Source organism: Oncorhynchus nerka, linkage group LG12, assembly GCF_034236695.1.
Source record: "Oncorhynchus nerka isolate Pitt River linkage group LG12, Oner_Uvic_2.0, whole genome shotgun sequence".
Lineage (NCBI taxonomy): Eukaryota > Metazoa > Chordata > Actinopteri > Salmoniformes > Salmonidae > Oncorhynchus > Oncorhynchus nerka.
Genome location: NC_088407.1, coordinates 79,630,044 through 80,152,316, shown reverse-complemented (window position 1 = coordinate 80,152,316; position 522,273 = coordinate 79,630,044). Strand labels below are relative to the sequence as shown.

The window sequence follows — 522,273 nt, the reverse complement described above, 5'->3', positions numbered from 1 at the left end:
ATTATCTGCCGAAATTGTTGCCACCCCTATTACTAGCCTGTTCAACCTCTCTTTCGTGTCGTCTGAGATTCCCAAAGATTGGAAAGCAGCTGCGGTCATCCCCCTCTTCAAAGGGGGGGACACTCTTGACCCAAACTGCTACAGACCTATATCTATCCTACCATGCCTTTCTAAGGTCTTCGAAAGCCAAGTCAACAAACAGATTACCGACCATTTCGAATCTCACCATACCTTCTCTGCTATGCAATCTGGTTTCAGAGCTGGTCATGGGTGCACCTCAGCCACGCTCAAGGTCCTAAACGACATCTTAACCGCCATCGATAAGAAACATTACTGTGCAGCCGTATTCATTGATCTGGCCAAGGCTTTCGACTCAATCACCACATCCTCATCGGCAGACTCGACAGCCTTGGTTTCTCAAATGATTGCCTCGCCTGGTTCACCAACTACTTCTCTGATAGAGTTCAGTGTGTCAAATCGGAGGGTCTGCTGTCCGGACCTCTGGCAGTCTCTATGGGGGTGCCACAGGGTTCAATTCTTGGACCGACTCTCTTCTCTGTATACATCAATGAGGTCGCTCTTGCTGCTGGTGAGTCTCTGATCCACCTCTACGCAGACGACACCATTCTGTATACTTCCGGCCCTTCTTTGGACACTGTGTTAACAACCCTCCAGGCAAGCTTCAATGCCATACAACTCTCCTTCCGTGGCCTCCAATTGCTCTTAAATACAAGTAAAACTAAATGCATGCTCTTCAACCGATCGCTACCTGCACCTACCCGCCTGACCAACATCACTACTCTGGACGGCTCTGACTTAGAATACGTGGACAACTACAAATACTTAGGTGTCTGGTTAGACTGTAAACTCTCCTTCCAGACCCATATCAAACATCTCCAATCCAAAGTTAAATCTAGAATTGGCTTCCTATTTCGCAACAAAGCATCCTTCACTCATGCTGCCAAACATACCCTTGTAAAACTGACCATCCTACCAATCCTCGACTTTGGCGATGTCATTTACAAAATAGCCTCCAATACCCTACTCAACAAATTGGATGCAGTCTATCACAGTGCAATCCGTTTTGTCACCAAAGCCCCATATACTACCCACCATTGCGACCTGTACGCTCTCGTTGGCTGGCCCTCGCTTCATACTCGTCGCCAAACCCACTGACTCCATGTCATCTACAAGACCCTGCTAGGTAAAGTCCCCCCTTATCTCAGCTCGCTGGTCACCATAGCATCTCCCACCTGTAGCACACGCTCCAGCAGGTATATCTCTCTAGTCACCCCCAAAACCAATTCTTTCTTTGGCCGCCTCTCCTTCCAGTTCTCTGCTGCCAATGACTGGAACGAACTTCAAAAATCTCTGAAACTGGAAACACTTATCTCCCTCACTAGCTTTAAGCACCAACTGTCAGAGCATCTTACAGATTACTGCACCTGTACATAGCCCACCTATAATTTAGCCCAAACAACTACCTCTTTCCCAACTGTATTTAATTTATTTATTTATTTTGCTCCTTTGCACCCCATTATTTTTATTTCTACTTTGCACATTCTTCCATTGCAAAACTACCATTCCAGTGTTTTATTGTGCTATATTGTATTTACTTTGCCACCATGGCCTTTTTTGCCTTTACCTCCCTTCTCACCTCATTTGCTCACATTGTATATAGACTTGTTTATACTGTATTATTGACTGTATGTTTGTTTTACTCCATGTGTAACTCTGTGTCGTTGTATCTGTCGAACTGCTTTGCTTTATCTTGGCCAGGTCGCAATTGTAAATGAGAACTTGTTCTCAACTTGCCTACCTGGTTAAATAAAGGTGAAATAAATAAATAAATAAATAAATAATCAATCACTTTTTAAAACCTACTGTTTATAGGCCTCCTGGGCCGTATACAGCGTTCCTCACTGAGTTCCCTGAATTCCTATCGAACCTTGTAGTCATGGCAGATAATATTACAATTTTTGGTGACTATAATATTCACATGGAAAAGTCCACAGACCCACTCCAAAAGGCTTTCGGAGCCATCATCGACTCAGTGGGTTTTGTCCAACATCTCTCCGGACCTACTCACTGCCACAGTCATACTCTGGACCTAGTTTTGTCCCGTGGAATAAATATTGTGGATCTTGTTCTTCCTCATAATCCTGGACTATCGGACCACCATATTATTACGTTTGCAATCGCAACAAATAATCTGCTCAGATCCCAACCAAGGATCATCAAAAGTCGTGCTATAAATTCTCGGACAACCCAAAGATTCCTAGATGCCCTTCCAGACTCCCTCCACCTTCCCAAGGATGTCAGAGTACAAAAATTGGTTAACCACCTTACTGAGGAACTAAATTTAACCTTGCGTAATACCCTAAATGCAGTCGCACCCCTAAAAACAAAAAACATTTGTCATAAGAAACTAGCTCCCTGGTATACAGAAAATACCAAAGCCCTGAAGCAAGCTTCCAGAAAATTGGAACGGAAATGGCGCTACACCAAACTGGAAGTCTTCCGACTAGCTTGGAAAGACAGTACCGTGCAGTATCGAAGAGCCCTCACTGCTGCTCGATCATCCTATTTTTCCAATTTAATTTAGGAGAATAAGAACAATCCAAAATGTATTTTTGATACTGTCGCACAGCTAACTAAAAAACAGCATTCACCAAGAGATGATGGCTTTCACTTCAGCAGTGATAAATTCATGAACGTCTTTGACGAAAAGATCATGATCATTAGAAAGCAAATTACAGACTCCTCTTTAAATCTGCGTATTTCTCCAAAGCTCAGTTGTCCTGAGTCTGCACAACACTGCCAGGACCTAGGATCAAATCAAATCAAAATGTATTTGTCATTTGCGCCAAATACAATAGGTACAACCTTACAGTGAAATGTTGACTTACAGGCCCTAACCAACAGTGCAATTTTTAAGTAAAAAATAGGTATTAGGTGGACAATTAGATAAGTAAGGAAATAAAAAACAACAGTAAAAAGACAGTAAATAATAACAGTAGCGAGGCTATATACAGGTACCGGTTAGTCGGGCTAATTCAGGTAGTATGTACATGAATGTATAGTTAGAGTGACTATGCATATATGATACACAGAGAGTAGCAGCGTAAAAGAGGGGTTGGGGAGGGCACACAATACAAATAGTCCGGGTAGCCATTTGATTACCTGTTCAGGAGTCTTATGGGTTGGGGGTAAAAGCTGTTGAGAAGCCTTTTGGTCCTAGACTTGGCACTCCGGTACTGCTTGCCATGCGGTAGTAAAGAGAACAGTCTATGACTGGGGTGGCTGGGGTCTTTGACAATTTTTAGGGTATTTGCCAGAGAACACCAAGATTGGCAAATTTGCCACTGGCACCCTGTGCTCTTCACAGATGAAAGCAGGTTCACACTGAGCACATGTGACAGACGCCGTAGAGAACGTTCTGCTGCCTGCAACATCCTCCAGCATGACTGGTTTGGCGGTGGGTCAGTCATGGTGTGGGGTGGCATTTCTTTGGGGGGCCGCCCCCAAACACACACACCTCCATGTGCTTGCCAGAGGTAGCCTGACTGCCATTAGGTACCGAGATGAGATCCTCAGATCCCTTGTGAGACCATATGCTGGTGCGGTTGGCCCTGGGTTCCTCCTAATGCAAGACAATGCTAGACCTCATGTGGCTGGAGTGTGTCAGCAGTTCCTGCAAGAGGAAGGCATTGATGCTATGGACTGGCCCGCCCGTTCCCCAGACCTGAATCCAATTGAGCACATCTGGGACATCATGTCTCACTCCATCCACCAACGCCACATTGCACCACAGACTGTCCAGGAGTTGGCCGATGCCTTAGTCCAGGTCTGAGAGGAGATCCCTCAGGAGACCATCCACCACCTCATCCGGAGCATGCCCAGGCGTTGTAGGGAGGTCATACAGGCACGTGGAGGCCACACACACTACTGAGCCTCATTTTGACTTGTTTTAAGAACATTACATCAAAGTTGGATCAGCCTGTAGTATGGTTTTCCACTTTAATTTTGAGTGTGACTCCAAATCCAGACCTCCATGGGTTGATAAATTTGATTTCCATTGATAAATTGTGTGATTTTGTTGTCAGCACATTCAACTATGTAAAGAAAAAAATATTTAATAAGAATATTTCATTTATTCAGATCTAGGATGTGTTATTTTAGTGTTCCCTTTATTTTGTTGAGCAGTGTATTTACTCTGCTGTGCTTCGGTAGATTGGTCGTAGATAGAAGGCGGGTTGGTCCAGCATGGATCTCTTGTCCTCTGAAGAATGTCTAGTGGTGAACTGGAGCTACCACTCGTTTAGCGGGTGGAGCAACCAAATACACAGGGAGTCTAAACTTCCCGATTCTACCAGTGAAATGAAAATGCGCTTGTGGTTTGGATCATTTATGTTTGACAAAAACATATTGTTGTTAATATAGTAATGACTATAAGCCGTGGCAGTACCAAGGTGACATTTATTTTTCATGTGGCTAATTTCACAGCGGTTTCAGAGTCCCCGCAATATGAGTTATAATGCTAATATTTGTATAAACTCTTCAGTTGTTTAGTGGGTGTCACTGAGTAGACTGATACTCCATTTCATTGATCCACAATCCATAGGTAAGGTTGTACAGTGCAATATGAATGTAAATACGCATAATAGGCTGACTAGGGAGGGGCTTTCCGACTGTAAAAATCCCGCAATAAGAGCTATGATGCTAATGGCATCTTTTTGTAGGCACTAACTCCACCATGGTTCATTGGACAAAGCCTATGAGGAAAATGAATGGCGTTTTTGTAGGCTGTTTGGATAAACGCCAAAAATAAGGCCTGTGTTAATTAAACACAGGCTTAGGAGATCTAATGTGTTTTGTTCTATGACATAATCTTTATCGGGGCGGCAGGGTAGCCTAGTGGTTAGAGCGTTGGACTAGTAACCGGAAGGATGCAAGTTCAAACCCCGAGCTGACAAGGTACAAATCTGTCGTTCTGCCCCTGAACAGGCAGTTAACCCGCTGTTCCTAGGCCGTCATTGAAAAAAAGAATTTGTTCTTAACTGACTTGCCTGGTTAAATAAAGGTAAAATAAAAAAAATAAAAAAATAATCAGCTAACATCATTTTTGTGAATTTTTAATAATTTATGTAATAAAACACATCACAAAGGCTTCATAATTCATAAAGGTCATGTTAACTGGACTGCTATCATCTCATAGAACATGAACTTATAAGATCTCATGTTAACCTCAGACCTTATTTTCAACGTTTATTCCTTCCCCCAATTATTTTTCCCACAGGGATGGCTTAACGATCTCACTTATTTCTGGGTTTTAGGACTACAAGCTGGCGAGCTCCATATGTTGTATAAACTCTTCTCCATCTAGCCCACCACAGTGGACAGGTCATGATACCCATAAAACATAGAGGTCAAACATAGAGGTCAAATATGGAAATGGTTCCAACCGTCTTTCCGCTATTTCATTTTTCACACAGTGAATTTGACAAACACTTCATATGAAGTACGTGTTTGGTTTAGGCTTACCTTGGTGTGACCTTTTGATAAATGTTTAATTCTCTCTCGGACAAGGTGAGTTTTATCAATACAGTTGAAGTTGGGAGTTTGTGCATGACACAAGTAATTTTTCCAACAATTGTTTACAGACAGATTATTTCACTTATAATTCACTGTATCACAATTCCAGTGGGTCGGAAGTTTACATACACTAAGTTGACTGTGCCTTTAAACAGCTTGGAAAATTCCAGAAAATAATGTCATGGCTTTAGAAGCTTCTGATAGGCTAATTGACATAATTTGAGTTAATTGAACCTGTGGTTTTATTTCAAGGCCTACCTTCAAACTGAGTGCCTCTTTGCTTGATATCATTGGAAAATCAAAAGAAATCAGCCAAGACCTCAGAAAAATAATTGTAGACCTCCACACGTCTGGTTCATCCTTGGGAGCAATTTCCAAATGCCTGAAAGTATCACGTTCATCTGTACAAACAATAGTATGTAAGTATAAACAACATGAGACCACGCAGCCGTCATACCGCTCAGGAAGGAGACTCCTTCTGTCTCCTAGAGTCAAACGTACTTTGGTGCAAAAGTGCAAATCAATCTCAGAACAACAGCAAAGGACCTTGTGAAGATGCTGGAGGAAACGGGTACAAAAACATCTATATCCACAGTAAAACGAGTCCTATATCAACATAACCTGAAAGGCTGCTCAGCAAGGAAGAAGCCACTGCTGCAAACTGTCATTAAAAAAAGCCAGACTACGGATTGCAACTGCACATGGGGACAAAGATCATACTTTTTGGAGAAATGTTCCAAATTTGTGATAAAATGGCTTAAGGACAACAAAGTCAAGGTATTGGAGTGGCCATCACAAAGCCCTGACCTTACTCCCATAGAATATTTGTGGGCAGAACTGAAAAAGCCTGTGCAAGCAAGGAGGCCTACAAACCTGACTCAGTTACACCAGCTCTGTCAGGAGGAATGGGCTAAAATTCACTCAACTTATTTTGTTTGACCCAAGTTTAACAATTGAAAGGCAATGCTACCAAATATTAATTGAGTGTATGTGAACTTCTGACCCACTGGGAATGTGACGAAAGAAATAAAAGCTGAAATAAATAATTCTCTCTACTATTATTCTGACATTTCACATTATTAAAATAAGGTGGTGATCCTAACTGACCTAAGACAGGGATTCTTTTCTAGGATTAAATGTCAGGAATTCTAAAAAACTGAGTTTAAACATATTTGGCTAAGGTGTATGTAAACTTCTGACTTCAACTGTATATTTGCCTCAATTTACTTTAGCATTACTCAAAATGCTATTTAGCAACAGAGAATTCCTGCAGGAAACTCCTGCATGTCATCTCTGCCTGACACTGTCAGCTACCGTTCCCCAGCGCGATCCGAGACCTGTGCCCAATCCATGATGAATCCATGTGCTGTATTGAAATGAATTGAATAAAGTGCTGAGCTTTCCTGTTCTCTGTCATATCTAGCCACTGCCTACGCTTTAGCTAGCTAATTAGCAGAGCAGTAGATCAAAAATATGTTTTGTATTACTAGACCACTATAGATCTGGCCATGTGAAGAAGTGCAGCTATAGTGATGGGCAATTTACCAGTTTAATCAGGGCCAGCATGAGGGATAAAGTTGATCCTGTATCGGTGAGTGTAGCTATTAAGTTAAGTTTGAGCATCTCTGCAATATAATTTGGTATATACAGCTGTCAACATTCTACAAGGAAAGAGCCACTTAATCAATTATATAATCATTAACCAGATTTCCCAGGATACCAGACTTCGATGAGTGATAACTCAGTTCTAGAATGTTGTCATGGATGAGATAGAATCAAAAAATCTATTGACATTCAGAATTGACGACCTCTGACAGAAACATATTGTTCCTCCTGTCAGTACCTGTTTTCAGGGAAGACAATGGCCCATAAATATTCCACAGTTCACGTACACACACACGCACAGACACACACACACACATTAGGCTCTCAGAATAGGTTATATTACATACATTAATGTAGTTAACTTTCTCATGGGCACAGTGGGAATTTATCATCCTTGCCTGTACCTGACATTGTTGAAAAACAAGTGAACAATGACTAAAGATCATACATAAACAATAGGCTCTTAGAATAGGTTATAATGTATTACCTTCAAGTTTTGCTCAAAGCAGCTGTCTAAAGTAATGCAGTTAACGTAAGTTCAATCACAAAGGCTGGTCTGAGTGCATCTCCTCAGTTTCATTCAGTAGTACAACACAATTCACATTGCGATGTAATCATGGGCAGAGTGGGAATTTATATCGGTGAGGTTTAAATGATGTCTTACCCCCAGAGTGAGAGAGTACATGACTCCCAGCAGATCTCCTTGCTGAGGGTGGCGTGGATCATGCACTGCTTCTCGTGGGGTGAGCCTGATGTTCCGCATGTCACGCCTCATGTCTTAAACATGGGGAGAAAGGGACATCAAGTCTAAATGTCTTTGCATTTATTGTATCGTATCTCCGTCCACAGACTCAATCTGCTGTCGTCTCTACAACTGGACACTTGCGCTCGGGTCACACGTGCACAGGAAGTCCATGCACCGGAGGGCCTGAGGGGTTCACTCCTGTTGGACTGGAAAACAAACGGATTCAGTCCGTGGTGGGTATTTTTGATCTACATCTTTATCTGGACAGAAAAGGTATTGTTTATCATAACAGAAACCCACCTTGGACAATATGACAAGTGATCCCTCAACACCCAATCCTCATGCCTCATTGTTTGTTCTTGTATCCCAATCAACATGGTGTATCTCCCTCTTCTGCCATGGTGGATGAGGTCCCTTTTCTGTGAAATACAGGGCCATTTTTATTTTCCATTGGAAAATGGCAGCTGCAGACCAGAGTGTGGTAACTGGGTTTCTGGTCCGCCTATCTGAAATACTTTAAAAGTTTTTTTACTAGCTTGCTAACTTGATTACTAAAATGGTAACATTTATATTAAAATACCATAACCCACAGACTTGACTATAGTAATGGTAAAATAGACTGGTTTTTAGTCTATCTGCACATCTCAAATCCTTCTATGTGGATGGGACATTTCTGCTGGGATGGAGGAATCATCTGGAATGTTCAACTAGATGATCAGGACAGTCTATGGTACTATTTGCCCAAAGAGGTGAACTATTGCAATAAGCTATACGACCTTACTTAAGATTCAAATTCTCAAGAAGGAAGTTAAAACCCCAAGCCGTGAGGTCACTGAGGTTAGAGAAATGTGGGTGGTGGTGGTGGTGGTGGTGGGGGGGGGGGTTCCACGCTGCACCTTGAGTGATTATGTCAGAGCACAGGATGTGTAGTTCTGTATGATAGCCACATTAGCAGCTGTTAAGCATTTAACTCTGTGGGGGGGAGTAATTACAGGCCAATATATTGATCGATTTGTGAGGTTATCAAAACGCCACGCCAGGGTTATAGCCTACACAAAACACAGACCTTATATGAAGTAGTTTTAAAATCCCCTGCAGAGATTTTAATAGTGGGAAAACGGTTGGAACCATTTCAGGGTTTTAACGCTAGGTTTTATGGGTATTATGACTCATACTGTGGCTAGCTTCACACAGGTGTTCCTCGTCCGAGGTGAGCAGGATGATTATGAGATGGAGTTAGGTTGGGATGCCACCGGGCCACATGCAAAGTCGGGGAAAAGAGGAACATTTGGACAGGAACACAGAATGGTGGATTTCTGAGGAGGAATGGAGGTGGAAAAAGAGGAAGAAGAGATCGAAAAGAATGACGAAAGGAGAGGTTGGATTTGAATCTGAGGAAGATGACTATAAAAATGGAGATGGAGGTGGAAAAAGAAGATTGGTCTTGAGTGCAAATAGAGTGAGCTATGTGCGCCTGACCGAGTTCTGGAGGTGAAATGGAAGGGAATGAGGGCGAGTTAAGTGAGGTGGAAAGTGTGGTGAAGAGTTCAGAACCAGAGCCTGGCATCAATGGACACGATAAAGAAGTATCCGGTTCAGTAGGAGTTACATTTTTGGAGAAAGTGAATCCTTGCCTTTTGGCAGATCCATGTGTGGTTTCAGGCTGGGTGGGAAAGGACTTGGGTGCAGTAGAATCAGTGAAGGTAACCTGTAACATTAGTGGACTTGTGATATGTTTTTGTGTTTCTTCTGATCAGAGGGAGCAGACACTCGTTTAGTCAGTCTCTACCAGACAAAGTCATGTTAGGATATAGCAGTTATCCTGTTAGAGCCTTTTGTGCTGAATCCGCGGCTCTGTTTCAGGTGTTTTTGTGTTATTACATACAGCCGGAAATCACTTTTGGATATCAGTGCGGAGGTAACTCACCAACATTACGACCAGGAATACGACTTTCCCGAATTGGATCCTTTGTTCGTACAGCCCAGGGCAATTGAACTTATCCTAGAGGCTGCTCCAAGTCGCCATCAGCGGAGAAGAGATTTTCGGAGTGGACTTCTAGGCATGCACACCATCCACCACTTATTACTCACTAATGTTAAGTCTCTGGACAATGGTCATGCCACAGCAGTTTGTAGGATGGAGATTCCAAGATGTGGGAAGTGTGCAGGAGGGCATGGGATAGAATATTGTGGTGTTTTTGGTGGATAAAGTTTTGTGTCAACTGCAGGGGTGCCCATGTTTCTGTGGATCGGACATGTCCGGTGTGAGAGAGGCAGGTTGAGGTGGCCAGAGTCAGACTAGTGCAGAAGGTGTCGTATACTGAGGTAGTGAAGAAAGTAGAGGAAGATGCGTCAAGGGTGAGGCATCCTGAGAGGATCCCTGTGAGTAGTAGACCTATGCCTCCATCGAGGGATAGGCCAACGAGGGAAATATGCTTCAGTAAGGTTGGCTTCTTAGCGTTCATAGCAATGGTTATCAACTGTACCACAGAAATGGAATGTAAATCACAGAAAACAGATGTTGTGGTGGCAGCTGCAGAGAAAAGTATTTGGGTATACGAGATTTGACGTCAACAGGGTGTGTTGAGTGGTGGTGTACCGGCCTCCCAGGCCGTTGGCATGGTGCATGAGTAGATGGGGACAAAGTATTGGAGTGGGCTAGTGGGTTTTGAATGAGTGTAAGGTTAGTTTGAAGGGTGTGTTTTATTTTAGATATGTCAATTATGTTTTTTATTTTCCCCTTTTCCTATTTTGTATTACAAAGTATAATGGATTTATATTATAGTCCAGTTGGGGGCGGTAATGCAACATATTTGACGCAAACCGAAGAAGAATAGGTGTTCCTCTTTGAAAACAGCCTGATACAAAGTTAACACACTCCCCCACATTTCTCCTCCTCCGTTTCGCAGCACGTCCACCACACCAGGAAGTCAGAGTCGGGTACGTACGCGCTCTATTTTTATCTGTTCTTGAAGAACACATAATGCATAATTCAACCTCATAAACGGACATTTAGAAGTTTAAGACTATCCTGAACGAAAGGCAGTAGAATAAGACTGCTTGTCTGGACCTGTGACTGACGGGGGTGAACGCTTTTGTCTCTTCAGTTTAAAACTTTAATGCACTGATCTTACAAACAAAGATAGCCTTATGCTTCGCAAAAGAAAGTATCGAGTAGGCCTATTGTAGCTGTATTTGTCATATCACCCTCTATATGGAACTTCAGCAGCCCTTATATAGTTGAATACGAAACGTAAAAATGTTAGATTGTATCAGTTTGGATTGGAACGTTACAATGTTAGTCTGCACCTGCGCGTTCTTATGAAAGATGTGTCAAGCTTTGTACTTTCATGGCGCCTTCCTGTGTGGTAGGGGTCTACACTGAAGCGTACCCTTCCACCTGTAAGACAAGTACACATTTTGTAATATCTACAATGATTTTTTTCTCCCCCTGAGGATCATTTTCAAGCCACCAATTTCAAGACACCAGACGTCAAATCACTTACTCAAATGAAATCAAAATGCTCACATGCGCCGCATACAACAGGTGTAGGTAGATCTTACCGTTAAATGTTTAATTACAAGCCCTTAACCAACAATGCAGTTCAAGAAATGGAGTTAAGAAAATATTTACTTGTTCATTTTTTTTAAACTTTCGTTTATTTAGTAACACAAGAAAATTACATAACGAGGCTATATACAAGCTATACCGGTAACAGGTTATTCGAGGTAATTTGTAAAGTGACTATGCATAGATAATAAACAGTGAGTAGCAGCAGTGTAAGAACAATGGGAGGGGGTCAATGTAAATAGTCTGGGTTCAGCAGTCTTATGGCTTGGGGGTAGAAGCACAGTTGGTTAGGAGCCCGTAAAAACGGCACCCTTCCGGCGCCATCCAGAGCGACTCAAACGCGATAGCCACATCTGTAGTGTAGCCTACAGCAAGACAGGCAACATTGGTAACAATCTATTTGAGACCCATATGTCTCTCCAGAATCTTCCCTATGTGCTCTGGCAGTAAACTAACATGACTTCGGCATGTAATTACTAATATTTATATTTATAATGACTAATATCTATATTTTGTTTCAACAGCGTGGACCCAGATGTTACTAAAATGAAGCGGAAAAGCAAAGTACTGAATGATGAAAAAATCACCAAGAAACGTAGATTGGAAGCGGTTAAAGAGGAAGAAGATGACAGAGAGGATCATGGGACATCATTTAATGACCACTCCACCTCTCCCTCGGTCAGTGCCTCCCATCAATTATCTGATTGATAGATTGATTTTCTAATGGCTTACAGTTTTCTTCTATTTTTTTGTTGTTCATTTTTAGGGTTTGGGAGATATTGGAGTTATCGAAAGCATCACCATAAAGAATTTCATGTGTCACCATTTACTCGGTCCATTCCAGTTCGGGCCCAATGTGAACTTCATTGTTGGCAACAATGGAAGTAAGAAAGATTTTTAAACTGATACTTTTTTTTGTATTGGTTAAAGGACTCCCCATACACATGTTTCCATGCCTTCCCTTAACTTTCTAACCCTTCTCCAACAGTCATTATAACTGAATTTGAATGCTGAATTCAAGTTACAGTCCCCCCCCTGTCTGTAACGGCTTAGTTGCTGCTCATTGTACTGTGAGTGGGACCTATTTCTGCTATGTTGTTGTGCCATGGAATTTTCACCTGATTTTGTTTTGCAGGTGGGAAAAGTGCCATATTGACTGCTCTAATAGTGGGCCTTGGTGGAAAGGCCACCATCACAAACAGAGGAGCATCTTTGAAGGGTTTTGTGAAAAATGGTGAAAGGTCAGTTCTAGTTACTTATATTGACTCCCATTCCATATCTCTTTTTCTATGGGCGGTGTAAATTCTCAGTACCGCTGAGTTTGCAAATAGTTATTTTGAATGTAATGTAAACAATAGACCAATACACTGTCCATGTGGGTGAACTTATTTCCAGCACAGCGGATGTTACAGTGAAACTGAGGAACAGAGGACCAGACGCGTACAAAGGGGATGTTTACGGAGAATGCATTTCTATTGAACAAAGGATTTCTAGTGATGGTGTTCGGACGTGCAGGTTGAAGAGTAAAACAGGTAATAGTTTAAATCTGTCTGTCTGTCTGGCCGTCAGGTCTGTCTGTCTGGTCGTCAGGTCTGTCTGGCCGCCAGGTCGGTCTGTCAGGTCGGTCTGTCTGGCTGTCAGGTCGGTCTGGCTGGCCGCCAGGTTGGTCTGTTTGTCTGTCTGGCCGTCAGGTCGGTCTGTCTGGCCGTCAGGTCGGTCTGGCTGGCCGTCAGGTCGGTCTGTCTGGCTGGCCGTCAGGTCGGTCTGTCTGTCTGGCTGGCCGTCCGGTCGGTCGGTCTGTCTGGCCGTCTGTCTGTTTGACCGTTGGGTCTGTCTGTCTGGCCGTCGGGTCGGTCTGTCTGGCCGCCAGGTCGGTCTGTCTGTCTGTCTGGCTGGCCGTCAGGTCGGTCTGGCTGGCCGTCAGGTCGGTCTGTCTGTCTGGCCGTCAGGTCGGTCTGTCTGTCTGGCCGTCAGGTCGGTCTGTCTGTCTGGCTGTCAGGTCGGTCTGTCTGGCTGGCCGTCAGGTCGGTCTGGCTGGCCGCCAGGTCGGTCTGTCTGGCCGTCAGGTCTGTCTGTCTGGCTGGCCGTCGGTCTGTCTGTCTGGCTGGCCGTCGGGTCGGTCTGTCTGGCTGGCCGTCGGGTCGGTCGGTCTGGCTGGCCGTCGGGTCGGTCGGTCTGTCTGGCTGGCCGTCGGTCGGTCTGTCTGTCTGGCCGTCGGGTCGGTCTGGCCGTCGGGTCGGTCGGTCTGTCTGGCCGTCAGGGTCGGTCAGTCTGCTCGTCGGGTCTGTCTGTCTGGCCGTCGGGTCTGTCTGTCTGGCCGTCGGGTCGGTCGGTCTGTCTGGCCGTCGGGTCGTTCGGTCTGTCTGGCCGTCGGGTCGGTCGGTCTGTCTGGCCGTCGGGTCGGTCGGTCTGTCTGGCCGTCGGGTCGGTCGGTCTGTCTGGCCGTCAGGGTCGGTCTGTCTGCGCGTCGGGTCGGTCTGTCTGGCCGTCTGGTCGGTCCGTGTGTCTGGCCGTCGGTTCTGTCTGTCTGGCCGTCGGTTCTGTCTGTCTGGCCGTCGGGTCGGTCCGTGTGTCTGGCCGTCGGGTCGGTCTGTCCGTCTGTCTGGCCGTCGGGTCGGTCTGTCTGGCCGTCGGGTCGGTCTGTCTGGCCGTCAGGTCGGTCTGTCTGGCCGTCAGGTCGCGGTCTGTCTGGCCGTCAGGTCGGTCTGGCTGGCCGTCCGGTCGGTCTGTCTGGCTGGCTGGCCGCCAGGTCGGTCTGTCTGGCTGGCTGGCTGGCCGCCAGGTCGGTCTGTCTGTCTGGCTGGCCGTCAGGTCGGTCTGTCTGGCCGTCAGGTCGGTCTGTCTGTCTGGCCGTCAGGTCGGTCTGTCTGGCTGGCCGCCAGGTCGGTCTGTCTGGCCGTCAGGTCGGTCTGTCTGTCTGGCTGGCCGTCGGGTCGGTCTGTCTGTCTGGCTGGCTGTCGGGTCGGTCTGTCTGTCGGGTCGGTCTGTCTGTCTGTCTGGCCGTCGGGTGGTCGGTCTGTCTGGCCGTCGGGTCGGTCGGTCGGTCTGGCGTCGGGTCGGTCGGTCTGTCTGACCGTCGGGTCTGTCTGTCTGGCCGTCGGATCGGTCTGTCTGTCTGGCCGTCGGGTCGGTCTGTCTGTCTGGCCGTCGGGTCGGTCTGTCTGTCTGGCCGTCGGGTCGGTCGGTCTGTCTGGCCGTCGGGTCGGTCTGTCTGGCCGTCGGGTCGGTCGGTCTGTCTGGCCGTCGGGTCGGTCGGTCTGTCTGGCCGTCAGGGTCGGTCAGTCTGCTCGTCGGGTCGGTCTGTCTGGCCGTCGGGTCGGTCCGTGTGTCTGGCCGTCGGGTCGGTCGGTCTGGCCGTCGGTTCTGTCTGTCTGGCCGTCGGGTCTGTCTGTCTGGCCGTCGGGTCGGTCCGTGTGTCTGGCCGTCGGGTCGGTCCGTGTGTCTGGCCGTCGGGTCGGTCTGTCCGTCTGTCTGGCCGTCGGGTCGGTCTGTCTGGCCGTCGGGTCGGATTGTCTGTCCGTCTGTCTGGCCGTCGGGTCGGATTGTCTGTCCGTCTGGCCGGTCTGTCTGGCTGTCAGGTCTGTCCGTCGGGTCGGTCTGTCTGTCTGTCTGGCCGTCGGGTCAGTCTGTCTGTGTGTCTGGCCGTCGGGTCGGTCTGTGTGTCTGGCCGTCAGGTCAGGCTGTTTGTCTGTCGGGTCGGTCAGTCTGTCTGGCCGGTCTGTCTGGCCGTTCTCTTTATCAATTCTCTATTTTAATCAACCTTTACCTTCTATTCCAGGGCACTTGGTTTCAAATAAAAAGGATGAATTGACTGCAATTTTGGATCACTTCAACATCCAGGTATTGTGTGTGTGTATATATAGTGCGTGTGTGTTTTATTGAAAGTGAATCATGTTATTTATTTTTAATTACACTACCGTTCCAAAGTTTGGGGTCACCTGCAACGTCAACAGTGAAGAGGCGACTCCGGGATGCTGGCCTTCTAGGCAGAGTTCCTCTGTCCAGTGTGTGTTATTTTGCCCATACTAATCTTTTATTTTTATTGTTCAGTCTGAGATAGGGCCTTTTCTTTGCAACTCTGCCTAGAAGGCCAGCATCCCGAAGTCGCCTCTTCACTGTTGACGTTGAGAATGTTGTTTTGTGGGTACTATTTAATGAAGCTGCCAGTTGAGGACTTGTGAGGTGTCTGTTTCTCAAACTAGACACTCTAATGTACGTGTCCTCTTGCTCAGTTGTGCACTGGGGCCTCCCACTCTTCTTTCTATTCTGGTTAGAGCCAGTTTGCGCTGTTCTGTGAAGGGAGTAGTACACAGCATTGTACCAGATCTTCAGTTTCTTGGCAATTTCTCGCATGGAATAGCCTTCATTTCTCAGAACAAGAATAGACTGATGAGTTTCAGAAGAAGGGTCTTTGTTTCTGGCCATTTTAAGCCTTTAATCAAACCCACAAATGTTGATGCTCCAGGTACTCAACTAGTCTAAAGAAGGACAGTTTTATTGCTTCTTTAATCAGAACAACAGTTTTCAGCTGTGCTACCATAATTGTAAAAGGGTTTTCTAATGAGCAATTGTTCTTTCTAAAATAATCAAATTGGATTAGCTAACACAACGTGCCATTGGAACACAGGAGTGATGGTTGCTTATAATGGGCCTCTACGCCTATGTAGATATTCCATTAAAAATCAGTCATTTCCAGCTACAATAGTCATTTACAACATTAACAATGTCTACACTGTATTTCTGATCAATTTGATGTTATTTTAAATGGACAAAAAAAGGAGCTTTTCTTTCAAAGACATTTCTAAGTGACCCCAAACTTTGGAAAGGTAGTGTATGTCCGTATTTGAAAAGCCTCTTTTGCTGTTCACTGTAAATCACAGGTGGATAACCCAGTCTCAATTCTTAACCAAGAAATGAGTAAGCAATTTCTCCATTCAAAAAGCGAAGGAGATAAGTATAAGGTACAGTTGTAATTTAAACTCTTTGTCCTTGTTTTGTAATTTAAGCTCTGACATTTTCTTGTCTACATGCTTGTTTTTTTGTCAACCATTGTTGTCCCATATGCAATTCTAATTCTATATCCACTTCATCATGCTCAACCAAAGTTCCTTCTGGGGATTTCATTTTTAAAATATTTCTGTAGTTCTTCATGAAAGCGACTCTACTGGAGCAGATGAAGAGAGACTACATCCACATCAAACAGACTAAAGCAGTGACCAGAGAACAGGTTGAGAGGCAAGAAGAGGTAATGCTATCGCATGGAAATGACATTTTATGGGGGCCCAAAAATAAATGTATTACATTTTTAAAGTGCATTTCATACATGGTCACACATACACTTAACGAAAAATGATTTTTTTTTATTACATAAAAAAAAGATAACAATGTAACACTATATATGTACCCGGTTTGTTAGAGGTTTTCAATTAAATTACCCTGAACAAAAATATAAATGCAACAATTTAAAAGATTTGATTGAGTTACAGTTGATATAAGGAAATCAGTCAATTAGAATAAATTCATTAGGCCCTAATCTATGGATTTCACATGACTGGGAATAGATTTATGCATCTGTTGGTCACAGATACCTTAAAAAGAAGTAGGGGCGTGGATTAAAAAAAATACTCAGTATCTGGTGTGACCACCATTTGCCTCATGTAGCGGGACACATTTCCTTACATTTTCTGGAAACCGCTCTGGTGGACATTCCTGCTGTCAGGATGCCAATTGCACTCAACTTGAGACATCTGTGGCACTGTTGTGTGACAAAACTTCACATTTTAGAGTGGCCTTTTATTGTCCCCAGCACAAAGTGCACCTGTGTAATGATCATGCTGTTTAATCAGCTTCTTGATCATCCATCCAGCTGACAGGTGTGGCATATCTTGGCAAAGGAGAAATGCTCACTAACAGGGATGTAAACAAATTTGTGCACAACATTTTAGAGAAATAAGTTTCTTGTCCACATGGAACATTTCTGAGATCTTTTATTTCAGCTCATGATGCATGGCACCAACACTTTACGTGTTGCATTTCTATTTTTGGTTGGTATATAAATAGGACAGTAAGTTAAGACTCTAACCATGTTTTATCTTTTGCTTTCAGTGTCTAAAGGATCTCAAGCAGGAGTTTTTGCAGAAGAAGGAGAGGTACGAAAACCTGTCATCTGTTGGTAAGATGAAGGAGACTCTGGAGGAACTGAAGAAGATGATGGCATGGTGCTTGGTAGGACATTACTTGGTTGTTTCTCATTCACCGTTTTTGTTTAGTTTGGGTTAAGTCAACGCCATTCAAAAGTGTTGGAAGTTCTTAAATTAAATTATTTTCTGCAAGAAAATAATATGGTCATGTCACCTCTGTTTTGTTACTTTCAGGTGAGAGAAAAGGAGCGGTTGGTTCAACAGCTACAGGAACAGATAGACGAAGAGGAAAGTAATCACAAACACAAAGAAAACCTTCAACTCTGTCAGGTATTTGTGAAGTATATTTGTCTAAGTACACTACACAACTAAAAATATGTGGACACCTGTTGGTCAAACATCTCATTCCAAAATCATGGGTATTAATATGGAGTTGGTCCCCCTTTTGCTGCTTTAACAGCCTCTACTCTTCTGGAAAGGTTTTCCACTAGATGTTGGAACATTGCTGCTATAACAACCTCCACTCTTCTGGAAAGGCTTTCCACTAGATGTTGGAACATTGCTGCTATAACAACCTCCACTCTTCTGGAAAGGCTTTCCACTAGATGTTGGAACATTGCTGCTATAACAACCTCCACTCTTCTGGAAAGGCTTTCCACTAGATGTTGGAACATTGCTGCTATAACAACCTCCACTCTTCTGGAAAGGCTTTCCACTAGATGTTGGAACATTGCTACTATAACAGCCTCCACTCTTCTGGAAAGGTTTTCCACTAGATGTTGGAACATTGCTACTATAACAGCCTCCACTCTTCTGGAAAGGCTTTCCACTAGATGTTGGAACATTGCTACTATAACAGCCTCCACTCTTCTGGAAAGGCTTTCCACTAGATGTTGGAACATTGCTGCGGGGACTTTCTTCCATTCAGCCACGAGAGCATTAGTGAGGTCGGGCACTGATGTTGTGCAATTAGGCCTGGCTCGCAGTTGGCGTTACAATTCATCCCAAAGGCCTTCGATGGGGTTGAGGTCAGGGCTCTATGCAGGCCAGTCAAGTTCTTCCACACCGATCTCAACAAACCATTTCTGTATGGACCTCTCATTGTGCAGCGGGGGCATTGTCATGCTGAAACAGGAAAGGGTCTTCCCCAAACAGTGGCCACAAAGTTGGAAGCACAGGATCGTCTAGAATGTCATTGTGTGCTGTAGCGTTAAGATTTCCTTTCACTGGAACTAAGGGGCCTAGCCCGAACCATGAAAAACAGCCCCATATTATTATTCCTCCTCCATCAAACTTTACAGTCTGCACTATGCATTGGGACAGGTAGCCTATTCCTGGCATCCGCCAAACCCATATTTGTCCGTTGAACGGCTAGATGGCGAAACGTGATTCATCACTCCAGAGAAAGTGTTTCCACTGCTCCAGAGTCAAATGGCGGCGAGATTTACACCACTCCAGCTGACACTTGGCATTGCGCATGGTGATCTTAGGCTTGTGTGGGCCATGGAAACCCATTTCATGAAGCTCTCGACGAACAGTTCTTGTGCTGACGTTTCTTCTCCAGGCAGTTTGGAACTTGGTAGTGAGTGTTTCAACCAAGGACAGGCGATTTTTAATTCCTACGCGGTACACGCTTCAGCCCTCGGCGGTCCCGTTCTGTGAGCTTCTGTGAGACTGCCACTGCCGTTGTTACTCCTAGAAGTTTCCACTTCACAATAACAGCACTTACAGTTGACCGAGGCAGCCCTAGCAGGGCAGACATTTTACAAACTGACTTGTTGGATATGTGTCATCCTATAACGATGCCATGTTGAAAGTCACTGAGCTCTTCAGTAAGTCTATTTTACTACCAATGTTTGTCTATGGAGATTGCATGGATGTGTGCTCAATTTTATACAGCAACGGGTGTGGCTGAAGTAGCCGAATCTACTAATTGGAAGGGGTGTCCACATACTTTTGTGTGAGTGTGTGTGTGTGTATATATGTGTGTGTATATATGTGTGTGTGTGTATATATGTATGTATGTGTGTATATATATATATATATCTTGTCAGTTGGATCTGTTGAGAAATCCATTGGAGAAACTCTTATGATTTTCTTATAACACAGGCAGGATTTCTATCTTAAAGATCCAATGCAGCCATTTTTATCTCAATATTTAATCATATCTGGGTAACATTTTAAGTACCTTACTGTGAATGTAAAAACATGTATTTTTTTTATTTTTTTGGATTCTCAGCTTTAAAAACAATTCTCAAGCAGGAATTTTGCTAGGACTGTCTGGGAGTGGGGAGGGGGAAACTGAAATGGAACTCTTATTGACAGAGGTTCAGAACTCTTATTATTGGTCTATTAACTAATTTATTGCATGGTAATGTCACCATGGAAGGCCAAAACTCCATCCCACCTAAACATGCTGAAATTTCAGGTGGTCTTTTCAAACAGCTCGTACACTAAAAGGGCATATAATTATTTTCACAATTTCACAGTATTATTTCAACATAGTGTGGAAATGTATATAAAACACAGGAAAATCTCGTTTTTCACTGCACTGGGCTTTTAATGTTTTCCTCTCGTTTCCCTCCAGAATAAAGTGACAGTAGCTGAAAAGGAATTGCAGGAGATCCAGAGCAGGCTTCACAGTCGGAAAGAAGAGGAGGAGTCACTGTCAGAGGACTGTCGGAAGATAAAGGAAGAAGTAAAGTCAAAGAATAAAGCTCAGAAAGAGCAGGAGGTAAGAGGCTGGGTTGAGGTCAGTCCCATTCCAGGAAGTAAATGTAGGCTTACGGGCCCAAATGGCACCTATTACCTATGTAGTGCACCATTGTTGACCAGGGCCCATAGGGCTCTGTTCAAAGTAGTGTACTTCATAGGGAATAGGGTGCTGTTTAGGACTAACATGAAATGTACATTTTCCTCACCAATATCCTTGCTTACTGATACTTTTTCTGCATTTTGATGAAATGCAATACCTTTGTCTGAGCTGTATTTTATGCTGTTCTATTGTAGGTGGTGTATTTCCGTGCTGTGAACAAACTGAAACAATCAGAGAAGGAACAGTCCCTTCTTCACGAGAGAATTCACAAAGTGAAAAATATGTGAGATTTTTGAGTGATAGTCAATGTTTGGTAGAATATACTGTGAAAGGATTAACTGCCAGTGTTGGATAGTAGTAATTGAACTATGTTTTGCAGTAGCTAGGTGGTAGATAAACTAAATTCACATCTAGGTAGTGTTTTCAGTAGTTCATTACTTTTTAGCCATGTAGCAGTCTAGCTAACTACTGGAACTTTTTTCCCCCAAAAGAACTGAAAGTATGGGTGGAGTAGGCATCACATCTTCCTAATTCTGACTTGAAACCGTTTTTGTGTTTTAATAGTGTAAATGACACGTTCTGGTAACATCTGACTCCAGATCGATCTGTTTTTTCAATTTGTGGTCTATAACATCTCAGAATAATTTTTCATAAAGTAGTTTGGATGTACTGAACTGCTTTTTCAAAGTAACTTAAGTAAACTACATTTTTCTTAACTTCTTCCAGTGTGAAGTAATTGGTAGCTTCACAAACAATGTTTTCAGAGTAGCATCCTCAACACTGTTAACTGCGCACACTGATTTACTACGTAAGCATGAATAGTTATTGCATTGTGGTCTGGTCCACATTTTTTTTAGTTACATAACTACTGTCGTTTTGATTTGCTTGCATACATTCAGCTTTTGTTGAAATTATCTTTTGATGTAACCCTGTAGTGGGAGTCAGAACAAGAAGGCCGAGGCAGAGCACACCAAGAGACTGCAGAAGATCTCCAGTCTGAGGACGCAGTTGGAGAAGCATGAGACGCAGTGCACTGCTCTGAATCAGGAGATCAAGGACAGGCAACAGGCTCTGTTCAAAGGGAAGGAGGAGTTGGACAAACTACGGTAATGGAAAACCATTCAAAGCCTATTTTCTTTCTCTTCCAAGAATGTCGTCTTATCATATTGTACAGTATGATAAGATCAGATAAAAACCTGTTATTTTTAAATGATTAAGTCCGATGAATTCTGTTTGCATTCTACCACCTGTAGCATTCATCCACCTGTAGCATTCATCCACCTGTAGCATTCATCCACCTGTAGCATTCTTCCACCTGTAGCATTCTTCCACCTGTAGCATTCATCCACCTGTAGCATTCATCCACCTGTAGCATTCATCCACCTGTAGCATTCATCCACCTGTAGCATTCATCCACCTGTAGCATTCTTCCACCTGTAGCATTCATCCACCTGTAGCATGCTTCTTCAGTATGAAACAAGTACTACAACAAATACCTACGGACCATTAGCAATTTTACACATCCTCACGGTGTTGAGACCTAAGGGGCCATGGTTCATATCTAGAAGCACTGTGTCGACTGCTCCTACAGTTTTGCTTCGGCAGTTTAACTGACGCCCGGTCCAGAATGACCATTTCTGTACACGGCCACATAGAGAAGTCGGATTTGGAAATTCCTAATAAGACACTTTAGTCATCAACTTTGTTCACAAAACATCCATAAATTATTCAAATAATTGTCGCTGAAGCCTTTTTATTTTATCACTCTTTGCCGAAGATATTAACATTTTATATTCATCCAATGTGTGCCATATTTTTGGATGATGTTGTCGCTGCACCCTGTGCGCACTGTGTTCGTGCACATGTGATGTTGGTCCGTATAAACCGGAATGAAACCCGTATAAGGACGGTCCATGAATCGGCGTATGCGAACCTGAGTAGATTACCTCAGAAACCACGGTCGGACATCTTGGACACAGTCTCCAGTTCTTATTATACATCCGTGGTTGAGACTGAGAAGCTTGGTGTTGGAGTAGGGTGTGGCCCGGAAGACTCACATATAGGCCTCAGCAACGTGATAACCACCACTTTCTGCATCAACCATTTGCTCTCACGTTCTTCTTTTAGTTTGAGTATTCAAACTTCTGTAATGCTCGTGTGTTGATTGAATGCTCTAGGTTGGAAGAGAAGAATATTCAGGTGTCGATGGAAGCCAAACTGAAGAGGAAGAACCAGCTCCTGGCCAGTAGATCCAACAAACTGAAGCGCTTTGGAGATAACATGCCTGACCTGCTAGACAACATAGACAAGGCTTACATCCAAGGACGTTTTACCAAGAAACCTCTTGGCCCTATAGGTCAGTGGTTCTCAACCTTCTTTGGTTTAGTGTAGCCCAATCATATAGTGATCTGGCCGAATGGCACGGTCATGTGCAATAGTCTTCCTAATTACCCCCTGTGGGGAAACCTCAGAAAGATGTACTTAACATGAATGAATCTGTTTTTCTTTCCGTTCATTCATCCATCCATGGTTTCCCATCAGGGGCATGTATAAACCTGAAGGACCCTGCCTTAGCTGTAGCAGTGGAGAGCTGCTTGAGGAGCTTCATGAAGACCTTCTGCTGTGACAACTACAAGGACGAGGCCGTCCTCCAGGATCTGATGTCACGCTACTTCTCGAAAGGCAACAGACCCCAGATCATCGTCAGCCCCTTCTCTGGCTCCGTCTACAAGGTTCAAGGACGGTGAGACACAATCGCTCCATCTGAAATGGCAACATATTCCCTACATTGTAAATAGTAGTGCACTATGTAGGGAATAAGGTGCCATTTGGGACATTACCACATAGTAGTGCACTATGTAGGGAATAAGGTGCCATTTGGGACATTACCACATAGTAGTGCACTATGTAGGGAATAAGGTGCCATTTGGGACATTACCACATAGTAGTGCACTATGTAGGGAATAAGGTGCCATTTGGGACATTACCACATATTGTTTTGTTGTTGAATACCGGTAGCTACTATGGACCGTATTTGATCCTTGACCATATTTAGTTACAGATATTATTAGAGTGAAACTGTATGGACTTATGAATACATTGTCTCATTGTTACCAAGTTGTTTTGTTAGATGTTCATAACAAACTGTATCTATACTTTTTGTTGTTGTTGTCATTAAAGCTAATTTGGTTTTGTATTTGGTTGTGTTTCAGTGGAGTCAATCACCCAGACTACCCCTCAGTACTGGACTCTCTGAGCATAGCCAACCCAGTCATCGCAAACTGTCTCATCGACATGAGAGGCATAGAATCCATTCTCATAATCAAGGTTAGTTTCTTCCCTGATTTCAGCTCCTAGTTGAATGTGCAGTCCAACAAACGGTTTGTTTGAAGGAGTTTGCATTGAGGCACGATACGACAAAAGTAAATTGGAAGATAGAAACAACAGCTGGGAGCCAGTGGTGGTTCTAGCTTGTATGGCTCCCTGGGTGAAGGACCCTGCCTTAGCTGTAGCAGTGGAGAGCTGCTTGAGGAGCTTCATGAAGACCTTCTGCTGAGACAACTACAAGGATGAGGCCGTCCTCCAGGATCTGATGTCACGCTACTTCTCTAAAGGCAACAGACACCAGATCATCATGGCTCCCTGGGCGAAACCCCCCTTAAAACTATATAAATATATACAAAAAGAAGATTCATAAATATCAAAAAGTAACAAAGATCAATAAAAACAAATTGTAGCATATAAATTCAAATAAAAAAGAGAATTTAATTATTACACTATTACCCTAATTGCACACATCAGACATCACACAAATACACCAATAGAATAACACACTTATAAAGAAGAGAACCTGATTATTACACTACTGCACTTCAAACAGGAAACACACAAACTAAATTGCACAACTGCCGTCTAAACCCTGACTTTTCTTGCCTTCCTTGATGCAAGTCAGGCTAGTTCTTCAGTTCCTGTGCAAGCTCTCTGCCATCCAAGTCTGAGTGTTCTTCATAGTGCAGTGTCATACTAAGGGCCTCACATCGTTCTGTCAGCTCCTCATTGGAGAGACTTAGGAAGGTTGACAGCACTCCAAACTTCTCTCCCACATTTTCCAGTGTGGAAAATCTTTCCTGAAGGGCTGAGGTTGCAGCATCAACAACGACATTGAAAAATGTCACCACCAGCTTCTTCAGGGCATCACTCAAAGGCTCATCAAATGATTCGTATGAAAAGGACCTCAGCCTTTTTTGTCGTAGAACGTCCTCTACATTCATAACCTCGCAAATATCCTTGGCTGACGTTTGTGCAGTCATAAAGCCTGTTGCCATGTAGTTGCTGAGAACTCTCTCTGTCTTTCTGAGAAGACTGACTGCAACATCCACATGCATACTGGGAGACTGTATCAGCTTGCTCACATGTTGTATCTGGCTCAAGATGTCATACCACAACACTGTACAGATGCTGAAGCGGTATGATCCCACCTCCTCTGACAAGGACTGGGCCTCAATATTTATCACAGGGTCTTTGGTTTGACCCCTCACCTCAATCAGTGCCTCTCTCACTGCTGCTGCCTGATACCTCAGTGCCTCTCTCACCTCTGCTGTCTGATACCTCAGTGCCTCTCTCACTGCTGCTGCCTGATACCTCAGTGCCTCTCTCACCTCTGCTGTCTGATACCTCAGTGCCTCTCTCACCTCTGCTGTCTGATACCTCAGTGCCTCTCTCACTGCTGCTGCCTGATACCTCAGTGCCTCTCTCACCACTGCTGTCTGATACCTCAGTGCCTCTCTCACTGCTGCTGCCTGATACCTCAGTGCCTCCCTCCCTGCTGCTGTCTGATACCTCAGTGCCTCTCTCACCTCTGCTGTCTGATACCTCAGTGCCTCTCTCACCTCTGCTGTCTGATACCTCAGTGCCTCTCTCACCTCTGCTGTCTGATACCTCAGTGCCTCTCTCACTGCTGCTGCCTGATACCTCAGTGCCTCTCTCACCTCTGCTGTCTGATACCTCAGTGCCTCTCTCACTGCTGCTGTCTGATACCTCAGTGCCTCTCTCACCTCTGCTGCCTGATACCTCAGTGCCTCTCTCACCTCTGCTGTCTGATACCTCAGTGCCTCTCTCACTGCTGCTGCCTGATACCTCAGTGCCTCTCTCACCTCTGCTGCCTGACACCTCAGTGCCTCTCTCACCTCTGCTGTCTGATACCTCAGTGCCTCTCTCACCTCTGCTGCCTGACACCTCAGTGCCTCTCTCACCTCTGCTGCCTGACACCTCAGTGCCTCTCTCACCTCTGCTGTCTGATACCTCAGTGCCTCTCTCACTGCTGCTGCCTGATACCTCAGTGCCTCTCTCACTGCTGCTGCCTGATACCTCAGTGCCTCTCTCACTGCTGCTGCCTGACACCTCAGTGCCTCTCTCACCTCTGCTGTCTGATACCTCAGTGCCTCTCTCACTGCTGCTGCCTGATACCTCAGTGCCTCTCTCACCTCTGCTGTCTGATACCTCAGTGCCTCTCTCACTGCTGCTGCCTGATACCTCAGTGCCTCTCTCACCTCTGCTGTCTGATACCTCAGTGCCTCTCTCACCTCTGCTGTCTGATACCTCAGTGCCTCTCTCCCTGCTGCTGTCTGATACCTCAGTGCCTCTCTCACCTCTGCTGTCTGATACCTCAGTGCCTCTCTCCCTGCTGCTGTCTGATACCTCAGTGCCTCTCTCACCTCTGCTGTCTGATACCTCAGTGCCTCTCTCACTGCTGCTGCCTGATACCTCAGTGCCTCTCTCACCTCTGCTGTCTGATACCTCAGTGCCTCTCTCACCTCTGCTGTCTGATCACCTCAGTGCCTCTCTCCCCTGCTGTCTGCTGCCTCTCTCTGCTGCTGTCTGATACCTCAGTGCCTCTCTCACCTCTGCTGTCTGATACCTCAGTGCCTGTCTACCTCACCGCTGCTGTCTGATACCTCAGTGCCTCTCTCACCTCTGCTGTCTGATACCTCAGTGCCTCTCTCACCGCTGCTGTCTGATACCTCAGTGCCTCTCTCACCTCTGCTGTCTGATACCTCAGTGCCTCTCTCCCTGCTGCTGTCTGATACCTCAGTGCCTCTCTCACCTCTGCTGTCTGATACCTCAGTGCCTCTCTCACCACTGCTGTCTGATACCTCAGTGCCTCTCTCACCTCTGCTGTCTGATACCTCAGTGTCTCTCTCACCTCTGCTGTCTGATACCTCAGTGCCTCTCACCACCTCTGCTGTCTGATACCTCAGTGCCTCCTCTGCTGTCTGATACCTCAGTGCCTCTCTCACCTCTGCTGCCTGATACCTCAGTGCCTCTCTCACCTCTGCTGTCTGATACCTCAGTGCCTCTCTCACCTCTGCTGCCTGATACCTCAGTGCCTCTCTCACTGCTGCTGCCTGACACCTCAGTGCCTCTCTCACCACTGCTGCCTGATACCTCAGTGCCTCTCTCACCACTGCTGCCTGATACCTCAGTGCCTCTCTCACCACTGCTGCCTGATACCTCAGTGCCTCTCTCACCTCTGCTGTCTGATACCTCAGTGCCTCTCTCACCTCTCCTGCCTGATACCTCAGTGCCTCTCTCACTGCTGCTGCCTGATACCTCAGTGGCTCGACACTTTTAACTTTACTCTCCCACCTTGTCTCAGTCCACATCTTCAAAGTGATGTCCACATGTTTTTTAAGGATGGCCCATCGCTGTGTGGAGGCTGAGAACAAGGTGTACAGTTTGTGAAAGGTGCCAAAGTTACCTGTGTTATCGACATAACTTTTAGCAGCATCAGCCACAACCAGGTTCAATGCGTGAGCCCCACATGGCACAAATAGAGCTCTTGGATTCATTTCCAGGAGTCTGGCTTGGTGGATGACTCCTCATCCTGTGGATGACTCCTCATCCTGAGGCTCCGAGGTGATTTCTGAAGAGGCCTGTGTGGCTGAGGAGGTGGATGGCTCCCAGTCCTGAGGCTCCGAGGTGATTTGTGAAGAGGCCTGTGTGGCTGAGGAGGTGGATGGCTCCCAGTCCTGAGGCTCCAAGATTATTTGTGAAGAGGCCTGTGTGGCTGAGGAGGTGGATGGCTCCCAGTCCTGAGGCTCCAAGATTATTTGTGAAGAGGCCTGTGTGGCTGAGGAGGTGGATGGCTCCCAGTCCTGAGGCTCCAAGATTATTTGTGAAGAGGCCTGTGTGGCTGAGGAGGTGGATGGCTCCCAGTCCTGAGGCTCCAAGATTATTTGTGAAGAGGCCAGTGTGGCTGAGGAGGTGGATGGCTCCCAGTCCTGAGGCTCCAAGATTATTTGTGAAGAGGCCTGTGTGGCTGAGGAGGTGGATGGCTCCCAGTCCTGAGGCACCAAGATTATTTGTGAAGAGGCCAGTGTGGCTGAGGAGGTGGATGGCTCCCAGTCCTGAGGCTCCGAGGTGATTTCTGAAGAGGCCTGTGTGGCTGAGGAGGTGGATGGCTCCTCATCCTGAGGCTCCAAGATTATTTGTGAAGAGGCCAGTGTGGCTTAGGAGGTGGATGGCTCCTCATCCTGGACAGTGCCAGAGGGTGTTCCAAACTATTTCAGAAGTTCCCCTTTATCTTTTGTGTGTTTCTCTTCTTTCCTCATTTTTCTAAACTGGGCACCTGATGGCTTAGACCTTTCCCCCGGCGTCTGCCCATGTCGCCCCCGGCGTCTGCCCATGTCGCCCCGGGCGTCTGCCCATGTCGCCCCGGGCGTCTGCCCATGTCGCCCCGGGCGTCTGCCCATGTCGCCCCGGCGTCTGCCCATGTCGCCCCGGCGTCTGCCCATGTCGCCCCCGGCGTCTGCCCATGTCGCCCCCGGCGTCTGCCCATGTCGCCCCCGCCGTCTGCCCATGTCGTCCCCGGCCGTCTGCCCATGTCGCCCCCGGCCGTCTGCCCATGTCGCCCCCGGCCGTCTGCCCATGTCGCCCCCGGCCGTCTGCCCATGTCGCCCCCGGCGTCTGCCCATGTCGCCCCCGGCGTCTGCCCATGTCGCCCCCGGCGTCTGCCCATGTCGCCCCCGGCGTCTGCCCATGTCGCCCCCGCCGTCTGCCCATGTCGCCCCCGGCCGTCTGCCCATGTCGCGTCTGCCCATGTCGCTGCCCCGCCGTCTGCCCATGTCCCCCCCGCCGTCTGCCCATGTCGCCCCCGCCGTCTGCCCATGTCCCCCCCGCCGTCTGCCCATGTCGCCCCCGCCGTCTGCCCATGTCGCCCCGGCGTCTGCCCATGTCGCCCGGGCGTCTGCCCATGTCGCCCCGGCGTCTGCCCATGTCGCCCCGGCGTCTGCCCATGTCGCCCCCGGCGTCTGCCCATGTCGCCCCGGCGTCTGCCCATGTCGCCCCCCGCCGTCTGCCCATGTCGCCCCGGCCGTCTGCCCATGTCGCGTCTGCCCATGTCGCCCCCGCCGTCTGCCCATGTCCCCCCGCCGTCTGCCCATGTCGCCCCCGCCGTCTGCCCATGTCCCCCCCGCCGTCTGCCCATGTCCCCCCCGCCGTCTGCCCATGTCGCCCCCCGCCGTCTGCCCATGTCGCCCCCGCCGTCTGCCCATGTCCCCCCCGCCGTCTGCCCATGTCGCCCCCGCCGTCTGCCCATGTCGCCCCCGCCGTTTTGGCAAGTCGGTTAGGACATCTACTTTGTGCATCACACAAGTAATTCTTCCAACAATTGTTGACAGACAGATTATTTCTACTGTATTATTGATTGTATGTTTGTTTACTCCATGTGTAACTCTGTGTTGTTGTTTTTGTCACACTGCTTTGCTTTATCTTGGCCAGGTCACAGTTGCAAATGAAAACTTGTTCTCAACTAGCCTACCTGGTTAAATAAAGGTGAAATAAAATTAAAAAATAACATGAGTAAGTTCCCAGCTACCAATGTCTCTTGTCCCGGTTGTGATTGCAGGAGAAGAATGCAGCCAGGAGAGTGATGCAACAAGGCCGACCCCCGAGGAACTGTCGTGAGGCCTTCACTCTGGAGGGAGACCAGGTGTACCCTAACCGGTACTACACTCCAGACTTCAGTATGGCCAAATACCTCGGGGGAGATCTGGAAACAGAAATTCGGCAAGTACCTCTTTTATTAATCTGGACTCTTATTACATTTATTTTGGTATGGTTGTGGTATGCTCTTATGAAGTACCTTGCTCCGAAACACATCAGCAGTAAATATTTGTTTTATTTATTTTATTTAACCAGGAAGTACCAGATTAAGATCACATTATTGGTCAATTGCACACAAGGGCCAACGGAAATCTGACTTCAGTTTTTTACCCTTTTCCCTCCGAAAGACACACATACATACACTACCGTTCAAAAGTTTTGGGTCATATACACACATATATATATATATACACACACTATAATATATTTATATATATATACACTTTATAATATATATACATTATAATTAATATATATGTTTGCGTGTGTATATTCATTCATTCATACATACATATGTGTATATATATGGATGATTTTATAGAGCCAGGCTCATTTAACAGTTAGGCTATTGATTATAGACCGAATTAAGTTGGTTTCCTCTCGCCTCAATTTTCTTGGATATTTAGGCTAAGGCAAGGGCTGTTTCCTCATCTCTGCTGCTGCCTCCGTAGCATTGTTCTCAATCCCAATATGCTGGGTAATTTTTCTATTTTGCACAATAGCAACATAGGGGAAGGTGCCAATTCTACAGTGCGCTGACTATCATGTTTCAGAACCTTGGACAGTGACCATATACAACGCGGTAGAATGTGCATTTGTTATTAAATTATATTAAATGTGTTAGTGTTCCACCATTATTTTTGACATGATTTAACCATACACAATTTCACTATCACATGTCTTAGAGTGATGGAATGTGCCATACCTGTGGCCTCCGCCATGTAACAGTCCACTGAGACAGGCATGAATCAGACAGGTGTCTTGTGCACCATGTAAAAAAATAAAAAAGGGGCACAATTCATTTATTACAACCGACCTGTCGACTAAATGGTGTCAGCCCTAATATTTACATATACAGGGTTTGGAGAGTTATGGGGGGCTGCCACACTGGGCGCCCGGGGAGCAGTTGTTTTGGGAGGTTAAGTGCCTTGCTCAAGGGCACAATAGCAGGCAATGGCATCAAGGATTTGATACCAGCAACCTTTCGGTTGCCAGCTCACATCCCCCCTCCCCCCCACCCACTCACTCAGGTTTTTCCAGTCAGATCCGGGATTTGAACTGGCAAGCCTCTTAAACTGCCAGGCTACCTGCCGCCTTCATCTCATGACATGGTACTGTCCTTGAGCATTGTATTGATTTTGTAGTTTTATTGTTCTTTGTCATTGCTCAGCATGGTGGAGTCAGAGCTGGAGAACTACAAGGCCCAGCTCTCCCGGTTTCAGCTTCACCTGAGCTCAGTCAATGAGGACATCCAGCGCATGGAGGCCAAATTACACAGCACAATCATGACTCTGAAAAAGACTCTGGTAATATGATGAACTGTGTTTATAATGTGTTTGTCACTGCTCAGTTTTCTTCCCCAATTGTTAATTTGAATAGGGACATATGCAATGAAAACATTGACACATTGAACTGACAGCAGTCCGATGCATTGCACCATCACTACTCTGAAAAAGCCTGGTGGTGTTGTAAGCATCGCTGTAGATGTATCTGAAAGATATTGACAAATGTCCTGTATATTAATGCAGGGTGCGATCTGTTGTTGAATATGTTACACCTCCTATGTAACGTAGGACATGCATGCTGTGTAACAGTCTACCTGTATATTTGCATCCAGGCCACAGTGAATCAGGTCAAGGCCGGTGTGACCGATCTGGAGAATGTTGAGGAGGAACAGACCGATGACATCAGCACTTTGGTAAACAAAAAAAAAACGTTTATTTATCCACGATTCCAAATGATGCCATGATTTCCTGTAGAGATGATCTATGTTGGTTGGGATTGATTGAAGTGTTAACACGGTGCATTTCATTTAAACGTTTAACTTTATCAAATGCTACAGGAAGAAGTGGCTCAAGAGAACCAGCAGAGAATCGACGGTGAGAAGAAAACTGTGGAGGAAGCGAAGGAAGAGCTGGAGGAGCATAAGAGAACTTCCAAGGAAGTTGATTGCCAGTATGTTGACGTGAGGAACAGGATAGAACAGCTGGCCGAGGAGACAGAGCCACTGAAGGTACTGTAGACATGTTTGGAGTGCCTGATGCTGTAAAGATGACAGCGCTTAATAATGCCACTTGACAGACACTTTTATCCAGAGTAACTTTAATAGTTGAAATGGTACCTAATGAAATGTGAGTTATTTGGTACAAACACAAAACTGTTTGTGATGACGTTGTGCTTTGTGTGTTATTGTTTTGTTCTTGACTGATCAGGAGGAACAGGGTAAGGCTGAAGCACAGTGCAGTAAACTGGAACGAAGCCTGAAGATCTTAGAGAAGAAACTCAAGGATCATCAGGACAACATGAAGGCTATGAGAAGTGATCTGGCTCTGAAAGAAGAGGTCGTCACAGTAAGCGATAATATTTGTCCCAATGTTGGGATCAACCCTAGTGCTGAGCGATTAACCCCAAAAATGAACTAATATCGGTTCAATTACTTGAATTCCATATAGTATATTTTTTTGTATTGTAATCGTGAGGTGATATAGAGAGTAGCTGTTGCTTAGCGACGTATCGTGATCGTGAGGGGATCAAGAGAGCAGCTGTAGCTTAGCGACGTATTTTGATCGTGAGGTGATATAGAGAGCAGCTGTTGCTTAGCGACTCATAGTGATGTGATATAGAGAGCAGCTGTTGCTTAGCGACTTATCGTGATATAGAGAGCAGCTGTTGCTTAGCGACGTTTCGTGATTGTGAGGGGATCTAGAGAACAGCTGTTGCTTAGCATATCACTACCTGAAAATACATTATCTAAGTGATTGATAGCCGGTCTTCAGCAGTCATAAAATTATGCTTGAAATTAAATAATAATCATAAAACAAATGTAGCCTAATATACACAACTGAAATATTTAATTAAAGTAATGTGAATAAATGATGGTTAATAAGTAATAAGCAGTAATGGACAGTCCCTACCATCATGGGACTTTATACATTATATTATTCTGTGTTACAGCATTCAACCCACATAATCTAACCAAAACAGAACCGACCTCAAAAAACACAAATCAACCCATATATGGATATTTATTGGTGAATTATACAAGATTAATTTAAATTACTGCATGTTATCCTGCATGTTATTTTGCTAAATAAAAAAACAATGATGGGGCCAAATTGGGTGAAATGAACATACTGTAAATGGCAGTTGTTAATCTGTTTATAAACTGTTGACAGGAATTTGTGGCCAAAGCCAAAGAGATCAGCCCAGAGCGCCAACAGGTAGATCGCAGCGCCAGGAGTATTGATGTGGAGATCACGAGGTTACGGAGGAAGATCAGCGTTCAGGAGAGTAGCCATGGAGACCACGAGCAGGTGGTTAGGTAGGGTGCTCCACCAGTACATATCCAAACGGCATGAATATCTCATAAAACATTGCTCATTTAACTGTCTTGTAATGTTTCCTCTCTCGTGGACAGATTAGGTAAACACCAAATTAGGCAAGATTTTAGTTCTGAGTTATGGAGATTGTGATGTTAGAAGACATTTCTGCCTGCTCCCACATGCTATACCTACTGTGTCAAGGCATTTTGGAAATATTACTTTTCAAGGCTTTTGTATATACAGTTGAAGTGGGAAGTTTACATATACCTTGGCCAAATACATTTAAACTCATCTTTTCACAATTCATGACATTTAATCCTAGTAAAAATTCCCTGTCTTAGGTCAGTTAGGATCACCACTTTATTTTAAGAATGTGAAATAGTAGTAGAGTGATTTATTTCAGCTTTTATTTCTTTCATCATATTCCCAGTCGGTCAGAAGTTTACATACACTCAATTAGTATTTGGTAGCATTGCCTTTAAATTGTTTAACTTGGGTCAAATGTTTCGGGTAGCCTTCCACAAGCTTCCCACAATAAGTTGGGTGAATTTTGTCCCATTCCTCCTGACAGAGCTGGTGTAACTGAGTCAGTTTGTCGGCCTCCTTGCTCGCACACGCTTCTTCATTTCTGCCCACAAATTTTCTATGGAATTGAGGCTTTGTGATGGCCACTCCAATACCTTGAATTTGTTGTCCTTAAGCCATTTTGCCACAACTTTGGAAGTATGCTTGGGGTCAATGTCCATTTGGAAGACCCATTTGCGTCCAAGCTTTAACTTCCTGACTGATGTCTTGATGTTGCTTCAATATATCCACATAATTTTCCTCCCTCATGATGCCATCTATTTTGTGAAGTGCACCAGTCCCTCCTGTAGCAAAGCACCCCCACAACATGATGCTGCCACCCCTGTGCTTCACGGTTGGGATGGTGTTCTTCGGCTTGCAAGCCTCCCTCTTTTTCCTCCAAACATAATGATGGTCATTATGGACAAACAGTTCTATTTCTGTTTCATCAGACCAGAGGACATTTCTCCAAAAAGTTAGATCTTTGTCCCCATGTGCAGTCTGGCGGATTTGGAGCAGTGGCTTCTTCCTTGCTGAGCGGCCTTTCAGGTTATAGGACTCGTTTTACTGTGGATATAGATAATTTTGTACCTGTTTCCTCCAGCATCTTCTCACGGTTCTTTGCTGCTGTTCTGGGATTGATTTGCACTTTTCGCACCAAAGTACGTTCATCTCTAGGAGACAACGCGTCTCCTTCCTGTGTGGTATGATGGCTGCGTGGTCCCATGGTGTTTATACTTTTGTACAGATGAACGTGGTACCTTCAAGGCATTTGGAAATTGCTCCCAAGGATGAACCAGACTTGTGGAGGTCTCCAATTTTTTTTCTGAGGTCTTGGCTGATTTCTTTTGATTTTCCCATGATTTCTTTTGATGTCAAGCTAAGAGGCACTGAGTTTGAAGGTAGGCCTTGAAATACATCAACAGGTACACCTCCAATAGCCTAATTGACATAATTTGAGTCAATCAGAAGCTTCTAAAGCCATGACATTATCTGGAATTGTCCAAGCTGTTTAAAGGCACAGTCAACTTAGTGTATGTAAACTTCTGACCCACTGCAATTGTGATACAGTGAATTATAAGTGAACAAATCTGTCTGTAAACAATTGTTGGAAGAATTACTTGTGTCATACACAAAGTAGATGTCCTAACCGACTTGCCAAAACTATAGTTTCTTAAAAATAAATTTGTGGAGAGGTTGAAAAACGAGTTTTAATGACTCCAAAGTAAGTATGTAAACTTCCGACTTCAACTATCTTTCTCCTCACCAGAGAGTATGCAGAGGCCCTGGCTAACTACAGGGACAAATCAAACCAAGTGAGAGATCTGAAGAAGTTCATAGATCGTCTTGACAACATAATGTCCGACAGGCAGACCCGGTACAAAATAATGCGCAGGTAATTCGTGATCATTTGACGCATTTCATAAAGGACAATTCCGCTTTAAAATTGCTCATGACTGTTGTTATTTATTTAAACCTCTCTAAACCCCAAAAATAATACTCTATGGCTCATTTCCCAGATACAGATTAAGCTTAAGCCTGTACAAATGGATGATCTCCATTGAGCATGCTTTTTAGAACACGACTGTCCCTTTTAGTACACAACTCGCCCTAGTAATACTGATTGTCCCTTTTAGTACACAACTCGCCCTAGTAATACTGATTGTCCCTTTTAGTACACAACTCGCCCTAGTAATACTGATTGTCCCTTTTAGTACACAACTCGCCCTAGTAATACTGATTGTCGAATACCGTATGTTGAATATTCCCACACTCTTGACTTTTATGTACCTAGGTCCCTCTCTGTGAGATGCAAGTTATACTTTAATAATTTCCTGATAAAGATGAATTGCTGCGGGTCCATGATGTTTGATCACAACAGTGAAACGCTGTCCATCTCGGTATGTGTGCTAATCCTTTTCAAATGGCCTCCGTAGCTTTTACATAAAACAAAGTATCTGTATTCGTCAGAATCAATTTGACAAATACATTTTCATAATAATTGTTCAGTTCATTTATTTAGCTTTTTACAGGAATGTGTTTGGCATTCAAGAGGACTGAGTTTAAGACTGCATTAAATCATCAGTATTTACAGACAACAGGACCCACATAACAACAACCTGATCAAACTAGACACTCCAGCTACGGGTGTGAACCCCAACTCAATGTGTCCTGTTGTCTGTCTGTCCTCTCTAACCTCCTGGGCCTGTGTGTACAGGTGAAGCCGCCAGGCCGTGAGAACGACAGTATGAGTGACATGCGGTCTCTGTCTGGAGGAGAGCGATCCTTCTCTACAGTGTGTTTTATCCTCTCCCTCTGGGAGATCACCGAGTCCCCCTTCAGGTGCCTGGACGAGTTTGACGTCTACATGGTAAGACAGACCTACATGCATGCTTGTTATTTACACACCTGGATTCACATAGTTTGTAAAATAGTATTTAATCAAAGTTGATGCTAATCTCCAAGACCTTAGTTTGAGCTGACGTGCTGATGAGACATTTTGAAATCGTTGAAGATTACAACTTTTAAAATATTTTACTGAGTTACATTTCATATAAGGAAATTAGTCAATTGAAATGAATTCATTAGGCCCTAATCTATGGATTTCACATGACTGAGAATGCGCATCTGTTGGTCACAGATACCTTAACAAAAAAGGTAGGGGTGTGGATCAGAAAACCAGTCCGTATCTGGTGTGACCACCCATTTGCCTCATGCAGCACGACACATCTCCTTCACATAGAGTTGATCAGGCTGTTTGCACAGCCATTGAAGAGAATTGTGGAATGTTGTCACAATCCTCTTCAATGGCTGTGAGAAGTTGCTGGTTATGGGCGGGAACTGGAACATGCTGTCGTACACATGGATCCAGACCATCCCAAGCGTTCTCATTGGGTGACGTGTCTGGTGAGGATCCAGACCATCCCAAGCATTCTCATTGGGTGACGTGTCTGGTGAGGATGCAGACCATCCCAAGCATTCTCATTGGGTGACGTGTCTGGTGAGGATGCAGACCATCCCAAGCATTCTCATTGGGTGACGTGTCTGGTGAGGATCCAGACCATCCCAAGCATTCTCATTGGGTGATGTGTCTGGTGAGGATGCAGACCATCCCAAGCATTCTCATTGGGTGACGTGTCTGGTGAGGATGCAGACCATCCCAAGCATTCTCATTGGGTGACGTGTCTGGTGAGGATGCAGACCATCCCAAGCATTCTCATTGGGTGACGTGTCTGGTGAGGATGCAGACCATCCCAAGCATTCTCATTGGGTGACGTGTCTGGTGAGGATCCAGACCATCCCAAGCATTCTCATTGGGTGACGTGTCTGGTGAGGATGCAGACCATCCCAAGCATTCTCATTGGGTGACGTGTCTGGTGAGGATGCAGACCATCCCAAGCATTCTCATTGGGTGACGTGTCTGGTGAGGATGCAGACCATCCCAAGCATTCTCATTGGGTGACGTGTCTGGTGAGGATGCAGACCATCCCAAGCATTCTCATTGGGTGACGTGTCTGGTGAGGATGCAGACCATCCCAAGCATTCTCATTGGGTGACGTGTTTGGTGAGGATGCAGACCATCCCAAGCATTCTCATTGGGTGACGTGTCTGGTGAGGATGCAGACCATCCCAAGCATTCTCATTGGGTGACGTGTCTGGTGAGGATCCAGACCATCCCAAGCATTCTCATTGGGTGACGTGTCTGGTGAGGATGCAGACCATCCCAAGCATTCTCATTGGGTGACGTGTCTGGTGAGGATCCAGACCATCCCAAGCATTCTCATTGGGTGACGTTTCTGGTGAGGATGCAGACCATCCCAAGCATTCTCATTGGGTGACGTGTCTGGTGAGGATGCAGACCATCCCAAGCATTCTCATTGGGTGACGTGTCTGGTGAGGATCCAGACCATCCCAAGCATTCTCATTGGGTGACGGTCTGCATCCTCACCAGACACGTCACCCAATGAGAATGCTTGAGATGGTCTGCATCCTCACCAGACACATCTCAAGCATTCTAATTGGGTGACGTGTCTGGTGAGTATGCAGACCATCCCAAGCATTCTCATTGGGTGACGTGTCTGGTGAGGATCCAAACCATCCCAAGCATTCTCATAAGGTGACGTGTCTGGTGAGGATCCAGACCATCCCAAGCATTCTCATTGGGTGACGTGTCTGGTGAGGATGCAGACCATCCCAAGCATTCTCATTGGGTGACGTGTCTGGTGAGGATGCAGACCATCCCAAGCATTCTCATTGGGTGACGTGTCTGTTGAGTATGCAGGCCATGGAAGAACTTGGACATTTTCGGTTTCCAGGTATTGTGTACAGATCCTTGCGACACGGGGCAGTGCATTATCGTGGTGATGGTGGTGAATGAATGCCACGACAATGGGCCTCAGGATCGCGTCACGGTATCTCTGTGCATTCAAATTGTCATCAATAAAATGCAAGTTATTCTTTCAGTGAAATATAGAACCATGTCTAAATATTGCTGTTACATTGCACAACCTTCAATGTTACGTCATAATTATGTACAATTCTGTCAAATTAATTACGATCTTTGTTAGGAAGAAATGGTCTTCACACAGTTCGCAACGAGCCAGGCAGTCCAAACTGCTGCATATAGACTGACTGCTTGCACATAACGCAAGAAAAGTGACACAATTTTCCTAGTTAAAAGAAATTCAGGTTAGCAGGCAATATTAACTAAATATGCAGGTTTAAAAAGATATACTTGTGTATTGATTTTAAGAAAGGCATTGATGTTTATGGTTGGGTACACATTGATGTTTATGGTTGGGTACACATTGATGTTTATGGTTGGGTACACATTGATGTTTATGGTTGGGTACACATTGATGTTTATGGTTGGGTACACATTGGTGTTTATGGTTAGGTACATTGATGTTTATGGTTAGGTACACATTGATGTTTATGGTTGGGTACACATTGATGTTTATGGTTGGGTACACATTGATGTTTATGGTTAGGTACACATTGATGTTTATGGTTAGGTACACATTGATGTTTATGGTTAGGTACACATTGATGTTTATGGTTGGGTACACATTGATGTTTATGGTTAGGTACACATTGATGTTTATGGTTAGGTACACATTGATGTTTATGGTTGGGTACACATTGATGTTTATGGTTAGGTACACATTGATGTTTATGGTTAGGTACACATTGATGTTTATGGTTGGGTACACATTGATGTTTATGGTTAGGTACACATTGATGTTTATGGTTGGGTACACATTGATGTTTATGGTTAGGTACACATTGATGTTTATGGTTGGGTACACATTGATGTTTATCGTTGGGTACACATTGATGTTTATCGTTGGGTACACATTGATGTTTATGGTTAGGTACACATTGGTGTTTATGGTTGGGTACACATTGGTGTTTATGGTTAGGTACACATTGATGTTTATGGTTGGGTACACATTGATGTTTATCGTTGGGTACACATTGATGTTTATCGTTGGGTACACATTGATGTTTATGGTTGGGTACACATTGATGTTTATCGTTGGGTACACATTGATGTTTATGGTTAGGTACACATTGATGTTTATCGTTGGGTACACATTGATGTTTATGGTTAGGTACACATTGATGTTTATGGTTGGGTACACATTGATGTTTATGGTTAGGTACACATTGATGTTTATGGTTGGGTACACATTGGTGTTTATGGTTAGGTACACATTGGTGTTTATGGTTGGGTACACATTGGTGTTTATGGTTAGGTACACATTGATGTTTATGGTTAGGTACACATTGATGTTTATGGTTGGGTACATTGGTGCAACGACTGTGCTTTTTTTGCACGAATGCGCTTGTTAAATCATCACCCGTTTGGCGAAGTAGGCTGTGATTTGATGATAAATTAACAGGCACCACATTGATTATATGCAACGCAGGACAAGCTAGATAAACTAGTAATATCATCAACCATGTGTAGTTAACTAGTGATTATGTTAATATTGGCCCTCCAAATACACCTCCGCTGTCTTCAACCAGGATCTCAGCGATCACTGCCTCATTGCCTGTATCCGCCACGGAGCCGCAGTCAAACGACCACCCCTCATCACTGTCAAACGCTCCCTAAAACACTTCTGTGAGCAGGCCTTTCTAATCGACCTGGCCCGGGTATCCTGGAAGGACATTGACCTCATCCCGTCAGTTGAGGATGCCTGGTCATTCTTTAAAAGTAACTTCCTCACCATTTTAGATAAGCATGCTCCGTTCAAAAAATGCAGAACCAAGAACAGATACAGCCCTTGGTTCACTCCAGACCTGACTGCCCTCGACCAGCACAAAAACATCCTGTGGCGGACTGCAATAGCATCGAATAGCCCCCGTGATATGCAACTGTTCAGGGAAGTCAGTAACCAATACACGCAGTCAGTCAGGAAAGCTAAGGCCAGCTTCTTCAGGCAGAAGTTTGCATCCTGTTTGCATCCTCCAACTCCAAAAAGTTCTGGGACACTGTGAAGTCCATGGAGAACAAGAGCACCTCCTCCCAGCTGCCCACTGCACTGAGGCTAGGTAACACGGTCTCCACCGATAAATCCACGATTATCGAAAGCTTCAATAAGCACTTCTCAACGGCTGGTCATGCCTTCCGCCTGGCTACTCCAACCTCGGCCAACAGCTCCACCCCCCCCGCAGCTCCTCGCCCAAGCCTCTCCAGGTTCTCCTTTACCCAAATCCAGATAGCAGACGTTCTGAAAGAGCTGCAAAACCTAGACCCGTACAAATCAGCTGGGCTTGACAATCTGGACCCTCTATTTCTGAAACTATCTGCCGCCATTGTCGCAACCCCTATTACCAGCCTGTTCAACCTCTCTTTCATATCGTCTGAGATCCCCAAGGATTGAAAGCTGCCGCAGTCATCCCCCTCTTCAAAGGCGGAGACACCCTGGACCCAAACTGCTATAGACCTATATCCATCCTGCCCTGCCTATCTAAGGTCTTCGAAAGCCAAGTCAACAAACAGGTCACTGACCATCTCGAATCCCACCGTACCTTCTCCGCTGTGCAATCTGGTTTCCGAGCCGGTCACGGGTGCACCTCAGCCACGCTCAAGGTACTAAACGATATCATAACCGCCATCGATAAAAGACAGTACTGTGCAGCCGTCTTCATCGACCTCGCCAAGGCTTTCGACTCTGTCAATCACCATATTCTTATCGGCAGACTCAATAGCCTCGGTTTCTCGGATGACTGCCTTGCCTGGTTCACCAATTACTTTGCAGACAGAGTTCAGTGTGTCAAATCGGAGGGCATGCTGTCCGGTCCTCTGGCAGTCTCTATGGGGTGCCACAGGGTTCAATTCTCGGGCCGACTCTTTTCTCTGTATATATCAATGATGTTGCTCTTGCTGCGGGCGATTCCCTGATCCACCTCTACGCAGACGACACCATTCTATATACTTTCGGCCCGTCATTGGACACTGTGCTATCTAACCTCCAAACGAGCTTCAATGCCATACAGCACTCCTTCCGTGGCCTCCAACTGCTCTTAAACGCGAGTAAAACCAAATGCATGCTTTTCAACCGATCGCTGCCTGCACCCGCATGCCCGACTAGCATCACCACCCTGGATGGTTCCGACCTTGAATATGTGGACATCTATAAGTACCTAGGTGTCTGGCTAGACTGCAAACTCTCCTTCCAGACTCACATCAAACATCTCCAATCGAAAATCAAATCAAGAGTCTGCTTTCTATTCCGCAACAAAGCCTCCTTCACTCACGCCGCCAAGCTTACCCTAGTAAAACTGACTATCCTACCGATCCTCGATTTCGGCGATGTCATCTACAAAATGGCTTCCAACACTCTACTCAGCAAACTGGATGCAGTCTATCATAGTGCCATCCGTTTTGTCACCAAAGCACCTTATACCACCCACCACTGCGACTTGTATGCTCTAGTCGGCTGGCCCTCGCTACATATTCGTCGCCAGACCCACTGGCTCCAGGTCATCTACAAGTCCATGCTAGGTAAAGCTCCGCCTTATCTCAGTTCACTGGTCACGATGGCAACACCCATCCGTAGCACACGCTCCAGCAAGTGTATCTCACTGATCATCCCTAAAGCCAACACCTCATTTGGCCGCCTTTCGTTCCAGTACTCTGCTGCCTGTGACTGGAACGAACTGCAAAAATCGCTGGAGACTTTTATCTCCCTCACCAACTTCAAACATCAGCTATCCGAGCAGCTAACCGATCGCTGCAGCTGTACATAGTCTATTGGTAAATAGCCCACCCATTTTCACCTACCTCATTCCCATACTGTTTTTATACTGTTTTTTAAAATTTATTTATTTACTTTTCTGCTCTTTTGCACACCAATATCTCTACCTGTACATGACCATCTTATCATTTATCACCCCAGTGTTAATCTGCAAAATTGTATTATTCGCCTACCTCCTCATGCCTTTTGCACACATTGTATATAGACTGCCCATTTTTTTCTTTCTACTGTGTTATTGACTTGTTAATTGTTTACTCCATGTGTAACTCTGTGTTGTCTGTTCACACTGCTATGCTTTATCTTGGCCAGGTCGCAGTTGCAAATGAGAACTTGTTCTCAACTAGCCTACCTGGTTAAATAAAGGTAAATAAAATAAAATAAAAAAATATTGATCGTTTTTTATAAGATAAGTTTAATCCTTGCTAGCAACTTACCTTGGCTCCTTGCTGCACTCGTGTAACAGGTAGTCAGCCTGTCACGCAGTCTCCTCGTGAAGTGCAATGTAATCAGCCATAATCGGTATCCAAAAATGACGATAACCGATTGTTATGAAAACTTGAAATCTGCCCTAATTAATCATAAATCATTCCGATTAATCGGTCGACCTCTAGTAGAGGTCCTGGGCTGGCATACTTGCTTGTGGTCTGCAGTTTTTAGGCCGATTTGGCCGTACTGCCAAATTTTCTAAAACGACTTTGGAGGTGGCTTATGGTAGAGAAATAAACATTTAAATTCTCTGGCAACAGCTCTGGTGGGCATTCCTCCAGTCACCATGCCAAATTTGTTTACATCCCTGTTAGTGAGCATTTCTTCTTTACCAAAATAATTCTGGGTGCACCTTGTTCTGGGGACAATAAAAGACATTATAAAATGTGCAGTTTTGTCACAACACAATGCCACAGATGTCTGAAGTTTTGAGGGAGCGTGCAATTGGCAGGCTGACTGAAGGAATGTCCACGAGAGCTGTTGCCAGATAATTGAATGTTTGTTTATCTTCCTTAAGCCGCCTCCGAAGTCGTATTAGAGAATTTGGCTTTATGTCCAACCAGCCTCACAACCGCATTTCATGTCTATGACGTTGTGTGAGTGAGAGGTTTGCTGATGTCAACATTGTGAACAGAGTGCCCCGTAGGGTTATGGTATGGGCAGGCATAAACTACGGACAACGAGCACATTTTCATTTTATTGATCGCAATTTGAATGCACAAAAATACCTTGACGAGATCCTGAGGCCCCTTCTTTTTTTTTCTTTTTCCGGGACATTACACGACCAAAAGTTTATGAACACCTGCTCGTCAAACGTCTCATTCCAAAATCATGGGCAATAATTTGGCGTTGGTCCCCCCTTTGCTGCTATAACAGCCTCCAGTCTTATGGGAAGGCTTTCCACTAGAAGTTGGAACATTGCTGCTATAACAGCCTCCAGTCTTCTGGGAAGGCTTTCCACTAGATGTTGGAACATTGCTGCGAAGAATAGCTTCTATTCAGTCACAGGTATTAGTAATGTCGGGCACTGATATTGGGTGATTAGGCCTGGCTCGCAATCTGCATTCCAGTTCATCCCAAAGGTGATGGGAGTTGAGGTCAGGGCACTGTGCAGGCCTGTCAAGTTCTTCCACACCGATCTCGGCAAGCTATTTCTGTATGGACCTCCCTTTGTGGACAGCTGAGGGCTTTCCTCAAACGGTTGCCACAAAGTTGGAAGCACAGAATCGTCTAGAATGAACTGTAACTCAGTAAAATCTTTGAAATTGTTGCATGTTGCATTCATATTTTTGTTCAGTATATTTTACTTGTTTTTATACCCTCTTTTTGACCCCAGGAAGAGTAGCCTCTGTTTTGACCCCAGGAAGAGTAGCCTCTGTTTTGACCCCAGGAAGAGTAGCCTCTGTTTTGACCCCAGGAAGAGTAGCCTGTTTTGACAGCGGCTAATTGGGGATCCCAACAAAATAGTAAAATAGTAGGTCTTACTGAATCAACGCTGGTAAAAAATTGTCTCCAACTTGTTTTTCAAAGGACATGCACAATCGTCGTATCTCACTGGATCTCCTCCTGGAGCTGTCAGAACGGCAGCACCTTCGTCAGTTCTTCTTCATCACCCCCCTATCTACCAGGTAGGAGGAGGACATTGTACATGTGTATATTGCCCTTATATTGTGTATATTGCCCTTATATTGTGTATATTGCCCTTATATTGTGTATATTGCCCTTATCCCTTATTGATCTTATGCAGAACATTAAAGGTGTGTTGTTGGTGGATTCTCTCACTTTTTTTCTTTCAGCAATTTGCCAAAAAGTGACCACATCAAGATACACCAGCTGCAGGATCCAGAGAGGACAGGAGGACATACAGGAGATGAAGACCTGGGGTAGATGATAGATGTCAGTGCTGGGGTCAATTTGGTTAGTAAACCAAATTCCAATTTGTACTTCCTGAATTTACTGGAATTGAAATGGAGTTGACCCCAACCCTGATAGATGGTGGATTAGGCCATCGTCATGCCGAACAAGCCATTAGAACAGTGTGGGATTTTTAAACACATTCTATACATTTTTGCTAGGAGTGAATACGTAAGTCTCTCTGGGAGACCTAAGACTCTGCTTTATTGTTGTGCGCCATGCAGACGGATGGATTATGAAGAATTCCCCTTATGACACAGTATGTAGGCCTGTATACTTTCATAGTGGCTGTGTGGATACATCTTTGTTGTATTGTCAACACCGTTACTTTCACATATCTCTATGCATATTTCACATTTTCTACATATTAAAGCTGCAATATGTATCTTTTTGAGTGTGACCCAACCAAATTTGCTTAGAAATGTGTGTTATAGTTCTCGTTGAAAGCAAGTCTAAGAAGTGGCAGATCTGTTCTATGTGCGCTATGTCTATGCTTCCCGTTCTTAAGTTTTGTCTCTTACTTTCGGTTTTGTACACCAGCTTCAAATAGCTGAAAATACAATATTTTTTTTAAATGGAAAATATATTTCACAGCTGTTTAGATGGTACAATGATTCTCTACACTATACTTGCTTGTTTTGTCACATAAACTGAATTAGTCGACTATTCAAATTTTAGCAACCAGGAAATGGAGAGCGATTTTTGCATAGTGCATCTTTAATTGCTTGTCATTTAAATTCTGTAAATTTGGTTATGGCTGATTTGTTGATTGACTTTTTTCAGCTTACTGTATGTGTACACTAGATGTAGATATCTTTTTACTTTGATTACAGTTAGTAAGACACTGTATAATTTTGATACATTGGGAATTATGTTTTGTTTCATTCCTTGTTCATAAACAATTTGCCCGACCCTGCTATTGATTTAACTGTAATATGTTTAGGTTACTGTATTTGAATGCTGATGATGTGCTTTAAACTACTGTCAACTGAAAGATGTTTTACGCATCCAATTTTTCTAACCTAATTTATATGTTAATTCTTGTTACATTGTTACAATAAAATGGATTAACAAATATTAGCTGATCCAACTGTCATTGGTTGTAATACATCATATTGCAGACATTGGGGAAAAATAAACAAATGGAAATACCTGTATCTTAAATGAGAGAATCTTGAAAGGCCAATAATTCGCCTTGGAACAACAACAAAATGCATATGTTTGGAACCTAACCGGTTGCTAAACAGCATCATTTTTAAAATGTTGGATAAGCAAGAAAATATGTACCATTCTTGATTGCCTGGATAATAAATAGAATCACACTTACCAGACCATGCCTTTTGTAAAAGCCCATAGATGTTTATTTGATTGAGTTTCTTTAGTACTACATAAAGAATGGAACCATTTTGGGTGCAACACATGCAACATGCATAAAAAGAACCAAGGTAACAAAATACACTTATCTTTTTTTTAAATTGGATTTTAAAAATTTAGTATAAACATTTACTTGACAAAGATTGTTGCCATGGAGTTAGGATCACCCTGATGTAGTAATAATATAGACTAATGATAATAAACAGCTATGAGCATTCAAGTCCACATGATGCTGTATCCAGAACTATGGAAAACGGGGCCAGATTCCATTGGTACAGTAAGTGGACTGTCTGCCAGTACATGCCTGCATAGCTTCCAAGTGGTAAATCAGTCTGGTTATGTTCAATAAAAAGTACATTTTCACAATATCTGTAATCCATATAGGTGTACATTTGATACAGGACTACAACCTTTAGTTTCAGAAGCCATGTTTTCATCCTAGCACCTGTATCTCGTGGAGGATTCAGCGTCTTTTAAAGACCATTGTAAACGTAGATTGAGATTAGAAGATGAAACCTTTTGATAATTTTTAAAATGTTTAATATAAAAGTACCGTTGGTAGTAATGCAGTATGTCCGGTAAACTCAGGCTTTTCTGCTCTGGAAATAAGCGCTTAATTTACAAGCTCCAGACGCCATGCTGTGTTACGGTAAACATAGTGATATGTATGACGTAACGTTGTATTGTAAATAGTGGGCAAACGTACAGGCTGAGAAATCCAACCTATTAGGATGTTATGGTGTATAATGTATCCAGCAATGCTAAGAGTGATGGGTGACTGGTATTGAAGATAGATTATTATTGGCCTGGTGATTGATTGATTGATTTTGATTGATAGCAACAGAATAATATAATGGATAACCACTGGGCACAGACATCAGTTCAACGTCTAGTTTTGATTTACATTTGGTTGAGTTGTCAACTAACGTGAAATCAACAACCAATGTCACCATGCAATTGGATTTAGGTTCAAAGTTGGGTTAAAAAAAACAATTTTTTAATGTGGAAATAACATTGATTCAACCAGTTTCTGCCCAGTGGGTAGTATATTAGCAGCAGATTTATTCTCTACTTTTTCCAATTACTGCTGTGCTTTAATTCACTACTACATTTTCAGATACATCTTCTGTATGTGTGAGAGGTTACAACCAGGGCCCATATTATCTGTCGTTCAAGAACTCAAGTGTCACATTAATTCCACATGTATACGTTATTAAATATGAGGGCAACAGCCGCCCACAGAAGGTTAATCATGTAATGGTCGGTGAATCACTACTGTACATCCCATGCAACAATACCAAACGCATTTCGGGAGGGGGTTCTCCTTGAATACCCCGCTTGCAGATGCAACAATTTAACAAGAGGTTTGAGTATAGAGTCTGAACACAAAACACATGCATTTAAATATTAGAACCTACACATCAGTTCCAGTCAGTCTGAACAGAACACCTTATCTGGAAAGAACAAGGATCTCCTCTATTTTTCCAAGAGCTCAAGAAGTTTGGGTATTAATAGAGACAAGTTACAATGATGATAGGAATGATTGTTCATTACCAGCATGTTAAGCATTAGCATTAGCATTAGCAGCTAGCTGCAGCAGTGGACATGGATCATCTAAATACTGCAGGAACAGAATCTTTCAATGTATAGCGCTTCACTGATATACAAGCTAGCCTAAAAGTGAATGGGTAAGTGGAATAGGATTACTTGTGCACAATTCACATTGGCAGGTCAGGTTCGATAAAATATAAATGTATCATGATACTGTGTAATGTAATATATTAAAAATTATTCCGCTATTTGACATTCTCATGCATACAACCACAAGAAGCAAGTCCATTGAAAAATAGTCCAAGTATATATTTTTTTCCTGTGGAAAAGGCTGAGAAGAAGAAGAATAACTTAATGAAACATTTAAAACATGTGCTGCCTGTCCGCAGAGTGTGTGCACGTCTGGTTTTATACAGATGAGCACCTCCTCACTTCTGCATATCACACTGCAAGAGGAGCACGATGGACGGATCACTCTTGGCCGCCTCTTTGAACTCATCCAATGAGATCTGGTCATCGTTATTCTTATCCATCTTGCTGAAGATCCTGTCTACCCGTTGCTCCGGTGTCAGGCCATCCTCGTTCATCTTCATCATGATCACAGTGCCCACCATTTTGTATATGGCCTATAGACAACCAGGGTTGATAGGTGAGACGATACCACAGAAAGGAACAGGGGTGTAATGAATTCAAGAAAGACCTATTTTCACACAGTCTTGGTTATTAGTCCGTTAACATGTTCAAAGTTTAATCTTGATACTTCTGAATTGATATACCAATGTTCCCCACTGTAACATATAATAAATGTATATAACATAACACACTGGCCTTACCCACCTGGACAAAAGGACTGCATACAGTGCATTAGGAAACTATTCAGACCCTTTGACTTATTCCATGTTTTGTTGCGTTACAGTCTTATTCTAAAATGTATTCAATTGTTTTTTTCCCTCACCAATCTACAGACAATACCCCATAATGACAAAGCAACAAAAAAAAGAAATCACATTTACATAAGTATTCAGACCCTTTACTCAGTACTATGTTGAAGCACCTTTGGCAGCGATTACAGCCTCAAGTCTTCTTGGGTATGACGCTACAAGCTTGGCACACCTGTATTTGGGGAGTTTCTCCCATTCTTCTCTGCAGATCCTCTCAAGCTCTGTCAGGTTGGATGGGAAGCGTTGCTGAACAGCTACTTTCAGGTCTCTCCAGAGATGTTCAATCGGGTTCAAGTCCGGGCTCTGGCTGGGCCACTCAAGGACTTTCGGAGACTTGTCCCGAAGCCACTCCTGCGTTGTCTTGGCTGTGTGCTTAGGGTTGTTGTCCTGTTGGAAGGTAAAACTTTGGTCCAGTCTGAGTTCCTGAGCACTCTGGAACAGGTTTTCATCAAGGATCTCTCTGTACTAGGCTCCGTTCATCTTTCCCTCGATCCTGACTTGTCTCACAGTCCCTGCTGCTGAAAAACATCCCCACAGCATGATGCTGCCACCACCGTGCTTCCAAAGGGTTGGTGCCAGGTTTCCTCCAGATGTGACACTTGACATTTAGGCAGAGTTCAATCTTGGTTTGATCAGATCAGAGAATCTTGTTTCTCATGGTCTGAGTCCTTTAGGTGCCTTTTGGCAAACTCCGAGTGGGCTGTCATGTGCCTTTTACTGAGGAGTGGCTTCCATCTGGCCACTACCATAAAGGCCTGATTGGTGGAGTGCTGCAGAGATGGTTGTCCGTCTGGAAGGTTCTCGCATCTCCACAGAGGAACGCTGGAGCTCTGACAGAGTGACCATCTTGGTCACCTCCCTGAACAAGGCCCTTCTGCCCCGATGGCTCAGTTTCGCCGGGTGTCCAGCTCTAGGAAGAGTCTTGTTAGTTCTAAACTTCTTCCAATTAATAATGATGGAGGCCACTGTGTTCTTGTGGACTTTCAATGCTGAAGACATTTTTTTGGTACCCTTCCCCAGATCTGTGCCTCGACACAATCCTGTCTCGGAGCTCTACGGACAATTCCTTTGACGTCATGGCTTGGTTTTTGCTCTGACATGTACTGTCAACTGTGGGACCTTAAATAGACAGATGTGTGCCTTTCCAAATCGTATCCAATCAATAAAATCTACCACAGGTGGACTCCAATCAAATTGTAGAAACATCTCAAGGTTGATCAATGGAAACAGGATGCACCAAGAGCTACATTTAAAGTCTCATAGCAAAAGGTCTGAAAACTTATGTAAATAATGTTTAAATTTTTTTTTTTTTTTATACATTTGCAAAAAGTCTAAACCTGTTTTCGCTTTGTCATTATGGGGTATTATGTGTAGATAAGGATTTTTTATGTATTTAATCAATTTTAGAATAAGGCTGTAATGGAACAAAATGTGGAAGAAGTCAAGGGGTCTGAATACTTTCCAAATGCACTGTATCCCAGGATGCTGTTTATCGAGTATGGCTCGGCCTTCAATACCATAGTGCTCTATAAGCTCATTACAATCAGCCCTGGGTCTGAACTCATCCCTATTCAACTGTGTCCTGGACTTGCTGATGGGCAGCCCCCAGGTGGGGAAAGTAGGCAACATTACCACCTCTACACTGATTCTCAACACGTGGGCTCCACAAGGGTGCGTCCTCAGTCCCCTCCTGTACTCCCTGTATACCCACGACTGACTGGCCTTACACAGTTCCAACTCCATAATCAAGTTAGCTGATGACACGACAGCAGTAGGCCTGATTACCAACAACAACGATACGGCCTACAGGGAGGAGGTAGGCACTCTGACAGCGTGGCACCAGGTAAACAACCTCTCCCTCAACGTTAGCAAAACAAAGGAGCTGACTGTGGACTTCAGGTGGAACCAGGCTGGACACACTCCCATCCTCATCAACAGGGCAGCCGTGGAGACAGTCAATAACTTCAAATTCCTCTGCGTACACAACTAGAAGCTGAAATGGTCAAACCACTCGGAGACCATGGGGAAGAAGAAACGACAGCAACTTTTCAACCTCAGGATGCTATCCCCGAGGCCCCTCAGTGTTCTACTGGAGCAGCATCGAGAGCATTACTGTCAGTCTGCATCACAGCCTGGTACGGCAATTCCACCACCCCAGACAGCAATGCACGTCAGAGGTTGATACGTGCAGCCGAACGCACCATTTGGGTGCACACTTCCTGCCCTACAGGACACCTACACCACCAAGTGTCACAGGAAGGCCAAGATGATCATCAGGCACCCAAGACACGCCCTGTTCTCCCTGCTTCAATCACTCAGATGCGGGTAGTACAGGAGCATCATGGCAAAAACTGGAAGACTGGCCAATAGTTTCTACCCTCAGACTGTTGAATAGTCAGCAACCTACTCCCCCAATTGACATTTTCTCCCCACACCCTCTCATCGGTCACTTACCTTACCTGCTGCTCCTCCTAGGGACATCCCACCCCCTCTAAGGTCACTTACCTTACCTGCTGCTCCTCCTAGGGACATCCCACCCCCGCTAAGGTCCCTTACCTTAACTGCTGCTCCCCCTAGGGACATCCCACCCTCTCATCGGTCACTTACCTTACCTGCTGGTCACCCTAGGGACATCCCACCCCCTCAAAGGTCACTTACCTTACCTGCTGCTCCCCCTAGGGACATCCCACCCCCTCAAAGGTCACTTACCTTACCTGCTGCTCCCCCTAGGGACATCCCACCCCCTCTAAGGTCCTTTACCTTACCTGCTGCTCCCCCTAGGGACATCCCACCCCCTCAAAGGTCACTTACCTTACCTGCTGCTCACCCTAGGGACATCCCACCCCTCTCAAAGGTCACTTACCTTACCTGCTGCTCCCCCTAGGGACATCCCACCCCTCTCAAAGGTCACTTACCTTACCTGCTGCTCCCCCTAGGGACATCTCACCCCTCTCATCGGTCACTTACCTTACCTGCTGCTCCCCCTAAGGACATCTCACCCCTCTCATCGGTCACTTACCTTACCTGCTGCTCACCCTAGGGACATCCCACCCCTCTCAAAGGTCACTTACCTTACCTGCTGGTCACACTAGGGACATCCCACCCCTCTCAAAGGTCACTTACCTTACCTGCTGGTCACCCTAGGGACATCCCACCCCTCTCATCGGTCACTTACCTTACCCGCTGCTCCCCCTAAGGACATCTCACCCCTCTCATCGGTCACTTACCTTACCTGCTGCTCACCCTAGGGACATCCCACCCCTCTCAAAGGTCACTTACCTTACCTGCTGGTCACCCTAGGGACATCCCACCCCTCTCAAAGGTCACTTACCTTACCTGCTGGTCACCCTAGGGACATCCCACCCCTCTCATCGGTCACTTACCTTACCCGCTGCTCCCCCTAAGGACATCCCACCCCTCTCATCGGGACACACGTTCTCCTGATTTATCTGGTGGCTAAACTTGATCGTCCTCTGTCTCAATGTTTGCCTTTGTAGCATACATTCAAATAACATGCACTGCTGATTAATTAAAACTGGATAAACAACTTAAACAGCTAGTATAAGCTTCATGGGTACAAGTAAATGAAAAAACATATAGGGCTGGTTCCCGGACACGGATTAAAACCTCGTAGTGGACTAAAACAGTGTAATCTGTGTCCGGGAAGCCAGCCATCAGTGTTATTCCTTACCTCGATGATCTCTAACATCTCCACCCGGGTGATCTTGCCGTCTCCATCCAGATCGTACATGTTGAAGGCCCAGTTGAGTTTCTGCTCGAAGCTGCCACGCGATGTGATGGACAGGGCACAGATGAACTCTCGGAAGTCGATGGTGCCGTCGCTGTTCTTGTCGAAGGTCCTGAAGGCGTGCTGCGCAAACTTTGACGCATCGCCGTACGGGAAGAACTGCAGGGTTGAAACATTTATTGAGAGACAGCTGTGATATCCAACTATTTAAAAACATATATTTTTAACTAGCATTATGATTGGTTAATATGACGGGGAGAACATGAACAACAGTACAATTCTAATATAGAGAAGTCAAACCCTGATTCTGTCTGTTCTAGCTTCACAAAGGTTTCTTACAATCACACTATGTAATCAGGATATCAATCATTTCCCTAGCTAGAAGCTATAACATCATATACATAATTTCTCCAGCATCGGGTGTACCACACCTCATACACACCTTGATATAGAGTTGTTGAAACTCGTCCAGGTTCAGTCTACCACTGGGGCAGTCTTTGAGGAAGCCTTTGTACCACTGCTTCAGCTCGTGTTCGTTAAACTCTGTGCTCTTCACCAGGTCCTCCATCACCTCAGGGGTCAGCTTGCTGTTCTGTTTTCCCATGATGCCTGTGGTGCAGAAAGGATTTATTTTGAATAGAAAGGAAAGTCCAGCACACATTTAATAGATCATAGACCAGTGTTTCGGTCTCAATAAACCTTCATCAAGGTATTGTTCTACGAACATGTAGTACAATATAGCACAGTATGTAAGACATGCCTTTATTTTATTTCTATCATGGTTATAGAAAAAGCCTATCACACATTCAAATGTATGCTGTGCATTATAGTGCGTTATGCATAGCGCATAAGATGTTATAAACATGCTTATAATGCATTATGATGGGAGGGTTTTCATAGGAAGTTTTACCAACGATTTTGCTCTCAAACCTGTTTTGTGTCAAACAGTCCTTTTGTAAATAATTCAACAACAAAAAAAACAACAATAATGAATTGCTTGGTTGATTTCATTGAGGTTGATTTTGACATGCACAGATGCTTTCCCTGCCTGACGCCAGTGTTCTATTTGTGTTCTCTAAATCTGTTGGCACCACATGGCATCTGGCCTGACATCACACAGTGTCGGACAGGACCACTGCCGTCAGCACGACCACTTCATCAAGCGTTCCATCATCACCTATCAGGTTACCGGTCTGCATTTTACCTGTAGCCTGTAGTCTTGTGTGACAGACTGTCGTACGCCAATTTTGGCTCCATGATTACCTGTAGCCTGACACATGGGATGCTTCACAAATGACACCGTACTCCCTTTATAGGGCTCTGCTCAAAATTAGTGCACTATATAGGGAATAGAGTGCCATTTGGGACATACACCTGGGCTTTTAATTGCAGTTTATGTTTAATAACCTCGATGTAGAAACCTCCAGAGGAAACTATTCATTAATGGAAACAGAGTGAGTGATAAGGTATCCATCACACAGTGGAGGGATTAGATGAAGTCAGTGTGTAGCCCGTAGGGTGAATGGGCAACAGGCTATCGTTGCTACTTCGGTGATCATATAAAGCCTTTTGACTAATGAATAAACAAGGGAATCAGCCCATCTGGTGAGCTGCTCTCTGATCCTCTTCAATAATAAAAACATGCCATTCTCACAGCCTGGATTAACATTAGCTGCTGCTGACACCTGTCTTGCAAATCTGTTGACCACAGTATATAATGTAAACTATATGGGTGTTCATATTGTAGCCTATATGCGAAATGTCAGATGTTATCCTGACCTGTCCTGGAAAACATAATCCAAATCAAATTAACTCGGGACTATTTATAAATTGACAATTGAGGGAGATCAGGATAACTGATGGCCCTGGGTGTACGCTATGCAGTAGGATATGCATACGGTATATTGTCATGTAGTCATGGTCAGCGAGCACTGTGCTTGAACCAACAACCATGTGTTAAGGTCACAATTTAGTGAGGAAATCCCCTCACCTGGTTGTCTAGGGCTTAATTGAAAGGGAAAAACAAAAACCAGCAGACAGTTGGGCCTCCATGGGAGGAGTTTGACACCCCTGACATACATAACCATTACACGATACACAGGCACAGTATATTGACATGGGCTTGGCTCATTTGCAATGTAGGCTATGTTGCATACCCAACATTTTGCGCAAACTATATTTTTCATTAAAAAATGACATATATTTAGATGATGCAACCAAAAGGCTTGTGTTGAAATAATTTAGATGTTACATAACATAAAATTAGCCTAAGTCATTAGGCTACTATGCATCGAATGACCTTGAGGAGAAACATATTGAGCGAAGATAGGAGAGAGAAATGATCAGGGGCAAGGTGAAAATGGGTTTGGCTCCTACGGTCTATTTGTTCATCTAAGATTAACGTCGTTAGACATTTAACAAAGTATAGGTGTCCACCTCACATGTACGCGCGAAACTAACATGTGATGTGGATAGATATAGGCTATTTATTTTCAGATAGAACATGTCGTTTCGGTTATCCAGTTCATGGTACGAGTCTGCTCGGACAGAGAGAGAGAGAGAGAGAGAGGTATGCAAGTGCATTCCGATAGAAACGACGCAGTGGAGAGGGAATTAAACCTCGTAAGTGATAACCCGCTTGAAATCACACCACTCTATTTATCGTGTCATTTTTCACCATGCGCATAATCTTAAAATATGACAAAAACTGACAATCAACCCATACAATTACACGATTGTCTGGTCATTCTCATGAAATTTGAATAGAACAACGAGAAAAACACGATTTTCATATTATTTTCTCAATATAATGAATTAACTCAGGATGTTTTGAAAACGTTATGCATTCATTTTAATGATGGATGCGCAGGTGACAATTCCTCCCCCAAATAAAACGCCAAATCTCATTAATCGAATGTTTTTAAGGGCAGGATACCCCCAGTATGAGATACATCGTGAATGGAAATGATTAGCCTATGTCTCTAGACAATCATATTTAAAAATAAAAAAATACATGCTATGACAACATAAAACAACATTCACTGTGTCTGCTGCAGACAAATGCTTCTTACCTTATTTTGGAGATGCTACCGCTAATGGCAGTCTGTACTGTCGTCTGTTAGACACTGTAAAAACCTTCCGATGATCAAGAATGCCCAAATGGGACTATCCTGAAATTGGCCTCTTCAGGACGCAGAGAAAAAAAGAACGGTTTTCCGTGCTATTCCAAATGAGGCAGGCAGCAGCGGCAGTATTGGGACGGATCCCACGCTCGTCTCGTCGTTGGTTATGCGACTCTAGACATACGGCGTCACTCCACCAGTCAACGGTCTTCTGTTGACTGTTGCCCATGCTCCGTGCATTGCTCCATTGCTTGATCTTATACGTTTGCATCGATCAAATAAGTATAGGGCTGTCTATGACTTAATAGTCTTGTTCCCTTTCAGCACAAACAATGATATTGTTGGATAGGTTTATGGGTAAATTAAGAAAGGGGTGACCAAAACCAGTCAATAAACACATCGTGGATGAACTAAACAATTATTTTACCTGGTGGATTGCATGCTGTTTTGTTAATGGGATATACAATAAATAATTCAATTTGAACAGTTATATTAATTCAGATTAAAATCTACATGCAACTGCAAAGCCTACTGCAGTAAGGCCTAGGTCTACGTGCACCTGTTTCTGCATATAGCCTAACCTACAATAGCCAGGTCAATCCCAAAACAAACATGACTGAAAGGATAGACCATGAGCCAAACAAAGGATAGGCCGTACTGTTGAACTCATTCAAATATACTGAAGTAAACCTGTAGGCTAATACATTATTCTGCAATAAGGTGAAAACAGAACTGTCTGAATTGACACATGATTGTGTCACATTGGGTAACATTTCATTACTATTTTTTAAATGAGTCCCAAGCTTGATTTCATTATGAAAGATGCTTGATATCAACAAGAAAGATGCTTGTTAGACCACACCTTGTTTCCTTAATATTTTCTTAATTTTATTACTTCGATAGGATACACAGCCGGGTTAAATACACACATTGATTGATTTCCATTTAAGTCTCACAACACAAAAGCAAACATGAGATATTCATTACATTGAGAACTTCTTTAGCACCAGTACAAATGAATTAATCCATACAGTGGTTATTCTCTGATTTACAGTGTAGATCTTTCCAATATTCTTTTCAAAATAAAAGACCTAGTCCCAGGTTGATTTGACTTGGCATGAATGACATGTAATTGTATCCAGCAGCATTGACGTACACAGGTTACTAAAGAGTACACATACTGCCAAACTGGCGCACACAAGCAATGCTATATGGCCTAATAACCCAATACTGTAGGTCAATTGAAGGTATGCAGTGAGGGTTGTCATCCATTGCTCTCCAACTCTGTTTCGAGAATGATATGTAGTAAAAGATGTCCATAGTAAATACGTTGTGAGGAGGCAAGATCCAATCCCCCGAGCTGACAAGGTAAAAATCTGTCATTCTGCCCTTGAACAAGGCAGTTAACCCACCGTTCCTAGGCCGTCATTGAAAATAAGAAACTGACTTGCCTAGTTAAATAAAGGTAAAATAAATAATAAAAAAGAATAAAAAAAGAGGCTGGAGATCATTATTTTATTAAACTATAGAAATGTCTCGTTATGTGTTGCAGCATAAACATGATCTTTTTGGCAATTTTATCAAAACAATATGCAAAACCATTTTAGTTGACATTACTTTGTGTAAATAACAAAACCAAGTATAGTAATGTTTAACATCACTGTAGCTTCCTGTTTTTAAATCACATGCATTGATGCGTTAAGAACTTCATCAAACCAACCCTACTACATATTCAAGTCACTTTTGTAAAGGTATAGAATGAAACCATACGGGACCATTTTGATGTGTTTATCACATTTGTGGAGACCCCTCTTTTTCTATATCTATTAAAACAAAGTTATTCCGCAGATTTGAGACCAGGTATAAATAACAGTTTAACTAAAATAATCCACACTTCTCAACAGATCATAAACGTAACTTGATGTGTTTTACCAGGGCACATAGGTGCCTTAATAAGCACATTTATAGGACAGCTGTATCTCGCTTCCAGGTATTATCAACCAGTGTATCAGTTATGCATTCCACAATTTGCATATTTTGTCATCTGTATAAACCAAAACCTTGTTTCAACAGAAAAACTAGAATATCCAAAAACGTATTCTGTCATGATCACATGATCACATTGTTTTCTTTAGATACATGATGTATGAAAATGCAAAAAATAATCAGTAAAATATAGCGTCTCAAATGGCACCCTATTCCCTATATATTGAACTAGTATTAACCAGGGCCAATAGGGCTACGGTCAAAACGAGTGGGTTATGGGTACCATTTGGAACGCATCCACAAAGTCGGGTCCCACAGATTGATGACGTGAAAAAATGTTCAGATTTAGAACTTGTTTTGTTTTAGTTTGTCGATGTGATAGCAGAGCTTCAGGGCTGGCCCCAGCTTCAGTCCTAGGTACTTCATCATCATGTCACTCTTTAGAAGTAACAGAGCGTTGCCATCTATCTCCTGTGGGATAGAAACAGAAACTCAGGTTATATTAAATCTCCACTAAAAGTAAAGTGGACACATGTATCAGGGTTGTTTACTGAATTGGGAGTGACCTCAATCCTGGTAAATATTTCACAAAACATCACATCCAGATATAATCCAACCACTCAAATCAAAACATCACTTCCAGATATAATCCAACCACTCAAATCAAAACATCACTTCCAGATATAATCCAACCACTCAAATCAAAACATCACACCCAGATATAATCCAACCACTCCAATCAAAACATCACATCCAGATATAATCCAACCACTCAAATCAAAACATCACATCCAGATATAATCCAACCACTCAAATCAAAACATCACATCCAGAAATAATCCAACCACTCAAATCAAAACATCACATCCAGATATAATCCAACCACTCAAATCAAAACATCACATCCAGATATAATCCAACCACTCAAATCAAAACATCACATCCAGATATAATCCAACCACTCAAATCAAAACATCACATCCAGATATAATCCAACCACTCAAATCAAAACATCACATCCAGATATAATCCAACCACTCAAATCAAAACATCACATCCAGATATAATCCAACCACTCAAATCAAAACATCACATCCAGATATAATCCAACCACTCAAATCAAAACATCACATCCAGATATAATCCAACCACTCAAATCAAAACATCACATCCAGATATAATCCAACCATTCCAATCAAAACATCACATCCAGATATAATCCAACCACTCAAATCAAAACATCACATCCAGATATAATCCAACCACTCAAATCAAAACTTCACATCCAGATATAATCCAACCACTCAAATCAAAACATCACATGAAACAGAACAACTGAAAAAGAAAAGGGCTTTCCCCTAACTGTTGCAGATCCAGGCCTCAATCTCAATTTGTCTTTCAGCGATTCCTCACATCCTTGTCTCATCCAAGGCGTTTTGAGAAGGTTCGGAGAGAGGATACGAGGTATCAAGGAAATATTCATTATGAGTGAGCCCAGGGGTAGCCTACATGCTTCCTGAAGACGTCCACGTGAGGGCCCAGGGACTGCGGGTCAGCGTCTCTGATGAACCACACCACATCCTCTACACTCCAGGTGGAAGGGTCCTTACTGGGGGGCGGTTTGGACTCCTGGGAGTCCTGAGATGGATTGTACGCTGCATGAGAAAAGAGAAAGAGGTCAAGAAGGATTTCTATGCTGGTCTATTTTACCTGGTTAGGGCATTGTGATTATAGCAAGAAACACATTTTCCCCAAATCCCCAGGTTTTCCAGAAATCCCGGTTGGAAGATTCCCGGAATCGGGAGGGAATATTCTGGAAAACCTGGGCATTTTGGGAAATTTACCGGAATTCTGCAAGCCTAGTCTCCACTCTCCAATTTCTTACCTATCCTGTTGCCTTCCAGGAAGGAGTTAGGGCTGGACGTCTGTCTACACATGCCCAAGGGGGAGGAGCCATTGGGGAACTGCTGCGAGGAGCGGAACCCATAGGATGGTTTGGATGAGTAGGAGGAGCTTATGGCACTGAAGGCGGAGTCACCTGGGTCCATTGAGTAGCGTTTGTCTGACGGGTCCAGAAGATACTCCTCTGGCATGGAGGTTTCAGCTGTGATATGAATGGAAAGAGATTACATAAGTAAAACATATTGGCAATACTTTGAATAACTTTCGATAGAAGCTGAAGCCTTTAAAGATGTCTATGAAATGTCCTTCTGTGCTTTTATGCTCCAATCGGAAGAAACAAACACTGTTTGGAGGGTTTCCCTGGTGCTCTTGTTTAGGTACAAGAGAATGTTCTAGGTAGTGTTCTGGCATGGAGGTCTCATTTGTTTAGGTTGGAATACAGGGATTTGGATAATGGATTAGGATTACCAGGGATTACACAAGTAAAACACCAAATTATGTGTATTTGACAAAATGTCATTCTGTGCTTTCATGTGCAATCTGGCGCAATATAGCACAATATTTGAGGAACTGAGCCCACAAAATGTCTGAGGGGTGATATCTTCAAAAGCTCTTGTTAAGGCACAGGATTGTTCTAAAAAGTATTATAAACCTGGTGGTTCGAGCCCTGAATGCTGATTGGCTGAAAGCCATGGTATATCAGACCATATACCAACGGGTATCAAAAAACATTCATTTTTACAGGTCTAATTATGTTGGTAACCAGTTTATAATAGCAATAAGGCACCTCAGGGGTTTCTGGTATATGGCTAATAAACCACACCTCCTCGGGCCTTATTGCATCATATCTGCACCTCTGCCTACACCATTTCCCTTGTGGGATAAAGAAAGCATTTTGAATTAAATTAAATACAGGACAGTGCATTACCCTCTGATTGGTAGGAGGCATTATTATGCTGGGGGATTGGTTGGTCGCTGAAGAGGTTTTCACAGTGCAAACTGCGACAGAGCTTCTTGAGAAAGCGTAGAACGTAGCCCATGCTGTTGACCACAGGAAGACTCAGAAGGTGTTGCTTCCCATCGAAAGTGGCTGGAACACAAAGAAATACTTGATTAACCCCTAGGGTTGCGTCCCAGATGGGACCCTATTCCAGAGCCAATGGCATCTATGCATAGTCCCTTCAATAACTCTACCTACATGTACATACTACTTCAACTAACCGGTGCCCCTGCACATTGACTCTGTACTGGTACCCCCCTGTATACAGTCTTGCTATTGTTGTTTTACTGCTGCTCTTTAATTACTTGTTACGTTTATCTCTTATTCTTGTCCGTATTTTTTGAAACTGCATTGTTGGTTAGGGGCTCGTAAGTAAGCATTTCACTGTAAGGTTGTATTTGGCTCATGTGACTAATAACATTTGATTTGAAGTGTTGCTCTGTGAATAGGGAGCTATTTGGGACGCAACGCTGGAATATATTTAAATTTCCCATCGCAGTAAATCTCGTTGCAGTTAACTTTGCTCCAGGGGACACATGTCTACAGCCATGTCTCAAAGCCACAGTTACAACCTAGGACGGCCAATGCATTTCATCCACTGACATTCAAAAGATAGAAATGGCCAATAACCCCGGGGTAACAGATCCGTATGTTCTCATGGTTACTAGATTATCTAATCAGTCAATTTCTATCATTTCCCTCAGGCCAGTTGCTACGAATAAAATTAATAAATATAAAACCAAAATCTCAGTGACACTGTACAATAGGTGGGTCTGTGGTATTTTCCTAGTGGCCTGTGTTATGGTTAATCATGTCATTTTCTAACCTTTATTCAAAGCTTTTTCATCAAACTGTCTCTTTTTATTTGTATGTCTGATGGTCCAAGCACCATTCTCAGAAAAATGCTTTCATTTTTGGTCTAATTCTCATTTCTGGAAAAGGCTTAACATAAAAGGTTCAAAATCCAGGTCATGTGACATGATTAACCAAAGCACGTGGCCCTAGTTATACCTGATATTTTCTCCCCTCCATAGCCCTGTGTGAGGAGAGTGAACACGGCTTTCTGCTGGAAGGCGCTGTCGATGCACCCCTGGACGGCCTGCTGCAGCACCACCGAGGGCCTGTCAGGCCCAAAATGATCTGGGAGCTGCTGCAGCTTCTTCCTGTCCAGGTTAGGACCCATGTTGACATGCTTGTTGATGTAGATACACACTGCAGGATACACAAGAGTGGAGAGAGTGTGGGTTAGTTCTACTTGATGATGTAGGAGCGAGAGTTAGTAACCATGTCCACCTTCTTGATGATGTAGGAGCGAGGGTTAGTAACCATGTCCGCCTGTTTGATGATGTACGAGCGAGGGTTAGTAACCATGTCCGCCTGTTTGATGATGTACGAGCGAGGGTTAGTAACCATGTCCACCTTCTTGATGATGTAGGAGCGAGGGTTAGTAACCATGTCCGCCTGTTTGATGATGTACGAGCGAGGGTTAGTAACCATGTCCGCCTGTTTGATGATGTACGAGCGAGGGTTAGTAACCATGTCCGCCTGTTTGATGATGTACGAGCGAGGGTTAGTAAACCATGTCCGCCTGTTTGATGATGTACGACCGAGGGTTAGTAACCATGTCCACCTGTTTGATGATGTACGAGCGAGGGTTAGTAACCATGTCCACCTGTTTGATGATGTACGAGCGAGGGTTAGTAACCATGTCCGCCTGTTTGATGATGTACGAGCGAGGGTTAGTAACCATGTCAACCTGTTTGATGATGTAGGAGTGAGGGTTAGTAACCATGTCCACCTGTTTGATGATGTACGAGCGAGGGTTAGTAACCATGTCCACCTGCTTGATGATGTACGAGTGAGGGTTAGTAACCATGTCCACCTTCTTGATGATGTAACCATGTCCGCCTGTTTGAGTGAGGGTTAGTAACCATGTCCACCTGTTTGATGATGTAGGAGTGAGGGTTAGTAACCATGTCCGCCTGTTTGATGATGTAGGAGTGAGGGTTAGTAACCATGTCCGCCTGTTTGATGATGTACGAGCGAGGGTTAGTAACCATGTCCACCTGCTTGATGATGTACGAGCGAGGGTTAGTAACCATGTCCGCCTGTTTGATGATGTACGAGCGAGGGTTAGTAACCATGTCCGCCTGTTTGATGATGTAGGAGTGAGGGTTAGTAACCATGTCCGCCTGTTTGATGATGTAGGAGTGAGGGTTAGTCAACCATGTCCGCCTGTTTGATGATGTAGGAGTGAGGGTTAGTAACCATGTCCGCCTGTTTGATGATGTACGAGCGAGGGTTAGTAACCATGTCCGCCTGTTTGATGATGTAGGAGTGAGGGTTAGTAACCATGTCCGCCTGTTTGATGATGTAGGAGCGAGGGTTAGTAACCATGTCCACCTGTTTGATGATGTAGGAGCGAGGGTTAGTAACCATGTCCGCCTGTTTGATGTACGTAGATACACACTGCAGGACACACAGCAGGAGGGACAGAGGAGACAAAGATACTTAGGTCGACTACTTTGGTGACGTTGCTTTCCTTAAATGAACGAGTACAACATGCTTATAACTAACAGAATACAAATTACATTTGAAATGTGATTACCAACATGGCTTTTCATAACACCCAAGATGTTTCACCAGACAAAGCATTATGGAGGGAGACATTGGAAAAGTGAGGCAAACTCTGTGAGCGCCTAGGGCCTTGTTTATCAGATGAGCATAAGCACAAAAAAGACAACCTTGCGTGCACCACTTTTCCCGCAAAGGTTGGTATTTATCAAATTAGAATTTGACGGGAAAGTGTCAACTTCTAGTGGTTGAAGAATTGTATTACAAGTCAATACTGTTGTTTTGAGTGTTTGACACAAGGGAATTATAATCAAGCAAAAACATTCAAACGTAGCCTAACGGTAAGATCACATCCTTCGTAGGAGCGCAACATCATTGTCTATTTAATCTCAGAGACTATACCAAGACAGGTGATATTAACACAATTATCTATTGACAAACAAAAGAAGTGTAGCATTTAATTATTTATTGTTTGAACAGACGGTCAATCATCCAGAATGTGAGGTCAGTGTTGGGCACTTGCTATTGGCGGCATGCATTCTTAGTTTGAAAAAATGTTACTGCAAAAGATGAAAACATTCTGCCCACACCTGGATAGAAATGTGATAACATTTGCTGTTGCGCTTTCTTTTAGAAACTGTCATGGCCCAGTTCCAACATTTCCAAATTATACAGCAAATGAGGGTGTTTTTGTTCCCATAAAAGGTGAATGGAGGGTGTTTTTGTTCCCATAAAAGGTGAATGGAGGGTGTTTTTGTTCCCATAAAAGGTGAATGAGGGTGTTTTTGTTCCCATAAAAGGTGAATGGAGGGTGTTTTTGTTAACTGTGAGCTCCTGGGGCCTGGCAGAGTGGGTATAGTTAACTGTGAGCACCTGGGGTGTGGCAGAGTGGGTATAGTTAACTGTGAGCACCTGGGGCATGGCAGAGTGGGTATAGTTAACTGTGAGCACCTGGGGTGTGGCAGAGTGGGTATAGTTAACTGTGAGCACCTGGGGCCTGGCAGAGTGGGTATAATTAACTGTGAGCACCTGGGGCGTGGCAGAGGGGGTATAGTTAACTGTGAGCACCTGGGGCGTGGCAGAGGGGGTATAGTTAACTGTGAGCACCTGGAGCGTGGCAGAGTGGGTATAGTTAACTGTGAGCACCTGGGGTGTGGCAGAGTGGGTATAGTTAACTGTGAGCACCTGGGGCGTGGCAGAGGGGGTATAGTTAACTGTGAGCACCTGGGGTGTGGCAGAGTGGGTATAGTTAACTGTGAGCACCTGGGGTGTGGCAGAGTGGGTATAGTTAACTGTGAGCACCTGGAGCGTGGCAGAGGGGGTATAGTTAACTGTGAGCACCTGGAGCGTGGCAGAGGGGGTATAGTTAACTGTGAGCACCTGGGGCGTGGCAGAGAGGGTATAGTTAACTGTGAGCACCTGGGGCGTGGCAGAGAGGGTATAGTTAACTGTGAGCACCTGGGGCGTGGCAGAGAGGGTATAGTTAACTGTGAGCACCTGGAGCGTGGCAGAGTGGGTATAGTTACCTGTGAGCACCTGGGGCCTGGCAGAGTGGGTATAGTTAACTGTGAGCACCTGGGGCGTGGCAGAGTGGGTATAGTTACCTGTGAGCACCTGGGGCCTGGCAGAGTGGGTATAGTTAACTGTGAGCACCTGGGGCCTGGCAGAGTGGGTATAGTTACCTGTGAGCACCTGGGGCCTGGCAGAGTGGGTATAGTTACCTGTGAGCACCTGGGGCATGGCAGAGTGGGTATAGTTACCTGTGAGCACCTGGGGCGTGGCAGAGTGGGGGATGGTAGCAGCATCCTGGGGGATGGAGCTCATGTCTGGTTCTGGGGTGCTGCTGGGAGGAGAGATGGCCAGGGGATTCAGCACCATCCTGGGCTTCAGCTGCAGGAAGACAGGGGGTTGGATCTCAGTATCTAATTGTAAATAATACATGCAATTTAGCATACGCGTTTGTCCAAAGCGAATGAGTCGCGCGTGCATACATTTTTACATATGGGTGGCCCACGGGAATCGAACCCACAACCCTCTCGTTGCAAGCGCCATGCCACACAGTCTGAGATAGCAACAATAGACTAAAAAATGACGGTTCTCAATTGGCATTAGTAAACACTCAACAGAAATCTACACATTGATATTTTTACTCAGAAACTTCTCCCCTCTTCGTATTGCAATATTTACCAAGCATTTCATTTTGCTAGGCATATACAGGGCCAATCAGAATATCAATTAAAACTGTTTTCAATTAAACAAACAAAGGCTACCTCATGTTATATATTACTCCCACTAAATATAAATGAAGTTAAGTCTGTCAAGCTACATCATCAAATGTATTTTATTAACATCCTGCATCCCCACTGGCCCCTCCCCTTTCTCTCTCCTCCAATCCCATCCCCTCTCCTCCAATCCCATCCCCTCTCTCCTATCCCTCTCCTCCAATCCCATCCTCTCCTCCAATCCCATCCTCTCTCCTTTCCCTCTCTTCCAATCCCATCCCCTCTCCTTCCCTCTCGTCCCTATCCCATTCCCTCTCCTTTCCCTCTCGTCCAATCCCATCCTCTCTCCTTTCCCTCTCCTCCAATCCAATCCTCTGTCCTTTCCCTCTCCTCCAATCCCATCCCCTCTCCTTTCCCACTCCTCCAATCCCATCCCCTCTCCTTTCCCTCTCCTCCAATCCCATCCCTCTCCTTTCCCTCTCCTCCAATCCCATCCCCTCTCCTTTCCCTTTCCCTCCTCCAATCCCATCCCCTCTCATTTCCCTCTCCTCCAATCCCATCCCCTCCCCCTTCTCTCTCTCCTCCCATCCCCTCCTCTTTCTCTCCCATCCCTCCCCTTTTTTTCTCCCCCTTTCCCTCTCCTCCATTCCCATCCCCTCCCCTTTCTATCTCTTTCCATCCCCCTCCCCCTTCCCCTCCCTCCTCCAATCCCATCCCCTCCCCTTTCCCTCTCTTCCCCCCCCCTCCCATTTCCCTCTCCTCCAATCCCATCCCCGTTCCCTCTCCTCCAATCCCATCCCCCCTCTTTCTCTCTCTTCCCATCCCATCCCCTCTCCTCTCCTCCAATTCCATCCCCTCCTCTTTCTCTCTCTTCCCATCCCCTCCCCTTTCCCTCTCCTCCAATCCCATCCCCTCCCCCCCTCTCCTCCAATCCCATCCCCTCCCTGTTCCCTCTCCTCCAATCCCATCCCCCCCCCTCCTCCAATCCCATCCCCTCCCTTTCCCTCTCCTCCAATCCCACCCCCCCCCCTTTCACTCTCCTCCAATCCCATCCCCTCCCTTTCTCTTTCCTCCCAACCCCTCTAATCTCTCTCTCCTTCCATCCCCTCCTCTAATACCCTCTTCTTTATCTCTCCTCCCATCCCCTCCTCTTTCTCTCTCCTTCCATCCCTCCCCTCTCTCTCTCCTTCCATCCCCTCCTCTAATACCCTCTTCTTTCTCTCTCCTCCCATCCCTGACACTGACCTTGAAGCCAGGTTTTCTTCCCCTCTTCTTGGGCACTTTGAGGGGAGGGAGGGATTCAGGGTAGCGGGTTGGAAAATCCATCTTGCGATGTAGTGGGGGTCTCCCCCTCTTCCTGCCTGGAATCTTTCCTGGCTGGCTGGGGAGGAAGGAGGGAGACACTGCAGGCGACTGCATTTCACTGTTGCTGTCTGCTTTCTGTGCTGCTGCAGGTACACTCATTGGAGCTGGAGGGAGACACAGGAAGGAGGGAAACACAAAGGGAGAAATAATTATATTAATTGAAGACTGCATGGCACATAATAAAAAACAGTGGCAGTTCCACCATCCAGTCCATCCTATCCTCAATGTGCATGAACCCCAACATTCTGTCTGCTTGTCTCCCAGAGCTTCCATTACCTGATCTCCTTTGATCTAGAACGCTTGAGAACCAAACGCTTCCCTTCTTAGATCCCGGTTAGATTCCAGAATAGCAGAAGAAGGTTCTAAACCCTGCACATTGCCTCAGCAGGCTGTTGAAGCCATCTTGCCTTTAGCTGCTGTGTTGTATGTTTTCTCTCTGCTCCTCTCGTCTCTGCTGCACGGCACACAGGCTGGCTGGCTTCAGACTCCTCATTACACTAATGCATTCAGCAGTGGCAGAGGGAGGGGGGGTTGACTTCACCATGGCTACACAGCTATGAATTAGCATTACGATGACAGCGCTCACTATAATCTTAGAAAAGCAGCAGCCTCAAGAGCCAGCCTAGCCTACTGATGAAAACAACATCGACATGCATGTCTCATATGTAGAGCGCAGAAGGCTAGACACACAGGCAATGCTGAATCATTACAGTGGTTAAAACATAGCATTAGCATGCAGCATGCTTCATCCTTCCTTTGTGCAGACAAAGACAACAGAAAATAAAGGCACACACCATCAGAATGAAAGAGGATTGGAGAGTATGTCCCTTTTCAGTTGTTCTCCTATTGAATCACCCTCTGTCCTGTCTGTGTCTTTGCCTGCTTCTAAATGTCTTCAACTGCACCGCAGAGCGGAATCTCCAAGCAAGGCGGATTCCACTGTAATGGCGTGTGTGTGTGTGTCTGCCAGTGCTGGGAAACATTCTCCTGTTGTCATGGCAACAAGCCTGTAACACCCTGCCGGCTGTATCTCCCATGTCTTGCTGCTTGATACTCAGGCCCAAAACTGGGTGGATGTATAATTAGTATAGAAGACACCCTCAAACCAACCGCTAATTACAATAGGAATTCATTTGAAAGTGTTGAGAGTGTACATAGATGTGTGTGTGTGTGTGTGTGTGTGTGTGTGTGTGTGTGTGTGTGTGTGTGTGTGTGTGTGCCCCGCGATTAGTGCTTTTTTAGGTCGGTTCGGTTTCAATTTTAATGCACTATCCATTATGTGGGTTGAATGCACAGAACACAGAATAATATAATGTATAAAGTCCCATGATGGTAGGGACTGTCCATTACTGCTTATCACTTCTTAACCATCAGTTATTCACATTACTTTAATTAAATATTTCAGTTGTTGTATACACTGAGTGGACAAAACATTAAGAACTCCTGCTCTTTCCATGATATAGACTGACCAGGTGAATCCAGGTGAAAGCTATGATCCCTTATTGAGGTCACTTGTTAAATCCACTTCATTCAGTGTAGATGAAGTGGAGGAGACAGGTTAAAGAAGGATGTTTAAGCCTTGAGACAACTGAGACATGGATTGTGTATGTGTGCCATTCAGAGGGTGAATGGGCAAGACAAAATATTTAAATGCCTTTGAACAGGGTATGGTAGTAGGTGCCAGGTGCACCGGTTTGTGTCAAGAACTGCAAGCCTGCTGCGTTTTTCCCTCTCAACAGTTTCCCGTCTGCATCAAGAATGGTCCACCACCCAAGTACATCCAGCCAACTTGACACAACTGTGGGAAGCATTGGGGTCAACATGGGCCAGCATCCCTGTGGAACACTTTTGACACTTTGTCGAGTTCATGTCCCCACGAATTGAGGCTGTTCTGAGGGCAAAAGGGAGGGGGTGCTGCAACTCAATATTAGGAAGGTGTCCTTAATGTCTGGTATACTTGTGTATATTACATTTGTTTTATTTGATTACTTTATTATTTCATTCCAAGTCATCATCTCATCTCTAAAGCTGCTTCCTGACAAAATCACTATTTTAGTAGTTGTTCAAATTAAATAAGGCATACTTTTTATGACTGCTGAATACCAATGATCAATCACTTAATGTATTTTCAGTTAAAGATACATGTACAGTACCTTGAGCAACTGCTCTAAATCCCCCTGGATTGCGCATTGTTCAGTCGCTCTCTCTCTCTCTAACATAGCAGGCATAATAAACACACAGTCCGGACAATAGGTGCGCTATGGATTACGGTCAATGTAGTTCATTTCCACTTTTTCTGCACTAAACTATGTAGACTATTGGCCTGTTGTAAACTACAACTACATCGCACAGTTCGGGCTTGATCTGATTTAGCCTATCCGTAGAGAAACTGCTTTGAGCTCATGGAAAATACAGAACGAAATGTAATTCAAATGTAAAAAAATACTTATTTTACACCATAATTTGCAAATAAATTCATTAAAAATCCTACAATGTGATTTTCTGGATTTTTTTTCTCATTTTGTCTGTCATAGTTGAAGTGTACCTTTGATGAAAATTACAGGCCTCTGTCATCTTTTTAAGCGGGAGAACTTGCACAATTGGTGGCTGACTAAATACTTTTTTTGCCCCACTGTACCTACATGTTTCAAGCAGACCACTATAGTCCCTGTGCCCAAGAACTCCAAGGTAACCTGTCTAAATGACTATCACCACGTAGCACTCATATCTGTAACCATGAAATGCTTTGAAAGGCTGGTCATGGCTCACATCAACACCATCATCCCAGACACCCTGGACCCACTCCTGTTCCCACTCCACACTGCCCTTTCCCACCTGGACAAGAAGAACACCTATGTGAGAATGCAGTTCATTGACTTCAGCTCAGAATTCAACACCATAGTGGCCTCCAAGGTCATCACTAAGCTAAGGACCCTGTGACTGAACACCTCCCTCTGCAACTGGATCCTGAACTTCCTGACGGGCCACCCCCAGGTGGTAAGGGTAGGTAACAACGCATCTGCCACGCTGACCCTCGACACGGGGGCCCCTCAAGGGGCGTGCTTCGTCTCCAACCTGTACTCCCTGTTCACCCACGACTGCGTGGCCGCGCACAATTCCAACACCATCATTAAGTTTGCAGATGACACAACGGTGGTAGGCCTGATCACCGAAGACGATGAGACAGCCTATAGTGAGGAGGTCAGAGACCTGGTAGTGTGTTGGCAGAATAACAACCTCTCCCTCAACGTCAGCAAGACAAAGGAGCTGATCGTGGACTACAGGAAACAGAGGGCTGAGCACGTCACTATTCACATCGACGGAGCTGTAGTGGAGTGTGTCGAAGGCTTCAAGTTTCTCTGTGTCCACATCACTAAGGATCTATCATGGTCCACACACACCAACACAGTCTTGAAGAGGGCACAACAACGCCTCTTCGCCCTCAGAAGGCTGAAACATTTTGACACGCACCATTGAGAGCATCTTGACTGGCTGCATCACCGCTTGGTATAGTACCGCTTGGTATAGCAACTGCTTGGCATCCGTCCGCAAAGTGCTACAGAGAGTAGTGCGTACAGCACAGTACATCACTAGGACCGAGCTCTCTGCCATCCAGGACCTCTATACCAGGTGGTGTCAGAGAAAGGCCCTAAAAATTGTCAAAGACTCCAGCCACCCAAGTCACCGCAAGCGGTACCGATGTACCAAATCTGGAACCAACAGAGTCCTGAACAGCTTCTTCCCCCAAGCCATAAGACTGTTAAATACTGTAGTTAGTTTAATAGTTAACCAAATACTGTAGCGACCAGGACTATCTGCATTGACCCTTTTGGTAACACTTTATTGGACACCTAGCGTCATAACACGGTCATAACCATGTCATAGCATTGTCATAACACTGTAATGACACATATGTTGTGACATACAAGTATATTGCAATATTTTATGGTTGGTTATGACACCTACATAAGAGTGTCAAAGCCCACAATCCTAACACACAAGGCAAACCATTCCATTCCACTTATAAATAGTATGTTAAGTAACATTTCCTCAAATTGACCATTTCATTACCATTGTAAATGTACACACATTGATGACAAATATGTACCTAACCCAATACTATATCGCAGATGTTTTTATTTAACCTTTATTTAACTAGGCAAGTCAGTTAAGAACAAATTCTTATTTACAATGACGTCCTACACCGGCCAAACCCGGACGACGCTGGGCCGATTGTGTGCCGCCCTATGGGACTTCCAATCACGTCCGGTTGTGATACAGCCTGGATTCGAACCAGGGTGTCTGTAGTGACGCCTCAAGCACTGAGATGTAATGCTTTAGACTGCTGTGCCACTCGGGAGACTGGGACTGATGACTGGGATGAATGCACCAACAGGACAAAACACCCTCTTTGGGACTTATAACTGACATAAGGTTATTCAGGATAAAAAAATAAGCGGAATGGAGCTAGGCACAGGCAAAATAAGTCAATGGGTACGAATACTTTCTGAAGGCACTGTACATCCGTTGAAACATAATTTCATGAACTTTCAAAACCACTTGTCAAACATTATCAGGGTTTCCTTTTTAAAGTAATTTATACAGGTCATTCTGATATGTACACTAGAGGTCAAATGTCAAAGTTCTGTTGACGTGAACATTCCCGAAATTGTATCTGATGGATAGCTGTTAATCTTAGCTTTGCAATTATATCTGATTAATGGGTATATGTGGGCAATAACTTGTTGTATACTGACATTGTTTTGTCATAGTAAAATCCCTATGGGAAAAATGAATGAGATGGAGGGATGAAATAAAGAGTGAATAACACAGAGAAAGCTGCCATTGCTGCACTGCTATCACACATGTTCCAACTAGGGACATAGACCAAGAAAACCACTATGAGGCATCTTCACGAATTTAGGGGTCTGTCCCATAGACTATTACTGCCAATGCCATTCATTGCCAATTGAGATCAAATAGACCAACACTGCAACCAAATGTGCATATTTAGTAAACTACTTTATTCTCTATTCATGAAAAAAATAAGCATAATGTGAAATACAGCCCTCTCCTGGCTCACTTAAGAATAATTTTGTTCATTTTTTCCTGATTCAATAAAGTTGCATTTGAAGCCAAAATGGCGACGTGCATGTTGTCGTCAAAAATGTCGCCCATCATTAGACTTCTACTGAAAGAGCGGTCCTGTTCCTCGACAACGATATGAAACGGTGTGACCGACATTTCCAGACGAGGTGAGAATATTATTTTGGTATCAATTTGTTATTATTTTGGTGTGTCGTTTCAAATGAGTATCAACTGACAGTTAGTTAATAGTTAGTATAGCTAAAGTTAGCTAGTTACCTTAACCTGTCAAACTTAATTCCATTCCAGACTTGTCCAGTCAGGCTGGCTAACTAATTAACTGGCAACAAGCACATAAATCAGCCATTATTATAAAGACATCAATAGCTAGCTAGCTAGCTAGCTGCATTGTTACGGTGCTGACAAACGTACCTTTTTGAGACGAGGGAATAACGAATCGCTGACAAATCTTTGGACAGCTTTCTTGCTAACTTCGTAACGTTAACTGGATAACAGTTTTTGCTCCTCTAAACACGTAACGTTAAACCTCCACAGGGGTCTAGCTATATATCTTACTACCACAGCATCAGGATGTTAACGTTAATTCTGTGATCTTGTCTACTGGTCAGGCTACTCGACAGATGGAGATGCTCTCCAGACTGCTGCAGAAGACAGCAATGCCGCCACAGCGGACCGCTGGAGCACTACACCAGTCTGGTCATGGACTGGGCGCTGCGAGAGGACCCGCATCAGAAAGCCGTGGTTCAGACCTTGGATAAAATGCACAAAACCCTACGAGGTTACAGCAACCAGCTTCGGTTCTCGAAAAACATTGTCAACCAATTACTTAGTATTAGTGGGAATCTATTTATCCTGAGAGAATTAATGGAAAGATACAACTTTGAGGTTTCAAGCAAGGAATATGACACTGTTATAAAATCTATACCTTGTGGGATAAAATATTTACTTCAGAATAATGCATATCTATATCTATTGATGAATAGCATAGGGTTACTAGATAAGAACTTCAACAATTGTTTATTAAGGGATATTTTCTACAGGAATTATATCCCCTCTGCTATATTTTGTTGGACTTCATCGTTTGATGTAAACTGGCACCGTGCTTGGCTCACTCCAACAAAGGTATGGTGACCATTAAAGTAAAGGAGATCTCCTTTAAGATTATCCATTGATTCTACCCGTGTAATAGCTTGATTTCTAAATATATACCTAATACCAGTGAATAAAGTTAGCTAGAAACTGAATCTGTTGAACACTTATTCTGTCATTGTTTCATAGTGAGGTGTTCTGGACTGATGAAAAACTATATTTTGGAAACATAATGCATTCAACCATTGAAATATCTAAGTTTGACATATTGTTTTACTACAGTGTTTCCGCAATTGCGTGTCAGTATGTTATAAATATCTTTATTTTATTAGGAACATTTTTCATACACAAATCATTTTATGAAGAAAAAGCCCATTTAATTTTGTTTCTGATTTGGAGAACTATTTCGAATCATTCAAACGTATACACATTTTTTTTTCAATGTATTCGACAGGTTAGTCGAGGTAATTTGTACATGTAGGTAGGGGTGAAGTAACTGCATAGATAATCAACCGTGAGAGGGGGGGTCAATGTAAATAATCCGGTGTCCATTTGATTAATTGTTCAGCAGTCTTATGGCTTGGGGGTAGAGGCTGTTAAGGAGCATTTTGGTCCCAGACCGCTTGCCGTGCGGTAGCAGAGAAAACAGTCTATGACTTGGGTGACTGGAGTCTTTGACAATTTTTGGGGCTTTTCTCTGACTCCGCCTAGTATATAGGTCCTGGATGGCAGGAAGCTTGTCCCCAGTGATGTACTGGGCGTTACCCTCAAGCGCCTTATGGTCAGATGCAGAGCAGTTACCACACCAACCGGTCAGGATGCTCTCGATGGTACAGCTGTAGAACATTTTGAGGATCTGGGGTACCATGCCAGGTATTCTCAGTCTCCTGAGTGGGAAAAGGTGTTCCCTTCCCTCGTGCCCTCTTCACGACTTTCTTGGTGTATTTGGACCATGATAGTTTGTTGATGTTAATGGGGGCCTGTTCAGCCAGCCTTTTCTTGTAGTCCACGATCAGCACCTTTGTCTTGCCCCCATTGAGGGAAAGGTTACCCTGGCACCACACTGCCAGTTCTCTGACCTCCCTATAGGATGTCTCATCATTGTCGGTGATCAGGCCTACCACTGTTTTGTCATCAGCAAACTTAATGAGGGTGTTGGAGTCGTTTGTCCATGCAGTTGTGGGTGAACAGAGAGTACAGGAGGGGTCTAAGCACATACCCCTGAGTGGCCCCAGTGTTGAGGATCAGCATAGCAGATGTGTTGTTGCCTACCCTTACCACCTGGGGGTGGCCCATCAGGAAGTCCAGGATCCAGTTGCAGAGGGAGGTGTTTAGTCCCAAGGTTCATCCAAAATAATTCCAGCATATGAACAGTGCACTGTGCACCCGCCAACTGTCCTTCAATTCACAAGTGGCTGAAACTATCTCACAGAAGAAAGCATCAGAGAAAGCGAAACAGCGCCCCTCTGTCTTTTCTATATGTATGCCATGTATCTGATGCTGTCTGGCCAAAAATAGTATAACATCCCATAATGTTTTTGACAGCATCAAATACAGCCCCTATACAAAGTCAACCCCCCCCTGGATTTCTTCACACTTGGTTATAAAGTGGGATTAAAATGGAATGAATTATCATTTGTTGTCTATAATCTACACACAATACTCTAATGTGAAATATTTGTATTTTTTTAATATTAATGAAAATTTAAAAAACTAATATACCTTGATTAGATAAGTATTCATCCCTCTGAGTCAATCCATGTTAGAAACACCTTTGGCAGCAATTACAACTGTGAGTCTTCTTGGGTAAGTCTCATAAGAGCTTTACACACCTGTATTGAGCAAAATTTGTCTGTTATTCTTTTCAAAATTCTTCAAGCTTTGTAGTCCCGGACAAGCACACCTGATTGTCAACTTGTCAACCAATCATCAAGCCTCCAGACGAGCTTCAATGCCAAACAACTCTCCTTCCGTGGCCCCCAACTGCTCTTAAATGCAAGGAAAACTAAATGCATGCTCTTCAACCGATCACTGCTCGCACCTGCCCGCCCGACTAGCATCCCTACTCTGGACGGTTCTGACTTAGAATATGTGGACAACTATAAATACCTAGGTGTCTGGCTAGGCTGTAAACTCTCTTTCCAGACTCACATTAAACATCTCCAATCCAAAGTTAAATCTAGAATCAACTTCCTATTTTGCAACAAAGCCTCCTTCACTCATGCTGCCAAACTTACCCTTGTAAAACTGACTATCCTACCGATCCTTGACTTCAGCGATGTCATTTACAAAATAGCCTCCAACACTACTCAGAAAATTGGATGCAATCTATCACAGTGCCATCTGTTTTGTCAGAAAAGCCCCATATACTACCCACCACTGCGACCTGTATGCTCTCGTTGGCTGGTCCTCGCTACATATTCGTCGCCAAACCCAATGGCTCCAGGTCATCTATAAGTCTTTGCTAGGTAAAGCTCCGCCTTATCTCAGCTCACTGGTCACCATAGCAATACCCACCCATAGCACGCGCTCCAGCAGGTATATTTCACTGATCATCCCCAAAGCCAACACCTCCTTTGGCCGCCTTTCCTTCCAGTTCTCTGCTGCCAATGACTGGAACAAATGGCAAAAATCACTGAAGTTGGAGACTTGTATCTCCCTCACTAACTTTAAGTGTCTGCTGTCAGAGCAGCTTACCGATCGCTGCAGCTGTACACAGTCCATCTGTAAATAGCCCATCCAACCAACTACCTACCTCATCCCCCTATTTGTTTTTGTTGTTCTGCTCTTTTGCACACCAGTATTTCTTCTTGCACATCCTCAACTGCACATATATCACTCTAGTGTAAATTGCTAAATTGTAATTACTTCACCACTATTGGCCTATTTATTGCCTTACCTCCTTACTTCATTTGCACACACTGTATACAGATTTTTCTATAGTGTTATTGACTGTACGTTTGTTTATCCCATGTGTAACTCTGTGTTGTTGTTTTTGTCACACTACTTTGCTTTATCTTGACCAGGTCGCAGTTGTAAATGAGAACTTGTTCTCAACTAGTCTACCTGGTTAAATAAAGGTGAAATAAAATACATATAACTCAAAGCACAGATTTTTAAATGTACAATTGTTTATTTAGGGGCACATTTTTCCTAATTCTAAAATTGTAATTAATCGCAATTAACTCATGCATTCCTCATGTGTATTCCTCTCTAGTGATCTAGACAGGTATATTCCTCTCTTTACTGATCTAGACAGGTATATTCCTCTTTACTGATCTAGACAGGTATATTCCTCTTTACTGATCTAGACATGTATATTCCTCTTTACTGATCTAGACAGGTATATTCCTCTTTACTGATCTAGACAGGTATATTCCTCTTTACTGATCTAGACAGGTATATTCCTCTACTGATCTAGACAGGTATATTCCTCTTTACTGATCTAGACAGGTATATTCCTCTTTACTGATCTAGACAGGTATATTCCTCTTTACTGATCTCGACAGGTATATTCATCTTTACTGATCTAGACAGGTATATTCCTCTCTAGTGATCTAGACAGGTATATTCCTCTCTAGTGATCTAGACAGGTATATTCCTCTCTACTTTTCTAGACAGGTATATTCCTCTTTACTGATCTAGACCGGTATATTCCTCTCTAGTGATCTAGACAGGTCTATTCCTCTTTACTGATCTAGACAGGTCTAGTCCTATTTTCTAGATTTCTACAAGAATGGAATACAGAGGGTCAACGTTGTGCCATTCATTGCTGTGTTGAAGGTAAATAAATACATTTCTGATTTGTTTCTTTGGTATATTAGACAGCAGACAAGGGTTGTCTTATAGTCTTCTAGTAGTCTGCCGCTCTTCTCTCATGCAGAACTATTGCCATGAGCTTCGGCTAGACTCTGGGATAATCTACCGCAGGAGAAACAGATCGTCGGATGGATAACTGTACTTCCTGTAATGACTGCATGGTGCAAACCATGGATACAACCATGAAGCATTTCAATGCCCCACTCACTGTATTGGGGTTTAGTAAGGTAGTATTTATTTTAACATGGACATCTTTCTTTCAAGCCTATTGTGTTTAATCAGCATAGTTTTTTGTTGTTTCAAATAATATGGTTAATTATATTTTGTGACGTGACCCTTTTTTGACACATCTCAAGTGAACCTGGTGTGAAGGCGACATTGGACAAGATTTTTGACAAACTGGCCTTCAAACGGAACGACAGTAAGAGGCTAATTTTGTCCTTGAGTGTAGATGAAGAGGGGTTGGTTTGAGCTATCCATACATTATTGATTTATGATATGAGCATAAAATTCTGTATTGATGGTTTACTTAAAAATACTATGAGACTCATCGTGATCATCATGTAGAGTTTTATTATTTGTCATTTAACTAAACCATTGAAAAGGAAAAGGTGCAATTTTCGCTTACCATTACAAACTCAGTGTTTTCTTTAAGCAAAGTTCAATCTAAATCTTTTAATTTTTGCTTAAATAAAACAATGAGTTTTTAATGATGAGCGAGTGTTATGCCTTTTCAATTGTCACATTTTCTGGTTGCACCTCGACTCGTGTTGGTTGAGCACTTCTTCCCACATCAAAATGAAATCAAAGTTTATTGGTTGCGTACACAGATTTTTTGTATTTTATTTATTTCACCTTTATTTAACCAGGTGGCCAGTTGAGCACAAGTTCTCATTTACAACTGAGACCTGGACAAGATAAAGTAAAGCAGTAAGACAAAAACAACAACACAGAGTTACATATAAACAAACTTACAGTCAATAACACAATAGAAAATTGTATATACAGTGTGTGCAAATGTATAAGAGTAGGGAGGTTGGCAATAAATAGGCCATAGAGGCGAAATAATTACAATTTAGCATTAACACTGGAGTGATAGATGTGCAGATGATGATGTGCAAGTAGAGATACTGGGGTGCAAAAGAGGAAGAGGATAAATAACAAAATGGGGATGAGGTAGTTGGGTGTGCTATTTAGAGATGGGCTGTGTTCAGGTACAGTGATTGGTAAGCCGCTCTGACAGCTGATGCTTAAAGTTAGAGAGGGAGATATAAAACTCCAGCTTCAGTGATTTTTGCAATTTGTTCCAGTCATTGACAGCAGAGAACTGGAAGGAAACGTGGCCAAAGGAAGTTTTGGTTTTGGGGATGACCAGTGAAATATACCTGCTGGAGCGAGTGCTACGGGTGGGTGTTGCTATGGTGACCAGTGAGATAAGATAAGGGCAGGGCTTTACCTAGCAAAGACTTATAGATGACCTGGAGCCAGTGGGTTTGGTGACGAATATGTAGTGAGGGCCAGCCAATGAGAGCGTACAGGTCTCAGTGGTGGGTAGTATATGGGGCTTTGGTGACAAAACAAATGGCACTGTGATAGACTACATCCAGTTTGCTGAATAGAGTGTTGGAGGCTATTTTGTAAATGACATCGCTGAAGTCAAGGATCGGTAGGATAGTCAGTTTTACAAGGGTATGTTTGGCAGCATGAGTGAAGGAGGCTTTGTTGCAAAATAGGAAGCCGATTCTAGATTTAATTTTGGATTAGAGATGCTTAATGTGAGTCTGGAAGGAGAGTTTACAGTCTAGCCAGACACCTAAGTATTTATAGTTGTCCACATATTCTAAGTCAGAACCGTCCAGAGTAGTGATGCTAGTCGGGCGGGCGGGTGCGGGCAGCAATCAGTTGAAGAGCATGCATTTTGTTTTACTAGCAATTAAGAGCAGTTGGAGGCCACGGAAGGAGTGTTATAAAATAATAATAATAAACGCGTCGGTTTAAAAAAAAAACGTTGTTTCTATTGAACATGCCATACTAATAAAGGCATTTTAATCAATTATATGAAGAGTGCCTTGGTCCTCCTTTCTTTTTGATGACCAATTTACCCCTTTTACCAAAGAGCACCTTCTATCTTCCAAAATGTACTATTGTGTACCTTAGTAGCGCTTCCCTTCCTCCTCTTTCTACATGTGTAAATATTTGTATGAACATAACAAGATTCAACAACTGAGACATTAACTGAACAAGTTCCACAGACATTTGACTAACAGAAATGGAATAATGTGTCCCTGAACAAAGGGGGGGGGGGGTCAAAATCAAATGTAACAGTCAGTATCTGGTGTGGCCACCAGCTGCATTAAGTACTGCAGTCGGCCTCCTCCTCATGAACTGCACCAGATTTGCCAGTTCTTGCTGTGAGATGTTACCCCACTCTTCCACCAAGGCACCTGCAAGTTCCCGGACATTTCTGGTGGGAATGGTCCTTGCCCTCACCCTCCGATCCAACAGGTCCCAGGCGTGCTCATTGGGATTGAGATCCGGGCTCTTCACTGGCCATGGCAGAACACTGACATTCCTGTCTTGCAGGAAATCACGCACAGAACTAGCAGTATGGCTGGTGGCATTGTCATGCTGGAGGGTCATGTCAGGATGAGCCTGCAGGAAGGATACCATATGAGGGAGGAGGATGTCTTCCCTGTAACGCACAGCGTTGAGATTGCCTGCAATGACGACAAGCTCAGTCCGATGATGCTGTGACACACTGCCCCAGACCATGACGGACCCTCCACATCCAAATCGATCCCGCACCAGAGTACAGGGCTCGGTGTAATGCTCTTTCCTTCGACGATAAACACGAATCCGGCCATCACCCCTGGTGAGACAAAACCGTGACTCGTCAGTGAAGAGCAATTTTTGCCAGTCCTGTCTGGTCCACTACGGTGGGTTTGTGCCAATAGGCGACGTTGTTGCCGGTGATGTCTGATGATGACCTGCCTTACAACAGGCCTACAAGCTCTCAGTCCACCCTCTCTCAGTCTATTGTGGACAGTCTGAGCACTGATGGAGCGATTGTGCGTTCCTGGTGTAACTCTGGCAGTTGTTGCCATCCTGTACCTGTCCCGCAGGTGTGATGTTCGGATGTACCGATACTGTGCAGGTGTTGTTACACTTGGTCTGCCACTGCGAGGATGATCATCTGTCCGTCCTGTCTCCCTGTAGTGCTGTCTTAGGCTTCTCACAGTACGGACATTGCAATTTATTCCCCTGGCCACATCGGCAGTCCTCATTACTCCTTGCAGCATGCCTAAGGCACGTTCACGCAGATGAGCAGGGACCCTGGGCATCTTTCTTTTGGTGTTTTCAGAGTCAGTAGAAAGGCCTCTTTAGTGTCCTAAGTTTTCCTAACTGTGACATTAATTGCCTACTGTCTGTAAGCTGTTAGTGTCTTAAAGACCGTTTCACAGGTGCATGTTCATTAATTGTTTATGGTTCATTGAACAATCATGGGAAACAGTGTTTCAACCCTTTACAATGAAGATCTGCGAAGTTATTTTGATTTTTAATGAATGATCTTTGAAAGACATGGTCCTGAAAAAGGGACGTTGAGTTTACATTTACACATATCTGCCATTCAATAATTTCTTCCCAACTGCTCATGGGCGTCTACATAGCCAGGCGCTAAAATAGAAATTGGTTCTATTTTAGACGCTTGATTCGCTGCAAGTCCCGCCTCTCCTATCTTCTCATTGTTTTTTTTATGAGCATATACCCAAATTGGTGATAGAACAATGAATGAGGTCTACACTCCAGTCCAGTTGGTGGCAGTAATGCACCTTAAAGTTGGTTGCCAACCACCATATAAAATCCACAGAAGAAAAAAAGATGAATGAGGAGAGATTAATCAAAGAAAATGTTCTAAAAACTAACTAGGTTTCCCCTTTTTATATGTGGATTAATTGCCAGAGTAAAGAATGGCCCAAAATTCTACAAAGATCCAGCTAAAAAACAGACCATATGCATTTCAGATAAAATAACAACCAAATGTTTATCTCCCAGGACAAATGAGCTATCAACAGCAAGCTAGCTAAATGTCCATGAATGTTTCATGTGTGTTTCGACCTGTCCCCAAACTAATATAGTTGGTTCACAGTGGTTTTTGGTATATTAACCTGCGTGTCATGAACGTGTCGGGTGGGGATAGAAAAAATCAACATGCGCACACAGATGCAAGTTCTGAGCCGGTTTGATCAGAAGGTAAGACCGTATGAATTCAAGCCTTTGATTTTACTTTGCCATTGCACTTTACAAACTGACCATATGGGCCTCCTGAGTGGTGCAGTGGTCTAAGGCCGTGCTAGCTGTGCCACTAGAGGACTTGGTTCTAGTCCAGGCTCTGTCGCAGCCGGCTGTGACCGGGAGACCCATGGGGCGGCGCACAATTGGCCCAGCGCTGTCCGGGTTAGTGGAGGGTTTGGCCCAGCATCGTCCGGGTTAGTGGAGGGTTTGGCCCAGCGTCGTCCGGGTTAGTGGAGGGTTTGGCAGGCAGGGATGTTCCTGTCCCATTGCAACTCCTGTGGTGGGCCGGGCACGCTGACATGGTCGCCAGGTGTACGGTGCTTCCTCCGACACGCTTCCGGGTTAAGCAGGCATTGTGTCAAGAAGTTGTGCGGCTTGGGGACGCACGGCTCTCGACCTTCGCCTCTCCCGAGTCAGTTCGGGAGTTGCAGCGATGGGACAGGACAGTAACTACCAATTGAGGAGAAAAAGTAAAAAATAGTAAAATTTTTAAAAAAGAAAAGAAAAAGAATAATACAAACTGACTATATTGTGTAGAATATTTTTACATTAAACCTCTGGTATCTGTTGATTTTTTTTCTATATTTTATTAATTTACATTTACTATGCAGTACATGTACAGTATCTAGCGGGCGAATAGTGTGAATGGCGTTTGCAAAGAAGTCTTCAAGGGAATCCACTTGTACAAATGGAACTCCTGGTTCGAGGTGCATTGCTATTTTATTTGATTGAAATCTGGTGATGAAAAGTATTGTTTATTTGAATAAGTGATGTACTGTATTATTTAATGAAAACGATCACTAAGAGAGAACTACTACAGTAGGGTGAATAATATCATGTATTTAAGGCTGCTTCTTTAATTTTGAAGGCAACATCCTGCCACCTACCTTCTTCATAGTCTTACATTTTATTTAGGAAACAGAGATTACTGTAGCCTGAGTGCCAGTCTGTGATGTGCTTTCATGTCACCGCTTTGTCACTAATTGTCATGCCAAACAATTGGCTTGACAATAAGCAATGGAGTTGGCAAGCACACAAACAGATCTGGGACCAGGCTATAGAAGGAGACAACAGATCTGGGACCAGGCTATAGAAGGAGACAACAGATCTGAGACCAGGCTATAGAAGGAGACAACAGATCTGGGAGCAGGCTAGGAAACATAGATTACTGGGCATAACCTTGTAATTTTAGACAAGATGACATATCTTGACTGTGCAGTACCTTGTGTAATTTTGCCCTCTGAAGCGATTTCATGATCATAATAGTATTATAATAATTATTTTAAATTCCAAGTAAATACCTTTGTAATTCTGTAGAATTATGATGACACGTCACTGTATTAAAGCTGCAATAACTTTTTGGGGTGTCCTGACCCAATTCGCATAGAAATTGAGTTATAGATCTGTAATTCCCATTGAAAGCAAGTCTACGAAGCGGTAGATATGTTCTATGTTCTATATTTCTATGCTTTCAGTTCTTACATTTCGTTTTTGGTTTTTGTACTTAAGGTTTTGTACACTAGCTTCCACCTGCTGAAAATACAACATTTTTGGTTATTAAAAATATATTTCACAGCGGTTTAGATGGTACAATGATTCTCTACATTCTGAGTGCTTGTTTTGTCGCATAAACGGAAATTAGAGTCCTGCATATTGCGCCTTTAAATGATATTATTGTGCTGCATTCACGTGCTAGTCTGAACTAGGAAAGTCGTAAATGTCAAATTAGCTAATTCATTGAACGCAGTACTTGATTAACTCCAACCAGTACCAAGTCGGAAATTGTCGAGTTCCGACTAGCACATGAACGCGGCATTAGTATGTTGCGTTCATTTAACGTCACTTGAAATGTTCCAACCTGTCAATGTGATGTGATACAGCGTGTCTCTTTAAAAGCCGATTCCTTTAGCGCAGGTCTGTTCTGTCCTCTGGGACTACTAGTTGCTAGGCTAATTGTATTGTACTACAGTGCTAGTAGCCAGTTAGGGATGGCCTTGGAGGTTGAGTGTGTGGTGTGCACGACTACTCGAGATGAGGAGAGGAAGCACAGAGTCACAGACGGAGCGAATGTTTTATTTATTCGAATTTCGACATGCAACATTTTGTAAGTAGTTTAACTCTACAATTGGACTCGGTGCAAATGCTGAAAATGTATCGATGGTAACCAGTAGCTAGCTTGCTGGAGGCAGGGAAAGAAAGCTCCCGGTGGTGCTCTGCTCCTAGCTAAACGAATAATAAAGGACTTCGAAAGGAAATGGTCAAGATGGCAGCTGCATTCGGAATGTGAAGGTGCTAGTTTTACATTTTGATGTAACCCGCATATTGGAAATGGTAAAGAAACACGGGCAAACGGAACGCTGTTGATTGAGTAGCTAACGTTATCTATTCATTGAGGACGCTCTACACGCCATTCCCAAGATAAGGGATTCAATATAATTCCACCACCTAACGTATGTATTAACACATTTTATATATATTTTTTTCTTTTTACAAAGTACAAACAGACGCTGCAGTACTAGCTCAATGCACATTAAAAAAGGGGCTTTTAAGTCGCGCCATCAATTTTGCTGCGATCAGCAGAGAGAAGACAGTCGACTGGACGCACGTGGGGTTCTATCGCTGGAGGTGTGGAATGTGGGTACTAGTTATTGTACTCATTGTTTTAATAGTCTGGTAATGTCATGCTGATATTATGCATGATAACCAAACAAATACTATTTTATTAATGGAATGCAATTTTGTTAATCAGTGTATACCGAATACAAGCGACAAACCAAGGAGAGGAATATGGCTGAAGTACCGCACAATGATATTGACATCGATCCGGACTTCGAGCCCCAGAAACGACCGAGGTCTTGTACCTGGCCTCTGCCTCGACCGGAGTCCAACACAGGGAAGCCCGAGTCGAACGATGACATCATCCCGGAGGACGAGGAGGATTATGTCACAGCGCCTAGCATCTCTAGCTCCACTCCTGTCAACAATTTGAATGGTGGCATAACTATACCTCAGAACACAAATAACTTATCTGAACACCAAACCCTCCCTGTCACCACTAAGAAAGAAGTACTAACCCCAACTTCAAAAGAGGAGGCCGGGTCTTCACAGACGCATGCTATCACAGCTCTCAATGGCCTGGCCTCCCAACCTAGGAAGTCCTCAACTCGGAGGAATGCCTGGGGGAACTACTCCTATGCGGACCTCATCACCCAGGCCATAGAGAGCTCCCCGGACCAGAGGCTGACGTTAGCCCAGATCTATGATTGGATGGTGAGATCTGTCACTTACTTCAAGGACAAAGGGGACAGCAACAGCTCTGCAGGCTGGAAGGTAAGCAGTGGTAGTGGGGTGACATCACTGATATGGGAATTATGCGTTCAGTCAGAACACTAACGGAGCGCTGTGACTGAGCCCATGTGTTTTTAAGGTACACTGTCATCTGAAGGTGGCGTCTGAATTGATAAAGAAATACATTGCTTTCACTTGGAGTAAATCCACCTTTTAGGTACATAATGTACATATTGTAGTGGACAGGTACACACACACACAGACAACTACACACAACCACGTTAAAGACTTTATTTGAATCATATTACATCAAGAAGTATTCCAACATTTTAAAGGTGCATTCGAACAGACACTCGGACGCATTCAATCACATGCGGACCACAGTATGGTATGTTAGACCATGTCTCTCAGCGTATATTAGATGAGATGGTTAGGCCCTAAATGGCATGAGGTGATGCTGTTCTTTTAATGATAACCAACTAAGATTGAACAGTGTATGGCTGCCTGATTAAGAACGGGGTGATCTCAGAATGTACCCAATGATGAAGCACTGCCCAGGGACTGCCCGGTCCCCCCGCAGAAAGATGCACCAATTGTCATTCAGCCCTCTTGATGAAGACCATTTGGAGAAATTGAGGACAATCAGGTGTTGTCTCGCATTCAGGACAGAGACATACACAGTGTATTGGGAAAGTTTTCAGACCCCTTGACTTTGTCCATGTTTTGTGACGTTACAGCCTTATTCTAAAATGTATTTAAAAACAAACATCAATCTGCACAATACCCCATAATAACAAAGCAAAAACAGGTTTTTAATTTATTAAATAGAAAATAGATTATTTTTTAATTTATTTTATTTCACCTTCTATTTAACCAGGTAGGCCAGTTGAGAACAAGTTCTCATTTACAACTGCGACCTGGACAAGATAAAGAAAAGTAGTGTGACACAGAGTTACACATGGGATAAACAAACGTACAGTCAATAACACAATAGAAAAATCTATAAACAGTGTGAGAAAAATCTACATACAGTGTGAGAAAAATCTACATACAGTGTGAGAAAAATCTACATACAGTGTGAGAAAAATCTACATACAGTGTGAGAAAAATCTATATACAGTGTGTGAAAATGAAGTACGTTTAGGGAGGGAAGGCAATAAATAGGCCATAGTGGCAAAATAATTACAATTTAGCAATTAGCAACACTGGAGTGATAGATGTAGAGATACTGGGGTGCAAAGGAGCAAAGAAATATGGGGATTAGGTAGTTGGGTGTTTTATTTACAGATGGGCTGTGTACAGGTGTAATGAACGGTAAGCTGCTCTGACAGCTAATGCTTAAAGTTAGTGAGGGAGATTTGTCTCCAACTTCAGTGATTTTTGCAATTCATTCTAGTCATTGGCACCAGAGAACTGGAAGGAAAGCTGGCCAAAGGAGGTGTTGGCTTTGGAGATGACCAGTGAAATATACCTGCTGGAGCGCGTGCTACGGGTGGGTGCTGCTATGGTGACCGGTGAGCTGAGACAAGGTGGGGCTTTACCTTTGCCAGTGGGTTTGGCTGGCCCTCACTACATATTCGTTGCCAACGAGAGCATACAGGTCGCAGTAGTATATGGGGCTTTTACGCTCTGTCGGGTTTGATGGGGAGCTATTTTCAGGTCTCTCCAGAGATGTTTGACCGGGTTCAAGTCCGGGCTCTGGCTGTGCCACTCAAGGACATCAAGACTTGCACCAGAAGCCTCTTCTGCCTCCCCCCAGCTTTTATTTCTTTCATCACATTCCCATTGGGTCAGAAGTTTACATGCACTCAATTAGTATTTGGTAGCATTGCCTTTAAATTGTTTAACTTGGGTCAAACATTTCGGGTAGCCTTCCACATGCTTCCCATAGTAAGTTGGGTGAATTTTGGCCCATTCCTCCTGACAGAGCTGAAGTAACTGAGTCAGGTTTGTAGGCCTCCTTGCTCGCACACACCTTTTCATTTCTGCCTACAAGCTTTCTATAGACTTGAGGTCAGGGCTTTGTGATGGCAACTCCAATACCTTGACTTTGTTGTCCTTAAGCCATTTTGTCACAACTTGGAAGTATGGTTGGGGTCATTGTCCATTTGGAAGACTCATTTGTGACCAAGCTTTAACTTCCTGACTGATGCCTTGAGATGTTGCTTCAATATATCCACACAACAACCCCATAACATGATGCTGCCACCCCTGTGCTTCACGGTTGGGATGGTGTTCTTCGGCTTGCAAGCCTTCCCCTTTTTCCTCCAAACATAAGGATGGTCATTATGGCCAAACAGTTCTGTTTTTGTTTCATCAGACCAGACCATTTATCTAAGAAGTGTGATCGTTGTCTCCATGTGCAGTTGTGAACCGTAGTCTGGCTTTTTTATGGCGGTTTTGGAGCAGTGGCTTCTTCCTTGCTGATCGGTCTTTCAGGCTGTCAATATAGGATTTGTTTTACTGTGCATATTTATACTTTTGTAGCTGTTTTATCCAGCATCTTCACAAGGTCCTTTGCTGTTCTGGGATTGATTTGCACTTTTCGCACCAAAGTACGTTCATCTCTAGGAGACAGAACGCGTCTCCTTCCAGAGCGGTATGACTGCTGCATGGTCCCATATTGTTTATACTTGCGTACTATTGTTCGTACAGATGAACGCGGTACCTTCAGGCATTTGGAAATTGCTCCCAAGGATGAACCAGACCTCTGGAGGTCTACAATTTTTTTTCTGAGGTCTTGGCTGATTTCTTTTGATTTTCCCTTGATGTCAAGCAAAGAGGCACTGAGTTTGAAAGTAGACCTTGAAATATATCCACAGGTACACCTCCAATTGACTCAGGCTAATTGACATAATTTATCAGAAGTTTCTATAGCCATGGAATTTTCTGGAATTTTCCAAGCTGTTTAAAGGCACAGTCACCTTAGTGTATGTAAACTTCTGACCCACTGGAATTGTGGTACAGTGAATTACAAGCGAAATCATCCGTCTGTAAACAATTGTTGGAAAAAATACTTGTCTTGCACAAAGTAGATGTCTGAACCGACTTGCCAAAACTATAGCTTGTTAACAAGACATTTGTGGAGGGTTGAAGGTTGAAACACTTAGGTTGGAGTCATTAATACTAGTTTATGTACACAATGTTGAAGTCAGAAGTTTATCTTGGTTTCATCAGACCAGAGAAAATAGTTTCTCATGGTCTGAGAGTCTTTAGGTGCCTTTTGACAAACGCCAAATGGGCTGCAAGTGCTGCGGAGATGGTTGTCCTTCTGGAAGGTTCTCCCATCTCCACAGAGGACCTCTGGAGCTCTGTCAGAGGGACCATCGGGTTCTTGATCCCTGACCAAGGCCCCTCTCCCCCGATTGGCCGGGCAGCCAGCTCTAGGAACAGTCTTGATGGTTCCAAACTGCCATTTAAGAATGATTCAGGCCACTGTTCTTGGGGGAAACTTCAATGCTGCTGAATTGTTTTGGTACCCTCCCCCAGATCTTTGCCTCGACACAATCCTGTCTCGGAGCTCTATGGACAATTCCTTTTCCTTGGCTTGGTTTTTGCTCTGACATGCACTGTCAACTGTGGGACCTTATATAGACAGGTGTGTGCCTTTCCAAATCATGTCCAATCAAGTTGTAGAAACATCTCAAGGATGATCAATGGGAACAGGATGCACCTGAGCTCAATTTCGAGTCTCATATTAAAGGGTCTGAATTCTTATGTAAATAAGGTAATTCTTTTTTCTTAATACATTTGTAAAAATGTTTAAACCTGTTTTTGCGTTTTCATTATGAGGTATTGTGTGTAGATTGAGAAAAAAAAATTGCAATCAGTTTTAGATTAAGGCTGTAATAAAATGTCAAGGTTTCTGAATACTTTACATTATTTCTCTGGTTTGGTTGAGTTGGGCTATAGGTTAATTGTTCAGTTTTACTTAATTTTAGATCCAGGCTAGGCTACTAGGATTCTAGAGTTCCTCTGACACAGTCATATCAGGAGTCGTTACCTCAACCAAAACTTAATAAGCCGTGCCTATCTTTTAATTAGATTTTTAACTTTCACCATAACCACACTGCTAACCATAACCACACTGCTAACCTTATGTCTAACCTTAGCTCTTAAACTCTAGGCGGCATTCTGCCTTCTAACAGTTTTCAGCCATTAGCTTCGCCCACGACTGGCTTGTGAACTACAATCCCGACGCTGTGTGTTGAACGTTTAGAAACATCGATAATCTGTATATAAGGTCTGTAACATGGAGATTTGGCCGTGTGGGAACGCTAACCCTATAAAGGGTTGTGTAGTAATTGAACCTCCTTTTGTTTAAAAAAAACTCATTTCCTGCTGATATCCCAAATATGTTCTTTATTTCCAAAACAGTACCGCAAGTGACGTGTGTTAATGTTTACATCAAGCATCGGGGTGCTTAACAAAACTCTCCCAGTCAGAAGATACTATTGTCAATAGGCGCTAAAACAGTTTGCGTCTATGAATGGGGTAGCCTAACCTTAAATTCATAACATTGTAAAAATGAACTGAAAACAATCTAGCCGTTGTGGCTGTGGTAACTAGTGGAAACCTGAGACTAAGGGTATTTGCATGCAGTAGAGCAGTGTTGAGAGAGGGGAAAAAAACAACTCGGTCCTCAGGACCCCAAGGGGTACACGTTTTTGGCCGTAGTACTACACGGCTGGTTCAAATTACCAACGCTTGTTGATTATTTTGAATCCACTGTGTAGTGCTAAGGCAAAAACCCAAACTTGCTCCCCTTGGGGTGCTGAGGACTGAGTTCGGGGAAGCACTTCAAGTTGCCTTCATGAATCAAATGTTTTTAATAATCTTTAAAGAAAGAACTGGAAAGACTATGGACTTACTCACCTTTATTTGCAAGCCTTGCCAGCATCTCTGAAAATAAACTCTTTAAGGAATACCTAGGATAGGATAAAGTAATCCTTCTCACCCCCCTTAAAAGATTTAGATGCACTATTGTAAAGTGGCTGCTCCACTGGATGTCATAAGGTGAATGCACCAATTTGTAAGTCGCTCTGGATAAGAGCGTCTGCTAAATGACTTAAATGTAAATGTAAACCATGTAGTAAAGGACTTCTGGCCTGCAGGCCTCCATGCAAATCTCTAATCACAACAAACTCTTGTAACGGAATCTTTGTCATTAGTTGCAACTTTTAAAACACTTTAGGTTAACCAATTGTTTTGGGCTCCCAAGAAGAGAAGCGGTCTAAGGCACTGCATTACAGCGCTAGAGGCGTCATTACAGACCCTGGTTCAATTTCAGGCTGTATCACAACCGGCCATATTTGGTAGTCCCATAGGGCGGAGTACAATTGGCCCAGCGTCGTCCAGGTTAGGGTTTGGTTGGGGTAGAACGTCATTGTAAATAAGAATTTGTCCTTAACTGACTTGCCTTTTTTTTAAAGTATATTTTTAAAATAAATACAAAACTGCTAGTGATTTAAGTGGATTTATTAGAACAGTTGACAGTTACAAGATCATAACCAAGGGGCAGTTAAACACAAGTGTGTTCCAAATGAGTCCCTTTTATAGCGATCTACATATGATGAGGCTGTTGAGGACTAGTGGGACTCCCTTCCCAGGTATGATTAGGCTGCTGAGGACTAGTGGGACTCCCTTCCCAGGTATGATTAGGCTGCTGAGGACTAGTGGGACTCCCTTCCCAGGTATGATTAGGTTGCTGAGGACTAGTGGGACTCCCTTCCCAGGTATGATTAGGCTGCTGAGGACTAGTGGGACTCCCTTCCCAGGTATGATTAGGCTGCTGAGGACTAGTGGGACTCCCTTCCCAGGTATGATTAGGCTGCTGAGGACTAGTGGGACTCCCTTCCCAGGTATGATGAGGCTGCTGAGGACTAGTGGGACTCCCTTCCCAGGTATGATTAGGCTGCTGAGGACTAGTGGGACTCCCTTCCCAGGTATGATTAGGCTGCTGAGGACTAGTGGGACTCCCTTCCCAGGTATGATTAGGCTGCTGAGGACTAGTGGGACTCCCTTCCCAGGTATGATGAGGCTGCTGAGGACTAGTGGGACTCCCTTCCCAGGTATGATTAGGCTGCTGAGGACTAGTGGGACTCCCTTCCCAGGTATGATTAGGCTGCTGAGGACTAGTGGGACTCCCTTCCCAGGTATGATTAGGCTGCTGAGGACTAGTGGGACTCCCTTCCCAGGTATGATTAGGCTGCTGAGGACTAGTGGGACTCCTTCCCAGGTATGATTAGGCTGCTGAGGACTAGTGGGACTCCCTTCCCAGGTATGATTAGGCTGCTGAGGACTAGTGGGACTCCCTTCCCAGGTATGATGAGGCTGCTGAGGACTAGTGGGACTCCCTTGCCAGGTATGATGAGGCTGCTGAGGACTAGTGGGACTCCCTTCCCAGGTATGATGAGGCTGCTGAGGACTAGTGGGACTCCCTTCCCAGGTATGATGAGGCTGCTGAGGACTAGTGGGACTCCCTTCCCAGGTATGATGAGGCTGCTGAGGACTAGTGGGACTCCCTTCCAATAAATGTATTTTTTTTTTCTCCCCCAGTTCAGGTAGTTGGTCTCTGTTTTGGCCCGTTTGCTTCCGCTTGGTTCAAAGTGAGTACACCCCAGGCCTCTCCGAGTGCCCTTATGTGGTTAAACGCAGTCTAGTCTATGTTGGTCTGCAAGGCTTTCTGCTCTCTCTCGTCTCCTGCCTCGGTTTCATTCCAGGGATTAGTTTGGCCTGGAAAACCAATCCATCCGTCATGGAATCAAGTCTAATGAAAGCTTCAGCTTTGCTGGATTGAAATGGGGGGGGGGGAAATAATAGAATAGAAATAACCTAGGTTTGTAATCCGTTACAACTGTTGGATGCGGAATAGAGGTTTGTCTCCATTTAAATCACATTTTATTGGTTACATACACATATTTAGCAGATGTTATTGCGGGTGTAGTGAAACGCTTGTTTTCCAGAAGACCATGGAAAGGAATAATGATCATAGTAATAACATAGGGCTGGGTCATATATCAAATTCATTCAATTAATTTGTATTCGTTTTGCACGATATTCCTAATGCGTGTATTTTTTTAAATTATTTGTATTTTTTTAATGAGCATTTGTCTGCTGGTTCGTTCATGTTGTCTTTTTGGTCTCATCTATTTAATTCCTGTGCTGTGTGCACCTTCACATTTACACCAGAGATCTGGATATAATGAGGAGATGCTCATGTCTCTGTCCTAACAATAGGAGTTGTGCTGAAGGCAGGTGACAATTTAGGTCCAAAATAAGCCCATAGAAACACATTGGGCTTATTTTGGTGAGAGTGAAACCTCTCGCTTCACCTCTTCCTGTTTACACACACCAATCCTCTCCCCCTGCCACACACTACAACAAAGATGAGAGATCACTTCTTCCTCTTTGACGAGCGGTTTGAACTCGCCATTTGAGATTTGGTCCGACCAGATCGGTCATTTGGGCTTAAACACACGAAGACATGATTTGACTGTAATAGAAAAGATGACTTTTTAATGACACCCATATGTCATATTACTTGCGGAGCAGACACTACTCAAATAGGAGTATCTATGAAGCTTTATTCATTCTAGAAAACGTTTGCTCAGTGTGTCGTGTTTATTGCGGTACCACACACCACTAACAGCATTTTAGCCGAAGACTGTTATACTAGCAGTCTAGTCTGTGCAATAAGCATAAACACAATTTTATATAAGGAATTGGCAACTCGTTCTCAATCTGAGAAATAAGGTAGGCCACTTGATTTCAACATCTGAACAAGGTGGACAGGTTAGCATGCTGTTCAATAAGTTGAGATGGACAGAAGGGTGTGTTCATAACCCTGTTAGATAGCAAATGCATCCAATTTGGCTCAACTTTAAATATGAAGATTAGCTGGTTACTCACTAGCATGTGTGCTTGAGTGATTGTTTACGAGACCTTTGTTCATTTTCTGTAATGCCCTGCTACATGTTAGTAAAATCAAATTTACAATCAAATTGTATTTGTCACATGGCGCCGAATACAATTGATGTAGCCTTTACCGTGAAATGCATGCTTACGAGCCATTCCCAACGATGCAGTTTAAAATAAAACAACCTTACAAGAGGAATGAAAGGGCATTTTCTTAAGACTTCAAAGCCACATCTGTAATTATTGCAAAAAAAGTTCAACTGTTTGGATGAAATGATCACTGTGTAAGGTTTATTTTTAGCCTAGGTATAAGCCCTGAATTAGTTTATTGCTGACTGTGTGAAACAGTGTATTTGACCTTTAACCTTTTTTTTTATTGTACAACAAAGCTTATTTGGGGAACATTTTAACAAGGTCCATGTCTGCACCCATGTGGAAATCTAATTAGCATAATACAAAAATCACCATTAAAAATCCATCACTTTAAGCTAGAGATCTGTTTTTTATTTTTTATTGGTTGTGTCCCAATCCACCACATCTGCCTATATAACACTTCCGCATCTGCGTTGAAATGTGACCGAGCTAGAGCGGTGTTTGTCAGACCATGAGACGTCCCGAAAACGGGTCTTCTCACGATCGTCTGAACAGTTTGGGTTACACAATAATATAACCCCTCTGTGTAAAGGTGAGACTCTCACCAACACATACATGGTGGTTATACACAGGCTTCACAACATCTGTCTTAAGGTCCCCCGGTACCGTTTGGTTAATGAAGGTATTCAGACCCCTTCACTTTTTCCACATTTTGTCACGTTACAGCCTTTTTCAAATATGTATTAAATTGTTTTGTTTTTTTCCTCATCAATCTACACACCCCATAATGACAAATGTATTTGTTTTTATATACATTTGCAAAAATATCACAAGTATTCAGACCCTTCCCTCAATAAAAACCCATTCCTAAAGAGGTTTTCAAAGACCTGTTTCAGAATCATGGCATCTGGGAAATTTCTCCCATTCTTCTGTAGTTCCCCTCATTCTGTCAGGTTGGATGGGGAGCATCACTGCACAGCTATTTTCAGGTCTCTCCAGATATGTTCGACCGGGTTCAAGTCCGGGCTCTGGCTGGACCACTCAAGGACATTTAGCCACTCCTGTGTTGTCTTAGCTGTGTGCTTAGGGTCGTAGTCCTGTTGGAAGGTGAATCTTCACCCCAATCTGATGTCCTGAGCGCCCTGGAGCAGGTTTTCATCAAGGATCTCTCTACTTTGCTCCGTTCATTTTTCCCTCGATCCTGGCTCGCTGAAAAACTTCCCCACAGCATGATGCTGCCACCATGCTTCACCATAGGGATAGTATTGGCTAAGTGCTGCCTGGTTTCCTCCAGACGTGACACATGGCATTCAGGCCAAAGTGTTCAATCTTAGTTTCACCAGACCAGAGAATCTTGTTTCTCATGGTCTGAGAGTCTTTAGGTGCCTTTTGGCAAACTGCAAGTAGGCTGTCAGGTGGAGCCTGGCCACTACTGTAAAGGCCTGATTGGTGGAGTGCTGCAGAGATGGGAGAACCTTCCAGAAGGACAACCATCTCCACAAAGTAACTCTGGAGCGCTGTCAGTGACCATCACGTTCTTGAGCACCTCCCTGACCAAGGCCCTTCCCAGTTGCTCAGTTTGGACGGGCGGCCTGCTCTAGGAAGAGTCTTGGTGGTTACAAACTTCTTCATTTAAGACTCAACTGTGGGACCTTTATCATCCTTTATAGACAGGTGTGTGTGTGCCTTTCCAAACCATGTCCAATCAATTGAATTTACCACAGGTGGACTCGAATCACGTTGTAGGAACATATCAAGGATGATAAATGGAAACAGGAAGCATCTGAGCTATATTTCAAAATTCATAGCCAAGGGTCTGAATACTTATGTAAATAAGATATTTCTGTTTTATTTTTGAATACATTTGCAAAAATTTTTAACCTATTCACTTTGTTATTATGAGGTATTGTGTTTGAGAAAAAAAAATGTAAATCAATTTTAGAATAAGGCTGTAACATAACAATGTTGAGAAAGTGAGGGGAGATGAATATTTTCCGGATGCTGTATATGGAGACTTAGTAACAAATAAGGGGTAAAATACATGTACATATTATCTCTGATGTACAGTAGTTAATCCAGCTCACACTGTGATAATGCTGTTTTGTCTTACACCAGTTCTTGTATTCAACCTTGAATGTAGTTTTTATTTAACCTCGCAGCCAACCCAACTCTTTCAACATGTAACTAACCTTATTTTTAGAGTATTGATTCTATGCATTGTGAGGCTTGCTAGATGGATCACCAACCCCTTTGCTGTAGCTATTGTAGGCATGTGACGGTTCTTGAGTTTTGGGTAACGATGAATTGTCTTGCAATTGACCGTAATCATTTTGGTTGAATGATGTTGAGCTTGTAATCCATCATAATGCATCTTTGACAATGAGCTATGACATCCTTAATACAACACATTTTTGGTGAAACCCACTTCTCAAAAACAAATGGTTTTGACCACTTGAAACTTTTGGAAACAAAGGTTTTTACTCCCGACTGTACCATTGTACTGCGCTCGTCCAAAAATGAACAACTTTACCCTCCATGTAGAAAGTATAAACTGCTATTAGGGTAACTGTCTACTTATTGTCTGTAATTGTTGGTTACTTACACGATAATACAATAATTGTGCCAGCCCTAGCTAATGCTCTGATGCAGTGTTATGGGCCTACCTACTACGATTAGCTTTAAATCAATGGAAGGCTTGCCATTGGCAGTTGTGCTCCATACCTCCTTTTTTTCATTGGCTGGTGGCCTTAGCACAATCAGCTGACTGGAAACTGTTGGTCAGCAGTGAGAGATAACAGGAGAGCCTGAGAGAAGTGTGTGTGTGGGGGGGGGGGGGGTGTAGTAGAGGGTGACAGATATGTGGGATGGAGGAAGAGTGAGAAATGGAGGGTTTGTGTGTGAGGGAGAGGCTCTGTCTGTTCACAAGGCTTTGCTTAAAGGCTGCTGCTGCTGTGCGCTGACAGGGTGGGGGAAGGGAGCACTAACTACACTGGGTGCTTTTGGCACAGTCTTTCTACAGGAAGCACGTACAGTATAGAGATCACATTTTAGATGTCATATCTTTTCACTCTGAAATTCCATCAGAGGATCCATAGGATCTTGCTTAGTTGATTTGATTTTGATAGATTTTCCACAACTGGAAGAGGGTTGTTTACCATGTGGTTGTTTGATATCACATCAGTGACGAAAGCAGAATTAATTACAAGGTGTTCAGTTCACAGGCCTCGAGGTAGTGTTGCACACGTCGACTGACATGGGGATGGACATCTTTTTTACATTTTTTTATATAGATGTGGCCACGCTGGCCAGCCAGCTAGCCTACTAGTGTGACAGGTTTGAGGAGAAAGCCAACATGCGTACCCCGGTTTCTTTCTCCACACGGAGGAGCACTTGGGAGAGAGATGCGAAGTCTGCACGCTGCACAATACTTTTTGAGGTTTTCATATAAATGGTCTGGGACTTGTCGCTGCCTGAGGGTTGTGGGAAACATTATTCCTACTACTCTTCCATAGCGGGCTTGAGTTCCAACTACATAGCTTGGCAACAAAGCCATTAATTTAACTGAATAGTCAACGTGAAGTTCCAAGATCTTGGAAAAGCCTAGAATGTGGGAGTGGAAAGGGGCTTAGGCTTTTGACCGTCTCGGCCACAAATAATTACCTTTCTTTTGACGTCAGTCCCAGCTGAGCTAAAACAACAAAAGAAACACCTAGAGGCGTTTGTATAGTTTTTTTTAAAGGCATCACAACAATCAAATGACTTGGCCTACAAGGAAACGTTCTGGATTGGGCTACATGGGTCCTCAAGAATGAGCCTTTTGTAGTTTGATTGTATTTTCCTTAATGTATAATCGAAATGATGTAACAAAGAATACATTTTGGATCTTAATGAGGTAGGTTTGTGTTACCCTGATCCGCTAACCTTAGTCATGACCACCTTGCCAGGCTAGTCCATAAAAGAAAGACAGGCTGAGTTATTAAGAGTTAAGGAGAAGAGAAGCATGTTTAACTCCTTACTGACTGGGTGATGAAAAGGTTCACGGGTTGGTGTAACCCTGTAATTAATTGGCCTGGAGTAAGCGAGGGCTTTGCTAAAAGTTTGATTTCACAAGACCAACCTATTGACCCAAAGTAAAATCTAGACCGGCTTGGTCAGGCCCAATGACACAGTACATCGTGGACAGACTTGGTCAGTCATATCTCTCACATCACAGAACTTACCAGCTTTGTAGACTATTGTGTGATTCTAGCGGAATGCTTACGTAGGCTATTATGCAACAACAAAAAATTAAACCTAAAACCATATGGGACATATCTAATTTGTATACCACCAATCAAGCTGTCAGCTAACGCTTGCCTAAATGGGAGACTAGAACCACTCCCATCCATACATCTCATTAGCCCAGCCCTCTGAACCCTGGTGCTGCAGTGCCAGAGATGACTTACTGCGCTGGTTCCTCTGCTCTACGGCATCACTCTTCGTGTAGCCTGAATACAGACTTTCATTTAAACGCTACATGGTTGAGAATATCTCCAGGGAACTCCATTAGACCTTTTCCAGAAGACAGAAAATAGGTCACAGCTGCAGTAGAATACTGTATCTCCCAGAAGACAAACGCATTGTGTAACTAACTGCAGTAGAATACTGTATCTCCCAGAAGACAAACACATTGTGTAACTAACTGCAGTAGAATACTGTATCTCCCAGAAGACAAACGCATTGTGTAACTAACTGCAGTAGAATACTGTATCTCCCAGAAGACAAACGCATTGTGTAACTAACTGCAGTAGAATACTGTATCTCCCAGAAGACAAACACATTGTGTAACTAACTGCAGTAGAATACTGTATCTCCCAGAAGACAAACGCATTGTGTAACTAACTGCAGTAGAATACTGTATCTCCCAGAAGACAAACGCATTGTGTAACTAACTGCAGTAGAATACTGTATCTCCCAGAAGAAGACAAACACATTGTGTAACTAACTGCAGTAGAATAACCAGTGTATATTAGTGTTTCCTCCTTTTTTATTTAGCTTTTCTGCTTAGTGCCCAGTTTGTTTGAGTACAGAGGTTGTGGAAAATATCATAAGTCTCCATAGGAATAACAACATTTTGGAGCAAAGTTACCACTTACCGCCAAGAATCTTTAACATCAAAGATAATTCACAAATTTGCATCAGCACATAAATCAATACTGCTAAATCCACGTGTATTGGGCTCACTCCATTAAAACAATGATCACGTTATAGTGTTGCTCTTAAACCTGTGTAGTAACACTAATTACACAACTGAAGTGACCTAATTGTAACCAACCCTTTCCTCTGTCTCCAGAACTCCATCCGACACAACCTCTCTCTCCACAGTCGTTTTATGCGGGTGCATAATGAAGGAACAGGGAAGAGTTCCTGGTGGATGGTCAACCCAGAGGTTGGGAAAAGTGGCAAAGCTCCACGACGACGGGCCGTATCCATGGACAACGGCAACAAGCTGATCAAAGGTGCTCGAGGCCGAGCCGCGACGAAGGCATCTCTAGGCCTACAAACCTTCCAAGATGGCAGCTCCGAGAGTTTATCTTTGTCCTCTAGCCTGTCCAAGTGGACAGGAAGTCCCACGTCTCGCAGCAGCGACGAACTGGACACCTGGACAGACTTCAGGTCACGTACCAACTCCAACGCCAGCACGGTCAGTGGCCGCCTCTCCCCTATCCTGGCCAACCCGGAACTTGACGAGGCTCTGGATGACGACTCGATCGCACCCCTCTACTCCAGTCCCAGCAGATTGTCCCCCTCCACCGCCAGCCTCGGTCTGGGCGACATGGCCCTTACTATGAACCTCAACGACGGGCTCCCTGACCACCTGATGGGCGACTTTCTTGACAACATCAGCCTTACGGCGTCCCAGCAGCCCCAGGGGCAGGAAGTGGAGAGCAGAACCAATCAGACGGGGAGCTCAGTGTTTACCTACACGTGTCCAGGAAGCAGCAGTAGTCTGGTCGTCCCGTCCTCCGGCAGCTTCGGCCCTCCCGGGACCATCTTCCTGCTCAGCCCCCCACCCTCTTCAGTGGCCTCCCTACGTCAGTCCCCCATGCAGACCATCCAGGAGAACCACCAAGCTTCCTTCTCCTGCCTGTCCTCTCGTTTCAACAACCACCACACTCTGCAAGACCAAATGAACCTGGAGACCCATGGCAGCCATGTCAGCGACGTCATGCTCACACACTCTGACCCGATGATGTCACAAGCCAGCGCCTCTGTCACTTTGTCCCAGAATTCCCAGCGGAATGCTATGCTTCTCCGCAAGGACCCTATGTCATCATCAATCCGGGACTGTGCTGCAGGTCCAAATTCACAGACTCTCCCAGTGCCCGGTTGGTGGGCTCAGGTTGGCTTGTCAACACCTGACAATGAAGTCTTGTGCTCAAGCAATGAATTGGCCCAGCAGGCCAACCAGATTCTCCAGCACCTCCCATCATCCAGTAGAAATTATTGTATGCAGCTTGGTGGCTCTGGTACCAACGGCAGATCTGGATGCCTTTTGCAGTTGAATGCTCAGGACCACTTCCCAATACCTTCAGACCCTGATCTGGAGGTGTTCAATGGCAGGCTGGACTGTGACATGCGTAATGAGCTGATGGACGCTGACTGCCTTGGTTTATGTTTTGACCGCTCTCCCCTGCGCTCTGGTACTCCGACCACTAATAACTTAAGTACAGCAGGGGGATTCTCCAACTCCAAACAAACCTCTTCTTCCCCAAGCTGGGTTCCAAGCTAGCTGAGGTACTGTCCTACCCAGTGCCCGGTTTCAGAACAGTGTCAGGGTTGGGGACAGTTTGAATTTCAGTCAAGGTAATTCAATGGAATTTGTGTACTTGCTGAATTGACATGGAATTGAACCCAACCGTGATCAGTTTAGAGAGTGATCATTGCAGGTGAGCTTTCATAACTCATGCATATTGTGCAACTTGATTGTATAGCAAGGCTAAGTGTCAAGTATTCAATGATTTTCTTGTTTTTATTATCAGGCATTACATATCTAGAACTGCAAGTGTCTGGAAGACAAGATGGAGATGAGCTTCGTGGTATCCTAAACCATGTTCCAAAACAAGGAGGCTTGAGTCTGATTTCAGGGCTTGTATTCACAAACCGTCTGCCAGTAGAAGGGATGATCTAGGACCAGGTCCTCACTCTTATTCATAGTGATCTGAAAGGCAAAAACGGATCTTAGATTAGCACTCGTGCTTTGTGAATACAGGCCCTGGACTGTAGAGCTGTGTCTAGTCTGTTGGGACAGTGACAATTAGTTATTGTTTTTTTTTTAAAATAAAAAAACCAAACCTTTTTAACACCAGTGTTATCAGTGGGATTTTAGATGTAAATGTGAAAGACACTGCTTTTAAGTCTCAGGGATTTGTCCTTATGTGGTGGATTGTAAACACTTTTTACCCTGCTTTCCCATGTCATATTTCTGAACCATACATAAACCAACACAATATTTTTACCAAACCATTTGTCAGTCCAGTGGTTGACTGCCTGTTTACATCTAACAAGCTCTAGCGAATGTGACCTTGTAGATACTCCATTCAGCTTTTTGTGCTTTTACTGCTGTGTTCTCAGCAGAAAAGAGGACAAACTAAACACTTGTTTTTGAAAAGCCTTGCATCAGTGCACAATTCCATACACCTATATAATAATGAGTAATATCAAGTCCAAGGTAATCCACATTGTGTTAATTGTACTGTATGTAACTTGTGTTTAATTTTCTTCAGTGATTTTAGTATTACATTTAAGTCATTTAGCAGACGCTCTTCCTGTGATAAACCCTCAGAAGGATGACAAGTTTCTGCTTGTAAAGGGGGGGGACCTGATCCTAGATCAGCACTCCAAATCTGACACTTTTACAGCTTACAAAAATCATATTTTTTGAACATTTACACTGCATAAACATTTACTCATGCTAAATATTGACATATAGGCTAGGCCTAAAATATGAATATGGAAAATAACGTTCAATGTAGAATCAGAAGCAATAAACTCTCAATGTCCTGAATTATTGCCCCCAAAAAATATGAAGTCAATATTCTGAGTACATTTCCCACATGGAGTAGGATTACGTGAAGCGACGTTAACTAACTTCATAGCAACACCGAAGGAAGTCTTGGTAATTAATTTTGATGGATTTAAACTCCTAATAGAACATATTTAGAATACAGTGATTGGTTTTGGGATGGTTAACCATTTGACAGGCTGTTTTTATGCTGAAACAAGTTGTTTGTATCATTAAAGGAGCAATCTGCAGTTGCTATGTCTGTTTATAGACTTTTTAAAATTAATGATGCATACCCCTTGATTCTTGAACGTAACATGCTTATACCTCAACTGTCGTAACCCATTAAACCCAACATGTAAACAAACACTATATAGCCTCAACATGGTTGAAACTATATCTAGTTTACCAAATCAGCGGCGGGAGGGTCCGCTTTGTTATTGTTCAAACTGCAGATTGTCTCTTTAAAGTAATTAACACTACTTCACGTACTGGAGATCAACACCCACTGCCTACCTGTTCTTATGTACCTCACTGGTCCTCCATCAAGTGCTTCTACATTGCTTGCTGTTTGAGTTGTGACATCGGCTGATGTAAAAAGAGCTTTATAAATACAATTGATTGATTGACCACAACCATATTTGATTTCGGGTTGGCTTTTCCTCATGTATTTTTCCACTATGCGTTATGTTATGTCTGTCTGAGAAAGGGTGCATGTCAATAAAAGCTTTGTGAAGCACTATAATTGTCTTAAGTGGATGTTATTCTTCTATTGTATTGAATATTTATATCAATCTCAATGTGTATTTAAAAATGTTTACTCTGAAGGGCTCTGTTCTGAGACAAAGGGAAGTCTTTCACTAGATCGTTATTAGATTTCCTATATGTCATTTGTCCTCAGACATCCTGCTATAGGAAATGGTTGCTAGGGAGACATGCTGCTATAAAATGTGTGTGGGGGGGGGGGTTGCATCCAGATTCTGTTAACAGTGCATTTCTATAGTTCTGTTTTGTTGGGGATAGGAATATAATGGTGTGTGGAGACCAACTTGATTCATAAATTCAACAACTAACCATGTTTCATTATTGTTAATCATCTATCCACAGTCATTGATTCATCGTGCAGTTCAGTCCAGGCGATCACAGCCTTCTCCTCTCCTTGTGACAAAGGAATTAGAACAATCCCTTGTCCTTGTGCACTTATTGGTGGAAGTGCACCTTGTGACCATTTCTTATTGGATGTGCCCATCCTTTGTTGGAGCCAATCAGTTTCCCTGTATCCAAGAGAAGTGAGCATGTTGAGAGCTATTTCAATCCAGCTAGGGTAGTTGATATAATAATTCTTTATTTGAAAGGTACAGTAGGGTAAATATCTACAGGCAAGAGATCACGGTGCACCTGACTTATCAAAATCACTGATAATGGTTTTGGATTTGTACTGCGGAAGTTTGTACTTGTAGTTAGTTTGTACTTGTAGTTAGTTTGTACTTGTAGTTAGTTTGTACTTGTAGTTAGTTTGTACTTGTAGTTAGTTTGTACTTGTAGTTATAACTTTTTAAAGATAAGATCCGCTAAATACACTGAGTATACAAAACATTAGGAACACTGCTCTTTCCATAACTTACTGACCAGGTGAATCCAGGTGACAGCTATGATTCCTTATTGATGCCACGTGTTAAATCCTCTTCAATCAGTGTAGATGAAGGGGAGGAGACAGGTTAAAGAAGGATTTTTAAGCCTTGAGACAATTGAGACATGGATTGTGTATGTGTGTCATTCAGAGGGTGAAAGGGGCAAGACAAAAGATTAAAGTGCCTTTGAACGGGGTATGATACTAGATGCCAGGTGCACCGGTATGTGTCAAGAACTTCACCACTGCAGGGTTTTTCACACTCAACAGTTTCCCGTGTGTATCAAGAATGGTCCACGACCCAAAGGACATCCAGCCAACTTGACACAACTGTGGGAAGCATTGGAGTCAACATGGGCCAGCATCTCTGTGGAATGCTTTAGACACCTTGTGGAGTCCATGTCCTGACGTATTGAGGCTGTTCTGAGGACAAAAGAGGGAGGGGGGGGGTTCCTGATGTTTTGTACACTCTGTGTATATTATCAATTACAATATTTTACAAGAGCATAGTGCATTTATCTCCCTTGACGTTCCCTTGGAGTCATTCAAAGATAATGAAGTGTATTCACCAATGAAAGAACATACAAATATTACCACTAATTGATTGATGGGGGGGAGGGGCATATGGCGATTGTCTATCAGAAGATTCTGATTTGCATAACAATCCAGTTGGATCACAGTGTTATTGGAGTTATAGTGCCCTCGAGAGGTCAAAAGTATGTATAGGTTCCCTTCGCAAGCAAATCAGACTCTTCATGGATACTCTGAACAACCAGCTTGGGAGAGGAACCAGTTTGGAGTTGCTTTCAGGAGCCAATGATTCACTTACATTCGTTTATTTCTGTTTTGTAAGATTTATTGAGAAATGTAACTACTATACACTACAATATCTCCCCAGAGATGTTTTGGTTGGATTACAGCAGTAGAGATACGCCCATTGATTGTGCAGTGAGATATCTCTTCATAATTCACTTTATTTTTTTGCATTTGTTACTCATAGTCTCCAGGACATCCTGTCATGTCCAAGGTGGTTTCCAAAGTTTCCTCTGCTGCTAAAGTAAAGCTAATGGAACCAGAGTTGTCTTCTCAGTTCCCTGTACAGAGATAGTAACACCCTCCCAGTCTTATACGTACAAATGGATATGGGGGAGGTCTGTGAGCAAAACATAGTTGGCCACGGTTTGAATGCCAGTCAGTGATTGTCATATTGTCTGTTTATAGTCTTTTTTTGGTCATTTTGATTTTATTTTGTTCTATTCCATAATTGTTGTACCTTTTTATAGCTCAGTTCCGGTTTCTAAAAATGTTCCTACTTCCGCAGGAAAGGAGACCCTGATACCAGACCTCACCGATGGAGACCCTGCTACCAGACCTCACCGATGGAGACCCTGCTACCAGACCTCACCGATGGAGACCCAGACCTCACCGATGGAGACTGCTCAGACCTCACCGATAGAGACCCTGCTACCAGACCTCACCGATGGAGACCCTGCTACCAGACCTCACCGATGGAGACCCTGCTACCAGACCTCACCGATGGAGACCCTGCTACCAGACCTCACCGATGGAGACCCTGCTACCAGACCTCACCGATGGAGACCCTGCTACCAGACCTCACCGATGGAGACCCTGCTACCAGACCTCACCGATAGAGACCCTGCTACCAGACCTCACCAATGGAGACCCTGCTACCAGACCTCACCGATAGAGGCTCAACCTCCTCCAGTCTCGCGCACACCTTTAGCAGCTGAGACTCGACCATCAGTCAACATGATGCTGTTCTCGTAGAAGATATTTAAACCATGTTGTAGCAAGTAAAGAACAACTTTTATTGGTGATGAAAATGCTGTTGATGATACACAGTAATGTGAAGGAGCTTTTTACACCAGGGCCGCTAAAACAAACTGAACAAAACATGTAAAACAGTAAGACACCGCGGGAAAACGTTTTCGTATAGCAAAAGTAACGCGTCACAGCTAGAATCCTTAGATGCTACATCAATTTTTAATGATGCCCATTGATTCTTGAAGAATACAACTTATAAATGCCTCATGAACTTAGTTCAGCTGTCGTTCCCCATTAGAACCCCAAATATAAGCTTGTTTTACTCAAGTGTTTGTAAACAATGTAAATGTAAACAAACACTGTATAGCCTCAAAACATTGGTTAAAACTATCATTTTGATACCATGGATGGGCAGTCCTTGCATCCATAGATCTGTCTATGAATTTGAGCGGTTACATTTCTCCAAGTTCACCCCTCAGTTTTTGACCCTTTGTTATTGTTTCAAGTAAGGATTCTATCTTAAAGTGCAAAATGTACCATAAACTTCATTGTAATCTGGCAGTATGATTTAACCTCAAACCTTTTTTCAACAATGTGTTATTTAACTAGAGTTTAGTAAACTGGGAAATACATAAATAATCACCTCTTTATAACAAATTGTTGAAGAAAAGTTTTAAACTAAATTACACTGCCAGATTACAATGCGGTTTATTGTAAAATGTTCATTTAACACTACAAAAATGTAGCCTCTCGTTTAAAGCTGTCATCTCATTGTTGCAAATACTACCATCAAATGTAGTCAAATACAGATAATCCCATTGTATAGAGGCACACACACAACCGCTAGAAAGGTTATTGTAGTGTGAAAAATAACCCTGCATTTTATGGATAAATCATGTTCTTAAGAATGACGGTTAATCTCTTCACTCACATGCAGAAAGAAAAGGGGTAATAAATCTGACTCGAGCAGAAACATGTCTAGCCTGGTCCCAGATCTGTTTGTGCTGTTTTGCCAACTCCTAGTCATTGGTCATCAACGACCATCAGACTTGTCTTAGCATCAAACAGATCTGGGCCCAAGATATGTGGGGATGATCAATAGGTTAAAATCAGACCTGAGAACAACCAGACCTAGACCAATACTAGAACAGACCTGATTGGACCCAAGTGATCAGCCAAGTTGCACGTCTGGTTAATGAATAGGTCTTTATACTGTATGTTGTCTAGGCCTTCTATAAATCAATAAATTCACCTTATTAGCATAAAATAAATATGTTATAGAATATGTTTTTAAGAAATGTTTTTTTCTATGCAGAGCCGTGGTTGTGTCCATTCGGATCTATCAGCTGTAGTTAAATTGACCCGAGACCCAATGACAATCGAACAGGACCCGACCCAGACCCTAGGGAAAAGTTTGAATTTTAGACCAGTTCAGGTCCCGGGTATTCAGGTGGACCCACGAAGGCCTTTACCTTTGAGTGGTCTATGTAATATTGGTGGCATGTTAATAACATCCTGAACTACACCAAATAATAGTAAAAAACAACTCCATTAAAAAGTGTTGAATGGAAGAATACTAAACACGCACAAAATGTGTATCAAACCAAACAAGCGTGGATTATTTCACCATATCAAAATGTTTCAAACTATTCATCCGGGGTGTTTCGTCCTAATGCAACGTTTGCACTGGTCTTTCCCCCAAAATGTAATAAAACACTCAGGGAAGAACAAACAGTACAGGGATTCAGAGAAGAACTTGAAGTAAAATAAATATGTACTTCCTTTTAAAAAGAACAGACGCAAACTGTGCCCTTAAGATCCAAAGTCGTTACAACCCCACCTTAAACCCATGAATTAAGGCGGGATTCAATTCGATTGTGCTTCGCCGACAAAGAGTCATTTAAAGGTCATTTCCAATTGAACCGACTGATACAGTGTTTACTGTGAATGCGATCTCCGTAAACACTGGAAGATTGTCTTTCAAAGGCACATTTTCTTCAAACTGCGATCGGATTGAATCCAGGCCTTAATTTCATTAACACCATCTTTAAGACTGATTCATTAAATATTGCACTCCACTTCCAAACCCAAACAGAATTTCAACTCATATTCAAACCGGAGAAAATCATGTCAAATGATGGATAGGTTATCGATCTTTTGAGGACATGGAATTGAATGTGTCAGTACCAACACTGTAATAAAACATCAGTAATACTGAACGGTGTATCAGTCCTAGAACTAACCACACTCTATAACCATGACAACAAAGTGACTGTTCCATGTGAAGACTGGTAGATAGATTAGTGCATCTTTTACACATAAACCAGATTCACACTAGAGTCCGGTTTGGCTCGGCCCTATAGTGTCAATCAGGCAATACAATACAAGTAATGGCCAGCACTATTGACGCAGTTTCATGGCAACTACCCAAATGGCACCCTAATCTCTATACAGTGCACTACTGTTGACCCCGGAGCGTCAAATTAGAACACTATATAGTTCATAGGGTGCCATTTGGAAAGCAACCATGTTTTACAAACCCCGAGACACAGCAGGCAACTTCTGAACACAGTGACTACGTAGAGCCAAGAGGAAAATAAAAAGATTAGTGTTTTTATATGATAACTTATAGACATGCCCGTGATTGAATGATGATCAGTTTCCATACTGATCAACTCTAAATGAACAGAACGTTATGCCAACGTTCCCAGACCTGCAGGAGTCACTGATCTATAACAAGTATTCACACAAATGTTTTTCACAGAAGTAACATTGTTCTCAAATGAGGAACAGGAGATTGGTTGTCTTTCTGTAGCCAATCACCCTTAACTCAAACAGTCAACATTGTTGTCCAGCCTGATACTGATGGAGGTTGAGTTAGGCCGCGATTCATTCTGACCTACATTTAAAAGGTCATTTCAAATAATTGAGCTGACATCTGCAAAGTTTACCTTTAAAATCTGCGTTGTCTACAAGCGTGATCGGATTGAATCCCGGCATTAAATAGCTACACTGACAATATCTTAACATGATCCGCTGACTCAAAAGTAATGGTATGATCCGTTGACTCAAAAGTAAATGGCATGATCCGCTGACTCAAAAGTAAATGGCATGATCCGCTGACTCAAAAGTAAATGGCATGATCCGCTGACTCAAAAGTAATGGCATGATCCGCTGACTCAAAAGTAATGGCATGATCCGTTGACTCAAAAGTAAATGGCATGATCCGCTGACTCAAAAGTAAATGGCATGATCCGCTGACTCAAAAGTAATGGCATGATCCGCTGACTCAAAAGTAAAATGGCAAAAGTAAATGGATCCGCTGACTCAAAAGTAAATGGCAAACTCAAAAAAAAATCACTGTAAATCATGATCCGCTGACTCAAAAGTAATGGCATCAAACTCAAAAAAAACTGTGCAAGTATATAAAACTGTAAATCGCTCTAGCCGGGGGACAATGGGAAATCTACTCATTAAAAGATCCCCATCAGATCCCTCTCATGACCAGAAATCAAGTCTTTATCATAAGTTAAGGCTCCATTTTCTTTTGTTGTCAATGCGGCACAGTACGAACTTCGTTATCTTATAAAAATAGAAAATGTAATGTCAAAAATATGTTTTATTTACACATTGACAGAGTATGTAAAAGTTAAATAATCTATTCAGTACATTGGTAACAAGAATATATACAGTGCACAAAACATTAAGAACACCTTCATAATATTGAGTTGCGTTGCGCCGCCCCCCAAGAACAGTCAATTCATCAGGACATGGACTCTACAACGTGTTGAAAGTGTTCCACAGGGATGCTGGCCAATGTCGACTCCAATGCTCCCCACAGTTGTGTCAAGTCGGCTGGATGTCCTTTGGGTAGAGGACCATTATTGATACACACAGGAAACTGTTGAGTGTGAAAAACCCAGCAGCGCTGCAGTTCTTGACACAATCATACCGGTGCGTCTGGCACCTACCATACCACGTTCAAAGGCACTTAAATATTTTGTCTTGCCCCTTTCACCCTCTGAATGACACACATACACAATCCATGTCTCAAGGATTAAAAATCATTATTTCACCTGTCTCCTCCCCTTCATCTACACTGATTGAAGAGGATTTAACAGGTGACATCAATAAGGGATCATAGCTTTTACCTGAATTCACCTGGTCAGTCGGTCATGGAAAGAGCAGGTTTTGTCCACTCCGCGTGTATGCATATCAAATAGGTTGAAAACAATTCAGTTTTTTTTCCTGTCAAGACCGGAAGAGAACGATAGCAGCATTTTGTATTTGCTTATCATGGAGCAGTGAATCCTGGGAGTACTTCTGTAAGAACTTACTGAATTGATTGAAGAGAGCAACGTCCATAATAGTACCCTAACACTTACATAGTGCACTACTTTTAATACCCATGGACTCCAACCCTTTTATAGGGTTACTCATAATACCGGCTTGAGGACTGAGCGCAGTGAGCGTCCCTCTTTGGTGAGCTCTCTGGATAAGCACATACAGGGCAGAGGGATGGCCTCGTCCCGACAGGTGATGGTGTTAAACTTGCACTTCTTCAGATGGTCGGCCATACTGGTGATGTTGGCAAACTTCCACTCCTTCACTGTACCGAAGGCTGTGCTAAATCGCCACACCTGGTTCACAAACAGAATATTATAAACAAATGAGTTCTCATCCAATAACGATAAAGCCGTTGATATACTATCTGTCATACTGTATTCCTGCTTGTGTTTGTCCTTTTGCAATGCCAAGCCTTTAATCTAATTGACAATTTTGTTGAGACAGGACAACCTGCATTCAATGGTCAGCAAATAGGTGTGAATTCTAACTTGAGATCCCCACACATCTCAGACCATCGTACTATTCCATGGATCATAGATTTATGGGGAAATTACACTAGATAAAATTCAATTGAGCATTTATTTAACTAGGCAAGTCAGTTAAGAACAAATTCTTATTTACAATGACGGCCTACACCTGATGACACTGGCCTAATTGTGTGCTGCCCTACGGGACACCCAATCACGGCTGGTTGCGATACAGCCTGGATACAGATGCTAATGCACATGCATACACAGTAAGTGACTAACCTTGTTTTGGATCTGCCATGAGGATGACCCATCAGGCCTTCGTGTGTTCTCCCAGAGCAGCACCACCATGCCTCTGGACTGCAGTAAACTGCCACACACATCCCTCATTGTCCGAGAGACCCTGGAAAACTGGCACAGGCTGAAGCCATCCAGGAAACTGGCCACATACTGTTGCAGCTCGAAGGGCAAGGAGCTCAGGTGGTCGCAGGTGGACCCGAACCGACAGGCATTCCTGGGGAGGGTTTTATCGCCGTACTGGGGAGGCATGTCGGGCCGCACCCCAAACGAGCCCAGGTGTCTGTCATGGATGATCCTGGAGCCCTGAACAGAGGGACAGAAGCGTCTCTGGGAGTAGGTGCAGCCGTAGTAGGCCAGGGGACAGCGGTGCTCCAGCCAGCCGTTCAGGCCGGCGTGGATGTCCCCGTGAACGTTTTTGAAATGCGAAGAGAACTCGTCCCTGCGGAACAGCTGTCCACACACGAAGGTGAACATGGTGCGCTGCTTGGTCTGGTAACGGGCCACGCACTCCAGAACCAGGTCCAGCCGGAGAGAGTGGAAGGGGCTGGGGTTAGAGAGCTGAGGGCTGGCGTGATCACAGGCCGACGCTGAGGCGATGTCCCCCACCATGGTGTTAGTGGCCAGTATAGCCGAGGGGAAGGAGAAAGTCTGGGTACCAAAGTCGACGTGGTAGCCGTCTACAAACCTGCTGTCTGAGATGCTGCGGCCCCCAGGGGAGTCCCCCAGACAGAAGAGCAGTGCTGCCGTGATCAGGTCGATTCCATGGAGCCCCAATGGATCGTCAGTTACCTCCAGGTCTGAGGTGTCCACTGACTTGTCCTCCATTTTGGCTCTGAACAGATAGGGGTCAGACATCAGAGCCCTGCGCCCGTTAAATGTAAACACACTCATCCCTCTGAGCACCTGAAGGTTCTGAAGTTTCCTCTCCAGCCACCTGTCTTCTATCTCCAAGGGCAGATGCTGGAGCATGTTGTACGGCTCCAGATTAGGGAGAGGCATGGGAAGAGGCAGGTGGATGGGTAGTGGTGGAGGGTGGGGCCCAGAGGTCTCCAGGGGTGCTACTATATTAGGCATGGAGAGATAAGGCATCACCAGCCTGAAGTCTGAAGACCTGTTGACTTCAGAGCGTCTGGGTGGAGATCTGCTCAGATCCATCCACTCACGCTGTCGCAAGCGATTTTGGTTGTCTCCTGCATGGTTGAAACCATTACTGAGAGGAGGACAACCCACCTCAGCAAGACCCATCACATGGTCCTTCTCCACTTCCTCTGGAGACTCTATCCAATTGCTCTCATCTCCCTGCCCGTCTGTTCCAAATCCACAGTCCACTCCGACTCCGCCCACTGCTCCAAGCTCACAGCCCGACTCTGTGTCACTTGCCTTCATCTCTACATTCTTCAAATCATTATCGCTGTCCTCTCCCCTATGGAGAACCCCTTCTCTCTCACCGTTCTCAACATTTACACTGATCAAGTCTATGTCCTTGGCAGTTCTGAGGACGGCCAAGGTAGCTGCTAACTTTATTTTGTGTACCTCACTATAAGACTCATCATCATCTTCCATTTCAACCACTCCATTAGTCAAAGCAGCAGCCTCATCCATTTCAACCGTTCCATTACTAATGTCAGTCTCTGGTACACTTGACATTACATCAGCGATCTTGTAACACGTTTCCTCAGCCGATTTACTAGACCTGTTCTTTGACGTGTTGGTGGTGACTCTAAGAGACTCCAGTAGCATCCTCTGATCTTGCAGAGCCAGGGCCATGTCTAGCTGCTCCACCACTTCAACATTGCTCAAATGCTCATAGGACTTCCTGTCTGAATAGCTCACAGGCCAACGGTTCCACTCCATGGTGCAACACACCACACTGGCCGGGCACGTCTCTAGGTGTTTAGCCATCTTAATCCGGGGGATAGTGAAAGGGCACCCAAATCCAGTGTTGAGGCATGGCACTCTTTCAAACGGGCATAGTAAATGATGCTCCTCCTCTTTACAGGAGTGGAAGACTGCCCCACAGACAAGAGGACAGCCAATGAGATCACAGGACATACCAGTCTCTGTGCGAATCATACACCTCCGGTTCACACAGTTCAGGCAGTGGGCATGGAGCTCCATCTTTGTTGTGTTGATATTCTGGATTAAAAAGGGTGTGGGGGGTTAGGGGTGATGTGGCCTGCAATAATGAGGGGAGAAAAAAAAACATAATTAAAAACATTTATTAAATTGGGCAATTTAGGTCTAATTAAAATAGACAAAATCAAGTTCAAACACAGTCAGTTTATGAATAGAAAAACCAACCAGGCCATGTCCCAGTTGCTAGAAACATCCTGTCCTGTTACATTATCCCACTGACCGGCTCTCTAGCCACGGAACATGTGGCAATGGAGTCTCGTGCCTTTAAAAGGCTTGCATAGCGCCTGCTCCCTGCTCCCGTCTCAGACGGTTTCTGTTTACTAAATCTCTTCCGCTGCTGCATGACATTTCACGACACCCATCTTGGGTTGCAGAACACGGTCACACCAGTTCTAGAATATAACCGAAAGTACCACGGGGTTCATGACCTTTGACCCCAAGGTGAGGCTGTACGAAGCAGAGGCGAGTTCAGTGGTCTCACCAGAGACAGAAGAGGAAGCGAGACATCTCACGTGCTTTCTTTTCTGGTTCATATACAGTCAATGAACTAAGCAGATCAGAACCAGCTGTTATTGCATTGGTGCATATGGGAGAGCCACTTAAGCAGACAGGAACTGCAACATTTTCTTTCCAACTGTAAAAGGTTCAGAGTGGGACATCTTAATTTATTCACCATCTTTGGCCTCACTAGCCTGCTCATAGCTTGATAATGACAAAGTTTGAAGATTATTATAAGCAACTGTCGGCCCAACCATGACAGTCTAAGGAGAAACGTTGCACTGCTGGGCGTGGATGGCTTGACAGGCCTTGAATGACTATAAATACAACAGCAGGATAGGATTCCATTTTGGAATATCTGGTCATCCATGAAAGTGGCATGTAATGAAAATATAAAATACTAGAGATGTGTTTGCAATTATTATTGGACATATACAGGTAACTGCCAAAATAAAAGAAACACTAGCATAGCGTGTTGCCTGCAGAACAGCTTCAATGCACCTTGGCATAGATTCTACAAGTGTCCAGAACTTTGTTTGAGGGATGAGACACTGCTTCAGAATCTCCCATAAATGTTCAATAGGGTTGACTACTTTTCTCCCCCCGCCCCCTTTCTGACACCCAGGTGCAACACGTGTCTTCTGCATGCCTGGTATATATCTCAACCTGGATGTCAGCCCTGTCAGCCCCCAACACCTGCCCACTCAAAGACCTATCCATCACAGTTGACAACTCCACAGTGTTGCCCTCCCAGAGTGCAAAGAACCTTGGCGTGACCTTGGACAACACCCTGTCGTTCTCTGCCAGCATCAAAGCAGTGACTCCCTCCTGCAGGTTCATGCTCTACAACATCTGTAGAGTACGACCCTACCTCACACAAGAAGTGGTGCAGGTCTTAATCCAGGCACTTGTCCTCTCCCGTCTGGACTATTGCATCATACCCTAGAGAAGTTTTAAGTCGTTTTTTGGGGGGTACTGTACTATTTAGATTTTAAAAATAATGGTGCTGTCTGGTTTACTTACCAAAAGGAATGTTTGAAGATGTTTACTTTTGATACTTAAGTATATTTAAAACCAAATACTTTTAACTCAAGTAGTATTTTACTGGGAAAAGACGTCATCTGTATGGGGCAGTTTAAAGAGTCCCGACGCTCACAATCTGAACATTAACGCACGTCGCTTGCGCTACGGTATTGGAAGCATTTAAAGGACCTTATCTTTCATATCAGCGAGAAATCATGAAGGAAAAATAGTTAAATTGATACACACCTTGATAGGGTTAGAGTTCCCACAAGGCCATATGTCCATGTTACAGACCTTATATACAGAAAACAGACAGAAGACATCACATCACATCACCTGTGCTAATTAGCCTACTCTGAACACTTGTGTGTAAACGTAACTCAGGAAGTCCACCCTACAGCTGTATGGATCTGTGCATTACTGTTACAGAAATTGTATCCGTTTTATTTGAAGGATTCCTTATCGGTGATGAAAGCCATGACTATTGACGTTTCTAAACGTTAAAACACAGCATCGAGACTGTACTTCACATTATTATCCATTCGTGGGCGAAGCTAATCGCTGAGAACTGTAGAAGAACGCAGAATGCTGCCTAGAGTTTGAGAGCTACTGTGGTTCTATTGCTAACAAATATGTCATTAAACATGGTAGCAAGCCAATTGGCTAGATGATCACAATGATGCAGTTAAAATGATAACCAGGCAAGCATGCCACTGCATGGCAAGTGGTATGTCTGGTTTAGCGGCTTCAAATAGAAAATAACGATGTCTAGACTAGCAACACCCGCCAGCTCCCATCTGTAAGTCTACTTTAACCGTAAATTAGCATTGCTAGCTAGCGGCTAACAAAGACCCATGTGATTTAATTACAGGTAAAAATGAGTTTGAAAATTAACTAACGTTAACTAGCTAAACGAGTACTATAGCTAGATCGCTAAATTAGCTGGTTACTGTTACTTGGCAAAGTTGGCTTACCCGTAAGAAGAAAAAAAACGACACAGCAAATGAGTCTTGTCTTTATATTCGGCAACAACACCAGCCACACACAATTAACTAGTTCGGCAATGTTGTAGCTGTTAGACAGTTACAAATAATCACGTCGTGTCTTTCGACTCCAGTCGATGTGTTGTAAAAAGCAAACTAGCTCATCTTTGGATAGCTGCTACAAGTGGCGCTAGTTGATTACGTCATCATGTAGAGAAGTTTGGCTGGAGACGTGCGCCTGAAATAGATGGGGAATAACCTCACGATATTACATCTCACTAAAAATATGTTGTCTTGAAAAGGTCCGAAATATTACAATTAAACGCCATAAACAGCTCTTTGAAATACCTTTATTTTTCTCTACAAAACAACACAGAACACTCCTTGCAGAGACATGTTCTCATTTACATCTTCAAAATCCCTCTAATTTCTACAGTGAGATTTTATTTACACCCCAACCTACAGTCAATTCATACTTTCCTCTTTCCTTATGCAGAAATGTAATTTGTGTTTATGTGTGCATGTGTCTGCGTGCACCGGTTCATATCAGTTCTCATTGCTTGAACTGCTGGGTTAGATCAGCGGGCCACCTCTGAGTTGTGGTGTATGTTGGACAAGGTGAGCTGAGCCTCCTGTGTTGGGTAGGAGCGCCTGGTTCGCAGCCACAGCCTCCCAAACACTCCAGTAAACAGCAGCAGGAACACAAGTAGGCCTCCCAGGACAAAGGTCTCCACCGAGGGCACACCTCCAGAGTCTGCAGGGCAAGAGATCAGTCAGACACATGCAGGGACGTATTCAGTAGGGCACAGCTTAGCAAAACATTTTAAAACGGAAAACATAAATGAGCTGGGGTGTGTTGAGCAGGACACAACATTTTGGAACGTTCAGATAGAAATATGTTATGAAGGACAAACAAGCCTCTCTGGCGTGTAGAATAAGAAATCACGTTGACTCTATTATGGCATTTCTATCTGCAACATACACTATCAAAAGTTTGGGGTCACTTAGAAATGTCCCTGTTTTTGAAAGAAAAGCAAAACATTTTTGTCCATTAAAATAACATAAAATTGATCAGAAATACAGTGTAGACATTGTTAATGTTGCAAATGATTATTGTAGCTGTAAACAGCAGATTTTTTTAATGGAAAATCTACATAGGCCCATTATCAGAAACCATCACTCCTGTTTTCCAATGGCACGCTGTTCCAACGGCATGTTTACCATTTTAAAAGGCTAATTGATCATTAGAAAACACTTTTTCAATTATGTTTGCACAGCTGAAAACTGTTGTGCTGATTTAAAGAAGCAATAAAACTGGCCTTCTTTAGACTAGTTGAGTATCTAGAGCATCAGCATTTGTGGGTTCGATTACAGGCTCAAAATGGCCAGAAACAAAGACCTTTCTTCTGAAACTCGTCAGTCTATTCTAGTTCTGACAAATGAAGGCTATTCCATGTGAGAAATTGCCAAGAAACTGAACATCCCGTACAATGCTTTGTACGACTCCCTTCACAGAATAGCACAAACTGTCTCTAACCAGAATAGAAAGAGGAATGGGAGGTCCCGGTGCACAACTGAGCAAGGGGACAAGTACATTCGTGTCTAGTTTAAGAAACAGATGCCTCACAAGTCCTCAACTGGCAGTTTTATTAAATAGTACCCGCAAAACACCAGTCTCAACGTCAACAGTGAAGAGGCGACTCCGGGATGCTGGACTTCTAGGCAGAGTTCCTCTGTCCAGTGTCTGTGTTCTTTTGCCCATCTTAATCTTTTATTTTTATTGGCCAGTCTGAGATATGGCTTTTTCTTTGCAACTCTGCCTGGAAGGCCAGCATACCGGAGTCGCCTCTTCACTGTTGATGTTGAGACGGGTGTTTTGCGGGTACTATTTAATGACACAGCCAGTTGAGACCCTGTGAGGCGTCTGCTTCTCAAACTAGACACTCTAATGTACTTGTCCTCCTAAACTTTTGAACGGTAGTGTACCTCACTGTTTCACTCTAATACAACATTTTTATCTCGACTGTACAGTATGTTGGTTATGGAAAATAAAGAGCCTTTATTGGGAGACTTACTCAGGCTGGGTTGGTCACTCTCAGGCAAACGTCGCCTGATTGGTCCATAAGATACTGTATGGGCCGTAGTGACATCTCTTCTCATCCGCCCATTGTTATCCTCACCAGAACAGTTCTGTTAAATGAAGGGTAGTAATCAACGATAGAAATTAGGGAGACATATTAAGGTACAGCAAGCAAATATATATAGTTTAATTATAATATTATTACCCAGTCTAATTACCATATTTACTATTTGTTTTACATTTTCCAAAATGAAAGTTCATTGCAATAATAGACATAAAAGAAGTGTGTTTTGTTGTCTATTTTATGACAGCAGTAGGCCCTTGCTATAAAACTAGGGTTTAAATGAGCCAGTGAGCATCATCTTTATGAAGAAAGGGGGAGGGATCACTCACAGGCTGACAGACCCCAAGTGTGTTGTGACAGATCTGAACATTGCAGTGGAGAAACACATCCTTGTAAGAGCTGCCCACGAACTTGAACATTTGTATCCTGAACATAGCCTCTGGCCCCTGTCCATTCTTCAGCACTGTCAACGGTTCGTTTGACAAAACGGGGCAGCTGAGACAGACCGAGAGAGAGCCAGAGAAAGAGAGAGAGCCAGAGAAAGACAGGGAGTCAGAGAGAGAGGGAGTCAGAGAGAGAGAGGGAGTCAGAGAGAGGGAGCCAGAAAAAGAGAGAGAGCCAGAGAAAGAGAGAGAGCCAGAGAAAGAGAGAGAGCCAGAGAAAGAGAGAGAGCCAGAAAAAGAGAGAGCCAGAGAAAGAGAGAGAGCCAGAGAAAGACAGGGAGTCAGAGAGAGAGGGAGTCAGAGAGAGGGAGCCAGAAAAAGAGAGAGAGCCAGAGAAAGAGAGAGAGCCAGAGAAAGAGAGAGAGCCAGAAAAAGAGAGAGAGACAGAAAAAGAGAGAGAGCCAGAGAAAGAGAGAGAGCCAGAGAAAGACAGGGAGTCAGAGAGAGAGGGAGTCAGAGAGAGAGGGAGTCAGAGAGAGGGAACCAGAAAAAGAGAGAGAGCCAGAGAAAGAGAGAGAGCCAGAGAAAGAAAGCCAGAGAAAGAGAGGGAAAGCCAGAGAAAGAGAGAGAGAGAGAAAAAGAAAGAGAGAGAGAGAGCAGGCAGACAAAGCAGGCAATGGATCGTATCAGTATCAGAGGCAGCATGTGCAACCGTTGAATAAGATATCATACATTTTAGAATGTGTTGGTTAATAAAACTCAGGATTTTAATGGATTTCCCTATAATTCCTAGTAAACTATTCCAACATCTGGTACAAAAAAAACTGGTGTATAATCTAGTTGCTTGTTTTGATTGAACACATGCCAATGTAAGAGCAGAGCACTTTGCTATTGTGACATATCTGTCTTTCATAATGGGAATGCAAACACATTAACATCAGTATTCTTGGAATGACAAGACAGATCCTCCAAAGTGTTTTCTCCTCAGAAGTGGTGAACAAAAGTCCTTGTGCAAGTCTTTGCCTTGCTGTTGCTAACAGTACATGTCAATGACATGCACAGTTGCTGAGCTGAAATGCATATGGCTGATGCAGTGTTCACGTCATGTCAAAAACTCGGGACCTCAGATTTAAAATGAACGTAAGTTATTTGCATAGAACTTCCTATTGGTTGAGTCTGATACTTCCCAAGTGGGAAACTCTGATATCATCTTTCTACCACAAGTAAGCAAGTCGGAAATGTTGGGGTTTCTGACATGACATGAACGCGGCATCAGACAGGGCCTGGTCCACGTGACAGGGGTCTGAAATATATATGGCCTCAGACAGGGTCATGTGACGGGGGTCTGAAGTTGTCACCCCCAGGTCTCTTGTCTAAGCAATTCAGCAGCTCTTATTTCATATTTCAACAACACCATCCCCAGAGGACTGTGTGCTGGTGTCAAGTGTGAAAAATATACATTTAGATAGGCCTCCATAACATATTTATGAATTCTATCAAACAGAATGAAATATAAAGCGAGATGTGGTGAGATGGGCTTATAATACACAGTGATATAATGTTTAACTTCCCTTTGAACAGACCTGTCCTTGATGAAGGTGTACTGGATGTTGCTGTACGGGTCGTTGGTTGGGGTAGCCCAGCATCTCTCCACACGCAGCAAAAGATGAGCCGGTATCTAAGTGAGAGCGAGACAAACCAGGACTGCAGTCAGTGACACACACACACACAAAGAGGTGACTCAGTCATTCAATATTTTGACCAGGACAACAGATAGAGAGTAAAACACCAAAAATGCATGCAGAGCAGAATTAGGACAAAACCCGCTGATTATCAAAATCCAGAAAATAACCGTTAAATAATACAACCACCTAAAAAGAAGTATTCCCAAACCTTCCATAACAAAGCCATCACCTACAGAGAGATGAACCTGGAGAAGATTCCCGTCAGCAAGCTGGTCCTAGGGCTCTGTTTACAAACACAAACAGACCCTACGGAGCCCTAGAACAGCAACATAATTAGACTCAACCAAATCATGAGAAAACTTAAAGATAATTACTTGACACATTGGAAAGAACTAACCAAAAAACAAAGCACACTGGAATGCTATTTGTCCCTAAACAGAGAATACACAGTGGAAAAATACCTGACTACTGTGACTGACCCAAAATTAAGGAAGGATTTTAATATGTACAGACTCAGTGAGCATATCCTTATTGAGAGAGGTCGACGTAGGCAGACATGGCTCTCAAGAGAAGACAGGCTATGTGTCCACTCCTAGCCAAATGTACGACCATATTAGAGAGACATAGTTCCCTCAGATTACACAGACCCACAAAGAATTTGAAAAATAAAATGTACAGTTGTGGCCAAAAGTATTGAGAATGACAGAAATATTCATTTCCACCAAGTTAGCTGCTTCAGTGTCTTTAGATATTTTTGTCAGATGTTACTATGGAATAGTAACATCTGACAAGTATAATTACAAGCATTTTACAAGTGTCAAAGGCTTTTATTGACAATTACATGAAGTTGATGCAGAGAGTCAATATTTGCAGTGTTGACCCTTCTTTTTCAAGGCCTCTGCAATCCGCCCTGGCATGCAGTCAATTAACTTCTGGGCCACATCCTGACTGATGGCAGCCCATTCTTGCATACCGGTAATCAATGCTTGGAGTTTGTCAGAATTTGTGGGTTTTTGTTTGTCCACCCGCCGCTTGAGGATTGACCACAAGTTCTCAATGGGATTAAGGTCTGGGGAGTTTCCTGGCCATGGGCCCAAAATATCAATGGTTGTTCCCCGAGCTACTAAGTTATCACTTTTGCCTTATGGCAAGGTGCTCCATCATGCTGGAAATGGCATTGTTCATCACCAAACTGTTCCTGGATGGTTGGGAGATGTTGCTCAAGTACACAGTACAAATATGCTACACATATTTCTTATTCAACAAAACTGTATGAATAAGTTGGAAATGACTGATATGCTTTCTAAATACAGCACAATCAAATTATAAAATAACAAAGTGTAAGATTTCACCTTCCTTATAAGTGTAAAATACATATGTGTATGCTTAGTGTTAGAGAAAATGTACATATTTTCTTAAGGTCTCTCTTGATCAAAACGTCTGCCCCCGTTTATACTTCAACTATTTGCACATTGTTAAAACACTACATGGCCATAGCATTTGAAATGTCTCTATTCTTTTGAACATTTTGTGAGTGTAAGGTTTACTGTTCATTTCTGATAATTTCATCAGTTTATTATCTATTTCACTTCCTTTGGCAATATAAACATGTTTCCCATGCCAATAAAGCCCTTTGCATTGAATTGAATTGAGTGAGGATAGAAATACTGTGGGGAGAAATAGAGAGCGAGAGAACTAGAGTCCAAGTTGTAGTTAGTATGCAGAGCAGTGATAGAAGCAGGGGGTCAGAGAGTGATAGAGGCAGGGGGTCAGAAAAGTGATAGAGACAGGGGGTCAGAACAGTGATAGCAGACTGTGATAACAGCAGAGAGGCAGGGGGTCAGAACAGTGATAGCAACAGAGAGGCAGGGGGTCAGAACAGTGATAGAGGCAGGGGGTCAGAAAGGTGATAACAGCCTGTGATAACAACAGAGAGGCAGGGGGGTCAGAGCAGTGATAGAGGCAGGAGGTCAGAGCAGTGATAGAGGCAGGTGGTCAGAGCAGTGATAGAGGCAGGGGGTCAGAGCAGTGATAGAGGCAGGGGGTCAGAGCAGTGATAGAGGCAGAGGGTCAGAGCGGTGATAACAGCCTGTAATAACAACAGAGAGGCAGGGGTCAGAACAGTGATAACAACAGAGAGGCAGGGGGTCAGAGAAGTGATAACAGCCTGTGATAACAACAGAGAGGCAGGGGGTCAGAGAAATGATAACAGCCTGTAATAACAACAGAGAGGCAGGGGTCAGAACAGTGATAACAACAGAGAGGCAGGGGGTCAGAGAAGTGATAACAGCCTGTGATAACAACAGAGAGGCAGGGGGTCAGAACAGTGATAACAGCCTGTGATAACAACAGAGAGGCAGGGGGTCAGAGAAGTGATAACAGCCTGTAATAACAACAGAGAGGCAGGGGGTCAGAGAAGTGATAACAGCCTGTGATAACAACAGAGAGGCAGGGGGTCAGAGAAGTGATAACAGCCTGTGATAACAACAGAGAGGCAGGGGGTCAGAGAAATGATAACAGCCTGTAATAACAACAGAGAGGCAGGGGGTCAGAGAAGTGATAACAGCCTGTGATAACAACAGAGAGGCAGGGGGTCAGAGAAGTGATAACAACAGAGAGTAGAGAGGATCAAGAGGAGCAGCACTCACATTACTGTTTAGTCTGTCACAGACTGAGTAGTTGATTAGCTGCCCACAAGGTCTAGTGTCAATATAATTTTCATTTTACATTTGAGTAATTTAGTAGACGCTCTTATCCAGAGTGACTTACAGGAGCAATTAGGGTTAGGTTCCTTGCTCAAAGGCACAACAACAGATTTTCACCTAGGCTGCTCGGGGTTTCGAACCAGCGACCATTCGGTTACTAGCCCAAAGTCTCGTAACCACTAAGCTACCTGCCGGCGACGCCCTACTTGAAAAGTACTGCATGTGTATGGTCAGGGCCAAAGAGTGGGGTTATATCCCAAATGGTACCCTATTCCCTATGTAGTGCCCAATGTGCCCTGGTCAAAAGTCATGCACTATATAGGGAATAGGATGCCATTTGGAACGCATACTCTGTCTATGGTCAGGGCCAAAGACGGGTCATTCAGCTCAACATTCACTAAAAGGTGCTTATCTTTATCCAGCAAGAAGCACAAACGGCTCAGACACAGTAAGCTTCTACAGATTATAGGGTCTGTTATGAATCATTCAAATTCGGTACCACATTTGTTGGTACTTCCAGTAACCAGCAGATATTTAGTTTAGGCTAGTTATCTTTACATGATCAGCTCTGATTTCATATTTCAACAACACCATGCCTAAGAAGACTGTCTGATGGTGCAGAGTGTGGTTGCAATATGCAACAGATAACAGATACAGTACATGACACTGAATCAAACAGAAAGATAATCACATGGTGATCTTTACCATCAACACTTTAACGTAGATGTTGTCGTCCAGGGTCAGGGAGGGCACAGTGGTCCACTTGTCCTCAAAGTCTTCGTCTTTATAAAGCAGCATGGACACAGAGAAGTTCCCATCTTCTGTGTTCAGAGTGATGGTCCTGGAGAGAATAGTATAGATGTATAGGTGCAGTGCTCGAGTTACAGTTAGAGGGAGAATCCTAATTCCCACTAAAGTCACATTTTTGACACAAATGACTTAAGTGAAAAATTCGACTTAAGTGGACGTTAGAATCGTCCAACAGAGATCTTAAAGGTGGTTGGATCACCATATATATATGGAGCACCATATAGAACATAAACGTCCTCTTTTAGATAAGATGCTTTGGTCAATTGAGACTGTGTGAACAATCGTAAATTATGCGTTAGTGAACACGTAATGTAAATCTATTACTAAATGTGATGTTTTTTCTCAATCGTAGCTAGATATCTTACTTGACATCTACTCTGATCACGTTTTCCCCATTGGGCTGCTGGACCATGTAGTTTATCGGGTAACGGCAGACGAACGTGATGTTGATGTAGTTCCTTGTGACGACATCCAAATGGTTGTTGCGTATGGTGTTTATGAACATAATATGTGTATCATCTGATGCCTAGAAGGACGTCAGAAAACAACAGTGTCAAGGAAACATGAAGATTATGAGGGAAGATTATGAGGGAAGATTATGAGGGAAGATTATGAGGGAAGATTATGAGGGCAGACCTATAAGTCTATCAGTCAGACAAACGTGATGTACTGGCTGGCTTGGGACATTATTCCACAGCTAAATGAGTCACTTAGGAAGTGACTGGAGACTGATGACCATGACGCACGCAACACAAATAAAATACAATTTGAATACAACAGGTGTAGACCTTACCATCAATGCTTGCTTACAAGACCTTCCCAAAGACGCACAGTTTAACTTTTTACTGCAGTGGGCTAAATCAGGGTCACACAGAGTGTTTCTTGGTAGTTTTGAACAAATCTACTTTGAAACAAGAGTATTCACCTCACACACATGGTTATGGGCTTAACAAAAGAAGGCCCCTGTACCATGTCAGATATAGAGTTGAAATGTATTCCATTTTTAGTTTGCATCCCAATATTACACTTTATATACATCACACAAGACTAAAATATAGCAAAACGGTTTGACATAGCAACACCAGATTTTCTTAGTTTTTTTTTCAAATAATGTTTACTATTTATGAAATGATGAAAAATATACATTCCACCCATGAGTCCACGAGGTAATTTGACTACAGGAAAGGGCTACAAATAGTAATAAAATACAACACACAAGAATGGAGCTATATACAGGGAGTACCAGTACCAGATCAATGTGGAGCTATATACAGGGAGTACCAGTACCAGATCAATGTGGAGCTATATACAGGGAGTACCAGATCAATGTGGAGCTATATACAGAGAGTACCAGATCAATGTGGAGCTATATGCAGGGAGTACCAGATCAATGTGGAGCTATATACAGGGAGTACCAGTACCAGATCAGGGTCTTGTAGATGACATGGAGCCAGTGGGTTTGGCGACGAGTATGAAGCGAGGGCCAGCCAACGAGAGCGTACAGGTCGCAATGGTGGGTAGTATATGGGGCTTTGGTGACAAAACGGATTGCACTGTGATAGACTGCATCCAATTCGTTGAGTAGGGTATTGGAGGCTATTTTGTAAATGACATCGCCAAAGTCGAGGATTGGTAAGGATGGTCAGTTTTACAAGGGTATGTTTGGCAGCATGAGTGAAGGATGCTTTGTTGCGAAATAGGAAGCCAATTCTAGATTTAACTTTGGATTGGAGATGTTTGATATGGGTCTGGAAGGAGAGTTTACAGTCTAACCAGACACCTAAGTATTTGTAGTTGTCCACGTATTCTAAGTCAGAGCCGTCCAGAGTAGTGATGTTGGACAGGCGGGTAGGTGCAGGTAGCGATCGGTTGAAGAGCATGCATTTAGTTTTACTTGTATTTAAGAGCAATTGGAGGCCACGGAAGGAGAGTTGTATGGCATTGAAGCTTGCCTGGAGGGTTGTTAACACAGTGTCCAAAGAAGGGCCGGAAGTATACAGAATGGTGTCGTTTGCGTAGAGGTGGATCAGAGACTCACCAGCAGCAAGAGCGACCTCATTGATGTATACAGAGAAGAGTGTCGGTCCAAGAATTGAACCCTGTGGCACCCCCATAGAGACTGCCAGAGGTCCAGACAGCCGATTTGACACACTGAACTCTATCAGAGAAGTAGTTGGTGAACCAGGCGAGGCAATCATTTGAGAAACCAAGGCTGTCGAGTCTGCCGATGAGGATGTGGTGATTGACAGAGTCGAAATCCTTGGCCAGATCAATGAATATGGCTGCACAGTAATGTTTCTTATCGATGGCGGTTAAGATATCGTTTAGGACCTTGAGCGTGGCTGAGGTGCACCCATGACCAGCTCTGAAACCAGATTGCATAGCAGAGAAGGTATGGTGAGATTCAAAATGGTCGGTAATCTGTTTGTTGACTTGGCTTTCGAAGACCTTAGAAAGGCATGGTAGGATAGATATAGGTCTGTAGCAGTTTAGGTCAAGAGTGTCCCCCCCTTTGAAGAGGGGGATGACCGCTATATACAGGGAGTACCAGATCAATGTGGAGCTATATACAGGGAGTACCAGTACCAGATCAATGTGGAGCTATATACAGAGAGTACCAGATCAATGTGGAGCTATATACAGGGAGTACCAGATCAATGTAGAGCTATATACAGGAAGTACCAGATCAATGTGGAGCTATATACAGAGAGTACCAGATCAATGTGGAGCTATATACAGGGAGTACCAGATCAATGTGGAGCTATATACAGGGAGTACCAGATCAATGTAGCGCTATATACAGGGAGTACCAGATCAATGTAGCGCTATATACAGAGAGTACCAGTACCACATCAATGTGGAGCTATATACAGAGAGTACCACATCAACGTGGAGCTATATACAGAGAGTACCAGATCAATGTGGAGCTATATACAGAGAGTACCAGATCAACGTGGAGCTATGTATATACAGGGAGTACCAGTACCACATCAATGTGGAGCTATATACAGAGAGTACCAGATCAATGTGGAGCTATATACAGGGAGTACCAGATCAATGTGGAGCTATATACAGAGAGTACCAGATCAATGTAGAGCTATATACAGAGAGTACCACATCAACGTGGAGCTATATACAGAGAGTACCAGTACCACATCAATGTAGAGCTATATACAGACAGTACCAGATCAATGTGGAGCTATATACAGACAGTACCAGATCAATGTAGAGCTATATACAGGGAGTACCAGATCAATGTGGAGCTATATACAGAGAGTACCAGTACCACATCAACGTGGAGCTGTATACAGAGAGTACCAGTACCACATCAATGTGGAGCTATATACATTGAGTACCAGATCAATGTGGAGCTATATACATTGAGTACCAGATCAATGTGGAGCTGTATACATTGAGTACCAGATCAATGTGGAGCTATATACATTGAGTACCAGATCAATGTGGAGCTATATACATTGAGTACCAGATCAATGTGGGGGTGCAACTCTTCAGTAAGAAAGTGTTCCTAATGCTTGGCACACTCAGTGTATAGTCTAGTGAGTGTGCGTACCGTCAGTGCAATATAGAGTCAGTGCAGATTGTTTGGGTACCATTAATTGACTATCCAACAGTCTGGTTAATTAGCAGTCTTATGGCTTGGGGGTAGAAGCTGTCATGGAGCCTGTTGATCCAAGAGCCGATGCTCCGGTACCATTTTCCAGACGGTAGCAGAGTTTTTAGGGCCTTCCTCTGACACCGCCTGATATAAAGGTCCTGGATGGCAGGAAGCTCGGCCCATGTGATGTACTGGGCTGTCCGCACCATCCTCTGTAGTGCTTTGCAGTCAAGTGTGGTGCATTTGCCATACCAAGCTGTGATGCAGCCAGTCAAGCTGCTTTTGAGGATATGAGGCCCATGCCCATTATTTTCTGCCTCCTGAGGGGGAAGTGGCGCTGCCGTGCCCTCTTCACGACTGTGTGGGTGTGTGTGGACCATGTTAAGATCTTAGTGATGTTGACGCCAAGGAACTTGAAGCTCTCAACCCGCTCCACTACAACCCCGTCGATGTGGATAAGGGCGTGCTCTCCCCTCTTTCACCTGTAGTCCATGATCAACTCCTTGGTCTTACTGACATTGAGGGAGAGGTTGTTGTCCTAGAAATACACAATGTCTATGACCTCCCTGTAGGCTTTATTTTTGCCGTCAGTGATCAGGCCTACCAACATCGTGTCATCAGTGTTGGAGTCGTGCGCGGCCACTCAGTTGTTGGTGAACAGGGAGTACAGGAGGGGACTAAGCACACACCCTTGAGGGTCAGCGTGGCGGAGGTGTTGTTGCCTATCCTCACCACCTGGGGTCTTTCCGTCAGGAAGTTCAGGATCCAGTTGCAGAAGGAGGGTGTCAGTCCCAGGGTCCCAAGCAGGGTGATGAGCTTGGAGGGGACTATGGTGTTGAACACTGAGCTGTAGCCAATGAACATCATTCTCATCACAAACCCTGCTACATTCACCAAATGCCTGCATGCACGTATGCTGTAAGTCACTTTGGATAAAAGCATCTGCTAAATGGTATATATTATTACATTATTAAAAGCTATTCTTCTTTAGCAAACTCTTTCCTTAGTCTTGTGTGACAAGACTCTTAACATAAATGTCAAATTGAGTAGCTGGCCAGTCCACGCAAGATTTGGTTCTGGGTTCCAAGATGACACTTTCCCCAAACAGAGATTTGGTTCTGGGTTCCAAGATCACACTTTCCCCAAACAGAGATTTGGTTCTGGGTTCCAAGATGACACTTTCCCTAAACAGAGATTTGGTTCTGGGTTCCAAGATGACACTTTCCCCAAACAAGCCTACCACTCACTATGTTTGGCCCACAGACGGTCGGTCTCAAATGTCTCACTATTCCCTATATAGTGCACTACTCTTAAACATGGGCCCATAGGGCTCTGGTCAAAAGTAGTGCACTACTGCATATTGCGGGTCAGGTGACATTTGGGACTCAGAGAGAAACTAATGTCTCAATTACTCTGTAGGAAAACTGCTCACTGACCTTGGGTTCTTATAAATGGTTCATCAACAAACTCATATTGTATGCAATTTGACAGACAGAGAGACCACAATGATAATGGGCGATAAGATCTTCAAATTCAATTTATTTCTAGTTAGATCATTTCACTTTTCAAGTACATTCCCACTTACTAACCTCTCTGGTCCTGTCTGTACCTCTCTGGTCCTGTCTGTACCTCTCTGGTCCTCTGTGTACCTCTCTGGTCCTGTCTGTACCTCTCCCCTCCTGTCTGTACCTCTCCCATCCTGTCTGTACCTCTCCCCTCCTGTCTGTACCTCTCCCATCCTGTCTGTACCTCTCCCATCCTGTCTGTACCTCTCCCATCCTGTCGGTACCTCTCCCCTCCTGTCTGTACCTCTCCCGTCCTGTCTGTACCTCTCCCGTCCTGTCTGTACCTCTCCCCTCCTTTCTGTACCTCTCTGGTCCTGTCTGTACCTCTCCCGTCCTGTCTGTACCTCTCCCGTCCTGTCTGTACCTCTCCCGTCCTGTCTGTACCTCTCTGGTCCTGTCTGTACCTCTCCGGTCCTGTCTGTACCTCTCTGGTCCTGTCTGTACCTCTCCGGTCCTGTCTGTACCTCTCCGGTCCTGTCTGTACCTCTCCCGTCCTGTCTGTACCTCTCCCGTCCTGTCTGTACCTCTCTGGTCCTGTCTGTACCTCTCCCGTCCTGTCTGTACCTCTCTGGTCCTGTCTGTACCTCTCCGGTCCTGTCTGTACCTCTCCGGTCCTGTCTGTACCTCTCCGGTCCTGTCTGTACTTCTCCCATCCTGTCTGTACCTCTCCCGTCCTGTCTGTACCTCTCCGGTCCTGTCTGTACCTCTCTGGTCCTGTCTGTACCTCTCCCATCCTGGCTGTACCTCTCCGGTCCTGGCTGTACCTCTCCGGTCCTGTCAGTGGGGTTCAAGAGGGTCTGTTCCTACCTCACAAGGTGAAACGAAGGAGTGTTTCTTAACTATGGCATTCCCTTCTTTTCCCAAACAGCTTCTAATCCCAAATGCAAAGCAGGCTTACTACTTTCACTACGGCTGGAGCCTTGTAAAACTACGGCGTGGGTAGAGAGAGGGAGAGATCCCCCCCCTCCCTACAAAACTGTGTTGACATTCCGCTCGCTTTACAAGAAATGCCTCTGTGCATTCTAAGCAAGCATCACATTGACACTCATGGTCTTAAGTACAGAATTAAAGCACACCAAAGTTAAAAGAGCTGTGGTACTGCTGCCACTGTATGAGACCGGGCTGGGAGGGATTATAAGTGTCGGGAATACAAAGTGGGCCAATGGAAAAGGAAATCTCCGAGGGTGATTTTAACCTTGGAATTGTATACAGTACTTGTGGCATATTGTTAAATGCACAAAAGAGGAACAATGGGCAGCCTACATACTGAAGATGCTCATTTTCATCCTCAGAATATTTTAATGTGTCTATTTTGAAAGGATGGAGCTAATAACATAGTTAAGAATTAAATGGATTCTACAAGAACCAATTTCACTCCCTAAAAACACACCCCTATGGAAAAATCCTTGGATAGCTTTTCAGAATTCACCAATAAATTGGCCCACATGGAAAACTAAAGGTATAGAAACCATAAATTACTTCTTGGGTGATATAAAATTATTTAAATTAAAAAGCCATTTGGATTGACCAATGTAGACATTTTCAAATGTAATGATCAGATGTAAATGTAATGATCAGATGTAAATGTAATGATCAGATGTAAATGTAATGATCAGATGTAAATGTAATGATCAGATGTAAATGTAATGATCAGATGTAAATGGAATGATCAGATGTAAATGGAATGATCAGATGTAAATGGAATGATCAGATATAAATGGAATGATCAGATGTAAATGTAATGATCAGATGTAAATGGAATGATCAGATGTAAATGGAATGGTCAGATGTAAATGGAATGATCAGATGTAAATGGAATGGTCAGATGTAAATGGAATGATCAGATGTAAATGGAATGATCAGATGTAAATGGAATGATCAGATCCTCCATCGTTAAGACATTGGATGAATCAAATGCAGTATTATTGAAAGAAATGCGGGCTACAGAAATAAACTAAATAGAACAATTTGAAGTGGTGTGCCATGCAATTAAAGCACTAGAAATAACCAACAGGTGAAAAGTGAAAACAGTGTGTTATTATGAGAACAAACAACATAGCTGTCGATACTGTGGGAACAGGTCTGAGCAAAGAGGATGTCATTAATGTTTGTTGAAATTTATTTGTCTTTTTTTCTTTATGTTGAAGGTTGAAGGCGTTAAATCCCAGCCAACATCATGTCTAGTTTAGTGGATCCGTGTCTGTGAATTGTTAAATTGTCTATTGTCCTTGTCTATTGTCTAAAAACCTAAATAAAATCTTACACAAAAAAAAAAACGATTTATTGTCTGGCTATTCAGCAGGTCTGAAAACACACTCCTCATTTCTGTGTCAACCCTGATAATTTAGAGCTTTAAGCTCCCACCCCTCCCTGCTGCTTTGAATAAAGTCTAGTAGCTCTTGGGAGGAACAACACTCCCTATTTTCATATAGGCTATTTATCTCTCTCTTTCCTTTCTCTGTCTCACTCTCTTACTCTCTCTCTCTCTGTGTCTCTCCCTCTCTCTCTGTGTCTCTCCCTCTCTCTCTGTGTCTCTCTCTCTCTGTGTCTCTCTCTCTCTCTCTCTGTGTCTCTCCCTCTCTCTCTGTGTCTCTCTCTCTCTCTGTGTCTCTCCCTCTCTCTCTGTGTCTCTCCCTCTCTCTCTGTGTCTCTCCCTCTCTCTCTGTGTCTCTCTCTCTCTCTCTCTCTGTGTCTCTCCCTCTCTCGTTCTACAGATTACAAGATTATTACAGTGCAGGAAGCTGATATCTGAGGTCTACACTCACCGGCCTGTTTATTAGGTACACCAGCCTATTTACAAAAATGGTCTGCTCTTACAGACAGTGAGTCAGGCGACTTGTTATATAAAGCAGCCAGAAAGGCATCGAGTCATTAAGCTATTGTTCAACTGAACATTAGAGAGGGCAAAACGAGTGACCTAAACGACTTTGAGCGTGATATGATCGTTGGTGACAGGCGTGCAGGATCCAGTATCTCAGAAACGGCCGGCCTTCTGGGCTTTTCACGCACGACAGTGTCTATGGTTTACAGAAGATGTTGAAACAAACACAAAACATCCAGTCAGCAGCAGCTCGTTGACGAGAGGTCGAAGGAAAATGGCAAGAATTATGCAAGCTAACAGGCTGGCCACAAACAGACAAATAATGGTGTAGTACAACAGTGGTGTGCAGAACGGCATCTCGGAACGCACAACTCGTCGGTCCTTATAAAGGAAGGGCTATTGTAGCAGACGGCCAGACCGGGTTTCCCTCAAACAGCTGAAACAGAAAGACGCCGCTCCAGTGGGAAAGCCATCTCCAACACTGGGCTATAGAAAATATAGCCTGGTCCGGCGAATCCCAGTTCCTGTTGCGTCATGCTGATGGCAGAGTCAGGATTTGGCAAAAGCAGCATGAGACCATGGACTCATCCTGCCTGGTGACAACAGAACAGGCTGGTGGCAGTGGTGTACTGGTGCGGGGAATGTTTCCTGGAACACGTTAGGTCCCTCGATACCAATTGAGCAACGATTGAACACCACAGCATATCTGAACATTGTTGCTATCTGAACATTGTTGCTAACCGAACCCAATAGAGCACCTTTGGGATGAGATGGAACGGGCTGTTTGCAGAATGAATGTACCTCAGTCCAATCTGCAGCAACTGCATGATGCCATCGCGTCAGCATGGACCATCATCCCTGTGTAATATTTCCGAAACCTTGTAGAATCCATGCCTTGAAAAATTCAGGCTCTTCTGGAGACAAAGGGGGATCTGATCCGGTACTAGATGGGTGTACCTAATGAACTGGCCAGTGAGTGCATATGTAACTTATAAAGGAAAACAAGAGGTGTTATTTATGCTAGTTATTTTGAGCATTGCGTCTATCCAAACTTCTGTTTAGCTCACACAAACTAGTGCTGGGAGGATCTACAATCCTACACCAGACAGGAGGCCAGAGCTCAGTAAAACAGAAGTGCATCGTAAAATTAGGTAATTTACTGTGATGGGGATTTTATGTGATTGGTGAAAGGAATCCCAACTGTAGTTTATCTCTTTGTTCCTGGTACTAATGTATTTCTACTTTATCTGGGTAGCTCTGAATGACAAAGGGTACAACTTTGTTTACTTTACGGATTTAAATCCTTCATAGTTGGCGTACACAAGTAAATGTAAATCTTCCAAAGAAATCGTTACAGAATTACAATGCCCCTGGAATGAAAGGACAAAGGGAAAAACAGTCTCACCATGATCGTCCCACAGTCAGAGAGATTAGTCTTGATGCTGAAGACATAGTCATCTCCAACCTCAACACCACGGCATTCCGGGTCATTTAGGTGCAAATCCCAGACCTAAGAGAGGGGATTACTAGAGAGTTGCAGTAGACCCACGTGACAGCCTAATATTAAAAAGGTGATTTGGTTTTGGGTGCTGAGATTACTAGAGCAAGATGTTGCACAATATGACACAGCACATCACAGGCAGTAATCTATAATACCACATTTAACAGTAGATTAATGGTAAGTAAATGGTATTATAAAGAAATATTAATTCTAGGTGAAACAGAACTTACATAAACGGGTGGCTCTTTGTTGAGGAAGAAGGCACTGGGAATGACCACCTTCATCAGGTCATTGGTGCAGAGGACAGTTTCATTCAGCTCGAGGCGAGAGGAAGGAGTCAGAGGTACTACAAATACATCCTGTCCCCCTGACCCTGACATGAAATCAGATAACATGAAATCACAGAACAAGAAATTAGATCAAATTAAATCACATGAAATCACAGGACATGAAATCACATGTGAATTATCATAACTTAAAATGAGATGGCATTAAATCTGTTAAATGGAGTTTTAAATGTATTACATTGTACATCAGTATGTGCACCTATACCGTTATTATAAGGGCAGTTGATTAAGAATGTTCTGTTCCACACAGTATGTGACAATATCAGTATTGTTACAGCAAGGTTAAATCTATAGATTCCATTCTCCTACATGTTCCATCACAAACTCCAAACAGTTTCCCCTGTGACAACATGCTGCTTCTGGTATACTTCTGTAATACATGTGATCTCTACATTTTAGGTTCTTATTGTTGAAAAAGATCCATCAAACATTAAGCCCACATCAACAAACAGTTTCCCCTGTGACAACATGCTGCTTCTGGTATACTTCTGGAATACATGTGATCTCTACATTTGAGGTTCTTATTGTTGAAAAAGATCCATCAAACATTAAGCCCACATCAACAAACAGTTACAAAAACAGATGTTCAACTTGACATTTGTTCACGAATAGGGTTGCAAAATTCCTGAAAACGTCCCCAAAATGAATTTGTTTATCAAAAAGCTTGGTGGAAGAGAATTCCAGCTTGGAGGATTCTCTCAGGGTATTCCCTGCTTATTCCAGAAATCCTGCAACCCGATTTTCTGGGGGGAAAAAACGGGATTATAGCAACCCTGAAGTAGTTGGATCCCAGTGGTGTTGAAGTGATCTGAACTCACCCTCTTCCTCAGGGTCCAGATACACAGCAGAGTTGACTGTCCTCACAGCGAGCAGGAACCAGCCTAACACCAAACTGGCAGGTGTCATCTTCAAAGTTTCTCTCTCTCTCGCTCTTTGGCTTATCTACTGTCAGACACTCGCAACCTTAGACTCCTGTCTTCTTGGCACTTTCTCCCAGATTTTTGAATCTTTTGAGCTATTCACCACAGTGTAGCTGTCAGGTTCAGATGTAAGTCCGCCCTCTCAGTGCAGCCCTCCAAACACAGCTCTAATGAACAAGGACTGGGACCCAGCCTTCCTCCTTTTTTCCCTCTCTTCAGACCTTAAAGGCCCAGTGCAGTCAAAAACAAGATTTCCCTGTATTTTATATATATTTCCACACTTTGCGATTGGAATAACGCTGTGACATTTTGAAAATTATGATAATGCACATTTAGTGTAAGAGCTGTTTGAAAAGGCTGCCTGAAATTTCAGCCACTTTTGGTAGGAGGGAGTTTTGGCCTTCCATGGTGACATCACCACGTGGTAATATTTAATAGACCAATAAGAAAGAGTTCCAAACCTCTCTGCCAATAACAGATCATTTTTGTGTCTTTTTGACAATTTGAATTGAAAAACAATCACAGTAGGACACTTAATTGTTACCCAGAGACATTATCTGATATTGAGATTAAAAACAACTGCAATGGACCTTTTTAAAAACCCAGCCTGAACGATGTCCCCACCAACAACGAGGTTACACATATGAATAGGGAGAAACCAAGGTTGTAGGTAGTAGTCCGAGGTAACACACATAAGTCTGCATCGCAAATGGCACACTCTTCCCAATATAGTGCACTACTATTTGTCAAAAGTAGCACACTACTACGTAGGAAAAATTGTGCCACTTGTGCTGCACCCATACAACTAGGCCATTGCCGGAGATGCACTCTTAGTAAACATCTTACAACTATGTAACTACGTCGTCTTACTACACACATCAACAAGCAGACTCATTAACATGTGAACAGGGGCAATAGTACATGGGTGGTATTCCTCTTTTGTCTGCCGTCTTTTCTACATACATTTTTAAAGGCCATTGTGAAATCTTTACTGGTGCGGGAACCCCAGTCAATGGCTACGTCCCAAAGGGCACCTTATTCCCTATATAGTGCACTACTTTCGAACAGGGCACACATAGGGCTCCAGTAATACGTAATCCACTATATGGGGAATAAGGTGCCATTTGGGATACACAAAGTGAGATGAAAAGAAGGCCTGCAAACGAGTCAAGGGCAGTTCACTGACACTGCCAACGCTCTAACTGTGTGTGTGTGTGTGTGTGTGTGTGTGTGTGTGTGTGTGTGTGTGTGTGTGTGTGTGTGTGTGTGTGTGTGTGTGTGTGTGTGTGTGTGTGTGTGTGTGTGTGTGTGTGTGTGTGTGTGTGTGTGTGTACGTGCGAGGCTGTAACAGACAATGAGCACTGGAAAGCAAGCTAGAACATGAGGAACATTTTAAGACAATTGTACCATTTTTTTTAGTTGGGAATTTAACTTTTTTACGAGTTGATTTTTCAGCCTACATTTTACGGACATAGAAATATGTTCGTTTTTTTTGTTGCAAATAAAACTAGCTGAACAGTTATACTGTGATTGTCTGTCATTATACCACCAGACAATCAGCTTCAATGGATCCTCTCAACGGATGAGATTCCCCCAAAACTCACAAAATCCACATCACTGTGTGATGTAAAGGACCGCAGCTTCCTTCCTGCAAACTTTTACAACGCCCTCAACGAGGCCATTAACAACTGAGTTTGACATGAATGTCATGTAATAATACAAAAGTAGCAGGTTCAAAACAGATGAACAAACAACTCTCCTATGACAGCCTTTTATTCTTTAAAAAAGGGATGGAATACCTCAACCAATCAACACAGTGATTACATCCTCTGGAATGTTTTCCCTCATCAGAATATCAACATTTGATGAAGGATGTCATGATATCATGTTATCTTATATTTGGATAGGTCATGATGTCATGTTATCTCATATCTGGATAGGTCATGATGTCATGTTATCTCATATCTGGATAGGTCATGATGTCATGTTATCTTATATTTGGATAGGTCATGATGTCATGTTATCTCATATCTGGATAGGTCATGATGTCATGTTATCTCATATCTGGATAGGTCATGATGTCATGTTATCTCATATCTGGATAGGTCATGATGTCATGTTATCTCATATCTGGATAGGTCATGATGTCATGTTATCTCATATCTGGATAGGTCATGATGTCATGTTATCTCATATCTGGATAGGTCATGATGTCATGTTATCTCATATCTGGATAGGTCATGATGTCATGTTATCTCATATCTGGATAGGTCATGATGTCATGTTATCTCATATCTGGATAGGTCATGATGTCATGTTATCTCATATCTGGATAGGTCATGATGTCATGTTATCTCATATCTGGATAGGTCATGATGTCATGTTATCTCATATCTGGATAGGTCATGATGTCATGTTATCTCATATCTGGATAGGTCATGAGCAGTCTTTTTTTCTGGTTTGTGTTTTTTTCTTCGGTTGGAGTTGATTCAGATCCATGATGCTGATAATGATGCTTGTTCTGTAGGCATTTCCTGAAATCAAATTGATAATACATGATCTACTGTAAGGTGTATTTTGAGCAGTGGGGAATACAGAGAGGTAAAACATCACAATATTTCAATGCAATTTATTAAATGGAATCATACAAGCAGTTCCTCATTGGAATGAGATGGAAGCTGAGTGTCGAAGGAAGAGCAACACACAGCATATAAACCCATTTAAAAACCTCCCCGTTTTCCCATCTGTGGCAACAAGTGAGCTAACTATTCTGTACCAGACAGACAGATCTAACGGGACCGAATACAATTTTGCTTCAAATAGTTTAAAAGACACAAAGTGATACTTTACTTACAAAGTGATACTTTGCTTGCATTTTCTATTTTTGTTATTTTTAATTGGAATAGCTACGTAAAAAGGGAAATGTTTACTATCAATGAAAGACTTGGTCTACGAGCTGGATGCACTGTGAACTGAGCTTTGAGCCTGCTTATCGGTACAACAGCCTCGTCTGTGGTGGTGTCCATCCACTGTGGTGGTAGCCCCTACTGGGGAAGCATGGTGGACATCTGTAGCCCCTGCTGGGGAAGCATGGTGGACATCTGTACCCCCTGCTGGGGAAGCATGGTGGACATCTGTAGCCCCTACTGGGGAAGCATGGTGGACATCTGTACCCCCTGCTGGGGAGGCATGGTGGACATCTGTAGCCCCTACTGGGGAAGCATGGTGGACATCTGTAGCCCCTGCTGGGGAAGCATGGTGGACATCTGTAGCCCCTGCTGGGGAAGCATGGTGGACATCTGTAGCCCCTACTGGGGAAGCATGGTGGACATCTGTAGCCCCTGCTGGGGAAGCATGGTGGACATCTGTAGCCCCTACTGGGGAAGCATGGTGGACATCTGTAGCCCCTGCTGGGGAAGCATGGTGGACATCTGTAGCCCCACAGATGGCGCAATCTCTATTGCACTCCACAACGCCTATTCCCACCTGGACAAAATCAACACCTACGTGAGAATGCTGTTCATTGACTGTAGCTCAGTGTTCAACACCATTGTGCCCTCCAAGCTCATCACTAACGGGTAATGTGATTGGATGTTAATTATTTGACATTGTGTTGTTATTTAGCTGAACACTAGATGGTTTCATTTCCTTTTTGATTGTCACGCCCTGACCTTAGAGATCCTTTTTATTCTCTATTTTGGTTAGGTCAGTGTGTGACTAGGGTGGGTAGTCTAGTTTTTTCATTTCTATGTTGGCCTGGTATGGTTCCCAATCAGAGGCAGCTGTCTATCGTTGTCTCTGATTGGGGATCATATTTAGGCAGCCTTTTTCCCACAGTTTTTTTTTGTGGGATCTTGTCTATGTATAGTTGCCTGCGAGTGCTACATTCGCTTCACGGTTCGTTTTTGTGCTTGATTGTTTTCTGTGAGTTTCATCTAATGAATATGTGGAACACTATGCACGCTGCGCCTTGGTCCGACCATCCTTCAAACAACGATCGTGACATCATTGGGCAGTGAAACGAGGCTACTCAGGTGAGGAAAAAAAACTCACCCAAATGAATAGCCCCGTTGGAAAATGTAAATGGACTGTTTGGAAAAAAAAGGAAACTAACTAACTAAATATATATATATATATATATATATATATATATATATATATATATATATATATACACTGCTCAAAAAAATAAAGGGAACACTTAAACAACACAATGTAACTCCAAGTCAATCACACTTCTGTGAAATCACACTGTCCACTTAGGAAGCAACACGGATTGACAATAAATTTCACATGCTGTAGTGCAAATGGAATAGACAACAGGTGGAAAATATAGGCAATTAGCAAGACACCCCCAATAAAGGAGTGGTTCTGCAGGTGGTGACCACAGGCCACTTTTCAGTTCCTATGCTTCCTGGCTGATGTTTTGGTCACTTTTGAATGCTGGCGGTGCTTTCACTCTAGTGGTAGCATGAGACGGAGTCTACAACCCACACAAGTGGCTCAGGTAGTGCAGCTCATCCAGGATGGAACATCAATGCGAGCTGTGGCAAGAAGGTTTGCTGTGTCTGTCAGCGTAGTGTCGAGAGCTTGGAGGCGCTACCAGGAGACAGGCCAGTACATCAGGAGACGTGGAGGAGGCTGTAGGAGGGCAACAACCCAGCAGCAGGACTGCTACCTCCGCCTTTGTGCAAGGAGGAGCACTGCCAGAGCCCTGCAAAATGACCTCCAGCAGGCCACAAATGTGCATGTGTCTGCTCAAACGGTCAGAAACAGACTCCATGAGGGTGGTATGAGGGCCCGACGTCCACAGGTGGGGGTTGTGCTTACAGCCCAACACCGTGCAGGACGTTTGGCATTTGCCAGAGAACACCAAGATTGGCAAATTCGCCACTGGCGCCCTGTCCTCTTCACAGATGAAAGCAGGTTCACACTGAGCACATGTGACAGACGTGACAGAGTCTGGAGACGCCGTGGAGAAGGTTCTGCTGCCTGCAACATCCTCCAGCATGACCGGTTTGGCGGTGGGTCAGTCATGGTGTGGGGTAGCATTTCTTTGGGGGGCCGCACAGCCCTCCATGTGCTCGCCAGAGGTAGCCTGACTGCCATTAGGTACCGAGATGAGATCCTCAGACCCCTTGTGAGACCATATGCTGGTGCGGTTGGCCCTGGGTTCCTCCTAATGCAAGACAATGCTAGACCTCATGTGGCTGGAGTGTGTCAGCAGTTCCTGCAAGAGGAAGACATTGATGCTATGGACTGGCCCGCCCGTTCCCCAGACCTGAATCCAATTGAGCACATCTGGGACATCATGTCTCGCTCCATCCACCAACGCCACGTTGCACCACAGACTGTCCAGGAGTTGGCGGATGCTTTAGTCCAGGTCTGGGAGGAGATCCCTCAGGAGACCATCCGCCACCTCATCAGGAGCATTCCCAGGCATTGTAGGGAGGTCATACAGGCACGTGGAAGCCACACACACTACTGAGCCTCATTTTGACTTGTTTTAAGGACATTACATCAAAGTTGGATCAGCCTGTAGTGTGGCTTTCCACTTTCATTTTTAGTGTGACTCCAAATCCAGACCTCCATGGGTTGATAAATTTGATTTCCATTGATAATTTGTGTGATTTTGTTGTCAGCACATTCAACTATGTAAAGAAAAAAGTATTTAAAAATAAACATTTCATTCATTCAGATCTAGGATGTGTTATTTTAGTGTCCCCTTTATTTTTTTGAGCAGTGTATATATATATTTTTTTATTTAAAAAAAATGTGAATCACATTTTTCTTTGGCGCACACCCAAAGGCGTTTTGCGTACCCCTGGGGCTACATGTACCCCAGTTTGAGAACACCTGCTCTAAATAGCAAGTGGTTCCGTTTTTCATTCCAATACATGAAATCAAAATAGCCTACTGCGTGAATTAATTAAAATATCAAGTGCGCTACAGCTATTACAACATGGACTGTATTTTAATAGCAATACAATAGTTTTGGTGTTGAATGTTCACCAAAAAAGGAGGGCTCCCCCACCTCCCAGTTCCCAATTAAATTAACCCCTGCCTATCAGATTACAACAAGGTTTACAAGGCCGGGTTCAAATGCCGATATCAAATTCAATGCAATCGGCAGAGTAAACTGGCACTGTCTGCTTTCTGAAAGGGAAAGTAAAGGGTTGCAGGCTGGGAGCTGCTGGTCCTAAAGCCAGACAGCATTACCCTAAACAGCCGTTGCATTTTATTCAGGATTGGAAAGATTTTAGCCTACTTAAAATTGTTCGTCTTGAGCTAGGTATGGTATGGCAACTTCCATACCCAACTGATGGCCCTGGCATGAGGTCTTTGTTCAAAAAGACAGAAAGATTCAATAGAAAGAGAGAGTTAATCAAAATGGAAAAGTTGCAAATCTGATGTTGAATAGGTTTTGATAGTCTAACAAGGGCCTTAAAGAGATTGAACGGGATCTTAAGCACTTACAAATTCGTAACATATCTGTAACGGTTCTCTTTAGGTGAAGGGGAGTCAGACCAAAATGTGGCGTGGCTATTGCGATCCATGTTTAATGAAACAAAGTAAACACGAATCAAATACAAAAACAATAAATGTAACACGAAAACCGAAACAGCCTAATACTGGTGCAAAGTAACACAGAGACATTAACAAGGACAATCACCCACAAAACCCAACACCAAACAGGCTACCTAAATATGGTTCCCAATCAGAGACAATGACAAACACCTGCCTCTGATTGAGAACCATATCAGGCCAAACATAGAACTAGACAAACTAGACATGTAACATAGAATGCCCACTCAGATCACACCCTGACCAACCAAAACATACAAAGCAAACTATGGTCAGGGTGTGACAGTACACCCCCCCAAGGTGCGGACTCCGGCCGCAAAACCTGAACCTATTGGGGAGGGTCTGGGTGGGCATCTGTCCGCGGTGGCGGCTCTGGTGCTGGACGTGGCCCCCACTTCACCGTAGTCTTAGTCCCCCACCTTGTCCGCTTCCGTGGCCTCCTAGCCACGGCGACCCTACTTAATGACCCCACTGGACTGAGGGGCAGCAGCTCGGGACAGAGGGGCAGCTGCTCGGGACAGAGGGGCAGCAGCTCGGGACAGAGGGGCAGCTGCTCGGGACAGAGGGGCAGCAGCTCGGGACAGAGGGGCAGCAGCTCGGGACAGAGGGGCAGCTGCTCGGGACAGAGGGGCAGCTGCTCGGGACAGAGGGGCGGGGGCTCTGGCGCCTCTGGGCTGAGGGGCTCTGGCGCCTCTGGGCTGAGGGGCTCTGGCGCCTCTGGGCTGAGGGGCTCTGGCAGGAGCGCCGGACAGGCGGGAGACTCCGGCAGCAGCGCCGGACAGGCGGGAGACTCCGGCAGCAGCGCCGGACAGGCGGGAAGCTCCGGCAGCAGCGCCGGACAGGCGGGAAGCTCAGATGGCGCTAGGCAGACGGGAAGCTCAGATGGTGCTGGGCAGACGGGAAGCTCCGGCAACGCTGGGCAGACGGGAAGCTCAGATGGCGCTGGGCAGACGGGAAGCTTAGATGGCGCTGGGCAGACGGGAAGCTCCGGCAACGCTGGGCAGACGGGAAGCTCCGGCAACGCTGGGCAGACGGGAAGCTCCGGCAACGCTGGGCAGACGGGAAGCTCCGGCAACGCTGGGCAGACGGGAAGCTCCGGCAACGCTGGGCAGACGGGAAGCTCCGGCAACGCTGGGCAGACGGGAAGCTCAGATGGCGCTGGGCAGATGGGAAGCTCCGGCAACGCTGGGCAGACGGGAAGCTCCGGCAACGCTGGGCAGACGGGAAGCTCCGGCAACGCTGGGCAGACGGGAAGCTCCGGCAACGCTGGGCAGACGGGAAGCTCCGGCAACGCTGGGCAGACGGGAAGCTCCAGCAACGCTGGGCAGACGGGAAGCTCCGGCAACGCTGGGCAGACGGGAAGCTCCGGCAATGCTGGGCAGGAGGAAGGCTCTGGCAGCGCTGGACAGGCGGGAGCCTCTGTAAGGATGAGCCGGAGAGACAGCCTGGTGCGGGGGGCTGCCACCGGAGGGCTGGTGCGTGGAGGTGGTGACGGATAGACCGGACCGTGCAGGCGCACTGGAGCTCTTGAGCACCGAGCCTGCCCAACCTTACCCGGTTGAATGGTCCCGGTCGCCCTGCCAGTGCGGCGAGGTGGAATAGCCCGCACTGGGCTATGCAGGCGAACCGGGGACACCGTGCGCAAGGCTGGTGCCATGTAAGCCGGCCCAAGGAGACGCACTGGAGACCAGAGGTGTAGAGCCGGCTTCATGGCACTTGGCTCGATGCCCACTCTAGCCCGGCCGATACGCGCTGCTGGAATGTACCGCACCGGGCTATGCACCCGCACGGGGGACACCGTGCGCTTCACAGCATAACACGGTGCCTGCCCGGTCTCTCCAGCCCCCCGGTAAGCACAGGAAGTTGGCGCAGGTCTCCTACCTGGCTTCACCACACTTCCTGTGAGCCTCCCCCCCAATAATTATTTGGGGCTGACTCTCAGGCTTCCATCCGCTCTGCCGTGCTAGCTCCTCATAATGCCGCCTCTCTGCTTTTGCTGCATCCAGCTCGGCTTTGGGGCGGCAATATTCCCCTGGCTCTGCCCAGGGTCCTTTCCCGTCTAGAATCTCCTCCCAAGTCCATTTCTCCAAGTAGTGCAGCCTCTCCCACTGCTCCTGCTGCTGCTCCTGCTGCTGCTGCCTCTGTTGCCTCTCCTGCTGCTGCTTTTGCTGTTGCCCATCACCACGCCGCTTGGTCCTGTTGTGGTGGGTGATTCTGTAACGGTTCTCTTTAGGTGAAGGAGAGTCAGACCAAAATGCGGCGTGGCTATTGCGATCCATGTTTAATGAAACAAAGTAAACACGAATCAAATACAAAAACAATAAACGTAACACGAAAACCGAAACAGCCTAATACTGGTGCAAAGTAACACAGAGACAGTAACAAGGACAATCACCCACAAAACCCAACAGGCTACCTAAATATGGTTCCCAATCAGAGGCAATGACAAACACCTGCCTCTGATTGAGAACCATATCAGGCCAAACATAGAACTAGACAAACTAGACATGTAACATAGAATGCCCACTCAGATCACACCCTGACCAACCAAAACATAGAAACATACAAAGCAAACTATGGTCAGGGTGTGACAATATCATACGAATTGCAGGATTTTTTCTATTTTTTTTCTATTTTTTTTGCAGGACGTAACATATCATACGAAATGGATGACTTAGTACACAATTGTGCACAATTTTCCGGGACTCGTGACCACTACTTTCAAAACTACTGGATGAAATTATACAAAACCTTTATAACGCATCTTTAAGATGATGGCTGCGAATTGTTGCATATACCTGCAGTGAATCGATCTTCAGTCGTCCTTTGTGTTCCTCCGAAGACGTCAGGGTTTCTTTGTACATCTCCACTGCCTCCACAAACTCATCTACAGGTGGGCATGACAACAAAAACACTCCTCATTAAAGCCACACTACCCAATTAGTTTTTTAGCAGTTTCAACCGTCATGCCAGGGGCAGATTGGGACCAGAATTTGGCCATGGCATTTCTAACACACAGGCCCATTTTCTTTGAGGCCCCCACATTGGCCCATTTTTTCCTCGAGGCCCCCTCACCAGACCATTTTTTCCCCTTGAGGCTCCAATCATTAGCCTGATCATTATCAACTTGCACAAGCTAGACAGGCCCATTAAGCTAAAAATGGACCAGCCCATCTGGCTTTGCCCGAAATTACAGATGGCCAGTCTGCCCCTGCACACAGCACAAGGATTAAGGATCCTCATTATAGGGACAATCGCAGATCAATGATGTCACAGTCTGTCAGGTCGGTTTCCCATGGGAAAGACAGAACAACTGGAGAGGTGAGGAGAGAAGGCGAGGTGGTGTTTCATTGTCTACCTCTGATGATGTGGATGCCTGCCAGACCGTTGAGGGCGTACACCAATGTGTCTGTGAGCCTCTTTACATTCCACTCAACATTTCTTCTGCAGGGACTTGAGCAGCTCCTCTATCGTCATGGTGCTGTGTGATGGCATTACTGTAAGTCATAGGATCTATAAGTGTGTATAAGACATCATTGCAAACAACTAGCCAACTAAACTAAATAAACCAACTGGAAGACTAAACCAAAGAAACCAACTGGCAAACAAAACAAACAGCAGCACCAGAAACTGAAACCCACTTTAGGCTTCCTTTATCAACCAACAAATTAAAACTGCACCACTGAAACATATTGTAGGTAAGACCTCATTAACTGTCAAACAGAACTGAACTATACAATAGCACACCACAGACCCGAACACACTGGCTTTATCAATTAACCAACGAACAAATGTGTGGCCATTGAGACCATTTATCTCCATGTGAGGCCATCCAATTACCAGCTAGTAATTTGGGCTCCGTGCCAACCAACTAATATAAGAAAGAGTAATTCAATCGTCAAAGACAGCATGATGAGACAAGAGCCCTTGTATTGGCCACCCATGCCCGCTTGCTTCACACAGTGAATGGGTCCTTGTAACACAGTAAAGTAAGGTGAAAAAAACTGTGCTATTAAGATGCTTATGAACCACAGAGGCCAAACCTTATATACTTAAATTTATTTTTCATTTAAAAAATGTATTTTATATGGAGAAAAATGTTAACTACAAAATGTAATGCTTTTATTTACAACTTTGGAAGGATACTGAAAGGATATTTGTCAATGCTTCTGTTTTTATTCACACTTCATGATTTATACTTAATGATTTCTAAATGTCAGGGCATTAATTCACAAATCTTTATTCATGTTTACAAAAATGTTTATTAAAATGATGGTTTACGAATACAAAGCGATATGTTTTTGTGTGTGGATTATATTTGTGCTTTACTTTTCTTTGTTTACAGATCATAGTTTATATCTATTTTTATTGTACTCTCCTATTTCCAACAATATTGCCATTAATCCACATAGGAGGAGCAATGACAACATTCCTACTATGTACTGGGTGGGAGTGTCTTTGGCTGTTCATAGGATAAATAAACCCTTTGTTTACTTCCAAAGGTAGGCTACTTCCAACATAACCACTGCTGAAAAGTATGTGAAATTCTCTACAAGACCCCTGAAATTACAAAAGTTTTTATGACATTTTGTTATGTTATTAGTGGCAACCCGTCATTCAGGGCTCAACGATTGTTATATATTTGTTTTTACATAGTTATTTTATACATTGTTTGCAAACTGATATGTAACACAAATGAATGCCAAAATAACAAACAAAATAATGTTTAAAAAAATTTTTTTTTTTAGTTAAGTAGCTCGATTTTGCATGTTATTTTGGCATTCATTTCGTGTTACATATCAGTTTGCAAACAATGTAAAAAATAAAATAAAAGATCCTTGAGTTAATAAAGCATGGTCTCTTGAGTAACATGCTGACTTTACAGGGTGTGCGCGTGCGTCCTTCCGCGAGTGCCGTCGCGCGCATGTTGATTTTGTTCACCCACACCAGACTCGATCAGGACACGCAGGTTGAAATATCAAAACAAACTCTGAACCAACTATATTAATTTGGTGGACAGGTCGAAAAGCATTAAATATTGATGGAAATTTAGCTAGTTAGCTTGCTGTTGCTAGATAATTTGTCCTGGGATATAAACATTGTGTTGTTATTTTACCTGAAATGCATAAGGTCTTCTACTCCGACAATTAATCCACTTTAGCTGTGCGATAACAGCTTCTCCATGTTCTGCCTCTACAAATCAGCGTCACACTTATTCTCCTCCGTCTCCACCACTTCTAACATGGGAACAGAGAAATTGTACACAGACAGGGTCATGGATCAGTGGAGGGAAGAGGAGTAGGACGTGCAAGAAGAAGAAGAAAAGTGACTAACCAGGAATGATGAAGTCAGAGCAAAAATTCAGGCTTTTCCAATCCCGATTACAGTACATCCCCACCTGCTGCAGGAAAGCCAACAAACACAGGAGAAGAAACATCACTTTAGACTGAAACAACTAAATAAAAGGCAATATAATAATTTACAAAAACATGCCTGAATATTGACACTACTCTCCCAATGATCACATACAGAGTATATAAAGTCAAAGTAGAGTATATACAGTGTAGATTATATATAATCAAAGTAGAGTATATAAAGTCAGTGTAGACTTGTATATTTAATTTTAAATTAATTTTACCTTTATTTTACTAGGCAAGTCAGTTAAGAACAAATTCTTATTTTCAATGACAACCTAGGAACAGTGGGTTAACTGCATGTTCAGGAGCAGAATGACAGATTTGTACTTTGTCAGCTCAGGGATTTGAACTTGCAACCTTTCGGTTACTAGTTCAACGCTCTAGCCACTAGGCTACCCTGCCGCCCCAGGCTACCCTGACTATATCAAGTCAGTGTAGAGTATATAAAGTCAGCATAGAGTATATCAAGTCAGCATAGAGTATATAAAGTGTAGAGTATTTAAAGAGTGTATGTTAAATCAGAGTAGAGTATATAAAGTTATAAAGATGCCTGTCTCCACTAGGCCAGTCCTATCCAGATGCCTGGTTTCCACTAGACCAGTCCTATCCAGAGAAATGTTCTCCACTAGGCCAGTCCTATCCAGAGAAATTTTCTCCACTAGGCCAGTCCTATCCAGAGGCCTCCACTCCAGTTCTCCATTACTACTACTACTACTCTCGTCACTGCTCATCGCTGCTGGTGGTCAAACTGAGGGTGAAGGCCCTCTGGTCAAAACATGGGGGATTAACCCACACAGAGGGAGGGCCGAGGCTAAACTCCCCAATCAGAGACTTCCAGACATGAGCCAAGTCAGAGAGGGGCAGCACAGTGAGGGAGAGGGAGGTGGAGGAGGAGGTGTTTGTCAAAGAGGAACCAGGGAACTGGGACTTCTCTCCTAGTCCTAAATCTGAGCTGAGCTGGATCAGCTTGTTTCACAGTCCCCTGGACGGTCAAGAGAAGAGAACCTGTTGGGAATTGGTGGCCGGTTGCAAGGAGGGAGCTGGTTGAAATTTGTTCGCTGGTGAAGAGAAGAGAGCTTGTTGGTATCTGGTCGTCATCTTCTTGGAGTAGAGACTCGTTCCTGCGGTCCTTGTGCATGTTCCAGTTCAGCTTATTTTTGGCCTCCTCATCCACCCTCAGCAATGGGGCACGCTTCCTTCTGTTGCTCATTATGACAGCCATAGGAGAGGGTAAAAGGATGTCAGGATAGTCACACATAGGTGCTCAAGTATATTCATGACGTCATGAAGGTGATTGGAGGAGTGAGTCCGTGTGCGCCCGTCAATTAACAGCTCCAGTGAAGACCATTGAGCTATAATAAGAACAGTGAAGACAGTCTCCGGTGTTGCTTTGCTAGCTACCTAGCTATGTTTATTGTTTTATTAAAGCCAGCTAAGCTTAACAAATAGGATGGTGAGGTAAAGATTTGGACTCTGCTCTATTTGCTGGGGAAGGAAGCTGATCAAGTTTTTCAAGACATTGCCATTTTCCGTGGAGGAGAATCAGAACGATTATGAGACTGTTATGGGGATAAACTGGACAATCATTTTGTACCCCAAGTGAACACTATTCATGAAAGAGCCCGCTTTCTTTCATCAGCGTGCCCAAAATCCCAGCTAGCTGATACTGTACATGTGCTCTTGACACTGCCAAGACCAAAAATATCCGAGACATGTTGGCCAAGTTAGATATTAGATAAAGAGTTGTTGGGGAAGCTTCAGCTAACGCCTGACTTGACCCTCGACAAAGCGGTAGAGCTTGTGAGGCAGTCAGAGCAAGGGGTATATTAGCGAATAAGGGGCTAATGCCTAACAGTGCACAGCTCGGAGAAGTAGCATACAAACGCTCATCTCACAATGAGAAACAGAGACACAGAAACGGGCATTTGGACAAAGCAAAGGGCCCAAAGAAAAAGGACACAATGTGTCGCTCCTGTGTGGTCAGGGGGGGGGGGGGGGACGGACTGAACTGTATGGGTCACTTTACAACTAGTGCTATTTGGAAAGAAAAGCAGTTGTCAAGGTTGTGCGCTACTGGTACGAAGTCAGGTGCAGGAGAGCAGTGAGTTGTTATCAGGCACACTTTTATTTGGCAAAAGCACAAAAGACAGACGCAACTGCGTCAAAAACCCTCCAGCCACAGGTAAAAGTCAATAAGCGTGAAAACTCTCACAAATATACAAATGTATGACAAATGCATACAATGGGTCAAAATACAATACCCTGGGGAAAAACCAGTCTGGCGCATCACACTAAACACATAACAAAACAATTTCACACAAAGACATAGCGGGGAACAGAGGAATAAATATATGCAGTGTAATTAGGTAATGTAAACCAGGTGTGCAGGGAACAAGACAAAACAAATGGAACAATGAGAAAATGGAGCGGCGATGGCTAGAAAGCCGGTGACGTCGAACGCCGCCCGAACAAGGAGAGGAGCCGACTTCGGCGGAAGTTGTGACAGCAGTTTAGCTTCAAAGTGTATGTGATAAAGAGGCCATCTGCTGGGCTGTAATGTAGCTGATGTTGCAGTGGGCTTGGTGAAGAGAATAGAATAGAAGAGATTCAAAGCACTGAGCAGGTTGAAGATATGACCAATCAAAATAAGCCTGAAAGATGATATCAGTGCCCTACAGTGTAAACACAGCCCTACGTGTGCCAGTGCCCATGCTCCCCAAGGCAAAAAGGAGCTTGACTGCATGGTGGCGAGTGGTGTGATAAGGGAGTCTACACAGTGGTGTGGTCCTATGGTTCTGGTACACAAGAGAAACAAAGAAACAAAATACCCCTGAGGGTATGTGCTGATTTGAGAAGATTCAACAAATCAGTGAAAAGGGAGAAATATATTCTACCCATCATTCTACCCACTGTTCCCCAGGCGTCGAAGACGTGGATGTTGATTAAGGCAGCCCCCCCGCACCTCTCTGATTCAGAGAGGGTTAAATGCGGAAGACACATTTCAGTTGAATGCATTCGGTTTTACAACTGACTAGGTATCCCCCTTTCCCTTTCTACTCACCATTCTACCCACCCTAAACGATATGCTGCCAAGGTTGGATGGTGCCAAGGTGTTTTCTCTTTTAGATGCCGTAAGTGGCTTCTGGCAGATTCGACTAGTACCAAGCTTACCACGTTCATAACGCCTTTTGGAAGGTACTATTTCCTTTGGAATCAGTAGTGCCCCAGAAATCTTCCAGCACGAGATGACAGAGCTCCTGAGGACCAAGAAGGCATGGCCATTGACATGGATGATATCCTTATCTACTCAGAGGATCATCAGGGGGAGACTCCTGTGCACATTGGAAAAAGCAGGTTTGAAGCTCAACCCAGACAAAATGTATACTGCGTCAAAAACGGCTCAACTACTTAGGACACTGCATCGACGAGAATGGCATTTGTCCAGATGAGGCCCAAGATCCAGGCCGTCACACAGCTGGAGCCACCAAGTAATGTGACTGATCTGAGGAGGATCCTGGGTATGGTACACTGCCTAGGCATGTACCTAGCAGGTCTAGCTGATACCACCAAACCACTCAACAACCAGCTCAAGAGTGATGCTACATGGACATGGAGTGCAGTGCTGTGCAGGAGGAGGCCTTTAGGAAGGTAAAGCAACTCGTCACAGAGTTACCTGTAGTGGCGTTCTATGATACGAAAAAAGCTACCATAGTCTGTACAGACGGCAGTCGTTATGGGTAAGGTGGGGTCCTACTACAGAAACACGATGGACAGTTAAAGCCAGTAGCTTATTGCTCCGGGACTCTCACAGATGCAGAGAAGTGCTATGCACAGATATAAAAGGATTGTCTCGCAGCAGTCTGGGCATGTGAGAAGTTTACCAGATATCAGTATGGCCAAGATGCAGTCACATTGCAGAGTGATCACAAACCCCACACTGATTAACTACAATACTTTGACTTAGTTCCTTTGAGGTGCAAGAGACTGTTAATGTGCATGATGCCTTATAACGCTACACCTGAGTATGTTCTGAGGAAACCTCTTGTTAAGGCAGACACCCTTTCCAGACATCCCCAGGCAGCTGTTACATGAGAGATCGCAGAGCTGACCAGTGAAACCGAGGCCTATGAGGATGCAGTTTGTACAGCAAGGCCGATCTCACCCACCAAGCTTGATGTGGTCAAGAAGCAGACACAACAGGATGCAGAGCTGCAGATGGTGAAACACTATGTGACAGTACGCAACAAAAGTGCCAGGCAAGGTAAAAGCCTACTACACCTCCCAACAGCACCTCACAGGGACTAGTGTTGTATGGAAATAGAAGTAGTGTCACAAAACACGAGAACTAAGATGTTAAAGACACGACGGCCATCAGGGCATTGTGAAGTGCTGGGAGTGAGCTAGAGTTAGTATGTGCTGGCCTGGAATAAGTAAAAATATCCAGTACATGTCAGTACATGCAAAGGCTGTCAGGAGTCTAAACCAACTTGTCGGTGGGAACCTCTGATCACCACTCCGCTGCCCAGTCACCAATGGGAAAGTGTAGCAGCTGATATGTGTGAACTCAACAAGCTAAACTACTTGGTAGTTGTAGAGTATTTTTCTAGATACAGTGCATTTGGAAATTATTCAGACCCCTTGACTTTTTACACATTTTGTTATGTTAAGCCTTGTTCTAAAATTGATCAAATTAACACTTTTCCTCATCAATCTACAAACAATACCCCATAATGACAAAGCGGAAAAAAGGTTAGCACATTTTTTGTGCACATTTATTACAAATAAAAAACGGAAAAACCTTATTCACATAAGTATTCAGACCCTTTGCTATGAGACTCAAAATTGAGCTCAGGTGCATTCTGTTTCCATGGACCATCCTTGAGATGTTTCTACAACTTGATTGGAGTCAACCTGTGGTAAATTCAATTGATTGGACATGATTTGGAAAGGCACACACCTGTCCATGTAAAGTCCTACAGTTGACAGTGCAGGTCAGAGCAAAAACCAAGCCATGAGGCCGAATGAATTGTCCGTAGAGCTCTGAGACAGGATTGTGTCGAGGCACAGATCTTGGAAAGGGTACCAAAAATGTTCTGCAGCATTGAAGGTCCCCAAGAACACAGTGGCCTCCGTAATTCTTAAATGGAAGAAGTTTGGAACCACCAAGACCTCGAGCTGGCCGCCTGACCGAACTGAGCAATCGGGGGAGAAGGGCCTTGGACTTGGAGATGACCAAGAACCCGATTGTTGCACAGACAGAGCTCCAGAGTTCCTCTGTGGAGATGGGAGAACCTTACCGAAGGATAAACATCTCTGCAGCACTCCACCAATCAGGCCTTTATTGTAGAGTGGCCAGACAGAAGCCACTCCTCACTAAAAGGCAAATGACAGCCCGCTTGGAGTTTTCCAAAAGGCACCTAAAGGACTTTTAGACCATGAAAAACAAGATTCTCTGGTCTGATGAAACCAAGATTGAACTCTTTGGCCTGAATGTCAAGCATCACATCTGGAGAAACCCTGGCACCATCCCTATGGTGAAGCATGGTGGTGGCAACATAATGCTGTGGGGATGCTTTTCAGTGGCAGGGACTGGGAGACTAGTCACTATCGAGGTTAAAATGAACAGAGCAAAGTACAGAGATATCCTTGATGAAATTTGGCTCAGGACCTCAGACTGGGATGGAGGTTCAACTTCCAACAGGACAACGACCCTAAGTGGCTTCGTGACGAGTCTCTGAATGTCCTTGAGTGGCCAAGCCAGAGCCTGGACTGGAACCCGATCAAACATCTCCCGGAGAGATCTGAAAATAGCTGTGCAGCAACGCTCCCCATCCAACCTGACAGAGCTTGAGAGGATCTGCAGAGAAGAATGGGATAAACTCCCAAATATAGGTGTGCCAAGCTTTCAGCGTCATACCCAATAAGAGTTGAGGCTGTAATCGGTGCCAAAGGTGCTTCAACAAAGTACTGAGTAAAGGGTCTGAATACTTGTAAATGTCATATTTCCGTTTTTTTTCTATAAACCTGTTCGCGTTGTCATCATGGGGTATTATGTGTATATTGATGAGGGAAAAAAACAATTTCATCCATTTTAGAATAAGGCTGTAACATAACAAAATGTGAAAAAAGTCAAGGGGTCTGAATACTTTCCAAATTCACTGTATATATAAATAGCTTACCTCAAACACATGTCAGGATAAACTACTAGAGCTAAACTGAAGAACATTAGCACCTAAATGTGCTAATTACAGACAATGCTCCCCAGTTGTCAGGTAGATCTTTCAAGCAATTCTCGAAGGACTATGATTTCAGACACATTACCACCAGCCCTCACTATGCCCAAGCAAATGGTGAGGCAGAGTGAGCCGTGCAGACAGCCAAAATGATCTTGAAGCAGGCTGACCCATTCTTAGCTCTCATGACCTACAGAGCAACATCACTGCACAGCACAGGTGTGAGCCCATCACAGCTCATGCTTGGCAGACAGCTCCACACCACAGTCCCCAACCTGGAGGTTAACCTACAAGCGGCATGACCAGACCTCCAGCAGATGAGACATGCCGACGAGAGAGCAAAGCCAAGGTACGTCACCCCGCTCCTCCGCTCTCTCCACTGGCTTCCAGTTGAAGCTCACATCCGCTACAAGACCATGGTGCTTGCCTACGGAGCTGTGAGGGGAACGGCACCTCAGTACCTCCAGGCTCTGATCAGGCCCTACACCCAAACAAGGGCACTGCGTTCATCCACCTCTGGCCTGCTCGCCTCCCTACCACTGAGGAAGTACAGTTCCCGCGCAGCCCAGTCAAAACTGTTCGCTGCTCTGGCCCCCCAATGGTGGAACAAACTCCCTCACGACGCCAGGACAGCGGAGTCAATCACCACCTTCCGGAGACACCTGAAACCCCACCTCTTTCAGGAATACCTAGGATAGGATAAAGTAATCCTTCTCACCCCCCTTAAAAGATTTAGATGCACTATTGTAAAGTGGCTGTTCCACTGGATGTCTTAAGGTGAACGCACCAATTTGTAAGTCGCTCTGGATAAGAGCGTCTGCTAAATGACTTAAATGTAATGTAAATGTAAATGTCTACAACACCAGGTACAATGACAGAGCCCTTCCAGAACTCCGGCCCGGGGTAAACGTCACCGTGAAGCTGGATGACGAACGATGCTGGACAAAGGTGGCTTCAGTGCTTCAACAGTGTGACACACCCAGGTCATACTTGGTCCAGACAGACAAGGAAGTGCTGCGCAGGAATCCACGCCACCTAAAACCCCTCCAAGGTGCTTCAGAGACTCTTCTCCAACGGGTAGAGAAGAACACACAGAGTGTGACACAGAGTTGCACTTACCTGTTCCAGATGCCGGCCCACTTCCTGTCTGCACCACCAGACTCCAGTGCACATGACTTCTAGTGGCAGAGTTTTCAAACCACCAGACAGATACAGAGACTATGTGCAGTAGTTAACGCATCGTCTGCATTATGTGGCAGAATAACCCCACTGCAGCTATGAAGGTGACTGGCAGTTTACCCAGCTCACCTTAGGGTAGAATATAGTTCATGTTGAAGAAACAAGTGTTTTAGGAAATGTTCTGTCAACAAAAAGGAGTTCATGTTTCATGAGTTGATTCACTTTAAAGACAGAAAAGTTTGTTTATGAATGTATATGTTAAGAGACAAAAGTTTATTACAGAGTGATAGACTATAAACATGTAATGTGATGTTTTTAAACATTTTAGAAATACATGTCTTAAAAATCTGAAAGAAACGGTGATGTGGTGGATTGTAACTATTTTATTATAGTGCAGGGAGCGAGTATATTCATGTCCTCATAAAATATGATTGGGCAAGTGAGTCTGCATGCACCCAGTGAAGGCAGTCTCCGGGGTTATGTTGCTAGCTATGTTTTTGTTTCATTAAAATGATCTACGCCTCCGAATTCTTCATATAAAGCATAACACTAGAATGATGAGGAAAGAATTGCCCCCATTAAAGTTTGCACCATTTTTTTTTAGAGGGAACTGACTTATGCAGAACAAATTGTTAGCAACGCAATGACACTTACGAGAGGGAAGGTAATCATGACGTGCAGGGATTCTTTTTGTAACCATTGAAAGTCTATGCCAGATGATCATAAAACCTTGTGGTTTGGCCACTTCGTTATCCTGTCGCTCTTGATCCTTCTTGTAAGCAGTGATGGAATAAGTACCTAATTGCCATACTTAAAATAAGCCTTAATAGAGTAAAAGTAAAGATACCTTAATAGAAAATGATTCAAGTTAACGTGAAAGTCACCCATTAAAATCCCACTTGAGTAAAAGTCTAAAGTATTTGGTTTTAAATATACACTTCAGTATCAAAGGTAAATGTAATTGGTAAAATATACTTAAGTATCAAAAGTAAAAGTATAAATAATTTCAAATTCCTTATATTAAGCAAACCAGACAGCACCATTTTCTTGTTTGTTTTTTATGTATGCATATCCAGAGGCACATTACAACCCTCAGACATCATTAACAAACTAAGCATGTGTTTAGTGAGTCCGCCAGATCAGAGGCAGTAGAGATGACCAGGAATGTTCTCTTGATAAGTGTGTGAATTAGACCATTTTCCTGTCCTGCTAAGGATTCAAAATGTAACTTTTGGGTGTGAGGGAAAATGTATGGAGTAGAAAGTACATAATTTTCTTTAGGAATGTAGTGATGTAAAAATAAAAGTTGTCAAAAATCTAAATAGTAAAGTAACGTACAGATACCCCAAAAAACTACTTAAGTAGTACTTTCAAGTATTTTTACTTAAGTAGTCCACCACTGGTTGTGAGTAGCTAATTGTCTTCACCTATTGACAACTGGTTACTGATTGATTATCGAGCTACTTACTACATGTCAATAATGGTTCTGTAATGTAGAAATCCCATACTGCAAAATTTTTTTTACATGAGGAGCTTGCGATAATGTAAGAGAAAGCTACACCAGTATCTGTGGTTGTCAGTGTTACAGTTGCCTTCTTCAATATACATTATGATTGTTGTCTGGCTAGGATGGCACAGACATCTTGCTAACATACTTTGATTTTTTTTCTTTTTTTTTCTCACCAAGCGTTGGCTCTGTTCCTGCAGACAAAATAATAGACGGGTCCGGTTGTTCAAAACCAGTCAAGAATGGACTTTACAGGCTTCTTGTACAGTCTGCTCCTTTGCATGTTTTCATGCAGGCCGGAAATGAGGTGGCGTCATAACCATAGAATTAGGAATTAGAATACTATTTAATTTATGAAGTAATTTAATGGGATCTCTATGGTCACAACAACATTGAACCGGAACCGTCAGGCCACGGCCACTAGGTCGCATCATTGCTCTCTATTCCTCTATAGAGTAAAAAAAAGGTGGCTCTTGCTCGCTTGCTTGTCCCTTTCGACTTGTTGCAGTCACATTGCACAAAAAATGCATTAAGATAATTCAGTAAAATGCAACAAATATGTAGGCTAGTGTCGACATGTTACATATCTGCTAGTATCACTGGTTTAGCCTACTTGGTTACAAGGCTATAGTCTAATTTCATACTTACAATACTTATCTTCTTATTGTAGGCCTGATTCTTCTTATTGTAGGTATGTGTATACCTTTTATTCTGAAAAATAAATCAAGCGAACTTGTACATGCAATAAACTATTTTATTGAGCCTACATTACACCCATGCATATACTTTTTAAATGATGGGCGTGTCATTGCAATGTACTGGACGATACTCCGGATAGAGACAATTTACTCCACTCCATACGTTTCTATCTCTCTCTTCGTGCTGTCTTTTATCCAGGCCATACAATGCATTCCATGTGACCCGGTTTTAAAGATGCATGCAGTGATCAAGAGGAATCGAGGGGGGCACCCATGCTCCCTTTCAGAAAGATAGAGAGCTAGAGGTTGGGGGAAAAGAGAAATACTGTATTTGCGCTGCAGAGGCTTATTAAACTTGGGCTCCAAACTGAGAGGTTCAGGAGACAAGGAGATACGCAATGTTCCCGAAGCAGCGGGTGCAGGTATGTACACGCTCTAACGTTATGATATCTAAGGTATTTTAGGCTCTAGCGAATGCAAAAGGTGCAATATAACATGAATGGAGGAGATGGCTCCTCATGTGAATAGCAATGATGGTAAAGCATTGCTTTAGTTATTTGATTACTAGCCTACGGCATTTCATTTACAAATGTTCTGGAAAAAAAGTGAAACATTATAAAATACCCTATTTTACCTAAGCCGTTTGTAGGTGATTATCAATTGGAATGTTAATTAGATGTTGACAATGTCGATATATAAACAATAGAATGGTAAATTATATGAGATCTGATTAATTGGTCATTTCAATGGAACATTTAAGCACCATTTAAAGCACCATTTTATGTAGCTAAACACAATCTCATCGTGGGTGGGCAAATTATTGTGAGCCCAACGGTCAAATCAGAATTTAGCGCTATCCAAGGGACTGAAACCAGCCACGCAAACCAACCATCGCACAAATCAACTTTTAATCAGCCTCCTGTAGGCGGTTTTTACTGTAGGCTATAGATTATGAAAGGCGTTCAACGTCGTTTCTGACTGTCCGCAGCTCTGGATAAGAGCGTCTGCTAAATGACTGTAATGTATCAAATGGTTTTACATTACTGTAGACTATTAGTACTTGAATTATTCAAGATTGAATGTCAGATTGGCTTCTGCAGCAGCCTATAACTATATTTGCCTTTGCTTCATTGTGAAGTTGTGTAGCCTATTAAAAGAGTTGCCAAAGATAGATTGGCAACACATAGCTGTTTATCATCACTTGTTGAAAAACTTGTTGCAAAACTTGTATCACTTGTATCAAACTTAAATTAACACGTCTCTCATCAGCAGGAAAGACATCAGTGAAAGAGGGATGGTAAAGGAGATGATGGATCTTCAATTAAACTTGGATCCTCAGCTCTCCCCAATGGCCAAGCGGACATGATTATATCCCCAAGACTGTTGACACCATGTGGAATATGATTTACCTGAATGCTATTAGGTTTTTGTATTTCCTTATTCTAGTGTATGATGCGTTCGTCTCCCCCAGTAACATATTTGAGAGGTCGGTGGTTTCTAAAGCTGCTGGGTCCCGCTCGGTGGCCAGAATGGACGGGGACATTATAATCGGTGCACTGTTCTCGGTCCACCACCAACCATCAACAGAGCAGGTAGCGGAGAGGAAGTGCGGGGAGGTTCGGGAACAGTACGGAATCCAACGAGTAGAAGCGATGTTCCACACCTTGGACAGAATCAACTCAGACCCGAACCTTCTACCCAACATTACTCTGGGGTGCGAGATCAGGGACTCCTGCTGGCACTCCTCGGTGGCTCTGGAGCAGAGTATTGAGTTCATTAGAGACTCTCTCATCTCGATCCGGGATGACGACAACAAAGATGGTACATCCAGACAGTGGTGCATTGATGGGACGCCTGCAAGCCAACCGCCCACTACCAAGAAACCCATAGCAGGTGTCATTGGACCTGGATCCAGCTCAGTGGCTATCCAGGTCCAAAACCTCCTGCAGCTGTTTAACATCCCTCAGATAGCGTATTCTGCGACCAGCATAGATCTGAGTGACAAAACGCTCTTCAAGTATTTCCTTAGGGTTGTGCCCTCTGACACTCTCCAAGCCAGAGCCATCTTGGACATTGTCAAACGCTATAACTGGACCTATGTGTCAGCAGTCCATACAGAGGGTAAGACACTTCACTTTCCATGTTAAGTTGTCATAAGGTGAACGCACCAATTTGTAAGTCGCTCTGGATAAGAGCGTCTGCTAAATGACTTAAATGTAAATGTAAATGTAAATGTAAGTTTCTAATCCAAGAAGTAATTGGCCTGCATGTTGCCTACTGGCCATCAATGCCTATTCAAACACAATTTTGATAAAGTTGTGTTGGGGATTGAACTGTGAATATTCACATTCTAGATATACATAGTTCTATCCAATTGATTATGATCAGTCATAACACAGGAGGATGCTTGAGGGGAAAACGGTTCATAACAATCGCGGAGCAAATGGAACGGCATCAAACACCTGGAAACCACGTCTTTGATGTATTGTGACACCACTCCACTGAATCCGCTCCAGCCATTACCATGAGCCCGTCCTCCCCAATTAAGGTGCCACCAACCTCCTGTTATTCAGAATTCATAATCATAATGGATTTAGGTCAAAAAAGGAGAGGGGTTCAACATCATCCACCAAAGTTAATAGCCTGTGCTTGTTCATTCAGGCCTTCCTCAGCCCTCTGGCCTACAATTCACGAGGAATCCTTGACAGGTACAAACCATTAAAGAGAAGCCACTTTCTCATGGTTAAATTCTGTGGTTGCTACAGATTTGAGTGGGCAACAATCCTAGCCCTTCAAGGTTCCTCAACCCTGGCCTAGCCAGCAGTGTTTGAGGGGCTTAATTGGGTGTGGAGAGAAGTCTCAGAGCAGTAATGGTAGCAAAATGTTTGGATTCAACTGTAGGTTTAGTAGGAGGGAATAGCCGGTGTGTAGTTTGAGTTTGGCACATGATTATGACAGGCTTAGATCTATGAGGTTCTGTACTGTCAGTCAGTGCCAATGGTCAGTCAAATCAGTCCATGTCCATGAACTCAACTATTAATTAGCATTTTTACACAAGCTATATCAAATATCAAAGCTATATCAACCCACTATCAGATGGGTATACATATGGACACATTGGTTTTCCTTATGTTCCATTTGAATGGATCCAGCAATGCTGAAAGCAACAGATTGTTATTATTTTCCATAATTGAAGTAGTTCAAATAGCAATCATGACTACAAAACATTCAATAAACAATACTACCTTAGAAGCTTGAACATGACAGCATTCCATATAATTATTTGTATTGATGTACATACACAAAGATATCATCTTGTTTTGTTGGTTTATCAATTTCTGTTTAGAAATTCATGTGTGCTATTTACTACAGCAACCCACTGCTCACAATTCACTACCACAATCCACAACTAAAAATTCACTACCAGAACCCAATACTCAATATTCACTACCGCAACCTACTGCTCACTGTTCACTACTGCAACCTACTACTCACTATTCATCACCGCAAACAACTATTCACTATTCACTACCACAACCCACTGCTCACTATTCACAACCACAACCCACTACTTACTATTCACTATTTGCTACCACAACCCACTACTCACTACTCACTGTTCGCTACCACAACCAACTACACACCATTCACTACCACTACTCACTATTTACTACCTCCACCCACTACTCACTACTCACTGTTCGCTACAACAACCAACTACACACCATTCACTACCACTACGCACTATTCACAACCACAACCCACTACTCCCTATTCACTATTACAACCTACTACTCACTACAACCCACTACTCACTATTCACTACAACAACCCACTGCTCACCATACCCTGCCACAACCTACTACTCACTATTCACCACAACAACCCACTACTCACTATTCATTACCACAACCCACTACTCACTATTCATTACCACAACCCACTACTCACTATTCACTACCACAACCCACTACTCACTATTCACCGCCACAACCCACTATTCACTATTCACTACCACTATTGATTATTCAAAACCACAACCCACTACTCACTACTCACTATTTGCTACCACAACCCACAACTCACTATTCACTACCACAACCCACTGCTCACTATTCACTAACACAACCCACTACTCACTACCACAACCCAATGCTCACTATTCACTGCCACAACCCACTACATACTATTCCCTACCACAACCCAGTACTCACTATTCACCACCACAACCCACTACACACTATTCACTACAACAACCCACTGCTCACTATTCACTACCACAACCAAATGCTCATTATTCACAACCACAACCCCCTACTCACTATTCACTACCCACTACTCACTATTAACTACCCACTACTCACTACCCACTACTCACTACTCATTACCACAACCCACTGCTCACTATTCACTACCACAACCTACTAGTCAGTAATCACTACCACAACCCACTACTCACTATTCACTATTTGCTACCACAACTCACTACTCACTCACTATTCACAACTACAACCCACTACTCACTATTCACTACCCGCTACTAAATTTTCACTACCACAATCCACTGCGCACTATTCACTACCACAACCCACTACTCAGTATTCACTACCCACTACTCACTATTCACTACCCACTACTCACTATTCATTACTACAACCCACTGCTCACTATTCACTAACACAACCTACTACTCACTATTCACTACCGCAACCCACTATTCACTATTCCCTATTTGCTACCACAACCCACTACTCACAATTCACTACCACAACCCACTACTCACTATTCACTACCAGCTATTCAAATAAAATAAAATAAAATGTATTTATATAGCCCTTCTTACATCAGCTGATATCTCAGGGTGCTGTACAGAAACCCAGCCTAAAACCCCAAACAGCAAGCAATGCAGGTGTAGAAGCACGGTGGCTAGTAAAAACTCCCTAGAAAGGCCAAAACCTAGGAAGAAACCTAGAGAGGAACCAGGCTATGAGGGGTGGCCAGTCCTCTTCTGGCTGTGCCGGGTGGAGATTATAACAGAACATGGCCAAGATGTTCAAATGTTCATAAATGACCAGCATGGTCAAATAATAATAATCAGAGTAGTTGTCAAGGGTGCAGCAAGTCAGCACCTCAGGAGTAAATGTCAGTTGGCTTTCCATAGCCGATCATTAAGAATATCTCTACCACTCCTGCTGTCTCTAGAGAGTTGAAAACAGCAGGTCTGGGACAGGTAGCACGTCCGGTGAACAGGTCAGGGTTCCATAGCCACAGGCAGAACAGTTGAAACTGGAGCAGCAGCACGGCTGGGCACAGCAAGGAGTCATCATGCCAGGTAGTCCTGAGGCATGGTCCTAGGGCTCAGGTCCTCCAAGAGAGAGAAAGAAAGAGAGAATTAGAGAGAGCATACTTAAATTCACACAGGACACCGGATAAGACAGGAGAAGTACTCCAGATATAACAAACTGACCCTAGCCCCTCGACACATAAACCAATGCAGCATAAATACTGGAGGCTGAGACAGGAGGGGTCAGGAGACACTGTGGCCCCATCCGATGATATCCCCGGACAGGCCCCGGACAGGCCAGGATGGATATAACCCCACGCACTTTGCCAAAGCACAGCTCCCACACCACTAGAGGGATATCTTCAACCACCAACTTACCATCCTGAGACAAGGCCGAGTATAGCCCACAAAGATCTCCGCCATGGCACAACCCAAGGGGTTGCGCCAACCCAGACAGGAAGATCACGTCAGTGACTCAACCCACTCAAGTGATGCACCCCTCCTAGGGACGGCATGGAAGAGCACCAGTAAGCCTGTGACTCAGCCCCTGTAATAGAGTGTTAGAGGCAGAGAATCCCAGTGGAGAGAGGGGAACCGGCCAGGCAGAGACAGCAAGGGCAGTTCGTTGCTCCAGAGCCTTTCCATTCACCTTCACACTCCTGGGCCAGACTACACGCAATCATATGACCCACTGAAGAGATGAGTCTTCAGTAAAGACTTAAAGGTTGAGACCGAGTCTGCGTCTCTCACATGGGTATGCAGACCATTCCATAAAAATTGAGCTCTATAGGAGAAAGCCCTGCCTCCAGCTGTTTGCTTAGAAATTCTAGGGACAATTAGGAGGCCTGCGTCTTGTGACCGTAGCGTACGTGTAGGTATGTACGGCAGGACCAAATCGGAAAGATAGGTAGGAGCAAGCCCATGTAATGCTTTGTAGGTTAGCAGTAAAACCTTGAAATCAGCCCTTGCCTTAACAGGAAGCCAGTGTAGGGAGGCTAGCACTGGAGTAATATGATCAGATTTTTGGGTTCTAGTCAGGATTCTAGCAGCCGTATTTAGCACTAACTGAAGTTTATTTAGTGCTTTATCCGGGTAGCCGGAAAGTAGAGCATTGCAGTAGTCTAACCTAGAAGTAACAACAGCATGGATGAATTTTTCTGCATAATTTTTGGACAGAACGTTTCTGAAAGCTGTCCTTGAAACAGTCTTGTTATGTTCGTCAAAAGTGAGATCAGGGTCCAGAGTAACACCGAGGTCCTTCACAGTTTTATTTGAGACGACTGTACAACCACCAAGATTAATTGTCAGATTCAACAGAATATCTCTTTGTTTCTTGGGACCTAGAACAAGTATCTCTGGTTTGTCCGAGTTTAAAAGTAGAACGTTTGCAGCCATCCACTTCCTTATGTCTGAAACACAGGCTTCTACCGAGGGCAATTTTGGGGCTTCACCATGTTTCCTTGAAATATACAGCTGTGTGTCATCTTCATAGCAGTGAAAGTTAACATTATGTTTTCGAATGACATCCCCAAGAGGTAAAATATATAGTGAAAACAATAGTGGTCCTAAAACGGAACCTTGAGGAACACTGAAATTTACAGTTGATTTACAGTTGCTATTCACTATTCACTGCCGCAACCCGCTACTCAATTTTCACGACCACAATCCACTACTCACTATTCACTACCCACTACTCACTATTCATTACCACAACTCACTGCTCATAATTCACTACCACGACCGACTACTCATTACTCACAACGAGAACCCACTATTCACTCCCACAACCCACTGCTCACTGTTCACAACCCACTACTCACTATTGCTACCACAACCCATTACTCACTATTCACCACCACAACCACCTACGCACTATTCACAACCACAACCCACTACTCCCTATTCACTACCACAAACTACTACTCACTATTCACCACCACAAACCACTACGCGCTATTCAAAACCACAACCCACTACTCCCTATTCACTACAACAACCAACTGGTCACTATTTACTGCAACAACATACTATAGACTATTCACTACCACAACCCACTACTCACTATTCACATTTTGCTACCACAACCCATTACTCACACTCACTACCACAATCCACTACTCACTATTCACTACAACAACCCACTGCTCACTGTTCACAACTACAACCCACTACTCACTATTTGCTACCACAACCACCTACGCACTATTCACTACCACAATCTACTACTCACTATTCACCACCACAAACCATTACGCGCTATTCACAACCACAACCCACTACTCCCTATTCACTACAACAACCAACTGGTCACTATTTACTGCAACAACATATTATAGACTATTCACTACCACAACCCACTGCTCACTAATCCCAACCACAACCCACTACTCACTATTCACATTTTGCTACCAAAACCCATTTCTCACTACTCACTATTCACTACCACAACCCACTACTCACTATTCACTACCACAACTCACTGCATACCATTTAACTACCACAACCCACTACTCACTATTCACATTTTGCTACCAAAACCCATTACTCACTACTCCCTATTCACTATCACAACCTACTACTCACTATTCACTACAAAAACAAACTGCTCACTATTCTCTACCACAACCTGCTTTTCATTATTCACTACCACAACCCACTACTCACTATTCATAACCACAACCCACTACTCACTATTCACTATTCGCTAAAACAACCCACTACTCACCATTCCCAATCACAGCCCACTGCTCACTATTCACTACCACGGTCCACTGCTCTCTATTCACTACAACAACCCACTATTCACTACCCACTATTCACTACTCACATTTTACTACCCAAAACTCACTTTTCACTACCACAACCCCCTGCTCACTATTTAGTACCACAACCCACTGCTCACGAGTCCCTACCACAACCCACAACTCACTATTCAATATCACGTCCCACTGCTCACTATTCACTACCACAACCCAAAACACACTATTCACCTACACAACCCACAACTCACTTTTCACTACCGCATCCCACTATGCACTATTCACAACCCACAACTCCCTATTCACTATCACAAACAACTACTCACTATTCACCACCACAACCCACTACTCACTATTCACTACAACAACCCACTGCTCACTGTTCACGTCCACAACCTGCTATTCATTATTCACTACCACAACCCACTACTCACTATTCACTACCTTAACCAAATACACATTATTCACAACCATAACCCACTATTCACTATTCACTACCACAACCCACGACTCACTATTCACAGCCGCAACCCACGACTCACTATTCAATCCAACAACCTATTACTCACTATTCACTACCACAACCCAGAACTCAATACTCACTACCCGCTATTCACTATTCACTACCGCAACCCGCCTCTCACTATACACTTCTACAATCCACTGCTCACTATTCACTACCACAATCCACTATTCACTACCCACTACTCCCTATTCACAATCCACTATTCACTATTCACTACCACAACCCACTGCTCACTATTCACTACTACAATCCACGGCTCACTATTCACTACTACAACCCACTATTCACTACCCACTATTCACTACTCACGTTTCACTACCCAAAACTCACTTTTCACTACCACAACGCCCTGCTCACTATTCAATACCACGTCCCACTGCTCACTATTCACTACCACAACCCACTATGCACTATTCACAACCACAACTCCCTATTACAACCTTCTACTCACTATTCACCACCACAACCCACTACTCACTCTTCACTACCCACTACTCCCTATTCACAATCCACTATTCACTACCACAACCCACTGCTCACTATTCACTACTACAATCCACGGCTCACTATTCACTACTACAACCCACTATTCACTACCCACTATTCACGTTTCACTACCCAAAACTCACTTTTCACTACCACAACGCCCTGCTCACTATTCAATACCACGTCCCACTGCTCACTATTCACTACCACAACCCACTATGCACTATTCACAACCACAACTCCCTATTACAACCTTCTACTCACTATTCACCACCACAACCCACTACTCACTACAACACCCCACTACTCAAAATTCACTTCCACAACCCACTACTCACTATTCACAACCACAACCCACTACTCACTACTTACTATCCACAATCAGAACCCACTGCTCACTACACACTACCACAACCCACTACTCACTATTCACTACCACAAGCAACTGCTCACTATTCACTACCACAACCCACTGCTCACTATTCACTACTGCAAACTACTACCCACTATTCACTACTACAACCCACTGTTCCCTATTCACTTCCACAACCGCAACCCACTACTCACCATTCACTATTTGTTACCACAACCCACTACTCTCTATTCACAACCCACTACTCACTATTCACTATTCGTTACCACAACCCACTACTCACTACTCACTATCCACAATCACAACCCACTGCTCACTGATCACTACTCACTACCACAACCCGCTGTTCACTATTCACTACCACAACCCACTACTCACTATTCACAACCCGCTACTCAAAATTCACTACAACAACCCACCACTCACTATTCACAACCACACCCACTACTCCATATTCACTATCTGTAAAGGTTTTCCTCCTCTTCCTCTGAAGAGGTGTAGCAAGGATCGGACCAAGATGCGGCGTGGTAAGTGTCCATGGTTTTTAATATGAAAAACTCAACATGAACACAAATACAAAACAATAAACGTGAACAAAACCGAAACAGTACCGTGTGGCGAACAAACACAGACACGGAAACAAACACCCACAAAACAACAGTGAAACCCAGACTACCTAAGTATGATTCTCAATCAGAGACAACTAACGAGACCTGCCTCTGATTGAGAACCATACTAGGCCGAACACAGAAAACCAACCTAGAAACACAAAACATAGAATGCCCACCCAACTCATGTCCTTACCAACTAAAACAAACAAATAACACAAGAACTAGGGTCAGAACGTGACACTATCACATCCTACTAAACACTATTCATCACCACAACCAACTACTCACTACTCACAACCGCAACCCACTACTCACTATTCACTTCCACAACCCACCCCCTTCTCACTATTCACTACACAACCCAACCCACTATCACAACCCACTACTCACTGTTCCCTGTCACAACCGACTTTTCACTATTCACAACTACAACCCACTACTCACTATTCACTACCACAACCCACTACTCACTATTCACTACAACAAACCACTACTCACTATTCGCTACCACAACCCACTACTCACTACTCATAACCACAACCCACTACTCACTATTCACTTCCACAACCCACCCCATTCTCACTATTCACTACCACAACCTACTACTCATTATTCACCAGCACAACCCACTACCCACTACTCACTGTTCCCTGTCACAACCCACTTTTCGCTATTCGCTACCACAACCCACTACTCACTACTCACAACCACAACCCACTACTCACTATTCACTTCCACAACCCACCCCCTTCTCACTATTCACTACCACAACCTACTACTCATTATTCACCAGCACAACCCACTACCCACTATCACAACCCACTACTCACTGTTCCCTGTCACAACCCACTACTCACTATTCACTACCACATCCCAATGCTCACTGCTCACTACCACAACCCACCACTCACTATCATAACCTGATACTCGCTATTCACTACCACAACCCACCACTCACTATTCACTACCCAGTACTCACTATTCACTATCACAACCTGATACTCGCTATTCACTACCACAACCACTACTCACTATTGACTATTCGCTACCACAACCCACTATTCACTATTTGCTACCACAATGCACGGCTCACTGCTCACTATTCACTATCACAACCCACTACTCGCTATTCACTATCGTAAACCTGCTACTCGCTATTCGCTACCACAACCCACTGCTCACTATTCACTACCACAGCCTGCTACTCACTATTCATTATTCACTTTGCACTACTCACTATAACAACCCACTACTCACTACTCACTAACTATTTTGTGAACCAAGTCCTTCAAATATCTGCATCTTACTGGGGAGGTGGTAGCAGGTAATCTACAGCATATGAGACCTGGAGACCAAGACAATCCTCGGCTTCTGTAGCTACAGTTTTGTTCTGCAGTACAGTGCTGCCACAGATAGAACAATGAGACAGATATTTCACCAGACGTATAAACGTGAAGCATCCGGTTGGCGTTTCCACTCACTACCAAATATGGTGATGAGAGGAAGCCCAGTGGCTAGCAGTGGGAGAAGATGGTGCAAGATGGATTTTGTCCGATGTTCTGCTAATTTTCTCATCAATTAAACATTTGATCTTCATACAGTTTTCTGTTTCCAAAACTATAATATGTAACACACAGAGTGGACTGCGTTTTGTAGACTTTACCCTTTGCCAAAGTTTCAAAAAGTTACGTTGTTTAGAAGGAGTTCAAGGGTGAATTGAGTTTTGCACACGCTGCACTTCACAGAGTAGGTGTTCCCTAATGGAAATGTGCAAATAAATGCTCAAATGCACCAACAGGATCTCACTAGCTCGTGCTTGGCTCTGCCAATCTCCTTGCTTGTTCTTCCAACTGGGATTAATTTACTCCCATTGGAAATGACGTGCTGTGGTCTATCTTGGGTTAGTTAGACAAATCTTTGCTGGTCTGTAGATTATTATACAGTAATTAAGATTCCAGTTCCAGGTGATGAGATGTCTGAATGACATCAGGGTCATAGTTGCCTGCCTGATGTGCATATGAACGTTCCTCATAGTCACAGTGTGCATCCTATTGCAGAATATTCCCTACACAGTGCACTACTTTTGACCAGAGCCCTATAGGCCCTGGTCAAAAGCAGTGCACTATAAAGGGAATAGGGTGCCATTTGGGATGCAGGAAACATACCTCTGATCTCTCTGCAGTGAGGGAGACTTGGTGATGAACTGATTAAAACTCAATTACATTTCTGTTCTGGTGCACCTTCGTTATTTACCAGACCGATGAGCAGAATGATTAGTATTTTTTATTATTATTAAATAAATCAAATCAAATCCAATTTTATTTGTCACATACACATGGTTAGCAGATGTTAGTGCGAGTGTAGCGAAATGCTTGTGCTTCTAGTTCCGACAATGCAGTGAGATACAGTGACATGGCACTTCCGTCTCTGAAATCGAGTGATAACAAGCAGACTGAAAGGTTGAAATGCAGCCAGCCACTAGATATGGGTTGCAGTGCTGTTGTGTTTGGCTTGTTGGCAAAAATTACAAGTAAAGTTATAATACAAAGTGTCTTAAACTTCTTCGGATTGTAGAATTTTGAGTCAACCTTTTAAATAATATTGTATTTTAAAATGTGTTAAACTTTAAAAACCACGATATAATGTTGTTTTGTTTGTTAATGCTTTTTATTTCCCCAGGTAACTATGGAGAGAGTGGTATGGAAGCCTTTAAGGATCTGGCCTCTCAGGAGGGGCTGTGTATCGCCCATTCAGACAAGATCTACAGCAATGCAGGGGAGAAGCACTTTGACAGGCTGCTGAGGAAGCTGAGAGAACGCCTGCCCAAGGCCCGGGTGGTCGTCTGCTTCTGTGAGGGCATGACGGTCCGTGGGCTCCTCATGGCTATGAGACGACTTGGAGTGGCAGGGGAGTTCCTTCTCATTGGCAGGTAAGCTGTTGGTCCCCACAGAACATTGATCATTGTACATAATCGTTATTAGTCTCAGGAATGGGTTAAATGGAATATCAACCTGGGGACTTATGTATCAAGCGTTTCAAAGTAGGAGTGTTGATCTAGGATACATTTTGGGGGACGGGGGGGACGCTTGATACATTAGGCCCCAGAATTACATACAGTGCATTGGGAAAGTATTCAGACTCCTTGACTTTTTTACAGCCTTATTCTAAAATATATTAATCCGTTTTTTCCCTTCATCAATATACACATAATACCCCATAATGACAAAGTAAAAAAATTATTTTAGAAATGTTTGCACATTTATTACAAATAAAAAAATGGAAATATCACATTTACATAAGTATTCAGACCCTTTACTCAATACTTTGTTGAAGCATCTTTGGCAACGATTACAGCCTCGAGTCTTCTTGGGCATGACGTCACAAGCGTGGCACACTTGTATTTGGGGAGTTTCTTCCATTCTTCTCTGCAGATCCTCTCAGACTCTTTGAGGTTGGATGGGGAGCGTCGCTGCACAGTTATTATCAGGTCTCTCCAAAGATGTTCCATCGGATTCAAGTCCGGGCTCTGGCTGGACTACTCAAGGACATTCAGCAACTTGGCAGTGTGCTTAGGGTTGTTGTCCTGTTGGACTGTGAACCTTTGTCCCAGTCTGAGGTCCTGAGCGCTCTGGAGGAGGTTTTCATCAAGGATCTCTCTGTACTTTGCTTCGTTGATCTTTCCCTCAATCGTGACACTTGACATTCAGGCCAAAGAGTTCAACCTTTGTTTCATCAGACCAGAGAATCTTGTTTCTTAAGGTCTGAGAGTCATTTAGGTGTTTTTTGGCAAACTGCAAGCAGGCTCTCATGTGCCTTTTACTGAGGAGTGGCTTCTGTCTGGCCCCTCTACCATAAAGGCCTGATTGTGGTGTGCTGGAGAGATGTTTGTCCTTCTGGAAGGTTCTTCCATCTACACAGAGGAACTCTGGAGCTCTGTCAAAGTGACCATCGGGTTCTTGGTCGCCTCCCTGAACAAGGCCCCTGATTACTCAGTTTGGCCAGGCGGCCAGCTCTAGGAAGAGTCTTGGTGGTTCCAAACTTCTTCCATTTAAGAATGACAGAGGCCACTGTGTTCTTGGGGACCTTCAATGCTGCAGAACATTTTTAGGACTCTTCCCCAGATCTGTGCCTCGACACAATCTTGTCTCAGTGCTCTACAGACAATTCCTTCAACCTCTTGGCTTGGTTTTTGCTCTGACATGTGCTGTCAACTGTGGGTGTGTGTGCCTTTCCAAATCATGTACAATCAATTAAATTTACCACAGGTGGACTCCAATCAAGTTGTAGAGACATCTGAAGGAGGATCAATGGAAACACGATGCACCTCAGCTCAATTTCGAGCCTCATAGCAAAGGGTCTGAATACTTATGTAAATCAAGTATTTCTGTTTTATATTTTTATTACTTTGCGAACATTCTAAAAACTTGTTTTCGATTTGTCATTATGGGGTATTGTGTGTAGATTGATGAGGATTTTTTAGTTATTTAATCCATTTCATAATAAGGCTGTAACGTAACAAAATGTGCAAAAAGTCAAGGAGTCTGAATACTTTCCGAATGCACTATTTGCTGTTCTTACCTTACTCCATTTTGTGGAGTGATTGACCTCATTTTCATCATATGGAAACACAAAATTAACATCATGACTCTTGAGGATTGTTCAAAATAATATGTTGCTGTTTGGATCTTTGATATTTCATACTAAGGCCCCCATGGTTTACTCAGAGTTTATACTGGAACACAATAAGTATTATTATTATTCTAGCAGTAGTGGAGTTCCTTCTGAAGGAAGAAAGAAGCTTTGATTCACACTCACAACCCTGAATAATGCATGGTTAGACAGTGAGTCTCTCTCTCTCTCTCTCCCTCGCTGTCTCTCTCTCTCCCTCGCTGTCTCTCTCTCCCTCTCCCTCGCTGTCTCTCTCTCTCTCTCCCTCGCTGTCTCTCTCTCTCTCTCCCTCGCTGTCTCTCTCTCTCTCTCCCTCGCTGTCTCTCTCTCTCTCTCCCTCGCTGTCTCTCTCTCTCTCTCTCGCTGTCTCTCTCTCTCTCTCTCTCGCTGTCTCTCTCTCTCTCTCTCTCGCTGTCTCTCTCTCTCTCTCGCTGTCTCTCTCTCTCTCTCGCTGTCTCTCTCTCTCTCTCGCTGTCTCTCTCTCTCTCTCGCTGTCTCTCTCTCTCTCTCTCTCGCTGTCTCTCTCTCTCTCTCTCTCTCTCGCTGTCTCTCTCTCTCTCTCTTTCTCCTGTCAGGTCACAGGCAAACTGGGGAGGCTTGGGTAATATGGGACAGCTCCCTCTCCCCCTGTCAGATCACAGACTCAGTGGGAGACTAGGGTAATGTAGGGGGGCATCTCCAGCACAGAGCCCAGTGATGAGGACTACTGAGCATCAAAGCACATATCAGCTGGAAGACATTCCCTCGCTGTAGTTCGACTGTATCTATCCATTGAGGATGGAGCTAGCTAGCATGAATACCTGACAGGAGTAGTGCTCAAGCTCAAGCTAACAGCTCAAACTGCCCTGAATTAGCCTGGTCTCAGAGGTTCTTACAGGTAGTCATTTCCTTTCACAAGATAGCAATACAGTTGGACCATTCAGGCTAACCCTGGAAAACGGTTTGGACAGTTCCTCATCAAAAGACAGAAATACAAACAAAGTAAGTCGTATAAATCAGATATAAAAAATCTCTGTAGTTGAGTTATGCAGCTTGTGACGTCTCCGTGAAGGATGAATAGGACATGGAATTGGTGTGGCTGTTTCTTTCTGGGTCAAGGAGACTTGCAACTGAAAAAATATTGTTTTGCAGAGCAGTGCAGTAAGTGGTTAGTGGTGACCATCCATCCATCCTGGGCTGTGTGGAAGATTGGGTCCATCTAGATCAGTGGTATTCTGGGGACCTCATTTGTTTTCCGAAGAATAACTCACGACCCCAGTCGCAGATTTAGGCATAGGTGATATGGGCAGCAGCCGGAGACGGCATTGGCGGCCGCAACAAAAAATGAAATACAAATATTCCGAATGGTGACATTTACGCGATCGGTTTTCTATCGCTCGTTTGCACGTCACGTCAATGATATCATGTCACCGTGTGGGACTGTGGGACGGTGGGACTGTGGGTCAATTAAACTTGTTGGAGTCGGCACCCTGATTCTAGTTTGTGAGCTAGGCAGGCTACTGCCTGGGAAGGTCTCCCGCTCAGAAGTACGAGACGGGGAGGGGGCTGGGGTAGGTTGACTGGAAGCCCGAGGTAGGGGGAGCGGGGGAATCTATCAAACAGCGCACCTCAAATTTTGTACAGTACTAATGCAATTAGTTGTGCAATTTAGTTTGTGTGTTTCCTGTTTGAAGTGCAGTAGTGTAATAATCAGGTTCTCTTCTTTATAAGTGTGTTATTCTATTGGTGTGATGTCGGATTTGTGCAATTTAGTTTTATTTGTGTGTTTTTTGTTATTAATAGGTTAATAGTGTAATAATTAAATTATCTTTTTTATTTGAATTTATATGCTACAATTTGTTTCTATTGGTCTTTGTTACTTCTTTTTGATATTTATGAGTCTTATGTTTGTGTTGTTCCATATGTCTGAATAAAAATTACAGTTAGTACAGAATGGTAGGTTTTTTTTTTGGGGGGGGGGGGGGGGGTTCGCCCAGCGAGCCATACAGTGCCACGCGGAAGTATTCACCCCCTTGGCATTTTTCCTAATTTGTTGCCTTACAACCTGGAATTTAAATAGATTTTGGGGGGTTTGTATCATTTAATTTACACAACATGCCTACCACTTTGAAGATGCAAAATAAAAAATGTTGTGAGACAAACAAGAAATAAGACAAAAAAACTGAAAACTTGAGCGTGCATAACTATTCACCCCACCAAACTCAATACTTTGTAGAGACACCTTTCGCAGCAATTACAGCTGCAAGTCTCTTGGGGTATGTCTCTATAAGCTTGGCACATCTAGCCACTGGGATTTTTGCCCATTCTTCAAGGCAAAACTGCTCCAGCTCCTTCAAGTTGAATGGGTTCCACTGGTGTACAGCATTATTTAAGTCATACCACAGATTCTCAATTGGAATGAAGTCTGGGCTTTGACTAGGCCATTCCAAGACATTTAAATGTTTCCCCTTAAACCAATCGAGTGCAGTATGCTTAGGGTCATTGTCCTGCTGGAAGGTGAACCTCTGTCCCAGTCTCAAATCTGTGGAAGACTGAAACAGGTTTCCCTCAAGAATTTCGCTGTATTTAGTGCCAGCCATCATTCCTTCAATTCTGACCAGTTTTCCAGTTCCTGCCGATGATGAGAGGTGTTGGGTTTGTGCCAGACATAGCGTTTTTCTTGATGGCCAAAAAGCTACATTTTAGTCTCATCTGGCCAGAGTACCTTCTTCCATTTGTTTGGGGAGTCTCCACATGCCCTTTGGCGAACACCAAACATGTTTACTTATTATTTTCTTTAAGCAATGGCTTTTTTCTGGCCACTCTTCTGTAAAGCCCAGCTCTGATGAGTGTACGGCTTAAAGTGGTCCTATGGACAGATACTCCAATCTCCGCTGTGGAGCTTTGCAGCTCCTTCAGGGTTATCTTTGGTCTCTTTGTTGCCTCTCTGATTAATGCCCTCCTTGCCTGGTTCGTGAGTTTAGGTGGGTGGCCCTCTCTTGGCAGGTTTGTTGTGGTGCAATTTTCTTTCAGTGTTTTAATACTGGATTTAATGGTGCTCTGTGGGATGTTCAAAGTTTTTTATATTTTTTTATAACCCAACCCTGATCTGTACTTCTCCACAACTTTGTCCCTTACCTGTTTGGAGAGCTCCTTGGTCTTCATGGTGCCACTTGCTTGGTGGTGCCCCTTGTTTAGTGGTGTTGCAGACTCTGGGGCCTTTCAGAAAACGGTGTATATATACTGAGATCATGTGACAGATCATATGACACTTAGATTGCACACAGGTGGACTTTATTTCATTAATTATATGACTGAAGGTAATTGGTTGCACCAGATCTTATTTAGGGGCTTCATAGCAAAGGGGGTGAATACATATGCACACACCACTTTTACGTTTTTTTTTGTATAATTCTTTGAAATATGTGATTTTATTTCATTTCACTTCACCAATTTGGACTATTTTGTGTATATCCATTACATGAAATCCAAATAAAAATCTATTTAAATTACAGGTTGTAATGCAACAAAATAGGAAAAACGCCAAGGGTGTGAATACTTCCGCAAGGCACCGTACAAGCTAGACGCACGACCCCACCCCACACCACGCTGCACATTTACATTTACATTTAAGTCATTTAGCAGACGCTCTTATCCAGAGCGACTTACAAATTGGTGCATTCACCTTATGACATCCAGTGGAACAGCCACTTTACAATAGTGCATCTAAATCTTTTAAGGGGGGTGAGAAGGATTACTTTATCCTATCCTAGGTATTCCTTAAAGAGGTGGGGTTTCAGGTGTCTCCGGAAGGTGATGATTGACTCCGCTGTCCTGGCGTCGTGAGGGAGTTTGTTCCACCATTGGGGGGCCAGAGCAGCGAACAGTTTTGACTGGGCTGAGCGGGAACTGTACTTCCTCAGTGGTAGGGAGGCGAGCAGGCCAGAGGTGGATGAACGCAGTGCCCTTGTTTGGGTGTAGGGCCTGATCAGAGCCTGGAGGTACTGAGGTGCCGTTCCCCTCACAGCTCCGTAGGCAAGCACCATGGTCTTGTAGCGGATGCGAGCTTCAACTGGAAGCCAGTGGAGAGAGCGGAGGAGCGGGGTGACGTGAGAGAACTTGGGAAGGTTGAACACCAGACGGGCTGCGGCGTTCTGGATGAGTTGTAGGGGTTTAATGGCACAGGCAGGGAGCCCAGCCAACAGCGAGTTGCAGTAATCCAGACGGGAGATGACAAGTGCCTGGATTAGGACCTGCGCCGCTTCCTGTGTGAGGCAGGGTCGTACTCTGCGGATGTTGTAGAGCATGAACCTACAGGAACGGGCCACCGCCTTGATGTTAGTTGAGAACGACAGGGTGTTGTCCAGGATCACGCCAAGGTTCTTAGCGCTCTGGGAGGAGGACACAATGGAGTTGTCAACCGTGATGGCGAGATCATGGAACGGGCAGTCCTTCCCCGGGAGGAAGAGCAGCTCCGTCTTGCCGAGGTTCAGCTTGAGGTGGTGATCCGTCATCCACACTGATATGTCTGCCAGACATGCAGAGATGCGATTCGCCACCTGGTCATCAGAAGGGGGAAAGGAGAAGATTAATTGTGTGTCGTCTGCATAGCAATGATAGGAGAGACCATGTGAGGTTATGACAGAGCCAAGTGACTTGGTGTATAGCGAGAATAGGAGAGGGCCTAGAACAGAGCCCTGGGGGACACCAGTGGTGAGAGGACGTGGTGAGGGAGACGCCACCTGGTAGGAGCGACCTGTCAGGTAGGACGCAATCCAAGGGAGGAGAAGGTGGCAAAGAGCTTCCTAGGGTTAGAGGCAGATGCTTGGAATTTAGAGTGGTAGAAAGTGGCTTTAGCAGCAGAGACAGAAGAGGAAAATGTAGAGAGGAGGGAGTGAAAGGATGCCAGGTCCGCAGGGAGGCGAGTTTTCCTCCATTTCCGCTCGGCTGCGCGGAGCCCTGTTCTGTGAGCTCGCAATGAGTCGTCGAGCCACGGAGCGGGAGGGGAGGACCGAGCCGGCCTGGAGGATAGGGGACATAGAGATGCAGAAACGACCCCACCCCACACCACGCTGCATGACCCCACCCCACACCACGCTGCACGACCCCACACCACGCTGCACGACCCCACCCCACACCACGCTGCACGACCCCACCCCACACCACGCTGCACGACCCCACACCACGCTGCACGACCCCACCCCACACCAAATCTAATGACACAACTTTAAAATGTACATTTGTACATTAACAAATAACCTTGAATTCCTTGCATTCAAATATTTTATCAAAATGAAAATCATTGAAAACATTTAGTCAAATGAAAGTGGCAACCCTACTGCAGTTACCTGGGATTGTGACCCGACTTTCAATTACACAACCCTACTGCAGTTACCTGGGATTGTGACCCGACTTTCAATTACACAACCCTACTGCAGTTACCTGGGATTGTGACCCGACTTTCAATTACACAACCCTACTGCATTTACCTGGGATTGTGACCCGACTTTCAATTACACAACCCTACTGCATTTACCTGGGATTGTGACCCGACTTTCAATTACACAACCCTACTGCAGTTACCTGGGATTGTGACCCGACTTTCAATTACACAACCCTACTGCAGTTACCTGGGATTGTGACCCGACTTTCAATTACACAACCCTACTGCATTTACCTGGGATTGTGACCCGACTTTCAATTACACAACCCTACTGCATTTACCTGGGATTGTGACCCGTCTTTCAATTACACAACCCTACTGCAGTTACCTGGGATTGTGACCCGACTTTCAATTACACAACCCTACTGCAGTTACCTGGGATTGTGACCCGACTTTCAATTACACAACCCTACTGCATTTACCTGGGATTGTGACCCGACTTTCAATTACACAACCCTACTGCATTTACCTGGGATTGTGACCCGTCTTTCAATTACACAACCCTACTGCAGTTACCTGGGATTGTGACCCGACTTTCAATTACACAACCCTACTGCAGTTACCTGGGATTGTGACCCGACTTTCAATTACACAACCCTACTGCAGTTACCTGGGATTGTGACCCGACTTTCAATTACACAACCCTACTGCAGTTACCTGGGATTGTGACCCCACTTTCAATTACACAACCCTCCTGCAGTTACCTGGGATTGTGACCCGACTTTCAATTACACAGATCTAGATGATTGAGGGGGCTGGTGCGACCATCCCTTCTTTCTGGGTCAAGGAGACTTGCAACTGAAAAAATGATTGTTTTGCAGAGCAGTGCAGTAAGCTGTGTGGAGAATGAGAGGAAAGGCTTGTTGTCAGGGTGGACCTCATTCATGCAGTGGATATGCCACTTACTGTTGCAGAGGCTTTTATCCAAAGTACAGTACAGTGCAGTACAGTAGGGTAGAGTACAGTACAATACAGTAGAGTACAGCAGAGTAGAGTACAGTACAGTACAGTACATTAGTGTACAGTACAGTAGAGTAGAGTACAGTAGAGTAGAGCACAGTGGAGTACAGTACAGGAGATTACAGTACAGCACCGTACAATAGAGTACCGTAGAGTACAGTACAGTGCAGTACATTTAAGTTGAGTCAAGTACAGTGTAGTAGAGTGCAGTAGAGTACAGCAGAGTAGAGTACAGTAGAGTACAGTACAGTACAGCACAGAACAGTTGAGTACAGTACAGTTGAGTAGAGCACATTCGAGTAGAGTATAGTAGAGTAGAGTACAGTAGAGTACGGGATAGTATAGTACAGTATAGTAGAGTACAATACAGTACAGTAGAGTAAAGCACTGTACAGTTGAGTAGAGCACAGTACAGTTGAGTAGAGTGCAGTGCAGTTGAGTAGAGTACAGTACAGTACAGTCGAGTGGAGTAGAGTAGAGTATAGTAGAGTACATCACAGTAGAGTACTTTACAGTAGAGTTCAGTAGAGTACAGTAGAGTAGAGTATATTAGAGTACAGGAGAGTAAAGTAGAGTACAGTAGAGTCGAGTAGATTAGAGTAAATTACAGTAGAGTAGAGTAATGTACAGTACAATACAATACTGTGGAGTAAAGTACAGTACAATAGAGTACACTAGAGTGCAGTAGAGTACAGTAGAGTATAGTACAATAGATTACAGTGGAGTAGAGTACAGTGGAGTAGAGTACAGTGGAGTACAGTAGAGAATAGTATAGTATAGTACAGTACAGTAGAGTTGAGTAGAGTGCAGTACAGTTGAGTGCAGTACAGTAGAGAAGAGTTAAGTATAGTACAGTTGAGTACATTTACATTTACATTTAAGTCATTTAGCAGACGCTCTTATCCAGAGCGACTTACAAATTGGAGAGCACAGTACAGTTGAGTAGAGTACAGTGCACTCTTGTAGAGTACAGTACAGTCGATTGGAGTGCAGTACAGTAGAGTGCAGTACAGTAGAGAATAGTTAAGAACAGTACAGTAGAGTAGAGTAGGGTACAGTAGAGTATGGGATAGTAGAGTACAGTATAGTAGAATACAGTACAGTCATGTAGAGTAGAGTTCAGTAGAGTGCAGTACAGTAGAGTGCAGTACATTTACATTTACATTTAAGTCATTTAGCAGACGCTCTTATCCAGAGCGACTTACAAATTGGTGCTTTCACCTTATGACATCCACTTACTCTACTTATGACAGTAGAGTACAGTACAGTACAGTAGAGTAGAGTACAATACAAAATAGTACAGTAGAGTGCAGTAGAGTACAGTACAGTTGAGTAGAGTACAGTGCAGTCAAGTAGAGTACAGTACAGTCGAGTGGAGTAGAGTACAGTATAGTAGAGTACATCACAGTAGAGTTGAGTACAGTACAGTAGAGGTCAGTAGAGTGCAGAACAGTAGAGTACAGTAGAATACAGTAGAGTAGAGTACAGTAGAGAATAGTTAAGTACAGTACAGTAGAGCACAGTATAGTTGAGTAGAGCACAGTACAGTTGAGTAGAGTACAGTACAGTCGAGCAGAGTAGAGTACAGTATAGTAGATTACAGTACAGTCAAGTAGAGTTCAGTAGAGTATAGTAGAGTACAGTAGAGTAAAGTACAGTAGAGCACAGTGGAGTAGATTACAGTACAGTCAAGTAGAGTTGAGTTGAGTAGAGTACAGTAGAGTAAAGTACAGTAGAGCACAGTGGAGTAGATTAGACTAAAGTACAGTAGAGTAGAACATTTTACTATACCGATCAGTAGACCCATCATCAAACATTTTACTATACCGATCAGTAGACCCATCATCGAACATTTTACTATACCGATCAGTAGACCCATCATCAAACATTTGACTATACCCATTAGTAGACCCATCATCGAACATTTTACTATACCGATCAGTAGACCCATCATCAAACATTTTACTATGCCGATAAGTAGACCCATCATCGAACATTTTACTATACCGATCAGTAGACCCATCATCGAACATTTTACTATACCGATCAGTAGACCCATCATCGAACATTTTACTATACCGATCAGTAGACCCATCATCGAACATTTTACTATACCGATCAGTAGACCCATCATCGAACATTTTACTATACCGATCAGTAGACCCATCAGAACATTTTACTATACCGATCAGTAGACCCATCATCGAACATTTTACTATACCGATCAGTAGACCCATCATCGAACATTTTACTATACCGATCAGTAGACCCATCATCGAACATTTTACTATACCGATCAGTAGACCCATCATCAAACATTTTACTATACCCATCAGTAGACCCATCATCAAACATTTTACTTTTAGACCCATCTCGAACATTTACCGATCAGTAGACCCATCATCGAACATTTTACCCGATCAGTAGACCCATCATCGAACATTTTACTATACCGATCAGTAGACCCATCATCAAACATTTTACTATACCCATCAGTAGACCCATCATCAAACATTTTACTATACCCATCAGTAGACCCATCATCGAACATTTTACTATACCGATCAGTAGACCCATCATCGAACATTTTACTATACCCATCAGTAGACCCATCATCGAACATTTTACTATACCGATCAGTAGACCCATCATCAAACATTTTACTATACCGATCAGTAGACCCATCATCAAACATTTTACTATACCGATCAGTAGACCCATCATCCAACATTTTACTATACCGATCAGTAGACCCATCATCGAACATTTTACTATACCGATCAGTAGACCCATCATCGAACATTTTACTATACCGATCAGTAGACCCATCATCAAACATTTTACTATACCCATCAGTAGACCCATCATCAAACATTTTACTATACCCATCAGTAGACCCATCATCGAACATTTTACTATACCGATCAGTAGACCCATCATCAAACATTTTACTATACCGATCAGTAGACCCATCATCAAACATTTTACTATACCGATCAGTAGACCCATCATCAAACATTTTACTATACCGATCAGTAGACCCATCATCGAACATTTTACTATACCGATCAGTAGACCCATCATCGAACATTTTACTATACCGATCAGTAGACCCATCATCAAACATTTTACTAACATTAGACCCATTCAAACATTTTACTATACCCATCAGTAGACCCATCATCGAACATTTTACTATACCGATCAGTAGACATCATCAAACATCATCAGTAGACCCATCATCAAACATTTTACTATACCGATCAGTAGACCCATCATCGAACATTTTACTATACCGATCAGTAGACCCATCATCGAACATTTTACTATACCGATCAGTAGACCCATCATCGAACATTTTACTATACCGATCAGTAGACCCATCATCGAACATTTTACTATACCGATCAGTAGACCCATCATCGAACATTTTACTATACCGATCAGTAGACCCATCATCGAACATTTTACTATACCGATCAGTAGACCCATCCGAACATTTTACTATGCCGATAAGTAGACCCATCATCGAACATTTTACTATACCGATCAGTAGACCCATCATCGAACATTTTACTATACCGATCAGTAGACCCATCATCGAACATTTTACTATACCGATCAGTAGACCCATCATCGAACATTTTACTATACCGATCAGTAGACCCATCATCGAACATTTTACTATACCGATCAGTAGACCCATCATCGAACATTTTACTATACCGATCAGTAGACCCATCATCAAACATTTTTTACTCAGTAGACCCATCATCGAACATTTTACTATACCGATCAGTAGACCCATCATCGAACATTTTACTATACCGATCAGTAGACCCATCATCGAACATTTTACTATACCCATCAGTAGACCCATCATCGAACATTTTACTATACCGATCAGTAGACCCATCATCAAACATTTTACTATACCGATCAGTAGACCCATCATCAAACATTTTACTATACCCGATCAGTAGACCCATCATCCAACATTTTACTATACCCATCAGTAGACCCATCATCAAACATTTTACTATACCGATCAGTAGACCCATCATCGAACATTTTACTATACCCGATCAGTAGACCCATCATCGAACATTTTACTATACCGATCAGTAGACCCATCCGAACATTTTACTATACCGATCAGTAGACCCATCATCGAACATTTTACTATACCGATCAGTAGACCCATCATCGAACATTTTACTATACCGATCAGTAGACCCATCATCGAACATTTTACTATACCGATCAGTAGACCCATCATCGAACATTTTACTATACCGATCAGTAGACCCATCATCAAACATTTTACTATACCGATCAGTAGACCCATCATCAAACATTTTACTATACCGATCAGTAGACCCATCATCAAACATTTTACTTATTTCAGCCACCACTGCTTTGGCCAACACATCCATAACTGAGCTTAATTTGGTTTGAAAAGTAACATAGTTAGTCATATTCTCCTGAAACAACATTTTATAGAGAGTGTAAAGTAGAGTGGTACAGTACAGTACAGTACCATAGAGTACCGTAGAGTGCAGTAGAGTACAGTAGAGTACAGGACAGTGGCGTACTATAGAGGGTACAGTACAGTACAGTACAATACAATAGAGTACAGTAGAGTACAGTACAGTACAGTACAATACAATAGAGTACAGTACATTAGAGTACAGTACAGTACAATAGAGTACAGTAGAGTATGGTAGAGGACAGTACAGTTGAGTAAAGTACAGTACATTAGAGTACAGTACAGCACATTACAGTACAGTAGAGTAGAGTACTCTGGAGCAGGTATTCCCAAACTGGGCTAACCACAAAGCCGTAGGGCTACATCAAATAATAATTAATATGATTCACATTTAAATAACAACACAATGTCAAATACAGGTGGCCTAGTCAAATAATTAACATCCAATCACATCAACAGTTACTCTCTCGCAGAAATTCCACTAACGGTCCGTATGTAGCTGCTGCTCATGTTGGTATCTGTACTGATGGCGCAAAACCCATAACAGGGAGCAAGGCCCCTAAACTCTCGTGTACTTTCTGCACTATGCAACGATATTGGCAGCGACCATGTAACGCTTTTACAACATACAGCTGGTTATCAAGGGGCAAAATATTGACAAAAAAAATCTTTAATTGAGAGACGAGCTTAAAGTTTTCTTTACTGACCATCATTTTCACTTGTCTGACCGTTTGTATGATGACGAGTTTTTTACAGGACTGGCCTATCTGGGTGATGTTTTTTCTCACAGGGACGCTCCGCAACTATATTCAATGTGCGGACAAAATTGAGGCTATGGGTAGGGTAGCTTAGTGGTTAGAGTGTTGGACTAGTAACTGGAAGGTTGCAAGTTCAAACCCCCGAGCTGACAAGGTACAAATCTGTCGTTCTGCCCCTGAACAGGCAGTTAACCCACTGTTCCCTAGGCCGTCATTGAAAATAACTGACTTGCCTAGTTAAATAAAGGTTAAAAAAAAGAAGAGAAAAAAAGAAGAAGTTGGAGCTCTTCTCTGTCTGCATTAACAAGGACAACACACAGGTTGGAGCTCTTCTCTGTCTGCATTAACAAGGACAACACACAGGTTGGAGCTCTTCTCTGTCTGCATTAACAAGGACAACACACAGGTTGGAGCTCTTCTCTGTCTGCATTAACAAGGACAACACACAGGTTGGAGCTCTTCTCTGTCTGCATTAACAAGGACAACACACAGGTTGGAGCTCTTCTCTGTCTGCATTAACAAGGACAACACACAGGTTGGAGCTCTTCTCTGTCTGCATTAACAAGGACAACACACAGGTTGGAGCTCTTCTCTGTCTGCATTAACAAGGACAACACACAGGTTGGAGCTCTTCTCTGTCTGCATTAACAAGGACAACACACAGGTTGGAGCTCTTCTCTGTCTGCATTAACAAGGACAACACACAGGTCTTTCCATCATTGTATGATTGTTTGTGTGCAAATGAACTCAACCTTACCGACAATGTCAAATGTGATATAGTGAAGCTCCTGAGTGAGTTGGGTGAGCAATTAGGCACTTTCCTGAAATGGATGAGACAAACAACTGGATTCATTATCCCTTTCATGCCCTGACCTCCAGTCCACTTACCCATATCTGAACAGGAGAGCCTCATCGGAATTGCAACAAGCTGTTCTGTGAAAATTGAATTGCCAGATTTCTGGATTGGGCTGAGCTCAGAGTATCCTGCCTTGGCAAATTGCGCTGTTAAGACACTGATGCCCTTTGCAACCACGTACCTATGTGAGAGTGGATTCTCGGCCCTCACTGGCATGAAACTAAATACAGGCAACCACGTACCTATGTGAGAGTGGATTCTCGGCCCTCACTAGCATGAAAACTAAATACAGGCACAGGCTGTGATTTTAAGACTGAGACTGAGACTGATTTAAGACTGAGACTCTCTCCAATACAACCCAACATTGCAGTTATGTCACACCCTTCGCATTAACCTGTGGTGAGTTATTCACAGTTTTCTATTAACAAATAAGTTTATATATGTAAGATGGTTAAATAAAGAGCTAAATGATTGATTAGTATTATTATTTGTGCCCTTGTCCTATAATAGCTTTTTGTCACTTCCCACTTGCCAGTTGTGACAACAACTCACACTGATTCTTATGTTTAATAAATGTATTGCACAGTGTACTGTATGTGTGGCAGGCTAACAATGATGGCAAAAAAACAACATTTGAGAGTACGCTGCCCCTGGTGCTAGAGGGGGTACGCAGCTGGAGGTTGAATGTTTGAAGGGGTACGGGACTATCAAAAGTTTGGGAACCACTGCTCTAGAGTACAATAGATTACAGTACAGTAGAGTGCAGTAGATTAGAGTACAATACAGTAGAGTAGAGTAAAGTGTAGAGTACAGTACAGTACAGTATAGTAGAGTACATTAGAGTAGAATACAATACAGTACAGTAGAGTACAGTACAGTAGAGTAGAGTACAGTACAATAGAGTACAGTACAGTAGAGTAGATTAAAGTACAGTACAATAGAGTACAGGAGAGTAGCGTACAATACAGTACAGTACTGTAGAGTACTGTATAGTACTGTAGAGTAGAGTATAGTAAAGTACAGTAGAGTAGACTAAAGTAGAGCACAGTACAGTAGAGGAGAGTAGAGTAAATTAGAGTAGACTACAGTAGAGCACAGTAGACTACAGTAGAGCACAGTAGAGTATAGAAGAGTACAGTAGAGTATAGTAAAGTACAGTAGAGTAGACTACAGTAGAGCACAGTAGAGTATAGAAGTGTACAGTAGAGTATAGTAAAGTACAGTAGAGTAGACTACAGTAGAGCACAGTAGAGTATAGAAGAGTACAGTAGAGTATAGTAAAGTACAGTAGAGTAGACTACAGTAGAGCACAGTAGAGTATAGAAGAGTACAGTAGAGTATAGTAAAGTACAGTAGAGTAGACTACAGTAGAGCACAGTAGAGTATAGAAGAGTACAGTAGAGTATAGAAAAGTACAGTAGAGTAGACTACAGTAGAGCACAGTAGAGTATAGAAGAGTACAGTAGAGTATAGTAAAGTACAGTAGAGTAGACTACAGTAGAGCACAGTAGAGTATAGAAGAGTACAGTAGAGTATAGTAAAGTACAGTAGAGTAGACTACAGTAGAGCACAGTAGAGTATAGAAGAGTTCAGTAGAGTATAGTAAAGTACAGTAGAGTAGACTACAGTAGAGCACAGTAGAGTATAGAAGAGTACAGTAGAGTATAGTAAAGTACAGTAGAGTAGACTACAGTAGAGCACAGTAGAGTATAGAAGAGTACAGTAGAGTATAGTAAAGTACAGTAGAGTAGACTACAGTAGAGCACAGTAGAGTATAGAAGAGTACAGTAGAGTATAGTAAAGTACAGTAGAGTAGACTACAGTAGAGCACAGTAGAGTATAGAAGAGTACAGTAGAGTATAGTAAAGTACAGTAGAGCACAGTAGACTACAGTAGAGCACAGTAGAGTATAGAAGAGTACAGTAGAGTAGACTACAGTAGAGCACAGTAGACTACAGTAGAGCACAGTAGAGTACAGAAGAGTACAGTAGAGTAGACTACAGTAGAGCACAGTAGAGTATAGAAGAGTACAGTAGAGTATAGTAAAGTACAGTAGAGTAGACTACAGTAGAGCACAGTAGAGTATAGAAGAGTACAGTAGAGTATAGTAAAGTACAGTAGAGTAGACTACAGTAGAGCACAGTAGAGTATAGAAGAGTACAGTAGAGTATAGTAAAGTACAGTAGAGTAGACTACAGTAGAGCACAGTAGAGTATAGAAGAGTACAGTAGAGTATAGTAAAGTACAGTAGAGTAGACTACAGTAGAGCACAGTAGAGTATAGAAGAGTACAGTAGAGTATAGTAAAGTACAGTAGAGTAGACTACAGTAGAGCACAGTAGAGTATAGAAGAGTACAGTAGAGTATAGTAAAGTACAGTAGAGTAGACTACAGTAGAGCACAGTAGAGTATAGAAGAGTACAGTAGAGTATAGTAAAGTACAGTAGAGTAGACTACAGTAGAGCACAGTAGAGTATAGAAGAGTACAGTAGAGTATAGAAGAGTACAGTAGAGTACAGTAGACTACAGTAGAGCACAGTAGAGTACAGTAGAGTATAGAAGAGTACAGTAGAGTACAGTAGAGTATAGAAGAGTACAGTAGAGTACAGTAGACTACAGTAGAGTAGAGTACAGTAGAGCACAGTAGACTACAGTAGAGTACAGTAGAGTATAGAAGAGTACAGTAGAGTAGACTACAGTAGAGCACAGTAGACTACAGTAGAGTACAGTAGAGTATAGAAGAGTACAGTAGAGTAGACTACAGTAGAGTACAGTAGAGTACAGTAGAGTATAGTAGAGTATAGTAGAGTACAGTAGAGTATAGAAGAGTACAGTAGAGCACAGTAGAGCACAGTAGAGTACAGTAGACTACAGTAGAGTACAGTAGACTACAGTAGAGTAGAGTACAGTAGAGCACAGTAGACTACAGTAGAGTACAGTAGAGTATAGAAGAGTACAGTAGAGTAGACTACAGTAGAGCACAGTAGACTACAGTAGAGTACAGTAGAGTATAGAAGAGTACAGTAGAGTAGACTACAGTAGAGTACAGTAGAGTACAGTAGAGTATAGTAGAGTATAGTAGAGTACAGTAGAGTATAGAAGAGTACAGTAGAGCACAGTAGAGTACAGTAGACTACAGTAGAGTATAGAAGAGTACAGTAGAGTATAGAAGAGTACAGTAGTGTAGACTACAGTAGAGCACAGTAGACTACAGTAGAGTACAGTAGAGTATAGAAGAGTACAGTAGAGTATAGAAGAGTACAGTAGAGTAGACTACAGTAGAGCACAGTAGACTACAGTAGAGTACAGTAGAGTATAGAAGAGTACAGTAGAGTATAGAAGAGTACAGTAGAGTAGACTACAGTAGAGCACAGTAGAGTATAGAAGAGTACAGTAGAGTATAGAAGAGTACAGTAGAGTAGACTACAGTAGAGCACAGTAGACTACAGTAGAGTACAGTAGAGTATAGAAGAGTACAGTAGAGTATAGAAGAGTACAGTAGAGTAGACTACAGTAGAGCACAGTAGACTACAGTAGAGTACAGTAGAGTATAGAAGAGTACAGTAGAGTACAGTAGAGTAGAGTATCCATTTTTTGCACACTACATGTGTGTGTGTGGTCCCTCAAGGAGACAAGGGACCAGGGCTTTTTCCTTGAATGCTGACATTACATTTGTCATTGTCTTTGATTTGGTTATATAGGGTTCCTTCCATCAATGTAAAGGTTAGACAATACAACAATTCTGTGTCCCACATCAAAGTGATTTGGCCTCGTCGAGTGTGTTTTGTTCCTACTATGGTTTGTGTGATGACTTCTATGTGCTGACGTCAGAGCAGCAAGTTCTTGGCACATAGTGTGTGTGTAGTGCTGTGAAACAGATGGCTATATACTGGTGATGTTGCCATGCTGGAGAAGGGAGGAGGACATTCATTCAATTGTTTAATTTTTGTATCATTAGCATATTCCCCTGGCAAGACTGCAAGGAGTGTCATTCGAGGTATAAACCGATGTGAGATCTTAATGTGATCACTCTTTGGTTGCTAAGAATTTAGGAAATGAAAACTTGAGTTTTTAAAAGGCTCCTAAAGTTTGTAATTTCCACTTTGAAATTTCAGACTTGATTTTCCCTAACAAAAATCTATCATCCCCTACAACAATGTCCATTAGTTATAATCCACATAATAATTCACATTTCCTGTTGCTGCAGTATTATTTTATTGCTGTAGCAACTGGCTCAAATTAAGATCCTGCATCTGTATGATACTGATTCAGCTGTCCTGGCCCCTATAGTGATGGCTGGGCATAGTAAGGTGGTGGAAGTCTTTGAGCAAGAAGCTGTGATGATGTTACTGTGATGTTTTTGTGTCCTGGAGCGCACGCTCATCTCTCCTCCCTAAGCTATGACATGAGTGCACGCAACACAGAGACTATATTCATTAACTTTACTTCTGATACTCTCTGCAATATTCTTTGTTTGGGACACAGTTTTCCTAGACAGAGAATCTCATAGTTTATATTGGTCCTGTCTTGCTGACCACTTTTGAGGCCCTTGCCACTTGGCAAGCACTTTACTTGTCCCAGAAGGTAAGAGTAGTAACACCCAGACTTCAGTTCTCTTTCTCTTGCGGTTTTGTCACACCATAGCTTCAGCTTTTGTTGTGACGCTTGAAGATGCTGTCTTGCCACATCCCTCAGACTCTACAACGTCTGTCTCTTCGATGTAGGCAAACAAAAACCTTTTGTCTCAGTCCCTGACAGATTTATGTAAAACCGTTCCAAACTTATTTATTAGGATGCCATTGAAACGCTCTAAAGGACCATCCATTTAAGGGTGGTAACTACAAAGCTAGTCTCTCTAACAGTGATGTTACTACAAAGCTAATGTGTCTCTCTCCACAGTGATGGCTGGGCAGACAGAGATGAGGTGGTTGAGGGCTATGAACAGGAGGCTGTGGGCGGGATCACTGTGAAGCTGCAGTCGGAGGAGGTGACGTCTTTTGATGATTACTTCCTGAAGCTCCGCCTCCACACCAACACCAGGAACCCGTGGTTCCCTGAGTTTTGGCAGTACAGGTTCCAGTGCCGCATCCCAGGGCACCCGCTGGAGAACATGAACTACATGAAAAACTGCTCAGGTAGATATGATAGAGTATAATAATGGTTTCTTCAGAAGGGTTTGATGACTTACATTGTAAACTAACATGGTATACTTGATGTTGTCTCAACTAATAACTGCATTAAGATTTTTAGATTTGATATCATTTTGGTATTTTTGTTTCAAAAGTCTAGAAGCTTCATGAAACTCGAACGATATATATTTCTTCTATTATGAGTAGTTTAGGGTGAACGTTTCTGTGCATCTACTGGAGCCAAACAATAATACTATGTTGTTGTTGTTTTTTTCTGAACCATTCTCCTGGCCAACCAAAGATGATCTAGGTAAATTGAATTATCATGGCACATTTGAGCTCACAATTATTATTTTTTATAATCAAGATGAATTTGATTAGCTAAAGCTATATTGATCACTTGAAACAATGCTCAGAAAGCATGTTTTCAAAATGTTTTTGTTGTTGTCGCGCTCTTATATTCCTTTTGAGCTAGCTGTACGTTTACTTTTTTTAACCCAAGCTTGTCGAGTCAGGGACAACAGCTTAGCAAATCTAGTCATGAGTTCTGAAGAAATGACTTCTTTTTGTTGACAAAAACAATGTATTGAAGGTAAACGTATATATACACTGCATGCAACAGTATATTTAGCATGGATTTACATTTCTCTTTTACATGTCCTGTTCCCTTGGTCAATCTGCTGTTGATATTTTTTTCCAATCTATATCCATCTTGTTTTGACAAGAAAGACTCCTCTTACACCTCATTTCACAAATCAAGCCCTACGTTTCTCTACTTCCTATGTATGAGAGGGATAATGATCACGTGTGATAATCAGAGACAGAGTTATAGTTTGCTGTTGAGTCACGTCTACTGTTTCTTTGCATAGAGCTCCAAGATGGTGAGTGTGTATTTTATCTGAATGATTTCGTAAAGCACGTCACTCTGGCAATATACATAGAGGTCCACTGATATTGTGATTTATCAAGAGACAACTCTAGGATTTGTTTGATGGGAAGTCATTGCCCTTTGTGGTTTAGACGGTTTTTCCTAGGCTGCATGGAGACGAAATCAGAGTCATAGCAACCCTGAAATTCAACCTTACCGATGTATATCTGTTGACCTCTACTATATAAGGCTATTGGGGTGGTTTTATGCATTGCAGTGAGATCACAACAACTGCTTTTGAGATTGCTGTATAAAACATAGCCCAATAACATTTGAAAGCATTCAATGAGATGCCAGCTGGCTGGTCTGCCTTGTAGAACCACATGCTGCATGATCCTATATGGACCTCGGCCCAATACGTTAAGACACCGTGGTGTTAGAATGGACGCCAGCGTGTACATACAGTACACACACTTAAGTAGTAGGTCTCATGACATTACAAGATTTATCAGTAGGATGAGATGAGGACAAAGAAAGATGTTAAATTGTTCAGTTGGTAGAGCATGAGGCTTGTAACGCCAAGTTAGGAGGGTCGTTTCCCGGGACAACCCATACATTAAATGTATGCATGCATGACCGTCAGTTGCTTTGGATAAAAGCGTCTGTTAAATGGCATATATTGTTATTACTATTATCTTATATTAAACGAAACATGGTCAACAGCTGATATACTTAAAGAGTGAAATAGTAGTGATTATCTGTATGCATGTCTACTTTATCAAGAGTGAAAAGTTAGTGAAGTAAGTAAGGGTCAAACTCAAGGACTCATTCTAAGTGGGGCACCACCAGGTACACCTTGTCTGAATATAACTCCCACTCTGCCTGCCACTATCCACTACAACCCTATCCAATCTATCGTTGGTGTATTTGTTAGTACTTGTATCACTCAGTGAGCTGATTGATTTTAAAAAAAGAACACAAGCACGACTACAAACAAACACATCTGAAAACCGAGCAATCACTGCATAACTGTTGGATTTACAAATTGAAATGAACACAATTGTTTATTTGATGCTTAATGTTGATGACTTTCTGTACCGGAGACTGTTATTAACATTGAGATATTGTAGCATAAGATCACCAACGGTATGTGCTACTTATACTGCTTCTAGCTTGCATAACGCTTGTTAATCCATTAGGGTGGTACTGGACCTATTATATATTGCTCTATTCAAATAGTATACCTTTTGTAAATCATCAAAATGTTACCCTGCAGTCTCCATCTTTTAACATATGGCATAATACGATGTAATTCACGAGCCCTGTATTTCTGGCAAACGAAGGAGACAAAAGGATCGAGGGAGGAAGGAATACATTAGAATAATAGATTTTCTTCCTCTGTCAATTAATCATAATATCCCCATTATTTATACCTAATGGGCGACTTCCAAATACAACACTTTTGGTGGCTCCATGGTAACAGGAATGCTTTGATGCTATTATATAATGCCTGCCCTTTGATGCCCTAACCACAGAACAGAACAGAACAGCACAGAACAGAACAGCACAGAACAGAACAGCGCAGAACAGCACAGCACAGAACAGCACAGAACAGAACAGAACAGCACAGAACAGAACAGCACAGAACAGCACAGAACAGCACAGAACAGAACAGCACAGAACAGAACAGAACAGAACAGCACAGAACAGAACAGAACAGCAGAACAGCACAGCACAGAACAGCACAGAACAGAACAGCGCAGAACAGCACAGAACAGAACAGAACAGCACAGAACAGCACAGAACAGCACAGAACAGAACAGCACAGAACAGAACAGCACAGAGCAGCACAGCGCAGCACAGCGCAGAACAGCACAGAACAGCACAGAACAGAACAGCACAGAACAGAACAGCACAGCACAGAACAGCACAGAACAGCACAGAACAGAACAGCACAGCGCAGCGCAGCGCAGCACAGCGCAGAACAGCGCAGCACAGCGCAGCACAGCACAGAACAGAACAGCACAGAACAGAACAGCACAGCACAGCGCAGAACAGAGCAGCGCAGAGCAGAGCAGCACAGCGCAGTGCAGCACAAAAGAGAACAGAACAAAAGAGAAGAGAACTAAAGAGAACAAAAGAGAACAGAACAGTGTGTCCTTCTGATGCCTAAAATTATCAAAAGTTAATGTGGATCCAAATAAACAAATAGGCCCAAGAATAACAATAAGCATGTGTCTTTGGACACCCTATCATTCTTTTGCAATATGTCAGTCAGTATTCTGCTGCCAAAAATGTGATAATAGAAAAATATGATTGTTTATTTCATATTCAGCTATGAATATCTATTGCACTTTGTATTGCATAGCATTGTAGCATTATATAATTTTTGTATAATGGTTGCAGCACTGAAACATGTTGCACTTTCTTTCTTTACATTACAGGAAAACAATCCACCCCTAATCTTAATTTCATGTTTTAATTACAGGTTACGAAAGTCTGGAGGACAACTATGTCCAGGACAGTAAGATGGGGTTCGTCATCAACGCTATCTACGCCATGGCTCAGGGTCTGCATGACATGCACAGCCACCTCTGCCCCGGCCATGTGGGACTGTGTGAGGCCATGGACCCCATCGATGGAAGCCAGCTGTTGGAGTTCCTCCTGAGGACCTCCTTCACTGGGGTGTCTGGAGAAGACGTGTGGTTTGATGAGAATGGGGACACGCCTGGCAGGTAGGTGTAGCCCAGGTGATTTGGAGTCACGTTCTCATGATGAAATAGCACTGCCGTAAGACAAAAACAACAGGGTGCCTCGGCTTAAGATGGGATTTCCTCTTGATCTAATGGTTAAGAAGTTGGTGCCTTGAGCGAGATGACGGCGCTAGAATTCGACCAGTACAGCAACTCTTTGTATTCAATACAAATCCCTTGACTGTGAGAATACTGTTGCAGATGATTAGAAAGATGTTCCCAGAGGCTCATTATGGATGAATCATACTGAAACATATCAAATACATGTATGTACTTGACAACTTTGAAAGAAGAGAAGCGCCTTCGTATATATATTTATCCCAAAGTCATTTTAGGGAGATAAAACAACATCTCATGGCACAATAGGGACTGTGAAAGGACACACACACACACACACACACACACACACACACACACGCACGCACACACACACACACACACACACACACACACACGCTCGCACGCACGCACACACACACACACTCTCTCTAACACACACTCTACACATTTATTGTTCTTTAGTTGTATTGTTTGTATATCGTTGTACTTGAGGTTTGTGTGACTGCCCTTGTCTATCTGTGTTTTGTTACATGTCATGTTATATGTTCTTTGTGTGGACCCCAGGAAGAACAGCTGCTGCTTCGGAAAAAGCTGATGGGAATCCGAATAAACCAATAAACCAAAGTCCCCTGACCATTAACATAATTTAATCTGTTGCATTCCCTTTCACAACGAAAATAAGTCTATGTAGACTTGAATCAAATGCAAGTTTCGGATTTTATATGCACTAAGATATTTTATATGCACTAAGATATTTTACATGCGCTAAGATATTTCATATGTGCTAAGATATTTTATATGCACTAAAATATTTTACATGCGCTAAGATATTTCATGTGCTAAGATATTTTATATGTGCTAAGATATTTTTTGTCAACAACGATCTTCATCAAATCAACATTCCCTCCCCTGTTAGGTATGAAATAATGAACCTCCAGTATGTGGAGCCTGGTGCATTCGACTACATCAACGTGGGTTCGTGGCACGAGGGTCAGCTCAGCATCGATGACTACATGATGCAGATAAACCGCAGTGACATGGTCCGCTCCGTCTGCAGTGTGCCCTGCTCCAAGGGAGAGATCAAGGTGCGGGTCAATAGCACACACACACACGAGCACGCACGAACACGCACACACACACGCACACACACACACGCACGCACGCACACACACACACACACACACACGCACGCACGCACGCACGCACGCACGCACGCACGCACGCACGCACGCACACACACACACACACACACACACACACACACACACACACACACGCTGATGCTACTGAAGCGTATTATTCATTTATCCATTGACTTTCATTAACACTAGGACGCCAACTGGCATTTGATTTCGTAATTCAAATCAATCTGCCTTTGTGAAAGCTTGTGTTAGCCCAACTAACACATCAGCAATCTGCAAAAACCTTTCAGTTTGCAGATCTGTAAGGTGTAAGAAATATGGTTGACACTCCACCACTACCTTGATTATACTTATACAGGCCCTGCAAATGAAGGGCCATTGGGAAGGGGTAGGGACTAGGGAGTGAACTGGGAGGGACTAGGGAGTGAAGTGGGAGGGACTAGGGAGTGAACTGGTGGGGACTAGGGAGTGAACTGGGAGCGGCTGTATGAGTTAATGGAGTAAGTAGAGGGGCTACACTAACAGTGTTATCTCATCCTGTCTGTAGGTGTTTTTAATGATCTAATACATACAATCACTCAATGTGTTTGATGGATACAGGTGATCAGGAAGGGAGAGGTGAGCTGTTGCTGGATCTGTACGCCCTGTAAAGACAACGAGATCGTCCAGGATGAGTTCACCTGCAGGACCTGCGAGCTGGGCTGGTGGCCGGACCCCGAACTGGAAGGTACAGCCATTCCCTCTTCCATATCTACAGAATTGTGACTAAATGGGAACAAACGAAAGGGTACAAAACAGTGCCATCATGCTGTTGTTTTTGTTAGGAGGGTATGCTGTTTGGTTTCAGCTTTTCTTGTCTTTGTAGAGGTGCCTTCAGCAACATATACACAGCTAAGCAGGGCCAAAATACACCTGGTTACAGTACATCAGAGGATTCTATGACATATATTATCTTCTACCATTGTATTTATCTTGTGTATTATTACCTGAAATTATAGTAGGCCTACAGCGTATTGGCTACTTGCAGTATTTAGATGGAGTTCCTTGCTCACGTGTTTCGCTCTGCCTTTCTGTTCAGCTGTATAATAGCATATTATTTTCGAGATCAGAGCAGATATCTTATTCACAGGGGAAGCTCCATTCCCCCAGGGGTATTACGCCCTTATTTTGACGTTCAGTTCCCTAAAACCTTCACAGGACAACACTTCATTTCAGCACAACAGAGTTTATACATCCATAATGGTTAGTAGCAGCACTATAACACCCACCTGTCCTATACTGCTGTCCTATTTTCAAAGGTGTCCCCATGGCGCCAGAGCACCATTAATCATGTTCAACGTGTTGCAGACAGCCCTACTTCTCTCCTGCTGCCGATGCTGCCGCTGCTGCCGCTGCTGCTTACCCGTTCTACTTTCAAACGGCTTTCAAACCCTTCAGACGAGCTCCTTTAAATTCATTCACATTTCTTACTTTTACGCCAGAGGCATTAGACATGAAACGACAACACTATCCCCCAAAAATAATTGTCAACAACTTTGTGAAAATAAACATTTTGTTTAGATAGCAATTATTTGAACTATCATAACACAAACTACTTAATGACCTTTATGTGATTATTTTGTGTTTGCAGTTTGATGTCGATATAAAATTGTTAAAATGTTTGGCATCAGTTAGGTTTGTCTGTGAACGGACACCGTTGTGATGTTGGATGGACTGGTGATTTAATGACCAGTTGTGATGTTGGATGGACTGATACTTTACAGTGATTTACTTTACAGTGATTTTCCCCTTCCCTCCCATGGTTATGCTCTGTACTCCAGCCTGTCTCTTCCTCCCCTCCCCATGGACTGGTGATACTTTACAGTGATTTAATGAGTCCTGCTACAGTCCTGTCCTTTCCCCTTCCCTCCCATGGTTATGCTCTGTACTCCAGCCTGTCTCTTCCTCCCCTCCCCATGGACTGGTGATACTTTACAGTGATTTAATGAGTCCTGCTACAGTCCTGTCCTTTCCCCTTCCCTCCCATGGTTATGCTCTGATTTAATGAGTCCTCCAGCCTGTCTCTTCCTCCATGGTTATGCTCTGTACTCCAGCCTGTCTCTTCCTCCCCTCCCCATGGCTAGCTGTGCTGTGCACTAGCCCTCCCTAAGTAGAGAAAAGGGGTTTATTTATAGTTGAGCTAAAAACCTACTTTAATTCTTGGTGTGTTTTCAAACTGGAGACAGCGGTCACACAGGCTTTTTGGTGGTTGATTTGGTGAAAGTAAAATTCTATAGGCTACCCATGTTTAATTAATATTATTTTGGGCAGCATTCTGGGCAACATGGGCAGCATTCATTCTGGGCAACATGGGCAGCATTCATTCTGGGCAACATGGGCAGCATTCATTCTGGGTAACATGGGCAGTATTCATTCTGGGTAACATGGGCAGTATTCATTCTGGGCAACATGGGCAGCATTCATTCTGGGCAACATGGGCAGCATTCATTCTGGGCAACTGGGCAGCATTCATTCTGGGCAACATGGGCAGCATTCATTCTGGGCAACTGGGCAGCATTCATTCTGGGCAACATGGGCAGCATTCATTCTGGGCAACATGGGCAGCATTCATTATGTGCAACTGGGCAGCATTCATTCTGGGCAACATGGGCAGCATTCATTCTGGGCAGCATTCATTCTGGGCAGCTGGGCAGCATTCTAATTTCGACCCACTATTGGTTTCTCACCTTTGTGATTTTGGGTCATTTTCTTAATATTGAATTATTAAGAAGTGTCAGGTAAGACATACCATGAAAGATATTGGACTAGGACCTAGGTTAAATCAACCAATCAACCCATCAACGAATCAACCATTAGCCTATTACATTAGAGCCTTTTTCCTTTGTTTCTAGTGAAACATCTTCAGAGCAAGGTCTCACACATTTTCTCTTTATCTGTGTCTTCTTCCCAGGTTGTGAGCCCATCACCTTGCGGTACCTGGAGTGGGGGAACCCGGAGTCCATCGTCCAGGTGGTGTTTGCCTGCCTGGGCATCCTAGTCACCTCCTTCGTCACTTTCATCTTCGTCCTGTTCCGAGACACGCCCGTGGTCAAGTCCTCCAGCCGTGAGCTCTGCTACATCATCCTGGCCGGCATCTTCCTGGGCTACATCTGCCCCTTTACCCTGATCGCCCGGCCCACCGTGGTCTCCTGCTACCTGCAGCGCCTCCTAGTGGGCCTCTCAGCCGCCATGTGCTACTCAGCGTTAGTCACCAAGACCAACCGCATTGCACGTATCCTGGCAGGCAGCAAGAAGAAGATCTGTACCAGGAAGCCACGTTTTATGAGCGCCTGGGCCCAGGTGATTATATAGACTTATTCCTTAGTCTCTTTTTTTTGTATTAATCTGTTTGGTTTTGATTTTGGATGCGTTCGAAATGACACCACATTCCATAAACAGTGCACTACTTTTGACCAGGGCTCTAGGGCCTTCTCAGGGCTCTAGGGCATGCTCAGGGCTCTAGGGCATGCTCAGGGCTCTAGGGCATGCTCAGGGCTCTAGGGCCTTCTCAGGGCTCTAGGGCCTTCTCAGGGCTCTAGGACATGCTCAGGGCTCTAGGGCCTTCTCAGGGCTCTAGGGCATGCTCAGGGCTCTATGGCCTTCTCAGGGCTCTAGGACATGCTCAGGACTCTAGGGCATGCTCAGGGCTCTAGGGCCTTCTCGTGGCTCTAGGACATGATCAGGGCTCTAGGGCCTTCTCAGGGCTCTAGGGCATGCTCAGGGCTCTAGGGCCTTCTCAGGGCTCTATGGCATGCTCTGGGATCTAGGGCATTCTCAGGGCTCTCGGGCATGCTCAGGGCTCTAGGGCCTTCTCAGGGCTCTAGGACATGCTCAGGGCTCTGGGGCATGCTCAGGGCTCTAGGGCCTTCTCAGGGCTCTAGGGCATGCTCAGGGCTCTAGGGCCTTCTCAAGGCTCTAGGGCATGCTCAGGGCTCTAGGTCATGCTCAGGGCTCTAGGGCCTTCTCAGGGCTCTGGTGCATGCTCAGGGCTCTAGGGCATGCTCAGGGCTCTAGGGCATGCTCAGGGCTCTAGGGCCTTCTCAGGGCTCTAGGACATGCTCAGGGCTCTAGGGCCTTCTCAGGGCTCTAGGGCATGCTCAGGGCTCTAGGGCCTTCTCAGGGCTCTAGGGCATGCTCAGGACTCTAGGGCATTCTCAGGGCTCTAGGGCATGCTCAGGGCTCTAGGGCCTTCTCAGGGCTCTAGGGCATGCTCAGGGCTCTAGGGCCTTCTCAGGGCTCTAGGACATGCTCGGGGCTCTAGGGCCTTCTCAGGGCTCTAGGGCATGCTCAGGGCTCTAGGGACTTCTCAGGGCTCTAGGGCCTTCTCAGGGCTCTAGGGAATTCTCAGGGCACTAGGGCATACTCTGGGCTCTAGGGCATGCTCAGGGCTCTAGGGCCTTCTCAGGGCTCTAGTGCGTGCTCAGGGCTCTAGGGCATGCTCAGGGCTCTGGTCAAAAGTAGAGTACTACAAGGAATATAATGTTATTTCAGACGCATAATTTCTTTTGTCTGTGATCTTGAAAAACGGCATATAAAACCTGTCTTCTTCTTATTTTGTATAATCAGCTGGTGATCGCTGGCCTCCTAGTCAGTGTCCAGCTTACCCTGGAGGTTACTCTGATCATCCTGGAGCCGCCCATGCCCGTCAAGTCCTACCCCAGCATCAGGGAGGTGTACCTCATCTGCAACACCAGTACACTGGGCATGGTGGCGCCCCTGGGCTACAACAGCCTGCTCATCCTGAGCTGCACCTACTACGCCTTCAAGACGCGCAACGTCCCGGCCAACTTCAACGAGGCCAAGTACATCGCCTTCACCATGTACACCACCTGTATCATCTGGCTGGCGTTTGTCCCCATCTACTTCGGCTCCAACTATAAGATCATCACCACGTCGTTCTCCGTGAGCCTGAGCGTCACCGTGGCATTGGGCTGTATGTTCTCGCCCAAGATGTACATCATCCTCGCCAAGCCGGAGCGTAACGTGCGCAGCGCTTTCACCACCTCGGATGCCGTGCGCATGCACGTGGGCGACGGCACTTGCCGGAGCAACAGCCTGCTCAACATGTTCAAACGGAAGAAGAACTCTGAGAAGTAGGTTGATGTAATCCTGGGTCCGTATTCACAAAGAGTATCAGAGTAGGAGTGTTGATTTAGGATCAGTTTAGCCTTTTAGATCATAATGAATAGGATTACACGGACAGGTGGGACCTGATCCTAGATCAGAATTCGTACTCTGAGACGCTTTGAGAGTACAGACCTTTCTCCTGAGGTACCACTGGGATGCTGATTTTGTCTTACAGTAATTAACTCTCAGATTCTTTGTCCCACATGGCACCCTATACCCTATGTAGGTTAGTTCTCTACTTTTGACCAGGCCCCAAAGGTATTGCACTATGTAAGGAATATGGTGCCATTTGGGACACAGAGAGAGTATAAATGCCAGATCCAGGTCAAATGTTCAATTAAAAAACACCTTAACATTAAATCTGTTGCTGAATATAATGAAAACCAGCATACCCATGAGTACTATCAGGATACACTGTACCACAGCATAATGATTTATAGTACATTGGAAATACATTAATCTGAATAGATAAATAAAGACACAAGATACAGTCCTCAGTAAGGTATAGTTCAACCCAAAACGTCACCATCAACATAGAATTGATCTGATTTTAACGTTCATTTAAAAAACGTTTTAACGTTTGTTTAAAAAAAAAATGTATTTTTACATGAACCAGAAATGCTGTTGTTGTCTTCACTTTTCTGAGTTCCTGTGAAAGAGCTAACAGCCATCTTTATTCTGTTTATAGTTCTAATGGAAAGTCTGTGTCATGGTCTGAACCAGGTGCAAGACATCATCCTCCAAAAGGGGAGCACAATTGGCACAGACTGTCTGTGCACGTGAAGAGACAGGAAGCAGGATGCTCCAATCAGATGGCTGTCATCAGACCCTTAACTAACACCTACCATAACACAGGCAGCAGCATGGCCATGGAGTTCTCTGACCTCAGCACCAAAACTCTGTACAACGTAGCCGAGGAGGACGAGTGCGACCTAGTCAGATACAACCCTCCCCTTAGTCCCCACATGATGGCCCACGGGCAGATAATGCCCTCCATCGGTGGGCCGATGAAAGAGGTGGATGAGGTGGTTGAATATTATCCCCCTGTTGAGCACATGCCCCTGCCACAGAGCAGAGTGATCCCCCAACAGAGGGTCATCACAGACCACCTACTGTTACAGTACAACAGTGATTTCATCATCCCTGAGCTCAATGATATGGACATGATCAGTCTGCCCGGCCCTGGCCCTATGGCTGGTGGGGGCGGTGGTGGTTTTGGGGGCCAATCTGGGAGCAGTCATGGCAGGCCTGTGTACCACCAGGCTCATCTCATCCAGCAGCATGCAATCCTGCCCCTGCAACTAGAACTTGGCCCCTTTGATGACGAGGAACCCACCTCCACCCTAGAGATAGAAGAGGAGGAGGAGATTGAGGAGGAGGAGGAGATTGAGGAGGAGGAGATTGAGGAGGTAGAGGTGGAGGAGGAACAGTTTGGCCTCCTCCATGGATACATGTATGACAACGGCCTGATTCACGAAGAAGAAGAGGACGACGTTGTTCAGATCAAATCAGCCATGGAGGATTCTATGGCCCTGATGCCCCCCTCCCCGTTCCGTGATACAGCGAGCATGGGGAGCCCTTTCCACAACACCTCACCCGTGTCCGAGTCCATATTGTGCACCCCTCCGAACTACGCCTCTGTCATTTTGAAGGACTATAAAGAAAGCTCCTCAACTCTGTAAACGAGTACTATAGATATAGTAGAATAATATAAAGCCATTTTGTAGCTGATGACTTGTAGCATATTGTTTGTGTTCCATTTAATGACCAGTAAGAAATGGCAACAATGTCTTGAATAAGTTATTGAGTGGCTGACTGGACAATATTGGTTGACTCATGAAATCTATGCGTGTTTGTGTTTTCATGGACAAAAGTGAGCAAAAACACTGAAGGCACACTTTTAAAAAGGTATTTTTGTTGTATATTAAATATCATGGAGAAAAGACTGAAAGATTTAACCATCGCAAAATGCATTTCCATGTTTATGCAAGAGATGAAAAGCATCGAACTTGCTCTAGGCTTTGTGCTTATTAGGAAAACAAAAAGATAAGATAGTCCTACCTATTGAAGTCATTTAAGTAGAAGTTATTCAGGGTACAATACAGTGTACATTTCAGCATCATCAGGTATTACAATAATGATTGTGTTTGTTGCTTGTTTTCATAAAGGCAAACTTCCACCGCTTGAAATTAGATTTATCAATTATAATGCTACCAGACTATCCCACCTGTAGTTCACACAAATATGTGTATAAATGATATATGCGCTGTGTAGGCCTGTGTTTACCAATATAACAATAGCCTGTAAATGTAAAATATTCTAGATGAATGTGTTTTGTTGTTTTGCTCATATCAAGTGTGTATTTATTTTGAAAAAAGAACAAAGATTATTTCCGCCTCTGTTCTCATCAGATAACGTCAGAATGAACTTATGATACTGATTCAATAACTACTGTAAGAATGTCGCAAACAAAACCAGAATTCAAGTGCCATGTATCCTGTATGCTTCCATTTACACAAGATATATATTTTTTTATGTCTCTCATTTCAATTGCAAGTTTGTATATTTTATAAACAGCCCTCTAAACCCATACTTGCAACAGTTTCTATTTAAGCAATAAGGCCCGGGGGGGTGTGGTATATGGCCAATATACCACGGCTAAGGGCTGTTCTTACACACAACGCAACAGCCCTTAGCTGTGGTATATTGGCCATATACCACAAACCCCTGAGGAGCCTTATTGCTATTATCAACTGGTTACCAACCTAATTAGAAGAGTAAAAATAAATGTTTTGTCATACCTGTGGTATACGGTCTGATATATCACAGCTTTCAGCCAATCAGCATTCAGGGCTCAAACCATCCAGTTTAGAATATAATATGATTGCCAAAAATGTAATATAATGTCAATTGAATGTCATTTGATCGTCATTGGTTTTGTGAATGAACTGTATGTAGTATCCATCCTATTTTGGTAACGATTCAGATTAGTTTACTAAAGGCATTACGATGTAAAGTTTATTTAACAATTTATAAATGTGTTGTTTATTGTGACTGTTGGGTTTGTACAACATTATTCTTACTTTTCACAATTGTTAAGATCTCACTATATACAATGTAATAAACAATGGGTATTATCATCAGTAATATGAATAGGCTGTTTGATAGAAATGGCTTCATAGAGTTGAATAGGGTTTCTGTTTAAAACATGTCATTAATATAGCAGTGCAGAACAAAGTCATTGTCCTTTAGATTCTGAAAGATATATGTTTTGTTAGAATAAATACAATTCAAATAAAAAACATGTGTACGGAGTCATTCATTCATGACGCCTGTCTGTATTGGTCACATGCAGCAAAAATAACGTAGAGCCATTCTCTGGTTTATATCACGACATGCACAGAGTATACATTTAAAGTGGTAATTGGAGAGCGAGGAGTTGGAAAAACCAGCTTCGTCTCGCGTTACGTCCACATGCGTTTCAAGGAACGGAGTTAACTTCGCATTGAAAACGACTGAATAGGACGATGAGACCGTGGTGAGACTTTAGCTTTGGGATGTAAAGAAAGCAGGTTTAACGGATGTTTCCAGTTTTTTTCTCAGTCATAAAACAATTATGCCTAGAAAGAGCAATAAGATTATCGAACCAACTCAATAAAGCCTATTAGAGTGAATACTCAAGAGCACATATATTTCACTGTGGAGTTGGTTGACAATATGATAACCTTCACAGTTCTGTGTTTCTCTGCTTGGGATAAATTAAATTAAATGTTATTGGTCACACACATATTTAGCAGATGTTATTGCGGGTGTAGCAAAATGCTTATGTTCCTGACTCCAACAGTGCAGTAGTGTCTAACAATTCACACAAGTCTAAAAGTAAAATAATGGAATGAACATCTGATAATCATGTGTATGTGACCAATACAATTTGATTTGATTTGTCTGTGTGGGTGTGTCATTTCAGATTGTCAGTGAGCAGAGGAACTTGAAGCTTTTCACGTTCTCTGCTATGGTCCCATCGATGTGGATAGGTGCATGCTCCCTCTGCTGTCTCCTGACATTGGATCACACTCTGGTGTTGTAGCGTTCCCCTGGTCAGGTTTACTAGGTTATCTCCCCATGGATTGTAGACAAGCATTAAGCTTTCCAAGTTGTACAGCCAGATTAATATGTATGTAGGGAACAGCTTTCCAATCAAAGTTAAGAAGGATTTAAGAAAGCAAAGCAGATAACAACCTGTATCGTAGTGTCCCAAAAGACACCCTATTCTCTTGATAGTGCACTGCTTTTCACCAGGTCTATAGGGACACACTGTGTTTTTCTCTACTCCTGAAGGTTAGGAGTGGATTGGGAACATGTCCAGAGTGCACTACAAGGAGGCCATGGGGGCGTTCATAGTCTTTGACGTGACGAAGATGGAGACATTAGAGACTGCCACACAGTGGAAGCATGACCTATATAGCAAAGTGAGACCCCTATCCACAGTGGAAGCCCCTATCCTTGCTGTCCAAGTGTGACCAGAAAGAGGAGAACAAGGAGCTGTCTGCCCTGTCTAACAACTACTGTGAAGAAGAAGGCTTTCTGGGGTGGTTTGACACGCCAGCAAAGGTGAGGGAGATATCAGTTATGGGAGGAAGTCACTTGATGTTAATTGTTTACCTTTAACACGGTAACAATGTACTCATGAAGGTTTACGGTGTGTACACATTCACTTTAACACGGTAACAATGTACTCATGAAGGTTTACGGTGTGTACACATTCACTTTAACACGGTAACAATGTACTCATGAAGGTTTACGGTGTGTACACATTCACTTTAACACGGTAACAATGTACTCATGAAGGTTTACGGTGTGTACACATTCACTTTAACGTTCATACTATAGTAGCAGTGCTTTACTGCGGTTTAAAGAAGCTGTGCAAGGCAAACATGTGTTGCATTGGCTGTCAGCGCAACAACCATTTGGCCTCACTCTGTTAGTAAAAGCTCACTTCACTCTCATTAAAGGTTTGGGGACTAATGGATTTTGTAATTTAACGAAAAACTGATACAAATCCGATACTGACTCTGACTAAAAGGGGTTACGTTTCAACATTCTTAAATATATACTCTACCGGTCAAAAGTTTGGGGTCACTTAGAAATGTCCTTGTTTTTGAAAGAAAAGTTTTTGTCCATTATAATAACATCAAATTGATCAGAAATACAGTGTAGACATTGTTAATGTTGTAAGTGACTACTGTAGCTGGAAACGGCTGATTTTTAATGGAATATCTGCCTGCTACACAGTCTACTGGCTACAGCACCCCACTGTGACATACAGCCTGCTATACAGTCTCCTGTGAGCAGCACCGCACTGTGACATACAGCCTGCTATACAGTCTACTGGCTATAGCACCCCACTGTGACATACAGCCTGCTATACAGTCTACTGGCTATAGCACCCCACTGTGACATACAGCCTGCTACACAGTCTACTGGCTACAGCACCCCACTGTGTCATACAGCCTGCTATACAGTCTACTGGCTACAGCACCCCACTGTGACATACAGCCTGCTACACAGTCTACTGGCTACAGAACCGCACTGTGACATACAGCCTCCAATACAGTCTACTGGCTATAGCACCCCACTGTGACATACAGCCTGCTATAGAGTTTGCTGGCTACAGCACCCCACTGTGACATACAGCCTGCTACACAGTCTACTGGCTACAGAACCGCACTGTGACATACAGCCTGCTATACAGTCTACTGGCTATAGCACCCCACTGTGACATACAGCCTGCTATACAGTCTACTGGCTATAGCACCCCACTGTGACATACAGCCTGCTATACAGTCTACTGGCTACAGCACCCCACTGTGACATACAGCCTGCTATACAGTCTCCTGTGAGCAGCACCGCACTGTGACATACAGTCTGCTATACAGTCTCCTGTGAGCAGCACCGCACTGTGACATACAGCCTGCTATACAGTCTACTGGCTATAGCACCCCACTGTGACATACAGCCTGCTATACAGTCTACTGGCTATAGCACCCCACTGTGACATACAGCCTGCTACACAGTCTACTGGCTACAGCACCCCACTGTGACATACAGCCTGCTACACAGTCTACTGGCTACAGCACCCCACTGTGACATACAGCCTGCTACACAGTCTACTGGCTACAGCACCCCACTGTGACATACAGCCTGCTATACAGTCTACTGGCTATAGCACCCCACTGTGACATACAGCCTGCTACACAGTCTACTGGCAACAGCACCCCACTGTGACATACAGCCTGCTATACAGTCTACTGGCTACAGCACCCCACTGTGACATACAGCCTGCTACACAGTCTACTGGCTATAGCACCCCACTGTGACATACAGCCTGCTACACAGTCTACTGGCTACAGAACCGCACTGTGACATACAGCCTGCTATACAGTCTACTGGCTATAGCACCCCACTGTGACATACAGCCTGCTATACAGTCTACTGGCTATAGCACCCCACTGTGACATACAGCCTGCTACACAGTCGACTGGCTACAGCACCCCACTGTGACATACAGCCTGCTACACAGTCTACTGGCTACAGAACCGCACTGTGACATACAGCCTCCAATACAGTCTACTGGCTATAGCACCCCACTGTGACATACAGCCTGCTATAGAGTTTGCTGGCTACAGCACCCCACTGTGACATACAGCCTGCTACACAGTCTACTGGCTACAGAACCGCACTGTGACATACAGCCTGCTATACAGTCTACTGGCTATAGCACCCCACTGTGACATACAGCCTGCTATACAGTCTACTGGCTATAGCACCCCACTGTGACATACAGCCTGCTACACAGTCTACTGGCTACAGCACCCCTCTGTGACATACAGCCTGTTATACAGTCTACTGGCTATAGCACCCCACTGTGACATACAGCCTGCTATACAGTCTACTGGCTACAGCACCCCACTGTGACATACAGCCTGCTATACAGTCTCCTGTGAGCAGCACCGCACTGTGACATACAGTCTGCTATACAGTCTCCTGTGAGCAGCACCGCACTGTGACATACAGCCTGCTATACAGTCTACTGGCTATAGCACCCCACTGTGACATACAGCCTGCTATACAGTCTACTGGCTATAGCACCCCACTGTGACATACAGCCTGCTACACAGTCTACTGGCTACAGCACCCCACTGTGACATACAGCCTGCTACACAGTCTACTGGCTACAGCACCCCACTGTGACATACAGCCTGCTACACAGTCTACTGGCTACAGCACCCCACTGTGACATACAGCCTGCTATACAGTCTACTGGCTATAGCACTCCACTGTGACATACAGCCTGCTACACAGTCTACTGGCTACAGCACCCCACTGTGACATACAGCCTGCTATACAGTCTACTGGCTACAGCACCCCACTGTGACATACAGCCTGCTACACAGTCTACTGGCTACAGCACCCCACTGTGACATACAGCCTGCTATACAGTCTACTGGCTATAGCACCCCACTGTGACATACAGCCTGCTATACAGTCTACTGGCTATAGCACCCCACTGTGACATACAGCCTGCTACACAGTCTACTGGCTACAGCACCCCACTGTGACATACAGCCTGTTATACAGTCTACTGGCTATAGCACCCCACTGTGACATACAGCCTGCTATACAGTCTACTGGCTACAGCACCCCACTGTGACATACAGCCTGCTATACAGTCTCCTGTGAGCAGCACCGCACTGTGACATACAGTCTGCTATACAGTCTCCTGTGAGCAGCACCACACTGTGACATACAGCCTGCTATACAGTCTACTGGCTATAGCACCCCACTGTGACATACAGCCTGCTATACAGTCTACTGGCTATAGCACCCCACTGTGACATACAGCCTGCTACACAGTCTACTGGCTACAGCACCCCACTGTGACATACAGCCTGCTACACAGTCTACTGGCTACAGCACCCCACTGTGACATACAGCCTGCTACACAGTCTACTGGCTACAGCACCCCACTGTGACATACAGCCTGCTATACAGTCTACTGGCTATAGCACCCCACTGTGACATACAGCCTGCTACACAGTCTACTGGCAACAGCACCCCACTGTGACATACAGCCTGCTATACAGTCTACTGGCTACAGCACCCCACTGTGACATACAGCCTGCTACACAGTCTACTGGCTATAGCACCCCACTGTGACATACAGCCTGCTACACAGTCTACTGGCTACAGAACCGCACTGTGACATACAGCCTGCTATACAGTCTACTGGCTATAGCACCCCACTGTGACATACAGCCTGCTATACAGTCTACTGGCTATAGCACCCCACTGTGACATACAGCCTGCTACACAGTCGACTGGCTACAGCACCCCACTGTGACATACAGCCTGCTACACAGTCTACTGGCTACAGAACCGCACTGTGACATACAGCCTCCAATACAGTCTACTGGCTATAGCACCCCACTGTGACATACAGCCTGCTATAGAGTTTGCTGGCTACAGCACCCCACTGTGACATACAGCCTGCTACACAGTCTACTGGCTACAGAACCGCACTGTGACATACAGCCTGCTATACAGTCTACTGGCTATAGCACCCCACTGTGACATACAGCCTGCTACACAGTCTACTGGCTACAGAACCGCACTGTGACATACAGCCTGCTACACAGTCTACTGGCTACAGAACCGCACTGTGACATACAGCCTGCTATAGAGTTTGCTGGCTACAGCACCCCACTGTGACATACAGCCTGCTACACAGTCTACTGGCTACAGAACCGCACTGTGACATACAGCCTGCTATAGAGTTTGCTGGCTACAGCACCCCACTGTGATATACAGCCTGCTACACAGTCTACTGGCTACAGAACCGCACTGTGACATACAGCCTGCTACACAGTCTACTGGCTACAGCACCCCACTGTGACATACAGCCTGCTATACAGTCTACTGGCTACAGCACCCCACTGTGACATACAGCCTGCTACACAGTCTACTGGCTACAGCACCCCACTGTGACATACAGCCTGCTATAGAGTTTGCTGGCTACAGAACCGCACTGTGACATACAGCCTGCTATAGAGTTTGCTGGCTACAGCACCCCACTGTGATATACAGCCTGCTACACAGTCTACTGGCTACAGAACCGCACTGTGACATACAGCCTGCTACACAGTCTACTGGCTACAGCACCCACTGTGACATACAGCCTGCTATACAGTCTACTGGCTACAGCACCCCACTGTGACATACAGCCTGCTATACAGTCTACTGGCTACAGCACCCCACTGTGACATACAGCCTGCTATAGAGTTTGCTGGCTACAGCACCCCACTGTGACATACAGCCTGCTACACAGTCTACTGGCTATAGCACCCCACTGTGACATACAGCCTGCTATAGAGTTTGCTGGCTACAGCATCCCACTCTGACATACAGCCTGGTATAGAGTTTGCTGGCTACAGCACCCCACTGTGACATACAGCCTGCTATAGAGTTTGCTGGCTACAGCATCCCACCGTGACATACAGCCTGGTATAGAGTTTGCTGGCTACAGCACCCCACTGTGACATACAGCCTGCTACACAGTCTACTGGCTACAGCACCCCACTGTGACATACAGCCTGCTACACAGTCTACTGGCTACAGCACCCCACTGTGACATACAGCCTGCTATAGAGTTTGCTGGCTACAGCATCCCACTGTGACATACAGCCTGCTATAGAGTTTGCTGGCTACAGCATCCCACTGTGACATACAGCCTGCTATACAGTCTACTGGCTACAGCACCCCACTGTGACATACAGCCTGCTACACAGTCTACTGGCTACAGCACCCCACTGTGACATACAGCCTGCTATACAGTCTACTGGCTACAGCATCCCACTGTGACATACAGCCTGCTACACAGTCTACTGGCTACAGCACCCCACTGTGACATACACCCTGCTATAGAGTTTGCTGGCTACAGCACCCCACTGTGACATACAGCCTGCTACACAGTCTACTGGCTACAGCACCCCACTGTGACATACAGCCTGCTATAGAGTTTGCTGGCTACAGCACCCCACTGTGACATACAGCCTGCTACACAGTCTACTGGCTACAGCACCCCACTGTGACATACAGCCTGCTATACAGTCTACTGGCTATAGCACCCCACTGTGACATACAGCCTGCTATACAGTCTACTGGCTATAGCACCCCACTGTGACATACAGCCTGCTACACAGTCTACTGGCTACAGCACCCCACTGTGACATACAGCCTGTTATACAGTCTACTGGCTATAGCACCCCACTGTGACATACAGCCTGCTATACAGTCTACTGGCTACAGCACCCCACTGTGACATACAGCCTGCTATACAGTCTCCTGTGAGCAGCACCGCACTGTGACATACAGTCTGCTATACAGTCTCCTGTGAGCAGCACCGCACTGTGACATACAGCCTGCTATACAGTCTACTGGCTATAGCACCCCACTGTGACATACAGCCTGCTATACAGTCTACTGGCTATAGCACCCCACTGTGACATACAGCCTGCTACACAGTCTACTGGCTACAGCACCCCACTGTGACATACAGCCTGCTACACAGTCTACTGGCTACAGCACCCCACTGTGACATACAGCCTGCTATACAGTCTACTGGCTATAGCACCCCACTGTGACATACAGCCTGCTACACAGTCTACTGGCAACAGCACCCCACTGTGACATACAGCCTGCTATACAGTCTACTGGCTACAGCACCCCACTGTGACATACAGCCTGCTACACAGTCTACTGGCTATAGCACCCCACTGTGACATACAGCCTGCTACACAGTCTACTGGCTACAGAACCGCACTGTGACATACAGCCTGCTATACAGTCTACTGGCTATAGCACCCCACTGTGACATACAGCCTGCTATACAGTCTACTGGCTATAGCACCCCACTGTGACATACAGCCTGCTACACAGTCTACTGGCTACAGCACCCCACTGTGACATACAGCCTGCTACACAGTCTACTGGCTACAGAACCGCACTGTGACATACAGCCTGCAATACAGTCTACTGGCTATAGCACCCCACTGTGACATACAGCCTGCTATAGAGTTTGCTGGCTACAGCACCCCACTGTGACATACAGCCTGCTACACAGTCTACTGGCTACAGAACCGCACTGTGACATACAGCCTGCTATACAGTCTACTGGCTATAGCACCCCACTGTGACATACAGCCTGCTACACAGTCTACTGGCTACAGAACCGCACTGTGACATACAGCCTGCTACACAGTCTACTGGCTACAGAACCGCACTGTGACATACAGCCTGCTATAGAGTTTGCTGGCTACAGCACCCCACTGTGACATACAGCCTGCTACACAGTCTACTGGCTACAGAACCGCACTGTGACATACAGCCTGCTATAGAGTTTGCTGGCTACAGCACCCCACTGTGATATACAGCCTGCTACACAGTCTACTGGCTACAGAACCGCACTGTGACATACAGCCTGCTACACAGTCTACTGGCTACAGCACCCCACTGTGACATACAGCCTGCTATACAGTCTACTGGCTACAGCACCCCACTGTGACATACAGCCTGCTACACAGTCTACTGGCTACAGCACCCCACTGTGACATACAGCCTGCTATAGAGTTTGCTGGCTACAGAACCGCACTGTGACATACAGCCTGCTATAGAGTTTGCTGGCTACAGCACCCCACTGTGATATACAGCCTGCTACACAGTCTACTGGCTACAGAACCGCACTGTGACATACAGCCTGCTACACAGTCTACTGGCTACAGCACCCCACTGTGCCATACAGCCTGCTATACAGTCTACTGGCTACAGCACCCCACTGTGACATACAGCCTGCTATACAGTCTACTGGCTACAGCACCCCACTGTGACATACAGCCTGCTATAGAGTTTGCTGGCTACAGCACCCACTGTGACATACAGCCTGCTACACAGTCTACTGGCTATAGCACCCCACTGTGACATACAGCCTGCTATAGAGTTTGCTGGCTACAGCATCCCACTCTGACATACAGCCTGGTATAGAGTTTGCTGGCTACAGCACCCCACTGTGACATACAGCCTGCTATAGAGTTTGCTGGCTACAGCATCCCACCGTGACATACAGCCTGGTATAGAGTTTGCTGGCTACAGCACCCCACTGTGACATACAGCCTGCTACACAGTCTACTGGCTACAGCACCCCACTGTGACATACAGCCTGCTACACAGTCTACTGGCTACAGCACCCCACTGTGACATACAGCCTGCTATAGAGTTTGCTGGCTACAGCATCCCACTGTGATATACAGCCTGCTATAGAGTTTGCTGGCTACAGCATCCCACTGTGACATACAGCCTGCTATACAGTCTACTGGCTACAGCACCCCACTGTGACATACAGCCTGCTACACAGTCTACTGGCTACAGCACCCCACTGTGACATACAGCCTGCTATACAGTCTACTGGCTACAGCATCCCACTGTGACATACAGCCTGCTACACAGTCTACTGGCTACAGCACCCCACTGTGACATACAGCCTGCTACACAGTCTACTGGCTACAGCACTCCACTGTGACATACAGCCTGCTATAGAGTTTGCTGGCTACAGCACCCCACTGTGACATACAGCCTGCTATACAGTCTACTGGCTACAGCACCCCACTGTGACATACAGCCTGCTATACAGTCTACTGGCTACAGCACCCCACTGTGACACACAGCCTGCTATACAGTCTACTGGCTACAGCACCCCACTGTGACACACAGCCTGCTATACAGTCTACTGGCTACAGCACCCCACTGTGACACACAGCCTGCTATACAGTCTACTGGCTATAGCACCCCACTGTGACATACAGCCTGCTATACAGTCTACTGGCTATAGCACCCCACTGTGACATACAGCCTGCTATACAGTCTACTGGCTACAGCATCCCACTGTGACATACAGCCTGCTACACAGTCTACTGGCTACAGAACCGCACTGTGACATACAGCCTGCTACACAGTCTACTGGCTACAGCACCCCACTGTGACATACAGCCTGCTATACAGTCTACTGGCTACAGCACCCCACTGTGACATACAGCCTGCTATACAGTCTACTGGCTACAGCACCCCACTGTGACATACAGCCTGCTATAGAGTTTGCTGGCTACAGCACCCCACTGTGACATACAGCCTGCTACACAGTCTACTGGCTATAGCACCCCACTGTGACATACAGCCTGCTATAGAGTTTGCTGGCTACAGCATCCCACTCTGACATACAGCCTGGTATAGAGTTTGCTGGCTACAGCACCCCACTGTGACATACAGCCTGCTATAGAGTTTGCTGGCTACAGCATCCCACCGTGACATACAGCCTGGTATAGAGTTTGCTGGCTACAGCACCCCACAGTGACATACAGCCTGCTACACAGTCTACTGGCTACAGCACCCCACTGTGACATACAGCCTGCTACACAGTCTACTGGCTACAGCACCCCACTGTGACATACAGCCTGCTATAGAGTTTGCTGGCTACAGCATCCCACTGTGACATACAGCCTGCTATACAGTCTACTGGCTACAGCACCCCACTGTGACATACAGCCTGCTACACAGTCTACTGGCTACAGCACCCCACTGTGACATACAGCCTGCTATACAGTCTACTGGCTACAGCATCCCACTGTGACATACAGCCTGCTACACAGTCTACTGGCTACAGCACCCCACTGTGACATACAGCCTGCTATAGAGTTTGCTGGCTACAGCACCCCACTGTGACATACAGCCTGCTACACAGTCTACTGGCTACAGCACCCCACTGTGACATACAGCCTGCTATAGAGTTTGCTGGCTACAGCACCCCACTGTGACATACAGCCTGCTATACAGTCTACTGGCTACAGCACCCCACTGTGACATACAGCCTGCTATACAGTCTACTGGCTACAGCACCCCACTGTGACATACAGCCTGCTATACAGTCTACTGGCTACAGCACCCCACTGTGACACACAGCCTGCTATACAGTCTACTGGCTACAGCACCCCACTGTGACACACAGCCTGCTATACAGTCTACTGGCTATAGCACCCCACTGTGACATACAGCCTGCTATACAGTCTACTGGCTATAGCACCCCACTGTGACATACAGCCTGCTATACAGTCTACTGGCTACAGCATCCCACTGTGACATACAGCCTGCTACACAGTCTACTGGCTATAGCACCCCACTGTGACATACAGCCTGCTACACAGTCTACTGGCTACAGCATCCCACTGTGACATACAGCCTGCTATAGAGTTTGCTGGCTACAGCACCCCACTGTGACATACAGCCTGCTATACAGTCTACTGGCTACAGCATCCCACTGTGACATACAGCCTGCTATACAGTCTACTGGCTACAGCATCCCACTGTGACATACAGCCTGCTATAGAGTTTGCTGGCTACAGCATCCCACTGTGACATACAGCCTGCTATACAGTCTACTGGCTACAGCATCCCACTGTGACATACAGCCTGCTATACAGTCTACTGGCTACAGCATCCCACTGTGACATACAGCCTGCTATAGAGTTTGCTGGCTACAGCATCCCACTGTGATATACCATTTTTTCTAAGAGTGTACTAGAATGTAACAAAAGGTTTCTTCAGCTGTCCCCATAGGAGAACCCTTTTTTGGTTCTGGGGAGAACACATTTTGGTTCCACATAGAACCCCTTTGGGTTCCACGTAGAACCCTCTGTGGTAAGGGTTCCACATGGAACTCAGAAGGGTTCTACCTTTAACCAAAAAGGGTTCTTCAAAGAGTTATCCTATGGGGACAGCTGAAGAACCGTTTTAGGTTCTAAATAGTTCCTTTTTTTCTAAGTGTGTACAGTCTCCTGGCTATACAGCACACCACCATGAAAGGGCTTACTGAGACAATAGAAATATAATGAATAATGAATAGAATATTATTATATTTCTATGGCTGTGATACTCACTTTTCACTAGAGGTGTCAAACTCATTCCATGGAGGGCCTAGTGTCTCCTGTTTTTTGCAAAGCTGTCATCGAGAGCCAGACCCGGTCCCCCGGTGCGAACACGGGGGCCTCACTGCAGTGCTGTTCAGCGCTCTTCTTCTGCCATACACTAGTTTGTTTTAATGATTCCTGGACGGCTCTCCAGGGGTCCTTCGAGCGCTGTACCCATTCCTCCACCGCAGGAGCTTCGGTCTGGCTCTGATGCCATGGAGCCAGGACCGGCTGGTAGCCCAACACGCACTGGAATGGTGACATGTTAGTAGAGGAGTGGCGGAGGGAATTCTGAGCCACCTCCGCCCATGGACGTACCTCGCCCATTCACCAGGCTGGTCCCGGCAATACAACTGCAGAAACCTACCCACATCCTGGTTCACTGTCTCCACCTGCCCATTACTCTCGGGGTGAAAACCCGAGGTCAGGCTGATCGAGACCCCCAGCCGTTCCGTGAACGCCCTCCAAACTCTGGACGTGAACTGGGGACCACGATCAGAAACGATGTCCTCAGGCACCCCGTAGTGCCGGGAGACGTGTGTAAACAGGGCGTCCGCAGTCTGTAGAGCCATAGGGAGACTGGGCAAAGGGAGGAGACGGCAGGACTTAGAAAACCGATCCACAACGACCAGGATCGTGGTGTTTCCCTGAGACGGGGGAAGGTCGGTGAGAAAATTCACCGACAAATGTGTCAGGATTTGGCCAGGGTTGTTCCGGTTTTTGGTCACTAGATGCCCCCATTGTGCCTTTTGACCTTTTGTTTTCCCTTGATCCCCATTATTATTTGCACCTGTGCCTCGTTTCCCCTGATTGTATTTAAACCCTTTGTTTTCCTCAGTCCTTTGCTCTGTGTTTGTATGTTAGCACCCAGCCCTAGTATTCTGTGAACTCTTGTTGATCCCGGTGGACGCTCTTGTGGAATTCTGTTTTTTGTTCTTGTTTATTTATTTTTGAGTATCTTTTGAGGCTTTTTGTGCTATACCTACCACCTTGTGGATTTACCTTTTTTGTCTTGGAGGATTACCTTTGTTCTTGTGGAATTCCTTTTCAGGTTGTGGAGTTACATGTGTTCCTGAAGGACTTCACTTTTTACTTCATTAAATACACCGTCTCAAGTACTGCTGTGTCTGCCTCATCTTCTGGGTTCTGCCGACTATTCGTGGCTCAGTTGGTTAAGTGACTGTTTCTCACTCCGGAGACCCGGGTTCGTAACCGGGTCCTGACAGAAACACAGAGCCAAAAATGAACCCAGAGGCAGCCAGTTCCCAGGACCTTGTTGCCATGCTGTCCCACCACCAGGAGACTGTCCAACGCCACGAAGCCGCCCTGGTTCAGCAAGAGGCCTTAATGGCTAGACATTCTCATCTTCTGTCGGAGATGCTGACTTCCATAAAGCAGATATCTGATCGACTTACCTCGGCAACAGTTCCCGTCCCAGTACCTCAGATTCACGTACCCATGGCAGTTAACCCTCTGGCTGAACCTCGTCTTCCACCTCCCCAACGGTTCTCAGGTGATCCAAGTGCTTGTAAAGGGTTTCTCACCCAATGTTCTCTCTCCTTCGAGCTGCAACCTCGTCGTTCCCCACCGACCGGTCTAAGATCGCATATATCATCACCCTGCTGTCGGAAAAAACCCTGGCCTGGGCTACTGCTGTGTGGGATGCCCATAGTTCCTGCTGTGCCAGCTACTCTGCCTTTGCTGAGGAATTCAAACGAGTGTTTCAAGGCCTAAGCAGTGGTCCTGACTCAGCCAAACAGCTCCTGACTCTCCACCAAGGTCGGCGCAGCGTGACGGACTATGCCATCCAGTTCCGCACGGTGGCAGCAGCGAGTGGTTGGAACAACGAGGCGCTCACTGTGTGCTTTCTGAAAGGCCTTTCCGACACTATCCAAGATGAACTGGCCACTCGGGAACCACCGGACAATCTCGAGTCCCTGATCAAGTTGGCCTCACACATTGACCAGCGTCTGAGAGAGAGAGAACTCAACCGTAGACCTCTAGCCCCTATCAGTCCCAGCTCCGAGTCCCCACCTTTATCCTCGCTGGCTCCACCGGAACCCATGCAGATTGGACGCATCTCCCAGGCTGAGAGAGACCGCCGGATGAGGGAGCGACGCTGTCTATATTGCGGCAAACCGGGCCATTTCCGTTCCACGTGTCCCGGGCTCCAGGGAAACCCGTACAGTCCCGTACAGACCGGGGGGAACTGTAACGGGAAACATAACCTCCTCCCATCCGTCCAACTCCCGTCTGCTCATTCCAGTCACCCTTTCCTGGGACAACCACAAGCTTCACCTTCAAGCCTTGGTAGACTCTGGAGCCGCAGGTAACTTCATGGATGGTGTCTGGGCGAAGGAGAATGGCGTTCCCTTTGAACCTCTAAGTGACCCCATGAGGGTTACTACATTGGATGGAAGCCCTTTGGGATCTGGACTTGTCACTCATGTCACTACCTCCTTGCGACTTTCAGTTTCACAACACAAGGAATTGATGAACTTTCATTTGATCTCCTGTTCCGAGTTCCCTCTCGTCCTTGGATACCCCTGGCTTCACAGCCATAACCCTCACATCGACTGGTCTGTGGGCACTATCAAGCAGTGGGGTCCTACGTGCCAAGCTACATGTATTTTCCCGAATTCCCCGAGTTCTACTCCCGAGTCTTTAGAATCCATCGACCTGACCCGAGTTCCCGAGTGTTACCATGACCTCAAACTGGTATTTAGCAAACAGAGGGCCACCATGCTACCACCCCATAGACCTTATGATTGCCCCATCGAACTGTTTCCGGGCACTTGCCCCCCCAGGGGTCGGATCTTTTCCCTATCTCCACCCGAACGAGCTGCTATGGATACCTACATCAAGGACTTCACAAACTTTTACCGCAAGTTCATCAAGAACTTCAGCTTGGTGGCAGCCCCTCTCTCAGCTTTAACCAAGGGTGGCAATGCAAGGTTTTTGTGGGGAAGAGAAGCTGAGACGGCCTTCCAAGGACTCAAGCAGCGCGTCCTCTCTGCTCCCATCCTGATACTACCGACTACGGATGAACCGTTTGTGGTGGAGGTAGACGCCTCAGAGGTTGGTGTTGGAGCTGTCCTGTCTCAGAGGGGTGAAGACAAGAAGCTTCATCCGTGCGCTTTCTTCTCACACCGGCTTACCCCGGCTGAGAGGAACTACGATGTGGGGGATCGTGAACTCCTAGCGGTTAAGATGGCATTGAAGGAATGGAGACACTGGCTCGAGGGGGGTTCTCACCCGTTTCAAGTGCTTACGGACCACAAAAATCTGGAGTATATCCAGCAGGCGAAGCGGTTGAACTCTAGACAAGCTAGATGGTCTCTTTTCTTCAATCGATTCCAGTTTATCCTCACCTATCGGCCCGGGTCGAAGAATCTCAAACCGGATGCCCTGTCCCGAGTCTACGCTCCTGCCATTCGAGATGACACGGACATGCCTGTCCTTCCTGCTGCTAAGATCGTGGCACCGATTTCGTGGCAAGTTGAGGATACCGTGAGACGAGCTCAAGCTATCGAACCGGACCCGAAAGGGGGTCCTGCCAATCGGCTGTTTGTCCCCAAGGCAGTGAGGACTCAGGTCCTTCTGTGGGGGCACTCCTCTCGCCTCACCTGTCACCCGGGCGTAGGTCGCACCTTGGAGTTCATCCAGCGTAAGTTCTGGTGGCCTACCATAAGAGAAGACGTTGCCTCTTTCGTCAATGCCTGCCCCGTGTGCTGCCAGGGCAAATCTTCTCACCTCCGCCCTCAAGGACTCCTTCACCCTTCACCTATTCCCCACAGACCCTGGTCCCATATCTCGTTGGACTTTATTACTGGCCTTCCTCCATCCCATGGCAATACTACTATCCTAGTCATAATCGACAGGTTTTCAAAGGCGGCCAGGTTCGTCCCTCTGACTAAGTTACCTTCTGCCAAGGAGACGGCTGAGTTGGTAATTAATCATGTGTTCCGAGTCTTCGGCATTCCTCAAGATATGGTTTCTGACAGAGGTCCCCAGTTCGCCTCAAGGTTTTGGAAGGCCTTCTGCCAACTCATGGGTGCTTCTGCCAGTCTATCTTCAGGGTACCATCCGGAGTCCAACGGCCAAACAGAGAGGATGAATCAAGAGCTGGAAGCCACCCTCCGATGTATGACTCGTAACAACCCGTCCACATGGTCGTCCTTCATTGTTTGGGCCGAATACGCGCACAACACCTTGCGCTCCTCCTCCACTGGTATGTCCCCGCACGAGTGTGCCTCATCTTCTGGGTTCTGCCGACTATTCGTGGCTCAGTTGGTTAAGTGACTGTTTCTCACTCCGGAGACCCGGGTTCGTAACCGGGTCCTGACAAAATGCGACCATGGCCGTTGTGGAACGGGGAGGGGCTGTAACTTCCCTCTAGGCAGGTGTCGAGGAGCCTTGCTCTGAGCGCACACCGAGCAGGAGGAGACATAAAACCTCACGTCCTTGACCAAAGTGGGCCACCAGTACCTCTCCCTAAGACTCCTCACTGTCCACTCGATACCAGGATGAACTGAAGAGGGTAGTGTATGGGCCCATCGAATCAACTGATCACGGACACCAAGTGGCACATACTGAACACCTGCTGGACACTGGGGGGGTGCAGGTTTCAACCGTAACGCCCGCTCGATTTCCGCGTCCACCTCCCATACCACCGGTGCTACCAGACATGAAGCTGGAAGGATGGGAGTCGGATCAATGGGCCGCTCCTCGGTGTCATATAGGCGGGACAGTGCGTCGGCATTCGTATTAAGGTAGCCTGGCCTATAGGAGATCGTAAAACGAAATCGGGTAAAAAACATGGCCCACCTGGCCTGACGCGGATTCAATCTCCGCGCTGCCCGGATATACTCGAGAACTCCCGGTCCCCCACGTCATAGTTCCACTCCGCCGGACCGAGCTTCCTCGAGAAGAAAGCTCAGGGGCGGAGCTTTGGTGGACGCGTCCACCTCCACTATGAACGCCAAAGAGGGGTCCGGATGAGCCAGCACGGGAGCGTCGGCAAACAGCTCCTTCAGGCGACTGAAGGCTCTGCCCGCCTCTGCTGACCAGCGCAAGCGTGCCGGCCCCCCTTCAGCAGTGAAGTAATGGGAGCAGCCACCTGACCAAAACCACGGATAAACCCTAAAAACCGCTGCACCTCCTTTACCGTGGTCAGAGTCGGCCAATTACGTACGGCTGTAATGCGGTCACACTCCATCACCACCACAGAGGTGGAAATGCGATAACCCAGGAAGGAAACAGCATGTTTAGAGAACACACATTTCTCAGCCTTGACGTACAGGAGTCGCCCAAGTACCCTATGCACCAGAGACACGTGCGCAGCGCGTGTGGCAGAATAGATCAGTATATCATCGATATACACTACCACAACCTGCCCGTGCAGGTCTCTGAGAATCTCGTTTTCAAAAGATTGGAAAACGGCTGGAGCATTCTTCAACCCATACGGCATGACGAGGTACTCATAATGGCCAGATGTGGTACTAAACTCAGTCTTCCACTCATCTCCCTCCCGGATACACACCAAATTATACGCACTCCTAAGGTCCAGTTTTGTGAAGAAACGCGCCCCGTGAAATGATTCCACCACCGTGGCGATGAGAGGTAGCGGGTAACTAAACCCCACTGTGATTGAATTTAGACCTCTATAATCAATGCACGGACAAAGACCTCCCTCCTTTTTCTTCACAGAAAATAAGCTCGAGGAGACGGGTGACGTGGAGAGCTGAATGTACCCCTGTCCCAGAGCCTTCCATATGTCTCCATAGCCACTGTCTCCTCCTGGGACAACGGATACACGTGACTCCTGGGAAGTGCAGCGTTTACCAGGAGGTTTATCGCGCAATCCCCTCGTCGATGAGGTGGTAATTGGGTCGCCCTCTTCTTACAGAAGGCAACAGCCAAATCGGCATTTTCAGAGGGAATGCGCACAGTGGAAAACTGGTCTGGACTCTCCACCGTCGTCGAACCGATGGAAACTCCTATGCACCTACCTGAACACTCCTCTGACCACCCTCGGAGAGCCCCCTGCCTCCATGAAATCTCAGGATTGTGACTAGTCAGCCAGGGAATCCCCAGCACCACTGGAAATGCAGGTGAATCAATAAGGAAGAGACTAATCTGCTCACCATGATCCCCCTGCATTACCATGTCCAGTGGAACCGTGGCCTCCCCTACCAGCCCTGACCCTAATGGTCGGCTATCTAGTCAGTGCACGGGGAAATGTTGGTCTAACGACACCAGCGGAATCCCTAGCTTTAACGCGAGGCCACGATCCATAAAGTTCCCAGCTGCGCCTGAATCGACTAGCGCCTTATGCTGTAGAGAGGGAGAAAACTCAGAAAAATAAATTAGTAGGAACATATGACCAACAGGGAGCTCTGGGTGAGTCTGGTGCTGACTCACCTGGGGTGAACGAGGAGTGCTCTGCCTGCCATCCCGACTCCCAGACGAGCTCCTCCAGCACCGATCGGCAGTGTGTTCTCTCCGAGCACACCTGGTGCAGTAGGAGCCTCCTCCTCCGGTCCCCCTCGATGCGGCCCCTCCTAACTCCATGGGAATTGGAGCAGGAGGGCCTGGAGGTGGAACCAACAGGGCCTGTTCTGGACGCCTGCGGGCAGCCAGCAGGTTGTCTAGTCGGTTGGACATGTCAATAAGTTCGTTGAGTGAGAGGGTGGCGTCTCGACAAGCTAGCTCCCTGCGGACGTCCTCCTGGAGGCTACAGTGATAGTGGTCCATCAGGGCCCTGTCGTTCCACCCCGCCCCAGCGGCCAAGGTCCGGAATTCCAACGCAAAGTCCTGGGCGCTCCTCGTCTCCTGTTGCAGGTGAAACAGCCGTTCACCCGGGTGAACTTGGGGTAGTGATCCTTCGCCGAGTCTGGGCCATTCCACACTGCGTTGGCCCACTCCAGGGCTCGACGCGCCAGACAGGAGACGAGGATGCTCACGCTCTCCTCCCCCGAGGGAGTCGGACGAACGGTAGCCAGGTACAGCTCCAGCTGTAGTAAGAACCCCTGGCACCCAGCCGCCGTTCCATCGTACTCCCTGGGGAGCACCAGACGCAGAGCACCGGATCCGGTACCCTAGCAAGGAGACGGACTGTTGGAAGAACAGACATTTCTCAGCCTTGACGTACTGGTTATGCTCCAACAGTCGACCAAGCACCCTGCGCACCAGGGACACATGCTCGGCGCGTGTAGCGGAGTATATCACTATAATATAATAATTATACTATGTATAAACCCCTACAACTCATCCAGAACGCCGCAGCCCGTCTGGTGTTCAACCTTCCCAAGTTCTCTCACGTCACCCCGCTCCTCCGCTCTCTCCACTGGCTTCCAGTTGAAGCTCGCATCCGCTACAAGACCATGGTGCTTGCCTACGGAGCTGTGAGGGGAACGGCACCTCAGTACCTCCAGGCTCTGATCAGGCCCTACACCCAAACAAGGGCACTGCGTTCATCCACCTCTGGCCTGCTCGCCTCCCTACCACTGAGGAAGTACAGTTCCCGCGCAGCCCAGTCAAAACTGTTCGCTGCTCTGGCCCCCCAATGGTGGAACAAACTCCCTCACGACGCCAGGACAGCGGAGTCAATCACCACCTTCCGGAGACACCTGAAACCCCACCTCTTTCAGGAATACCTAGGATAGGATAAAGTAATCCTTCTCACCCCCCTTAAAAGATTTAGATGCACTATTGTAAAGTGGCTGTTCCACTGGATGTCTTAAGGTGAACGCACCAATTTGTAAGTCGCTCTGGATAAGAGCGTCTGCTAAATGACTTAAATGTAAATGTAAATATCAGGATGTCATCAATATACACCACTACACCCTGCCCGTGCAGGTCCCTGAAAATCTCGTCTACAAAGGACTGGAAGACTGATGGAGCATTCATCAACCCGTACGGATGACGTGGTACTCATAGTGCCCTGAGGTGGTACTGAACGCCGTCTTCCACTCGTCTCCCTCCTGGATATGCACCAGGGATCCAATTTGGTGAAGAAGCTCGCCCCGTGCATTGACTCAATCGCACTGGCTATGAGAGGTAGCGGGTAACTGTACCTAACAGTGATCTGGTTGATACCTCGATAGTCAATACACAGGCGCAGAACTGCATACTTCTTCTTCACAAAATAGAAACTTGAGGAGGCAGGTGAAGTGGAGGGCCGAATGTATCCCTGCCCCAGGGATTTGGAGACATATGTTTCTATAGCCACCATCTCCTCCTGTGACAGGGGATACACATGACTCCTGGGAAGTGCTGCATCTACCAGGAGAATTTTCGCACAATCCCCCCGTCGATGGGGTGGTAATTGAGTCGCCTTCTTCTTACAGAAGGCGAGAGCCAAATCGGCATATTCAGAGGGGATGCGCACGGTGGAGACCTGGTCTGAACTTTCCACCGTAGTCGCACCAACGGAAAGCCCTAAACACCTCCCCGAGCACTTTCGTGACCACCCCGTGATAACCCTTTGTTGCCACGGAATAGTGGGGTGATGACAGGCCAACCAGGGTAGGCCCAGCACCACAGGAAACGAATCAATAAGGAACAGACTGATTCTCTCCTTGTGACCCTCCTGCGTCACCATTCCCAGTGGAGCGGTGGCCTCCCTAATTAGCCCTGACCCTAATGGTCGACTATCTAGGGCGTGAACTGGGAAGGGCAAATCCACTGGAACAATAGGGATCCCTAAACTATGGGCAAATGATCTGTCAATAAAGTTCCCCGCTGCGCCTGAATCTACGAGTGCCTTATGCTGGGAATGCGGGGAAAACTCAGGAAAATTAATATACAAAAACATGTGTGCAACAGAGGGCTCTGGGTGAGCCTGGTGCCGACTCACCTGGGGTGACACGAGAGTGCTCTGCCTGCTGCCTCGACTCCCAAAGGAACCTCCCCAGCACCGACCGGCAGTGTGCCCTCTGCTGCCTCGACTCCCAAAGGAACGTCCCCAGCACCGACCGGCAGTGTGCCCTAGGCGGCCACAGATGGTGCATGGACCGGCTCCTCCTCCGGTCTCCCTAAGTGCAGCACCTTCCAGCTCCATGGGCGTAGGAGCGGTGGTGCTGGGGGATGGAATCGACAGACCCCAATCTGGACATCCGCTGGTAGCGAACAAGTTATCCAACCAGATGGACAGATCCACCAGCTGGTCAAAGGTAAGAGTGGTGTCCCTGCAGGCCAACTCCCGACGGACTTCCTCGCGCAAACTACAACGGTAGTGATCGATCAGCGCCCTGTCGTTCCATCCCGCGCCGGCGGCCAGGGTCCGAAAGTCCAAGGCGAACTCCTTTGCGCTCCTCGTCCCCTGCCTAAGGTGGACGAGACGTGAAATCCTTGAATTGGTCCAACACCGCTTCTCCTTCCTCCCATACGGCGTTGGCACACTCCAGGGCTTTCCCTGAGAGACAGGAGACAAGGGCTGACACGCTCTCACGGCCCGAAGTAGCCAGTTGGACGGTTGCCAGGTAGAGCTCCAGCTGGAGTAGGAACCCCTGACATCCCGCAGCCATCCCATCATACTCCCTCGGAAGAGCGAGCCGAATCCCACTGGGACCGGGTGAAAGAGGGGTGAGTAGTGGTGCCCTTGGTGGTGCTGGTGGAGGCGCTGGAGGAACTCCTCTTCTCTCCCAGCGATCCATAGTCTACTGGACGCGATCCATGGCGGTGCCGAGATGTTGTAGCATGGCCACATGCTGCCTGAAGCGATCCTCGACCCCAAATATGTGGGTGTCTGCTCCTGCTGCGTGCGTGATTCTGTCAGAAGGTCAGTGTAGCTGGTGCATGAAGTCAGGCGCAGGAGAGCAGAATGAGTAAGCAACATACTTTACTCAAAATAAAGGCACAAGGTAACAATACACTTTACCAACAATAAACGGTAATCAATTACGCACGGGTGAAAACAGCACCCGTCGAAATCCAGCCATAACGTCCCGAATGAACAAGAAACAATCACGCACAAAAACATGGGGGAAACAGAGGGTTAAATACATGCCGCCGAACGCCGCCCGAACAAGGAGAGGGACCGACTTCGGAAGAAGTCGTGACACAAGGACATCCCAGCCGACCAAACCCTTCCCTAAGCCGGACGACGTTGGGCCAACAGTGCGCCGCCTCATGGGTCTCGGCTGCGGCTGCCTGTGACACAGCCTTATGTATGTCTGCTTGAATTAATTTCCCAGTTCGGAGTGATTCTTTTCCCACGCATTGTATTTTGTTGTTAATTAATTGAATATTAATTTTAAAAAGTGAAACCTTGACCCTTATATTTGCTGGCATGTCGTAATTTAGAGACAGGTTATTTTTACCACATATCTGTTCTTTGCTATGCTGTAGTTTTACTTTGCTGTGTCCTCAGACTCTTCATTGTGTGTCTAGGGATCTGTTCTATATACGCTATGGGCTGCTGTGCTATACACTGCCTTCACTCTGTAGCACTCAACCACATTCAGGCTTCTGTCTCTATAACATATGGGCTGGTTTCCCGACAAAGGTTAAGCCTGCTCCTGGACTAAAAAGCCCTTTCAATGAAGATGCTCCACTGAGCATGTGTTTAGTCCAGGACTGGGCTTAATCTGTGTCCAAGAAACCGACCCTACATCTTCAAATTAACTTCATCTTGAAAACTGTGAATCTGACAGCACCCTAATAGCTGATACTGTATATTACTGTATATTAACCATGGCCAGGTTTGGTGCAGCACGACAGTCATGATTATGGTCATCCATTGCGTTTTTAGTTTACCTCCTGTGGTAATTAATTGTGCCTGAGGGAAAGTGACTGAGAAGAAGGAACACAACTTCTAAATATGGATTTACGTCCTAGATACAGGAGAGACCTAGATTCAGGAATCAAGCTGAGATGTTGCCCCAAATACTGTTAGACTCTGGACAAACACATAATATCTCATTAATAACACATGAATAACTTTTCCATTATTGATTATATGCTCAGAAATGTGATATTTTGAATTAAAGACCCTTTATTCAAATCAAATTGTATTTGTCACATGCTTCGTAAACGATAGGTGTAGACTAACAGTGAAATGCTTAATTATGGGCCCTTCCCAAAAATGCAGAGAGAAAAATAGAGAAATAAATGCACAATGAGTAATGATAACTAGGTTTATACACAGGGTACAAGGTAATTGAGGTAATTATGTACAGGACATATAGGTAGGGATAAAGTGACTAGGCAACAGGATAGATAATAAACAGTAGCAGCAGCATATGTGATGAGTCAAAAGAGTTAGTACAAAAAGGATCAATGCAGATAGACTGGGTAGCTATTTGGTGAACTATTTCACTAACTATTTAGCAGTCTTATAGCTTGGAGGTAGAAGCTGTTCAGAATCCTGTTGGTCCCAAACTTGGTGCATCTGTACTGCTAACCGTGCGGTAGCAGAGAGAACAGTCTATGACTTGGGTGGCTGGAGTCTATGACCATTTTTAGGCCTTCCTCTTACACCGCCTGCTATAAAGGTCCTGGATGGCAGTGAGCTCGGCCCCAATGATGTACTGGGCCGTATGCACCATGCTCTATGGCGACTTGCGGTCCAATGCCAAGCAGTTGCCATGCTAAGGGTGATGCAGCCAGTCAAGATGTTCTCGATGGTACAGCTTTTCGTAAAACGGCCACTATCCACAGAAGTGCCATCCCCACCACAAATTCAACCCATTCTAATGCTTTTTCAATTCCCCTCTTTTCATTCGCTCTTTCTCAGGGATCAATTCTATTGACCTCTTCTGTTACAATGTTATAAAGAATTCTGATGAGCCAAACTGTTTATTGAATTGGGAAGCATGTGTAGTAGCTAGCACCAGATACTACTTTATGTTGTTTATTGAATTGCCACTGAAGGTCTGCGATACTGGTATCATCCCAGCCCTACTATTGACCAGGGCCCATAGGGAAGTGCACTATTTTGGTAATACGAAGCAGACACACTTTCTGTTATCTGGCTCTTCTTTCTCTTGTACTGCATGTTGTGCACCAACCAGTGGGCTTTAACTAAAACTGCTCTGTCGTTTGTTACGTACTTTAGTCTGACACTGACATCACTGAAGTTGTTTGTGGTGACGAGGGACAAGAGAGGTGTTGTACAAAACAACGTCATCAGCGATTGGATAATCTCTAACCAATCAGATGATCAAAACCAATGACACATTTTTGCTGCTTTACCCACGTGTGTTCTGGCTCTGGCCGAACCCATCGGTTTTTGGACCAATCACACGGCCCCGAATCTGTTCGCATTCGGTGAAGAGTCGTGGGAAGTACTCAGATCCAGACTCAATGCAGAGAAGAAATTAACGTATGTGGGTGTGGCATAGCGTTTGGCCAGAGCAAGGAGTGTGTGTAGCCAGGCAACCATAATCAGTGGCGTAAATTACTTAAGTAAAAATAGTATTTTTGGGGGGGGTATCTGTACTTTACTATTTATATTTTTGGCAACTTTTACTTCACTACATTCCAAAATAAAAGAATGTACTTTGTACTCCATACATTTTCCCTGACACCCAAAAGTACTTGTTACATTTTGACAGGAAAATGGTCCAATTCACACACTTATCAAAAGAACATCCCTGGTCATCCCTATTGCATCTGATCTGGCAGACTCACTCAATACAAATGCTTTGTTTGTAAATTATGTCTGAGTTTGCCTCTGGCTATCTGTCAATAAAAAATATAAATACATTGTGCTGTCTGGTTTGCTTAATAAAAAGAATGTGAAATGATTTACACTTTTACTTTTGATACTTATATACATTTCAGCAATTCCATTTACTTTTGATACTTAAGTATTTTTAAAACCAAATACTTTAGACTTTTACTCAAGTAGTATTTTACTGGGTGACTTTAACTTTTACTTGAGTCATTTTCTATTAAGGTATCTTTACTTTTACTCAAGTATGACAATTTAGTACTTTTTCTACCACTGACCATAATATATTGAGATTTCAGTGTTTTGATATTCATAGAAAACATAACAATAAATCCCTCAACTGGTCCATGTGTCACTGTCCATGGTGCTGATTTCTGTACACTCAGACCTAAAACACTCTGTCGGTCCTCAGTAGGAGAGAAGGACAGGTTGAGGAGAGAGGGTAAGGATGAGGAGAAAGGGAGATGGTGAGGAGAGGGGGATAGGATGTGGAGAGAGATTGAAACCCAGTGTTCAATATTTCTGATAGATATTACCAATTCCCATCGACATCACCAATGTCTTTTCTTCGTTTTCTAGTTGTTCCTTCCATATCGGTAACTCTGTGAGAGTGACTGCTGGGTAGCAATGTTGGTCAATTGTGCCATCTAGTGTACATTTTCCATAGCCTGAGCACCAGGCTGTATGTGCTATCATGCCAACTCCTTGTCACTCACATGCCAAACATTGGCTTGAGCAATGGAGTTGGCAAGAACATCTACAGAGGGACCAGGCTATCTTTTTCTCACTCTGAACTCATAGGTAATAGCTATTAGCCACCTCCAGTAGCAATATTTGACCAATGAAATAATTATATAATGAATTATCTCATGAGTAATTGTCTGTTTTAATGTTAAATAGTGTTTCATACTTATAAAAAACAACAACGCCGATAACAATGAAACAACAATATATATTTTTTCTTCCACTGCATGTCTCTGAACATCAGTAAAACGGTCATGAGATGCAGACACAAGGTGGTAGGAATTTGGCACTTTCATCCTTTTTTTCCCCCCCTTTTTAATTTTTTTTAGTCACAACAAATCAATACAAAAAGTACCTGGGGAAACAAGGATATATAAAGAATATACCAAGGACAATTGGGCTAGGGGCGGGGCTGGACTAGGGGCGGGGCTAGGGGGTACAATATCACATTACACAAGGACCTTAAGGGACATACAGACATTTATAATTCAGAGTATTTAATTGTCTTAAAATACAGTTACATTTATTTTTGCAAGGTAATAAAATGTGGTGTGTTGTTTGTAAATGTACATTTGTGAATATGAAATTTGGCCAAAAGAATGATGAAATGAACATCATAAAATTGTTTCAACTTATTTCTATTGTAGGTAAAGAATCCAAGCAGCACATCTCTCCATAATAATGTAAAATCTTCATAAATAGGTTCAATTATATATCTACTGATGTCTTGCCACAGATTCCTTACATGAATACAAAGCTAAAAAAAAAGTTGCAACACTGTTTCTGGGTGGTCATTACAAAAAGTAAAATTTGAATGTATGTTTTTCTTTTACTTCTTCGTATAGTGGTTGGTAGGATAATATTTATGAATAATTTGAAAAGAAACGTCCTTAATTTTGTTAATAAGTGGGAATGTAGGTACATCCAAACTTTTTCCCAACACATATTATCAATAAAACCATTTCAATAAGGCATGACCTAAGGTATAGATCCAACATCCTGTTGAAACAAGGCTTATAGAGCCCTACTGTTGTTGCTAAAAGAAAAACAAATCTTTCCAACTGATGAGTCAACAAGGGTAATCGTCGGTATGTCCTGAGGGTCAGGTCTTGACAAGTTCCTGAATAATGAAGAAACACCTGAGGGAATGGCATCTAAAACAATTGCAAAATCTTTAGGTGTTACAGGGACCTTGTAAAGTGATAATAATTCCTTAAAATTAACTAAAAGACCCTCTGAATTTACAAGTTGGCTCACCAATAGGATATATTCTAAAATCAAGGCAGTATTTTTATACAATATGGCCCGACTTTTCCATATATAATATCTGTGTGGAGAAAATTATGCTTATAAACTAAGGACCATGACAAGAAAACCATGTCTGAATTTGTCACTTTACTTATGGTATAACTGGTCCGTGGTACGCCAATGGTATACATATGCGATTTTGTGATACTTTTAATGATGAGCCACAGAGTTTCTAAACCCAGAGTTGCAACATTGCAAGACTTCCGGGAACGCGAAACAGACCAAACAGACTTGGACGTTGTTTGGGGTTTGAGAGAAATGAAACATTCTTCCGTAGTTGTTTTCTCGAAACCTAAAGGCTCAATCTAGATTCGAAACAATGTCAAGTAGTTGAACATGTTATTACTCCAACCTCCTAAAGGTGACCAACCAATTTTCGTCAAAAACAACTTTATATCGAAGGTGTGCCTTTGATTTGACGGCCAGCACATGCGCAGTTCGGCGCGAGACGACCGTTAGACCCGATGACGTGTTTGTACGCATGAGCCTAATTATCCAACGTCGCCATGACAGCGCCTATAAGTGTGATCGTGGATTTCAGTTTTAGCATAGTATCTTCATACTGTACTGTCTGTGAATGAGCGCTTGGTTTGTGACTTTGTCTAGTAAGCTCGATGAATAACACAATTGACGAATGTTACTCTCTTATTCAGTGATTCATAATTTGTTTTCCAACATAGGTTTCCAAAAATACAGATTTATTTAGATTTGTACTTTACTGGCTCCAATGTGTAGCTTACATCCGTGTTGCTGCTTCTACCGCGCAGACTCGTCACTGCGGTTCACTGCGTTTCCGTGTTAGCTGGGCTGGCTAGCTGATAGTGGCTGTCGTCAGGAGAGCCTACGATCGACTCCGACTGGATATTGTATCGATGGATAAAACAAATATTTTCGACAATGCATTAATGTTCATAAACTGTGTACTTGTGAATGATGCTATGGAAAGTGCGGTGACTACACCGTCCGTAACATGCGATATTATCAAAACAAGATATTAGCCAAGTGTGCGTCTTAAGAGCAGTTTACGTTATCTAGGTAACTGTTACCGCTATATAACATTTATGGTGGCTTCGTTGATCCATTTTTTGTGTTTTGTCCTCGTCTGTATTGGTGGAAAATGAAGAAGTTCAATATCAGAAAAGTGCTGGACGGCTTGACTGCTTCTTCCTCTGGCACTGTATCTCCACAACCAGGAACTAATCAAAACGATGTGATCCAAGAGACGCTACAATCGGAGCATTTCCAGCTCTGCAAGGTGGGCTACGATCAACTAAGCCGGCGACGATTGTTTTGCTGGGAATCATTGAAGATAACAGCGCGTGATTTCTAAAACGTCGACTAGTCAGTTTTCTGTGTGGCAATAGTAGTTTGTATTTTTGTTATTTGTGTTTATGCTGATATTGCATTGGTGTGGATCTTGTAGCTAGGGGGTAGCCATCTAGTTAGCTACTAGTGTTGCTAGTTGTCAAACCTGCAGAGGAATGTATTTGCTAATCAACTGACTGCCTCCCCAGGTCCCCGTTTCTGATATTGCCATTTGCCATAGCTTCATAGCTGCCTAACTAGTTAGCTAAATGACGCCAGGCTAGTGACTATTAGTGTCCACAACAGCCAGCCATAAATTAAATCTGAATAATCCAGTTTCTCTGGATTATAAATAGATAGCTAGGTCATCCAGACATTGGCTAGCTAGCTAACAAACTACAGCAGCTGTCCAGTGATCTGACAGTGAAAGAACATAACTTGTTGTCAAGATAGCTACCTTACTAGAAATCTTTGGCCTTTTTGGTTCTGAGAAAAACCGACACACTCGGCTAGATATTGATTTAAACTGAGCATAAATCGTTGGTATTTAAGTGAAGATTAATGCCTCTCAATGTTGGACAGTTTCCTGGTTATATAAAACATGAGATGACATAACCGTACTTAACTGTCTGTAAAATAGTGCATCTGGATGTAATCTAGCAGCTAGCTAATGCAGATTGTGTTCTTCTCTCCTCCAGACTGTGCGCCATGGCTTTCCCTACCAGCCCTCCTCCATGGCCTTTGACCCTGTGCAAAAAATTCTGGCCATCGGGACTCAGAGCGGAGCTGTGAGACTGTATCCTTTTTTCTTTTAATAGGAAGGAAACTAAACTACCAATATTGACAGTCCCAGTGCAGTGCCTGAAACAATACAGATGATCGCTTTAGGGCCAATTTCCCAGACAATGGCGTAAGTCTTGGTTTAGTCCTTGACTTAAAAGCATGCTCAATGGAGATTCTATGTTGGTAGAGTTGATATGACCTTATATTGGCTTCTATGAAGATCATCATATACAGTTAATGGAGGAAACTGTGGTTATAGAGGATCACACACTATTACTATCTGTATGTCTGAGCAGCAGAGTCGGGTTGTGTCCTAAATGGCATCCTATTCCCTATATAGTGCATTACTTTTGACCAGAGCCGTGGTGAAGCAAGTTTATGTTATCAAATACAAATATATAGCTCAGTTGTATAGCTATATATTAGCAGGTTGTATAGCTCATTTGGTAGGGCATGGCGCTTACAACACAAGGATTGTGGGTTATTTTCCCGGGGTCATTATACTAAAAATGCAGGCATGACTCTGTCGCTTTGGATAAAAGCTTCTACTAAATTGCATATTATTCTATTATACACAACATTAAGACCACCTGCTCTTTCTATGACATAGCTTTCACCTGGATTCACTTGTTCAGTCTATGATCCCTTATTGATGTCACTTGTTAAATCCTCTTCAATCAGTGTAGATGAAGGGGAGGAGACAGGTGAAAGAAGGATTTTTAAGCCTTGAGACATGGATTGTGTATGTGTGTCATTCAGAGGGTGAAAGGGGCAAGACAAAAGATTAAAGTGCCTTTGAATGGGGTATGGTAGTAGGTGCCAGGCGCACCGGTATGAAACTGTGTTTCATGCTCAACAGTTTCCTGTGCGTATCAATAATGGTCCACTACCCAAAGGACATCCAGCCAACTTGACACAACTGTGGGAAGCATTGGAGTCAACATTGGCCAGGATCCCTGTGGAACACTTTCAACACCTTGTAGAGTCCATGCCCTGACACATTGAGGCTATTCTGAGGGCACAAGGGGGTGCAACTCAACATTTAGGAAGGTTTTCCAAATGTTTTGTACACACAGTGTGTATGTAAGCTACATTTGAATCCTGGTAAGTTGACCAGCGCTGACCTTGTGTTTAGCCAAGCTTTCAGTTGGTAGTTAGCATATCTGCAGCCTATCTAATAGCTAGCTGATATTTCTCTGTCAAATCACAGTTATGCCACGGTAGCAAGAACCAGTGTCTGGAATGAGTTTAATGAGACACTTGTTTGACAACATCTTCCTACTTGTTTAAGGTATCAAATAATATAGCTTGCTAGCTAGTGTAACCAACTCACCGTCACCAACAGCACCAGGCACAGTCTCACGTTTGACAGCTCACAGAATTTGTAGGTAGTGTTGGATGTAATCAATATCCTGGCCATCTGATTGTTGAGCATCTTTACGGAAGGCCATTTTCACGAGAGTAGCTATTTAAGTTCCCGATCCATTTGAGCATTACACATCAAGCTACTGCCAAAGACACCGTGTTGTCTGGGGATCGTTTTGCATTGCACAGTGCGCCGGGTGGACTGGGTTTGCACATTTTTGACCGTTCCATTGGTCCTCCTAAGGAGACGTCTCCGCCTGCCTGGGGTACCGAGACATGCAAAGCGAACTCTCCCAGTCTTTTCCCAGAAAACACAGCGCCACCACGTGTTGATAGGCAAAAGGGGGCATGAATTGTTGAGGTCATTGTAATCCAGCCCTAAGGGGCAGTTGACCTTTAAACTCGGCTTGGGTAAACTTATGACTTGGAAGGTCATGCAAACGCATGGCACCAGTTTATATCGTTCCCAGAACAGAGAATATTGTTTTTGCATCATGTCGTTCTCTGTAATTTAGGTGTTTTTCATTGTTCCTTCTTGGTCTGGTGATTATTGTAAAATATGTCTCCAATTAACTTACCTACTTAAATAATATGATAATATTAATATTATTATCAGTGATCTATAGGGATGGGTGATCTAGCATATAGCAGTGATCTATAGGGATGGGTGATCTAGCATGTAGCAGTGATCTATAGGGATGGGTGATCTAGCATGTAGCAGTGATCTATAGGGATGGGTGATTGACCATAGAGCAGTGATCTATAGGGATGGGTGATCTAGCATATAGCAGTGATCTATAGGGATGGGTGATTGACCATAGAGCAGTGGTCTATAGGGATGGGTGATCTAGCATATAGCAGTGATCTATAGGGATGGGTGATCTAGCATGTAGCAGTGATCTATAGGGATGGATGATCTAGCATGTAGCAGTGATCTATAGGGATGGGTGATTGACCATAGAGCAGTGGTCTATAGGGATGGGTGATCTAGCATGTAGCAGTGATCTATAGGGATGGGTGATTGACCATAGAGCAGTGGTCTATAGGGATGGGTGATCTAGCATGTAGCAGTGATCTATAGGGATGGGTGATTGACCATAGAGCAGTGGTCTATAGGGATGGGTGATCTAGCATAGAGCAGTGATCTATAGGGATGGGTGATTGACCATATATCAGTGATCTATAGGGATGGGTGATCTAGCATGTAGCAGTGATCTATAGGGATGGGTGATCTAGCATATAGCAGTGATCTATAGGGATGGGTGATTGACCATATATCAGTGATCTATAGGGATGGGTGATCTAGCATGTAGCAGTGATCTATAGGGATGGGTGATTGACCATAGAGCAGTGGTCTATAGGGATGGGTGATCTAGCATAGAGCAGTGATCTATAGGGATGGGTGATTGACCATAGAGCAGTGATCTATAGGGATGGGTGATCTAGCATATAGCAGTGATCTATAGGGATGGGTGATTGACCATATATCAGTGATCTATAGGGATGGGTGTTCTAGCATAGAGCAGTGATCTATAGGGATGGGTGAATTACCATATAGCAGTGTTCTGTAGGGATGGGTGATCTACCATATAGCAGTGTTCTGTAGGGATGGGTGATCTACCATATAGCAGTGATCTATAGGGATGGGTGATCTAGCATAGAGCAGTGATCTATAGGGATGGGTGATCTACCATATATCAGTGATCTAGCATATAGCAGTGATCTATAGGGATGGGTGATCTAGCATAGAGCAGTGATCTATAGGGATGGGTGATCTAGCATAGAGCAGTGATCTATAGGGATGGGTGAATTACCATATAGCAGTGTTCTGTAGGGATGGGTGATCTACCATATAGCAGTGATCTATAGGGATGGGTGATCTAGCATAGAGCAGTGATCTATAGGGATGGGTGATCTACCATATATCAGTGATCTACCATATAGAAGTGATTTATAGGGATGGGTGATCTAGCATAGAGCAGTGATCTATAGGGATGGGTGATCTAGCATAGAGCAGTGATCTATAGGGATGGGTGATCTAGCATAGAGCAGTGATCTATAGGGATGGGTGATCTAGCATAGAGCAGTGATCTATAGGGATGGGTGATCTAGCATATAGAAGTGATCTATAGGGATGGGTGATATAGCATAGAGCAGTGATCTATAGGGATGGGTGATCTAGCATAGAGCAGTGATCTATAGGGATGGGTGATCTAGCATATAGCAGTGTTCTGTAGGGATGGGTGATATACCATATAGCAGTGATCTATAGGGATGGGTGATCTAGCATAGAGCAGTGATCTACAGGGATGGGTGATCTAGCATATAGCAGTGATCTAGCATATAGCAGTGATCTATAGGGATGGGTGATCTAGCATATAGCAGTGATCTATAGGGATGGGTGATCTACCATATATCAGTGATCTATAGGGATGAGTGATATACAGTGCATTCAGAAGTATTCAGGCCCCTTAACTTTTCAACATTGTTACGTTACAGCCTTATTCTAACATGGATTAAATTGTTTTTTTCCCCATCAATCTAAACACAACCCCCATAATGACAAAGCAGAAACAAGTTTTTAGAAATGCTTGCAAATTTATTGCAAAAAAACCCTGAGATCACATTTACATAAATATTCAGACCCTTTACTCAGTACTTTGTTGAAGCACCTTTGGCAGCGATTACAGCCTTGTCTTCTTTGATATGACACAACAAGCTTGGCACACCTGTATTTGGGAAGTTTCTCCCATTCTTCTCTGCAGATCATCTCAAGCTCTGTTAGGTTGGATGGAAAGTGTTGCTGCACAGCTATTTTCAGGTCTCTCCAGAGATGTTAGATCGGGTTCAAGTCCGGGCTCTGGCTGGGCCACTCAGGGACGTTCAGAGACTTGTTCCGAAGCCACTCCTGCGTGGTCTTTGCTGTGTGCATAGGGTTGTTGTCCTGTTGGAAGCTGAACCTTCGCCCCAGTCTGAGAACCTGCTCCAGAGCACTCAGGACTTCATCAAGGATCTCTCTCTACTTTGCTCCTTTCATCTTTCCCTTGATTCTGACTAGTCTCCCAGTCCCTGCTGCTGAAAAACATCTCCACAGCATGATGCTGCCACCACCATGCTTCACTGTAGGGATGGTGCCAGGTTTCCAATAGACGTGACACTTGGCATTCAGTCCAAAGAGTTCAATCTTGGTTTCATCAGACCAGAGAACTCCAAGCTGGCTTTCATGTGCCTTTTACTGAGGAGTGGCATCCGTCTGGCCACTCTACTATAGAGGCCTGATTGGTGGAGTGCTACAAGGATGGTTGTCCTGAAAGTTTCTCCCATCGCCACAGAGGAACTCTGCTTTGTCAGAGTGACCATTGGGTTCTTGGTCACCTCCCTGACCAAGGCCCTTCTCCCCCGATTGCTCAGTTTGTCCAGGGGGCTAGCTTTAGGAAGAGTCTTGGTGGTTCTAAACTACTTCCATTTAAGAATGATTGAGGCCACTGTGTTCTTGGGGACTTTCAATGCTGCAGAAATGTTTTGGTAATCTTCCCCAGATCTGATCCCCACATCTCAAGGTTGATCAATGGAAACAGGATGCACCTGACCTCCATTTAAATTCTCACATCAAAAGGGTCTGCATACTTATGTCAATAAGGTATTGCTGTTTTTTGTGTGTTTTAAAAATAAAAAAATGTGCACAAAAAAAATTGGTTTTGCTCTGTTATTATGGGTTAATGTGTGTAGATACAGTGCATTCAGAAAGCATTTTTCAATCTATACTTATGGATTCTGCATTCTGATTCCAGAACTTGGAATAGTGTTAATTATCAGGTATCCTATTGAGTGCTATAGTCTAAGGTCTACACCAGAAGTTAATGGTTATCTGTAGAGGAATGTATATGGTGGAGGTAATTAAGCTTGGAATGTACCGAGTGAAGGAAAGATGATCACATGTTGGCAGGCACTGGTGGAGAGATGTGGTTTAGTGAGGGAGCTGTATGACCCAATGGGTGAATAAACTTGGTTTAAGCTTCACTAATCATATCCTAGTCCTTTAAGGACGTTATTGTTTGGTTATAAGCCAACTCCTAAAGAAGTTGACCTGCCGAAGATCCTTGCAGGATATAAACACTTTGTTTATTAATAAAGGTACATGGTGGAGCTTATGAGTGTGGGCTCTATTTCTTTTATACTTCCTAAAGAACACACACTAATAATGGGGCGGCAGGTAGCCTAGTGGTTAGAGCTTTGGGCCAGTAAACCAAAGGTTGCTGGATCGAATCCCGAGCTGACGAGGTAAAAATCTGTTGTTCAAGGCGCTATTCCCCGGTAGGCTGTCATTGTAAATAAGAATTTGTTCTTAACTGACTTGCCTAGTTAAATAAAATAATGTCAGCTGTTTTTTCACCCGCCCGCAATTGCTAATAACCCACCCGCAACTGCCTGACTGTGACAAAGTAAAAATCTAAGGCCTGCACCTGCAAATGAAGATGTGCTGCACAAGTGGCAGAACGACACCCTGTTGTGTGCCTAACCTACAGTCAGTTTCCAGATTTCAGTTTCTCTACTATTCCATTTAACCCATCTAAGCAGTAGCCCTAGCCTATAGTTCCTTTGACGTGCCATGTTGAAGTCCCCGTCTTGTGACTGACTGTTGAATTTGTATAGCACCTCACAATCATCACAGATAATATAGACTGCACTGCTGCCATCCTCTTTTACCACTTCACCAAATCTTTCCTAAACTAAACTAGTCTACTGTTCTGGCCCTCCCTTCTGGTTATTTTCAACTCGCAACTTTCTGTTATTGAATTCAACTCTGACATTGTCCTTTTTGTCTCAGTCGATTGACTTGAACTTTTTCTGCCCAAGTTCACAAAAGCATTCGGCAATTGGCGAATAATTGGCGAGCATACAGTTAGGCCCTAAAAGCTTAGGCTTATGCTACGCACTAATTACATATGGATTGTGTATGTGTGCCATTCAGAGGGTGAATAGGCAAGACAAAAGATGTAAGTGCCTTTGAACGGGGTATAGTAGTAGGTGTCAGGCCACTGGCGCACGCTTTGTGTCGAGAACGGCAACGTTGTTGGGTTTTTCCACACAAGTTACCCGTGTGTATCAGGAATGGTCCACTACCCAAATGACATCCAGCCAACTTGACACAACTGAGGGAAGCATTGGAGTGAACATGGGCCAGCATCTCTGTGGAACACTTTAGACTCCTTGTGGAGTCCATGTCCTGACGTATTTGAGTCTTGTTCTGAGAGCAAAAGAGGGGGGTGCATCTTAATATTAGGAAGGCATTCCTAATGTTTAGTATACTCGCTGTATATGAATTGCACAAGAATAATGTATTGTTTCTTTCTTTATTTCATTACTCTAAACCCTTGCCACGCAGATAAACTGTGGGGACTGCGGGTTATGAGTCAACCCGTGCATCACTAACACACACCTCCATGTCCTAATAGTGGCTGACCTAATGGGGATACTGCCGTTGAAGGCAATTGGTCCGTTTTTCATGAGAGCGGCAGTATCGATCCCCCTCAATGGCCCCAGAGTTGTGAAATGCAGCCACAGCTCACCAGATGTAAACTTGTCTACAAACTATAAATGTCTACTTTTACAAGATCTGTCTCTACTACTACAGTGTTTTTATCTCTATTTCATGGATTTTTCCACTAATCTAATCCATGTATTCCTATGGCTCTTGGCCGTTATAGGAAAACTTTAGTAGTGGTTGACTAATACTCAAATGTAAATGTAATACAGTCATTTTGAGGAAGCTCATTTAACCTATTGTCTAACAAAATCTATATTTTTGTAGTACATTCTTTAAAAATCAGTCCAATCACTGGTTTCTCTCTGTTAATTGCTGTTTCTTATTTTTAAATCCCTGATCCTCTCCAGTACTCAATGCTAATAAGTACTTGGTGTTCAGGCCTATAACTGAGGTGATGGATTGAGTGAATATTCATTAGATATTCTTGCACAAATATCAAAAGGCAGAAGAGCCAGTTCTCTGTTGTGTTTATATTGTAAGCGGTCTGTTTTATATTGAAGCACATTGTTGTTTGTCAACAGAACACATGTTTGAGACATGTTCATATGATTGGGACAGAGGGTTTTAGTTCATGGAAGCCTCTCAAATGTAAATTCAGTTGTGTGGTGTACCGCAGGGTAGCCGGGTAGGGCCATTGTTTTCTGTTTTTACAAATGACCTTATACAGGCTTTATTCACTGCAGTCAGTTTTAGAATGGGTAACTAGCAATATGCTGGTGCTAAATATCTCTAAAAACTAAAAGCATTATTTTTGGGACTAATCACTCACTCAATACTATACCTTGTTTAGATTTATCATTGAATAATGTGGTTATTGAGCAAGTTGAGGAGACTGAATTGCTGGGTGTAAACTCTAGATAGCAAGCTTTCATGGTCAGAACATATAGACTCAATGGTTGCTAAAATGGGAAGAGGTCTGGCCACGATAGGACGTTGTTATGCCTTCTTGACACATGTCGAACAGACAGACCTACAGGCCCTAGTTTTGTCACACCTGGACTAATGCCCAGCTGTGTGGCAAAGAAAGACATGGGTACATTTCAGTTGGTTCAGAACCAAGCAGCACGTAGATGTACACAGAGGGAAAGTGTCAGTAACATACATGTCAGTCTCCTGGCTCAAAGTTGAGGAGAGATTGACTGCATCACTGTTGGTCTTTGTGTAAGGTATTGATGTGTTGAAGGTACCAAACTGTCCAAGCAGTTGGCACACAGCTCGGACACTTATCGGTGCAACCAGAGGTCTCTTCACAGTCCGCAGAACAGAGGCTGGGAACTGCACACTATTAAATATCACCATGACTACATGGAACTCTCTGCCACCCAGGTAACTCAAGCTAGCAATACAACCAGTTTCAAAAAACAGATAAAAGGACACCTTACTGACAAAGGGGACTGTGAAGAGACACAGACATATGTATTGTAATTTGCACTGCGTATGTATTACACCTAGATATTGTAGGCTACGTGTGATGTTTTACATGTAAGTATTTCAGTCCTTGACTAATAATGTTTTGTAGTATGCAGTGTGCCATGTTTCATGTGGACCCCAAGAAGAGTAGCTGATTCTTTTGCAGCTTCTAATGGGGATCCTAATAAATACCAAATTATGACTGTCATCTGATATGAACCCTCTTGCTGTTATGAAATGTTGCAAGGCCAACTGCTGTGGTTTACCGATGAGGAAGTGTCTTATCAGTCAGCATCCTTCTCTCTCTCTGTAGTGCTGTTTCACTGAGCAAATACTGGTTGAAATCTTTCAAAAACTTTTAGCGTTTGCTCTAGCCTGCCTGGAGTGCCTGATGTGTGGGGTTTACAGTTTTGGGACTATTCTATTCGTCCAATTAAGCCAGGCAAACTCAATCATTGCAGATTTGAAATTTTATCAAATAGTAGTTGAACCCAGGTCTGTCTACTAAGAATAGTTAAGTGTTGCTGATGCTATCATGGGGACCAGGGTGCTACGTGTGACTCAGCATCCTGTGCCATGTCATGCTACAAGAATGTGTTTTGGGTTTCATGAGAAGTGGAGCACATTAACTAATTGGATAAGTTGATTGCGTGGTGATGAATAGTACATATTCTTGTCAGCAGCACAAGCAGCAGCTATGTTAGCTGGAGTCTTCATAAACAGGGTGTAATTTAGCCGTCCCAGACAAGTTTTTGATATCGGAGACACAATTCCCACGTCGTTGACTACTCTGGGCGCGCGGCCGTCACCGACGCTCGTTTAATGTGAGCTGGTCAAAGACAGAATCTGAGGGTTACCGATCTCGTCTTTGAGCAGGCCCAATCGTCCCGAAATCCGGCACTCAATCTGCAATGCTCTTGTAGTGTGAAACGCACAACGACAAGTTTTGAGAAGGGTGATCAGCAATAGCCAATTAGAGCTTTTTTTCTTTTAGCCAGAATCACCCAGAATGTATTGACTGGATGAAATACTAGTATGCGTTTGTACTTGCCTTTAACCGAAGGCAACATGTCATCGTTACAGCTATGAGGTTCACAAGCAATGTTATTGTAGTATGTTGGCTAGGTATTTCAACTCTGTATGGCAAGCGTGAATGTCTGACTGCTCGTAGCCACGTAACAATCTAATCACATCATGGTTTTCGCAAGACAGAATGGCAATGAGGATCCTCACGACCAGGTGAAGAATCTGGTAGTAAAACATGTCAGGAAAGATGGTTGTTCTAATGTGAGAGGCTCAATGATGTTAGGATTTTGAAAGTTGTGTGGTGTCCATCCAGCTTTAGTGTTTAGCCTACTAGGGCCTAGACAATCAACATGAAGTGCTTTTGGACTTGGAAGAATTAACACCACTCACTTGATGACAAGTATTGTGTGTAGAGAATTGAGATGACATCCCTTTTATAACTGCATAAAATAGCAATGAGGAATTTCCACAGTTTTGTTTGTGGTGGTGTAAAGGACTTAAGTAAAAATACGTTAAAGTACTACTTAAGTAGTTTGTTTAGGTATCTGTACTTTACTATTCATATTTTTTTAAATTACTTTTACTTCACTACATTCCTAAATAAAATGATGCACTTTTACTCCATGCATTGTCCCTGACACCCAAAAGTAATTTTCAATGCTTAGCAGCAAGGAATGTGGTCCAATTCACTCACTTGTCAAGAAAACATCCCTGGTCATCTCTACTGCCTCTGATATGGACTACTCATTAAACAAATGCTTTGTTTGTAAATTATGTCTGCGTGTGGTAGTGTGCCCCTGACTATCCGTAAAGAAAGAAATAAAACAATTGAAGAAAATTGTGTCGTCTGATCTTCTTATTATAAGCCATTTGAAATGATTTATACTTTACATTTTTTATTTTATTTTGACCCCGTTTTCTCCCTCAATTTCGTGGTATCCAATTGGTAGTTAGTCTTTTCTCATCGTTGCAACTTCCGTATGAACTCAGGAGAGGCGAAGTTCGAGAGCCGTGTGTCCACCGAAACCCAACCAAGCTGCACTGCTTCTTGACACAATGCCCACTTAACCCGGAAGCCAGCCGCACCAATGTGTCGGTGTCAGCACCGCTACACCTGGCTACCGTGTCAGCGTGCACTGCGCCCGGCCCGCCACAGGAGTCACTAGTGCGCGATGGGACAAGGACATCCCTGCCGGCCAAACCCTCCCCTAACGCGGAAGATGCTGGGCCTACTGTGCGCCGTCCCATGGGTCTTCCGGTCGCGGCCGGCTGCGATACCTTTCTATGAAGGTATCTTTTTACATTTTTACTCAACTATGACAATTGGGTACTTTTTCCTCCACTGGTCATCAGGGCGGCAGATAGCTTACTGGTTAGAGCTCTAATCCTGAGTCGATTAGGTGAAATCCGTCAGTCTTCTCTTGAGCAAGGCACTTAACCCTAATAGACCCCACTCTCCAAGGGTGTCTCAGGGGAAGTGGGATATGCAACAAAACAACACATTTCCATTTCACACCACACACTTGAACAGGGACTTGTGTGAAACAGGACAAATATAAGCACGGCCAATTTGATGAAGTGACGTTATGGCCCTCTGATTAAACGATATTGTGATGCCCACACACAGTTGAGCCAGGTTAATGGAAGTATGTTGGGCTGTAATGTAACCCCACCCTAGTTTGTTCAAGGCATTCAGAGGTTGTTTGATAACAGCTTTGTTAATCCTGTTCAGACATACAGATCTTATTTCGGTGTGCCTGTCAGATCCAAGCTAACTGGATACTGTAGCACTAGTATGCATAGAAGGCCTCATCTCTGAGCGTGTCTGCCATCTGCTGCTTTCCATTTGCTTATCATATTCACTGCCAGGTACAGTAAGGCTGAGGCTGGCAGTCAGGGTGCTTTTGTGTTCCTACTGGTCTGCCTGTTGGGCCAGCTGTCATCTTTTTGACTGGCTCTCTGTCTATGATTTTAATGTTTATTTTTAGGTTGCCTTACTCTTTGTCCAACATCTCTTTGGGTGCAGTGAAACTCCATCTTGAAATAAGGTTGTGTTGTATACATATTCAGACTGGACTAATTCGGAACTATAAAATAATTTGGCTCATTAGCTTTGATAAGTTAACAACCTTATAGACTAATACAGGATCAAAAACAGTTGACGGAAGAGTAGTCAAGGTGTTGTCCCGGGTCTTGTTCTTCTGTGTTCGTTGTATAGACATGTTATCCTCTGGTGACTCCAGAGTATTTAGGTTTACTTCCTGTGTACCCAGGTAATGTTACTTCCACTCATTTCCTCATTCCGCTGTCCACTTCACACCAGTCACACGGCACCTGCTCCTCCTTTCATTGGAACGGTATCATTATTCTGTTCTGTGAAATCAGCTTTCTATCCATCTTTCTTTCTAGTGAAAAGGGGGCCATTTTGGATTCAGTCAAAGAGCGGTGACTCCACAGTAGCTCTCTGCTGCCTGCCTGCAAAAAGAGACATTGGTAGAGCAGCACCCACCACCTTATTAAATGATCCCATCTACAGAATGTCAAGAGGACAGAGGCATTCCTGGCTTCCTGCCTGGCTTCCATGCTGACTGGTGCATGGTTATGAATAAATAACAGTCATTGTCCACTGGTTTTTATTTATAACTCCCCAACTCAAACGTTGTGCCAATTGTGGTGAAGGTCTACTGGACCGTAACTGGTTAAAGCTGACTGGACCGTAACTGGTTAAAGCTGACTGGACCGTAACTGGTTAAAGCTGACTGGACCGTAACTGGTTAAAGCTGACTGAACCGTAACTGGTTAAAGCTGACTGGACCGCAACTGGTTAAAGCTGACTGGACCGTAACTGGTTAAAGCTGACTAAAGCTGACTGGACCGTAACTGGTTAAAGCTGACTGGACCGTAACTGGTTAAAGCTGACTGGACCGTAACTGGTTAAAGCTGACTGGACCGTAACTGGTTAAAGCTGACTGGACCGTAACTGGTTAAAGCTGACTGGACCGTAACTGGTTAAAGCTGACTGGACCGCAACTGTGGTGAAGGCCGACTGGACCGCAACTGTGGTGAAGGCCGACTGGACCGCAACTGTGATGAAGGCCGACTGGACCGCAACTGTGATGAAGGCCGACTGGACCGCAACTGTGGTTAAAGCTGACTGGACCGCAACTGTGGTTAAAGCTGACTGGACCGCAACTGTGGTTAAAGCTGACTGGACCGCAACTGTGGTTAAAGCTGACTGGACCGCAACTGTGGTTAAAGCTGACTGGACCGCAACTGTGGTTAAAGCTGACTGGACGCAACTGTGGTTAAAGCTGTGGTTAAAGCTGACTGGACCGCAACTGTGGTTAAAGCTGACTGGACCGCAACTGTGGTTAAAGCTGACTGGACCGCAACTGTGGTTAAAGCTGACCGGACCGCAACTGTGGTGAAGGCCGACTGGACCGTATGAATAGATTTAGTTGTTGTGTGGAGCAGAGTCGGTCAGTGTTTTGAAATCTGAGGGCGGGAGACAAGTGAATGCCTTGTTTTGAATGCCTTTTGAAATTCTGTAGATGGGATCATTTGATAAGGTGGTGGGTGTGGCTCTACCAATGTCTCTCTTAAAGCTCTTTACTCTTGGGCTCAGGGAAAAGAGATCATACAGACTCATTGCTGAAGTTAAAAGCAACATGGACAGTAAGCATAGGAGGATCCCTGCCCCATGTGCCAAGTCAGATACAGTCCTACCATGCCTCACGTCAATCACTGTATATCTGCATTGATATCATTGTTTACTTGAGCCTCTGCCAGAAAGGATTGTAATATTTGGAATATTTACATTATTGCTGGCCTGGTGCAATGCTGTATGTGTCTTGCTGGTGACAAATCAAATGTTCCCTTGTGTGATTGATACAGTTTAGCCTATTCAAATCAGTCTGCTGATGATAAATGTACACACTGTCCATCTCTGTAGCATGGTCTCTTCCTTGACTGAACTGTTTAGTTTTGGCCGTGCGGGTGTGGAGTGTTACTGTCAGCATGACAGTGGTGCAGCTGTAATCCAGCTTCAGTTTCTGGTCAACGAGGTGAGTCCCACTGGTAAAGTTGATAGAGGGCACATCTTTGCATTTTTGTTCACCCTATATCCAACTCTATGGTCCCCCTCCCCAGTAGCACTCCCCTGTGTCTCAACAGTCTTTACTTGATTCCTTGTGTCCTCTCTTTGTTCTCGCCTCCTTCTCAAAACGCATTCAAGAAGAACGTCAGAGGGGAGGATTCTTCTGCGTTTTGAGAAGTAATCGAGGAGAAAGCCAGACATTATGGAGTCGAGGAAATACTATTGAGAAAGTCCTGGATTGTATCATTGCCTTTTCGCTTCATCCTTAGTTGTCCATCCCTCAGCCAGGTTCCTCTCCGTATAGGTCTGTCTTATCATCTCACTAGCATGCACTACAGTCAGACATTATGTTAACCATCTGTTTGAAATGTGCTTTTAGTGAACACATTGATTAAACACTAATGTAGGCTTTGTGGAAGCGAGACTCTCTATATGTGGTTCTTTATTTTATGGACCTGATTATCTCTTAATCCACCCCATCTCTGACCTGTCCTGTTACCATGTTTACTGCTGTTTCTTATAGTATTACTTGTGTTGAGGTCTTATAACCCTATTATAACCCCCGTCAACAGGGGGCGCTGGTGAGTGCCTTAGCTGATGACAGCGTTCACCTGTGGAACCTGCGGCAGAAGCAACCAGCTATCCTGCACACTCTCAAATTCAATCGGGAGAGGTACGTAGGGATCATGTAAACAGTGGTGTTGTGTTGAGGTTCATTGTGGTGTTGAGATTGTGCCTCGTGCTTATTTTTATTCTATTCTTCTTTTCATTTTTGTGAGAACATGGTTGAACTCTGGTCACCATTGGGGAATGGGCTACTTGAGAGAAAAAAAAGTTAATAAAATAAATAAATATTCATCATATCTGCATCCAAAATGGCACCCTATTCCCAATGTAGTGCACCACTTTTGACTAGAGCCTTATGGTCCCTGGTCAAAAGTAATGCACTATATACACAATAAGGTGTCATTTGAGAGGCACCTCTTGATTGATTCATCTCCCTTTTTGCCCTTACAGGATCACGTTTTGTCACCTGCCCTTCCAGAGTAAATGGCTGTACATCGGCACAGAGAAAGGAAACATCCACATCGTCAACGTTGAGTCCTTCACACTGTCAGGCTACGTCATTATGTGGAACAAAGCCATCGAACTGTGAGTGCCTGTCTGCCTTATATCTGCTTGGGTTTCTACAGTATGTGTACATCCCAAATAATACCCCATTACCGTTCCTACTGTAAGTCTCTGACTCACTACTGTAAGTGACTCTGGATTAGAGCGTCTGCTAAATGACTCACTACTTACTATAAGTCTCTCGATAAGAGCGTCTGCTAAATGACTCACTACTTACTATAAGTCTCTCGATAAGAGCGTCTGCTAAATGACTCACTACTTACTATAAGTCTCTTGATAAGAGCGTCTGCTAAATGACTCACTACTTACTATAAGTCTCTCGATAAGAGCGTCTGCTAAATGACTCACTACTTACTATAAGTCTCTCGATAAGAGCGTCTGCTAAATGACTCACTACTTACTATAAGTCTCTCGATAAGAGCGTCTGCTAAATGACTCACTACTTACTATTAGTCTCTCGATAAGAGCGTCTGCTAAATGACTCACTACTTACTATAAGTCTCTCGATAAGAGCGTCTGCTAAATGACTCACTACTTACTATAAGTCTCTCGATAAGAGCGTCTGCTAAATGACTAAAATGTACAATGTCTTAGTTAGAAGTCTGTCAAAGATGGTGTTTATTATTCTGCTGTGCTATGCCCTTGTGCTATGCCCTTGTGCTATGCCCTTGTGCTATGCCCTTGGGAAGTTGGTATAGAAACCAGGAAGAAGAAGTTAAGGACATAAGAATATTGCATTGCTTGATTCACACAGACGGTAGAAGCTAAGAATGTTAAGATTGAGGCTGTTCCCTCCATCTCCCCATTCCCTCTCAGGTCCTCCAAGTCACACCCTGGGCCTGTGGTCCACATCAGTGATAACCCCATGGATGAGGGAAAGGTAGGAACTTTCCAAAGAACCATCAATCAATCAATTATTCATTCATTCCAGAGCTTCAGAACATTGCTGATTATTTAAAACCTGCTTCTAAAAATCCAATTCTCAAAAAGGAAAATAATCATGTTGCTTGTTATTGTGGCAGATTTTGATTGGATTTGAATGTGGGACCGTGGTGTTGTGGGATCTGAAATGCAAAAAAGCTGACTACCGCTACAATCATGATGAGGTAAGGCATCTTTCTGTGGCTGTTAGTTCCTGTGGGGACTGACTGGGGAGAGGGGGACTTGCATTTAGAAATGAAATACACGGTGAACAATTATGTTCATGATTTGACATACGACTCTATCAATCTTCACTGCAAGACATTGCAATTCAGCATATACATTGGAAATGTATCAATGCATTTGTAAGCAATGGATATTATTGTGGATTCAGACTGATTTATGTAACACTCTGTTGGAAAAATAATGTGTTAAGAGATCTCCTTGTCTGAAAGTCTTCAGATCCACATCACAACTTGCTGTTATGAGTTTCCTGATCCACTATGAAGCAGCCACTCAGTACACACTGTGTTTCTTCTTCTCTCTGTGCATCTTTATCCTCCAGGCTATCCACTCAGTACACACTGTGTTTCTTCTTCTCTCTGCTCTGTGTATCTTTATCCTCCAGGCTATCCACTCAGTACACACTGTGTTTCTTCTTCTCTCTGCTCTGTGTATCTTTACCCTCCAGGCTATCCACTCAGTACACACTGTGTTTCTTCTTCTCTCTGTGTATCTTTACCCTCCAGGCTATCCACTCAGTACACACTGTGTTTCTTCTTCTCTCTGCTCTGTGTATCTTTATCCTCCAGGCTATCCACTCAGTACACACTGTTTCTTCTTCTCTCTGCTCTGTGTATCTTTATCCTCCAGGCTATCCACTCAGTACACACTGTTTCTTCTTCTCTCTGATCTGTGTATCTTTATCCTCCAGGCTATCCACTCAGTACACACTGTGTTTCTTCTTCTCTCTGCTCTGTGTATATTTACCCTCCAGGCTATCCACTCAGTACACACTGTGTTTCTCTCTCCTCTCAGTACACACTGTGTTTCTTCTTCTCTTGTGTATCTTTACCCTCCAGGCTATCCACTCAGTACACACTGTGTTTCTTCTTCTCTCTGCTCTGTGTATATTTACCCTCCAGGCTATCCACTCAGTACACACTGTGTTTCTTCTTCTCTCTGTGTATCTTTACCCTCCAGGCTATCCACTCAGTACACACTGTGTTTCTTCTTCTCTCTGTGTATCCGCTAAAGGACTACAGGTTGACACGGGAATGAAAATTCAAATCGGTCTTGTCCTGTCAGCATTTTTCCCGTTCTGTCCTGATCCTGCAACAGTTCTATAACCCCGGAACTTTCCTGTCCTGTCCCGATAAAAATCACTCCCCTCCTGTGCTGATTTTTACGTGCAGAAATAACTTCTTCCGTTAGCTGCTCGTCTGTCTGTCCCCCGCTCTGCATGTGAGTAACCATAGCAACTGCTCTGTTTGGCTGCTGCTCACTAATCACCAGACAGTAGCCTGCCCCGAACACACAGCTGATAACAACAACATTACCAGATTTTGGCAATGAAGGCAGGCCTCTTCTACTTACTCAGAGGCAGATGAACTCATGATATGGACATGTGTACAGTACCAGTCAAATGTTTGGACACACCTACTCATTCAAGGGTTTTTCTTTATTTTTTACTATTTTCTAGATTTCTAGAATAATAGAAGACAAAACTATGAAATAACACAAATGGAATCATGTAGTAACCAAAACAGTGTTAAACAAATCAAAATATATTTGAGATTCTTCAAAGTAGCCACCCTTTGACTTGATGACAGCTTTGCACATGCTTGGTATTTTCTCAACTAGCTTCACCTGGAATGGTTTTCCAACAGTCTTGAAGGAGTTCCCAGATATGCTGAGCACTTGTTGGCTGCTTTTTCTTCGCTCTGCGGTCCTTCACTATGATGTTGGGTGATTGTGGAGCCCAGGTCATCTGATGCAGCACTCCATCACTCTCCTTGGTCAAATAGCCCTTACACAGCCTGGAGGTGTCTTGTTGAAAAACAAATTATAGTCCCACTAAGCGCAAACCAGATGGGATGGCGGATCGCTGCAGAATGCTGTGGTAGCCATTCTGGTTAAGTGTGCAGTGCCACCAGCAAAGCACCATCACACCTCCTCCTCCATGCTTCACGGTGGGAACCACACATGTGGAGATCATTCGTTCACCTACTTTGCGTCTCACAAAGACACAGTGGTTGCATCCAAAAATCTCAAATTTGGACTCATCAGACTAAAGAACAGATTTCCACCAGTCTAATGTCCATTGCTCATGTTTCTTGGCCCAAGCAAGTCTCTTCTTCTTATTAGTGTGGTTTCTTTGCAGTAATTCGACCATGAAGGCCTGATTCACGCAGTCTCCTCTGAACAGTTGACGTTGAGATGTGTTTGTTACTTGAACTCTGTGAAGCATTTAGTTCGGCTGCAATTTCTGAGATTGTTAACTCTAACGAACTTGTCCTCTGCAGTAAAGGTGACTCTGGGTCTTCTATTCCTGTGGCGGTCCTCATGAGAGCCAGTTTCATCATAGCGTTTGATGGTTTTTGAGACTGTACAAGTTTTCCGGATTGACTGAACTTCATGTCTTATAGTAATGATGGACTGTCATTTCTCTTGAGCTGTTCTTGCCATAATATGGACTTGGTCTTTTACCAAATAGGGCTATCTTCCGTATACCACCCCCACCTTGTCACAACACAACTGATTGGCCCAAATGCATTAAGAAGGAAAGAAATTCCACAAATTAACTTTTAACAAGGCACACCTGTTAATTGAAATGCATTCCAGGTGACTACCTCTTGAAGCTGGTTGAGAGAATGCCAAGAGTGTGCAAAGCTGTCATCAAGGCAAAGGGTGGCTACTTTGAAGAATCTAAATTCTAAAATATATTTTGATTTAACACTTTTTTGGTTACTACGTGATTCCATATGTGTTACTACTATTATTCTACAATGTAGAACATAGTAAAAATAAAGAAAAACCCCTGTGAGTAGGTGTGTTCAAACTTAACTGGTACTGTCTTCGAGTGCATTTTGAAGGAACATCTAGGCCTAAACAGTAACGTTGTTTGTTGTAGAACAGCTAGCTATGCCGCTTCAGGGCGCGTGTCCCGCTCTCCGGTTGTTATTTGATTAAACCGCTGCCGCGTACCCAGTTCCTTCATGCCGAAGACAACTCTAATACATTTTGTTACAACATTGCTCTTTCTTTTTATTGGCTTTAATGTTATTGATGGGTCCTTGGCTGTAAGAAGACGTTGCAATTCCTCTCTTGAAGGAATCATCATTCACTGACGTACGTTGGCATCTGTAAAGTAGTGACTGGCTACAACTGGAGCGAGAGTGAGCCAACGGAAGGGGAGAAATTACCATATTTTTTCAAATAGATTTTAATGAACTATAATAGGCCTACACACAGTGTATTTTATTTTGATGAAATCCTACACACATTACACATTTCTACCCCCAAAAAATACTCAGTTCAGAATTATTTGTGTACTGCTGCCCATTCCTGTGGACTGTCGATCCTGTCCCGTTCTGTTCTGCACTTGACTCTAGAACTTCACTCCCATTCCTGTGGACTGTCGATCCTGTCCCGTTCTGTTCTGCACTTGACTCTAGAACTTCACTCCCATTCCTGCCAGAAGACCCATGTCAACCCTTAGTATCCTCCCCTCCTCCAGGCCATCCACTCTGTAGCCTGGCACCATGAGGGAAAACAGTTCACCTGCAGCCACTCAGATGGAACTCTGACCACATGGAACGTACGTGTCCCCGCCAAGCCTACAATCACCATCACACCACACGGTAGGTTCTGATGCACACACAGACAACAATGGCCTCAGGAAGACAAAGATGGATGGAAACATACGAAAGCATGCCCAAATCAGTCAGATAATAGGCTATGGTACAATATGTTAATGTGTGCTTTTAATCGCATGTGCTTAGTACAGTTGTATTTATCAGTGTATAGAAAATTTAGTTTTTTTTCTCTGCAAAATTCCCTCCCAGGTAAGCAGCCCAAGGATGGAAAGAAGCCAGAACCATGTAAACCTATCCTCAAAGTGGAGTATAAAACCACTAGAGCTGGGTGAGTGATTGTTTGTCCTAGTAACCAATCATCCATAAAGGCTTGACCATGTGATCTGTCTAGGTCATTTATTGAATGAATGTCTTTCATATCCAGGGACGCCTTCGTGGTCATGTCTGGAGGCCTGTCCTATGACACGGGGTGCAGGAGGTCCTGTCTGACGGTGATGCATGGGAAGAGTACTGCTGTCCTGGAGATGGACTATCCCATCGTAGACTTCCTCACGCTCTGCGAAACACCATATCCTAATGGTAAGTTACAGTATTATAGCACTGTTACGGAAGCACCATATCCTAATGGTAAGTTACAGTATTATAGCACTGTTACGGAAGCACCATATCCTAATGGTGAGTTACAGTATTATAGCACTGTTACGGAAGCACCATATCCTAATGGTGAGTTACAGTATTATAGCACTGTTACGGAAGCACCATATCCTAATGGTGAGTTACAGTATTATAGCACTGTTACGGAAGCACCATATCCTAATGGTGAGTTACCATACGGAAGCATCCTAATGGTGAGTTACAGTATTATAGCACTGTTACGGAAGCACCATATCCTAATGGTGAGTTACAGTATTATAGCACTGTTACGGAAGCACCATATCCTAATGGTGAGTTACAGTATTATAGCACTATAGCACGGACGGAAGCACCATATCCTAATGGTGAGTTACAGTATTATAGCACTGTTACGGAAGCACCATATCCTAATGGTGAGTTACAGTATTATAGCACTGTTACGGAAGCACCATATCCTAATGGTGAGTTACAGTATTATAGCACACTGAAGCACCATATCCTAATGGTGAGTTACAGGAAGCACCATATCCTAATGGTGAGTTACAGTATTATAGCACTGTTACGGAAGCACCATATCCTAATGGTGAGTTACAGTATTATAGCACTGTTACGGAAGCACCATATCCTAATGGTGAGTTACAGTATTATAGCACTGTTACGGAAGCACCATATCCATATATAGCACTGTTACCTAATGGTGAGTTAGCAGTATTATAGCATGGTGAGTTACAGTATTATAGCGGAAGCACCATATCCTAATGGTGAGTTACAGTATTATAGCACTGTTACGGAAGCACCATATCCTAATGGTGAGTTACAGTATTATAGCACTGTTACGGAAGCACCATATCCTAATGGGAAATTAAGTTTGAAATACAAATTGGATAGTGATACATTTTGGCAGCTTATGCTTCCATATCTAACACTGTCATAAGGATTTTTTTAGTTTTTTATCAAGACGGTTGAATGTTGTTGTTTTTGCTGCTTCATCACAGATTTCCAGGAGCCTTATGCTGTAGTTGTCCTCTTGGAAAAGGATTTAGTTGTCATCGACCTTGAACAAATTGGGTGAGTCTTGTAGTGACAATATGCTACATTATGCTTACTAATGCTGGCACAATACATGGAACAATGTCCTGCTGTTATCTAACTTCAGTAGTAGGGGTTGGAATAAAAGCAGAAGACCAGTTTCTATTGGACATCCGTGTACGTTAGACAATAAAGTCATCTTCTGAATCTGGGTCATACAACCACAGCTTTTTCCCCTTTTGATTGACAGGTACCCAATATTTGAGAACCCGTACCCTCTGTCGATCCACGAGTCTCCAGTGACGTGCGTGGAGTACTTTGCTGACTGCCCTCCTGAACTCATACCTGCACTTTACTCTGTGGGCTCCCGGCAAAAGAGACAGGGTTACAGTAAGAAGGTAATGTGTCCCACTTAAAAAAAACTGTTCTAGAGTAAGTAGTTCTATATTTTGGTTGTATCTATATGGTCACACGGTTATTGTTGTGTAGTAAAGGCATTTTTTTGTATTTCCAGGAATGGCCTATAAGTGGTGGTAACTGGGGCCAAGGCACACTGAGCTACCCTGAGATCATCGTCACTGGGTGAGTACCTACCGAACACCTGAGGGCTGAAACACAACCATAGAGATTGTAAAATGTACTTCTATACGTAAGTCTTTTGAAGTGTGCACAACACTTACCTAACAAACTGTATTACAATTATGTACAGTGCCTTCGGAAAGTATTCAGACCCCTTGACTTTTCCCAAATTTTGCTACGTTACAGCCTTATTCTAAAATGGATTAAACAAAAAAGAAATCCTCAGCAATCTACACACAATACCCCATAATGACAAAGCGAAAACAGGTTTTTAGAGATTTTAGCAAATATATTTAAAAACAGAAAAGATACCTTATTTCCATAAGTAGACCCTTTGCTATGAGACTTAAAATTAGGCTCAGGTGCATCCTGTTTCCATTGATCATCCTACAACTTGATTGGAGTCCACCTGTGTTACATTCAATTGATTAGATAGGATTTGGAAAGCATGCCCCTGTCTATATAAGGTTGTTGACAGTTGACCGTGCATGTCAGAACAAAAACCAAGCCATGATGTCGACGGAATTGTCCGTAGAGCTCCAAGACGGGATTGTGTCAAGGCACAGATCTGGGGAAGGGTACAAAAACATTTCTGCAACATTGAAGGCCCCCAAGAACACTGTGGCCTCCATCATTCTTAAATGGAAGAAGTTTGGAACCACCAATTATCTTCCTAGAACTGACTACCCTGGCAAACTGAGCAATCTGGGGAGAAGAGCCTTGGTCAGGGAGGTGACCAAGAACCTGATGGTCATTCTGACAGAGCTCTAGAGTTCCTCTATCCAGAAGGACAAGCATCTCTGCAGCACGCCACCAATCAGGCCTTTATTGTAAAGTGGCCAGATGGAAGCCAATCCTCTGCAAAAGACACATGACAGCCTGCTTGGAGTTTGTCAAAAGGCACCTAAAGACTCTCAGACCATGAGAAACAAGATTCTCTGGTCTGATGAAACAAAGCTTGAATTCTTTGGCCTGAATGCCAAGCATCACATCTGGAGGAAACCTGTCACCGTCCTTACGGTGAAGCGGCAGGGACTGGGAGACTGGTCAGGATCGAGGCAAAGGTTAATGGAGCAAAGTACAGAGAGATCCTTGATGAAAACCTGATCCAGAGCACTCAGGACCTCAGACTGGGGCAAAAGTCCACAACAGGACAACAACCCTAAGCACACAGCCAAGACAACACAAGAGTGGCTAAATGTCCTTGAGCGGCCCAGCCAGAGCCCGGACTTGAACCCGATCGAACATCTCTGGAGAGACCTGAAAATAGTTGTGCAGCAACGCTCCCCATCCAACCTGACAGAGCCTGAGAGGATCTGCAGAGAAGAATGGGAAAAACTCCCCAAATACAGGTGTGCCAAGCTTTCAGCGTCATACCCAAGAAGACTCACGGATGTAATCGCTGCCAATGGTGCTTCAACAAAGTACTGACTAAAGGGTCTGAATATTTATGTAAATGTAATATTTCATTTTTTTATTTTTAGTAAATTAGCAACATTTTCTAAAAACCTATTTTTGCTTTGTCATTATGTGTGTTGATTGATGGGGGGGGGGGATTTAACACATTTTAGAAAACGTCTGTAACATAACAATGTGGAAAAGTTCTAGCGTTCCAAATACTTCCCGAAGGCACTGTATTTACGATATGAGTTTACCAACACAGCTGATCCCATTTTCCTTCTTTGCCATGAACAGACATGCTGACGGATCAATCAAGTTTTGGGATGCTTCTGCAAGTGAGTATGCTTTTTCATTTGATTCCTTCCATATATAATTGGATGAAATAAGAATACCACAACGGTTCGTCCTTTTTGTGAAGAAATGTAATTAATTTGTATACAGTATGTAGAGCCAATGATACCTGTAGATCAATGCTCATAGTTCATTATAATATATGTTAACATGACATTTTATTCATTTAGCAGATGCTCTTATCCAGAGCGACTTACAGGAACAATTAGGGCTAAGTGCATTGCTCAAGGGCACATGGACAGATTTTTCACATAGTCATCTCTGGGATTTGAAACAGCGACCCTTTCAGTTACTTGCCCAATGCTTTTAACCACACCAGACTAACTGCCACCCCCATTGTCTCCCTTCCTCTGTCCTAGTAATGCTCCAAGTACTGTACAAGCTGAAGACTGCCAAGGTGTTTGAGAAGGCTCTAAAGGGCGGTAAGGAGGAGAAGCTGAGCACAGAGATAGTGGATGAGGATCCCTTTGCCATCCAGACTTTGTGGTGGTGCCCAGAGAGCAGAATGCTGTGTGTGGCCGGAGTCTCCGCCCACGTCATCATCTATAGGTTCAGCAAACAGGAAATAACCACAGAGGTGGTGCAGGTAACCATAGCAACCAGTTTCAATATTCTATTTATGCAGTGTTTTGTATAATATCTGCACCGTATTATAATGTAAACAGTTTCTCAATATTATATCAAAACATTATGAACACCTGCTCTTTCCATGACTTAGACTGACCAGGTGGAAGCTATGATCCCGTATTGATGTCACTTGTTAAATGCACTTCAGTCAGTGTAGACGAAGGGGAGGAGACCGGTTAAATAACATTAAAATAATTAAAATAATATTTAAGCCTTGAGACAATTGAGCCATGGATTGTGTATGTGTCTTTGAACGGGGTATGGTAGTAAGTGCCAGGCTCACAGGTTTGTGTCAAGAACTGCAACACTGCTGAGTTTTTCACGCTCGACAGTTTCCTGTATGTATCAAAAATGGTCCTCCACCTAAAGGACATCGAGCCAACTTGACACAAATGTGGGAAGCATTGGAGTCAACATGGGCCAACATCCCTGTGGAACACTTTCAACACCTTGTAGAGACCATGTCCCAATGAATTGAGGCAACTCAATATTAGCAAGGTGTTCCTGATGTTTTGTACACTCAGTGTATTGTATACCAGCGATGTGAGGGTGTGTACCAGTGATGTGAGGGTGTGTACCAGTGATGTGAGGGTGTATACCAGCAATGTGAGGCTGTATACTATACCAGCAATGTGAGGATGTATACCAGCAATGTGTTTTTTACCTGACTAATCAGGAATTCCTTATTTTCTGGCATTGATAAATAATTTAAAAAATAAATTCCTAATTTATTTGATATGCCTTTTATTATCGTTTTCCAGATGTTTACCAGCTATTAGTCTTTCTGTTTCTAGGTATTATTACTCTCTCTCCTCAGCTGTTGGAGGTGCGTATGCAGGGTGAGCTGAACGATGTGGATTCTCCAGACCCAGCAGGAGACCATCCTCCCACCCCCTCTACCCCAGTACCCCCTCCTCCTCCAGCCCTACCCAGGAGGGAGAGCCCCCTGAGGCCCAGCCCTTCACCTCTGATGACCGGCCCAGGGATAACGTACCAGGCCTTAAGTATGGACCACCAGACAGTGCATGTTCTTCTCCTGCCAGGCATTGACATTTTCTATTGTAGACTTCAAAACTCCAGTATTCTGTTTTATTACAAGAAGTGTCATCCATGAAGAAAAGACAAGATCATGATAAGTAGGCTATTTGTATGTAAGATTAATGCACGTACAAATGCATTATAAACCGTGAACAATAGGTGATGGTGTAGCATTGAATCTAGGTACAGTAAGGACTGTTCACTGCATGTTGTCTGGTGTGTCGTGTCTGCAGGGTCTGGAGCGCCCCTCTGAAGCAGTCTCCTGGTTACCAGGTGGAGCTGGTCATTCAACTGGTCTGGGTTAGTGGGGAGCCGCCGCAGCAGATCACCAGCCTGGCCGTCAGCTCGTCAGACGGACTGTAAGTCCGCCTGTCCGTCCATCTGTCAGCATGAACCTCTGCTCTCTTGATGGTCAAGGTGTACATGAGACACATCACCTACAGCTGTATTCATGCAGTGAGCAGAGATCACAGACAAATGGAATATACTGGAACTCAGGGCATATCATTTACTTTTTGGTCAATCAGGACAAATCTACCAGCCACTCAGATGTTTTACTAGCCGAAATATTTTTCCTGCTAAAATTACACCAACAAAACACACACAAAAGAATGAGCATGCTTTGTAATGTTAGGTGACCGTGATGGTTTGAGGGCCAGATTGGATTTTTTTTCTCCATTTTTTTACCAGACAAGTTGACTGAGAACACGTTCTCATTTACAGCAACGACCTGAGGAATAGTTACAGGGAGAGGAGTGGGATGAATGAGCCAATTGTAAACTGGGGATTATTAGGTGACCGTGATGGATTGAGGGCCAGATTGGGAATTTAGCCAGGACACCGGGGTTAACTCCCCTACTCTTAAGATAAGTGCCATGGGATCTTTAATGACCTCAGAGAGTCAGAACACCCGTTTAACGTCCCATCCGAAAGACGACACCCTACACCCGGCAGTGTCCCCAATCACTGCCCTGGGGCATTGGGATATTTTTTAGACCAGAGGAAAGAGTGCCTCCTACTGGCCCTCCAACACCACTTCCAGCAGCATCTGGTTTCCCATCCAGGGACTGACCAGGACCAACCCTGCTTAGCTTCAGAAGCAAGCCAGCAGTGGCTGGTATGCTGCTGGCGCAATACATGTATTACTAGTAAGAAGTAATGTGGTATATTGTTTAATTACATTTTTATTAACCAAAATATCATGTGAGACAAAAATGTTCACCTGCCCCTTTAAGGGCGTGAGTTTACCGCGGTAGCGCGACTTCAGTCATGTTTGTGCCTGTGAGATTGAGTCTGACTAATAGAGGCGTTGTCTTCTCTTCCCCTAGCAGTTGAAACTCAAACATAGAAATACGACCTAGCTTGTGAACAAAACAATGAAACTAGCCAAGAAACACCAGGACAAAGTCTCACTTCAGTAGACTTTGGTTTCAAGTAAATTAGACCAACTTTTATGCCTGCGCTAGCACTTTTAAATGAATCTTTCACTCAGCTCTTCACTTGCTGCGCACAGCTATGGAGCGAGATACCTGCCAAAAGGTTGGGATAGGATAGTAAGAAAATCCATACGGAAATTGTTAGGATCGTAAGAAAAACCATGTGTGAAACGTAAACATGAAATTGAATCTGTGAACATACGAACACCAGGTTACGATTACGGAAGAACATTTTAGACTTGAACAAATCTAGTGTTGCAATTCTGACGTACAATAATACCTTTCAGAGTTTTGGCAGTTTCATCTCGCCAACAAACAAAATGTACACAAACGGCCTGTGTAGAAATAAGGGAAACCGGAAAGAGGCATCTTGCACGTTTTCAAGTTAAAAGTCTCCGTTCTCTCGTACTCTTCAGTTGAGTTTACTTCACATTTAGGTTGCTAATGTAATGGATCTGTTTACCAGCGCAAGTCTAGATAGCACTAGCTGTATTATGCCTACAGTTAAGTTTCAGTCTGCTAGTTGTATCTCTACAGCATGGACATATCTCTGGGTGACGTGGACATCCTCATGCACCTTATCAAAATATGACTCAGTATCGCACCATCCCATTCTCTGGGGTCTGTCTGCAATCATAACCAGTAGAATCTAACAGGAATAATGAATCATAACTAGTAGTATCTAACAGGAATAATGAATCATAACCAGTAGTATCTAACAGGAATAATGAATCATAACCAGTAGTATCTAACAGGAATAATGAATCATAACCAGTAGTATCTAACAGGAATAATGAATCATAACCAGTAGTATCTAACAGGAATAATGAATCATAACCAGTAGTATCTAACAGGAATAATGAATCATAACCAGTAGTATCTAACAGGAATAATGAATCATAACCAGTAGTATCTAACAGGAATAATGAATCATAACCAGTAGTATCTAACAGGAATAATGAATCATAACCAGTAGTATCTAACAGGAATAATGAATCATAACCAGTAGTATCTAACAGGAATAATGAATCATAACCAGTAGTATCTAACAGGAATAATGAATCATAACCAGTAGTATCTAACAGGAATAATGAATCATAACCAGTAGTATCTAACAGGAATAATGAATCATAACCAGTAGTAGTATCTAACAGGAATGTTTAATGATAACCAGTAGTAGTATCTAACAGGAATAATGAATCATAACCAGTAGTATCTAACAGGAATAATGAATCATAACCAGTAGTATCTAACAGGAATAATGAATCATAATAATAGCTGTATGGTGAATCTGTTAATTATGTATGACCACTGGAGTCATCGCCACTCAACATATTTTTTATATAATATTTTGATATTTATTTAATCACTCAATCTTTCAAATTCTGTAGGAGAGGTAAATATGAATGTAAAATAATTTGACATGATTTATATGAACAGGGTCATGAACATATGGATTTTGAAATGAACAAGAGGTTAAACGTAGGCTAAGTCTAGCATAAGCTTCCTCCCACACTTGACACTTTCCAATAACTCTGTTGCAGTGGTCTTAGGTAGTCTCCAGGCCTATTTGCCGACTAGCCAAATAAAATAGTGCCTAGCATGCATGATGCGTGCAACTCCTCAGTCCAACATATTTGAACATTTCATTCAATCTTCAGTATGTCATCCATTCAGTTCCAATAAGAACTCAATTCAAGAGAACAGAACAGTCTTATTCTTTTGTTTATTGAAATCAGTGTGTGTATTCAAAACGTATCTAAATTCTCCAAAGTTCTTTCATAATTCAATGTTTAATTTAGGCCTATCCAAATACAAAATAGGCCTTTTTGGGGTTAACTGTCTTGGGTTAACTGCCTTGTTCAGGGGCAGAACAACAGGTTTTTACCTTGTCAGCTCGGTGATTCGATTTTGCAACCTTTTGGTTTCTAGTCCAACGCTCTAACCACTAGGCTACCTGCCGCTCCTTGAATAGGCTATAGATAGTCTTGACCATTGGGACCCCTTGGCTAGTTGGCTCAGGACAGGTTACAGCCAAGACTTAACCAATATGTCGTTTTGTCTCATTTATTGATATGGATATAGCCTCTACGTGATGGGGTTGTGCAACGTAAATGGCTATAACAAGCCTCCATGCAGAGTGGAATTGACTAATACAACAGTCAAAAGGCCTAGTATAAGGTCTACAGTCCGTGCTCCCAAATACTGCTTACATGATCACCACAGTAGCCGCACGCGGCTATAAAAATTAATTTTGAAATATGGCCATTAAATAACACACAACACAGCATGGTATATTTAGATAGTGGAATAGGCCCAGCGCAGGCAGTTATTCTAGACAAGGCTCTTCTGTGAATTTATCATTCTCACACAAGTCATTTGCTGAAGGCCCAAGCCTATACTACGTCATCGACTGGTATAACGTCGTTATTGAATGCAGTTCTAAAACAAGCTCTAGACTTTTATTTTGGAAATGAAACCTGAAGCTGCAAAGCAACACTAACATCTGGGTTAGAGTTGCTCGATAGACTAGCAATGTTCGGTTTATGTCCGTTGCAGATGCCACATCACTGACAAAAGTTTGTACGTATAAAAAAGATCTGTAACCAAGTGAAGGGAGAAGTAAAGGGTGTTTACAAATCTAATTGAACATTTACGTTTAGTGTTTCACGCATGGCTTTTCTTACAATCCTAACAATTTACTTCTGGATTTTTATAACGATCCTAACGAAGCGTACGTTCAACCTTTTGTCAGCGATCTCGCTCCATACACTTCCCCCAGCCAGGCAGTGTTACAGGGAGAGGTGGAATTAGACTATATAGGATTTGTAGTTATTTGACTTTAATTTACCAGCTATGAAACAAAAGGGCAGAAATCATTTGAAAACAGCTACTGCAGCATCACTATTTTTTAATTATTTTTTATTAACAAATGTGAGTGAAATGCTCGCCCTGTGGAGCCCTGACCACAAGGCAACGTGGCGCCTGTGGAGCCCTGACCACAAGGCAACGTGGCGCACTGTGGAGCCCTGACCACAAGGCAACGTGGCGCACTGTGGAGCCCTGACCACAAGGCAACGTGGCGCACTGTGGAGCCCTGACCACAAGGCAACGTGGCGCACTGTGGAGCCCTGACCACAAGGCAACGTGGCGCACTGTGGAGCCCTGACCACAAGGCAACGTGGCGCACTGTGGAGCCCTGACCACAAGGCAACGTGGCGCACTGTGGAGCCCTGACCACAAGGCAACGTGGCGCACTGTGGAGCCCTGACCACAAGGCAACGTGGCGCACTGTGGAGCCCTGACCACAAGGCAACGTGGCGCACTGTGGAGCCCTGACCACAAGGCAACGTGGCGCACTGTGGAGCCCTGACCACAAGGCAACGTGGCGCACTGTGGAGCCCTGACCACAAGGCAACGTGGCTCCTTGTGGAGCCCTGACCACAAGGCAACGTGGCTCCTTGTGGAGCCCTGACCACAAGGCAACGTGGCGCACTGTGGAGCCCTGACCACAAGGCAACGTGGCGCACTGTGGAGCCCTGACCACAAGGCAACGTGGCGCACTGTGGAGCCCTGACCACAAGGCAACGTGGCGCACTGTGGAGCCCTGACCACAAGGCAACGTGGCGCACTGTGGAGCCCTGACCACAAGGCAACGTGGCGCACTGTGGAGCCCTGACCACAAGGCAACGTGGCGCACTGTGGAGCCCTGACCACAAGGCAACGTGGCGCACTGTGGAGCCCTGACCACAAGGCAACGTGGCGCACTGTGGAGCCCTGACCACAAGGCAACGTGGCGCACTGTGGAGCCCTGACCACAAGGCAACGTGGCGCACTGTGGAGCCCTGACCACAAGGCAACGTGGCTCACTGGAGCCCTGACCACAAGGCAACGTGGCGCACTGTGGAGCCCTGACCACAAGGCAACATGGCTGGGGAAATAGACATCTTACCCACAAACTGCATTTGGCAGGTGTTAATTTTAGGCCCTGCTGTAACTGAATCGAAGGCTTTATTGGTTGTATGTTGGACTTAAAACAGTTTGTTGTTTCTAAAACTCGAGTTCAGTAAAAATGATGAACCTTTTATTTTCCTCCCACAGTGTGGTGTTTGGCAACAGCAGCGGTCTGGCTGTCGTGGACTACCTTCAGAAGAGCCTCCTCCTGAACATGAGCACGTCAGAGCTGTACAGTCCCTCAGACCCCTACCAGAGACAGCCTCGGTCGCCTCGCAAGACACGCCAGCCATCTGGAGGTGAAGGGAGCATGCGTTCACATCTTAATGTTCAGTTGAGTAGGCTACGGCATGTAGCTATGTTCACAGAAATTAAAGGAAGTATGTTCACACAGAATGTCGTGTCAAAAAAGACTACAATATCTTCCTTGTGTTGTTTTAAATGCCCACCCTCATACTTAAGTATGTTCTCTAGAACCCCTACCTGATAGTGTCATGAAAGTGATTAGTGTAGTAGTGTGTTGTCAAGTGAGTTGTAGTTTGGACTGAAAGGTATTGATAGTCCAGAGTATAGAATGAGAACACAACTACTGTATATAACGGAGATCTCTGTGGTCCAGTGTATGCCTGACCTATTAAAGCCAGTAAGCTAGCGAGAGGAGCAGGCCTCACACTAGGCTTGGACGGTAACCAGATTTTAATTTCCTCATACAGTCCTTCTCTCATCCCGGGATTTACAATATTACCGACATAGCACACAAGTGGGTGATAAAAAGGCAAGAAAAGCCCATTGGTCCTCTTATTACCAGAATGCTGAAAAAATTTGCACAAACTAATAGAGAAATTGCATAAATGCTAACGAGTGAAAACAAGCAAACTAATTTTAAAGACCGGCAAATCCAGCTCATAAAGTTATACAAGCATAGCTAGTAGCACTACCAAATGTCATTTTCATTGACTGTTGACATTTACAAGCGAAAGTGAACGAGATAAACGGTGCAAATGAACGAAGAGGTGATGCATGCTTTGTTGAAGGAAAAGCATGTGTGCAAATGAACTGAGCATAAGAGGTGATGCATGCTTTGAAGGAAGAGCAGCATGTGAGAGCATAGGGAGAAGAATAGAGAAGGAAAGAGCAGCATGTGTACACAGAGCATAGGGGAGAAGAATAGAGAAGGAAGAGCAGCATGTGTACACTGAGCATAGGGGAGGAATAGAGAAGAAGAATAGATGTGTACAAGGGAGAAGAATAAGAAGGAAGAGCAGCATGTGTACACAGAGCATAGGGGAGAAGAATAGAGAAGGAAGAGCAGCATGTGTACACTGAGCATAGGGGAGAAGAATAGAAGGAAGAGAAGAGAGCATAGGGGAGAAGAATAGAGAAGGAAGAGCACATGTGTACACAGAGCATAGGGGAGAAGAATAGAGAAGGAAGAGCAGCATGTGTACACTGAGCATAGGGGAGAAGAATAGAGAAGGGAAGAGTACACAGCATAGGGGAGAAGAATAGAGAAGGAAGAGCACACAGAGCATAGGGGAGAAGAATAGAGAAGGAAGAGCAGCATGTGTACAGAGCATAGGGGAGAAGAATAGGAAGGAAGAGCAGCATGTGTACACAGAGCATAGGGGAGAAGAATAGAGAAGGAAGAGCAGCATGTGTACACAGAGCATAGGGGAGAAGAATAGAGAAGGAAGAGCAGCATGTGTACACTGAGCATAGGGGAGAAGAATAGAGAAGGAAGAGCAGCATGTGTACACAGAGCATAGGGGAGAAGAATAGAGAAGGAAGAGCAGCATGTGTACACTGAGCATAGGAGAGAAGAATAGAGAAGGAAGAGCAGCATGTGTACACTGAGCATAGGGGAGAAGGATAGAGAAGGAAGAGCAGCATGTGTACACTGAGCATAGGGAGAAGAATAGAGAAGGAAGGAGTACAAGAGCATAGAAGAAGGAAGAGCAGCATGTGTACACTAGGGGAGCATAGGGGAGAAGAATAGGGGAGAAGAAGGAAGAGCAGCATGTGTACACTGAGCATAGGGGAGAAGAATAGAGAAGGAAGAGCAGCATGTGTACACTGAGCATAGGGGAGAAGAATAGAGAAGGAAGAGCAGCATGTGTACACTGAGCATAGGGGAGAAGAATAGAGAAGGAAGAGCAGAGAAGAATAGGGGAGAAGAAGGAAGGAAGAAGCAGTACACAGCATAGAGAAGGAAGAGCAGCATGTGTACACAGAGCACAGCATGTGTACACTGAGGGGAGAAGAATAGAGAAGGAAGAGCAGCATGTGTACACTGAGCATAGGGGAGAAGAATAGAGAAGGAAGAGCAGCATGTGTACACTGAGCATAGGGGAGAAGAATAGAGAAGGAAGAGCAGCATGTGTACACTGAGCATAGGGGAGAAGAATAGAGAAGGAAGAGCAGCATGTGTACACTGAGCATAGGGGAGAAGAATAGAGAAGGAAGAGCAGCATGTGTGAGCATAGGGAGAAGAATAGAGAAGGAAGACAGCATGTGTACACTGAGCATAGGGGAGAAGAATAGAGAAGGAAGAGCAGCATGTGTACACAGAGCATAGGGGAGAAGAATAGAAGGAAGAGCATGTGATAGGAAAGAGCATGTGACAGAGCATAGGGGAGAAGAATAGAGAAGGAAGAGCAGCATGTGTACACTGAGCATAGGGGAGAAGATAGAGAAGAAGAAGGAAGAGCAGCATGTGTACACTGAGCATAGGGGAGAAGAATAGAGAAGGGAAGAGCAGCATAGGAGAGAAGGTACACTGAGCATAGGGAGAAGAATAGAGAAGGAAGAGCAGCATGTACACTGAGCAGAAGAATAGAGAGGAAGAGCAGCATGTGTACACTGAGCATAGGGGAGAAGAATAGAGAAGGAAGAGCAGCATGTGTACACTGAGCATAGGGGAGAAGAATAGAGAAGGAAGAGCAGCATGTGTACACTGAGCATAGGGGAGAATAGAAGGAAGGCAGCAGTACACTGAGCATAGGGGAGAAGTAGAGAAGGAAGAGCAGAGCATAGGGAGAAGAATAGAGAAGGAAGAGCAGCATGTGTACACTGAGCATAGGGGAGAAGAATAGAGAAGGAAGAGCAGCATGTGTACACTGAGCATAGAGCATAGGGAGAAGAATAGAGAAGGAAGAGCAGCATGTGTACACAGAGCATAGGGGAGAGAGAAGGAAGAGCAGCATGTGTACACAGAGCATAGGGGAGAAGAATAGAGAAGGAAGAGCAGCATGTGTACACATAGGGGAGAAGAATATAGAAGGAAGAGCAGCATGTGAGCATAGGGGAGAGAAGAATAGAGAAGGAAGAGCAGCATGTGTACACTGAGCATAGGGGAGAAGGATAGAGAAGGAAGAGCAGCATGTGTACACTGAGCATAGGGGAGAAGAATAGAGAAGGAAGAGCAGCATGTGTACACTGAGCATAGGGGAGAAGAATAGAGAAGGAAGAGCAGCATGTGTACACTGAGCATAGGGGAGAAGAATAGAGAAGGAAGAGCAGCATGTGTACACTGAGCATAGGAGAGAAGAATAGAGAAGGAAGAGCAGCATGTGTACACAGAGAATAATCCATCTGTTCAGTGCCACTATAGAAGCCACAGAGAAACATGCTCATCATGACTGGGCTCTGTCTGTGCCGTGTTTGGAGTGCCCTGCCTTTTGCGTCCGCTGGTCGAAAGTAAATGTACATTTTAGAGCACTGTACACAAACACATTAGAGTAGGGCTTCACGCTTGTTGTTGCCTCTGACTGCCATGTCATTTCTGTCACCAATACATGCTATCTCTCTCTGTCTTGCCATACTTCCTCTTATTCTCTTTCTTTATCTTGTCGTCCTACCACTCATGTTTCTCATTGTGGTCATGTCATCCTTGGCTTAGTGAGCCTCCAGGGGCTCAGCAGGACTGGGTTCAATAGTGCTCTTCAGTCATGCCCTGACTCAAATGTGGATAACTAAGCCTACAATTTCAATGTACTCACAAATCGAGTCATCTTGTCATAATGTGATTTACCGTAAAAATATATGAGAGTTAATTTATATTTAAGTAATTAGTCTCAAAAACGGTGGTATTGTTTTTAAACCCATACATACTGATCTGCAGTACTATTGGAGTGAATGCAGTTGCTAGCCTCTGTGAGTTAGCTGTTTTTCTGTTCTGATTCACTATCATTGTTTTGTCTCACCTATTTTCCTCTGTTGATCTCTCTCTATGGCCTTGTAAAGACAAAGACATTCCGCCTGTGACATCTTGCATGTCCCGCCTTTCTATATTTTATACGTCTATGAAAAAGACCTATCATTCTTCTAACTCCCGTAAGTCATCTCATGTTTATCACAATCTTTGTCTTCTCTCTTTCTCTCTCCACCTCTCTCTTTCTCTTCAATCTGCCTTTTCTGTCAAGGCAGATTCCTCTCACTGTCTATTTCGTGCCTGTTCTCCACATCTCTGTGATAATATCACATTGGTCTAAGACATGTCTGTTCTCCACAGCTCTCAGTGATAATATCACATTGGTCTAAGACATGTCTGTTCTCCACAGCTCTGTGATAATATCACATTGGTCTAAGACATGTCTGTTCTCCACAGCTCTCAGTGATAATATCACATTGGTCTAAGACATGTCTGTTCTTCACAGCTCTGTGATAACATCACATTGGTCTAAGACATGTCTGTTCTTCACAGCTCTGTGATAACATCACATTGGTCTAAGACATGTCTGTTCTTCACAGCTCTGTGATAATATCACATTGGTCTAAGACATGTCTGTTCTTCACAGCTCTGTGATAACATCACATTGGTCTAAGACATGTCTGTTCTTCACAGCTCTCAGTGATAATATCACATTGGTCTAAGACATGTCTGTTCTTCACAGCTCTGTGATATCACATTGGTCTAAGACATGTCTGTTCTTCACAGCTCTCAGTGATAATATCACATTGGTCTAAGACATGTCTGTTCTTCACAGCTCTCAGTGATAACATCACATTGGTCTAAGACATGTCTGTTCTTCACAGCTCTCAGTGATAATATCACATTGGTCTAAGACATGTCTGTTCTTCACAGCTCTCAGTGATAATATCACATTGGTCTAAGACATGTCTGTTCTTCACAGCTCTGTGATATCACATTGGTCTAAGACATGTCTGTTCTTCACAGCTCTCAGTGATAATCACATTGGTCTAAGAAATGTCTGTTCTCCACAGCTCTGTGATAATATCACATTGGTCTAAGACATGTCACAGTGATAATATCACATTGGTCTAAGACATGTCTGTTCTTCACAGCTCTGTGATAACATCACATTGGTCTAAGACATGTCTGTTCTTCACAGCTCTCAGTGATAATATCACATTGGTCTAAGACATGTCTGTTCTTCACAGCTCTGTGATAATATCACATTGGTCTAAGACATGTCTGTTCTCCACAGCTCTCAGTGATAATATCACATTGGTCTAAGACATGTCTGTTCTTCACAGCTCTGTGATAACATCACATTGGTCTAAGACATGTCTGTTCTTCACAGCTCTCAGTGATAATATCACATTGGTCTAAGACATGTCTGTTCTTCACAGCTCTGTGATAATATCACATTGGTCTAAGACATGTCTGTTCTTCACAGCTCTGTGATAATATCACATTGGTCTAAGACATGTCTGTTCTCCACAGCTCTCAGTGATAATATCACATTGGTCTAAGACATGTCTGTTCTTCACAGCTCTGTGATAATATCACATTGGTCTAAGACATGTCTGTTCTTCACAGCTCAGTGATAATATCACATTGGTCTAAGACATGTCTGTTCTCCACAGCTCTCAGTGATAATATCACATTGGTCTAAGACATGTCTGTTCTTCACAGCTCTCAGTGATAATATCACATTGGTCTAAGACATGTCTGTTCTTCACAGCTCTCAGTGATAATATCACATTGGTCTAAGACATGTCTGTTCTCCACAGCTCTCAGTGATAACATCACATTGGTCTAAGACATGTCTGTTCTTCACAGCTCTCAGTGATAATATCACATTGGTCTAAGACATGTCTGTTCTTCACAGCTCTCAGTGATAATATCACATTGCTCTAAGACATGTCTGTTCTCCACAGCTCTCAGTGATAATATCACATTGGTCTAAGACATGTCTGTTCTTCACAGCTCTCAGTGATAATATCACATTGGTCTAAGACATGTCTGTTCTCCACAGCTCTCAGTGATAACAGCGATGGAAACAACATTTCAGAGGAGAAAAGCAGCAAATCACCAACGTCAGGTAACATTTAATTCTCCATTACTGCATAATACAAAACGCAATCTACCTTTTTCTTGAGAAAGTACGAGAAGGACATGTTCGATATACATGTTTATCCATTTAGCTGCTTTTCAGTATCAAGGAGTGTTGAATGAGTTGATGTCCACTGAAGTGTTCTTGTTACCAGGCTCTACGACGCCCACCAATTCAGACGATGAACACAAACAGAAAAGGTTTATAGAAATGGGTACTGTATAACACTGATAAATCAACATCTGCAGAGCTTCATTCTTCCCAAACGTTCTGGCCGTCGGAAATGCAATGCAATTTTACATTTGCCTTTGTCTTTTTAAAACACATTTGCAGTGAAGTCCAAAAGCAGGCGCTTTTCCAAGACGGTTGCCAATGACTTTGGTAGTGTATGATCCCTGTGTTATAAACTCTACTGCTTTCTTTCTCTCACCGACCTCACTGGGCTTCAAACCAAGGCTATGCCCTAATCCAACATGGCCGACCTCACTGGGCTTCTAACCAAGGCTATGCCCTAATCCAACATGGCCGACCTCACTGGGCTTCTAACCAAGGCTATGCCCTAATCCAACATGGCCGACCTCACTGGGCTTCTAACCACGGCTATGCCCTAATCCAACATGGCCGATCTCACTGGGTTTCTAAACAAGGCTGTGCCCTAATCCAACATGGCTGACCTCACTGGGTTTCTAAACAAGGCTGTGCCCTAATCCAACATGGCCGACCTCACTGGGTTTCTAAACAAGGCTGTGCCCTAATCCAACATGGCCGACCTCACTGGGTTTCTAAACAAGGCTGTGCCCTAATCCAACATGGCCGACCTCACTGGGCTTCTAACCAAGGCTGTGCCCTAACCAACATGGCCGACCTCACTGGGTTTCTAAACAAGGCTGTGCCCTAATCCAACATGGTCTCTTACCGACATCACTGGGCTTCTAACCAAGGCTATGCCCTAATCCAACATGGCCGACCTCACTGGGTTTCTAAACAAGGCTGTGCCCTAATCCAACATGGTCTCTTACCGACATCACTGGGCTTCTAACCAAGGCTATGCCCTAATCCAACATGGCCGACCTCACTGGGTTTCTAAACAAGAGGTTGTGCCCCAATCCAACATGGCCGCCTATGCATCATGTGCTAATGAAGGTGATGGAGAAGAAACGTACTCAATCTGTGGGTTGTTTTTGTCAATCACAAGGTTGCTGATGTCTATTAAAGTGATCCTCTGCACTTTGTCAAATGCATGATTGATAGAGGGGTATCCACTTGTATCTCTTAGGACCAAATGTATTATGCTTTTTTGCACTAATTATGCTTTTTTGCATTGTTGTACCTGTTCTTTCTAGAGGGAATATAATGTTAAATAAAGACACTAAAAACATTTTATTTTATCACTCATCTAAAAGTGGTGTATGTTTTCACTGGTTCAAATGTATACTAACTCTGACCATTAATCTCTTAACTAATTTCTAACAAATTGAGGTATTGGGAATGTTCATCAGTAGAATAACGCAAGATTCGGTTTGACCAACTAAAAAAAAAACATATTTTTATTACAGAGCTTTAATACTTGATTATTCACTTTAATGATTTTCCCTCCCATTCCTCCCCAGTCATTTTTTAAAAAATAACCAATAATCAATCTCTTTTTCTTGTCTACCTCTTGCTTTGTGCGTGTGTGATGCACTCAATGACCGGCTGCCTCTGAGTCTCAATGCTAATTCTACATTCTAATGCTAATTCTACATTATAATGCTAATTCTACAGTCTAATTCTACATTCTAATTCTACAGTCTCCTCAAACTTTTTGCCAATGAATGATGGATGACACAAATTGCTGAAAGTGATCAAAACAAGTAGCGTTTTAATGGAGATCATTGTATTTGACATTCATTTTGCTTGATTCCAAAGTATTAATTTGTAAAGAGGGCATGTTTTATTTAATTTATTTATTTGTATTTATTTTCCTTGCAGCCAAGATGTCAAAGAAAATTAGCTCACCTACAGAGCAAAAGACAGGCCTGGGTAAGCCCTTATCACTTTGTGTTGATTACATTCCATAGTAGCCCTTTTACCTTTCAGGTTCTATTCCCACTTCCTAATTAAACCAAACTTTCCTTACAGTTTCAATGTTTGTTTGTTTGAGAGTGTAGCCCTAGCCTGGTGGTACCAGCCTAATAGCTGCGTTCTCCATTGTGCATCAGAATTGTGTGCTATCTCACGATCAGGCTGGTTCCACCTGTAAGAAAGACGTGTCACTGAATGTGTAAAATTAAAATTCTGTTATCTTGTAAACTGAGACACATGTATTCTCTGTTTGGTCTCCATAAGCAGAGGAGAGGGTGCGACAGCAGCGCTCTCTCCCATATAAGAGGTGCTTTTGTTGTATGAAGGAGGGCAAGGAGTCCAGAACTTTGACCTTTGACTTTTGATACTAACTCTGACTGACAGACTTGTTGGTTCCAGCCTCTGCATCTCTCTGATTCAGAGGGGTTGGGTTAAATGCGGAAGACACATTTCAGTTGAATGTATTCAGTTGTACAACTGACTAGATATCTCCCTTTCCCTTGTTTCACTTGCCATGCTATTCAAACTGCTAAACATGTGGTAAAGTATTGTCCCCTCCTGTCTCCTTAAGTTAAATACTGCATAAGGAAGGTATGGCTTTTTCTAGATGTTTCACATTGAGAACACACCTTCATCTTTGGCCAAATGGCCATGGTCCTACTGTAGGTGAATTAGGTGCTAAACTTATTTGTCGTTTTGAAAACTAAATTAACACCAGATCTCATGTGATCTCTCAATGATGAAACACCATGTGGTTCTTCTGGAATTACCTTTATTTGGTGCTACTGTAGTTCTTAAGATGGGTGTTTCATGTGCTGCTCCTTGTGTGCATTGTGAAGAAATGTGATGCTTTTTTCTCTAGCTTGGATATACCTTTGCATAACTAACTTGCTCATGAGACAATGCAGGACTTCTCCTGAATTTCAGTGTCTACATGAAAGTACACAGGTCTAACCTTCCGTTGGGTTATTAACCAATCCTATTTTCCTTTCCTTTTCCAACTATATCAAAGCATCCACTTTCATATTATCCCTCACTTCTCCTCTCTCTCTATTTGTCCTCTCTCTATACCATCCAGATGCCAAGGACAGTTCGTTCAGCCGCTCGAGGAGTTCCAGTGTGACCAGTATAGAGCGGGAGTCCCGCGAAGCCATCTCCTCCTTCCACTTCAGTGAGAGTTTCCCCAGGAAGACGGACAGCAGCCCCAGCCCCAGCCTGTGGTTGGGTACTACCCAGGGCACTGTCCTGGTCCTCTCCCTCAGCCTGCCACCTACAGGGGACCAGAGGCTGCAGCAACCTGTCGGAGTCTCTTCCTGTGGTAAGTGTGATTGCTGATATGAGTTAGGTTTGCGTCCCAAATTGAACCCTATTCCCTATGTAGTGTACTACTTTTGACCAGGGCCCGTAGGGCAGCCATGGTAACCTTAATAACAATAAATGACACAGTGGAGCCCATTCAACATTTCAGGTCTCGGACAAGGTTAGCCGGTTCACCGACCCATCTCTGTGACAGCAGAAGCATTACCACCACCTTGACTGGTGGCTGAATCTGGATGGAACTGGAAGAAATAGTTTGCGGCGACATATACTCTCACACATGTTCCAAATATGTATTAGTTTCTTTGCATTAAAGCAGTGGTTCCCAAACTGTGGTTCGGGTAGCACTAGTCGTCTGCATGTTTACTGAAGGTTGTCAGCAAACCTATATATTATTAATGAGAGCGAGAGATCCAGTATAAGGCCTTATACATGTGTTTATAATGAATCAAGAGGTCTAACATGTCTCTTTCTATGTCCTCCAGGTACTCTGGTCAGACTAAAAGGAGGTATCCTGACTATGGCCTTCCTGGACTCCCTTGGGGCGGTCCTACCCCCTTCCTACGAGCCATGGTCCGATCCCAACGCTCCAGACGAGGAAAAGACGAGGAGGCGCAGGCCGGCCTCCCCACCCCCACCCAGGAGGGTCAGGACAGCCAGTACGCTGTGGTGTGCTCAGAGAAACAGGCCAAGGTGGTGGGTCTGCCCTCCCAGTCCTGCTTCTTCAAACACAACATCACAGAGAGCTCCTTCGTGCTGAGAGCTGACGTGGTGCAGATGGCCGCTGGACTCTGCCTCGCCTGCTTCTGTGCTAATGGACACATCATGACTCTGAGGTACTCTGAAAGGTCCAGTCTGTGGTACTGTAGTTACTCTGAGATACTCTGAAAGGCCCAGTCTGAAATACTACACAGTGCCTACTTCATTCATACTGTTTGTGTCTCTCTCCCCTCTCCCAGTCTACCCAGTCTCAGACCACTCCTGGATGTGAACTACCTTCCCCTGACAGACATGAGGATAGCCCGGACCTTCTGCTTCTCCAACCTGGGCCAGGCCATGTACCTCACCTCCCCCACTGAGATACAGAGGATCACATACAGCCAGGAGACCTGCGACAATCTGCAGGTGTGCGCGTGTCTCTGTGTTAGGGCTGGGCAGTATACTGTATTTTACTATATACCACTTAGTTTTTTAAACTTGAACTTCTATAACGGTATTTCAATGTATGGTTTGTTACATGTGATACGCCACGTGTAATATCTATTTTTATAGTTTACTCTGTTTGCTACTTGCTAGTCATTTTCCTCCCTCCGCCTCCGGAGTCACGAACACTTGCTGTTCACTCTGTCTGCATGGTCAGAAACAACAAGATGTTGGTGACAACGATGCAACTTTGCTTCTTAATATAAATCCAGAAGCGTTCTATAGTTACAATATTAGTTTGTATCTTACAGTAGCTGTTTGCTGACCGTGTCTTAGCAAGTTGTGGCTAAAATAAAACGTGTTAATGCTAATCGCTAGTTGGCTGGCTCGATAGCTAAACCCTCTTAGTCCCCACTCCCCCCTATCTGAGATATTTTCTGCAGCCCTCCTCCTCCACATACAACACCCGTTCTGCCAGTCACATTCTGTTAAAGGTCCCAAAAGCACACACATCCTTGGGTCGCTCGTCTTTTCAGTAGCGACTGGAACGAGCTGCGACATACACTCAAACTGGACAGTTTTATCTCAATCTCTTCATTCAAAGACTCAATCATGGACACTCAAATCAAATTTTATTTGTCACATACACATGGTTAGCAGATGTTAATGCGAGTGAAGTGAAATGCTTGTGCTTCTAGTTCCGACCATGCAGTAATATCTAACAAGTAATCTAACAATTTCACAACAACTACCTTATACACACAAGTGTAAAGGAATGAATAAGATTATGTACATATGAATATATGGATGAGCGATGGCCGAACGGCATAGGCAAGATGCAGTAGATGGTATAGAGTACAGTATATACATATGAGATGAGTAACGTCTGCTAAATGACTTAAATGTAAATGTAAAATTATATAAAGTGGCATTGTTTAAAGAGACTAGTGATACATTTATTACATCCAATAATGAATTATTAAAGTGGCTAGAGATTTGAGTCAGTATGTTGGCAGAAGCCACTCATTGTTAGTGGTGGCTGTTTTAACAGTCTGATGGCCTTGAGATAGAAGCTGTTTTTCAGTCTCTCGGTCCCCGCTTTGATGCACCTGTACAGACCTCGCCTTCTGGATGATAGCGGGGTGGACAGGCAGTGGCTCGGGTTGTTGTTGTCGTCCTTGATGATCTTTATGGCCTTCCTGTGACATCGGGTGGTGTAGGTGTCCTGAAGGGCAGGTAGTTTGCCCCCGGGGGTGATGCGTTGTGCAGACCTCACTACCCTCTGGAGAGCCTTGCGGTTGAGGGCGGTGCAGTTGCCGTACCAGTACGGTGATACAGCCCAACAGGATGTTCTCGATTGTGCATCTGTAAAAGTTTGTGAGTGTTTTTGGTGACAAGCCGATTTTCTTCAGCCTCCTGAGGTTGAAGAGGCGCTGCTGCGCCTTCTTCACCATGCTGTCTGTGTGGGTGGACTCTTACTGACAGTTGTGGCTGCTTTGCGTGATGTATTGTTGTTGCTACCTTCTTGCCCTTTGTGCTGTAGTCTGTGCCCGATAAAGTTTGTACCATGTTTTGTGCTGCTACCATGTTGTGTTGCTGTCATGTTGTGTTGCTACCATGGAGCGTTGTCATGTGTTGCTGCCTTGCTATGTTGTTGTCTTTAGGTCTCTCTTTATGTCGTGTTCCCTCTTGTTGTGATGTGTGTTTTGTGCTATATTTTATTAATTTTTATTTTGAATCCCCCGTCCTCGCAGGGATTTCATCTGTGAACATAGAGCTCATGCCAAAAAGCTCCAGTTTTGACTCATCTGTCCAAAAGACATTCCCCAGAAAGATTGTGTCTTGTCAATATGCATTTGAGTAAATTCCAGTCTGACTTTTTTATGTTTTCAAAAGTGAAGTCCTGGGTCCTCTTCCGCTCAAAAAGCGATGGATGGTGCGATCAGAAACTGACGTTACCTTCACCTTGGAGTTCAGCTTGTATCCTGCGTTCTTTTTCTACCATTCACACTCTCCTTCTGTTCAACCTGGGGTTGATTTTCCTGTTGCGGCTGCGCCCAGGGAGATTGGCTACAGTTCCATGGACCTTAAACTTCATAATAATATTTGCAACTGTTGTCACAGGAACATCGAGCTGCTTGGAGATGGTCTTGTAGCCTTTACCTTTACCATGCCTGTCTGTTATTTTCTTTCTGGTCTCCTCAGACAAATCTCTCCTTTGATTTCTCTGGTCCATGTTCAGTGTGGTGCACACAATGATACCAAACAGTTCAGTGACTACTTTTCTCCATTTAAATAGGCTGAATGACTGATTACAAGATTGGAGACATGTGATACTAATTAAATAAACTATTAGTTTGAAATATCACCATAATCCAAGTATTTATTATATTTTCTAAGGGGTACTAACAAATGTTTCCAGGCCATTTTAGAATATCTTTGTAGAATAAGCAATAATTCATCTATTTTCACAGCTTCTTTGCTTTATTCTATGACAAACCAAAGGCATGCAAGTATACATGATAAAATAGCGTTTAATGTCATCTCTTTTCAGGAAGTGTACCAACACATTTCAGCATGTCTATATTTCCATGATTCCAAGTGTTTTGATCTCAAGCCCAATCGCAATATTTGGTCAAAAAGAAATCGCAATTGAGCCTAGATGTTTGTTGTTGTTGTCCATAATCATGCTGCCCTCTGTAGCACAGTGTCGAAAGGATAACAAATGAGTGCAGAAATGGATGAAAATGCAGAAAATGATTTTGGGTTGAAGTTGAATTGAACAGTATAAAAAAACAATCCAAATAGAGAAAGACCCATTGAAACTTGTATTATTAAAAATCATAAATACAGTCAAATACAGTAATGTGTTACTGTATAAAAAAAAAATATATATATATATATATATATAAAAAAAAAAAAGGAACAAATATTGTGATATAATATCTTGGCCATATCGCCCAGCCCGTGTATGTGTGAGAGAGAGAGATATCACATTTTGTGTTTGTGGGTATGATAAATAGTGAAGTTATTTTTGACATATAGTGCTACATGTGAATCTTTAGGAGATGATGGGAGAGCTGTTTACACCGTTAGAGACACCTGAAGCTCCTAATAGAGGTTTCTTCAAGGGCCTGTTTGGGGGAGGAGCTCAGTCGCTGGATAGAGAAGATCTGTGTGAGTATCATTCCCACAATACACCTCTCCTTCAGTAGCTATAGAACCGTGTTCTGTTTAACTGTGACTGACATTCTAGAGCATTTTGAGGACACATCTGATTTATTTGGACATAGATAATGCCGTACAATATGCTTGGCATATGATTACTAATGACGCAGTGTTATTGGACACAGCGATAATGGCGTTGCAGTTATAAAGCCTGTTTTTGTGGCACATCTTGGTTTCTCTCCCTCTGTCCTCTACAGTTGGTGAGACTGCGGCGGGTAAGGCATCTCGTAGCCTGGCGCAGCACATCCCCGGGCCCCAGGGCATGGAGGGTATGAAGGGAGCAGCCTCTGGGGTGGTGGGTGACCTGGCCCGTGCCAGGATAGCCCTGGATGAGAGGGGGCAGAAACTGGGCGAGCTGGAGGACAGAACTGCAGCCATGATGGCCAGCGCTGACTCCTTCTCTAAACACGCTCATGATGTAAGGCCAATGCTCTACCAGGTCATCTGTGAGGTGCAAACCTGGGTTCAACTAGTTTTCGTTTCCCCCAAATACTTTCATTGTTTGATTGAGCCTACCTCGAGTGCATGATGGACAGGGTTTGCACTTTTGGGCTAAATCGAGCACGACTCAAGTATTTGAAAGAAAATTAATACTACCTGAACCCAGGTGTTGTCTATGAGTCGTGTACTGTCTCATCCTCTTCTCTCACTTCCTTCCCTTTCTCAGATGATGCTGAAGTACAAAGATAAGAAGTGGTACCAGCTCTGATGGCAGCGAGGGGAGACAGTGGGAAGCAGTTGTTTTGTTGCACCACTTCATTATCTACAGGAGATGCAGCTCCTCCTCCTCCTCTTCTCCTTCATCTCTCTGCAGGAGGAAGAGGTGTTGTATGACAGACTGAGAGGCTTTCTTCCTAGCAGCACAATACAACACTGCATTACCTCAGTCACCTGGTTACCGCAGACTGACTGAAGCAGACTGACTGACTGAAGCAGACTGACTGACTGAAGCAGACTGACTGACTGAAGCAGACTGACTGACTGAAGCAGGCTGACTGAGGCTGACTGACAGGCTGACTGAACTGACAGGCTGACTGACAGGCTGACTGAAGCAGAGCTGACTGAAGCTGACTGAAGCTGACTGACAGACTGAAGCTGACTGAAGCTGACTGACAGACTGAAGCTGACTGACTGACTGACTGACTAAAGCTGACTGACTGACTGAAACTGACTGACTGACAAGGACTGACTGAAACTGACACAGACAAGGACTGACTGACTGACACAGACCTACTGACTGACTGACACAGACCGACTGACTGACTGACACAGACTGACTGACACAGACCGACTGACACAGATCGACTGACTGACTGACACAGATCGACTGACTGACTGACACAGACCGACTGACTGACTGACACAGACCGACTGACTGACTGACACAGACCGACTGACACAGATCGACTGACTGACTGACACAGATCGACTGACTGACTGACACAGACCGACTGACTGACTGACACAGACCGACTGACTGACTGACACAGACCGACTGACTGACTGACACAGACCGACTGACTGACTGACACAGACCGACTGACTGACTGACACAGACAGACTGACTGACTGACTGACACAGACAGACTGACTGACTGACTGACACAGACCGACTGACTGACTGACACAGACCGACTGACTGACTGACCTGACTGACTGACACAGACCGACTGACTGACTGACTGACACAGACCGACTGACTGACTGACTGACACAGACCGACTGACTGACTGACTGACACAGACCGACTGACTGACTGACTGACACAGACCGACTGACTGACTGACTGACACAGACCGACTGACTGACTGACTGACACAGACCGACTGACTGACTGACTGACTGACACAGACTGACTGACTGACTGACTGACAGACAGACTGACTGACTGACTGACACAGACCGACTGACTGACTGACTGACACAGACCGACTGACTGACTGACTGACTGACACAGACTGACTGACTGACACAGACAGACTGACTGACTGAAACAGATTGACTGACACAGACAGGCCGACTCGGACGGACGGAGGAGGAGGAAGAGTTATTCTGGATCTTTCTTTCTATGTCATCTGAGGAGATGATGCTCATTCCCTTAGTCCCTCTCCTCTGGGTTAAGGGGACTGATCCTGTGTTTCATCAGTCATGCTCTTATCTGTTCAGCTGTTTGGTTCTCCAAGAGGTAAGATAACTATACACAATGAGTACTGTTGGAGGTTACCTGTGCAGGGGCCAGGTGAGGTGTTGTCTGCTCTTCACAGTGTCAACCAATCACAATGGACCTCTAAGGGGAGTCTCCTGTGTGTGGAGGAAAACTCCATGTAAACCAGCCAGTGGAACCATCTCTGCTCCTGAAGTCCTAATATCTATAGCAATGGTTATAATGTATCAACGATTGATTCATCCCCTCTGTGTTTTATCTCTGGTTTCTCCATTTCTTTCTTTCTTATGTTTGATTTACATCTATATTTGTCATCTTTTATTTGCTGTTTTTTGTTTTTCAAGAAATTCCATCCAAGCACTTAATTAATTAAACATGAGTTTATTGATGAGTCATATTGATGGTGTGATGAATAACTTTTTTCCATATTTTTTACTACTGCTACAGTAGGCCTGGCTATACACTTATCACTTATCATTCATATGGTCAGTTTGAACAGTAGGCCTGGCTATACACTATTATCACATATCATTCATATGGTCAGTTTGAACAGTAGGCCTGGCTATACACTTATCATTCATACGGTCAGTTTGAACAGTAGGCCTGGCTATACACTTATCACTTATCATTCATACGGTCAGTTTGAACAGTAGGCCTGGCTATACACTTATCACTTATCATTCATACGGTCAGTTTGAACAGTAGGCCTGGCTATACACTATTATCACTTATCATTCATACGGTCAGTTTGAACAGTAGGCCTGGCTAGACACTTATCACTTATCATTCATACGGTCAGTTTGAACAGTAGGCCTGGCTATACACTATTATCACTTATCATTCATACGGTCAGTTTGAACAGTAGGCCTGGCTATACACTATTATCACTTATCATTCATACGGTCAGTTTGAACAGTAGGCCTGGCTATACACTTATCACATATCATTCATACGGTCAGTTTGAACAGTAGGCCTGGCTATACACGTATCACTTATCATTCATACGGTCAGTTTGAACAGTAGGCCTGGCTAGACACTTATCACTTATCATTCATACGGTCAGTTTGAACAGTAGGCCTGGCTATACACTATTATCACTTATCATTCATACGGTCAGTTTGAACAGTAGGCCTGGCTAGACACTTATCATTCATACGGTCAGTTTGAACGGTAGGCCTGGCTATACACTATTATCACTTATCATTCATACGGTCAGTTTGAACAGTAGGCCTGGCTATACACTTATCACTTATCATTCATACGGTCAGTTTGAACAGTAGCCCTGGCTATACACTATTATCACACATCATTCATATGGTCAGTTTGAACAGTAGGCCTGGCTAGACACTTATCACTTATCATTCATACGGTCAGTTTGAACAGTAGGCCTGGCTATACACTTATCACTTATCATTCATACGGTCAGTTTGAACAGTAGGCCTTGCTATACACTATTATCACTTATCATTCATACGGTCAGTTTGAACAGTAGGCCTTGCTATACACTATTATCACATATCATTCATACGGTCAGTTTGAACAGTAGGCCTGGCTATACACTATTATCACTTATCATTCATACGGTCAGTTTGAACAGTAGGCCTGGCTAGACACTTATCACTTATAATTCATATGGTCAGTTTGAACAGTAGGCCTGGCTAGACACTATTATCACTTATCATTCATACGGTCAGTTTGAACAGTAGGCCTGGCTAGACACTTATCACTTATAATTCATATGGTCAGTTTGAACAGTAGGCCTGGCTAGACACTATTATCACTTATAATTCATATGGTCAGTTTGAACAGTAGGCCTGGCTAGACACTATTATCACTTATCATTCATACGGTCAGTTTGAACAGTAGGCCTGGCTAGACACTTATCACTTATAATTCATATGGTCAGTTTGAACAGTAGGCCTGGCTAGACACTATTATCACTTATAATTCATATGGTCAGTTTGAACAGTAGGCCTGGCTAGACACTTATCACTTATAATTCATATGGTCAGTTTGAACAGTAGGCCTGGCTAGACACTATTATCACTTATAATTCATATGGTCAGTTTGAACAGTAGGCCTGGCTAGACACTATTATCACTTATCATTCATACGGTCAGTTTGAACAGTAGGCCTGGCTAGACACTTATCACTTATAATTCATATGGTCAGTTTGAACAGTAGGCCTGGCTAGACACTTATCACTTATAATTCATATGGTCAGTTTGAACAGTAGGCCTGGCTAGACACTTATCACTTATAATTCATATGGTCAGTTTGAACAGTAGGCCTGGCTAGACACTATTATCACTTATCATTCATATGGTCAGTTTGCACATCATATTTGTTTTGAAGCAAGAAGTCAAATAGAACACAGTTCCCTTGTTTGTTTACTGAAAGTTCTTCCTTTTTTTGTTGTATTGTTTATCATGGAATTTCAGTTGTGTCTTGTCAGTGTATACATTACGGGCTCTTACTACAGTATCCACTAAACTGAACCCACTTGACAGGGATGTGCAGGAAATGTTTAGCCAAAAATAAGTCTACAAACATGGATATAATCAAAACCTGAAGGGTTGTTAGTATGTTGGAAACACTGTGCAGCTTAAATATAGTTCTCTCTTACGAGGTTATAGAGTGATGGTCATAGATGACGTCAGGGCCAGTTTTCTATTTTGTTCTCAGCTCCGATTGGCTGAGACATAGTGTTGAGGTTAATCTTCTGGGTTATGATTGGCTCAGAGATAGAGTTGAGAGTTATGTACAACAGACTAAGGTGAAGATACCCCTGGACACTCATATTGGTTCAGTTTTGCATTGTCCTCACTAATGGTTAAGGTTAGGATTGGGGGAGGGGATTATAGCTGATCCGAGATCTGTACCTAGGGGAAACCTTTACCTCCACCTACCGAACAATGTGGTAATATTGCGTTACAGGTTAGGTTACTCTCTTAGTCTTCTCACAATCCTTCCATAGTGAATCTAATACAATTTTCTCATGGCTTATTCATTTAAAATCATGTTGAATGTTTAGAGAAGAAAGCATGTCTCTTATAGCACAAGCAAACATATAAAGCTGTCTTTGTATTTGTAGTGTCAGCAGAAGAAGTGACCAAGTGCCATGTAATGTTCAGTAAAACATGAATTGGTAATTATTTTCTGAATCAACCACTATCTTAACAGACAACTCTCTTCTGCCTTTGCTTATCATGATGCATATATGCTAACCTCTACCTATTTATGTGTGTATCTGTGTTTGTCAACATCCATATATTCAGGAATATGTGTATGGGCACATGTATTTATATTTGCAGCCATAGATGCAGTATATTTCAAAAGATGTGTAGAGATGTTTTTATTTTCTTCCTTAATGGTGTTTTTCAGTGCGACTATTTGATTTAATGTTGTTTTTTTCGACGTGCAAGGAGATGCTGCCATTTGTGTTGAGGTAGAGTCATTTATCTTTTGTTCTTTTTTTCCCAAATAATTTTTCATTTGGTAACTGAAGGTTATGTTTTCACTCCAGGTGGCTGCCAACAGCTGTATATAAACAAGTAGTGGGACAAGACAACTGGAGGCAAATCTGATAGTGCTGGTTTTGGCAAAGTGACGCAGGATGTATCCCAAATTACACCTTATTCAAAAGTAGTGCACTACATACTCTAGGGAATAAGGTGCCATTTGGGATCCTTCATTTTAAACTGTCGTCTTGATTGACCAATCTCCGACCATCTGTCTGGATATGATGATAACTACACAACTCTATAGGCCTGATCATACAGTGTGAGAAATGACCGTCTGTCTGGATGTGATGATAACTACATAACTCTATAGGCCTGATCATACAGTGTGAGAAATGACCGTCTGTCTGGATGTGATGATAACTACATAACTCTATTGGCCTGATCATACAGTCTGAGAAATGACCGTCTGTCTGGATGTGATGATAACTACATAACTCTATAGGCCTGATCATACAGTGTGAGAAATGACCGTCTGTCTGGATGTGATGATAACTACATAACTCTATAGGCCTGATCATACAGTGTGAGAAATTACCGTCTGTCTGGATGTGATGATAACTACATAACTCCATAGGCCTGATCATGCAGTGTGAGAAATGACCGTCTGTCTGGATGTGATGATAACTACATAACTCTATAGGCCTGATCATACAGTCTGAGAAATGACCGTCTGTCTGGATGTGATGATAACTACATAACTCTATAGGCCTGATCATACAGTGTGAGAAATTACCGTCTGTCTGGATGTGATGATAACTACATAACTCCATAGGCCTGATCATGCAGTGTGAGAAATGACCACCTGTCTGGATGTGATGATAACTACATAACTCCATAGGCCTGATCATGCAGTGTGAGAAATGACCACCTGTCTGGATGTGATGATAACTACATAACTCTATAGGCCTGATCATACAGTCTGAGAAATGGTGGAAAAGCTTCTCCATGCTTGTCACTGCTTTATCCAGAAGACCTAGGACAAATGGATTTTCAGTTGAGCGGATTTGACCTTACTCATACTACTGACTTGTTAGCTGTTTTTGCACTATTTTTCCTTCCTTGAATCACTTTTGTCAGTTTAAGTTTGTTGTTTATATTTTTTCCTTTTTCTTGTTTATTTCTCTGAAGTACAAAAACATGTTGGACATGTTAACTGTGTGATACGCCAGTAATATACTGACTGGCTTCATTTTCAGATTTGGTTTTCATTGCCCATTAATGATATTCTATTTATATATTACAGAAGAAAGTATATAATTTTCATTTAAATATATTGCAAATAAATACTTTTAATGTATAATTTAAGAAGAATAGAATTGTGCATTTTAAGATGTCTCCAAAACAATGCTTGTACATAATGCCCATTATACAAACATGAAAATAAACATTTCTGGTGGTATATTTAATGTGTGCATCTCAGATTCAGCTATATATATATATCGCATTTTTGGAGATTGTCTGTTGAATGAGCTCCCGGTATATTTGAATTCACTAGAAGCCATTCAGTCAGGTTGCAACATATACCCCATAATGACAAAGCAAAAACAGGTTTGTAGACATTTTTGCAAATGTATTAAAAGTAAAAAACTGATACCTTATTTACATTAGTATTTAGACCCTTTGCTATGAGACTCAATTGAGCTCCGGTGCATCCTGTTTCCATTGATCATCCTTGAGATGTTTCTACAAAGTTATTGTGGAGTCCACCTGCGGTAAATTCCATTGATTGGACATGATTTGGAAAGGCACACACCTGTCTATATAAGGTCCCACAGTTGAGATTGCATGTCAGAGCAAAAACCAAGCCATGAGGTTGAAGGAACCGTCCGTAGAGCTCCGAGACAGGATTGTGTCGAGGCACAGATCTGGGGAAGGGTACCAAAACATTTCTGCATCATTGAAGTTCCCCAAGAACACCGTGGCCTCCATCATTCTTAACTGGAAATGGAAGTTTGGAACCACCAAGACTCTTCCTAGAGCTGACCGCCTGGCCAAACAGCAATTTGGGGAGAAGGGCCTTGGTCAGGGGGGTTGTTGTCTGTAATAAAACTCATTCTGATTGACAGGACCTGGCTCCCAAGTGGGTGAGCATTTGGCCTCCCAGACCCACCCATGGCTGCACCCCTGCTCAGTCATGTCAAATCCATAGATTAGGGCCTAATGAATGTATTTCAATTGACTGATTTTCAATTGACGGATTTCCTTCTATGAACTGTAACTCACTAAAATCTTTGGAATTGATGCATCTTGCATTTTAAATTTTCTGTTCCGTTTTTTTTTATATATATATATATATATATATACACTGCTCAAAAAAATAAAGGGAACACTAAAATAACATCCTAGATATGAATGAATGAAATATTCTTAAATACTTTTTCCTTTACATAGTTGAATGTGCTGACAACAAAATCACACAAAAATGATCAATGGAAATCAAATTGATCAACCCATGGAGGTCTGGATTTGGAGTCACACTCAAAATTAAAGTGGAAAACCACACTACAGGCTGAGCCAACTTTGATGTAATGTCCTTAAAACAAGTCAAAATGAGGCTCAGTAGTGTGTGTGGCCTCCATGTGCCTGTATGACCTCCCTGCAACGCCTGGGCATGCTCCTGGTGAGGTGGTGGATGGTCTCCTGAGGGATCTCCTCCCAGACCTGGACTAAAGCATCCGCCAACTCCTGGACAGTCTGTGGTGCAACGTGGTGTTGGTGGATGGAGCGAGACATGATGTCCCAGATGTGCTCAATTGGATTCAGGTCTGGGGAACGGGCGGGCCAGTCCATAGCATCAATGCCTTCCTCTTGCAGGAACTGCTGACACACTCCAGCCACATGAGGTCTAGCATTATCTTGCATTAGGAGGAACCCAGGGCCAACCGCACCAGCATATGGTCTCACAAGGGGTCTGAGGATCTCATCTCGGTACCTAATGGCAGTCAGGCTACCTCTGGCGAGCACATGGAGGGCTGTGCGGCCCCCCAAAGAAATGCCACCCCACACCATGACTGACCCACCGCCAAACCGGTCATGCTAGAGGATGTTGCAGGCAGCAGAACGTTCTCCACGGCGTCTCCAGACTCTATCACGTCTGTCACATGTGCTCAGTGTGAACCTGCTTTCATCTGTGAAGAGCACAGGGCGCCAGTGGCGAATTTGCCAATCTTGGTGTTCTCTGGCAAATGCCAAACGTCCTGCACGGTGTTGGGCTGTAAGCACAACCCCCACCTGTGGACGGCGGGCCCTCATACCCCCCTCATGGAGTCTGTTTCTGACCGTTTGAGCAGACATGCACATTTGTGGCCTGCTGGAGGTCATTTTGCAGGGCTCTTGCAGTGCTCCTCCTGCTCCTCCTTGCACAGGCCTCCTCCACGTCTCCTGATGTACTGGCCTGTCTCCTGGTAGCGCCTCCATGCTTTGGACACTACGCTGACAGACACAGCAAACCTTCTTGCCACAGCTCGCATTGATGTGCCATCGTGGATGAGCTGCACTACCTGAGCCACTTGTGTGGGTTGTAGACTCCGTCTCATGTTACCACTAGAGTGAAAGCACCGCCAGCATTCAAAAGTGACCAAAACATCAGCCAGGAAGCATAGGAACTGAGAAGTGGACTGTGGTCACCACCTGCAGAACCACTCCTTTATTGGGGGTGTCTTGCTAATTGCCTATAATTTCCACCTGTTGTCTATTCCATTTGCACAACAGCATGTGAAATGTATTGTCAATCCGTGTTGCTTCCTAAGTGGACAGTTTGATTTCAAGAGAAGTGTGATTGACTTGGAGTTACATTGTGTTGTTTAAGTGTTCCCTTTATTTTTTTGAGCAGTGTATATATTAGTTGTGCAATAAAAATAAAATCTATGTAAAACAAATGGTATTTTTTTCAAAATGACCATTCCATGTTTTAAGGGTTGATAAAACACACAATTCATCATCACAGGGGTCCAACAATCCTCCTGGAGAAAGCTACTGGTCCAACAGTTCTCCTGGAGAGAGTTACTGGTCCAACAGTCCTCCTGGAGAGAGTTACTGGTCCATCTGTCCTCCTGGAGAGAGCTACAGTACTGGTCCAACTGTTCTCCTGGAGAGAGCTACAGTACTGGTCCAACTGTCCTCCTGGAGAGAGCTACAGTACTGGTCCAACAGTCCTCCTGGAGAGAGCTACTGGTCCAACAGTCCTCCTGGAGAGAGTTACTGGTCCAACTGTCCTCCTGGAGAGAGCTACTCATCCAACTATCCTCCTGGAGAGAGTTACTGGTCCAACAGTCCTCCTGGAGAGAGCTACAGTACTGGTCCAACTGTCCTCCTGGAGAGACTACAGTACTGGTCCAACAGTCCTCCTGGAGAGAGTTACTGGTCCAACAGTCCTCCTGGAGAGAGCTACAATACTGGTCCAACAGTCCTCCTGGAGAGAGCTACTGGTTCAACTGTCCTCCTGGAGAGAGCTACTGGTCCAACTGTCCTCCTGGTTAGAGCTACTGGTTCAACAGTTTTCCTGGAGAGAGTTACTGGTCCAACAGTCCTCCTGGAGAGAGTTACTGGTCCAACTGTCCTCCTGGAGAAAGTTACTGGTCCAACTGTCCTCCTGGAGGTAGTTACTGGTCCAACTGTTCTCCTGGAGAAAGCTACTGGTCCAACTGTCCTCCTGGAGAGAGTTACTGGTCCAACAGTCCTCCTGGAGAGAGCTACTCATCCAACTGTCCTCCTGGAGAGAGTTACTGGTCCAACAGTCCTCCTGGAGAGAGCTACATTACTGGTCCAACAGTCCTCCTGGAGAGAGCTACTGGTCCAACAGTCCCCCTGGAGAAAGCTACTGGTCCAACAGTCCTCCTGGAGAGAGCTACTGGTCCAACTGTCCTCCTGGAGAGAGTTACTGGTCCAACTGTCCTCCTGGAGAGAGTTACTGGTCCAACAGTCCTCCTGGAGAGAGTTACTGGTCCAACTGTCCTCCTGGAGAGAGTTACTGGTCCAACAATCCTCCTGGAGAGAGCTACAGTACTGGTCCGAGAGAGCTACTGGAATCGATTTACTTCAGTGGCTGACAATTACAGCGTTGATTAATCTGACATGTACTCAATCAGTCAATTGTGGTATATGTCGAACAGAGGGCGCCAGAGTACAGATAATGCTCAATTGCCTTCTTTTTTTTAACAAACGCGAAGCAGAATTCGCTTGGATGGAATGGCACTCTGGACCAACTCTAGACCAGAGAGACAAAGTTAATTCCGGGGAGAGAGAGGGTGCTTTGTACCATGTGCTACAACAAGTGTATTCGGACCTAGGCATACAGATAAGAAGCAGCGAAAAGCGTTTCATCTCGCATTTACCGCCACTCTGAAGTTTGCAGTACTGAGTGATTAAAAACAACGATATCTGGACGTTGCCGCGCCAGGAGTGCCCTTTTCGAAACCGCAGCAATAAAACAAACAAAAGCGGTGAGGAACAAAGAATGTTTGAAATTCAGCTCGTGGACACTTAATGCACAATTCCTTCAGTTTTGTTGATCTCATGTATATGTTGTGTTTCTTTGGTTGGATATCATGCCTTCTCTTTCTCTCACCTGCTTGGATTAATTGATGACCAGACCACACCTACTAGGTTGGATTTTTGGACGCCATGGTCTATTCATAATAAAATATTTGCATTGTTTGTTATCCAGAATTTTGGGAACACCAATATTGCAGCGTTTAACATGACCTTTATTTTATTGTAACAGTAGTAGACTCGGCTCTTTTTAGATTTCGTTTTGTATTCTTCATCAGTTTAATAACCTCTGCATGCGTTTGTAATTTTGGATCCAATAAGAATGACCGAGGCCGAAGCGGGTGTAAAAATGTGTCAAAGATAACGGCGCTCCTGAGGTTTACATTTTGGAGATAACGGAACCATTTCTAACACAGCCTATGCATGGAAAACATTGCTCATCGTATGTCAAAATGATGCGCACCGGCCCCGGCCTTGTCTATGAGTGGCTACAGAATCTTAAACTGCCTCAATACCTGGAGGGATTTGTGGACAATGGATACGATGATCTCGAAGTTTGTAAACAAATTGGTGACCCCGATCTGGACGCCATAGGGGTCCACGTCCAGCACCACCGACAAAAATTGCTCGACGCAGTGAAGAGGTTGAGAGAGCAGGAGAAGGAAAAATCTCCGGGTCTTTACTTCACCCTCGAGCCCCTGAATCCCCTGTACCCCTCTTCCTGTAGACCCTCGTTGGGCACCAACATAATGCACATCACAGAGTGCGAGAATGACCTCCAGGGGTCAAGTTCATGGACAGAATCCAACCAGGAGGAAGTTGGAATTGGGGCTCACCAAAGATTTCACCAAGAGTCATCATGTCCTAAAAACAACAATTTGAGTTTCACTGATTGTAAAGAGTTGGTGACTTACCCAAAACTGAAACTGAAGCTCTTGATCAGGGATAAACTTGTGAAAGATGGAATCGACCTCAGTGAGCCGCCATACACCCACAAGGTAGGCTCCTATGTCATTTATTGATGTTGATAATTAGAATGCTTGTTCATAGACTGTCACATTCAATTACACTCTTCCCTCTGTGTCCGCTGTGATGAATAGTATGGTCAATTTCTTTGATGTTGCTGTATACCAGCAATTGTGCTCTGACACTTTCAGAGTCAGGATGACTACTGCTCGAGGCCTTATGGGCAGTCATGGACTTTAATACACACACACACATTTAGAAATGTATCTATTCAGAAGTGATTTTGGGTCTATAGGTCTGACATGCTCTGTTGTGAGAGTCCATTTAATTGATCATTCCTATGGGACACATTATTGACCTGGCTGGGTTAATGAGCTCAGGTCTTTCAGACTTTCTGAGCTAACAGCTATATCATTGTTACTTAACTGTATCTTACTGTTGGTTAATCTGATAGCTTCCATTGTCTGTCACTGTAGCGTTGGAGACATAGGGTGTGTTCCAATTGGCACCCTATTCCCTACATGGTACACAAATTTTTACCAGAACCCTATGGGCCCTGGTCAAAAGTAGTGCACTAAATAGGGATTAGTTTCCATTTGATTGCCATTTGGAATGGACACAGAGTATTCAGACAGTGTATCTATGTCTACCTCTCATTCCATCCCTCTGCTCTGACAGTTGTTTTACTGAGTATGGCGTCACTTTACTGTTGTGACGCAAAATGCATAGCACATAGAATAAAGGTTTTATCAGATATTATTCATCTTGATCAGATGGGTGTTTTACATGGATGATACATTGGAGATAATGTAAGACAATTACTTGAAACAATAGAACACTATGAAACGCCAAAGAAACCAGGTCTGATGACATCACATACGGTACAGATGCTCTGTGTACATCCCCTCAGATTAATGCTTATTCACGGTCAGAGAGCTAGGCAGGGTCTGCAGTTGCAGACTGTAGTATTGGCTTTAACCTTCATTGTGGCGTAACGTATAGGTCTATTTAGTAATTGGAATCAGCACCACATTGCAGCAAAGGCCAACTCCTATTCTCCAGTATGGGGTTCAGCAGATTTTTGATTTGGGTTGCTGTCTCGTGGTGTTCTAAAATTGGTTCTGTGTCAGTGGTTAGACCTATACCGTATGAATTTGATTTCCTGACTCTGTGAGCCAGACATGGCTGTCAAAAATGTCTCTGCCTTTCCACGAAGTCTTATTGGAGCTGAGATGTTACAACAGATGAAGAATACCTGCTTAGGCTGTGTGTTTAGGCTACAGTCTCGGGCTGCGTGTTTGGGCTACAGTCTCGGGCTGCGTGTTGGGGCTACAGTCTCGGGCTGCGTGTTGGGGCTACAGTCTCGGGCTGCAATGTTTGGGCTACAGTCTCGGGCTGCAATGTTTGGGCTACAGTCTCGGGCTACAGTCTCGGGCTGCGTGTTTAGGCTACAGTCTCGGGCTGCGTGTTTGGGCTACAGTCTCGGGCTACAGTCACACACTGTTTTTCCCTCCACTTTTACCAAATAAATTCATAATGTCACCAGCGCTGGTGCGGTCATTCTCAGTTGCAAAATGTTCAAAGTGGCTCGAGAGGATGCAGTAATGAGAATCCTATGCTACGGAATATTACGATAGGCTATTCATCCTTGGGCTAGGAAATGCAAAACTAGCACCTGTTGTCGTTCCTCGCACATGCTGACCATCATGATGGATTTATTTAAAGAGATGAAGTCCAGAAAGGCTTATTTTGGGAAACTATCTGAATGGACATAGCTAATTCTTTAACTCGTACACACCCACCCAAGAGGACCCACTGAACCAAAGCAGCCTGCTGCGCATCTCACTCAGACGCATAAACAACAAATCACATTTCTCCTTTCCCAAAAATGTATTAAAAATCTTGCCACAGATTCAAATCCTTTCTGTAGGAAATCAAAATGTATTCTAATGATCAGCCGCTGATCCATTTTAGTGAAACAATAGGTGGTTATGTTGACACTAATTTCAGTGCTGTATCAAAATCTGTGCAACCCCTGGAATCCCCTTTCACAAAAATCCTGGCAAAATGCATCGGTCATAGAATGAAAAAGGTTTATCAGATATTATTCATCCTGATCAGTTTTTTATTTTTTAAATTTATTTTTTTAACATGGATGAAACATTGGAGATAATATTACTTGAAACAAATAGAACACTACGAAACACCAAAGAAACCAGACCTGGTCTTCATAGCAGATTTAGAAAAGGCCTTTTGTTTAGTTATGACTAGAATTGTTATATAAATGCCTGGACTATTTTAATTTGGGAGAATCTCTTATTCAACGGGTTAGATACAGTATGTATAGTAACCCCAAGTGTAAAATATTAAATTAAGGTTACTTCAAGTATTGAACTGTCAAGAGGAGTTAAACTAGGTTGTCAATGTATGCCGATGACTCAAGACTTCCCAAAGTCCGCCATCTTGATCACTGCACAGTGGAGGGTCTAGATCATTTATCTAGCCTCTCTGAACTCTAACCTAATTATGAAAAGTGTACCACATTATGTATTGGATCAGTTAGAAGACAACATTTACATTACCCTATAGTTTACCAATTAAGTGGTCAAATCAAATTGTATTTGTCACATACACATGGTTAGCAGATGTTATTGTGAGTGTAGCGAAATGCTTGTGCTTCTAGTTCGGACAGTGCAGTATATCTAACAAGTAATTTAACAATTCCCCAACAACTACCTAATTCACACAAATCTAAGGGGTTGAGTGAGATTATGTATATGGATGAGTGATGGCCGAGCGGCATAGGCAAGGTGCAATAGATGGTATAAAATACAGTATATACATGAGAAATGTAAGATATGTTAACATGATTAATATTAAAGTGGCATAATTTAGAGTGCATTGTATAAAGTGACAAGTGATTGGGTCTCAATGTAGGCAGTAGCCTCTCTGAGTTAGTCATTGCTGTTTAGCAGTCCGATGGCCTTGAGATTGAGAGACTGAAAACAGCTTCTGTCACAGCTTTGATGCACCTGTACTGACCCTGCCTTCTGGATGGTAGCGGTGTGAACAGGCAGTGGCTCGGGTGGTTGATGTCCTTGATGATGTTTTTTGCCTTCATGTGACATCGAGTGTTGTATGTCATGGAGGGCAGCCCGACAGGATGATCTTGATTGTGCGTCTGTTAAGTTTGTCAGGGTTTTTGGTGACGAGGCACATTTTCTTCAGCCTCCTGAGGTTGAAGAGGTGCTGTTGCACCTTCACCACATTGTCTGAGTGGACCATTTCAGTTTGTCTGTGATGTGTACGCTGAGGAACTTAACTTTCCACCTTCTCCATTGCTGTCCCTTTGATGTGGATAGGAGGGTGCTCCCTCTGCTGTTTCCTGAAGTCCACGATCATCTCCTTTTGTTTTGTTGATGTTGAGTGAGAGGTTATTTTCTTGGCACCACAATCCCAGGGTAATCAGGCCTATTACTGTTGCAAACTTGATGATCAAGTTGGAGGTGTGCATGGCCCCGCAGTCATGGGTGAACAGGGAGTACAGGAGGGGGCTGAGCACGCACCTTTCTGGGGCCCCAGTGTTGACGGTCAGTGAAGTGGAGATGTTGTTTCCTACCTTCACCACTTGGGGGCGGCCTGTCAGGAAGTCCAGGACCCAATTTCATAGGGCTAGGTTGAGACCCAGGGCCTCCAGCTTGATGATGAGCTTGGAGGGTGCTATGGTGTTGAATGCTGAGCTCTTGTCAATGAAAAGCATTCTTACATAGGTATTCCTTTTCAGGTGGGGTAAGGCAGTGTGATAGCGATTGTGTTGTCTGTGGACCTGTTGGGGCGGTATGCAAACTGAAGTGGGTCTAGGGTGGCCGGTAAGGTGGAGGTGATATGAGCCTTGACTAGTCTCTCAAAGCACTTCATGATGACAAGTGAGTGCTATGGGGTGGTAGTCATTTAGTTATCTTTGCCTTCTTGGGTTCAGGAACAATGGTAGCCATCTTGAAGCATGTGGGAACAACAAACTGGGATAGGGAGCGATTAAATACAGTGGTGCCTCCTTCAAAAGTTGCGAGCTTACACCGCGGGACTTAGAGGTACCCAGCGTCATTGCTTCATTGCTCCAGACCCCCATTAGGGGGAGATGGAGCACTCATTATATATTTGGGTCCCACTGTTTTTATATGACCAATCATATCGAGTGGTTCCAATGACGAATTTGACGCAAGCCACCCGTCCCTGGTGACTTTCTTCAGCAAAGATGGCTGACAAAACATTACGGTGGAAGCAAATGTATGTAATTATAACGTCATAACGAGTCAAGCAAAACATGTTCAATTGAGAGGAATATGTTAGTTAATGTAGAGACAAACGAGTTTGCATATTTTTTTGTCAGTTGATTTTTTGAAAATCGCTATTTAGCAAGTTAGCTGACTAGCTAACATTAGCCAGCTAGCTAGCAGGTGTTATAACATGATGTATGACATTGTAATTCGTGTTTATTGTTTTAAGGCCTCCTGAGAACCAGCAAACCAGGCTGTCATCTTGTGAAACAGTGGATGTAAAGAATCTATCTAGCTAAAACATTTACTGCAAATTGAATGTACAATTGTGTAAGCTTGCCTTGCAATGCAGCTGAAGTAACATAGATGACTAACTATTTACTTTCTTATTGTGTAGTGGAGGATAAAAATAACAGTTTGCAGACGGATGTGTAGCTAGCTACAGTATGTAGCCGATCTGCGTATGGACCCTAAAACTATAGGTTCTGAACTAATATTCATACCAATCTATGAACCTCAGCTGTCATAGTTGTTGTATCAACTTCAAGTCTGAATGGCATTAATGAAGCCTAATGATTGAGTAGAATATAATAACTGTATTGTGCCAAGGATGCAAGTCCTATATACACATGTACTGTTGCTATTACCACACATGAGGTCCCCACATTGTAGTCTGTACATTGAGTATATTCACTGATCATGTACTCTTCCTTGGCAAATAAAGGTGCGGTTCAGGTATGAATTTCTGTGAGTCATTCTTTTTTAGTCATATCCAAGACCAGGTGTATCAAACTCCATTATTTGAATGATGCTGTGTCTACATGTATGTATTACGATTATATACTTCAACAGTGTTTACCTCTCCTTCTCCTGGGACATCAATGATTACACATTGTAACTATGCAATAGACTAGAAACATGATTCAAGTAAAGGCTGACTTGTAATTCATATATATAGAGGAAGAAGAAAAAATATGCATATCTAACTCCCTTCATCTGCATTAATAATACATGCATTATAATTAGGATCATTGTAATATTATAAGTACAAGTTCAATCTGTACTTCAATGCATTATAAGATGAGGTGGGCAGAGCGGTGTAGAAGACAAAGGGAAAGAGGTGAGAACAGAGGCAGACAGCATATGATTAATGAATTACAGTGCTACCTTCATATTCTCTGTTCATCACAATTACAGTGTCTCTAGCGGGGTCTCCTAACCAGCCTTGGGCCCCCATTTGGCCCGAAGGTTATCTTAAGAGCGGGTGAGGTGGCGATCACGGGACTGGCTTCCTCTCTCGCATCAAAACATACCTGCAGACGAGAGAGAGGCTTAATCATGCTCTTCTTAATCATGCTCTCCCTCAAAGTGTCTACAGAGTACTTTATGCTGAAAAACATACACACGAGGACAAACAATAGCAGATAATGTCAATAGAATATACTGTATGTGGTGCAGACACCTATCGGAGTGTACCTGAAACGTTTAAATATAGAGGGCTATGTGTCTCACCACTTTATTGCAAGGCTAACCCCCAGGGAAATCATGACTTGGCAGCAACAGAGTCCCGTGAAAATGGCGGAGTGTTTATTTGGTGTAAATCTGAAAATTAGCAGCTGACATCTTAAGTTTAAAAAAAATAATGAATGCATGTGAGACAGGTTCAGGTTGTACAACAAGACTGACAGAGGAAGAGAGAAGAATAACACAACTGTTTAATTGCCTCTGGTTATGGACACTTTTGCAATAAAGCTTCCACGGCCGGTTCCTCGGACAGTGAACCTCTGGCAATATCTACATTTTCCACCCCTTGATCAGCTCGCACTCTGAAGTAAAGAAAATAGCTTATTTTTTGTAGATGTGAAAACAATAACTGAGATATGATTAATTACTGAGAGAAGAATCCGCATCAGCCCCTCAAGTGAGGCAGCTTGCATTTCTGAATGCAAATCTCTCATAAAAGCAAAATATGGTCAGCATTGCGGTGTGCTGCTGGTTATAACATGGCAATAAAGAAGAGCGCGAAAAGAGGGACCAGTTTTTAATGTTTTAAGTGGGATGCTGCATTTTTGCACATAATGTATTTGTCTTTATGGTGCAATATTCTATTTTACTGTTCAGATTGTATTAGTTTTGAATGGTTACATTTATATGCCCTTTGTTTATGTACATTTAAAAAGTAATACTTTAAATGCAAATGTGTAACAAACCAATGCATTTTTAAATAAATTGTGGTTAATAACCTCTCTGGGATATGTGGGACGGTAGCGTCCCACCTCGCCAACAGCCAGTGAAATTGCAGGGTGCCATATTCAAAACAGAAATCCCATAATTTAAATTCCTCAAACATACAAGTATTTTTACACCATTTTAAAGATAAACTTGTTGTAAATCCAGCCACTGATTTCAAAAAGGCTTTACGACGAAAGCACACCAACGATTATGTTAGGTCAGTACCTAGTCACAGAAAAACACAGCCATTTTTCCAGCCAACGAGAGGAGTCACAAAAAGCAGAAATAGAGAAAATTAATCCCTAACCTTTGATCTTCATCAGATGACACTCATAGAACTTCATGTTACACAATACATGTATGTTTTGTTCGATAAAGTTCATATTTATATCCAAAAATCTCAGTTTACATTGGCGCGTTACGTTCAGTAACGTTTTGCTACCAAAACATGCCGTTATTTTGCAGAGAGCCACATAAATTTACAGAAATACTCATCATAAATGTTGATGAAAATACAAGTGTTATGCATGGAATTTTAGATCCACTTCTCCTTAATGCAACCACTGTGTCAGATTTCAAAAAAGCTTTACCAAAAAAGCACACCCTGCAATAATCTGAGTACAGCGCTCAGACAACAAAATAAGCCATACAGATATCCACCAACAGAAGTCAGAAATAGCATTATAAATATTCACTTACCTTTGATCTTCATCAGAATGCACTCCCAGGAATCCCAGTTCCACAATAAATGTTTGATTTGTTCGATAATGTCCATTTATGTCCAAATACCTCCTTTTTCTTCGCACGTTTAGTACACAATCCAAACTCACGAGGCGGGGGCAAGTCCAGGCGAAAGTTCAGACGAAAAGTCATAGTACAGTTCGTAGAAACATGTCAAACAATGTATAGAATCAATCTTTAGGATGTTTTTAACATAAATCTTCAATAATGTTCCAACCGGAGAATTCCTTTGTCTGTAGAAATGCGATGGAACACAGGTAACTCTCACGTGAGCGCGCGTGATTAGCTCATGGCACTCTGCCAGACCCATGACTCAATCAGCTCTCATTTCCCCTCCTTCACAGTAGAAGCCTCTAACAAGGTTCTAAAGACGGTTGACATCTAGTGGAAACCTTAGAAAGTGCAATATGACCCCATAGACACTGCATATTCAATAGGCAATGACTTGAAAAACTACAAACCTCAGATTTCCCACTTCCTGGTTGGATTATTTTCTTAGGTTTTTGCCTGCCATATGAGTTCTGTTATACTCACAGACATTATGCCAATATAATCCATCCACAAGACAGTGTGGCTTATCAATAAGATAAGGGTCTTGACCTGACTGCATGGATGAATCCCGGTTTCAACTGCACTGGGCAGATGGCAAACAGCAAGCATGATGTTGTGTGGGCGAGTGGTTTGTTGATGTCAACATTGTGAACACAGTGCCCCATGGTGGCGGTGGGGTTACAACGAACGCAATTGCATTTTATCAATGGCAAATTGAATGAACTCTGTGTCGCAAGGATTTGTACACAATTCCTGGAAGCTGAAAATGTTTCAGTTCATCCATGGCCTGCATACTCACCAGACATGTCACCCATTGAGCATGTTTGGGATGCTCTGGATCAACGTGTAAGACAGAGTGTTCCAGTTCCCGCCAATAACCAGCAACTTCGCACAGCCTTATCCCCTCTATGCCGAAGGATATGTGTCATGCATCATGTGTCATGCTGCATGATGCATATGGTGGTCACACCAGATACAGACTGGTTTCCTGATCCACGCCCCTTCGGCGATGTCATTTATAAAATAGCCTCCAACACTTTACTCAGCAAATTGGATGCGGTCTCACAGTGCCATCCGTTTTGTCCCATAGCCCCATATACTACCCACCACTGTGACCTGTATGCTCTCGTCGGCTGGCCCTCACTAAATATTTATCGCCAAACCCACTGGCTCCAGGTCATCTATAAGTCTATGCTAGGTAAAGCCCCTCTTTATTTCAGCTCACTGGTCACCATAGCAACACCCACCCGTAGCACTCGCTCCAGCAGGTATATTTCACTGGTCATCTCCAAAGCCAACTCTTCCCTTGGCCGCCTTTCCTTTCAGTTCTCTGCTGCCAATGACTGGAACGAATTGCAAAAATCACTGAAGCTGGAATCTTATCTCCCTCTCTAACTTTAAGCATCAGCTATCAGAGCAGCTTACCCGATCACTGGACCTGTACACAGCCAATCTGTAAATAGAACACCCAACTACCTCATCCCCATATTGTTACTTATCCTCTTGCTCTTTTGTACCCCAGTATCTCTACTTGCACATCTATCACTCCAGTGTTAATGCTAAATTGTAATTATTTAGCCTCTATGGCCTATTTTTTGCCTTACCTCCCTACTCATATACATTTGCACACAGTGTACATAGATTTTTCTATTATGTTATTGACTACGTATGTTTGTAACTCTGTTGTTTTGTCGCACTGCTTTGCTTCGTCTTGGCCAGGTTGCAGTTGTAAATGAGAACTTGTTCTCAACTGGCCTACCTAGTTAAATAAAGGTGAAATACGTTTTTTAATAAATAATTTAAATGCCTCAAAGTTCCCGGCAGCATCCCCCTTGCGTGGCCATAATGCACCCTAAAAGAAATCCATGCCTTTTGCAGCCGTTCTCCCGAGATGTTCCCCGCTCCGAAGCACCTCTCATCTCCCTCACTCCATGCAAGATCTCACCTCGGTGGGGCATCAATGATCATGAGGAAGGTGAGGGATCAGCCCAGAACTACACGGCAGGACCTGGTCAATAACCTGAAGAGGGCTAGGACCACAGTCTCAAAGAAAACCATTAGTAACACACTACGCCGTCATGGATTAAAATCCTGCTCAAGCCAGCGCATGTCCAGGCCAGTCTGAAGTTTTCCAATGACCATCTAGATGATCCAGAGGAGGAATGGGAGAAGGTCATGTGGTCTGATGAGACAAAAATAGAGCTTTTTGGTCTAAACTCCACTCGCCGTGTTTGGAGGAAGAAGGATGAGTACAACCCCAAGAACACCATCCCAACCGTGAAGCATGGAGGTGGAAACATCATTCTTTGGGGATGCTTTTCTGCAAAGGGGACAGGACAACTGCACCGTATTGAGGGGAGGATGGATGGGGCCATGTATCGCGAGATCTTGGCCAACAACCTCCTTCCCTCAGTAAGAGCATTGAAGATATGTCGTGGCTGGGTCTTCATGCATGACAATGACCCGAAACACACAGCAAGGGCAACTACGGAGTGGCTCCGTAAGAAGCATCTCAAGGTCCTGGAGTGGCCTAGCCAGTCTCCAGACCTGAACCCAATAGAACATCTTTGGAGGGAGCTGAAAGTAGGTATTGCCCAGAGACAGCCCCGAAACCTCAAGGATCTAGAGACGGTCTGTACGAAGGAGTGGGCCAAAATCCCTGCTGCAGTGTGTGCCAACCTGGTCAAGAACTACAGGAAACGTATGATCTCTGTAATTGCAAACAAAGGTTTCTGTACCAAATATTAAGTTCTGCTTTTCTGATGTATCAAATACTTATGTCATGCAATAAAATGCAAATTAATTACTTAAAAATCATACAATGTGATTTACTGGATTTTTGTTTTAGATTCCGTCTCTCACAGTTGAAGTGTACCTATGATAAAAATGACAGACCTCTACATGCTTTGTAAGTAGGAAACACTGCCGATTTTGCAGGTTATCAAATACTTGTTCTCCCCACTGTAAATACGAACATTTGTGTTTCAGAATCTAGATATATTCCATATGTTAGAGCTATACACTATGGAGTATAATTACACCAAGATGCTGTCTATCATGGATGGTTCATAGATCATATGGTCTTGCAGGAGGCATGTATAGGTCTACAAAGTACATAAAATGGCTACTTTCATCATGTTTTTCAAATAAATGGTTTGTGATACAAATAATGTCAAACATCTTTGCAATGAAATTTCTATTTGAGAATGTATGGGCTAAGCTGGTGTGGAGTTGCTGCACAGATGGTTTAGTCAGCCCGATCATTGGCAGAGATCATAGATTCCATAGAGTTTTAAAACGAGACGTTAAATAGAAGAGCAAAACAGGAAAATAGTGGAGAAATGGAGGCAGAAAACTAGGTCAAAAAGATGTCTGCCATAATCACACCATTTGTGGTTTACTCGGTAGGCCTAATTTGATGCTACCCTAACTTATTTGGTATGGTCTCTGATAACCTTTATTCTTAGGAATCTGGCATTGTTTGATCTTTCGTATCTGCCTGCTGATATCAGACGGCTAACTGGTACTTGGAAAAGGACACAGTCACCGAGAGAGTGATCCATGTTCTGATTACAGCATTTTGGAACCGAGTCAGCAGTTTAATTTGGGGATTCCTCGGGAAACCAGGACAAAAGACCAGGGTATTCCATTAAGTTAGTTGATGCAATTATAGGCTACAGGCCAGTTAGAATGACCATTGCTTTCCACAACCAGAGAAAGGACCACCAAATTAAAATGCTGTGAATTGTAGAATTACATAAATTCAAATTCTATGGAAGGGGATGTGTTGGGGATAATGGGATCAATCAGAACTGTTTAGTTCAAATAATAATACATGTTAGACTTCAGCATGGTAACAGCTAGTGTTTGTGCAAAAATAATCTGCATTGTTATTGCATAGGCTTGTAATTTGTATTTTAGCTTTATTTAACTAGTCAAGTCCGTTCTTATTTTCAATGTCGGCCTAGGAACAGTGGGTTAACTGCCTGTTCAGGGGCAGAAGGACATATTTGTACCTTGTCAGCTCGGGGATATGAACCTTTCGGTTACTAGTCCAACGCTCTAACCACTAGGCTACCCTGCCGCCCCAAGATTTATTACTATCTGACAGCATTATAAAGTCCATGCTGCTGTTTTTGATGTCCTAATTGGATCAATGAAAAATAGATGTGTGCTGTAATTTACATTTACATTTAAGTCATTTAGCAGACGCTCTTATCCAGAGCGACTTACAAATTGGTGCATTCACCTTATGACATCCAGTGGAGCAGCCACTTTACAATAGTGCATCTAAATCTTTTAAGGGGGGTGAGAAGGATTACTTTATCCTATCCTAGGTATTCCTTAAAGAGGTGGGGTTTCAGGTGTCTCCGGAAGGTGGTGATTGACTCCGCTGTCCTGGCGTCGTGAGGGAGTTTGTTCCACCATTGGGGGGCCAGAGCAGAGAACAGTTTTGACTGGGCTGAGCGGGAACTGTACTTCCTCAGTGGTAGGGAGGCGAGCAGGCCAGAGGTGGATGAACGCAGTGCCCTTGTTTGGGTGTAGGGCCTGATCAGAGCCTGGAGGTACTGAGGTGCCGTTCCCCTCACAGCTCCGTAGGCAAGCACCATGGTCTTGTAGCGGATGCGAGCTTCAACTGGAAGCCAGTGGAGAGAGCGGAGGAGCGGGGTGACGTGAGAGAACTTGGGAAGGTTGAACACCAGACGGGCTGCGGCGTTCTGGATGAGTTGTAGGGGTTTAATGGTACAGGCAGGGAGCCCAGCCAACAGCGAGTTGCAGTAATCCAGACGGGAGATGACAAGTGCCTGGATTAGGACCTGCGCCGCTTCCTGTGTGAGGCAGGGTCGTACTCTGCGGATGTTGTAGAGCATGAACCTACAGGAACGGGCCACCGCCTTGATGTTAGTTGAGAACGACAGGGTGTTGTCCAGGATCACGCCAAGGTTCTTAGCGCTCTGGGAGGAGGACACAGTGGAGTTGTCAACCGTGATGGCGAGATCATGGAACGGGCAGTCCTTCCCCGGGAGGAAGAGCAGCTCCGTCTTGCCGAGGTTCAGCTTGAGGTGGTGATCCGTCATCCACACTGATATGTCTGCCAGACATGCAGAGATGCGATTCGCCACCTGGTCATCAGAAGGGGGAAAGGAGAAGATTAATTGTGTGTCGTCTGCATAGCAATGATAGGAGAGACCATGTGAGGTTATGACAGAGCCAAGTGACTTGGTGTATAGCGAGAATAGGAGAGGGCCTAGAACAGAGCCCTGGGGACACCAGTGGTGAGAGCACGTGGTGAGGAGACGGATTCTCGCCACGCCACCTGGTAGGAGCGACCTGTCAGGTAGGACGCAATCCAAGCGTGGGCCGCGCCGGAGATGCCCAACTCGGAGAGGGTGGAGAGGAGGATCTGATGGTTCACAGTATCGAAGGCAGCCGATAGGTCTAGAAGGATGAGAGCAGAGGAGAGAGAGTTAGCTTTAGCAGTGCGGAGTGCCTCCGTGATACAGAGAAGAGCAGTCTCAGTTGAATGACTAGTCTTGAAACCTGACTGATTTGGATCAAGAAGGTCATTCTGAGAGAGATAGCGGGAGAGCTGGCCAAGGACGGCACGTTCAAGGGTTTTGGAGAGAAAAGAAAGAAGGGATACTGGTCTGTAGTTGTTGACATCGGAGGGATCGAGTGTAGGTTTTTTCAGAAGGGGTGCAACTCTTGCTCTCTTGAAGACGGAAGGGACGTAGCCAGCGGTCAGGGATGAGTTGATGAGCGAGGTGAGGTAAGGGAGAAGGTCTCTGGAAATGGTCTGGAGAAGAGAGGGGATAGGGTCAAGGGGGCAGGTTGTTGGGCGGCCGGCCGTCACAAGACGCGAGATTTCATCTGGAGAGAGAGGGGAGAAAGAGGTCAGAGCACAGGGTAGGGCAGTGTGAGCAGAACCAGCGGTGTCGTTTGACTTAGCAAACGAGGATCGGATGTCGTCGACCTTCTTTTCAAAATGGTTGACGAAGTCATCTGCAGAGAGGGAGGAGGGGGGAGGGGGATTCAGGAGGGAGGAGAAGGTGGCAAAGAGCTTCCTAGGGTTAGAGGCAGATGCTTGGAATTTAGAGTGGTAGAAAGTGGCTTTAGCAGCAGCGACAGAAGAGGAAAATGTAGAGAGGAGGGAGTGAAAGGATGCCAGGTCCGCAGGGAGGCGAGTTTTCCTCCATTTCCGCTCGGCTGCCCGGAGCCCTGTTCTGTGAGCTCGCAATGAGTCGTCGAGCCACGGAGCGGGAGGGGAGGACCGAGCCGGCCTGGAGGATAGGGGACATAGAGAGTCAAAGGATGCAGAAAGGGAGGAGAGGAGGGTTAAGGAGGCAGAATCAGGAGATAGGTTGGAGAAGGTTTGAGCAGAGGGAAGAGATGATAGGATGGAAGAGGAGAGAGTAGCGGGGGAGAGAGAGCGAAGGTTGGGACGGCGCGATACCATCCGAGTAGGGGCAGTGTGGGAAGTGTTGGATGAGAGCGAGAGGGAAAAGGATACAAGGTAGTGGTCGGAGACTTGGAGGGGAGTTGCAATGAGGTTAGTGGAAGAACAGCATCTAGTAAAGATGAGGTCGAGCGTATTTCCTACCTTGTGAGTAGGGGGGGAAGGTGAGAGGGAGAGGTCAAAAGAGGAGAGGAGTGGAAAGAAGGAGGCAGAGAGGAAAGAGTCAAAGGTAGACGTGGGGAGGTTAAAGTCGCCCAGAACTGTGAGAGGTGAGCCGTCCTCAGGAAAGGAGCTTATCAAGGCATCAAGCTCATTGATGAACTCTCCGAGGGAACCTGGAGGGCGATAAATGATAAGGATGTTAAGCTTGAAAGGGCTGGTAACTGTGACAGCATGGAATTCAAAGGAGGCGATAGACAGATGGGTAAGGGGAGAAAGAGAGAATGACCACTTGGGAGAGATGAGGATCCCGGTGCCACCACCCCGCTGACCAGAAGCTCTCGGGGTGTGCGAGAACACGTGGGCGGACGAAGAGAGAGCAGTAGGAGTAGCAGTGTTATCTTTGGTGATCCATGTTTCCGTCAGTGCCAAGAAGTCGAGGGACTGGAGGGAGGCATAGGCTGAGATGAACTCTGCCTTGTTGGCCGCAGATCGGCAGTTCCAGAGGCTACCGGAGACCTGGAACTCAAATCAAATCAAATCAAATTTTATTTGTCACATACACATGGTTAGCAGATGTTAATGCGAGTGTAGCGAAATGCTTGTGCTTCTAGTTCCGACAATGCAGTGATAACCAACAAGTAATCTAACTAACAATTCCAAAACTACTGTCTTATACACAGTGTAAGGGGATAAGGAATATGTACATAAGGATATATGAATGAGTGATGGTACAGAGCAGCATACAGTAGATGGTATCGAGTACAGTATATACATATGAGATGAGTATGTAGACAAAGTAAACAAAGTGGCATAGTTAAAGTGGCTAGTGACATAAGAATGCAGTCGATGATCTAGAGTACAGTATATACATATGCATATGAGATGAATAGTGTAGGGTAAGTAACATTATATAAGGTAGCATTGTTTAAAGTGGCTAGTGATATATTTACATCATTTCCCATCAATTCCCATTATTAAAGTGGCTGGAGTTGGGTCAGTGTCAATGACAGTGTGTTGGCAGCAGCCACTCAATGTTAGTGATTGCTGTTTAACAGTCTGATGGCCTTGAGATAGAAGCTGTTTTTCAGTCTCTCGGTCCCAGCTTTGATGCACCTGTACTGACCTCGCCTTCTGGATGATAGCGGGGTGAACAGGCAGTGGTTTGGGTGGTTGATGTCCTTGATGATCTTTATGGCCTTCCTGTAACATCGGGTGGTGTAGGTGTCCTGGAGGGCAGGTAGTTTGCCCCCGGTGATGCGTTGTGCAGACCTCACTACCCTCTGAGAACCTTACGGTTGAGGGCGGAGCAGTTGCCGTACCAGGCGGTGATACAGCCCGCCAGGATGCTCTCGATTGTGCATCTGTAGAAGTTTGTGAGTGCTTTTGGTGACAAGCCGAATTTCTTCAGCCTCCTGAGGTTGAAGAGGCGCTGCTGCGCCTTCTTCACGACGCTGTCAGTGTGAGTGGACCAATTCAGTTTGTCTGTGATGTGTATGCCGAGGAACTTAAAACTTGCTACCCTCTCCACTACTGATCCATCGATGTGGATAGGGGGTGTTCCCTCTGCTGTTTCCTGAAGTCCACAATCATCTCCTTAGTTTTGTTGACGTTGAGTGTGAGGTTATTTTCCTGACACCACACTCCGAGGGCCCTCACCTCCTCCCTGTAGGCCGTCTCGTCGTTGTTGGTAATCAAGCCTACCACTGTTGTGTCGTCCGCAAACTTGATGATTGAGTTGGAGGCGTGCGTGGCCACGCAGTCGTGGGTGAACAGGGAGTACAGGAGAGGGCTCAGAACGCACCCTTGTGGGGCCCCGTGTTGAGGATCAGCGGGGAGGAGATGTTGTTGCCTACCCTCACCACCTGTGGGCGGCCCGTCAGGAAGTCCAGTACCCAGTTGCACAGGGCGGGGTCGAGACCCAGGGTCTCGAGCTTGATGACGAGCTTGGAGGGTACTATGGTATTGAATGCCGAGCTGTAGTCGATGAACAGCATTCTCACATAGGTATTCCTCTTGTCCAGGTGGGTTAGGGCAGTGTGCAGTGTGGTTGAGATTGCATCGTCTGTGGACCTATTTGGGCGGTAAGCAAATTGGAGTGGGTCTAGGGTGTCAGGTAGGGTGGAGGTGATATGGTCCTTGACTAGTCTCTCAAAGCACTTCATGATGACGGAAGTGAGTGCTACGGGCGGTAGTCGTTTAGCTCAGTTACCTTAGCTTTCTTGGGAACAGGAACAATGGTGGCCCTCTTGAAGCATGTGGGAACAGCAGACTGGTATAGGGATTGATTGAATATGTCCGTAAACACACCGGCCAGCTGGTCTGCGCATGCTCTGAGGGCGCGGCTGGGGATGCCGTCTGGGCCTGCAGCCTTGCGAGGGTTAACACGTTTAAATGTCTTACTCACCTCGGCTGCAGTGAAGGAGAGACTGCATGTTTTCGTTGCAGGCAGTGTCAGTGGCACTGTATTGTCCTCAAAGCGGGCAAAAAGTGATTTAGTCTGCCTGGGAGCAAGACATCCTGGTCCGTGACTGGGCTGGGTTTCTTCTTGTAGTCCGTGATTGACTGTAGACCCTGCCACATGCCTCTTGTGTCTGAGCCATTGAATTGAGATTCCACTTTGTCTCTGTACTGACGCTTAGCTTGTTTAATAGCCTTGCGGAGGGAATAGCTGCATTGTTTATATTCGGACATATTACCAGACACCTTGCCCTGATTAAAAGCAGTGGTTCGCGCTTTCAGTTTCACGCGAATGCTGCCATCAATCCACGGTTTCTGGTTTGGGAATGTTTTTATCGTTGCTATGGGAACGACATCTTCGACGCACGTTCTAATGAACTCGCACACCGAATCAGCGTATTCGTCAATATTTCCATCTGACGCAATACGAAACATGTCCCAGTCCACGTGATGGAAGCAGTCTTGGAGTGTGGAGTCAGCTTGGTCTGACCAGCGTTGGACAGACCTCAGCGTGGGAGCCTCTTGTTTAAGTTTCTGCCTGTAGGCAGGGATCAGCAAAATGGAGTCGTGGTCAGCTTTTCCGAAAGGGGGCGGGGCAGGGCCTTATATGCGTCGCGGAAGTTAGAGTAACAATGATCCAAGGTTTTACCACCCCTGGTTGCGCAATCGATATGCTGGTAAAATTTAGGGAGTCTTGTTTTCAGATTAGCTTTGTTAAAATCCCCAGCTACAATGAATGCAGCCTCCGGATAAATGGTTTCCAGTTTGCAAAGAGTTAAATAAAGTTCGTTCAGAGCCATCGATGTGTCTGCTTGGGGGATATATACGGCTGTGATTATAATCGAGGAGAATTCTCTTGGAAGATAATGCGGTCTACATTTGATTGTGAGGAATTCTAAATCAGGTGAACAGAAGGATTTGAGTTCCTGTATGTTTCCTTCATCACACCATGTCTCGTTAGTCATGAGGCATACGCCCGCCACTCTTCTTACCAGAAAGATGTTTGTTTCTGTCGGCGCGATGCGTGGAGAAACCCGTTGGCTGCACCGCCTCGGATTGCGTCTTCCCAGTTAGCCATGTTTCTGTGAAGCAGAGAACGTTGCAGTCTCTGATGTCCTCTGGAATGCTACTCTTGCTCGGATTTCGTCAACCTTGTTGTCAAGAGACTGGACATTGGCAAGAAGAATGCTGGGAGTGCTGCGCGATGTGCCCTTTTTCGGAGTCTGACCAGAACACCGCCTCGTTTCCCTCTTTTTCGGAGTCGTTTCCTTGGGTCGCTGCATGCGATCCATTCCGTTGTCCTGTTTGTAAGGCAGAACACCGGATCCGCGTCGCGGAAAACATATTCTTGGTCGTACTGATGGTGAGTTGGCGCTGATCTTATATTCAGTAGTTCTTCTCGACTGTATGTAATGAAACCTAAGATGACCTGGGGTACTAATGTAAGAAATAACACGTAAAAAAACAAAAAACTGCATAGTTTCCTAGGAACGCGAAGCGAGGCGGCCATCTCAGTCGGCGCCGGAAGTCAGACTCCACGTGGGTCGTGCGCGCTGGGACCACCAGATTAGGGTGGCCGCGGCCACGCGATGTGGAGCGTTTGTATGGTCTGTGCAGAGAGGAGAGAACAGGGATAGACAGACACATAGTTGACAGGCTACAGAAGAGGCTACGCTAATGCAAAGGAGATTGGAATGACAAGTGGACTACACGTCTCGAATGTTCAGAAAGTTGAGCTTACGTAGCAAGAATCTTATTGACTAAAATGATTAAAAATGATACAGTACTGCTGAAGTAGGCTGGCTGGCAGTGGCTGCGTTGTTGACTTTGTAGGCTAGCTGGCAGTGGCTGCGTTGTTGATTCGGGGGTTAGCTGGCTAGCTAGCAGTGTTGATTACGTTGCGTTAAAAGAACGACAATAGCTGGCTAGGTAACCTAGAAAATCGCTCTAGACTACACAATTATCTTTGATACAGAGACTGCTATGTAGCTAGCTATGTAGCTAGCTACGATCAAACAAATCAAACCGTTGTACTGTAATGAAATGAAATGAAAATGTGATACTACCTGTGGAGCGAGGCGGAATGCGACCGGGTTGTTGAGTTCTAATCGGTAGACGTTGGCTAGCTGTTGGCTAGCTAGCAGTGTCTCCTACGTTAAGGACGACAAATAGCTGGCTGCGTTGTTGATTCAGGGGCTAGCTGGCTAGCTAGCTAGCAGTGTTGATTACGTTACGTTGCGTTAAAAGAACGACAATAGCTGGCTAGGTAACCTAGAAAATCGCTCTAGACTACACAATTATCTACACAATTATCTTTGATACAGAGACGGCTATGTAGCTAGCTATGTAGACGGTGGGCGTTAGCTAGCTGGCTAGCTGCTGGGCAGATACGTTAGGACGACGAAATACGATAATTACGCAATTATCTTTGATACAAAGACGGCTATGTAGCTAGCTAAGAAGAAATTGCTAAGATTAGACAAATCAAACCGTTGTACTATAATGAAATGTAATGAAAAGTTATACTACCTGCAGACCGAAGTGCGGATGCGACTGCTCGCTCCAACCCGTAATTCCCAACCGTTGGCTTGTTCCGATGTGTTCAATAGCAGCATAGTACAATCAATCCTAACTGAGCCCTGTAATTTGGTGCCTGTCTACTCTCCAAAAATGGCACCCTATTCTCTATATAGTGCACTAATTTTCGTCCGAGCCCTTGTGGGCCATGGTCAAAACTAGTGCACTATAAAGGGAATAGGATGCCATTTGGAATGCGGACATTCTGTTCTGCAGCCATTGGTCAGTTCACATGTCCAGGCAGCCAACCTATTATTTACTGTTGGAGGGAAAACAATTAATACGATTAAATCCCCTTGTAAATGACCTAACTACTGTCCGGTGTCTGGAATGGACAACGTGTCTTAGAGAAAATGACGAGCATTAAAGAGGCTTTTCAAATATAGCTGTAATCTCTGGTTCCACTTTCCCACAGTGCAGTTAATCTGTAGAAATACTTTTGTTTAGGTTTTTATCATTCTTTTGACAAAGACAAGACTTTGAGAACTAAGAGCTCATGTAAATATAGCCCGTGCAGTTTGTTTTAGTTGAAATTTGCAATAAAGCGACCTTGTTGATGTTTACCTGATTTCATTCCATCTACTCCATTCAAACATTTTAGTTCTCTACATGCAGGCAGGCATGGTAGAGAACCTGGTGTTTTGTTGGGGTTTTGTGAGGACTTAACAGTGTACATAATGAGATTTCTCAGATTGAATTGACATGGAAATATTTGCTGTTTGTCATTCCATTGTGAGGCTGCATATGGGAAGTTGTTTATCCCACCAGACTTCTAGCCCAGAACCTGGACTGGTACTCTGGCACATTCTTAGAACATAATGGCTAACAACAGTTCTACCATAGAATTGGAATGAGTTGTATAAATTCTAAAGCCTTCCTCCAGAAAGGGGTAGGGCTGTTTTGGCCTTGAGGCTCTCGAGCACAAACAAAACCAGCAGGCTCTTTTTAGACATTTTGGCCCAAGATAGTCTGGCTGAATAGGACCTCACAAACACACAGCGCTATAGAAACCGACAGACAGATGTCTTTGTTACAAAACAAATACAGGATTACATTTTTTTTGTTGGTCTTGTTTAAAATGCATGTGTTTCTTAAAACAGGTGTTGGCTACTGGGTTATACTGTGCTCTTTGTGAGAGCCTTCGCAGCAATGGGGATATCCATTGTCAGATACAAATGTAAAGCGTTGTGCATGTTTAAATGAAGACGCATCTGACCAAATGTGAACTTGCTTCCATAACTTCTCATGGGAATCTCATAGAACTTGCGCATCTGTCAAATTGTGTGTGTCAAACAGTTATTTCCACATTTTCCCACTGCTTCTAACACAAGTTTGGCTTGGAATGACAATGGAGTGTCTGTGTACAACTCTGCTCTCACACTCATGTCCCTCAGGCCAGACCTGGCTGAACTCAAACTAACAGAACTGCTCTAAGTGTTTAGTCTAAATATACACTACTGTATAACTGCCAATTCACTCAGTAGTTCTGTCTCTAGCCTATAGCCTGCCAGACATTTATAATATACACTGCCTCTGTACCTCCCTACCAGTAGACCTATAGCCTGCCATACATTTATAATATACACTACCTCTGTACCTCCCTACCAGTAGACCTATAGCCTGCCATACATAATGTAGCCTACCTCTGTACCTCCCTACCAGTAGACCTATAGCCTGCCATACATTTATAATATACACTACCTCTGTACCTCCCTACCAGTAGGCCTATAGCCTGCCATACATAATGTAGCCTACCTCTGTACCTCCCTACCAGTAGACCTATAGCCTGCCATACATTTATAATATACACTACCTCTGTACCTCCCTACCAGTAGGCCTATAGCCTGCCATACATAATGTAGCCTAACTCTGTACCTCCCTACCAGTAGACCTATAGCCTGCCATACATTTATAATATACATTACCTCTGTACCTCCCTACCAGTAGGCCTATAACCTGCCATACATAATGTAGCCTAACTCTGTACCTCCCTACCAGTAGACCTATAGCCTGCCATACATTTATAATATACATTACCTCTGTACCTCCCTACCAGTAGGCCTATAACCTGCCAGACATTTATAATATACACTACCTCTGTACCTCCCTACCAGTAGACCTATAGCCTGCCATACATTTATAATATACATTACCTCTGTACCTCCCTACCAGTAGGCCTATAACCTGCCATACATAATGTAGCCTAACTCTGTACCTCCCTACCAGTAGACCTATAGCCTGCCATACATTTATAATATACACTACCTCTGTACCTCCCTACCAGTAGACCTATAGCCTGCCAGACATTTATAATATACACTACCTCTGTACCTCCCTACCAGTAGACCTATAGCCTGCCATACATAATGTAGCCTAACTCTGTACCTCCCTACCAGTAGACCTATAGCCTGCCAGACATTTATAATATAGCCTACCTCTGTACCTCCCTACCAGTAGACCTATAGCCTGCCATACATAATGTAGCCTAACTCTGTTGATTGTCTGAAGTGTTTTAGTTACGGAAGGACCCATAGCTGAAAAGCAGCCTTTAGACTTTCTGCCAGACCAACCAATGCACCTGCTCTGATCGAGCTGCTCGTGACAGGAAGCCATTCCTGTGTTTCTCATGTTGTGCTACGTGTACATAACATGTAACCATGGCAACGCAGAGAGTATGTGCACGTGTGTCCTGTGTATAGCCAGAAGGCTACATCCCATCACAGTGCATTAGTCAGTCTGTATACAAGTCATACCTGGCCTTGTGCTTTTATGGTTTTGGGCCTGTTTTTTGATGATTATTCGTCATGCCACCAATCACATCTTGTTCAGGTACAGGCCCTCCTGCGGGGATAACGCCCCCCCCTCCCATTCCTTTCCAGGTTTTTTTTTATTTGAGGTGAATCAGTGCATTTTATATGTCACTTATTGGCACAGTCCCACTAGATTGTATGGTACTCACTAGTCTCTCTGGAGGTGGGCCCCTAAAGATGTCGTCTGGCACAGTCCCACTAGATTGTATGGTACTCACTAGTCTCTCTGGAGGTGGGCCCCTAAAGATGTCGTCTGGTACAGTCCCACATGATACACAAACTGCACTATCAACTGAGCAGATGTAGAACAAGGGATTGCAATCACAGAGTAGATAGAGGAATTATAATCACTGCTTAGTAGTGCTGAGCGATTTAGTGCTTTTGTGAGGTCTGTCTGGTTAGATTACAAATGCATTATGTAGGTTGAATGCTGTAACAACACAGAATAAAACAATACCAGTCAATACAAGTTAGTAGTGACTGCCTATTAATGCTTATCACTTAACCATCATGTATTCCCTTTACTTTAATAAAATATACAAGTTGTGTAGTGGGCAGTAATATTTTATGTGAATATACAGTATATTATATATACATCACATGAGACTTGTAATAAGACGAAGGTAATTCATTTCATGGGCTAATTGCTTAATCTGACACCATAAAATAAATAGCAATATGTAAGAACACTATGGTTGAGTTACAGTAATAGAACACTATGGTTGAGTTACAGTAATAGAACACTATGGTTTAGTTACAGTAATAGAACACTATAGTTACAGTAATAGAACACTGGTTGAGTTACAGTAATAGAGCACTATGGTTGAGTTACAGTAATAGAGCACTATGGTTGAGTTACAGTAATAGAGCACTATGGTTGAGTTAGTAATAGAGCACTGGTTACAGTAATAGAACACTATGGTTACAGTAATAGAACACTGGTTGAGTTAGTAATAGAGCACTGGTTACAGTAATAGAACACTATGGTTGAGTTACAGTAATAGAGCACTATTGTTACAGTAATAGAACACTATAGTTGAGTTACAGTAATAGAACACTATGGTTACAGTAATAGAACACTATGGTTACAGTAATAGAACACTATGGTTACAGTAATAGAACACTGGTTGAGTTACAGTAATAGAGCACTATGGTTACAGTAATAGAGCACTATGGTTACAGTAATAGAACACTGGTTGAGTTACAGTAATGGAACACTGGTTGAGTTACAGTAATAGAACACTGGTTGAGTTACAGTAATAGAACACTGGTTGAGTTACAGTAATAGAACACTGGTTGAGTTACAGTAATAGAACACTGGTTGAGTTACAGTAATAGAACACTGGTTGAGTTACAGTAATAGAACACTGGTTGAGTTACAGTCATAGAACACTGGTTGAGTTAGTAATAGAACACTGGTTGAGTTACAGTAATAGAACACTGGTTGAGTTACAGTAATAGAACACTGGTTGAGTTACAGTAGTAAAACACTGGTTGAGTTAGTCATAGAACACTATGGTTGAGTTAGTCATAGAACACTATGGTTGAGTTAGTCATAGAACACTGGTTGAGTTAGTCATAGAACACTATGGTTGAGTTACAGTCATAAAACACTATGGTTGAGTTACAGTCATAAAACACTATGGTTGAGTTAGTCATAAAACACTATGGTTGAGTTACAGTCATAAAACACTATGGTTGAGTTACAGTCATAAAACACTATGGTTGAGTTACAGTCATAAAACACTATGGTTGAGTTACAGTCATAAAACACTATGGTTGAGTTACAGTCATAAAACACTATGGTTGAGTTACAGTCATAAAACACTATGGTTGAGTTAGTCATAGAACACTATGGTTACAGTCATAGAACACTATGGTTACAGTCATAGAACACTATGGTTGAGTTACAGTCATAAAACACTGGTTGAGTTACAGTCATAGAACACTATGGTTGAGTTACAGTCATAGAACACTATGGTTGAGTTACAGTCATAAAACACTATGGTTGAGTTACAGTCATAAAACACTATGGTTGAGTTACAGTCATAAAACACTATGGTTGAGTTACAGTCATAAAACACTATGGTTGAGTTACAGTCATAGAACACTATGGTTGGTTACAGTCATAGAACACTATGGTTGAGTTACAGTCATGAACACTATGGTTGAGTTACAGTCATAGAACACTATGGTTGAGTTACAGTCATAGAACACTATGGTTGAGTTACAGTCATAAAACACTATGGTTGAGTTACAGTCATAAAACACTATGGTTGAGTTACAGTCATAAAACACTATGGTTGAGTTAGTCATAGAACACTATGGTTACAGTCATAGAACACTATGGTTGAGTTACAGTCATAGAACACTATGGTTGAGTTACAGTCATAGAACACTATGGTTGAGTTACAGTCATAGAACACTATGGTTGAGTTACAGTCATAGAACACTATGGTTGAGTTACAGTCATAAAACACTATGGTTGAGTTACAGTCATAAAACACTATGGTTGAGTTACAGTCATAAAACACTATGGTTGAGTTACAGTCATAAAACACTATGGTTGAGTTACAGTCATAAAACACTATGGTTGAGTTACAGTCATAAAACACTATGGTTGAGTTACAGTCATAAAACACTATGGTTGAGTTACAGTCATAAAACACTATGGTTGAGTTACAGTCATAGAACACTATGGTTGAGTTAGTCATAGAACACTATGGTTACAGTCATAGAACACTATGGTTACAGTCATAAAACACTATGGTTGAGTTACAGTCATAGAACACTATGGTTGAGTTACAGTCATAGAACACTATGGTTGAGTTACAGTCATAGAACACTATGGTTGAGTTACAGTCATAGAACACTATGGTTGAGTTACAGTCATAAAACACTATGGTTGAGTTAGTCATAGAACACTATGGTTGAGTTACAGTCATAGAACACTATGGTTGAGTTAGTCATAGAACACTATGGTTGAGTTAGTCATAGAACACTATGGTTGAGTTACAGTCATAAAACACTATGGTTGAGTTACAGTCATAGAACACTATGGTTGAGTTACAGTCATAGAACACTATGGTTACAGTCATAGAACACTATGGTTGAGTTACAGTCATAAAACACTATGGTTGAGTTACAGTCATAAAACACTATGGTTGAGTTAGTCATAGAACACTATGGTTACAGTCATAGAACACTATGGTTGAGTTACAGTCATAGAACACTATGGTTGAGTTACAGTCATAGAACACTATGGTTGAGTTACAGTCATAGAACACTATGGTTGAGTTACAGTCATAAAACACTATGGTTGAGTTACAGTCATAAAACACTATGGTTGAGTTACAGTCATAAAACACTATGGTTGAGTTACAGTCATAAAACACTATGGTTGAGTTATGGTTGAGTTACAGTCATAAAACACTATGGTTGAGTTACAGTCATCATAGAACACTATGGTTGAGTTACAGTCATAAAACACTATGGTTGAGTTACAGTCATAAAACACTATGGTTGAGTTACAGTCATAAAACACTATGGTTGAGTTACAGTCATAGAACACTATGGTTGAGTTCATAAAACACAGTCATAGAACACTATGGTTGAGTTACAGTCATAGAACACTATGGTTACAGTCATAAAACACTATGGTTGAGTTACAGTCATAGAACACTATGGTTGAGTTACAGTCATAGAACACTATGGTTGAGTTACAGTCATAAAACACTATGGTTGAGTTAGTCATAGAACACTATGGTTGAGTTACAGTCATAAAACACTATGGTTGAGTTACAGTCATAAAACACTATGGTTGAGTTAGTCATAGAAACTATGGTTGACTATGGTTGAGTTACAGTCATAAAACACTATGGTTGAGTTAGTCATAGAACACTGGTTGAGTTACAGTCATAAAACACTATGGTTGACAGTCATAGAACACTATGGTTGAGTTACAGTCATAAAACACTGGTTGAGTTACAGTCATAGAACACTATGGTTGAGTTACAGTCATAGAACACTATGGTTGAGTTACAGTCATAAAACACTATGGTTGAGTTACAGTCATAAAACACTATGGTTGAGTTACAGTCATAAAACACTATGGTTGAGTTACAGTCATAAAACACTATGAGGTTGAGTTACAGTCATAGAACACTATGGTTGAGTTACAGTCATAGAACACTATGGTTGAGTTACAGTCATAGAGTTACAGTCATAGAACACTATGGTTGAGTTACAGTCATAAAACACTATGGTTGAGTTACAGTCATAAAACACTATGGTTGAGTTACAGTCATAAAACACTATGGTTGAGTTACAGTCATAGAACACTATGGTTGAGTTACAGTCATAGAACACTATGGTTGAGTTACAGTCATAGAACACTATGGTTGAGTTACAGTCATAGAACACTATGGTTGAGTTACAGTCATAGAACACTATGGTTGAGTTACAGTCATAGAACACTGGTTGAGTTACAGTCATAAAACACTATGGTTGAGTTACAGTCATAAAACACTATGGTTGAGTTACAGTCATAAAACACTATGGTTGAGTTACAGTCATAAAACACTATGGTTGAGTTACAGTCATAAAACACTGGTTGAGTTACAGTCATAAAACACTATGGTTGAGTTACAGTCATAAAACACTATGGTTGAGTTACAGTCATAAAACACTATGGTTGAGTTACAGTCATAAAACACTATGGTTGAGTTACAGTCATAAAACACTATGGTTGAGTTAGTCATAGAACACTATGGTTGAGTTACAGTCATAGAACACTATGGTTGAGTTACAGTCATAAAACACTATGGTTGAGTTACAGTCATAGAACACTATGGTTGAGTTACAGTCATAGAACACTATGGTTGAGTTACAGTCATAGAACACTATGGTTGAGTTACAGTCATAAAACACTATGGTTGAGTTAGTCATAGAACACTATGGTTGAGTTACAGTCATAGAACACTATGGTTGAGTTACAGTCATAGAACACTATGGTTGAGTTACAGTCATAGAACACTATGGTTGAGTTACAGTCATAGAACACTATGGTTGAGTTACAGTCATAGAACACTATGGTTGAGTTACAGTCATAAAACACTATGGTTGAGTTACAGTCATAAAACACTATGGTTGAGTTAGTCATAGAACACTATGGTTACAGTCATAGAACACTATGGTTACAGTCATAGAACACTATGGTTGAGTTACAGTCATAAAACACTATGGTTGAGTTACAGTCATAAAACACTATGGTTGAGTTACAGTCATAAAACACTATGGTTGAGTTACAGTCATAGAACACTATGGTTGAGTTACAGTCATAGAACACTATGGTTGAGTTACAGTCATAAAACACTATGGTTGAGTTACAGTCATAAAACACTATGGTTGAGTTACAGTCATAGAACACTATGGTTGAGTTACAGTCATAAAACACTATGGTTGAGTTACAGTCATAAAACACTATGGTTGAGTTACAGTCATAAAACACTATGGTTGAGTTACAGTCATAGAACACTATGGTTGAGTTACAGTCATAGAACACTATGGTTGGTTGAGTTACAGTCATAGAACACTATGGTTGAGTTACAGTCATAGAACACTATGGTTGAGTTACAGTCATAAAACACTATGGTTGAGTTACAGTCATAGAACACTATGGTTGAGTTACAGTCATAGAACACTATGGTTGAGTTACAGTCATAAAACACTATGGTTGAGTTACAGTCATAAAACACTATGGTTGAGTTACAGTCATAAAACACTATGGTTGAGTTACAGTCATAAAACACTATGGTTGAGTTACAGTCATAAAACACTATGGTTGAGTTACAGTCATAAAACACTATGGTTGAGTTACAGTCATAAAACACTATGGTTGAGTTAGTCATAGAACACTATGGTTACAGTCATAGAACACTATGGTTGAGTTACAGTCATAAAACACTATGGTTGAGTTACAGTCATAAAACACTATGGTTGAGTTACAGTCATAAAACACTATGGTTGAGTTAGTCATAAAACACTATGGTTGAGTTACAGTCATAAAACACTATGGTTGAGTTACAGTCATAAAACACTATGGTTGAGTTAGTCATAAAACACTATGGTTGAGTTACAGTCATAGAACACTATGGTTGAGTTAGTCATAAAACACTATGGTTGAGTTAGTCATAAAACACTATGGTTGAGTTACAGTCATAGAACACTATGGTTGAGTTAGTCATAGAACACTATGGTTGAGTTAGTCATAGAACACTATGGTTGAGTTAGTCATAGAACACTATGGTTGAGTTACAGTCATAGAACACTATGGTTGAGTTACAGTCATAGAACACTATGGTTGAGTTACAGTCATAAAACACTATGGTTGAGTTACAGTCATAAAACACTATGGTTGAGTTACAGTCATAAAACACTATGGTTGAGTTACAGTCATAAAACACTATGGTTGAGTTACAGTCATAGAACACTATGGTTGAGTTACAGTCATAAAACACTATGGTTGAGTTACAGTCATAAAACACTATGGTTGAGTTACAGTCATAAAACACTATGGTTGAGTTAAACACTATGGTTGAGTCATAGAACACTATGGTTGAGTTACAGTCATAGAACACTATGGTTGAGTTACAGTCATAAAAACACTATGGTTGAGTTACAGTCATAAAACACTATGGTTGAGTTACAGTCATAAAACACTATGGTTGAGAGTTACAAAACACTATGGTTGAGTTACATAAAACACTATGGTTGAGTTACAGTCATAAAACACTATGGTTGAGTTAGTCATAAAACACTATGGTTGAGTTACAGTCATAGAACACTATGGTTGAGTTACAGTCATAAAACACTATGGTTGAGTTACAGTCATAGAACACTATGGTTGAGTTACAGTCATAAAACACTATGGTTGAGTTAGTCATAGAACACTATGGTTGAGTCATAAAACACTATGGTTGAGTTACAGTCATAGAACACTATGGTTGAGTTACAGTCATAAAACACTATGGTTGAGTTACAGTCATAAGAACACTATGGTTGAGTTACAGTCATAAAACACTATGGTTGAGTTACAGTCATAAAACACTATGGTTGAGTTACAGTCATAAAACACTATGGTTGAGTTACAGTCATAGAACACTATGGTTGAGTTACAGTCATAGAACACTATGGTTGAGTTACAGTCATAAAACACTATGGTTGAGTTACAGTCATAAACACTATGGTTGAGTTACAGTCATAAAACACTATGGTTGAGTTACAGTCATAAAACACTATGGTTGAGAGTTACAGTCATAAAACACTATGGTTGAGTTACAGTCATAAACACTATGGTTGAGTTACAGTCATAAAACACTATGGTTGAGTTACAGTCATAGAACACTATGGTTGAGTTAAAACACAGTCATAGAACACTATGGTTGAGTTACAGTCATCAAAACACTATGGTTGAGTTACAGTCATAAAACACTATGGTTGAGTTACAGTCATAAAACACTATGGTTGAGTTACAGTCATAAAACACTATGGTTGAGTTACAGTCATAAAACACTATGGTTGAGTTGAGTTAAAACACTATGGTTGAGTCATAAAACACTATGGTTGAGTTACAGTCATAGAACACTATGGTTGAGTTACAGTCATAGAACACTATGGTTGAGTTACAGTCATAAACACTATGGTTGAGTTACAGTCATAGAACACTATGGTTGAGTTACAGTCATAAAACACTATGGTTGAGTTACAGTCATAAACACTATGGTTGAGTTACAGTCATAAAACACTATGGTTGAGTTACAGTCATAAAACACTATGGTTGAGTTACAGTCATAAAACACTATGGTTGAGTTAAAACACTATGGTTGAGTCATCATAAAACACTAGTTGGTTGAGTTACAGTCATAAAACACTATGGTTGAGTTACAGTCATAAAACACTATGGTTGAGTTACAGTCATAGAACACTATGGTTGAGTTACAGTCAGAACACTATGGTTGAGTTACAGTCATAAAACACTATGGTTGAGTTACAGTCATAGAACACTATGGTTGAGTTACAGTCATAAAACACTATGGTTGAGTTACAGTCATAAAACACTATGGTTGAGTTACAGTCATAAAACACTATGGTTGAGTTACAGTCTATGGTTGAGTTACAGTCATAAACACTATGGTTGAGTTACAGTCATAAAACACTATGGTTGAGTTACAGTCATAAAACACTATGGTTGAGTTACAGTAAAACACTATGGTTGAGTTAAAACACTATGGTTGAGTTACAGTCATCAAAACACTATGGTTGAGTTACAGTCATAGAACACTATGGTTGAGTTACAGTCATAAACACTAGAACATAAAACACTATGGTTGAGTTACAGTCATAAAACACTATGGTTGAGTTACAGTCATCATAAACACTATGGTTGAGTTAGTCATAGAACACTATGGTTGAGTTAGTCAGTCATAGAACACTATGGTTGAGTTACAGTCATAGAACACTATGGTTGAGTTACAGTCATAAAACACTATGGTTGAGTTACAGTCATAAAACACTATGGTTGAGTTACAGTCATAAAACACTATGGTTGAGTTACAGTCATAGAACACTATGGTTGAGTTACAGTCATAAAACACTATGGTTGAGTTACAGTCATAAAACACTATGGTTGAGTTACAGTCATCAAAACACTATGGTTGAGTTACAGTAGAACACTATGGTTGAGTTAGTCATAAAACACTATGGTTGAGTTACAGTCATAAAACACTATGGTTGAGTTAGAACACTAGTTACAGTCATAAAACACTATGGTTGAGTTAGTCATAAAACACTATGGTTGAGTTACAGTCATAAAACACTATGGTTGAGTTACAGTCATAAAACACTATGGTTGAGTTACAGTCATAAAACACTATGGTTGAGTTAGTCATAGAACACTATGGTTGAGTTAGTCATAGAACACTATGGTTGAGTTACAGTCATAGAACACTATGGTTGAGTTACAGTCATAGAACACTATGGTTGAGTTACAGTCATAGAACACTATGGTTGAGTTACAGTCATAAAACACTATGGTTGAGTTACAGTCATAAAACACTATGGTTGAGTTACAGTAAACACAGTTAAAACACTATGGTTGAGTTAGTCATAGAACACTATGGTTGAGTTAGTCATAGAACACTATGGTTGAGTTAGTCATAGAACACTAGTTCAGTCATAGAACACTATGAGTTACAGTCATAGAACACTATGGTTGAGTTACAGTCATAGAACACTATGGTTGAGTTACAGTCATAGAACACTATGGTTGAGTTAGTTAGAACACTAGTTACAGTCATAGAACACTATGGTTGAGTTACAGTCATAAAACACTATGGTTGAGTTACAGTCATAAAACACTATGGTTGAGTTAGTCATAGAACACTATGGTTGAGTTACAGTCATAAAACACTATGGTTGAGTTACAGTCATAGAACACTATGGTTGAGTTACAGTCATAGAACACTATAAAACACTATGGTTACAGTCATAAAACACTATTGAGTTACAGTCATAAAACACTATGGTTGAGTTACAGTCATAAAACACTATGGTTGAGTTACAGTCATAAAACACTATGGTTGAGTTACAGTCATAAAACACTATGGTTGAGTTACAGTCATAAAACACTATGGTTGAGTTACAGTCATAAAACACTATGGTTGAGTTAAAACAGTCATAGAACACTATGGTTGAGTTACAGTCATAGAACACTATGGTTGAGTTACAGTCATAAAACACTATGGTTGAGTTACAGTCATAAAACACTATGGTTGAGTTACAGTCATAGTCATAAAACACTATGGTTGAGTTACAGTCATAAAACACTATGGTTGAGTTACAGTCATAAACACTATGGTTGAGTTACAGTCATAAAACACTATGGTTGAGTTACAGTCATAAAACACTATGGTTGAGTTACAGTCATAAAACACTATGGTTGAGTTAGTCATAGAACACTATGGTTACAGTCATAGAACACTATGGTTGAGTTACAGTCATAAAACACTATGGTTGAGTTACAGTCATAGAACACTATGGTTGAGTTACAGTCATAAAACACTATGGTTGAGTTACAGTCATAAAACACTATGGTTGAGTTAGTCATATGGTTGAACACTATGGTTGAGTTACAGTCATAGAACACTATGGTTAGAACACTATGGTTGAGTTACAGTCATAGAACACTATGGTTGAGTTACAGTCATAAAACACTATGGTTGAGTTACAGTCATAAAACACTATGGTTGAGTTACAGTCATAAAACACTATGGTTGAGTTAGTCATAAAACACTATGGTTGAGTTACAGTCATAAAACACTATGGTTGAGTTACAGTCATAAAACACTATGGTTGAGTTACAGTCATAAAACACTATGGTTGAGTTACAGTCATAGAACACTATGGTTGAGTTACAGTCATAAAACACTATGGTTGAGTTACAGTCATAAAACACTATGGTTGAGTTACAGTCATAAAACACTATGGTTGAGTTACAGTCATAAAACACTATGGTTGAGAGTTAGAACACTATGGTTGAGTTACAGTCATAAAACACTATGGTTGAGTTACAGTCATAAAACACTATGGTTGAGTTAGTCATAGAACACTATGGTTGAGTTAGTCATAGAACACTATGGTTGAGTTACAGTCATAGAACACTATGGTTGAGTTAGTCATAAAACACTATGGTTGAGTTACAGTCATAGAACACTATGGTTGAGTTACAGTCATAAAACACTATGGTTGAGTTACAGTTCATAAAACACTATGGTTGAGTTACAGTCATAAAAACACTATGGTTCAGTCATAAAACACTATGGTTGAGTTACAGTCATAAAACACTATGGTTGAGTTAGTCATAGAACACTATGGTTGAGTTACAGTCATAGAACACTATGGTTGAGTTACAGTCATAAAACACAGTCATAAAACACTATGGTTGAGTTAGTCATAAAACACTATGGTTGAGTTAAGTCATAAAACACTATGGTTGAGTTACAGTCATAGAACACTATGGTTGAGTTACAGTCATAGAACACTATGGTTGAGTTACAGTCATAGAACACTATGGTTGAGTTACAGTCATAGAACACTATGGTTGAGTTACAGTCATAAAACACTTGAGTTAGTCATAAAACACTATGGTTGAGTTACAGTCATAAAACACTATGGTTGAGTTACAGTCATAAAACACTATGGTTGAGTTAGTCATAGAACACTATGGTTGAGTTACAGTCATAGAACACTATGGTTGTTACAGTTAAAACACTAGTCATCAAAACACTATGGTTGAGTTACAGTCATAGAACACTATGGTTGAGTTACAGTCATAAAACACTATGGTTGAGTTACAGTCAGTTAGAACACTATGGTTGAGTTACAGTCATATGGTTGAAACACTATGGTTGAGTTAAAACACTATGGTTGAGTCATAAAACACTATGGTTGAGTTACAGTCATAAAACACTATGGTTGAGTTACAGTCATAAAACACTATGGTTGAGTTACAGTCATAAAACACTATGGTTGAGGTTGAGTTACAGTCATAGAACACTATGGTTGAGTTACAGTCATAAAACACTATGGTTGAGAGTTAGTCATAGAACACTATGGTTGAGTTACAGTCATAAAACACTATGGTTGAGTTACAGTCATAGAACACTATGGTTGAGTTACAGTCATAGAACACTATGGTTGAGTTACAGTCATAGAACACTATGGTTGAGTTACAGTCATAAAACACTATGGTTGAGTTATAAAACACTATGGTTGAGTTACAGAACACTCATAAAACACTAAAACATGGTTGAGTTACAGTCATAAAACACTATGGTTGAGTTACAGTCATAGAACACAGTCATAGAACACTATGGTTAGTTACAGTCATAAACACTATGGTTGAGTTACAGTCATAGTCATAAAACACTATGGTTGAGTTACAGTCATAGAACACTATGGTTGAGTTACAGTCATAGAACACTATGGTTGAGTTACAGTCATAAAACACTATGGTTGAGTTAGTCATAGAACACTATGGTTACAGTCATAGAACACTATGGTTACAGTCATAAAACACTATGGTTGAGTTACAGTCATAGAACACTATGGTTGAGTTAGTCATAGAACACTATGGTTGAGTTACAGTCATAAAACACTATGGTTGAGTTACAGTCATAAAACACTATGGTTGAGTTACAGTCATAAAACACTATGGTTGAGTTAGTCATAGAACACTATGGTTGAGTTACAGTCATAGAACACTATGGTTGAGTTACAGTCATAAAACACTATGGTTGAGTTACAGTCATAAAACACTATGGTTGAGTTAGTCATAAAACACTATGGTTGAGTTACAGTCATAAAACACTATGGTTGAGTTACAGTCATAAAACACTATGGTTGAGAGTTAGAACACTAGTTACAGTCATAAACACTATGGTTGAGTTACAGTCATAAAACACTATGGTTGAGTTACAGTCATAGAACACTATGGTTGAGTTACAGTCATAAAACACTATGGTTGAGTTACAGTCATAGAACACTATGGTTGAGTTACAGTCATAAAACACTATGGTTGAGTTACAGTCATAGAACACTATGGTTGAGTTACAGTCATAAACACTATGGTTGAGTTACAGAACACTATGGTTGAGTTACAGTCATAGAACACTATGGTTGAGTTACAGTCATAAAACACTATGGAACACTATGAGTTACAGTCATAGAACACTATGGTTGAGTTACAGTGATAGAACACTATGGTTGAGTTACAGTCATAGAACACTATGGTTGAGTTACAGTCATAGAACACTATGGTTGAGTTACAGTCATAGAACACTATGGTTGAGTTACAGTCATAGAACACATGGTTGAAAGTCATAGAACACTATGGTTGAGTTACAGTCATAAAACACTATGGTTGAGTTACAGTCATAAAACACTATGGTTGAGTTACAGTAGAACACTATGGTTGAGTTACAGTCAGAACACTATGGTTGTTACAGTCATAGAACACTATGGTTGAGTTCATAAAACACTATGGTTGAGTTACAGTCATAAAACACTATGGTTGAGTTAAAACACAGTAAAACACAGTCATAGAACACTATGGTTGAGTTACAGTCATCAAAACACTATGGTTGAGTTACAGTCATAGAACACTATGGTTGAGTTACAGTTAGAACACTATGGTTGAGTTACAGTCATAAACACTATGGTTGAGAGTTAAACACTATGGTTGAGTTAGTCATAAAACACTATGGTTGAGTTACAGTCATAAAACACTATGGTTGAGTTACAGTCATAGAACACTATGGTTGAGTTACAGTCATAGAACACTATGGTTGAGTTAGAACACTATGGTTGAGTCATCAAAACACTATGGTTGAGTTACAGTCATAAAACACTATGGTTGAGTTACAGTCATAAAACACTATGGTTGAGTTACAGTTCATAAAACACTATGGTTGAGTTACAGTCATAAAACACTATGGTTGAGTTAGTCATAAAACACTATGGTTGAGTTACAGTCATAAAACACTATGGTTGAGTTACAGTAAAACATATGGTTGAACATAAACACTATGGTTAGTCATGGTTGAGTTACAGTCATAAAACACTATGGTTGAGTTACAGTCATAAAACACTATGGTTGAGTTAGTCATAAAACACTATGGTTACAGTCATAGAACACTATGGTTGAGTTACAGTCATAGAACACTATGGTTGAGTTACAGTCATAAAACACTATGGTTGAGTTACAGTCATAAAACACTATGGTTTGAGTTACAGTCATAGAACACTATGGTTGAGTTACAGTCATAGAACACTATGAGTTACAGTCATAAAACACTATGGTTGAGTAAAACACTATGGTTGAGTTAGAACACTATGGTTGAGTTACAGTCATAAAACACTATGGTTGAGTTACAGTCATAAAACACTATGGTTGAGTTACAGTCATAAAACACTATGGTTGAGTTACAGTCATAAAACACTATGGTTACAGTCATAAAACACTATGGTTGAGTTACAGTCATAGAACACTATGGTTGAGTTACAGTCATAGAACACTATGGTTGAGTTACAGTCATAAAACACTATGGTTGAGTTAGTCATAAAACACTATGGTTGAGTTAGTCATAAAACACTATGGTTGAGTTAGTCATAAAACACTATGGTTGAGTTACAGTCATAAAACACTATGGTTGAGTTACAGTCATAAAACACTGTGGTTGAGTTAGTCATAGAACACTATGGTTACAGTCATAGAACACTATGGTTACAGTCATAGAACACTATGGTTGAGTTACAGTCATAAAACACTATGGTTGAGTTAGTCATAGAACACTATGGTTACAGTCATAGAACACTATGGTTGAGTTACAGTCATAAAACACTATGGTTGAGTTACAGTCATAAAACACTATGGTTGAGTTAGTCATAGAACACTATGGTTGAGTTACAGTCATAAAACACTATGGTTGAGTTACAGTCATAGAACACTATGGTTGAGTTAGTCATAGAACACTATGGTTGAGTTAGTCATAGAACACTATGGTTGAGTTACAGTCATAAAACACTATGGTTGAGTTACAGTCATAAAACACTATGGTTCAGTCATAAAACACTATGGTTGAGTTAGTCATAGAACACTATGGTTGAGTTACAGTCATAGAACACTATGGTTGAGTTACAGTCATAAAACACTATGGTTGAGTTAGTCATAAAACACTATGGTTGAGTTAGTCATAAAACACTATGGTTGAGTTAGTCATAAAACACTATGGTTGAGTTACAGTCATAAAACACTATGGTTGAGTTACAGTCATAAAACACTATGGTTGAGTTACAGTCATAAAACACTATGGTTGAGTTACAGTCATAAAACACTATGGTTGAGTTAGTCATAAAACACTATGGTTGAGTTACAGTCATAAAACACTATGGTTGAGTTACAGTCATAGAACACTATGGTTGAGTTACAGTCATAGAACACTATGGTTGAGTTACAGTCATAAAACACTATGGTTGAGTTACAGTCATAAAACACTATGGTTGAGTTACAGTCATAAAACACTATGGTTGAGTTAGTCATAAAACACTATGGTTGAGTTACAGTCATAGAACACTATGGTTGAGTTACAGTCATAGAACACTATGGTTGAGTTACAGTCATAAAACACTATGGTTGAGTTACAGTCATAAAACACTATGGTTGAGTTAGTCATAAAACACTATGGTTACAGTCATAGAACACTATGGTTGAGTTACAGTCATAGAACACTATGGTTGAGTTACAGTCATAAAACACTATGGTTGAGTTACAGTCATAAAACACTATGGTTGAGTTACAGTCATAGAACACTATGGTTACAGTCATAGAACACTATGGTTACAGTCATAAAACACTATGGTTGAGTTACAGTCATAGAACACTATGGTTGAGTTACAGTCATAGAACACTATGGTTGAGTTACAGTCATAAAACACTATGGTTGAGTTACAGTCATAAAACACTAAAACACTATGGTTGAGTTGGTTGAGTTAGTCATAGAACACTATGGTTACAAAACACTATGGTTACAGTCATAGAACACTATGGTTGAGTTACAGTCATAGAACACTATGGTTGAGTTACAGTCATAGAACACTATGGTTGAGTTACAGTCATAAAACACTATGGTTGAGTTACAGTCATAGAACACTATGGTTACAGTCATAGAACACTATGGTTGAGTTACAGTCATAGAACACTATGGTTGAGTTACAGTCATAAAACACTATGGTTGAGTTACAGTCATAAAACACTATGGTTGAGTTACAGTCATAGAACACTATGGTTACAGTCATAGAACACTATGGTTACAGTCATAAAACACTATGGTTGAGTTACAGTCATAGAACACTATGGTTGAGTTACAGTCATAGAACACTATGGTTGAGTTACAGTCATAGAACACTATGGTTGAGTTACAGTCATAGAACACTATGGTTGAGTTACAGTCATGGAACACTGGTTGAGTTACAGTCACAGAACACTATGGTTACAGTCATAGAACACTATGGTTACAGTCATAAAACACTATGGTTGAGTTACAGTCATGGAACACTGGTTGAGTTACAGTCACAGAACACTATGGTTACAGTCATAGAACACTGGTTGAGTTGCAGTAGTAGAACACTGGACAAGTAGGCGAGCAATGGATAATTTTAATTGCAGTTAATTATCATGTTTTCTGCACTAAACTATGAATAATATTCTCCTGTTGGAAACTACAATTCTACTACATCGTACAGCTTGGGCTTTATCTAATGTATCTGTAGAGAAACTGCATTGAGCTCACAGAAAAATACAGAACCAAATGGATATTCAAATAATTTTAACCAAAGTCGGTCAATTAGTTGTAAAAAAAAAAAAAAAAAGTAGTTTAATGGCTGAGCACTAGTCTTCTATTGAACAACATCAGACTAAGGGCAAAAGTAGTGCACTAAGTAGAAAATAGGTTGCCATTTGAGTCGCAGCCTAGGTGCTTGACCCAAAGGAAGCTTAATTACATTTACCAAATGTCACAAGCCTCTTCTTCATACAGCAAAGAATATTAACATCCCATTCAGCAAAACCTGCAGGTAGGAGACTGTTTCCTCCTAAACCCTGGTGATATTTAAAATATACACCCTGAGTCTCTACATCTAGAGGCACCCCTAAAACAGCATTCAGAAGAATTCCATCTCCCATTAAAGACCAACCTCTTAGTGCACTTCTCCTCCTTTCTCAATTCAATGTCTTATGAGTGAATGGCAGTAGTCTAGCTTTTCTTCTGCCCTGATTGATGTGTGTTTGGGAAGCTTGTTCTAAAGGCCTGGTTAGCATTGTTGCACCATGATGAAACACCCACAGACAGGGAACAGGCTGGAAAGTGTATTACATTAGATTAAATACAATTTATCATTTGAAAAGTTGTATTTTCTTGGCTCTCTTAAACAGAAAATATATGTATGTGTGTGTTGTGTATATATTATATGTGTTTTTACATCGGATGGTACAGGACAAAATCATTTCAATCCCAAATGACAGAAATTGAGTTATATAAAATCTTTAACAATGTTTTCATGATTATATCTAAAACCCCACGTGTAACTGATGTGAAGTGGCTAGCTAGTTAGCGGTGGTAAACACTAATAGCGTTTCAATCGGTGACGTCACTCGCTCTCAGGCCTTGAAGTAGTTGTTCCCCTTGCAGAGGCTTTTGTGGCACGACGGGTAACGATTCTTCGTGGGAGGCAGTTGTTGATGTGTGCAGAGGGGGCGAGGAGAGGGACGGAAGCAATACTGTTACACATGCACATTCTGTAGTCTGAGTGCTTTAGAAAGTATTCACACCCCTTGACTATTTCTACATGTTGTTACAAAGTGGGATTAACATGGATTAAATTGACATTTATTTTGTCAACTATCAACACTAAATATTCTGTCAAAGTGGAAAACTAATTCTAACATTTGTATAAAAAAATATAATAATAAAAACAACTCTTGAATATGTAAATATTCAACCCCCTGAGTCAATACATGTTAGAATCACCTCTGGCAGTGATTGTTGATCATTGCTAGACAATCATTTTCAAGCTGATTTAAAAAATAAATAAAAAATAGAATAATTATAATAAATTTAAGTCTCTCAACCTTAACTAGGCGACTCGTGAAATGTCAATGTCATCTTGGTAAGAAAATCCAGTGTATATTTGGCCTTGTGTTTTAGGCTATTGTCCTGCTGACAGGCGATTTTGTCTCTGTGTCTGTTGGAAAGCAGACTGAACCAGGTTTTCCTCTTGGATTTTACCTGTGCTTGGCTCTCTTCCATTTTCTTACCCTATAAAGCTTCCTAGTCCTTGCCGACAAACGTACTCCTTCTCAGTGACGTGTTGGATTTGACCCAAATGTAACACTTTGTATTCAGGACATAAAGTTAATTTCGTTCCACATTTTTTGCAGTGTTACTTAATTGCCTTATTGCAAACAGGATGCATGTTTTGGAATATTTTTATTCTGTACAGGCCTTTTTACTCTGTCATTTTAGATTAGCATTGTGGAGTAACTACAATCCATCCAGTTTTCTCCTACCAGCCATTAAACTCTGGAACTGTTTTAAAATCCCTGCCTCGTGGTGAAATCCCAGAGCGCTTCTCTTCCTCTCAGCAACTTGAGTTTGATAGGACACCTGTGTATTGTGGAGTGACTGGGTGTATTCATACACCATCCAAATTACTTCACTATGCTCAAGGGGATATTGAATATCTGCTTTTTTGTGGGGGGTGGGGGTTAAGGATTGTGAATCCTTTCTGAATAGACCTTCATAGTCTGTTCAATGCACAGATATAGATCAGTGACTTTGTGGGGGGGGGGGTTAAGGATTGTGAATCCTTTCTGAATAGACCTTCATAGTCTGTTCAATGCACAGCTATAGATCAGTAACTTTGATTCTTAGTCTTTCATAATGGAAGTAGAATTCTGCCAGCATCTAGAAATATGCCCAGTCCTTGGGCATCTCTGAAAGCAGCTGTGTAGTAATGTAGCATTAAGCAAAATGCTCCGACACAATGGCTTGGAAGGACTACCTCTGCTGGTTCTTTGGTTCCTTTTCCTTACTGTATCTCTTGGCATGTGGTCAGGATTTTTGAGCCCACGTCCCCTGCAGTAACAGTAAATGTGCTCTCCGCAAATGTCCTGACAAATTGTCTTTAAAAATGTCTGGGAAAATATATCTCTCTGTGTGCGGGTCATTAATCTGCATTGGATTGAATCCCAAACTATCATAAACCCTTGACGTGGGTGTTTGGGTCTGTAGCGCAGTAAGTTTTCTGCCGGGTCTCTGATGCAGCAGTCCTCCATAGGAATGAAGGGAATTTTACAATAGTTTAGGACAAAAATTACATGTTTTTAAGTATTTTTTGTTGTTGTTGACGTAGTAGTGACAGTAACATAACATTCCAAGAGATACAGTAAGGGAAAATAACCAAAGAACCAGCAGAGGTAGTCCTTCCAAGACAATACTTTCAGGAAACTGTTTTTATATTTATTTTTATATTCAGCTCACATAATATTTAAAAGTATGCATTAAGGTGTCTAATAGAACAAACATGTAGAAAACGAATGTAGGCATTAATACATATTTTACAATGGAAGTGTACCCAGATAGCTGTGCAGTGGTTTCAATACAGCGCCCCCTGTCAGTCACCCGACACCATCAGTGCAATAGTTTTGTTTTAATTACTATCCCTGTAGGGCAGCGTAGCCCAGTGGTTAGAGCGTTGGACTAGTAATCGGAAGGTTGCATGTTCAAACCCCCGAGCTGACAAGGTAAAGATCTGTCGTTCTGCCTCTGAACAAGGCAGTTAACCCACTGTTCCTAGGCTGTCATTGAAAATAAGAATTTGTTCTTAACTGACTTGCCTAGTTAAATAAAGGTAAAATTTAAAAATACATCAAGTTATAAGTAGACCTAGTATATAATATTGTGAAGACAAAAATGTTAATGCATATTTCTGTCTAACGAGTACACTGGATGTCAGGTTTTTAAGTGATCTACGCATGATGACTATAATTCCTCAGCCTCCTCTTGACTAATCCCCTTTCTGCATCTGCTCAGCTGATAGTGTATTGTGAGACTGTACCCATCTGGCAAACAGACAAGTCTTGATACATTAATTTAACAGCAAAAATAGTGCACAATGTAGGTGATGGCAACCTTGCCATGCAGCCTCTATGTAATGGTGTCTGAGGCCTGCTACAATGACCTTCTGCCTGATGGTGTCTAAGGCCTGCTACGATGGCCTTCTGCCTGATGGTATCTGAGGCCTGCTACAATGACCTTCTGCCTGATGGTATCTGAGGCCTGCTACAATGACCTTCTGCCTGATGGTATCTGAGGCCTGCTACAATGACCTTGGTCAAGTTCCAACTACTCACTAATAATGGAGTCTCTCTTCTCTTCCCCTCTCTTCTCTTCCCCTCTCTTCTCTTCCCCTCTGTTCTCTTTCTCTCTCCTACTTCCCCCCCAGAGATATATTTATTAGGTTTGAGATGGGCCGTTTTAGCAGGGTTAGAGAGTGGATATAGTAGAGTGTTTTCAGTCAGTGGAGCAGAAAGCAGCCTCTAATACAGCCAGGGGCCATACTGCAGATCAAGCACCATTACTGGAATCCAGACTGCACTCATCCGTTTCCACACATTAGTTTTGTTTTCATTTATTTATACTATGTATATTTCATAAGGTATTGAATTATTGGGGGGAGTTGAATCTTGGCGTGTATTTGTTTTATACTGAATAAGCAAAATAGATTCCGGTATGTAAGCATCATTGTTTAAGTGGATAGATGAGTCATGTTTTTTTTACATGAACTAACATGACACTGCAACTCTTCTATCTTGTCCAGTAGTCAATTCCACGGTATCAGAGTGATGCGGAGACTGATTTTTCATGTTAAAATGTAGGCCTATGTCAAAGCAAAACCAATGATTATCCGTAACTCTATACACAAGGACAACTTTTAACAATTTCCCACTGAACCTTTCACAAAAACACATTTACTTGAACAGTGCAGATGCAAATTGTGGTTACAGAATTATTTGTGATTATGCCTTTGATTTTTTTGATTTTGATTTTATTTTATTTTAAACCAATACAATACAAATGGCTTGTCTGGTCAGTGGGTGCACCAGTCAGTGGGTGCACCCGCCCTGAGAGGCCGGCCAGGCCTGCCCCCGGCCCAAATAGATTTTCCAAGGGCGAGAAAAACCAGAGCATGTAAGCGAGTGCACCCATAACTACCAGGAGCAGCACACACACCGCTCACAGCATGAAACTACCCATAACTACCAGGGGCAGCACACACCGATCACAGCATGAAACTACCCATAACTACTAGGGGCAGCACACACACCGCTCACAGCACACACCCATAACTACACAGCATGAAACTACCCATAACTACTAGGGCAGCACACACCGCTCACATCACAGAAACTACCCATAACTATGACACTCACAGCATGAAACTACCCATAACTACCAGGGGCAGCACACACACCGCTCACAGCATGAAACTACCCATAACTACCAGGGGCAGCACACACACCGCTCACAGCATGAAACTACCCATAACTACCAGGGGCAGCACACACACCGCTCACAGCATGAATCCAAAACATAAATGGTGAAACACAAAACATGCAATAATCCCATCCCCACCTTCACCCCTGATTGGAGGACCGCATAAATGTATACTGTACATTTTGTGTATATAATCATTCCAACACTCCTCAATTTCACCCTTCAGACAGCCACAGATCAATCCGTCTTTCCAAATAAATCATCATTCCACCATTTTTTCTTTCTCACAATACATCCCTCCATTCTCCCATGTCTCACTAGGGACTTGAACCTCCCCATCTGCAACATTTTTGCCCAAATGTCCCCAAAAATAAACAGCTTATTCAAGACCACAATGGTGTTTTCTTTTAAAATGAATGTGGTTCTTCAAGTCCCCCAGCAATACAGTTTACATGTCCAACCTCACCCTGATATTATGGCATAACAACCCCACTTGGACCTGACTCCAAAAACAAGCCAGCGATGTGTGCCTAAAGAGATGCTCTATTGATTCTGGTTCTGCAAGACTTTCTGCACCGGTCTGACTGTTGTTGAATATCACAAATACTGAGCATTCTTTTTGTAGCTAGAATTTTACATAAAGGTTTAAATTGAAAATAACATTTATGCATCAATTGTTTTGTGTTTCAGTTCATAATCCTGATGCCATAGTATTTATTGGGACATCGCATTCTGTTTAATTGTATGTGGAATAGTTGTCAACACTCTTGATCGTAAGTGAAATTGACACGTTTTACTATTGATATTAGTCATTTATGATTTTTTATTTGGTGGCTGACAAACTAATTCATTCCTTTCTCTGAATTAAGTAATTGCCTTTTCCATTTTTGTGGCAGCGCTGCAATGAGTTGGTTATAATTTTGTATTGAGCATACATCTCCACACACCTGAATTAATTGGTTGTATGACAATTTTACCGTCGTTGTTTACAATGTAATTCATAAACGTGAAACCTTATACATTCTCCAAGAAAATTGGTTTATCCTCTATCATTACATTGGAGTTTGGTCACCAGTGCTCTTTTTGGATGCCTGTACTGTTTAAATTTAAGTTGCAGGAGCTCCACAATACTTTTAAGCTAATATTCTATAAGAGGAATGGGAGCTCAAGCAGGAGAAAATGTGAGGTGCCAGTACTCTGCTCTAGTGAGATCCTGCCCAAGTCGAGCACTGGCTGGTATCCTCTGATGACAGTGTTTTGTAGAAAGCACATGGGGATGTCATGGCAAATGTAAATTCTGAGTGGAGCTAGGCTACACTATATTTACAGATGTGTTCAGGGGCTAGCACAAAGTATTCACCTCAAACTACTACTGGTCATATGAAGGCTCTTTTAGTAATTGTTTTTCTTCCAAAAAAGAACCATTTTTAATATATACTCCCCAGTTCAACAACAAATCATCACCGATTCTGAGGTGAATCCCAATTAAATAACTGTATTTTCCTTTTGGCTTGGATTTGCCTAGGAGATTTGTCCACTTTGATTTGTGATGTAGATTTATGAACTATAACGTCTGTTTTGTATTGTGCCTTTTGTTTGTCTGTTCTGGAAAATAGGTCACGTTGGGTTTATAGCCAATACATTAAATATCACAGGAGGCTGCTGAGGGGATGAAGGCTCATAATAATGTCTGGAATGGAGTGGTATCAAACACATGGAAACCATACGTTTTGAGTTTGATTACAGCTCCATTCAGTCCTGTCCAGCCATCACTATGAAGCAGTCTTATGAATATAAAATGTACCAGGAGATCTTTCTAGTGGCGTTGTGACTCGAACACAATGGAAGATAATCTCGGGCTTCTCTGATTCGTTGCCCCAGGCACAGTTTACATTGACATTGGAAAGTACGACAGACATGGTAAAGTAATATGGCCTAAACATGAATTGACGGATCTGTCAAATGCTGTATGGTATAGCGCTAATAACCCTGTTTTGTAATTCGGTGCATTCGCTTTAGCTTTCCTGAGGCACTGGGTGGGAGAAGTTAGCATATTTTAGACAACCTCATTGGTCCTCATGTGTAAGCTCTGCCAAGGGCACTGGGCAAGCGGAAACTACTCTCTACCCAAGCTAGAGCGACTGTGGGAAGATAATATTGTCATTAGATTGGAGGCTATTTCACCATAGCTCCTTTCTTGATACACTGCTAAGCAGCCTCCAATCCTTTGCATTTTGGGCAAGTAAAAGAGCGCAGCAAGACATGGATACTATATATGTGTAAATATAGTGCCGGATTTGGCTGTGAGCTAGTGAATGGATAAGAGAGACATGTTGAGTGAAGATGTCATAAAGCCAAACAGATGCTTCAGAATGTTACTTACTGTATAGGAGATTATCTCTGTGTTGCTAATCCCATCTGTGTGATATGCTGGCATTTTTAGTCTGTTCCACTGCAGGGCATACAGTATGGATTATATCTCTATGCCACTGTGTTAATCTTTGATTCTCTGAACTTTAAACTTTGCACATTGACTGTCCATTTTATTTAACCAATGGCAGTTTACACTGACATTAGTTAAATACAGAGTACTGTATGTTTGCCTGACTTGCCTAGTTAAATAAAAGGTACAAAAAAAATGTTTGAGTTGAATAATATCTTCTCCAGCTAATTCCATCAGTCCCAATGTGCTGTCAGAGGCTCCCCCACGCACAGAGCCATAGTCTCTTGGATAGAGCAGATCTGAAGAGGTCGTTGAGACCAGAGGGTCGTTGGATGGATCTTAAAACGGGCACTCGGTCATAATTGTGTAGTTGGTCTTGCCTACTTAAATGGACTGAGAGGGTCTGTCAACATGACTGGAGGTGCTTCCAAGAGCAGCTTTTATGCTGTAATAACATCACTCCCACAGCCTCCGGCACCACATGGCCAATTATACAAGCTGAAAGCAAAAAGGGCAGAGATCCCTTGTGCATAAAACGCATCATATTATTGTGACCTACTTTAACGTTTTTCGGAAGCTGTGTCTGAAATGGCTTCCTATTCCCTATATAGTGCACTACTTTTGACCAGAGTCCTATGGGCCTTCGTCAAAAGTAGTGCACTATATAGGGAATATGGTACTGTTTTGGACACAACCCTTCGGTCTTTTAGTCTACACATCCTTCTCCACACAGCTGGAACACTCTGGCGCTTCTTCCATGTTTTTAAATTGACCATGACAAGGTGTATGACACTTGCTGGATACAGCAGTGTAGATCCACGTGTAATGAACTGTAAACTGAGGCTAGGCTGTAGGCTGTAGGCTGTAAACTGAGGCTAGGCTGTAGGCTGTAGGCTGTAAACTGAGGCTAGGCTGTACATTACATTTACTGAGGCTAGGCTGTACAAATTGGGCATTCACCTGTATGACCTCCAGTGTAGTGCATCTAAATCTTTTCAGGGGAGGGGGTGGAGGATTACTTTATCCTATCCTAGGTATTCCTTAAAGAGGTGGGGCTTCAGGGCTGTGAAACTGTCCTGGGCTGAGGGAGTTTGCTGCCAGGCTGTAACAGTTTTGACTGGGCTGAGCGGAACTGTACTTCCTCAGGCTAGGGAGGCTGTAGGCTGTAAACGAGGCCTTGTTTAGGCTGTAGGGCCTGATCAAACTGAGGCTAGGCTGTAGGCTGCACCAGGTCTGTAGGCTGTAAACAGTGGAGGGAGCGGAGGCTAGGCTGAGAGGCTGTAAACTGAGGCTAGGCTGTAGGCTGCACAGGCTGTAAAGCTGCAGTAATCCAGACGGGAGATAAGTGCCTAAATTAGGAGGCTGTGAGGCTGTACTCTGCGGATGCTGTAAACTGAGGCTAGGCTGTAGGCTGTAAACTGAGGGTGTTGTCCAGGATCACGAGGCTAGGCTGTGAGGCTGGAAGGCTGTCCTTCCCCGGGAAACTGAGGCTGCCGAGGTTGTGAGGTGGGCTGTAAACTGCCAGACATGCAGGCTGATTCGCCAGGCTGTAAACTGAGGCTAAGGCTAGCAATGATAGGAGAGACCTGAGGTTAGGAGCCAAGGCTGTAGGCTGTAAACTGAGGCTAGGCTGTAGGCTGTAAACTGACGGATTTCGCCACGCCACCTGGCTAGGCTGTCAGGCTGTAAACTGAGGACCGGCTAGGCTGTAGGGCTGATGGTAAACTGAGGCTAGGCTGGAGGCTGTAAGAGAAGAGCAGTCTCAGTTGAATGACTAGTCTTGAAACCTGGCTGATTAGGCTGAAAGGTCATTCTGGGGAGGATAGCGGGAGGCTGTAAAGTTTTGGAGGAAAAGGCTGATAGGCTGTAAACGGAGGGAGGCAGAAGGGGTAGCTCTTGAAGACGGAAGGGTAGGCTGTCAGGCTGTAAACTGAGGGAGGAGGCTCAGAAAGGCTGGAAAGAGAGGAGGGGCTGCCGTCACAAGGCTGTAAACTGAGGGGAGAAAGAGGGCTAGGCAGTGTGAGCAGCCAGCGGTAGTTTGCTGTAAACTGAGGATAGGCTGTCGTCGGCTGAGGCTGTAAATCTGCAGAGAGGGAGGAGGCTGAGGGAGGAGGCTGTAGGCTGTAGGCTGCAAAGACTAGGGTTAGAGGCTGAGGCTAGAGTAAACTGAGGCTAGGCTGTAGGCTGTAGGCTGTCGAGCCAACTGAGGCTAGGCTGTAGGCTGTAAACTGAGAAAGGCTAGGCTGTGAGGCTGTAAACTGAGGCTAGGCTGAAGAGGCTGTAAACTGAGGCTAGGCTGTAGGCTGTAGTGTTGGATGAGGCTAGGCTGTAAACTGAGGCTGGAAGAACAGCTGTAAACTGAGGCTAGGCTGTAAGGGGAGGCTAGGCTGTAGGGCTGTAAAGACTGAGGCTAGGCTGTAGGCTGGAGGTTAAAGTCGCCCAGAACTGAGGAGGCTGTGAAACTCAGGAAAGAGCTTGGCTAGGCTCAAGAGGATGAACTCTCCGAGGGGGTAGGCTGATGTTAAGCTTGAAAGGCTGTAGGCTTCAAAGGGAGGCTGTAGACAGATGGGTAAGGGAGGCTAGGCTGTAGGCTGAGACTGTAGGCTGTAAACTGAGGCTAGGCTGTAGGCTGTTTAGGCTGTAAACTGAGGCTAGGCTGTAGGCTGAGGAAGGCTGTAAACTGAGGCTAGGCTGTGGGACCACCAGGCTGTAAACTGAGGCTAGGCTGTAAACTGAGGCTAGCTGACAGGCTGTAGGCTGTAGGCTGTAAACTGAGGCTAGGCTGTAGGCTGTAAACTGATTGGCTAAAAGGCTGTAAACTGAGGCTAGGCTGTAGGCTGTAGGCTGTAAACTGAGGCTAGGCTGTAGGCTGTAAACTGAGGCTAGGCTGTAGCTGTAGGCTGTAGGCTGTAAACTGAGGCTAGGCTGTGAAAAAAGATACTACCTGTGGAGCGAGCGAAAGGCTGTAAACTGAAGGCTGAGGCTAGGCTGTAGGCTGTAAACTGAGGCTGTAGGCTGCTCAAGGCTGTAGGCTGAAACTAGGCTGTAGGCTGTAGGCTGAGGCTGAGGCTGAGGAGAGCTGTGAGGCTGAGGCTGTAGGCTGTAAAGGCTGAGGCTAGGCTGTAGGCTGTTAGGCTGTAAACTGAGGCTACATAAAACTACAGGCTGTAAACTGAGGCTAGGCTGTAGGCAAAGTAGGCTATGGCTGTAAACTGAGGCTAGGCTGTAGGCTGTAAACTGAGGCTAGGCTGCAGGGAAACTGAGGAGAAGGCTGTAGGCTGTAGGCTGTAGGCTGTAAACTGAGGCTAGGCTGTAGGCTGTAAACTGAGGCTAGCTGTGGGCTGTAGGCTGTCCAAGGCTAGGCTGTAGGCTGTAAACTGAGGCTAGGCTGTAGGCTGTAAACTGAGGCTAGGCTGTAGGCTGTAAACTGAGGCTAGGCTGTAGGCTGTAGGCTGTAAACTGAGGAGGCTAGGCTGTAAACTGAGGCTGAGGCTGTAGGCTGTAAACTGAGGCTAGGCTGCAGGCTGTAAACTGAGGCTAGGCTGTAGGCTGTAGGCTGTAAACTGAGGCTAGGCTGTAGGCTGTAGGCTGTAAACTGAGGAGGCTGTAGGCTGTAGGCTAGGCTGAGGCTGTAGGCTGTAGGCTGTAAACTGAGGCTAGGCTGTAGGCTGTAGGCTGTAGGCTGTAAACTGAGGCTAGGCTGTAGGCTGTAGGCTGTAAACTGAGGCTAGGCTGTAGGCTGTAGGCTGTAAACTGAGGCTAGGCTGTAGGCTGTAGGCTGTAAACTGAGGCTAGGCTGTAGGCTGTAAACTGAGGCTAGGCTGTAGGCTGTAAACTGAGGCTAGGCTGTAGGCTGTAGGCTGTAGGCTGTAAACTGAGGCTAGGCTGTAGGCTGTAAACTGAGGCTAGGCTGTAGGCTGTAAACTGAGGCTAGGCTGTAGGCTGTAAACTGAGGCTAGGCTGTAAACTGAGGCTAGGCTGTAAACTGAGGCTAGGCTGTAAACTGAGGCTAGGCTGTAGGCTGTAGGCTGTAAACTGAGGCTAGGCTGTAGGCTGTAAACTGAGGCTAGGCTGTAGGCTGTAAACTGAGGCTAGGCTGTAGGCTGTAAACTGAGGCTAGGCTGTAGGCTGTAAACTGAGGCTAGGCTGTAGGCTGTAGGCTGTAAACTGAGGCTAGGCTGTAGGCTGTAAACTGAGGCTAGGCTGTAGGCTGTAGGCTGTAAACTGAGGCTAGGCTGTAGGCTGTAAACTGAGGCTAGGCTGTAAACTGAGGCTAGGCTGTAGGCTGTAGGCTGTAAACTGAGGCTAGGCTGTAAACTGAGGCTAGGCTGTAGGCTGTAAACTGAGGCTAGGCTGTAGGCTGTAGGCTGTAGGCTGTAGGCTGTAAACTGAGGCTAGGCTGTAAACTGTAGGCTGTAAACTGAGGCTAGGCTGTAGGCTGTAGGCTGTAAACTGAGGCTAGGCTGTAGGCTGTAGGCTGTAAACTGAGGCTAGGCTGTAGGCTGTAAACTGAGGCTAGGCTGTAGGCTGTAAACTGAGGCTAGGCTGTAGGCTGTAAACTGAGGCTAGGCTGTAGGCTGTAAACTGAGGCTAGGCTGTAGGCTGTAAACTGAGGCTAGGCTGTAGGCTGTAAACTGAGGCTAGGCTGTAGGCTGTAAACTGAGGCTAGGCTGTAAACTGAGGCTAGGCTGTAGGCTGTAGGCTGTAAACTGAGGCTAGGCTGTAAACTGAGGCTAGGCTGTAAACTGAGGCTAGGCTGTAGGCTGTAAACTGAGGCTAGGCTGTAGGCTGTAGGCTGTAAACTGAGGCTAGGCTAGGCTGTAGGCTGTAGGCTGTAGGCTGTAAACTGAGGCTAGGCTGTAGGCTGTAGGCTGTAAACTGAGGCTAGGCTGTAGGCTGTAGGCTGTAAACTGAGGCTAGGCTGTAGGCTGTAGGCTGTAGGCTGTAAACTGAGGCTAGGCTGTAGGCTGTAGGCTGTAAACTGAGGCTAGGCTGTAAACTGAGGCTAGGCTGTAGGCTGTAGGCTGTAAACTGAGGCTAGGCTGTAGGCTGTAAACTGAGGCTAGGCTGTAAACTGAGGCTAGGCTGTAGGCTGTAGGCTGTAAACTGAGGCTAGGCTGTAGGCTGTAGGCTGTAAACTGAGGCTAGGCTGTAGGCTGTAGGCTAGGCTGTAGGCTGTAGGCTGTAAACTGAGGCTAGGCTGTAGGCTGTAGGCTGTAAACTGAGGCTAGGCTGTAGGCTGTAGGCTGAGGCTAGGCTGTAAACTGAGGCTAGGCTGTAAACTGAGGAGGCTAGGCTGTAGGCTGTAGGCTGAAACTAGGCTAGGCTGTAGGCTGTAAACTGAGGTGAGGCTGTAGGCTGAGGCTAGGCTGTAGGCTGTAGGCTGAGGCTGAGGCTAGGCTGTAGGCTGTAGGCTGTAAACTGAGGCTAGGCTGTAGGCTGTAGGCTGTAAACTGAGGCTAGGCTGTAGGCTGTAGGCTGTAAACTGAGGCTAGGCTGTAGGCTGTAAACTGAGGCTAGGCTGTAGGCTGTAGGCTGTAGGCTGTAAACTGAGGCTAGGCTGTAGGCTGTAGGCTGAGACTAGGCTGTAGGCTGTAGGCTGAGGCTAAACTGAGGCTAGGCTGTAGGCTGTAGGCTGTAAACTGAGGCTAGGCTGTAGGCTGTAGGCTGTAGGCTGTAGGCTGTAAACTGAGGCTAGGCTGTAGGCTGTAAACTGAGGCTAGGCTGTAGGCTGTAGGCTGTAAACTGAGGCTAGGCTGTAAACTGAGGCTAGGCTGTAGGCTGTAGGCTGTAGGCTGTAAACTGAGGCTAGGCTGTAGGCTGTAAACTGAGGCTAGGCTGTAGGCTGTAGGCTGTAGGCTGTAAACTGAGGCTAGGCTGTAGGCTGTAGGCTGTAAACTGAGGCTAGGCTGTAAACTGAGGCTAGGCTGTAGGCTGTAGGCTGTAAACTGAGGCTAGGCTGTAGGCTGTAGGCTGTAAACTGAGGCTAGGCTGTAGGCTGTAAACTGAGGCTAGGCTGTAGGCTGTAAACTGAGGCTAGGCTGTAGGCTGTAAACTGAGGCTAGGCTGTAGGCTGTAAACTGAGGCTAGGCTGTAAACTGAGGCTAGGCTGTAAACTGAGGCTAGGCTGTAGGCTGTAGGCTGTAAACTGAGGCTAGGCTGTAGGCTGTAAACTGAGGCTAGGCTGTAGGCTGTAAACTGAGGCTAGGCTGTAGGCTGTAAACTGAGGCTAGGCTGTAGGCTGTAAACTGAGGCTAGGCTGTAGGCTGTAAACTGAGGCTAGGCTGTAGGCTGTAAACTGAGGCTAGGCTGTAGGCTGTAAACTGAGGCTAGGCTGTAGGCTGTAAACTGAGGCTAGGCTGTAAACTGAGGCTAGGCTGTAGGCTGTAAACTGAGGCTAGGCTGTAAACTGAGGCTAGGCTGTAGGCTGTAGGCTGTAGGCTGTAGGCTGTAAACTGGCTGTAGGCTGTAAACTGAGGCTAGGCTGTAGGCTGTAAACTGAGGCTAGGCTGTAGGCTGTAGGCTGTAAGCTGAGGCTAGGCTGTAGGCTGTAGGCTGTAAACTGAGGCTAGGCTGTAGGCTGTAGGCTGTAAACTGAGGCTAGGCTGTAGGCTGTAAACTGAGGCTAGGCTGTAGGCTGTAAACTGAGGCTAGGCTGTAGGCTGTAAACTGACTGAGAGCTAGGCTGTAGGCTGTAAACTGAGGGAGGCTAGGCTGTAGGCTGTAAACTGAGGCTAGGCTGTAGGCTGTAAACTGAGGCTAGGCTGTAGGCTGTAAACTGAGGCTAGGCTGTAAACTGAGGCTAGGCTGTAGGCTGTAGGCTGTAAACTGAGGCTAGGCTGTAAACTGAGGCTAGGCTGTAGGCTGTAAACTGAGGCTAGGCTGTAGGCTGTAAACTGAGGCTAGGCTGTAGGCTGTAGGCTGTAGGCTGTAGGCTGTAGGCTGTAAACTGAGGCTAGGCTGTAAACTGAGGCTAGGCTGAGGCTGTAAACTGAGGCTAGGCTGTAGGCTGCGCCTTACAATGCGTGTGTTTTATCTATTGGGTTCATTCTGACATGAGCATTAAGCAATATGTTGGCTATTCATAGTTGCAAAATGAAATAGAAATACTGGAATGCATTTTCTTTTTAGCCCTATTGGTGCTTGTTTTGTGATGGGCTGTAAATCTTATGTTTTGTACAATGCAAACCATAACGTTATCACTTAAAGAAGGGCAAAGGGCAAACAGCTGAGCTTCTTGTGCTATTTTGTTTGCATTCCCACAATTTCACCAAGATTCTTGTGGCCATGTTCATGATGACTGCTCTGGGATTGTATTTGTGGGTGTGTAACGGTTACTTCAATGCTCTTGGCGTCATTATACTTTGTTAATCTGAAACCTATGTTTGTTTGTTTATTTAATGTATAGCACACAATCCCCCAAAATAAATGATATATGCGCCACTGCTAAATGCATATAGGGGAAACGCCTAGACTCAGCAAAAAAAGAAACGTCCTCTCACTGTCAACTGCATTTATTTTCATGTATGAACAAAACAAGATTCAACAACTGAGACATAAACTGAACAAGTTCCACAGACATGTGACTAACAGAAATGTAATAATGTGTCCCTGAACAAAGGGGGGTCAAAATCAAAAGTAACAGTCAGTATCTGGTGTGGCCACCAGCTGCATTAAGTACCGCAGTGCATCTCCTCCCCATGGACTGCACCAGATTTGCCAGTTCTTGCTGTGAGATGTTACCCCACTATTCCACCACATTTCTGGGGGGAATGGCCTTAGCCCTCACCCTCCGATCAAACAAATGAAAGTTTATTTGTCATGTGCGCCGAATACAACAGGTGTAGACCTTTGAGGGAAATGCTTACTTACAGGCCCTAACCAATAGTGCAAAAAAGGTATTAGGTGAACAATAGCTAAGTAAATAAATAAAACAACAGTAAAAAGACAGGCTATATACAGTAGCGAGGCTACATACAGACACAAGTTAGTCAGGTCCCAGACGTGCTCAATGGGATTGAGATGCAGGCTCTTCGCTGGCCATGGCAGAACACTGACATTCCCGTCTTGTAGGAAATCACGCACAGAACAAGTAGTATAGCTGGTGGCATTGTCATGCTGGAGGGTCATGTCAGGGTGAGCCTGCAGGAAGGGTACCACATGAGGCAAGAGGATGTCTTCCCTGTAATGCACAGCGCTGAGATTGCCTGCAATGACAACAAGCTCAGTCCGATGATGCTGTGACACACCGCCCCAGACCATGACGGGCCCTCCACCTCCATATCGATCCCGCTCCAGAGTACAGGCCTCGGTGTAACGCTCATTCCTTTGACGATAAATGCAAATCCGACCATCACCCCTGGTGAGACAAAACTGTGACTCGTCAGTGAAGAGCACTTTTTGCCAGTCCTGTCTGGTCCAGTGATGGTGGGTTTGTGCTAGTGAGGACCTGCCTACAGGCCTACAAGCCCTCAGTCCAGCTTCTCTCAGCCTATTGCGGACAGTCTGAGCACTGATTGTGCGTTCCTGGTGTAACAACAGTTGTCGTTGCCATCCTGTACCTGTCCTGCAGGTGTGATGTTCGGATGTACCTATCCTGTGCAGGTGTTACACGTGGTCTGCCACTGCGAGGATGATCAGCTGTCCATCCTGTCTCCCTGTAGAGCTGTCTTAGGCATCTCACAGTACGAACATGGCAATTTATTGCCCTGGCCACATCTGAGGTCTTCATGCCTCCTTGACTCCTAAGGCACGTTCACGCAGATTAGCAGGGACCCTGGGCATCTTTCTTTTGGTGTTTTTCAGAGTCAGTAGAAAGGCCTCTTTAGTGTCCTAAGTTTTCATAACTGGAACCTTAATTGCCTACCGTCTGTAAGCTGTTCGTGTCTTAACGACCGTTCCACAGGTGCATGTTCATGAATTGTTGATGGTCCATTGAACAAGCATGGGAAAGTGTTTTTAAACCCTTTACAATGAAGGTCTGTAAAGTTATTTGGATTTTTACGAATTATCTTTGAAAGACATGGTCTTGAAAAAGGGACGTTTATTTATTTTGTTGAGTTTAGTACATGTTGTGTTTACATGGTGTTTAACAGTGTAAATCCTCAGGCAGACTGACATTACATACCATTGGTGAACAGCTGCTATGTTAGCTCCCTGAATGCCATCTAATCCATCCCCACTACAACATACATCCATAGTTTTATAAACCCTTTAGTCCCATCCCCACAACACCATAGAGCCATTCTGTTAACGCGTCACATCCCCACAACAACAGAACCATTGTGTTAACAAACCTCCAGACGAGCTTCAATGCCATACAACTCTCCTTCCGTGGCCTCCAACTGCTCTTAAATGCAAGTAAAACTAAATGCATGCTCTTCAACCGATCGCTGCCCGCCCGTCTAGCATCACTACACTGGATGGTTCTGACTTAGAATATGTGGACAACTACAAATACCTAGGTGTCTGGTTAGACTGTAAACTCTCCTTCCAGACTCACATTAAGCATCTCCAATCCAAAATTATTTCTGGAATCGGCTTCCTATTTCGCAGCAAAGCATCCTTCACTCATGCTGCCAAACATATCCTCGTAAAACTGACTATCCTTGACTTCAGTGATGTCATTTACAAAATAGCCTCCAACACTACTCAGCAAATTGGATGCAGTGTATCACAGTGTCATCTGTTTTGTCACCAAAGCCCCATATACTACCCACCACTGCGACCTGTATGCGCTCGTTGGCTGGCCCTCGCTTCATAATCATCGCCAAACCCACTGGCTCCAGGCCATCTATAAGTCTTTGCTAGGTAAAGCCCCGCCTTATCTCAGCTCACTGGTCACCATAGCAGCACCCACCCATAGCACGCGCTCCAGCAGGTATATTTCACTGGTCACCCCCAAAGCCAACTCTTACTTTGACCGGCCTTTCCTTCCAGTTCTCTGCTGCCAATGACTGGAACGAATTGCAAAAATCACTGAAGCTGGAGATGTATATCTCCCTCACTATCTTTAAGCATCAGCTGTCAGAGCAGCTAACCGATCATTGCACCTGTACACAGCCCATCTGTAAATAGCCTATCCAACTACCTCCTCCCCATATTGTTATTTATTTTTTTGCTCCTTTGCACCACCAGTATCTCCACTTGCACATTCATCTTCTCCACATCTATCACTCCAGTGTTTAATTGCTAAATTGTATTTTTTTTCGACACTACGGCCCATTTATTGCCTTACCTCCCTAATCTTACTACATTTCCGCACACACTGTATATAGACTTTTCTATTGTGTATTTGACACTACGTTTGTTTATCCCATGTGTAACTCTGTGTTTGTGTCACACTACTTTGCTTTATCTTGGCCAGGTCACAGTTGTAAACTGGCCTACCTGGTTTAAAAAAAAAAAAAAGTACATTTTTTTAACCCATCCCCACAACACCACAGAGCCATTCTGTTAACCCATCCCATCCCCACACACCACAGAGCCATTCTGTTAACCCATCCCATCCCCACAACACCACAGAGCCATTCTGTTAACCCATCCCATCCCCACAACACCACAGAGCCATTCTGTTAACCCATCCCCACAACACCACAGAGCCATTCTGTTAACCCATCCCCACAACACCACAGAGCCATTCTGTTAACCCATCCCATCCCCACAACACCACAGAGCCATTCTGTTAACCCATCCCATCCCCACACACCACAGAGCCATTCTAACTTTAAACATCAGCTATCTGAGCAGCTAACCGATCGCTGCAGCTATACATAGCCCATCTGTAAATAGCTCACCCAATCTACCTACCTCATCCCCATAATGTTTTTATTTACTTTTCTGCTCTTTTGCACCTCACCATCTGCTAATCTATCACGCCAGTATTAATTTGCTAAATTGTAATTACTTCGCTACTGTGGCCTATTTATTGCCTTAACTCCTCACACCATTTGCACACACTAAATATAGACTTTTTAAAATGTTCTATTGTGTTATTGACTGTACGCTTGTTTATTCCATGTGTTGCTGTTTGTCGCACTGCTTTGCTTTATCTTGGCCAGGTCGCAGTTGGAAACTTAAATCAGTTATACCAAATTTCTATCGACATGTTAAATGTGCAACCAGAGGGAAAAAAATTCTATATCACCTGTACTCCACACACGGAGACGCTCTCCCTCGCCCTCCATTTGGTAAATCCGACCACAACTCTATCCTCCTGATTTCTGCTTACAAGCAAAAATGAAAGCAGGAAGCACAAGTGACTCCGTCTATAAAAAAAGTGGTCAGATGAAGCAGATGCTAAACTACAGGACTGTTTTGCTATCACAGACTGGAACATGTTCCGGGGTTCTTCCGATGGCATTGAGGAGTACACCACATCAGTCACTGGCTTTATCAATAAGTGCATCGAGGACGTCGTCCCCACAGTGACTGTACGTACATACCCCAACCAGAAGCCATGGATTACAGGCAACATTCGCACTGAGCTAAAGGGTAGAGCTGCCACTTTCAAGGTGCGGGACAAGAATTCCTGCTATGCCCTGCGACGAACCATCAAACAGGCAAAGCGTCAATACAGGGCTAAGATTCAATCACACTACACCGGCTCCGACGCTCGTCTTATGTGGCAGGGCTTGCAAACTATTACAGACTACAAAGGGAAGCACAGCTACTTGCTGCCCTGTGACAAGAGCCTACCAGACGAGCTAATTCACTTCTATGCTCGCGTCGAGGCAAGCAACACTGAGGCATGCATGAGAGCATCAGCTGTTCCGGACGACTGTGTGATCACGTTCTACGTAGCCGACGTGAGTAAGACCTTTAAACAGGTCAACATACACAAGGCTGCGGGACCAGACGGATTACCAGGAACGTGTGCTCCGGGCATGTGCTGACCAACTGGCAGGTGTCTTCACTGACATTTTCAACATGTCCCTGATTGAGTCTGTAATACCAACATGTTTCAAGCAGACCTGCAGGTAGTATGAGGTAGTATGTATATGAATGTATAGTTAAAGTGACCATGCATATATGATAAACAAAGAGTAGCAGCAGTGTAAAAAGAGGGGTTGGGGGGTGGCACACAATGCAAATAGTCTGGGTAGCCATTTGATTAGCTGTTCAGGAGTCTTATGACTTGGGTAGAAGCTGTTAAGTAGCCTTTTGGAACTAGACTTGGCGCCCCGGTACCGCTTGCCATGCGGTAGTAGAGAGAACAGTCTGACTAGCGTGACTGGAATCTTTGACAATTTTTTGGGGCCTTCCTCTGACACCGCCTTGTATAGAGGTCCTGGATGGCAGGAAGCTTGGCCTCAGTGATGTACTGGGCCGTACGCACTACCCTCTGTAGTGCCTTGCGGTCGGAGCCTGAGCAGTTGCCGTACCAGGCAGTGATGCAACCCATCAGGATGCTCTCGATGTTGCAGCTGTAGAACCTTTTGAGAATCTGAGGACCCATGCCAAATCTTTTCTGTCTCCTGAGGGGGAATAGGTTTTGTTGTGCCTTCTTCATGACTTTCTTGGTGTGGTTGGACCACGTTAGTTTGTTGATGTGGATGCCAAGGAACTTGAAGCTGTCAACCTACTCCACTACAGCCCTGCCGATGAATGGGGGCGTGCTCGGTCCTCCTTTTCCTGTAGTCACGTTGATCACGTTGAGGGAGAGGTTGTTGTCCCTGCACCACACAGGCTCAGTATAATGTGTATGTGGTGTGTGTTTGTGGGGGGGACGGGCTCAGTGTAGTGTGTGTGTGTGTGTGTGTGGGGGGGCTCAGTGTAGTGTGTGTGTGTGGGGGTGCGGGCTCAGTGTAGTGTGTGTGTGGGAACGGCCTCAGTGTAACGTGTGTGTTGGAACGGCCTCAGTGTAACGTGTGTGTGGGGACGGCCTCAGTGTAACGTGTGTGTGTGTGTGTGGGGACGGCCTCAGTGTAACGTGTGTGTGTGTGTGGGGACGGCCTCAGTGTAATGTGTGTGTGTGGGGACGGCCTCAGTGTTACGTGTGTGTGGGAACGGCCTCAATGTAACGTGTGTGTGTGTGTGGGAACGGGCTCAGTGTGCCGTTTGTGTCAGATAGCATAATAACACATCATAAGCCATGGCAAAATGTGTAGAATTGCAAGAAATGAGCTGTTAAAACGACAAAATCGTCTGTGCAGCCTCAAACCGTGCCATTGGCTATGCCCACTACACCCCCCTCCCCCCCCGCTACTGTTGCTGTTGCTGATAAAAATCTTAAGGGGAAACACTGGTCATCTTAGAAAACCATGTTATTTGGCGTCTTTCCGTCTCTTGGCAAGTCATTCAACCTTATCCAAGATAGTATGAGCATTTCCTTCACTGCTCCCTCTAGCCATTCTGAGCTCTTCCCATTTCGCTTTTGGGATCTCTCCACACTCACTCTGGTGTCCATCTATTGGTCATTCCCCAGATACAAAAGTACAGTACCGTAGTAGAGGGGAAGTCCCAGCACCGGTGGAAAAACTTGGTAATATAGCAGTTATAAACACCCAACATAATGTCTGTTGACGGTAAGTGGAGTGGGATGAAACCTATGGGTGTGTCCTAAATTGCTCCCTAGTCCCTATATAGTGAAATAATCCCGAGTGGCGTAGCAGTCGAAGGCACTACATCTCAGTGCAAGAGGTGTCACTACAGACCCTGGTTCGATTCCAGGCTGTATCACAACCGGCGGTGATTGGGAGTCCCATAGGGCAGAGCACAGTTGGCCCAGCGTTGTCCGGGTTTGGCCGTCATTGTAAATAAGAATTTGTTCTTAACTGACTTGCCCAGTTAAATAAATAAAAATACTTATGGGCCCCGGTCAAAGCAGTGGTCTTTAAGGATTAAGGACCAATTTGGGATGCTGTATATATTGAGATGTATAGTGCTGGAACCACTTGACCTCTCCTACTGGTGGCCATGGCTCATTGTTCTAATCAGTCTATTCCAACACTGTCCCGCTGTGTCATACCGTACAGTAGACCTATAGGCTTAGTCAATATAGCTCTTCCAGATTGAAAATATACTTTTTCCCCCATCAGTTTTAATTCCTTTTTAAGTCAGTTTAATTCCTCCTCCTATAGGAACATGTTTGTGGACTAAATCATCACTTTTGCCAGAGAATCTAATACACTAATGCTAAAATATTAAAAAATATTTCAAAAATGTTATGATGAACCATAGGACCAAATAGGCCCATGGTAGATGTCTAAACTGAGAAAAGATAAGGGATTGAAAAGATGGCAGAGTTATTGACAAATCTGATTTTGCATGTCCATTTTAAACCACTGTAAATCCACTCCACCGTGAGTGCTTGCTTTGTTATCCAACTGATCCTGTTCTTTCTGTCATTGTCAACCCAACGACTGTATAAATCAATGAACAAAAGCCATTGGTCATGTGACACCGTTCATTCCTAGGTCAAATAGGAGTTGTTTATATTTCTCCTGTTTCATTTAAAGTACAAGTGGCTAACCTGTACGAGTGTGAGGTGTGAAATGGAAATGTCTTTTTTTGCATATCCCAACTTAAGATGGCGTCTCATGGAGATGTAACATGCGGTTTGAGCTACTCAAAGTTTTAATGTCAGGTGCACAAGTACAGTGAAATGCCTTTCTTGCAAGCTCCAAACCCAACAATGCAGTGATCAATATCAATATACCACTAAAAATAACATGAGGTAAAACAAAAACACACAAATGAAAAATAAGAAAACGAGAACGTAAGAAGCTCTACGGGGTCAGTTCAAAGACCATATTTACAATGTGCAGGGAGTGACGGATACTGGAGTGCTATGGGTAGATACAGTACTGTGTGTAGTGAGAGGTAAGGTGACTAGGCATCAGGATATATGAGAAAATGAGTAGCAGCAGCGTAAATAGTGTGTGTGTGTGTGTGTGTGTGTGTAGAGTCCTGTGAGTACATAGACAGTGCAAAAATAAAATACAAGGGTCAACACGGTGCATGTTGCCATTCTGTTAGCTGTCTAGCAGTATTATGGCTTGAGGATAGAAGCTGTTCAGGAGCCTGATGGTGTGAGACTTACTGCACCGGTACCACTTGCTGTGCTGAAGCCGAGAGAACAGTCGATGGTTTGGGTGGCTGGAGTATTTAACGATTTTTCGGGCCACCGCCTGATATAGAGGTCTTGGATGGCAGGGAGCTCGGCCCCACCACCCTCTGTTAGGGCTGGAAAATATGACGATATATATATCGTGTGACGATAGAAAAACATGCCGTGTGGAAGGAAATTTGCAACACAAGCAAACATGGAGGAGAGTGAACGTGACACAGAGCACAGAGACACGGAGTTCGTGCCTAAAAAAGGGGCTACTTCAGTCGCATGGACGTGGTTTGGGTATGAAATGTGTTGGACATGCGCACCACCAACACAGGCTCTCCTCAGGGATGTGTTTTGTCCCCATTCCTGTACTAGTTTCCATCCTGACAGACACCTCGTTAATTTCGCTAATGACACTAATCATCCTGTTGCATGATGACAAGGAATGCCATGGCCCGGTCCTAAAGGACTTTGTAGAGTGGTGTGACGAATCACACTTAGTCGTCAATACCAACAAGATCAAAGGGATGTGCATAGACTTCAGGAACAAAACCGTACAATACCTACCGTTGAAGTCAGAAGTTTACGTACACTTAGGTTAGTGTCATTAAAACTCATTTTTCAACCACTCCACAAATGTCTTGTTAACAAACTATAGTTTTAGCAAGTCGGTTAGGACATCTACTTTGTGCATGACACAAGTAATTTTTCCAACAATTGTTTACAGACAGATTATTTCACTTATAATTCACTGTATCACAATTCCAGTGGGTCAGAAGTTTACATACACTAAGGTGACTGTGCCTTTAAACAGCTTGGAAATTTCCAGAAAATGATTTCATGGCTTTAGAAGCTTCTGATAATTGACATCATTTGAGTCTCTTTGCTTGACATCATGGGAAATCAAAAGAAATCAGCCAAGACCTCAGAAAAACAATTGTAGACCTCCACAAGTCTAGTTCATCCTTGGGAGCAATTTCCAAATGCCTGAAGGTACCACGTTCATCTGTACAAACAATAGTACGCAAGTATAAACACCATGGGACCACGCAATCGTCATACCGCTCACGAAGGAGAATTCAGTCTACTAGAGATTAAAGTACTTTGGTGCGAAAAGTGCAAATCAATCCCAGAACAACAGCAAAGGACCTTGTGAAGATGATGGAGGAAACGGGTACAAAATTATATCTACAGTAAAACAAGTCCTATATTGACATAACCTGAAAGGTCGCTCAGCAATTTAGAAGCCACTGCTCCAAAACTGCCATAAAGCCAGACTACGGTTTGCAACTGCACATGGGAACAATAATCGTACTTTTGGAGAAATGTCCTCTGGTCTGATGAAACGAAAATAGAACTGTTTGGCCATAATGACCATCATTGTGTTTGGAGGAAAAAGGGGGAGGCTTGCAAGCCGAAGAAGACCATCCCAAACGTGAAGCACGGGGATGGCAGCATCATGTTGTGGGGGTGCTTTGCTGCAGGAGGGACTGGTGCACTTCACAAAATAGATGGCATCATAAGGATGGAAAATTGTGGATATATTGAAGCAACATGTCAAGGCATCAGTCAGGAAGTTAAAGCTTGGTCACAAATGGGTCTTCCAAATGGACAGTGACCCCAAGCATATTTCCTAAGTTGTGGCAAAATGGCTTAAGGACAACAAATTCAAGTTATTGGAGTGGCCATCACAAAGCCCTGACCTCAATCCCATAAAAAATGTGTGGGCAGAACTGAAAAAGCGTGTGCGAGCAAGGAGGCCTAAAAACCTGACTGTTACACCAGCTCTGTCAGGAGGAATGGGCCACAATTCACCCAACTTATTGTGAGAAGCTTGTGGAAGGCTACCCGAAACGTTTGACCCAAGTTAAACAATTTAAAGGCAATGCTACCAAATACTAATTGAGTGTATGTAAACTTCTGACCCACTGGGAATGTGATGAAAGAAATAAAAGCTGAACTAAATCACTCTACTATTATTCTGACATTGCACATTCTTAAAATAAAGTGGTATCCTAACTGACCTAAGACAGGGAATTTCTACTAGGATTATATGTCAGGAATTGTGAAAAAATGAGTTAAACTTGTTTGGCTAAGGTGTATGTAAACTTCCGACTTCAACTGTACCTCTGCAACATCTATCAGAAGTCAGAACATAGAGATTATAGAGGAATACAACTGTCTGTGTGTCCTCTTGGACAATAAGCATCAGTAGAGTAAATGTACAGACCTGATCTACATAAAGAGTCAACAGAGACTGTACTTTCTCAAGCTGGGATTGTTTAATGTGGACTGTACTATAGTGACTCTGTTGAACAAATCTTTCATTGAGAGTATTTTCACTTTTTGTATTGTTTGTTGGTTTGGCAATGCCACTGTCAGCCAGAGAAATATGTTGAGAAGGATTATCACTACTGCAAGCAAGGTACTTGGAGTCAAACAGACAGGCCTGGATGAGATCTTTAAGGTTGGGGGCCTCCACAGCTCACAATCATTTTAGACCCAAGTCACCCCCTGTACCCGGACTTTAAACTACTCCCCTCTGGGTGCAGGTATAGGGCACCCCTCTGCAGGAAAAACACAACTAGACAATAATTTGTGCCAGGTTTGATATCGCTCCTAAATGGCTCTGGCTAATGTTCCTAACGACCCAGTAAGGCAAACAGGCTAGTCTCTTTTTATTGGTATGTAACTGTTATGAAAGTTGTATTGTTAATTTGTTTTGTATTTAAAATAACACTTTAAACGTGTACTTGACACTGCAACAACATTTCCCCATGGGAAAAGATTTGTTGGGGTAGTATGCAAGTTGGAGTGAGTCTAGGGTGTCTGGGAAGATCTTATCAAATGTTTTTATTAATGCACCTTTTTATATCAGCAGTTGTCAAAGTGCTATACAGAAACCGAGACTAAAACCCCAAACAGCAAGCAATGCAGATGTAGAAGCATGGTGGCCAGGAAAAAAAAGACCGTATTCTACCTCTTGGTGATTTCATTCTGAAACACAATTTCAATGTTTCACAGCTCTGCAGACACATTGTACATTTCATTGAAACATTGTAGCCCCAAAATGGCCTACCCTGGAAGTCCGTTTCAGACATAAGAAGGTGGATGGCGGCCAATGTTGTACTTTTTAAACTCGGACCAAACGGAGATGCTAGTTCTAGATGTCTATGTAAGGTCCCACAGTTGGCAGTGCATGTCAGGGCAAAAACCAAGCAATGAGGTCTAAGGAATTGTCCATAGAGCTCCAAGACAGGATTGTGTTGAGGCACAGATCTGGGGAAGGGTACCAAAACATGTCTGCAGCATTGAAGGCCCCAAGAACACAGTGGCCTCTATCATTCTTAAATGGAAGAAGTTTGGAACCACCAAAACTCTTCCTAGAGCTGGTCGCCCAGCCAAACTGAGCAATCGGGGGAGAAGGGCCTTGGTCAGGGAGGTGACCAAGAACCCGAAGGTCACTCAGACAGAGCTCTAGAGTTCCTATGTGGAGATGGGAAGAATTTCCAGAAGGACAACTGTCTCTGCAGCACTCTACCAATCAGGCTTTTATGGTAGTGGCCAGAGAGAAGCCACTCCTCAGTAAAAGGCACATGTCAGCCCCCTTGAAGCCACCTTAAAGACTCTCAGATCATGAGAAACAAGATTCTCTGGTCTGATGAAACCAAAATTTAACTCTTTGGTCTGGAATGCCAAGCGTCACATCTGACGCAAACCAGGCACCGCTCATCACCTGGCCAATACTATCCCAACGGTAAAACATGGTGGTGGCAGCAGCTCCCCATGCAACCTGAAAGAGTTTGAGGATCTGCAGAGAATGGGAAAACTCCGCAAATACAGCTGTGCCAAGCTTGAAGCGTTATACCCAATACACAATAAACCATTTTAGAATCTTAAAATATAGTTTGATTTGTTTAACACTTTCTGGTTACTACATGATTCTATATGTTATTTCATGGTTTTGATGTCTTCACTATGATTCTACAATGTAGAAAAATTAAGTATAACACTTGACTGAGTAGGTGTTCTAAAACGTTTTACCGGTTATGTTTGTGTGTGTTCAAGGACAAACGGTGCCTTCAGAAAGTATTCACACACTTTGACCTTTTCCACATTTTGTTACAGCCTGAATTTAAAATGGATTAAATTGAGATTTTGTCACTGGTGTACACACACTACCCCCATAATGTCAAAGCGGAATTGTGTTAATTATTTTTACAAATTAAAAGATGAAATGTCTTTATCAATGCAATTATCTAAGGTCCCTGTTCGAGCATTGAATTTCAAACACAGGTTCAACTACAAAGACCAGGGAGGTTTTCCAATGCCTTGCAAAGAAGGGCACCTATTGGTAGAAGGGTAAACAAAACAGCTGATATTGAATAGCCCTTCTACCATGGTAAAGTTATAAATTACAATTTGGATGCTGTATCAATACACCCAGTCACTACACAGATGCAGGCCTCGTTCCTAACTCAGTTTCCGGAGAGGAAGGAAACCACTCAGGCATTTCACAATTAGGCCAATGTTGACTTTAAAAAGTTAGTTTATTGGCTGTGACAGGAGAACTGAGGATGGATCAACAACATTGTAGTTCATCCACAATATTAACCTATGACAGAGTGGAAGAAAGGAAGCATAAACATAATACAAATATTTCCAAAATCCTGTTTGCAAAAAGGCATCTAAAGTAAAACTGCTACAAATGTGGCAAAGAAATGTCCTGAATACAAAGTGTTATTTGGGGAAAACACATCACTGAGTACCAGTCTAAATATTTTCAAGCATGGTGGAGGTTGCATCATGTTATGCGTATGCTTGTCATTGGCAAGGACTTGGAAGATTTGGGGGATAAAAAGAAACAATTCTCCAAGGGAAAATCCTAAAGGAAAACCTGGTTCAGTCTGCTTTCCAACAGACACTGGGAGACAAACTCACCTTTCACCAGGACAGTAACCTAATACATTGGAGTTACTTACCAAGACGACATTGAATGTTCCTATTTACAATTGTTACTTAAATCGACTGCGAGACTTGAATGGCTGTCTAACAATGATCAACAACCAGCTTGAATAATTTAAAAAAATAATTATCTGCAAATATTGTATAATCCAGGTGTGCAAAGCTCTTAGACTTACCCAGAAAGACTCACAGCAGTAATGGCTGCAAAAGGTGGTTTCTAACGTGTATTGGCTATGGGGTGGGAACACTTATGTAAATTTGATTTTTTTTCCTTCTTAATTTTCATTACATTTGCAAGCATGTCTGAACATGTTTCCAATTTGTCATTATGGGGTATTCTGTGTAGATGGTGAGTACATTTTAATCAGTATAATACATTTTGAATTCAGAATAACAAAAATGTGGAATAAGTCGAGGGGTATGAATACTTTATGAAGGCACTGGATGTCCTTGAACATATATATATATATTTTAAATCTTCTGTATTAGAAGCAATTATTGGTACCATGATTGTTAAAAAATCTATATTTCCATTCACTGTAAGGGGGATCCTGTTTTCTGCTAACAAGCCCTGCAGTACCGCAGTGGCTTCAATAAGAGGGGACAGTCGTTGTCCCCTATGTGAACCCCGTTCATTGCTGCTCGCAGCTATATTTATTGATGTTATTTAGGGCTTTGACGGTCATGGAAGTTTGGATGACTGTAATTTGCCAGCCAAATGACCATGGTCTCCGTAATAACTGTTTGAATAGACACATTTTTGTCCTCTTGTTCTCCTGACTGCATGTGTTGCCATAGATTAATTTTTCTGTGTGCAGTTGCACCTTGCTTGCACCTTTTCTTTGCTTGTTTGCTACAACACCATGCTTGTTTCAGCAAGGAGAAACACATTTTCATCACTTTAAGAGTCCGGTACCACAGAAACGGACTCAACCACGTGAATGCCTGACTGTCCTGTCTTTAGTCAGCTGTATATTAAAACTTGTTTATATATTATAATTTTTAAATATATATATATATATATATAATTTGTATTGTGCCAGCCCTAATGTTATTACACCTCTGCTAATGGGATGGACCACTGTTTATATTATTCATGGTGTAATGGACAGCCCCCACCTTTTTACCCACATCCCCTTTCCCCCACGTTCAATAGACGATTACATCCGTATGACATCATTCATCCAACTTTTATCAACTACCTCCGATAGCGACATAATAGAAAAGCAAGCTAACATAACAGTTTTGGGTACTTCTGAATCTCATCAGTAAAGATGGTAAATTGAAATCTGTAGGCCTAAAGCAATGCTGAGCTGAGCCTCTATTCCAGTGTAATGTTACTAGTAATAGTGATGGCCTTTTTAAAGAAGGGACTTTTGTTCTTTACCAGTCTTTCTGGTAGTATTCTGAACACTGCACTGCTCCCCTGGTGTTTTGATTGGTGCATTGTGGGTAGTCATTAGCTCAGTGACACAGCAGGAAGGTGGTGTGTGTTTGAGCAGCCAGACTGGTGGGCCCCGGGCTCTGGGCCCCATGCTGTGTCCTTTCACTCCCCTGTCGCCAGAAGCAGCTCTGTGCCACCAGACGGACACTGGCCTCAGTGGACTATGCTGCTTGGCTGCCTACTGGGCTGAGGGGCTGAGACGTGAGGGGCTGAGATGTCAAGGACTTGTCTGGCCTGGACCTGACAGCTGCTGCCTGCCTGGGTAAACCCTGCCTGGGGCTCACCTCTGCACCAGCAGGTTAAAGGGTTGGTACACCCCATACTGTACAGTAATTAGTCTAGATGTCCTTATGGCACAATTAGGCCGACGTGGCGCACCCAAGTCACCCACATGGTGCCTCCAAATAAACTCATCAAAAAAAGAAACGTCCTCGCTCTGTCAACTGCGTTTTATTTTCAACAAACTTAACATGTAAATATTTGTATGAACATAAGATTCAACAACAGACATAAACTGAACAAGTTCCACAGACATGTGACTAACATAAATGGAATAGTGTCCCTGAACAAAGGGGGGTTCAAAATCAAAAGTAAGTCAGTATCTGGTGTAGCCACCAGCTGGATTGCAGTGCATCTCCTCATGGACTGCACCAGATTTGCCAGTTCAAATCAAATGTATTTATATAGCCCTTCGTACATCAGCTGATATCTCAAAGTGCTATACAGAAACCCAGCCTAAAACCCCAAACAGCAAGCAATGCAGGTGTAGAAGCACGGTGGCTAGGAAAAACTCTCTAGAAAGGCCAAAACCTAGGAAGAAACCTAGAGAGGAACCAGGCTATGTGGGGTGGCCAGTCCTCTTCTGGCTGTGCCGGGTGGAGATTATAACAGAACATGGCCAAGATGTTCAAATGTTCATAAATGACCAGCATGGTCGAATAATAATAAGGCAGAACAGTTGAAACTGGAGCAGCAGCACGGCCAGGTGGACTGGGGACCGCAAGGAGTCATCATGTCAGGTAGTCCTGGGGCATGGTCCTAGGGCTCAGGTCCTCCGAGAGAGAGAAAGAAAGAGAGAATTAGAGAGAGCATATGTCGGGTGGCCAGTCCTCTTCTGGCTGTGCCGGGTGGGGATTATAACAGAACATGGCCAAGATGTTCAAATGTTCATAAATGACCAGCATGGTCAAATAATAATAAGGCTGGAGACAGCCAGTTCTTGCTGTGAGATGTTACCCCACTCTTCCACCAAGGCACCTGCAAGTTCCCGGACATTTCTGGGGGGAATGGCCCTAGCCCTCACTCTCCAATCCAACAAGTCCCAGACGCGCTCAATGGGATTGAGATCTGGGCTCTTCGCTGGCCATGGAAGAACACTGACATTCCTTTCTTGCAGGAAATCACGCACAGAACGAGCAGTATGGCTGGTGGCATTGTCATGCTGGAGAGTCATGTCAGGACTGTGAGATGCCGAAGACGGCGCTACAGGGAGACAGCTGATCGTCCTAACAGTGGCAGATCACGTGTAACAACACCTGCACAGGAACAGTACATCTGAACATCACACCTGCGGGACAGGTACAGGATGACAACAACTGTACCTGTTACACGAGGAACGTGTAACGGATGTGAAACGGCTAGCTTAGTTAGCGGTGCGCGCTAAATAGCGTTTCAATCGGTGACGTCACTTGCTCTGAGACCTTGAAGTAGTAGTTCCCCTTGCTCTGAAAGGGCCGGCTTTTGTGGAGCGATGGGTAACGACGCTTCATGGGTGACTGTTGTTGATGTGTGCAGAGGGTCCCTGGTTCGCTCCCGGGTATGGGCGAGGGGACGGTCTAAAGTTATACTGTTACAAACGCACAATCCCTCCATCAGTGCTCAGACTGTCCGCAATAGGCAGAGAGAGGCTGGACTGAGGCTTTTAGGCCTGTTGTAAGGCAGGTCCTCACCAGACATCACCGGCAACAACGTTGCCTATGGGTTCAAACCCACCGCCGCTGGACCAGACAGGACTGACAAAAAGTGCTCTTCACTGACGAGTCGCGGTTTTGTCTCACCAGGGGTGATGGTCGGATTCGCGTTTATTGTCAAAGGAATGAGCGTTACACCGAGGCCTGTACTCTGGAGCGGGATTGATTTGGAAGTGGAGGGTCCGTCATGGTCTCGGGCGGAGTGTCACAGTATCATCGGACTGAGCTTGTTGTCATTGCAGGCAATCTGAACGTTGTGCGTTACAGGGAAGACCTCCTCCTCCCTCGTGGTACTCTTCCTGCAGGCTCATCCTGACATGACCCTCCAGCATGATTTTATTTTGTCCATTTAAAATATAAAATTGATCAGAAATAAAGTGTAGACATTGTTAATGTTGTAAATTACTATTGTAGCTGGAAACAGTTTTTTTTTAAAGGTTTCCATCTCATTTTCAACTCTAATGGTTTTCTCAGCTTTCTGTAGTGTGTGCCCACTCCTTCATGATTTTTTGAGGACAAAAGAGCGAGATATACTGTATATCACAAAAGTGAGTTCACCCCTCACATTTTTGTAAATATTTGAGTATATCTTTTCATGTGACAACACTGAAGAAATGACACTGCGCTACAATGTAAAGTAGCGAGTGTACAGCTTGTATAACCGTGTAAATTTGCTGTCCCCTCATAATAACTCAACACACAGCCATTAATGTCTAAACCGCTGGCAACAAAAGTGAGTACACCCCTAAGTGAAAATGTCAAAATCTATATATAAAATATATATATATATATATATTTTCAAACAGCAGCCAAACATTATTATCATGTAACCAGAATAAGACCCTAGATATTTATTGGAAAGGAGCATCAAGCTCATCAGTGGCATGTACATCTTGGTGGGGATGCATGCCAGCAAAGCCATTACACAATAGATTAACAATAACGGTGACAGTCTGTTAGGGCCAACAAAGCTGTCCCGCCAGCAGAGCTTTCTTTTCAGCACCATGACGTTAATCGTTTCCACCGCTACACCTGGCTGTTAGCGGAGCAGTGAAAGTTAATTCAGCCTCATTTACTGCCTTTTCATTTAAAAAACATAGCTGATATGGTTGATTTGCTTGAACAAATGTGGTTTCTAATGACAATTGATGTACAAACTATGGCATAAGGGGACGACGAGCTGATAAGAGGCAATTCGTAATTTTGAAAAAGGCATCAATAAGCGAGCTAGGACAGACTTAGTCAATAACTATTTTTTAGCACTTTTGAATTGTACAGATGCTACAAGCTTGGCACACCTGTATTTGGGTAGTTTATCCCATTCTTCTCTGCAGATCCTCTCAAGCGCTGTCAGGTTGGATGAAGAGCGTCGCTGCACAGCTATTTTCAAGTCTCTCCAGAGATGTTTTATTGGGTTCAAGTCTGGCCAGTGGCCCCACTCAAGGGCATTCAGTGACTTGTTCCGAAGCCACTCCCGTGGTGTCTTGGCTGTGTGCTTAGGGTCGTTGTCCTGTTGGAAGGTGAACCTTCTCCCCCAGTCGGAGGTCCTGAGCGCTCTGGAGCAGGTTCTTTCTGTACTTTGCTCCGTTTTGAACGCGGCAGAAGTCATGCTGGATTGACAACATGGCCAATGTATTCAACCTTTTCTGGTGTTGAATGTTTATCCTTTTAAGCTTTGAAAAGAGACCCTTAAATCCAGACTTGGCCTACACACCCACTCCACTGATTAGTAGGCTTGTGATTGGTTTACTACAATGCTTGCAGTTAGCCACTTCCAAACCACTCAAAAAAGAGACCATGTTTGTATGGAGGCTTTATTAACTCAATGATTATTATTTTTGACATTGTTTCCAAACTGTGACACACATTAATGCCAAAATAACCTGAAAGATGGGTCGCCACTGAGTGCACGTTCACCACCCTGTGAAGTTCATAACTTATTTCACCTGTGGCCCTAATAAACTGCATGTTTTCCCAACGAGTCGTTGTGGGAGGACCACACATGTCATCACGTGACTCCACGTTTACTTCGATATGATGGTTATATCAATAATGAAAGGTAAAAGCGTTTCCACCAACTTTTCTTGCATAACTAGTTTTACGGACACAAAAAGATCCCACCTAGTCTAGCGTATTTAGTTTTGACAACATTTGAAAAGTTTACCTAGAAATGTAATGTTTCCATCAGGCCTGTCATTACGGGTCTTTGTCATATTCAACGTGTACTTTAGGCACCAAAAGGTTTGATGGAAACATCCACATTGAAATGGATTGCTCTCTAACATCAGTGTGAGAGCAGTGATACCTTGAACTGCAGATGTTTGCTGGAGCGTTGTCATCATGCCCAATGATGCCCATGTATGAATGACTCTCTCGCGCTCTCCTCTCTCCTTCTTGCCCTCTTTTTAGCATTTTGACATCATGCCCATGTATGAGTGTGTCTGTTTCTCTCGCTATCCCTCTCTCCTTCTCGCTCTCATTTTAGTGTTGTTTGTCATCATGCCCATGTATGAGTGTGTCTGTTTCTCTCGCTATCCCTCTCTCCTTCTCGCTCTCATTTTAGTGTTGTTTGACATCATGCCCATGTATGAGTGTGTCTGTTTCTCTCGCTATCCCTCTCTCCTTCTCGCTCTCATTTTAGTGTTGTTTGTCATCATGCCCATGTATGAGTGTGTCTGTTTCTCTCGCTATCCCTCTCTCCTTCTCGCTCTCATTTTAGTGTTGTTTGTCATCATGCCCATGTATGAGTGTGTCTGTTTCTCTCGCTATCCCTCTCTCCTTCTCGCTCTCATTTTAGTGTTGTTTGACATCATGCCCATGTATGAGTGTGTCTGTTTCTCTCGCTATCCCTCTCCTTCTCGCTCTCATTTTAGTGTTGTTTGACATCATGCCCATGTATGAGTGTGTCTGTTTCTCTCGCTATCCCTCTCCTTCTCGCTCTCATTTTAGTGTTGTTTGACATCATGCCCATGTATGAGTGTGTCTGTTTCTCTCGCTATCCCTCTCTCCTTCTCGCTCTCATTTTAGTGTTGTTTGACATCATGCCCATGTATGAGTGTGTCTGTTTCTCTCGCTATCCCTCTCTCCTTCTCGCTCTCATTTTAGTGTTGTTTGACATCATGCCCATGTATGAGTGTGTCTGTTTCTCTCGCTATCCCTCTCTCCTTCTCGCTCTCATTTTAGTGTTGTTTGACATCATGCCCATGTATGAGTGTGTCTGTTTCTCTCGCTATCCCTCTCTCCTTCTCGCTCTCATTTTAGTGTTGTTTGACATCATGCCCATGTATGAGTGTGTCTGTTTCTCTCGCTATCCCTCTCTCCTTCTCGCTCTCATTTTAGTGTTGTTTGACATCATGCCCATGTATGAGTGTGTCTGTTTCTCTCGCTATCCCTCTCCTTCTCGCTCTCATTTTAGTGTTGTTTGTCATCATGCCCATGTATGAGTGTGTCTGTTTCTCTCGCTATCCCTCTCCTTCTCGCTCTCATTTTAGTGTTGTTTGACATCATGCCCATGTATGAGTGTGTCTGTTTCTCTCGCTATCCCTCTCTCCTTCTCGCTCTCATTTTAGTGTTGTTTGACATCATGCCCATGTATGAGTGTGTCTGTTTCTCTCGCTATCCCTCTCTCCTTCTCGCTCTCATTTTAGTGTTGTTTGACATCATGCCCATGTATGAGTGTGTCTGTTTCTCTCGCTATCCCTCTCTCCTTCTCGCTCTCATTTTAGTGTTGTTTGACATCATGCCCATGTATGAGTGTGTCTGTTTCTCTCGCTATCCCTCTCTCCTTCTCGCTCTCATTTTAGTGTTGTTTGACATCATGCCCATGTATGAGTGTGTCTGTTTCTCTCGCTATCCCTCTCTCCTTCTCGCTCTCATTTTAGTGTTGTTTGACATCATGCCCATGTATGAGTGTGTCTGTTTCTCTCGCTATCCCTCCTTCTCGCTCTCATTTTAGTGTTGTTTGACATCATGCCCATGTATGAGTGTGTCTGTTTCTCTCGCTATCCCTCTCTCCTTCTCGCTCTCATTTTAGTGTTGTTTGTCATCATGCCCATGTATGAGTGTGTCTGTTTCTCTCGCTATCCCTCTCTCCTTCTCGCTCTCATTTTAGTGTTGTTTGTCATCATGCCCATGTATGAGTGTGTCTGTTTCTCTCGCTATCCCTCTCTCCTTCTCGCTCTCATTTTAGTGTTGTTTGTCATCATGCCCATGTATGAGTGTGTCTGTTTCTCTCGCTATCCCTCTCTCCTTCTCGCTCTCATTTTAGTGTTGTTTGACATCATGCCCATGTATGAGTGTGTCTGTTTCTCTCGCTATCCCTCTCCTTCTCGCTCTCATTTTAGTGTTGTTTGACATCATGCCCATGTATGAGTGTGTCTGTTTCTCTCGCTATCCCTCTCTCCTTCTCGCTCTCATTTTAGTGTTGTTTGACATCATGCCCATGTATGAGTGTGTCTGTTTCTCTCGCTATCCCTCTCCTTCTCGCTCTCATTTTAGTGTTGTTTGACATCATGCCCATGTATGAGTGTGTCTGTTTCTCTCGCTATCCCTCTCCTTCTCGCTCTCATTTTAGTGTTGTTTGACATCATGCCCATGTATGAGTGTGTCTGTTTCTCTCGCTATCCCTCTCTCCTTCTCGCTCTCATTTTAGTGTTGTTTGACATCATGCCCATGTATGAGTGTGTCTGTTTCTCTCGCTATCCCTCTCTCCTTCTCGCTCTCATTTTAGTGTTGTTTGACATCATGCCCATGTATGAGTGTGTCTGTTTCTCTCGCTATCCCTCTCCTTCTCGCTCTCATTTTAGTGTTGTTTGTCATCATGCCCATGTATGAGTGTGTCTGTTTCTCTCGCTATCCCTCTCCTTCTCGCTCTCATTTTAGTGTTGTTTGACATCATGCCCAATGATGCCCATGTATGAATGACTCTCTCGCTGATGAAAGAGACCGGTATAATCCTGTGAAATTCTTTACATTGCATTTTTCTGTTGACACATTTTGACATTTGTGCGCAAAAAGATTTATTGTGACCAAGTTGATTTGAAAAATATGAAAGGGTTGTCTTGATGCACCTCAGGTCAGGAAGAGATTCAGGAAAGTTATAGAACATTCTTCTTCCACACAAAATCTATTTACCGTGAATAAAGGGAGAGCCCAGAGGAGCAGAACAGAGAGCGATGTGATGTCTAACTCGTTGACATTTAGCTGGTAGCTTTTTTACAGATTCATCCGTCTCGCTAGATTCAGCCTAGCAGAAACATTGATTAAAAGGAGAAAAAACTGTTACAGGGTGGACAACAAATCGATTCAAACATGAGTTTGAGAGATTTCTTCACTGGCTTTGCTACAATGCCAATGTTCATGCATTCTAGACAGTTGAGCATACTTCTTTCAAAAACACTCTACAATAAAGATTGCTTGCTTCATGAGATGATCAATCATTTTTGATGGAGATGCATGTCAATAGTGAGGTCAATATATTTCCTGTAGGTCAATATCTTTGGTCTAGCTTAATATATTGTTAGTACAAGTCAATGTATGTAGTCTAGGCCTGTCTATCTCTAGGTCAATATACAGTACCAGTCAAAAAGTTTGGACACACCTACAGTACTCATACCAGGTTTTTTTTGTTATTTTTACTCATTTCTACATTTGAAGAATAATAGTGAAGACATCAAAACTAAGTAACACATGGAATCATGTAGTAACCAAAAAAGTGTTAAACAAATCCAAATATATTTTATATTTGAGATTCTTCAAATAGCCACCCTTTGCCTTGACAGCTTTGCACACTCTTGGCATTCTCTCAACCAGCTTCATGAGGAAGTCACCTGGAATGCTTTTCAATTAACAGGTGTGCCTTGTTAAGGTAATTTGTGGAATTTCTTTCGTTAATGCGTTTGAGCCACTCAGTTGTGTTATGACAAGATAGGGGTGGTATACAGAAGATTGCCCTATTTGGTAAAAGACCAAGTCGATATTATGGCAAGAACAGCTCAAATAAGCAAAGAGAAACGACAGTCCAACATTACTTTTAAGACACGAAGGTCAGTCAAGGCCGGAAAACTAAGAACTTTGAAAGTTTCTTCAAGTGCAGTTGCAAAAGCCATCAAGTGCTATGATGAAACTGGCTCTCATGAGGACCGCCACAGGAAAGGAAGATCCAGAGTTACCTCTACTGCAGAGTATAAGTTTATTAGAGTTCCAGTCTCAGAAATTGCAGCCCAAATAAATGCTTCAGAGTTCAAGTAAAGGACGCATCTCAACAGCAACTGTTCAGAGGAGACTGTGTGAATCAGGCCTTCATGGTCAAATTGCTGCAAAGAAAGCACTACTAAAGGACACCAATAATAAGAAGACTTGCTTGGGCCATGAAACACAACCAATGGACATTAGACCGGTGGAAATCTGTCCTTTGGTCTGATGAGTCCAAATTTGAAATGTTTGGTTCCAACCACCGTGTCTTTGTGAGAAGCAGAGTAGGTAAACAGATGACCTCTGCATGTGTGTTTCTCACTGTGAAGCATGGAGGACGTGTGGGGGTGTTTTGCTGGTGAGTCTGATTTATTTAGAGTTCAAGGCACACTTAACCAGCATGGCTACCACAGCATTCTGCAGCGATACATCATCCCATCTGGTTTGCGCTTAGTCCCACTATAATTTGTTTTTCAACAGGACAATGACCCCAAACACACCTCCAGGCTGTGTAAGGGCTATTTGACCAAGGAGCGTGATGAAGGGCTGCATCAGATGACCTGGCCCCCACAATTACCCGACCTCAACCCAATTGAGATGGTTTGGGATGAGTTGGACTGCAGAATGCAGCCACCAATTACTCAGCATATGTGGGAACTTCAAGACTTGAAAAATCATTCCTCATGAAGCTGGTTGAGAGAATGCCAAGAGTGTGCAAAGCTGTAATCAAGGCAAAGGGTGGCTATTTTAAAGAGTCTCAAATATAAAATATATTTTGATTTGTTTAACACATTTTATTGGTTACTATATGATTCCATATGTGGTATTTCATAGTTTTGATGTCTTCACTATTATTTTACAATGTAGAAAATAGTTAAACATGTACAAAAAAAAACTTGAATGAGTAGGTGTCCAAACCTTTGGGACTGTATGTATAGCATGATGTCCAATATCTCTAGGTCAATATATCTGTGGGCTGCAGTATGTTCAGTCCTGGAAAGCAACAAGAACAGTGGCCCTGAATATATGTATATTGGAGTAATAGGGCTGTTTCTAGGTATAGGACATAGTAAAGCTCAAGTGCTATCAAGACTAATCTGAGTCTCCCTGTCATCTCCCCCTGAAGTAATACCATCACAGCCTGGAGAGGAGCACTTAACGAGTGTCACACATACACACCACCCAAAAGACAGCAGAACTATTAAGTTAACACTCAAGGTCAAACGACTCCCCTGTGAATTATAAAGTGTTGGATGGGCATGTTGGGGTGCATGGTGGTAGTGTGTGTTTATTACACCGTGGGCCTCTATCGAGGTACTACTACAGTGGAGATTTATGTTTTCAGTGGAGGAGATTCTTGCAAATGAATAACACTGTTAAAGTTTCTGCGTGCGTGTGTACTACATTCATCTTATCCTGAGGTGATCCTGTGAATGTACACTACAATGCAGCACAAGCAAATCTACCAGCTCTTCCAGTTTTAATCCATAATACCATAGTAGTGTAGAAGAAGCTCAAACAACAGCGGTTGTGACTCTTTTACCCAAAGTGGTATGTGGTAGGATAAGTCATCTCTTTTGGTGTTTCGGTATGTCTGGGTTAAGTCGTCTAGCGTTTCTAGTTTCGGTATGTCTGGGTTAAGGCGTCTAGCGTTTCTGGGTTAAGGCGTCTAGCGTTTCTGGTTTCGGTATGTCTGGGTTAAGTCGTCTAGCGTTTCTGGGTTAAGTCGTCTAGCGTTTCTGGGTTAAGTCGTCTAGCATTTCTGGTTTCGGTATGTCTGGGATAAGTACTCAGGCTATTGTTTGATTTTCAGAGAGCAGTCTTTATGCTTTCGTGTGGATAGATGTGTGTGGATAGATGGATGCACTTGGGTGGTTTGGCCATCTATTGCCAGACACTAATCTTCCTGCACTGTTAGTCAGTTTTATTTATTTTATTTCACCTTTTATTTAACCAGGTAGGCCAGTTGAGAACAAGTTCTCATTTACAACTGCGACCTGGCCAAGATAAAGCAAAGTATTGCGACAAAAACAACAGAGTTACACATGGAATAAACAAAAGTACAGTCAATAACACAAAAAATAATATTTACAGACATTTACATTTACATTTAAGTCATTTAGCAGACGCTCTTATCCAGAGCGACTTACAGTGTGTGCAAATGTAGTAAGATTAGGATGGTAAGGCAATAAATAGGCCATAGTGGCGAATTAATGACAATTTAGCATTAACACTGGAGCGATAGATGTGCAGATGATGTGCAAGTAGAGATACTGGGGTGCAAAAAAATAATAAGAAAAAATTACTATGGGGATGAGGTAGTTGGGTGGGCCATATCAGAGTGATGCTTGATGTTTGTTGGAAAGCTACTATTAATCTTTTTTTTTTTTTTTTTTAAAGGGGGGGGGGATTCCATGTAGCAGACGCTTTTATCCAAAGTCATTTAGTCCGGGATCGAACCCAATATCCTGGCGTTGCAAGCGCCCTGCTCTACCAACTGAACTACAGAAGATCATACACAGAATAGACAGAATCTGCTATTGCTTTGATGGCTTTTGGTCAGTGAGCGAGAGATGACTTCCCATATCCGCTCTACGAATACATGTCGTCCATGGGAGCAGTGGATCACCATGGTGTCCTTGTCTGACTCATTCATGGGGCAGCAGGGTGGCCTAGTGGTTAGAGCGTTGGGCTAGTAACCGGAAGGTTGCAAGTTCAAATCCCCGAGCTGACAAGGTACAAATCTGTCGTTCTGCCCCTGAACAGGCAGTTAACCCACTGTTCCTAGGCCGTCATTGAAAATAAGAATTTGTTCTTAACTGACTTGCCTAGTTAAATAAAGGTAAAATAAAAAAATTCACAAGTATCTACTACTATTGAGCTCTAATACACTGGTTAACAAACACTGTAAATTGGTCTTAGAGATGCTCTTTACTTTGGCCTCAGTAGTTTGTCTAAAGAGGAGCAGCATAAGGACTCTTTCTGTCTACCTTTTGTCTTGATCCTCTTATTCTTACCATTGTTTTTATTTCTTATATATTTCTTAGGACTGTAAACCCACAATCAAACCAGAAATGCATCTTCTACGTCATGTGCACTGGTGTCCCAGCCAGTCAGCATATAAACAGGAAGGGTGGGTGGGTGTCCATAATGATAGCTCAGATAGGGGAAATGCAGGATGTGCAGAATGTTTTATGAGGAATGAGAGGAAACGGGTGGACAGGTACAGTGTTAACCTGTCCCTCCCTGCAGGATGAGACACTGCTAATAAATCCTCCACTTCCTCCTTTAATCTGATTTGCTTTAAAGCTACAGTATGTAATTCGTTTTTCAGAGAAACTGCATCCCTGCTGTAAAACTGAGGGATATTGCAGATTGCACCTTTTAAGGCTAGGGCCCAGGGATTTCCCCTATCTGCTCCTCTCCTGAATTTGTTTCATTTTACAGGATGGGGTACAGCAAATAAATCCTGTTTCCTCTTTTTTTAATCTGGTGCTTTTTTTTTTAACTGAGGGGGGTTTCTACCTCTTTGGTTCAGTTAGTAAGAGCATGGGTCTAGCCATTCGAAGGTTGTGGGTTTAATTCCCGCAGGGATAACCTACACATACTGAGAATGTGTGCACTGTACTATACGTGACCTCTCTCGGTGACTGCTTCTAGCCACAGTGCTGAAACATCTGTGACTGAGTCACAACCTCCTTTTAAGGCCATTAGTCTACATTAGTATTTATTCATGCATCCTATTCTTTTTTTTTTACTTCACTTGCTGTGTTTTCTGATATAAAGGACCTATTTAGTCTATTCTTAGAAACATTTGGGGAGATGCCTGACAGGGATAAAGAAATATTCTGGAGGAGAGAGAGGTCCAGAGATGAGGGGGGGGGGGGAAAGTGAGCCGGAGGGATGGAAGAAAGGGAAGCGAGAGACAGTGAGTGGGGATGTTAAGAGACAGGGTAGCACATGAAGACAAACAGGTGATGGAGATATCAATCAGGACAGAGATACTGTGGCCTTTTTGATTTTATTTGCCAGTTTAAAAAATCAAATCAAAAACATACTCACAGTGAATGTTATCAACGTGACTGGGATATCACCAAAAAAATATCTACAGTATTTCCTTTGTGGTCCCTAAATTCCATTGAAGCTATACAATGGCGCCTTCCAAAATGGCGCCCTATTCCCTTACCTACTTTTTACCTGGGCCCATAGGGCTCTGGTCAAAGTAGTGCAATAATATAGTGAATAGAGTGTCATTGGTGACACACGGGTGTGCTGAGAACTAGAGAGAGGGGCCATTTGAGAGGTTTGTTGCACCAGAGACAAAATGACTTGTTTTAACAGAGCCCTCATCACTAAAAGCCTATTGTCTAAGTAGAGCATTAACTGACTGAAGTAAATGTAAAGCGCTCAGTGCTTTTGGCTGTGGTGTGAAGGAGAAAGAGAGCGTGGCGCTCATAGTGATTGAAAAGGAGCTGTTCTAAGTGTTCTTTTATTTTGTTCTAAGGGTTCTTAACTGTGGTAGTGTTCTGAGTGTTCCTGTGGGAGTGTTCTGAGTGATGGCCTGTCTCTGCCCTATGGGAGATAATCTTTTCAAGAGACTGAATCTAACAAACTGCTCATGTACTTCAAATGTTCCTCTCTAACCTCTACCAACTACTCCACCCTCTCTACACTATCTCTCCACTAATTACACTCGACTCCACTTGACAACCAAAAGCTCCCACAGACATCACTACAGTGCTGAGAACATTGTCTTCTGTCTGACTTCATTTAGTTCTTCAGTGTACTTTGACTCAAACTCCCCATCTCATCCATCTGTCCCTCCTTCCAAGGACATCCTTAGCTACATGATCCAATACTGATTCCACTGTGGAGGGGAGTCATTAAATCAATTAGCCAAGCTAGCAGCATTCTCTTACTTCCATCAGAAGAATTGCATGAGAATCCAGAGTGACTTTGAACACTGGTTATGGTTTCACAATAAATCACAGAGGACAAGGTGTTATGTTTTATACTGTATCTGTATTGTACCTAGTCTGCCACTCTGTCAGGTGAGAGTCTGATCGGCTACTATTGACCTTTTACATTAACGTATGGAGCATTGAACCTGTCTGATCCTTCTCCCACTAACGGCAGCTCACAGGCCCGCTAATAGAGCCTCCTAGGGCAGTTGGGCTCTGTACTCATGCCCATTGAAACTGGCATATTTTGTACGCTTAAAAATAATTCTGAGCACATTGGCAAAGGGCAGAACATCATGCAGAAGAAATAAGAGAACAGAATACTGTTGTAGCGATTTCAATATGCACCGTGAATCCCATTGATTCTTTCAGTCAATATCTAGCCTTACTCTCTGTGTGGGCAACTCACACATGGAGTGGTTTTAACGCCCTCATGACCACGTTTCTCAGCCCTGTCAATTTGTGTTCAGCCACCTGAATGCACCGATGCCACACCAGTCTCCTGCTATGTGTCCAGTTAGTGTTGGTTGAGATTGAGGCTCAAAGGAGGATTCAGTGAGATGCATTCCATTTCATATTTCCATGATCAAATCCAATTTAAATGTAATTTATGTGGCACATTTCATAGAGTGAACTGCTGTGCAGACGGTGCTTCACATACATACATAAATGAGGAACATAATGTTTCCAAACGAGCTGGATAAGATATAACTCAGTGACCAGGTTATGAAAAAATAATCTTAACCTGAATAATGCAGAATGGTTAAACCAAAAGGATTTAAGCAGAAATACTCTGAAAATGTAATAATTAGTCATGAATTATAAGTCATATTCCCCCAAGTATGGCACAGCTTGTATCAAACACACATTTAATGGCTCTAAAATGTAAGTGAAGTTTTGATGAGGAACGGTCAGTCATTTCAACGTTTTTGAGGATTTATGAGCAATATCTTGAGTCTGGTAGCTAAGAAACTAGAAAATAAAACACAATTGTATTGTACACAGTTGCCATATGCACTGCAATATTTAAGGGAGCCTCACATCTTTCAGAGGGATGGTGTCATGGAGCGCATGTCCGTGACTTATAGACCGTGATCCTGAACAAATGATTGGTTGGAGAAACTCTTTGTTTCTATTCAAGGTATAGTCAAGAATCCTGAAACAAAAGAGAATGTTGGATAGGGTTGCGCATTCCATTTGCCAACCATACATTGACATAAGGTGCCAAAGTCAATTGTTAGTTGTGCCAGTTACTAAAACAATGTCACTTGTTAACCATGTTTCTACTGTGTATAAAGCTGGCCATTTTAAACATACATGCTCTAGCAATGTGAAATATATTATTAGAATAACGATTAAAGTGTTGGTAGAGAATAATCATTTAATTTAACCTACCTGATGCATTATTGCGCAATTTATTGAAGTGTGTGTTTATGTAAAAATGTTGTTTTATGGTACATGTCCATGGGAAATTACGCATTTATGGTAGATATGTGTTTTGGGGCTATCATGATGGGACATTCATAGCGGCCGAGAGTTCCTGGATAGAGTATTTAGGTGGTCAGTTGGCCTTTGCCTGGGCGAGAGCAGGCTGGGCAGGTAACAAGTTGGCTAGAGTAGAGTTACACCTGTGTTTGGCTATAGACGGTTGTTACCGGAATAGTTTATACTGAGCATATCTTTGATTTATTCAAGTATTTGTCAAAGTCCTGTTAGTTATTTTCTGTGTTAAGTTTATTGGCCAATTGGTCCTGACCCGGTCTCATCCGGTACCAGAAGATTGGTCCTGACCCGGTCTCATCCGGTACCAGAAGATTGGTCCTGACCCGGTCTCATCCGGTACCAGAAGATCCTGTCGGTCTCCTCACTGTCCAATCCTCTGCTTCTGCTTCACAGGTGGTTGGTGACAAAACTGGAGAGTAATCAGACATTATTTTTTACAACCGAGAGGAAGCAAATGTCTAATATGTTGTATGTTTTAAGCACAATCATTTATTAATTCAATGCAGGTGTCATTGAATCTTTATGAAAATGTTTTTCCATTTTCTCCCACTCCATTCAGCAGTCCTAAAATCTATCATGTTGTTCCATGATTGACGTCTTCCCTGGTCAAACGTAGTGCCCAACATGGGGATGAGTGTGTCATGTGGAGATGCCATGTGGGTTAATTACCAATGCATGAAGCTTGATGTAATTATTTCAGAATCTCTGAATTAAACATGCTTCAGGGGCCAGGAACAATCGACAGACAGGCTCCTCAACCATAGAGGGAAAACGACCCCCTCTCCTGTCACTCTCTTGCTCTCTCCATCTTTTAAAAAAGTGATAATTTCCCTCGGTCTCTTTCATCACTCCCTCTTGGTTGCTATCTCTCACTGTCTGTCTCTCCCCATCTCCCCCTAGCTCTTTGCTGTTGAATTGTAAAGGGGATCTCTTCTTGCCTAGAGATTTTTGGGGGGGACGTTTGTCAGCCTGCTATGAAAGTCCCTGCTAATGGATTTAAGGTCAATGTCCCAATCCCCTGGGCTAGGGCAGTTCGCCTTACTGATAAAGAGAAATGCTCGGTGTTCGTTCTGATTATTCCCATCCTCTTTTAAAGTGTCATTCAGATCCTTTACAACGCCGTAACGTTTCATCCGTGAATCTTAGAAATAAATTATATTACATAATAGATGTCTGAGCAGACACCCGCTCTGCGGCGTTCTGATGTGGTCAATCGGTTTAGTTTAGCCTCTTCCACTTCCTTATAGCAACCGTCTCTATGCGGGGAAGCTCATGCAGGAGAGAGCATCAGTGGCACACGTCTCAACATTAGAAGGTCTAGTTTACTGTTCTTCTGTGTGGTAATGATGGTCTATTGTCGGTCAATAAATAGAGGGAAGGAAGGGGAGATGGTGGGAGGAAAGATGGAAGGGGAGAGAGGAGGGTGGGAGCCAAGGTTATTATAGGAAACTAAATCAAAACAAATCATGAAGAAGCTATTTTGTAAACGGAAATAAAATCATTAACAAACCTGTTAATGATGTGGCACCCAACCATTGGTGGATGCATGCATCATCAATTCAGGGGGAACACCACGTTGATGTGGTTAGCTGATACCTAAAATACCTATCCAGGTGTTGCTCAGATCTTACGTCTGAGTAGAGGAACGGCCCATTTGAGATGAGTTTGATGCAAGATTTTGCACAGTCACAGAGTGTCTGCACATGTGCGCTTCATACTGCTACAACATGGTAGCTAATGGGACCTTAACAGTGGGAAGTTTAGCCTCGTGCTTCAACCCTCCTAGTTGTTGCGGAAATTGTTACTGTTTTACTTCGTAAATATAAAAACGAAATAGAAATGTTTGCTTATTGCTAAAATTATAATAGTTCGCCTAATTTCAGTATGTGACAAAACAAACAAGTATATTGTAGAGAATCATTGTACCATCTTAACCGGTGTGAAATATATTTTCCATAACCAAAAATATTGTATTTTCAGCTCTAATGAAACTGTTGTACAAAACCGAAAGTAAAAGACGCAAAAACTAAATTTAAGAACGAGAAGCATAAAAATAACACACACAGAACAGATCTACCACTTTGAAAGCAAGTCTATGAGAATGAATTTGGTTTGACCACCCAAAAAGTTGCATATTGCAGCTTTAATTTAAAGCCACAATTATAATCATCTTGGGAGGAGAGGGATGCCGTTTTTAATGTGATTCCAAACAAGGTCAGATTGAACAAGTACTCAGTGTGTGTGTAGCTGTCTGTTATGATCATATTCAGGAGGAACTGGCAGACCCAGACAGACAGCACACCTCCTCCTTCTGTCCATCCCCAGTCCCCCCCCAGGGGGGGTGCAGCACATACCTACCTCACTCATCCATCTGCCCCTGCACTAGAAGCACTACCACTGATCTAATGATAGTGTTCCTGGCTGCCCTGCCATAGCTCTGTACACTGGAGACAATGAGGTTAATATTAGGAGACAGACACGGGATTTAACCACCCTAATCTCATACTAGGGCGAGTGGGTTTATATTGGGGCCAGTCAAAGGTCAGACTAAGAGCTGCATTTTTGTTCTGTTAAAACATTTTGAATTTAGTTCATGGGAGGGGGGAGGGGGGCATTATTGTTCATTTCCAGTGTCATAGGACTGTGTTTACATGTACACGTTCATTTGATTAGGATTGTTTTAGGAGGATTGGGAGTTTCTTACCAGAGGATATTCAGATGGCTACCCTTTGTAAATATTGACCATGAGTAGATTGTCCAAGATCTTATGAAGACACAGGACGCCTTGTCATCATGGATAGTATGTTTTTGTTAGAATACCTAATATAAATTAACTTTTAGGATTCCCTCAGTCTCCTTCACCCTCTGTGAACCAAGAAGTAGAGAATGTATGGATGGGCTAGTTCACTTGCCTTTTGCTGCCCTCTGCTGGTAGTCAGTGAGACGTTGGGCTGAATGATCATCACTAAACCTTGCTCCTTCTGTGTCTAAGTTGATTTAGCCCCATACTCATTGAGTGTCACCTATTTGTGGTATCAATTCCTTATTCATGCTTGAACAAACTTTTGTGGTTCAAACTTGTGAAATGGCGTGTTACACACACACACACACACCCTAACACTCAGCAGAGAGTGGTTTATGTTATCTAGTGAATGAACAGTTAGTCAGTGTGTGTGGTAGTGAGCAGAAAGGGGGGGGGGGGGGACATAAGAAACAGGCTGCCAACTTGTGGTGAGAATTGTAAAAGATCTTTACTTTTCCCGTTACCCTCACGCTCAACTGGAGGACCTGGTGAACTAATGCCTGTTAGTTTAGTGTTGGTTTGCTGATGTTAGCCTTCTTTCATAGGATCAACAACGTTGTTCTGTAATAATAGACCTCTTTCGTGGCTGTGGAGAAGTTTTATCATAATAATTGATCTGCTGTTATTTGCTGTGTCTCTGGTTCCTTCCCTTTAGTGTCGTGCTGTTTTCACCAAGCCGTGTGTGTGTACAGTATGACCCTGCTAAGAGATTGTTGTGATGGACATGATAGCTATGATGTATGATATGACCCATTCCCCTGTTGTTAGACTGTGCTGATGCATGACAAAGGGATATGTACTGTAGCAGGCCTGTTGCACATAATGGGTGTCTGCTGAATGGTTGATAGTTGTCCGACTGAAGGAGTGAATGCGAAGGCCTATGTGTTTGCTAACTCTTATTAGGCTGAGATGATTGGCACAGAAGTAGGAATTGATATAGAGGAGCGACCTAAGGAGATAAGAGATGTGCGGATTTGTATCTCTATATTGGCGGCAGGTAGCCTAGTGGTTAGCGTTGGGCAGTAACTGAAAGGTTGCTTGTTCGATCCCTGCTCTTGAGCAAAGGCACTTAACCCTAAAGGCTCCAGGGTCTCCGTTAATAATGGTTGATCCCTGGCCATGACCACACTTTCTGAGGGTGTCTCATGGGGAGGGATATGCAAAAAAACAAAATGTCAATTTCACCATAATTGTACAGATTAAGAGGTTGTACATGGGTGAAACAGGACAAGTATAAGTGCCCCCTATTTGACTAGCTTTTGGCGGTAAACCGAGATATTTGGAAATAGCCACGGGATGGTTTTTCAATATTGTCGATAACGTTGAAACTATTTCTTTAAAGTTGTTCAATAAATGTGAATATTGTATCAATTTAAGTAAATATCTGCAGTCAACTTGTGCAATACGTTAGGAGATAAAGCATATCGTGTTAATTTCACCTGTCACATTACTTAGCATCATTGTGCAGACGAGCCAGTCACGTGTGTTTTGTTTGTTAAATAGCACAACGGGAGAAAGCAGGAGCAGGTGAGTCCAGCAGTGTATTTACAGGGGTCGTGTTTTATATTGAAAGTCAAGTGTTTTGTTTGCTTCAGTAGAGTGATCCCAGGGACGTGCAACTGTAGTTTTCCTTCACAGAAAATAGCTTTATTTTCATCAGATGACAACAATGGAATTGATTGTTTTTTTGTGTTTTGTTTTTTAAAATTACGGTGCATGGCCATCATGTTTATCATAGGAAGATTGTAGCCAGCTACATTTATATTTTTTTTGCTTAAAGTTAATCTGGCATTTTTACAAAGAATTAGGCTGGCTACACCGCGATAAGTAGCTACCCGTCAGTCAGAGCGCTGTCTGCTGTTAGAATGCCCCTTCGGGAATTCTCATCCGAGTGGAGAAGTGCAACTGAGCAGAAATTACAATAAGAATTTTAGAGCTGTGGTTACAAAACAATATTTCTGCATTTTATACATTTTTCCTACGTGAAAATCACAGAACGGGACCCCTAAGTTTAACTTGCTAGTGACAGTGCATTTGGAAAGTATTCAGACCCCTTGACTTTTTCCACATTGTTACCTTACAGCCTTATTCTAAAATTGATGCAAATTATATATATATTTTATCCATCTATATACAATACCCCATAAAGACAAAGCAACATTTTTGCAGATGTATAAAAAAACTGAAATATCACATTCAGACCCTTTTGAAGCACCTTTGGCAGCAATTACAGTATTGTTTTCTTGGGTATGACGCTACAAGCTTGGCACACCTGTATTTGGGGAGTTTAACCCATTCTTCTCTGCAGATCATCTCATGCTCTTTTAGGTTGGATAGGGAGCAATGCTGCACAGCTATTTTCAGGTTTCTCCATAGATTTTCGATCGGGTTCAAGTCCCAGTCCTGGCTGGGACACTTAAGGACATTTAGAGACTCCTGCGTTGTCTTGGCTGTGTGCTTAGGGTTCTTGTCCTGTTAGAAGGTGAACCTTCTCCCCCAGTCTGAGGTCCTGAGCGCTCTTCAGCAGGTTTTCATCAAGGATCTCTCTGTTCTGATTCTGCCACCACCATACTTCACCGTAGGGATGGTGCCAGGTTTCCTCCAGACATGAGGCTTGGCATTCAGGACAAAGAGTTCAATCTTGGTTTCATCAGACCAGAGAATCTTGTTTCTCATGGTCTGAGAGTCCTTTAGGTGCCTTTTGGCAAACTCCAAGCGGGCTGATGTGCCTTTTACTGAGGAGTGGCTTCCGTCTGGCCACTCTACCATAAAGGCCTGATTGTTGGAGTGCTGCAGAGATGGTTGTCCTTTTGCAATGTTCTCCCATCTCCACAGAGGAACTCTGGAGCTCTGTCATAGTGACCATTAGGTTCTTCGTCACCTGACCAAGACTCTTCTCCCCCGATTGCTCAGTTTGGCCGGGTGGCCAGCTCTAGGAAGAGTCTTGGTGGTTCCAAACTTCTTCCATTTAAGAATGATGGAGGCCAGTGTGTTCTTGGGGATCTTCAATGCTGCAGACATTTTTTGGTACCCTTCCCCATATCTGTCTTGACACAATCCTGTCTCGGAGCTCTATGGACAAGTCCTTCGACCTCATGGCTTGGTTTTTGCTCTGACATGCACTGTCAATTGTGTACCTTTCCAAATCATGTTCAATCAATTGAATTTACCACAGGTGAACTCCAATCAAGTTGTAGAGACATCTCAAGGATGGTCAATGGAAACAGGATGAACCTGAGCTCATTTTCAAATCTCATAGCAAAGGGTCTGAATACTTATGTAAAGGTATTCATTTTTATTTTTAATACATTTGCAAACATGTCAAACTGTTTTCACTTTGTCATTATGGGGTATTGATGAGGAAAAACAATTTAATCAATTTGAGATAAGGCTGTAAATTAACAATGTGGAAAAAGTCAAGAGGTCTGAATACTTTCCCGAATGCACTGCATCGAAGTGGCTGAATTAATAACTAGACGGGGCATCATTGTTAGCTTTGCCGTGTCAAAGACAAAGCCCTTTTGATGAGCTCTACGTACAGCTGCCACTGCTATCTTGACATTCAGTAGCTCCTACATATGGTTGTGGATGTAAATTCTATATAACTTGTGGAATTTTTGTTAGCATTCTGGTAATAGACACGCAATGGGCTTTTATGTGGTTTTTTGTGTACTTTTCTGCCCCCTTGTGTACCAAACCGGGTAATGGCATAAATCCAAGGATGAGAGGATGGTATGACAATATAAAACTGTGGATACCGCTCAAGCCTATATTTGACCGTGATATGTAATGCTTCATCTGAAGTGTGTGTGTTAGTGAGAGCATCCCCAGATAACTCCAGCTCCACCATAAGCAGTCAGGTGAATTATCCACTGTAGCGTTGTTTCTGAAAGGAGCACCTAAAGACAGATCTCTTATCACCAGACATACAGCGGCCTCAGGACACGAGACGAGGAAGATGTTTTGTCTTCAGATACCTTCCGGACCTATTGTCAACTGGTAATGTGACTGTCCTTTACTCCTCTGATCTGGTGAGACCTGTTACAGGGGACTACCTCAGTTACTGCTTAGAGAGGGAGAGAAGCACTGATGCTATGGTTCAGTAGTTTCAATGGAGATTCCCCCTGTCAGGACGTGCACAGGGCATCTGCAACCCATCTGTTCCGTTTGTCTGGGGGTCATACTGTAACAAAGGTGCCTGGTTGTGGCTTTCCCTCTACTCTTGACTGACGAGCATCAGACGGTTGTATACAAAGTGAAGTATTAAGCAGGATCTTGGATGGGGAATGTAACTATGGCCATTACATTCACGAGCATAATAATGTAAGAAGGTATTTTTCATAGAAGTGAAGACATCAAGACAGCTGTTTTTCATAGCAGCTTACAATGACGTAGGACGTGTTGTGTTGAACATACCATGCAAAATAAGCGCTGGGAGGCATGAGATATCATGTGGTCACCCCACAATGGAATGTTTATGAGAAGCACGCAGTGGCGATCTGTCTGTGGTCTGACAGTGCTATGCCTCTCAATGGACAACAGTCTAGATCATTTGTTCATTCATTTCTCAACTCGACGGGTGAAATGAAAAGGTCTGCGTCCCAAATTGCACCCTGTTCCCTATATAGTGCACTACTGGTCAAAGGGCCCTGGTGAAAAGTAATACACTTCATAAGGAATGGGGTACCATTTGGGATGCATGCAGCCAAGCATCTAGATTTGACTGTTTCTGACCTCCGGGGCATCATGTAATTTAACCGAATGAATGGTTCTTTTTTTCTGGACACTTGAGCCAGTCAGTCACAGCATCATACCACGAGGGTTAGGGTTAGTATCATACCACAAGGAGGAGACCAGTGAGCCTTCAGTTACTGGTCACAGCATCATACCACGAGGGTTAGGGTTAGTATCATACCACAAGGAGGAGACCAGTGAGCCTTCAGTTACTGGTCACAGCATCATACCACGAGGGTTAGGGTTAGTATCATACCACAAGGAGGAGACCAGTGAGCCTTCAGTTACTGGTCACAGCATCATACCACGAGGGTTAGGGTTAGTATCATACCACAAGGAGGAGACCAGTGAGCCTTCAGTTACTGGTCACAGCATCATACCACGAGGGTTAGGGTTAGTAGCATACCACAAGGAGGAGACCAGTGAGCCTTCAGTTACTGGTCACAACTTAAGATTGTTTGGAGAAAAGACACTAGAATACATACCCTTTTTAAATTCATTATAACATAATGTGTTGAACATTTCTGATTTAGTTTAGAGAGATAAGGTTAGGCAGAGTACAGACATTTTAAATCCACTCAAATGACTAGTGTGAGGGATGCATACTCTTCTTAAATGATTAATAATAACAGATGTAATATTTTCAGCTTTCTTTATGTTGTCTGCATGCTTTGTGGTTGTAGGTTTGGGGTAAAGAGGCAGTTGGAGTATAGCATGTATGGGAGATTTACACTACCAGTCAAACGTTTTAGAACATCTACTCATTCAAGGGTTTTATTTTATTTGTACTATTTTCTACATTGTAGAATAATAGTGAAGACATTAAAACTATGAAATAACACATATGGAATCATGTAGTAACCAAAAAAGTTAAATAAATCAATATATTTTATATTTGAGATTCTTCAAATAGCCAAACTTTGCCTTGATTACAGCTTTGCACCCTCTGGGCATTCTCTCAACCAGCTTCACCTGGAATGCTTTTCCAACAGTCTTGGATTCCCACACGCTGAGCACCTGTTGCCTGCTTTTCCTTCACTCTGCGGTCCGACTCATCCCAAACCATCTCAATTTGGCTGAGGTCGGGGGATTGTGGAGGGCAGGTCATCTGATGCAGCACTCCATCACTCTCCTTCTTGGTAAAATAGCCCTTACACAGCCTGGAGGTGTATTGGGTCATTGTCCTGTTGAAAAACAAATGATAGTCTCACTAAATCCAATCCAGATGTGATGGTGTATCGCTGCAGAATGCTGTGGTAGCCATGCCGGTTAAGTGTGCCTTGAATTCTAAATAAATCAGACATTGTCACCAGTAAAGCACTCTCACAGCATAACACCTCGTTCTCCATGTATTACGGTGGGAAATACACATGCAGAGATCATCCATTCACCCACACCGCGTCTCACAAAGACACAGGCGGTTGGAACCAAAAATCTACAATTTGGACTCCAGACCAAAGGACAAATTTCCACCGGTCTAATGTCTATTGCTCATGTTTGTTGGCCCAAGCAAGTCTCTTCTTATTATTGGTGGTCTTTAGTAGTGGTTTCATTGCAGCAATTCGACCATGAAGGCCTGACTCACACAGACTCTTCTGAAGAGTTGATGTTGATGTGTCTGTTACTTGGACTCTGAAGCATTTATTTGGGCTGCAATTTCTGAGGCTGGTAACTCTAATGAACTCATCCTCTGCAGCAGAGGTAACTCTGGGTCTTCCATTCCTGTGGCGGTCTTCGTGAGAGCCAGTTTCATCATAATGCTTGATCGTTTTTGCGACTGCACTTGAATAAACTTTCAACGTTCTTGAAATTTTCCGTATTGACCGACCTTCATGTCTGAAAGCAATGGACTGTTTCTCTTTGCTTATTTGGGCTGTTCTTGCCATATTCTACAGTCGTGGCCGAAAGTTTTGAGAATGACACATATTAATTTTCACAAAGTCTGCTGCCTCAGTTTGTATTAGATGTCGACTGATTAATCGAAATGGCCGATTTAATTAGGGCCGATTTCAAGTTGTCATAACAATCGGAAATCGGTATTTTGGGGCGCCGATTAGACAAAAAAAAAAAAAGTATTTTTTATACCTTTTATTTAACTAGGCAAGTCAGTTAAGAACACATTCTTATTTTCAATGACGGCCTAGGAACAGTGGGTTAACTGCTTTGTTCAGGGGCAGAATGACAGATTTTCATCTTTTCAGCTCAGGGGATCCAATCTTGCAACCGTACAGTTAACTTGTCCAACGCAATAACGACTTGCCTCTCTCTCGTTGCACTCCACAAGGAGACTGCCTGTTAAGCGAATGCAGTAAGTCAAGGTAAGTTGCTAGCTAGCATTAAACTTTTATCTTATAAAAAACAATCAATCATAATCACTAAATCAAATCAAATCAAATGTTATTAGTTAACTAGTGAAACTAGTTAACTACACATGGTTGATATTATCTAGCGTGTCCTGCGTTGCATATAATCTGACTGAGCATACAAGCATACAAGTATCTGACTGAGCGGTGGTAGGCAGAAGCAGGCGCGTAAACATTCATTCAAACAGCACATTGTTGCGTTTTGCCAGCAGCTCTTCGTTGTGCGTCAAGCATTGCGCTGTTTGACTTCAAGCCTATCAACTCCCGAGATGAGGCTGGTGTAACCGAAGTGAAATGGCTAGCTAGTTAGCGTGCGCTAACTAGAGGGACGGAAGCTATACTGTTTCACTGGCAATACTAAAGTGCCTATAAGAACATCCAATAGTCAAAGGTTAATGAAATACAAATGGTATAGAGGGAAATAGTCCTATAATTCCTAGAATAACTACAACCTAAAACTTCTTACCTGGGAATATTGAAGACTCATGTTTAAAGGAACCACCAGCTTTCATATGTTCTCATGTTCTGAGCAAGGAACTGAAACGTTAGCTTTCTTGCATAGCACATATTGCACTTTTGCTTTCTTCTCCAACACTTCGTTTTTGCATTATTTAAACCAAATTGAACATTTAATTTTTTACTTGAGGCTAAATTGATTTTATTGATGTATTATATTAAGTTAAAATAAGTGTTCATTCAGTATTGTTGTAATTGTCATTATTAAAAAAATATATATTAAACAAAGCGGCTAATTGATCGGTATCGGCTTTTTTGGTCCTCCAATAATCGGTATCGGCGTTGAAAAATCATAATCGGTCAACCTCTAGTTTGTATGATGGCAATTTGCATATACTCCAGAATGTGAGAGTGATCAGATGAATTGCAAAGTCCCTCTTTGCCATGCAAATTAACTGAATCCCCCAAAAATATTTCCCCTGCATTTCAGCCCTGCCACAAAAGGACCAGCTGACATGTCAGTAACACAGGTGTGAGTGTTGACGAGGACAAGGCTGGAGATCACTCTGTCATGCTGATTGAGTTCAGATAAGACTGGAAGCTTCAAAAGGAGGGTGGTGCTTGGAATCATTGTTCTTCCTCTGTCAACCATGATTTCCTGCAAGGAAACACGTGCAGTCATCATTGCTTTGCACAAAAAGGGCTTCACAGGCAAGGATATTGCTGCCAGTAAGATTGCACCTAAATTAACCATTTATCGGATCATCAAGAACTTCAAGGAGAGCGGTTCAATTGTTGTGAAGAAGTCTTCAGGGCGCCCAAGAAAGTCCAGCAAGCGCCAGGACGTCTCCTAAAGTTGATTCAGCTGCGGGATCGGGGCACCACCAGTACAGAGCTTGCTCAGGAATGGCGGCAGGCAGGTGTGAGTGCATCTGCATGCACAGTGAGGCGAAGACTTTGAGGATGGCCTGGTGTCAAGAAGGTCAGCAAAGAAGCTACTTCTCTCCAGGAAAAACATCAGGGACAGACTGATATTCTGCAAAAGGTACAGGGATTGGACTACTGAGGACTTGGGTAAAGTCATTTTCTCTGATGAATCCCCTTTCCGATTGTTTGGGGCATCCGGGGAAAAAGCTTGTCCAGAGAAGACCAGGTGAGCGCTACCATCAGTCCTGTGTCATGCCAACAGTAAAGCATCCTGAGACCATTCATGTGTGGGGGTTGCTTCTCAGCCAAGGGAGTGGGCTCACTCACAATTTTGACTAAGAACCCATGAATAAAGAATGGTACCAACACATCCTCCAAGAGCAACTTCTCCCAACCATCCAGGAACAGTTTGGTGACGAACAATGCCTTTTCCAGCATGAGGGAGCACCTTGCCATAAGGCAAAAGTGATAACTAAGTGGCTCGGAGAACAAATCATTGATATTTTGGGTCCATGGCCAGGAAACTCCCCAGACCTTAATCCCATTGAGAACTTGTGATCAATCCTCAAGTGGCAGGAGGACAAACAAAAACCCACATTCTGACAAACTCACAGCATGCCAGGGCGGATTGCAGAGGTCTTGAAAAAGAAGGGTCAACACTGCAAATATTGACTCTTTGCATCAACTTCATGTAATTGTCAATAAAAGCCTTTGACACTTGTGAAATGCTTGTAATTATACTTCAGTATTCCATAGTAACATTGACAAAATATCTAAAGACACTGAGGCAGCAGACTTTGAAAATTAATATTTGTGTAATTCTCAAAACTTTTTGCCACGACTGTAGACTTGATATTTTACCAAATAGGGCTATCTTCCGTATACCCTCCCCCTACCTTGTCATAACACAAATGATTGGCTCAAATGCATTAGGGAAAGAAATTCCACAAATATACTTTTAAGAAGACACACCTGTTAATTGAACTGCATTCCAGGTGACGACGTCATGAAGCTGGTTGAGAGAATGCTTCTACACCTGCATTGCTTGCTGTTTGGGGTTTTAGGCTGGGTTTCTGTACAGCACTTTGAGATATCAGCTGATGTACGAAGGGCTATATAAATACATTTGATTTGATTTGAATGCCAAGAGTGTGCAAAGCTGTCATCAAGGCAACGAAGAATCTCAAATATAAATATACTTTGATTTGTTTAACACTTTTTTTTTTTTTTTACCACATGATTCCATGTGTTATTTCATAGTTTTGATGTCTTCACTATTATTCTACAATGTTGACAATAGTAAAAAATAAAGAAAAATCGTTGCATGAGTGCGTGTTCTAAAACTTTTGACCGGCAGTGTATGGGATAGCTTAGTACAGGAGATATATGGAAGATGGTGCCGGAGAGAATGGCTGTTGTTTTATTGGCTCTTAAAACTTCTTATGGCTGGGGGCAGTATTGAGTAGCTTGGATGAATAAGGTGCCCAGAGTAAACTGCCTGCTCCTCAGTCCCAGTTGCTAATAAATGCATATTATTTGGATAGAAAACACCAAAGTTTCTAAAACTCTTTGAATGATGTCTGTGAGTATAACAGAACTCATATGGCAGGCAAAAACCTGAGAAAAAATCCAACCAGGAAGTGGGAAATCTGAGGTTGGTCGATTTTTCAACTCATTCCCTATTGAAGATACAGTGGGATATTGCACCTCCTAAGGCTTCCACTAGATGTCAACCGTCTTTAGAAACTTGTTTGAGGCTTCTACTGTAAAGGACGGGCTCATAAGGTCTCTTTGAGGCAGTGGTCTGGCAGATTGCCACGAGCTGGTCACGCGCATTCACATGAGAGGTTGCTCGCGCTCCATTGCTTTTCTACAGACAAAGGAATTCTCCGGTTGGAACATTATTGAAGTGTTATGTTAAAAAACATCCTAAAGATTGATTCTATACATCGTTTAACCTGTTTCTACGGACTGTAATGGAACTTTTTGACATTTCGTCTGCTCCTAGTGAACGCCCTTCGTGACTTTGGATTTGTTTACAAAACGCGCTAACAAAAGTAGTTATTTGGACATAAATGATGGACATTATCGAACAAATCAAACATTTATTGTGGAACTGGGATTCCTGGGAGTGCATTCTGATGAAGATCATCAAAAGTACGTGAAAATTTATAATGTTATTTCTGACTTCTGTTGACTGCACAATATGGTGGACATCTTTTTGGCTTGTTGGGTCTCTGAGTGCAGTACTCACTCATGGTGCAGTACTCACTCACTCATTGCATGGTTTGCTTATTTTCGTAAAGCTTTTTTGAAATCTGACACAGCGGTTGCATTATCTAAAGTTCCATGCATAACACTTGTATTTTCATCAACATTTATAATGAGTATGTCTGTAAATTGATGTGGCTCTCTGCAAAATCACTGGATGTTTTGGAACTACTGAACATAACGCGCCAATGTATACTGAGAATTTTGTATATAAATATGAACTTTATCCAACAAAACATACATGTATTGTGTAACATGAAGTCCTATGAGTGTCATCTGATAAAGATCATCAACGGTTAGTGATAGAATTAATCTCTATTTCTGATTTTTGTGACTCCACTCTTTGGCTGGAAAAATGGCTGTGTTTTTCTGTGACTTGGCTCTGACCTAACATAATCGTTTGTGGTGCTTTCGCTGTAAAGCCTATTTGAAATCGGACACTGTGGTGGGATTAACAACGAGATTACCTTTTAAAAATGGTATAAAATACTTGTATGCTTGAGGAGTTGTAATTATGAGATTTCTATTGTTTTGAATTTGGCGCCCTGCACTTTCACTGACTTGTCATATCGATCCCGTTAACTTCTTAGGGCTGAGATCGCGTTTTTTGCATCGTAGCATTTCACTGTAAGGTCTGCAACTGTTGTATTTGGCGCATGTGACAAATAAAAATAAATATTCTGTTCTGGCTGTTGACATTAACAGCCCCATTAGATGTTACATGTCATGTAATGTAAGACTTTGTGATACTAAAGAGGACATATTGTACGTACAGTACAGTTAGGAACTTCCGCTAACTGCATGAAATATTACTTTGAAGTCTAACATTAAACTATAGTACTACATTATCCTTTTAAATTAAAAAAAAATAATATATACTGAACAAAAATATTAATGCAACATGTAGAGTGTTGGTCTCATGTTTCATGAGCTGAAATGAAAGTTCCCTGAAGTGTTCCATATGCACAAAAAGCTTCATTCTCTCCGATTTGATGCACACATTTGTTTACATCCCTGTTAGTGAGCATTTCTCATTTGCAAAGATAATCCATCCACCTGACAGGTGTGGCATATCAAGAAGCTGATAAAACTACATGATCATTACACAAGTACACCTTGTGCTGGGGACAATAAAAGGCCACTCCTAAAATGTATTGTCTTCTCACAAAACACAATGCCACCAATGTGAAGTTTTGAGGGAGCATGCAATTGGCATGCTGACTGCAGGAATGTCCAACAGAGCTGTTGTCAGAGAATTGAATGTTGATTTCTCTACCATAAGTCGCCTCAAATGTCGTTTTAGAAAATGTGTTTGTACATCAAAAAGTCCTCTATCGGATTTGTTTTACTGTGGATATAGATACTTTCGTACCTGTTTCATCCAGCATCTTCACAAGGTCCTTAGCTGTTGTTCTGGTATTGATTTGCACTTTTCGCACCAAGGTACGTTCATCTACAGGAGACAGAACACGTCTCCTTCCTGGGCAGCATGATGGCTGCGTGGTCCCATGGTGTTTATACTTGCGTACTATTGTTTGTACAGATGAACGGTGGTACCTTCAGACGGTTGGAAATTGCTACCAAGGATGAACCAGACTTGTGGAGGTCTACAATTATTTTTCTGAGGTCTTGGCTGATTTCTTTAGATTTTCCCATGATGTCAAGCAAAGAGGCACTGAGTTTGAAGGTAGGCCTTCAAATACATCCACAGGTACACCTCCAATTTACTCAAATGATGTCAATTAGCCTATCAGAAGCTTCTAAAGCCATGACATTATTTTCTGGAATTTTCCAAGCTGTTTAAAGGCACAGTCATCTTAGTGTATGTAAACTTCTGATCCACTGGAATTGTAATACAGTGAATTAAGTTAAATAATCTGTCTGTAAACATTTGTTGGAAAAATGACTTGTCATGCACAAAGTAGATGTCCTAAATGACTTGCCAAAACGACAGTTTGTTAACAAGACATACGTGGAGCGGTTGAAAAACGAGTTTTAATGACTACACCCTAAGTGTATGTAAACTTCTGACTTCAACTGTAACAGCAGCAGCTTGTCAGCTTTGCATTCCTCAGAATTTTTGCAGAGCTGGGGACCATGTTTAATCACTGTTTTTCTTCCAAAGAGAAAATAATGATATGAAATATTGAAGAATGTCTGAGTCAGTGAAATTAAACACCAGGGATGCATCTCAAATGGTACCCTATTTCGCTATATAGGGTACACCTTTTGATCAGAACCCTATAGGCCCTGGTCAAAAGTAGTGCACTTAAAGGGAATAAGGTGTACTTTGGGATACATCCCTGGTGTTTAATTTCACTGACTCAGACATTCTTCTTCAGCACAAACTGCTTATCAGTGAGAAGCTCAAGGTTACAGCTGATCTGGCCAATGTTTCATATAATTATTTTCTCTTTGGAAGAAAAACAGTGACTAAGCATGTTCTCCAGGCAGCTCTGCGAAAACTCGTGAGTATCCCCATAACAGTACTGATATGGGGATATTAACATGTTCTCCAGGCAGCTCTGTGAAAACTCGTGAGTATCCCCATAACAGTACTGATATGGGAATATTAACATGTTCTCCAGGCAGCTCTGTGAAAACTCGTGAGTATCCCCATAACAGTACTGATATGGGGATATCAACATGTTCTCCAGGCAGCTCTGCGTAAACTCGTGAGTATCCCCATAACAGTACTGATATGGGGATATCAACATGTGATTCAGCAGCGTAGTCGATATCCATGAAGCCCTCACCTAGTCCCTGTCATGTAAACATAAAGGAAGAGTACAATGTCCTATCAGATTACAGAGAGGAACAGGGCTGTAGAGTAAATGGTGTCAGCCCGGCTCTGTAGGACAGGACAGATATCACTATATTATTTATTTTTTATTTCCAGTTTGCGAGAGGAAAATCATCAGCAATACTTTGAAGACATTTGCAGGAGATGAGTCTGCAAAAGTCCTCAACCTTTTCCTATCTTTTTAATTTTCTTCAGCCCACACAACAAAGGGCACTAAAGAACACAATAGTAGGATGTCTCTGCAGTGTTCTGTAGGTCTGGAGATCCTGGGTTTCTATTGAGGAAAAGCCATCTCACTAGTATTCCTGGTTATTTCTGGTACAATGAGCTGTGTACTTGTACCAAAACTTCTCAAGTTGATACTGTTGACAGTGGTCAGGTCAAAGACTACTGTACATACGATGCTTCTGGGGTGACTCCTGAGGAGGTCTGGAGAGTGTGTAGGCATTGTATTACTGGTGGAGAGGGAGAGCCAGTAGCTCAGACACACACACACACACACACTAGTCTTTCTGGCCCCTGGTCTCCCACAGTCCCCCGGTTCTCTACCACAGCACTTTACGACATCTGATGTTGATGTCGTAAAACAGTGGTCAGTTTACGTGTCTACTGTTTTCCTGTTGTACTATGCACCGGATGCGGGTCTGTGATGTGATGGCTTGTGCCAGCCCTCTATTGCTCTGTGATATGTTGATCCTTACTATGTGATGAGGTAGGTCTTCATCTCTGTTCATACAGACCATGTCTTCTCCTCTAGGATGGCTCATTGGGAACATTTGAGGACTTGGCTCAGGAGTACTCTGACTATTACAGTGCCTCTCTCAGTGACGTCCAAGACAGAATGGAGGAGATTAGGAAACGTAAGGTTGTACAAGATGCACAATCAGCGATGGTAAATAATATTCTACTTATTAGGTTTAACCTAACGGTTGCAATTTTACAATCAGATGTTGTTCTTCATCACTATTTAACATCAGTACAGTGTGACGTTGTCCTTCATCAGTACAGTGTGACGTTGTCCTTCATCAGTACAGTGTGACGTTGTCCTTCATCACTATTTAACATCAGTACAGTGTGACGTTGTCCTTCATCAGTACAGTGTGACGTTGTCCTTCATCAGTAACAGTGTGACGTTGTCCTTCATCAGTAACAGTGTGACGTTGTCCTTCATCAGTAACAGTGTGACGTTGTCCTTCATCAGTAACAGTGTGACGTTGTCCTTCATCAGTACAGTGTGACGTTGTCCTTCATCAGTACAGTGTGACGTTGTCCTTCATCAGTACAGTGTGACGTTGTCCTTCATCAGTAAGTGTGACGTTGTCCTTCATCACTATTTAAAAACAGTACAGTGTGACGTTGTCCTTCATCAGTACAGTGTGACGTTGTCCTTCATCAGTACAGTGTGACGTTGTCCTTCATCACTATTTAACAACAGTACAGTGTGATGTTGTCCTTCATCAGTACAGGGTGACGTTGTCCTTCATCAGTACAGTGTGACGTTGTCCTTCATCAGTACAGTGTGACGTTGTCCTTCATCAGTAAACAGTGTCCTTCATCGTTGTGACGCCTTCATCAGTAACAGTGTGACGTTGTCCTTCATCGTTGTCCTTCATCAACAGTGTGACGTTGTCCTTCATTTAACGTTGTCCTTCATCAGTACAGTGTGTCCTTCATCGTTGTCCTTCATCAGTAACAGTGTCCTTCATCAGTACAGGGTGACGTTGTCCTTTCAACATCGTTGTCCTTCATCAACAGTGTGACGTTGTCCTTCATCACTATTTAACAACAGTACAGTGTGACGTTGTCCTTCATCAGTACAGTGTGACGTTGTCCTTCATCAGTAGCAGTGTGACGTTGTATTTAACATCAGTAACAGTGTGACGTTGTCCTTCATCACTATTTAACAACAGTACAGTGTGACGTTGTCCTTCATCAGTACAGTGTGACGTTGTCCTTCATCAGTAGCAGTGTGACGTTGTCCTTCATCAGTAACAGTGTGACGTTGTCCTTCATCAGTAACAGTGTGACGTTGTCCTTCATCAGTAACAGTGTGACGTTGTATTTAACATCAGTAACAGTGTGACGTTGTCCTTCATCACTATTTAACAACAGTACAGTGTGATGTTGTCATTCATCAGTACAGTGTGACGTTGTCCTTCATCAGTAACAGTGTGAAGTTGTATTTAACATCAGTACAGTGTGATGTTGTCCTTCATCAGTACAGGGTGACGTTGTCCTTCATCAGTACAGTGTGACGTTGTCCTTCATCAGTACAGTGTGACGTTGTCCTTCATCAGTAACAGTGTGACGTTGTCCTTCATCAGTAACAGTGTGACGTTGTCCTTCATCAGTAACAGTGTGACGTTGTCCTTCATCAGTAACAGTGTGACGTTGTATTTAACATCAGTACAGTGTGACGTTGTCCTTCATCAGTAACAGTGTGACGTTGTATTTCATCAGTAACAGTGTGACGTTGTATTTAACATCAGTAACAGTGTGACGTTGTCCTTCATCACTATTTAACAACAGTACAGTGTGACGTTGTCCTTCATCAGTAGCAGTGTGACGTTGTCCTTCATCAGTAGCAGTGTGACGTTGTCCTTCATCACTATTTAACAACAGTACAGTGTGATGTTGTCATTCATCAGTACAGTGTGACGTTGTCCTTCATCAGTAACAGTGTGAAGTTGTATTTAACATCAGTAACAGTGTGACGTTGTCCTTCATCACTATTTAACAACAGTACAGTGTGATGTTGTCATTCATCAGTACAGTGTGACGTTGTCCTTCATCAGTAACAGTGTGAAGTTGTATTTAACATCAGTACAGTGTGATGTTGTCATTCGTCAGTACAGTGTGACGTTGTCCTTCATCAGTAACAGTGTGACGTTGTCCTTCATCAGTAACAGTGTGACGTTGTCCTTCATCAGTAACAGTGTGACGTTGTCCTTCATCAGTAACAGTGTGACGTTGTATTTAACATCAGTACAGTGTGACGTTGTCCTTCATCAGTAACAGTGTGACGTTGTCCTTCATCAGTAACAGTGTGACGTTGTCCTTCATCAGTAACAGTGTGACGTTGTATTTAACATCAGTACAGTGTGACGTTGTCCTTCATCAGTAACAGTGTGACGTTGTCCTTCATCAGTAACAGTGTGACGTTGTCCTTCATCACTATTTAACAACAGTACAGTGTGATGTTGTCCTTCATCAGTACAGGGTGACGTTGTCCTTCATCAGTACAGTGTGACGTTGTCCTTCATCAGTACAGTGTGACGTTGTCCTTCATCAGTAACAGTGTGACGTTGTATTTAACATCAGTACAGTGTGACGTTGTCCTTCATCAGTAACAGTGTGACGTTGTATTTAACATCAGTAACAGTGTGACGTTGTATTTAACATCAGTACAGTGTGACGTTGTCCTTCATCAGTAACAGTGTGACGTTGTATTTAACATCAGTAACAGTGTGACGTTGTCCTTCATCACTATTTAACAACAGTACAGTGTGACGTTGTCCTTCATCAGTAACAGTGTGACGTTGTCCTTCATCAGTAGCAGTGTGACGTTGTCCTTCATCACTATTTAACAACAGTACAGTGTGATGTTGTCATTCATCAGTACAGTGTGACGTTGTCCTTCATCAGTAACAGTGTGAAGTTGTATTTAACATCAGTACAGTGTGATGTTGTCATTCGTCAGTACAGTGTGACGTTGTGTTTCATCAGTAACAGTGTGACGTTGTCCTTCGTCAGTAACAGTGTGACATTGTCCTTCATCAGTAACAGTGTGACGTTGTCCTTCATCAGTAACAGTGTGACGTTGTCCTTCATCAGTAACAGTGTGACGTTGTCCTTCATCAGTAACAGTGTGACGTTGTCCTTCATCAGTAACAGTGTGACGTTGTATTTAACATCAGTACAGTGTGATGGTTCTGGATATAGTTCTATTTCTTACTGCTTCACTTGTGCCTTCTGGGCTTTCAGGAAAAGGTGGACTTAGTCCCGACATCACTGCAGTGTGATGGTTCTCAGATCCATAGTTGAATGTTCTTACTGCTTCACTTGTGCCTTCACCCCCCCCTCCCCCTATTGAAAATGTGGACTTCTGGGATCACTGCATTCCCCCAGCTCAGATCCAGGTGAGTGAATGTACAGACGTACACACCCCTCCTCTATTGTATGTTTACTCTCTGGGAGGACTGATTCCCCCAGCTCAGATCCAGGTGAGTGAGTACAGACACACACGCCTCCTCTATTGTATGTTTACTCTCTGGGAGGACTGATTCCCCCAGCTCAGATCCAGGTGAGTGAGTACAGACACACACGCCTCCTCTATTGTATGTTTACTCTCTGGGAGGACTGATTCCCCCAGCTCAGATCCAGGTGAGTGAGTACAGACACACACGCCTCCTCTATTGTATGTTTACTCTCTGGGAGGACGGATTCCCCCAGCTCAGATCCAGGTGAGTGAGTACAGACACACACGCCTCCTCTATTGTATGTTTACTCTCTGGGAGGACGGATTCCCCCAGCTCAGATCCAGGTGAGTGAGTACAGACACACACGCCTCCTCTATTGTATGTTTACTCTCTGGGAGGACTGATTCCCCCAGCTCAGATCCAGGTGAGTGAGTACAGACACACACGCCTCCTCTATTGTATGTTTACTCTCTGGGAGGACTGATTCCCCCAGCTCAGATCCAGGTGAGTGAGTACAGACACACACGCCTCCTCTATTGTATGTTTACTCTCTGGGAGGACTGATTCCCCCAGCTCAGATCCAGGTGAGTGAGTACAGACACACACGCCTCCTCTATTGTATGTTTACTCTCTGGGAGGACGGATTCCCCCAGCTCAGATCCAGGTGAGTGAGTACAGACACACACGCCTCCTCTATTGTATGTTTACTCTCTGGGAGGACGGATTCCCCCAGCTCAGATCCAGGTGAGTGAGTACAGACACACACGCCTCCTCTATTGTATGTTTACTCTCTGGGAGGACTGATTCCCCAGCTCAGATCCAGGTGAGTGAGTACAGACACACACGCTCCTCTATTGTATGTTTACTCTCTGGGAGGACTGATTCCCCCAGCTCAGATCCAGGTGAGTGAGTACAGACACACACGCCTCCTCTATTGTATGTTTACTCTCTGGGAGGACTGATTCCCCCAGCTCAGATCCAGGTGAGTGAGTACAGACACACACGCCTCCTCTATTGTATGTTTACTCTCTGGGAGGACTGATTCCCCCAGCTCAGATCCAGGTGAGTGAGTACAGACACACACGCCTCCTCTATTGTATGTTTACTCTCTGGGAGGACTGATTCCCCCAGCTCAGATCCAGGTGAGTGAGTACAGACACACACGCCTCCTCTATTGTATGTTTACTCTCTGGGAGGACTGATTCCCCCAGCTCAGATCCAGGTGAGTGAGTACAGACACACACGCCTCCTCTATTGTATGTTTACTCTCTGGGAGGACTGATTCCCCCAGCTCAGATCCAGGTGAGTGAGTACAGACACACACGCCTCCTCTATTGTATGTTTACTCTCTGGGAGGACTGATTCCCCCAGCTCAGATCCAGGTGAGTGAGTACAGACACACACGCCTCCTCTATTGTATGTTTACTCTCTGGGAGGACTGATTCCCCCAGCTCAGATCCAGGTGAGTGAGTACAGACACACACGCCTCCTCTATTGTATGTTTACTCTCTGGGAGGACTGATTCCCCCAGCTCAGATCCAGGTGAGTGAGTACAGACACACACGCCTCCTCTATTGTATGTTTACTCTCTGGGAGGACTGATTCCCCCAGCTCAGATCCAGGTGAGTGAGTACAGACACACACGCCTCCTCTATTGTATGTTTACTCTCTGGGAGGACGGATTCCCTCTGCATCACAGACATCATAGAGCAGCTGTGAGTCAGAACACTGCTCTGTTATTGGGGTCTCAAGGAGAGCTGTTTTAATGCTACAAAGTCACGTTTCACTGTCTATAGTGGAGACTGTGGCCTTGTGATTTTGTAATACATGGTGTTATAATGTGTGTCCTGGAAAAATGGTTGGAAAAAATTTGACTGAGGAATGTCTACTGTAGCCTTTTGTGGTCAATGAGATGCACATTAGGAGTTCCAAACCAACTTGCCTGTCTGTGCGCTAGAATGTAGTTCTCCAAGTGTGTTTGTCAGATTCCATTGCCTGCCTGTCTGACTCCAGTGTTCTGTTCTCTACAGGAGTCGCTAGGGCTGAGTTGCAGTAACGCAGCGTCCACTCCCGAGACTGAGAGAAGGTAAGACCATAGAGATGCTGTATATAACACTTAAACTGTTGTTATTCTAGATCTGTCACTGGCATCATCTCCCCTTTGTGTGGAGTGTATTGTGGACTATATTGTAATGTGATGTTCTTATATGTAGTTCAATTGGTGGAAGTAGGACAGTCATAGCAGTTCCATACATTGTTTTCCTGTCCTAGTGAAAGTTATCTTATTATAAACAGGGTGGTTTGAGCCCTGAATGCTGATTGGGTATGACAAAACAATAAAACATTTATTACGTGGGTAAGCAGTTTATAATAGCAATAAGGCACCTCCGGGGTTTGTGGTATATTGCCAATATACAACGGCTAAGCACTGTATCCAGGCACTCTGCGTTGTGTCGTGCCCAAGAACAGCCATTAGCCGTGGTATACTGGCCATATACCACACCCCCTCGTGCCTTATTGCGTAACTATAAATTGTTGAACTCCTGGGTTTAGGTAGGACAGTGAGTGGGACAGTCATAGCACTTCCATACATCTTCTCCAAGGTGCGTGTCAAATGGCACCCTATTAAATAGCACCCTATTCCCTATTTAGTGCACTACTTTTGACCAGGTACACTTTGTCTACTAGTCTACCAATGGAACACTTCCTCTACTAGTAAACCAATTTAACACTTCCTCTCCTTCCCCCTATTGTGAGTTTGGAAGGATGAATGGTCTTATTGTAAACAAAGGAGAATAAGGGAGGAATCTTGGTCATGAGTAAACATGCTACTATACACTGAGTCAGCGGGGTGTCGGCGACACAAGATTTAGGTTTGTTTACACCTTAGCTTTGTCATTGTCCAGTCTAAAACAATGGGAGAAGTAGTACCTCCTGTTAGTGTGCTCTAAAAATCAAGCCCAAGTCACCTCAAAGTCACATGACTTCATACAATATGCTGGTCTTGGGTAGCCACCTCTGAGAGTTGGTTCCTTTCAGAAGAACACAAGCCCAAGATTACAACCTTTCCGTCAGCATGGTTAGTAGTAGAGTACTGGGCTGGCAGTGACTAGGCAGGGTGCCCCCTTGTGGCCACGTGTAGAAATGTGTCAGTGGGGGATGATAGTCGCTAGCATCAGCAACAACTATCAGCTGATGTCAGAGGAGAGAGACGAGGAAAAATGAGAGGGAGTGGGGAGAGAAACAAAGGCCACGTGAGGAGCGACGATGTTGCAGTGAGTGCAGTCAGGGTGTGAAAAGCCCCTATTGTTGTTAAGATAGCCACTGTGGTCTGACCTCTGTCCAGCAGCATGTTTTACCATCTGGACTGACTGACTACTGGGAACGGTCCCCACTAACACTATACTGGCCTGGTGGTAAGGGGGACAGTGCACGTTTGGTTTGTTGGGGACCGTGCATGTTTGTGAGGAGAGAGTAGAGAGAGAACTCAGGGTGGATAAAGTGGTGTTTTGTCAAAGATGGTACAGTAGGATAGCAGCAGTACAATGAAGAGAATTGCATCAGGAAACAGGTGAGATTTGTCTGTTATCTTACCAGACTCTCAATCTTCTATTTCTTGGGTTGTTTTTTTGTTTTTGATTCTTGGTTGATTTGTAGGTTGGCCATGCATAAATCATCTGATGATGGATCAGGGGGTAAGTAAAAAATAAAATAATAATCAGTTCTGTAATTTGATTGGTCTAAATATTACGAGGTATAGTGTCACATATATATACTGAACAAAAATATAATCCATCGACCTGACAGGTGTGGCATATCCAAGAAGCTGATTAAACAGCATGATCATTACTCAGGTGCACCTTGTGCTGGGGACAATAAAAGGCCACTCTAAAATGTGCGATTGTGTCACAACACAATGCCACAAGTTATTGAGGGAGCGTGCAATTATCATGCTGACTGCAGGAATACATGTGGTCTGCGGTCGTTTTTAGATAATTTGGCAGTACGTCCAACCGACAAAGCTGTTGCCAGAGAATTTAATGTTAATTTCTCTACCATAAGCCACCACAACGTCGTTTTAGAGACTTTGGCAGTAGGTCCAACCGGCCTCACAACCACAGACAACGTGTATCCACGCCAGCCCAGGAACCTCCATCTGGCTTCGTAACCTGCGGGATTGTCTCACACCAGCCACCCAGACAGCTGATGAAACTGAGGAGTATTTCTGTCTATAATAAAGCCCTTTTGTGGGGGAAAACTAGTACTGATTGGCTGGGCCTGGCTCTGAAATGTATGTGTAACTACATACACAGTAACGGTTGTTATTGTGTTATTACAAATGAACTAGTACCTCATTTGAAGATTTGAATTTAGCCAGTTTTGTTCTTATCACAATTGAGTTACAATTTGATGTTATATTGGATGTCATGTTTCATTCAGCCCTACTGTATGTGCTTGTTTAGGAAAATGGGATGAAAAGAGACATAAAAACAAGTCTTTCTGGCAGAATTTTCGGAAGTCGCAGAAAGGTGTCATGCGTCAGAACTCAAAAGGTATGTTTTTGTTTTGTAAATATTCTCTCTCTACCCAACATATTTCTGATCGCACAAATCAGGAAACTGTGTCCTAGCCGCACAGCATCTGAAATCCCAGTCCCACTCCACTGAAACAGTCTTGGTCTCAATGTATCTTTAGTATTTTCCATGTGCTTATTGAAAGGAAGACGGATAGAAGCGATAATGTATAGACAAGAGGTGGAACTGGGATTCGATCCCACCCAGGCATGATGTCCTGGGTGGGCAGCGGCTTTCTATCTTATCTGTCCCGCTATCTAACCCTCCACTGCTATGATACTGCTGTTCCCCAGGCGGCGAGGACATAGGCTTTGTGGCCAGTGACATCACTATGAGTGATGAAGAGCGTATTCAGCTGATGATGATGGTGAAAGAGAAGATGATCAGCGTGGAGGAGGCCCTCGCAAGGGTATGTCACTTCCTGTCTTCCTACAGTTTGTGTTTTCTTCCACATACTCTCTTCTCAGAATGTACGGTCCCACTTCAAACAAAGTACAACTTATAAAGGCGTCATAGAGCATCCGTAAAGGCGTCATAGAGCATCCGTAAAGGCGTCATGGAGCATCCGTAAAGGCGTCATTGGAGCATCCGTAAAGGCGTCATGGAGCATCCGTAAAGGCGTCATGGAGCATCCGTAAAGGCGTCATAGAGCATCCGTAAAGGCGTCATGGAGCATCCGTAAAGGCGTCATTGGAGCATCCGTAAAGGCGTCATTGGAGCATCCGTAAAGGCGTCATTGGAGCATCCGTAAAGGCGTCATTGGAGCATCCGTAAAGGCGTCATGGAGCATCCGTAAAGGCGTCATGGAGCATCCGTAAAGGCGTCATGGAGCATCCGTAAAGGCGTCATGGAGCATCCGTAAAGGCGTCATGGAGCATCCGTAAAGGCGTCATAGAGCATCCGTAAAGGCGTCATGGAGCATCCGTAAAGGCGTCATTGGAGCATCCGTAAAGGCGTCATGGAGCATCCGTAAAGGCGTCATGGAGCATCCGTAAAGGCGTCATGGAGCATCCGTAAAGGCGTCATTGGAGCATCCGTAAAGGCGTCATTGGAGCATCCGTAAAGGCGTCATTGGAGCATCCGTAAAGGCGTCATTGGAGCATCCGTAAAGGCGTCATTGGAGCATCCGTAAAGGCGTCATGGAGCATCCGTAAAGGCGTCATGGAGCATCCGTAAAGGCGTCATTGGAGCATCCGTAAAGGCGTCATTGGAGCATCCGTAAAGGCGTCATTGGAGCATCCGTAAAGGCGTCATTGGAGCATCCGTAAAGGCGTCATTGGAGCATCCGTAAAGGCGTCATGGAGCATCCGTAAAGGCGTCATGGAGCATCCGTAAAGGCGTCATGGAGCATCCGTAAAGGCGTCATTGGAGCATCCGTAAAGGCGTCATTGGAGCATCCGTAAAGGCGTCATTGGAGCATCCGTAAAGGCGTCATTGGAGCATCCGTAAAGGCGTCATTGGAGCATCCGTAAAGGCGTCATGGAGCATCCGTAAAGGCGTCATGGAGCATCCGTAAAGGCGTCATTGGAGCATCCGTAAAGGCGTCATGGAGCATCCGTAAAGGCATCATGGAGCATCCATCACGGTGTCACAAATCATTGATAACCGTATGTCATACTCTATACTGTATACTATATAGCAGGGGTTCTCAAAGTAGTACTGCAGGGGGTTAAACGAGGTACTGCAGGGGGTTAAACGAGGTACTGCAGGGGGTTAAACGAGGTACTGCAGGGGGTTAAACGAGGTACTGCAGGGGTTTAAACGAGGTACCGCGTAGGCACAAAACTACCTTCAGACTTCCATTCAGTCCAGTGACGCCTGTAGGTCGAACCGTTCCGATGCTACAGGTGTTTTCCTGAGAAGACCGATTTTCGCTCCAGCTCTGCCACCTTTCACCGCGGATGTGGTGGATTGAGATGCATCCAAATGTAAAAAAAACATAACTCTAGCTTAAACTGAATTTCTTCCTCTCCTCTCTTCTTACTCCTTTACTCTCTTCTTTCTCCTTTCCTCCTCTTTCTCTTCCTCTTTCCTTTCCTCCTCTCTCATTTCCTTTCCTCCTCTCTCCTTTCCTTTCCCCCTCTCTCCTTTCCTCCTCTCTCCTTTCCTCTCCCCTCTCCTGCTCTCTCCTTTCCTCTCCTCCTCACAGCTGAAGGAGTTTGAGACCCAGAGCAGACAGACCTGCAGGACTGATCTTACAGAATGGTCTGATGCTCCCAGTCCGACCTTGAATGAGTCCTCCACCAGCAATGTAAGTGTTGATATAAACTTGTTGATATAAGTGTCGCTCTCTATTCTTTGGTTTATGATATGTATAGTATGAGTATCTCCGTGCTCCCTCCCTCTCACCCTCCTTCCTCCCCCCCTCTCCCCTCCTTCCTCCCTCCCTCTCACCCTCCTTCCCCCTCTCCCTCCCCCACTCTCCTCCACCCTTCTCTCACCCTCCTCCACCCTTCTCTTACCCTCCTCCACCCTTCTCTCACCCTCCTCCACCCTTCTCTCACCCTCCTTCTCCCCTCTCTCACCCTCCTTCTCCCCTCTCACCCGCCTTCTCCCCTCCCCCTCTCTCACCCTCCTTCTCCCCTCTCTCACCCGCCTTCTCCCCTCTCTCACCCGCCTTCTCCCCTCTCTCCCTCTCTCCATGAACCGGGCCCCTGTAACCTACTCCCCCTCTCCAGACCCTCTCCCAACAGGCATGCCATCCAGGCAGACCGCTATTCATCCCAGTCAAAGCGCCTGCTAACCCCTATTGTGCTGCATTATGCCGGCCACAGCTCTTTTCTGCATGGTTGCGATTAGGGGGTTGCAGTGATTAGGGGGTTCCGGTCCAGCCAACATATTTCAGATTTAATCTGGATGGCCTCATTCGGTTTCTCTCTCGTCATTTCTCCAGTCATTCTATCCATCCTCCCACTGTTACCCTTCTTTTTGACCACATGCTCTCCAAAAAACAGTGTTTAGGAGCTATGAATCGATCTTTTGAAATTGATGCAGATGTTCCTGGCGGCATCGGTTATTTTCCTGCTAGTTCTTGGCTCCGTGTATCTGCGGCTTCTAACGTCAACATAATCTTCCAGTGATTACGTAAGACTATATTGTGCGCAATTCCCTTTCTTTGCACACACTCAAGAACAACAGCACTACACAACTATAGTGCTGTAAAGAATTACTCTCATAATCATTAAAATCTTAACTCTCGTTTCTTTTTACCAAGACGAAACCTGCATGCTCAAGACGTTGCTGTACCTCTTATGCAGAATAGGCATAATATTTAATGGTTCAAGATGCTATGCATACTATGATGAAGCCAGTATAAAACCAGTGAATGAGGTGGACATTAAGTGCTCACAGCTCACCAAGACCCAGAGTCTCGCTCTGCTGTGACAAGATTACAAGATGAGCGCTCGTGGTCAGATGTCTGCTTGGCTATATTTTAAGAAATCATAGCTATGGTTTCTATTTCTCCTCTGGTCCACAATTGTAGCTTTCACATATGGTTTCTTTCTTACTAACTCTATGGCTAGCTGTAGCTTTTACATATGGTTTATTTCTCTGTAACTATGGCTAGCTTTAGCACATGTCATCATGAGCATGTAAAAAGACAGATGTGGAAAAGCTTCTGATCTTATAGCTGTGGTGTAGTACATAAACTGTTGATCCACTGTGAGCAAATGTGTTTTTTTCTGACCAATGCTACAGACTCTAAATATGAGACCAAATAAGTTCTATCTGCTGTGGCCTACTCTGACATCTATTAATTTAATGGGAAATTCCAGTTTGCAAACCTTTCGTTTTCTGGCGCACAACTGTTAGTCAGTGCCTGACCCGTGCCTTTACATCGACTGACCCGTGCCTTTACATCGACTGACCCGTGCCTGACCCGTGCCTTTACATCGACTGACCCGTGCCTTTACATCGACTGACCCGTGCCTGACCAGTGCCTTTACATCGAATGACCCATACCTGACCAGTGCCTTTACATCGACTGACCAGTGCCTTTACATCGACTGACCCGTGCCTGACCAGTGCCTTTACATCGACTGACCCGTGCCTTTACATCGACTGACCCGTGCCTTTACATCGACTGACCCGTGCCTGACCCTTACCTGACCCGTGCCTTTACATCGACTGACCCGTGCCTGACCAGTGCCTTTACATCGACTGACCCGTGCCTGATCCATACCTGACCCGTGCCTTTACATCGACTGACCCGTGCCTGACCAGTGCCTTTACATCGACTGACCCGTGCCTGACCAGTGCCTTTACATCGACTGACCCGTGCCTGACCCGTGCCTGATCCATACCTGACCCGTGCCTTTACATCGACTGACCCGTGCCTGACCAGTGCCTTTACATCGACTGACCCGTGCCTGACCAGTGCCTTTACATCGACTGACCCGTGCCTGATCCATACCTGACCCGTGCCTTTACATCGACTGCAAGTCTACACTCCGGTTTGACCCATCAGTACTTATATTGACCTCATATGCTGCATGTGGTCTCTACCTCAACAATAATAGTTAGGTAGGTTTGCCTAGTGGTTAGAGCATTGGGCCAGTAACCAAAAGGTTGCTAGATCGAATCCCTGAGCTGACAAGGTAAACATCTTTCGTTCTGCCCCTGAACAAGGCAGTTAACCCCCCTGTTCCTAGGCCGTCATTGTAATTAAGAATGTGTTCTTAACTGACTTGCCTTGTTAAATAAAACATTTTATTGTGCATTTCCCAGAAAGGGTGAAATATTGTACTGATACAAACTTTATAAGCAAGCCAAATAAACATTATTTTCACAGATGTCAAGGCTTGAGAACTACTGACTACTATTATCATCCGCCCCCTCTACCTCTAACTGGGTCCCCGCCCCCTCTACCTCTAACTGGGTCCCCGCCCCCTCTACCTCTAACTGGGTCCCCGCCCCCTCTACCTCTAACTGGGTCCCCGCCCCCTCTAACTGGGTCCCCGCCCCCTCTAACTGGGTCCCCGCCCCCTCTAACTGGGTCCCCGCCCCCTCTACCTCTAACTAGGTCTCCTCTCCTTCCCCACTGCTGGCCTTCTAACCTGGTTCGTCTCTCTTCTCCAGCAGTTGTGTGAGCAGTCAGATGGTGAACAGGAGGAGTCTGGGACATTTAGACGGCTCCATAAGCTGGTCACCTCCAGTCGCAGGGTGCGCAAGAAGCTCATCAGGATCGACGAGTCCAAGAACCCTGGGTCTGAGGGTGAGACGGATCACTGCAGTAGTCTTTCATTTATTAAACTACAGTGCTATTTATTACATAAAGAATCTCAAATTAGATGTGATTGGGACAAGTCCCATTAGGGCGTAGATGTGATGCCTTTACATAAACTACAGACTATACCAAAAAAACTGTTTTGTTGGTCACTTAGTGTGAAAAAAATAAAATACCTACTTCTAATACAAGTTGAGTTGTCATCCATTACACATCGCATTGTCTTGACATTCCCTGACTCTGCCACAAACCTGTCCTTACTACTCCTGCCACCCCCCCTGTCTCTCCCAGAATCTCTGAGCATGGACGGGCCTATCCTGGGTGATGCCATGTCCTCTCTGCCCCTGTACTCTGGGGTTCAGAAGAAACAGCCTATGTCTGGGGGGTGTCACCACGTTGACTCCCTGGCCTCCTCCCTGCACAACCAGCTGACCTATGACCTTCAAGACTCCGACAACCTGACCACCTCCCCATCCTCCTCCTCCTCCTTGGACGCTTGCAGCAGTGCCACACACACCCATAGTCTGGATACAGTCTCCATCACCAGCCAGCAGCTCTTCAGGGCCTTCAGTAAGACAGGTGAAGAAGCAAGTCACACAATTTTTCTTCAGGAAAATGATCGTTTTTCTTCAGACGTGGTGTTGCTATGAGATTATTAAAACAAAGCTTTTAATTGCTACTTATATCCCAGTGCTGGATGTTTTTTTCATTTTATTTTTTGATGTGATCTATTTTTAGCACACTACATTTGTATAAGCAAGATGATAAGAGTTGCGCATGTTCTCTCCCTGTACCCGGTATAGGAGGATCCAGCCCCAGGAGCTCCAGCCCGGCCTGTAGCCCAGGGAGCCACCCGGACACTGGCCCCAGCGGAGAGGGGAGAGCGACGGGGGCCGGCGGTACTGGTTCTTCCATGTCAGAGATAGAGGTTGGTGGTAGAGGGGATGGACCTAGGATTGCCCGGTCGGTCACGGATGGTGAGATCAGGAGAGTACTCAGCCCACTCAGCTACCATGGCGTGAGTAGTCTTTGGCTGCTTTGGAAATGGCGACCGTCAATAGTAGTGCACTATATAGGGAATAGGGTGCCATTTGGGACGCAACCTTTGTGTGTGGTCTGTGTAGTCTATAGCTTTAGTCATGGACAGTCTAGCCTGGGTACTAGTCTAGTTCTGCTCCCTTGCCAACTCCTTATTGATATTAATGTTTGGCTCAACAATGACAGCAATTGAGTTAGCATCTGGGACCAGGCTAGGAGCGGTTGGATGTTCCCTCAGTCCAAAACTGTCTTCACACAGAACCACAAAGTCCTATATGTTTGGTTGATGAACCTGTCAATATGTCTATCATTTGAAAGTGATATTTATAAGGTGCTTTTATTGATTTCATCCTTTGTTTCACAGAGAACCTGTAGCTTTGGAGGATTTGATCTGACCAACCGGTCCCTGCACATGGTCAACGGTGACCCTGACCTCACTGTAAGTAGGTTCATATTCATTTGATTCATTGAATTGGTATTTTTTTGTTTTTCAGTACCTTCGTTTCATGAAGCTTTTCTGTCTCCTCACACTGCATACTAACTTTAGATTAAAGATGGGGATGCCAGTGTGAAAGATGTAGTCATGTCTCCACCGACAAACCCTCAAATCTCTTTGGGCAAGAAAGTGAAGTCGGTAAAAGAGACCATGAGAAAGCACATCTCCAAGAGATACCACTGCTCTCTCCCCGAGCAGGTATGTCAGACTCCATGCAATTCAATTATCTATGTATGCTAAATGCTCCAGTGGTCAAACCGTACCTACTCTCTAGCTAGTGTCCCTGGTGGCAATTCATTGGACTTGGTTCATGATGACCATCAAGAGATTACTGGACTAAATATTTAGTAAACATGTAATACCATGTCTGTTTACCCCCTCCAGTCAAGCCCAGATGCTATTTCCAGAGGGCCCCAGTCCCCCCACAGCCTCACAGACAGCGACTCTCTGGAGAAACCCAAGCTGAAGGCTGGAGGGTCAGTGGAGAGCCTGAGGAGCTCCCTCAGTGGACAGAGCTCCATAAGTAAGTACTGTGTGTGTGTGTGTGGGGGGGGTCTGTGTTGTCCACATTTGTCTTATATTCCAAAGTGAAACTGTTATTTACAGTGACCAGCAGGCAGAACAGAAAACTCTAGCCCCCTACCAACCGCATGTTCATTTACTATAGATCTCAATGTGGTTTAGAGATCATTTGAATGGCTCCTCTCATTTCTTATTGTTTACAGGTGGTTATACGGTGGACACCACCGACTCCTCTAACAGCAACAGAGGGAGTGTGAAGTCTGAGGATGGAGAGGAGGATGAGCCTCCCTACAGAGGACCCTTCTGTGGTCGAGCCATGGTGCACACGGACTCCACCCCCAGCCCCTACGACACTGACTCTCTCAAACTGAAGGTAAAATGCACGTACGCATGCACGTACACACACATTATCCAAACGAACGAATCACAGTGACTGTTCCTGATTTGCAGAGAGGTGATGTCATTGACATCATCAGCAAGCCTCCAATGGGGACGTGGATGGGCCTGCTGAACAATAAGGTGGGGACGTTTAAGTTCATCTACGTGGACGTTCTGGCTGAGGAGGAAGACAAACCTAAACACCCCCGACGAAGGAGGAAGGGAGGGCAGCCCAAACCCACCTCTGTAGAGGAACTCCTGGCGCGCATCAACCTCAAAGTAATGACTTTACTTCTACTAGACTAACTCATAGTCATGACTAGAACTAGACTAACTCAGTCATGACTAGTTGTACAGGTATTCAGAAACTGGGGTATGCGCAATGCCGTCGGGGGGGATGCCAAATAAAAATGTAATTCACTCTTCATTTTTATAAATAATATATAGCCTCGTTTCACTGCCGAAAAAAATAAAATTATACCATCTAGTGTTCAGCGAAATAACAACACAATGTCAAATCAGATAGCCTAGTCAAATAATTAACATCCATTCACATCAACCGTTACTCTCTCGCGGGAATTCCACTAACGGTCCGCATGTAGCCAAACGTAGCTGCTGCTCATGTTGGTATCTATACTGATGGCGCAAAAGCCATGACAGGGACACATAGTGGAATTGTAATGTGCATGCAAGCAGTTGCTCCCGACGCAACTTGGGTCACTGCAGCATCCACCGAGAGGCTCTTGCTGCCAAGGGAATGCCTGACAGTTTGAAAGACTTTTGACACTACAGTGAAAATGGTTCACTTTGTTAAAGCAAGGCCCCTGAACTCTCGTGTATTTTCTGCACTATGTAATGATATCGGCAGCGACATGTAATGCTTTCACAACATACAGAAGTGTGCAGGTTATCATTGGCAAAGTATTGACACTTTTCTTTTTTTAATTGAGAGACGAGTTTAAAGTTTTTTCTTTAATGACCATAATTTTCACTTGTCTGACCGCTTGCATGATGACGAGTTTCTAACACAACTGGCCTATCTAGGTGATGTTTTTTCTCGCCTGAATGATCTGAATCTAGGATTACAGGGACTCTGTCAAATGTGATATAGCCAAGCACCTGAGTGTGTTGGGTACACAATTACACAGGTACTTTCCTGAAACGGATGACACAAACCACTGGATTCGTTATCCCTTTCATGCCTTGCCTCCAGTCCACTTACCGATATCTGAACAAGAGAGCCTCATAAAAATTGCAACAAGCGGTTCTGTGAAAATGTAATTTAATCAGAAGCCACTGCCAGATCTCTGGATTGGGCTGCACTCAGAGTATCCTGCCTTGGCAAATCGCCCTGTCAACACACTGATGCCCTTCGCAACCACATACCTATGTGAGAGTGGATTCTCAGCCCTCACTAGCATGAAACTAAATACAGGCACAGACTAGGTGCGGAAAATTTATTGAGACTCTCCAATACAACCACATAACAGAGTTATGTGTATCCTTTCAAGCACACCCTTCTCATTAACCTATGGTAAGTTATTCACAGTTTTTGATAAAAGATGGTTAAATAAAGAGCAAAATTATTGATTGTTATCATTTGTGCCTATATTACATTTGTGTCCTATAAGAGCTCTTTGTCACAACCCGGCTCGTGGGAAGTGACAAACTCACTCTCCTTCTTATGTTTAATAAATGTTTAGTATAGTGTGTGTGTGGCGGGCTTACAATGATGGCAAAAAAACAACATTTGAGAGTGCGCTGACCCTGGTGCTAGAGGGGGTACGCAGCTAGAGGTTGAATGTTTGAAGAGGTACGGGACTATAAAAAGTTGGGGAACCACTGGTCTAGACTAACTCACAGTGACGACTTGCACTAGACTATGTATATACAGACGTTCACACTTGAATGCTGTAAAGATTCTCCTCCTTTTAAGTTTGCTACGTGACCAAAGCCTACCCTGTCCACCCCTCTGTCCTTCTCACCCCTCCCCCAGGAGCACCTGCCTACCTTCCTGTTTAACGGCTATGAGGACCTGGACACCTTGAAGCTTCTAGAAGAGGAAGATCTAGATGAGCTCAACATCAGAGACCCTCAACACAGAGCTGTGCTGCTCACCGCTGTGGAGCTAATTCAGGAGTACGATGGTTAGTACACACACCCCCACACATGCCCCCACACATACAACAAATTGTGTTTGTGGGGGTATGACGGATGTCCCTCTGCTGGGGGTGTTGTATCCTACAGGTAGCAGCGACCAGGGTTCTCAGGAGAAGCTGTTACTGGACCGTAGCGGCCTACTGGGGGACTTCCCACGAGACTCTGGCTGTTATGAGAGCAATGAGAACCTGGAGAATGGTAACGGCAGCCTGACTCGACTCTGACTCTCCTCTTTCCCATCTTCATCCACTTCTTGCTGCCATGAGTCTTCTCCAACCTCTTCATCCTCTAAGGGCTACCATGAGTCTTCTACAACCTCTTCATCCTCTAAGGGATGCCATGGGCTCCATTCTTCACTCATAGCTTGAGCATTCCAAACTGAGTTCTAAGGCCCCTGAGAAAGAGACTTGGCTATAGCTCATTTTTTTCCAATGTGACTTTCTTTTGTTTCTCTGCACCGTGGGAGTAAAGGACTCTCTTCTCATCAACTCTATACTCTACTGATCTCCATCTGCAGGCATCTTTAGTCATCTGGGCCTGTATTCAGTGTCTCTGGGTAGGACTGCTGATATTGGATCAGTTTTGACATTTAGATCCGATTTAATACACAGCAGGGAGGACCAGATCCTACATCAGCACTTCTACTCTGAGACTATTTTTTAATACGGGCCCTGTTCTTCTGGCTCTTTTTTCATTCAACCAGAACAGAGTAGAACTGATGCGGGTATCGATCTAGCTCTGCCTGTGTAGAAGGGAGAGGAGAGCTAACTCTCATGCTCCTACACTCACTCACTCCACTATCTCCAGAGACCTGTACAATGTGTTCTGTAGAGCTACTTCTGGACCTACACAGGAATAGATCTGTCTTTGCATTGGCTGAAAATGATGACTGCTGTAGTAAAAAGAAGAGACTTCAGTACTACTTATATATATTTACTATGGAAGCTTTATTTGATAACTGTACCTTTCTTATTGTGGTTATTTGCTTTGGTTTTAGTCTTTAAAATTACAGTGATGATATATGAAGGCTGTTGTGAATGTCATCAGCCCTGGTGGAGAGTTTATGACGAGGACTTTCCACACCTGTATATTTCTCAAGATGTGCTGCTTTTGTGTGTATATTTTTCTAGTTCAGACCCATGTCATGTAGAACAATATGATGTGCATAAAGACAGACATGCTTAATGCAAGATTCAGAGTTAGTAAATGGTTCAATTAAAGATCCCGGGCTGTGTCGCAGCCGGACGTGACCGGGAGACCCATGATGAGGCGGCACACAATTGGCCAAGCGTCGTCCGGGTTAGGGGAGGGTTTGGCCGGCCGGGATGTCCATGTCCCATCGCGCTCTAGCGACTCCTGTGGGCGCATGCACGCTGACACGGTCGCCAGTTGGACAGTGTTTCCTCCGACACATTGGTGCAGCTGGCTTCCGGGTTAAGCGAGCAGTGGGACTTGGCAGGGTCGTGTTTCGGAGGACACAAGGCTTTCAACCATTGCCTCTCCCGAGTCTGTACGGGAAGTTACAACGATGGGACAAGACTAACTACCAATTGCATATCTCGAAATTGGGGAGACAAAGGGGTAAAAAAAAGAAAAAATATTTACTTGTTAAAATGGTGCCGCAACATTTTTGTACAATAATTGTGGGCGCATCAAAATACATAGTTGTGACTGGGGAAAAAAAGACTCATGTTTATAAGATAAGCTGTGTGTTATAGCTGACGATACCTTAAAATCAGTGTTACATATAGCTCTTCTGATGCTAGGAGTTATACTGGTATATCTGTCTGTCCCAAATGGAACCCTATTCCATATGTAGTACACTGCTTTTAATCAAGACCAATAGTGCACTACATGGTGCGATTACTACATTGGGGAATGGGGTGCCATTTGGGACATAACCGGTCTTTGAACAGTTCTAAAGTGTGCCACTGGCATAGTGAGAGCCCGAGAATGGAATAAACTACTCCGTGGTTTACTAGACAAGTCTGCCTGCTTATTTCCCTCATCAGTCATCTCTACTGGACATTATGCTTCATATTCCCGTCGGCTTTCACAATACAAGAAATGCTTTTTTTTTTTTTTTTTACAGTTCTGTTTCCATCCATGTATTTCAGCTCCTCTGAAAAGGCCGGCATCTTAATCCATTAACAATGCCTGTTTGTTTCAGGAGGGAGTGGCAAGAAGACATCTTCCATGAGCAGGTCCTCGTCAGGTTGTGAGTCCAGTCACCTCCCTTCACCAGAGAACCCCAGCCTCCCCTTCAGCCTCCCCCTGACTCACCCCAGCAAAACCACCCTACAGACCAGATCAGAGAACCAGGCCTCTACCTTACCATCTCTAATAGTCCCCATGACCAGCTACAACCTGAGACCAGAGCGGGGCCAGAGCCATCACAGAGACACCCATATAGCCACGCTGAGGAGCTGGAGCTGTGAGGAGCTGTGGCTGGGAGGTAGGCCTAGTCCCACAGCCCTGGGGCTGCTGCGGCCTTGCCTCTCCCTGGGGGAGCTCCACTCAGACCTGAGCCTCCACACCACTGAACACACCCTGGAAGACCTAGAGCCAGCTCATACCACCATGTCCAAGGCCGGGGTGCAGGGAGAACCTACACAAGAGGCTCTACCACACCTACTAAGACACTCAGAAGCACCCTACCCACCCTCACAACCACTGCTCAACACACCTTGTAGTGTTATGTCTTGTATGTTAGTTGAACATAGAAGTTCCCAGGTTAACACACCTTAATATCCCCTCCATCGCAGGGATTTAGGCATTGTTTTGCCAAGCCTTCCCTGTCAAACCCAAACCCATGTGTATCATCACCCCCCAGCAATGACAAGTGACTAGGATCGTGCCTCTGAACACTAGTCTTTAGACAGCACCTCTTTGGAGAATGTATATAGTTATGACACAAGCAGCAACCCAGCCCTGCACCTCAGACTGACCGTGCAGACACTCCTCCTTAGTCTGAAGCCGACAGGACTCAAGTCTGCTGTGGGAAGGAAAACTACACCTGTCAGGTCGGGATCCATCCTGGAGGAAAGACTGGAGATATCTGACAAGATAAATGGGCTCTCACCACATACACAGTACTATGGTAGTACTAAGAAGAACTAGATGTGTCAAAGACCACAGCTGGAGGTTCACAGACTGATAACTGACAAAAATAAATCTTACTGCAGCTTACTGGGTTTCCTATCATATTTCACCTTTAACCCTGTTTGATTCTAAACTAGTATGAACATTGCCAAGCAGTAAGTTATATTAATACTGTATATGAAATACTGTGACTGAGGACGACAGAATTTGTTTTATTAAGATTTGAGTGTCATTAAAGCAATACAAAAAACAAGGTCTTTTGATTTTTCTTTTTCTGTAAAGTTAGAATTGATTAAATCTGAACATAAGACAATACTTAGTGAAATGTCAAGTCCCTGTAACTTTAACTATTCTACCTCAGCCATTAACAATTTCTTGTCTGAAATATCCTTCTCTCTGGGGTTTTGCCACTTTTTCTAAAACGGATAAGTTAATGTCATTCATCTTGGTATCTTCCATAACATTCAGATGACAATTAAAAGAACTTTTCACTGTGGAGATTTCATGAAATAATTTGCATCATATCAAGTGAGCAAAATCACATTGCTTTCTTTAATTTCATTAATGTGCAATGGCAGCAGGTATCACTAATTGTGTGAAAAAACAGTGCAGATCAAGTAATTATATCAAAGTTATTCAGAAATGATTTCTATGGCAGAGTATCTGCGTAGTGTTCACAGCCTGGCCCTGGGGGGCTTCTCATGGAGACACTTCCTGACCAGCCCCAGTGCTTCCAGGGCTGTACCCCAGCTCAGACTGACTCCCCAGCCCCCATGGCCATAGTTATGCACCACCGGTACCTGTCGGCTCCCCAGGAGGACCATCTCTCTCTCCACCCGGACGTTCTTCCTACTGGGTCTCAGCCCCACAGACTCCCCCAGGACCCTGGCCCTGCTCAGGGACGGCTCCAGGCTGCTACAGCGCTCCAGGATGTCCTGGCTGTCCTCTGGGTCAACCTCCAGGCGCCAGTCGTCCACCTGCCTACAGAGCCAATCAGCCACACAAAAAGATAAGTCTCTGTTCTACAGAGCATACAGACTGAACTTGTAGTGAACATGTGATGTTTTGTGGTAATTTGTGCATCCCACTTTCTACATTATCATTATGTAATGTGTTTTTCCAGAGTATTCCTCAGGTAAAGAGCATCTTATTTAATGACGCAATTCTGTTTTCTAATAAACTTGACTTGCCTGGTGCCGCCCACTGTCACGCTGTGCGTCCCTGGGTAGATATATGACTGCCCTTCCCCATCCCGGATGAAGTGTTGGAGCCAAGGGGCCTGGACCTTCAAATCATATGGATGTTTATGGTCATATACAGCACAATGAAATGCTTATTTACAAGCTCTCTTTGTGTGTGTGTGTGTGTGTATACACACTTTGAGGACCTGCCCCCTGACAGGGTAGACCTGAGAGTCCCCTACTAGAGACTTGGCGCCCAGACCGGAGCAGTTGACGATGACGTCATATCCCTGGCTGCTTAGCTCCTGGAGGTCGTTTACTTTCTGCTTCACAACCTGGCCTCCTGCTTTTCTAAACCTAAAACAACACTTTTTAAAGTCAGTCATAAAAGATTTGAAACTGAGGAAAAAAAGCAAAAGCCATCTATATTTTAATTCAGGAAGTACATAGAGTAGCTGTTAATGTTTTTGATACAGTAAAACTGTTAAGAGATTAACACAAGACTAGTATAAAAGTAAAAACAAGCTAAGACCAAGAATGTACCTCTTCTCCATCCATGGCAGGTAGTTGGAACATTCACATTTCACTGTGGTGAACGCCTGGCCAAACTTGTGATCAGGAAACCGTTTCAGTTCACGGTCTGTCATGATTCGGAAACCCAGCACAAATGCAGACCAGAATGGCACCTTATCCACAGGGAGCTCCTTGTGTATTTGCCATCTAAAAAATATATTAGCAATACCAGTTATAACCAAACCCCTTCACATTGGTGAGCATTTTCAACCAGTAGAACTTATGAATAAATGTCAGAGAACTATTGAACTGGCTGTAACTTGTGTTTCATATGGCACCCTATTCCCTATAGTGCACTTCTCTTCTGGCTCCGGTCAAAAATAGTGCACTATACAGCATCCATTCCTTTATGGTTGAGGATCCTTACCCTGAGCTGAGCAACACCCCAGCCTCTGATGCCTGTTCTGATTGGGCAATAGCCAGCAGGTGATCAATCGTCTCCTTGAACCACCTCTGTTGCTGTTCCAGAGGGATATCTGGGGGGAAAGAGGGATGTAGAGCAGGAGAGGGGAATGTAAGGGGGGGAGGGAGAGAGGAATGTAGGGAGAGAGCGAGAGGAATGTAGGGAGAGAGCGAGCGGAATGTAGGGAGAGAGCGAGAGGAATGGAGGGGAGAGAGCGAGAGGAATGGAGGGGAGAGGGCGAGAGGAATGGAGGGAGAGAGCGAGAGGAATGGAGGGGGAGCGAGAGGAATGGAGGGGGCGAGAGGAATGGAGGGGGCGGAGGAATGGGGGGGCGAGAGGAATGGAGGGGGTGAGAGGAATGGGGGGGGAGAGAGGGAATAGGGGGTGGGAGAGGAATGAGGGGGGGAGAGGGGAATAGGGGAATGGAGAGAGGGAGAGGGGAATGGAGGGAGGGAGAGGGGAATAGGGGAATGGATGGAGGGAGAGGAATGGATGGAAGGAGAGAAATGGATGGAAGGAGAAAAATGGATGGAGGGGAATTGGAGGGGGTGAGGAATTAATGGAGGAAGGGAGGGAGAGGGGAATAGAGGGAGGGAGAGGGGAATAGAGGGAGGGAGAGGGGAATAGAGGGAGGGAGAGGGAATGGAGTTAGGGAGAGTGGAATGGAGGGAGGGAGAGGAATGGATGGAAGGAGAGAAATGGATGGAGGGGAATTGGAGGGAGTGAGGAAAGGAGGGGGTGAGGAATTAATGGAGGAAGGGAGAGGAAGGAAGGGAGGGCGGAATGGAGAGAGCGGAATGGAGGGAGGGAATGGGAGGCAGAAAGGAAGGGAATGGGAGGGAGGAATGGAGGGAGAGGAAGGCAGAGGGAAAGGTGGGAAGGGAGAGAGAAAGGGGGGGAGAGGGACAGAGGGGGGAGAGGGAGGGAGGAAAAAAAAAATGACTGTTAATGAACTTAATTCACTGGATAAAGAGATGCCCATACCTGGGAACGGTGAGCAAATCAGGATCCCAGCAGCCACATCGCTGGTGGTGTCTGGGGTAAACCTGTCAGCTATGAGGGTCACAGAGCAGTAGGGGAGGGCCTCAGCGATGCACACAGCTGTGGAGAAGCCAACCACACCTCCACCCACCACCACGACTGTCATACTCTTCATCATAGGATGATTCTGCTGGGAGAAAAACGTCATAAGGGAAAGTTGTAATACTTGTACTCCCTTACAGCCTTATTCTAAAATGGATTAAACAAAATAATTTCCTCAGCAATCTACTCACGATACCTCATAAGTATTCAGACCCTTTGCTATGAGACTTGAAATTGAGCTCAGGTGCATCCTGTTTCCATTGATCCTCCTAGAGATGTTTCTAGAACTTGATTGGACATGATTTGGAAAGGCACACACCTGTCTATATAAAAGGTGCATGTCAGAGAAAAAAACAAGTCAAAGGAATAGTCAGTAGAGCTCCGAGACGGGATTGTGTCGAGGCACAGAACTGGGAAAGGGTACCAAAACATTTCTGCAGCATTGAAGGTCCCAAAAACACAGTGGCCTCTATCATTCTTAAATGGAAGAAGTTTTGAACCACCAAGACTCTTCCTAGACCTGGCCGCACAGCCAAACTAAGCAATTGGGGGAGAAGGGCCTTGGTCAGGGAGGTAACCAAGAACCCGATGGTCACTCTGACAGAGCTCTGGAGTTCCTATGTGGAGATGGGAGAAGGCAGCACTCCACCAATCAGGCCTTTATGGTAGACTGGCCAGACAGAAGCCACTCTTCAGGAAAAGGCACATGACAGCCCGCTTGGAATTAGCCAGAAAGGCACCTAAAGACTCTGACCATGAGTAACAAGATTATCTGATTTGATGAAACCAAGATTGAACTCTTTGGCCTCAATTTAATCCATTTTAGAACAAGGTTGTAACCTAACAAAATGTGGAAAGTCAAGGTGTCTGACTAGTTCACGAAGGCACTGTTTACCTTGTTAAAGCACCTGTAGGTGATACAGGAAGGGGAGTATGATCAAATGCAAAATCCATATAAAAATAGCAGTGCAAGTGTCGCAGCGCGACCGGGAGACCCATGAGGTGGCTCACAATTGGTCCAGCGTCGTCCGGGTTAGGGGAGGGTGTGGGGGAGAAAGGGGAGGGTGTAGGGGGAGAAAGGGGAGGGTGTGTGGGGAGAAAGGGGAGGGTGTGAGGGGAGAAAGGGGAGGGGGTGTAGGGGAGAAGGGGGGAGGGTGTAGGGGGAGAAAGGGGAGGGTGTGTGGGGAGAAAGGGGAGGGTGTGAGGGAGAAAGGGGAGGGTGTGTGGGGAGAAAGGGGGAGGGTGTGGGGGAGAAAGGGGAGGGTGTGGGGGAGAAAGGGGAGGGTGTGGGGGGAGGGGGAGGGTGTGGGGAGAAAGGAGAGGGTGTGGGGGAGAAAGGGGAGGGTATGTGGGGAGAAAGGGGAGGGTGTAGGGGAGAAAGGGGAGGGTGGGGGGGGAGAAAGGGGAGGGTGTGGGGGAGAAGGGGGGAGAAAGGGGAGTGCGGGGGGGGAGAAAGGGGAGGGTGTAGGGGAGAAAGGGGAGGGGTGAGGGGGAGAAAGGGGAGGGTGTGGGGGAGAAAGGGGAGGGGGGTGGGAGGGTGGGGGAGAAAGGGGAGTGCGTGGGGGGAGAAAGAGATGGAAGAACAACTGAAACAGCATTGCAGTGTTCCAGTCCTACGTGTTTATTTTTGATCCCAGCCACGTCGCTGCATCAGGCCTTTTGCCTCTTGGTAGGCCATCATTGTAAATAAGAATTAGTTCTTTATTGACTTGCCTAGTTAAAAGGTTACATTTATATATATTTATATATATATATAACACGGGGCTAAAGTTTAAGGATACGTTGGTTGGTTAATGTCAATTAAATGACAATGGGTTATTTGTACATACACTAACCACTCCACTTGACTCAAGTGTTAAACATTCAACCTTTTTTAATCAACATTTTGATTCATCTGGATTAAATGTATCCAACACTGCTTGGGATTTTGAAGTGAAATAGAGCAAGTTGAAAAATATTATAATCACCCCTTTGAAGCTTCAGTAACCAGTCGCCTGTGATATTTGGGATGCAGTAATTGCAGGATACTGCAGTTATACCGCATTCTGACTGCAATATTTTTTCTTAAGGGCATTTACATAAAACACTGCTATTTGCCCATATTCTATTATGATTGCCTAACAGAACTTCTCCAACGAATGTTTTGGCCTACCTGCAGGCTGTGCAAGGTCACAATGTATCAAACTAACTTACTACTCTGCATAATGAACAGACAAATCATTATGTAATAGAATTCTCCATCGGGCTAGTTTGTATCTGTGGGATGCGCAGATAGAGGATCAGTTCCCCTCCCCCAACCTTAAACATCAGTGGGGGAAATGCAAAACTGACCCAAGATCAGAGTCTAGAGGCAACTTCACCCTACTCTGCGGGGGTTAAAGTCCTGAAAGTATTCAAATAAATCCTGTGTGCCTTTATGAGTTTGCATCCAGCCAACTACTGGTGCGCTATGAAGCGGTGAAGTCTTTTTTATTCAGTGTACTGTAGGAGAACTACAAACACAGTTATGACATAGAAAAAGTCTACTAACCGACTGCATGTCTCTTGTAAAAGGTTGTCCAACATTCTTCAAGTTGACCTTAGAGAGCAGACGTCATATCGCCTATAATACAAAGATTCGCCTACAATTAAACAAGAACCTGAACTAAATTTCAAACAATTACGTGACAGTGGACTACAAAAACAGTTGTTTGCTAGACAACAAAGGATCGTATTCGGATCGTATTATGATCAGTGGCTCACTGCTGCGCATGCCTGATATTTTAAGCACACTCATACATAGTCCACAGACGCAATAGCCCGGCGTCCCATTGCCACACACTGCCTTAAAATACCAGTCGGAACTAAGGAGACTGACATTTCTGACTTGCTAACTGGTTGTAGTTATGCACAACCAGTTAGCAAGTCGAACATTTCCGAGTAACGGCTAGCACGTGAACGCGGCTCTGAGACCACAATCCACACACTACTTTATTTTTACTTTATTTAACTAGGCAAATCAGTTAAGAACAAATTCTTATTTTCAATGTCGGCCTAGGAACAGTGGGTTAACTGCCTGTTCAGGGGCAGAACGACAGATTTGTACTTTGTCAGCTCGGGGATATGAATTTGCAACCTTCCAGTTACTAGTCCAACGCTAACCACTAGGCTACCCTGCCGCCCTAGGGAGCCTACTCTGCCGCCCCAGGGAGCCTACTGACCGAACACGCACCTCCCCACAATTCCCAACCAACGCGTCTCGGGTACACGTCCAATGTTCATTTGAAGGTGTTGACAGTTGGAGAAATTGCTTGAGCTGCGCTGAGAATTCGACAAGTATAAAAGCCAACGGTCCAATATCCAAGAACACTGCTGTTGGTGTGCGTACACTTGTTGGTCTATGATAAACCCAGCTCCGCATGCTGGTCGTCACTAGTTACTACAGCCACAAAATCACAAACCCCGCCCATTTCTACCGTTTCATAATTTTAGAATCTGATTTTAAACCTAACCTTAACCACACTGCTAACCTTATGCCTAACCTTCAATTAAGACCATAAAGCAATTTTTTTTCGTGAATTATTACAATTTTGCTCATTTTGACTTTGACAGTAGTAACTACTAGAAACATGTTTCCCATTTGACACCAAGTTGTTATCCGCGTTTATAAACCCAGGGTCGTTGCACTTCTCCCTCTTTTCAAAGAGCGCGTCCTCGCGCTAATTTGGGACTACGTTTCACAGGAACGCGCACACCTGTCAAGCACACGCATTGTCGTGGACCCTCTGCACACATCAACAACAGTTACCCATCGCTCCACAAAAGCCGCGGCCCTTGCAGAGCAAGGGGAACTACTCCTTCAAGGTCTCAGAGCAAGTGACGTCACCGATTGAAACACTATTTAGCGCGCACCACCGCTAACTAAACTAGCGTTTCACATCCGTTACACAAGGTCCGATCACTTCTGACACTAATGTAATGAAACAGGCAGGGAACAGGCCTCGAACCCTCGACCTTCTAGCCAAACTGGGAACTAGGAAAACATGTCGGAGCTAGTTTTTTTCCGAGTTCCCAGTTCTATTGAACACAAGGAAATCGGAGATCGAGTTCCCAATTGTTTTGAACGCACCATTCGGCAAGGTTTTCTTTCTGTTGTTCATACACACCACCATTTTTCGGCGTTTGTGTTTGTCATTCAACGAGAGAGGAATCGTTTTCATTCCATGTTTTTTCGATTGAGAAATACTGCACCAAACGTCTTAGATGTAAAATTGTGCGACTAAAGATAACCTGGACAAAAACGTGAATGAATGACAGATTTGTTTTGTTTTCTTTGATTAATTCGGACTATTTTTGAGAAAATATTTACTAGTTACGGCGTCTCAAGATGGACAAACAGTTTGCCGCTTCTCGTTTTTCAAGGGAAGGACTTTTAAAGGAGTAACACATGCGGAGGATTTTAACCAAAGTTTTTTTTAACTGACCCAAGACAGACCAGAACCTGTCGTTTCCAATGGGAGCAAATTAATCATAGTGGACAGAATAACCAAGGATATAGGCAGAGCCAAGCACTGGCTAGTGAGGTCCTATTGGCTTGTTTGAACATTTATTCGATAATTTCGTTAGGGAACACCTAGCCCTTGCGCTCCTTCCAAACAACACTTAAAAAAAAAAAAAAAAACTTTGGAAAAGGGGTAAAGTCTACAAAACGCAGTCCAGTCTGTTTGTTACAGATAATAGTTTTGGAAACAGAACTGTATGAAGATCAAATGTTCCATCAATGACAAAAATAGCAGAATGTTGGACAAAAGCCACCTCGCTCCTTATTTTCCCTCTGCCGGCCAATGGGCTTCCCCTCATCACCATATTTGATAGTTAGTGGAAACGCCAACCGGATGCTTCACATTTATACATCCGGTGAAATATCTATCCCATTGTTCAGGGGGTGTAAAGCAACAGAACAATCTCCGTCTCGCGATAGTCTGAACGAAGGCGAGAGAAGGGTCGTTACCACAGCCACAAAGTCGTAAACGCCCGCATACACGACCAATCCGATGAGGGAGTGTGATGGCGTTGAATCTACACTAGATTACGGTAAATTGCCATTTAGGCCGCCCATTATAATTTGCTTGTGGGCGTGCTTGGCAGCAAATTCGATCGTGCGTCAAGAATTCAGCATAGCAGGTTTGTATGAAGGTCTGGTTATTAAATTGATACATAAGTTCAATGGTAATATCCTCTAAAACGCTCTGGTTGAGAAACTTTGCTGCCCTGTTTCCAATTGTCCACATGGCTGGAAGAATCTGTCCAAGTAAGTAAAAAGAACGATGTATTATTAGTTAACTAGTTATAGGGCAGACTAACTCAAATTAGCTAGCTATCTATCTTCACATAACTATAGATCACTAAGTGAATGAAATATCACTGTCGGTCTAACACCGCGGTAAAGACCGTTTCAAGTTCGAATTTCAACGGATATCCGCGCTTTCAAACCACTTGAGCCACAGACTCCAAATAAGTGTCATGATGTTGGAAAAATTGCGCACAACATTGCACAGGTATTATTTTCACGATTTAGACTCGAATTTGCTTTCCAAAGCTAATAAACACGTGGAAATGTGAGCAGCGTTTTGTATTGTTAGTTGAATTAGTTAGTGAGCGTGAACAAAGTACAAACTTTATTTACATTCAAATTTCAATAGCTCCTTGGTCATGTGACCTAGAGACTTCAAACAAGGTTCAGAATGTCCACTCGGTGGCCTTATACATTGCACACCCTTTTAGTTGGTCCATTTTCATCTCACTTGGTTTTCCATTAATTTTTCAAAATTTCGAATTTCAATAGCTCCTTGGTCATGTGACCTAATGTCTGCTGACTACCCTTCTATATTGCACACTCTTGTTTGTGTACTGTAAAATTACGCAGTGTAACGTAAATTTTTCATAGTTTCAAATTTGCAATAGCTCCTTGGTCATGTCAATTACACACCTAAGTGGATTGAAGTGGATTTACACCCATATTGCATAACCTCTGGTCATGTATCTTCTATATTGTTGTACATTATTATTAATTTGACAATTAGGGGGTTCAGTCCATTGTTTACCCTTTTCTTTAATATTTATCTACAATAATTGGTAGTTCTAAGTACTTATTTCCCTTTTTTTCCCACAGTATTTAACAGTGGTACACAATAGGAGAGAGAGAGAGAATATCTCATTTCGTTGTTAATATAAACCATAAAGGAAAAGGGCAAAGTACGAGAGTCATGCTTTTAATTGTCTAAAGCAGAGAGAGAGAGAGAGTGAGGTAGGCTGCAGTGTTTGTTGGTCAATACATATACTGAACATGTAACCACAGTAATGGTGGCCAGTAAATCAATTAATAAAAAATATATTGACAAATTAAACAAATTGTAGACCTTTAATCTTTTCCAACATGTCAGACACTTCAATTAAGTATGAAACATTTCACAGTGCTAACTTTCTCTTTATCCCTGGTTGATGTACATGTCAGAGCCTCTTCAGTGTGTATGGGGTACAGCATACATTTTCAACAGACTGCACATCCAGTTTGTGTTCTTTACTCTGTTGAACTCTTGTCTTCACTCCTAGGCACAGCACATGGATCCTCAGTTGGCAGGCAAAACATTCAATCAAAACCAAACGCGTTATAAATAATATCAACGCAGTATGACGAATTAGCCATCCATTGTGTTATATCATACATTTTCTTACATGCTGTCACTGTTGTCAAAAGATTATAAACATGTTAAATAAAGTTACTAACCCAGTCAGTTTTTGGGCTACATCCAGGTTCTTTATCAGTGGCACAAATGAAGCAGTTGTTGACTTTGTTGAACTCTGAAATCATAGGCATGAACTGAACATATGGCTGTCCCACACAACTACATATTTATAAAGAATTTACATTGATTTTGAATTAAATGTAATTGCATACCAGACATTTTTAGTATATCCTCAGCCTTTTCTTTTCGCAGTTGCTCCATGTGTTTTTGAAAGTTCCATATCAATTTGGGAGCGGATGTTGGAAGTTCTGTGCAACTTCCTTGGCCATCTACACCAACAAATACAATGTTTTTTTTGTTGTTTTTTTACATAATTGTCACAACAGCTAACCATTAATTATTGAAAATATATCTATCAAACCTGCATTACAAAGACCCCTCAGCTGAAGGTGTCCTGCTGCATGGTGTGAGTTATTTCCCCTCCTTTACACTTCCTGTCCACCCAGTCTTCTTTTCCATGACAGGATCTTCTCATTTTGAAGTATTCTCTTTTTAATGTAAAAATAATGGAATTCTGATTAGTTATAGGCAAATGAATACACAAGCCAATTTTGTATGCTGTTTTCCTTATTGCTATATTCTAGTAGTAATTTATTAGTAGAGGTCATTTCCTTTATGCCTCATTCTACACACAGCCTAAATTATAGGCACTGAACCATGTATAGGACAATAAAAGTAGCATATAGGATCCAACCCTATCACAGAGTGAATAAATGTACAGTCGTGGCCAAAAGTTTTGAGATTGACACAAATATTAATTTTCAGTCTGCTGCCTCAGTTTGTATGGTGGCAATTTGCATATACTCAAGAATGTTATGAAGAGTGATCAGATAAATTGTAAAGTCCCTTTTTGCCATGCAAATTAACTGAATCCCCAAAAATATTTCCACTGCATTTCAGCCCTGCCACAAAAGGACCAGCTGACATGTCAGTGATTCTCTCATTAACACAGGTGTGAGTGTTGAAGAGGACAAGGCTGGAGATCACTCTGTCATGCTGATTGAGTTTGAATAACAGACTGGAAGCTTCAAAAGGAGGGTGGTGCTTGGAATCATTGTTCTTCCTCTGTCAATCATGGTTACCTGCAAGGAAACATGTGCCATCATAATTGCTTTGCACAAAAAGGGCTTCACAGGCAAGGATATTGCTGCCAGTAAGATTGCACCTAAATCAACCATTTATCGATCATCAAGAACTTCAAGGAGAGCGGTTCAATTGTTGTGGAGAAGGCTTCAGGGCGCCCAAGAAAGTCCAGCATGCGCCAGGACCGTCTCCTAAAGTTGATTCAGCTGCGGGATCGGGGCACCACCAGTACAGAGCTTGCTCAGGAATGGCAGCAGGCAGGTGTGAGTGCATCTGCACGCACAGTGAGGCAAAGAGTTTTGGAGGATGGCCTGGTGTCAAGAAGGGCAGCAAAGAAGCCACTTCTCTCCAGGAAAAACATCAGGGACAGACTGATATTCTGCAAAAGGTACAGGGATTGGACTGCTGAGGACCGGGGTACTGTCATTTTCTCTGATGAATCCCCTTTCCGATTGTTTGGGTCATCTGGAAAAAAGCTTGTCTGGAGAAGACAATGTGTGCGCTACCATCAGTCCTGTGTCATGCCAACAGTAAAGCATCCTGAGACCATTAATGTGTGGGGTTGCTTCTCAGCCAAGGGAGTGGGCTCACTCACAATTTTGCCTAAGAACACAGCCATGAATAGAGAATGGTACCAACACATCCTCCGAGAGTAACTTCTCCCAAACATCCAGGAACAGTTTGGTGACAAACAATGCCTTTTCCAGTATGATGGAGCACCTTGCCATAAGGTGGGAATGCACCTAGGGAGTGCTTTGGCAAGAGGCCCGCGGGCATACATATACCTGTAGTATATTCACTGTCTAGGCACACTAGGTAAGACCTGGGCGGACCACCCCCTGTATTTTGGTTAGGGCACCAGGTGGTGCTAAGATAAGTAGTGGGTAGGCAGGTAAGATAGGAGAGGGGGATTTGAGATTTACTTTCTTTGCTTTGGTTACGTCCAGCCCCTTTTCCCCATATTACCGTGTGACGGAATAAATTCCTTGTAAACGATACCCCTCTCTCTGCCTTTGTCATCCTTACTCACACCTACAGTCCCATACCTCTTTCACAGAGAGTTGAGTTGTAGCAGGGTGTTGCGTTCCCTCTTCATAGAGGCATGCGTAACAGTAGGCTATATTTAAGTTGTGATATCGTCAGGAAATAGTTAAGGCAACTTTAGTTGAGGTGTATGACTCCAGTGGTCATAACACCACCCTGGAGTTTCTCTCACTACTCTATCTTTTCCAGGTACCAGCCCTTACCTCCATCATCAACCCCACTGACATAAAAAATTAGACGGGTATCCTTTCTTTTCTGTCTTCCATTAACATTATGTCTAATCAAACATTTAAATAACTATTTTTAAATACCTGATCAACCTGTAACCTGTGTGTTTGCTTGTTTACATCGGTCTCCTACCCTGTTCCCTTTACTCTGCTCTTGTTCTCCAGGATCTAGGGATTCTGCCGAACACCCAGACATGGATCCACCTGATGTCCTGCATTACCAACCACTCTCCAACTGTTCATTACATCAGCTACTGTTATTGTCATGTTGTCCATATCTGCTAAGACAAGCCAGTGTATGAATCAAATGTTTTGGCATATGAATGAAGTGGAAATTAGATGACTTTGTGATCTGTAAGGTAAGTAACATTAATGTAGCCTAGTGGTTAGAGCGTTTGGCCAGTAACCGAAAGGTTGCTATATTGAATCCCTGAGCTGACAAGGTATACATCTGTTGTTCATCCCCTGAACAAGGCAGTTAACCCACTGTTCCTAGCCCGTCATTGTAAATAAGAATTTGTTCTTAACTGACTTGCTTAGTTACCTTTTAAAAGTGTGTGTGGGGGGGGGCATTGAAATTGTTTTACTCCAATGCCTGTTTATTCATAAAAAGCAGAACATGGTAAATAACATTAATCGCAATGGTTAGCCTATGCAAATGAATAGTTAAACAAAAGATCATTAATAGGAATACATTTAGCCTAATTGGTAACAAATATTGTGGTTAGAGCGTTAAATCTTGTGCTGCCCCTCAACAAGGCAGTTAACCCACTCTTCATAGGCCGTCATTGTAAATAAGAATGTGTTCTTAACTGACTTGCCTAGTTAAATAAAAAATGGGGAAACGTCAGGATCCTAGTCAGGCTATTGTTTGTCAAATTCAGATTAAATATAGGTCTTAATGTGTATCAAATCTGTAGGCGATTGTGCGCTAAAATGACAAACAGCTGAAATGTTCAGGCTTTCATCATGATCTGTGATCAAAACAGGCTGGGGTGTTTTTGGTCTTTTGTGGTAAGCATAGCCTACCACTAATCTAAATTGTTAAGCATTTAATAAACCCAAACACATTTTCCTGTTATGGTGAGGCTGAGCAAGACCTTCGCTAGACTAGTAGACCATGTGGAAATAATTGTGGAGTTTATCATTGTTATAGCCTAGATCACTTTATGTAATCTGGGCTGTTTTTTTCTAAGGCTAAGCAAACAAGGGGTAGCATATGCTGTTTTCCCATCTATAACAAGGGTTAGGCCTATATCCTCATATACCCCCTCAATTCAAGCCCTGCATTTAACCATAAGACATCTCCACAGAAGTGTATAGCCTAAGGATTGCATGGTGACGGGGGGCGAGGTCAAGTAATGAAATCAGGGATTTTTCAGGTCAGAAAGAAGCCAGAGTTTCTGAATTGTAATTCCGAGTTGAATGACCTTTCAAAAAAAGACATTTCAGTCTGAGCTCGTTTTTTCCTTACTTCTCAGTTGTCTTGAACGCACTGGAGTTGGAAGTAAGAGATTGCCGAGTTCCCGAATGCGCCACTAGAGACCTAGGCTGCCTCCAACAAAGAAGCACTTGTCTGTATTGATGTGAAAAATAGGCATATCTACACAGTAGTGGCTGGCTGCGATATCAACTAGCCTAATCATTTTTGTATTGAGCTGATGTGCCTATTTTAGCTGAATCGAACAATTAAATTGATTAGATTACTCTTGATTTTTTTACAAAATCATGTACAGACGTTTAAGGCGTTCATGGTGAGGTCTTTAATAATAAACTAAACAGACACAAATGAACATGTGACGGTAACATGTATAAGTTTAAGGCGTTCATGGTAAGATCTTTCACAATAAACTTCCAAGCAAACTGACACGTGACGCGTCGGGCAGTTTGATGCCTTAGGAAAAAAACGTGTCTCCATTGATTGTCCATGTTAACTCATGGCGGTATTTTATTGCTAGGAAGAAGTTAGGTAACTTGGTGAGATATGTTCCGGGGACTCATCCGATAGCATTGAGGTGTTTACCACATCAGTCACCGGTTTCATTAATAAGTGCATCGACAAAGTAATCCACACAGTGATCGTACATACATATCCTAACCAGAGCCCATGGATTACAGGCAACAACCGCACTGAGCTAAAGGTTAGAGCTGCCATGTTCAAGGAGCAGGCCACTAAGAAGAAATCGCCCTCCACAAACCATCAAACAGCCAAAGCGTCAATAAAGGAGAAAGATCTGTCACACCCCTGATCTGTTTCACCTGTCTTTGTGCTTGTCTCCACTCCACCCTGATCTGTTTCACCTGTCTTTGTGCTTGTCTCCACTCCACCCTGATCTGTTTCACCTGTCTTTGTGCTTGTCTCCACTCCACCCTGATCTGTTTCACCTGTCTTTGTGCTTGTCTCCACTCCACCCTGATCTGTTTCACCTGTCTTTGTGCTTGTCTCCAACCCCCTCCAGGTGTCGCCCATCTTCCCCATTTTCACCCGAGTATTTATACATGTGTTCTCTCTTTCTGTTCCCAGTTTGTCTTGTCAAGCCTACCAGCGTGTTTTTCCGTGCTCCTGGTTTTCCTAGTCTGTTTTCTAACCCTCCCGGTTCCAACCTGTTCTGCCTGCCCTGACACTGAGCCCGCCTGCCTGACCATTCAGCCTGCCTTGACCTCAAGCCTGCCTGCCCCCCTGTACCTTTCGGACTCTGACCTGGTTAATGTATTCGGCGCATGTGACAAATACAGTTTAATTTGGATTTGATGAGCTTCTGGTTCTCCTCAACCTGCCTATTGCCTGCCCCTTGTATTCTAATAAATATCAGAGATTCAAACCATCTGCCTCCTGTGTCGTTATAAGATCTAAACCTACTATACCGGCACTGACGCTCGTCGGGTGTGGCAGGGCTTGCAAACTATCACGGATTGCGAAGGGACACCCATCCAGGACCACGGCCCCATAGCGGATCAGATGACCAGAGAGCAGAAGGGTCAGGCCCAGGCTATCCACATCAACAGCCAGAGCAGCCAGCCCATCTCAATGAGTCAGACCAGTGAACAAATCCCCAGCCACCACATCCAGGGCCAGACCTTCCAGATACAGGCTAGCCCAGCCATATAATGTTTAGGCCCAGCACATCTGACTGAATGGGTGAGAACGGTCTCCTACCTCTACTGGTGTAACATTAGGGCACCAGTGTAGTCCAGCCCTGATACGTGGCCGAAGTAGACGCCGCAAAGCATAGGAGTCAACAGGCATGTATCAGGGCTAGCCCAGTCATAGGCTGTATGTACGGGCACAGCAGAGCTGACTGGAGAACCATTTCTGGCACAACATAACTGACTTTGCCTTAGTTCAAATTCATGTTTCCAGGACAATGAATGTAAAAGGCATTTCTCACAATGGTTTAAGTTATGCAGTAAAAGCAGGATGTTGATGTTAAAATGTCACTGTCTGAGGTAGAGAAAATATGATTCCAACTAGGTTATTCTGTGTAACACTGACATCTTCTGGCTCACACGATGTCAATAAATTAAAGCTCACTGACCTATTATTTCAGGCTACAATAAAATAGTTAAATCAAATCATTTATTTTATTTGTCACATACAAATGGATAGCAGATGTTATTGTGAGTCTAGCAAAATGTTTATGCTTCTAATCTGACAGTGCAGCAGTATCTAACAGGTAATATCTAATTCCACAACAAAACCTAATACACACTATCTAGTAAAGGACTGGGATGAGAATATATAAGTATAAAATATATGGATGAGCAGTGACAGAGCGGCTAAGATGCAATAGATAGTAAAGAATAGATAGTGATGGATACAGTATATACATATAAGATGAGTAATGTGAGATATGTAAACATTCTTCAAGTGACATTATTAAAGTGACTTGTGTTCCATTTATTAAAGTGGCCAATGATATCTCTGTGCTAGTGGTGGCTGTTTAACAATCTGATGGCCTTGAGATAGAAGCTGTTTTTAAAAAATCTCTCTGTTCCAACGTTGATGCACCTGTACTGACCTCGCCGGGGTGAACAGGTAGTGGCTCATGTGGTTATTGTCATTGATGATCTTTTTTTGCCTTCCTGTGACATCGGGGGTTGTAGTTTGCCCCCGGTGATGCGTTGTGCAGACCGCACCACCCTTGGGAGAGTTGCAGTACCAGGCAGTGATACAGCCCGACAGGATGCTCTCAAATGTGAACCTGTAAAAGTTAGTAAGGGTTTTTGGTGACAAGCCACTTTTTTTCAGTCTCCTGAGGTTGAAGAAGCGCTGTTGCGCCTTCTTCACCACACTGTCTGTGTGCATGGACCATGTCAGTTATTTAGAAGATAGTCATGTCATCCAATAATATATTCTGGGGTCTAATAAATGCATTGTTCAGCTTTGTTTTTTTAACTGTACCACCTAATACAATTCAAACTCAATACCTCTTACATCAGCCCAAATTAATGAGAATAATGGTATGGTACTTTTGTTTGTTAGCGGGTTTTTTGCAGTCGAGGGGCGTGGCTTGATCTACTGTCCGGCCGTGTCATCCAAAACGCTGTAGCTTTCAGGTTGTTGATACATTTTCCGCACAATAAGTAGTACGTTTAAATTCGTGTGAACGTTGACAATCATCATCTTGACATCAGTAAGCTGAACTATTTCATAAAAATGTTATGCACTATACCAGGAGTGGGGTTCGAACCCACGCGGACATATGTCCATTGGATCTTAAGTCCAACGCCTTAACCACTCGGCCATCCTGGTTGGCGTAGTGTTATGTCAAAATAACACGTTATATATTATATTGCAAAATGTTATTGTTTTGTTTTATGTTTTATTATCCGCAACAATGTAACAATCCGTCGTAACAACAATCGAATGATATCACGTCTACGCTGCGGCTACCACTGTGATCATCAAAGCAGATAGCTCGTCTGACGTTCCATTATTGTAACAATGTTGCAAGTCAACTGTCAATTTGATTGACCATAATGGTAGCTTACTTTGTAGCCTGACATTTATGTTAACAAAAATGATTGACAGTCGCAAATAAAACGTTTGACAATGTGTTCTATCAAACTAATACAGTCAATTATACAGTAATTTGAATGATGCAGTTTGTCTTATTTTCACTTGATCTAAAGTCAACATATAGGAAATGATTTCATTGGTGAGAACTTTGTGACTAGCCTACCAAGGAGGGAGGTAGCCTACCCGTAGCCTAGCCCTAGCCTATTTAAACGGGGTTCTACAGTATATCTATCCAAAAAACACAGGCTTCAGCAGCATTGTATGTATTGCTTCAGTTCACGTTCTAAAACATCAGGCACACATTGCATTGTGGAATTGAATTTAGTGCTATATATTATATACTGTAGCCCCTATACTGATATACTGTAGCCACAGACTAGTGTAATTATTACTATACAGTTTACACATACAATCCTTGTACTTCGACACAGGGCCGTTACATATCTATGGGGAAGGGGCAGTGGTTGATTTAGAGTTGGGTGATTGTCACAGAGATAGTCCTGCCCCACTTGCTGGTGGGGTTATGGAACACAGATGTTAAAAATTGTCACTGCAATCTGTGGAGGACACTATTTATCTGTTTTTAACTCATTCTGGACACTAAAAATAGCAATGGCCTCTTGGATAATATACCTTGCCTTCAGAAAGTATTCATATCCCTTGACTTATTCCATATTTGGTTGTGTTACGGCCTGAATTAAAATTAGATTAACATATTTTTTAAATCTCGTCCATCTACACACAATAAATGAAAACATGTTTGTAGAAATGTTTTCTAATTTATTGAAAATGAAATACAGAAATATCTAATTTACATACCTTTGCTGACACTCCATACTGAGCTCACTACAACTTGATTGGACCTGCGGCCATTTGGACATGTTTTAGAAAGAAACACACCTGTCTATATAAGGTCCTACAGTTGACAGTGCATGTCAGAGCAGAAACTATATAATGAAGTCCAAGGACCCGTCTGTAGATCTCTGAGATAGAATGGTGATGGCATATATCTGGGGGAGGGTAAGAGAACTATTTGTTGTGTTTCCAAGAGCACATTAGTCTCCATCACTGGGAAATTGAGAAAATATGGAACTACCCAGACTACCATAGCTGGCCGTCCAATCAAACTGGGCAAGAAGGCCACTTATGAGAAAAAAAAGCACCTGGAGTTTGCAAAAAGTCACGTGAAAGACAGCTCTTAAGGATAAATATTGTAGTCTGATGAGACACACATTTTACTCTTTGGCCTGAATGAAAAGTGTTATGTCTGGAGAAAACCAGGCACAGCTCATCACCTGTCTAACACCACCCCTACTGTGAAGCATGGTGGTGGCAGCATCATGCTATGGGGATAGAGGGAACAATGAATACAGCCAAATACAAATCCCTGATGAGAACCTGCTTCAGAGTTCAAACAACTGTAGACTGGTGGGAAGATTTACATTCCAACAGTACAAGAACCCTAAGCAACACTGGAATGGCATCAGATCAAGAATGAGAGTTCTTGAGTGGCCCAGCCAAAACCCAGACTTGAATCCCATTAAACATTTACATTTAAGTCATTTAGCAGACGCTTTGGAAAGACTTGCTGGTCACCACCTCTCCCCCTCTAACTAAAAAGGATACTACAGGATTTTGGCAGGGAGGCCCTTTATCTACTTCCCCATAGTCAGATGAACTTGTGCATACCATTTCTGTGTCCAGTATGAAGGAAGTTAGTAGTTTTGCAAGCCAATGCTAACTAGCATTAACACAGTGAGTAAGTCTATGGGTATCTGCTAGCACGCTAGGAAGAAAAATCCTCAAATCCAGATGTGCAAGACAACTCAAAGCTGTAATCGCTGTCAAAGGTGCTTCTACAAAGTATTGACTCAAGGGTGTGAATACTTATGTTAATGAGATATTTCTGCATTCTATTTAATACATTTGCACAAATCTCTAAAAACATGTTCTGACTGTCCTAAATGGGGCAGGGTGTAGATGGATGAGAAAATATATCAATTTAATTCATTTTGAATTCAGGCTGTAACAACAAAATGTGGAATAAGTCAAGGGGTATGAATACTTTCTGAAGGCACTGTACAGGACAATATACTACATTGAGAGGCATATTCTTGTTTCCTCAATGTAAAATACAGTTGAGTCAGAGGTTGCAGTCAGTTGTCTCAAATTCTAAAGAAAGGAACTGAAATGTAACGGCCATTATACAGAATTTATTATTTATTAAAAAAAAAAAAAATATATATATATCCTCTCATAAAACATAAATAATTTGTAAAATCCTAAATTCAAAACAGCTGAAAGTTACAGGGCATCTAAGTGGGAGCAACAAGCATTGGAACTGCACGCTATTATTTTAACTGAAAGCCTGTAGCATCAGATAGCTTTTTCCAACAGAGACATTGAACACCCCATCACACTATTCATTTGCATGTTAGCGTCTGCGGTATGACATCAAGATATCAAGATATCAAGTCTTTTCTCCTAACATCAGCTAGGCAAGGGCGTTAATATCAACTGTGTCTTCTACAGTGAGAGGAAGTAAAGGCTGCATGACATACAAAATGTCACATTCAAAAACGGTATAAATATATATTTTTTTAAATGCACACTGAGTGCATAAAACATTAGGAACACCAGCCTAATATTTAGTTGCACCCCTTTTGCCCGAAGAACTGCCTTCAAGTCAATCGGGGCATGGACTCTACAAGGTGTCGAAAGCATTCCACAGGGATGCTGGCCCATGTTGACTCCAATGCTGCCCACAGTTGTGTCAAGTTGGCTAGAAAGGGTTCATGACCTTTGGGTGGTTGACCATTGTTGATACACGTGTGGAAAAACACAGCAGCGTTGCACTGGTTTGTGTGCCAAGAACTGCACCTGGCACCTACTACCATACCCCGTTCAAAGGCACTTAAATCTTTTGTCTTGCCCTTTAACCCTCTAAATGGCACACATACACAATCCATGTATCAAGGCTTCTAACCCGTCTATTCCCATTCATCTACACTGATTGAAGTGGATAACAAGTGACATCAATAATGTTTTGTACAATCAGTGTATGAAACAAACATACTGTACATCTGAAAATCTTCAGCATCAAGTACATGCGCTTGTGTAAAGAAGTACGTTTTCATGGCCATGAAAACACTTGATAGGAAAAGGCAGCCTACACATAGGAAGAAAAACAAGTGCCATCTAGAAGCTAAAAGCGGTCTTCGGCTGTACCCATGGGAGAACCCTTTGAAGAAACATTTTTCTAAGAGTGACTTGAAATACAACAACACGGATGTCTCTGTCGGTCTCACTTGTTGCAGCAAGGGAAACAACAACAGAACATTCTCCTACAGAGGCTCTTCTTCTGGTACGTCACACACCTCTTGATCTGAACCTGGGCCTTGCCCACAAAGTCTGTAGTGGCGGCCACGTTGGCCTCTATGTTGTCCACCATGGCCCCCTGTTCCTCCACCAGCAGAGCCATCTGGAAGAACAGCTCATGGATGTCCTTGATGCGACTCTCCAGTTCCAACAGTTCCTTGTGCCGCTTCTCGATCTCTGTGAGAGCTGAGCGTGCCGTCCGCCCGTCCGTCAGGAGGTTGTCAGAGAACACATTCCACTTCCCCGTCTCGACCATCTCCTCGATCTGTTCACCGGTCACCTCCTTGCCCATGATCTCTGCCTGGCGCTGGATCCGGGTCATGCAGTTCTCCCTCTGGCTCATCTCTGCTTGGTTGTACTCAGACATGGCCTCGTGGAAGGCCCCGGTGAGAGAAACATACTGAGAACGCACCATGCGGACCAGGGTAGAATTGGCCCCGTTCTCTTCTTCCAGCTGTTTGTGCTGCATGCTGATCTTCTCCAGCCGTGTGTAGATGCCCTCCCCCCGGGTCTTGATGCCCCTGGCCAGGGTGTTGGAGTCTCGTTTGATGGAGCTGATCCTCCGGACAGAGGTGAGGAATCGGCTGTTTTGCTTGCCCAGGCGCTTCACTTCCATCCGGAGTAGAGCAATCTCCTTCCTCATGGACTGGGCTTCTGTGAAGATGCTGTCCATCCGATCTTCCTTTTCAAACACCACTGACTGCTGCTCCAGCTCTCCCTCATCATCGCTACCCTGACCCCTTTCATCTGTGTCTGGAGGCGTGGGGGCCACCCCCTGCAGGTCAACTAGTCTGTCTCTCATACTACCTGGAATGGGAGGAAAAGGTTTGAGGTTTACTGCAGTAAGTCATCTCCAAATCACCATCCTATTTATATTGTAGTGCAAAATCCTACACAAGCAATAAAGTTAATTCTTCATGGTTATACAAGAAACTTTAAGTAAAGTTGATATTTTGTTTCCTCAAAAAGCTAGCTACATAAACTAAGTGTAGTATATTTCTGATTTAAAACAGAGAAAACAAGGACGCAATTAACATCATCCTACAAGAGGAAATGAAGTGGCACCTATTGAGGATCTCATCCCTAAACCAATAGAACAATGTGAACATACACTGAGCGGAGGGGACTTCCTAGTACACACACATCAGTTCGTATTAGATTACAGGCCAATGACTATAACAAAACAAATAACGATTTTAACAATAATTTGATCACTGAAAGACATGGATGAGCAAATGTGTGGCGTTTAATTACCTCCCTTTAACCCTTTTACAGACATTTAATTATAGGCGTAGGTTATGACTAATCAGCTCTCTAATATATTTCATGTTGCTACATGTGTTTTACTGTTACAGTACAACAGAGAACGCAAAACTACTGTCAGCAGTTTCTTTAAAAATGTAAAGTTTGTTTGTGCCTAAACAGAACTTGGCAAAATTGTCTGGCCAAAGCACATGTGAAGGTAACCTAGACACGAATATTGGCGACAGTATTTATTGCAACAGAGAGCAACACATTACATTTAAGGAATAATTAACATTCAAATTAAATAATGCTGCCCACAATTTCACTTGCTCACAATAACCCAAACTCAACTCGCTGAACAAAACGCATCTCATCACAAACGTTCGTACTTCTATGATAACATTACAACAGGACTGAATGATTGTAAAACTTAATCAGAAAAAAACGTTACCTGATATCTCCTCCGTAGACTTCCCTATAAGAACAAAAGCATTCAAACAGAACAGACAAAAAGTCGGAGAATCATTTCCCCTTTATGCTTTGTGTTGTTCATCTAGCTGCGTCTGCCAGGAACCAGCCCACTACCTAATTTATTGGGTATATTCATTAGGGCAAACTGTAGAAACCCGTGGCAAAACGTTTCTTATTGGACATATTCAGGTCCCTCCCTCCCCGTTTGGTTCCGTTTGATTCCTAGTAAATGCATCCCTGGGAGGGAGTTCCCCACCGCTGTTTATTCAAGGCAACAGTAGCAGGTGTAACAAACAGAATAATATGATCACGTTTTCATATTGAAAACTCTCGAAACTTTATTGACATTCGTCACTTTACCTTGTGGTTGTTTTATGTCACCGGAAACAGCTATTTAATTGTTGTTTTTGTACTTTATACCGCTCATATATTTAAATGATATTGGTGGGGAAAACTCTGCGCTATAGGTAGTGCGTGGGCCGTTGCGCATTTTCAATGAAGGTAGGTCTACTATTGCTACGCACCACGGTGTGATTTCCAGAGCCACTTCCAGTCTCTGAATTATTTCTGTTTGTTTCCAATAAATGCTTGTTCTATGGGTAGATATCTTGAGACGGATCACGAATTGATATTTGATGCTTCGGGAATGGTTCTGCATGTTGTTTATGTGTACCTGGCCTAATTTGTAGACCTATAGTATCTCCCTGTCCCATTGCAGACAGTGCAAAGCTGTTTTTAAGTGTTCTTTCTTAAATAAATGTATAATTTACGTTCAAATCAAGATACTCAATGTATCACATACACAATTGTATCAGATATACAATAATTTGTAACATGGAAAGCAGCCACAGAACAGTTTATTTATGGGATTGTTCTTGTCATATCTCTTGGCTTTGTTCATTTGAACCCTGACATCCTCGATACTTGCCTCTGTCTTTTGTACGTTGGTCTCCATGTTGTTGGTCTCCCTTTTCCTCTGTCAGAATAGGCACATTCAGAAAAAACTCCTAAACCCCTGGATCCTTTTTTCCAGGTCCAGCAGCTCTGTGTGTCTACTAGCGATCTGCGTCAGCACCGACTGGGCCGTCTTCCCATCAGCCAGGGCATTGAAGATAGTCAATATTCATCCGTCTCTGGATCTGTCTCTTACAGTTCTCCCTGCGCACTAGCTCCATCTCGTTGTAGCTGAACATCACCTCCCTGAAGGTGGTGCTCAGGTTGGTGTACTGTTCCTGGGCAATGTGTACCACGTGGTCAATGCTACCTCGCTGAACCTCCAGCTCCCTGTTCATCCTGTGTAGCCTCTAAGAAGGCCTCTCCTCTGGCCTTGATGTCTGCTGCGATGCCGTTGGCGTCCCGGATCACATCACTGGTGTCGTCCGACAATGTGTTGTTCAAAACGTGGTAGTTCTGGTCCGGGAGCTGGGCACGGTCTTCCTGGATCTATTGGATCTCCTGTCAGACATGCTGGGTCTCCAGGAGAATGCTTTTCAGGTCGAGGTCAGGGGTCGCTGCTGCCTGATCACTGCCCGTATGGGCAGACAGGTCATCCAGGTCCACAGTGTTGAAGGTCCCGTTGGTATGGCATCCTCCTCCAGGCTCATCTAACGCATCCTGCAGTTTCAGAATCTGTCCTTCATCTGGAGAGAGAGAAATAGAGAGTGAGATGGGAGACAGAGGGAGGTGGGAGACAGAGGGAGAGCGTGAGGTAGGAGACAGCGAGTGAGGTAGGAGACAGAGAGTGAGGTGGGAGAGAGAGAAATAGAGAGTGAGGTGGGAGAGAGAGAAATAGAGAGTGAGGTGGGAGAGAGAGAAATAGAGAGTGAGGTGGGGAGAGAGAAATAGAGAGTGAGGTGGGAGAGAGAGAAATAGAGAGTGAGGTGGGAGAGAGAGAAATAGAGAGTGAGGTGGGAGAGAGAGAAATAGAGAGTGAGGTGGGAGAGAGAGAAATAGAGAGTGAGGTGGGAGAGAGAGAAATCGAGAGTGAGGTGGGAGAGAGAGAAATCGAGAGTGAGGTGGGAGAGATAGAAATCGAGAGTGAGGTGGGAGAGAGAAATCGAGAGTGAGGTGGGAGAGAGAGAAATCGAGAGTGAGGTGGGAGAGAGAAATCGAGAGTGAGGTGGGAGAGAGAAATAGAGAGTGAGGTGGGAGAGGGAGAAACAGAGAGAGAGAAATAGAGAGTGAGGTGGGAGAGAAAAAAATCGAGGTGAGGTGGGAGGAGAGAGAAATAGAGAGTGAGATGGGAGAGAGAGAAATAGAGAGAAATGAGTGAGGTGGGAGACAGAGAGAGAGGAGTTGAGGAGGGGAGAGATAGAAATAGAGAGTGAGGTGGGAGAGAGAGAAACGAGAGACATTTTTGGTGGAGAGATAGAAAGATAGAGAGAGGGTGAGATGGGAGACATGCCAAATTGAGTCAAAAGCTTTTTGAAATCAACAAAGAGAAGGTGTTTTGGAGACAGATAGGGTGAGACATGGGTGAGATGGGAGAATTTGACATTTGCTAGTGAGATGGGAAATAGAGAGTGAGGTGGGAGACAGGGAGAGAGAGGAGTTAGTGAGGGGGGAGACGGGGCGAAATAGAGAAATAGAGGTGGGAGACAGAGAGAAACAGTAGACATTTTTTGCCAATTTTAACCGCACACTTGTTTGTGTACATGGATTCATTATGTCATATGTTTTTCCCCAAACACCACTTTCCATCAATTTGTATAGCAGACCCTCATGCCAAATTGAGTCAAAAGCTTTTTTGAAATCAACAAAGTATGAGAAGATTTTGCCTTTGTTTTGGTTTGTTTGTTTGTCAATTAGGGTGTGCAGGGTGAATACATGGTCTGTCGTACGGTTATAATTAGGTAAAAAGACAATTTGACATTTGCTCAGTACATTGTTTTCACTGAGGAAATATACGAGTTTGCTGTTAATGATAATGCAAAGGAATTTCCCAATGTTGGTGTTGATGCATATCTCATGGTAGTTATTGGGGTCAAATTTGTCTCCACTTTTGTGGATTGGAGTGATCAGACCTTGGTTCCAAATATTGGGGAAGATGCCAGAGCTGAGGATGATGTTAAAGAGTTTAAGTGTAGCCAATTTCTTTTGAATTTGTGGCCTTCTTATATATTTTATCAGTTTGTTTGAATTTGAGGAACTTAAACCATCAACCTCCACTACTGATCCATTTGTGGTTTGGAGTGTTCCCTCTGCTGTTTCCTGAAGTCCACAATCATCTTGTTTCCTGTAGTTCATTCAATGTCGTCGTTGGACCACTAATCCAGTGGGTTCTGTAGTCTTTAATAGTTGATTCTGGTAGTCTTTAATAGTTGATTCTAGGATTTGTATTTGATCACGGACTCCCGAGTTGCGCTGCATCTCAATGCTAGAGGCGTCACTACAGACCCTGGTTAGATTCCAGGCTGTTTCACAACCGGCCATGATTGGGAGTCCCATAGGGAGGCGCACAATTGGCCCAGCTTCGTCCGGGTTAAGCCGTCATTGTAAATAAGAATTTGTTCTTAACTGACTTGCCTAGTTAAATAAAGATTAAATACAACAAATAAAATAAAATAAAGTATTCTGCGTCTCAAAAAGACATGGCTGTTGGGACCAAAAATCTCAAATTTGGACTCATCAGACCAAAGGACAGATTTCCACTGGTCTATTGTCCATTGCTCAAGTCTCTTATTGTTGGTGTCCTTTAGTAGTGGTTTCTTTGCAGCAATTCAACCACGAAGGCCTGATTCACACAGTCACCTCTGAACAGTTGATGTTAAGATGTGTCTGTTACTTGACCTTGGTGAAGCATTTATTTGGGCTTGTGGCGGTCCACATGAGAGCCAGTTTCATCATAGCGCTTGATGGTTTTTGAGACTGCACTTGAAGAAACTTTCAAAGTTCTTGAAATATTCCAGATTGACTTGACCTTCATGTCTTAAAGTAATGTTGTTTCTATTGTTGTTGTTTCTATTTGCTTATTTGAGCTGTTCTTGCCATAATATGTACTTGGTCTTTGAGCCAATCAGTTGTGTTGTGACAAGGTAGGGGTGGTGTACAGAAGGTTGCCCTATTTGGTAAAACGTATTATGAAAGAAAGAAATTCCACAAATGAACTTTTAACAAGGTACCTGTTCATTGAAATGCGTTCCAGTTGACTACCGCATGAAGCTGGTTGAGAGAATGCCAAGATTGTGCAAAGCTGTCATCAAGGCAAATGGTGGCTTCTTTGAAGAATCTGAAATATAAAATACATTTTGATTTGTTAAAAAAAAAATGGTTACATGATTCCATATGTGTCATTTCCTAGTTTTGATGTCTTCACTATTATTCTCCAATGTAGAAAACCCCTGGAATGAGTCCATGTGTCTAAACGGTTGACTGGTACTGTCAGGGCTCTACAGTGCGACCAGTTTTACTTGCATATGCGCCTGAGTATTTTGCTGTGCAACCTTGAATTTTAATGTAGGAGCATAAAATAAAATCACCCAGATGATATTGTTGCAATGATTACTGCACTATACCGCTGCCCCCCAAATGCTGTGGAAAATACACTGAGCTCAGAATCTTGACCGTCATGCTTGCACCATTACTACAAAGAACCTGGCTTGTTTTTTAATTATTTTTTTAAATTTGTAATTGTGCTCCTAAATTTATTTTTGTCCTCCTACATTTTTCAACTTAGGCGCACACATGCTCCTTGTAAAAAAGGTCAGCGTAGAGCCCTGGGTACTGTATATGTTTTTGCTGTTTGTTATTTGTTATAGAGCCAAAAAGATTGGAGTAGTGGTTTATCCATCCATCTCTGTTTTAGATAGATATTTCTTTGTGTTGTTGTTTTTCTTAGAATTTTCAAATTTTCCCAGAAGTGGTTAGATTCTATGGATTCTTCAATTACATTGAGCCGATTTCTGACGTGCTGTTCCTTCTTTTTCCATAGTGTATTTCTGTATTGTTTTAGTGATTCACCATAGTGAAGGCGTAGGCTCAAGTTTTCTGGGTCTCTATGTTTTTGGTTGGATAGGTTTCTTAATTTCTTTCTTAGGTTTTTGCATTCTTCATTAAACCATTTGTCATTGTTGTTCATTTTCTTAGTTTGTCTGCTTGATATTTTTAGATTTGATAGGGAAGCTGAGAAGTCAAATATACTGTTTAGGTTTTCTACTGCCAAATTTACACCTTCACTATTACTGTGAAACATTTTGTCCAGGAAATTGTCTAGATGGGATGGAATGTGTTGTCTAATTCTTTTTGGGTAGATTTTCATACTTCTTTCCTTCCATCTGTAGCATTTCTCAATATTATTTACATCCTTTGGCTTTGTGTTTCAAAGGGTGGGAAACATTCCGGTAAATTTTCAGAATTTATTCCGGAAATTTCCCGCGGGAAGTTAAGCCCGGGAATTTAGGGAATTTTACTTAAATTCATCAAAAACATTAGCTTATAATAGTGAACCTTTTTTTGTGGGATACACATAAGGATATTATAGGTCTTGTGGCATATTATGGTTAAACTATCCCCAATTGAATGGTATTGCAACCCTCTGCATGCACTGTGCATTATTCCATCACATGTACAGCTGATTCTCAAGATCTAACACACTAATGAGATGCTATTGAGCCCACACTACTACACTGTCTAAATCAAGGACTACATGCTTTCTGGCAAGTTTTGATTACAATACTGGCTGCAGTGAATATATTTTATGACATACATTATTTTCTGTTAACTAGAAAATAGTAGCCTACAGCAAAGTGTGTTTAAGTCATTTCTAACTTGTTAACAATTTCTGCTAGTTAGTTTTTGCTACCATGTGGGTTTTCGCTTGCTTGAGCCTGCTAACTGAGGAGTGTTAATTCACCTGTTTCCATTCATGTTTCATGTTAAAACATGTATCTTACAAAGGAGTTGTTTAATCTAACTGCTTAACTATTTATTAGTACATGGAATTGTATTTGTTGTTTTTTTACAATTTATTTTCTAATCTTTACAGGAAAATGCCACAGGCACCATCTGATGTGTGGAGACATTTCACTACAGCTAATGTAAAAGTAAAAGCTGTGTACATTTGCAAACACTGTGCCAAATCATATGTGAAGAATGCAACAAAAATGCAGAATCATCTGGCCAAGTTCATAAAGTTCCCTCAGTGCTCACAAGCAACCTCTGACAAAAGTCACTCTACTTCTATTCGAGGTGAAAATTATAAATCAGACACCTTATCGATAGCAACAGCCATGGTCCTCCTGAAATCAGAAGTTTTTTGACTCAGTTCATAATTAAATTCACACAGGACACTGGATAAGACAGGAGAAGTACTCCAGATATAACAAACTGACCCTAGCCTAGCATATCCAATGCAAAAAACATCTACATTGACATTGTATTAATATTAATTTGCATATATTTCTGTTAATTCCCCTTTATTCCCGTTAATTCCCATATATTCAGGGTTAATTCGCACAGAAAGTTTCCACCTCTGAATATTCCACAAAATGTGCTACCCTATTCATGATTGAGCAAAGCTCTGTTCAAGTAGAATGTGATTTTGCTGTGATCTGATAGAGGTGTCAGTGGACTGACTGTGAACGATCTAAGAGACAATGGGTTGAGGCCAGTGATAAAGTAGTTTACAGTACTACTGCCAAGAGATTAACTATATGTGTACCCACCATATGGGTCCCCTTGAAGCCTACCATTGACTATGTACATACCCAGGGTCCGACTTAGCTGCAGGAGTTGTGACCCGTTTTTGTTGGTTATGTTGTTGTAATTGTGTCTAGGGGGGTATATGGGGGAGGGAATGCTGTCACCTCCAGGTAGGTGTTTGTCCCTCTGTGTGCTGAGGGTTTCGGGTTCTCGTCCAGTTCTGGCATTTAGATCGCCACAGACTCCTGCATGTCCCTGGGCCTGGAAATGGTTGATCTCCCCCTCTAGGATGGAGAAGCTGTCATCATTAAAGTATGGGGATTCTACTGGGAGGATCTAGGTAGCGCACATGAGGACATTTTTCTCTGATAAGATCATTTCCATACTAATTTCTAGCCAGATGTAACATGTTTTGACTAATTTAAAAGAGTGGGTTAGGTCTGCTCTATACCAAATTAGCATACCCCCTGAGTCTCTTCCCTGTTTCACACATGGTAGTTTGGTGGATGGGACTACCAGCTCGCTGTAACCTAGAGGACAACCAGTGGGTCTGTCTCCTCTATACAATGTTTCTTGTAGGATGACAATGTCTGTATTTCTAATTTCTTCAATGAAGTTCCTGCTCTTTAGGCCAAAGGCAGATGACCTCACCAAACAAGTTTGTAGTAAATGCAAAGATGTGATCATAACGAGAATTTTCAAAAGCGTACATGAGCTTGTCTTACTTACTACAGGCAAAATTGTTGCTTTAATGCAAATTAACCACAAAATGAACACATTTTTACACTATTTAACACACTTAGGTCTTTAACACACATTATGAGCATGCAAATTACTATAAACAAGACGTGAGAAGTTATTTGTCAAAGATTATTATCATATACCTTTTCACACAGTAGCCTAATATATAGAGGAAGGAAAGGGATCACAAGTAATCATTGAATGAAAGCAATGACTGTGCTCATGTAACTCTAGGACTCAACATTTGACCTGCTTTAAATAGTCAAAATAATATTCCAAATCAACATATTTCAATCAGAATGAGTTCAGTTTGGTTATCTTTTCAATATGATGATGGATGGTGGCCAAATATGTTTGGTTGCTTTCCTTCTCTTTCACTGTAAACTGTCCTCAAGAATGCATAATACTCTATCTGCCAACACAGCTAAAGTCACTGTGTGAAATATGTCCCGTGATGAAAGTGGAAGAAACAGGTGAGCTATTCTGATTGGCCAGGTTAAATTCCATTCTATACTCAACATTCCAGTCATGTCACTGTCTCACATCACATGGTTCCATGGAATGAGGGTGGGTTTCAGGCAAAGCCTACATGCTTTCTGAAAGCTATTGTTTTTAAAGACGTCTATTGCATTATGTTTAGTGCCTTTTGTACATTTCACTGTTAACCTCCGACCTTTTAGATTGATTCCAGTCTGCCCATATCACCCTAATTTCAACCAGGTCTTAATAAACAAATGATTTGTGTCCAAAACACGGCTTTATATACCTGTTCCAGTGGAACCCCTTAATCAGGTCAAGAGCACTAATAAGTCTTCCTGTAATACCAACGTGACAGCTTTCATACTGTTTTCACTCATGTGTTGTGGCAGGTAGACTTCATAGGGATGATTACCAAACAACTATGTCCTACTAAGAATCATGAGACAGAGTGAGTCATTACTTTATGGATTACTGTATGGGACATTATAGGTTATCCTAGAGCACAGGAGGTTAGTGGCACCTTAATTGGGAAGACCTGGCTCATGGAATGGTATCCAGTAAATCAAACACATGGTTTCCATGGTTTCCAGGTGTTTGATGCCATTCCATTTGCTCCGTTCCAGACATTATTATGAGCCGTCCTCCCCTCAGCAGCCTCCTGTGTTCTAGAGCTTGGATAGGTTAAGTCCAAGTAGCTTTAATCTTGGTGAAGGCTCATCATCAGTAGCATTACACCATCTGAACTATCTTTGTATGCTGTGCGTTTGAAAAGGGATACACACCTTAAAGTGAGAGGAGAAATAAATGGTATGTAGGAGTAGTCATATGTAACGCAAGAGAAAAACAAAACATCACAGACAAGTAACTTGTTTTAATTTACATTGTAATATGCAGTATTTGGACGAGAATGATTCTTCATTATAAAAACGGATCAACTGATACTAACGCTAATAGTCTCTATCGCAAATATCAACACTAATTAAGGCACATTTATGTGCCTGCTTTCCCTGTTACCTAAACTCATTCAGACTTGATGGGAGAGATGATAAGTGGAGCTGAGTTATCACCAGAAGGATCACAGGCTGTAGAGAAGAGTGGATAGTCTCTCAGTGAAGTTGCAGCCAGTGAAAGAGTAGATATGGGACCTCACCCTCCTCATAATCCACAAACACCCCCACCCTCTGGGGCTTCTCTCTCAGGGAGAGGGGGACTCCAGACTCTGTGCGAGCTCCATTTCATTTCGACAGCCCCACAGTCAAGTATCCATTTACAGGGCTCAGTGGATTATCTCTCTTCCTGTTGATGGACTCTCCAGCCACTTCTAAAGCCCAAACAGTCTTCCCTTTCACCTGCACCTCATAGTAGAGTCACATCCATTTCACCCTGCTGCATCCCCTTCCACTTGATTTCAGAAAACTTCTCCATCTCTTTATTCAGTGTCTCCTCTGGCTGAGACACAGCTCTCCTTACATCCCCCGCATCCAGACCTGTGTGAAAAATGATCTCAGACCAGTTCTTGGTAGGTGGAACAGTGTTACAGAGGGATGGAGAGCTCTGGAGGTGGTGGTGGTCCTCAATATCTGAGAGCTGCTCCAGCTCAGTGCTTCTTCTCTGTAACTCAGTGATTTCATGCTCCAGCTCTTCAATGAGCCCTTCAGCCTGTTTCTCAGCTGCTTTCTGCTTCTCTTCAACCACCCCAATAAGCTCAGCCTGGCTTCTCTCAATGGGACGCACAAGAGCAGTGAAGACCTGCACACAGTATGCTACCACTCTCTCTGTATGTCTCTTCTTGAGCTCTACTGCCTGTTTGATCTCCTTAAACTTCTTTAGTCTCTCCTGGATCATTTAATGAACTTTATCGCTAGTCTTCCCCATCTGAGCCTTCCTCTCTCCAAGCTCTTCCTCTATGGGGACAGTCTTGTGGTCTGTCTCATTGCCATCCTTGAACTGACACACACACGTCTCTCCTACAGAACAGCTCTAGGGGTCTATCATGCTTTTTACACACCCTGTCTTCCAGGTTCTCCACAGGGTCAATCAGCTTGTGTTTCTTGAAGGAAGCCACTTTCTGAGGAGGCTCCAGGTGAGTAAGAGGCCAGACACACAAGTCAGGACTTCAAGGCCATGTGCTCCCTCTTCGTACAGACATCACATGGCACTGCTCCAGGTTTGGAGAGGGTTTGGGTTTGTCCCGGGGTGATAGGTGTGGCTTCAACTGGAGCTAACTTCTTGAGCTGAGCAGCCATTTCAGAAATGAAAGTATTGACAAAGAAATCTGGTCTCTTATCAAAGATATTTTTACACTGGCGCAGGTCAGTGCTATCCCAGTATCCTCTGATACAGGACTTGCAGTAATTGTGTCCACATGGGGTGGAGACGGGCTCAGTGAACACATCCAGACAGATAGAGCAGTGGAGTGCTCTTCAGCGGGACAATGCTGGAGGAAGCCATTGCTGGGAATAGAACAAAGAAGAAAACATATATCATGGACCTTAATGAATATGTGTTCATGTATTATTTCAAAATGCCTTTTTATCAAGCTTTAGGTTTAGGAAAAAAGTGATCCCCTTCCAACTTGTTACTCTAGGCCAGGGCTCTCCAACCCTGTTCCTGGAGAGCTACAGTCCTAGCTAACCCAATTCAGTTGATCAACCAGCTAATTATTATTAGAATCATGTGTGTAATCTAGGTGTGCTAGATTTGGGTTGGCATGAAAACCAGTGCTATTGGTTTTCACTCCAATCCTCCTTATCCAGCACACCTAGATTACACACATGATTCTACTAATAATTAGCTGTTTGATCAACTGAACAGTGGTGGGAAAAGTACTCAATTATCATACTTGAGTAAAAGTACAAATAACTTAATAGAAAATGACTCAAGTAAAAGTGAAAGTTACCCAGTAAAATACTACTTGAGTAAAAGTATAAAAGTATCTGGTTTTAAATGTACTTAAGTACAGTGGTGAAAAAAAGACTAAATTGTCATATTTAAGTAAAAGTACAAAGTAAAAGTAAACGCTGTACATCAAATTCCTGATATTAAGCAAAATAGACGGCACTATTTTCATATTCTTTTTTAATTACGGACAAAAAGGGGCACACTCCAAAACTCAGACATAATTTGCAAACACAGTAGCTGTGTTTTGTGAGTCCGCCAGATCAGATGCAGTAGAGATGACAAAGTGTTATATTGATCAGCGCCATAATTCTGTCCTGCTTGAACATTCTAAATGTAACGAGTACTTTTGTGTCATGGAAAATGTATGTAGTAAAAAGTACATTATTTTCTTTAGGAATGTAGTGGAGTAAAAATAAAAGTTGTCAAAAATATATATAGTAATGTACAGATGTAACACTATAACTTTAGACCGTCCCCTCGCCCATACCCAGGCGCGAACCAGGGACCCTCTGCACACATCAACAACTGACACCCACGAAGCATCATTACCCATCGCTCCACAAAAGCCACGGCCCTTGCAGAGCAAGGGGAACTACTACTTTAAGGTATCAGAGCAAGTGACGTCACCGATTGAAACGCTATTTAGCGCGCACCACCGCTAACTAAGCTAGCTGTTTCACATCCGTTACACAGATACCCCCAAAAACTACTTAACTAGTACTTAAAAGTATTTTTACACCACTGAAACTGATTCGGGTAAGATACAACTGGGGTTGGAGTGAAAATCTACAGGAGGGTAGCTCTCCAGGAACAGGGACCAGGATTGTGTTCAGTTGGACCAGGATTGTGTTCAGTTGGACTAGGATTGTGTTCAGTTGGACCAGGATTGTGTTCAGTTGGACTAGGATTGTGTTCAGTTGGACCAGGATTGTGTTCAGTTGGACTAGGATTGTGTTCAGTTGGACTAGGATTGTGTTCAGTTGGACCAGGATTGTGTTCAGTTGGACTAGGATTGTGTTCAAGAGGACCAAATAGCAACAATGTTTTATTCACTGGGAGCTGTTTTCAGTGGAGGCTGCTGAAGGGAGGCTAGCTCATAATAATGGCTGGAATGGAGCGAATGGAATGGAAACCATGTGATCAATGTATTTGCTACCATTACTCTAATTCCGCTCCAACCATTACCATGAGCCCCTCCCACTGTCCTTTAAATACGTCACTCGTTGCTTCAAGCCACACTAATTCCGCTCCAACCATTACCATGAGCCCCTCCTCCCACTGTCCTTTAAATACGTCACTCGTTGCTTCAAGCCACACTAATTCCACTCCAACCATTACCATGAGCCCCTCCTCCCACTGTCCTTTAAATACGTCACTCGTTGCTTCAAGCCACTCTAATTCCACTCCAACCATTACCATGAGCCCCTCCTCCCACTGTCCTTTAAATACGTCACTCGTTGCTTCAAGCCACTCTAATTCCGCTCCAACCATTACCATGAGCCCCTCCTCCCACTGTCCTTTAAATACGTCACTCGTTGCTTCAAGCCACACTAATTCCACTCCAACCATTACCATGAGCCCCTCCTCCCACTGTCCTTTAAATACGTCACTCGTTGCTTCAAGCCACACTAATTCCGCTCCAACCATTACCATGAGCCCCTCCCACTGTCCTTTAAATACGTCACTCGTTGCTTCAAGCCACACTTTGCCACATCCAACAAATGGGAGAAAAGGTCTGTTCAAGAAAGTACCAGAACGTGACGTTCAGTACAAACCGTTCGGCAACGTAGCAAATGTTCAAGTGAACTGAATGCACCTCAGGTGACCTAACTTGTGGCCCACAATGAATTAGCGTATTTGTTTTGGGAAGATAGATTACCATCGCAACAGTATTTTGTCTATGTAATTATTGGCCTACCAAAAGAGACTGTTCTTAAAGATGCAATATGCAGAAATCGCTCCACCATTTCCTGGTTGAACATTTTGTAATAGTTTGCCTAATTTCAGTTTATGTTACAAAACAAGCAATGTAGAGTGTAGAGAATAATTGTACCATCTAAACCAGGGTTCCCCAACTGGCAGTGATATTATTGGCCCCCCAAGTTTTCTGAGCAAAAAAAAATGAAGACTGTAAAAACACCAGCAAATCAGCTCCAACTAATTTTAATATGGACATCTGTTTCAAAGTAGCCATGGGCTCCCCTTTGACCCCCAACTATGCAATGTGGGACAATTTGAGGAAGCACTCCTTCACAAAACAGAGACACACCCCCTACTTTCTAAAATCCTCCTATGGAAGAGATACATAGATGATGTATTTGTGCTCTGGGAAGAAAGTCAGCAGGAACTAAATTAATTCCAAACTCTTCTAAACAACAGCTCTGAATAACTCTAATGTACCATGCAGACTGATGAGAGAGAAATAACCTGGACTTATGGATCATTCATTACACACAGACTTATACACAAAGCCCACAGACCGCAATACTCTGCTATGTGCAGATAGTATGCATCCCCTTCCCCTCAAGAATGGTCAACCATATAGACAGTTATGCAGGGTTAAACAAATATGTGGCCAACAGCAATGCTAAAAAAAAAATGGAGGTTACAAGGACAAAACTCTGGACGCTGCAATAATGAAAATAAAATGTTTTTTTTGAGAAAGCCTACATAGGACAAACAAAAAAAACAATTAAAACAACGCATAGCTGAACACCGCAGCTCAATCAGGTGTAAGAACATTGACTGTTCAGTAGCAGCTCACTTTGTTGAAGCTAACCATCCCATCTCCTCCCTCCAATACACAGGCATTGAGCATGTTGCTCTACCAAGAAGAGGTCAATTGAGATCCTACTACTACAAAAGGGAGGCTTACTGGATAACCTATTGAAAAACAGTGACCCCTAGTGGTCTGAATATTGACCTTGCTCTCAGGCCCTTTCAAATAAAATAAAATAAAACGGTATTGGTCACATGCACATGGTTAGCAGATGTTAATGTGAGTGTAGCGAAATGCTTGTGCTTCTAGTTCCGACAGTGCAGCAATATCTAACAAGTAATCTAACAATTCCCCAACACCTACCTAATACACACAAATCTAAAGGGGTGAATGAGAATATGTACATGTAGGTATAGAGATGAGCGGCATAGGCAAGGTGCAATAGATGGTATAAAATACATTATATACATGTGATATGAGTAATGTAAGATGTGTAAACATTATTCATATTAAAGTGGTATTATTTAGAGTGGCATTGTATGAAGTGACTAGTGATCCATTTATTAAAGTGGGCAGTGATTGAGTCTCAATGTAGACAGCAGTTAGTCAGTTAGTCATTGCTATTTAACAGTCTGATGGCCTTGAGATAGAAGCTGTTTTTCATTCTCTCAGTCCCTGCTTTGATGCACCTGTACTGACCTCGCCTTCTGGATGAACAGGCAGTGGCTCGGGTGGTTGGTGCCCTTGATGATCTTTTTGGCCTTCCTGTGACATCGGGTGGTGTAGGTGTCATGGAGGGCAGGTAGTTTGCCCCCGGTGATGCGTTGTGCAGACCTCACTACCCGCTGGAGAGCCTTGCGGTTGAGGGCGGTGCAGTTGCCGTACCAGGCGGTGATACAGCCCAACAGGATGCTCTCGATTGTGCATCTGTGAAAGTTTGTCAGGATTTTGGGTGACAAGCCAAATTTCTTCAGCTTCCTGAGGTTGAAGATGCGCTGTTGCGCCTTCTTCACCACACTGTCTGTGTGGGTGGACCATTATAGTTTGTCTGTGATGTGTACGCCGAGAAATTTAAAACATGAACACGTCTTATAAATGGATATATTCTTTGTACAGCTTATCAGCGAACAGCCAATATGATCCTATCATCCTATCATCCAATATGATCTTATTATGCATTATGGTTGAACCAAAAGATTGCATGTAACCCAAAAATGTATAAAATAGGAAACTAAATATATATGTGAAATATTATGTACAATATTTAATTATGTTTCCATATGATAACAATAGCCTAATATATTCAATATGCTGTAAACTATTGTTTTTTTAACAGTTTCACTAAATTCATTCTAATTAACTTAACAATTATGACACACCCCTCATTATTGTCATTGGTTGCACTAATTGCACTGTTTGTCTACATAACTGCACAGGGGTGGCATTCATAACTTTTTCCCCAAAGCTAAAATACATTTTCAACTGTCATTTCAAAACAAAGTTAATGTTGATGTATTTTTCAGGACTAACTTCTCATTGCTGACAATTGATATCAGCAGGATTGACTGAAACATTTCTAGACCCATGTATGTAATCACAGCCCACTGGGCAAAACTGGTTGAATCAATGTTGTTTCCACATAATTTCAACCCCAAAAATCAATGTGATGACGTGGAATCAACTTGAAAAAAGTTTGGGAAAAATTCATCAATGTAAGGGCATTTCGTCAAAGTTTTTACCCAATTTTTTACAAAGATCCATTTACATGACGATTTTTTTGTTGTTGAGTTCACATTGAATTCACGTTAGTTAACAACTCAACCAAATGTAAATCAAAACTAGATGTTGAACTAGTCTGAGTGCCAGTCTGGTTGTGCTATCAAGAAACTCCTTGTCACTCATTTGTCATGCCAATGAGCAATGGAGTTGGGAAGAGCACAAAGAGATCCTCTCCACCCTCCCACCTCTCCTCCCTCCTCTCCTCCCTCTCCCCTCCTCTCTTCTCCTCTCTCCCCTTTCCCCCTCCCTCTCCCCCTCCCTCCTCTCCTCCCCCTTCCTCCCTCTCCTTTCCCTCCTCTCCTCTCCCCCTCCTCTCCTCCTCTCCTCTCCTCTCCTCTCCCTCTCCTCTCCTCTCCTCTCCTCTCCTCTACCCCTCCCTCCTCCCCTCCCCTCCCTCCAACTCCTCTCCCTCTTCTCCTCTCCCTCCCTCCTCCCTCCTCCTCCCCTCCCTCACTCTCCTTTCCCTCCTCTCCTCTCCTCTCCTCCCTCTCCCCCTCCCTCCTCTCCTCCCCTTCCTCCCTCTCCTCCTCTCCTCTCCTCTCCCTCTCCTCTACCCCTCCCTCCTCCCCTCCCCTCCCTCCCTCTCCTCTCCCTCCTCTCCTCTACCCTCCCTCCTCCTCTCCTCCCTCCCTCACTCTCCTTTCCCTCCTCTCCTCTCCCCCTCCCTCCCTCTCCCTCCCCTCCCTCTCCTCTCCCCCTCCCTCCTCTCCCCTTCCCTCCTCCTCTCCCCCCTCTCCTATCCCTCCTCTCCCCCTCCCTCCCTCCTTCCTCCCCTCCCCTCCCTTCCTCCCTCCCTCTCCTCTCCTCCTCTCCTCTCCCCCCTCTCCCCCTCCCTTTCCTCTCCTCTGCACGTTCACATCTTCTAATATCTCAAGGAGCATAAATTAATCTAATTGCATTAATCAACTGACATGCACTCTGGTGGTTTAATCCAAATCAGATGAGTTATTTTCAGTCAGATGATACTGATGATGTTATTGATTGATGGAAACGGTGTTCCTGAGTCCTGCATCACGAGTGTTAGATATCCAATTCCTTTCCCCTGGGATATCAGCCTTTCTGCTATGATCATGTGAACTCTGTTACCTGCTGTGTTTCTCAGTGACACTTTACCCCAACCCTCTCCTACAATAAGAAGGTTATTTTGGCATTAATGTTTACTGAGCGGTCCCATGGGCTTGTTTACCATTTTATCATGAGAAATTACTTTACACATTTGTGCTTTTCCATTCAAATAAGGTTGTCTATATGAGAGATGACTTAACTACGGTACTGAGGACCACTGAACACAAAACGAACATCATTGGCCTGCTGTGCAGTGGTACATACTATGTTGTATTACAGTTTAAATAGTTACATTGTTTCAGCAATTGAATGTGTCATATTGTGCCCACAGCTGTGATGTGTGGAACTGTGTCTCAGCTGTTGATTGTCTAGTTGGTGGGATTTTTAAAATCTCTTCTCTGGGTGAATCTCAATTGTATTTTATTGATTCCTTTGTGTCCTCTCTCCTCACATCCTTCTCAAAATCCAAGATTCCTCCCCTCTGACCTTCTCCTTCAATGCCTTTTCAGAAAAAGGGTGAGGAGAGAGGACACAAAGGAATCAAGGAAACACAATTCCAAATCAAATCAAATCAAAGTTTATTTGTCACGTGCGCTGAATACAACAGGTGTAGACCTTACAGTGAAATGCTTACTTACAGGCTCTAACCAATAGTGCAAAAAAAGGTATTAGGTGAACAATAGGTAGGTAAAGAAACAAAACAACAGTAAAAAGACAGACTACATACAGTAGCGAGGCTATAAAAGTAGCGAGGCTACATACAGACACCGGTTAGTCAGGCTGATTGAGGTAGTATGTACATGTAGATATGGTTAAAGTGACTATGCATATATGATGAACAGAGAGTAGCAGTAGTGTAAAAGAGGTGTTGGCAGGTGGTGGTTGGGACACAATGCAGATATCCCCGTTAGCCAATGTGTGGGAGCACTGGTTGGTCAGCCCAATTGAGGTAGTATGTACATGAATGTTAAATGTATAGTTAAAGAGGGGTGGGGGGGGCACACAATGCAAGTAGTCCGGGTATCCATTTGATTACCTGTTCAGGAGTCTTATGGCTTGGGGGTAAAAGCTGTTGAGAAGCCTTGTTGTCCAAGACGTGGCACTCCGGTACTGCTTGCCATGCGGTAGTGGAGCTCCAGTGTTGAAGATCAGCGTGGCAGATGTGTTGCTACCTACCCTCACCACCTGGGGGCGGCCCGTCAGGAAGTCCATGATCCAGTTGCAGAGGGAGGTGTGATTCACCCTCTGTATCAGAGGCCACCATCATCCCTCCTCACGAGAGGTCAATAGTTCAGGCTGTAGTTGTACTGCTTTAGCGGATTTATCTTCCTACATTCCATTTTCATGGATTCCGCTGACCATTATCTGACCTTGAGTCATTTCACCCTTGTGATTACAAAATCCAATTTATAGTAAAAACAATTAATTTGGTTTACTTTCAGGAAACTTATATAATTATAGATTATAGAATATATCACTGGTCCTGAGATGATTTAATCTATTATTTGCTTACTCTTGTCATTTAATTTCCTTGTCTGATGTATGGTCACGAGAGTGGTGCAGTGGTCTAAGGCACTGCATCTCAGTGCTAGAGTCGTCACTACAGACCCTGGTTCGATTACAGGCTGTATCACAACCGGCAGTGATTGGATGTCCCATACGGCGGCGCACAACGTCGTCCAGGTTAGGGTTTGGCCGGGGTAGGCCGTCATTTGTTCTTAACTGTCTTGCCTAGTTAAAGGTTCAATAAAAAATGTACGTCTGTCTGGAACAGAAGTTTGTTGTGATCAGAAGAGACAATAATCGTATTGAGATCATCTAAACATTCACAAGTGTTTTAGGATAATAATAATATATATCTTTGAAGAGTAGCTGACAGAGAATAGGCCCTCTTTGGACCAGGAGCGAAGGCCCATAACTTGTCCATACAGTACACACCCTCTACATGTTGATACAGTACAAACCCTCTACATGTTGATACAGTACCAACCCTCTACATGTTGATACAGTACCAACCCTCTACATGTACCAACCCTCTACATGTTGATACAGTACCAACCCTCTACATGTTGATACAGTACCAACCCACTACATGTTGATACAGTACCAACCCTCTACATGTTGATACAGTACCAACCCTCTACATGTTGATACAGTACCAACCCTCTACATGTTGATACAGTACCAACCCACTACATGTTGATACAGTACCAACCCTCTACATGTTGATACAGTACAAACCCTCTACATGTTGATACAGTACACACCCTCTACATGTTGATACAGTACAAACCCTCTACATGTTGATACAGTACCAACCCTCTACATGTTGATACAGTACCAACCCTCTACATGTTGATACAGTACAAACCCTCTACATGTTGATACAGTACCAACCCTCTACATGTACAAACCCTCTACATGTACAAACCCTCTACATGTACCAACCCTCTACATGTACAAACCCTCTACATGTACAAACCCTCTACATGTACCAACCCTCTACATGTTGATACAGTACCAACCCTCTACATGTTGATACAGTACCAACCCTCTACATGTTGATACAGTACAAACCCTCTACATGTTGATACAGTACAAACCCTCTACATGTACAAACCCTCTACATGTTGATACAGTACAAACCCTCTACATGTTGATACAGTACAAACCCTCTACATGTTGATACAGTACCAACCCTCTACATGTTGATACATTACATTTACATTTAAGTCATTTAGCAGACGCTCTTATCCAGAGCGACTTACAAATTGGTGCTTTCACCTTATGACATCCAGTGGAACAGCCACTTTACAATAGTGCATCTAGGTCTTTTAAGGGGGGGGGGAAGAAGGATTACTTTATCCTATCCTAGGTATTCCTTAAAGAGGTGGGGTTTCAGGTGTCTCCGGAAGGTGGTGATTGACTCCCGCTGTCCTGGCGTCGTGAGGGAGTTTGTTCCACCATTGGGGGGCCAGTACAAACCCTCTACATGTTGATACAGTACAAACCCTCTACATGTACCAACCCTCTACATGTGCCAACCCTCTACATGTTGATACAGTACAAACCCTCTACATGTACCAACCCTCTACATGTACAAACCCTCTACATGTACAAACCCTCTACATGTACAAACCCTCTACATGTACAAACCCTCTACATGTTGATACAGTACAAACCCTCTACATGTTGATACAGTACAAACCCTCTACATGTACAAACCCTCTACATGTTGATACATTTTCTCCAGCATACTACATAGCGAGTCCTACATAGCACCTCTACATACTAGCCCATTTTCTTCTATTGGTAAACACGTTCAGCCCTGTTATCCCACAGAAATGTCCTGTGTCCCAAATGGCACCCTATTCCTTATATAGTGCACTATGTAGGGAATAGGGTTGCCATTTGGAACACAGAGCCCATGACTGAAAACAGCTTTAAAGAATTTGGCAGATCTACTTCATGTAGAAAGCAGAAGAGGACATTCAGATTAATTGGATTACAGCAACCGGTTAGTTAGTACAATTACTTGTGGGAATGAACCACAGCTGGTCCGTTCGGTCCGTCCAGTAAGAATTTATGGATGACTCAGTTATAGATTATCATGTTCTGATCATGGGTTTTTATGGATGATGTTACAAAACAAAATATTCAAGCTAAGTAAACTGTATGGCCTATAGGCTCTGCCTCCTCTATGGGAATTTCTCAAAGACATAAATATATTAAGCCAATCACAAATGCTTTTACTAGCTACCACAGTAAAGCAATGAAGCCTTATCAGCATCCACTGATGTTGAGAAAGTATGTGACACCATAATCTTATTCCAAATATCCAACGGATAGCTAGACGTGTTTAGGTACTATATATTGAGGGCTGATTCAATGCGGCCGGCGGGTTGTTTGAGTAATAAAACAAATTCAATCTACATTTAAAAAACTAAAACCAAATTGAAACTGACTGGCAGCATAGAAAATTCCAAAAACAATGGAAAGAGGGTTTATTTTTTGTACATTTTGATGGTGATAAAATATAACAAATGTTCAGTATGGCCCTCTGAGTTTGACACCCTAAAGGTAAGGTGGTTATAACGCTGTAATCAGTGGGGAAAACATCAGCTGTTTTCAGTTAGCTTGGAGCTAGCTATAAGCTAATTAACTCATCCCATTAGCTTAGCATGCGGATCTACAGCACAGCAACACCAGTGTGTTTCAGGGACCTTCTATTGAATTAACGTTTAGGTTTGTCATATGTTCAGAGAAATCTCTGCGCTCCACTACTTTCCAAAGGCTTCTGTTCTGCATTATAAAAGTGTATTTGTTGCTTTTCTTATTGAAGCTTCCCATAGTTAGTCCGTGTAATAACGCTAAATGGCTCAAGATGAGATGACTACTGCTTTTATGCTGCATTCAACACATGGCTATTGGTTATAACTTTGTTTCATGGTTATTACATGATTATTACTTCCTTGATTAGCAACTGTCTAAAAATGGTTTTAGGTTATTGTCCTGCTGAAAGGTGAGTTTGTCTCCCAGTGTCTGTTGGATAGCAAACTGAACCTGGATTTCCTCTAGGATTTTGCCTGTGCTTAGCTCTATTCCATTTATTTTTATCCTATAAAACTCCCTAATCCTTGCCGATAACAAGCACACCCATAACATGATGCAGCCACCACCATGCTTGAAAATATGAAGAGTGGTACTCGGTGATGTGTTGTGTTGGATATACCCCAAACATAACAGTTTGTACCCAGGACATAAAGTTATTGTCTTTGCCACATTTTTTACAGTCTTACTTTAGAGCCTTATTGTAAACAGGATGCATGTTTTGAAATATCTTTATTTTCTAGTAGTGATAACTACTTTATTGAGAAAAAATGTACTTACTATGACTGTGATACTGTATGTGGTTGTCCCATCTAGCTATCTGAAGAGCGTCTGCTAAATAGCTAAAATGTCATGTAAAATGTAAATGTTGTTGATCCGTCCTTAGTTTTCTCCTGTCAGATCCATTAAACTCTGTAACTGTTTTAAAGTCACCATTAGCCTCATGGTGAGATCCCTGAGTGGTTTCCTTCCTCTCTGGCAACTGAGTTAGGAGGGACGCCTGTATCTTTGTAGCGACTGTGTGTATTGATACACCATCCAAATAATTTCACCATTCTCTAAGGGATATTCAATGTCTGCTTTTTTTTTTACCCATACACCAATAGGTGCCCTTCTTTGCGAGACATTGGAAAACCTCCCTGGTCTTTGTGGTTGAATCTGTGTTTGAAATTTACTGCTCGGGAAGTTAGACTCATGAACATTGAATTATCTGAGAAGTTCTTGGAAGGCAGGCGAAATGATAGAACCGTTTCAAACTTGTTCTACTGTGTGGTTGGGTTGTTTACCCTGCTTGCTCGTGGTGCTCCATTCACATGCCCGTTTAATCCTAAAATCTCATTATGAAGTTTGTTCCTTCGTCTCCAGAATAACACTTGACCAGTCAGTTGATTTGGATTACGTTACTTTTTTTTCAGAGGAGCAAAGTTCTTACTCTTTTTATGGCTGTGGCTAAATGGCACCCTTTATTCCATGTAGTGCATCCATAGGGCTCTGGTCAAAAGTAGTGGCCTATAAAGTGGATAAGTTCCCATTGGGATACAAACCCATTTCTTTACACATGGTCCTTTTGTCGTTGAAGTTTTTTTCCAAGTGCATCATCGTGGCTGTGTTAGCTAATGAGCAGAGATGATTTAAATGTGTTAGTTTGGGATGAAACGAAGAGGAGAGAATAATCCTAGAACTGTCAGCTTCCCTCGACATTGAAGATAAACCATCCATTAAGAAGGACTGTCCTGGATGGGACCAGAGTCTTTCTACTGAATGTGTTAACCCTTGCATTAAGAAGGACTGTCCTGGATGGGACCAGAGTCTTTCTACTGAATGTGTTAACCCTTGCATTAAGAAGGACTGTCCTGGATGGGACCAGAGTCTTTCTACTGAATGTGTTAACCCTTGCATTAAGAAGGACTGTCCTGGATGGGACCAGAGTCTTTCTACTGAATGTGTCGACCCTTCCATTAAGAAGGACTGTCCTGGATGGGACCAGAGTCTTTCTACTGAATGTGTCGACCCTTCCATTAAGAAGGACTGTCCGGGATGGGACCAGAGTCTTTCTACTGAATGTGTTAACCCTTCCATTAAGAAGGACTGTCCTGGATGGGACCAGAGTCTTTCTACTGAATGTGTCGACCCTTCCATTAAGAAGGACTGTCCGGGATGGGACCAGAGTCTTTCTACTGAATGTGTTAACCCTTGCATTAAGAAGGACTGTCCTGGATGGGACCAGAGTCTTTCTACTGAATGTGTCGACCCTTCCATTAAGAAACTCTGTCCGGGATGGGACCAGAGTCTTTCTACTGAATGTGTCAACCCTTGCATTAAGAAGGACTGTCCTGGATGGGACCAGAGTCTTTCTACTGAATGTGTCGACCCTTGCATTAAGAAGGACTGTCCTGGATGGGACCAGAGTCTTTCTACTGAATGTGTCGACCCTTGCATTAAGAAGGACTGTCCTGGATGGGACCAGAGTCTTTCTACTGAATGTGTCGACCCTTCCATTAAGAAGGACTGTCCTGGATGGGACCAGAGTCTTTCTACTGAATGTGTCGACCCTTGCATTAAGAAGGACTGTCCTGGATGGGACCAGAGTCTTTCTACTGAATGTGTCGACCCTTGCATTAATAAGGACTGTCCGGGATGGGACCAGAGTCTTTCTACTGAATGTGTCGACCCTTGCATTAAGAAGGACTGTCCGGGATGGGACCAGAGTCTTTCTACTGAATGTGTTAACCCTTCCATTAAGAAGGACTGTCCTGGATGGGACCAGAGTCTTTCTACTGAATGTGTCGACCCTTGCATTAAGAAGGACTGTCCTGGATGGGACCAGAGTCTTTCTACTGAATGTGTTAACCCTTGCAATTCTTCCCATTTGGCTTTTCAACCTGACAACTCAATTAGAATTGCTCTCTTAAGTAACTTGGACCAATGACATTAATATTCACAATGCCATCCTACAATTTTGTTACAAAATTACAATCATTTCACATGAAAATGTAATGGTTTGTTGTCAATTACAGTACCATATAAATATCACACTTTCCATTTCTAAGGACAAGCTAGTTTTTCTAGTTTATGTTCAATAAAAAAACAAACACACACAGGTTATTTTCTTCAAAACGTAAATACTCAATGGTGACTGCAGTTTCTGCCAAAACCAGAATTTGGAAAAAATGTTACTAAAACAGACAGTCCATGTTCATGTTGTGTTAAATGTTGGGTGGGGTATGATCATTGTGCCTCCGTAACTTTCTAACTCATTATTCACGATTCATTCATGATTATCTGCAATCTTGGTAGCATCACCATTAATGTAGAAGTGTTCAGAAACATATTATATTCTTATTTGCAATAAAAGTGACTCCAACGTGACACAAAACATTATTGTCCATTCATTTCCATTGGGCACAACGTCATCTGAAACACAACCAAAACAAACTGCAATGCATCCAACAAGTTTGTAGAGTCAAAAGCTTCATGTAGCCATTGCGTGCTAGTATAGGACCAAATACGAAACGTTTGACTACTTTAATAAATATACAAGTGTCGAAAATACTAATGACACCTTTAAATGGGGAGTGTATATAGGCCTAGTTTATAATGATGAGGTACGTGTATGAATCAGATTCAGATATTCACCTTTAAATGGAGCTCTTGATTGAATTTATTTTAGTATTAGAGCCCATCTTAAATGGAAGATAGCTGCGTGCGACTGGCCCTCTCTGCCAGTGCCCGATATGCTTGTTGCAATAGTCATCCCAGGACAGATTCTCCGTCTCTCTGCACTCATAAGACTTGATGCAGCAAGGCAAGGCGTGCCGTACTGAGTCGTAGGCTACATGTGTTAACGGGGAGGGTGTTTTTCTAAAATAGTTTACAAGAGGGCCGGACTGCACCATTTGAAAGCCACAGCGTCAGAGCTATCATACCCAACAGCTTTTGCTGCTGTTTTCATTTTTGGCTATATTCTGTGTCATTGACGTCGGCATCAACTCACACAGGACAGGAGCGAGATCCGCTATAGTTTTGATCATGGGTGCGACTGAATCTACGCGGCCGGAGGGTAGCAGCAAGAGCGAGGACGGGGACACTGTGGCGAATGAGGAAAGTGCGAACAATGTCCAGGATGGCGAGAGTATTGATGCGAAGGTAAAAAATAAATTATAGCAGACTGATGTATTAATAACTAACCAACGTGAAACATATTTATTTATCTACAGCATCATCAATTTGTAGACTTTATATCCCTAAATAGCAACAGTGGAATTTTTGGAGTGTTTTAAAGGAATGGACAGAGGATTGCATAGATAATCAACACACTGATACATTCATTTAATGATAAATGTATCTTATTATTTATTCTTATCAAATGATCGGTCATTATTAGCCTATTTTAATCAGATAATGTATTTATGTCTCCTGGTATTTAGTGAAAGGCTTCTATCGATAATTAAACCCACAACAATAATGAGGGGATGCTTCTCAACTGTCTGTGAAGTGTTATTCTGGTCGGGCTGCAGTGTTATCACTGTTATCACGGCTTGTCATTCAGTTGATTGAAGTGAGTGAGCCCCAGTGCCAAATACTTAGTTGAACAAAAACACAACCAGTTGCAGTTGATACAGTATTGGTTTTATCTGCTAAGTATTCCACTGCATTCCACATTATTTGAATTAATTAAAGTACTGTATTTTGGACACAGGAAATAGGCCTATATAAAATGCAAAGGTTTAAATGGTTCACGATTGGAAACTATCCAACTATTATGTTTCCAGGATACATATTGGCCATATCCATGACTAAAAAGAGAAGACGTTTTACAATCTGAGATTATACAATATACACTATATAGACAAGAGTATGTGGACTCCCCTTCAAATTAGTGGATTCGGCTATTTCAGCCACACCCGTTGCTAACAGGTGTATAAAATCAAGTGCACAGCCATGAAATCTCCATAGACAAACATTGGCAGTAGAATGGCCTTACTGAAGAGCTCAGTGACTTTCAACGTGGTACCGTCATGCTAGAGCTGCCCCGGTCAACTCTAAGTGTTGTTATTGTGAAGTGGAAACATCTAGGAGCAACAACGGCTCTGCCGCGAAGTGGTAGGCCACACAAGCACACTGGAGTGATGAATCACGCTTCACCATCTGGCTATCCGACGGACTAATCTGGGTTTGGCGGATGCCAGGAGAACACTACCTGCCTCACTGCATAGTGCAAACAGTAAAGTTTGATGGAAGAGGAATAATGGTCTGGGCTGTTTTTCATGGTTCTGGCCCAGTGAAGGGAAATCTTTATGCTACAGCATACAATAACATTCTAGACGATTCTGCGCTTCCAACGTTGTGGCAACAGTTTGGGGAAGGCCCTTTTCTCTTTCAGAATTACAATGCTCCCATGCAAAAAAGTGAGGTCCATACAGAAATGGTTTGTCGAGATCGGTGTGGAAGAACTGTACTGGCTTGCACAGAGCCCTGACCTCAACCTTATTGAACACCTTTGGCATGAATTGGAGCGCAGACTGCGAGCCAGGCCTAATCGCCCGACCTCACTAATGCTCTTGTGGCTGATTGGAAGCAAGTCCCCGCAGCAATTTTCCAACATCTAGTGCAAAGCCTTCCCAGAAGAGTGGAGGCTGTTGTAGCAGCAAAGGGTGGACCAACTCTATATTAATGCCCATGATTTTGGAATGAGATGTTTGACGATCAGGTGTCCACAAACTTTGATTCATGTAGTGTATCTCCATTGTAAAATGTGTTCTATTTTTGGTTCTAGATATGACTAGATACAGTACACGTAGGCTATTCTTTTGTTTATTTCTATAGACTTTCTTAATTCCTAGGCTACCTCCAATAACATGGAGTCAATATAATGCTCACAATACATAGGCTATCATAACCATAGTGATCCTATTAAATAGTATTTGACCCAGTGTGTGGCTGTGGATTGACTGCACTGTTTGAATGGAATGTTGGCATATTGGCAGTTAATTTGAAACATTTATGGAATCATTCCTTTAAAACTGTAGGGCTATTATGTTATTTTACACAATATCTTATCACAGCACTGGCAAACCATGGTTGACCAACTCCCTGACCACAATGGCTGATCTTTATACCATCATAAGAAGGTTCATGTCCAATTCCTAATTCTATGACCATAGCTTATTTTTATTGATCTTACTAGGCGACCTATGACTTCAAGTCAATAGGCCTGGTCAAAGACAGGGGAATACATTACAACTCAGTAAGGGGCCTGACTGTTCACATTCAAATCAATTTGTATTAGTCACGGTGCCCCGAATACAACAACCTTACGGTGAAATGCTTACTTACAAGCCCCTAACCAACAATGCACTTTAAAATTACAAATATGAAAACAATTACGAATATGAATGAGAAATAAAAGGAACAAGTAATTCAATCACACATTGTGTCACTGCCCTTTTTGCCACTTCTCTGCAAGTTAATGTTTGGCTTTTGTTTGTGTGTTGATATTATTACGTTGCCTCTTAGCCAGGTCTTCCCTGGGATAAATATGTCATCCTCAGTGGGACTAACCTGGTAAAGAGATAGACCATCTTCTCTGTCATTGGAAAGTACATTTTTTGCATTATCATGGGCCAGTTTTTTAAACTTTCTACCATATTGTTTCAGTTGCTGGAGACCATATAATAGAATTCCAGTGGAAAACGCTACTAGTGGAACAATGACCTTTCATTCTTAGATGTATCTAAGTTAAGCTTGGGTCCCTGAAGGGAGAGATATAGAATTTGACCTTATCTGCACTCTGTGTAGAGCTACATTGATTATCTACATACTGTAACAAGACATGATGAACTCTGCTGTGGATGTGCAGGAAGTCTGTTAGCTGTGCCTTTGGGGACTCAAATTCATAAATAAATACTTTTGTTACACCTTGTAACTTTCGTGACTAAGCTGTTATAAATTCCTCTAAATGTGCATGTGTAAATGAGCATGCTTATAAATGCTTAACAAACGTTGATAAATAAAATAATTCAATACTTGGTTTTTTTGGTTGGTATGTGAACACTGATAAATAGTTAATCAATGCATATTCACGATAAGTTATTACCGAACATGATCACTTCTACTCTCTTTTGTTTTGATTTGATGACAAATTTCGATATTCTTTAAGGAATTAAATGTAAACAACAGCAACAGCTTTGTTGCTGACAGCAGGTTTTGTCCTAAGAGCATTTTAGTGGGTTTCTCTCTCTTTCTCTCTGTGTGTGAGTGAGTATATGCTGTTTTAGAGGATCACTCCACAGCAGGGATGGATAAAATCATGAGTCAGCAGCAGCTATGATTCAGCCAACTGAGCCAAATTTCTCTATAAATAGACAATGTATGCATCCCAAATGGCATCCTATTCCCTATTTAGTGCACTAATTTTGACCAAGGCCCATAGGGCTCTGGTCAAAAGTAATACACTAAATAAGGAATAGGAGGGTGCCATTTAGGACAGAACCTGAAGAGGTACTTAGTCTGTAGAAGGCTTCACTTTGCTTTACTCAGTGAAGACTGACGGCAAAACAGGGAAAGTAGCTGTGGTTGTTCAGTCTGTCAGTAAAAGTCACGCGATTATGTCACAATGTAAAAGCATGAATGTCATGAAATGAAGAACCAATGTGCAATGTTTATTTTGCACCTTGTCTCATGCAATTTAGTCCAAAAACAGTGTAGCAAAAGCATCATACATTACCATATTATAGAAATAAATGAAGGAAGACGTGTACTTTACTGTGTGTTTGGCAGCATCATTTTTTGTCCTGGAATGTTATATTTTCTCATTACAGTGTTATTATAATGTTATAGGTCAGCAGGACAACAAGGTCAAAACAATGCATGAATTGAGTGACTTGATCCCCAAACAGTGATGCAACATGGCGACTGAAACATTTCATTGTTTAATTTAATTTGACACCCCCATGACCCCCCACGACACCCCCCATGCACATTTGCTTAGTTCATCGTTGTCTAGCTGTCATAGAATGGCGAGCATCATACTGTAGGTGTCTCCTCAAAATTCATTTCAACACAGCACAAAAGTTACTGTTAATTATCTGTGGCCGTGGTTCCCGTTAGTAACCCACATTTTCCAATATCACTTGTCTGAGGAGGTAAATTATCAGATTTCTAGAATGCAAAATTATCCTAACTTCATGGAGGACATCCTGGTTCCTGAGTTAAAAGCAATACATCATTTTACAAGATAACATGCTGCCCCCCCTTTCTCCCAAGGGAAATATGACTGAGTGACTTCTCATACATTTAAGCTATGTTGTGTATAAGTTTGTCGTGTCTTTACTATCATTAAATAAAGACTTTTAGTTTTTATCAAAGATTCTCTGTAATTAGTGTTACGCGATTAAATTGATTAATCATGTAACTGTAATTAACTAGGAAGTCGGGGGACCAAGGAAAATATTCAGATTACAAAGTTATAATTTTCCTAATATAACTTTCCAGATATTTTCATATCTGATCAATAGTCTTCTGAGTTAATTATTTATTTATTTTACCTCACGTTAGTCTCAGTCCAAACGTCGTAAATTGTTGGTTATCTGCACGAACACAGTCTTCACTATGAGTCATCCATACATCAATTGTCTTAAATCATTTATTTATTAACTAACTAAACAATCACAGAAGTGCACACACAAACAAACAAAGTAAATATGGTTAAAGAAATGATAGGGTAATGTGCCCTAGTGGGCTAAACCGGCATGGCAGCTTGGTGTACAAAAGGGAAGTGGGGGTCGACTGAGATAAGACAACACACAGTTGATAATTATAACAATTGAAATACTAATCCTTTGCACATGAACGCTCACTCATTCGCGAACAATTGCAATCAATATATATATTTACGCTCAGTGTGTCGTCGGGGTCTCTGCTGAAAAGTTCGTTTCTGTTGGAGAGTTTGTCCTCCCTCTCTGTCGTGGTTAGAATGGGTAGTTCAGAGTGACATTCATTCATGTTATTATGGATATATGTGTCGGCGGTTGTCGTTCTTCGCGTTCAATGATACCGAATTCCTAGCTGCAGACTAGTAATTAATATCAAAGACTTGATCTTATTCTGTCAGTATCGATACTCTAAGTGTTTAACCACGTGGGATGGTTAAAAGATTCAGCAGTCTGGTCTGCAACCTTTGTCCTCTCGTAATTGAGGGAAACATGGTCTGTTGAGAAATTCTCAAAGTGGGGGTTTTATTCAGGAGTTGCAGAAAAGGGCCTGTCTTAGGATGCCCGACCCTACTGGGCTAATGGGCGGTCCTCTGATTTAGTTAAACTCAAAAGGGAATTGTAGTTTCCTTCATTAAACAGTCCAAAATCACTTTACACAATTTTACAAACAGTATCATCCTCACTCATTCATCTTATACAACAAATAGATGTAAACCTCATATCTGAGGCTATTATATAAGCAGCGTTATGGTAATGTGGTCGTATTGTCTCCCATGAGTTGCACCAAATTGTACCAAACAGACCAGTTCGAAGCTGGATTCTTCACCGATCGTTTATACCTTCTCCGGAACATAAATGTTGTTCTTGACCTCAAGTTCTGTGAGGTGGAAGAAATTCCTTTGTTCTCTATGAAAATTCACTCTGTCTCTATCCTGTGGCCATGAGGGGATAATCTCCTCCTGGAATTTACAACCTCTCTCTGACCACAGCAGCCTGTGTGTAGGAGACAGGGAGAGGGGGATGGGGCTTGCTGTATCCACAGATGGCAACGTCCTGACAAGGTGCATTCGGAAAGTATTTAGACCCTTTGACTTTGTCCACATTTTGTTACATGACAGCCTTATTCTAAAAATTGATTAAATAGTTTTTTCCATTCCGCATCCATCTACACACAATACTCCATAATGACAAAGCAAAAACAGAAATATCACATTTACATAAGTATTCAGACCCTTTACAGTGATTACAGTCTCGAGTCTTCTTGGGTATGACGCTACAAGCTTGGCACACCTGTATTTGGGGAGTTTCTCCCATTTTTATCTGCAGATCCTCTCAAGCTGTCAGGTTGGATGGGGAACGTCGCTGCACAGCTATTTTCAGGCCTCACCAGAGATGTACGATCCGGTTCAAGTCCAGATTCTGGATGGGCAACTCAAGGACATTCAGGAGACTTGTCCCGAAGCCACTCCTGCGTTATCTTGGCTGTGTGCTTAGGGTCATTGTCCTGTTAGAAGGTGAACCTTCACCCCAGTCTGAGGTCCTGAGCCCCCTGAAGCAAGTTTTCATCAAGGATCTCTCTGTACTTTGCTCCATTAATCTTTCATCTGGCCCCTCTACCATAAAGGCATGATTAGTGGAGTGCTGCAGAGATGGTTGTTCTTCTGGAGGGTTTTCTCATCTCCACAGAGGAACTTTGCAGCTGTCAGAATGACCATCGGGTTCTTGACCAAGGCCCGTCTCCCCCGATTGCTCAGTTTAGGAAGAGTCTTGGTGGTTCCAAACTTCTTCCATTTAGAATGATGGAGGCCACTGTGTTCTTGGGGACCTTCAATGCTGCAGACATGTTTTGGTACAGACATTTTTTGGTACCCCTCTCCAGATCTGTGCCTCGACACAATCCTGTCTCGGAGCTCTACGGACAATTCCTTTGGCCTCATGGCTTGGTTTTTGCTCTGATATGCGTTGTCAACTGTAGGACCTTATACAGACAGGTGTGCCTTTCCAAATCATGTCCAATCAATTGAATTTACCATAGGACTGCATCTGTTTTTTATTTTTAATACATTTTCAAAAAATTCTAAAATCCTGTTTTCACCTCTGACAATATGTGGTATTGTGTGTAGATTGATGAAATGTTTTTTTAAATACATTTTAGTATAAGGCTGTAATGTAAAGCTCTGACAAAGGTTGTGAGGCCGATATGTAAGCTTATTAAAGAGCAGTGATACTATCAAGAGCAGTGATACTATCAAGAGCAGTGTGTGGGATTCTTATTTTTTCTCAGAATAAGGCTGTAACGTAACAAAATGTGGAAAAGGGGAAGGGGTCTGAATTTAGAGGCCGACTGACTAATCGGAATGGCCGATTAATTAGGGCCGATTTCAAGTTTTCATAACAATCGGTAATCTGCATTTTTGGACACCAATTATGGCTGATTGCATTGCACTCCATAAGGAGACTGCGTGACAGGCTGACTACCTGTTTGTGAGTGCAGCAAGGAGCCAAGGTAAGGTGTTAGCTAGCATTAAACTTATCTTATATAAAACAATCAATCATAATCACTAGTTAACTACACATGGTTGATGATACTACTAGTTTATCTATCTTGTCCTGCGTTGCATATAATCAATGCGGTGCCTGTTATTTTGTCATTGAATCACAGCCTACTTCGCCAAACGGGTGATTTAACAAGCGCATTCGCAGAAAAAGCACTGTCGTTGCACCAATGTGCACCCAACCATAAACATCAATGCCTTTTTAAAAATCAATACACAAGTATATATTTTTAAACCTGCATATTTAGTTAATATTGCCTGCTAACATTAATTTATTTTAATTAACTAGGGAAATTGTGTCACTTTTCTTGTGTTCTGTGCAAGCAGAGTCAGGGTATATGCAGCAGTTTGGGCCGCCTGGCTCGTTGCGAACTGTGTGAAGACCATTTCTTCCTAACAAAGACCGTAATTAATTTGCCAGAATTTTACATAATTATGACATAATATTGAAGGTTGTGCAATGTAGCAATATTTAGACTTATGGACGCCACCCGTTAGATAAAATACGTACCGGTTCCGTATTTCACTGAAATAATAAACGTTTTGTTTTCGAAATGATAGTTTCCGGATATGACCATATTAATGAACTAAGGTTCGTATTTCTGTGTGTTATTATAATTAAGTCTATGATTTGATAGAGCAGTCTGACTGAGCAGTGGTAAGCAGCAGCAGGCTAGTAAGCATTCATTCAAACTGCACTTTCGTGCATTTGCCAGCAGCTCTTCGCTGTGCTTCAAGCATTGCGCTGTTTATGACTTCAAGCCTATCAACTCCCGAGATTAGGCTGGCAATACTAAAGTACCTATTAGAACATCCAATAGTCAATGGTATATGAAATACAAATGGTATAGAGAGAAATAGTCCTATAATAACTACAACCTAAAACTTCTTACCTGGGAATATTGAAGTCTCATGTTAAAAGGAACCACCAGCTTTCATATGTTCTGAGCAAGGAACGTGAACGTTAGCTTTTTTACATAGCACATATTGCACTTTTACTTTCTTCTCCAACACTTTGTTTTTGCATGATTTAAACCAAATTGAACATATTTCATTATTTATTTGAGACCAAATTGATTTTATTTATATTAAGTTAAAATAAGTTAAAATAAGTGTTCATACAGTATTGTCGTAATTGTCATTATTACAAATATATATATAAAAATCGTCCGATTAATCGGTATCGGCTTTTTTGGGTCCTCCAATAATCGGTATCGGCGTTGAAAAATTATATACTTTCCAAATGCACTGGTATATCTAAAATGTTCCCTTCTCCATTTTAGTTACTCCAAAAGAATGGACAGATCTCCGGACTGAGTGAAAAAGCAGAGGACAAGACTGAGGAGGTCAATGTCCTGTGTGACGATGGAGTCGTTGCAGAGGGTGAGTCATCACAGTTTGGAAGAGCGTTAGTTTGTGTGTGTCTGTATGAGAAAGGATTTGCTTTTGGTTTCTTGATAAAGAGTTCAATTGTTTCCTCAAGTTTTTACAATGTTATGATATTGGTTAACACTTCACATTAAGCTTTATAGGGGGCTGTAAAGAGTTAAGTAGTTTATAATTATTAGCTATTCATATGAATCAGGCAATTAGCCCGCAATTGAATAGTTTTGAGTAATGCATATTTGTTTCTCATTACAGTTGATGAGGCAAATTCATCTATCGTTTCTCAGAAAGAGGACATTCCGGAGATGATAGAGACTCTCACAGAGGAGGTACCTCCTCTGGAAAACACAGACAGTGATGGCAAGGAATCACCGGATGTAGACGACGAAGCATCAACAAATGAGACTGAAACAGATGTTAAATTGAATGAAGTCAATGATAGTTTTAAAAAGTTCTTCAGTTCAATTGGTTTAAAATTCACATTGAAAAAAGACTCTGACACAATACCAGAAGTGAGCCCTAAGAAAGAAGAGGGCGAAGCACGTACTCCCGAAGACAGCAAAGATACAGAGGAGACCACTATAGATAATGCTGAGGAGAATACTGGGCAGAGCACACCTGAGGATCTGACTGATGATACGATAAAAGAATGTGTTGGCCATACACCAGAGCTTGTAGATGATACAATAGAAGCAAATATTGACGAAGCACCGAACAACGTTGTTGCTGATTCACCAGTGGAACCGGCTGATGATTCTACCTCTCACCCTACGATGACGGACCTCACATTTGAAGAGTTCCATAATGAAACCACCAAGGAACAGACCACTGAAATGATAGAATCAAAGGAGGAAATCACACCTGAAGAAGTGGCACAGGCAGAGGGAGAGGCCCCACCCACACCCATTCCAATAGTTGAGGAAATGTCTCCATTTAAACGTTTTTTCCTGACAGGAAAAATACACAAGCAGGTCAAGCAACCCATGAAACAACCCAAGGAGGAACCTAAGGAGGAAGTCATGGAAGAAGTCAAGGAAGAACCCAAGACAGAACCCAAGGAAGAAGTCAATGAGGAACCCAAGACAGAACCCAAGGAAGAAGTCAATGAGGAACCCAAGACAGAACCCAAGGAAGAAGTCAATGAGGAACCCAAGGACGAAGTCAAGGAGGAAGTCATCCCTACTGAAGAGACAGACACACCAGCACCAACCATTCCGGATGTTGAAGAAGAAATTATATCCCCGATTAAGAAGTTTTTCACCACAGGAATCTTCGCTGGTTTAAAGAAAAAGAAAACACATTTAGGAGAGGAAACGCCCAAAGATGAAACTGTTGAGAAAGAACACGAACTGCAAAGCATTGACAAACAGGAGTATGTAAATACACCAGAGGAAGCTGGTCTTGAGCAAGAACAAATAAAAGACGAGATCAGTCCAGATGTTGAGACAATACCGGTCATTGAGGGGAAACAAAATGAGAATGAAGTTCAAGAGACAGGAACAGATTCCCTGATGGCTGAGACATCCAATGTCCCTGAACTGATGATGAGTAATGTCCCTAAAACTAGTGACAACAGAGAGGATGTCCTTGAAGAGCAGCTAGCTACTGAGGAATTACAGACAATTATCTCAAATAGAGCTAAACTTCTTAGCTTTCAAGAGGAAGCTAAAAGTCAAGGAACTTCAGTCCAGGATATTCTTGAAGAGCAATCTCCTTCTTTGGGATTTGTAGCAGTTTTAACAAATGAAGCTGAAACAAATGAAGACAAACTTAGCTCTCAAGAGAAAGCTAAAAGCCAGGAAAGTCTTGAAGGACAGTTTCATTCATGGGGATTTGTCACAGTCACAGAACATGTTCCTGAAGAGGAGCCAGCTCCTGAGGTATTACTGACAGTTACCTCAAATGAAGCTGAAACAAATGAAGCCAAACATCTTGACTCGCAAGAGAAAGCTAAAAGCCAAGGAAGTCCCGTCCAAGAAGAGCAGTCTCCTTCTTTGGGATTCCACACAGTTATCTCAAATGAAGCTGAACTTCTTAGCTCACAAGAGAAATCTAAAAACCAAGGAAGTCCACTCAGGAAGCTCTTATATGGGGCTGGTTTGAAGAAGCTTTCTAGGAAGCGGAGAGGCAAGAAATCAGATGAGTTGACCAGGTCTGGTGAGCATGTTACTGAGGATTTACTGTCATCCACAGAGTCAGAGGAGTATCAGAGAGGAGAACATCCTGCCTCTTCAACAGAAGAATTAGCAGCAGAGGAGGTAAAAATGTCTGCTCTGTTAGGGTCAAGCCACGAATCAGATAGTGATGTAACCTCTGACGGTGAAAGGAAAAAGGATGGCACCTGGACTTCTTTCAAAAAGCTAATGACGCCCATAAGATGTCCCAAAAGATCTTCTGAGAGTGAGGATGAGTTAGCACATGAGGAGCCAAAACAAAGTGAAGGAGAGCAGGTACTAGAACGTTTCACAGAAGAGACCAAAAAGAAAGTAGAAATATCTGTTTCTTGGGAGGCCCTCCTATGTGGATCTGCAAAGAGGAGGGGAAGAAAAACATCTGACTCAGAGGAGGAAGCACCCATGAATGAAGGTGAAACACTAAGTGAACCTGGAAACACTGCAGAGTCTCCACTGGACAGTTCTCAGGAGGGAGGTTATGAACATTTGACCTCTTCCCTTGAAGAGGCTGTAAGTCCCTTAGGGAGTGAAGGGGGGTCAACATGGAAATCCCTTAAAAAGCTGGTCACCTCAAATAGGAAGGCAAAAACCGAGGAGGCCAGCAAAGTTAGCTCACCAGAGCAGGTGGCATCTGACAGCGAAATCACCAAAGAGGAGTCTTCATTTTCTCTAAAGAAACTCATCCCTGGACGCAAAAAGCAAAAGCATGGAGGAAAGCAGGAACCAATATCTTCTGACGAGGCAGATAAAGGTGTTGGATCGGATGATGAGGAGGACTCTGAAACACCAGCAGTGGTCCCCATGTCCGAGTTTGATGCAGAAGACCTAGGAGAGAAACACATAATATTAACTGAGGCTGTTATAGAAACTCCATTACACATTACAGAAGAAATAACCCAGCCAGATGTCTCTAGGCTGGTCTCCGAATCGGCCATACCCAAAGACACCCTGCCCACTGAAGCAGAGAAGGCTCAAGCCAAAGATACTGTGGAGCAGTTGGCCCCATCATCATCCCCCACTGCTACAAAATACTTTGAGGACCTTACGGAATTCATAAGTAAACATCAGCAACTCAGTGATATACCTGAGGAAGGCGTAATAGAGGAGACCATTGCCACACAAGTGTCCACTGCTGAAGAAGCCACTCGAGACGATACCATAGCCGAGGACCTAATCGAGTTGACATCTGAAGCAGTCACTGCCCCAGAACCTCTAGATGATGAATCAACAGAAATGGTTTCAGCAGTGTCACAGCTGACAGAGGAGTCTCCCAAAACATCAGGCAACACAACACCTGTGCCTGCAGAATACGAGTTGAAAGACACAGAGGTACTTCTGCATGAGGCTGTTGAAACCATTAACAGAACCCCAACTCTCTCATCGGTAATTACAAAAGACCCGCACTTGGAAGCAGTTACCGTTTCAGTTTCTCCACAAATATTACAGACACCAAAAGAGACGGAAGCAACAGTTTTGACAGCTCATGAAAAATCAGACGCAGTTACAATCTGCACAGGTGAAGAGTCACAACAAATAGATGCTGTTGATGAAAGCCCAGTGACTCATGTGGTGGAGTGTCCATTAGAAGTCAGAAAGGTAGTACCCACAGAGTTGGCACCTGAGGAAACTGAAGAGTCTGGTGCTGCAAGAATCACTACAGATGAGGTACACAAAACTGAAGATGAATCAATTCCAATTATGCATATAGAAATTGAAAAGGACCAACAAACAGAATTGGTAAACGAGTTAGAAGAGGTAAGACCAGTACTTGTAGCCACTGTTAATTCAGAAGAGGGTGTAGCTCAGGTTGAAGGAAAGGCCATAGCAGAAGACACTCCACAGCCTGATACAGAGCGCCTGGAAGTGTCGGTTACAGACAAACTTGTTTTCACACAGGCTCTCACGGAGATCACTCTTAAAGAAGAAAAAGAGGAATTCATGGATGTTTCGGAGGATTCTGCAGACACGGAGAATGCACCAGTTGCAGAAACAATCACATCTGATGTTCAAGATGTCGCTACTGCAATGCCTGACGTTCTGAAGTTAGAATCATCAAATGTTTTGGAATCTTTGATTGGCATAGTGGCACCTGAAGTAGAATCCCCAGAGAAAATGGATTGTGTGGGTGCTCTAAGCCCACTTGTAGACTCTTCTATGGTTCAGACACTAAAGAAAGGGGACATGGTTGTGAGGAAGAATGTGCCATCAGCACAGTTTGTTGATGGTCTTGAGATCCGAGTACAAGTGACGGATGCAGAGATAAAGTCAGCTGAAGAAACTATTGAAACAGTGCTTGAAGTTAGCTCAACTGATGTCAACGATCACGAGACTCTAGTACAACAGGTGAACGCTGAGATTGAATCAGCTGAAGCAAATGTTGATGCAGTTTTTGAGGTAGTCTCAACTGATGTCAATCATCACGAGACTCTAGTACAACAGGTGAACACTGAGATTGAATCAGCTGAAGTACATGTTGAGACAACCCTTGAGTTGGGCTCAACTGATGATCACGAGATCACAGTACAAGTGGCGGATGCAGAGATAAAGTCTGCTCAAGTAATTATTGAGAATGTGCTTGAAGTTGGCTTAACTGATGTCACTCATCATGAGATCAAAGTACAAGAGATGGATGTAGTGATTGAATCATGCGAAGCAATTGTTGATGCAGTTTTTGTGGTCTTAACTGATGTCAAGGGTCATGAGATCCAAGTGCAAGTGACGGATGCAAATGCTGAGATTGGGACAGCTGAAGCGATTCTGGAGACAGCACTTAAGGTGGTTTCTTCAACCGATGTTATGGAAGTCATAGACATTTGTGACAAAATGGAGGACAAAGGAGAGGGTGAGAATGCCATTGAGAATATTAGAGAGGCCATGTTTGAAGAGGAAAGCAGTATTATAACTCAAGAAATACTCCAACATGTACAGCAGAACTTCTCAGAAGCTGACTCCAATGTTGTACCACAATCAAGTGAAAAGGCCGAAATTGAATTAACGAGTGAAGCCGAAGTTTCTAAATCACCAGAGGGTATACCAGTGGTGGCAGTTACAGATGCTCAAGGATGTACAGGTGTAGCTGCACAGGTGCAAAATAAAATTCACTTATTTGAAAACTACGTAGAACTTAATACTCAGGGAAATGCGCACAAACCTTCAGACAAAGAAACTGAGCCCTCAATTTCTCTCAAAGTTGATACAGTATGTGAGGATAGAACAACTCCCGAGACATTTGCAGAGTCTACTTTCGAGGTTGCCAAAGATGACATAGTTCCCAATACATTTGTAGAGTCCTGTTTGCAGTCAAATATGCAAGAAGTTTATGCAACGGAGGCTGAATTTATTATTGCGTCCGAAGTAGATTCAGACTCTATCAGTGGGCATGAGAAAGAACTGGTTGGAATGGTAGTACAATCAGCAAAGGAATCAGTTGAATCATTTGAAAAGAGATTATCTATTGAATCCCATGTCCATATCCATCTTCACATTGAACCCAGAGACGCTGGAGTGGTGTCTGCGGGATTGGATTCACCACCACTTGCTATTTGGCCACCTCCAAGTACTAGTGCAGTGAACACTGATAGCTGTCTGAAAGAATCAATAGAAATTGCAAGTACTACTGCAAAAAGTGCTGTGAATACTGACTGTGTTCCAACAGAATCAATGGAAAGTACTCAACTTTGTGAAGTCAGTCAAATTGAGCAAACAGATGACACTGCACCTCCTGTGCCACTGCATACCCCTCCAGTGCCACTGCATACCCCTCCAGCACCACTGCATACCCCTCCAGTGCCACTGCATATCCCTCCAGCACCACTGCTTGCGACTCCAGCACCACTGCATACCCGAACTGAACTAGTGGTGTGCTCCCCAAACCCTGAAGCAGAACAGGTAATGATGAATGCAGAAGAGTCTATCCTACACACAGAGGACGAGAATGACCAAGAAGTGTGGCTGGATGCTGAGGAAGATTTTGGCACAGTAAAATCCCATGTCTTAGAAGTTCTGAGCATCACAATAGGTGGAGGAGTAGAGGAGATGCTGCAGGTCAGTGAAGAGGTCTTTGATATTGCACTCGAGCCTCAAAGCTTTCAATCTATAAGTGAAAACAAATAAGACTTCAGCCATTCCAACAAATGGATGTATTATGAACTGGTAAGTCAGTCCTTTTATTTCTCGTTATATTACTTTTGGTTTTAAGTACTTGAAGGAGTGTACTGAAATAATGTCCCCCTGAATTGTTTCTGTCCTTTTTCATTCAACAAGCTAAAAGAGTGCTGGACTACCAAGGAACCCCTGAAAGAGAAGGTAGAAGTCCATACACGAATGATGACCCACCACAACGGAGGTAAAGCTGCATCCATCCTGACTTCCATTACCAAGCACACTTTTGCATCTAGAGACCTTCTTCAGCTCTTTGAATACATTCACTTTAGTTGCAATGCTATTATATCGGTATGTCTGTTAAGTACTTGTACCTCTTTGAATGCAATTCTTGTTCCTTTTTATGTCACATTATCGGAAGTTGGAGGTACGATAATGTATATATTATTTATGTTTGAATTGAGACAATTTGTCCTTCCCTTTGCATCAGATAAGTTTATTTTACACAGAGTATCTGAGTTTAATTTTCTTTACTCAAATTGTAATTTGTGGATTGAACAGTAGTCTAACATTTATTTGTATCAACATATAATACCCTCACATCACATTCAACACAGAACATATTTACCCACTGCTCAACAAAAGAATGCAAAGGCAAACTGTGATTAGAAATACAGGTATGTAGATTTGTTCGGGATCTTTCTGTGTTTTATCAGTCTTCTGTCAGACAATAAATGTTTGCTCAAATCAGCACATGCCGGTAATATAACATTTGCTCAGAGATGTGTAGTGACTAGAATTTTTTATCACATTGCATTTGCATGAATGAGATCATTCCTCTAAACATTGCCATTGATCTTCATCATCTTATGGAATTATATAGTTGAATTACTATATGCAAAGTTTGCAAACTATGCACTGTAATGGTTAGTTGACACAGACCAAAATACTGATACAAAACGCATATTTTATCACTAGTTGCATCTGAAATACAAAACTATATTTGTGTATTAATTTCTTTGCCTGTGAACATATATGTAAAGCTATTTTGTTAACAAGTCACACATACTGGCTTTGTTTGTCTATAACTACAAATATATTTGGTAAGTTTAATTTCAGATTTTAAAACTATTGCAGAACATAGCCTTATTGAATGCTTAATGCAATGTCATGATGGCAGCTTGTTTTTACCAATAGTTTCAATGTGTGTGTATGTGTATTATCTTTCTTTTGACTTCTTGTAACAAATGATGTAAACCTGATAACCTTTGTAGAAATTATATATTCCAGTTAATGTAATATTAACTAATATCTAAATGCAAAACATAAGAGTTGCATGAACATTTTTATATTTCAAAGCTGTTAATAAAATAAAATGCTAATCTTTTTATTACGATGTTAAACATTTGCACAACTGTTTTGTCATATACAGTTAAAGTCGGAAGTTTACATACACCTTAGCCAAATACATTTAAACTAAGTTTTTCAGAATTCCTGACATTTAATCCTAGTAAAAATTCCCTGTTTTAGGTCAGTTAGGATCACCATCTTACTTTAAGAATGTGAAATGTCAGAATAATAGTAGAGAGAATGATTTATTCATCACATTCCCAGTGGGTCAGAAGTTTACATACACTCAATTAGTATTTGGTAGCATTGCCTTTAAATTGTTTAACTTGGGTCAAACGTTTCGGGTAGCCTTCCACAAGCTTCCCACAATATGTTGGGGGAATTTTGGCCCATTCCTCCTGACAGAGCTGGTGTAACAGAGTCAGGTTGTAGGCTTCCTTGCTTGCACATGCTTTTTGAGTTCTGCCCACACATTTTCTATAGAATTGAGGTCAGGGCTTTGTGATGGCCACTCCAATACCTTGACTTTGTTGTCCTTAAGCCATTTCGCCACAACTTTGGAAGTATGCTTGGGGTCATTGTCCATTTGGAAGACCCATTTGCAACCAAGCTTTAACTTCCTGACTGATGTCTTGAGATGTTGCTTCAATATATCCACATCATTTTCCGGCCTCATGCCATCTATTTTGTGAAGTGCATCCGTCCCTCCTACAGCAAAGCACCTCCACAACGTGATGCTGCCACCCCCGTGCTTCAAGGTTGGGATGGTGTTCTTCGGCTTGCAAGCCTCCTATTTTTCCTCCAAACATAACGATTGTCATTATGCCCAAACAGTTGTTTTTGTTTCATCAGACCAGAGGACATTTCTCCAAAAAGTATGATCTTTGTCCCCATGTGCAGTTCCAAACCGTAGTCTGGCTTTTTTATGGCAGTTTTGGAGCAGTGGCTTCTTCCTGGCTGAGCGGCCTTTCAGGTTATGTCGATATATGACTCCTTTTTACTGTGGATATAGATAATTTTGTACCTGTTTTCTCCAGCATCTTCACAAGGTCCTTTGCTGTTGTTCTGGGATTGACTTGCACTTTTCGCACCAAAGTACGTCCATCTCTAGGAGACAGAGCGCGTCTCCTTCCTGAGCAGTATGATGGCTGTGTGGTCCCATGGGGTTTATACTTGCATACTATTGTTTGTACAGATGAACGTGGTACCTTCAGGCGTTTGGAAATTGCTCCCAAGGTTGAACCAGACCTCTGAGGTCTTGGCTGATTTCTTTTGATTTTCCCATGATGTCAAGCAAAGAGGCACTGAGTTTGAAGGTAGGCCTTGAAATACATCCACAGGTACACCTCCAATTGACTCTAATGATGTCAATTAGCTTATCAGAAGCTTCTAAAGCCATGCATTTTCCAAGATGTTTAAAGGCACAGTCAACTCAGTGTATGTAAACTTGACCCACTGGAATTGTGATATAATTCATTGTAAGTGAAATAATCTGTAAACAATTGTTGGAAAAATGACTTGTGTCATGCACAAAGTAGATGTCCTAACCGACTTGCCAAGACTAGTTTGTTAACAAGAAATTTGTGGAGTAGTTGAAAAACAAGTTAATGACTCCAACCTAAGTGTATGTAAACTTCCCACTTCAACTGTAGATATTGGCTGGACCCCGAGCAGTCCTCCGAGCCAGATAAAGGGGTTTACATACAGCTTGAAGGACCACTCCGAGCCTCTCAGGGCCTTTCTTACATACAAGTTATGGTTCTGTCACTATGGTTCTACCTATAGTAAATAAAGCAAGACACATACAGTACTTACAATATGGAATTAAGTTTACTCCACTTTATTTTAAAAATCAAAACACACAAAAGATTTCACACAGGAGATGACAGCTGTCACTACATCTAAGTGCTGTTGATTTTCATGGATCACATCGTGAACCTGAATAACATTTGACATGGTAAGACCATAGACAATTAGCATCTTCTGAATAACATTTGACATGGTAAGACCATAGGCAATTAGCATATTCTGAATAACATTTGACATGGTAAGACCATAGACAATTAGCATCTTCTGAATAACATTTGACATGGTAAGACCATAGACAATTAGCATCTTCTGAATAACATTTGACATGGTAAGACCATAGACAATTAGCATCTTCTGAATAACATTTGACATGGTAAGACCATAGACAATTAGCATCTTCTTATTGACCTGAAGCTCTAATAGGGCTCAGCTTCTTTACAGACCAGTCACTGGGTTCATGAGACATTGGATTGGTTGTTTGAATTATCATACAGTTTGCTAGAATGAAGACAAACAGAAATGTATGTCTCCAAATAAATAAATACAGTTAATCAATACACATAGGCAATTTTAACTTTAATACAAACAAACTCAAGCATATAAAGCCCCAAACACCATTTATATATTAATGAGTACATTTGGATACATATTTTGAACAGAAATCCAACAGTTAAAGTGAGCTAGTGAGACATTTCCTTCCTCATTTACATTTTGTGGCGCAGACACTGGTGATTTGCTTAAATGTGAACTTCCTTTTAGCCTCGCTCCACCAACCAAAATCCTGTCTTCTACAGTGATATTTCTCAATTTGTATCAAGGCTCTGTCCTTCCATTGAAAATGTGTTACTTCTTGCAACGCCTCACCTCACGACTCCTTTCCCCCGTGTGACCTACTTGTATGTATGTACTGACATGCACGTGTAACTGATAAATGTAAAAACATATAGTGTGTAGTCATCTATGTAAATTGTAAAGTATTTTTTGTTATGTGTAAGACCCCTGTAAGACCAGCTGTTGTTGGCTAATGTGGATCCTAATCAATCAAATCCCATTCCATCGTTGCAAGTGTTAACGAACAGTAAGTCTAACGTAGTTGTGCCATTTTCTTATGTTCAGTAAGTTACCTTCTTTGGGGTCAAAGCTTAGCCTTCTCTTCAATGTCTTGTTCATTATGATCATAATGTAATGTACTTACATAAATAGGTATCTGTTAGTCTTTTTCTTTCCTTAAATCTGTATTTTAGCATCGCCGATGAAGCTCTTCAGAAAATCATTCTGCCAACTTCAAACAACACCTGAAGAAACCAAACCAAAAGATTAGTGAGAGGATATAAAACATTTGATGATAAGGCTACATTTTGTTCTTTATAACGCTAGAAACAATATAATCTTAAATCATAACCATCATCATCACTAGAACATAAACCATGTAGTTAGAGGTTTGTGCTCCGTTAGGGTTTCTGACCTCGATAGTGATGAGGATGACGATCATCCACTCCAGCCTTAAGCTGTGCTTCTCACTCAAGTGGTTCCTCATTAGGTCTGTCAGCTCAGTGCAGTGCTGCAGTTTCTCATTCACTACCTGAAAAACAATAGGACAACAGGGCCCACTGCTGCAAATGGATTTCAATGCCACTATAATTTCTTGCATAATGACAAGCATTTTTTAAGGTTTGCTGCCTATGACTAAAGTGGACTATATCACAGAAGAAACAACATATCTACATTTACAAGTAATACTGCATCTGCTTTCAAATAAAATATTATCAAATATGATCCATAAACTCATACTAATGATGAATAAGACACATACCATATGTAAAATATATGCACCCATGACAGTAAATCGCTTTGGATAAAATCATCTGGTAAAGTCCATATAATTATTATTATATTATAGCCCCCCCCTACCTTGACCCGGCGGTTGATGTTGAGGAACTGACACGTCTTGTCATAGAGCATCTCCAGGTTCTCTCTGTCCCAGTAGAAGTCTGGCGTGATCAGCAGGTCAGAGCTCAGGTTGATACAGTGTCTGGAACAACATAACAGCAGGTCAGAGCTCAGGTTGATACAGTGTCTGGAACAACATAACAGCAGGTCAGAGCTCAGGTTGATACAGTGTCTGGAACAACATAACAGCAGGTCAGAGCTCAGGTTGATACAGTGTCTGGAACAACATAACCGCAGGTCAGAGCTCAGGTTGATACAGTGTCTGGAACAACATAACAGCAGGTCAGAGCTCAGGTTGATACAGTGTCTGGAACAACATAACAGCAGGTCAGAGCTCAGGTTGATACAGTGTCTGGAACAACATAACAGCAGGTCAGAGCTCAGGTTGATACAGTGTCTGGAACAACATAACCGCAGGTCAGAGCTCAGGTTGATGCAGTGTAAAATGTAATACAACTCAGTTTGTTCAAATGTTTTATAAAACAAGAGTAGGGCTGAACCCAAATATTCGACTGGTTGATAGGCTGTTGGACGACCAATATATATATTTCTTTAGTCGAGCAGTAGCAAATAAATAAATAACACAGTTTGGACACACTTTTATTTTTACTATATTGTAGAATAATAGTGAAGACATCAAAACTATGAAATAACACATATGGAATCATGTAGTAACCAGAAAAAGGGTTTTATATTTTATGTTTGAGATTCTTCAAAGTAGCCACCCTTTGCCTTGATAGCTTTGCACACTCTTGGCATTCTCTCAACCAGCTTCATGAGGAATGCTTTCCCAACAGTCTTGAAGGTGTTCGCACATTATGCTGAGCACTTGTTGGCTGCTTTTCCTTTACTCTGCAGTCTAACTCATCCCAAACCATCTCAATTGGGTTGAGATCAGGTGATTGTGGAGGCCAGGTCATCTGATGCAGCACTCCATTACTCTCCTTCATGGTCAAATATCCCTTACACAGCCTGGAGGTGTGTTTTGGGTCATTGTCCTGTTGAAAAACAAATTATAGTCCCACTAAGCGCAATCCAGATGGGATGGCATATCGGTGTGGTAGCATGCTGGTTAAGTGTGCCTTGAATTCTAAATAAAATCACTGACAGTGTCACCAGCAACACACCATCACACCTCCTCCATGCTTCACGGTGGGAACCACACATGCGGAGATCATCCTACTCTGCATCTCACAAAGACACGGCGGTTGGAACCAAAAATCTCAAATTTGGACTCATCAGACCAAAGGACAGATTTCCAATACTCTAATGTCCATTGCTTGTGTTTCTTGGCCCAAGTAAGTCTCTTCTTATTATTGGTGTCCATTAGTAGTGGTTTCTTTGCAGGAATTCGATCATGAAGGCCTGATTCATACAGTCTCTTCTGAACAGTTGATGTTGAGATGTGTCTGTTACTTGAACTCTGTGAAGCATTTATTTGGGCTGCAATCTGAGGCAGTTAATTGCTGACTTCTGAGGCTGGTAACTCTAACTTATCCTCTGCAGCAGAGGTAACTCTGGGTCTTCCTTTCCTGTGGTGGTCCTCATGAGAGCCAGTTTCATCATAGAGCTTGATGGTTTTTGAGACTGCACTTGAAGAAACATTCAAAGTTCTTGAAATGTTCCACATTGACTGACCTCCATGTCTTAAAGTAATGGTAGACTGTCATTTCTCTTTGCTTATTTGAGCTGCTCTTCTGGACTTGATATTTTACCAAATTGGGCTCTTCTGTATACCACCCCTATCTTGCCACAACACAACTGATTGGCTGAAAACGCATTAAGGCACACCCGTTAATTGAAATGCATTCCAGGTGACTACCTCATGATGCTGGTTGAGAGAATGCCAAGAGTGTGCAAAGCTGTCATCAAGGCAAAGGGTGGCTACTTTGAAGAATCTCAAATATAAAATAAATGTTGATTTGTTTAACACTTTTTTTGGTTACTACATGATTCCATGTGTCATTTCATAGTTGATGTCTTCACTATTATTCTACAATATAGAAAATAGTACAAAATAAAGTAAAACCCTGGAATAAGTAGGTGTGTCCAAACTTTTGACTGGTATATTATCTATCTTTTTTTAATGGCACATGAGACACCGGTCTTATTTGCACCCATTTCAGTGAACTAATCCATCGCGGAGGCCGAGACTAATCCACCGCGGAGGCCGAGACTAATCCATCGCGGAGGCCGAGACTAATCCATCGAGGAGGTTGAGACTAATCCATCGCGGAGGCTGAGACTAATCCATCGCGGAGGCCGAGACTAATCCATCGAGGAGGCTGAGACTAATCCATTGAGGAGGCTGAGACTAATCCATCGCGGAGGCTGAGACTAATCCATCGCGGAGGCTGAGACTAATCCATTGCGGAGGCTGAGACTAATCCATTGCGGAGGCTGAGACTAATCCATTGCGGAGGCTGAGACTAATCCATTGCGGAGGCTGCAAGAATGGCACAGTCCAAGAAAAAGGGGAGTGTGGCTGCAAGATGCACGTCTCTCTCCAGAATGCGCTCTCTCCTGCCAATTTGTGCACATTCATTGTTTCATAACTTCAATTGTGTGAATTGTTTGCGCTTGATTGTTAGTGTCTATCAATTCCCCATGACATATATCACCAGTAGTACATGTACTGTTATCTACAATGTTTGTCTGCTTACGGTAATGTCTGTTAATACATGTTATTATTCCAGTCTTTTACCGTTCTCATTGTCGGAGTGAGTGGACACATAGGTTTGCAGAGCACACAACCTATGCTACACTTGTGAGAAACAAGTTTTGGTTCATTTTATTCCATTTAGGAGGTTGTCAATTTAGTCATTGTCTTTTGTTTGGAGTGCTCCTGTCAATGTTGAGTAACCTGATTACGCATAAAAGTAGGCCTATAGGCTACCTGGCCTGCTCACAAATGTAGGCATATAAATGTGCCCATTTGGGGATCTCATAGTATTTCTGATTGGCTTAAAGCACCACCCCTAATGAGCTGCGGAGCTTCTCAAAGTCATGTTTTTTCCCACCTCAAACAGCAAGCTAACAAAGTCTGTTTTTACATTCATTGAGAATGACAAGGCAATTTTTACATAGTTGGCAATGGCAATATAAGTTACTTTTAGGTTTGTATCATTTACGCTGGGATAGAATTTTGATTAACCACATGACAATGATTTTGAGAAACAAAGACTTATTATAAATTAAATTAAACTGTTCCACGAAAATGTGCATATGAAAACCATAACTGGCACGCAGATCAGTAGAAATGGCAAGATAAATTGGCATTCCACATGAAAAAGTTTGCAGACTCCACGTGTAGCCTATTACTGATATCTTCAGGAGAGTAGTGGCAGAATCTGCGAAAGCCAGTAGGAGCGGGAGGAGGATAGTCGGGACAGGTTAAGGTTTTTATCTTCTGGTCATCTTGATCTCTGGCTCCCTCTTGAGCAATTTCGGTCTTACTTCATTAAACAGTGAGCTTAAAGCATCAGACAAGCTCAATGTATACATAATTGATTTCAATAAAACACAGTGTCTATATATGGAAAAAAAAAACACGTTTTAAAATGTTTACCAATTGATTGGAACAGACGGCTTTCGGTCGACCAAGATTCGTTTTAGTCCAGGACAGCCCTAAATAAGAGTCACAGCTTTAAATTGACTTTACCTCAGAGAAAAGAGTTCTCCGATCTTCTGCATAACCTCTGCTCTGGACAGCTTTATTTTATTCCCAGATTTCAGCATCTGAATGGGAAGTGCATATAATCTAGTCAGTTGGGAGGAACCTCTGGCAAATGATTTTTACAGCGACAAACAATTCGTAATGATAATTTTACGTGATTCTCTACTCAAGATTTGAGATTATTGTTTCTCAAGTGCAGAGATCCAAACTGTACACAGATTATTGTTAACCTACCTCTGGAATTGACTGAATCGACTCCACAAAGTCATCCAAAGCCACCTCCCATATGGCCAGTTTCACTGAAACAAAGCCCAGACAGACGGGAGAGCAGTATCAGACTGTAAGGATACATCACCACAGTAGTGTATATACACCTGGACCGTTTAACAGTAATGCTATGTTTCATACATTAACAAAAAACAGTAACATGAAAAAGGTTCCAGCTAACCTGACAAAGAAAGGGCATTTGAAAATGCAAATTTATCCAGCACGGCCTCGTCAGGATCTATTTCACTGTTCAGCAGGAAGTTACCACGTTGTAGCTTTGAGTTTCCCCTGGGTTGAACAGAAGACACTGATCACTAAAGACAACAATTGACAACAAATTGTGCCCTATCCCAGGAGAGTAATAAAATTGTTATCATCCAAATGAAAACGAAATAAACGATAAATGTTAAAGACATATCATATTAAGTCATTTATTTTTCAGAAATCTACAATTACATTTTACTGTAATCCATATAACATGATTGAAACTGCAATAATTGATCTGTAACGACCAACCATATCAGGTGACGTACTCTCCAATAGTGTAGTTGATCTCTTCATTTTCCCAGTGGACCAGAGCTACCTCGTAGGGATGAATCTCATGCCGCTCCAAGAGCCTCATCACTTTCTTCATCTGAAAAACAAAGCAGTTCAATAGCAAGAAATGTCATTATTGATCTGTAACTGACAATATCTGCAGCTCCCTCTACAAATCACCTGCTAACATGCTGACCACACCGCTGGCATTGCAAAATAAATGTACACATACATGTTATTCAATCATTGCACCCACACTGCTCGCAAGCGTCTGCGCGGCCAGGCGCTTGGTTCTATTTGTGACGCTCAAAGCGCTCCAAGTCCTGCCTCTCCCATCTCCTCATTGGTTTTTATGAGCATATACCCATATGGGTGATTGAAAGGTGAACTGACGTCCGCAATCAGTTCATCTTTTGTGGTAATGCACCATAAAGTTGGTTGCCAACTATCAAATATAGTCCAAAGAAGAAAAAGAAGCCTGAAGGAAGGAGGAGAGATGACGAGAAATTAAATTTGGTTTACCGTTTTATCTGTGGATTAATTGTCGGAGTAGAGGAGCTTGTGCATTTCAGCTAAAATAACAACCCAATGTGTATATCCCTGGACAAATTAGCTAGCAACAGCAAGCTAGCTAACTAAATTGCCATAAATGTTTATTGCTTTTTGACCAAATTCAAATAATTGGTTCAGAGTTTGTTTTGATATTTCAACCTGTGTGTCCTGATCGTGTCTGGTGTGGGTGAACAAAATCAACTTTTGCCCATGCGGTTTGGTCAGCATGTTAGACTACCTGGTTCAAGAGAACCACAACTTCCCTTAGTATTTTTTAAGCGAGTGTAATGTGATCTTTTTTTGTTATTATCAGAACTATAATTACTATTGTGACTTCTTATGTGCAATAGGATCAGAATTCTTCTTACGGTTTTCTCTTCAACATTCCAAAAGACCACTGATCCCTCCCTAGAAGTAAAAATGGCTTAATTAATTCACACTCAAGACAAATCAATAAGCTGTGTAAAAGACATAAAGACATAACAATAACATACAGAAAAAAAAGAGGACATACCTGAAGAAGAACATTGTTGCATTATCACTGGGTTTTTGGGCATTGTCAGTGCATATTACGAGTGCATTTGAGGCATCTGAAATTAAAATATATTATAATCAAAATGTGTCTTTTGTTACATTGCACAGCCATGAAAAGAGTAAGCAATTAGCCTACAGTAGCCATGAAGTAAAGCAAAAAGGTGTTGGCCTACCTCTTGGTAAATCTAATTCATAGAAGCCGTGGGCTATGAGGTCATGGCAGAGTGTTGGCAGATGGTACTGGTCTGCTGTTGCATAGGCAATGCACTGCATCATATCCTATGGGGTCAGATTGAACATTGATGAAAACATTGTTAATGACATTTTAACCCCACATTATCAAGAACCAGAATTGGGTGATATCAGATGTTAAGATAGGGCTCAAGTCTATATGCTCTGATGTGTGTGGGTCTGTACTGTCCCTGTATGTACCTCAAACAATTTCCTCAAATCTATTCATTCACACATCCATTCAGCCCACCATCCATCCATTCATTCGTTCATTTATTAAGCAACTCCCAGTCCCTTAATCTGATTGATGGACGGACGGCTTCACCTTGTCCTCCTTTGGGGTCGGCTGATTGGTTCTGGATGGTTGTTTGGTCCTGGGGCCTTTAGGAATTTTTTTCCCACTTCCAAGCACGGTCACTGGTTTCATCACTGATTTAACAGGAACTGTTGAATAAAACCTCTGTATACTGAAACTCCAGTGTCTGGTGGAGGTGGGCTGACCAGGGACAGCTGATAGTGACTGAACACAGGTGTTAAAATGTCGTGCCGCATACAAAACATCTCGTCTGACAGTCCAGCCATGGTGTTGGACGTGTGTGCTTGAGTGACACGCCCTATGATGACCAGAGCCTGTGGTGGTCCAGGGAGCTAGTAGAGTTCTAGGTGGTACATGCGGCTTGATAGGGTCTGACAGATTGACAGAGGTGAACCTATAGGCACATGTCCTACTCCCCAAAGGCTTCTGGGTCCTCAGTCGGCACAACAGTGTCCAGAACATGTTATGGATTGGACTATACACAGGAATGCGAAGAGATGAGAAAACATAAGCATACTGTATTGACTAGCTAAATCATGGAACCAACATATCTATGAGGTTTATTCTACTCAAGAGGAACCAATTTGAATACTTTCACACAAAGAAATGCATCATGGACTGTACATTAATAACGTTTTAGCTATGTGCATGCATTTCTTGTATCAGGAAAATTGACCTTGGTTGAATGGAAATGCATGCAATAGCTAAGTAGCTAGCCAGATTACAACAAAGGTTCCGGACATTATGGTCATTGGTTACTAGAATGTAGCTGTTCCTGATGGTCACAATAAAGCACGAGGCATGTATGCCACATCAACCCGTCCATGAACAAAGGCTCGTGCACAAGCACTTGCAAGGTAGCTAGTTAGCTTAAAATCAATGAGAGTTATAGCTAGCTAGCTTAAAGAAAATAACTCACCAAATCAGGCTACTAAAACAAGAAGATGCTTGTCATGTTAAAATAACTACAGTATCGGCGTTGAGTCACATCTAACTCGGTGTGAAACATGTGCATTAGATGCTCATGACAGTTTGAATGCAGCCTTGTTGTGCATAAAGTTTAATTTGAACAGCTACTACATTTCCTGGTTGCGGTGACGCAAATTTGCGTCATCTATCGATTAGAGGATTTTGAACAACAGCACCCACTGTGGTGAAAGGAGAGACAACGTTTTCTGTTGCCTGGAAACTCCCGGAAATCGCACTGTTGGTTGAAACCATCAACCAAGAACTCCCCCCTATACAGTTGAAGTCAGAGGTTTACATACACGTAGTTTGGAGTCATTAAAACTCGTTTTTCAACCACTCCACAAATGTCTTATTAACAAACTATAGTTTTGGCAAGTTGGTTAGGACATCTACTTTGTGCATGACTCAAGTAATTTTTACAACAATTGTTCACAGACAGATTATTTAACTGTATCACAATTCCAGTGGGTCAGAAGTTTACATACACTAAGTTGACTGTGCCTTTAAACAGCTTGGAAAATTCCAGAAAATTATGTCATGATGTTTAGAAGCTTCGGATAGGCTAATTGACATAATTTGAGGTGTACCTGTGGATGTATTTCAAGGCCTACCTTCAAACTCAGTGCCTCTTTGCTTGACATCATGGGAAAATCAAAAGAAATCAGCCAAGACATCAGAAAAAATATTGTAGACCTCCACATGTCTGGTTCATCCTTGGGAGGAATTTCCAAATGCCTGAAGATACTACGTTCATCTGTATCAATCAATCAATCAAATGTATGTCACAAAGTGCTGTACAGAAACCCAGCCTAAAACCCCAAACAGCAAGCAATGCAGGTGTGAAAAACTCTCTAGAAAGGCCAGAACCTAGGAAGAAACCTAGAGAGGAACCAGGCTATGAGGGGTGGCCAGTCCTCTTCTGGCTGTGCTGGGTGGAGATTATAACAGAACATGGCCACATTTTTTAAATGTTCATAGATGCCCAGCAAGGTCAAAAAATAATAATCACAGTGGTTGTCGAGGGTGCAGCAAGTCAGCACCTCAAGACTAAATGTCAGTTGGCTTTTCATAGCCGATCGTTCAGAGTATCTCTACCGCTCCTGCTGTCTCTAGAGAGTTGAAAACAGCAGGTCTGGGACAGGTAGCACATCCGGTGAATAGGTCAGGGTTACATAGCCGCAGGCAGAACAGTTGAAACTGGAGCAGCAGCACGGCCAGGTGGACTGAGGAAAGCAAGGAGTCATCATGCCAGGTAGTCCTGAGGCATGGTTCTAGGGCTCAGGTCCTCCGAGCGAGAGAAAGAAAGAAAGAAAGAAAGAGAGAAAGAAAGCGAGAAAGAAAGAGAGAAAAAGAGTGAAAGAGAGAGAGAATTAGAAAGAGCACACTTAAATTCACACAGGACACCAGATAAGACAGGATAAATACAATAGTACGCAAGTATAAACACCACGGGACCACGCAGCCGTCATACCGCTCAGGAAGGAGACGCGTTCTGTCTCCTAGAGATTAATGTACTTTGGTGCGAAAAGTGCAAATCAATCCCAGAACAACAACAAAGGACCTTGTGAAGATGCTGGAGGAAACAGGTACAAAATTATCTATATCCACAGTAAAACAAGTCCTATATAGACATAACCTGAAAGGCCGCCCAGCAAGGAAGAAGCAAGTGCTCCAAAACCTCCACAAAAAATATCATACTTTTTGGAGAAATGTCCTCTGGTCTGATGAAACAAAAATTGGACTGTTTTGCCATAATGACCATCGTTATGTTTGTAGTAAAAAGGGGAAGGCTTGCAAGCCGAAGAACACCATCCCAACCATTTATTTTGCTGTAGGAGGGACTGGTGCACTTCACAAAATAGATGGCATCACGAGGATGGGAAATTATGTGGATATATTGAACCAACATCTCAAGACATCAGTCAGGAAGTTAAAGCTTGGTTGCAAATGGGTCTTCCAAATGGACAAGCATACTTACAATGTTGTGGCAAAATGGCTTAAGGACAACAAAGTCAAGGTATTGGAGTGGCCATCACAAAGCCCTGACCTCAATGCTATAGAAAATTTGTGGGCAGAACTGAAAAAGCGTGTGCGAGCAAGGAGGCCTACAAACCTGACTCAATTACACCAGGTCTGTCAGGAGCAATGGGCCATAATTCACCCAACTTATTGTGGGAAGCTTGTGGAAGGCTACCCAAAACATTTGACCCGAGTTAAACAATTTAAAGGCAATGCTACCAAATACTAATTGAGTGTATGTAAACTTCTGACCCACTGGGAATGTGATGAAAGAAATAAAAGCTGAAATAAATCATTCTCTCTACTATTATTCTCACATGTCACATTCTTAAAATATAGTGGTATCCTAATTGACCTAAAACAGGGAATTTTTACTAGGATTAAATGTCAGGAATTGTGAAAAACTGAGTTTAAATGTATTTGGCTAAAGTGTATGTAAACTTCTGACTTCAAATGTAGATATTCTGTTGTATTCATAAGGCGACCTAACCCACAGAAAGATAATGTAAAGTATGGACACAGCAACAGAAGGCAGATAACTGGATAAGGTCAAATATAATTGTCATGAATAGAACTGACTTTATTCTACCTGTCATGGAAGCATGTTTGTTCCACTTAGGGACAGTTTTAAATTTACTGTGGTGGGGGGTCGTTTTGTCAAGATCAGTAAGGTTTTCTGCATTGTGTTACGTTACAGCCGTATTCTAAAATTGATTAAATAGTTTTTTTTTTCCATCTCATCAATCTACATACAATCCAAAAACCAAAAACACTTTTTATACAATTTTGCAAATTTACTACAAAAAAAAAGAAGCATATACAGTACCAGTCAAAAGTTTGGACATACCTACTTATTTCAGGGTTTGTCTTTATTTTTACTATTTTCTACATTGTCGAATAATAGTGAAGACATCAAAACTATGAAATAACACATATGGAATCATGTAGTAACCAATATATATATATATATATATATATATATATATATATATATATAATATTTGAGATTCATCAAAGTAGCCACCCTTTGCCTTGATGACAGCTTTGCACGCTCTTGGCATTCTCTCAACCAGCTTCATGAGGTAGTCACCCGGAATGCATTTCAATTAACATGTGCCTTGTTAAAAGTTAATTTGTGGAATTTCTTTCCTTCATAATGCGTTTGAGCCACTCAGTTGTGTTGTGACAAGGTACAGTAGGGGTGGTATACAGAAGATAGCCCAATTTGGTAAAAGATCAAGTCCATATTATGGCAAGAACAGCTCAAATAAACAAAGACAAATGACAGTCCATTATTACTTTAAGACATGAAGGTCAGTCAATCCGGAAATTTTCAAGAACTTTGAACGTTTCTTCAAGTGCAGTCTTAAAAACCATCAAGCACCATGAGGAAACTGGCTCTTATGAGGACCGCCACAGGAAAGGAAGACCCAGAGTTACCTCTGCTGAAGAGGATAAGTTCATTAGAGTTACCAGCCTCAGAAATCGGCAATTAACTGCACCTCAGATTTCAGCCCAAATAAATGCTTCACAGAGTTCAAGTAACAGACATCTCAACATCAACTGTTCAGAGGAGACTGCGTGAATCAGGCCTTCGTGGTCTAATTTCTGCAAAGAACCCACTACTAAAGGACACCAATAATAAGAAGAGACTTACTTGGACCAAGAAACACGATCAATGGACATTAGACCGGTAGAAATCTGTCCTTTGGTCTGATGAGTCCAAATTTGAGATTTTTGGTTCCAACCGCCGTGTCTTTGTGAGACGCAGAGTAGGTGAACGGACTGCATGTGTGGTTCCCATGGAGGAGGAGGTGTGATGGTGCTTTGCTGGTGACACGGTCAGTGATTTATTTATAATTCAAAGCACACTTAACCAGCAGGGCTACCACAGCATTCTGCAGCGATATGCCATCCCATCTGGTTTGCGCTTAGTGGGACTATAATTTATTTTTCAACAGGACAATGACTCACAACACACCTCCAGGCTGTGTAAGGGCTATTTGAACAAGGAGAGTGATGGAGTGCTGCATCAGATGACCTGGCCTCCACAATCACCCGACCTTAACCCAATTGAGATGGTGCTCCACAGGGTGAAGGAAAAGCAGCCAACAAGTGCTCAGCATGTGGGAACTCCTTCAAGACTGTTGGAAAAGCATTCCTCATGAAGCTGGTTGAGAGAATGCCAAGAGTGTGCAAAGCTGTCATCAAGGCAAAGGGTGGCTACTTTGAAGAATCTGAAATATAAAATATTTTTATTAGTTTAACACTTTTTTGGTTACTTCATGATTCCATATGTGTTATTTCATAGTTTTCATGTCTTCACTATTATTTTCTACAATGTAGAAAATAGTTTAAAAAATAAAGAAAAACCCTGGAATGAGTAGGTGAGTCCAAACTTTTGACTGGTACTGCATGTTTTCAGACCCTTTTACGTAGTACGTTGTTGAAGCACCTTTGGCAGTGATTACAGCCTCTAGTCTTGGGTATGAAGCTACAAGCTTGGCACACCTGTATTTGGGGAGTTTCTCCCATTCTTCTCTGCAGATCCTCTCAAGCTCTGTCAGATGGGGAGTGTCACTGCACAGTAATTTTTAGGTCTCTCCAGAGAGAGGGTTAGAGTCTGGGCTCTGGCTGGGACACTCAAGGACATTCAGAAACTTGCCCCAAAGCCACTCCTGCTTTGTGTTGGCTGTGTGCTTAGGGTACTTGTCCCGTTGGAAGGTGAACCTTCACCCCAGTGTAAAGTGCTGAGTGCTCTGGAGCATGTTTTCATCATGAATCTCTCTGCACTTTGCTCCATTCATCTTTCCTCCGATCCTGACTAGTCTCCCAGTCCCTGCCGCTGAAAAACATCCCCACAGCATGATGTTGCCACCACCATGCTTCACCGTAGGGATGGTACCAGGTTTCCTCCAAACGTGTCACTTGGCATTCATTTTACTGAGGAGTAGCTTCCATCTGGCCTCTCTAACATACAGGTCTGATTGGTGGAGTACTGCAGAGATGGTTGTCCTTCTAGAAGGTTCTTCACAGAGGAACTCTGAAGCTCTGTCAAAGTGACCATCGGGTTCTTGGTCACCTCCCTGACCAAGGCCCTTCTCGCCCGATTGTTTCGTTTGGCCAGGCCTCCAGCTCTAGGACGAGTCTTGGTGGTTAGAAACTTTTCCATTTAAGAATAATGGAGGCCACGGTGTTCTTGGGGACCTTCAATTCTGCAGACATTTTTTGGTTCCCTTCCCCAGATCTGTGCCTCGACACAATCCTGTCTCTGAGCTCTATGGACATTTCCTTCGACCTCATGGCTTGGTTTTTGCTCTGACCTGCACTGTCAACTGTTGGACCTTATATAGACAGGTGTGGTGTGCCTTTTGAAATCATGTCGAATCAATTGAATTATCACAGGTGGACTCCAATAAAGTTGTAGAAACTTCTCAAGATGATCCATGGAAACAGGATGCACCTGAGCTCAATTTTGAGTCACATAGCAAAGGGTCTGTATACTTATGTAAATAAGGTATTTCTGTTGAATTTTTTGAATACATTTGCAAACATTTCTAAAAACCTGTTTTCGCTTTGTCACTATGGGGTATTGTGTTTAGATTGTCGAGGGAAAAAAGTATTTAATTATTTTAGAACAAGTCTGTAACGTAACAAAGTGTTGAGAAAGTCAAATGGTCTGAATACTTTCCGAATGCACTGGAAAATCAATTAAATCTCCACCCATTGTCAATTTAAACCCACACGATAAAGGAATAGCTGACTTGTCTGTGGTGGTCGGCGAACCCTCAACTTTCTTGCCCATTAGCCCTGCGTGGCATCGACTGTGCTACAAAACCGTGCAGAAGTGGTGAAGTCAATATCCATGTTTATAAACACAAGGTTGGTACAGTATTGTTATTTATGGTGGTCATAATTATTTTTGTCATAACATAAGACAATTTTACATAATATCCCTTTGATCACAAAAGACCTTTAAAATACTCTTCTTAAAAAATTTTAAAAAACTTTGTGCTCAATAGGATGACACAACATAACACAACATATTTAACACGTTCCCCAACATTGTGCATGCCCTGCTTTAACGTGCCCCCAGGTGGAGCCTTTACCTGAGAGGACCAGGCTGAGGATGAGGGTCTCTGTGTTGGAGGAGAGTGTGAGATCCTATGAGGTAGACCTGATGAGACTGGTGACAGAAGTGGAAGGGAGAGGAGGAACACTGCAAGCAGTACAGAGGCTCTGGATCTGATCTGATCGGTATAGGCATCCATACGTGCACCGTTTTAAAGGCCAAGTGCAGTCAAAAATGTGATTTTCTTGTGTTTTAGATATATTTCCACACTATGAGGTTGGAATAATACTGTGAAATTGTGAAAATGATGATAATGCCCTTTTAGTGTAAGAGCTGTTTGAAAAGACTGCCTGAAATGTCAGCCTGTTGTGGTGGAATGGAGTTGTGGCCTGCCTGGTGACATCACCAGGTGTTAAATTAGTTCATAGACCAATAAGAAAGAGAGTTCATAACCTCTCTGCCAATAACGTCTAGTTTTCAGTTTTTCCCTCCCCACTCAAATCACACCCAGAAAATCGAGCACACAGCCATGCAATCTCCATAGACAAACATTGCCAGTAGAATGACCTTACTAAAGAGCTCAGTGACTTTCAACATGCCACCGTCATAGGATGCCACCTTTCCAACAAGTCAGTTTGTCAAATTTCTGCCCTGCTAGAGCTGGCCTGGTCAACTCTAAGTGCTGTTATTGTGAAGTGGAAACGTCTAGGAGCAACAATGGCTCAGCCGTGAAGTGGTAGGCCACACAAGCTCACAGAACGGGACCGCCGAGTGCTGAATCGCGTAGTGCGTAATAATCGTCTGTCCTTTGTTGCAACACTCACTACCGAGTTCCAAACTGCCTCTGGAAGCAACATCAGCACAAGAACTGTTAGTCTGGATCTTAACTCTAAGCCATACAATGACATTCGAGACAATTCTGTGCTTCCAACTTTGTGGCAACAGTTTTGGGAAAGCTCTTTTCAGCCGTCCACCAAGCGAGGTCCATACAGAAATGGTTTGCCGAGATCGGTCTGCAGGAACTGTACTGGCCTACGCAGAGCCCTGACCTCAACCCCATCGAACACCTTTGGGATGAATTTGAACACCGACTGCGAGGCCAGGCCTAATCTCCCAACATCAGTGCCCGACCTCCTTAACGCTCTTGTGGCTGAATGGAAGCAAGTCCCCGCAGCAATGTTCCAACATCTAGTGGATAGCCTTTCCAGAAGAGTGGAGGCTGTCATAGCAGCAGAGGGACCAACTCCATGTTAATGCCCATGATTTTGGAATGAGATGTTCGACAAGCAGGTGTCCACATACTTTTGGTCTTGTAGTGTATATTTTTTCCGGGGCAGTACCGCTTGCAATTGGCTAGGCTCAGTAGGGTACTACTGTCATTTGTGATCTGTGTTATGTGTATAAGAATCAATGAATGTGTTAGATCTTCACACATGCATTATGTACAGTAAATGGTTATCTATTTTGCTTTTTGCTTTTGGTTTTCCCATAAATCCTGTTGGAAAGAGACCAGAAACTTTCCCAAACACTTGGTTATTCCCTCCTGATGCCGAGAGTCCTCCAAACTGGGATTTCAATTTTGAGAACATTTCCTTAATTTTGTGACCCTATTTACAGGGGAGACTGCAGGCCCTCCTGGGGGAGATAAGGGCTCTTCTGCAGCCGGATCTCTCCATGCCCACTGATGAGAAAATACTACAGACACAGGGACCTTTGCACCACAGAGGAGAGCATGACAGCAGTAGAGTTCTATTCTCTGTGTTTTTTTCTGTTCTTATGCTACTACATTGTTAATATGTTGTGTGACAGTTTCAATCAGAAATAATGCTCTTTTGATAGATAATCAATCAGGATTTTAAATCCTGGAGGTACAATGTTTGAACGATGGCCTACAATGGGATGCAGTCTTTGCACTATACAGTGGATTCACATTACAATACGACACGATACACTTGATTGTCCAGTTATATGGAAATTCATTCTGTGACATCAGCATACAAATACACAAACACAACACACTATAATAGATGCAGTACAGAAAACTGGAAAGTTAGTACAGAAGTCACACATTGTATATTCTTTATCGGGATGCTTTCAAGTTGTATCCGCCGATATTTTCTTTTGGCATTCTCTCAATCATGAGGTAGTCACCTGGAATGCATTTCAATTAACAGGTGTGCCTTGTTATTTCCTGTCAGACCATGAAGGAGATGGAGAGGAGGCTGTCAGGTCACTGAGGAGGTGTCCAGGCAGACAGAGCTCCACCACAGTGACTGAGACAGGCTGCAGGGCCTGGAGGCTGAGCTGATGACTGCAGACGTGCACCGAGACAGGCTGAGTCATAACATGCACCATGTGAGTAAATGAACAAGGATCTTAGCATCCTCTTATGAAAATGTGAACGTGTTTAGATGTTCCTGGAATAGCAGATATGTATTTATGACCGTGTGTAGAAGGTGACAAGCACATCCAATATTTCTCCACTGGTGCTGGACCAACAAAAAGGGAATCAAGAAAAGTCCACACACAGTTAATGCTGCTCCTGTGCTGTATGTTGGTACAGGAATAAAGCAGGGGAGCAGCGTACGGTGTACAGGCTTTTCTTTTCTTAATACCAAATTGTCAAGGGACTCTGGTCCAGGCCCATTAGCATCCTCTTATTAAAGTGGCACAGGCACATTTACGGCAAATGCATTTTGATGTTACTGGAATAGCAGAGATATTACTGCATGGGCCTGTATCCCCCCCCCGCGTATTCGTTACGAAAGGGAAAGGTGGATACTTAGTCAGTTGTGCATTCGTACTTAGTCAGATTGCATTCAACTGAAATGTGTCTTCCGCATTTAACCCAACCCCTCTGACCACCCGTACATGAAATGCATGCACACATGACTGTTAATCTCTTTTGATAAAAGCTTCTACTAAATGGCATATATTGTTTCAAAGGAAAAATTGATCCCAGATCAGCACTCGTACTCTGAGACACTTTGTAAATATGGGCCTCGTGTTTTCCCATGCAGTATGAGCAGTTCCTGGAACAACTGTCAGACCTGGGCTTCGACATGAGGCTACAGCTCATTCTGTCTCGAGTAGAGCAACGGCTTTGGTGGAAAGCTAGACCCTGGCCCACCCACAACCTACAGCGAATGGTACACAAAATGTAGTTTATCGCTACTGTAACTAGCTACTACTTTAGAGCTGTAATATGTCTAGACAGTATTATTCTTTGTAATTATTGTTTCATTCACTTCTCACTTCCCCCTGCTGCTCCCCTATTAACATTCATACATTCTCCCAAAGGACATTTACCCTGCCCCCACCCCCCAAAGGACATTTACCCTTCCCCCCACCCCCAAAGGACATTTACCCTGCCCCCACCCCCAAAGGACATTTACCCTGCCCCCACCCCCCAAAGAGAGCCGTTGGGGGGTGGGGGCAGGGCGGCGCCGACATTGAACGGCGCCGACAGAGATGGCCGCCTCGCTTCGCGTTCCTAGGAAACTATGCAGTTTTTTGTTTTTTTACGTGTTATTTCTTACATTAGTACCCCAGGTCATCTTAGGATTCATTACATACAGTCGAGAAGAACTACTGAATATAAGATCAGCGTCAACTCACCATCAGTACGACCAAGAATATGTTTTCCGCGACGCGGATCCTGTGTTCTGCCTTACAAACAGGACAACGGAATGGATCGCATGCAGCGACCCAAGAAAACGACTCCGAAAAAGAGGGAAACGTAGCGGTCTTCTGGTCAGACTCGGACAAGGGCACATCACGCACCACTCCCGAGCATTCTTCTTGCCAATGTCCAGTCTCTTGACAACAAGGTTGATGAAATCCGAGCAAGGGTAGCATTCCAGAGGGACATCAGAGACTGCAATGTTCTCTGCTTCACGGAAACATGGCTTACTGGGAAGACGCTATCCGATGCGGTGCAGCCAACGGGTTTCTCCACGCATCGCGCCGACAGAAACAAACATCTTTCTGGTAAGAAGAGCGGGGGGCGTATGCCTCATGACTAACAAGACATGGTGTGATGAAGGAAACATACAGGAACTCAAATCCTTCTGTTCACCTGATTTAGAATTCCTCACAATCAAATGTAGACCGCATTATCTTCCAAGAGAATTCTCTTCGATTATAATCACAGCCGTATATATCCCCCAAGCAGACACATCGATGGCTCTGAACGAACTTTATTTAACTCTTTGCAAACTGGAAACCATTTATCCGGAGGCTGCATTCATTGTAGCTGGGGATTTTAACAAAGCTAATCTGAAAACAAGACTCCCTAAATTTTATCAGCATATCGATTGCGCAACCAGGGGTGGTAAAACCTTGGATCATTGTTACTCTAACTTCCGCGACGCATATAAGGCCCTGCCCCGCCCCCCTTTCGGAAAAGCTGACCACGACTCCATTTTGTTGATCCCTGCCTACAGGCAGAAACTTAAACAAGAGGCTCCCACGCTGAGGTCTGTCCAACGCTGGTCAGACCAAGCTGACTCCACACTCCAAGACTGCTTCCATCACGTGGACTGGGACATGTTTCGTATTGCGTCAGATGAAAATATTGACGAATACGCTGATTCGGTGTGCGAGTTCATTAGAACGTGCGTCGAAGATGTCGTTCCCATAGCAACGATAAAAACATTCCCAAACCAGAAACCGTGGATTGATGGCAGCATTCGCGTGAAACTGAAAGCGCGAACCACTGCTTTTAATCAGGGCAAGGTGTCTGGTAACATGTCCGAATATAAACAATGCAGCTATTCCCTCCGCAAGTCTATTAAACAAGCTAAGCGTCAGTACAGGGACAAAGTGGAATCTCAATTCAATGGCTCAGACACAAGAGGCATGTGGCAGGCTCTACAGTCAATCACGGACTACAAGAAGAAACCCAGCCCAGTCACGGACCAGGATGTCTTGCTCCCAGGCAGACTAAATAACTTTTTTGCCCGCTTTGAGGACAATACAGTGCCACTGACACGGCCTGCAACGAAAACATGCGGTCTCTCCTTCACTGCAGCCGAGGTGAGTAAGACATTTAAACGTGTTAACCCTCGCAAGGCTGCAGGCCCAGACGGCATCCCCAGCCGCGCCCTCAGAGCATGCGCAGACCAGCTGGCCGGTGTGTTTACGGACATATTCAATCAATCCCTATACCAGTCTGCTGTTCCCACATGCTTCAAGAGGGCCACCATTGTTCCTGTTCCCAAGAAAGCTAAGGTAACTGAGCTAAACGACTACCGCCCGTAGCACTCACTTCCGTCATCATGAAGTGCTTTGAGAGACTAGTCAAGGACCATATCACCTCCACCCTACCTGACACCCTAGACCCACTCCAATTTGCTTACCGCCCAAATAGGTCCACAGACGATGCAATCTCAACCACACTGCACACTGCCCTAACCCACCTGGACAAGAGGAATACCTATGTGAGAATGCTGTTCATCGACTACAGCTCGGCATTCAACACCATAGTACCCTCCAAGCTCGTCATCAAGCTCGAGACCCTGGGTCTCGACCCCGCCCTGTGCAACTGGGTACTGGACTTCCTGACGGGCCGCCCCCAGGTGGTGAGGGTAGGCAACAACATCTCCTCCCGCTGATCCTCAACACGGGGGCCCCACAAGGGTGCGTTCTGAGCCCTCTCCTGTACTCCCTGTTCACCCACGACTGCGTGGCCACGCACGCCTCCAACTCAATCATCAAGTTTGCGGACGACACAACAGTGGTAGGCTTGATTACCAACAACGACGAGACGGCCTACAGGGAGGAGGTGAGGGCCCTCGGAGTGTGGTGTCAGGAAAATAACCTCACACTCAACGTCAACAAAACTAAGGAGATGATTGTGGACTTCAGGAAACAGCAGAGGGAACACCCCCTATCCACATCGATGGAACAGTAGTGGAGAGGGTAGCAAGTTTTAAGTTCCTCGGCATACACATCACAGACAAACTGAATTGGTCCACTCACACTGACAGCGTCGTGAAGAAGGCGCAGCAGCGCCTCTTCAACCTCAGGAGGCTGAAGAAATTCGGCTTGTCACCAAAAGCACTCACGAACTTCTACAGATGCACAATCGAGAGCATCCTGGCGGGCTGTATCACCGCCTGGTACGGCAACTGCTCCGCCCTCAACCGTAAGGCTCTCCAGAGGGTAGTGAGGTCTGCACAACGCATCACCGGGGGCAAACTACCTGCCCTCCAGGACACCTACACCACCCGATGTTACAGGAAGGCCATAAAGATCATCAAGGACATCAACCACCGAACCACTGCCTGTTCACCCCGCTATCATCCAGAAGGCGAGGTCAGTACAGGTGCATCAAAGCTGGGACTGAGAGACTGAAAAACAGCTTCTATCTCAAGGCTATCAGACTGTTAAACAGCCACCATTGAGTGGCTGCTGCCAACACACTGTCATTGACACTGACCCAACTCCAGCCACTTTAATAATGGGAATTGATGGGAAATGATGTAAATATATCACTAGCCACTTTAAACAATGCTACCTTATATAATGTTACTTACCCTACATTATTCATCTCATATGCATACGTATATACTGTACTCTACATCATCGACTGCATCCTTATGTAATACATGTATCACTAGCCACTTTAACTATGCCACTTTGTTTACTTTGTCTACATACTCATCTCATATGTATATACTGTACTCGATACCATCTACTGTATGCTGCTCTGTACCATCACTCACTCATATATCCTTATGTACATATTCTTTATCCCCTAACACTGTGTATAAGACAGTAGTTTTAGAATTGTTAGTTAGATTACTTGTTGGTTATCACTGCATTGTCGGAACTAGAAGCACAAGCATTTCGCTACACTCGCATTAACATCTGCTAACCATGTGTATGTGACAAATAAAATTTGATTTGATTTGATTTGAAGGACATTTACCCTGCCCCCACCCCCCAAAGGACATTTACCCTGCCCCCACCCCCCAAAGGACATTTACCCTTCCCCCACACCCCCAAAGGACATTTACCCTGCCCCCACCCCCAAAGGACATTTACCCTGCCCCCACCCCCAAAGGACATTTACCCTGCCCCCACCCCCAAAGGACATTTACCCTGCCCCCACCCCCCAAAGGACATTTACCCTTCCCCCACCCCCCAAAGGACATTTACCCTGCCCCCACCCCCAATGGACATTTACCCTGCCCCCACCCCCAAAGGACATTTACCCTGCCCCCACCCCCAAAGGACATTTACCCTGCCCCCACCCCCAAAGGACATTTACCCTGCCCCCACCCCCCAAAGGACATTTACCCTTCCCCCACCCCCCAAAGGACATTTACCCTTCCCCCCCCCCCCCCAAAGGACATTTACCCTGCCCCCACCCCCCAAAGGACATTTACCCTGCCCCCACCCCCAAAGGACATTTACCCTGCCCCCACCCCCCAATGGACATTTACCCTGCCCCCACCCCCAAAGGACATTTACCCTGCCCCCACCCCCCAAAGGACATTTACCCTGCCCCCACCCCCAATGGACATTTACCCTGCCCCCACCCCCCAAAGGACATGTACCCTGCCCCCACCCCCAACGGACATTTACCCTGCCCCGACCCCCAACGGACATTTACCCTGCCCCCACCCCCCAAAGGACATGTACCATTGCTGCAGTTGTAAATGTGTATATGTTATTATTTTTGTATTATTGTCTCATTCACTTTTCTTTTTTTGACCTGCATTGTTGGATCTCGGAGCATAAGAATTTCACTGTACCCTGCGATTACTTCTGCAACCCTGTGCATGTGACTAATACATTTATCTAATCTAATCTACATGTCATTTGTTGAATGGTCAGAGAGTTGTTTGCACACCTTAAGTCGTTCTAGGCATATGCTGTAGGGGGAAAAATCTCAAGCACACTGGTGTTTTTGTATGCTCCCACATTCCACAATGGATTAAATGGATTTCACACCAACATTTCTGTCAATCTAGTTCAAGCTACAAGCTATTTAGTCATTGTTAGTTTTTTAACCTGGATAACACTCGCCAGTCCAGCTCCCCTGCCCCATCCACCGCTGCCCCCTGGACACTGATCACTTGGCTACATAGCTGATGCACGCTGGACTGTCCATTAATCACGGTACTCCATTCTGCTTGTTTGTTTTATCTGTCGGCCCCGTTGCCTAGTCAACGCCATTTTACCTGCTGTTGTTGTGCTAGCTGATTAGCTGTTGTCTCACCTACTGTTTTAGCTAGCTTTCCCAATTCAACACCTGTGATTACTGTATGCCTCGCAGTATGTCTCTCTCAAATGTCAATATGCCTTGTATACTGTTGCTCAGGTTAGTTATCATTGTTTTAGTTCACAATGGAGCCCCTAGTCCCACTCCTCATACCCCTGATACCTCCTTTGTCCCACCTCCCACATATGCGGTGACCTCACCCATTACAACCAGCATGTCCAGAGATACAACCTCTCTCATCATCACCCAGTGCCTGGGCTTACCTCCGCTGTACCCGCACCCCACCATACCCCTGTCTGCGCATTATTCCCTGAATATATTCTACCATGCCCAGAAACCTGCTCCTCTTATTCTCTGTCCCCAACGCTCTAGGCGACCAGTTTTGATAGCCTTTAGCCGCACCCTCATACTACACCTTCTCTGTTCCGCAGGTGATGTGGAGGTAAACCCAGGCCCTGCATGTCCCCAGGCACCCTCATTTGTTGACTTCTGTGATCGAAAAAGCCTTGGTTTCATGCATGTCAACATCAGAAGCCTCCTCCCTAAGTTTGTTTTACTCACTGCTTTAGCACACTCTGCTAACCCTGATGTCCTTGCCGTGTCTGAATCCTGGCTCAGGAAGGCCACCAAAAATTCAGAGATTTCCATACCCAACTATAACATCTTCCGTCAAGATAGAACTGCCAAAGGGGGAGGAGTTGCAGTCTACTGCAGAGATAGCCTGCAAAGTAATGTCATACTTTCCAGGTCCATACCCAAACAGTTCGAACTACTAATTCTGAAAATTACTCTCTCCAGAAATAAGTCTCTCACTGTTGCCGCCTGCTACCGACCTCCCTCAGCTCCCAGCTGTGCCCTGGACACCATTTGTGAATTGATTGCCCCCCATCTAGCTTCAGAGTTTGTTCTGTTAGGTGACCTAAACTGGGATATGCTTAACACCCCGGCAGTCCTACAATCTAAGCTAGATGCCCTCCATCTCACACAAATCGTCAAGGAACCCACCAGGTACAACCCTAACGCTGTAAGCAAGGGCACCCTCATAGACGTCATCCTGACCAACTGGCCCTCCAAATACACCTCCGCTGTCTTCAACCAGGATCTCAGCGATCACTGCCTCATTGCCTGTATCCGCTACGGTGCCGCAGTTAAACGACCACCCCTCATCACTGTCAAAGGCTCCCTAAAACACTTCTATGAGCAGGCCTTTCTAATCGACCTGGCCCGGGTATCCTGGAAGGACATTGACCTCATCCCGTCAGTTGAGGATGCCTGGTCATTCTTTAAGAGTAACTTCCTCACGATTTTAGATAAGCATGCTCCGTTCAAAAAATGCAGAACTAAGAACAGATACAGCCCTTGGTTCACTCCAGACCTGACTGCCCTCGACCAGCACAAAAACATCCTGTGGCGGACTGCAATAGCATCGAATAGTCCCCACGATATGCAACTGTTCAGGGAAGTCAGAAACCAATACACGCAGTCAGTCAGGAAAGCTAAGGCCAGCTTCTTCAGGCAGAAGTTTGCATCCTGTAGCTCCAACTCCAAAAAGTTCTGGGACACTGTGAAGTCCATGGAGAACAAGAGCACCTCCTCCCAGCTGCCCACTGCACTGAGGCTAGGGAACACGGTCACCACCGATAAATCCATGATTATCGAAAACTTCAACAAGCATTTCTCAATGGCTGGCCATGCCTTCCGCCTGGCTACTCCTACCTCGGCCAACAGCTCCGCCCCCCCCGCAGCTCCTCGCCCAAGCCTCTCCAGGTTCTCCTTTACCCAAATCCAGATAGCAGATGTTCTGAAAGAGCTGCAAAACCTGGACCCGTATAAATCAGCTGGGCTTGACAATCTGGACCCTCTATTTCTGAAACTATCCGCCGCCATTGTCGCAACCCCTATTACCAGCCTGTTCAACCTCTCTTTCATATCGTCTGAGATCCCCAAGGATTGGAAAGCTGCCGCAGTCATCCCCCTCTTTAAAGGGGGAGACACCCTGGACCCAAACTGTTACAGACCTATATCCATTCTGCCCTGCCTATCTAAGGTCTTCGAAAGCCAAGTCAACAAACAGGTCACTGACCATCTCGAATCCCACCGTACCTTCTCCGCTATGCAATCTGGTTTCCCAATTACTTTCCCAATTGCCTGGTTCACCAATTACTTTGCAGACAGAGTTCAGTGTGTCAAATCGGAGGGCATGCTGTCCGGTCCTCTGGCAGTCTCTATGGGGGTGCCACAGGGTTCAATTCTCGGGCCGACTCTTTTCTCTGTATATATCAATGATGTTGCTCTTGCTACATCTACGCAGACGACACCATTCTATATACTTTCGGCCCGTCATTGGACACTGTGCTATCTAACCTCCAAACGAGCTTCAATGCCATACAACACTCCTTCCGTGGCCTCCAACTGCTCTTAAACGCTAGTAAAACCAAATGCATGCTTTTCAACCGATCGCTGCCTGCACCCGCATGCCCGACTAGCATCACCACCCTGGATGGCTCCGACCTTGAATATGTGGACACCTATAAGTACCTAGGTGTCTGGCTAGACTGCAAACTCTCCTTCCAGACTCATATTAAACATCTCCAATCGAAAATCAAATCAAGAGTCGGCTTTCTATTCCGAAACAAAGCCTCCTTCACTCACGCTGCCAAGCTTACCCTAGTAAAACTGACTATCCTACCGATCCTCGACTTCGGCGATGTCATCTACAAAATTGCTTCCAACACTCTACTCAGCAAACTGGATGCAGTTTATCACAGTGCCATCCGTTTTGTCACTAAAGCACCTTATACTACCCACCACTGCGACTTGTATGCTCTAGTCGGCTGGCCCTCGCTACATATTCGTCGCCAGACCCACTGGCTCCAGGTCATCTACAAGGCCATGCTAGGTAAAGCTCCGCCTTATCTCAGTTCACTGGTCACAAACACCCATCCGTAGCATGCGCTCCAGCAGGTGTATCTCACTGATCATCCCTAAAGCCAACACCTCATTCGGCCGCCTTTCGTTCCAGTACTCTGCTGCCTGTGACTGGAACGAATTGCAAAAATCGCTGAAGTTGGAGACTTTTATCTCCCTCACCAACTTCAAACATCAGCTATCTGAGCAGCTAACCGATCGCTGCAGCTGTACATAGTCTATTGCTAAATAGCCCACCCATTTTCACCTACCTCATCCCCACAGTTTTTATTTATTTACTTTTCTGCTCTTTTGCACACCAATATCTCTACCTGTACATGATCATCTGATCATTTATCACTCCAGTGTTAATCTGCAATATTGTAATTATTCGCCTACCTCCTCATGCCTTTTGCACACATTGTATATAGACTCCCCTTTTTTTCTACTGTGTTATTGACTTGTTAATTGTTTACTCCATGTGTAACTCTGTGTTGTCTGTTCACACTGCTATGCTTTATCTTGGCCAGGTCGCAGTTGCAAATGAGAACTTGTTCTCAACTAGCCTACCTGGTTAAATAAAGGTGAAATAAAATAAAAATATCATTACTGTTGATCTCCTAGTACTGTATCATTGTATGCTAAAAATTGATAAACACCCGCTTACCATGTCGTCTGCAGTTAAAGGTTCAGAAAGAGAGGTCTGAGAGTAAGGAGTTCCACATAAAGCTGTTGAGGTGGAAAGTGTCTGAGCTAGTGGAGGAGAAGAGGAGTTGCTCAGCCCTGGCTGTGGAGCGAGACGACACCCCTGTGACCGCCAGCAAGCTGCAGGTAGCTTTGAGGTTAGAGAGCTGATAGCCAGAACGTTGCTGGTTTAAGCCCCGGGCTGGGCGCAAAAAGTGGGAACTGAATCAGCAACCGGAGGGCTGCTGGTCTGTGATCCCAGGTACCATCTCCTGCCATTGTGCCCTTGAGCAAGACACGAAACAGCTAAAAATGCTACCCATCCATGGGTTGGGTAGGGATAGGCAGAAGACAAATTGTATTTTACTCACAAAATAGATGTAAAGTATCTATTGTATCTAAAGAATATACACTGCTCAAAAAAATAAAGGGAACACTTAAACAACACAATGTAACTCCAAGTCAATCACACTTCTGTGAAATCAAACTGTCCACTTAGGAAGCAACACTGATTGACAATACATTTCACATGCTGTTGTGCAAATGGAATAGACAACAGGTGGAAATTATAGGCAATTAGCAAGACCCACAATAAAGGAGTGGTTCTGCAGGTGGTGACCACAGACCACTTCTCAGTTCCTATGCTTCCTGGCTGATGTTTTGGTCACTTTTGAATGCTGGCGGTGCTTTCACTCTAGTGGTAGCATGAGACGGAGTCTACAACCCACACAAGTGGCTCAGGTAGTGCAGCTCATCCAGGATCGTACATCAATGCGAGCTGTAGCAAGAAGGTTTGTTGTGTCTGTCAGCGTAGTGTCCAGAGCATGGAGGCGCTACCAGGAGACAGGCCAGTACATCAGGAGACGTGGAGGGCAACAACCCAGCAGCAGGACCGCTACCTCCTCCTTTGTGCAAGGAGGAGCAGGAGGAGTACTGCCAGAGCCCTGCAAAATGACCTCCAACAGGCCACAAATGTGCATGTGTCTGCTCAAACGGTCAGAAACAGACTCCATGAGGGTGGTATGAGGGCCCGACGTCCACAGGTGGGGGTTGTGCTTACAGCCCAACACCGTGCAGGTGAAGGCATTGATGCTATGGACTGGCCCGCCCGTTCCCCAGACCTGAATCCAATTGAGCACATCTGAGACATCATGTCTCGCTCCATCCACCAACACCACGTTGCACCACAGACTGTCCAGGAGTTGGCGGATGCTTTAGTCCAGGTCTGGGAGGAGATCCCTCAGGAGACCATCCGCCACCTCATCAGGAGCATGCCCAGGCGTTGTAGGGAGGTCATACAGGCACGTGGAGGCCACACACAGTACTGACTACTACTATTTTGTTGTCAGCACATTCAACTATGTAAAGAAAAAAGTATTTAATAAGAATATTTCATTCATTCAGATCTAGGATGTGTTATTTTAGTGTTCCCTTCATTTTTTTGAGCAGTGTATTATATTCTATCTAATGTATCTGTTATATTTTATTATAGTCTACAGAAAAAGGTGGAGCGACTGCAGGGGGAACTGGGTTCCAGTATGGTCTCCATCACAGAGCTCAAGGCCCAGCTGTCAAATACCAACAAGCTGAAGGTAGAGGGCAGGATGCTTACAGCCCACACATCCTCTAGTGTCATAGAACTTCACCTACCTACTCTTCTCTGTCTGATTCCTCTAACTGCCTGTGAAATACCTGTACAAGATTCCAAATGTAGTTTAAAAATGTTGGTTATTAACACTAATTAGCACTTTGTATTATATGTAAACTGTGATAATTGTTTACTGACAGTATAATTTCTACTTCTGCATTACATTGTTATAACATACCATTAGTCGCAATGTTATGTTTTTGTGAAGTAATATGATGAAACTTAAAGGGCATTCCTGTCAAATTTGGAATGCTGTATCTAAGCTCAAAGTCCCGGAGCAAAGCCAGACCATTGGGGAGCAGAGTAAGAGTCTGGAGGAGCTGGAGAAGGGGAAGGCCCAGGTAGAGGAGAGGCTGACCACAGCCAGGACAGATCTACAGAGCCAGGAGCACCAGGCCAGGGAGGCTCAGCAGCAGCTTACCACCCTCAGACAGACTCTGGCCCAGCTCACACACAGTGAGAAAGAGGTGGTGGGATGGATGGATACATAGTCGTATTAACACGCACAGGCATGCATGCACAAATGGATGCTCTCATAGAAAGACAGAAACACACATGCACGCACACACATACAAACATAATGGCATTTGATTGAGGAGTATAGAAAATAACATCAGAAACCTGACTTGAGGTGTATCTGCTCTATTGTTTCAGTTGGTAGACTTCCTGAATGGTGGTCTCTCAGATGTTAGGTCTAGAAGTCACAGCCTTGGTGGTCTCTCAGATGTTAGGTCTGGAAGTCACAGCCCTGGTGGTCTCTCAGATGTTAGGTCTGAAAGTCACAGCCCTGGTGGTCTCTCAGATGTTAGGTCTGGAAGTCACAGCCCTGGTGGTCTCTCAGATGTTAGGTCTGTCCTACCCACCACCATGACCTCCACCATCACCACTCCCTGGTCCTGTCCTACCCACCACCATGACATCCACCATCACCACTCCCTGGTCCTGTCCTACCCACCACCATGACCTCCACCACCACCACCACTACCTGGTCCTGTCCTACCCACCACCACGACCTCCACCACCACCACCACCACTCCCTGGTCCTGTCCTACCCACCAACATGACCTCCACCACCACCACTCCCTGGTCCTGTCCTACCCACCACCATGACCTCCAACACCACCACCACTACCTGGTCCTGTCCTACCCACCACCATGACCTCCACCACCACCACCACTCCCTGGTCCTGTCCTACCCACCACCATGACCTCCCACCACCACCACTCCCTGGCCCTGTCCTACCCACCACCACCACCACTCCCTGGTCCTGTCCTACCCACCACCATGACCTCCACCACCACCACTCCCTGGTCCTGTCCTACCCATCACCATGACCTCCACCATCACCACTCCCTGGTCCTGTCCTACCCACCACCATGACCTCCACCACCACCACTCCCTGGTCCTGTCCTACCCACCACCATGACCTCCACCATCACCACTCCCTGGTCCTGTCCTACCCACCACCATGACCTCCACCATCACCACTCCCTGATCCTGTCCTACCCACCACCAGGACTCCCATCTCCCAGAGTTCCAGAACTAACATACCTCTGGGTCTATCGGATCCCTCTCAGCTGTCTCTCAGAGGTCCACTGACCCTGTGGCTCTCCCCGTGAATGAAGCGTACGGGCTAGATTCAATCCGTATCATGGAATTGAATGTCAATCGCACTGTAGCACTGATCTATGCCTAAATCTCCTCAAAGGACTCTGCTCAAGACAGGCACCTGAATTAAATTTGAGAGGTATCATATGTTTTTTGGACCATTGAAATTGTGCTTTGAATTGAGTTTATGATGTATGGAAAGTAGGATTCAAAGACTGATTCAGCGTTATTGACTTGACAGAGTAGAAGAGTTAGAAATGTTGCTTCCCACAGAGAGAAATTATGTTAAATAAAAGACAGAATCAAAATGAGAATTTGGCATTCAATATTTGTAATTTAGGGTCAGATATAGATTATTGCTATACATTTATATTATGTACAGAATATGTTAAGTCATCCTGGACTGTTGTACATTTAATACTAAACACACAGAGCCATAGAAAATATACAGATTTATAATTCGTTATACTGTTGATTAATAGTTTGTTTGTAGAATCCATATTTTCAGCTAGAAAAATAAAAATGAGTGTTCATTATTTTCAATGTTTCTTATGCTTTTAAACAGTTTATAGCAAATAACTCTTCATTACGGCCTTTCTTTTACATACACATTCAATACACAATTCAGACTAAATAGATTCTTACGCCCAGGTATAATTCAGATTAAAAATCAAATATTCATCACGGACACACCCATAAGCAAAGATCATAACCGCATGCCAAAACACATGTAAAAAAAAAATATTGCAATATAAGTCATCTTAAAATGTTATTTCACAAGTGTTCAATTGTTACAACAGGCACAATCACAGAGTATATGCTCTGCATTGAACTAGAGGACAAATGGCAACACATGGCAAGTGTTGTACCTTTACAGGTATCCAGGGGATATCCACTGACTGCCGTCACAAACATTTTTGGTTCTTACATTTGCTGCCCCTAAGACGTTTCTTCGTCTATACATATAACAGAAAACTAAAAGAAGACACGAGTGAAAAGACAAGAGTGCTGCTGTACTTCATCCGTACAGAACAAAGAAGATATAACTAAGGTTTTGGCATCCTATGATGCTTGCTTATGCACGGCAACACAAGGTGCAGAATGACGGAACGCCATATCTCTATTCTTCATGGAAGCTGCAAATGAGAAGAGAGAGACCCATAGAGTTGAAATCCACAACAGTCAAGAAGTTCAAAAAGCCCAACTATCCTCCTCAGGTTCGTCTCCATACCAAGGGCCAGGCTGTAATCTCGCTCGGCACCCAGAACCAAATGTTTGGTCTGTCATGAAAGACTATACAGGAGGGGGCCCGTTGGTGTATTGTAGCATCGGGTGGAAGGAACGGGCAAAGTTATTGGACTGGCTGCAGTCTAAATCCCCCTCACACACTGGCACCAGGCAGACCATGACCACCAGCAGCAAGAGGAACAGCAACTGGAGGGGCACCGCCACCCATAGGACGTGGTACAGGAAACGTGACGATGACACTGATGATTTCCCCTCTGCCTCAGAAGGGGAGGAAGCGGACCCAGCGACGGGAAACCTGATAGGATACGACACGGAGAGCACACAACAACACAACAACAAGCAGACTTAGGTTATGACACCTACTGTACAGCTAAGGACATGCATCCAGACCAGACCATCCATCCAACTATCCATTTTGTCATTGGATTCAACAGAATCAAATATCTATTTCCTTTGTTGTTTACAAGACAGAAACTATGTTATTGCTCTACAAGTATAATGATGAACTGTGTATTGACACAGCCATGATCAAATTACCAAACTATATTTAATCAATAAGGGCCGAGGGTGTGGTATATGGCCAATATAACACGGCTAAGGGCTGTTCTTAGGCACGATGCAACACAAACCCCCTAGGTGCCTTATTGCTATTATAAACTGGTTACCAACGTAATAAGATCAGTAAAAAAAATGTTTGGGTCATACCCGTGGTATACGGTCTGATGTACCACGGCTGACAGCCAATCAGCATTCAGGGCTCAAACCACCCAGTTTATATTGGTAATCAATACACCCACAGTCAGTTGAATGACACTTGACAAACACTGACAAACATTTTCAAGAAATGATTTTCAAACCCATAAAACAAATACAGGATGTTGAGCTGACATTCCTTTGTAAAAGGATGTAAGGTGTTAGGACGGGAGACAAAATGCATGCAGGAAGTAGCAGTTGAAATGTTTTAGATAGTCCTCTCTGTGAGGAGTTTAAATCCTGATGAATGCAAAGCATGCCAAGACAGGAGCATAGCAGCATAGAGCAGTCTGTTTTAAAGGGTGTAGCTAGGTGAAGCTTGCTGTAGCATTAGTCAGCAGCAGAACCATCTTAATATACCCTCATCTGACTGGGCTGCTGTCAAACTGAGAAGACAGACTAAATCTATTAACATGCTAAATAACATGTTTTGTACTATTCACTATTAACTCATATTTCTCAGGTAAGGGATGAACACTACAGTAACACAATTATAGCGTTCTGATTTACAACACTTTACGACAATGTGGTACCTGCTGTTTCTCTGGCATAGCTGACAATGGGGCCTATTTGAATTAGCTTACACCAAAGGGAATTCTAAAATGATAAATCATGGTATGCATAGCTAGATAACAGTGATGTTCGTTTTACCCTCAGGTCTGTCTGTCTAGACTGTGATCAAAGTGCCCCCTGTCATTCCACAAATGGAGACATGATAGGGGCGATGGCTGATTGAGGGGAGTGAGGGGGAGATGGTGGATTCGTTATGTGAAATAGAAGAAATAGATTAAATAGATGTCACACACAAGAGAAAGAAAGAAAGAAATAGAGAGATAGACTTGCTGCCATCATATTGTTCATTGCAGATGCTTGCTGGCTTGGCAATTCAAGAGAACAACTGCGTGTGCTCACTAGCAGTAGAGAAGGAGTGCTAGAGCTCTATAGTTACGAAGAGGTATTAGAGAAACTGTTGACAGTATGTTAAGCACTCAAGGTGCATTCTGGGTAGCGTAGTTAATCAAGCAGCCGAGGACATTGGCAACAAAGAGGCCTATATATTTAGTTATTGCAGAACTGTAGTGTAAAGGATGTGTGGGCTATAACCACATTTTCTGCTAAACCCTATACAGGTGTCTAGAATGGTAGAAGATGATGGAATTAATTTTTCATTAAACTTTTATGAACCTTTGGAAGTAAGTAAAAATCAGTATTCAGAGTTTTCTATTTTTTCTTTTACAATACAGTTGTTGCAATGTACTGTATGTGTTGTCAGTGCAGTGCAGCACAACGGACTAAGGTTCCAGAACAGGTGTAACATGTTCCAGGAGTTCTATTGTCTTCTGGGTGTTCTACAAACCAGGAGAAAGGTACCTGTGTGATCTGTGTGGACTGCTCACAGAGGGTCCAGAGGTCTGCTGTGACATACTACATTTGCCCCGTTGCTGTTTGCAATGAACACGGGGGTAAAAGAAAGAGAGTATGTTTCAGTCCAGGCAAATAAAGAACAAAGCTACCGATGAAAAGAAAATACCCCAAATAAAAGAATAGAAGGTGATCTTAGAACAAATCAAATATGTGAAGGAAGGTGACAACTAGAGAAAATAAATGAACTAGCTTTTTTCAAAGTGTACAGCTACTTTGAACAGCTACAGCTGGATGGTCATGCTGGTATTTGGAACAAAGGGAATTCATTCGCTGCTGAAGCACAACGTATGATATGATGCATGATTTGCTATGTGGAAGACAGATGTAACAAATGTAAGATATACATGTACTGTATCTTCAAATCACTGAGATCAACCATTGGGATTGAAGTGAAGACAAGACATAACTTCTATAGAATTTAATTGATAAAAACCAAGGGTTTTAAAGAGCCAATATTCCATGAGCACTAAACTACAGCACTCTAAAACCACAGGACTCTAAAACTACAGGACTCTAAAACTACAGGACTCTAAAACTACAGGACTCTAAAACCACAGGACTCTAAAACTACAGGACTCTAAAACCACAGGACTAAAGAAAAGAAGAAAAAGATGGGACACATTTGGTCAGGAGAAACCAGAAGTAGATGTTGAAGTTTAGGGGGAAAGTCAATCAATAAAATAAGATAATATATATATATATTTTTAAGAGTGGGTATAATGATGTCTCAAGTGCTCTGGTTGGTTTGTCTCTGGGAGATGATATAACATGAAAGAATAAAAGTGTGGAAAAAGAGTCAGAGTTGTGTGTGGAATGTATATACATGTAGGAAGGTGTACAGAGAAGAGGTGAGAAAGAGAGGTCCTGGGAGGGTGGGAGGGAGTGACTTTGCATGGCCTTAAACTGGAGCAAACTGGGCGTTGCATTCAGGGGCACAAGTGACCCACTGTCAGTCTTAGGGAGGAAGTGCCAAACACCTTCCTTCTGGTAACCACTGTCAGTCTTAGGGAGGAAGTGCCAAACACTTTCCTTCTGGTAGGGCACCATGTAACCATGTCAGGAGTATTACTATACGTTACCGATCGACGGCGACTTGGCGTGCTCCTGCCCGACACCGGGCTTATGGAACCAGAGGTGGAGTCTAGCTCATCAGCTGACGACCACGTGGACAGATCCTGAGATGAAAGAGAGGAGAAAGAGAGAGACAAGAGGGAGGGAGAAAGAGGATGAGAAGGGGGAGAGAGGGCGAGAGGGAGAGAGAGAGATACACACAGAGGGAGGGAGAAAAAGGATGAGAAGGGGGAGGGAGGGAGAGAGGGAGAGAGGGGGAGAGGGAGAGAGGGAGAGATACACACAGAGGGAGGGAGAAAGAGGATGAGAAGGGGGAGGGAGGGAGAGGGAGAGAGGGAGAGAGGGAGAGAGGGAGAGAGGGAGAGATACACACAGAGGGAGGGAGAAAGAGGATGAGAAGGGGGAGGGAGGGCGAGAGGGAGAGAGGGAGAGATACACACAGAGGGAGGGAGAAAGAGGATGAGAAGGGGAGGGAGGGCGAGAGGGAGAGAGGGAGAGAGGGAGAGACACACAGAGGGAGGGAGAAAGAGGATGAGAGGGAGGGAGAAAGAGGATGAGAGGGGGGAGGGAGGGAGAGAGGGAGAGAGAGAGAGATACACACAGAGGGAGGGAGAGAGAGAGAGAGAGAGATACACACAGAGGGAGGGAGGGAGAGAGAGAGAGATACACACAGAGGGAGGGAAGCCAAGCATGAAACAGCGTTAGATACAGTAGAGACACGCTACAAACGTTTCTCCTGCACTATTTCTTATTGTGTAATGTGTCTACTGCACGCTCCCTAAAACACTTCTGCGAGCAGGCCTTTCTAATCGACCTGGCCCGGGTATCCCGTCAGTCGAGGATGCCTGGACATTCTTTAGAAGTAATTTCCTCACCATCTTAGATAAGCATGCCCCGTTCAAAAAATGCAGAACTAAGAACAGATATAGCCCTTGGTTCACTCCAGACCTGACTGCCGTCGACCAGCACAAAAACATCCTGTGGCGGACTGCAATAGCATCGAATAGTCCCCGCGATATGCAACTGTTCAGGGAAGTCAGGAACCAATACACGCAGTCAGTCAGGAAAGCAAAGGCTAGCTTTTTCAAGCAGAAGTCGCATCCTGTAGCTCTAACTCCAAAAAGTTTTGGGACACTGTAAAGTCCATGGAGAACAAGAGCACCTCCTCCCAGCTGCCCACTGCACCGAGGCTAGGTAACACGGTCACCACTAATAAATCCATGATAATCGAACATTTCAATAAGCATTTCTCAATGCCTGGCCATGCCTTCCTCCTGGCTACTCCAACCCCGGCCAACAACCCCCCCCCCCCCCCCCCTCAGCTACTCGCCCAAGCCTCCCCAGATTCTCCTTAACCCATATCCAGACAGCAGATGTTCTGAAAGAGCTGCAAAACCTGGACCAGTACAAATCAGCTGGGCTAGACAATCTGGACCCTCTCTTTCTAAAACTATCCGCCGCCATTGTTGCAACCCCTATTACCAGCCTGTTCAACCTCTCTTTCATATCGTCCGAGATCCCTAAAGATTGGAAAGCTGCCGCGGTCATCCCCCTCTTCAAAGGGGGTGACACCCTAGACCCAAACTGTTACAGACCTATATCCATGCTGCCCTGCCTATCTAAAGTCTTCGAAAGACAGGTTAATAAACAGATCACTGACCATTTCGAATCCCACCGTGCCTTCTCCGATGTGCAATCCGGCTTCCGAGCCGGTCACGGGTGCACCTCAGCCACGCTCAACGTACTAAACGATATCATAACCGCCATCAATAAAAGACAGTACTGTGCAGCCGTCTTCATCGACCTGGCCAAGGCTTTCGACTCTGTCAATCACAGTATTCTTATCGGCAGACTCAATAGCCTTGGTTTTTCTGAAGACTGCCTCGCCTGGTTCACCAACTACTTTGCAGACAGAGTTCAGTGTGTCAAATCGGAGGGCATGTTGTCCGGATCTCTGGCGGTCTCTATGGGGGTACCGCAGGGTTCAATTTTCGGGCTGACTCTTTTCTCTGTATATATCAATGATGTCGCTCTTGCTGCAGGCGATTCCCTGATCCACCTCTACGCAGACGACACCATTCTGTATACTTCTGGCCCTTCCTTGGACACTGTGCTAGCTTCAATGGCATTCAACACTCCTTCCGTGGCCTCCAACTGCTCTTAAATGCTAGTAAAACCAAATGCATGCTTTTCAACCGTTCGCTGCCCGCACCCGCCCGCCTGACTAGCATCACCACCCTGGACGGTGCCGACCTAGAATATGTGGACAACTATAAATACCTAGGTGTCTGGCTAGACTGTAAACTCTCAGACTCATATTAAACATCTCCAATCCAAAATCAAATCTAGAATCGGCTTTCTATTTCGCAACAAAGCCTCCTTCACTCACGCCGACAAACTTACCTTAGTAAAACTGACTATCCTACCGATCCTCGACTTCGGCGATGTCATCTACAAAATAGCTTCCAACACTCTACTCAGCAAACTGGATGCAGTCTATCACAGTGCCACCCGTTTTGTTCCCAAATCACCTTATACCACCCACCACTGCGACCTGTATTCTCTAGTCGGCTGGCCCTCACTACATACTCGTTGCCAGACCCACTGGCTCCAGGTCATCTATAAGTCTATGCTAGGTAAAGCTCCGCCTTATCTCAGTTCACTGGTCACGATAATAACACCCACCCGTAGCACACATTCCAGCAGGTATATCTTACTGATCATCCCCAAAGCCAACACCTAATTTGGCCGCCTTTCCTTCCAGTTCTCTGCTGCCAGTGACTGGAACGAATTACAAAAACCGCTGAAGTTGGAGACTTTTATTTCCCTCACCAACTTTAAACATCAACTATCTGAGCAGCTAACCGATCATTGCAGCTGTACATAGTCCGTCTGTAAATAGCCCACCCAATCTACCTACCTCATCCCCGTACTGTTTTTATTTGATTTACTTTTCTGCTCTTTTGCACACCAGTATCTCTACTTGCACATCATCATCTGCTCATTTATCACTCGTGTTAATCTGTTAAATTGTAATTATTCGCTCCTATGGCCTATTTATTGCCTACCTCCTCATGCCTTTTGCACACACTGTATATAGACTTTCCTTTCTCTACTGTGTCATTGACTTGTTTGTGTTATTGGCTTGTTTGTTTACTCCATGTGTAACTCTGTGTTGTTGTCTGTGTCACACTGATTTGCTTTATCTTGGCCAGGTCGCAGTTGCAAATGAGAACTTGTTCTCAACTAGCCTACCTGGTTAAATAAAGGTGAAATAAATAAATAAATGGAGATACATTCCATTGTTCTATTTAATTGTAAAAGTGCGTCTGTTCTGACCTGTTGGCTGCTGTTCATGTCCAGAATCTTCTCCAGCTCTTTGAGGTCTCTGGTCACCTCCTTGAAGAGCAGTTTGAGGCGGTTCCCGATGACGTGAACCTTCTCCTTGGCCTCCAGACAGTCACTGCCCTCGCTGTTGACCAGCAGCTGCAGGGACATGTCCTGCAGGGACAACACCTTCCTCTGGGTGTCTAGCAGCTCACAGCGGATTTTCTGTGGAAGGAGTGAGGGAGATTGGTTGGTTCACAATTTTACTCACTGCAAGGTGTCAGTCTCTCAAGGACATTTTCTAATTTGAGATCCCTATGCTTAATTTAAAAGTCTCCAGTTGACATCAATCAATAATTTATGTAAAAGTCAGATTTGTGTGTGCTTATCTCAACTCCGAATCAGCCCTCACAGAATATGGTTTATGCCATCTGACTGTGGAATCCACTGTCTCATCAGCCCAGCCAAGCAATGTATAAACTTAATCTCCACTATAAGAAGCATCTAGACATTATCTCATATTTCCTTTAGACTAACATTTCTTTTTTTAACAGTGGAGATTTGTATAAACATTACTTTCTGTCTCTCCGTTATTCTGGCTGCACTTTTTGACGTGACTGTAAGTTAGCCGTAGTTGGCTAGCTAGCAAGCAAGGGATAAGAACGTTGCCAGCCAGTATGGCAATGGAACATTTAGAACAAATGACTGGGTGGCGTCCATAGATACAGAACAAAAATGACTGAACGACTGGGTCGCTTCACTAGCAACCGAACCGATAAAACGAACGACCAGCCGGCTTGGGTAGCAACCCAAGATTTGTGTCGGGACTATATCTTGCGAATGGATAACATAGTATGAATAAATTAATCAAAACAACGTTTTTTTAAATGAAAATATGCCAATCATTATTTGAATATGTTGATAACCCGTTGTATAAAAGTGATAATGTCCAAGAAGCCGGTGTTTGGAAGATATATTGACTTTGTCTCGGGCCTAACACAACAATATATCCTCCAAACACCGGCTTCTTGGGCATTATCACTTAAATATAACATTACTAAACCGCTTCTGTACCAGGAGTGTTTTGTGGTGCTCATGGAGGGTGTTGCTGTCCTGGATGGGGTCAATGGGAACAATCTCATTCCTCCTGCGGTCAATGTTCTCCAGCCACAGTAGCAGGCCGTGACTCATCTCATGGAAGTCCTACAGGAGAGGAGACATGAATACAAATGCATGCCAATCACCTTCTACCAAAAGTCATGACTTCTACCTAAAGTAACATATTTAACATGTCTAACTAATGATTAACCTTGATGTTTATATCCAGGTCATTAAAACACTATTTAATTGTATCCTGTCTCAGTTGTCCAACATGCAAACATGATTTGTCCTGGTTTGAATATTTTATTAAGTGACCAGTAAGTAGCCTGGTCCCAGAGCTGTTTGCGCTGTCTTGCCAACTCCTTAACGGCCATAGGAGTTGGCAAGACAGCACAGATCTGGGACCAGGCTAGGTGACTAGACAGTTGGACACCTACGTGACACTGCATAAGGGCCTTTTGTAGCGCTGCCCTCCACTCTCCCAGAGAGGTGCCCAATCCTTCCCAGCGGTTGTTCATCTCTTTCAGCCTGGCCTGCAGGTCCTGGGACTCTTCTGTGGCGGACTGGACAAACTCTGCACTGCACAGGTTGATGGACAGCACTGTGGCCTTACGCTTGTCAACAGCCTTCTGCAGCTCCTGTAGACAGACAATATGAAAAGAGATGATTTGAGAGGATGTCATATCAGCACAGAGTATTTTTTAAATATCCATCTCTGGTTGCAAAGCTTTCCCAAAGAGTATCCCAGTTGGGGGATTCCAGGACCAGGAGGGAATAACCATGGAGGGAATCACCATGGAGGGAATAACCATGGAGGGAATCACCATGGAAACCATGGAGGGAATCACCATGGAGGGATTCACCATGGAGGGAATCACCATGGAGGGAATCATACAACTGGGATTCATACAACTGGGATTCATCCAACCATGATTTCTGAAAAAACCCGGAACTTTGAGAAAGCCTTACACACCTTGCAAGCTTTGTAATCCTAGTGAGTAATCAAAGTTCAAAGGTCACCTTCAGTTTTTTGATGTGCAGCTCGATGGTCTGGATGTCGGTGCTGAGGTCTAGCCTCCGTTGCTGCTCTAGCTCCTCCCCTGCCTGCTCCAGCCACGCCCACACAGTGTTGAGGTCAGAGTTGAACTGCTGCCACTGCTGAAGGTTCTGCTTCAGACGCATCTCTTTACTGAGGGCCTGGGCCTGCAGCAACTCCCAGCGCTGTATCACACCTACAGTACAGAGAGAGAGAGTGAGAGAGATAGAGAGAGATAGAGAGGGAGAGAGAGAGAGAGAGAGAGAGAGAGAGAAAGAAAGGAAAGGGTATCAAATATATATACAGCCCTGTATACATGTCCTGCAGGGACAACACCTTCCTCTGGGTGTCTAGCAGCTCACAACGGATTTTCTGTGGAAGGAGTGAGGGAGATTGGTTGGTTCACAATTTTACTTACTGCAAGGTGTCAGTCTCTCAAGGACATTTTCTAATTTGAGATCCCTACGCTTAATTTAAAAGTCTCCAGTTGACATCAATCAATAATTTATGTAAAAGTCAGATTTGTGTGTGCTTATCTCAACTCCGAATCAGCCCTCACAGAATATGGTTTATGCCATCTGACTGTGGAATCCACTGTCTCATCAGCCCAGCCAAGCAATGTATAAACTTGATCTCCACTATAAGAAGCATCTAGACATTATCTCATATTTCCTTTAGACTAACATCAGGGTATCAAATTATTCATTTGGTAACGGTATATATGGGGTATATATGGGATATTATGGTATATATGGGATATATGGTATATATGGGATCTATAGAATATATGGTATCTATGGTATATATGGTATCTATGGGATATATGGTATCTATGGGATATATGGAATATATGATATCTATATGGGATATATGGGATCTACATGGTATATATGGGATAAATGTTATATATGGGATATTTTGTATAAATGGGATATATGGTATCTACATGTAATATATGAGATATATGGGATATATGATATATATGGGATCTACATGGTATATATGGTATATATGGTATCTACATGGTACATATGGTAAATATGGGATATATAGTATATGGTATATACGGTATAAATGGTATCTACATGGTATATACGGTATCTACATGGTATACATGGTATATGGTATATATGGGATCTACATTGTATATATGGTATCTACATGGTATATGGGATATATGGTATATATGGTATCTACATGGTGTATATGGTATATATGGAATATGTAGTAATTGGTATATATGGTATAAATTGTATATATGGTATCTACATGGTATATATGGTATCTACATGGTATACATGGTATATATGATATATAAGGTATATATGGCATATATGGTATCTAGATGGATATATGGTATCTACATGGTATATATGCTATCTACATGGTATACATGAGATATATGCTATATATGGGTTATATGGTATATATACTATATACATGGTATATATGGTAAATATGGGATATATAGTATATGGTATATACGGTATAAATGGTATCTACATGGTATATACGGTATCTACATGGTATATGGGATATATGGTATATATGGGATCTACATTGTATATATGGTATCTACATGGTATATGGGATATATGGTATATACAGTGCCTTGCGAAAGTATTCGGCCCCCTTGAACTTTGCGTCCTTTTGCCACATTTCAGGCTTCAAACATAAAGATATAAAACTGTATTTTTTTGTGAAGAATCAACAACAAGTGGGACACAATCATGAAGTGGAACGACATTTATTGGATATTTCAAACTTTTTTAACAAATCAAAAACTGAAAAATTGGGTGTGCAAAATTATTCAGCCCCTTTACTTTCAGTGCAGCAAACTCTCTCCAGAAGTTCAGTGAGGATCTCTGAATGATCCAATGTTGACCTAAATGACCAATGATGATAAATACAATCCACCTGTGTGTAATCAAGTCTCCGTATAAATGCACCTGCACTGTGATAGTCTCAGAGGTCCGTTAAAAGCGCAGAGAGCATCATGAAGAACAAGGAACACACCAGGCAGGTCCAAGATACTGTTGTGAAGAAGTTTAAAGCCGGATTTGGATACAAAAAGATTTCCCAAGCTTTAAACATCCCAAGGAGCACTGTGCAAGCGATAATATTGAAATGGAAGGAGTATCAGACCACTGCAAATCTACCAAGACCTGGCCGTCCCTCTAAACTTTCAGCTCATACAAGGAGAAGACTGATCAGAGATGCAGCCAAGAGGCCCATGATCACTCTGGATGAACTGCAGAGATCTACAGCTGAGGTGGGAGACTCTGTCCATAGGACAACAATCAGTCGTATATTGCACAAATCTGGCCTTTATGGAAGAGTGGCAAGAAGAAAGCCATTTCTTAAAGAAATCCATAAAAAGTGTTGTTTTAAGTTTGCCACAAGCCACCTGGGAGACACACCAAACATGTGGAAGAAGGTGCTCTGGTCAGATGAAACCAAAATTGAACTTTTTGGCAACAATGCAAAACGTTATGTTTGGCGTAAAAGCAACACAGCTCATCACCCTGAACACACCATCCCCACTGTTAAACATGGTGGTGGCAGCATCATGGTTTGGGCCTGCTTTTCTTCAGCAGGGACAGGGAAGATGGTTAAAATTGATGGGAAGATGGATGGAGCCAAATACAGGACCATTCTGGAAGAAAACCTGATGGAGTCTGCAAAAGACCTGAGACTGGGACGGAGATTTGTCTTCCAACAAGACAATGATCCAAAACATAAAGCAAAATCTACAATGGAATGGTTCAAAAATAAACATATCCAGGTGTTAGAATGGCCAAGTCAAAGTCCAGACCTGAATCCAATCGAGAATCTGTGGAAAGAACTGAAAAGTGCTGTTCACAAATGCTCACCATCCAACCTCATTGAGCTCGAGCTGTTTTGCAAGGAGGAATGGGAAAAATGTTCAGTCTCTCGATGTGCAAAACTGATAAAGACATACCCCAAGCGACTTACAGCTGTAATCGCAGCAAAAGGTGGCGCTACAAAGTATTAACTTAAGGGGGCTGAATAATTTTGCACACCCAATTTTTCAGTTTTTGATTTGTTAAAAAAGTTTGAAATATCCAATAAATGTCGTTCCACTTCATGATTGTGTCCCACTTGTTGTTGATTCTTCACAAAAAAATACAGTTTTATATCTTTATGTTTGAAGCCTGAAATGTGGCAAAAGGTCGCAAAGTTCAAGGGGGCCGAATACTTTCGCAAGGCACTGTATGGTATCTACATGGTGTATATGGTATATATGGAATATGTAGTAATTGGTATATACGGTATAAATTGTATATATGGTATCTACATGGTATATATGGTATCTACATGGTATACATGGTATATGGGATATATGGTATATAAGGTATATATGGCATATATGGTATCTAGATGGATATATGGTATCTACATGGTATATATGCTATCTACATTGTATATATGGCATATATGGTATCTACATGGTATATATGGTATCTACATGGTATATATGCTATCTACATGGTATACATGAGATATATGCTATATATGGGTTATATGGTATATATACTATATACATGGTATATATGGTATATATGGTATCTACGTGGTATATATTGTATATATGGTATATATGGGATATATGGTATATATGGGATATATGGTATATATAGTATATACATGGTATATATGGTATCTACATGGTATATATTGTATATATGGGATCTACATGGTATAAATGGGATACATTGTATATATGGGATCTACATGGTATACATGCGATATATGCTATATATGGGATAGATGGCATATATGGAATATATGGTAAATACATGGTATATATGGGATCTACATGGTATATATGGTATACATGGTATTTATGTTATGGTATATATGGTATCTACATGGTATACATGGTATATATGGGATCTACATGGTATATATGGTATCTACATGGTATATATGGTATATATGGGATCTACATGGTATATAGGGTATCTACATGATATATATGGGATGTATGGTATAAACATGGTATACATGGTATATATGGGATATATGGTATATATGGTATCTACATGGTATATATGGTATATATGGGATCTACATGGTATATAGGGTATCTACATGGCATATATGGGATATATGGTATAAACATGGTATACATGGTATATATGGTATATATGGGATCTACATGGTATATATGGTATATATGGGATATATGGTATATATAGTATATACATGGTATACATGGTATATATGGGATCTACATGGTATATATGGTATATATGGGATATATGGTATATATTGTATATATGGTATCTACATGGTATATATTGTATATATGGTATCTACATGGTATATATTGTATATATGGTATCTACATGGTATATATTGTATATATGGTATCTACATGGTATAAATGGGATATATGCTATATATGGGATCTACATGGTATACATATGATATATGCTATATATGGGATAGATGGCATATATGGAATATATGGTAAATACATGGTATATAAGGTATCTACATGGTATATATGGTATCTACATGGTACATATGGTTTATATGGGATCTACGTGGTATATATTGTATATATGGGATATATGGTATATATGCTATCTACATGGTATATATGAGATATGTGCTATATATGGGATATATGGTATATATAGTATCTACATGGTATATATGGGATCTACATGGTATATATGGGATCTACATGGTATATATGGGATCTACATGGTATATATAGTATATACATGGTATATATGGTATATACATGGTATATATGGGATCTACATTGTATATGTGGTATATATGGTATATATAGTATATACATGGTATATACATGGTATATATTGTATATATGGTATCTACATGGTATATATAGTATATACATGGTATATATTGTATATATGGGATCTACATGGTATATATAGTATATACATGGTATATACATGGTATATATTGTATATATGGTATATACATGGTATATATGGGATCTACATGGTATATGTGGTATATATGGTATATATAGTATATACATGGTATATATTGTATCTACATGGTATATATTGTATATATGGTATCTACACGGTATAAATGGGATATATGCTATATATGGGATAGATGGGATCTACATGGTATATATGGTTTATATTGTATATGGTATATATGGTATATATGGTATCAACATGGTATATATGGTATATGTGGTGTATACGGTATCTACATGGTATATATGGTATCTACATGGTATATATGGTATCTACATGGTATATATGCTATCTACATGGTATACGTGGTATATATGGTATATATGGTATCTACATGGTATATATGCTATCTACATGGTATACATGGTATATATGGGATCTACATGGTATATATGGTATCTACATGGTACACACGGTATATATGGGATATATACGGTATATATGGGATCTACATGGTATATATGGGATCTACATGGTATATATGGTATCTACATGGTATATTTGGGATATATGGTATATATGGTATAAACATGGTATACATAGTATATATGGTATATATGGTACACATGGTATGTATGGGATATATGGTATATATGTACAGTTGATCTATTATTAATGTCTACCACTGATTATACTGTTTATACAGGCATTTGAGGTGACATAAAGCTTACAGTCCATTACAGTACAGGCCAGTACAGGCCCCTACAGGTCCGTACAGTACGATCCAGTCCAGTACATTACAGTACAGGCCAGTACAGTCCATTACAGTACAGGCCAGTACAGGCCCCTACAGGTCCGTACAGTACGGTCCAGTCCAGGATAGTCCATTACAGTACAGGCCAGTACAGTCCATTACAGTACAGGCCAGCACAGGCCCCTACAGGTCCGTACAGTACAGTCCAGTCCAGTACAGTCCATTACAGTACAGGCCAGTACAGTCCAGTACAGTACAGGCCAGTACAGGCCCCCACAGGTCCGTACAGTACAGTCCAGTCCAGTCCAGTCCAGTACAGTACAGTCCAGTCCAGTACAGTCCATTACTGTACAGGCCAGTACAGGCCAGTACAGGTCCGTACAGTACAGTCCAGTCCAGTCCAGTCCAGTCCAGTCCAGTCCATTACTGTACAGGCCAGTACAGGCTCCTACAGGTCCGTACAGTACAGTCCAGTCCAGTACAGTCCATTACTGTACAGGCCAGTACAGGCCCCTACAGGTCCGTACAGTACAGTCCAGTCCAGTACAGCCCATTAGAGTACAGACTCGTACAGGTTCGTACAGTACAGTCCCGTCCAGCCCTATACAGCCCTGTACAGCACAGTCCAGTACAGGCCCCTACAGGTTCGTACAGTACAGTCCCGTCCAGCCCTGTACAGCACAGTCCAGTACAGCCTGAAGAAATGTGTCTCCCTTAAAAGCTGCTGACTTTGTACTTACTTCTCTGCTTGAGCACTCTGGAGCAAAAACAACCCAGAAAACATACAACCACCACAACATGTTGTCTCATCGTGGACTACAAGTTGTGGGCATTAATGTACCATTGCTACTTTACATCTTAAGACCTCTCCACCTCTGACTGTCTTAAGACCTCTCCACCTCTGACTGTCTTAACACCTCTCCACCTCTGACTGTCTTAACACCTCTCTACCTCTGACTGTCTTAACACCTCTCCACCTCTCTGTCTTAACACCTCTCCACCTCTCTGTCTTAACACCTCTCCACCTCTGACTGTCTTAAGACCTCTCCACCTCTGACTGTCTTAAGACCTCTCCACCTCTGACTGTCTTAACACCTCTCCACCTCTGACTGTCTTAAGACCTCTCCACCTCTGACTGTCTTAACACCTCTCCACCTCTCTGTCTTAACACCTCTCCACCTCTCTGTCTTAACACCTCTCCACCTCTCTGTCTTAACACCTCTCCACCTCTGACTGTCTTAACACCTCTCCACCTCTGACTGTCTTAACACCTCTCCACCTCTCTGTCTTAACACCTCTCCACCTCTGACTGTCTTAACACCTCTCCACCTCTGACTGTCTTAACACCTCTCCACCTCTCTGTCTTAACACCTCTCCACCTCTGACTGTCTTAACACCTCTCCACCTCTGACTGTCTTAAGCCTGATTAATATCAACACCTGATGGCCAAACTTTACCTGTTGTTTGTGAATCATCATCAATAGGGTCAGCAAGTCCCGAGGCCTTGTCCCCCTCCCCCTTCAGTTCGTAGCCAACCCTCTTCACCGTGTCTATACTGCTACGACACTCTCCCAGTAGACGCATCTACACAACAGGACATAGCACAGGCAACAGACAGAAAGCATGTGACTGAGACGCTCACATCAAGTAATCACACCGTAGAAACTTCTTAGGTAAAGGCACAATGTTTCCTAAAGACCTTCCATTAAGACAGAATGGTCTCATATCAGACAGTACTCACATATCCCATGTATGATGCATCCAGCTCTGGCCCGGTGGGGGTTCTGCTACGGATGACGTTCTCTGTCTGTTGCAGGTGTAACTGGCTAGGGTCCAGAACCCTGTCCAACTGAAGGATGTGGCTGTCCAGGGTACCTCCCTCTCCTGAGGATGGGAAGAGTGGATGGACACCCACATGGCATACGGTTAGATAAGGGCTTTGATTTTATGTTCACGGGACAGTTTCTTAGACCTAGATTAAGCCTACTCCTGTGAGATTTAAAAGCACTTTCATTGTAGATTATTCGGGAGTTTAATCTGTGTCTGAAAGAACGGACATAAAAACATAGAAATCCATCCACTGCAAAACGTTGTGAGATATCATTAATAGTTAGTGTTATCCATCCACGTTGTGAGATATCATTAATAGTTAGTGTTATCTATCCACGTTGTGAGATATCATTAATAGTTAGTGTTATAAATCCACGTTGTGAGATATAATTAATAGTTAGTGTTATCTATCCACGTTGTGAGATATCATTAATAGTTAGTGTTATCCATTCACATTGTGAGATATCATTAATAGTTAGTGTTATCCATCCACGTTGTGAGATATCATTAATAGTTAGTGTTATCCATCCACGTTGTGAGATATCATTAATAGTTAGTGTTATAAATCCACGTTGTGAGATATCATTAATAGTTAGTGTTATAAATCCACGTTGTGAGATATCATTAATAGTTAGTGTTATAAATCCACGTTGTGAGATATCATTAATAGTTAGTGTTATCTATCCACGTTGTGAGATATCATTAATAGTTAGTGTTATCCATCCACGTTGTGAGATATCATTAATAGTTAGTGTTATAAATCCACGTTGTGAGATATCATTAATAGTTAGTGTTATCCATCCACGTTGTGAGATATCATTAATAGTTAGTGTTATCCATCCACATTGTGAGATATCATTAATAGTTAGTGTTATCTATCCACGTTGTGAGATATCATTAATAGTTAGTGTTATCCATCCACGTTGTGAGATATCATTAATAGTTAGTGTTATCCATCCACATTGTGAGATATCATTAATAGTTAGTGTTATCCATCCACGTTGTGAGATATCATTAATAGTTAGTGTTATCCATCCACGTTGTGAGATATCATTAATAGTTAGTGTTATCCATCCACGTTGTGAGATATCATTAATAGTTAGTGTTATCCATCCACGTTGTGAGATATCATTAATAGTTAGTGTTATCCATCCACGTTGTGAGATATCATTAATAGTTAGTGTTATAAATCCACGTTGTGAGATATCATTAATAGTTAGTGTTATAAATCCACGTTGTGAGATATCATTAATAGTTAGTGTTATAAATCCACGTTGTGAGATATCATTAATAGTTAGTGTTATCCATCCACGTTGTGAGATATCATTAATAGTTAGTGTTATCCATCCACATTGTGAGATATCATTAATAGTTAGTGTTATCTATCCACGTTGTGAGATATCATTAATAGTTAGTGTTATCCATCCACATTGTGAGATATCATTAATAGTTAGTGTTATCCATCGCGTTGTGAGATATCATTAATAGTTAGTGTTATCCATCCACGTTGTGAGATATCATTAATAGTTAGTGTTATCCATCCACGTTGTGAGATATCATTAATAGTTAGTGTTATCCATCCACGTTGTGAGATATCATTAATAGTTAGTGTTATCCATCCACGTTGTGAGATATCATTAATAGTTAGTGTTATCCATCCACGTTGTGAGATATCATTAATAGTTAGTGTTATCTATCCACGTTGTGAGATATCATTAATAGTTAGTGTTATCTATCCACGTTGTGAGATATCATTAATAGTTAGTGTTATCTATCCACGTTGTGAGATATCATTAATAGTTAGTGTTATCCATCCACGTTGTGAGATATCATTAATAGTTAGTGTTATCTATCCATGTTGTGAGATATCATTAATAGTTAGTGTTATCCATCCACGTTGTGAGATATCATTAATAGTTAGTGTTATCCATCCACGTTGTGAGATATCATTAATAGTTAGTGTTATCTATCCACGTTGTGAGATATCATTAATAGTTAGTGTTATCCATCCACGTTGTGAGATATCATTAATAGTTAGTGTTATCTATCCACGTTGTGAGATATCATTAATAGTTAGTGTTATCCATCCACGTTGTGAGATATCATTAATAGTTAGTGTTATCCATCCATGTTGTGAGATATCATTAATAGTTAGTGTTATCCATCCACGTTGTGAGATATCATTAATAGTTAGTGTTATCTATCCACGTTGTGAGATATCATTAATAGTTAGTGTTATCTATCCACGTTGTGAGATATCATTAATAGTTAGTGTTATCCATCCACGTTGTGAGATATCATTAATAGTTAGTGTTATCCATCCACGTTGTGAGATATCATTAATAGTTAGTGCTATCCATCCACGTTGTGAGATATCATTAATAGTTAGTGTTATCTATCCACGTTGTGAGATATCATTAATAGCTAGTGTTATCCATCCACGTTGTGAGATATCATTAATAGTTAGTGTTATCTATCCACGTTGTGAGATATCATTAATAGTTAGTGTTATCCATCCACGTTGTGAGATATCATTAATAGTTAGTGTTATCTATCCACGTTGTGAGATATCATTAATAGTTAGTGTTATCTATCCACGTTGTGAGATATCATTAATAGTTAGTGTTATCCATCCACGTTGTGAGATATCATTAATAGTTAGTGTTATCCATCCACGTTGTGAGATATCATTAATAGTTAGTGTTATAAATCCACGTTGTGAGATATCATTAATAGTTAGTGTTATCCATCCACGTTGTGAGATATCATTAATAGTTAGTGTTATCTATCCACGTTGTGAGATATCATTAATAGTTAGTGTTATCCATCCACGTTGTGAGATATCATTAATAGTTAGTGTTATCCATCCACGTTGTGAGATATCATTAATAGTTAGTGTTATCCATCCATGTTGTGAGATATCATTAATAGTTAGTGTTATCTATCCACGTTGTGAGATATCATTAATAGTTAGTGTTATCCATCCACGTTGTGAGATATCATTAATAGTTAGTGTTATCCATCCACGTTGTGAGATATCATTAATAGTTAGTGTTATCCATCCACGTTGTGAGATATCATTAATAGTTAGTGTTATCCATCCACGTTGTGAGATATCATTAATAGTTAGTGTTATCCATCCACGTTGTGAGATATCATTAATAGTTAGTGTTATAAATCCACGTTGTGAGATATCATTAATAGTTAGTGTTATAAATCCACGTTGTGAGATATCATTAATAGTTAGTGTTATAAATCCACGTTGTGAGATATCATTAATAGTTAGTGTTATCCATCCACGTTGTGAGATATCATTAATAGTTAGTGTTATCCATCCACATTGTGAGATATCATTAATAGTTAGTGTTATCTATCCACGTTGTGAGATATCATTAATAGTTAGTGTTATCCATCCACATTGTGAGATATCATTAATAGTTAGTGTTATCCATCCGCGTTGTGAGATATCATTAATAGTTAGTGTTATCCATCCACGTTGTGAGATATCATTAATAGTTAGTGTTATCCATCCACGTTGTGAGATATCATTAATAGTTAGTGTTATCCATCCACGTTGTGAGATATCATTAATAGTTAGTGTTATCCATCCACGTTGTGAGATATCATTAATAGTTAGTGTTATCCATCCACGTTGTGAGATATCATTAATAGTTAGTGTTATCTATCCACGTTGTGAGATATCATTAATAGTTAGTGTTATCTATCCACGTTGTGAGATATCATTAATAGTTAGTGTTATCTATCCACGTTGTGAGATATCATTAATAGTTAGTGTTATCCATCCACGTTGTGAGATATCATTAATAGTTAGTGTTATCTATCCATGTTGTGAGATATCATTAATAGTTAGTGTTATCCATCCACGTTGTGAGATATCATTAATAGTTAGTGTTATCCATCCACGTTGTGAGATATCATTAATAGTTAGTGTTATCTATCCACGTTGTGAGATATCATTAATAGTTAGTGTTATCCATCCACGTTGTGAGATATCATTAATAGTTAGTGTTATCTATCCACGTTGTGAGATATCATTAATAGTTAGTGTTATCCATCCACGTTGTGAGATATCATTAATAGTTAGTGTTATCCATCCATGTTGTGAGATATCATTAATAGTTAGTGTTATCCATCCACGTTGTGAGATATCATTAATAGTTAGTGTTATCTATCCACGTTGTGAGATATCATTAATAGTTAGTGTTATCTATCCACGTTGTGAGATATCATTAATAGTTAGTGTTATCCATCCACGTTGTGAGATATCATTAATAGTTAGTGTTATCCATCCACGTTGTGAGATATCATTAATAGTTAGTGCTATCCATCCACGTTGTGAGATATCATTAATAGTTAGTGTTATCTATCCACGTTGTGAGATATCATTAATAGCTAGTGTTATCCATCCACGTTGTGAGATATCATTAATAGTTAGTGTTATCTATCCACGTTGTGAGATATCATTAATAGTTAGTGTTATCCATCCACGTTGTGAGATATCATTAATAGTTAGTGTTATCTATCCACGTTGTGAGATATCATTAATAGTTAGTGTTATCTATCCACGTTGTGAGATATCATTAATAGTTAGTGTTATCCATCCACGTTGTGAGGTATCATTAATAGTTAGTGTTATCCATCCACGTTGTGAGATATCATTAATAGTTAGTGTTATAAATCCACGTTGTGAGATATCATTAATAGTTAGTGTTATCCATCCACGTTGTGAGATATCATTAATAGTTAGTGTTATCTATCCACGTTGTGAGATATCATTAATAGTTAGTGTTATCCATCCACGTTGTGAGATATCATTAATAGTTAGTGTTATCCATCCACGTTGTGAGATATCATTAATAGTTAGTGTTATCCATCCATGTTGTGAGATATCATTAATAGTTAGTGTTATCTATCCACGTTGTGAGATATCATTAATAGTTAGTGTTATCCATCCACGTTGTGAGATATCATTAATAGTTAGTGTTATCCATCCACGTTGTGAGATATCATTAATAGTTAGTGTTATCCATCCACGTTGTGAGATATCATTAATAGTTAGTGTTATCCATCCATGTTGTGAGATATCATTAATAGTTAGTGTTATCCATCCATGTTGTGAGATATCATTAATAGTTAGTGTTATCCATCCACGTTGTGAGATATCATTAATAGTTAGTATTATCCATCCACGTTGTGAGATATCGTTAATAGTTAGTGTTATAAATCCAGTCGTAAATTAGAAGACGATGGACGAAGAACATTTTTTGCACAAAAAAACAATAGACAAAAAACATCTCCCCAAAAGATGCGCACAACAACATGCACCTTTAAAACACACAGGATTCCAACACAAGAAATCAGCTTGAGGTCAGCTACAGTAGCCTATGTGCCGCATAAATCAAATGAAATGCAAAATGTTAGAAAGCGGTGCTGTTAGTTAACGGTGCCTGTTGTTATGCTTCAGTGTGTGTGTGTGAAAACCAAACCAAACTCGTAGCATGCAGAAAGCAGGCTGTGAGTTATTTTTATACACCAAGGCATGTTGCCTAACATCAAAGGACCTCAGACGACCTCTCTGAGATCAAGGCTATCCTATCCCCAGTACGTTGTGAGGGGTCTGGTATCATTAGTACCTGACAGTAGTGGTGCAGGGATGAGGGGTGTAAACTACACTGACCTGACAGAGCGGAAGCAGAAGCTGATCCCTGGTAGCTCCCCTCCTCTCCGTGCTCCTCGTGCTCAGAGGCCAGGCCGAGAGCCCCGCTGGCACTCTCCAGCCTCTTTCTCAGGTCGTAGTCATGGTCCCACTCCAGGGGGATGGAGTCCATGCTGGCTGGGGTGCCCATGCCCGAGCGCTCAGCCCCAGTACGGAGGGGGGCAGTCAGGGAGGGCAGAGGGGAGCTCAGGCAGTCTCCAAGACGTTCACTCCAGGGAATGCTGGACAGGTCCCCAGGTTCATCCAGTTCAATCTCCTTGTCCGAGAATGACACATCGTACTCTTCTCCTGTCAGCTGGAAGAGGAGGGATGGGAGGTTAAGGTATACCTACGAGACAGTCAAAAAAGACCGTCAGCATCAAAATGAAAAGAACAAGGGCTCAGTAGACGTCATCCCCGGGCTCACCGGTAGTCGGATCAGCTTCTTATAGTAACGCTCCACGCTTCCAAACACCTCCTGGTAGTATCTCCGCAGCTCCTCCAGCTCCTCCTCTATAACAGCAGCGTCCAGAGGCTCACTCTTCTGCAGCAGCACCTCTCCCTGGTGGAAGATGTGCTCGACCTTCCCCGTGGTCAGAGAAATCTCCTGCTGGAACGCCTGGTAATCAAAAGCAAGCGAGGCAGAGGCCAGACGGAATACAGTGTGTTTTA

At 43.4% G+C, this 522,273-nt stretch overlaps 15 protein-coding genes, 2 long non-coding RNA genes, 1 other non-coding gene and 4 pseudogenes across 35 annotated transcripts in view; 11 read left to right on the top strand and 11 right to left on the bottom strand.

The window, feature by feature from the left end:
- Positions 1–10,818: 10,818 nt before the first annotated feature.
- Positions 10,819–45,267, top strand: smc6 (structural maintenance of chromosomes 6). 3 transcript variants are annotated; one of them, XM_029675931.2, is made up of 27 exons: positions 10,819–10,885; positions 12,041–12,194; positions 12,283–12,400; positions 12,652–12,757; positions 12,912–13,048; positions 15,295–15,356; positions 16,397–16,477; positions 16,660–16,761; positions 17,622–17,741; positions 17,891–17,986; positions 20,244–20,390; positions 20,666–20,754; positions 21,407–21,577; positions 22,649–22,827; positions 23,013–23,214; positions 23,684–23,798; positions 29,377–29,537; positions 30,805–30,940; positions 31,252–31,332; positions 31,477–31,647; positions 31,847–31,984; positions 32,810–32,955; positions 34,791–34,916; positions 35,316–35,421; positions 35,739–35,891; positions 43,807–43,904; positions 44,073–45,267. In XM_029675931.2, exons 2-27 carry the CDS (start codon positions 12,063–12,065, stop codon positions 44,161–44,163), a joined length of 3,264 nt encoding a protein of 1,087 aa, XP_029531791.1. In that variant the 5' UTR covers positions 10,819–10,885; positions 12,041–12,062; the 3' UTR covers positions 44,164–45,267. The 3 variants fall into 3 exon arrangements, with proteins under 3 accessions (XP_029531791.1, XP_029531792.1, XP_029531790.1); XM_029675932.2 differs by lacking the exon at positions 10,819–10,885 and adding an exon at positions 10,923–11,030; XM_029675930.2 differs by lacking the exon at positions 10,819–10,885 and adding an exon at positions 11,220–11,494.
- Positions 45,268–45,526: 259 nt separating this feature from the next.
- Positions 45,527–55,103, bottom strand: vsnl1b (visinin-like 1b). Its single transcript, XM_029675981.2, has 4 exons — positions 54,876–55,103; positions 52,247–52,413; positions 51,748–51,963; positions 45,527–47,741 (listed from the first exon to the last, which is right to left on the bottom strand). The coding sequence occupies exons 2-4, from the start codon at positions 52,406–52,408 to the stop codon at positions 47,544–47,546; spliced, it is 576 nt and encodes a 191-aa protein (XP_029531841.1). The 5' UTR covers positions 52,409–52,413; positions 54,876–55,103; the 3' UTR covers positions 45,527–47,543.
- A 686-nt stretch (positions 55,104–55,789) lies between these two features.
- LOC115138763 (sex comb on midleg-like protein 4) lies at positions 55,790–71,725 on the bottom strand. 3 transcript variants are annotated; one of them, XM_065025853.1, is made up of 9 exons: positions 71,493–71,725; positions 66,252–66,472; positions 65,856–66,079; positions 64,149–64,278; positions 60,826–61,026; positions 59,743–59,904; positions 58,798–59,016; positions 58,422–58,567; positions 55,790–57,383 (listed from the first exon to the last, which is right to left on the bottom strand). In XM_065025853.1, exons 3-9 carry the CDS (start codon positions 66,072–66,074, stop codon positions 57,258–57,260), a joined length of 1,203 nt encoding a protein of 400 aa, XP_064881925.1. In that variant the 5' UTR covers positions 66,075–66,079; positions 66,252–66,472; positions 71,493–71,725; the 3' UTR covers positions 55,790–57,257. The 3 variants fall into 3 exon arrangements, with proteins under 3 accessions (XP_064881925.1, XP_064881926.1, XP_064881924.1); XM_065025854.1 differs by lacking the exon at positions 71,493–71,725 and adding an exon at positions 66,770–67,046; XM_065025852.1 differs by lacking the exon at positions 66,252–66,472.
- Positions 71,105–72,325, top strand: LOC115138778 (uncharacterized). The gene is made up of 2 exons (XR_003864999.2): positions 71,105–71,230; positions 71,690–72,325. It is a non-coding gene; the product is annotated as an uncharacterized LOC115138778 (long non-coding RNA).
- A 9,813-nt stretch (positions 72,326–82,138) lies between these two features.
- On the top strand, positions 82,139–100,369 carry LOC115138754 (forkhead box protein O3-like). Of its 3 annotated transcripts, none has more exons than XR_010465418.1 (3): positions 82,139–83,612; positions 96,913–98,509; positions 98,603–100,369. XR_010465418.1 is itself a non-coding variant. In XM_065025851.1 (3 exons), the coding sequence occupies exons 2-3, from the start codon at positions 83,070–83,072 to the stop codon at positions 98,350–98,352; spliced, it is 1,983 nt and encodes a 660-aa protein (XP_064881923.1). In that variant the 5' UTR covers positions 82,139–82,613; positions 82,778–83,069; the 3' UTR covers positions 98,353–100,369. The 3 variants fall into 3 exon arrangements, 2 of the variants coding, with proteins under 2 accessions (XP_064881923.1, XP_029531797.2); XM_065025851.1 differs by having other exon boundaries at positions 82,139–82,613; positions 82,778–83,612; positions 96,913–100,369; XM_029675937.2 differs by having other exon boundaries at positions 82,139–82,916; positions 83,032–83,612; positions 96,913–100,369.
- A 6,271-nt stretch (positions 100,370–106,640) lies between these two features.
- Positions 106,641–112,989, bottom strand: LOC115138753 (F-box only protein 30-like). Of its 3 annotated transcripts, XR_003864997.2 has the most exons (4): positions 112,785–112,989; positions 108,136–110,329; positions 107,191–107,679; positions 106,641–106,903 (listed from the first exon to the last, which is right to left on the bottom strand). XR_003864997.2 is itself a non-coding variant. In XM_065025850.1 (3 exons), exons 2-3 carry the CDS (start codon positions 110,269–110,271, stop codon positions 107,476–107,478), a joined length of 2,340 nt encoding a protein of 779 aa, XP_064881922.1. In that variant the 5' UTR covers positions 110,272–110,329; positions 112,785–112,989; the 3' UTR covers positions 106,641–107,475. The 3 variants fall into 3 exon arrangements, 2 of the variants coding, with proteins under 2 accessions (XP_064881922.1, XP_029531795.1); XM_065025850.1 differs by having other exon boundaries at positions 106,641–107,679; XM_029675935.2 differs by lacking the exon at positions 112,785–112,989 and adding an exon at positions 112,057–112,775 and having other exon boundaries at positions 106,641–107,679.
- A 140-nt stretch (positions 112,990–113,129) lies between these two features.
- LOC115138765 (pancreatic secretory granule membrane major glycoprotein GP2-like) lies at positions 113,130–131,430 on the bottom strand. The gene is made up of 9 exons (XM_029675972.2): positions 131,189–131,430; positions 130,254–130,396; positions 129,928–130,032; positions 120,886–121,046; positions 120,416–120,551; positions 116,904–116,998; positions 115,267–115,432; positions 114,869–114,983; positions 113,130–113,547 (listed from the first exon to the last, which is right to left on the bottom strand). The coding sequence occupies exons 1-9, from the start codon at positions 131,274–131,276 to the stop codon at positions 113,372–113,374; spliced, it is 1,185 nt and encodes a 394-aa protein (XP_029531832.1). The 5' UTR covers positions 131,277–131,430; the 3' UTR covers positions 113,130–113,371.
- A 22,870-nt stretch (positions 131,431–154,300) lies between these two features.
- Positions 154,301–197,390, top strand: LOC115138749 (metabotropic glutamate receptor 1-like). Its single transcript, XM_065025849.1, has 9 exons — positions 154,301–155,030; positions 165,628–165,877; positions 185,000–185,235; positions 188,586–188,832; positions 189,827–189,995; positions 190,653–190,779; positions 193,003–193,391; positions 194,658–195,184; positions 195,907–197,390. The coding sequence occupies exons 1-9, from the start codon at positions 154,301–154,303 to the stop codon at positions 196,898–196,900; spliced, it is 3,669 nt and encodes a 1,222-aa protein (XP_064881921.1). The 3' UTR covers positions 196,901–197,390.
- A 287-nt stretch (positions 197,391–197,677) lies between these two features.
- Positions 197,678–199,886, top strand: LOC135574396 (ras-related protein Rab-32-like; annotated as a pseudogene).
- Positions 199,887–225,541: 25,655 nt separating this feature from the next.
- Positions 225,542–272,707, top strand: LOC115121645 (syntaxin-binding protein 5-like; annotated as a pseudogene).
- Positions 272,708–282,380: 9,673 nt separating this feature from the next.
- LOC115121644 (sterile alpha motif domain-containing protein 5-like) lies at positions 282,381–385,534 on the top strand. Its single transcript, XM_065025023.1, has 3 exons — positions 282,381–283,695; positions 382,248–382,382; positions 385,475–385,534. The coding sequence occupies exons 1-3, from the start codon at positions 283,117–283,119 to the stop codon at positions 385,532–385,534; spliced, it is 774 nt and encodes a 257-aa protein (XP_064881095.1). The 5' UTR covers positions 282,381–283,116.
- Positions 385,535–387,811: 2,277 nt separating this feature from the next.
- LOC115138744 (SAM and SH3 domain-containing protein 1-like) lies at positions 387,812–403,284 on the top strand. Of its 3 annotated transcripts, none has more exons than XM_065025839.1 (16): positions 387,812–389,260; positions 389,347–389,384; positions 390,153–390,242; positions 390,557–390,672; positions 392,413–392,514; positions 395,346–395,478; positions 395,782–396,069; positions 396,294–396,508; positions 396,893–396,967; positions 397,076–397,222; positions 397,409–397,547; positions 397,750–397,919; positions 397,997–398,203; positions 399,921–400,071; positions 400,172–400,282; positions 402,255–403,284. In XM_065025839.1, exons 1-16 carry the CDS (start codon positions 389,235–389,237, stop codon positions 402,830–402,832), a joined length of 2,586 nt encoding a protein of 861 aa, XP_064881911.1. In that variant the 5' UTR covers positions 387,812–389,234; the 3' UTR covers positions 402,833–403,284. The 3 variants fall into 3 exon arrangements, with proteins under 3 accessions (XP_064881911.1, XP_064881912.1, XP_029531771.2); XM_065025840.1 differs by having other exon boundaries at positions 387,813–389,260; positions 395,343–395,478; positions 396,294–396,418; XM_029675911.2 differs by having other exon boundaries at positions 387,813–389,260; positions 395,343–395,478.
- A 426-nt stretch (positions 403,285–403,710) lies between these two features.
- Positions 403,711–409,827, bottom strand: ddo (D-aspartate oxidase). Of its 8 annotated transcripts, none has more exons than XM_065025843.1 (8): positions 409,638–409,727; positions 408,957–409,028; positions 406,328–406,514; positions 405,308–405,416; positions 404,911–405,087; positions 404,565–404,724; positions 404,373–404,471; positions 403,711–404,163 (listed from the first exon to the last, which is right to left on the bottom strand). In XM_065025843.1, exons 2-8 carry the CDS (start codon positions 408,963–408,965, stop codon positions 403,861–403,863), a joined length of 1,044 nt encoding a protein of 347 aa, XP_064881915.1. In that variant the 5' UTR covers positions 408,966–409,028; positions 409,638–409,727; the 3' UTR covers positions 403,711–403,860. The 8 variants fall into 8 exon arrangements, with proteins under 8 accessions (XP_064881915.1, XP_064881917.1, XP_064881913.1 ...); XM_065025845.1 differs by having other exon boundaries at positions 406,328–406,511; XM_065025841.1 differs by lacking the exon at positions 408,957–409,028 and having other exon boundaries at positions 406,328–406,511; positions 409,638–409,827.
- Positions 409,828–410,379: 552 nt separating this feature from the next.
- LOC115139028 (uncharacterized) lies at positions 410,380–415,292 on the top strand. Its single transcript, XR_010465417.1, has 2 exons — positions 410,380–411,716; positions 414,112–415,292. It is a non-coding gene; the product is annotated as an uncharacterized LOC115139028 (long non-coding RNA).
- A 4,943-nt stretch (positions 415,293–420,235) lies between these two features.
- Positions 420,236–420,318, bottom strand: trnal-uaa (transfer RNA leucine (anticodon UAA)). The gene has a single exon. It is a non-coding gene; the product is annotated as a tRNA-Leu (tRNA).
- A 2,499-nt stretch (positions 420,319–422,817) lies between these two features.
- Positions 422,818–425,788, bottom strand: LOC115139027 (syntaxin-11-like). The gene is made up of 2 exons (XM_029676203.2): positions 425,660–425,788; positions 422,818–424,770 (listed from the first exon to the last, which is right to left on the bottom strand). The coding sequence occupies exon 2, from the start codon at positions 424,763–424,765 to the stop codon at positions 423,890–423,892; it is 876 nt and encodes a 291-aa protein (XP_029532063.2). The 5' UTR covers positions 424,766–424,770; positions 425,660–425,788; the 3' UTR covers positions 422,818–423,889.
- Positions 425,789–426,490: 702 nt separating this feature from the next.
- Positions 426,491–427,319, bottom strand: LOC135574137 (syntaxin-11-like; annotated as a pseudogene).
- A 7,240-nt stretch (positions 427,320–434,559) lies between these two features.
- LOC135574136 (E3 ubiquitin-protein ligase TRIM39-like) lies at positions 434,560–443,215 on the bottom strand (annotated as a pseudogene).
- A 6,615-nt stretch (positions 443,216–449,830) lies between these two features.
- On the top strand, positions 449,831–466,446 carry LOC115138743 (A-kinase anchor protein 12-like). The gene is made up of 4 exons (XM_029675906.2): positions 449,831–450,259; positions 458,666–458,765; positions 459,024–465,094; positions 465,206–466,446. Exons 1-3 carry the CDS (start codon positions 450,143–450,145, stop codon positions 465,053–465,055), a joined length of 6,249 nt encoding a protein of 2,082 aa, XP_029531766.2. The 5' UTR covers positions 449,831–450,142; the 3' UTR covers positions 465,056–465,094; positions 465,206–466,446.
- A 1,755-nt stretch (positions 466,447–468,201) lies between these two features.
- Positions 468,202–480,179, bottom strand: rmnd1 (required for meiotic nuclear division 1 homolog). The gene is given in 13 exon segments (XM_029675905.2): positions 468,202–469,497; positions 469,668–469,784; positions 470,114–470,234; positions 473,814–473,890; positions 474,063–474,127; positions 474,277–474,383; positions 474,629–474,729; positions 475,553–475,592; positions 475,699–475,774; positions 475,892–475,997; positions 476,275–476,740; positions 477,185–477,208; positions 477,210–480,179. Coding segments are annotated over 13 exon segments (1,404 nt in total). The 5' UTR covers positions 477,281–480,179; the 3' UTR covers positions 468,202–469,464.
- A 3,203-nt stretch (positions 480,180–483,382) lies between these two features.
- LOC135574135 (coiled-coil domain-containing protein 170-like) lies at positions 483,383–497,727 on the top strand. Its single transcript, XM_065025022.1, has 6 exons — positions 483,383–483,409; positions 486,346–486,474; positions 495,147–495,296; positions 496,649–496,741; positions 497,061–497,277; positions 497,466–497,727. The coding sequence occupies exons 1-6, from the start codon at positions 483,383–483,385 to the stop codon at positions 497,666–497,668; spliced, it is 819 nt and encodes a 272-aa protein (XP_064881094.1). The 3' UTR covers positions 497,669–497,727.
- A 987-nt stretch (positions 497,728–498,714) lies between these two features.
- The window catches only part of LOC115138845 (nesprin-1-like), a 195,657-nt gene continuing 172,098 nt past the window's right edge, over positions 498,715–522,273 (bottom strand). The window contains 11 exon segments of the mRNA XM_065025814.1: positions 498,715–499,949; positions 501,779–501,849; positions 502,912–503,007; positions 506,243–506,455; positions 507,305–507,433; positions 507,769–507,969; positions 508,352–508,563; positions 515,513–515,639; positions 515,797–515,939; positions 521,584–521,917; positions 522,029–522,220. Of these exon segments, the coding sequence (XP_064881886.1) occupies positions 499,700–499,949; positions 501,779–501,849; positions 502,912–503,007; positions 506,243–506,455; positions 507,305–507,433; positions 507,769–507,969; positions 508,352–508,563; positions 515,513–515,639; positions 515,797–515,939; positions 521,584–521,917; positions 522,029–522,220 (1,968 nt within the window). The 3' untranslated portion in view covers positions 498,715–499,699.

What these genes read in the sequence shown, in the direction of transcription:
- smc6 (XM_029675930.2), top strand. Translation starts at nt 11,475, where the DNA reads ATGCGCCGCATACAACAGGT. An exon ending in AGGTTGAGAGGCAAGAAGAG is followed by an intron (nt 16,762 to 17,621) that starts GTAATGCTATCG and finishes TTTTGCTTTCAG; the next exon opens with TGTCTAAAGGATCTCAAGCA. An exon ending in AAGCTCAGAAAGAGCAGGAG is followed by an intron (nt 20,391 to 20,665) that starts GTAAGAGGCTGG and finishes GTTCTATTGTAG; the next exon opens with GTGGTGTATTTCCGTGCTGT.
- LOC115138765 (XM_029675972.2), bottom strand. Translation starts at nt 131,276, where the DNA reads ATGACACCTGCCAGTTTGGTGTTAGGCTGGTTCCTGCTCGCTGTGAGG. An exon ending in GTGATCAGAGTAGATGTCAA is followed by an intron (nt 120,552 to 120,885) that starts GTAAGATATCTA and finishes TATTCTCTCCAG; the next exon opens with GACCATCACTCTGAACACAG. An exon ending in TACACCTTCATCAAGGACAG is followed by an intron (nt 115,433 to 116,903) that starts GTCTGTTCAAAG and finishes GGTCTGTCTCAG; the next exon opens with CTGCCCCGTTTTGTCAAACG.
- vsnl1b (XM_029675981.2), bottom strand. Translation starts at nt 52,408, where the DNA reads ATGGGAAAACAGAACAGCAAGCTGACCCCTGAGGTGATGGAGGACCTG. An exon ending in TTCAACAACTCTATATCAAG is followed by an intron (nt 51,964 to 52,246) that starts GTGTGTATGAGG and finishes TCAACCCTGCAG; the next exon opens with TTCTTCCCGTACGGCGATGC. An exon ending in AGATGTTAGAGATCATCGAG is followed by an intron (nt 47,742 to 51,747) that starts GTAAGGAATAAC and finishes GGTTGTCTATAG; the next exon opens with GCCATATACAAAATGGTGGG.
- LOC115138763 (XM_065025853.1), bottom strand. Translation starts at nt 66,074, where the DNA reads ATGAGTGTACCTGCAGCAGCACAGAAAGCAGACAGCAACAGTGAAATG. An exon ending in TGGAGGGGAGAAAATATCAG is followed by an intron (nt 59,905 to 60,825) that starts GTATAACTAGGG and finishes TTTGTGTTCCAG; the next exon opens with CCACTTTCGATGGGAAGCAA. An exon ending in CCTGGAAGGCAACAGGATAG is followed by an intron (nt 58,568 to 58,797) that starts GTAAGAAATTGG and finishes TTTCTCATGCAG; the next exon opens with CGTACAATCCATCTCAGGAC.
- LOC115138753 (XM_065025850.1), bottom strand. Translation starts at nt 110,271, where the DNA reads ATGGAGCTCCATGCCCACTGCCTGAACTGTGTGAACCGGAGGTGTATG. An exon ending in CATGGCAGATCCAAAACAAG is followed by an intron (nt 107,680 to 108,135) that starts GTTAGTCACTTA and finishes TTTGTGAACCAG; the next exon opens with GTGTGGCGATTTAGCACAGC.
- LOC115121644 (XM_065025023.1), top strand. Translation starts at nt 283,117, where the DNA reads ATGCATGGAAAACATTGCTCATCGTATGTCAAAATGATGCGCACCGGC. An exon ending in AGCCGCCATACACCCACAAG is followed by an intron (nt 283,696 to 382,247) that starts GTAGGCTCCTAT and finishes CTTCTCCTCTAG; the next exon opens with GATGGCTCATTGGGAACATT. An exon ending in AAGATGCACAATCAGCGATG is followed by an intron (nt 382,383 to 385,474) that starts GTAAATAATATT and finishes CTGGGCTTTCAG; the next exon opens with GAAAAGGTGGACTTAGTCCC.
- LOC115138744 (XM_029675911.2), top strand. Translation starts at nt 389,235, where the DNA reads ATGAAGAGAATTGCATCAGGAAACAG. An exon ending in AGAATTGCATCAGGAAACAG is followed by an intron (nt 389,261 to 389,346) that starts GTGAGATTTGTC and finishes GTTGATTTGTAG; the next exon opens with GTTGGCCATGCATAAATCAT. An exon ending in ATGAGTCCTCCACCAGCAAT is followed by an intron (nt 392,515 to 395,342) that starts GTAAGTGTTGAT and finishes TCTCTTCTCCAG; the next exon opens with CAGTTGTGTGAGCAGTCAGA.
- LOC135574135 (XM_065025022.1), top strand. Translation starts at nt 483,383, where the DNA reads ATGAGGGTCTCTGTGTTGGAGGAGAGT. An exon ending in CCCACAACCTACAGCGAATG is followed by an intron (nt 486,475 to 495,146) that starts GTACACAAAATG and finishes TGTCGTCTGCAG; the next exon opens with TTAAAGGTTCAGAAAGAGAG. An exon ending in CAAATACCAACAAGCTGAAG is followed by an intron (nt 496,742 to 497,060) that starts GTAGAGGGCAGG and finishes GCTGTATCTAAG; the next exon opens with CTCAAAGTCCCGGAGCAAAG.
- LOC115138749 (XM_065025849.1), top strand. Translation starts at nt 154,301, where the DNA reads ATGTGGAATATGATTTACCTGAATGCTATTAGGTTTTTGTATTTCCTT. An exon ending in AATGGGGACACGCCTGGCAG is followed by an intron (nt 188,833 to 189,826) that starts GTAGGTGTAGCC and finishes CTCCCCTGTTAG; the next exon opens with GTATGAAATAATGAACCTCC. An exon ending in GCTCCAAGGGAGAGATCAAG is followed by an intron (nt 189,996 to 190,652) that starts GTGCGGGTCAAT and finishes TGATGGATACAG; the next exon opens with GTGATCAGGAAGGGAGAGGT.
- LOC115139027 (XM_029676203.2), bottom strand. Translation starts at nt 424,765, where the DNA reads ATGAGAGACAGACTAGTTGACCTGCAGGGGGTGGCCCCCACGCCTCCA.
- LOC115138743 (XM_029675906.2), top strand. Translation starts at nt 450,143, where the DNA reads ATGGGTGCGACTGAATCTACGCGGCCGGAGGGTAGCAGCAAGAGCGAG. An exon ending in GCGAGAGTATTGATGCGAAG is followed by an intron (nt 450,260 to 458,665) that starts GTAAAAAATAAA and finishes TCTCCATTTTAG; the next exon opens with TTACTCCAAAAGAATGGACA. An exon ending in CGATGGAGTCGTTGCAGAGG is followed by an intron (nt 458,766 to 459,023) that starts GTGAGTCATCAC and finishes TTCTCATTACAG; the next exon opens with TTGATGAGGCAAATTCATCT.
- ddo (XM_065025841.1), bottom strand. Translation starts at nt 409,826, where the DNA reads ATGCGGAGCTGGGTTTATCATAGACCAACAAGTGTACGCACACCAACA. An exon ending in TGGTTGGGAATTGTGGGGAG is followed by an intron (nt 406,512 to 409,637) that starts GTGCGTGTTCGG and finishes TTCTCCCAGCAG; the next exon opens with AATCATCCTATGATGAAGAG. An exon ending in GATTTGCTCACCGTTCCCAG is followed by an intron (nt 405,417 to 406,327) that starts GTATGGGCATCT and finishes CTTTCCCCCCAG; the next exon opens with ATATCCCTCTGGAACAGCAA.
- LOC115138754 (XM_065025851.1), top strand. Translation starts at nt 83,070, where the DNA reads ATGGCTGAAGTACCGCACAATGATATTGACATCGATCCGGACTTCGAG. An exon ending in ACAGCTCTGCAGGCTGGAAG is followed by an intron (nt 83,613 to 96,912) that starts GTAAGCAGTGGT and finishes CTCTGTCTCCAG; the next exon opens with AACTCCATCCGACACAACCT.